General features: G+C 38.1%; 9 protein-coding genes and 2 long non-coding RNA genes across 40 annotated transcripts; 6 read left to right on the top strand and 5 right to left on the bottom strand.

Moving 5' to 3' along the window:
- The first annotated feature begins 8,830 nt into the window (after positions 1–8,830).
- Positions 8,831–24,962, top strand: LOC310897102 (ligand-dependent nuclear receptor-interacting factor 1-like). Of its 7 annotated transcripts, none has more exons than XM_083830325.1 (5): positions 8,831–12,314; positions 17,007–18,009; positions 18,247–18,307; positions 18,853–19,044; positions 23,774–24,962. In XM_083830325.1, exons 2-5 carry the CDS (start codon positions 17,183–17,185, stop codon positions 23,924–23,926), a joined length of 1,233 nt encoding a protein of 410 aa, XP_083686451.1. In that variant the 5' UTR covers positions 8,831–12,314; positions 17,007–17,182; the 3' UTR covers positions 23,927–24,962. The 7 variants fall into 7 exon arrangements, with proteins under 7 accessions (XP_083686451.1, XP_083686450.1, XP_083686448.1 ...); XM_083830324.1 differs by lacking the exon at positions 18,247–18,307 and adding an exon at positions 18,106–18,223; XM_083830322.1 differs by having other exon boundaries at positions 18,106–18,307.
- Positions 24,963–25,495: 533 nt separating this feature from the next.
- On the bottom strand, positions 25,496–76,297 carry LOC310897108 (uncharacterized protein). The gene is made up of 12 exons (XM_083830349.1): positions 74,453–76,297; positions 73,761–73,993; positions 68,597–68,664; positions 64,544–66,109; positions 57,986–60,853; positions 54,401–55,180; positions 47,177–47,349; positions 36,085–36,316; positions 27,252–27,362; positions 26,883–26,946; positions 26,396–26,564; positions 25,496–26,081 (listed from the first exon to the last, which is right to left on the bottom strand). Exons 9-12 carry the CDS (start codon positions 27,282–27,284, stop codon positions 25,955–25,957), a joined length of 393 nt encoding a protein of 130 aa, XP_083686475.1. The 5' UTR covers positions 27,285–27,362; positions 36,085–36,316; positions 47,177–47,349; positions 54,401–55,180; positions 57,986–60,853; positions 64,544–66,109; positions 68,597–68,664; positions 73,761–73,993; positions 74,453–76,297; the 3' UTR covers positions 25,496–25,954.
- MAP1LC3C (microtubule associated protein 1 light chain 3 gamma) lies at positions 42,334–44,459 on the top strand. Its single transcript, XM_083830348.1, has 4 exons — positions 42,334–42,488; positions 42,569–42,624; positions 42,742–42,848; positions 43,722–44,459. The coding sequence occupies exons 1-4, from the start codon at positions 42,431–42,433 to the stop codon at positions 43,927–43,929; spliced, it is 429 nt and encodes a 142-aa protein (XP_083686474.1). The 5' UTR covers positions 42,334–42,430; the 3' UTR covers positions 43,930–44,459.
- On the top strand, positions 55,187–60,377 carry LOC310897111. The gene is made up of 2 exons (XR_014582084.1): positions 55,187–57,787; positions 57,913–60,377. It is a non-coding gene; the product is annotated as an uncharacterized lncRNA (long non-coding RNA).
- A 147-nt stretch (positions 76,298–76,444) lies between the features above and the next one.
- EXO1 (exonuclease 1) lies at positions 76,445–94,799 on the bottom strand. The gene is made up of 13 exons (XM_083830280.1): positions 94,404–94,799; positions 92,403–92,522; positions 91,423–91,546; positions 90,636–90,773; positions 90,187–90,399; positions 88,414–88,601; positions 87,539–87,635; positions 85,585–85,801; positions 84,362–84,617; positions 82,604–83,075; positions 82,072–82,176; positions 77,920–78,113; positions 76,445–76,797 (listed from the first exon to the last, which is right to left on the bottom strand). The coding sequence occupies exons 1-13, from the start codon at positions 94,562–94,564 to the stop codon at positions 76,656–76,658; spliced, it is 2,427 nt and encodes an 808-aa protein (XP_083686406.1). The 5' UTR covers positions 94,565–94,799; the 3' UTR covers positions 76,445–76,655.
- A 1,371-nt stretch (positions 94,800–96,170) lies between these two features.
- LOC310897110 lies at positions 96,171–106,832 on the bottom strand. 2 transcript variants are annotated; one of them, XR_014582082.1, is made up of 5 exons: positions 106,781–106,832; positions 106,243–106,315; positions 106,029–106,062; positions 105,124–105,247; positions 96,171–97,001 (listed from the first exon to the last, which is right to left on the bottom strand). It is a non-coding gene; the product is annotated as an uncharacterized lncRNA (long non-coding RNA). The 2 variants fall into 2 exon arrangements; XR_014582083.1 differs by lacking the exon at positions 96,171–97,001 and having other exon boundaries at positions 103,522–105,247.
- Positions 97,026–103,384, top strand: LOC310897106 (uncharacterized protein). Of its 14 annotated transcripts, none has more exons than XR_014582075.1 (4): positions 97,026–98,827; positions 99,453–99,527; positions 99,618–99,628; positions 101,920–103,384. XR_014582075.1 is itself a non-coding variant. In XM_083830347.1 (4 exons), the coding sequence occupies exons 2-4, from the start codon at positions 99,386–99,388 to the stop codon at positions 102,917–102,919; spliced, it is 1,008 nt and encodes a 335-aa protein (XP_083686473.1). In that variant the 5' UTR covers positions 97,090–98,827; positions 99,293–99,385; the 3' UTR covers positions 102,920–103,384. The 14 variants fall into 14 exon arrangements, 8 of the variants coding, with proteins under 8 accessions (XP_083686473.1, XP_083686471.1, XP_083686468.1 ...); XM_083830347.1 differs by lacking the exon at positions 99,453–99,527 and adding an exon at positions 99,293–99,452 and having other exon boundaries at positions 97,090–98,827; positions 99,551–99,628; positions 102,057–103,384; XR_014582076.1 differs by lacking the exon at positions 97,026–98,827 and adding an exon at positions 98,834–99,371.
- A 4,932-nt stretch (positions 106,833–111,764) lies between the features above and the next one.
- On the bottom strand, positions 111,765–177,081 carry WDR64 (WD repeat domain 64). Its single transcript, XM_083827635.1, is given in 25 exon segments — positions 111,765–113,940; positions 113,944–113,977; positions 114,781–114,948; positions 115,250–115,358; positions 116,769–116,860; positions 118,887–118,979; positions 121,948–122,078; positions 123,213–123,389; positions 125,771–125,922; positions 128,444–128,602; positions 130,485–130,611; positions 138,515–138,654; positions 144,924–145,003; positions 147,669–147,803; positions 148,312–148,526; positions 149,878–149,901; positions 149,905–149,982; positions 158,725–158,754; positions 162,287–162,390; positions 162,948–163,026; positions 163,030–163,050; positions 170,026–170,125; positions 170,127–170,148; positions 170,845–171,080; positions 173,732–177,081. Coding segments are annotated over 24 exon segments (2,574 nt in total). The 5' UTR covers positions 170,993–171,080; positions 173,732–177,081; the 3' UTR covers positions 111,765–113,784.
- Positions 177,082–179,375: 2,294 nt separating this feature from the next.
- OPN3 (opsin 3) lies at positions 179,376–236,328 on the top strand. Its single transcript, XM_083830339.1, has 10 exons — positions 179,376–181,697; positions 194,536–194,855; positions 195,897–196,148; positions 199,638–200,006; positions 202,983–203,209; positions 203,788–204,450; positions 229,318–229,396; positions 230,578–230,707; positions 232,703–232,776; positions 235,599–236,328. The coding sequence occupies exons 1-4, from the start codon at positions 181,346–181,348 to the stop codon at positions 199,899–199,901; spliced, it is 1,188 nt and encodes a 395-aa protein (XP_083686465.1). The 5' UTR covers positions 179,376–181,345; the 3' UTR covers positions 199,902–200,006; positions 202,983–203,209; positions 203,788–204,450; positions 229,318–229,396; positions 230,578–230,707; positions 232,703–232,776; positions 235,599–236,328.
- A 9,302-nt stretch (positions 236,329–245,630) lies between these two features.
- Positions 245,631–247,548, bottom strand: PIGM (phosphatidylinositol glycan anchor biosynthesis class M; the record flags this gene model as incomplete). The annotated part of the gene is made up of 1 exon (XM_083830338.1): positions 245,631–247,548. The coding sequence occupies one exon, from the start codon at positions 247,546–247,548 to the stop codon at positions 246,277–246,279; it is 1,272 nt and encodes a 423-aa protein (XP_083686464.1). The 3' UTR covers positions 245,631–246,276.
- A 19,948-nt stretch (positions 247,549–267,496) lies between these two features.
- On the top strand, positions 267,497–544,913 carry RGS7 (regulator of G protein signaling 7). Of its 10 annotated transcripts, none has more exons than XM_083830285.1 (18): positions 267,497–267,517; positions 281,889–281,996; positions 392,663–392,759; positions 431,025–431,075; positions 457,322–457,428; positions 467,909–467,960; positions 481,899–481,963; positions 483,817–483,893; positions 484,035–484,116; positions 500,059–500,133; positions 501,056–501,154; positions 501,928–501,989; positions 503,511–503,621; positions 504,108–504,233; positions 512,923–513,109; positions 516,498–516,587; positions 518,753–518,833; positions 527,609–528,276. In XM_083830285.1, exons 1-17 carry the CDS (start codon positions 267,515–267,517, stop codon positions 518,825–518,827), a joined length of 1,467 nt encoding a protein of 488 aa, XP_083686411.1. In that variant the 5' UTR covers positions 267,497–267,514; the 3' UTR covers positions 518,828–518,833; positions 527,609–528,276. The 10 variants fall into 10 exon arrangements, 9 of the variants coding, with proteins under 9 accessions (XP_083686411.1, XP_083686410.1, XP_083686407.1 ...); XM_083830284.1 differs by lacking the exon at positions 518,753–518,833 and adding an exon at positions 517,844–517,897 and having other exon boundaries at positions 267,498–267,517; positions 527,609–528,034; XM_083830288.1 differs by lacking the exon at positions 267,497–267,517 and adding an exon at positions 280,042–280,897.
- The last annotated feature ends 15,720 nt before the right edge of the window (positions 544,914–560,633 follow it).

Below are 560,633 nucleotides of genomic sequence, written 5' to 3'. Positions count from 1 at the left end.
GGTTATTTGCCCTGCACAGGGTGGTGTGTGTAATCTGCCAGCCCAGGTACGCCTGTCTCTGTAATATATCCATGCAATGAAAAAGCTTGGGTTCTGAATTACAATTGTAAACAAAGCAGAAGAATAAACCTGACCTTCAAAGCTGCAGAAATGGCAGCAGTGCTTTCTGTTTGATTTCCTAAGGAAAATGGTAATGGTCATTTGCCTTTAACACCCCTTTTGTGCTTACCTAGGAAGCACAAAGCAAGGTACAGCCATGTTGCCTTTCATGCCAAGCTATCCTGCAGTCTGAAGCAGCATTTGGGTCCTCTGCTGTCCCCTTCACAAGGCACGGCAGCAACAATTTCTCTACAGGACAGATTCCTTTGTTTCTGGCAAGGATACACTCGTATTTCATTTCTCTGGGAAAGAACAAAGGTGGCTTCTCTGCAGGGATTTAATTTTAGATCTCTTTTCAGTCCCCAGACATGTTCAGGCTATAGCTCTGGGCAACAGATTAATCCATAGGAAATAAAGTGTAATGAAAAGCTGATATTGGTGAGGGCTGTTGCAACAAGCAGGAGGCTCTGGAGGAGCACAGTGAAAGGTGAACAAAGCACAGGAAAAACACTTAAGGGAAAAATCCTGTCTTGGCCAAGATAATATCGTATATCATTTGCAACTAAACATCTGTGGCCTGTATTCAGCCCCATTGCTATTAGGAATAAAATCATATTAAGTCTGGAAGAATACTTAACAGGTTATCTAGAATATTCTCCTACATATGATCAAAAGCAAGTCTCTGTAATTCACATATGCAGGGTCAGAACTCATTACCCCTTCTTTTACCACAACAGTAACCATGTTAATCTCGATTTATTCACATCCCTCAGAGCCTTGATTGAGGCAATCTGAAAGATTTGATAGAAACTGAAGTGTATTTGTTGCATTAAGCAATTGCGGAAAGTTCAGCCTGAGTTGGTAAACCCCTTTAATGAAACTAATCACCTCCTTGTTCCTGCCTCTGTTGACTCAAGTGTCATGGCTCTACTTAAATGCACAGAGTGCTTTACTTCTAGGTGAAATTAAAGTCTGCACAGTGCATTCCTCAAGGCAGAGAACAAGGGCTGTCAAAAATTAGGAATCCTTACACATTGATACTGACTACTAGGTACAACCTTCCTATCATATTTATCCCAGCCATCTGAGTACCGTTGTGGGATGGGAGTCACAATGGCAGGTCTGTACTATGCAAAAACCTACGCTGAGCTGAATGCCCTCTTTGCTGTCTTAAGAGGGAAGTCCAGAAGCCCCAAATGTTTTCTTTCTGTGTATATGCCTTGTTCTGCCTTCAAAATAACTACATGTTTTCATATTTGGAGAATTAAACTTGAGATTGTGCCATTTCTTTATTTTAGATCAGAATTATCTCAGACACCCAGTAGACACATATTTCATCCTCCTCAAGCAACTGAAATGGCCTTTCAGTTTGGGATGTATGTATGCATATCCTGTAGAGGGCAAAACAAGAGTTTCTACCATTATGCAATTTTGAGAGGGACTTAACACATTTAAAAGAAGAAAGCTGTTCAAAAGAATTAGGAGGTTTCACTTGGCAATGGATCTTTTCATTTAACCTTTTGGGTTTTATACAGCGCTTCTGTTCACACAGATGCAGGGAGATCCACAGATGGCCGCAGAGCTGCTGTGATGCAAGCCACCGCCAACAGAAAAATGAGGTTTCGGAGAGGGTTCACAGCAAACCTGTGCTATGTGAAACATTCAGCAAATGATCCTAATAGTCATGGAAATGAGTTCCACTTGGCATGAATCATACGAGCTGCTAACTGAGGGCCTCTAAAATAGGCCTGTTAGGGAAGACAGAAATAATGAGCTGTTGTACTCTCTTTTTTAAAGCTCATTAAAGTGGGACAGCTGTTGTTTAACAGTTAACTGCAAGAAATGAACGCCAACAGTAACAGATACTGCAGTTAAAGCTGACTACCTGCCCTTTATCTGAGCAATCTGCATATCATACCTAAAGCATCATAAAATCAAAAGTTGATATTTTTCCATGCTGTCTCCTAAAGACAGGTATAACTGCTACTAAGAAGGTAGCAAATCCATCAAACTAAGGGCCCCCCAAAATTTGCAGAATTTGAGAAAATTTCCATCCCAGGCAGGCCCAGTACAAGTAAGGTAGCATGCCATGTGACATTTCAAACTCAATATACTCACCATGGCTGGAACCTCTAGAATAGCAGTCCCTAAATCACGTGCACTGTAATGCCCATAATCCCTTCTCAGATTGCCCATGGCCACAGGAAGTTTCTGCTGCAGCAGGACGACCACTGTTGGCATTTTTCATTGTGCCTTCTTGCTTTTGTAAAGTTTTTTTGTTGTTGTTTTGTTTTGTTTTTGTCAAGTCTGGGGGCTGTAGGGGTTGCCTCCTTTCCCACCTCAGTGAAGAATGAACACAAACCTGATGGTAACATATCAACTTGGAAATCCAGCTGTAGCTGGAAGTCAGGAACTCTGATTTGAATCTTCACAAGCAACGTTTTAAAGGAACTAAGTCTAGATCTCCTCTATTGCTAATGCTCTGGAAAACAAGCTCTTAATTACTGTGTGAGGGAGGGAGGTAGCATTACCCTTCCAGCCCATCGTTAACAAAAGCAGCAAGAACTGTGTTCTACATGAAGCCATGTGTGCTTGGTGCAATCTGAGCACCTTTTTTAGGTCAAATTTCTAAGGAGGAGGAATACCTAGTTTGAGATGTGTAGTAATGACTAAACTATGCCTCCCTAACAAAACCTGGGAGCTTGAGGCACAAGAAATCCAAGAAAACTTCCTAGGTGTTTTCAGAGTGGGTATGCCAGACACTTTGAGGATCTTATTCTTACAGCAAACTGTGTCTGCAATGAAAAAATTATATGGGTTGTAAAACCTTTGTGCGTTCAGCCTCAACAGTGCCCTAGTGACTATACATGAACTGTTTCAGGGCATATATTAAACAGCTCAGCTTAAACCCTGCTATTTTAATAGCTGACAAACAGTAAGAAATAGCTCAGGGGTATGACTTATTTCTAAGCTTCTAGGATTACTTCTGACAACACGTAGTTTGCACTCATATCCAACTTTTTCCCACCTGTGTCCTTTCATAGATCTTATCCCACTGCTTCCCAGTACTGCCTAAATGAACTGAGAGCTAAAGACCTCAGAAAAACAATAATGTTCCCAAATACTGGAAAAAGGTGTTCTCTAGTTTAGAGGGGGACACCTGTATATTAGGACCTTTTTATGGCCACTCATGATACTTGACAGTAGGATTAAAACAACATTGTTTAAGGAAAAATCTCCAAGGTTCTTTGCTAGGACTCGGAAACCTTCACTAGAGTTTGGAAATTAACACTGATAAATGCAGTCTTGCACAGTGTCACATGTTAACACTGACTGTTAGCTGAAGATATGCCAAGTAAATATCATCTATTAGTCACTTCATCTCTGCACGGCCACAAACCAGAAGTGAGCAAGGTGTAAGTTCATCATGTACTATGACCAAAAAAAAGAGGAGCATTCCAAATAAGTAATCCCCTCTACCAGTGTTTTAACATACTCAAAACATTTCTATCTAGGCAGGAACAAGGTGTATAGCAGATACCAAAGATCTTGGGGTATAAATGTTTCAGAGCAAAAAAAAATCTGTTTTATTCCCTTAAGTACGTTAAGTCTTCATTCATGAGCCACGTGTAGTCACGCCTCCAGTTATCTTACACTGAATACTGTTAAGGGTTAAATAGTATTTTGGATCAGTTCAATATCAGATCTCCAGAATTTCAGCAGGTCTCTTAATTTAACATTTGTGAGGATGGAAGGATTTAAAAGCACTTATAGGGACAATGTAACCATGTCACAGAAATGTAGATGGTCCAAACAAGTTGCCAAGCGAGTATTTTCTTTCTTGATCATTTCAACCTCAATAAGGTTATCATCAAGCTACTTATTAGACATCCTGAAACAACAAATCTAATCAACCTGAAGCATTCAGCATGACAAGACACTAAAGCATATTACTTCCCATGGGATTTGCAGGGTACAAAGATCTTTCAGAACAAGAAAGAAGCACAGTCAACACAAGTTTCTTTTTAAAGAACTATCACCTTCACAGTCAATGGTAACACATCCATTACAAGTCTGAAACAATTTTTTCTTCCAGCACATACTTCATGTAAATGTTATGTACATGTCAGTATGGTAGGCATCACATGTCAGGAACAGGATTCAAAGCACAGTCTTTAAAAGAGCCTGAAACCTCTACAAGGCGTATTAGACTATTCTCCTTCTGATTCCCAAGGGACACACTAATTTAAAGGAATAAATATTCCAAAATAGGAAAAATAATTTACCATAGAGGTGTTCAAAGAAAGACAATTCCATCCCCAAGGACCATTGTCAAAAAACACTTATCTCAGCATATCCATTACAGATTCACACCAACTTTGTACACCTCACCACAGCAGGTAGTAAAAAGACAGGAGTAGGACCTGAATGCATGTTTTCAAAGGTGCCTGCTACCACAATACATGCAACAAAACTTAAGTTGCCAGACAACACATGTTCATGTAAAAGCAGGAAAGAGACTAGTCAGACAGTTAAAGCTTGTCTTTCCAAACTGCTGTTCTCAAACAAGATGCAGCACAAGGTACTCATTGCAGAGAGATTTCCAGCCTATACCTCACTGTGTAAGTAGCACATACAAGGAATGGAGCACAAACCAGGCCTCAAAGGAAACAGAGACACAGTGCCATAAACCAGTCAGCCAACCTGGAACAGTTGGGCACTCAGAAAAATACCAGAGACCTGAACATCCAGGTTGCCTAACGCCATGCATCCCCACAGACAAAAAATAAAAATAAAAATAATAATAAAAAAAATAGAAAAATACCGTAACACGTGCATTTAAGGTTTTTCTTCCCAGTTTGCTATCATCAAACACGGTCTATGTGAACAAACCTCTATGAGGTTCCTCAGGACCTCAAAAAACAAACCTCAGGGAAATTCCCAGCTCTGCATATGTCCATGTACTACTACATGGTCGTCACATGTTAGGATAGGATTTGAACCCAAACAAGACTGGCACAACCACCTCATTCTTCTGATCATGGAAGTGGTCTCAACTCAATCAGCAAACCCAGATCACAAACAAACATGCCCCCAAAATCATACCTGTGGGGAAATCCTACTTGCCAGTCAGAACATTGATTTCACAGCAAACCCATTATCTTCACCACTCTCTCCATGGCAGAAATGACACAGGAATGAAAAATACACTGTTCAGGGTGTCCTTGGCTTACAAGTGACATACCAGTGAACCCAGCATCTGACCCAGATTTAACCTAAGGTTTTGGGAGCCTTGCAGTTCCCTGGCGTTTCACACAATTTAATGCAGCCGTACTTGCAGAATACATTGTAATCCCCTTCTTTGACTGTATTTGCTCAGGTGCTAGGTATAAGAGGAGAGTTGGCAGCACTCACTATAAATGACTAGGTAAATGCCAATTCTAACCAATGAGACAAGGATGGAGCTACACTTTTCTCCTAGGTATACTAATTTGTATGAGACAGCCCTGAGATTCATGAGTTAAGTCAAAATCTTACACTAATTCCTACTTTTAGCATGCAAGCTAACCTGAAGATGACTTGAGCTAGCTCTTGTACTTCCTAGCTTTTCTCGAGCATCTCAAGTGCTCTGACAAGGTAGACAGCCAACCCCAAAGAGCACATGCCACTCTCCACACATAGGAGTACAGAAGAATCACCACATTGTCTTGTTCTGGGATGGCATCAGCAGCAGCAAAGCCACATGCCCGTTCATTTTCCTGTGTGACAAGCAGCCTTTGCATTCAAGAAACAATCCTGAATGCAGGTGATAGGGTCTCTTTCTATTTTTGACTCTGTTAGTCCTTGGGGAAGCAGGTTGTTAGGCAACCTGCAGCACTTGATGAAGGATCACTGTGCAAGTTTCATTTGCCCTGTCATGACAAAACAGCTTCAGTTTTTTACTCCAGAGGGAAAAGCTTACAGCAGTAATAGCCAGCGTGAACATAGTGTAGGATGTAGGCTGTCATACTCAATGACAATGTATTAGGCAGCAAGGAGTGAAAAATCTCTAAAAATTGCTTCTATTCCATACAAACATTGCTGCTAGCTGAAAATGTGATTGTATTCAGTCTGTGCTAACGCGGCTGTGAGGCAGCATGTCTTCTAGCCCTGTGGACTCATTTATCCCAAATTTATTTTAACTACCTCATCTGTTAATAGCAAGTCCCAGCAGATGGCATTATGTTACAACAAAACATTACTCCACTGCCTGTTGCCTTCCCTGCAGCTCTGCAAGTTCAGAGGTGACTTGAACCTCTTTGTGCTTGGGCATAACCTTACCTTCTTCTTGCTCCTGTGTTTTTTCCACTGCAATCATACAGTCATTGCATTTCAGCTGGGTGGAAGTAAGGAGGAGCAAAGCCAGAAAGAGATAGCAAAGCTTTATGTGGCTTTTATCTTCATTTGTGTAGCTCTATTTTGAAATCCCTTACCTCCCTGTGCCCCTGAGGCCAGAAAATCTTGACGTCAGCACTGGCACTGTATACGACAGGCTGATAATAACTGCTCATCTCTCCTGTTATGCTGTAGTCTGTCTTTTCTTGGAGCCAGATGCTCAGGCAAGAATAGATTCAGTGCTGAAATACCTCTAAATTCATTTACAAGTGATATATAAAAAGTTTAAGCACATGTATGTGAACGTAGTTGTCTGTAGCTCATTGAGAAATGATTTAAAACAACAGAGCCAGACTTGTTTAATAATGAGAGCCAGGGGTTGCATGTACAGCAGCCCCACAGATCTGTCACCACTGCTAGCACTGGCCCATCCACAGCCGCCCTGCCCTCACTTTTCCCGATCGCCTCCCCTTCCAGCTCTTCTTTATCTTGAGGACTTGTGGATGGATGGCTCTGTTCATGAGATTGGAGACCATGGAGGTGCAGATGGAGCAAAGCCCTGCTGTGTGACACGCTTCAGGGAAGCTTACAGCAGCAGTCCCTAGCTCAGTCAGTGCTCTCATATGCTGCTGCATCATGCCGTACTATTGTGCCCAAGTGTAAGAAGCTGCACTTTACTACAAAAATTTACTACAAAAATTTACTACAAAAATTTACTACAAAAAGTGGGAAACAATGCCTGTGACCAAGTAGTTCAGGGCCATACACAGACCTGAAGATCCACCAATATGAGTGGTATTTGGTCATCTTTAATGCAGAGCTGCTGACCAGGAAATATCTAGCTCCCTAGAATGCCTGTAGCAGGTAAAATTGGTTAGGAACAGGCATCAGTGAAGAACTGGAATAAGAAGAACCACTTAAAAAGGGAGATACTTGGATGTAATCAATCCAAAATTTGAATGTAATCAATCCTTTGAGCTGTGGAAGATGTATAGAATCAATGAGATTAAGTTAAATCTGCTTCACTAGACAGAACGACAGCCTCTGCTTTGCTTGGTACTGTTAGGTTGTATGCACAGCTGTGTTAATACACTTAGACATTTAAGAGCCCTTCTTTGATATGTCACTGTTTCCTGTTTAATTACCAGAAGGGTGCCTTTTTTGTGTATGTGATCCTGGATATTGATAATACCTCTCTCTGACACGAGCAAGAGTTCCTCTGTCACTCTACTGCTCCCAAGAGAGCTGGCATTTCAATACCATTTCCTTTGCATCTCCTATTACCCAGACACCACCTGATTCATATTTAGTCTTTTTTGTTGTTGTTGTTGCTTGTGTATGTGTGTGTTTGTAAAGAAGCATTACTACAGTGACATAGGAAAGCTGGAATAGCTTTCTTCTCTGCGGCGTACACACTTTGTGACAATATTAAGCAGAAGCTAGCCAGACATTTTAAGAAAGAAGTCCATTTCATGCTAGCCGGCAGAGGCATACCGTTAAGTATCTCGTGCCACCTGCTGGCACCACTGCAAATTACCGCTCCCCGAGAACGGCGACAAACTTCTGACCCCAGTGTGGAGCTCAGATGCCTAGGGTAATGGAAAAATCCTGATAGCACAGATACAGAAGGATGTGCTGAGACGGCTGGGCTGTGCAAGGCAGCTTAATTCCAGCAGCGCTGACATCCAACAGAGCTTACTCACCCCAGTGTCTGCCCTGTGCTCTGCAGCACTCCGGCAGGCCATAGTTGATGAAACACTACAGAAAACAGTTTACTGAGGCCTGTGCAGACTTTGGCTAATTCCTCACAGGCCCCTGATCATGTCTGTGCTGTGCTCCCCAGTGCTTTTTGTTTAGGGGCATCAGGGTGTGCTCTCTTGGGCTGTACAGTTTGTAGAGCTGGGCTTGCCTGGTAGCATTCATAGGGAGCACTGTGGTACTTTGGCTAATGAAACCTCCTTGGCTGTCAGCTGCGCCTGTCAGATGGTTAATCTGCTAACTGCACGTCCACTCACAGATTACTGGGAGCCAACTGTATCTACCTTAAGAACCTGGTGTCCTGGTTTCAGCTAGGATAGAGTTAATTTTCCTCCTAGCAGCTGGTAGGGTACTCTGTTTTGGATTAGGATGAGAAGAGTGTTGATAACACACTCATGTTTTAATTGTTGCAGAGCAGCGCTTACACCAAGCCAAGGACTTTTCAGCTTCTCGCTCTGTCCTGCCAGCGAGCAGGCTGGGGGTGCAGCAGGAGCTGGGAGGGGACAGACCCAGGACAGCTGACCCAAACTGGCCAAAGGGGTATTCCATACCATCTGACGTCATGATAAACAATATATAGGGGTGGCTGGCCGGGGTGGGGGGCGGCTGCTCGGGGATAGGCTGGGCATCGGTCAGCGGGTGGTGAGCAATTGCATTGTGCATCACTTGTTTTGTACACATTATTATTAGTAGTACTATTATCATTTTATTATTATTATTTTCCTGTCTTAATAAACTGTCTCTACCTCAACCCACAGGCTTCATTTTCCTATTTCTCTCCCCCATCCCAGAGAGGGAAGGAGGAGGGGGAGCGAATGGCTGTGTGGTGCTTAGCTGCCAGCCAGGTTAAACCACAACACCTGGGTTGAAGCAAAATGCTCCTGTTAATTTGCCAGGTCAAGAGCTGGAGGAGGATCATGCCACAGGAAGGAAACTTCACCACTGAATTGAGGAGTAGCCTGAAAAGGACTCTTCCTATGACAAAACTCCTATGTCCTCAAAAGCTGCTGCTTTCAGCCCCTCTTTGATTGTGTATATATATATGTATGAGCTAGGAGGCCTATGTTCCTGTTTTTCCCATCTTTCAGTTTTCCCCTTTGAGGCTATGTGTCGCTCCCAGACAGGACTTAACACAAGCTGTAACAAGCCACCTCTTTTCAAAATCTGTGCATTGTATCCTATTTGTATGTCACAGATCAGCATCTGCAACAGATAAATAAATATGGGTTTATTATTAGCAAGTGCTTGATATGCTAGGACTTGGTCCAGAACCCACTGAAATTGGAATCTTTCCCTAGGCATTTAAACAAAACAGTTGTGCAGACAAAAAAAAAATTATCAAGATTAAGTCTAACATCTACTCAGTGTCTATGACATGCTCTATCACTGAACTATTTCCTAACCGATTAGCAAGTTCCCAACTCAATGTGAAAAAGGCAGATAGAGGGTTGCTAATGAAACCTCCTCTCTCTCCAAGCTGTGAGCTGGTAAGGAGCACAGGCTTCTGGTTTGCAGCCTTCTTACAAGATGGACAGAGTTATGGGAACTCATCAGAGAAAACTTGGATGTTTGCTACCTTCCTCTTACACTCATTTTCTGGCAAAAACATAAGGTCATGACTGATTACAAGGGGATAGGTACCAATTGCTGCAGGCAAGGAGGGTGGATCCATCAGGCAAGATTACACCAAGAAGCAATTTCTAAATGTTAGAGGTAACTCCCCAGCCAACCTCTTGCCATGTCTCCGTTTCTGATGTGTGACTGACAGGACTGAGCTTTAAGTAGTACCAGAAGACAAAATTCACAGATGTAAGAAAAGGGAATGCCAGAGAAAGGGCACCGGGTTTCTACTAACACAAACTAAAGGAATGTGCACAATCTGAGAGGTAGGGGAAGTTCTGATATAGTGAAGAGCCAAGCTACTCTTTTTTAAAAAGGGATTATCTACTGAAAATTTTTTCTCACATTACTTCTTCCCTCCTATACACACACACATGCATATACGTAGTCTAAACACTCACTGCCCCTGATATCCCCAGTTAGATGTCACTAGCTGGGGTTACATCTTTGTATCCTTCCCTCCCTACGTCAGGCTGCACCACATCTCCTATCTTCCCTAAAATAATTCTTAGGCTTTGAAAACTGTAGGTGGGCACATCACAGTCAGCCAGAGTGCTCTTCTTCCTTTACTTTAATAGTCTTCCAGCTCACACAAAGAAGCAGGTAGAAAAGAGGAGGTGAGAGGGAAGAGCAAAATGGTCAGTGAATCACTTTGCTCTTTACCTTGTCCTTCAGCTCATCTCTTGCCTTCCTTTCCATCTTCTCTCTCACCGCATCTGCTGATAGGCACAAAGTGGCTCAAATTGAATACCTTGTCACACTCAGAGACAATGCTGAAGGTCAGGGTCATTCTTGGGCTTGCCTACATTAAAGCAGTTACGTGTGCTAGATCCAGTACGTCTCTTTATGCTCCTTACTCTTGCCTGTATCACAACAGGGCATCATTTCAGAAAAACTCTGTAGGTCAGCAGGAACAGGGGAAAAGGTCCTTATTCTCTCTCTGAAGTTTCTGCTTCATAAGCTTACTGGGACAAGGACTATCTTTTTTCTTACCTGACTGGAAGTGATGTTGATTTCTGAGGCATCCGTACACACTAACACTAAAACTTACAGCTACGGGCAGCCAGAGGCAGATGGTGTTCACCTCACATGGCAGTCCTGAAACGTGTTCTCTGACTAAATGTGAAAATCCCCATCAGGTTGTGGCTGACAGTGAACCATCCCAGGAAATTCATGTATCAGGTTGAATTTAACCTAATGACTGCTGGAGAAATTCAGTGAAGGTGGACAGAGTTTCCAAGATGGAGTACCATGTGGTTATCTTCATGATGCATCTCACCAGACACTTTATATCTCTATTTGGTATTTCTCTAGCTTTATTTCACTGATTAGAGCAAAATAGAATGTCTTACTCTGCTCTGAGCAGAGATTTCTAAGAGGAGCTGCTAACCGGACAGGAACAATAAAGTGGCCACCACCAATGTCACCCACTAAACTATGTCCCTTAGCACTGAGTCCAACCTTTCCTTAAACACCCTCAGAGACAGTGACTCCACCACCTCCTTCGGCAACACATTCCAATGCCTGACTACTCTTTCTGAGAAGAAATTTCTCCACCAAAAAGAAATTTCCAACCTGACCTCCCCTGGTGCAACTTGAGGCCATTCCCTCTAGTCCTGTCACTAGTTACCTGTGAGAAGAGGCCGACCCCCAGCTCCCCATACCTTCCTTTCAGGCAGTTGTAGAGCGCAGTAAGGTCTCCCCGATCCTCCTCTTCTCCAGAGTAAACAACCCCAGTTCCCTCAGCTGCTCCTCACAGGACTTGTGTTCCAGACTTATATGGGTTGCGGGCATTAAGTCAATCAGAAATCTAGCTCTGTCTCTCATCCAGATTCATGCTGCAACATATCGCTCCCAGGTGATGTGCCATGTCCCGCTGTTGTCAGCCACGTGAAGCTGTTGGATCAAGGTTCAGGGTTATGGTCTACTTATTACTGTGAGGTTAGCATGAGGCCAGGCGAGCCACCCTCACACAGGCAGGATAGGGATGTGGTGTGCAAGGCCAGTGAGCCCCAGAGAAGACCCTACGCACTGGGGCCCCCTGTGCTGTGGCCCTGTGGAGGCCAAATGCACCCTGGTACCAGGGTGCTGTGGTCACAAATATTTGTATGGACCTACAAATCACATGGCACACGCTGTGGTGCAGCAGGGAGAGAAGGTGGGCACAGGAGGAGGGCCAGCTGGGCTGGTGGGGCAGGCACAGTGCCAAGGGCCAATGTCCTGGGGCCGGGCCGGGTGGGGTGGTGCCTGCATGTCTCTGCCCCGTGCCCTGGATCCCACAGAGTGACCAGGGGGAGGAGCAGTTGGGGCTGAGGGCCCCCGGTGCTGAAGTGGCCATTAAAACTCCATGGCACCCAGCAGTGGTTGGTCTCCAGCATCGGTGCTCTGGAAGGTTCTCCGTAGGCAGCAGTTTCCACAGCAGTCGACTGTTACTCCTCTGGCATTGTGCTGCTCCTGTAAAGGTAACCACACTACACACCCTCACACCATCTCCGGCCTGGCCAGGCCTGGCCTGGCCCACTGCAGCTGCTGAGCTTGACTGGGAGGGCTAGAGTTTGTCCCAGGAATTCAGAGTTTGTCCTCAAAACTGTGGGCTTGAGGAAGTTTCATGGCTGCACAGGACCCAGCTGGGCACTGAGGTGAGGCAGAAGCTGCCATGGATGTGGGAGGTGTTGGGCAGCAGGGCACGGTGCTAGGAGCAAATCCACAGAGAAATTGCCAGTGGCTCAGGAAGGCCCTGTCTGTTGGAGGTGAGGGATATTGAAGAAACGATCACCATGTGCATGCCCTGCTCGTTAATTCTGGCAGAGCATCCACTTCTGGCTACAGCCAGGAACTGTGCTAGAAGGGCCCCTGACCCCCCCAGTGTGTAATTAGCCCTCTGTGCCAGGACTGGTGCAAGGCAGTGAATTGCAGCAGGGTGGTGTATTTGATGAGGTGATTATTTACCTCTTGTAAACACTCACAAGCACCGCTGAGCTGCAAGTAAATCATATTTGATGTTTTCACACCATACGTGCTCCTGCCATAAAGCTTAATACAATTTTCTGTGCCAGAGTTGTAGCCTTGCTTAAAGAGCCAGCAAGGGGAACCCCAGCTGCAAAAGCGTAAACAGTTGGGCAGCAGGGTTGTGGGAGACACATAAACCATGAAAGAGAGTCCTCACAGCCTTCTGAGGTAGGGCAGAAGGCCAGTTTAGGCTTTCACTCACTGGATGTTTTCCATTATGATTTACATACATCATTAAAGCTCAGTTCCTGGCAGAGGGATTGCTAGCAGCAAAATGTGCTCCCTTTATAGGCTGCTAACCTGAAAACTAACACTTGTTTCTCAGAAAACAGTACTCCGCCTAAACAGTTTGCCCATAATGTGAGAAACTGTCAGAGAACTGTTAAAACAGTGGCCTTACACCAAAACGTTTTTCCATTTTAGTAACTCCTGAAACTGCTCTCTCCCTGAACATTACAGCATTTTTGATAGCCTAAGTGTGGGTCAGCTCTTGAGAAAGGGGAGGAATTACGTGTGTTGAACCATGTTGCAGATCTAGCGATCTGCATTGTACCTGTATTTTGTAACATACATCATGAAGTCCTGGAGACTTTATAGGCCTATGTGACGCTTCCATGTAGAACTGCTGTTCAAATAAGGGTACTTAACTAAGCAGATGCTATGTTTTAAGAGGCTTCAGATGTAGCATCTGAAATGCAGTTTGCATAGACTTTAGACTGAGTTCAGGCAAAAATAGGCCATGCTATGGCAGCAGCCGTCATGCCTATATTTCAGGAAATCCACATTTTCTCAGGGATAGCCTTGGAATCCTCCCTGAACTATGATAAGAAACTTTCATCAGACTTTATAACTAAACTAAGATACCAAGCCAAGGCTTTGCAAATGAAAATCTAATTAGAACACAAGCATTTTCATAAATTCGTAGTTGCAATATTCATATGAACATTTTAATCAAAAATAAGGACAAAATATTTGAGGGTTTTAATATTTTTGTAAACATAAACTCTTAAGACTCTTGCTGTCTTCATCTCTGATGAAGCCAGGGCAGTGGTGAATCACAGTCATAAAATTTACACTGTAAGATCATTTCAGATGGAAAAGATTTGTATACATAAGCTAGAAATAACAAGGGAATCTGTGCTGCTTGTTTCCTAAGTCTGAGGCTCTGCTTTGCAGTTAGTTGGTTTAAAGATGGAGAAAGAAAGGAAATTTTTGTTTACATATTTCTTGTGTGTGTAAAGAAGGACATTTTAAGGTATGTGAATATAGTCATTCTTTTTTTTAAAAGGTGTTGAGGATCTAGGGTTTGTCAGTGTGAATGGTCATCTCTTGAACTAAAGGAATAACAAAATTATACAACTGTGGTCACTGTTGTACAATAAGGTGTACACTGACAAAACTGTAAGGTACAATACATTTTTCATCAGTGTGATTTGCTACTATTTAAAGTCAATAAAAGGCTGGAACTGAGACTCCTTTGTTCTTCCAGTACTGACAGATAAGGAGAGTCTACTGATTGCTGTGCATAGGAGAGAGTTAGGACTGAAGACATTATTCATTTGCATAATACTTGTATTAACACAGTTTTCAGTCGTGTGGGATTGCTAGATTGGGCTGGTTGTAGATTCATCATAGTCAAGTACCTATGCTTTTGCTTTTTAATTCTGAGGGACAGTATAGTGAATCAATGCCCACATTTTCTGGCCAAACAAGAGATACAGCATCTTCCAAGGGCAAAGGAAGTGCCCAAGATGACTTAAAAATTGGTGTGTACAGACATGCTTAGATCAGACATTCCTATGACTAGCAGGCTTACTTCACGTTCAGTGCATACTGTATATATATTCACATACCTTGGAGTTCTTCTGAATTTCCCTGGGAAGATGGTGTCTAGGACTGTGCTGCTGTTAACAAACATTTTTACCTGACATGCCTCTCACTCCTGCATGGTTCGCTGGAATGAACACACCAGGAGAAGGTTATAGGCCAAAATAACTGCTCTGGTGAGCCATACTTAGCCCACAGTCCACACATCATACCTTCAGTACAGTGGAGATTCATCAGAGATCTAGATTACAACCCCTGCCCTTCCAGCTGCAGTCTGTAAAGTGCTCTTGGCACTTCTTGCAGTGATGAACACTGCAGAACTATATATGCCCTGCACTGTTCAGTACTTGTCTGTGCCTGCTGGCAAGAAAAGCTGAACTACTTTATCAGTGCTGATGGTCACAAAGCTTTTGGGCACCTGCAAGAACAGGGCAGATCACGCCTGTCTGAGCCTCCTTGGCAGCCTGTGAGCTGAGGGACTTTCCTGCAATGCTGACACGACAGGTGAGATTTATAAAGCAAATGTTGTTTACTTTTTTGTGCTTTTAGTGGGATTTGTTTGGCAATGACTGTTAGCTAGAAAGTCTTTAAATGGCACACAGGACGCCAGAGAGCAAAATCTAAGAGTGTGACAATGAGCCTTATCACTACATCAATCAGTACAGTCATGGCTTTTGGGAATCGAGAAGTCTTTTTCTTCTGCAGCACTATCTTTTTTCTTTTCAGCTGGTTTCACAGCTAACCAGGATTTCTCTGTGTCAAAACCACAAGCCTTTCTTCTTTCCTTTTTGATACCAGTTGAATTGCTGTGTCTGAGTTTCCAAGGATGTTTACGCATCAGCAATTCATGTCCTTAGGATTTTCATTTGTTTGATTATTTTTGTTTAGTGATATTGGGGAAAATTTCCATCCTATTGATGGAAAGTTAGTAGTAAATTTCTTATTACTGAGGAATCAGTGAGGCTGTGGTTGCATGCCAGAAGATGAATATTTAATGGAACAGCATTAAGGGCCAATGAAAAGAGTGAGAAGGCAAATGCAGAGGCCAGTATCAGATTTCTGGGGCAGGAGACTTGTCATAACTCAATCACATCATAATTCTGAACATAGATAGAATCCCTAAATCCAGAAGTGAAAAAGGGGGAGGAAACAAAGGAAAAAATAGGACTTACATCCTGCTTTTACAGAGGGCCTCACTCATCTTTAAGTACTAGCTGAAGCTTATCTAACCTGTAGAATTTTTCTACAGAAAAATCTGCATAAAAATCTGTCACCAGAAATAGAAATACACACTCATATGTTGTTCTAGGAAGACCACAGTGTCTCATTACATGTAGTGCTATTTTCACTCATGTGCAATCAATTATTCAAATAATTTGTTGACAATTAATATAATTATTTCTAATCATTCCTGATTAGACTTGTGGAATTATGTGATTACATGAAGATCTGTGCATCATAAATGCAGGAGGCACAGCCTAGAAGAAGAGGAAACTTCATTTTATTTTTTAGTTTATTCAGTTTTACTAGTTAAAAGGACTGAGAAAGGTTAATTTATGCAATCCCTAAAAGGATTACAGAACTCATAAGAGTGAAATTACTGCCTTTATTAGACTTCTTTTTGTCAGTTAGGTAGTAGGACTTCTTCAGTTATAGAGTGGAGAATTCAATGGCTTTTTTGATAATCAGGAAGGATTAGAAACATCTGGTTTGTGTGATTGACGTGCAAATAATGTGAATGTTTATGTTTACTTTCTACAAAATCAAGTCTGTAGTGCTAAGATAAGTAGGTTATTCCTGAGAGAACATAACCACTGAAATACAATGAGGTAATTCAAAACTAATTTGTTTTTAATCCACCTGAGGGTCTTTGCCTTTCTCATGATACGAATTTACATTTCTTGTTTCCTTCTACAGTAGACTCATTTAGGTACTTGTAGTTATTTAGAATCTTACTCTTATACCTGTGCTTTGAAGGTGTTGAGATGTATTCGATAAGCATCTGAACATGGTTTCAAAATAGATCCTGTCAAACAGCAGTTCGCACTATGGGGTAAAATCTAGCTCTTACTGAAACCAGCAGAAACTCCCTGCCGATTTAATTCAATATTGGAAGTATCTCACAAGGAGTGATTATTGCAGAAAAATCATACTGGCTAGATGAGCTTTAGTTAATACTTAAATCACAAATACATTTGTTTTTAAACTTTATTTTAGGATGACATTTCATATGACAACCGTCTAGAAAAAAAATCACTATTTCTGTACATTTACAAATGTATAATCACATTTTAATTTATATTAACTTTTATTTTAAGTTCATCAGACTGCATAGGTGTAGCCTTTCAGGAAAGAAATGAAGATATATGAGACCTACTGAAACTGCTTCTACATTGTTTTTCCTTGGGAAGCCTTGCTAATGTGTACCGCTACCTGCACATGGTAACTCATCTGTCTACGCAGAATATGTTTTCAAAACCATAATGCTTTTGTGATGCCAGGAACCAGTACTACATCTGCTCTGGTGATACAGTATCAGCAAATGAAGAGTGAGGAATATTTCCCTACCAGAAGTTTCAACACGCTAGAAGATGTTGGCATGACTTCTGCTGACAGAGGAAAGTTCTCCTCAAAGGTTTTTAATACTCAGAGTAATGAAACTTCAGCTAAAGAGCTCTCTCTGGGAAGATGCCCCTTACTAACTCATACTGACCGAGAGGACAAAGCACCAGTTTCAGGAATCTGTGAACATCTTAAGGTTACTGAAGAATCTGAAGCTGAGATTTTAAAGTATGATTTAGAGATACCACCTGAAGCCAAAGTCTTATCAGTACCACTTTCTTATTTCCCACCTGCGATGCAGCAACTGATGTCAGACAGAACTAAAAATGACCCTGAAGTAAGGGAGGCTACAGAAATACCAACTGTTACTTATATTTGGCCAGTAATAAAGATGGAAGAGGCTTCCAAACCCTTTTGGGACAATTTTCCAAAGTCCTTAATTCCAACCCGCACAAATTTAGCAAGACCTTGTTCTAGTCCTGATACAGTAACTGAAGGTGTGAAAAGTTCCCAGATAATCCCAGTGAAAAAGTTCGCAGGAGAAGAGCTAGTCAGCAAGACAGCAAGATCATATCCTCTTATTGTAAAGTCATCTAACAGCGTTGTTTCAGGAATTTTAAGGTCGTTGACCGATATCAAGTATAAGGATTATAAAAATGTTGTACCACTTTCATCTGTCAGCCCTTCTGAAGAGAAAATGAAAGTTCCAATCCTTAAGGAAAATGCTGTGATGATTCATAATGGGAAAGTCTACCTCCTGTACGTAAAGAGTCACAAAGTTCTGCCACTAAAAATAGAAATACAAAGACGAAATACGTTGCTTAGGAAGACCACAATTTGTTTCATTCCTTGCAGAGCTATCCATGACATAACTACCAAAGCTTCAGATACACTCCTGTCAAGACAGTGTGTTGCAAAACAGAACATAAAATGTCTTCCAACCCTTGCTACCCACCAAGATGAAATTTCAAAGGTAACACATTTCTTTTCACACAGGATGACTACCATGTCTCAGCCCAAGCAGTGCTGTCCTCTAAGTGGGAAAGGACAACAGGCAGTAAGTAACCTGTGATGATCAGTTGAATGTATGTGTAAGGACAGTAAATTAGTCTCCTCTTAGATACAGTCAAATGCAATCAAAGTACATTATTCAGCAGATTTATAACAGAAAAAATGCTGTGAAAGACAAATGTCCTGACTGTGATTTCAATTTTTTGGAGGAATCAAACACAACTCCAGTGGACACAAATCACTGTAGAGTAAATCAGAGTAAGGTTTGCAGGTCTTCGAGACTTTGAGACAGTTTAAAAAGAAAGTATAATTAGGTAGTGCTGAGAAAAAAAAAATCCATATGTTTCTAAAGACAGGTGATGAGTGCCATCAGGATCACATTTTAAAATAACACTGAAATTAAAGATTAGAGAGAAAGGGCTGGCTGGCAACAAATGAATTGAATTGACTGAATCCTGAATTTAATTAATCCCACCCCATGGCACTGAAGTAGGAAAGAATGTAGAAATGAGACATGAAAGAAACGGGTGGGAGGAAGACTGCTACCCAACACTCACTTTCAGGTAGTAAACTTCTACTCTCTTGTTTCAGTTACTCAACAAGACTGATTTCCAATCCGAAGACGACTTGCAACCAAGAAATTGGAAAGAAGTACGTAAGGAAGAAGACAACAAACTAAGGAAGGAATTTGGTATTCTTAAAGATGTAAGAGTCCATCTCACAAGGATAAGGACCAGTGAACTTACAAAGGATTCTGACAAAGCTTCTACATTTAAATGGAAGGTAACCACCAGGACAGAGAAATAGAAAAAAGTGTCAGAGGACACTTTTGTCCACATACATAGGACACCTAATTGTCCATATACAAACATAAACCATTCATCACCTTGATGTGATCATTACACATCATTAATACACTCTTCAAAACATTTGAGCCCTTGTCATAAAACATTTTCCATTTGAGAGCCTCACTCTGTCTTTGCAGATTACATTCTTTTGTTATATTCTGCCATTTTCGGCAAACTTTGACTAAACACTGTGGAAAGAATAGCAGATCAGGCCAAAGGTAACTTTTATCATAAGAGTTAAGATTTCAAGTGGGAAAGAACTTCTTCATACAGGGAATGGGAGGTCTCTGCTGTCTTAATCTATAAATCACATCTCCAGTTGCACCATGCCCAAATGAAGTGTGTCTTTTTCATATGTACATATAAAATTATTTCTGATAACTATTTAATAACACTTGTCATAAATTCTGCATAAATACTCTGAAATAACACACATTTAATTCATGACATCTTAAATATACCAGTACATCGGAATCTGTATATCTCTCTTAAATGCAGTTGTATCCCTTTCAACAGCACACGAGAGTAATCACAATAGAAACTAATATATGCATTTAAATTTTCCCCAAATATGAAACTAGTCAAACCACAGGATGCCTGCCCAGATCTGTTTTTACTAACATTTAGTTAACCTATATGTTTAGCAAAGACACTAATTTTGGAATTTATCTTAAAAACTCAAACTCGGTTATGCTGTCCAGATTTGCCTAGATCAGATCATTTTATTCAGTTAATAAAAACTGTCATGTTAAGAGTCATCAGCATCAACTGAAGTAAAATCAATGTATGTATATTGGATCCTTTTCGTTCAGCATTACACTCTGCCACTTGAACCGGTTTTGGTAAAAAAGAAGAAAAATAGCTAAAGCAATGGGAATAATCTCAACTCAGAAGAAGGAGAAAGTGCATTCAACCCAGAGATGCAGCACAACACAGAACAGGAAAAAGGGGGAAAAAAATCTATGCAGTCAGTGTGTAAATCTAAAGAACACCACACATGCTGCCAGATCCTCTTTTGGGAAGGGCACTTGAAAAAACCCTGTGCGTTCAAGATGATGCAAATGAATTTTCCAAAAAGTAAAACATTACTTTCTGGTTGGTGAAAGGATACTTTCTCTGCAGATGTACCAGTTGTAAAGGAAGCATCAAGAGAAAGAAGAAATGTAAACAATCTTTAAAAATCCTTAAAGAATGAGAAATAGCAGTAAATAGCAGTAGAAGCAAAGTATAAGAAAAAGCAGCAGACATGAAAAATGGTTCTCACTGCTCTTGAACTACAAAACTTCAAATTGGTGTTTGGAGAGGATTGCTTGTTGTGTTTTCTAGTCTGCTTCTATTCATTTCTTTCTTTCTTTTTTTTAAGATTACCTCAGCCTTTACTTTCATATATAATATCTTGAAAACACATTGATCATTCCTTCTCTCAGAATCTCTTCTGCTGAGCGGTTTCATTATTACAGCCTGAATGTGTTCTCTCTTCCCCTAGTGGAAAAGTGATGTAGTTAACAGGCTTCCAGAGCTGTGGGAGGACCATTACATACCTACAGAGAAACAGGCCTCCAGTACTCAGAGCTGTTGATGTCTACAGAAGACCACTAACCAGAATTCATTACACAGATTGCTCTAGATTACTTGTTGAATTAAATGCCATTATAGCTTGTTACATGTGATCTTGTAATTTCAGAAAGTCGACTTTAAATGGCAGTCATTTTGACAAAGTTAACCTTTTTTTTTTACTGCAACTAATAAAATACCAATATTATGAAGAACTACACCTATTAATATATTTTTCAAGGGTTTCACCTCCAATATTCAAATCCTGTGGCACAGTGAAGAAATTGGCATATAATTAAAATCTGACCTACATGCAGTTTCCTAAGAGGCTGTACTGTCAATGGACAGAGGGACAGCCCATGGCAGCTCACTCCTCCTTTGGTGGGAGTATGGAGACTGAGGACCACTCAATAGGAAAATTACAGCAGGGAGAGAAAAGACAGAGTTCAGCTTGCCATTTCACTGGACAGCCTCAATCTGGAATTGAAATATATTCAACTACCAACTCTTTGCGTACAAAAGACTGACAAGAGCACTAAATCAGTAGTACTCACTAGAGTATTTTGTCTGAATGCCTGGGCTGCAAAATAGGCAATTGCTAATCTGTTATTCTGAGTTTCTTTCCTACCTGGCTATGGCCCCAGATTGCTTACTGCTACTAATATGCCACATGTCCTTAGAGACAGACATGTCCTAAAGTTTGCTTTAACACTCAAATAGGCATTCTTATGTAACATAGTAAGGAAGAGACCCAGTCTTATTTCTCTTTAAACAATGGGGGAACCATAACTGCATCCAACACCAACTTAAACTGACAGAAAACCTTTAAGAGCAACAATAGCATATGGTAGTGTACAATGCATAAATCCAGACAGACCATTTCAGACTTTCTGGATATACTACTGGTACTGGCTTTATAGCATCCCCTTGGCCTGCCTGTCCGTGCCATTATCCTGAAGCTGATGTTTTTGCTGCATTGAACCCTGGCAATTTAAGGTTGTTACACACTCTCGCTTTGACAAAGTGGGAGCTGTCTGTTCTTTAACAAAATAAACTCCTTCATTTCTACCTGAATTACTTCAAAAGGTACTGAACTTCATTATATTCACTGGTTTGAGTATTATTCCTGTGTAAGTAGCCTGCAGGAAGGCAGCCAAAACTGCTTAACAAATGCCTTTTTCCTCAGCGAACAGTACATTGCCTGCAGACAGGCTGAGTAGCCATTAGAGGAGCCTGAAAAGAGGTTATTTCTCTGGTGACATCACCTGACAAAATGCAGCAAGGCACGATGTGGTATTCATAAGAACTGTATGGATCTTTTACTCAGTAATCCAATAACACTAACCAAATGACTGGGAACTCAGGCTTTAATTTTACTAAACAGCCTAATACGTCAATATAACCTTGTTGGCCTACAACCCAAGCATCTTAGGGCTTATACCTTTTGCACTTAACCTGATATGCTGTTTGCAATGTTTTCTGGTTTTCTTATGAAACTACAGTACAAGAAAAGCACATGCTCTCTATTCTAAATGTGTCTACTGTAGTGCCAAGCACTACACAGCCGCTAGCTGTGCACAGATGTAGATACATCTCATTGCCATGTTCTCATTTCCTGAAAGCAAAATAAGATTGGAAGTGACATGAACTCAACTGAGTAGAGTGCTAGGGTACTTTATCCAGCAAGTATAAATTGCTCCATTGTTTGGTGTTTATTTCTTACTCTATTTAGTGTCTCTTTTACACAGTGTAATAAATTTGACAGGATGTCCTATCTGTATTAGCTAATGTAGGAGTGTATTTTAGAAAAGGTCTTGAAGGTTTTGGGTGGCTCTTCTCTATTAACAGGCAAAAAGGGAATATTTTATTAGAATGACAGAAAACCAGATACCATTTAACAACTTACAGGTTCCTCTACCCATCAGGTGATTTAGATCTTTACTGACAGCAAATACCTTGTAATAAAGAAGTGGCTTCCTGCTCACACACACACACACACAAATGCCTTTTTAAAGTACAGTGCGAAACAAAGAAATGTGTAAAGTGTGAGCCTTATCCCACTAACCTTCCAACCGTGTATTTTATTCTGTCCTGGGTAGCCCTCATTGCAGCCTTGTTCCAAGCAAGAATCTGCACATATGGGCCCCACAGACCCAGTTCATCTTCGTGAAGCTGAGTTCCCGTCTATAACTATCCCACAAACACACCACTTCTGGCAAATACAAGCTATATAATACAAACAAAATAGACATTTCTCTCCCATTATTCAAGTCTAGAAATATCCCTCAAACATCAGGTTTCCAGCACTGTGCCAAAACCAACACAACATAAATAATTACATCTTCTAAAAAGTGAGGCCTAACTTTGTTTTCATTCTTCCTTCTAGTTACCAACATTTTCATAATTTTGTTTGGAGTCTAGATCAAACCCATCTGAAATTGCCAAACCAGCCACAAATAACAGCGTACTATCTAGGAAGAATGACAAGGTTTTCATATTTGACAATTTTTAGTTAAATAGTCCTTCTTTTAGTATTTTTCTTCCTTTTTTTTTCCTCCATTTTATTGCTGTAATCAATGATACAAACGCTTTCCCCAAACAATTTTTGAGGTAGAAATCCTGATCTTTAGTTTTAAGCCCCTGAAGAAACAGGAATAACTCTGAATTATCCATCAGTGTTCATGTTTCAGATGATTCTTGAAATTAGGTTCTATACAGTTAGAATTACTCAAGAGATAAAATGGCTCTATCTTCTTTAAATTTAAAGAATTTATTTCTGTCTTATTTATATATCTGTCTTTATCTCATCTCATGAAAATTAAGCTTATGTAGAGGTTACAACAGCATGATTAAACCCCAGTCTTTCTGGAAAAACTTTTGACATGCAAGTGTGGCTTGACAAAGGGGACACCTGTGCAAAATATTTCCTTTCCATATGCAAGACAAGATTTATAAGCAGGGATAATACCAGTCACCAGTGTAACTAGAATATTTAGAAAAATTCCTTCATGCCCGGAAGTAGGGAAGAATGTAGAAACAAGCCGTGAAATAAACTGGGGCGGGAGGAAAACTGCTATCCAACACTCACTTTCTACTCTTTCTTGTTTCAGTTCCTCAGCAAGGCTGCCTTCCCATCCAAAGAAGACTTGCAAAAAACAAGAGGGAAAGAAGCATGTCAGGAAGAAGACAATGAACTAAAAAAAGTATTCGGCATTATTGAAGATGGCAAGAATCTATTTCGAGAGGACAGCAATTTAATATAACTCCCTTGTTCACGTTCTTAATCTGCAGCGAAGTTAGTTATCAATAACAAATCAGTATTTCTTTTAGATCTATTATCTCTTGTTCAATCTGTACCATTAAACTTACATTTTGTCAGCTGGATTTTAAACCAACAACTCCTGCTTCTTCCAAGATCTCTGAGAATGATCTGCTTTTAGTGTCTCAACATAATATCAAAATGTGCCCCAGAAATCAATCTGCCCTTTCTTTGCAGATTATATTCAATTTGTTACATTTTGTCATTTTCTGCTGACTTTATAGTCAGTAGTTCTTTGTAGTTAGTTACTGAAGTAATAAAAAGATGCTTTACCTCCTCTAAACTGTTCCTTCTTTCTTTCTGTTTTGTGTTCATGAAAATTAATTTTAGGTAGAGGTTGCAATACTGGATTAACCCACTTTTTTTTTTTTTTTTTTTTTGAGTCTTTTTGAAGCACGTTTCACATGAAGTACCCCTTTCTAAAGGGGACAGAGTAACTAGAATATTCAGGAAAATAGACAAGCATCGTATTTTAGCATTAAATGCCAAGTGAGAACAATTTCTAAGCATATAATTAGGTATGTATATATGGTATGTATATATTAGGTATTACCTAGACAATCCAACAATCCAAGATAAAAAAATAGTTGGTTTACATACAGTGAAGGAGTTGCTCATGCAAGGAAAGCATGGTAAGTAGGTTATTTACAGACAGAGTGACAGATATTGGAAGACTGTGAAAGGTAGAGATTGTGGAGTGGGGATTACAATGCATCACAAATGGCACATACAAATGAAGATCCAGAAATTATAATGCAACACAAAAGCAATGCCTACATTTTTCACCAGATTTTTGGTATCAAGTATGATTATTAATTTTAGCTACTGGTAGTGTATTTCATCAAAATCTGTAGGCTTAGGTGCAGTTTTAGAATACATAGGAGCTGATGGCAAATGCAGTCATGTAGCTTTCTTGGGTGGTCCAGCAAGCATCCTGGGGACACAAGTCCTTAATTTTCACCCACATGATGGTAAAGCTGAAAATACTTTCAGAAAAAGTAATTAGGGAAAAAAAAAAAAGGGTGTTTTAAGATTGTGAAGGTTTTTTTTTTTTATTATTTTGGAGAGGCTTGAAATGTTATGCAAATTATCCTGACACCACAACTTTGAAATAATTTGTAGTAAAGAAAAAGTGCTTGGAGTTTGTCAGTTTGGGAGAAGAAGAGCGTTCAAAGCATTATGAGTAATATGGAAAAAAATAGCATGGAAAAAAAATAACATACATGACTGAGGAAGGTCATGAGATCACTGACTTCTCATGTACTGTGTGTACTGTGCTCAGTATTTGACCTTTCACATACGGTAGAGCAGTGGCAGAGGGACCACCACCAGAGATTTCTTTGCTTCCATTTGACAAAGACCAGCACTCACCCTTCTGTACTCTCTTCTGCCTCTCAGAGGCTTCCAGTTAAAGAGTCTTTTCTACTATACTATGTCTCGTTGGCTTTCAAATAAGATGTTGTATGCATCAGTGGAAGGCTTTATAATTAAAAGACAGAATTACAAGGGAGAGAAGCAAAAATAAGGGGTTAGGGATAGTAATTTGCTATCTTTGAACAGGCAAGAACCAAGGGAATAATTTTGCCAATTGATAATGCAGAGCCTCTGCTTCTGAAAGGGAACTAATAGGATAGAAAAAAAAAAGTTGAAGCTTTCTAAAATTTTATGTTGACAACTTATGTTTCCCAGAAAGTACATAATAAATGAAGCATTTACACGGCATAAAATCAAGATTAACTCTGGGATTTTCTTAAATCAAGTTGGTGTTAATTTGTAATATACCACAGTAGGGTCTCATATATCTGCTTTAATTTATTGGCTTGTGTTTGTGAATGCAGTCACAAGTAACCCCAAGGCTAAAAGCATGTGAATCACTCCCAAGACCTCTGCATTCAGGGAGTTACCAATGGTTCCAAATGAGACATGAAGTAAGTTCTTCCATGTAGACAGTCACCTCTGATTAGGTGCCCAGTTATTGCTGCTGATGTTGACCATTTCTGATTGCCAGCTTGCTCACATTTTGCTGCTTTATGACACGACAGCTCGCTTCTCTACAGCCTGCCTCCAGCACAACAGCACGCCATGGATCAGCAGAAGTGCTGAAACATGTCAATTGTATTACTTGATGAGGACAAAATGGCCAATAATTTGTGAGAACATAAACAGGGATAGGATTTGAAGGGACAACACAGTCAAAAACTTACAATATCAGGAACGGTTGAGTAGAAATATGTTGGTAATGGGGAGGATTCAATACAACCAGCAAGATGCCATTTGTCTTATGGATCAAAAGTGCCATCTGGGGTTTAAAACATGGAAAACCTGACCACCATGATCTAACTAGTAAGGCAAGCGCAATGTCTGCCAGCCTGGACAATGCTACCTGTAGCTAACTGCCCCACTTTTTCCTCACCTGACCTGGGTATAGCAGTCATCACAGCTTCTGAAGCTCCCCTCCTGGCTTGGGGCCAAGCTGCTTCCTCCTGCAACTGCTCCAGCCTTGCTGCGTGGAAATCCTCTGTCCTCTCCCACAGGAACTACCATCCTCACCATTTTCCAAGATCCTCCTGCTCTGAGAACTGCTGATGTGACATCAAGGAGAATTAAGATCTGCTATCTGAGCTGCTGAGCATCTTGAAAGAGCCAAGGAACATCTTAGGACCACAGTTTTGGTCATGGGCTTGTGTGCATTGAAGGAGGGATGGAGAAGACAGTTTCTGATGCAGGCAGATATTCTGAGGAAGATTTCTTGACTCATAGCCCAAAGGGAGTTCACTTTAAAGCCTTGCTCTCCCTTGTGGTCAGACTGTTGATATAAGGAATCCTAATTCCACCAGAAGGCTCACTCACCCCTCCTGCATCCCACCCTAAAGCCATATATGAAACAGCAGCACCCTTACCTGAGCTGGGGATCAGGAGTGCTGGCACAGAAAGCTGTTGACACTGGCCATGGTAGACACCAAGCTAGAAAGAATGATATAACTCTGTCTGGGGTCTTCTGCACGGTGCGGGGTGGGTATTGGGGGAATAAATCTCTGGATTTTCCCATACAGGATCCAACGACTTTGGGTACAAAAGCCCAGCGTGAAAATTAGTAGCATCCAGACAGTAAAAAGCTTTATAACAAATATTATTGATACCAATTTATCATTTTTTGTTCTCAAATTTGTGCTAATGTGGTAAATGTTAATGAGAAACTATGCTAAAGATACCACTTCATCATTCATTTAATAGACCCCACAGAACAGAGTTGTAAGCTAGTTACAAACCTTGGGCTCAATTACAATTGCGAACTCAGCCATGTGCAGAACAGCAGCTGACAGCCAGACTGAAGTTCAGAGGTGGAAGAGAAAACCCTTTAATATCCTTATTAGCAGTGCCTGAAAGAATGAAGGAGTTTTGTTTGAAACTTGCATTGTCTAATTTTCCACTGCATTCTCAGTGTTGACGACATTTGAAACCTGCACATTGTATAATAAACAAGAAGACCTGAATGGTGTGGTGAGGGAGAAGACAGACCTGAGGAGCTACCTGATAATATGATAGAATTTGCTGTCACTTAAAATGAGGCTAAACACAGGAAGAAGTCAAGTGAAAATCCATGGCTTATATTACACCTAATGTTAGACTGAAAGATCTAACCTTTCCTTCTGGCCCACACGTTGTATAAATCTATGCCACTGCCACATATATTTTACTGGCCTAAAACGTATCTAGGCTTTGATAGTGTAAATTCCCTTCCAACCACAGTAGTCAGATTGTTTGTTTCTGGAACTATATAACACCACCTATTAAAATCTAGTCTGACTTTCCCAGTGATTTAGAGAGAAACAGTGTTAGGAGACACATTAATAGCTTGAATGCAAATAATTCCCTTCTGCACTTCCTGTTAACATTAATCATTATAATCAACTGTCTTTACATATCTGGTAGTTTCAGTACACAAGGAAGTCAAGAAGCACAGACATCCTGGGTTTAGATGAGAAGGTCCAAGTTATAATGGAGGACAGCCAGGAAAGAGGGTTTCTGCTAACAGGAATCATCACCTTTTTCCAAACTGAGTTTCAGTTTGAATTAGATGAAGTCTTTTTTCTTCCCAACCCTCCACTCAGCAGGAAGCTGCCCACTAAGCTGCCTCTACCCGAATACTAGCAGCAAAGCCAGGTGTCAGTGTCACCAAGGGCTGGGGGCTCCCAGACTGCCTGGCTCAGGGGCCAGTCTCCCAGGGACCGCTGCGGGCTGATGTCTGTGGGAGATGGGGTGACCTCAGGACTCCACTTTGGAGATGCTGCAGAAGTTCATCGAGTGCAAGAAATTTCAGTCTCTAAATCCTGGAATCTGCCGACTAAAATTTGTCACATCAGCAAACTTTAAACCTAATCTCTTTGTCTGGAAGCTCTGCCTAAGGCACCAGTTTTCACACCAGGAAGGAGAAAGACAGTGGATGCAGGACCACAAGTCATGCAGTGAATCACACTGACAAAAATGGGAATGAAGCTGTGCTTTCAATTTACAGAAACTCCCCTAGCATAAATGAGTATCGAGAACCTCTTTCTGGCCTCTCTTCAGGTGCGGTGCCTATAGAGTGGCTGAGCTTTGGCTGGCTGCACTCCTCTCTCCTACTGCCCAAAGACATCTCTTTTGCCCCCTTACCCACACAAATCCTTGCCCAGGATTCCCCTGAGCAGGCTGGGGACTCAGAGCAAGATCCTCCTATTGAACAGTGTGTGTACAGCACCCAGCACAAGAGGGCTCTCCAGAGCTCAGCCACCACAAGCAAGAAGAAAATATCAATAATAAACCTCCCATTAAACCATTATCAAATTATATAATTCTCTGACAGTGGATATTCAGCTATATTATTTTTGGAGCTGTAAAGGACTCTTTGATTAATTAGCAGTCCAGCTGCTAATATATAAGAATAATAATATTATCCTAGAATATTGCTAAGAATATCATCCTTCAACAAAAGAATCAAGTCCTGTAGATTGCTGACTTCCCTTTTAAAAAGAAATGAAGCCAGGGAAAGTCAAAGGTTTTCATTACCTTGCTAGAGGTGCTCAGAAATGGTGCAGGAGGATGCTCATGTTGCTAGTGCTGTTGGACCTTCTAGTGTGCTCTGCAAAGGGATAGCAACCCCCCATAGGGCAATTATCCTAAAGAAACCCCGCCTGAACTTTAGGCTGTAGCACACTCATCTTGGATTGTTTCAGCTTGCAGCTGACATGCTTATTGAGCAAAAATTGCTTGGAGCTATGTCTCTCAGAGTTTCATACAATTGTCTGCTAGGCAGACTGTTTACAGCCCTAATTTCTACTGTCAGCTAGAGTAAAAAAAATATGACTTGTTGCATGCTTGGAGCCCAGATCAGTCTGGAGCACATTCGCATTTTTTCCTATCTTTTTGGAGGTGCAATGACCACAGTGAATTAACTTCCAGTCTCTACATGGTCTTCTGCCTTTGAGCCAAACAATCAAATGTTCCCTGGAGGCTTGACAGTGCAAGACTTTCTGCACAGAGCCAGAGGCTGACTGAAGTTTTTGGAGCTTTCATTCCAGTCTGTCACAGTGCGGTTATAGTGAGAAAACAGTTTATATGAAAAACTACACCTTCTCCTTCTGCAGATGTGCTCCTTGTATGTTTGAGTCAGAGCTGCTAATGTTATGGTCACATCCACACCACCCACCACCTTTTTTTAAGAAAAAAACCCACAACCCTGAAGTCCAATCAAAGAGTGGATATAAATCTTCCCCCCCCCCCGCCCCCCCCAATTTAGAAAACAGATACCACACCTGATACCTAAATCAACTGTCTTACCTGAAAGCTGCAGAGGGCATGCTGTGAAAAGGCAGCCAGCCTACTTCTTGCTGCTTAATTTGCTCATCCGAGATAGGTAATACTAGTTTTAATTTGCATTGCTTAAAGCTAGAATCAGTGTTTTGTTTTCACATTGCAGGAACATTTATAAAGATGAGTGCTATGTCAGACTGGATGATGAGAGGATGATTGTTCTTTCCTTCAGTGGAGGACTGAAGGATCATCACTGAGGATCATTCCTCAGAGGAGGAATGGAGGATCATCATGAAACTACCAACAGCCAGAAGGTTCAGAACAAACAAATGGAGGTGGTTCCTCACACCACGTGTAGCTAAGCTGTAGAAATCCTTGCTAGCATGTTGTTGCAGATGCTTAGGTTGATATCAACATCAATTCAAAAGGCTACTGAACAGATTCATGGAAGAAAGGGGATCTGTCCCTAGCTCAGGAAACCACTGCACTTCAAATGGCAGGCATGCTGGCCACCACCGTACACAGAGTATGGGCGGTGGACTGACCCTCCAGCCTAGCTGCACGAACACTGTGGCTGCTGCCAGCAGCAACGCTTCGGCAGGAGAAGGGGGAGAGAGACATGAGTCTGCCATCTGCGTGGAGCTGACCCCAGGCAGCCAGCAGCACTGCCAGGGTTTGTGGTTCACACATTGGTTCTCATATCAGGGTGAAAGACCCTCTGACCTACAGGGATGTAAATGAAACATCGGGTGGAAACACGAAAAGCACCACTCTGTAAGCCTGTAACTTGGTGAATTTGGCTCTTGCATCTTTACTGGGCATCTGAACAGAATTCAGTCCCCTCGAATTTATTAATTAATGAAAACAATCTGACAAAAACTATCCTAGTTTGTGAATTGAAAGTACAAGTCACCATGTACAATTCTGTTTTTTAATGGAGAAATAGCCTTATCAAAATCAGTTTTCTATACAGGATATTCATAGGATATCCCCAATTCTAAGAACAGTATGTGATAGTATCTACTTCTTTGCTCTCTGGATTTCAAGATATCCAATGTATTCCAAATGAGAAGAAAGTTGTACTTTGTGCAGGGATTAGAAAAATACTAACACAGAATTTGGCACCTCTTTCCCAAAGTTAGGTTGAAATCCCCACCAGGAGAGAAAGATGCTCTGAAGGCACCCTGAGTTCCATTGCTGAGCCTTGACACAAGGCAAACCCTTCCTGGAGTAGTTTTCCATTGGTAGAAGTATTTTATGGTAATCGTTGCTGCGTGGTGCCAGCACTCTCTAGGCAGCTCACAGACAGTGGGCTGGGGGCGGTCCAGGCTGGTTAACAGTAATTTCAGTTCTGGGAAAAAATAATAATAATAAAAAAAAGAGCCACACAAAAGTGGCAAGGTGCCAGTTCTACAGGGTTTAGTGGCAAGAATATTTTCACCAGCAATCACCAAAATGTACCACATTGGAGGCTGTGTTGGCATGAGAGAGGAGAGAAGGTTTCACCTATCTGTATCCTAATGAGTGGGACTTAGCTATGCACAGGGCACTGAAGCTCATGCCACCAAAAATAATAAAGGATGAAAGCCTTCTGCTTTCATTCAGCTAGGCTGAGGTTGGCTCCAGGACCTTGTACATCCCAGACCAAGGGCCTTACCACCGCTCCAATGCCCAGCCTCACCTAGACCCACCCTGCCATTTGATTTTCCCAACCCACACCTGTTTTCATTTAAGCTTTCAACAAGTTTTGATTATGCTCCTATTCAGGAAAAAAATCTCAAAAGTTGTTCTGCTTGATCAAGACCTTCTCGGAGAAGAGATTTAAAGCTTTATGGAAGAAGAGGATCCAGACCGGGCAGCTGGCTCACTAGCTCTTCTTCTGTGAGTCCGGCTCAAGTCATTTTTCATTAGTGACTCTCACCCCATTTCCTTTACTTTGTGACATTAACATGATGCTAGACACTAACTCACCACTCCGGAGACATATGTTAGAGAGGCAAAATATCTAGTCATCTTTAGGCGGCTTGCCACCATCCATCACCAAACCCGTTTCAGAGACAAATGCAGAGAGCTGGATCCGAAAGTAGATTGCAAACCACATTACACATGGGAAACAAATACTATCCAGGAAACCTTTTTACAGGTCTAAATTATAAATCACTCCTTGGAAGAATTTTTATTTTGGAGAAGCATTTGGTGAAATGCTGTATTTGACCACAGACAGCTGGGCTACTTAATCATTTTGTATCATTTACATCCATAGCAACTTATTTCATCCACAGTGCATATGACTACAAACCTTCAGAGAAAAAGAATAACATATATATATGCCTCGATGTATAAGTATATATTTGTATATACTAACATAAATATATCTATATTTGTGAGTATGCATACACACACTGCAGTATCTGATGTGATACTACATCTCATCTTACATTAAAGAAACTACAAGAACAGGATTTTATTTTTTTTTTAAATTCAGTTCACTGAGGACACTGAAATTTCAAAGGCAAGAAAAGTTCTTATATTAATAAACATTTCTTTTCAGCTGTAGCAGTTAACAGTTGCATGGAGCTAATGCTACACCAGGAACAAGTCTGACTAATTTGTGTGCACTAAAATGATCATACAAACAAATGCCTCAGCTGTTACAAAGCTAACTTAGTTTCCCAATGAGCTCTTAGTGAAATATGCAAATACACTTCTATACGTATTTCAGTATTTTAATATTCAACATAGCATGATACTGCTTACACAAATATAAGTAAGCCAGTACATGAAGAAGCAGAGGAAAAGGTAAAGGTATTTGCAGGAGTTAATGTTATAATTTAGAAAAGCACCCGATGAAATGTGTAAGGGTATACTGAACCAGAAGAAGAATAAGGAGAAAACTCTGGCTTTTTTTTTTTTTTTTTTTTCTAATTGTTCAATGTGTCCTTCTAGAGACTGATCACAGCCTTCTTGGAGCAGTTTGGTTTGAAGGAAAAAATCATGACCTGCAAGCAGAGTCAGTTTTACAGATGAACATGAACACAACTCTGGCTAGTGAACTCCAGAGACTGCAAGTGTTCTGGGTAGCAGCACAAAACATCCATCACACTGGTGCAAAGAGCCAGGTGTGCACATCAGGGGAGAGGATTTACATTCACAAGAAGGCTCCATGGATATAATGTTAACTTTGTCCACAACCACTAACAGGAACCTCCAGTGGTCCCCTTTTACAATTTAGGATAAGCTTGTCTCCTGTGAAGGACCACTACTTTCTAAGTGCGGTTCAACCTTACATTTGAGAAATCCTCTTTAAAACAGAGGAAAATTTACACTTGATAATTGCCCTCTTATCAAAAATTATGCTACTTAGGGAGAACTGCACAGTAGAAACCAAAGTGGCACTATCCTATATATTTATTCCAGTAGCCTTCATCAGAGAAAAATTGCTTAAAGTTATTGACAATAAGCAAGATCCATATCAGGAACCTAGTAGTGAGCAGCCCTCATGCCAATGCCATGCGTTATAGGATAATTATGTAGGTTACCAAAAGGACCCATTCAATACAGCACAGTTGCTATCTATTATATCTATTCCTTTTATCTGTGTGTATATTTGGGTGGGATTTTCACCAGTTCTCAGATCTGCTTTACTTCAGCTATTGTTTAAAACATAGAAAAATCCTCTTGATTTCCTGAGCAGGACGATACTGGGAGTCTCACCTTACAACCGCAGGGGCATCTGGGCAAAGACCATGCTCTCTCACTGGCATCCGCTGAATGACTACAGTCACTGACAGCAGCACCTGTAGATCTAGCCCTGCCTTCAGCTCTTGTCCGCTACAGTGTGAAACGAGCATTGTGGTGCTCCTCAAGAAACTGAAAGAAGATAGGCAACCTGAAAGCAAATAGGTGAAGAAAGCTTTCTGCTTTCCAAAGCAGCTAGGTCCGTTCAAGATGACAAAAGGCAAGACACTGGCACGTGTTTTACATAGTTAACAGCCCCCTCGTTTGCATCATATTCCATCTGCGGTTTAAGAACAATTCATCCCTTTGTAAAGATTGCCCACTGCAGCCACACTACTGCAGAGGTCGGGAAGAACTGGCTTATCTACTACCTGTGTGTTAGTCACACAAACTAAAGCCTACGGATTGAGCAACCAGCTGTTTTGCACTTTGGGGTTCACAAGTCTGCCCTCTATTAGGCATCCCCCATCCTGCCTATATCTTACCCATACTCTTCCTCAGCGCTTCAAGTCCGTTTCCCATAGACAGAAAGCGGTACAAGGCTGTCTTTTTTGTCTAAGCTACAGGCACGCTCTGTATAACTGAGTTTTAAAAAATACTCAGTTCAAAGATGCAACATAAATAGTCTGGGTGACATTGGTAATAAGCTATTTTGACAGTTTCATATCATAGCACTAAGAAAATGAGCAAGCCTGCATGTTATTAAGCAAAGAAAATTCTGCTGAAAATGATCACAGCAGAATTCAAGCCCGCTCCTAAGAGGCTGAGCTCTTTGGAGTATTCACAGCACCTGCTGCAGGTACTCAAATGCTCAGCATGGCCAGTGGAAAGGGAGGGACTCCTGCAGAAGACAGTTCAGAGCACATACACTGCATGGACCCTCTGCAAGAGCTTTTCTCTGTCTGGCCACTGACTGTACGCAGACCCTGGGAAGACTGGGCTCTGGATTTAGTCATCTTCAGTTAGATTCCTCACATAGACAGGTCTGAATATCTGCTAACACATACATTTGTGCTGTGATTCTCAGCAATCCCCTATCAGTCCAAACCACTGTCAGCATTTTCACATTCAATAAATTCTTGGCATTTCTGTTGAATTTTGTTCATGGCACATGCACATTAGCTGAGCTCCACAACACATCTGTTGTGCAGCTAAGTAGATGATACAGCCCAGGGGCTTGGCCACACTTCCAGGACTTGTTTAAGACGACACAGTCCAGTAGAGACACTGGGAATAGTAACCTAGGGGTCCCCTTTCTCAATTTGTAAAGCAACTTCCCTCTCTCTTCCAACCACTATTTTGGGTATTTTTCCTAACATCTTACAAAACTTCCTTAAAAAGGACCTCTAGGACAACGTGACAGGGTTGAATTTGTAAAGCAGGAACTCATTCTTTCCTCTATAAAGTTTTTTTTTTTTTTTCCCCCTATAGATTTGGGGTTTGGACCTAAACCTTAGATGTTTCAAATCCAGAGATCCACAATTTCTGAGTACCCCATGTGGTCATCTTAAAGAGTCCAGATTTTCGTTAAGTGCAGAGCACTTTCCTAGTAGGGATCTGACCTCGTTAACACACCTGAAAAGGGAGGTGTACAAAGGTTGTGGCCACTCTTGGAGACGCTGTGCACTGCTCTCCTGGCAAGGCATGCTCTCTGCCACCCCAAAAGAGAGCTGGGCTCTCTTGACCCTCATGCCAGGCATTCCAGACGAGCAACAAGAAAGCTGCCAGCTTCACAGGGACATGCTAAAGATATTTTTAAAATCCTCTGCTCTCTGTCAGTTATAACACCCTTTCTGAAGGTTAAAATAGTAACCAGTTTCCAGCATCCACAAACCAAACCCCAATAGCTACTTTTGGCACCATCTGACACATTCTTGGCAGTCTCAGCAGGGAGGCCAGGCACAGGCTGGATGCAAAGCCACTGACATCCCGTCTAGAAACAACTCAGCCATACTGGAGAAAATGCTTTTAAAACACTGTATGCAAGGAAAACATCTTCAAACAAGATTATCATCTTATATGGACAAAGCACAACTTTGAAATCCATTTTTGCAGAACATGGCACGCTGTTCTCTCTCACCAAGGCACAAGCGCCGAGATCTGTACTCATAGTAGTAGCACTGCTAAAACCAGCATGACAGAATGCAAACGTGCTCCCAAGTCAAACAGAAGACATATCACCAGAAGAGGGAAATCATGTTCCCAGAATTCCAGCCTACAATAGATGTCCAAAAAATCAGATTAATTCAAACAGACGCTCAGTAAATTCTAATTGGAGCAAAATGTGGAGCGTTTCCCCTTTTATCACACTTTTCCATCAACTGTTGCTGTTATGCATGTGAAGTACCAGCAGTCCCTTGTGACGAGCAAATACGCACAACCTCCTAAAAAAGCCCATGCTTCAGCAACAGCACTCATTAACCAGGCCCTGGCCCACAGAAGGGCCTTGTTATCAAGAACCCCTGAACAGCACTATTCAATGTGCTCCTTTGTTGCAAGCTACAAAACAGCAGTGACTACAGAAGGTTACGATGATCTCTCACAAAGGGAAATCCATTAACTGAAGTGCCTTACCTCAAAGGAAAGCTAGGGTCTTGTCCATGCGGAAGAGCACTTCTTCAGTTTTCCAAAGAGAGGGAGGACCAAGAAAATCCGTTAGCAAGAACATCATTTCTGTTTCTTCTGTATAAGGAAAACATAATTCATTCCTTCTCAGCAATGAAAATGAGAGGGCATGCAGTAGGAAAGGAGGATTCAATGATGTTTCTGCCTTGGTAGCATCATCCTAGAACTTTGAGCTCAGCCCCTGCAGGAGAACATGGGAAACAGAAAATCAGAGAGGTACTTGCAAGGGACCTTAACCAACAGCTTGCCAGCTTATGCCAGCTTTCCTTAAAATAAGTCACTGCTTTATTTTACATCTAGTTAAAAATCTTCATTTTGAGCAATTCTTGAAGAAAGTCACTGAGAAGGTCTCAAATTCAAAATGCTAGAACAGAAGTATTTGCCATGTGGAATGACTTAAGGATGGAGGATACCTCACTGTAACTCAGCCTGCTCAAGTCTCTTAACATGGTTGAGAATTTAACAAGTTAATGCTGAGAAAGGTCTCAAAATCTTTCAGGGGAGGATACAACATTTAAGAAAAGCAAGCTTAATGGTACCCTTGAAATCAAAAACTAGCATAAAGAAACTACTCCATCAAAATACTGCTTAAATTTTGCCGTCTCTAGGGTGCTGCACAGACATTACATGCAGCACAGACAACAGCATTTTAACCTTATGACAACAATAAACCAGGAGAGAAATGGACTCCAGCTCGAAACAGGTAAAGGTAAGAAAGAGAGAACAGATTAAATGAGTTTAGCTCAAGTTTCTTTCACAGAAGAGACATCTGAAGCTTTTAATCCCAAGCTCTGACACAAAACAGCTGTGTGGTCTCTCACTTGGAAGTAACAGAGCTCATTTCTGACCTTTGGGGCTACACCAAAAAGCCAGAGAGATCTGACCTAGGTTCACTATAAAGGTTAAAAAGATCAGGAGACAATGGAAAAGAACCCAAAGCACATATAACCACTAGCCAATCAACCCAGTAATAGCACTTGTGACTTTTAAACTTATCTCAGCATTTTGAGAAGAGCTCAGTTCATGACCTGAGCCTCATCAACAGATGAGTTTGGACCATAAATTTGAGATACAGGACTAAGCATCCCCTAAGCCAGAAGAATACTCCAACTAACTTGGCATAAAGGCTCGTGAATTTGGAGAGAAAGTTAGTTGCTGCCACATAACTACTTCAGGCTTATGAGAAGCAGAGTGTGGGTTTGCTTCTGTGTCACAGGAGAAATAGGCAGGTTCAGAGCTGCAGAAGGGAAGAAGGAGGCAAAAGATTCCCTGTCTGTAACTAGCGATGCTGAGGGGCATGCAAATATTCAGGACAGCTCTTGCAAGAGCTGTTAAACTGGCTGGCTGTTCCCTAGCACATGAGGGCTTTCCAAACCCCTCTTGACTTGAATATTTTATTGTCACTTATAGACAGCCCTCATGAAAGCACGTATTTAAGATAACTATGCATAATACTGTAAACCTTCAGACTTTCACAGTGCGACAAATAAGCCTTCCTTGTGCCAACTCACATTTTTTCCCTAGAACATCATGCTGCATTTTCTCTTCCCATCCAGTTAGGCTGCTTAAACAAATAAATCCTCGTCCCTCTAGTGCTGTATCACTCACATTTATATGGTTAGTCTACACATAACTGTTTTGTGCCTTCTGCACTTAGTCCCTCAGCCTCTTGCTTACATATCAGCTTGTGTTCAGGATTATTCAATGCTGGATGGAATTTATAGCCAGAGCAATGCCCTGTTTGTCATCCAAGTTTTGCTACACTGGAATTAACTCACCAGCACCTGCACAGTGACTTATGAAGAAAAGCTAATCTCGGTTTATGGTGTGCTGGGATGCTTTTTGCATATAACAGTGGAGTGAATAATTTCCACTGAAACACAAATCACTTCTAAGGCAGTCCACATTTTTCCATTTATCAAGTTTTTCTCTCGATTCTTGATTCTGGTCCATGGGTTTGCCTTCATTAGGCATCGTACTGTTCAGCAAGCTTGGCAGAACAGGCTAGCAGGATGCAGTCTGACTTCAGGCTCAGAGCCATGACTCCTGCGCCTGGGTAGGGGTGGTCAGCTTTAAACCACAATTTAAATTCCCCGTGCTCAGCAGCTGGAGCTCTCCAATCACTCCCACTCCTTAAACCTCGCAGGGCTTTCAGCCACAGTGGTACCCAAGCACTAGAGAGCACTGTGGAGGCTTCCGAAGTGGGAATGTCATGTGGTTAAAGAAGGGAATTTTAGCTGGATGCTCCCTACTGCTGGCGAAATCGTGGCTAGAGCCTCTCAGTACTTATGTGCTACTGGAGCATACTGAGTGGAGATTTGCAGTCCTCTGGTTAGCAGGGGCAGCTCTTGATCTGCAGCTCCACAAAAGCTCACAGATCCACCTGGAAGCAGCACTGTTGTTGATGTGAATGCCTGACTCCCAACTTGTCCTTGTGCCTCTGCGACACATCTGGGGATTCAAAAGCACTTGCAGAGGGGAGGCAGAGGTTCCACTACAATGCTGCAAAAACCTCAGCATCTTTTACGTCTCTTTTGTTGTTACAGAGCTTATTACAACCCACCTACAGCCATAGTGGATCACAGCTAGCATCGTTCAAACTTCCATACATGCTACGGAAATATAATTCGGAGCTTTTGCTTCAGAGCAGGAAAGAACAGAGGAGCATTCACAAAGCTCAGGGAGAATTCCCCACTCAGAGAAGTGGTTAGCATTTCCCTCTAGGGAAATACTAAGTTACAGGCCCACTAGATAGCAACTGGTTGTACACACAGCCATGCTCAACAGGTTAACGTTATGGTGTAATCCTGTCTTTGTGATGTGTCAGGGCTAAACCCCTTCAGAAGCAGCTTGTCTCTCTCTGCGAAACCTGTCTGTACAATATATTTCTTTTTTCTTCTTACAGCTATTACTGGAAAGCTTAGGAATTGTGATTTCACATGCAGCATTCAACTGTGTAAAGGCAGCTGGTCAGGGATTTGATAGTTTGTGATAGTTTGTAATGCAATCACATGTAAAATCTTGATGTTTGCCTTTTTTTTTTTTTTTTTTGTGTGTGTGTGTGAATTCCCTAAGAGGCGGGGTGGTCCTATGATCAATTCAATGCATTTCTGCGCCAGCACTGTGGAAGCTGTTACCAGCTGTACCAGTCTTCCCCTTGAAATTGTGTTAAAACTATTGCACACATTCTTTGCGTCTTGGAATTTTGCAGCTGCTGTAATTATTTCTACCTCATTTTATCTTGTCTGGGAAATTCAGATTTCAAGTTCTTCGGGGCAGGCTTCTTTTTTTTGGAGCTGCTTATATTTGCTTTAGCACAGGGAGTCTTGCATATCCATAGGGACCTCTATGATTTGAATGACAAGTAACTACCGAACAAGAACAATTTGGAGAAATGTGCTTTCTCTAGTTCTTCAGGCCTTTCCTCTAACACAGATAAGGACCTTTCTCTGAGCAGCTTCAGCATGAATGGAGCAGCACAGTCTAAGAAAAAGGCCTTGCATTAGAGCCCATTCATAACTCTCCCCCTGATTCCATGGGGGGGAAAAAAAAAAAAAAAAAAAAAAAGCAGGAATTGGGGATGAAAAAGTTCAAGAAGAAAGGTAAGCAGTGCAAACTCCTGAAAATGCAAAATGAACTGGCAGGCAAAGCAGTCAAATTTTACAACAGAAAACTTGCATATGCTAGAAAGTCTATGACAGAAGCACCCCCTCACTGGATCAGGAGGCGAAGCCTTCAAGCATTTGCTCAGTCATGAGCTGACTCACTTCCTCCCTCCGGCAGTATCATGTATTCAGACTTCAGCAACACTTCTAGGACAAACCAAATTTTATCCTTTCCCAGAAAGCTCCTACTAGCTTATTTCAGGCTCTCTTCATGAACCACAATTTTGTCTTTCACAGGAGCTCCCTGGTTCCCACCAAAACAGTCATCACATTTCTGACACCCTGCACCCTTCCCACACAGGGAAGGAAATTCACTAAGACCCCTTGCTGCTATGAGACAAGTATTTTAATGTCTTCAGTTGGAATGGGACAATGTGAAGGACGTGATATTCCTTTGCTGCATTTAAGATAACTTCTCCTGAGCCAGACTCTGTGTATGATTAGACCTATGAAGCTGGGATCACTTTATTATAGGGATGATGGATAGATCAACATTCAATTATACAGCTGCAAACCTGGGACTCTGGAAAAGGCTATAAACATGGCAATGAAACTGGACTAGATAAGATAGGCAACTCTAAGCTTTTGCTGTAATGTTTATGGACTTAGAGTACTCCTATGAGTGTAGTCTCTGGGCATTCAAACAGGATAAAATAGAATAACAATTTGCTTTGATCCTTCTCTTTCTGGTTCACTGTGGCCCTGAGTTCTCTGTTCTCTATACAAAGTTGCTTTACCAGTTCAGTAATTATGTGCAAGTGAGAAAAACTTCCAATGCAAAGGGGAGAAGGAATAAATTCCATATTTAAGTCCAGAACTGGATAACTATGCAAGAGCAAGTTCAGATGCCGTGCAGACACACACAAGACCTCCCATTCTCTCTGCCTCCAGACAATGCAACTTAGGGCACATGCAAACTAGGCCTGAGTCCGTGCTCGCTCTTAGCTGCCACAGAAGTTGGAGCCCTAACTGGGAATTTCACTGGAAATTCTCTTCTTTGGCTCCCCCTTCTCATCAGGCACTCAGTTCTCCCACAAGCAGCTGCTGTGGGAGCTCACGTTTAAGGAAGGAAATTGCCCCTCTGGAAGCAAGGCCGCTGATGCCTGTGTGGAACCAGGCCCTTGTGCTTCCCTCACGTGCGGTGAGAGGTGGCACAGGGAGCAGGGCGCCAATGTGAGACCCAGCTCTGCCGGCCGCCCCCCGAGCTCACCCGCTGTGCTGCAGAGGCCTGCCCGTCAGGAGGAGCTCCTTGAGGAGCGGCGTCTACACCACTCCAGCCTTGGCTCTGGTCCTCTGCAGGTTTGGAGCCCTTGCTCAGGGACTCCTCACAGCAGCAGATCTCGCCCTCTCCACACAACTCCGCTCGTGGTGCCACACGGGGGAGCTTGTGCTGTGACTGAAACCCTCCACTTCCAGCCGACTTCCACTCCTGACTTGAGGCACTGGACACGGAGCTCTGCGAGGGCTGGCTGAAAGTCACGGCCTACATGTACCCAGTGCGCACAGGCTTTGATAAAGATGTGCCTTTTCAAAATGATCTTCTGGTTGCTGAGTCTTCAGGGCATATTCAGTGCTACACAGCACTTTTAACAGAGACTATGAGGTTACAAACTTAATTTTATTTTTAAATGAGAGCTCATTCTCCTTTGATTGGAAAAGTTTAGGGGAAAAAAATAGCCTTGCTACACATATTGCAAGACTGACAATAAAAGCACAAGTGATTTTGATTTTGTCTTGAAGAAGCAGCCAAGTCCATCACTCATAAGCCTTCACTCACAAACTGTAGCAGCTTCCAGTTGCCTTTGGCTTGGTAGATTGAATAAAATGAAAACTACTGTATTTTAGAGGTTTAAACAAAGCAAGCCAAGTAATAGGGATCAATTCCAGCCATCCACTGAGATGACAACAACCAGCCTCCAGTTAGCCTCACTCCTTGCTGAGCCATGCCTGGCTGTGAAGCCACTTTGACAGCTGAAGTAAAAGCCTGAGGGCTGGGAATCTGTCTCATCATATTCAGCAGACAGACAGACCTGAAGTCTACTTGGAAACCACTGAAATCACAATCAGGCCTTAGAGATGAAACAGGGTTAAAAGTCACCACCCAGGTTGTTCAGAAAATAAACAGTGTGGTATCTCAGAATGGTTTGGGTTGGAAGGGACCTTACGGACCACCTGGTTCCACCCCCCACCAGACCAGGTTGCCCAGGGCCCCATCCAGCCTGGCCTTGAGCACCTCCAGGGATGGGGCATCCACAGCTTCTCTGGGCAACCTCTGCCAGTGTCAGTGCCTTGACACCTGAGTGGTAGCCTGAGGATATAGCATGAATAGGATATAGCCGACCTAGCATGGCCCCAGCCGTCTGAAAAGGGAAGAGGGCCGCAGGCGGGCTGGACGCAGACGGGCTGCACCCTTGCCCGCTCTGGGGGGTCCCCAAAGCCCCCTGGGCGGCACGGGAGCTGTGAGCCCGGCGGGCAGGCTGCCCGCAGCCGGCCTCGGCGCGGAGGCCGCCCCTCGGGGCGGGGCCCCCGGCAGCCCGGCAGGGGTCTGGGCCGGGGCCGGACCCGCGGCCCCATAAGAGGCTTGGGGCGGCGGTGGTAGCACCAGGAGGAGCAGCAGCAGCGGAGGCAGGATGCAGGCGGCTCCCGGAGCGCAGGCGGCGCGGCCCTTCAAGCTGAGGAAGAGTTTCGGTAGGGGCGGCGGGGCCGCGGAGCGCAGCAGGGGCGGCGGGCTGCGCGCACGGGTAACGCTTGTCCTCTCTCCCGCGCAGCCACCAGGCTGGAAGAAGTAGCCGGCATCAGGGCCAAGTTCCCGACGAAAATCCCGGTAAGGCTCTGCTTTTGTCGCCGTGCTCGGGGGAGGCTCCCGGCGCCTCTTTCTTTGAAGTTTGGGAGCGGGGGACGGGATGCCTTTATGGCTTCTAAGCGGCTCTGATTAAAACAGGTGATTGTTGAGAGATACCAGAAGGAAAAATACCTTCCTCTCCTGGACAAAACCAAGTTTCTTGTTCCCGAGGAGCTGACCATGACCCAGTTCATAACTATCATCAGGTGGGCAGTGGGCACCGGGGTGGGCTCCGGCCGCGGCCCCCTCCCCCCGCGGGGAGAGGCGTTTGCTCGGGTGCTTTGGGGAAAGGAGGTGCCTCCTGCTTTCCCTCCTGCTTTCCGGACCCGTGAAGCCTCCTCTCCTCCCTGCTAAGGGCAGTGTGCAAGGACTGCACTAAACTCCGGCTCTGCTTTCCTCCTGCTTGCTGAAGCTGGTGCTGTGGCTCTGTTCTCCTAGCTCTTGCTGTGCTGTGCTCAAGTTTATAGCAACTCTTAGGTGTGAGCCGTGTGAAGCATGCTTCTAAGTTATTCCTTACAAAAGTGCTGTAGCAGAGAAGTCTCCCGAAGTACTTAGTGCATTCTCTGCCAAAGCATTGGGAAATAGCAAGGCTTTCAGACTCCTAAAAGTGCATTGAGGAGATCTTCCTGGCTATTAATTCCTGTAGGAGATGCTTTTGTCTCTTGCACAGCTGATCTGTATGTTATGTCTCTGAGAACTCTTCTTTTGAAGGTAGGCTTACTTTAAGTGTAACTGACTATTCTGTAATCACTTACTGTAGCTGTACAGCAGGAGCTTTCGGTTTCTGCTTAGCACTTCTCCCCAGCAACTGAGAACTCAAAGCTCAGACTCAGTAGCCCTTGTGGTCTAGAAATTTAAGCCTTTCCTTGGAGCACAAGCCTCCTGGCTTCCAAGCACACGGTTAGCTTCCTGCTGATGAAGACGTTAAACCACATAATGACTTTACACAACATTTCTTTTACATAGTTCCCTAATAAGCTACTGTTCTCCTTTGTGTATTTCATGGACTAATGTTGATGCCTTCTTAAATTTGCTAATGCTTAATCCTCTATTCCCTTTCCCCTCCCCTCTTCAATTAGAAGCAGGATGGCTCTAACAGCTACACAAGCTTTCTACCTGCTGGTGAACAACAAGAGTCTAGCCAGTATGTCCTTGACAATGGCAGAAGTGTACAGGGACTACAAAGATGAAGATGGCTTTGTGTACATGACATATGCTTCCCAGGAGATGTTTGGATGCTTCTTACTCACTCAAGGGAAAACTATGGAATGTCTTCAGAAAACCTAAGGCTGGGGTCTGCGTGCTGCAGTGACACAGTTGTGCTGTGAGTCATGCCTGTGATGTGAAGTTCGGAGATGCTCCTTCCAATATGAGTTCATGAGCTCTGTACTGGGGAGTCATGACCCAGAAGCTGGCAGGACCAGCTCAAGGCAGAAATGGTGGTACACTTTTCCTGGATAATAACTTAGATATCTATTTTTATACCTGAAGACACTATGGGTTTTTTTGGAACTGCACCTCCACTTTTTTTTTTTTTGCAATACCAATCCTTAATGTAACTGCTTTTTAAGGTGTCCTTAAAGTCTAAATCTAAGAGTAAAATAAAGAAGCTTTTAAGTATTGGGTTGAACATTAGTTTTAATCTGGGGAAAGACTATCTAGGTGAAGGTCCTAGAACAATTCTGGGAATCTGAGCCTAACGTCTCTTAAATGAAGCATTGCTTGCATAGCCACTCCTTAACTTCTGAATGAGATAACAAAGTTCTGGGTCTGCTCCATTGTGAGTGACTTTACCTATAAACAACTTCTTAAGCTAGGTACCTGAGCTGCAAGACTGCAGTAGTGTTAGAACAGGATTCAGTGCAGTGTAGTTTTAGCACCTGAATAAACTCCTGTCAGCTGTTACAGAAAATGCTGTGAATGCCTATGATAGACAACAATTTGTTCAAATAAGTAATACTGACTACTAGCCAGCATAACATCATTTGCGTTTATATGACTTGAACTGTAACTTGAGTGTTCAAGATCTGTCTAGTCCAGCCTCTCTAGGAAAGATGCTCACATCCTTTCCCTACAAGCACGTGCATGTCCCTTCTGCAGGAGGGCTTCACTAAACCTTCTCTCAGGGGTGGGTATCTGTGTTGTACCTTACAGTGAAGAGGTATGACAGTGTCTAAAACTCCCTAAACATAAATTATAGGACTCCTGACAGGAGGCTCAGTCTGAAGCTAGCCTTCCTGGCTTCCTCATATCTGAGGAATGTATCAGGGAAGCTGTAAATGTTCTCAGCATGCATAATGAGCTTAAAACACCAAGTCATTTAAAAATCTGTTGCAGCATGCAGTTAATCAACCTTAGGCAGCCTCAGCTTAGGATGGTCAAATTGTTACATTATGATGCAATTGTTTTGTTCAGTACTGAACTGATTTGCAGAATGATTAATGTAGGAATTGCTAGACTGAAGGAAGAAGTGTTGACAGTATTTAAATTATGCATAAGGAAGGAATGTGTATGTATGAGCATTTTGCAGTGGTTCTCTTGAATTTAAAGCTCTGAGCAGATTTGGGCTCAAGTCTCTAAACCTAAAAGCTGCTGTATTGCCTGTTAACAGCTACCTGCATCACTGAAGGTGTTATTTACCAGCTCACAAAACAAGGCAGGTTGGGAGGGTGCAGGCACAAAGAAATCATTGATGTGCCCAACTTTGTAGAAAGGGGCAGGCTGTGTCAGAGCATGGGTTATGAAAACAGGCAGGCTTTGGGATCCCAGAATCTGTTGCTTGGATCAAGTTCACTTTTCATGGAAACAGTTTCCATTCCACAAATCAAATGCAAATAGCCATTTGTTATGAGCCCTCAGGGAGGCAAAGACACCTGTTTGGCAGGCACAGGGCAGGGCAATGTTGGACAGCTGTGGGAACCCCAGGGTGGGGGTAGCAAGGGGAAGTCTTGCTGTGTTCTAGCACTTTTGACAGCCCAAGAGCTCAGTTAATATTTTGCTTCGTTGGCTCCTCTGTTTGTCTTCCTGTCTTGTGTGATATTTGGTGCGTGAAGAGAAAAGCACTACAGATTCTTGGCTGGAGCAGTTCTGTCTGACGGCCAACTTTCTTTAGTTTGTAATGTAGTGGCTGAGGTGTAAGTGTTGATCCTTCCAGCTCATATTGACATTAGACTGTGTGCTGTCTAACAGGCTCAATTGCAGATCCAGCCAAAAAGTTACTGTAGAAGAAGGTCAGTTGCAGGTGAAGAACATCTTTATAAACCTCTGCAAACTGCCCTGTTGAACCCAGAGAGAAGTCTCATGAACTGGTGAAGCTCCATCATTGGGTAATAGTAATAGACATGCCCTTCTACCAGGTGTCAGAGCAAGTAAGATTAACCATCAAAGACAGTCTTCAAAGAGTCTTAAAGTAATAAGCTAGGAGTTAGATGCCCAAATAAATCAGTTATCCTGCTAGTGTGACAAGAAGCTCTGGATTGAACCTATTGTCCCTTCAACTGCAGGGAACAACTAAAAAAGAAGCAAACAGAAAAGCTTTGCTCTGATGACTGACATAAGCAACTGAGATAACCACAGCTGCCTCCAATGAGCTGCTGTTTGAAGAGTTAATATTTGCTTTAGCTATTATCCATTGTTTACAGACATACGTAGTTTTTGCAATGAAGGACACCACTGGAAGCCAGTGATAAGTAAACTCTATAGTGTTTTCCTATGTACTACCAATCTAAAAAGAGAAGATAGAGATGCTACCAATGTTTGTTAAAGTATATTCATTTCTGAATTAAGATATGGATGTGGTTCTTTAATATCCAAAACCTCCACCAGAGAAAAGAAAACATAAGGATACTTTTGTTTCTGCCATAGACTACCTGCTAAATCCTGGAAGGTGTTTGGTGCTCTGGCTACAAAGCTCTTGAGTATGTATGTGCTCTGCTGAAGTCACTTGTTAGGTTGGGTCCATAGCCCTTGAACCCTAGCAAAATCAAGCATTACATCTCATCTTCAAATCAATATAATTAAAAGGACACTGAATTTAGGTGTGGAATGAAGACTAAAATTGCCCTTGCTGCCTTGCTTTTGAGTTTTTTTTAAGTGAGGACTGTGTAAAATAGAGTACTGGGTGAGTTGTGACTTCAACATAGCTGAGTGGAATTACACAGAAATAACACTGGGGGAGGAAAACGTACTCTGCTTTTTTTACCTTCACTTAGAAAGCTCTAGTTTTAATAACCACAGATGCTGCTAGTGTCATTAAAAGGGAAAAACAAAAGCACCTAAAATTGCTGGTGCCATCTTTGCTGCACAAAATGATATTTTAATAAAACATGCCATTTGTGTAATGTATGCCTGCACAGTGACTGCTGTGGAAACAGGATTAAATTTTCTTGTTCTCAAAGACCTGAGCAAGCTGCATGTACTCTGAATACTCATCAGGACAATGGGAAGAGGCCACATTAGCAATTCAGGAAAAACAACCATCTCTGGGCTCTGGGTTTTGTTCAGAAATAGAAAAGGGGGGGGGAAAAAGTCTCACCAATGTACTTGAATTCCAAGTGGTAGAAGTCTTTTTTTCTTTTTTTTCTGTGCCTGTTAAGACTAGAGATCCAGTTGTCTGTACTCTCCTTGCCACCACTGACATCCTACGGCCATCTGCAAACACAGCTTTAAAATGCATACAATGCTTTGTGGAGTGTGAATTGTCACTTGCTGCAAGGCAAACATGATAATGTCAGTTAGGGCTTTCGTGCAATAAGCAACAACAGGACCTTTCCAAACTGTTAGAATTTTAAAATTATTTAAGATTGTAGGGGTAGAATAAATGAATTAATAGGGATACTAATCTTCTCTCTTAAGTAATGCAGACAACAAGTCTTGTGAATTTAGCAGGTAAAAGCACTAGAAAGCCCATCTAACTGTTTCCAGACAGGGTTAGCTTCGCAGTAAAAATAATAATAAACTACAAAACCCACAACTGTTAAACATGCTAAGTGACAGACTTGATCTGTCTCCTCCCCCTTCAAATTCTTTTTTTCACTTATGTATGAAAGTAAATTGGGAAAGTCAAATGAAATAATAGGACAGAACATAACCTTCAGCATCAAATTGTACTACTGCATTCCCATTAAGAAAGCCTCTATAGAAACTAGGGATAAAACCAAAGGGCCTGACTGGGAGAGGAAACTATGTTTAGAACACTGTGTTTTTAATGTATGGGCTGTGAAGTGGAGTGGGAGAGAAAGAAGGTTTCCTTGGAAAACTTCCAAAGGGGCTCTGAAAGGTGATTGAGAAATAGAAGTTCATATGTTACAGTAAAACATGTGTACAATTTTTTTAATGGCCCCCATATACCCCCCAAGATTTGTTGTTACAGAAAGACGTCTAGATGACTCTCCTGTACATAAACATATTTCATTCGTTTCATAGACTTTTGTATCACCCTATCATATTTTAGACTAGCAAAAATAATCAAATTCTACCTGTAGAAATATGCTTAGTTTCTTTTTTTTTTTTTCTAAGATACTTCTTAATGGTTGCTGTACACAACTCTTTCCACTGATGTTTTTAGGTTGCTCTTTAAGAGCACAAGTTTCTTAGCTATCTGCTACTTGTTCTTACATGTGAAGGCAGATAGGTTCTATGATAAATAACAGTCTGGCCCTAGTTTAGAGGAACAGTTTAAATGAAGGTGGCTACCTTAGGGCTCTCCTCTTACAGTCATAATTGTGTCACTCCCTGCCTCTTGTTTTCTAGAGGGTGTGTGTCTTGCACTTTGACTATAACGTTCCTATGGTATATAACCGTTTAGTAGCAGCATAGTCCAGATGGGTTTTGAAGAGCACATAGCAAGTATCAAAGCTAGAGTCCGCAAAGCAGCACTGTGCCTTCCCTGCAGGCAGACCCTCAGGAGGGAGGGAGTGTGCCCTGCCGTGCGCACAGTTTCCAGAGCAGGCAGGAGTGGGGCCAGGAGGGGCTGTTTGGGCTGCTCAACACTTATATCATGTCCGGCAGGGACTGTAAAGGACCTTTACGAGGCTGCTCGTGATTTGTTGCAGGGTGGGCTTGGGCAGCGGTGTTTATTTTTGCAAATACTCCTCGATCCTAGCTTCACTTTCTGTGTAACAGCATGGTCTGGATCCTAATCAGGCCTTCAGCCCAAACCCTGCTATGTGTCAGAAAGGTGGGAAAGCTGTCAATTTCACAGTACTTGAGATGATGTAAAAGGGAAACAAAACAAAAACACAGGTTCATCTGCCATTGATCGAGGTCCTTGGTAGACCTGAAGCTTATTTCCAGTTCTCAAGAACTAAGTCAAGACTTTACAGCCTGCCAGATGGATTTGCAGGGAAATCTTTAGGTCAGCCAAACAGTGGGTGAGGAGAGGGGACAGACTGGGGGGAGGGGCTAAGGATGTGTATCAGCGCTTCCATCCAGAGCAGCTGCAGCCTTGTATTCTTCCCAAGCCTGCCTGTGACTGAATGGAAAGGCTGAGCCTCAGCGTGACATCACTCAGGCAACCACTACAGCCATTAGCTCACAAAGCGAAGTTATGAGAAAAAACACACATGCACACATGCTTTCAGATGGAGGGTGGATATAGCCTTTTCCTGAGTAAAGTGAACTCTGTCAATGGAAAAAAACACACAGGAGGGTGCTGAAAGGAAGACATGGTGAAAAAGAAATTCTCTTCTTAGTGCTGGCAGTACTTCACAAGGAGACTTGGCCTTTACTCTGGGAACTTAAAAACTTAATATCAGGTGATGGATACAAGTATGGCCTCCATCTGACCTTCCTCCCCTAAAAAGCTTCATCTGTGGTCAAAAATTAAAAGTCAAATAGCGATATGAGCTGCATATTTGAATGCTGACTGGATGAGGAAGAGTAACTCATTTTCCAGCCTCTTGATGCATTAGTCATCAACAAAATAAAACAGCCATCAATAGGAAAAACAGCTGCTGTGCTACAGGTGAGGGGAGGATCACCGACTTAGTGCAGACATCTGTGGTGTCTAGACCATCTGGGTAACCCAATCACTAAAGGGGTTAGGAAGATAATTTCACTATTCCAAGTTATATTGGCTCTGTTATGAATCTGTCAAAACTGTCAAGAGAGGCCTCAGGAGAAATACTGCATTTTCCTAGGAGGCAGCTGTATTTGGTTTAACCCTCAGCTCTTCCCAGCCATCCTCATGCTCGCTGACTTTCGTTCCCATTCTTTTTTTTGGAAAGGAACCAGGCCTTCTGTGTTTGCAGAACCTGGGTACAGATTCCAAGATTGCTGAAAACTATAAATAACATGCCCTCCGTTGCCATGTAACAAACTTGTATGAGAATTCACAGTTGTTCTGTTATTGTAATTCAGCCTGTGTTGGAGCCTCGAGTGGTGCCTGTGTTGATATACCTTGGTCTCTCTCAGGCTCCTAAGCCTGTCAGGTCTGGAGCAGGAGTTCAAATGGCCTGACTGAGGCTGTTACTGCCATTTAGGTAGCTCCCCCACCTTCCAGCAAATTTGGTTGAGATAGAAAAAACATCCAATCCCTTCTTGGATCAGCTGAAAAACAGCTGTGTGTTTTAGTGTTGCTCATTTATGTGAACTGGTTTAGCTTCAGGCCCAAGGTAGGTTACCGCAGTTGTTTTACTTCATGTCCCAGCTTATCCAGCTGATTTTGCCACAAAAGGAGGATGCCTCACATGAGCTCTTCCAGCAGCAGACTGCTGGGAGGTGGCAATCTCCAGGAAGGGGCTGGTGCAGAGGGAGCATGTTATAAGAAACTGAGGGGGGGAGGGAAAGGCTGGTGTGGGGAACTGCTGCTGGTACAGGTGGCTCTTGAAGGGTTTGCACTCTGGGCTACGCCAGGACCCTAAAGGAAGGTATCCCTCTGGTTCTGTCATCCAAAGCAGCTAGCCCAGTAGGCAACTGTTGAGCATGATTGCTGTGTCACTTGCCTCACATAGGAGCATGCTTTATAACTCAATGGAAAAATCATTTATCTAAAGTGGGGGATACTTCACTAGGATTGCCCCTTCTGCCTGAAGAGCCTGAGCCACACACGCCACACCGTGCACCCTGGTTAGTGCCTGGACCCAGCACAGAAAATGCTTGTGCTGCAGCAAGAAGGTAGGTCCCTTGCAGGTAAGGCCCAGGGTGACAGTGGAGGCGTGCAGCCCAGGGGATTGAACCCAGCTTCCACACTAGACCTCTAGTCTACCTTCTCTTTTTGAAAATTATCCAACTAAGATGTGTGAAAGGCTTTCGTTTTACTAGTGGAAAGTTTAGGCTGTTTTGAAGGGCCTGATCCAAAACCCTATAAAGTAAATGAAGTGATTCCAGTAGAAGCTAGAGCATGCACTCAAAGTACTGCCTGGAGCCATAAGGGCTGCAGAGCTAGAGCTACCATGTTACAGTACATGGGAGGAAGCACTTAAGCATGGGAGGTGGAGAGAAGGAAAGGTCAAACTCTGTAGCAGACATGAAAGGTTTTTATGTTTAATTTGCTGGAAAGTTTTTCTTCAAAATATGCTTTTGCCAAGTATCTTGTTTCCCCATTCAGACTGCTGTATTTTTCCCCCATCTGATTAATTTTATTTCTGCTCATTTGTCAGGAGGGAAAATCTAAATCTGGACCTATTTTTATATGAGGGGAAAAGATGAATGAAAGAAAATCCTTGTTGGCTGTACAGTTACACATGTGACTGCAGCAAAAAAAATGCGGTATATATGGGAACAGGTACTTGGGTAACACTGAAAAGCAAAAACAGGTTATTTTATTCTACATGTCTCCTCATTTAAAAGTGAGGTGGGGTTTTCTGGTCATTCTCAACATAGTAAGGTATTATGGGGGCGTGTGGAAGAGTTTTTGTGTTTTAGTTACATATAACTGAGAACCACACACTTTTGGTCACACTATGTTTTACGGATGCTTTCTAGTAAATGATTTGTTACCTGCAATACTGCAAAAAAAGCCACAGTGGAGTACTTATGTCATGCTACAAAAAAACAAAGCATGAAAGCGCAGCAGAGAGCACAGTTTGCCAGCACATGGAGCAAGTAAGTCTTTAATAATTCATACTATTCTGCATGCTGTAAGATCCAGAGCTGGCCGAGTCATTTGCAAAGTGGACACCATACACGTATTTTCATCAAGCAGAACAAGAAATGAGAAACTGAAGGTGAGCAGTTACAAAAGATGTACTTCATCAAAACCTCTCTCCAAAAGTGCTGTAAACTAGTCAGCAGAGCTCTTGCAGGTTGAGGTTGCAATGCCTTTTTCAGAGACTTCTGAACTAACTTCAGAGACATTTGAGAATCAAATCCTTTGGACAGGCCAGGATGTTCCTCTACATTTGTATTTTCTGAGTCTTACTGACTAAGCCCACAAGTACTGTTTGTTGTACTTATGCAGTTATCAAAGTTAGTGTTATACTGAAGTCTGCAACACAACCTTAATCGATAACTGTCTGAGATTTTTTGAGCAATGCTGGATTATGCAAACAATAAAAATAGGTGCTTCAAAGTTATTCTTCGTCTAGTTCTGGGACATTAGAGGAAATAAATAATATTAATAAAAAACTATATACAGCAGGCCAGCAATCAAGGCTCAGACAGATCTCAGTCCTCAGAAGTGTCTTTCCAGTTAAGGAATCTGGCCCATTCTCTGATTTACTAATTTTAAACAGAGACTCGCTGAACAGTGTTTCAAAAATGTAGTACATGTAGAAAGAAGTAAAGTTAAAACAAATCCTGGTACTTCAAGGGGATTTGAAGTGAACATGCTAAATCTAATTAATCTATCATCTTATATTGTAGTTACTGCTACAGCTGAATACTTCTTACATCTACCAGTAAAATAATTAGTGATATTAAAAAATGTGCTCAGAATCACACTTGATACTTCTATTTATACACATATTCTTATTTCTATAATACTCTTGGGAGCATTAAGCACCAGCTTCAGCTCCAAAGTAAATTGTTGAGGATCTGCTTATTTAATTTTGGTTAAGCGTGAGCTGAGGACTTTATAAACTTATTTTTATAAGATACTGGAAGGAGATGTTTTCTTCATAACTAACTCCTTGCACCAAAAGTTATGATTGCATTGGAAGAGAACACAGAGGAAATCTATATAAGCTGGAAACCTTTTTTCCTGACTAAAATTTTATTCATCTGCTTGAAGTCATGAAACTTTACAAAGGTTTAATCAATGTCAGCTTTTGCCTTTTTCTTCTTAATCTTGTTAGCTTCACATCTGGGCTTAATCTCTGGTTAAACAAATCAGAATTTATGGAGTTTGCCACACAAATTGAGGAGTTTCTTCTCTCATGTCATTGTCTGCATACTAAGTATTTGCTAATAGAGTTGACGCTCATCTAACATCCTTATTCCCTGTGACCTCTAAAAAAAAAGAAAGACAAATCCAAAGAATAGCTAGTCCTGTGTGTATTGTGGATTTTGCAATAAGAAACACAAAAAAATGTTGGCAAAGATTTTACAGGAAGGGTGAAGAAGGCTCCCATTCTAGCTTGGTCAAATGAATACAAAATACTTCATTTGGACAGGAATAATCAGCAGCACAAATACAGGATGGAAAACAACTGGCTGGTGGCATTTCTTCTAAAAAGAGTCCATGGGATAGACTGAATCACAAGCTAAGCATGAGTCAACACTATCGAGCTATTGTGAAAAAAGCAAACACCATATTGGGATTTCTAAACAGGAGTAGAGCCTGCAAGATGTGTGAAATAAGCCTTCTGCTGTACTCAACAATGATAGGGTTTTAGCTGAAATACTGTGCCTCATCTAGGCACTCAGTTGAAGAATAATATGAACTAGCTGAGAATTCAGAGAGTAATGACAATAAGCAGAGGTTTAGACAATGCCTATGACAAAGGATGGAAGAAGTGGGGTGGTTTAGCAGAAAAGGCTGGAAAAGGGACATGCTATTCCTCATGAACAGAAGGCTCTTGCTAAAGGAGAGGGAAGCATTTTTTTTCTTGTTTATATTGGCTACCATGACAGGTATTGGGGCTTAAATTGCAGCAGGAAAAAAAAGCGAGGAAAGCTTTCTAATGAAAAAGGTGGTGCAGAACTGGAATATTTGTCTGGGAAGTCGTGGAATGTCCACAATGGAGGATGAGTCTAAATTAATCCTACAAGGCGGTGGGAAGATTTCTGGATGTCCTGGTTTCCTCTGATTCTACGTTTTCCATTAAAACATCTTTATTTCTTAAGCATCAGGGTGTGTTTTTTTTTTAATGAGAGTTCTCAGATTACACTGCTGTACTGTGTACTGTAACCGCATACACTTGTGTAATCATAATAAAGGGATGAAGAACTACAGAGGGCATATGGGTCCTTACAGTGAGGAAAAAGGTTAAGTTCACCAGAATACCTTAGCACAAGAGAAAAATTTTTTCCAAAACAGCTTCTCGAATACTGACAGGCATCGATCAACCCCCACCAAGCTGTGCCTTTGATGCCGGGGCTTAGCTGGTCTAGCTCCACTGCTTCTCTTCCTGTATCTTCATTTCACTGGCATAACCACGTGCAGCTGTACTATAGTTTTCACCTATAACAGTGCCCCAACCCAGATTGCTACTCAAATACTTCTGCGTGTGTATGAGTGCACGAAATGTTGAGGGGAGTATCCAAGAAAAAGTTAATGACACCATGGTCTAAACTCTTACTCTGATGTCCAGCCCCTCTATACCAAACTGAGGAAAGAACTTTTAAACACAATGCCAACATGCCAGAGATTACTTACACATTAGCAAGGGGCTTCCAATTCCCTTCCCACGTACCCTGTACTTCAACTGAAACGTGGAACCCTGTTTATCTGGATTCTAAGAAGTATTTAGAAAGAAACACAACTACATTCAGAACAATGACTGAGATGTACCAGACAACAATTTACAGGGCAATAGAGAGGCAGTGACTTCATGAGCACAGAAGATATCTAAACTGTTTTCATAGCTTCCATCAAAAACTCAGCCTCCCATGTTCCTCCCCTCCCCCAGACACTCACGACCCTTTCTCTGGTACCTGGTTTGGTTCCAGCCCCTTACCATGACCACATCATACATCATAACATTTTTTTTCTGCTTTTCTATTACTAAGTGGATTTTCATCTTCTGTTACTTGTTATAAAGTGGAGACACTGTGAATCAAGTTTTACTGCCGTGTGTGTTTGCCTATGTGTGCGTTTATATGATGCATAAAATCTCTTTACAATCACTAGGCTCAAAACATGCAGGTTAACCCAAAGCAGTTTTTCATGTCACCTACTTGCCACACACAAAAGATGTGCAGGCTACCTTACTTTCATGCAGTTACTTTCAGAAGTTTGCTTTCACGAAGTTTATACTGATGTAGGCATATGAGTGTGGATTCTAAACACCATGAGGTGATTTAAATTCATACTGCTGCTGAAAGTGTTAATGCTTGAAACTAACCTGACAAAATCCAGCTCCATGATCTAGATGGTCCCATGGGTTCAGCAGAGCCTCTACACCTTAGATCACTTGGCCACTTCTGCAAGCAAATCCTATGATTAAGGCAAGTATTATTTCCATTATTACAGAAGAAAAGATTAAGAATAATGGTAAGCTATGACTTTCCTAGAATCAAATGGCAATTACCATTGCTGAACCATAAAGAGCCATTGCTGATATCACTTCAGGCACTTGATAATGCAGAGGATTAACAGAAAGCTAATACTGTGACAGTATTTTGAAAGACTAAACGAATTAGCAAACACAAACCTTCCAGCTTGACATCAATAATTGTAGGGCATATCAAGGACTTGATTAACTGAGAGTTTAAAGAGAGATCAATATTGATGCTAATATGTGCTTACTGAAAATATAACTTGTCTAGCAGAGTTTTCAATAAGATTGTAGTTTATGATTAAACAAATATTGGTACTAACATGTTAAGACTTTCACTTTATCTGCCAGATGTCTTCCTTGGTATCATACAACACTTTGAGTAAAGGAGCTAGAAAAATAGAGTAGCCTATAAGCAGATCTCCAAAAACACTTGGAAATAGGGAAGTCATCACCAAATAATTGTACTTCTAATTCAGTCCTATAATAGCCATGTTTCTGTGCCTGTGCTGTTCTCAGTGCAGCATTTCAATCAATAATTTAGAAGAAAACCAAATCAACCATAAATTTATCACTGATAAAGACTGCATATGCCTCAAAGTACAGGGATAAAAAATGAAAGGCAGGTCACTTGGACTGTGTAATGTGGAGTTGAGCACATGCAGTAGTAACAGAAGAGCTACGTATAAAGTCAGACTAGAGCTAGAATTAGAGGAGACGATACAAGCCCTTGTCTTGCAGAAGAACATGATAATTATTATATTATGGTAGCTACCATGTGTCGCCACTGATCAGAAAAGGCTAATAGAATCATCAGACACATGGACAGGCAAGAGAATTTCAATCTTAGTTCTGCACCTGGCACTGGAATGACTACTGCTACGTTCAAGCTAATGTGTACAATTCAGGATTGATGTTGCAACTTGGAGAAAGTTCTGAGAATTGCCAAGAGAATGATTCAAATGTTGGGAAGAAAAATAACCCTTAAAGAGAGAGATTCCAGGAGCTCAGCTTATTTACCTTACCTAGGGCACGGATAATGGATGACTAAAACAGTCTTAAAATTCTTAATAATGGCAGGAAGCACTGATAATGGGCCCTTCAGTCCACTAGATAAATGAATGACAAAGGTCCAGTAGGTTGGTATTGGAACTAAATGAAGCAAAACTAGACATACAGATTTTTTGTTTGGTGAAGTTAACAAACACAGGAACAATTTATTATAATTAATAACATTTTTTCCCTCTCTTTAGCATTTTAAAAATCAAGATCAGATGTTTTTTGAAAAGTGATGTTTGGTTCAAACCCTCAGTGTTAACGAAATCTTGCAGTTGTAAGATGGTGAGATAACATGACTGGAGAAGACCTTTTATAATGTTTACCTCTATGTGAAAACTAGCAAGAAGAAAATGGAAATCGGACAAGATAGAAAAAAAGGAAAGAATGAAAATGAGGACAGTGTTTTATTGCATTTATTTAGATTCTTGAATTGCTTGTTTTGATAAAGGACTTTCTGTCCCCTGCAATTTTAATGGTTTGTTTCATTCTCTTTCTTAAAAGAATGTGTGACACTATTATACAACGTCAAAAAGATGAAAGGGTTCACAGAGCTAGGTGCATGTGATGACTCCACCATTTGCGTCGTGTTGGTATAATCTGAGGTAAGGCTTGGTATTCTCTTCCAGTCATAGCCCCAGAAGAAAAATATTTTCCTCCTACTGCCCAGATACACTCACATTTGAAAGCTAAGAGAGAAAACAAAGACCATTTTCTCCTCATGTTTGAAGATGACCCCTGGGGTCATCCAGAACTGGGGCATATGTGATTTGACATTTCTGTTTTCTCATCTCAGCTCAAGTCTGGGACGGACATGGCATAGAAAAATACCTATCAATATCACAGCCTTGTGTGGTCCCTTTGATAAACCTAACAGACCTCTATTTACACAGTTGGACAGACATATTGAAGGAAGAAGTTGTGTTTTCCCTACTTAGTAGCCAGTGTCTGCTCAAATGTAAAAGGTGGTACAGGTGTTGATTTCATACAAAGAGCAAACAAAACATTACTTTTGTGTAAAGTGAGTTCTCTTTTGGACAAAAATAGCAAATATAACCTGTCCAAGGGAAAATGTAGTCTTTCCCAATTCATGACAATCCTGGCTCTACAGTCTTCTCACTGCCATGCTCCTTAGAACCTTTTAGACACACAAGTCCAGAGTCATTGCCCTACGCTCAATTCTTTTCTCTCTGACAGTCAGTTTCAGCATGGCTATCTTACAGTTGCTTTGTCTGAACTCCTAACTAACAAAAACTAACAAAAGGGATTAAAAGACAAGTACTGTGTTTTGATATTCATTATGCAAGAGTGTCTCTTGCATCCCTAGACCATTCAAACTAATCTGGTTATCTCACAGGTAGTGCAGTATAGAAGATGTACAAGGTGGAGTACAGTAAGGAGAATTTTCACCTTCAACAAGTAGAACCAGAAAACAATTTGTCTCTGAAACAGCTTCTCCCATGAAGTTCTGGTCCACCATTCTCATAGCTGTAAGTTCTTGTTAACTACAATTCCAGTTCCTGACATGTTCACCTGAACATCTGTTCCATTCCCACCTACAAATTTCTCTCTATAATATTCTTGCTACTTTTAAATACATATCTTTCTCTTATAGCATCAGATTCCCCCACATGGACAAAACGCACGAAAGCTTGGACTTGTTGTAGTGGAACAAACAATCATCTCACCTGCTCTGACTTCCAACTTAAGCCCCAGGAATAAATCAGCAGAATAGATTGAAATAAATCAGCAGCTCCTCCCTGACATCTTTCCTCTTTTCTGAATCTTCCAGATAACTCCCAGCTGTTTCTGCCTACACACAGAAACTTTGTCCTACTTATAAAGCAAAATGTTTTAACAGAGTCATGGTAGAAAAGACAAGTCAATTTTAACCTAAATGTAGTAAATTGGGTTGTAGTCCTGTATTTTTAACTTGAGTCTGTAAGCTCAAAGATTCTTGGAGATTAAAGTTTGCTTTGGTTTGCTCTCTATCAAATCTCACTATACTGTATTAGCAACAGCTGCTATTTCTGGCTTTATTCCACTCTCAAAATGCTTTTGGTCTTGAACCGTATGTTTCACACACAGTTATTTAAAGAGTTTCACTAGATAAGCCTGTTGAGATGAATCATCCCTCCTGCAAGGGTGCCATAGGATATACAACAGGGTAATAAGAACATTGACTTGGTTACATAGCATAAATAAAATCACACGTCAGGAGTGCCTTGCTGTGATAGAAAAAGTGACTCAAATTTAAAAAATATATCCTAACTGATGTGGAATGAACTTTCCCAGCCTAGGTTACAAACTATAATAGAGAGAATTAGGATGATTTTGTGTGTTAATTACAGGGTTAGTATCAAACACATCCCGATTTAACTGCTGACCTTTCTTTGACCTACTTTTGTTTCTCTTCCTGCTTGAATACCAATTTTGCTGGTGTAGAGGGGAATAATCATTAAAACTTTATCTCAGTCCTTCACCCAAGATAGCCATCTGGTTTTCCTTCAGACATCTTATGTAGTTTAAATGTTATCTAGCTAGAATTTTAAAATGTCTCAGGTACAGTTTGCAGTGAGGAAACATTTATGCATACTTGGCCTTTGCTAGTATAAGCCTAAATAGGTTTCAATTTTCTTCATATCTACTGTTCATTCTTGCTCTCTTTACATCCTATTTAATGTAAAACATGTAAACTTTATAATGGAGCAGAACTGCAGCCTCTCTTTCCAGGTAAGCACCCAAGCACGCTGACAATAGCATCAGCATCATGCTCCTTCTCACACCCAGCTCTCTGTCCCAGAATATCTGGAATTCCTTCCTTTACAGAGTTATTGCACCTTCAGCCACAATGGAAGGACTTGCCTACATCAGCTTCAGGATGGTGTATGGTCTGGTGGCAAAAGAACTTCCAACAAGCAGATGTGTATCATGACTGATATCTTTTGTGGGTGCTCTGATTACTGATGTACCATGTATAGCAGGTATCCATTTCCATCTTTAACTGTGAAATTTTCAAAGAGATCACATGCAATCTTCCTGCAGAGCTTGGGATTTATGATAGTTCCTCCCATTCCCTGATTAGGTTGTCTCTCTTCCTCTCTACGTGCTATATGCACTGAATCCCTAGAAGCTTGGTTACAGCATTACTTTAGTTCGGCATAAATCTGTAATGCTCTCTACAGGGGCAGACCTAGCCATCCTTGGGCAATCATTCCTGCTGCCTATTATGAGCATTTTTTGTTTGTTTCCTTGATATTAGTTTTCAGACAGATGATGTTCTCTGGCCTGATTCAAAGGATTGTTGTATCCACACTAGAAAAGCAGCAGGAAAAAGGATTACTGGAAAAGAGAAAGGGGTAGAAGTTGTGGCAGTCTGAAGTTCCTAGTGACTGGAAGAAGGGAACCAGGGAACCACGACCCTCATTTTTTAAAAGGGAAAAAAGGAAGACCCAGTGAACTACAGGCCACTAGGTCTGACCTCTGTACCTAGTGATGATCAGAGAGGTGGAGCACCACTTCTGTGAAGACAGCCTGAGGGAGCTGGGGTTATTCAGCCTGAAGAAGAGAAGGCTCCGGGGAGACCTCATTGGAGCCTTCCAGTACATGATGGGAGCCTACAGGAAAGCTGGGGATGGACTCTTTGTCAGGGGATGTAGTAATAGGACAAGGGATAATGGCTTTAAACTAAAAAGGGGAGGGGGGTGGCTAGATTAGATGTTAGGAGGAAATTCTTTACTCTGAGGATGGTGAGGCACTGGAACAGGTTGCCCAGAGAAGCTGTGGACGCCCCATCCCTGGAAGAGCTCAAGGCCAGGCTGGATGGGGCTTTGGGCAACCTGGTCTGGTGGGAGGTGTCCCTGCCCATGGCAGGGGAGTTGGAACTAGGTGATCATCCAAAGTCTCTTCCAACTCAAACCACTCAGTGGTTTTGTGATTACTGAACAGGAAAAAAAAAAAAAAAAATCAATCTCTTCTGGCAGCAGTGCAGGCATCTCCTTGATTAAAGTGACCACATAAAAAAGACTAACCTAAGATATTACCAACTTCTTTATTCAAGAGTTGAATAAAGAAACTCTTTCCTAAACATTTTTGAAATGCCCAGCTTTAATATTATTTGTTCAAATCAAAATTTCTTGTGAAGTTCAAGCATGGAACAATTAAAAATACAGTTTTGTTTGAAAAAATGAAAATAAGATGTGTTTCTGACTGAAATTTCCCAGATTTAACTGTTTTCCAGTAAAAAGGATCCCCTTATAAACCACATGAATACAAATGAGAAAGACCAGCGAATAATCAAATATTCTTACTATGCTTTCCAGGGGTTATTTTACCTGACAATAGCAGTGAGAGACTTTTTGTGCCAGGATCTCTGGTCCAGTCCAGCCTGGTTCAAGACAAGGCTGATAGGAAAAGCTAAGGTAGCTTTGAACATTAAAAGTCTCCAGTTCCTGCAGCTGCTCAGGATACAGGCCAATCCTTGTATTAAAGGGGAACAGCTGGCCACTCTGATGCCTGACTTCCCACAGTCCTGAAGTCCAAACAGTTTGTCTGTACTAAAAAAAAAAAAATATATTTTTCAAAAGAAATCTATGGTGAGTAATGGATTCTCCTGCAGCACAAGTGGAATAGACCTCTTAGTGCACAATGTCACATTATTTTTGGAAAAGCAGCAAATGGAGCCAACTGAGTGATCTCACTGGCTAGTCATTTCTTTGAAATAGTTTATCATGTACATGAAAATACACTGCATTACATCCCTTCAGAAGTCATCTTTGTTTTCTTTATGTTATAGTATTTTTCTTGATGCTTAAAATTCATTACGTATGACTTAGGTGGCATTATAGAAACCACTGAAAATCAACTCGTCTTGTGCGTACATATCTATGTCATTGTCCAAGAATGGAATACAGTCAAAATTAGTTATACATAAACATATCTAGAGGTTGATCCACAGGTATTTATGAATTATAGTCTAAGGTTATTTCAACCTCTCCATCTCCAACACAGTGACAGACATGTACACATTCACAGCTGAAATCTATATCAAGTATAGGAGATGGAAATTTTCCACATTTCATTTGCTGGCATTTAGAAAAGACACCCACAAAACCAAATAAAGTAATAATGCTGATTGCTAGAGTGTGCTAGCATTTCACAACAGATATAAATGTAGGAGAATTAACATTTTTGTGTTCATTCTCCTGGAGGCACAGCTGAGGAATGTTGAGATATTTTCAACCACAGCCATATTAGGATAGTATTAGGTATGCATCTCATGTGTAGAAGCAGTTTTGTAAGTTATACTCTGGATGATGTAGGCTTAGACATGTAACTCACAGGACTGATGCATTCTTGTGCATCGTCCATTCATTTAGCATTGTACAGAATAAAAGTGCATCTTTGCTTTCTTGCTGAAATGCATCTGTTTTCCAAGAATATTGTTTTATGACCCAGTTATATACAGGCAAAATTGTCAAGGCCAGGAGAGAAGGATAATGTGATGACTGTGTATTCCTGGAGTTAGGAATGGATTTGTGGTGAGTTATTCTAATTGGTTGGACACCCTCTTTGCTTCCTTTTACACATATTATTTGATTCCCCTAATTTTAGCTTTTCTGGTGTACAACCTAAAATACATTAAGAGAGACAATGGCTTTTCTAGATCTCCTAAAAGGTGAGTAATGGTAAGTTTATAGTTATCCTTATGAATAAAAGTTTTTGGACATTTATGTTTATACAATTCCTTTCTGACTCTGTGACCCATAATTGTGCTGTAGCCAGGTTTCATTGCTTATATAATTGTCAAGGTGTCTAGGAGCACTGTGAAAAGGAAAGCTCAGCTTGTTTATCTTCTCTGAGAAGGATGTATTTGTGAATCACAGGTAAATAGTCTCTTCCTAGATAGTGGGTCTCTAAAAGCATAAATAAAATAAATGTGAGTAATATAAATACTCCTTTCCACATAGGAAGGAGAAAGTTCTACTGTTTCATTTTAGAAGTCTAAAGCATCCTTTAATCTCTTCTTTCCTAACATATACAGTTTATCAGATTTTGCTTGATGATAACGTATCTACACGTATCTTAGTTTGCTGATAGGTTGCTTATAGCTACAACAAATATTTTGAATAGCTCGCGTTGGAAAGGACCTCAAAGATCATCTAGTTCCAACCCCCCACCATAGGCAGGGATGCCACCCACTAAATCAGGTTGCTTAGGGCCTCAGCTAACCTGGTCTTGAACACCTCCAGGGATGGGGCATCCACAGCCTCTCTGGGCAACCTGTTCCAGTGCTTCACCACCCAAAATCACCTACCTCAGCTAAAAAGGGGAATCAACATCCTTCCTGTGCTGGGGACCCCAGACCTGGATGCAGTACTCCATGTGGGATCTCACAAGGGCAGAGCAGAGGGGGACGATCACCTCCCTCGACCTGCTAGCCACTCCTCTTTTAATGCAGCCCAGGATGCAGTTGGCCTGGGCTGCAGGCATGCACTGCCAGCTCATGTCAAGCTTTTCATCCACCAGAACCTCCAAGTCCTTCTCTGCCAGGCTGCTCTCAATGAGTTCTGGGTAGTCTGCACTCATGTTTGTGATTGCAGAGACATGAATTTATTATATGGATCTATAGAAAGGAGCAGGTATGGAGCAAGGTAAGACAAGACTGAGAACTCAAATTCAAAACAGTCAGAATTACTTAAGATGGATACAAAAAGGAAAAAAATTTCCTCATTAAGCACAGAAAGATTCAGAACAACTGAAAAGCTATGACTTGAAAGTCTCTAAACCTACATTTTAATTCTGGAAATGTTAATAGAATAAGACTAGAAAAAGGCCCAGATTGTACACAGAATTAACTTTGGCTATGAGCAAAAATTATGCTTCTGCTCAGTAGCCCACACAAAGGCAGAACTCAATGAGAAGTTGAGATTGAACAATTACAACCCTGAAATTTTCCTGTTGGTATGAAAAAATAAATTAAAACCCACATAAAAAGTTATAATAGTGGCATAGATTATATTCAGTTTCAACTCAGTTGCATTCAGGAATTAGAATCCCATCAACTCAAGTGGGCATGATCTATTGCAGAAGTTAGTTTAATATAAAATCAGGAGATCCTAGTGAGTTTATTTGTAAGTTTTTAGAATGGACTTAGAAGTTAGAATTTATGTACAGAGCTTACATGTGCTTCAAAACTTTAAATATTAAATGCAAATATCTGCCAAACTTAAAAACAAATTTAGCTAGAAAATTTTACTAAACCCTTAACTAATCTATCAAAGGATAGTTACTTTTAGTGATAACATTCAATTTCCTCTGATGCCTTTTTTTCCTATTTTTTCTTTTTGCTATCTACGGTTTATATTTTCTGCTTTGCAGTAACACACTTCACAGTTATAGACTGTTGTCCCATCTTTCTTCAGTTTTCTCCTCTCTAGACTAAACAATGCCAATTCCTTCCATCCTCCCTCCTGCTCCCTCCAGACTGTTGCTCATTCTTCTTACTCCATTCTGGATTGTCTCCAGTAAGTCTACATTTTTCTTGAATTATGGTGCCCAAAACAGTACTCCAAGCCTTACCAGTGTCAAGGGCAGTGGAAGAATTACTTTACACATACTGTATAAAACATTTGTGCTCCAGGATCACTTAGTTTTGTTTTAACATGGTAATACTCGGTAAGTAGTCACACATGTTTTCCAGGGATGTATGGTGACATCTTGTGTTTTGTTAAAACAACAACACATTACCTAATCGGATTTCTAGACACAGGTAATGAAATAGATTTGAGATTTTTGCCTACAAAGAACATGAGAGCTCTGATGCCTTCTAAGATATGCACACTGCTACAAAGTATGAAGTGTTCAGTTACCTTTATCCACCTTTAAGTTGAAACACTAGTTTTGTTAAAGTACTTTAAATTATCATTAACTTGGATTTCACCATTAACGCTACGATTATATAGGAAGCAAGTTTTTTTTTTCTTTTTTTTTTTTTTTTTACTATTGATAGGAGGTCTGGCAGAGTAATCTTACTGAATGCAGTGTAAATATTTATTTTAATAATTGATAAGCTTACTTCGTTGTATTACCTTACACTGTACAGTATTTTACCAAGAGGATTTTTGGAAAACTTCAATAGTTTTTGCTACCAATTTTTTGTTTTGTTTCACTTTATAGAAGAACAGAAAGCACATAATTTTTTCCTGGTGTGAGAGAAGGTAGTGTCTGAATCTTCGATGACTTACTGCTTATTCTTCCACAGATTTCTCGCATGTCGTGAGCAAATGACTTAACTATCTTGTATTCCCTTGTCTTTCAGCAGCTATTTCAGAAAAATGTTCTTGTTTTGCTTCCAAACCAAACTTCTTTCTTCCTGTTTGTTGTTGGATGAATTTCTGTTTGACAATAGAGAAAGACCAAGAGTCAGTTAGCTTCATGTTAAAGTAGATTATACCATTGATTTTGAGACATTAGCTTCAGGGAGGCAATAAAGTTATCTTCCTCTGTTCTGATCAGTTTTCTCAAGTCAAGTTTCAATTGGTTTTAAGGAAAAAATTAAATTTAGAAGCACACCTAGCGTCAGTGTTTAGCTGAATCAATAAAAACGCAGATAAACCCCACCATATTTATAACAGTTCGACCTTCACATACTCTCAGAAGAGCAATTTTTGTTAAACAACTGCTTAACACACACAAAAGCTTTAGGTAACAGATAAGTTGTGGTGGCCAAAGTTTTAAAACAAGTATAGATGAAATATTTTACAATTTGGCTGCCATCCAGTATTTCCTTAGCAGGAAAAACACAAAGCTGCTGTATAGGTTTCCCTTCTTTGCCCTAGTCCCATTTTAATTTATGTATAAATTAAAACATCAAGTTTTCTTTTGCTTCTATCTACCTCTTAAACCAGCAGTGACAAGTGGTGAAAAACAATTCACAAAATTGTCTTCAAGGAGTAACGCATATCTGTAATCTTAATAGCAATTTCTCTGAAGAGAATAGTTGTTTGGAATTCCTTTAATACAGTCCACAGTACAGATTTTTATTCTAATCTTACTGACCCAGAATTGAAGTTAGTTTGCTGACTATATTATTTATTATCTATGCAAAAAAAACTACTATTGAACTTACATTAAATTTCCATTTTCCTCACTTCTCTTTCAAGATGTAGGCTTGTTTAGCATTATTAGTATAGAGTGAAACAATCATTTTAAGAATACTTATTCAAGCTTTCCTCTACTGTAGTGAAGAAGGATTTCACTTGCAGTCCCACTTTTCTTTTGTCATCTAAAGTTACGCACGTTTAAAGTTATGTGTATGATAGTGGGCTTTCAATAATGGAACATCAGCTAATGAGAAGACCAAAATAGTAAATGAATCAGAGACATTACACTAATTTAGCTAGTTACTCCTGGGTTTGGAGCCTGCCTCTCTAAGCCAAGCATTATTGCACTCTCCCCACATCAGAGCACAATTTTTTATTTATTTTTAACAGCAGTTTACTTACATCATAAATTAAATACCTCTAGACATTGAATTACACAAGTTAGACTAGACTCCAGTCTAGTCATGCAGCTCTGACCACATGATCCGTAAGTTAAGATTCTTTATTAGAGCCACCACATTCATCTCCCCTGCAATTCCAGCAGCAGTACCTGCCTGCAACACATAATTCAGTCTACTGGCTACAATCCTTCCCCCTGGGAAAAGTGGTCACAAGAGCCCTGTTCCATTCAAATTCTTTTCTCATTGTGATATGGCCCTACGTTGACTTTAGAGTGGTGAAAAATGCAGAGAATGTAGCTCATTTACCCTGTAATACAGAAAATAAAGAGAAAAATACTCAGCTATTACAATGGGTAAATCAAATAAGCAAACAAAATCCAACAATGCATTCTGAAACACAATTCAAGTGCTTTTAGAGATAGTACTGTATTTTGAATCAGAAACAGTTCTCCCCCCCCCCCCGCAGTGCCAAAATGTCTCTCTCAGAAATAGAAATTATTGTTGTTCCATTTATGGCTTCATATTGTTTAACCCTTACTGACATTGACAAGGGATGCTCCTTGGTTGTAACAGCAGATTTCCTAAAGAAAGAGGATTAGGGTTTAAGAAATAAATAGAAATCGGTCCACAAGGTAGTGTTACACTGCTGTGAAAAATAATGTAGTTTAAAGTGAACTGAGATTATGTGGCATTAAAGTATGCAAAAATTGAACTAAACCCCATGAAAATCAATTTAATAAATATTAGATAATATGAGAAGGTTGGAGTGCTATTAAGGTCTGGCACAATCTTTGTGAAGAATTCTGTTCATTTGGGGGGAAAATTAGCTTCATATCCACAGACATCTGGTTTTCTAAAACTGCAAAAAAAAATCTGCATTTTCTGCCACAGACTAGTCTCTCCTCAGTGGTGGTGTTTGATGCTTTCTTTCACATCTTATTTCCCACCTATCCAACTGGACCACTAGAGATAATCTGAATAGCAGTCCAAAAGAAAATGAGTTGTGCTGTCATTGTAGGGATTATGTGTTTTCACCCACTGAAGTTGTTCCTGTCTTATTTTTCCTTCCTGCATCTTAACAATGCTTAAGAAGTCAGAAGACAGACATCTATTGAGTTGCTGGTAATGAGGTTGCCTGGATTAGAAAGACTGAAGATGACAGTCAGCTTAATGAAGGAGTCAGATCCACATTGTTATCTGCTATCCTGGAGGTTTAGAATACAAAATATTTTTTTAAAAAAGCTCTTTTTCTTGGATGTAGTTACTGTGCAGTGAACTAGTTAGGGGAAAACAAGTCAGGCTGTACCTATCCTTTCAACAGTGTTGGGCTGCTCTGATAGTCCCTAAAAGGTAAAATACTTGATTCTAATTCTTCCTCCCCACACTCCCCACCAACCATACCCTTGTTTATCTGTTACTTTCATGAAATTTACATTACTTAGTTCCAACGTACTAGATGTAAGCCTACCCAACTGCAATCCAAGAATCTGTGAATACAAACCACTTACTGGGACATTTCTGAAAGACTGAAAATGCCCTCTTTACATTTCAGTTTAATACAAACTTCTCTCTGTATTAAAGACTGAAGTTATAATCATTCCATCATGACCAAGTTCCACACTCAGATCTGTGAGTCTGTCAGAAAGTGGTAAAAGAGCAGACTTCAGCTTCACATGAGCACAGACCTTCTAATGGCAATTTACGGGTGATACCACTTCACAACTCTGGCATTGGCAAAATGTGCATGCCAGACACAGGAAACCAAGAGAAAATTAGGCCAACCACAGAAACCTCCAAAATTATATCATTTTTATAGTTTAGCAAGAAGATGGATGTTCTCACTGTAACTGACCTCCAAGAACTAGGTTTTTAAGCCAAAACAAATATTAGCTTATTTTTTGAAGTCCCTGAACATTCATATAATATTAGACAGGACAATCCAGCTTAGTTTTGATTAGCTTTTTAGACCAGTAACTAATCCCTGCTTTGCTTAGCAACTCTAGATCAGGAGACCAGTATTTGTTTTTTATTTTTAAACCAAACAAAAAGCACTACTAAACAAAAAATGTTTCTTGCAGATAGCAATCTCAGAAGTTAGTGTTGTCTATATTAATTCTAGAAATAATTTAGAAATCAATGCTGATGTTTAATTGTAACTAGACAGTTTTAAGAAGCGTCCACTTCAATCCAAGTGAACATTGAAAATGATTGCATTTGCTAATAAAACTATTGATATACTAAAATTAGCATCAACTGATATGAAATGGTCTTGATTGGAGAGAAAAGGTGAGATGGGAACTAACCAAAGTTGTATTTGTTTCTCTCTCAGACAATGGCATTCATTTATTACAATGACTTCATTTTTCTAAAAAAAGGTTTGCTAAAAAATTATGTTCATGGTATAAACTTGAATGCTAATTGATCTCAATCTCTGCATTCATTTAAGACACAGTGAATACAAGTGCACGATTATCAGCTGAGAGCTGATTTGCCAACTATTCTACTTAAATCATATGTCATATGAATGGTTTCTGTGACAGGCCTTTTTCCCAACTGGTTCTTAAATTCTAAATGACAAGAATAAACAGGACAGCTATGGTCTGGATTTTCACTAACCTTACCTTTTGTCTTAAAATTCAAGATTATTTTTAGCTGCTATTTCTAGCCCATATACAACAACTTCTTCATCATTTCCACATAAGATAACAAATTAACTAAACTTAACTAAATTAAGAGGTTTTAAGGGCGTTCTTGATTCCTAGAATCTTCCAAAATCAAAGCATTACAGTTCTACCTGTAGCAAGTGTATTTATTCAGGTTCAGTGAAGTTCCATCTACATCTGACGCATGGTAGAAGTATCTCTATAAGAAAGAAAAATAAATGCAATAATTAATTAATTACTACATAAGTGAATGTGTAATCTCCAACTGAATTAATTGCAAAGAATTGATGTTAGAAGATGTTGAGCCTCCCTGAGATGTTGGTTCTTGGTTTTCTCTGAGCAGCACTATCCCAAATTACTTATGTTTGAGCACATGCATGCAGAAGCAATTAGGAGAATTAACCATGTCAATCCAAATACAATAGCACAAGTCTATCACTTGAATTTACACCAATATAATACTGGTTATGTAGGAAATATTGTCATCAGCCAAAACAAGCATTTCAGCAATTCTTTAACAAGTGTATAAATGCCATGCTAACAAAACGTTCCATATTTCAGTTTTTATTAAAAATAAAAATCTGATTATTACTTTACTAAAAGATTAATACTTCCTTTAATGAAAAAGTGGCAGCCCTAAACAAGAGGGTGCTCAACTCACGACCTGATGAGAAGGAAAAAGTAGTAGGAAAAAGGAGTCATTCTTGTCCCAAGATTTCTGGTAAATAATAGGGCCTCTTGAAATATGGGCCTTCCCATTAAAGGATCACAATGTCTGCCTTACATTCCACTGTATTGTAGATGATATTAGCTCTCTGTATACTATAAAAGAACTCATAGCAGCATATAATCATACAACCAAATGTATTACATTTTCCTTCGCATCAGTCTTGAACTCTCAGTTGCATGATTGAGCATTTTGTACATTTAATATTTATCCTAATCCTTGCAGCTCCTATTTGAGCTAGATTAATCAGGATAATCCTGTGTACAATGACAATTCCACTTCCATATTTGCATCCTTTCAACTCAATTACTTCTAGCAAAAACAAATGATAACTTTCCTACCAAGATAACTCTTCATTGCAGTTCAAATCCATCTCACTTTTGGGTAACACATTTGGGCTCCATATTATAAACCGTTGCAAACAAGTAACTGCCTAAGCAATCAGACTAAGATTTGAAATATGCCTGAAATTCTTTTTCTCTAGATAAAGACCTTTCAAGTCTCTGCAGACATCCTTAAGCAGCAGGATTGGAACATTTCTTTTTCTTGTTACAGTCCACAAACTAAAGTGTGGGAAATGAACTGGTTTGCCCAAGTCATTTATGTGACCGCAGCAAAGTGGGAAGTCAGATGCTTCCCACATTCTACAGACGTGAGCAAATTAAATATGCTGGTAGAAGAAAACATTCCAATTTATCCAGCTTAAAGAGGAGCAGTAAACATCTGCATAAATGCAGTTGAAAAATGGCCCAAATAATCCAGTAAATGACAACTTGGTTAACCAATTATGAAATACTGCTAAGAGGTATTTATTTACTGTTTTCTACCTGCAATTCACTCAGTTTAGGATAAAGGAAAAATACTCTTAAACACCTTCTCTAACAACAGAATTAGAGAAAAGGCTTTTTAAGCACAAGAAAGATGCAGAGTAATTGATTATTGAAAAATTAAAAGTAAGAAACACTACCATAAATGCTGTAACAGTTATCTGTAAGGACTAAAGGAAAGAAAAATATATCACCTGGATTTTTAGGTTTCTAGCAAACATTCTGATTAGCCTTTTTTTTTTAAACCAGAGATTTTTGATTTAACACATCACATACATATTCATGTACAACCCAACTCTTTCAGTTGAAAATATTTCAAAATTGTTTGGAGAGTGTTAATAAGAACACGATAAGAATTAAGCTAAATCTTCCTTTTTTAAAAAAAGAGGAAGTAAGAACTTTTTTGCTGATGACAGCTAAGAAGTTTAGTGGCCTATGTAAAACTGATTTATTAATCTCATGCTTACCCAGCTCTGAATTAGGATAAATATGTTTACAGTGGAGGCAGAATACACAAGTTTATTTTGTTACTATCAAGAACAGTAGTTGTCTGCTTTAAAGAAGCAAAAATCAACCAATTAAAATCACAAATTATTTTAAGACCCAAGCCTCGTTTCTTCTTGCTACTACTGAAGTACTGACACCTTCTGGCAGTAACTGAGGTGGCCAAGCAAGAGTCTCTGATCCACTTACATCTATCTGTAAAGGACTGCCAAAACTAAAATTCATTTGGCTTCAGAGTGGTAAGTTCTGAGTGAGAGAGATTCCAGAAATACACTAGAGTAATATTGAGTTCTGCTGAGGAGTAACAGAAATTATTAATGAGGAAAAATAATCTTATTTCAGAAGAGTCAATTATATTAAATTCAATTATTGATTGCAATAGAAGAAATGCATCTAGCCTTTTTCCTTTTAAATGAGATAAGTGTTGCAGAATTGACCTCCTTTAATACAGCAGATAAGTATAACTCAAACCAATGGACGAAAGACAAGCTAGACTTAAAAACCTAAAGAGCAAATTCATCATTTGAGCACTTCTGCTATTGCCAAGTGTTGCAGTGATTTCTCCTTCACTGTAAGTACTTAAAGTAACATTTTCTAAAAGGAAAACTCTGGTTCTCCTTGAGATACTGCACTAGAAATAAACTAAAAGAAATCCTACAGTCTACGTCAAACAGGAACGTAGAGTAGTGCAACTCAGATTTTTCTGTCTTATAGACACACACTGTATCTCAAACCATTTAGCGTGCCCTTTCTCCAGGACATAGGTGTATTTGTAACACTACATACAGTAAGGTAGAAGCTATTAAAGAAACCTCCCCAGAACAGAACCTTACACAGGTACGTACCATGTTCCACCTCCAAAGTTTTATATGTTAAAAGTAAAATCATGAATCAAAATCATGAATCATGGGAGCCTGGAGAGAACGAGTCCTGCTGGAATAGAAAATAATCCTTCACAGAAGGTATGTGTCCATGACAAGCATTTTCATTTGCTGACCTAGTATTTCCTCAAGCCTCCTACATGAAGGAAGTTTGTTTCTCACTTTCTACAGAGAAGGACGGGAGGTCACCAGTACTCTGAGATCATGCACTTTGGAACACATATGCCAAACCCAACAATGAAACAAGGGAGAAGTTACTATTCCAGGTAGTATAGCAACCTATATTATTCACCACAGAAAATTATACTTCAGTCTCCAGTGAAGGTGACAAGTTAGTTTTAATGATCACAGATGATCGATCAAGAGTCATAATAGAAATGAGACTCATACACAAAGCACCAGATTTTAGACTGACAGAATTGTCTATTTTACTGAACTACATATACTGCAGGGCACAGTACAGATGTCCCAGTCTTTTTTTTTTTCCTTTTACTGGAGTTATTACATCAAATTTAACCAATATTCTTGTAAAATCTGATAAAATTCTCTCCATACCTAGAATATGGATTCTGCAGACAGTAAAAAGATGTAAATTTTAAACATGTGCCTTAAGCATTAAACTCCTCTGTCTCTAGCAGAATATTCTTGGAGTAGGAAGGCTATTACACAAGGTTTGTAATATTAGGAAAAATACCTATTTACTACTCTTTTTTCAGTAGTACCAGAAGAATTCCATCTATATTCAATACCTTTTTTTTTTTCTCTCTCCCCAAAAGAGGCAACCCTTTCTCAATTATCTTTCATTCAAGGCAAATATTATCAGGCTGACCAAAAAGAATCAGAAGAATTAAGCCTCCAAATATTTCTGAAAAGTTAGTTTTTTGCCTGAGCTTGAAGGAATACAATTTTAAATATGCACATAAATGTGTACATTCCTCAAGCACAGGTAACTCTTGCTGCAAATACTCTACACCTCTTCTGATTTCAAATGCCACCTCAATCCCATTCCATAGAACAACTTTGCTTTGTTATTAACTCTCCCTGCTGCTTTTTCCTTTTTATGCCAACTTCTTCCTTGTCACCTTTAAGTTTTCACCCTCTAACACAACATCTGTGCAGAATTCATTCCATTTCTAGCACAGTACAAATGCATACTCTGCACAGTCATATTCCCTGCCTGCAGTATATTATATTTTTGAAAGACTGTGCTGTATATACTATCCCGAGATAAGCAATCTTGTATGATTTGACAAGAACGACCAAGAAAAATAGATGAAGTCCTCATCAGACCCAGTGCTTCATCATCTAGAGCCCTTTCTAATAGCTTTGATAAGATTTGTTTTTGCCATCCATAATTCTTAAGACTTGATATCAGTATTTTACAGAGACAACTGATGCCTTTAGCTCTGATGGTTATTATTTAGCTGCAGCACATAGCTCTAGGTACCCTTAAAAACAGTAATTCAAGAGTAGTTCATCCTATAACTATATACCACTTTGGAGCCAACAAATTGAGAAATTGTTTTAAACCTTGCTGTCTGCCATCAACCCCACATCTGCTCTTGAAACTACATTACCTGGTTTCTGTATTACCTACACAGCTGGCACAACTGTTCCAACACCCTCTTATTTCACTGTCAAATTCAAAGGTACATAACAGAAGAGAGCCACAGGAGAGCAACAAATAGGCTAATTTATAGACAATTACAGCCAAATCCTAGGTTACTGCAGCCAGATTCAGGTCTCTTACCAGTGTGAAGTGACCTCTACTGTTCAGAAAGGGATTTCCCTTCTTTTTCTTTCCTATGTCAACAGTTTTAATTTGGTACTATATTATTCCCATTCCAAGGCATTGTTGGAACCATCATCATACACACACGAAAAGACAAATCCAGAGAAATAAAACTAGATAAAGCATACCAATTATGTCTCGTAATGAAAAAGGAGCTAGGAGTAGGTATTCTTTAAAGCAAATAGTAAGAGCAAAGAAAAGTCTTTTAGCAACAGCACCTAGGTAAAAAAAATCACAATTCTGAAAAAGTTAAACATTAATTGCTACTTAAAAACAGGAATACTGTGGACATTAATACTTTATGCAGTATCAGTATCTGTTAATAATAAACAGAAAGTGCCACAATATTGTAGATTCCATTAAAATACTATAACAACTTAGTTTTTACAAATGTCGTAAAGACCTAGTCTTTAAATATTCCTCCATCCTGTAAAAATGATTCTATTACATCAATTCATGAAAGAGAATATTTTATTTTAAAATTGTTATTCATGAGAATAACAACTGCTGTAGCTAGAACAAAGATTTAAAACAGACTCGGTTTAATTTGGAAGAGTCACTTACCTATACTTTAAAGAACATTACTTGACTTGATTTTGGATGCTGTCATATTCATTCACAATAGTACTGAATATTTGCACTTCATATCACCTTTCTGGTGAAGGAACGGGTAGTCAGCACTTTCAGAAGCAATGCTTGATTAGACTACCATCAGTTCATTTAGCCTTCATAGTCCAAATTCACTCTTTTCATAGGACATAGAAATGTTATCCACTTCATAAGACTTCTTTGAAACCCTGCAGATAAAACTAGATAAATTATACAGAATAAGTAAAAAGTATGTTAAAAGCAAGCAAACAAAAAACCCTACCAACACACACATTTGATGGGTGCTATCTGCTCTCACTTCCTCCGCACCTGAATCATTTTCCAGCCACCCTCACATCCTCCAACGTTCCAATGCCTATCTTTTCCTATTTTTTAAAACCCAAATCTCCCTTTCTTTCCAAGTTTTTTTTTTCTTCTCATTGGTACATTTTATTTCCTCCTCCCCCCCATCACCTGTAACAATTTCTCCCACTTTGAAATTGAATATTATTTTACTATGGAATATTACCTTGAGTCAGTTTGAACTCATGAATAGTCTTGCACAAATTACTTTACATGTATGTTATCGTGCATCTTTCATAGAACAGACTGAGAACTCTGCATTTAACTATAAACCTTACACATTATTACATGTAATATATGCTTACATACAACATAAGAGGCTTCTAACTCTATTAGAGAGATGTCTTCTGAAGAAGAACCCCTCTATAATGGGAAAAGAAGTCAGAACCCAAGACGTCCAAAGCACAAAACACAAGAGTTAAACATAGACAATTTTAACATGTCTACTTTAAGTACATAAAATACACTCAAGAAGCACTCTTGCGTGAATAATTTCCTTAATTCCTACCATTCAAATAACACTCCAGAAAGTTTTTACTTGCCCCGTGGCTTTTAAGGCATTGGTTATATTTATTTTACTCTCCTGTCCAGACGAAAATACACTAGACAACAATGGGGCACCTGTTTATGACAAAGAAGTATCAACATACGTGTACATATAACACTTGTTTTATTTCCTCTGATTTTCTCTTCAAAGAAGCTAGAGCAGAACAATTGGAGGCGCTTTCAATAAGTAAACTACAAGAACAGGTAGGGCTGTACTAGCAGATAAGTTTAAAACAGCAGTATTGTTCTCACATGTAGATTTCATAGCAGATGTCCTGTATTCCCTTAGAAGTACCTGTCCTTGACACTGGTAGTTTGTTTCTTCTGATGATCCACTAACGTAGGAACATGCAGCTCTGAGTGAAGGCTATAGTCAACAGGCAAGAATAAACTGTACGAAGTAACCTTACTTTTCCCACACTGATAAATAAGCAATGGAGAACAACCAATTATTTTTACATTTTCCCTTCAAAAAATATTTACCATTGTGAACATGTTTGTAGCAACACACAAAAATTAATTCTTGCCAACAGTTCTAATGGCTGGGAAGAGAAACATTTATCACTAGCCTTTATTCATCACATCATCCAAGAGATGAAAACGCAATGTTAAAAACTGTCTTTCAGGAACAGGGATTTTCTAGTGGTACATGTGAGAAGCTGCTTTACAGCATCATTGTTTCAATTCCTTGTAGACCATGACTTCTACACAAATGTAGAAATAAAAGGACCATTTGCACAAAGGTACACAAAACCTACTTATGTAAGCAGCTTCTTTAGTCCCCTTAATTTTATGGATGCAAGTTTTCTTAAACAGTAAAAAAGTAGACAGCATAAAAAACTCAACAGCTGTCTTTCATAGGCCAATCTCAAACTATCTTTTTGAAAAAAGGCTCAAAGATGGAGAATAAAATATTTATGTCAAGAATGGAAAGCATACATTTCAGAGGTTAAAATATTCTTTTGTACCTTCATCTGCTGCAGAAAAAGATATTACTATTTCCTAAAAGGATAACAGAAACAAACAAGAAAACTTTTAGATATATCTTTGAACAGACTCAAATCCTGATTTTTAAAAGGTAAAAATTTGAAAAGCCATCACACGTTTTCATGAGCAGTTAGCCATCCAAAACAAGAACCCTCCTGGTTTCTTTCCCTTCAGCTACTCAGATGTTGAAGACTGAAGCTGAGTTTGTTTTGAGGACAATATTCATTTGTAAGCCTCAGCCCTGAGGACTGATTTTTCCTGTGTTCTTGGACAAGAAAACAAACATGGAAAAAGCAGGTGAAACAGAGGAACACTAACTTTTTTCAGAAATCATTCTGTTGATGGTAATATTTGGGTACAAAAATATAAACATTTATGAAAATATTTGTGATGTCCCCTTTCTGCAGTTCAAGTTATTCCCACCCTAAACATGCATCATACAGTAAGTACAGAAAGCTAACCATTAAGAGAACAAATCTTACCTTACAGCAAAGGAAACATTATCTGAGTACCGGAAAGCATAGTGATGACAGTGAATACTGAACGGTAGTTTTACTCCTGTCTTGGAGACAAAGTAGGTTCAAGAGAGAAGGAAGGGGCAAGAAAATAATCATCCTAAAATGATCTTAAAAGTTAAGACAAACATTTTCTGCTGTTTTCTGCAAAGGCAAAGCCATAACTGTTTTAGGAAGTTTTATCATATCTATGTGATCTACATAAACTGCTCAGAAGCAGCTGAAAATGATTTGAACAAAAGTTTAGTATTAAGCTTTGAACAAGAGAACAGACAATGAATGCTTTATTCCAGCCTGTATAAAACTGTACATTTCAACTTGCTTTTATAAAAAGAGATGACAAATCAAGTCAGACTAAAACATACAGTTGATTTTCAAACATCTTGTTGATATTGACAAGATCCAGAAGATAAATTTTGACAGTGATTAAAAATGAATTCTACTGTGCACAGCATATAATTCATTGGAATATAGCTCTCTGAACATGACTATGTTCAAGATGATTAAAGATTTCTTCTTCTGTTTCTGGAGTGAGCTGGATGTTATCTTTGATTGGAGACAATGGATCTGACTTTTTACAAGAAGGAAGTTTTTCATAATCTCTGTGCAAAAAAAAAGAGACAAAACAAAACCCAGCAATGTTATGACATTATATGTTTAACGACACACCTGTAAGAACATTTGGGTTGATTCAAAACAAGACCCCTCACCCAACTACCCACTGATCCACAAGTAAGATCAGAACAAAAGTCTATGATAGAAAGTTTTAGGTCCAATTTCACTACTGCTGAACAACTTCACTAAGGTTATTTAAATGGTTTCAGATAGCCTGTAAATAAAATAATTACTAGCTTTGCATTTGAAGCACAGTATGTGTAACCCACAGTAGAATATGGTGCATGCTTCCTTAACATCTAGTCTTCTGAGGAACTGTAGTATCTTATCTATCCTGTGAATCTTGAGGTCAGGACAAAACATTTTAGTGTCCCACATGACATTTTCCATCAAAAAATATATTTGTCCTAAGACATAAGGCTAATTTCAAAACACTTAAAATCTGCAAAAGCAATAAATAAAACATTCAGATCTAAGTAAGTCCTGCCAGCAGCGAAAATATTTTGAGAAACAAGAAAAATATCCCCTAAAAGCTAATAAACGGCTATTTTAATTACATAAAATTAAGTAGTAGGTAAAAAATATACATATCTTCAGTTTATCCAGAAGAACACTCCATCAATTCGCTATCACTTCGAAAGCAGAACAGAACTGATGATCAACCACCCCAAAATGTGAGAGGCATACAAAGTTAAACAACAACAACCTTGCTTTCAATTAAGTCTGACAGTTTTTAACACAGCTTTTGCATCTAGGCTAAGAAATGCCTTTCAGTATTTGATGTCAAACCTAATAGCAATATCTTTCATATAAATTATGTTACACTAAGTGCACTACCTCAATAAATGGATTTTAGTCGAGAGCTCCTGCTGGTTAGAAAAAATTAGAGCATATTTACCAGAAATCATACTTCTGGGTTGTATTGAATAATGAATAAGTGAATTGGCTTAGGAAATTAAGAACTGTATGTAGAAGATATCTATCATAAGCTGTTATTTTTATTGAATTGTTTGGAGCAAACATGTATAGAGTCTGCTTTGAAATTTTTTCCACAGGAAAAAATTCTAAAAACTTCACAGGCTTCTAACTAAAGGGTTAAAGCAACTTACCTTTTAAACTGGAAATTTTTCCATAGTTCACTAATGGTGGCTTGCAGTCCCAGCTTATTTTCAGCATCACAGTGATTTCTCTTCTGCACAGGTGACAGTTTCTTTCTTAATCCACTTACTTTAGCTGGTATCAATGGCTTGAGTTTTGTCACAATATGTGACCCTACTGAACTGGATTTGTGCAAGCCAGGAACCTGTGAGATTTTTAATAATAAATTATAAATGGTTAAAATGAAAACCTGTAACGCTGTATCAGAAAAATAGATGCTTATAATCAGAAAAATAGAAGAGCTTTACATTGCGTTGAGATTATGCAATCTGATTAGCCCCAACAACATATATTTGCATAGCTTCTCTAATTGAAAGTGATTTGTGCCACACAGATAATGCAGCTCTAAGAACTGGCAAAACAGCATTTGTAGGTCCTTGCATTTTAAGGAGTTGCAAAAGCACATTCCTTTGAAATGCAGTTTTTAAAGTCTACTGATTTTTTTTTCCACCCACAAGAACACAAAAAATTTTTCAAGTCCACCTTCAGAATTTTAAGAGAAGCCACCCTCTGGTATCACTCTGAAAAGTATCAGTACCCCAAGGATTACTATACCTCCAGCTGGACATCTCTCTGTACCTGGAATTCAAAGCAGTTGTGCTTGGCTAGAACACACATCTCAAAGGAAACCAGTCAGAAGTTTGAAGACCTCAACTAAAGTTGAGTTGCTTCAGTAGATAATTTATTCTAGCGATGAGATATCCTTTTTATTAAAAAGGCATATCTCGTTTTCAATTCTCTTATCAGTTTTCAAGCACCGAATCTGTTCCTTGATATTTACAAGCACATAACTGATTTTGACAAGACCTTATTCCTGCAAATGTTAGTGTAATTTTTACATTTTATGCTCTCATCCCTAACCACAATTACTTATAGTCCTGTCAAATACTACTCTCCCCCTTTCGAATACTGATAGGTTATTGATTTTTTCTCCCCTTCTGCAGTTTCATTCACAAAGAGTAGTGAGTTTATTTTAACAATAAAAGAAATACACTTCAGCCTGATCAGCTGGACTTTTTTTTCCTACTTTTGTGTAGCTTACCACATTTCATAAGTTAAAGATTATACCGATGGCTATCTATTTCACCTCTTCCTCTTTGTGCTATAAATATATAACAATCATTCAATGAATGTAATGTACTCCTAGAAAAAGTTAGCTTCCTTTGCCAGACAAGTTCACAAATGGCCCATTCACATTATCTAATGTTTTTTGTCTTACACATTCTTGTAGTATTCCTCAGGTTTTGGGGAAGTAGCTAATTTGAAGCACTAGAACAACATTTTACTGTCTGATCCATTCTACTACCTAACTGTAGAATACCTACTCCTCAAAATTACTAGCTTCAAAGTGATCATTCACTTCCAGTCTGTTATTTTGTGTTTGTAATGATGAAGATCAAAATAATTATTAAAATATAATACAACAGCTGCAGAGGAAACTGAATGTCCATAGTTTTAAAATTTTCTTATTATACATAAAGTTTGCTACGTAAGATTAGCGTTTAGGACACATACATTTTAACTAATGCCAATAATTTTCCCATTTGGACATTAAGAATGAAACATTTTGCTCTAAATTAATCAACATCTGTTTTGCTGGACCATCTAAAGGAGGTAGGCACAGCTCTGCCTACCTCAGGTGCTTCAGAAAATGCGAATGGTTGTATGAGGGGGAGCTATTGACCAACTTTTATTTTATTTTTAATATATCATAGATGTTAGAAGTCTTCTTCAAAGACCTCATATGTCAGTTCTTTCCAAAACGACATTTCATTTTGTCCCATCCTCTCACCACATACTTGGTATATAGTTTTCTGTTAATTGAAGTGACATTATTTCTACCTGAATAAACTAGGCAGATCTTGGAATTCCAAACAGATTTGAAATATATTTAAAATGCGTACTAAGAAGTTAGAAGGAGAGTACTGGGAGGAATAGAAATAAATCCTAAAAACCTTGCTTTACAGTTTTTTGCTGCTCATCACCTCAGCCATTTTGCAAAATGTGTACACTTGCCCATAACATTTCATTTCTTTTTGTGGTTCTGAAGCACATCAGACCTGTAAGCTAAATTAACCAATCCCAAAGGAGGCAGAGCTGCATGTTCAGTACCCATTAAAAACTTTAAACCAGAGTAGATTGTTTTCTTTTCGTCAATATTAGCCTCTTTGTTGAGACCACAATTTATGGGGCGATAATGAACAGTAAAAAACAGCTGGAATGCTACCACGGAAGTGACTACAAGGTCCTAGAGAACTCATTATTTTATAGGCACTGATTAGAGAAAAGCTTCTGTTAGCTTTAACACGAGAATTGAGAGGCTAGGCACTTTGCATTCTAGATTGGAACCAGAGTAAAATCTGACGGCTTCCCCAGATCACCTCCCTTGATTATTAGATTTCGCTAAAGATCAGCCATGTTATTTAGATCACCAAAATCAGAATAATTTATGTTTTAAGTGATCATCCGCTTCTTTGCTAAATCCAGAACTCACTATTCCCTTCATTATCTTCTTGGGTACTTAGTACCAGCAAAGATTCTCCTTGTTTTACACTTCGTAGTTAGCAAGCCTAAGGGAAAATTGAGGCAGAAGTGGTGCTTCTCATATCCATTCCATGCCTTCAATTCTGGCTACTTGTTCCAGTGGTCTCAGTGGTACTACAACCCACAAGAGCTTGTGAGTATGGGCGAGCCAAAGTTCCACAACTAACCTTTTGGTTGTTGTTGTCGTCAAGTGACATTTCAGTCAGGTAATTTTTCCAATCCAGCTGATCTTAAGTATTATTGCTAGCACATAAAGGTAGCAGAGAGAATGCACAGCCAAGAGGGCTGGTTTAAAATAACCTTACTGTCATGATGGATTTTCAGCTGATTTATATTGCCTGAACAGCTCCAAGCATCCTGAAAATATGATTAGATTATATTTACATTACCTCAGTACCTTAATACCATGTATTGCGCAATATTTAATATATTCCTTCTCTCAATATACCTTTAATGCAAGTAACGACTATTTGAGCAAAACAGATTAAACACATTATTAAAAGCAAAGTCATACAACTTTCAGTCTCAGGATGATTTCATTTCATTGCTTAGTCTTGCTGAAGAGAAGCAGGCAAAATGTTATTCTAATGAAAAAGCATCAGTTTTGTAAATAGGTGTTTCAGAATGGAGAAGAAGATGTAAGTCCTAGCTTAACACAGAAATTAATAATGTAACCACAAGGTGCCACTATTGCATAAAACAGTACTCTTTTGCAAAAAGCTTGTGATTTTTAATCTATGAGAAAGAAGCTAGTAGGGGTATATTCAAAAGGATGGAAGTGTCTTCTTTTGATTTAAGAATCTTTTGGCCAGTTCTTAAGACAACATCTAAGGAACTAGAACACTCTCAGACGTTAAGGTTTTAGAAGTTTTGTAATCTAGATAGATGGGTAAAGCTCTTACAAATGCCTTGAAGACAGGGAACGCAAATTCATTGTTAGGCATTTAAGAAACCCCAGAGAAAGAACATTAAGGGTGCCCACCAGGAAATGTAACTAATTAAGGGTGCCCAACAGGAAACGTAACTAAAGCATTGACTGTGAAGGGAAATGTAGACTCAACGTGAAAGGACAGTCAAATGTCAAACAATGGTTGTAACTAAAGCAACTAAACAAGGATGCTTCGTTAAAACCTTTCCAGGTTTTTAAATTTAAGCATGCTTTTTCTAGCCAAAGAACAGGAGACTGCTGAACCAGTAGATTCATCCATACAAATAGTCAAATAGGATTATCTTATGACTTTACCTGAACACAACTGCAATTTGCATCATAAAACTTAAATATTTAACATGCCAGAGGAAAACTAAGAAGAATTTTTCTTTATCTTGACTACTTAATTTATGCTGAAGTATTTAAAACCCCCAAAGTTGCAGCCACATCAGTCATAGGGGGCCTGGTTATATTTCATCTCAACTCTGATACAGATGAGTAAGAAAGCAATTTTCTTTTGCTAACCGGCACATTGTTAAATATTCATTCTAGAACTTTTAGTGAAAAAACTAGCAAGAGACTACTTCTACTGAACATTGAAAATCAATAGTAAAATTAAAGGAATTCTTACCTTGATCTTTACTACCATATTCTTTCTGTCAGTTTGAACAGCAGAAGTTACTGGAGGCCTCTGAGTACGTCGATTATCAGCCAGTTTTGAAGTAGAGCTAAATTCCTTCAAAGAAAAAGTCATTTGGCTTTAAAACACCTTTTTACATTGTGCATATTTTTATATCCACACATCGATAAGTTATAATGCATGTTTTCAGTAATTGAGAACTTACACAAAACCCTGAGCATACTTTTAGTAAGAAACACTATGCTGACACACAAGGTGACAGGACTTCAACAATTACAAAAACAGAATAAAAGCATGCTAACCACTGCAATGTCACACAATGGAGAGACTAAAAACAAATGTAAAGAACAGACTTGATTTAAGTTAGTAAGTCAATCTATACTACGCAAGTGTAATAAACACCGAAAAGTTGTGTGAGCAGGAGTTACATAATCTGCAGAGTATCAATTAAAGAGAACTTCACAGCCTAATTTCTTTCTTAATGAAAAGTAAAAGCTAATACTGAGAAGTCTTGCTTTCTTACTTCTGTTTCTGAATTGTTACACACGTGTGGTGTCTTTGGAGACTCCAAATTACATTCTGATGGCCCACAAGACCCTTGAGACTGCGAGGAACAGTTCATTTCTGTTAAGGGGGAGGATTCCTCATCAGATTCACACACCACCCCACTCTCTTCTTGTACTCCATTAATGTCATCTGCCTGGGATGCCACGCAGTTGCTTCTCTGTTGGTCAGAGTGCTGTGAAGATACAATATGAGATAGAAAAGGATTTCCTGAATTATTTCCAAGGCTGCTAAACCACCGGAAGCAACTTTTCTGTGTTTCTCCAGGAAGCGATGAGGTAGTCCTTGTTTTTTCAGTTCCTGAAAACAGAGGAGTATCTTCTGCTACGTGTTTTGCCTCCTGTTTCTTGCAATCCCCCTCAACATCTTGAATTTGATCACTGTCATCCTTTGCTCTACAATCAAGCTCGTCTGCTTCATTGCAGAAAAACCTAAAGGGGAAAAAAAAAAGAAATTAAATACAATACTGGCGAAGGCAACAAAGAAGAAAGTCACTGCAAATGAGTATTTCATCTCCAAAATCCAACAGTTAGCTCTACACATCCATTGGATTTTTGAATTGCACTTGCAGACAGATTATTTTGACCATGGGCAAGTCACTATGGTCTTAATCTTCTAGTCCTTCCTGACAGCATTTAAAAGACAACAGTAAAGTCATGTTGTCATTTTATGTTTCACTAGAAAAAGCATCTGTAAATGCAGTGTTCATTGACTAAAGATACTAGTAAGTTCTTCATCCGAAAAAGGGAAGGATCTAGGAATCCTAGAAAATTTAAGGGTATATTCATTAATTGTCATAAACCTAAGTAGTGATGAAATTCTTCAGTGCTTCTTATTGAGGAATCTCGAATCTGTTCTCATTCTATGGCAGCAGCTCTGAAGGGCAAGTACTAGTCGGTTTTTTTTTTTTTTTAAACAAACTGAGCATTTATTTGGAGAAAAAGCTACCACCACTGACAATTCTTAATCTTTGATGCAATGTAACAAATCTCTGAGCTCAGGAGTGTGCAAGTTAGAAAATGTCAGTATGAGATTATTTTACAAAGACATCTTTGAAGCACACAAATCTTACGGTTAAAGGTAAAAATCACAGTAAGACAGTAAGACGGAATTGTGATAATCATTTGTAAAAACAATTCAACAAATATACAACAAATAGTTGTAGTCAAACACAACCAACCAAAAACCAGAGAAACACAAAGTTCCTGTTCTCAAAGTCCTGGTGCAGAAATAAGGAGCATCATCTGAATGGGACTGGGTAAAAAGAGTTGTCAGACAGTGTGACCAGGTATAGCTTTGAAACAAAAAAAAAGTAAAGATATCAATACACAAGTAGCTGCTTGTTTATGTGGCACAAATTATTAAAAAATTATTAAAAAATATGGCTATCACATGACCTGTAATAGCATGGCCAATTCCTAGCTAACTGATACCCAGAAACTAGACTGTATTGAATCTAGACTGTATTGAATTGCTTCACAGCCTTCATTACTACAGTAAAAAAAAGTTGATATTCTTTACTTATGTATCTATTTATGATATCTTTACTTATATATCTCACATACTTCATGTCTAGCACAAGGAGTTCTCCATCTCAGCTCAAGACTACAGGTGCAGAAAAAAAATGTTTTTCTCTTTTTCAGTATTCAAGTTATTTCAGCAACCAGGATATCAAATAGTATCTTGCTACTTACAGAAACATGTGATGCAAGCATACCTGCTTCTTGTTCCTGGAACAACTACAGCATCCCTCTGCTTGTTTTTCCTTTGCAGAAAGGAAGCAAATGTATTTCTAACTCTGGGTAGGGAGTTAGAGTTTTCTTTAGTGGCGGAATTCCCTGAAAAATCACTGCTTCGTATTGCAGAGACGTTATTTTGTGGCTGAGCATTTTCATCACTTTCCTCCTTGAATTTTTTTGCTTTTGAAAATGAATACTGGTTCAACAGATCTCCATCCGAGAGTTCTTCCAAATCTAAAGACAATTTATGAATCACTGTAGAAGCTTGTTCTAGAATTAAATGGTTATGAAAAGACTGAACATCACATTATTTAACCTCACAGGCTTAAAAGTATTCTTAACAATACAGTTCAGAAGTCTTTAAACACTTATTTTCTAGTACATAGGCTTAAAGTAACTTTGAAAAGGTAGGTGGAGCAAAGGCATAACAGCTAAGATTAAGAAGAGTGCACATTATAATTCAAATTTAAGTTTCCTTTAAGAATACTAAGCTAAAAGCATGTGGCTATTGAACTAGTTAATTTTGATAAACCAAGGAATAAGAAAATACCAGGAGTAACAAAGGCAAAGAAGAAACCATAGCAGCATCAACAGAAAGAAGGATGCAGATGAAGAGAGAATACTCAAACTATCAAGTGAAGTACAATGGGAGCAGAGAGCTCTTTTTATAAATAGACAACAGATTATTTCAGCCCATATAACTTAGGTGTCCATATAACTTGTCTTAGGTATACAAGACAAGGTAGCACAGATCTACAATTTCAGAAAACTGGAACAAAGGGTACCAAGACAAAGGAACTAGGCAGCACAGTGTTAGAAGAGTACAGAAAACTAAGTTTTCTATGCAGCTAAATCTCATCTCTATGAAAGATAACCATTTTTATTTCTTTGCATACTATTAAAAGATAGAAATTAAACTCAAAATAGCTAAAAAATTGAGCAAATTGTATTAAAATAATTGCAGTCGAGGACAAAAATTTTATAATAAATCACAGCAAAAATAAACTGCTGCAGAAAGTTCGCCGCCAAACTTGATTGTTACTAAGGCTTTTATATTATTTTTTCCAGTCTTGCAGATTGTTAAATACAGGACACAAACAACAAAAGTTAGTTTTATACCTCCAAAATCTCACGCCATCATGTCAAAGATAGAATCCTTTCTTTTCTACTACCTTCTATTATTTATTAATTAAGAACATACCACTTCTTCGCCTTTTTGCTAAGAGCTCTTTGCCTGGAAGTTTTAACCCTTTGATACTGATTTTCTTCTCAGTGCCTTTGGTTGTTGATTTCTCAGGTAAATGAGTTATATGAGGAACAGTATCTGTACTAGGGCCAAGCTTGTAGTCTCTGCTCCAAATGCTATTTATATGATTAGCATGTCTGTCATTCCAGTCACGACTTCTCTGCTGCATAGGCTACAAAAAAAGTTGTAAGTCAGACATAGGCTTATAAATTTGCCTTCTAAATAAGACTTCTTGATTTGGCATAAGGGCATTTTGACATTTGCACAACCATTGCTGACATGGCTACTCTACACAAACATTTTCTTTTTGTTCCCACATTTCTTACACTTTCTTTTTACTCTGTGCTGCCATGACTTCTTTATTCCTATATGCCACAAGTGACTAACTGCTCTTTTCAAAGTTAGAGGTTTACTTCTATTCCAAAAGCCTAATTTGGAAAAATACTATCCTCATAATAATATATACTTGGAAGAAATATGCACCCCTAAACACTTTGAGAGTTTTCTTTTTAAATTAGTTACTTCTGTAAACAGGATTAAGGACTTAATAAAAATGTCTGAAAGTAAAACAAAGTCAAATGCCTTAAGGAATATCAATTTACTTGTACAGAGAATGAGATCTAAGGATTTGGTAAGCCACTGGTCACCTGATTTATGGTCATCTTCTCTGGATGCCCCAATACAAACATTTTGCTAATTTAATTGAGATCAAGTCTTCTACTGTAAATGCATACAGTCAAGACAGAAGAGGAAACAAAAATCCCAAGTCTCACATATCTCATAAAGTTCTCCATTAAAAGCTTTCCATGCCCTGGATTTTTATTTATTTATCTTTTTAATATATTTTTTAAGGTAAGAATAGAAGGATGTAGGCAGTTACTCAAAGAAGATTTCAAATTTTTTATTGTTCCTATTGTTGTCCATACGTTGCTTACTAACATGTCCATTAAGGAGGTTTAAAAAAGATTTAATTGTGCAAAGGTGCAGTCTAGGCTGCACATTTATTTACTTACATAAACTTTCTCATCTTAGATCAGAAGAAAGTATTACATGACAAGAATCCATTCAGGATTATTCTGCACGTAACCAAATCATTTCTCCTGACCACTTACTTTCCTAGATATTTAAGGTGCTCAAGGACCATTTAGGTCAGAATATTTATCAGCCTACTTTTTTCAGAAACTTTAAAGCAAAATGAAAAACTACACAAAACTAGGAAAAGAACATGATGGCAAATACATTTTGCCATTGTCAAAATAAGCAGAGTGACCCAAGAACTAACAATTAAAACAAAAGAATAAAGTCAGAGAATTAAAAAGCATGCGTTATCAGAACAGCAATCAGTCATAAAACAATGGCTCTTAAAGTCACGCCCTTGTATTTACATTTTCCAGCATCTTCTAGATGACATACTAAAATTTTACTTGTTATAACTATTAAAAATGTAAATTTCATTTTTCAAGTGGCATACAAACAGCTCATTTTGTGTGAGAGTTTGCAAAACTGCCAGAATGCATCAGCATCTGGCATTACCTTGTGGACTCTTTAGTGACTAGATGAGTTGTAAAGCCAACAGTAACTGCTGTTACTGTTTTCAGTAATTACTATTAAGAGGTTTTTGAAGATGCTGAAAAGGTTTGTAGGCTAGGTGTCTCTTCAAAGAGACTTTTGTATCTGGAAATATGAATATGCTACTCATAATCTGAAATTAAAGGAGTGAAACTTTTATGTTGGATTGTTCTTCAAATCATACTTCGTATGTTTGTTGAAAAATACTATTTCATTAGTAACAGAATAGCTTTCACTGTCAAGTCAGTTGCGGATAACATTCAACTGTATTTTTCCATGAATGTTCATGTTCAAACCCATGTCATTATCTTAGTATATAGCTTTAGAACAAAGGTATTACCTGTGCAGTATCAGGGTTATAGTTGTCGATGCGTTCCATTGTATCAATATCAATATTGCCAATGGCAATTTGAAAAGCAGTAGTATCACCAAAGTGTCTGTCCCCATTGCATTAAAGGAAAATATCTGAATATTACAATAAATTTCAAAAAATGTAGCATTAAAGTCAGAACAGCTGCTTTCAATTTTGTGTTAAAAAAAGTATTGATAGAATATTATCCACAAACGTTATTACTACTAGCCTATTTAATCTGATGCAACAGCAATCATAATAGATCTGCAATGCTCAGCAAACCTGTAAAGTTGAAAGGAAAGCCTTCAATCATTAACGGAAAAGTTGCCATCCTTCTTATTCCTAGCCTCTGGAAACAGAGATTAATCAGCTTGAAAAACATACACAACTAGTAATTACTTAAATGGTCTCCTCTTTCTTCATTTTCCATGAGGAAATTTCTGACACAAGTGGTGAAACGCTACTTGTTTTGTAGGAAGGCTATCTGGTCAAAGAGTGAACGCATAGATTAGGCGCTCACAGCAAGAATTAGAGTGGCAGAGGTAACACACAACACAGGCACAAACTTAAAAACAGTCACAAAGAACTTAAACTGCTGAAGTATAACCTGTGTTTAAGAAATTGCAGTCTACATTTAGAAAAACACATAGCTTCCACTTAAAGTGATAGGTCATTTCTTAATATTCAGTTAACCACTGTGCTTAAAAAAAAAAAAAGACCAGAGCAAAAGAGAAGGAAAAACAACCTTTATAAGACTGCATGCAGGCTTTAGCCAATAGCAGAGGTGCAATGGAAAAACAATGTAAGACACCATAACTGTTCCCATCTATTTTGCCCCCACTATTTCATTACAGAAAGGATACCGTCCTGCATAAATTAGTGTTTCTGGATCAATATCATCAGTATACGTGTTCAGAGGAACTAATTTTCTGTTGACAGGATCAAAAACTAACTGATAAAGGAATGTATTATTGGCACGTGTAAAACCCTGTATGTATTCTTCTGATACGGTTATATTCATCTTCAAGTAATGCCCCATTTTCTTAATAACCTGTCCAAAAAAAATAAAATCTGCTTAACCGCTGCATTTAAACAAGTAAATTTCCATAGTTATCTTTAAAAATATTATTCCAAGACCTTCAGAGTTTTAAAGAGAATTTCAGTTTTAGCACATAATAGAAGCATTATGTGAAGACAAATACAGTTCTCAAGAAACTCAACATCCACAAAAGGGTAATTACGCTTCAATTACTAGATATCTTCACTCGCCCTTAAATGTATGTGTCCCATAGCAAAAAATGACTTAAACTAGATAGGGGATGAGAAGAGGGGTAAGGAGGAAGTCTTGTTTTGCCACTTTAGGTTTTTACAGTCACAGAAATAACACAACCCATGTAATAAAGTCTTCTTGTCCAAGAAATAAATATGAAATCTGAATAGGAATACAGAATGTCTCCTCAAGGTATATTTGTTAAAATTAATGGACATCAAATTTTATAATTCATATTACCAAAAAATGAAAGCAGTATATGGATGCTTTTATTGTAGGAAAAAGCTGAACTAATCACATTTTTCCCCCATTACTGGCCATAAAAACACAGATTTATTCAGTAGTTCCTCCTATACATTGTTACTGAACCACACTACAATAAGTTCCTAATAATTCACTGACCATTGCATTTTTCAGTTCCACTGAAGGCAAATTATATTGTTTTGAAGATCATTTCTGTCTTACTGCCAAAGACAAGAATCTTTCATCCTCCCCAGATAAAAAAAACAGATGTATTTGGTCACGTATCCTAAATACAGACCGTTTACTAATCTTAGTAAGAGATACCAATTCTGATGGGCACTGTTGGACTACTTTGCATCTTTTGACTTTCCAAAAAACACTGTTGGAAAACATTAGTGAGGAGTCACATGACAATTTACTAGGTGAAAAGCTTTTCAAGTGAAATACTGCCATTGTGCTCACAAAAAAGCAAAAGTACATTAGCTTAAAGGAAATCATTATTGGAATGGGAAAAGCTCAGTTTCTTTTCTACTTCCACAATTAATTTGATGCATGCTTTACATGACAAAACATTTTAAAACTGAAAACAGTTATTTGTGTACAGCATGCGAGAGAGAAAACACTGAAGCATACACGTAACTTAAGATGATAATGCAGAAAGTTTGACTGCATACGAAAGTACATTTTTGGATTAGATTTACCTGCCTCCAGGACAGGCATGGAAAGTACTTTTCTTAATAGCTTTTAAACTCTTCTCCATTACTGTCTAGACAGAAGTTATTCCCACTCTTAGCATCTGTAATTCCTAATATTAGAATTGCTTTCATTACACAGGAAAAAAGTTACCTTATTTTGCACTATACCATTTTTTATATACTAGAAAGACATTTTGGAAAAAAATGTCTACGTCAATATATACATAATTAAACACAAAAAGGGAATAAAATAAAATTCTGTCCTACCCCTCCTCCAGAGGGATAAGAGTGTACTTTACGTACTGGAAGGTCATGTTCTTCTCAAAACAGAGAAAGCCAAGAACCACACATTTTCAATTCAGTGTTAACATCAGAAACGCAGATACAGACTCCCAAATACCCAACACAGAGTGCTAAAGCAAGATTACCTTTATAATATCTGGATTGTTAGCAAGTTTTAGCAACTTGCATGCTTTAACTAACCCAATTCCATGGATTGATGGGAGGTAGTCACAACCAGAAAGAATACACATGTAGCGGAATTTCTCTTCTGTGAAAAGATTTCCAAGCTGCTTGCAGTTTCCTAATCGAGCTTGATCTATCTCTAGTCCATTTCCAAACTTGTCAATTTTCAAAAACACCTGGAAATTAAGAGGAAGTGAAAACAATAATTTTCACCTGTACAAGCTCATTGTTCCATTTGTACATATGCTAGTTTGTCGCACTTGATGGAAATAACAGAGGTGACTGCTATTCTTATCTCTTCAGTTTCCCTGAATTATTGTAATGGAGTAAAGTCAAACATATTTAACAACTTTGAACTCTTGTTTTTAACATAGCAGTGAGAGGTAAGGGCTCTTAATGTTTTCTTCCATACCTTTTTACATCCAAAAGCTAAAAGATCGGAATCTTCTGTAATTATGGCTTGAACCAAGCCAGCCTTATTAAGATAAGCCAACTGAGCATCAGCTTCATAAGGAGCCACAATACAATCAACTCCACGGTTTCGTGCAGCCTGTACATAAACAGGAAACATACAAGCATTTAACAGCAATTTTCAGCAATCATCTTAGACACCTAGAAACAAAGGAACTCCTACTACAATGAACTGAAATATTGATTTTTATTTTTTAATCACCCCTCACATCCTCCGCCAATTAAAGCCCTATTTTTCACATTTAAAATCCAAGTTTCAAGGAGTTCAGACCTATACAGACTGGTCTACAAAAACAGCCTTTCCTGCATTGGTCTGTAACATTGCACATACTGACCACAGCTGCAAGCTTCAAACTCATGCACATTATAGTTTAATTTTATCTCAGGAACTATCCTGAGATGGGTGTTTAAGGAGTTTCATATCTTTCATGGCAGAAAGAAAATTCTAGATGTTATCAAAGTCAGTTTATGGCTTTAAGAAGAGATGTATTTTAATCGACAAGTCACTATTTTGAAAACTGGGCATGATAAGTCTGAAGCAAAGTTAAATTTAATTACACCCAGCATAACCTAGTATATGCAGTACAGTTACAGACTAAGAGACAGGAGGTGTGGAGAATATCTTTCCTGCCTATGGAGATGCAGTAGTGGTGCAACCATACAAAAGCAGAGTAAGACATCCTACTAATTGTATAGATTGTTTTTTCGCAACAACACCGGCAACTTACTTTAATGACTTCATGAGCCATAGCATGGGTAACATTTACACTGCGTGCAAAACATTCCCTAGCTTCTGAAAGTTTCCCTTCCCGCAACAACTGCTTCCCCTTCAGAAGACCAGCTTGACGCTTCCTGAAAGACAAATAAAAATATCCACCAAGGTCTGATTGTTTTTCACTTAGAAGAACAGTTATTATGGAGGACTAAGAGATACTGATAGGAAAGGGGGAAAAAATGTTTCACAGCTGAGCACTTCCCCAGTCTATTCTACTGTGTAACACTTGAAGAGTAACTGCAAGTCATTGTATCACAAAGAATGCTTAGATTGGCATGTTGAAATACATAGTGAGAAAACAGTGACAACTCAAATCAGCAACGAAGAGTTGCACCCATCCTTGGGATGCAATAAGAGGAATCTTGGGAGTATCTGATGTCAGATACTCACTGGTTTGGAGGAGGGAAGACATTATTTATTTTGTTTCAAACGCTGGAAATTGTTTGCTCCACACTGAAGGAAACATATGCCCAGAAGAACTGATAAGTAAAATTCTCACAGCTTCAGTGAGATGTCCTGATAGATAGGGACAAACCTGAATCCAAACTGGAAACCAGTTTATCTGATGATTTGTAGAGAACAAGGAAGATGGTATCGATTTTAGATGAAATTGTATCGGGAATAAATATTTTTGACCAGAGAGATCGTAACAGTGGATTCAACTGAAAGCCTTTAGCGCATTACAGGAAGTAATGCTCAGAGATTTGCTTCCTTCCTCTATAAAAGTGCTTTCATTTATGAAGTGCATTTCTATTTTTGGAATAAAACCTCTAAGAAGAGGCTTGTATGATTTTAAATGTAAATTAAGCGAAGTAACACTATATTGCAGAAAAGTTTACCAAAGATTACTACCTAACAAGTCTGAAGCTTCTCCAGCTATGAAAATGAACTGTAGTTTTAAACATGCTACTTTACTTGCAAATCAATACTTACTCTCGTCGGGCCTTTTCCACTTCCTTTTTAGAAGGTAGGGTGCATCCATCAAATACCAAAATTGGTTTAATTCCAAATGAGAGGAGCATATCAACAAGTTTCATACAGAAAGCTACATAACTGCATCAACAACAAGAGTAAGAGAAGAAAAATAACTTTATTGTTCAAAGATTTTAATTGGAAACATATTTCCCTAGCACCACATAAAGAATAAGAACACACAAATGCTTTCTTAAGAAATTCATGCTTCATCTCCCAGCTCAAAACTGGACTGACTACTGCTATTATGGAAAATACCATAAGAACTCAAGCAGCATTCAATTTGATTTTGCTACAGTAGGATGCACACTACCAAAGTTTGCAAGTTTCAACATGGGTCATTTCAGTTTTAGCAACTCAGTCCGTAATGGGCAGGGAAACAGGCAGCAGATAAGCACAGTACGTTGTCTTTCCCTGAAGCCTTTTGAAAGGCACAGTAAATGAACTTTTGTGGAGTAGAGAAGCGATGAGGTATGAAACCTCTCTTCATGGAACTACCTGCTTCTTGCTCAGGTGGTGGATATGTGCTATGGACAGAAAAATCTGTACAAGATCGTTTCATCAGTAACTAAAGTCAATAGCAGCTGTAAGCAGTAAGTGCATTACAAACTACGATGATCAATGAAAAAGTTTTTCACGTTTCTTTCTTTCAAGGACAGAGTTTAAAACAGCAACAGCAGCCGTTCTACCACTAAGGGGGCAGGGAGGGGAAGAAAGGGGACGCAAGAGCATTTATTCTGAGAATATGAGCATGGAAAAAGCTGGATTTAAAGCTACAAAACAAACCCAAAAATAATAATGATTCTTAAAAGACAAGGGTGAATAAGTTTGTAGCTATATAATAACTCAATTCAGATGAAATTTAAAGTGTGGAAGGGATTTCCACACTACTGTTAAAGTGCCAGTCCAAGATCAGTGATCACAGGCACAGGGAAAAATATGTATTTTTAGTTAAATACATTTAGTTATGTTCAATCACTTCACAGTTTTCTATGATTATACCTTTTTTTTTTTCTGCCTGTCAATTTCTTTTAACTGAAATACATTATTTTCAGAACTCCAAGGGATTTCCACTGTCTTCAAAGGCAGGTAGCAGAGTTGTATGAAACTCTACAGTTCTTCTAATCAACAGACATAAGAATTAAAGATTTGAATCAATTTGTGAGCTATCAACTCTCTCGTCTCCAACCAGACATTTAATAAAAATCTCATAGACGAAGCCTAGTCCAGACTAAATACTGTTGTTTTATTTCTGAAGAGATAAAGGTTCATCTTCTTTAAAAAGAACTTTTCCATCTAAAACCCAGTTTTCCAAAGAGATGGCAAGAACATATGCAAATCTGACCCAGGCTCCAAAGCTGGACTTGAATCATGGCCACAGTTTTTATTCATTTCCTTCCTTAAAGGTATGGTAATATAAGTGAAAAATCCACATTACAGTAGAAGAGCTACTGATACTAAAAATATAATGTTAAGCAAAAAACTAAAAATCAGTGCAGGGTACTTTATTTGGAGCACAACACACCTATCAGAATGCCTTGGTATTGTTATGAGGTTTCATCACACAGCAGTATTTACAATCACTTTGTTCAAATAAGGTTCCTGGAAATAATACTGTATTTGAGACATGATTTACATCCACAGAACCTACAAGTGATTAGATTTTTGGGACATGCTGGGGGGTGGGGGGTGGGCGACACAACCCAAAAACTTAGCTTATCTGTGTTTGTATCTTAAAATATTTTAGCATATATTCTGCCGCCCAGTATTTACTGGGATATTTGTTTTGCCCAGCTGAAGCTGAAAAGCTATTTACTTACAGCCAGCATTTCCACTTCCAAAAATCACTACTGGGAGCGAGAACTCAGAAGCCACAGGAGATTTTATCTCAAAAAAAAAAATCAAGTTAACAAGCCTTCAGCTTGTATAAAGGCCAAGAGCGAAGCGTTAACAGCGACTTACTGATCCGTCGGCTCCCCCTTGGCCAGCTTCTCGGCGCAGGCATAGGCGCCTTTGTGCATCCAGCAGTAGGTGTCCACAGCCACCGCCTGCCCCCGGTACTTCTTCACGTGCGCGGGCTCGGCGGCCTCCTTGAGAAACTGCAGCAAGCCCTGGATCCCCATGGCGCTGCCCGCACCGGACCGAGGAAGCCCGAAGCGTTTGCCGGGTCCCCAGCCCCGCCGAGCCCGATGCCCCCCAAATACCCGGGCGGCGGCCCCGGCTCCCAGCCGCTGCCCGGGAGGGGACGAAGCGGCCCCACAACCGCCGCCGGCCCCGCGCGCCGCTGCCTCACTGTAGGGGAAAAGGGAGGCCCAGGCGCTGCCCGCGCGGCGGCCGCCCGGGGCTTTCAAGCAGCGCGCGCTCAGCCCCTCGCCCCGCCCTCCCCGCGGCGGACTACAGCCCCCGGCATGCCCCGCGAGGCGTCGGGGCGGGAGTGAGCCCCGCCCGCTTCGGAACGGGCGCCATTTCGGGGGGCGGGGGCGGGCCCTCTCAGGGGGCTGTGGGGTGGGAGTGGGGGTTCGGTACCGGCGGTGCCCGGCGATGGTGCTTTTCTGCGCCTGGAGAAGAGTATGGGCAACGTCCCGCAAAGGTCGGGCCATTGCAGTGCTCGGCATTTGTTCTCTGTTCTTTTTATCCCGGCTCTCTGGTCATGGGTGTAACCTGGGACGTAGAATTTTTTTTCTGATAGTGAGAAGTTAAAAAAAAAAATGTAGGAAAAACAAGTGTAATGTATTTGTGTCTGTTGCCTCCTTAAAATACCTACACATAAAGAACCTAAACACTAAAAAAGCTAAAAACTTCAGGAGATCTAAGCAGAGCTGAATAAGGCACTGAGGTACGGTAATGGTCAGGCCTGTACTGTTGCTGTGAGTGGTTTTCCAAGGGAGCCGTGAGATGCCAGTCATGCTGAACAAACCGCTTCTGCCAGTGTTCCTCACAACGATTACTCCAGATCAGCTCAATTACAGCAGAGGATCCGTGACCTGCAGTTGAAGGCAGCATACGCATAACAGCAAACATGAATATTACAAACACCAAATATACTGGAGCCAAAAGGCGGCACAGAGTTTTGCAGGATGCGACGAGGACTTAGCTCCGCAACTAACCCAGTGAAGGGGGGGAGAGAGTGGAAGCAGGTCACTGACTACAAGGGGAGGGGCCAGGGACAGATGTTACTGCACCAAAACCCTGGGGTTACTGCAAGGATCAGTGCTTAAAGTTAGAAATTTAAATCTGTATATGCCTACTACTGTAACTGCTTTCATTAAAAACAAAGCCTGGAACATCCATATCCCATACTGAAATTTGAAGTGATTCACAGAGGAATTTTACAAGGATAGTCAAACTACACAAATAAAAAAGGGCGTGAAAGAAACGTTTTTATTTCGGAGATCAAGTTAATGTTTTGGGACATCTCATGCATGGGATTGACTTCCTATTTAAGCATCTGCTACAGTTCAGCTGCAGTATCTCAGTCTGCCTATTTGACACATTAAATGCAGTGAACTGTAGTTTGATAGCCAACATGTGGTCTGCACATGCCACAGACTAGGACAACAAGGCACTCTACAGTGCCAGCCTTAAATTCTCCCTACTGGCAACACACGTGCTGGAACCTAAAACAGTCTCAGATTGATTTTATTCATGATTTTTCCAATCTTCAGGAAATATGTCTTCATATCTTTGCTAATGAGAGCAAGTGCAGTCTAGAAACAGTAAAGAAGGGGGAGAAGATTAGAACCAAAGAAAGGCTATGCACACAATACTGAATTATGCAAATTTTCTCTGCACTCTTACGAAAACCTTCATTTGTTGAGTTAGCTCTCATAAAATGGAAACAAATACAGGAGTATGTGCATATTTCCAGCTGTGTGCAATGAGATAACTCGACCACAAGTCTTGCCAGCACTCTAGAAAGTAGCATTGCATTGGAATAGCCTTTTTTTTTTTTTAATTGATTTTCTGTTTTTTTTTTTTTTTTTTTTTTTTAAGCATTATGTTTAATTACTTCATTAAGCTGCCCTTAGTAGAGGTCTCTGAGGTTGGTGATTAAATCCTGGCTAGAGGACATGTCTGCATGTGGAAGGGGTTTGAAAAATCATGATATCGTCTTGGTACAAAGGAAAATAGTGATAGGGATGAAGAGGACTTAAATGCAGTACTTTGCCTGAAATTTCACAGAATTTGACTGTCTGGTCCACTTGTAATTACAAACAGGAAATGAATTATTTCTGTATTTCTATTCCCAGGCCTCATGGGACAGCATAAATACCATAAATAGTAAATATTGCATAAATACAGTAAATAGTATAAACACAGTAGCATAAAGTCGCTTTAAAGTACCTGGAAGGGCATTCTTGTTTTAATCTGTTTCCTGTACAGGTGGGAACTATCAGATGGACTCACCTTTGTGTGATGTGTCTGATGTGTCCTGATGAGATCCTGCTCTCACTCCAGTGGGCTGGCCAGAGCTCGCCATTACATTTCCCATGTCAGGGCCAGGGCCAGTCATGTAAAGTAGACCACAAGCCATCCTGAGATGTTAGTGCTGCAGTTCCACTGCAATAATTTCAAGGTGGAAGTGAGAAATACAATGTCTGGAGTAAAGTGATCACAACTGACCAGTTTTAAGTCTGAAATAGATAATAACAGTTCTTTTCCTATTCCTTTTCCTTTCCCTCTTTTTTTCTTGTTAGTTTAACCTAAAGGTATGCTTACTTAAATTAAAATAAAATTTGCAGTGAGAAATATGTCTAAACGGATACCTACCAGGTAAATTTGCTTTACTGCTTGCCATTTTGAAGTCTGTAGAGCTCTTTCGCAATACTGACTGTGACTTAGTCACCAGGGCGAAAAAGCAATGTTTCCAGACAGTGGACATCAAGGCTTAAATTCAATACATCTGAATTAAAACTCAAGTATATCGTGCGTGCATTAAGAAATGCATAGAAATATGTTGGCCATAAGATGTTTTAAAGCTGAAAATACTGATTGAATTCCTCTTTACTTTTTTTTTCTTCTTTTTTCACCCCATGATTCTGTCTATATCTAGCATGCTCCAGTACTTTTAAATTCAATTGCAATTTGGATTCTTGATTGCTTCTCTTAAAAATATGTTCTTATATCAGTTCTGACATGTCTTTTTTTTTTTTTTCTTTTTCCTTAAACTGTTCTGCTCATGAGAAGAACAATAATCAGGGTAGGCAATACAATATATCCACATCATTTAAAATGCTATGTGTAATTTGATTTAATCTACTTTTGTCTATTTTCTGTAGATTACATTAAAAATAGTCATAAGGTGAGCCTTGGAGTCAGAAACACTGGAGCCAAGGAACTTTTGCTGAAGAAAGCCAGGACCACAAAATTCTTGCCCAACTCATATTTTACTCTTTTCTTCCCCCAGGACTGATCACTCTCTTTCTGGAATTTCATTTACAATCCCTCTTTCCAAATTAATAATGGCCAAAGGGTTGGAGCGGGTAGGAGGCTCCTCTCTTGGCTCCCCCACCTGTGCTCCCTACCATAAAATACAAGGTCTCCAGCCATCCCGGTGACTCTACAATGGCTTCTAACATAGTGTGATGCAAAATGAAAAGTCAGTGCACCCAAGGGGGCAGAGGCATTGAGGGGAACACACTCTTTTCTAATTTAGTCTCCACTTGTTTCTTAAAAGTTAATGCATTTGGGACTTGTTTTTTTTTTAGCCTGATCTTCTAAAGAAAGAAGACATACATGCTCATGCCACTTGCCTGAATGTGTATTTGCAATAAACATTGAGCCCATGGATTTATTTTCATGTAATCTGACAAAGGGCTAGAAGTAGAAATACCCATTTCATGAAAAGGTGTAGAGGAGGGAAATGTTAAGCATGCAGAACTTAACAATTGGTCCACATAGCTTAACGTTTGGTCCATGCCATAGAGTGCTCTAGGGTCCTGCTGCCCTGATAATGCAGACACGTAAGGTTCGTCATTTACAAATCCCAATCAGTACAGGGTTTCCTTTGCATGAAAGCTGCAGAAGGGGGGTGAGCTTGGGGCACTCTCTGGTCTCCTCTATTCATGAGGTTGACATGCAGGCAGGGGATACACCTAGAACTGGAAAATCTTTTTGGAAGTAGGTTTTTGTCTACCTTTCCCCCACTGAAGGAAAAGCTAATGATCTCCCTCATTTGGAAATTAGGACAATTGAGGGAGGGGGCCAGGAAGTGAGGCTTCATTAACTCTGTTGCTAACAGAACTACTTTCCTCCTGCCCCAACTTGCCTGTTACATCAGTACATTTTTCCCTCCGGTGGTACTTTCTATCTGAAGCTGCAACCTGTGATTAAATCAAACTGTGCCCAGTAGAGAACAGCCTTGTAGACCTCTAAGGGAAACTCAGGTGCTCTTAGATGCAGCATGGGTGATTCAATAAGCAGCAGTCCTTTTGCCTGCTTACTAATCAACTGATACATAACCTGAATTAAGAGAGTGTCATTCTCATATCCAGATACCAGATTTTTTTTTATGGTGGAAGCATTGGCCTGAACAGATTCCAAGTGGAATAATGGCAGTGTGACTAGTTACGCTTTACCTTCTGGTCTCCTTTTAGGAGGAAGTAAAGATATAAGTGGTGGCAAGAAAAGAGTTTGTGAAAGAATCACATACTTCTATCTGTATTGATCACATTAATTATTCTGAGCTTACCTTTGGTGTGGCTGTGGTGCTTGTGGCAGGTTTTTGTTGATCTCTAAAAAGGCATGTCATTATAGAGAACAAAAAAATGCTAAGCTTGTAATATGCTAGTGTGTGTGTATATATATATATTTGCCTTTTGTAGTTCTGAGATGTGAAATGATAAATACAGGTGCAGATGAAGTCTCTGTGCCACATAGCTGCATAACTCAGCCTGACCTCTAGGGACCTGCTTGGACAGAGAGCCCCAAGTGAGACAAGTGCAATGGTCAGTTCAGTTTCACTTTTGAAGGCACGGAGTCAGGAACAGCTCTCTCTCCCTTTCTTTGTAGGTAAATCTTCAAAGTAATTCTACAGTGATTACTGCCAGTTTAAAATATTGAGGATTTTTTAAACCTCACAATAATGTAAGTTTACCTACAATAAACAGGTATCTTGAAGCCTACTTCAGAGTTTAATTATTTCTTATTTACACGAACCTCCCCCTTATGGAGAAGACGACAAACAGGTAAATTTTCTAGCTTCCTCCTAAATTTTCTAACTTCCTCCTCACTCTCCGAGCTTGCCCAGAGCATGAACTGTGCCTGGGTGACTTTCTTCCCATTTGGGAACCAAATAAAGCTGTGTCTCCAGATATTTTTAAAACGGGATCTAATGGTGTTAACAGTCTGATTCAATCATTAACAAGAAAATGTAAAAAGACAAGTGAACTGCTGCAAGTGACAACAAATTTTTGGGCCGGTAGTGGGAAATGAACAGTTGTGTCATCATATTTAAGCTGAGAGCCTGAGGCAAAGGAAAGCTGAATCCTAAGGCAGGTGAGCAGCACCTGTGAGTTGTTGCTGTTGATTTATTTAACTTGTTGCTGGGGCCCACTGTACCTGAGGTAAGCTACTCCTAGATTTACATGGGTGACTTGTGCTGTATTTTATCTATAGTCTGTTCCCTGGATAAAAGGGATTTTGAGTAATGCTTGAAAATATTTTCTCTGCATTTCTGGTAATGCAAACAGTGAACTAACTGGTGAGGGTCTGTGTCTCAGGGAAACCTAGGTAATCATAAACAATGGAGGATAAAAGCTTGTTTTAAGCTGAAAGCTCAGGTAAAAGGGCTGAAGATCCTTTATAAGAGGAAAAAAAAACAACAAACAAAAAACCCACATAACTATGTGAGCTTTTGATTGTGCTCTGAAGGAAAGCTCAAGATTAACTTCCCAGGGATCAGATTCTAGCTCATGGACTGTTCATGGACTTTCATCCTAGAAAGAAGACAGTCGCTTTTCATGCACAGGCACCTCAATGTGTACCAGACCAGTAGGCAGAGGAGGTTGTTTCTAAAAAGCCAGCAAGGATGCTGACAGCTGACTTCATAGTGGGGAAAGAACATTTTGCTGTGTCATCTGGGTGAAATTGCTCTCTGCTTTTCTGAAGTGTGAAAAGCTGGTGGGAGGGCACATCCATACCGATGGGAGCTGCATGGGTTGTAGGAGACTGTGCAGAAGTTACAGCAGGGAGTAGAGATACTCTGCTGTGTCTTTATGGCAGCATGAAAAGGGTAGGGTGTAGGATGCCTCCTTTGCTAGTTACTGCTCCTTCAGATGTGAAGACAAATGCATCACACAGTAGTGGAAGGAAGCCCTAGACAGGTCAGTGGGTGCAGACTGCTTGGGGAAATGAAAGTTATGGGAACCTTAGTGCTTCCCTTTTCAGTATTGCTGGCTGCTGTAATACATGCGCTCCAGCCAGGCTTGGTGGACAGATTATTGCAAATCTTCAGCTCTCTTACTTAGCTGCCCCTCTACGCCTCTGCGTTTCTACAGGTGATATAATGGTAAAGGCAATACAGACAACAGCACAGCCTGCCTCATCTGTTAGTGCACCCATTTAATACACACATATTCTTCACCTGGACTGTGTTACGTGAAGCTTATGTTTAATTCATGGAAGTAAAAGTATCCTTTCTTATTCTGCTCTTCACTGACTTCACTCATTCATTTCACAGCCGTCCAACACAGTTACACTCAATTGATTTTCTTAGGGATGTAATACCTTCAAACCAGTAAGCACTGTTAGCATCTTGCTGAATTACAGCTTTCCAAAAAATGTCAATCAGTGAGGGCTTAAAAATATCTTAGCTGTGTTGAAGAGAAAGGAAACTTGAAAACCAAAGAGGAGAGAGTCACTCCATAATGCACTCACTGATATCTATCTATGATGCTATCAAATTAACTCAGCCTGAAGAGCAGCTAGAGATAGAGCTTGGCAGCACTCAATTTTTCAGTCTGTTTATTTTAGATAAACCCAGTGATGGTCTGAGCTAAAATTATCTCTAGTTTTTGTAAGCGTGTGGATAATGGAAAGACATGTCACTCAGGTCAATGAGATACAGATGTTCTATCAAATTTCAGTAGAATTTTCTCCAAATTTCAGAGATGAAAAAGGAAAGGTTAGGTGGGAAAATGTCTACTTTAAATATTTTGCTGAGATCTGACAATTCACTGGGATCAGATAAGATGAACAAATAATCAATCCTCCTGCTTTCTTGGGGAATGAAGGCAGCCTAGTAACCTACCATTTCCTTTGTCCTGTTATTCTGTGAGAATCCTCTCAGTTATGTCTAGCCACACTAAGTGCTTTGTTCGTTGTTGTTTCTCTTGTAAGTGCTTTTCTTCTTTGCGCTACTTGGAGTTAAATTAAAATAGGTTAACCAGTAACTAATTATTCCAGCAGCATTTGAACACTCATGTGCTTCCAGCTGTAAAAAAAAAAAATCTAAAATCTGTCTTTTGCTTTTATGTAGGTACTGCCATATTCCTTATTGCCAAGTCTTCCAGCAGCAAATAAAAATCGTGCATCTGTTCCTCCTTTCCATTTTATCTTTGCTATTGAAACGCACTGGCAGCAGAGAAGTTATATTTGGTCATAATCATTTCACAGAATATCAAGTGGGCAACATGAACGTGATCCTCTCTGTCCCACATGGTGGGTCAATGGAACCTGAAGACATCCCTGATCGAGAGGCTGGCTGTTGGGATGCAGAGACATCTTCTTGTATTTTCTCTCATGACTGTCCTCCTGGAAGCATTCAAGACTATAAGAAGTGCAAAGTGTCTACCAACCAAGACAGGTATACCATAGAAGTGGCTCAGGTTCTTGCTGAAGAAATCAACAAGATTACTGATGGCTTCTTCCCACATATCGTTATAAACCACCTACAGAGGTTCAAGATGGATGCTAACAGGGAAAAGGAAGAAACCTCCTTTGGAATTCCCCAAGCAGAACAGGCCTGGGAGGATTATATGGGATTTTTGACCACTGCGAAATCACAGATGGCAAGGGGCCTGATTCTAGATATCCATGGACAAGCACATCCTGAACAGTGGATAGAACTAGGCTATACACTTTCAAAAACTTCCCTTAACTCAGGTGTCTTTTCTGCGTCATGTTCCTCCATTAGATATCTGGCCAATCAGCTAGTTAGTGTGTCTTTTGAGACTCTGCTTGCAGGGAACAGAAGTTTGGGTAAATATATTGAAGAACAAAATAACAGTTATGTTTGTGTGCCTTCTCCATCCAATCCTAGCCCCAATAATGGGAGCTATTATAGTGGTGGATACATAACAAAGACTTTTGGCTCCCGTGATTCTGGTGCCGTTGATGCCATTCAGATTGAGCTACCCCAGTGGGTTAGGGCACCTGAAGAGCGCCTCAGATTCTGTAAAGCATTAGCAAGAGCTGTAATGAAATTTTGGAAAACTAATTACTGCAGCCAGTCCAACCATGAGTTTCTGCCATGCTGAAAGAGGCTCTCTTAAGATACCTTTCCATACTATAGTAATGATCTGGAACAACAAAACAACTCATACACTTGTAACTCTTAAACCTGCAATATAATTCTGGATGCTGGAGGAGAGACACTAGCCTCCAAAGACAGACATTACCAGAGAAAATTCACAGATAATACCCAACAAATCAGTTAACAAACAGCTTTGTACTAGATCCAGCATTGAAAAGACTGCCTGAAGGGTATCTTTGGAAGTATCACTTGTCTTATATGCTTTTCTGTTCTTAGCTTCTTCCCAGCAGTGTCCTCTCTCCTCTAGGATACAATAAACAACTATTCTTCTAAATAATTCCTTGTAGTTCAGTGTCTTAGTAGATTATCTGTTAAAAGAAATGGGGTGTCTTTGCTTTTCTTGCAACACTTAAAACAACAACTAAATAATACCATTGTTTAAAATGTTTGGGGCCAGGACTAATTTCCGTTTGGTGTCTTTAAAGCATTAGGAGTTGGAACTCAACAAGTAAACTAATGCTGTGCAGTGACATACAGTCTGAACTACTTCAGGTTTTATGTAATGAATTATGACAAAAAAAAGAGCATTACTATATAGTGCTGTGGTTTTGTCACGATTTAAATAGCACAGCAATAAGGTAGTAGTAATTGGATGGAAGGCTGCTAAAGACAACATGTACACGTCATGCATTTTAGACAGTTTTCTTTACTGCATGGTTCCCTCCTGAACGATGGTCCATTGACTTCATTCAGCATAGGATTAAATTTTTAATTGTTACGGGAAATAATATTACATTATGGAGGGACTGTTCTGCACGATGGAGAATATGGAGACATGAATAGACACAAGTGAAAATCAGCTCTTGGATAACACAGGAAATTAATAAGGAAACCAAAGGGAGCAGCTAGCAAGACTGAAAAAAATTCAAACATTAAGAGCCTAAGAAGAAATGTAGTAAGTAGTCAGTTCTGAGGAAGAACCAAGGAAGAATGGTGACCCTGCTTGAGCAGGGGGTTTGGACTAGATGATCTCTGGAGGTCCCTTCCAACCTCAACCATTCAGTGATTCTGTGAAGAAGTATTTAATAAACTAGAAAGAAGAGGGATATCTGCATCTTACAACCAGAGTTAAATACTTAAGTTTCAACTAGAAATAGGGAAAATGCCAAAGGGAAAACCTTACATAATTATAAAATGATGCATTTTTAAGAGCATATAAAGAAATGGATATGCAGCTCTCTGAATCTGTTAATTTCTATTAATCTCTGAAGATGAAGCAATTTTCAATAGCTGGAAGAGAGCTGATGTGGCTGTCTTTCAAAGGCAAATAGGACTTGGAATTGTAGCGGTGTTAGCTTTTATATGCTAATGGCTAAGTACTCATGATGTTGCTTGCTCATTTCCTCAAGTGGGATGGGGAAGAGAAGTGGAAGAGCAAAAGCAAGAAAATGTGTGGGTTGAGATAAAGGCAGTCTAATAGGTGAAACAAAGCTGCATGTGCAAGCAAGCAAAATAAGGACTTAATTTACTATTTCCCATCAGCAGGCTGATGTTTATCCCATTCCTGGGAAGCAGGGCCTCAGCACACATCAAGGTTACTTGGGCAGATGAACACTGTAACCATAACCATCTCATCTTCCTCCTCCTTTTCCCAACCTTTTATCGCTGAGTAGGACGTTATATGGTATTGAATATCTCTGGTCAGCTTATGTCAGCTGTCCCAGCTGTGGTCATTCCCAACTTCTTGTGCACCCACATCCTACTCACTGGGGGTGGGGAAAACACCTTGACACAGTGCAGGCAATGCTCAGCAATAGCTACACCTGTTGTTGAGCTGTTAACATGCTCTTTTAGTCACAAATCTAAAACACAGTAATCATATGGGCTGCTATGAAGAAAATTAGTTCCATCCCAGATATTTTTTATTCTTCAGAGACGTCTGTATGGCTAGCAACACAAGTATTTTTGCAGATATATGGCCCTTAATCTTTAAAGCAGTTAATCATAAGAAGTTGCATTTCATTGTTATTAACCATCAAGAAGTAGAGTGAGATGGACTTTTCTGTGAGTATCTTGTTAATAGTCATACACTGGCATTATTAGAATTTTTTTCCCTGCATGAAGGACTGGGGCAGATTTGATTTCTGTATGTTCTTTAATAATGAAATGGGTATAATAGAAAATAACAGAAAAAAAAAAAAAAGGAACCTGCTAATCCACTTGTCTTAAGATGGACATTATGTTTGTTTGTCTTGATCTTGTTCTCCACTGAGCTCTGTCTCCACCGTCCGTCTAGATAGACTGGACATCTCAGCTTTGTTCCACTGAAGACCTTTAAAAATAAATTGCGTAATTTCAAGAGCTAATGAATATGTTCTTGTAAATAGGTCATTTTATAGTATTTTGTAGCAGTACAGGCAAAAAATAAAATTATATATCTATATACATATTTGTTGTACATGTAGCTCACAAAAAGTCTGATGTCATTTTACTGTAAATCTACTGCAGTGCCATTGGCTTCAGTTTAATTGCTCCTAACTTGCCAAGTCACAAGACCCTCTGAATTTTATCTTCTTATTGAAGAAAATAAAACATAGATTTCCAAGGCACATTAATGGTCAGAAAAAAGTAGCATATGTGCAAGCTATTTGAACACTATGCATCAGCTCCTGAGTTCATTTTCATTGGGTTAGTATGGATGAGATACTATGTAAAGCTGCTTTTGCAAACATTGTCATATATATTTGAATACTCTATTCACCCCACCTAACCAGCCGTTTAAATGTTAGGAGTCTTAACCAAGCTAGTTCTCTAGGTTCCCTCTATAGAGAGAAATCAGCACCTCTGCACAAGGTGATTCTTTCCATCCTACAATAGGTGAGATTGATGGAGCTGTGGAAGTTCTGGGCTCTCTCCATATAAGGAACAACCGAGGAAGCCTTGTTAGACAGCTTATAATAAATCTAATTAATATTACCCATAAAACAGTATTAAAGTAGCCAAAGCTTTGTGCAGATAAGAATCAGTAGTTTTTGGGCTGACTAAAATAAAGATTCTGAAAGAAGTTAATGACATGAAGTTGAACAAGAAAAATAAATGTCTGGACTACTCACTGTGCTGCATGCTCTCTTCAATTGGCTTCCCAAGCTTCCTCAAATGGAGAAGGGAGTTGAGTTGGTAGTAATGCAAACCATGTGAGAAAATTAAATTGAGAAGCATTTAAAAATAAAATGTCCAAGTATGTGATTGTAACCATTTACTAGTGCTAATGGCTTCTGCTGCATTAATGTCACTGCAAAAGGTGGAAAAGAAAACACTTGTGCTTACCTCATATATGGGAAGAGACCAAAATACTGCACCAGCTTCTCTGTTTCCTGACTCAAAAATTTCCAAAGGTTGTCTGTGGATGTGATCAAGTGAAACCAAAGTCAGTGCATTACTAGCTCAAGACAAAAGGTAATAAAGAAATGCTGTTGCATATTACTTTAGTTATTGAACAGCATAGTAACATTCATGTTATCTGAAGAAAGGAATGCAATTACTATGTAGAGAGATTGTGTTTTATGCACAAGTTTTGAACATTTCTAAACTAGGAAGAGATCCTTCTGCTATAGAAAAGGCACAATGTTGTGGTTTAACCCGGCTGGCAGCTAAACACCACACAGCCGTTCGCTCACCCTCCCCCCTCCTTCTCTGGGATGGGGGAGAGAAACGGGAAAGTGAAGCCGGTGAGTTGAGATAAAGACAGTTTATTAAGACAGGAATATAATAATAACAATAATAATAATAATAGTGATAATGATAATAGTATTAATAATAATAATAATGTGTAAGAAAACAAGTGATGCACAACGCAATTGCTCACCACCCGCTGACCGATGCCCAGCCTATCCCCGAGCAGCCGGCCCCCCACCCCGGCCAGCCACCCCTATATATTGTTTAGCATGACGTCAGATGGTATGGAATACCCCTTTGGCCAGTTTGGGTCAGCTGTCCTGGGTCTGTCCCCTCCCAGCTCCTGCTGCACCCCCAGCCTGCTCGCTGGCAGGACAGAGCGAGAAGCCGAAAAGTCCTTGGCCTGGTGTAAACACTGCTCTGCAACAATTAAAACATCAGCATGTTATCAGCGCTCTTCTCATCCTAATCCAAAACATAGCACCCTACCAGCTACTTTGAGGAAAAATTAACTCTGTCCTAACCAGAACCAGGACAGATATCCACCCCTTATTCCATACCATTTATGTCATGCTCAGGTTATACTCTTTCCAATACATTCTAATTAATCACCATTTTCATCTATGATATATAGCAATCATGGTAGTGATGACATACAGTATTATATAATAATTAACATACTACAATTCAACTCATGGGCTATTCTCACCCAGTATCAAATCCCCTTGAGGTACACACCGGACCTCCCCATTCTTTTGCATTACCCACCAAGTGCATCCAGGTCCCTGAGCAAAAGCAATTCCACGAATGGGTTTGCCTTTTCCTGAGGCAGGAGTAGCCCAGACTGTTTTACCCAGCATGTTTCTTACGTGCACTACAGGAACTTTATCCCCTTCTACAGTGCGTAACAGGTTTGATTGGGCAGGTCCAGCTCGGTTGGCAGATCCCCTGGTATTGACTAACCAGGTGGCCTTTGCCAAATGTGTATCCCAATTTTTGAATGTCCCAGCACCCATTGCTTTCAGTGTAGTCTTCAACAGTCCATTGTATCGTTCAACTTTTCCAGAGGCTGGTGCATGATAGGGGATGTGATACACCCACTCAATACCATGTTCTTTGGCCCAAGTGTCTATAAGGTTGTTTCGGAAATGAGTCCCGTTGTCTGACTCAATTCTCTCTGGGGTGCCATATCGCCATAGGACTTGCTTTTCAAGGCCCAGGATAGTGTTCCGGGCGCTGGCATGGGGCACAGGATATGTTTCCAGCCATCCGGTGGTTGCTTCCACCATTGTAAGTACGTGGCGCTTGCCATTGCGGGTTTGAGGGAGTGTGATGTAATCAATCTGCCAGGCCTCTCCATATTTATATTTCAGCCATCGTCCTCCATACCAAAGAGGTTTTGACCGTTTGGCTTGCTTGATTGCAGCACATGTTTCACAGTCATGAATAACCTGTGCTATAGTGTCCATGGTCAGGTCCACCCCTCGATCACGAGCCCATCTGTAGGTTGCATCTCTACCTTGATGGCCTGAGGTGTCATGGGCCCATCGGGCTATAAATAATTCACCTTTATGTTGCCAGTCCAGGTCCACCTGAGCCACTTCAATCTTAGCAGCCTGATCCACCTGCTGGTTGTTTTGATGTTCTTCAGTAGCCCGATTCTTGGGCACATGAGCATCTACATGGTGTACCTTTACAACCAGGTTCTCTACCCGGGCAGCAATATCTTGCCACAATGCCGCAGCCCAGATGGGCTTGCCCCTGCGCTGCCAGTTGTTCTGCTTCCATTGCTGTAACCCCCCCCACAGGGCATTTGCTACCATCCATGAATCAGTATAGAGATAGAGAACTGGCCACTTTTCTCGTTCAGCAATATCTAAAGCCAGCTGAATGGCTTTCACTTCTGCAAACTGACTCGATTCACCTTCTCCCTCAGCAGCTTCTGCAACTCGTCGTGTAGGACTCCATACAGCAGCTTTCCATCTCCGATGCTTTCCCACAAGACGACAGGACCCGTCAGTGAACAAGGCATATTTCTTCTCATTTTCCGGTAGTTTGTTGTACAGTGGGGCTTCTTCAGCACGAACCACCTCCTCCTCTGATGATATCCCAAAGTATTTGCCTTCTGGCCAGTCCATAATCACCTCCAAGATTCCTGGGCAACTGGGGTTTCCTATTCGAGCCCGCTGAGTAATCAGTGCAACCCACTTGCTCCATGTAGCATCAGTTGCATGATGTGTAGAGGGGACCCTTCCTTTGAACATCCAGCCTAGTACCGGCAGTCGGGGTGCCAGGAGGAGCTGCGCTTCAGTACCGACCACTTCCGAAGCAGATCGAACTCCTTCATATGCTGCCAATATCTCCTTTTCAGTTGGAGTATAGCGGGCTTCAGATCCTCTGTATCCCCGACTCCAAAACCCCAGGGGTCGACCTCGAGTTTCCCCAGGTTCTTTCTGCCAGAGGCTCCAGGTGGGACCATTCTCCCCGGCTGCGGTGTAGAGCACATTCTTTACATCTGGTCCTGTTCAGACTGGCCCGAGGGCTACTGCATGAACTATTTCCTGCTTAATTTGTTCAAAGGCTTGTCGTTGCTTAGGGCCCCATTCAAAAGCATTCTTCTTACGGGTTACTTGGTAGAGCGGGTTTACAATCAGACTGTAATTTGGAATATGCATTCTCCAAAACCCCACGACACCTAGGAAAGTTTGTGTTTCTTTTTTGCTAGTTGGTGGAGACATAGCTGTTATTTTGTTGATCACATCCATTGGGATTTGACGACGTCCATCTTGCCATTTTATTCCTAAAAACTGGATCTCTCGTGCAGGTCCTTTAACTTTATTCTCTTTTATGGCAAAACCGGCCTTCAGAAGGATTTGGACTATTTTCTTCCCTTTCTCGAAAACTTCTTCTGCAGTGTCACCCCACACAATGATGTCATCGATGTACTGCAGGTGTTCAGGAGCTTCCCCCTGCTCCAGCGCAGACTGGATCAGTCCATGGCAAATGGTAGAGCTGTGTTTCCACCCCTGGGGCAGCTGATTCCAAGTATATTGGACTCCCCTCCAAGTGAAAGCAAACTGTGGCCTGCACTGTGCTGCTAGAGGGATGGAGAAAAATGCATTAGCGATATCAATTGTGGCATACCACTTGGCTGCCTTTGATTCCAGTTCATACTGGAGTTCTAGCATGTCCGGCACTGCAGCACTCAGTGGTGGCGTGACTTCGTTCAGGCCACGATAGTCCACTGTTAGTCTCCACTCACCATTAGACTTTCGCACTGGCCATATAGGACTATTAAAAGGTGAATGAGTCTTGCTGATCACTCCTTGGCTCTCCAGTTGACGAATTAGCTTATGGATGGGACTCAGGGAGTCTCGGTTGGTGCGATATTGCCGCCGGTGCACAGTTGTGGTAGCGATCGGCACTTGCTGTTCTTCAACCCTCAGCAACCCCACAACAGACGGGTCCTCTGAGAGACCAGGCAAGGTAGACAACTGTTTAATGTCCTCTGTCTCCAGGACACACAACTAGCAAGATTCTAGCTTCCCCTGGGACAACAAATCAAGACGGTTAATGGCAAAATGTTTTTTTATCACCTAAACTAAAGCTAGTTTTAAATACTTATGTAGTTACATCACCTATTAACATCTTGGATAAGTTCAATACAGAAATAATTTTCAGGTTACTTGTCAGGTTTGTTGGATGTATGCTATTAGAGGACAATGGAAGTCTAGCCAAAGGGTAATGCAGTAAGAACTCTCTCCCAGATGATAGCTTCATCTCAGGACTGTCACTCTGGCAATCTCTGTTGGGCTGTGCAAATCCCAAACACTTCAGCAACCGGTTAGGAAAGATGCAGATGAACAAAAGGGCATTACTGCTGTAAATTGTAGGAAGCTCTGAATTACTGAAAATACATCAAGTACCTTTATAGTTCATCCATGCTCACCTGAATACTGATACTTACCTAGGTATTATACTTAAAGACAGGGCAGGAAATTTAACTGTTCTTATACAATATAGCAGTGATTTCACCCTAGGAGAGCAACTTATGGTCCTCCAATGAGGAAAAAAAAGTATAGCTAAACCTTGAAATAGTTGAAAACATGAGTTTAATTCAAAATGGCACAATGTACAGAGATTTTCTACTTAAGTTTTTTTCTAGTCTGAAGTAAAAACTGAAGTCCACTGTTTTGTTCATCTCTAAGGCTAATAAAAGGAAATCAAACCTTTTTTCTCATCAAAATCCCAGTCACAAGGGTACTCCAGTGCTAATGTTTTTGAACATGAAAGTATCTTACTTGTTCTATCAGCCTTCTTTTCAGATGACTAAGTAAAAGCCAATGTGGAGCCCATCTCTATTGACTCGTCCCACCATGTTCTCAGCCACTGACTCTGCTACATTAAAATTCATGTTTTATACCCAGCATCAACTTTTTTTTTTTTTTTTCTCCCCACTAACACTGTTCTCTCTTATTATACATTGCTGTCTACAGCTGTTGAACAACAGTATATACTCCTACAGCACAAACGGCTCCAGCAGTTTCCCGGTGATTTAAACACAGGCCACTTCAGAGACCGTGCAGCCTCCATGGCCGGTATAACTGTTACTTAAGGGAGCTTGTCAACTTGTTGCTTCCTTGGGGTGAAATGACAGAATGTCTCAAAACTGTGTGCTTGGCTACCTTTACCTAGCAGCAAGTAATCCACTAGCTCCAACTAGTCAATCATCTGTATGAGATGAGAACTGATCCTTGGTGTCCCAGGAAACAAGAGAAAGGAGGTGGCAAGACAGGGCAATAAGCGACAGAGAAGTATCTTCCACTCACCTTGTCATCATTTCACCCAAGATACACCGAGAGAAATGGTCACATGGAGTAATGTCTTTTACTGACTACTGTTTGAATCTTAGCTGGCCACATTAGCATTACAGATTGTGGTACATAGGAGACCCACAGTACCACAGATTTTAGGAGAGGGTGTTAAGAGTTCATACCCCTCACTATTTGATGCTCCTATCTAAATAGCAATTTTGAATTTGACATTCTTAATTGCTTCAAAATAAAATTATTTTGATGTATAAATTATTCCATATCATCAAAATATGATTTATATTGGGAGCTTCAAAGGTGTCATGAAGTGCTTCATGTACACTTTGTCAATCCAGACACTGGTTTGTCATCTTTAGAAGGCTAGATAAATTGATATATAAAACACTAGTTAGCAAAACTGAGTGCAGACTCAATGTCTGGTAATGGCTTTTCATCATTTCTCTCAGTTCTTACTACAATTCCTCTATGCCACTGTAATAACGAAGAGGGTTTCCTCTGGTCATATATCTGGTTTCCAAAGTTAATCACGAGAAGAAATGATCTAGATTAGAATATCTATTAGTGCAGATTAACAGAGTTTAACTTTATAATCATAAAAAATGTCATAACACACAAGCTAAGGAATCGTAAACTACAGAGAGAAACTGATACAATTTTTCTTTATGGGTCTGTCTTCCTGCTGACATTTTTCAGTATGTCACCTGAGACACTCATTTAAACTGTGAGCACCTATGCTATTCAGCTGGGTTTGTACTTTTTCATATATATGCACATTTAGGGAATATCTGTTAATAACATTTATAATGTGAATTATCATTTAAAATTCTAAAATATTATCTTGGTGAATTATATGACAGCTATCCAATAAGGTAATAGTATTAACATCAGAAGATAAATGGACTTAACCCAAGAGAAGCTTCTATACCCTGTGAAGAGCAAAGCCTAGCATATGTAAGTAACAGACTCTTGGAGAAGTATTGGCTAGCAAAAGTAGGCTAGCTATCCATTATACTATTTGGTACAATTAATCCAGAGAATCGAGCTACTCTTGAGGTGGCAGCATACAGATCATATAGAATAATAAGACTGAAACTTTCTGTTGCACAGTATGTGACTGCCTTTTTTTTTTTTTTCCCAATTTTTGCATGGTTAAATAGGCTTCTCATTTTCTTCCAGTCTAATTATTGTGTTTTAAATGTATGCTACCTGTTCTCCTTTACTGAAATATTTGAAGGGTCCTTAAAAAAGTAGTCGTGTTTGACACAGGCATGTCATTTATGCAAAGTTTCTTTAAGGTTAGCTGCCTTTAATTATAGTATCTTTGATTCCAGAGGTTTCAGACTGGTTGCTGCCTGTTCAAAAGGACTACAGGGAATAGGCCTTCAAACATAGCCAATAACTTCTCTTCACTGATGAATTACTATTCTGACTTCAGTGGCACTACTCACATTAGTAAGAACTCTATGTAATAATAAGTGCTTCCAGGATACTGGCCTAGATGGGCTAACACTAAAGTATCTTTGAGCTTTCCCATTGTCCCAAAGTGCTTTGGTTAAAAGGCAGCCTAAAAAGTGCACACGGTACATGAAACCTTAACATTAAAGCATGTGTGATTTTCTTAAACTGTGAAATAATTTTTCCTAGGCTTGGATTGCCTTGTCACTAAAGACCATGTGCATGTTGCTTCTGCATTTGCTTAACCCAATGATTAATAAAACAGGGATCTCCAGGACTAGAAATATGACTTCCTATAGCCTTAGCTAAAGGGCCAAGTATTACTGGCTTGACTTGTAGCCAACCCACATCCCTTGAGAACTCTACCTAGAATTAAAGAGGTCCAACACTGCTATTGAACATACAACATGCCTGTGTCAGACTGTTATGGTCTGAAGTATGTGAATATGTCTACAACATCCCAGCAAACTTAATAAGACCATTTTTTAAACTGAAGGATTGTTTCTGGGATGAAGCTATTCACATTAAGCTTTTTCAATAAAGGTTTGGGGATCCCAGAAGTATATCAGCTTGTGGAACTGGAAGAGAAACAGGCTGCTAACCTGAACATTGTACATAACAAACAGACTCTAAATAAGGCTAAAATCTGAAGCAATTATGTAGTCATCACTATCACTCAATTCAAATCCTGACCATCACCTAATCCTAACAGTCACCTAGTTATAACATTTAAGAGATTCATTCATGGTTTGTAAAACCATATTCATTAAAAAAAAAAAAAGGGTTATACTGAATACCTCATAGGAATTATTTTTATTTTTATGACCTTCAGTCAAAAGATGCTTTGTAAGTATAATATTTTCAGAACTGTTCCCCAAGTCATACGTGTATATAAATGCTTAAGATCTTACCTGTCCCTGTCCAGCATTAGAGGATATTCAAATTTCTTTTTATTTTTCATATGCTTGCTTTCCTTTTTAATTATAATAGGAAAGCTATTAACATCACAAGGCAAAATCAAACGACTGATATCTGATAATTCAAACTTCCTGGGCTGTCCGAACTAACCAAGATAGCATCCATTCGTGGCATGCCAGAGTCTATAGACATAGAAGAAGTGTTGCCAAAGGACGGAAAGGAAAAATGGATCATCTTAGAAGTGGAGCAAACATGAATAATGTTTGTATACATGATCAGGTTCTGCAGCATTGCACTAGAGTGCAGTGTGTAAGTCATTAAAAAAAAAAACAAAAACAATGATATTAAAGATCAGTTTATCATTTAAGTAACTTGAGAAAAAAAAATCTCAGAAGGATGTTGGAAAAATCAGAAAACAATCAAACAGTTCATTTTTATAAGTAGGAAATTGAGGAGTAAAGGCACCAATATCCTGAACTGCTCTAACTGTAAGATACTGCCACTACAGTAGGATCTACACAAAAATTCCTCAGCCATTCTCCCCCCCAAAATAAACATAAAATTAAAAAACAACAACAACAAACAAACAAACAAACAAAAACTTCACATGTACTTACTAGCCAAGAAAGAATTATGCAGTTGTCTATAAAAAGGCTTGAGACTGAAATGGTTTAATTTGCTACGTTGTGATGTTAACAACCCATGTTAACTTAGAAAGTACTGAAAGCTAAAATGGAATGGGAACAGGAGGTCCTATGGGGATGTTACCCATGCATTCAAGGTCACCTTGTTGGTAGAAAATGACAGTCTGTAAATGGTATGACCTCATGGGAAAAGTGGAAGTGTTACATTAAAAAATTCGTTCTTGCAGGTGCAGAACAGAAAACGCACCTATTAGCCTATATGCAAGTCCAGCAAGAAGAGGACCTTTGGAGACTGTTCAACTGACTGGCCATAGAATTAAGAAATGTTAGTCATTTTGTACCTGACTGAACCATCAACAGATGCTGTCACTACCACATTTTTCTCCTCTTCATGAAATAAGCCAACCACTTCAGTAGAACGTGCCCTCCAGCAGAGCTTCTCCTTTATTTGCCGAGGGAAAAAAGGAACATAACCACATTTCAGGCAGTTCTGTATGCCACCATGGTTACTGGCTTACTGTGTTCATCAGTATGGCTGTCTGAAAATTAAGAGGTGAAATATTATTCCTTCCAACAAACAGGCTGCAAATGGCACATGGTAGAAACACTGCTCAGGGGACAGGGATAAATGAATTCTTAACGTAACCTCTTTGAACACACTAGAATAATGCTGGCAGCATTTTACTTATGTTTCCTCTTGTTTTTCACAGCATCAAATTATTATTGAAAGCAAAAGACATGACCTTTATGTGCAGGAAACAGTTTTAGTCCCTGTAGAGGTCTGAATCCATTTTTCTCTATTTGTCTTACCCTCTTATACTGTTCAGGTTAAGAAAATATGTCAGATTTTTCCTTACTCTTTTACTATTTTGTGGATCTTCTAAGAATGACACAATGCTCCAGCGCATAATACGTCCCTCTGTTTAAAAAAGAAAAAAGCAAAACGTCAATACATTTCATTATTGCCACACATTTGCTTGTTGCTACCATATGCTTTTGGTAAACCCTGGTCAGAATGATGAAAAGATTTCAGGTCATTGTCAAGCACACAAAATAGAAAATAATATACCATTTATTAATGTGCAAAGAAATACATATACTCTTTGTGAGTAATGTATCTTTGAATAGATTTGAAATGGGAAGAATGTAAAGTTGTTTTTTTCCTTGAATGACAAGAGTAAAAAATAAGATTCATCTTGTCCAGACAGTTATCTATTGCACAAGCTAGGTCTTAGAGTTTTCTAGGGATTGAACTATATTTCAATCCTGGTAAAATGGATAGTGTTTGCTGATATGCGTACATAATGAAAGCTTAATGTTTTACAACCTCCCAGTGCACTCATGTGAAACTAGAATCAAAGAACCATTTTCCTTATGACCCATTACTGCTTAGTTTCCTGAGAAGGCTCCCTCTTTCCTGATGTGGTTGCTTCTTATCTCCTTCGTTTCTACTACTAGACAGGAATCTTTTGTGTAATTCCAGCCTTCATACTGATCACATCTGGTTTCTAGGACTGTACATTTGCAAGCAAGCAAGGAGGCTAATAGAGTAGTTGACCTTCTAAAAAAGGAAAATCTATAATGGGAACAAGAATTTAGTAGTAGCACTGCAGATAAAAGAGAAGGGTGCAGAAGTCATGAGAAGTATATCTGCTCAGTGGCACAACCACAAAAGGACAAAGGGAGAGTATCAGATGAATAGGTAATAGGGTGGTTACTTTTCCATAAATAAACAAAATCTTGCTCAGTGCATGCTGCCTTCCTGAACTCACGTACAGATTTGAATCAATGGGGAATGGAAAATCCTCTTCATTTTCAACACCAGCTTCAAACTCTTGCTCGGTTTTGAAACAAATTAAAAAACAACAACAACAACAACAAAACCAAAAACTAAACCTTGATTCATCCAAATTCTGACAGCATAAGAGCAGCAAACTATAAGAAACTGTTCTAATAGGCATTTGAGAAGAAAAGTGACACATTAAAGGACAAAAATCTCATATGACAGATGCAGAAGAGGAAAATGGCCAGGGTGAGTATAGAGATTTGGAGGAGAGTCAGACAGCAGATAAACTCTGATTGCCTGACAGATGAAAGCCAGGTCTGGTGTGAAATTAAAAGTCTAACAATGAGCTGCTAGCACAGGTCACAATTGCTTTCTTTCCTTCTATAGCTGTGTACTGATGAGGCCATTGCTGTGCACTCCATATTAGTGTCTGAATCATGGTTCTTGGTACAGCCACAGCAGCATTTGTTTGTTGTCATTTTGTTTTAGTTGTGTTACTTCAGACATTAAATTCAGGGTACTGAATCCCTGAAGCCACTGTACCTACCTTATTTAGGTTCAATCTGTCTTTGTGCTCTGGAATGGCATTGATATCTGTACTCACAGCAGTAGTAGAGGACAGAAAACAAACTTTCCTGTGTGAAAGAAAATAACTGGATAGAGATGGCTTAAAATATGAAATACATTATTAGAGATCACTGACAATCTTGAACATACTGTTTTTTATCTGGAAGTCAACACGATCCAGTGTATTACAGTGTAATGAAATGGTGCCTGAAATGATTAGATTGATTAGACTAAGAATTGCTGGTGTTTTAGAAATGTACCCAAGTAACTCAGCAAGGTTTACATATTACACAGCCAAACTTTCTTGTCAAGACTTTTGAGCAAGTTAAATCCATATTAAGTCAAAATGAACTGATGTTCATCCTCCAGCGAAGAGAAGAGGAAAAATTCAGTACATGCCAATGGCTTGTCTGCTTTCATTTTACACAGTGCTTTTCTCTACAAATAGTTTTCAATTAATTATAGAAACTAACCTTCAATTTATTAAGATAATGCTCAGAAATGGGATTGTGTGGAAGAAACTCAAGAAAAACATGGATGTATTCTTCAGTTTTTGTTTCTGAGCCAAGAAAAGTTCTGACTCTTAATGAAAGGTTCTTGCACCATAATTTACACTGATGTCATGACTGCTGTGTTTTTGATAAGAGTATCTAAATATCTGGGACAAAGTAAAAGCCATACAGAAAGTGTGCAGCTGGGATAGCACACTAAAATTTTCACAGGTGACTGTGACTTTGTAATTTTTCAGACTTTGAATTTATAAACTTGCTACCATTCTTTAACATCCTGTGTGTATATGTGGCCATAGCCAAATTCATCCAGATACCTTCACAGTACATACAGTACATCCTAAGCCTGTATTATACAAAGTCATAGTAGGGTCCTCCTGCTTAAACATAATCAGAAATTTTCTTGATTTACAAAAAATTCTACTTAAGAATTGTAATCACCACGCTTTAGTTTAGCTAGGATTTTTAAAATTAAGTTATAACACCAAATAGAAAACTCAGGTTGAATTAAGTGGCAATTGCATATTCAAGGGTATAGTAAATGCATGAGCATCTTGAAGGTTTTAAAGCAATGTAAGATCATAAAATATCTTCATGATTCAGGAGAGCACAAAAAGCTGCCTAATTGCATACGACCTTAAAATTACATAACCATTTAAACCATACTGAGTCCTTTTGCCAACCATTGCCTTTGTATGTCCACCAGAAGACAAAAACCTCTGAAATTATGTATGTTTTGAAGTTACGCAAAGCCTTTCTCTCAAATTGGGCAAAAATTATGGTCTGCTTGCAATACTACCAACCTATGCCAGCTTCTAGTATGTTTTAAGATGAGACTTGAAGCTGCAAACTTCAATGAGCTTGCCTCTCTGTTCGCTGAGAGTATCTAATGCCTTGAAGATTGTATTAGACTCAAAAAAAAAAAAAAAAAAAAAGGCCTGCTACAGGGGCCTCACACAATCATCTCACAGAAATAAGGTACAATACACAGGAGAACTGATTCTTGACAAAAACTGACTTCTGTTGAATTCTTCAACAGAACTGAAACTTAGGAAGTCGTGTAGAGGACAACAGGATAGCTTAGTGGAGTGGTAAAAAAAAATAAAAAAAGCACGTTATCACAGTATCACAGAAAGGTTGAGGTTGGAAGGGACCTCCGAAGGTCATCTGTTTCAACACCCTGCTCAAGCAGGACCACCTAGAACAGGCTTTCGAGGACCATGTCCAGGTGGCTTCTGAAGATCTCCAAGGAGGGAGACCCCACAGCCTCTCTGGGCAACCTGTGCCAGTGCTCCATTACTCTCAGAGTAAAGAAGTGCTTCCCGATGTTCAGACAGAACATCCCATGTTTCAGTTTGTGCCCATTGACTTTTGTTAGGCACCACTGAAAAGAGCCTGGAAGGACTAATATCAATATGGATTGATAAACATCATTAAATTTTGTTAACTGTTTGAACTTCATTAAATACAAAGAAAAATCCCAGTTTAAATATGCTATCTTGGATAAAAAATTACATCAGTTTAATACAACAGAATTCCAAATGACCACACCTGTCATGGTAGAAGATACAAGGCACACAGTTACCTGGAAGAGGAAGCACTACGTACAAGGAATAACATGGCATTGACTCCAGATGCTTGAGGAATTGAAGCTTGCCTATTCTCATTAATTTTACACCTGAAAATGAAGATGTTTGTACCAGATATATCAGATAAGTTGTGTATTGTTCCCAGAAAAGGTTGTAGACTTTATTCAAAATCTAAACATTTAAACATTTTATTTCCCCAAATGTAAGTCACCTAAAAGTTTTAGACATAGTTTTTCAAAACCAGTTCATCAGTTATGATGCATTAATGACAGTGAAGAGTAGGTAAAGAATGTGCCTGTGCAAGGAAAAACAGAAACCCAGTGCAATGATGTACATTTCATTCAGCCAAGTATTTTCTTGAGAATTAGTATTTAAGAGAAAAGTGAAGTAAGTTATGTCAAAGTTAACCAGCTACATTAATGTTAGAAAAGTACATTGTTCCTGGCATTCAAGCCAGTCATGTGTATGAACTGTGGGTAAAATACTGTACTTACAAAGCAATGATTTTCCCCTCATATATGAGGAGGTAAAAAAAAAAAAAAAAAAAGAGGAAGAGACAAAGCCAGAACAGAAGTTGTTGTTACTACCTGTGGTACAAAAAGACTTCAGCTCCGACCTGGGTGCACAGATCATTCTTATCTTGTGGTTCCCTACACAGTTAAGAATACAATGCAAACTGGAATTGCCCTAAGAGAAACAAGAAAGATTCCCCTTTGCCTTTTGTGCTGCAGTATATCCTGTAGCATAATATTTGAAAAACCCTTGTGGGACCTGTAGGTTCAAAACCATATAGACAGAAATAGGAATTGAGTCCATGTCTCCAATGTACTGAGGCATACCATGGGCTTATTGAGTGAAGAAGATTTTCAAAAGAGGATTTTTTTTTCTGTGAAACAAAGCTTTTCATTTCCACTTTCTTCCAAGTATCTGAGAGCTAAGCATTTCAAGTTGAAATGAGCATTTTCTCCAGATCAATCTTTGTACTCTGAACTGAAGAAAATGAAAGAAGTTTTCAATTCATGCCAATCCAAAACACACCTTCCCCCCCTCAGTTTAATGCCAAAAAAAACCACCACAAAATAAGCAACAAGTATTTTTGAATTATTACTACTGATCTGTTTAAATTGTTTGCTAGAACAAACAAAATTGATTAGTGACACTCAAAAATACTTGATATGGCATCTTCTCTGGGCAGCTAGGCAGCTGGAATCACAAAGGCATTTCAACAAAATGCTGCTACTCCCTAGTGAGTAGGAGAAGAGAAAGTATGGAAAGCATTTCTTGGAGTTGTACAGCCTTAGGGATTTTTTTTTTTCATCTTTCACCTCAAATTGCCTAACTTTCTGTAAATATTCTTCTATATGGAAGAATAGATATTTCAAAAGGAGAGTATCTTCATCAGACTTGAAGATAAGACTAAGATATTTAAAACCAAAAAGAACAAAGAGAGGCACTACCACAAACATAGGCGAAGAGGGTAAATACTGAATTAGAAACAGGTAGTTATTAGAACAGTACAAAGGTTAATAAAAGACCAGAGGATAATTGAAAAAAAAAAAAGTGTAACAAAACCCCTAGCTGTTGCCAAAACAGTACTTTAATTATCCTCTCCAAATGGATATATTTCACTTAAGCCAAAAACAGTTGTATAATTTTTTACTGGTTATGTCTCTTTTCTTATTACTTATTGAATCACTCCTTTTTCTCCATTGAGACTTTATCCCTTTCCAAGCAAGCAGGGATGTCTGTCCTTCATCTTCACCTCTTGGAATGGAATATCTTTCCATTCTTCTACCTTTGTCATCAAGATCACTGTTTAATCCCTCAGTCTCAGGTCAACAGACTGTGACATGCTTGTTTCTGTCACTCATTTTTAATGATTAGTTTGGTAATGCTATATAACCACCCAAAAAAACAATACTAAAGGATCTTTTAACTGAAGGACAGCCATATTCCCCTTCTGAAAGTACGTCATAATGTAATTAAATCCCAATCTGAAGTACAGAAACATTGCCTACTGGGCATTTGTATTTCCCTTTTCAGTGAATGACTGGAACTCTGGTACACAGCTGTGAAAGGCATCTCCTTGCTAGTGAGAGAAAGGTTTTGACTACTCTGTCCAACTAAACATGCCTATCTACTGCAACATTTGTTCTCAAGAAACACCTTAAGATAAAAAGGAAGCATGCAAAGCCTTTGAAAATGACATTTAAGAGCCTAGACTGAGGCTGCTTGCCCATTCCTACCTTGTGCCAGAAATTTTCATATGAATGTTGAAAAGCATCTCAAAAATTGCTTATGTCGAAGCAAGACAACATTTACACCTTTTTGAGGTGAATTCCTTTCCAAAAGAAATATGAAGAAATAAGATAAAAAAAAGACCAGAACTACTATCACATCAATCAGCGATAATGTAGCACACCTGCCATAATCTGCTGAAATAGTATTATTTCCAGATGTTCTCTCAAACACAAAACTTCCAAAATAAGGATGGCTCTACAGGTCTGTACAGCTCAGTAACCAGGGACAAAGTGGCATAAAGTTTCCTTCAGTGGCAGTTTAGTGACATGTTAAAACACTGTTCTTGATTAGAATCATAGAATCATAAAGTTTGGAAAAGACCTTGAAGATCATCTGGTCCAATCATCACCCTACTACCAATGTCACCCACTAAACCATGTCCCTAAGCACCAGGTCCAACCTTTCCTTGAACACCCCCAGGGATGGTGACTCCAGCACCTCCCTGGGCAACCCGTTCTAATGCCTGACTACACTTTCTGAGAAGAAATGTCTCCTAATTTCCAACCTAAACCTCCCCTGGCATGGTTATTTATTTTTGAACACCTGATCAACATCACTCCTTCTACAAATGGCTCTCTTAATTACCTCTCCTGCAATGTGAGGACTAAATAGCACAGTAATTTGAAGTGGGAGGGAGGGGGGCGCAGATAAATTTCTATTTTAAATCCTGCTTTGAACTTGTGTATCCATTATTCTCTTTGAATTGTTTGTATGAAGTACTGGAGATCAAAATGCCTCCATGAAAGCAATACTTACACACATCTGACAGAAGCAGATTCAAAATCCCACAAAATTATTGCACCATTTGCACTTCCTGTAGTTATCAAACTGCATCCTTCTACTTTTAAAACATCAAAGCACTTCATTTCCACAGAAGGTACAAAACACTACAAAGAAAAACAAAAAAGAATGTTAGTAGGAACAATGTAGACACTAGAAAGTGAACTGCTTTAACTGTTAATTTAAAAAGATGCCTAAATCAAATGTGTATACAACAACTGCATATTCAATGTTATTCTAATACTGTTGTGTTTGAGCTACACAGAGGCAGGGAGTGATAGCAGGGGGAAACTTCCTGCTGCAGAAGATGGGGGTCTTCATCTACCTGTCCTGATATCTGGGGACGTTTGCTGCTTGCTGGGAGCTCAGACTTGGGATACTGTGAAGAGGCTGCTGGCCCTTGTCTGGCTCTCAGACTATTTAGTACACCCTGCTGCTCCCCATGGGAACCAACGGTCTTGACAGGGGAGATGTGGGCTGTAAAATACTGGCTGCATAGCCAATGCTGCATTTTCTCTGCACCCAGTCAAGGTAAAGAAGAGTTCAGTGCATCAACTTCAGTAACCTTCTTCATACTTATTGTGAAGCAGAAAGAAAAGAGCTCACAAAAGAATTAGGTTTGCAGATGATCTGCCGTTAACCAGAAGCAATTATTATCTGGAATTCACTGTGGAATTTTAAGCAGCAAATATGACTAGAAGCACTTTTTAAATAAACTAAAGGAAAAGCAGGATTCTACAGCTGTCTGCAGCACTAGTAACAGTCACCATGGAAAAAAAAATGTTCTAAGAAGAGAGACTTGACAAGGGTATATAAATATTATTTGAAATGGGGAAAACTTCTCACTAGTTACACGCAGGGTTAGGAATCACACTAGGAATCACCCAGCCTGATCTTTATGTGCCACTATTACTGAAGGTCAGTCTATCTCCAATAATGAAGCACCTTTCATTTCTAGAAGATATCTCATACAAGGACCTCAACTTATATTTTGTACAGGAATGTGAAGCGTATGTTCTGAGTTGCTTAACCATGCTAACAACTGCGCATTGCATTATTAAGCAGGTCTATCTCGTAAAAACAATTGCCCTTTTATGTGATTTATTTTAGACTGCTGGTGTACTGGAAAGTTTGGAATACTTATTTGGTTCTTATCCTCTTGTTAAAAATTCTCAAGGGCACAATAAACCTTTTACTTTCTAATATTCCGTAAATGTTGCGGAACTTCAAATGTTTCTCACCTCTGTATCATTGCTCAGAGTACTGCTGTCAGACGGCAGCTGAATATCCGGAAAAAAATCATGTTTTTGAAAGGTGTCAGGCTTCAGTGGCAGAAACTCAACTGGATTCCTTTGTAGAAACAACACTGCCTCAGGAAGCACCCATGTAACTTCTAGACACATTTTAATTTCATTACCCTGTTAAAAAATTTGACTTAATGAGATAGGGAGGAAAATATTTCTCTATTCATAAGGAAATGGTCAGCAGGTGTGTTCCAAATCTTGTTTTCTGTGCCAAACTACAACAACAGAACAATAACAAAACAAAACAAAACAACAACAAAAAAAAACAACAACCAAACATTGCAAACTTCATCTGGCATACACAGTTTGATTTCCCACTTAAAAGTAAGTTGTTTCTTCAGTTATAGCTGCTCATTTTATTAACTTGGTAGTCTCCAGTCTCCATATCAGCAAAACTGATAGTTGCCGCAATTGTGTGAGAAAAACAGGCCATTGCTCCATTGCTCTGAGTCATCGATCCCTCCCCATTGTGCCTAGAGCTATTGCAAGTTACCTTCCTAGTCTTTCCAACTATAGCAAACTCACCTCAGTATCTCGTTTCTGTATTAACCTTGATATTTCTGTCTGTTTAGGAAACTGAAATCAGCTTCTTAAGATTTTCTTGTGTTCTCATAGATGTCTTGAACTCCAGAATGAGGCAATCATTAAGATTTTAGTAAATCTTATGATTTTAATTGTATCAGATAGGAAACACCTTGGGGGAAGGTCTAAAATTTGAAAGAGAGTATGAGAGACTCTTTCAAAGAGTAAACTGGTTTTGGGGTGCTACTCAAGTTTACCTTCCTAACTACCATACTTAGAGCCTCTTTAAAACTAATCATAATAACATATAGTTCTCATTATTCAACTGAAACATTTGTATAAAAAAATTTTTAAGTAGTTTTGCAATTATATACAACAATATTAATGTATTTAAATACACACAGACTTGCAGGAGATTCAACTCTTTGCCAACCTGTTGTCAAGGGACACATTTACATTGCATGAATGATTTAATTCCAATACTAACACTGAAGGCCAATTGGTATGATATAGTATTTCAGAAATAATATAAAAAGTAAAGCCTAAATAAAACAGCTTTTTATTAGCAGGAGAATCAAAAGTAGTATATTGTTTACCAAGATAAATCTTGTATGTTATTTTATTTTTATTTTTTTTCTCTAAATATATAATCTGTATAACAAAACTTAATATTTCTGCCTACAAAACTTTGTTCCCTTGTACACAGTGGATTTAAAGTTTCATAAGGGGAATTTTGTCTCATAGAAAACATTCCAGTCTGAGGAAGAAAATTCTAGAGGAACATGGTTTGTCTAAAAGATGAGATCCCAATTATTAGCTCCAAATGCATGCTGCTAAGTTTTAGTTGAAGGGAACACAGAGTAGACTCTCAAAATAAAGCCAGGAAAGCCAATCTGATTTATTATTGTCTTGTCTCTTTGTATAAGTTCTTAATGCAGCCACTGTCTTAATCTAGTAATTTTAGGTGATAACTAACTAACTAACTAAATCCTTTAACAAAAATCTTCCCTGATACCAAGTTTTCTTGCAGGATAATACCATGGTCACCTATTCTCCACAGAGGGAAAATAAACCAAGAGGGATATTAGGGTACTGTTGGAGAGCTTCACAATGATATAAATGTATAGGCTTGAGGCCTTTGAGACTTCTGAAACTAAAATCTGAGTCACGGGAGTTTCCTATTAATAAACTTTAAATGGTGCCTCTATGGTATACAAAAGACTGGGATGGGATGGCAATATCTGAGTCTCAGGGCTCAGCTGCTGAATTTGAACAGTTATCTCTACACATTTATTGGTATTATTTAATCTACATTTATTCTAGATTCTCTTGTTTAAAAGCTAAAGGATAACAGGACTGAAAGTTATAGAATTTCAGCACATGATGAAGCCTCAGAGTTGCTCTGCAAATTTTGTGTCAATGATTCAGGTCATTGTAGTCCCCTTTACATCAATAAGTCAGAGGAGAGCATCTCAGCCTCAACTGTTAATTTGTGAAGAAGAGAAATTAAACAGTTTTCAGTTGCTGAACCAGATTCCACAACCATGCACAACTTCACTTATCTGAATATTTCCCTTTACATTAAGGAGTAATGTTATCTGCATACACAAGTGCATAAGATCTGGTTCTTCTCCAGCAAACAGATTAATTTGGTAACAGTGACAGTCTTATTAGGAAACTGAATCACAAAGCCTCAATCACAAACAGAAAAAACATTCATGTTCCATTGTAGTGAGTGCATGAAAAGAAATGATCAGAATGCTGAAAAACAGCAGTGGACTAATGAACATATTAACACTTAGAAAGGCAGAAAGCTAACTTGATGCAGGAAGTGGACTGTTTCTTGATAGTTTCTTAAAGTTTATCTACTGATTCATGAGAAGGTCTTGTTTTGCCTTGAAAATTAGAAGCTAATGAATGAAATAAATAACAACAACAACAAAAAAGTATGCATATAAGTATAGACTGAAAACCTGAATGATTTTCATCTTCCCACTCTGCTCCAAAACAAGAATTGCATGTTGACTCTCACTAGCCTTCAGATAAACTAGCTTCTGCAGACCATGCTCATCTTTGCTGTGCTGGGCCGAAGGCAAGGCTTTAACTTCCTGTCCACTTCCAATATCTCAGATTTTCAAAGTTCCTAGACAAGAATGAGAAATGTACACAATACACAATATAGACAAACCTTTACACAAACAAGCAAAGGAATGGCATGCATCACCAACTGGCCCAATAAGAGAAGCTACTTCACCCTATAAATCTTGCCACTTAGAATCATAGAATCATAGAATATCCTGAGTTGGAAGGGACCCTTAAGGATCATGAAGTCCAACTCTTGATACCGCACAGGTCTACCCAAAAGTTCAGACCATGTGACTAAGTGCACAGTCCAATCTCTTCTTAAATTCAGACAGGCTCGGTGCAGTGACCACTTCCCTGGGGAGCCTGTTCCAGTGTGCAACCACCCTCTCGGTGAAGAACCCCCTCCTGATGTCGAGCCTAAATTTCCCCTGCCTCAGCTTAACCCCGTTCCCGCGGGTCCTGTCACTGGTGTTAATGGAGAAAAGGTCTCCTGCCTCTCGACACCCCCTTACGAGGAAGTTGTAGACTGTGATGAGGTCTCCCCTCAGCCTCCTCTTCTCCAGGCTGAACAGGCCCAGTGACCTCAGCTGTTCCTCGTACGTCTTCCCCTCCAGGCCTTTCACCATCTTCGTAGCCCTCCTCTGGACACTCTCCAACAGTTTCATGTCCTTTTTATACTGTGGTGCCCAGAACTGCACACAGTACTCGAGGTGAGGCCGCACCAGCGCAGAGTAGAGCGGGACAATCACCTCCCTTGACCTACTAGCGATGCCGTGCTTGATGCACCCCAGGACACGGTTGGCCCTCCTGGCCGCCAGGGCACACTGCTGGCTCATATTCAACTTGCTGTCAACCACGACCCCCAGATCCCTCTCTTCTAGGCTGCTCTCTAGCGTCTCATCGCCCAGTCTGTACGTGCAGCCAGGGTTTCCCCGTCCCAGGTGCAGGACCCGGCACTTGCTCTTATTGAACTTCATGCGGTTGGTGATCGCCCAGCTCTCCAACCTATCCAGATCCCTCTGCAAGGCCTTTCCACCCTCATTCGAGTCCACAACTCCTCCAAGTTTGGTGTCATCAGCAAACTTGCTCAAAATACCTTCTATTCCTACATCCAGATCGTTTATAAAAATATTGAAAAGTACCGGCCCTAAAATGGAGCCTTGAGGGACCCCACTGGTGACCGCCCGCCAGCCTGACGCAGCCCCATTTACCATAACCCTTTGGGCCCTGCCCGTTAGCCAATTGCTCACCCATCGTATGATGTTTTTATTTAGCTGTATGGTGGACATTTTGTCCAGTAGGATCCTATGGGAAACTGTGTCAAAAGCCTTGCTGAAGTCCAAAAAAATCACATCAGCTGGTTTCCCTTGGTCCATCATACGGGTGATCTTATCATAAAAGGAAATCAGGTTAGTTAGGCAGGACCTGCCCTTCACTTAACCCCATCAGCAATGAATGAAAACTGCAGATCCTCAGCACACCTGTAATGATTCATTATATTTGCCTATGGATTTTCTTACACTTGCATGGTGACTATTTTTAGTGGTTCAAATGTAAATGGTAAAATTAATAAACGAATTTAATCTTTTCATTACAGTTTAAACACAAATAACGTTGTGATAAAAAGCAACAAATGAGAGACATCTCTTTCACTTTATTTTTCTTGTTAACTGGCTATTATATTCAACGCTTCTTCCTTACTGTATGACTTGAAATCCTTAAGGCTGAGAACATGTTCTAGGAAATTTGTTAAAAGACAAAAGGATCTATGAAAGTCAGCAAATCGTCTCCAGAACTGCTAGTCAAAAAGAATCAGATTCAGAAAAAAAGAACAACAAGAACAACAGGAGAATAAAAGGATAAAAAATGAGGTTCTGTATTTTAGCCACATTGTATGTACCAGAGGAACTTTTCAGTTTTAGAATTCAAGAATCTTTTTATCCAAGAGTAGTATCTTTTACCCAGTACTGTTTTTACAAAGTGCCTTTCTTTATGTTTTATACCAATCCATAGAACATCTAAAGTACTTTTCCATCCCACTAAGCTGTCTGGGACTCGAGCACTTCCTAAATTTGAGGAGATGCTCATCAGATATGCCTTCTGAACAATGTGTAATTGTGTTTGCATGAATTATGAATTGGATGCACATTTTGACATAGTGGCATTTTAAATTTTCCTTTAGAGCTACTAAATGGCCAATGGACTTTCACTACTGTTGACACTCTGTCCATCACAGAACAGGTGAAGCAAAATGTGGCCAAAGGAAATAAATCCTAACTAAATCCAGAGCTTCCGAAACCTTGCTCAATCTGCCTGGCAATTGCAGTGCGGTCAGTGAAGTAGTTTTCTGACAAAAGAATGCTGTTGAACTAAATATAGCCTGTTTATCATGGCTACCACTTCCCAGAAGAATTTGAGCATAAAAATAGTCACAAAACAAACACTTTGAATAATAAACACTAATCACTTATCTAAGTGCCCAATCACTTATTTGTAATAAACAAACAAAGAACAACCTGAGACTATTTCATTTGATAGCCGAGACTATTTCAGATGACAACTTACACTCACCTTCAGTATTGACTGAGAGCAGATAGTGATGATTTGGTGAAAAGCCCTGTCGTAAGCCAGAACATTGATGCTTTTCTCATGTGTCTGTGGAACCTGTTTCGTATCTTGTATCATGTGAGTTAGGGGATAAATATCAATGACAGTTGAAACTGCACATGGTGAGACAAGTGAGAATATATACATTTTATAGAAAGGTTTCATTTAAGACATGGTGTTCTTCTGAGTTTTCTGAAGGGCATAAGGAATCTTGTCTGTTTCTTGAGAATATCTGTTCCTGAAAAGAGAAAACATTCACCCATCCTCCCCACGAGACATCAGTTAAACAACAGCTAAATATTTACCTGCCTTAACCAACTACCTGCCTACCTTTTATGGGATTGATACCTTGAATCCAAGATCATTAGGAGTGGTAAATCCCCCTGGACCACAGTGGGTTGGAATGGAACCCAAATAAATGAAATATGAACTGGCAAGTATATCACTAAGATAAATTCTGGTAACCACTTTCTTAGAGATAAGGCAATTCTAGCTGCAGCCCATGAGGTCTTCCCAGCACCTTCTTTTATACAGCACTGCAGGTCTGAATAGCATTGCACCTTCCAGTGCCCTCTGATCTGAAGGGCTGCATAAACAGAAAGGCAGATGGGGAAGACAAGACAAAGGAAAGGACAAGGTTTTTACAAGGCAGGCTCACAATCCAGCCTCTAATTTCAATTCCAAAATTGCTCCTCTACCACCAGAGGAGCAGCAGTCAGCAGTGAGCATGCAGTAAAGAGCAGAATTGCCTAATACTTGGCATGAGCCCAGGCACACAGGCCAGCAGCTTGGAAACGGGCACAGAAGGAAAGCTCTGGCAATATTCAAATGAAGCATGAAGGTGAACCGTGATTTATGGATGTTAGTGAACCAATAACTGAAAATCTCCTCTGTAAAGTCAGGTACATAGCAATAAGGATTAATTTGCTCACATATAACCTCAGTCTCTTGCCCTGTTCAGCGGCATGGGGACATTCACTTAACCTTTTAATGGAATCATTAACAGAATCTGGGGCCAGATTTTTACAGATATTTAGGCACTGCTCCAATCATTGTTTATAAGGGGAAAGCCATCTCATTTTCACAAGGGCTTAGCTATGTAAAATCACTATATTACTAAACCTTGAAAATCTCACTAACTTAAATTTGAACTGAAGATCCCATCTGTACCTTTTAGTAATGAAATATCTTTAAAAAGTATTCTTATTAGTATTCAGATCATTTTTAAAATAAGACCTAGAAGATAAAGTTTCTTAAGCTTTGCAATGCATAGCCAATTCCAAAATACATGCAACCATTTGTGGACTCTCGTCCAATGTATATATTTAGGCTTCTAAAACAGGTTTATTGACACAAATATTCAGCAGAAACTGCCGGGTCACTGAAAATAAGAAATTTCATGTTCATCTCAGATTTGACAAGCCTTGTGCCTTGTTCTTGGTGCAAGGACAGAAAAAGCTGTCCCCAAAGACAATGACCTTATTTCCCTGATAATCCTCAGGTGTCTATAGCCCCAGGACAGGTTCAAAGCTGAGGACTCCAGGATTACAGAGACCACGTCTCTGGGGCAGACAAAGCTGCTGGTTTCCAGGTTCTCTGCCCTAAATAAAGAAGGCTAAAATCCTTAGGGACACCTGCAAATCTCTGGGCCTTCAGAGGTTCCAGGCTCCTTGCTATGGAGTCAAGAAACTACATGTAGCTTAATTTTTCTAAAAAAGGTTCACCTTGCTTTCAGAGAAGTCTTCCTCATTTCCTCTGGTTCCTGCTGTTAATTCCCATGCTGCATATTTTCATACATATTTCCATATTGAAATTAGCACAACATATAACAAGACATACTTCAAGATGGTCTTAATGTACAAATACCCTGAATGCACAGTATTCTATACGTCTCATACAACTTATTCCTGCATTCAACTTCATTAGTATGCAATCATAAGGGAAACCACATTCTAGAAGGGGGATGATGCTCTCACACTAATTACAGTAACATACCTGTGATCAGTGTGCCACGATCATTGTCAAATACCATGGCAAGGATCTCCAACTCTCCAGGAATCCCTTGATTATCATGAAACACCTGAAGCATTGAAAGGGTCTGTATATCCCACACTCGAAAAATCTTGAGAGAAGAGTGGGGGAGAAAACCTAATACTGTATCATGATTGGATTTTCAACTACTCTTCATTTGCATGACAAAAATACTATACCCTCTAATGCAAATCATGTTGTTAATAGTTACATCCTGAAATAAGCAACACAAACACTGAAGACATCTTTATTGTCATTTTACTAAAAGGCACAGAAAGGCTGAGTCTTGAAATATTGACCTGAGAAGCCCACGGGAGAACCAGTTCTCCTGAGAATCAATTCTACTCCTTAATAACAAGATGGCTCCATTGTGTCATGCTTTTCAGTCAAGTACAGACAAATGCCAATAGTTTAAAAGCTTGTATTCTGGATTGGACTATCAAATGGTGTCAAATAATACAAAGATAAATTTCAGAGGGTTCCACATCAGGAGTTCCTGAAATCTTTTACTGACAGCAGATGTTGCAAGGAAATCAGGATCAGGACATCCTGTAGATGGATCATTTTTATGCACATACAATTCTTGTGCTCTGTATACGCAACTGCTACTGACCACAGTCACATTACCAACCTCTAAGGAACAGTAGATATACCAGATACAGTATATAGTTTTTTCAGTTTCAACAGACAACATGGCATTTGCTTTAGGCTCTAGAATTACGAGTTAGTAATATGTTGGCAACATTCATTCATCCTGCCTTGATCAAACCCATGTTGTACTTGTTGCTATCCCATGCAAACTGCTATTAATTCTGCAAGAAATCATGATGTAGGTTCTCAGACCCCGTGATTTTTAGTGTGGTGTATTTCCCAGCAAAATAGACTTACTGTGTTATCAAAAGTTATTTTGTCACCACCTCTGCATGTAATTCTCATTCAGCTGACGAATCTGTAGTTTTATGTAGGCATTTGTGCAAGGTATTTATATTCATGTGTTATTAAAAGGTAGTGCTGCATTTTAAATTGGGATTTTTAACACAAATGTTCCCATCAATACTTGGAATGTTGCTGACTTTGATAAAGGTCTTTGAATCTTTGGATGAAATGCTCCATAGAATGTTAGCCTATAAAACACATAAGCACAAACCCATGAAATATTCAACTGAATTTGATAATTGAACTGCATCTCAGGCAGAAAGAAATATCACATGAATAATTCTGCTTCCTGGGCTACAGTCCCTGGATGTTTTCTTCTCTCAGCTGTTCCTTATTCTTAGCCTTGAAACTCAGCGGCGATCTCTATGGGTTTCCTTAGATGATCTTGATGCAATCACTCAACTTCTAATTTCATAGCTTTGGCCAGTAAACAAGAAGCAACCAGACAGCCATGACTGGGGCTGGAGTGCGCTTTCTCTACAAGAGCAATAATTTTGGAGATCTGGTAATGTTGAAAAAAAATCCTAGGGAAAATCTTATGGGATTGTAATGTGCATCCATTTTTTGATTCTTCCCAGAATCTGCTATATGGTGAAAAACATTATGGTAAAGGTAGTTACAACTCCAAACATATCTGCATGTTGGGTGCGGATTCTTGCATTTTTATTCCTGAGAACCTACTTAATTCACCCACAGCTAAAAGCAGCCTTGTTGCTACCCTAGCTTGCCTACTGTGTAGACAGTCCAGTAAGCCTCATGAAACTGTCCTGATCAGATGCCATAACCCAACAAGAAAAGATGCAAGTGTAATTAGAGCACCAGTCACTGGACAGTGAGATGGGAAGTTTATTTAAAATGACTTGTTTTATCTCTGATTGATATATTAGATAGTACAACAGCTGGCACATTAGAAAAAAATGAAAGAGATTAGACAGAAAAAAGAATATGGAATTCTGTTCATCACTTCCATAAAATTTCATAAATGTTTTAATGATATAAGGTACTTACTGAGGCCATTAAGAAGTTATGCCATTAACAGGAAATGTCTCATAAGGAACAGTCTCATAACAGAAATGCCAAGAAACACTATTTGATGTATAATTTAAATTAACCACTGTAAGGTGCCACTGACCTAGAAATGTTGGTGACTTGTAGAAAAAATAGTATTAAATTATCGTTAAAGTCATATTGATTTGCAAAGTAATTGCTTTTAGCTCATATTGCCTAATGCCAACATAGAAATCTGACAGGAAGAACTCTGAGGAGGAAACAAGAACACGACATCTGTCAACCTTATAACAAAACCGGCTACAATCAAAATCAGCTTTCATTGCTGGAAAAAAAAAAAAAAAAAAAAAGTTCCACAATATAAATCCCTATGTAATACAAAGACATTTGAAAACAAAACAAAAAAATCCTTAAGAAATAAATACTTTCTCTGCGAATTTGGGATCAGATAAATTTTGAAAATATTAGGGATTTCTGCAGAATACCACTTATATTTGGTCTGTTTTATCACATGAAAACTTAAACATTTCCGTGATTTTTTTATATATAATTAATTCATGAAAAAAAAAAAATCATTTTACAACTATAAACAGAGAAAGTAAGTGTTTCCCAAAAGACATACAGCAAGTTACAATCTGAAACATAACCCACAAGTTTAGACTTTTTCGGCTTTCCTCATTATATCCTATTCCCTTCTTCATTTGGAATTCTGTTTATTTTTCTGTTGAACATAGTGTGTGTCTATTATAATTCACAGGAAGTATGCCCTGTCCTTAAATACGCTTTTGATAATTAAGAAGACTTCACGTGTGCTTACATTAATGTTATGAAAAGTTCAATGCAATTCCCAGGAATTATTTCTTCAGAAGACATACACTATACAATTAAGAATGGAAGTTCATTACTTTGTATGTTGTAAAATGTTGAAGTATCTCTCTTTTCACTTAAAATAGCCACTCAGCATAGAAAAAAAAAAAAAAAAAGAAAAAGCTGCTAAAGAAGCAAAATGGAAGACTGTTCGCTGTTTGTAAAATAAAAATAAGGGAAAGAGTAATGGATGGAAATTATTCAGGGTTATGCAATGTCAAGAAAGGAGATAAATACAAAGCTTTAGAGATTACTGGAATTTCCATCCATAACCTAATTTTAAAGGAAGTTACAGAAGATCCGGCAAAACTTTGAAATAGAAGGGAAAAAAATAAACAGATACACCAGTGTTTAAACAAATCACTTCTGGCAACAGAGAGAAATTCATATATGAGTGTTTCTGAATTTTGAGTAGAAAGAAAATTTCTGCTGATTATCTTGTTTGTTGCAGGGAAAATGCAAAAGGAAAAGGCTCTAAAGAGCTTCTGAGATTAATTTTTCTCTGAGACAATATTGCTTCAGAAAAACCATGCCCATCAAATTCCTCTACTAGATTTTTGACCACATTTCAGAAATTTATTCAGACATTCTCTGAAGCTTACAAAAGGAAAGAGCTTCATGGAAAAATAGACAGTGAGAATGGCTCTGAAAAAGGAAATCCAGTTGAATAGAAAAATGAAGAAACTGTTTATCTGTCTAAAATAAGTAGACCAGCAGAAATAGAAATAGGAAAAATAAAAAGTTGAGAAAGTAAGGGTAGATCTCCAAGATCATTTCTGGCACAGTCACAATTAGAAGGTGTAAAAATAGCTTTAAGAACTGAAGATTTATCACAAGTACGTATCTATAGAGATACTATACTCAGGAAAAAGGAATAAGTCACTGAACAAAGACATAATAACCTTTCCAGAGACATCATCCAGACCCGTTACAAAGTAGAATTAGACAAAACAAAATTGAAGACACACGATTTTAACAATCTCATGGCTTTTTCAAGTAAACAACGATCAAGACATAAGCTTGATGTCTTATTTCATCAAAGCAATGAGAAAATTATTTTACAGCACAAGTGAATATCAGAGCCTCTTGTGCCCTTTCTTGCTCTTTGTTCAGTCACTAATGCCAATACTGCATTAAGAATATGTAGTCACTTGAAGTGACAGCAAAACCCTGGGTCCCTCACAGCATTCACAAATCTCTTCCCTTCCTTCAGGCCTTCCTCCTTTTCTAGCTGGGGGCACAGGATGGGGACATTATGTAAGCCACTGTTTCACATGAGTAACTTCAACACAAAGGATCACCAGCACGGCCGTGAGATATAGTGTCACTGCTGTTCATCTGCATCAGCACACATAACTGCATGAATACATATGCAAAGAGTGGAAAGGAAAGGCATGCTTAGTTTGACTGGGGGAGTTGCCTTAGGAATGTTTTGTTAAAACACTGCTGTTCTGTGTATTTATTAAAGAATTTCCACATCAGCCTGACAAATGCCAGGAATCACTGAAGCCCTGTGAAAACATACTCTTTATGGCAATACTCTTTATGGCATACTCTTTATGGCAAAATGCTTCTTGACTACATCTTCTGAAATCACACACAGACTTGCAAACAAAACACATTAGAGAGGAGGTGGAGCATCAAATGCTTTTGAAAATGACTTATTTTCTTTTTCCTGCTGTTTCCACCTTACAGGAAAAGCTGAGCTGTGTCTACAATGCTGTCTTATATTAATGAAAAAAATTGTTGGTTCAGTTTGTGTACTAGGAGAATTGGCATTGACCCACAGGCATACCTTTTGAATATGGATGTTGTGTTGTGTGGGATGCAGGGTTTCTTGCCTGTGTTCCCTCATTGGGGCCAGCTTCCTTCACACAGTAGGTAGCAGGCACAGAGGGGCATTCCAGGAATGCACGTTGTCTTTCTCTCCTATATTTGCTGCAACAGCTTTAACAAGCTAGTCTGCTATCCTTTCCAGGACTGCAGCCTGGATCGCTCCCCTCTTTTCTCAGGTGCTCTTCTTGTACCATTCGTCTTTCAACCCAATGGCAAAACCCTATAGTTACAGATGGATTTTTCACATACAGAGAAAAATTGGGAACCAAGTCCCTCCAGAATTCAAAGTGAGTTCTTGCCAAAGCTTTCTGACACCCCTTAACATTTTTAAATGTGTATATTTGCATACATAAACACTTTTCTCTCAAGTACCACTTTGTCAATCCCCAAATATCAGAACACGCTAAAAAGCCTGAACTATCTTTTCCATCTGGTCTAAAGTCTATGTTTTGAGAGCATATAAAGACCAGCAACACCTTTCTCTTCTATTTTTCTTAACACACACACACACACAAAGCACAAGACTCATCTTCTAAAGAGGAGAGATTTAGACTAGACATTAGGAGGAAATTCTTCACTCGGAGGGTGGTGAGGCACTGGAACAGGTTGCCAAGAGAAGTTGTGGATGCCCCACCCCTGGAGGTGTTCAATGCCAGGCTGGATGGAGCCTTGGCCAACCTGATGTAGTGGGTGGCATCCCTGCCTATGGCGAGGGGGGGTTGGAATTGGATAATTTTTAAGGTTCCTTACAACACAAGCCATTCTGTGATTCTATGATTCTATGATCTTACCAACTAAAATGGTAACAGAAGACGGAGTTAGAAAAAAGTTGGGAAATAAGACAAAATTGTTAAAAAAATATTTTACATGCTCTCCATATGACAAAGTTCAGGCTCAGGAACACTGTGTCTTGCTGGGTTATCATGAGGAGGCTGTTGTGGAAGGCTGAAGTGAAAAAGTTACAAATTCACACAGAAAGTCTGAGCCCTCAAAGACAAAAATCACCAGGCATGAAGCAGAGGTCAAACTGCACTTCTGTTGCCGTGTTATTTACTAGAGTGAGTTACCTGCAGAGAGTGCAGCTGTGTGTCCTATGATCCCTGAAGGTGATCCTGCAAAGTACTACAACTCCCTGTAGTTATTAGGAGACTTAGGAGCAAACTGATGTCAATGGGATTACATGTGAGGCTAAGGGAAGAAGGATTTAGCTCTAAGCATATTATTATAACTACAAACCTGGTAATATATAAGGTTACTTTCTTTTTCTCAGTTATGGTGGAATGATGGAAAGAAATTAAAGTGGGTAATATGGAACAGTGAGTCTAATTGTAAACTAATGAGCCTGCAGGCTATTTACCGGGCGCTATGCAATGGCTGAGACTGTGTAAAGGCTCTGCGTTTTTGTCTCTTTATTGTCTGCTCAGTGTGCTGACAAGAGAGCTACCTGAGCCCTAATGCAAAGATGAAATAACCATGTAAATCATCTATATATTGTAATTTGTTTTGTGACACAGAGTGATCACGACTTTATCTGTAAAGTCCTTTAGACTTCTCTGTGAAGGATTCCTTCTTTTTTGATACAGCTTTCAACTATGACCACAAGACTTATCTGGCTTTTAAAAGCCTAGGAATTTCTCTTTATTTCTTTTTACTTCTTAGGAGAAGTGTAACTTCCAACTCACAGCACAATTTAAAGACACATAGTTACTTTTTAATTAGAATATATTTTCACATATTCATGTACAAATGATTTTACTGATGTCATTGACACAACTCAAGTATGTTTAGTTAAGAGCAGGTATAAAAGTCCACATACTTGGAGTCTTGTAAAATAGATTTTGTTTCTCTCCAAAGTTATTGTATTGAATCATAGAAAGGCCCAGAAAGTACCTCAAGAGATCTCCTAGTTATTTACTGCCTGAGGTACTTCATTCCCTTTTTTTTCCCCTATATATATCTTCATGTACATTCATTCCCCTTAAGTCTTGTTTTATGTCTTATTCTATTTTTCCTACATGCATAGCTTGCAGGCTATCTGTCAAAACCTTCCTTAGTTCAGCAGTGGTGCATGCCTGCAGCAAATGTACAGTTACGTACAGAAAAGACAAGTATAGATCTATAGAAGTGAGGAAGAAGGAATGGCTATGGTTCAAGGATTATTTGAAAATGACATATTTCTGATTACTTAATTTAAGCTAATAGCACATTCAGAAGAGTATAGGTTATTTTAAGAATAGGATTAAAAACGTGAAAACATAGTATTTACCCCACCTCAATGAGCAGAGGTAAGCAATTGTGGCAGAGGAGCAGCATGGACAGACAAAACAGAGAGATTTGTAATATTTCCTACGTAACACATCAAAAAGATGGATATCTCAGATGACTACCTATATTTGGCCCTTATTACTTTATAGGACGCAACTGACTTTTGCCACAGATCATACCTTCAATTTTAATGCCCATTCAGTACTCTAATATTTCTGCCCATGGCCTGCAACCCTTATTCAGCCTGAGGCAATTGGTTAATCTAGCATCCATACTTGCTATTCCATCTTTGCAGATGTTAATGAAAATACTGATTACAGAATACTGAAAATATTGCATAGGACTATACTTGAAAGAGCTCCATAGCCTTTTATGGAGCAACTACCACTTCAGTAGCTTTTCATTTATTTTTGCACAGATTTTTAGAAGTTTTTGTTTTCTCCTGAACAGTCTTAACTTGACAAAATAAGATAAAGCACTGATGCCATGATTCCACCAATAATTTAAATGAAACCCACCAATTTCCAGCCAAGTCTTAAAGTATATGGCTAAAGAAGTTTTACTATTGATGCTATTTGTATTTCTGTCATGAACAATATTTTGGAGCAGTGTCTTGTAATTCAGACACCATTCAGAAAGAAGATGATATCTGAACACGGTGTATGGAGTGGCCAATGTAAAACATCCACCTACAGATTTAGCAGGCTGACAGGCAGAGAGGGGTAAATGAAGCTGTAGGAAGTTGTTGCAGATGATCATGACTTAATGAAGCATTCAGATAGCAGTTATGTTATAATTCTGGCAGCTGCCAAAGTGATGCAGAATATATCAGAACATTAATATCTACTATCGTAAATACTATTTTTGCACATACAGAAAGGTCAAATACTTCTATTTTAGTCTTGCTTCTCAATATAAAATAATTTGGAAATATTAAGCTAAAACTCTACCTTTAAATTAAAATAAATTAACTGACAAGCAATGAAATTTGGACTAGATGCTACCAGAGATACTTACTCAAAAGCACATTCCTACTTGCGTTTATAGCATTGATTTCCATGAAGTTAAGGAAACAATTTTACCTTTGCAGAAGAAAGGCTGATAACATACTGTTCTTTTTCATTTGTCACAATTTCCACAACAGTATGTTGGTGTCCTGATAGCTTCCCTGTAGGCCTGCTATTAATACAAGGATGCCACAAACGAAGGAATTTGTCATGACCTGACAGAAAAGAATTCATATATTCAGAAAGACTGAATAGTCACAAACACTGTGAGTTTCTTAATGGAGGGATTAATATTCAGAAGTCTCTGTTTTTACTATGTAGGCAACTCTTACATAAGGGTGCTAACTTATCGTTCTAAGAGCTGGATTCCAGCTTCTGTTTTGATATGTTTTCAGTATTTGTCCCCATACTTGCATTAAAACCACATAACTGATTGGCATTTCAAAGGCTTTTTATTTTCTTAGAGGAATGTTAGATGCACTGGCTATGACCACGTGGTAGTGCCATAAAAGTAGAATACTAATTTAAAAATTGAATTGGGGCTCAGATTTTTTTCTTTCAAAGATCTGATTGAGGAAAAGAACAAAACAATAATTATTTCCATTTAGCCCAGTAGTGAAGGGATGACTATCTCTATGGAAAGGGATGATTCTGCATAACGGGAAGAGGAGCAGATATGAAAGTTGAAGGCAAATGGGAAATAATAACAGCAGATAAGTGATTTTTTTTCTTAATGTAAATGAGAATTAAGTTTTTTTTTTCCTTTTATTTATATGTTCAAACATTAAAATTACCTGTAATTAGGGTATCATCCTTGATTGCATTATAGATAAATCTTTTGGTACTGTTTTCGTAATAGTTTCCATAAACATTTCAAAACACAAGGATGTTGTTAAAAACATATTAGTAAGCTCCTGGGTTTACATACTGATGCAAACACAACTGTAACCATTGAAAAAAAATCGTATTTTTTACAGGAGTTTGAAGAGGACATGAGCCCAGTTTAAATTTGACACTAATTTGTTTATATTTTTACTTTCAATTCCTGGCAAATATTGCAATTGTATGCACTGTATGCAATTAGCTGAACAGCCTCTTTTAATATACAATAAATGAACCAATCACATTTTATCTAGATTTCAATTTGTTTTAATTTTCTCTCAGCTTAAAGTGACGTGCAGAAAGCCAAAAAAGCATACACGAGCAAGTACATGGCCTGAAAGATTAACCCAACCTCCAGACTGTGAAACTTGGCTTAGTTCTGTTTACAAAGAGGACAGTTAAAGGTCATCTCTTTCAGTATGCTTTCTAAGTATCTTCCTGAAGCTCTTTCAACCTCTTGTCATTGGTCAGTCCCTCTACCTCTCTCCACAGAGATTTATTCATTTTCATCTTATTACAGCAATATGAGATTCTTTTAGGAGCACCCCATCTCCCTTTTCTTGCATTAAGCGTTATGGCCCTCTTGGTTAAATTGATTCCACAGTTTAGGTAGCCTCTCTCTGAATGACACTGAAAAAACGATCTACTCTTAGAATAGCTACAACAAAAATAATTTTGTTTTATGCAAGATCATTTCAAAGGTATGACTGAGAAAGAGACCATGCAAACAGCTGCAGTGGTGCAATGGGGGCATAACTTCTGCATAAGACAGGGGAGCTGTGCTCTGTTCTCTATGTTCCTGAGGTGATGGCAGATGAACAGAGAGCAGGCACTCCATTAAGTGACCCTTAATTATGGTACAGTTTCTTTTAACAATAGAATCACTAACACATGTTATTTATTCAAGATATTAACAGGAAGAAAAAGTCTCATTCAGAAAGAAAACCTTTCCCTACATTAAAAGTACAGTTTTCTTCCTATGTGAAATAGTGGATTAGTTTTAGTTTGTTTTACTGATGTTGAGATAATGGTAGAAGTAGTTACGGCAGATGTGTTCTCTCCCCTATATCTGGACTAACGCCAGACTGGCCCTGTTACTGCAAAGCTATGTGCTCATCCTGCCCGAACAGCAGTTAGGGCAGACCTTCACTGCTTCACTGGAACATTTGCTGGAACATTTATTCTCTTCTGTGATCCAAATATGCCTCCTGGATTCAGAATCCTGACACAGAAGGCATGGGTAAAAAAACACATTCAAGAAAAGCTTGAAGAGAATGAATTATCTGTCTAAATATCAGAAAAAAAAGTTAAGATTCTTTGAAATCAATAATTTGAATCATAATGGGGTCACTTCTGTGTTTTCTCTTCCAAGAATAATAAATACAAAAACGTATTTATGTTTTTATTGTTGGTATATAGTTTTTTAAGTCAGACTCTATGACCACAGCTCTACTCTAGCCAGATATTATGGATTCCAAGACCTTCTTTGAAAGTTTTATGCTTTATCAAACTGTCTCCCTTGCTTATACAGGTTTGCAGTTTATGTGGTATTCCAAGATGTCTGCTGAGTTGTCTGCATTTCAGTGGTGTTGAAACTCTATAGAGAACAATAGCATTTTTGAACAAACACTAGGCTTAGCTTGTTCTCCACTAAAAAAATAGAAATGTAAAATATAATTTCTGGTTTCTTTCCATATTGCTCCCGTCCCACAGAAAGGCCTCCTATTCTTTAAAGCAACTTCACTGTCATTTTCTCAAGCCAGCCTTTTAAAAGCCTATAATCCTAAATTATGATGTCTGCAAAATCTCTTCACAACACTGAGACATCAAGTAAATTAAGACAAGTTTATAGGTTGATCATATTAACCAATGTCTCTCTCTTTTCCCTTTGTGCTGCCTTGTCTGTCTTCATATGTTATTAAAAATAGACTGCATCACAGAAAATACTCTCTTATACTTGTGAGGGCCAGTATTTTTGGAGTTCTAGGATATCATTTCTATAACTATGATCCCAGGAATTCCTGAAAATGTCAATACCAATGCATAGTGCCTTTAGAAAAAAAAAAATCAAGATACAAGATGTTACCAGTTACTTCACTTCTGCCAGGAATGCAAAAAGGCTATTGAACAAGCGCGGAAGACTTCCTTTTAAACAGTCTATGCTGCTACTGCTAGATTTAGAAATAACCAATAGTTTTGATTCTACTTTATTGCTCACAAGAGAACGGTAGCTGGATTTGAAAAACTAATAAGGTTAGAAGTTGATGTATCATATAATTTAAAACTGATCATCTCCAGCTTTTATATGCATATATGATTTGCTTTTAAGTGTAGCTATTCCCTGAGGTTATGACTAAGACATAGTTAGAATTGAAATAGATCCTGAGTAAGAGGAAAACCATATCACTTTAACATTCAGCATAATAATGCAAAATGTTACACAGAAAAGTTACTCTGAGCTACTGTGGGATCCATCTTTCAGGCCACTAATGGGCTCGTATCATTTTACTGGCTAAAGAAGTCTAGCTTTTAGCATGAAAAGTGAACTCTGTACCAGGTTTGCTTGTATCTTTCTTCTTATTATAAATGCCAAATTCCTAGAAGACAAAATTAGGTTGCATCACCGTGCTAACAGAAACTCATGAGAGTATTCAAATGCAACTAAATATATAATAGAAGAGTAGGGGTGTTAAAACATATGTCTTTAAATAGACATTTCCCGGTGTAAAAATACATTGTAGGATCCAGTACTTTGCAAACCATTTGTACTAAATAACAGTAGATCGAGGCTCAGTAAAGTCATTAACAAATTATCCTCACTAATTACTTCAAAAGCTATCTTACAATCAATGGCCTTTTCTTTTTCTTTCTTTTTTTTTTATTTTTTTCATTTTTTTTTCTCTTTTTATTGCTGAATATGATATAGAAATATTTTTTAGAAATGTTTACACATCACGAATAAATCTACATATGATGATTACTGAATTATTTACCTTCCCTGGTCATTGATCGTTAGGGTACATTACATGTAAAATTATAGGCTTTCTAGTCAACAAGATTTTACTACCTCACGTGCCTATGTTCATTTGAATCTGTTCATTTCATTAACCAAGTCTCATGTGTTTCTCAGCCAGATAAGAAAGAGTAATGTTTTTTAATATATAGAGCCAAAATTAGTATGCTCTAGTCCAGCTGAATGCTGAGCCACTGGAACAGTATATTTTATTAATTGAGAACTGAATTATAAAGCTCAGCTTCCAAAGAACTTAATAGATGAATCTCTCAAAGGCTGAAGGACTAGATTCTTAATTCTGGGTGCAGCTTCACAGTAGCCCCATCTGATCTAAAATTTACAGTAAATTTGAAAGGTACGATGCCATCTTGTCATGGATTTGGCTATGCGTTCCCACTCTCTCCTGTGACTATTAGTAATACAGATCAGGAATAATTTCCTTTCAAGGAAAAGCAGCAGTTCAAGGAAAGCAGCAGGACTAAGCACTGGGAATGAAGGTGAGGCAGAAGAAAGCCTTCCAACCTCAAGATGAAGGTCAATGGGTGAACAATCTAGACAGAATTCCAAATCAAGGATATGTAAATGTTATGAGCCAGGAATAAGCTTGAAGATTCTTACTGGCAAGCACAATTCTTACAGTTTTTCAAAGTCATCATTGCAGAATCATTCTTGAACACAATATTATTAATCTTTTGTCATGTAGTCCATACTCTCTGTACTTTTGTGCAGCGAAACTCAAGACAAATTAAAATGTATTGGTAAGAAAGCTCATCTCCTTATAATATTTTCTCATTATGTAGCTGTTTAGAGAGCTGTTTAGGAGTCCTACAATCCAAGCCTAGTCTCCAACCCTCACAGTCATATATGTTATCTATCCTTTTCAAAAATTTCAAGCTCCATTTTAAATTAAAGATGATATTTCTTTCTTCTACTGCCACTATACTGTGGTACACAAGTACCTAGGCAAGTATTGCTACAGGATTGCTCCATTTCTATACTCTGCCTGAGGTGTCTATTGCTGGTTATTGTCAGTGAGGGTAGAGTAGGCCAGGCAGACTTTTGGTCCGGAATTTTCTTAGGAATTTTATCCAGATTTTTCTCCTCCCTTGCTATTTCTATATGAAGAATTTTCAGTCTGTAACAGGAACTATTATTAGTTCCTGTGTACATGATCTTCTGTCCTGGTCTTCCTGTTTTTATTACTACAGTAAAGTCCTCTAGTTCTACCTGCGGGAAATACTAATCATATTCCACTTTATAGTGCCTCCCTACTTTATGGCATCAGGAAATTTCTGCAGACTACTTTTTTTTTTTTGTGTCAAAGTAATCAATGGAAATAAGATCTCTCAGAAGGCTGAATGCCAATTTTTTCACTAACAACTTTCTTATAGTACTATTGCTTTCTGTTTAAAATTTGTGTCTAGAAAATCAATAGAACTTCTGAAATACACATCTCATCTGATATTGTTTGTGATATCTGTCTCAGTTTTCCCTTTGGTAAACTTTTACACTTCAACTTGAATTGTATTATTTCCCATGTTTAGTTGTGTTTTTTTTGTTTTTTTTTTTTCTTTCACCAGATTTATTTTACTGTCTTGCATGAGTTGTCAGGCATTGGAAAGGGTTGCCCAGGGAAGTGGTGGAGTCACTGTCCCTGTAGGTGTTCAAGTAAAGGTAGGACGTGGTGCTTAGGGACATGGTGTAGTGGGTGACATTGGTAGTAGGGTGATGGTTGGACCAGATGATCTTCAAGGTCTTTTCCAAACTTGATGATTCTGTGATTCTTGGCTATTTTTTTATTTCCTTATTATTAAATGTAAACCCAAGAATTGTTATGTGATACGTGTATTCAGAACAATTTTAACTAAGTTTTAAGCAGAACTGTGGTACTGAAGACTTTGAGATAGGAAGCATCAATGTAGTCACTTCAAGGCACCACCACATCGGACAGAATACACAAACAAGACTGCTGCCATGCTCCAGCCACATTTCTGCAGCATGAAATATGACCCCTTCAATAGAAAAGCTCATAAAGATATTAGATAACAGGAAGAAATGGATATGAGAGTGCTATTTCTGCAGTCTGCACTGGGAGAAAGAAAGAACAGTAAAGCTTTTTAGAAACATGATCAGAGAGAAGAGCAATAAAAATTATTAAGGTGAGCCAGTGTGACTGCTTATGACAAGAAAGAAGGCCAAAGAGTAATAGGAAGGGATGGGGCCCATGCTGATACTGCAAGGAGTAATCTCTAAAACCTCACCAAGACAGTTGCCACTGTGGGCTGGAAAGGTGTGTTAGAGTAGTTCATCCTACTCTTTCTCCTGTTCTATTAAATAAATGACAAGACTCTTGAATCAAACACAGACTGAGCCCTTGTTAGATTTCTATTGGAATATTTATCTCTTCAGAGCATTGCTCCCAGCAATTATAAGCAAGAGAATTTGTTTCCTGTCATTAAGCCACTATTTAAATTCATAAGATACTTATACAGCTTTTATTTCATCTTATTTAATTGGGAAAAAAATCACAACAAAATGATCTCTTGGATAACCTACTCTCTTCATACATTATGTAAGCCCAATACTAACCTCCAGTGACAATGACTTTTGCTTTTCCACAATATGTGAAGGCATTCACCCCTCTAGGGACTGAAAATTCCTTTACAGGTCTGTAATCATCAATAAAACAGTTAATCAGGTAAGAGTATAGGAAAATACAGTCTACAGTCATTCCACTTTACTCTTCTGTAATATATAGAATAGATGTTTGCATAATGTATACAATATCTTGTTAAAAGCAAATAGATTTATAAGTGACTTAGATAGTAACATCAATAAAACTGGGACAAGGTGCACTTTCCAGTAAAATAATAGATCTCTGATTTGAACAGCTGATTTCTTTACCAGTCATACTCCAAACAGAATCCTAAAATGGTAACTGTTGCCAAAGGTAGCCCTTATACATCTGCATGCTTAAAGTTCTTCACTGAACAAAAGTATCAAAGCATCTGCCTTTGCCTGTTTCAGCAATAGAGGTCTATTGTGGCTACTATTTTGCATAAACCACGTGCAATTAGTTTTGTGCTGCTTCTGTATAATAGTATTGTATAATAGTCACTATTTTACCTACTTTGTGAAAAAACATGAAGAGACTGCAAGTTTCTAAAACTCATTTTTACAGATTTATTCTGTTGTGTTCAGTAAAAGAAACACAGGCATTCAAACAGCCAACACAGACTGATTGACTCTGTGACCCTTTTCCTACATCAAAAGCTAAGCCTATCCTTTGAACAACCTCTGCTTCTCTCTCCATGTTTCATACTTTACTACTACTGAGTGAATATTTTCTTGAATTTTGGATTCAGCAACAACACACCTAACACCCATTTGTGCCAGGAAATGATGACTGTCAGGGTAGTTGGGCTATACAGACTGAAATGAGTACTCATTCAAAGACACATTTTATCTTTGAAATCCAGACAGGTAGGTAGTTCATTTATTCTGAGCTAGAGAGTAACCATGGCTCTTGCAAACCATAACTGTGGATGGTGTAAATTTGCCAAAAGACTCTGGAAACTTTTGGGATTAGTGAAGGAGCCTGTTCTTTCTTGGCAGGTCTAAGTAAAAGGTTGTTCACTCCCCATTACCTAATGGAAGAAAAGCTTTCTTTTCAGAGCCCTAACAGAGGAGTCTGAATTCTCTTAATAGTGTAAAAGAGCAAGTATTTGCTTTAAATGTGTGACTGGCAAATGACTTCACGATTTCTCATCTTTCCCCTTTAATTCTTAAATTTAATACTTCTGTATAACTCTCTATTGGCTCCTTAATGAATAGTTTTGATTCTCTTCCAATATTAGTGTGAATAAGGGGTTCCAGCAGTGTGAGGTCCTGTTCAAGTCATGGCCTTGTAACAGAAGCACTCTGTGATCCCAGCCACACGTCCCTTTTTAGATGCTTTACAAGAACATGACAGAACAGACATGTAGGAGACAAGATACGTTGCATCCCTTTTCAAGAACAATAACAATTGCTTGCTGGAAACTTAATTACAGAAATTTATTTTGTTAGCACCAGTAAATCATATAATTGAACCACAATTACTTATGGAAAGGGAATTTCAATGTGATTTGATGCATAGACTATTTCAACAATGTAATTATTCAGTTGACTAAATATAGTTTCATTTAGCTGCTGAATGAAACTGCTTAAAGAAAATGATTGTGATTGCAAGCACAATTATAGTCAGTGTTAACTGAAAAAGACCTACCAACACATTTGCAGTTAACATTCTGTATAAAAAGGAGTGCATAGCTGTAGCATTTACTCTTTTGACTATACTTCTGATTCTCCAGCCTTTGTTTTCTTTCTCCTCAAATTAACTGTTTTTCCAAAACTCTAGCAAAACCAAATAGGAACTTCCCAGCTTTTCTGATGTTGTATATGACCTTAAACAAGCTATGATTATTTTATATTTCACATTCCTCAAACACAACAAATATACAATATTCATAAAACCTAAAGTTATTGGATTGATGCAAGAACTACTACATAAAAATTCATGGCTTGTGTTATAGAAGATTATCATAATTGTTGCCACTAGCCTTAAAAATCTATTAATCTCTGGATATACCTCACAGTAATTGTGAACCTTATCTATTGTTTACAATGCTTTGAGATATATGAATAAAAAGTTCTATATAGATGTCATTTATAGTTCCTTTTTGCATCAAGTTATGTTTACCTATATTATTTATTTTTAGCTGGACTATAAACCCTTCTACAATCACAAACTGGGACAGCTTGGAATAAGCAAGAGGACTGGTGGATCATATGAATGATATGGCACAAATAAGGAAGACAGCTGTTTTCCTGCTGCAAAGCAAATCCACTTTGCAGCCTTCAGAATACATTGTTCTCTTGGTTTAAGCTAGTGTAACAGAACTTGTGAAACTGAAACTGTAAATGAAACACACTTGAATATATATACATATATATATAGGATATAAAGTTCAAATGAATAGATACATGATATACAAGTAACAAAGCAATCTATTTTATAACTAAAATTTGCCTGCTGAGAAGTTAAAGCAGATAATATTGCCAGTGTAACTTATTTTTAGGGGTGGCAAATAATAAATATATAAGGACACTCCTACATTAAAAGCTAGAAAACAAAAACATTCAAGTACTTAAATAGCTGTATTTTCATTTGTATTATCAATGCTTTGGATAAGGATACTTTCAATACAACAGGACAGCATCTTGCATAGCACAGATCTCATGCAGAGTTCTAAGGCAAGAAGTCTATTTTTTTGGAAGATGTCATATACTTACAAGCTATCCTCTAGTCTCTTTATGTCATCCAAAACAAATGAATGAATACTGTCTGAGGAGCAGGATCTGAAACAATTTAGGTCAGAAATATACTTAACTTTCACAACCCAGTCATCATGTAGCTTGCGTTTAACACTAGGGTTATATATAAATTGAGATGTTATTAGGATATAATAGCATCTACTGTAATATACCCATTGCTGAATAGTTTTGTGAATGAGATTATATGCAACAAATGCTAGTGTTTAATATCCAGGCCAGATCCAGAACCACTCTTCCAGCTGAAAAGCAAGCAGATCTTAAAGCAGAACTAAGGTTAGGGTTGAATCATGCACTTCTCTAGTAGCAATTATGCTTCTATCTAATCAGGACCAACAAGACTGTTCCTGTGTCTGGATAAAAGCAATTGTGAATTCTTCCCTGGACATTTGCTCTGTTGCCTTGCTGCTGTAAGACCTCCTGCTGAAAATTATAGTATTTCCTTCACACAATGAAAAGCAAATTACACTTCCTGCAGGTTTTTTTTTTTTTTTTTCAGGTGGGGTTAATTTACACATAGAAGCTAATCCTCCATCCAGACCAGAGGACACCCAAATTCAACAAATATTGCCAAACTGATAATATTTTATCATAAGTAAGTTACATGTTAAAATTTTTGGAATCCAAAATCTGAACCTGTGATTCCTTTTTGCCTTTACATTGCTTCAATCCGAAGTGATCACCAGTCACTTTAAGCAGGTGAACATAACCCTTATCATCTCCCATTATGATATTATCATCAGCCAGGTGATCTGACATAGTCACTGTGCAAACACAGAGCAGACCATTTTCCATTGGTTTGATGATAAAGCAATTATTCTGTGAAATTCAGTAAATAGTTAATTGGAATGGTGTATTTGCTACAATCATAAATTGTTTCCCTGTTGAAAAAGAAGGTGCCATCTAAAAGAAAATGTGAAATGGTCAGCTTACAGAAGTATTCAAACCGTAAGATGCAGCAGTAGCACTCACAGCCTAGGAGTTATTAATACAGCCTAAGAGTACCAAGTGTACTTACATGGGCAGGTTTCTGAATTTTTAGGAACTGAGACAGTGGCAATGAATACAGGGGCAAGCCATTGTGGTATTTTGCTAGACTGAGAAGACCCGGGAATGAGATTTTGGGTCATCTACATTATACTGTTTATTGGTTCTACTGTCTGACTCCATCTGTTATTTGATTAAAGCATCCTTGCCAACATAAACTGGCAACGGTTCATATGCCATAGGAATTAACCAGTTTATGGTTCTCTGTGTAGCACAGGAACACTGAAAAGACATAACACAGATACAGACTGTCTGGATATCATTCCTGGGATCTCAGAAGAGAACTGTTCCTATTCATCCAAGACAGTTTCAAGTTTCACTGATGTAATGACTGGAGGAAAGCTCTATGAGAATATATGTTTGAGCCTCCCTTCCCAGGAGTCCAACTGAATTGGCAGAATGACTTAGATTGACTTAGCTGAGCTTGGGAACAGACCTTTTAATATTAAGAGAACAAATGAAAAATCCTAAGGCTTGATCTTATTCTAAAAATATTTACTTTACTTCATCTCATCTTCTCAGCCAACTCAGAACTGCTGTGAAAAGACCCTGGAACTAAAGAAAAAACTTAAGAAATGGATTAGAAATCCTTGCAAAACTTATATTTTGTAATAAGTCATTCAAGAAGACTGTAACTGCTTGAACATACAGTATCAACATCAAGATGCTTTTGCTCTTGAAAAATCCTGAAAATGTAGTATTTGAAGAAAGGTTTTCTTTAAATCAGGAAGCTACCTCAAAGGACTCTACGCTGAATTCCTTTGGAAGACCTGTCCCTTTGTTCTTTAAACAGAGTTCAAGATAAACATGCATATACATCAGATATAAATGTGAACATATACACATTAGATATACACAGAAAACTAAACTGCTTTGGTGGTCTGTCTGCAACATAGGACAAGATTTTCCTCTTTCTTGCAAGTTTTTAAGACAGTCTAAAAAGCCTGTTTGGTGTGGAAAGGGTACTCCTTCTTTAGTATTCCACCATTTCACTGAGTTCCTACAAAGACAAAAGTTAATGCCTTCATCCTGTTAGACAAAAAGATATATGGATTTACATTGAAAACAAAGACTAATCTTTTTCAGACCTCCTTTTTAACATTTGCCTGATACAGCATACTACCTGACTTCCTTTTGATTTATAGTCTCAGACGATTGTCCTTTCAGTTACAGCCACAACACATTCCATCTGAGTTAGCAAATCACATCCTGTGATCCAAGCAGTATCCTGATGAAAAGGGTAGCTAAAGAAGGATTTCCTCTGTGAATTTATAACCTCGTCTGTTGTTTAAATACATATTTTAAACCATCTCTGCATAAATTCCATATACTCAGCACTAAATCCAACCCCAGTTAATGGGACTGAGAGTTCTCCAGAACAGCTCTTAAATGAAGTTGCCTCTGTTATCACTAACTCATATCAGATGCAGAGGAGCATTTCAGAAATCTTATTCCATGGTTTATTATAGAGACTTTTATATTTATGTTACTTCTGCATTAATTTAATGTGCTGAAATACAAGGTGTTTTCTGCTATGCCTGTGATGGCATATCTGAGTTACAGATTTGTCAATTTTTTATTAAGCCTCATCAACACCTTAGGCTTAAAAAGAAAAAAAGATGGTCAACAGTCCAGCAGAAGCCTGAATGGATAAGTACATCTTTGCTCAGCTTCAGTTTTGGCATAGGAACAGTTCAGAATACCTTAATGAGGTTATTGAGTTGAAAGCCAATGAATGACTGCTCACAAAGGATTCAAGCACTTCAGCTCTGAGGACTTAAGAAGTTTCCTTTCATTTCTGAATAACCATCTTATGAATCGCTTCTAGAAGATAATGTTGACTAACCCAACAAATTAACCAGTAGGAAAAAGAAAAAAGATTTTACGTAATGACATGAAAAGTTCTCACCAGCTTTTCTGGCAACAATTCCAGCATTCATGGAAGCATGTCTTTTCATGAGAAAACAATTTTCATTAACAAAGACAGATATGTGATTTTGTGCAAATAACAAAGTATACATGACAGGGAGACTACAGTTAGGAGAAGAATTTATGAAGGGGTTTTTCTGGTAAAAGCTTAAATCTAGCTATTGTTAGTTGATACATTTGTACTACTTATCCTTCTCTGAAGATGACAGAAAAAGATGGCATTAGGAGTGCATTTATTTTTGCTATGTCCCTGCTCACTCTATGCTGAAATTCCTAAATAAACTTTTTCTGTAATTCTTAAAAGGTTAGTTCTACTTAGGTTTGTTCTACTTAGAACAAAAGAGGAAACTGTTTTGTTCAGATTTAACTCAAAAGCATGAAGTAGAAACATTTAATTTTCCAGCATCTCCCAATTTCAAACTTCATAAATGTGTGCAGGCACTGTTGACAAGTGCTTTCTTTCAAACAATGTCATGAATATGACAACTGTTCTCTACTGTTTCCCCATGCCTCTTTACTAACTGGTAGAGACACTGAGGCATTTAGAGCTTTCTAAGAGGATCTTACTCATGTAGCAACAATTTATACCTGTATGAAGTTACAAATTCAGGCCAGCTTGCAGATAACTGACAACCTATTTTTCTTTAAAGAAGAGATACTGACATCACATAGCACTCTTAATTTTTATTGCCTTTACAGCAACATTTCCACTGTAAATGGTTCAGAAATAAAGGCCTGGTTTAAAGGAGCATTGATTGAGTGGACAAGAAGTGCATTGAGAAGGGAAGTGCTTTCACAGGTGGAAATCAACAAATATTTACACTTGATTTGCTGCCTTGAATTTCAGCAACACCTGCTAATCTCTTCAAAAACATTTAAAATCTGATATAGAACAAATCTTTACATATTTCTCAGTAGGAAAAAAAAAAACAAACATACATGAACACACACACACACAAAGGTAATCAATTCAGATTGTTATTGCCTGCCTGAAAATTTATCTCAGGCTGCAGTCTTTGGATAAACATTACAGAAGAAGATTGGATTGAACCTCTTCTGTTTTATCTACTGAAAGCAAGGGGAAAACTAACAGTAGCTGCATCTGGAAGGGAACTCAACTGACCGATAATGAAAGGAAAGTCCATAGCATGCTTTAATAAAATTCTTTCATGGAACTGGTCTGTGGAAACTGGAATAAAAGAATGAAAGAAATTACTAAAAAAGCAATATCTTTGCTCCTGCAAGCAATATTCAATCTGTACAAGGAATCTAGTGGATGTGATTAAGTATAGTTGCAGGTGGCTACAGCTTTATAAAATACTTTGATCATTTGCAGATTTTTCAATAACATGCAACTGTCAAGGGCCATAAAGACTTTGGAAAAATATAATAAAATAGCCCATTGTAACAGGCATAGATAAATTGGCAGAACTATAGAAGTACTCGATATTCTTCTTCGTCGTAAACTATACTCAGAAAGGAGGACTGAATGTTGCAGGAAAATAAAATAATAATAACAATAAAATCATTAACTGGGATCCAACCTACAGTGACTGAGGTTATCAGAGAAGTACTACAACCATACTTGTTCTCAGACACTAGCACAAAGTGCTACTAGGATATTCAGAAGTTCTGCATCATTAATTAAGAAGAATGAGAGGGTCAGGCTGGAAAATCCAGATTAATGGTGAATATAATGGGATGGCATATGTAATTTCATGGCAGATATTATATGAGCTACAAGGATACCATGCTGGTTCTAGTTATCAGGTGGTATTACAGTTATCATGTTAACTACAGTTAGCATGAGAGTCTCATATCACTTAGCATTTATTATTTTTTTAGTGAATTAGTCCTCATTTATTTTTGAAGGCACTAATGTTGACTGAGGTCTGGACAGTCTAGACTAGGTATGAATTCTGATTTTTGATAACTCCATGGCTTGTAAAATCAGCTGGTAGCCCAGTGATGTGAAAAATGTTCTTTGTTCAGGAGGAGATAAAATATGGCGAAGTAGAGTCTAAGAAATTAGAAAAGTGAGAGATAAACCATATTAGTCATTACAAAAGGAAGAAAATTACCTCTAGTGTTATTCTGTAAATGGAAAATAAGTGGGACCAAGCAAGAGGTACAGACTAGATTATACAGGAGCTCCGAGTAACTTGCAATAAACTCAAAATGTAGGCCATGCAAAAAGACATTTTGTGTTTTACTTCAAAGATTATTTTTCTCAGCTGACCGTTTATAGAGTGATCTCTCTTTTGTAGGAGAATTCTCAAACTGACATTTTAACACCAACACTACAGGTAGAGGCAGAAGTGACAGAGTCATATTCTTCTATGATTCTGTGTTTCAGTCTAAAAATGATCGCAGGCAGTTTGATACAGGCTTTATGAAAAGCCAACAGAGAAATGAAAATGGAAAATGATACTAACTAAATGATACTAACTAAATGATACTAACTCAGTCACAGGAGTATTTTTCTTCCTTCTTTCTAACTGGTTTGTGTTACAAGGGAAAACTAAGCAAACAAGCAAAAAAAAAAAAACACCAGACAAACAAAATGTAATTATCTCTGTATAAACATACCATTAACAGCTAAGCACTGTGTTTGCAAAAACCTTAAGTGAACATAAATCCATCGCATCACTTAACTACTTATCTGTCTATCTATCTACCTACCCATTATTCAAATCTAGAAAGAACTGTTGCTAAGAAATTAAACTGAAAATGAAATTTTTTTTTACAAGTTTAACACTTAAAACTTTTCAGAAACAAGAATGCAAAATCTTGTCATAAGTGATTTATGAATGATTTTTTTCTCAAATTTCCCCTTTGAATATTTGATATAGCCACTGGAGTCAAATAATTTATTTTAGATTTTCATATGCACAGATAAATGAAATTCAGCCTTTCACTACATTTAACTTTCTACAGCTTTCTACAACTAAGCAATTAAACTTTGCAATAAGTTAGCCTTGTAATCACACTGGAACCCATATATTGACACTCTACAAGGCCTTAATAGTCTATTTTCCCCAGCAGTCTACAGAGTAACTTTGGTTCCAAATTTATCAGGCAATTCTGGATACCAGGTTCTCCTGCACAGTTCCCTTCTTGTAGCTAATGATGGTAAGCCACCAAACAGGCTCTAAGCATGAGTTTCACCCTCCCTCTCTTGCTGCAGCATCTGTGACTAGAAAATCACACTATCAGATGGGAACTTGGCAGAAGTTGGTCTTTATGCAAATGAAACAAGGAATACACTTCCATTCATTGCTATGTGAAGGTACCCTAATGCCCAGATTGTTCTCAGTGAAAATCCTAGGGTCATTGAATATTACTCCCCTAAAGAATTAGAAGTTGAAAGGAAAGCTAACATTGGAAGAGCACGTGCCTTCTGCTCTGCTTTTACTACAAATAGGAACAGTTGTATGCTCTAATTCATTGTGGGAAAGGACTGCTTGTAGCTAAGTAAACATCTAAAGAACAGTCAAGTAAAATTGAGCTTCCATCTTCTTTTACAGTGTACCAGCATAGCTGCTGTATTGTAGCATTCACTGGCTTAGAGAAATGATTATCATTAAGACACTATTTCACTAAAAACTAGTGAAAACTGTCAGAAAAGACAACCTAAGAAGCATTTAAACCACTTCTGGTTTGAAGAGTAAATTAGAGTGTGTGTTCATATGAAGGTTTTATGCAAGATCTGTACAAAGGCTAGATACATCAATTTACTTCTGATATGCATACATATAAAAGCACGTGGTGTACACTTTCATATTTTCCTTACAGCATTTGCACTGTGAGGAACTTTGAGTGAAAGGAGGTAGACAAGGATAGAGGAGCAACGAACACTCCAACAGCAGAAAAATGTTAACCAATGACTTCAAGCAAAATAGAATTTCTCATATTGAATAGAATTTCTTCCCTCTACAGAAGATATATATTTCTAATTACTGACTGGCAGCCTAAAACCGTATCTAAAAAAAAAAAATCAGGTTGCAACATATGGCATGCTATTTCTATATCCACGAAAAAGCAAGACTTAGTAAAATATATTCTGGATTTATTCTCTTCTTTGCTTTTGCATTATTTGTAGGCACAGTCTTATCTAATAATACAGTAGCAAAAGTAGGAAAGAAAGATGTTTATTGCACCAGTTTATTAGAAGTTGTGAGTCAGGAAAAGATCCAGCATAGCTAAATTGAAGTTCCCTGGAACAGGCAGCAACAGAAGTGTTTTCATGCATGTAAGATTCACATCTCAAGTTGCACTAAATTTGTCTTTAATAATTTCAGTGAAATTACTTAAATTACATCAAAGACCCTATACAGGCTATAAAAGGCTGGAGAGACCACTATAATAACTGAGTTTGGCTTTCTGCATAGCATGCGCCAGAGAGTGTCAACTGAGAAGTTAGAGCCTAACAGAGATGGAGAGGCTGTTCAAGTTGGACAACACTGTCTGCCAGGCTAGTTCTGTGTTCAAGTACCTTAGCCTAAGGAATGAACAGGCTGTGCAAATAGCAGAGCATGGTGCTCTGTCCTAAAGATCCACAATGAAAGCTAAACAAGCTCCTAGTAGGACTTGAGACTACTCAGAAATTAGTAGTACGAAGTCCTGAAGAGAGCAATGAGCAAACTAACAGATCAGCTTGATGCACTGAGAAGTGGCTGATAGAAGAGAAAGGTCCGCCAGAGTCAAACAGCAAAACGTGCTGCCTAATTCCAGCTTTAGAGCTAAGACGTTAAGTGCTTCTCCTATTCTTAGCACTACAGTACTTGACAGACGAGCCAGGCAGCTGCACCAGGTTTCGCTATTTCTTTCTTCCATTCTGTCACTCCAGGGCTCTATCTTCATTCTTTTGTATCCAATACAATTTCTGATTTTGGCTTGCCTGGCCCTAGCTTCCATCCACTGGGTCTGTGTATGCTTTTCTGTGTTATATTTAAAGGACATTTCATCTCTATTCTTCAAGAGAAGCAACTTGTTCACTACCAATATTCCCATTCAATGATATTTCCATGCTGAGTAATATTTTTGGCATCTGTCATTTGGACAGTCCTTAATCGATTTAACATGCACTTTAGTGTTTTTTTTGCAGTGGTCATATTTTAAAACAGAAAGTCATATGGTACTAAGTCAAATACAGTACAGCTCTAAGTGTGTTATCTTTATGCCTCTTCTCTTTTGACTCAGCTACATAACCTTATCAAGGAATGAAACCAGGTTTGGTTGAAGTGATCTGTTCTCCATAAAATATTTGGAACAAAATCGTAAATGATTTGTACACATAGCTCACATTCTGTATATACAGTCACGATGTTTGGAAAGTTCTGATGGCTGCAATCTACTAGATTTTATTCCTAGAACTACTGTGTTTTGCAGCCTTTCTACTCAACATCCTCAGGGCCAAGATCTCTGTCACTGACTAAATCTCTGTTCTGTTACACCTTTAGAATAAGAACACTAATGGAAGAAGGTAGAGGAACCTAAGGATTGTTCTGCAAATTGTTAACCACCATAGATGGAAGGTTTGGAGTCTAGTAATTTATCTCTGAATTCAGTGCCTTATTTCATTTGTGTAAGGATGCATACAAATACACAGCTTGATCAATTAGCTAATGCCAGTACTGAAGATGGCATTAAATCAGATGAAAATGGCACAACAATTACAGTTAGAAAATAAAGGACTTATTTCTGCAGATCTGAAGATGAGAAATATAAGACCTGCAAGGCAAAGGCAGCTTTCTCTCTCTAGCTATTGAGAAATTAAACATGAGGAATTGTTCATAGTTCTACATTATAACATTTATAAGACCATTACAGGTCTTCCACTAGTATAGTTCACTGTATCTTTAATAAGTCCACTGTGGGTGATGACTTACGCTCATAAGATACTGGCATTTGATTTTTAATAATTGTTTAGATAAAAGTTATTGAAATGACAACATTCAATTTTAATAAGCTTATTTTGAAATAATTAAAATAATCATAACCGAATTCTAGAGATATATCTCTCAAAGAATACCCAAGTTAATACATTTAGTAGCATCATACATTTCAACTGCATTGGAAGTGGAATTTATTCTCTCAAAACAATCCAGAATTTTATTTCACTGCAATTTGGGGTAAGGATATTAAATTCCAAAGTTAAGAACAGAATAGATTAAAACATTATGTTCTGTAAACATCAAAATCTTTTAACAACCAACAAAAAGTTCAAGCCAGTAATAGCCATTTTAATTCTATTTTCACTGCTGTAGTTAGAAGAAGGATGAGAGGAAACTGTATAAGCTAAGGAGATGAATGTTCAGTGCAAACACTCAAATTAATATTGTTAATTTAAGATTGCCCTTTCCCTTAGACAAAGCAGAGAAGGAAGCAGAAGAGGGGCATTTTTAACTAGAGTACCTGAAATGTTCACAATTCTGATACCAAAAAAGTGAATATAACAACAGCTAATCTTTCAGACAGCGGGCCAGAAGGATTGCATAGTGTTGTGTGCAACAATGATCCCCACTAATCCAGTGATACCCAGCAGCAATGATTCTCCACCCCAAGGGGGAGGGATCCAAACCATTTCTATCCGCCTTTTTCCTTTCCCTAGGGAAGCATGCAGAAGTGGAAGCATCTCAGGTGGAAAAGCATGAGAGGGTGGCACATAACAAAAGAGACATCAGATTAGGCTAGGTCACACAGATCTGGTGCAGAGCTGAACAGATCTTTGCGCTTACAGATACTAAAAAAATGTACCAGTTTTGGAACTGTGTCCATTTGGAATTACAGTTCTAATAATTATGGTTATTCTCTAACACTGAGAGGTACCATTATATTAAACTCATCCTTCTTTCACACTTTTTATGGCATAGATGTTCTTGAACAGTGCCTAATTCTGCCATGTCTTCCAAATATCTTCCTTCTGTCAAAGTAAAATGCCATGCACCTCTCCTGATGACACGTTATAAGATTAGTGCTTAGTGCCCAGATGAAGAAGAGGACCATGCAGCCACAGACTGCCCACCATAGCACCAGGCTGACGTTCCGGCTTCTTCCCCTTGGCATCCCCAGGGACAAACACCAAATGCTGTTCTGATGTGATCCTACCTTTATATATTTGGACTGGGGAAATTGTTCTTATAAGCAAATCAGAAGCATGCTATTAAAATTCACTCCTGTAACACAGTGGTAGGAGAAGCTCTAAGCTGATCCTAGTCTCAGTTTCCAGAAGTCAACAGGTCCCAAGAATGTTTCTTATGGTTTAACTCTCCACATTAATTCCACAGGTCAGATTAGCCTTGCAATAAATTAAATGCAATCCAAGCACTGAGGTTTTGTTTGTTTGTTTGTTTGCTTTTTGAAGTTGGAGTAGCTGTACCTGTAGTCTGGAGGTTTTTTTGTTTTGTTTTGTTTTGTTTTTTTCTTTTTGGAGCATTCACAATATGTGAGAGAATCAACAAAAAAGCACTGCCCAATATTACAAAATACTTACAGAGACTTTTAAGGCAAGGGATCATGCCATTTTGTTAAGACAAATTGCAGCTCTCATCTGCAGGTTAACTGAAGGAAACTCATTATCTAAAATCTGCAGTGACACTCCCAGGGTAAAAATGAGCTTTAAAAATATATACTATGTAGCCAACCAATCTAATTAGTAAGATGTAGAACTGTTTTCCACTAACGAACTTATACTTTTTCTCATTTAAATTTTACACTGACAAATGAAGTGTTGGAGCTTAAAAGAAAAATTCCTGGAAAGCTAATGGCTAGAAATTCAACTGATAGACAACTTGGTAGAAAATGCAGCATTTTTCTCAGGTTTCTTTTTATCAGAGAAAAGAAATCAAATTACCTAAATGTCTGTGTAATTGAAAGGAACAAATTGAACATTTGACCTGTGGTACACTATGCCAGATTATGCAGAAGTCTTGAGGTCAGAAGTTGCATCAGAAAAATGCACAGTTTCTATTTGTTTCACTTTAGTATCTATTGATTTTTAATTCAAATGATTTAAAAAGAAGGAGAAAAATGAACTTACTTCAACATTGGTGGTTGCCAGAACCCTCATCTGAAAAACAAAAATATGCTGTCACAATAACTAGATAGCAATTAAATTAAAACTCTGAAAAGAGCTCTGCTGTATCACAGGCAAAACAGAAAATTAATAGCCAAGAGAAAGACTTTGCAGTTAAGGTCTTTCTGAGAAATATCTCTAGATTGTCTGTCTGTTCTCCTACATGTAAAGCGAGGAACTTAAACCCTCCTTTTCTCTCACTGGTTTACTTTTTTTTTAACTTTTTAATTTTCTTTTTTTAAATTGAGATGTTTGATTGAGCAAAATTAGTAAAAAAAAAAAATTTACAACGGAGTACAGATCAGCTCTTCATCTGATGAAATTGTGCTTCTAATGGTCTTTCACACCTAGAACAGCTTTGGATCCTACGAGAGGTAGGATGTGGGATATGGAAACACAAGTTTGCTGGCCTGGATGACATGTTAACTAGTGCCAGCAAAATACCAGGTATAGATATCACCTTACATTGCAAATTGGATTATGCATATTGGTACAGCATCTTTCAACAAAATTAACTATTGGCAGACAGCATAGCATGTGCCTTGAAAACTAAAGTCATGGAGAGGTAGGCATATCCGGCACAATCATACAGCAAAGACAGGGTCACCTTCTTTGTCCTCTAACCAAACTAACATTCAGTTTTCAAAATCAGTTTTAATCATTCCCTCCTGAAACATCCATAGCTGCTTTTTCACCTCCTCTTGCCTGTGTCCATTATCAGTAATAAATCAGTAGTGCCTCATTCCCATCCCAGCAATTCTTCAGTTTGTAAATGGAGAAGCTGAGATCAAAGTCTTTCTTCCCATAAAGGCATGATGCCCAGAGTCATCATGGACAGTTTTTGAGCAGAATTTAACAGAACTGTTAAACAACTGTTTCATATCCACTCACTGTATCAGATTTGACTTTATGTACAATAACAAACTAGAGCCTACACAGAGATTTTTCCAGCTGCCTACCTATACAGCTCTTCTGTGCTGCCAGAGGCAGTGTCCAGGCCTGAGATCCTGAGGAGGGTACCTATCTGGTTTATGTTCTAGAGTAAGCAGGAGATGGCTGATAATGCAGTGCTGCATACAGGTTTTGTAGTGTATTAGGTCCTTATCTGTTGCAGACAGCAATGCTTAGCCCTCAGATAAAGAACACGCTAGCCTACAAATAAGTAATTTCTTTGCCTTCCCTTCAATTTCCAGTAGCTGCAGATATGTGAGAGAACATAGGATTTCTTATCACAGCAATCAGGTTTTAGAAAAGCCTCCAAGCCCTCTTTTAGACAATAATTAGATTAACTGGGAATTTATGTGGTGAATGGTGGAAGACTGTTACTGGTGAAACAGGAGATGATCTTGAAAGCTATCTTGATATATACTGTCTAAATTAAGCACTCTTAATGCCATCTAACATGACTGATACTAATTATTTGCTGGAAAAAAATCTGATCAATTCTTATTTAACTGAAGCTTAACGCATTCACGAGCTGTGTGATGGTTTGCTACCTCTTTATTATTCCTGTTCCTATTTGTTGATTTTTTTTTGGCAGTTTTAAACTATTCTCAGTTTCTACCCAGTATCAAATAAAAACTCTAGATTGTCAGCTGACATGACTCCAATGATATAAAGAAATCACTAAGGAAATTGTCAAGTTGTATTTGCTTTCCAAAGAGCAGAGAGAATAATACTAAATTGATCTTGTGGAAAGCTTGGTTGCACATCCATTTACATCAGTGCGAATGAATAGAATATGGCCCTGTCTCTTTCTGCATATATATGTTTCTTAGCAGTCAAATATCTCAGAAGTGGCACAGTTAAAATATATATTATTTAGATTCACTGATTATATCAGACCAAATATTACTCATTCACATACATGGAACACACTGACTTATGTGGGATATATGTGTATCCAAGAAGACCACATGTGTAATCACCTCGACTTTAAAAATGCAACAAATATACACAAAATAAGACTCCACGTTTGTCAATGCACTGCTCATGAACTCATATTTTTGCCCCTCTAGCCAGAGCACAAGTCCCACCAAGCAGCGACTTCAGGGCAAGAATCTTCGTAGTTCCTTACCAATAAGCTACAAAACCAGACTAGCCAAAACAAGTCACTAACTGAGACTAAGGCCAGTTCTCTTTAAATTCTTGGCCTTTGGGTGAAGAAAAATGATGTAAAAGTTGTTAACTTTATATTTGGCTTTGTGATATGAAGTCATATTCTAATAACAGGATTCAAGTGACTGCATTGCTAAAGAGCAAGATTTTATTCTTGCTTGCATCAAGATGTATCAGAGCAATTTTAATGAAGTCAAAGGTCATTTGCTCTGATCAACTGAGATCAGAGATCATATCATGAGTAACTGACTGCTATCGTAATGCCTTAGTCATTTTCAGAATGTACAGTCTTGTAAATGGGATTTGAGGTCCCCAATTCACTGCATTAAGCAGCTGCATGGAAAATTATTTACATGGCAGTCAATGATGTCAGTGACATCAGTCCAGACTATGAGGAAGCAGCAATTCTGAACTTCAAAACAGCATGTGAAGGTGGGGGTAGGGAAGAGATCTATTTTTAACATTATACTTTGTGAAATTATTTCTCCTAGGTACGTAAGAGGGATAATGCTCTGGAGGACAAAGAACTAGGCTTTCAAATAAATTAGTTTAGAATTTACCAAAACTGCAGTATTGCTTTGTTATTTAATCATCCACAGGAGTATGTTCTTGCTTTACACACTTCTGTCATAAGCTGAAACTAGCTGAAACCTCTAGAAAATATTATTGATGCTTTAAAAATTTACTGCATTGTTTTAAACAGCTTTTAATAAATTGGTTGTATTAAAGTTGTACAAATGTATAGTGTCAATGAGCATAGATGTGTGATGTACCTCACAACATTTAGAATTATATATGTTTAAATCGTAGTATTATCTGGGAGACTCATTTACTAAATACAATTTAACAGTATCTTGAGCCTGAACTTCTACTTAAAATGATACAGATCTCCTTATGGTTTGCTGACAAGGGGAGTGAAGCAATGTCATGCAGACTGCCAGAAAATTCAAGACTTTCGAGCTTCAAGACCTTGCTGTATTGAGTAACTGTTCTTTGCAGACTGAAAAATGTTCTGTTCTGAATATTCCCAGTAGATGTAGCAAACTGTTAATACTCTGGTTTCCACTGTATATGCAAAAGTTAATTCCAATAGGATATTTTGTATTAAATAAAGTTTTTAGAAAAAGAAACACAGATTATTTTATATTAAAATGACTTCTATTAGGATTTTGTTTTACAACCATCTCTACTTACTATCAACTTTTATGGACTCTTGAGTAGGTTTATAATTCAAAATAGCAATGTATATTTCCCGCTGTACTTAAAAGTATAGAAAACGGTTAACTTTATTAAAAAAAAAAAGATATCTAGCTTTTTTTAATGGGTAAGTTTGCACTTTAGATCACAGCTCACTCAGTTCATGCATACAGTGTCTAGTAGAAAAATGAAAAGTTCAAGTCAGAATTACCTGGTTGTTAAAAATAGTTAGCACTCCTTTCTGAGAGGATGTTACTGTGAAATCCAGATGGGGCACCTTCACTATGCTTTTAATCACATCTCTTCTCTTGACAACTGTTGATGACACAATATCACTCTTCACCTCACAGGCACAGAAAAGTCTACATACATTTGAAAACATAATACTAAACAAACAAAACCATAAAACCAAGAACATTCTCTCTTCCTGAAATACATATTGGCACCAACTCCAAGGCAGTAATACATCATGTCATAGATTATCCTATACCTGATTTAAATAATCATGTTGCATTTTAAAATATTGTTAATGAATTATGGATATGCTAATTCTATTTTTTTTTTGAAAGATACAGAAAGGCAAAGAATAACTGCATAAATAAATAGTCTGACTTAGACAATGTTGTAATTTAAAAATAATTGAGGAAAATGGTGAGAGAACTGGGCAGGGCAGCAGTTTACTAAGAAACAAACATAACTTTGAGGCAGTTTACTAAGAAACATAGATTCTGGAACACACAAGAAGCATGAATAGTAAACAAAGGCAGCCATGAGATCTTACACCTGTAATTTCAATAATGTGCAACGCAGAGCAATGAACAGTGATTTTGTTGTTGTTGTTGTTGTTTTGAACTCAAGATGAAATAGGTCACCTGGATGAGTAATCTGCTGTTTTTCAGATACAAGGAAAACTATGTTTTCTTCTTGAACCTGGGAAGACACGGCACCACTTTATCCTATGAAATAGCCAAAAATCTAAATGAAACAAAATAAAAGAAAACAAACAATATGCATAAAAACTACTTCTGGAATACATGTTTATAAGCATAAACTCTAATGTTTATCTGACATTTTTCTATCACTTCATATTTTTGAATAAGTCTCTTGGTGTTGTTTCCCTTAATCATTAGCCATCAATGTGACTAGATTGCAGAGATCTGCTGGTCAGGCATGATCTTTCTTCAGTGTTTGGAAAGAAGTCAGCATACCAGGGGTCCTGGTAATAAAAAACATATAGTTGATAAAGCTATTAGTACATCTTTGTTTTGTTATGATTTTTTGTAAACAATCACCTTCAATTTCCTTTTTCCAGTTTTACCTACTTGTCCTTCCTGAGCTAGACCTCAACTAGAATTAAAAACAGTAAGAGACCTATCAAGCAGATTTCACTATATTTGTAAACTGATTCAAAATAGCAAAGCGGTTAGCCTACACAGAAGAGCTTTTCCATGAGGATACATAGATTCCTGTTTGGCTGAAAAAAAAAACCCAACAAATAAAGGCCATTTAAAAAAATTATTTTCAACCATTTCCCTCACCCTGCCAACAGTCCATTTGTACTGATGATGATCAAGATCCCCAGACATCATATTCAGGTGGGTAGCTCATTTCTCTCAGGGTGGGAAATACTTCAGCTGAAATGCTCTTCAAACCTCAGTCTCTGTACCCAAGTGTAGGCCAGTCATTTCCTCAGGAAATGAGGCCAGCCTCTCTCAGCTGTGCAGATACTTATTCTTCTCTTTTCACATATTATGGACATCATATATAGTCACTTTTTTCATGAGTTCTAAAACCAAAGCCCATTTGTATGCAAGACAAAATTTTGCACTCTTTTCTAGTTCAACATTTTTGATGTTATAAAACAGAGATCCCTTTTTTCTTCTCTGAGCAATTCAGATGTACAACTTTCAACAAAAATATTGTGCATATTCTTACACAATGTTAGTCTTCATGTTTCAGTCCGTAGCTTCCTCCTTACCATGTACACAATCATCCATCACAAATCACTATCTATTATGCCTCTAAAATTTCTCCTTTTAGTTTCTGGTGACATCACCTTATTTTTCCATCTTGTACCCAAACTAAAATCTGAATTTTAGATTCATGTCTGAATGCAACTCTGCAACAAGCACACAACTGGAACTCCCATCATCCATGTCATTTCTTAAGATATTAAATAGTATTGGCCCCAGTATTGACCCCTGGCAAACACCACTACTGACTTGCCTTCAACTGGATTTTCTGCAGCTGAGGGGTTCAGCCAGTATTCTTTCTGCCTCACTACCCACTGAACTAACCCACATTTTGTCAGCGTGTCTAAGAATATGTTATAGGAGACAATGTCAAAACCCTTGCTAAAGTCAAGGTAAATGTCATCCACTGCTCTCCCCTTATAGATAGTCATGTCACTGTAGAAAGCCATCAGGTTGGTTAAGCACGATTTCCCCTTTGTAAACCAATGCTGACTACTCCCAGTCACCTTCTTGTCCTGTATGCATTTGGAAATGTTTTCCAGAATTAGTTGCTCTGTCATCTTTACTAGAGATTAAGGTGAGGCTAAACATCCTGTAGTTCCCTTGATCCTTCCTCTCAGCCTTCTTGAAAGATAGGAGTGCCCTTTTTCTTTTAAGCAGATATTCCTTTTTTTTTTTTTTTTTTCAGGTAAGGGAGAACAAGCCCTCCACCTTTCCAGGGAATAAGTTTTTGGTGGGAGTAGTTTTTTTTTTTTTAATGATAACCTTTTTTAAAATGATAACCTTGTATCAGGTCACTGCTGAGTCCACTGTCACTGCCCAGCAGGCAGAACATTGCTTAAACAAGGAACATCTTAGAAATCCCTTACAGCAGCAAAAATGGCTTCTGCTGACATGGAGAAAGGGATCCCAATAAACCCCATCCCATACCAGAGGTTGACAGAGAGAATAAAATATGATGCAAAATACAATTTACATATCTTTCATTATTGCCACTAAAAATGGAGCTTTCAAAGTGTCAGCTACCTTTGGAGAAGGAATGCAGAGGTCAGTTTTTCAAGTCAGCTGACAACTGATAAATGACACCCGTTAGGTCACCTAGGTCTTCGAAATTTTGGAGACAGTGAATGACTAAAAGTAGACTCTAATGTGATTAAAGAGAAGATTTAAAATTACACTTTTTTTTTTTTTTGGTAATAAAAAAGTGTTGAGTAGGGGCACGCTGTTCTGGAGTTCAGGGAACTTAGGACACCCTTGAAAATGGAAGTACTCGAAAAAGAGAAACATCAAAAAGATAAAGGAGTAGAAATGGTCACATTCCATGATCTTTTAGGTCACAGAAACACATCCTGCAGATTTTGTCAAGCTAAAGAGAGGCCAGATATGGAGAAGCAAATTTGAAAAATTTGTATTTGTGAGAGCAGGAAAAGAGGAACAAAGGGTCAGGGACAGAGTTCTGGGAAGGAAGAGAGAGACAGAGATAATAAAAAGAGAAATATCAAAGGAACAAAGTGACATGTATGCTTCTTCCTTGACTTTCAAGATAAATGAAATGATCAGCAGTGCCAAAAGCAGCGGGGGAATTCAGGAGAACAGGGATGAAATATAGTCCTTGTAGAAAAAATTTGAGAATTGGAGCATAGATGGCAGAAGACACGATGGCTATTTAGAATGTTACAGAAAGTAACCATTATTGATGATTCATTTGAAAAAATAAGTGATAAAAAGGAAGCTACTTCCATTTTTCACAGGGGGTAATTAATAGTATGTCTAAATTGCAGATTATAAATGTGAGTTGTCTAACATAACTAGTAGGTTAATGAAGATTATAAGAATGAATGTATCAATTAAGGGAGACATATCTATTTCACCATCTCTCTAAAACAGCAGCTGGTTTCAAGTAGAATACCCGGAATAGTTTCCAGTCTCTTAAAAGGCCAATTACTATTTCAATAGTTCTTTAATCATGCAAGACAGAAATTGTCTTCTTTTTTTCCTGAAAAAGTTTCACTTGAAAGAAAAGCCTAAGGAGGATGAGAAAAGCAAATGGGACTTAGGCTGTTCAAGTGTTAAATACAGTAAACTTTAGAAAAGTAAAATTAAAAAGAGTAGGGGCTACAAATATGGGTGGAAGAAAAAAAAAATCTATTGTCCTTACCACTAAGTAATTATGCACATCTTTAAATGTTAAGAAGTGAAAAAGACAAGCTTGAAGGAGACTTTTATTGAAGGAGATCAATTAACGTTGATTCTTTTGCTATCTTAAACATGGTTTGGCTGATGAAGAAACTTTGTATGACATTTCCAGGTTTCTTTGGTTCTTCAGTTCCTTCATTAATAAAGATGCGGAGTGCATCAGTTGTTATCAATTCTTGCACTTAATGTGCTAAAAATTCTGTACCTCGAATCATATTTCCCTCCTTTTTCTGAATATCTTCACCAACATTATTTAAGCATATGATCAATTTAGCCAACAGCTCCAGGAATTAAAAGTAATTATGTAACCTAGGTAATTAGCCTGACTGTACTGGAAACTCAAGTAAGAATCTGCAGTAAAAGACACTACTCTAGTAAAGAAGCAGATCTTTCTTCAGTTATCTTATTAGGTAAAGGGCCTGAACATAATTTGCTGTTGCTCTGCTTTCCTAAACAAAGGGTTGGCTCAGCCTGACAGTCAGCATGAATTCAGAATTAGTTTTCTCAGCTGGTCTCCACTTCATGCCCATAGAGCATATCATACTCTTTATAGTATATATGTCTAGCTTGTCACCTCTACACAAGAGATTGTCACCTCTCCCTTCTCTCCCATACAAGGAGAAGCAAGAAGTTTGAAATGAAGTAGAGGATTTTGAATCATATGAGAATTTGACTAGGGCTGTAATGAAGCATTACCTCATGTCTGATGGCAGCTGGCTATTTCAAGAACTCAGCGTGTACAACATGTACCAGCAAATCTGCAAATTTCTTTCCTTTTTTTCTTTTTTCTTTTTTTTTTTCTTTCCCTGTTCTTTTAGTGAGTTTCAAAGAAATGCTGAGCAAAGCCAGGACTTCATCTTTAAGTATCCTCTTGTGTTTAGAGAGGAAGTAAGGAAGAAGTAAGAAGAATAAGAAGGGTGACATGCAAGTACATGACATGCAAAGGAAAAGATTTCAAATTTACATCTCACAAGGTGAATTAGTAAGAGAGGAAATGGATGTGGCCTAAAGTTTTGTCTGATAAAGAGAGCTTACAGTCAAATTCACTAGAAGGCAGTTACATGATATCTGATGTCCTCTACAGATAATGATTCCATAAATTTTCCTCAGGCTCTCCTTGAAGAAAAATTTTAATGCCTGACAAGCAAAGTTTGTGAGTTAGGTGACATTGCAAGTAAGAACAATGTTAAGAGAGGAATTAACCAGAAATCTTCTCATAAAGAAGCTTATTAAACAGAAAAGACCAAACACATTGTTTTTAGGAAGGTGTTAGGAAACTATTTCATAGCAGTTGTTAATAAAATGCAAAGAACAGGTGTTGGGTATCTTCAACATTCACAAAAATAATGTGATGTTCCACTGTAATGTAAAATGGAAATATGCTAATGAATTAATCACTCAGTAATACCTTGCCTTCTGGCTTAAAGACCAGCAAGGACTTGTCACCTATGCTGTCACAGGATAGTTACTGTGTGCTAGAACTTACGTCCCAACTGCCCATCTTCAGGCAGAAAACAAAACAAAAAATCTTGTCTTAGCATTTGATCATGGATGCTCTTGATACAGATTGGCTCTAACAATGTAAAAATAATATATATATATATATATTTTTTGTACAACAGTTGCTTGGAACTCTATCCATGGTAAACATCTTATTAAGATACTTCACTAGAGCAAGCATTCATAATTACTCAGAACTCTCTGAAAAATAGACCACCACGTTTAAAAGAAATGAGAAAAAGTATTTTTCATAAAATATATAAAAATGTGGATGCTATGGAAGCATCCTTTTTTGATGGATTCAAAAGTAATTTACAGACAGATAGATGAAAAGTCCATCAAGGGATATTAAGCACAGACTGCATCTGCAAGTCTGCTGCAGAAAATGCTTAAGCTATATGCTGTCAGAAGCTGAGAGGGGTAAACCAGATCTACTTAACTAATTATTACACTCTTTTTGCCAGGATTTGCTGTTTACCACTATTAGGGACAGAAAAATGGATTATCTCACTCACTTGCAGACTTCAATAATTTTCCGGTTACAAAAATCTCTACTAAAATGGTGGCATAGCTCTAGTGCTTCCCATCTAAAGTAAGGGGCAGATTTATCCCTGAGAAAAGAAGAAGGAGATGAAGGAGAGGAAAGATTTGCGATGGTCTAGCTAAAGACAGACTTATCCTCAGGGCACAAATTGCATACTGTAGTCATACGATATTTGCATTTTGTCAAGATGCCTGAGGCTAATGCTTATCAGTGAAGTAGTTCAGAAGAAGGCCTGAACATATTGATTTCTACCCTCAGAGTCCATGATGTAAATCCTGCTGCCTTGTCAGTAATCTGGAATATCAAACTTTACTTGAGGATAAGCTGTTCTGGTAGACAGCTCAGTGCTCTTTTACAAAGCAAGCAGGAAAAATGTTTTTATTTAGTTAGGTCATTCTTCATCATGCATTCATGTGCATCAACATAATAGGTTCAAGAATCCTAGAGAGAACAGGGGCCAACTTCCTCAAACTCACATAACCAATGTAGCATAAAGTTTAAGAATTTAGATTTGCAAGCTCAGCTGATGATGTACCGAACAGGAACATCATTGTAGGAAAGAAGCGTAATTCACCTACAAATGAAAATGTAATTTACACAGGCTTTATTAATTTAATTCCAATTATTATTATTATTATTATTATTATTATTATTATTATTATTACTAATACTAGAACTGATGCTGTAACCAGCACAGTACGAACAAATATTGCTCTTAAAAATCTGCTAGAATTAACAGCTTGGATTCTCCAATGTGTTAAGCTATTTTATGCAACATATTTAGAAGTCCGAAATTAGCCAGAGATAGTTACCAGAAAATCCAGTTCAGGGAATCTCTTAGCTAAAAACTTGTAGAGACAACACTGTCATTTGCAAAATACTCAGCTGCTTAACCATGTCAAAATGGGGGAAAAGGCAGAGGTCAGCAAAGCTCTGCCATACTTAAACCTTCACTGACATAATGGCCTGAAAGAGCAAGCTCCTACTGTAGTGAAATAGGTTAGGGGTAGCTTTGGGGATTATTTTCATATTTACAACTTCTACTTCCACCAAACCAGATCTTCTGATGCTCAAGCTTCACATACCAGGTTTCGGTACTAGGACAATAGGATTTTTCTGACTTAGACTAAAGTTAATAATAGCATAGCACACAGAATAACACAACCTAGAAAGAGCTAAACTAGTGTTATCTCCTTCATTTCTCAAGTCATTGATAAAAGTGTATCAGGTTACAGAATAGGTATTACCACTCATATTTCACAAGAAAAATTCCTAAGGATAGATTTACCCTCCTATCTTCAAATGTCTTCCCTGGAATCTTGCATTTAATCAACAGATAAGTACAAGTTTCTAAACTGTTTACTAATAGAGTAAAAATAAACATGGAGCCTCTTTCTCAGCTTGTTGTAATTAAATATCACTTCTTGAACACGATAACGAAGCCACAAATGAGGTATGCCAAGACAGTCCTTCAATTTTGTTTTTGCCTAGATCAACCCACACAATACTTTTTATCTATTTTTTTAGCTTCAAAGGCACATCTATATTCCAAGTTATTTCTCTCTCTTTTTTTTTAACAACTGAACGATAGCCAGAATAAATAATAACGAGACTGCTCTTATTGTGACATAGAGAGACAAAAGAATCATGTATGACATGTAATCAGAAGGTAAATATTGCTACCTTTTATGATTCCAGTTAGTTGCATATATTTAATAAAATATTAAAAATCCTTACCTCACACCATTCTGTTCTTGCATCAAGGTTGTTGCTAATCTTCTTGAAAAAGGCTTTAACATTATGATTCTTAACTTCTGGGCTAAAAAGTGTCTGTGTGGAACTTATCATAGTCTACCTCATCTGGATACGAAGAACAATATCCACAGAGTTAAAAATTGGCAAGTTACAGCTTCTGTCCTCTACCTCCTGTTTTATTTCTCCTTCAAAATCAAAAACGTGCAAATCTCATCTTCTCATACTGTATTCATTAAAGCATTTTGCAAAAAAAAAATAATAAAAAAAATTGTTCAGTCTTACTTTTTAAAACCACGTGATTTGCAACACATGACAGGAAACAGATAAAAGAATATCTGAAAAATTCTCAGCTCTTCTTTTCTTCCCTTACTTCCATAACACAATTCTGGTTTGTTGAAATGAACCTGAAAGGTGTGCTGGGATAAAGTTTATCCTTTCATGCAATAATAGCCACTAGAATTGAAAAAAACAAACCTTTGCCCTGATTATTTACCATCAAGAAATCGGATTTACGTAATTCATCATTTTGTGCTTTTACAGATCACTAGAAACATCACAGAAATGATGACTTGTAGATGTGGCAACTCTGCCAGTTATACTTTGTGAACAATTACCACAGCATTGTAATTTGTCCAAAAGTCCTACAAGGAGGTGAAAAGCACTCTCCCACAGCAATCTGTTTCCTGTAACAGTCAAGAAGTCATAGTTTGAACGTTAATTTGATGTCTTTCCTACAGTTTTGTTGCTGACACATATTCTCAATAAGAAAATTACACTTTTCAATCAGAAAGAGTATCTTACCATCATCTTTAATATACAAGCCTAATCTTTCCTCTGTCTTCTGTGTTACTGTTTTTTCAACTAGTTTCTGAAACTCCTTCAAAGCATTCTTGAAATCTGGCACGTTAAGAGCAGAGCAACTCTCGTTATCACAATCCTTTTCAGACATCCTTTATTAAGAGAAGGCAACAAGGTAGGAAGAAGGACTCTTCTTACAGCATGGTTCACATGAGTTCATATGAGATGTAGCTGCATGACTGGCATATATAACATGAAAGAGGTGACTGGTTTAGCATCTCAAGCTGGAAAACATGCTAGTGAACTGTTGGTGTCACAACCTCCCATTACATCACAGAATTCTACTCACTGAGCAACCCTATGTCACATACCATTATCAGTAATAACCTGGCAAGTGAGATTAGTTCCTGGAGTCTGTTGCAATTGGTGACTGAACATGCGTGATCTTTCTCACCTCAAGAGCCAGGCAAGGATCTCATAAGGGTTCAGTTCTGCTACAGCTGGCAATGATTTAGCAATAGAAGATATTCTCTGGTAAGAATATACCTTTGAAACTAGCTGTTGCAAGTTCATACTATCTTTCATAATTTTGTACTGAGTGAGGAGGAAGGAAGATTATACCACCTTTCTATGCTTTGGATTATCTTCAAGACTTTGCCAAAAGCTGCACACCAACTCTTGCAATTAGGAACAGCTGCTATTGTGGAGTTCCTTGGATCCACACACTATTTGGTGAAGAATGATGGAGCCAGCTCTGTTTTTATATTTGCTAGGTGATAGGAGAACTGAGAGCAGTCTGGTGATATTCTGGCATGTTCTACTCTTTGTAAGGCCTGGCCAGAGATCTCAATTAGGTGGGGGTGCCCGGTTTTCCAGTAATAAAAGCATTTTATCAGGGATGTTATGTTTTGAAATTATTCATGTAATACAAAGAGGACAACTCAAGTTGAAAAGAACTAGAAAAGCACTTTTTGACAGCTAGTACTTGGGAGTGACATTAAATATTTGCTTCGTTAGTACATCTCTCTCCATTTCTTTAATTTATGCTTTGTCATTGGTTTTATTATATTAAAAATCCCTACTCAGTAAAATAGAACTTCCAATGGATCTACCCAGAAACCCAATTACTCTGCAGGAAACCTTTATTTATTTATTTATTGCATATGTCATTATGATTAAGATTGCAAGAAATCCCTTGATGGACTGGTGGAATTTTAGTATTTTCAGCTGTCCAATTTCCTCTTCCTTAAGCTCTGACAGCCATTTACACTAACTTCCTTTGCTTGTTAGAAGCTACACGTACTTTTGTTTACTGTCTCCTATTAGTTTTGTTAGATTACTTTATACACTGGAAAAGCTCTTGGAAAATGCAAGCCAGAACAATGCCTTCTATAAATATTTTCATCTGTTTTTATTTTTTCTGTGCAACACACAAGGGGGAAAAAGCTACCCAGTCCAAGCCAATCCATCTACTAGTGTCACCATTTCAGATTTAGTGCTACATGTATTTACAAAGGGCAACACACCCATTACTCTTGTGTCAGTTGAGAATCTTGTTACCTGTCAGCACCCTGCATCCATCAATGGGCCTTACCTGACCGAACAGCCTCACCTGGGACCTCTCACTGCCCTTTGGCCTATGAGCTTTATTTAAGCCCTTACATAGCTATGCTGCAAGTAGGTTTCTTCCAACTAAGCCTAGTTTGTTGATGGTGCTTGCTGACTTGATCTTGGTCCTGTCTTGTCACTGCATTGTTCTGGACTGTTTGTTGATTGTGGTTGCTGCCAACAGACCTGCTCTGCTTGCCTTGCTTAGGTGCCGTAGTACTGCACCTATACCAGTGAAAACTCAACATATCTTGAGTGTTTACTTCCTATTTGATGATTTTCCTATAGTGTGAAATTCTTTAAAGTCTTTGTTGAGCACTACCTTGACTTTTTATTTTTTTTCCAATCACCCGTCTTATCTCCTTCCTTAACTTCCAGTTAAGTTATTGTTTCTTTCTTTCTCTTAACATACAAATAATGATCACAGAGATTAAGTGCTGGCTATTAGCATGTGTCTGGCCGAAATTCAGCAATATGTATTAGACGGTTCCTGTTTTGAAAAGGGTCCACATTTAACTTGTGCCTAAGTTCAGTCCTTAAAGTCAGGACCTTAAAGTCAGATATTCCTATACCACAGTGACCCAAGAACTTCTGTCTGTTTGCAGTTTTCAAAGCAACTTAAAAGCAGGATGGGGCTGTTCAGAAAACAAAATTGCAGCTACCACTTTCTTTGAAAAGTGACAGCCCAGAGCACCCACTGACCAATCAAAATCATTGTGAAAGCACCAAAACCTGTGTTATATTTGCATTGTCTTTCCATCCCACCACATCTTAAATTCTTTACTGGATAGTGGAACCCTAGGGTATCCTACTGGAGTGCTGGAAAAGTTAATTTATTTTTCCTCTGGCTGAAAGAGAATCAAATCTAAATCTTGTCTCCTGAGTGAGTATCGTTGTGACTACTGAATAAAGGATGAGTACCACTTCTTGTGGGAATATTCTAAAGAATCAAGCTTCATTCATTCTTTGAAAAGTAATGATGTAAACAGCTGTCTTAAAAGAATGGTTCAGAATGAAGTAAAAAGAATGATGTTAAAAGCTTTCCTCAAAGAATAGTATCTATTGACTAGACAGTTAAAAAAAAAAAGGCTTTAGATACCAATAATTAGTATGTTAATTATTTTGGATCTTGTTATAATTGTAGGTTCTGTGCATATGGAAGCTAGTTATCTTGCTCAGGGTTCTGCATTACAACTCAGATGATCAGCTTTCAGTCTCTGTGAACTTTTAGTGAATCTGACCCCTTACGCTTGATAACATTTTGTAAATTGTAGAGGCTTACCATTTCTAACACTGTCAAGTGAAGGCAGTATGTACTAATTCCAAGTCGGATGAACATTTCTGTCTTGTTAACTTTATCAGGTTGCTAAAATTTGCCTGTAAAACAGGAACAACATCCCAACCCAGAATTAATTGTTTTAAAGTATTACAAATCCTCATAATTAATGTCCACATTTTAAAACGTGCAATATCCGCAGCCCATTTTATAACACACACTCTGCTGACATTAAATTCTGCCATGTCTCTGATTATCACACTACTCCCACATCCACTGTAGATTTACAGGAATGTCATTGGCATAACAAATGTAAATGAACTATAATTGAAGGTGAGCAAAATAGTTCATGGCATTTGCCATGCTTAAGCAAATTTCACATTTGTTCATTGATCTAATTCACATTCATTAATGCAATTACATATTTTCATGATCAACAAAACTCCAAGGTACTTCAGGGAAGCACATTAGTGATAATGAATAGAAACTGGTATCTTCTGTCATTCAAAAAAAAAATAGAACACAAAGTTGTATGAAGATAGAAAAGTTGTTCCTCTTTTTATTCCCCTCATCCAGGTAATTTACAAAATCCTAGATTTTTCTTTTTTTTTTTTTTTTTCTTAATACCAGTGAAGATGTAACTGCTTTACTAAGCAGATGGTTGATTTTTTGGACGAGAAAATCTGATTAGAATAGGCAGGCCAAAATATCCATTGACCTTAATTAGCATTCTTGCTCCTGAATTTAAGGAAGGCACCATGAATTCATAACATTTAAATCCAGAAGGGATGATTAGATCTTCTACTTTCACTCCCCTTGTATCACAGATCTTTAAATATCAGCCATTTATCATTATAATTATCCCAACAATGTTTTTCTAGAGCGTAACTTGCAGAAAGGTATCCAGTTTTCAGATGTGGACACCAAGACATGGAGAATCCATCACTTTTGTTCCAAAGGTTAATTGCTCATACTGTTAAACTTTAAAACTCTCATTTGAATTTGTGTGGCTTCAGCTTCCACTAGACAGTTTTTGTAATGTCTTCAGTGATTTAGAGAAATAGTTGGTATATTCTCCTACCAGGAGCCCTTATACCTGAATTACTTCTCCATTTTTCTCTTGTTAATTAAAATACATTGGATTCTGTACCTCCTACTCCAACATTTTCCTTCAGGTCTCAAAATAATGTTTGTGATTCTTTTCTGCATTTTTCAGCTTTTCAGTTTCTTAAAAAAAATGCTGAAACCATGTTGCTATGCAATACAACATTAAGCAAATTGGCACTCTGTTCAAACAATAAACTTCAGTCTATTCATTAGATCCACTTTTTACTAGACTATATTGATCAGTTTCTTTGTATTGTTCTTTGGCTATTTATCTCCACATCACCTTTTCTATTACTCCACCCAAGGTGGATGACAGGCTCATTGCTCAAGGCTTGCTTGAATTGCTGCACGTGGAATTTCTGCTCTGTGGATATTCTGTAGTTGAAAGGAAAGGAGGAATTGTATTGTATATATTTTGTGTCTATCTAAAGGATCGACAGTGATCAGCCATGTTTCAGGAATAACAAAACCACTTCTTCAAAAACAGAGAAAGACCATAGTCATCACACACACTTGGAAAAAATCATGTGAACAGCAGTGAACAAAAGTAAATTTGATATTGAATGAAGTTACTGGAAATAATGCATGTAAGTCTCTGCATGAAATATATAGTTCTTTGGGGAAAGTGGTGTTTTAAGATATGCTGCCTAACTTATTACATGGATAACTCAACTGGTTGAAATTCTATCTTTTCCACTGGGAAGAGGACAAAAGTTGCTGGGTATTCCTGCTCAACCACAGTGAGTACATCTTTTGTTTATAATAAGGAAGCGAATTGTGCAGAGAAAAGCAGCACTGACTCCTGGTAAAGGGAGGGATAGCTTGAGGATGCATTTTTGCTAGTTCCTACAGTAATTCTCCAGCCATTATAAAGGAAAATGTTTCACTTGTGTGTCAAGACACTTGGTGGTTGGTTGGATACTGTATCTTGGCTAGAGATATGGTGTATTTCTTATGGAGCTTCAAGTTGAACCCTTGTTATGCAGTGTGTCCTATTGACTAATTTCTCCATTCTGCATCATCTAAGCTTGTATGACATGACATTATATTCTCATTTCTCAATTAACAGGATGGAAAGGTTAAGAACAGAAAACTGTATTTTGTTCTCTTGCAACCAAGGGATTTCTTGTTATACAGCACAATCTAAATATGTGGAAATCCCAAATAAAGTACCACTGTTTTCGGTACCAGCTAATTCTGTTGTCTTCAATGCTTAAACTCCAAAAAATGTACAGCACAATTTTCAAATAAGATGTGATGATTGAATGGACTGACAAACAAAAGTAGAGAAGAGAGGAACTACATTAGAAGATAAGCTAAGTCTAAGAGGCAAATTCAGTATTAAATTGATGAGTAACAGGAAGTCCTTGCATTAGTAAGTCTACAGTAGCATTAAATGAATAAAAAGCATTTTCTTTCCTGTCTCCCTTACTGATACTGTGAAAAGCATTGGATATGGAATATGGTAGAGTTAACATACATTCAGAAGTCAAACCTCCCAACTCTGCCGTTCTTACTATGCAGTCAGATTGCTCTCGATTGGTAAATTCTCAGATCAGTACAAAGTTAATGATAGTTTGTACAGCAGGCACAAAGAACAGCTACAGCCAACTCATTGCTGGATTGGCAGCTCATTAGAAAAATCAATCATTTTCAATCTGATCTCAAGAACTATCAGAAGTCTATGAAAATGTATGCTAGTTTTAAAATTCTGACCATGTACCTTGCCAGTTCAAAACAAATAACCCTAAGCTACTGCAGAAGACAAACCAGCAAAAAGTGATAGATCTTATTCCCTGCCTGCTACCAGGTTGCCAGTCATCTTTTCTGATAGTCTAACTTAAAGACAGATCGTCACCAAGTAAAATGACAGTCCAAAAGAAAGCACAATAGCTCTAAAATGACCTGAGTTGTCCTTAAAGAGGCTCTGGGCTCTGGCATGTGGGAGACTTGGGTTCAGTCTCTGGTTGTGGTCTAGATCAACCCCAGCTGCAAAAAAATAATGATAATTAAAAAAAAAATCCCCACAAACCTGTCTGTGTTTGCAGGCAAGTCAGGGCTGAGTTGCTTGAGTTCAGAGCATCTGATCTCCTCCCTGACCAGTAGGGAGTTTGAAAAATCAACTCTTCATAGAGAAAAAATAAAAGTTCTCCCCTGAAACAGTGTTGAAGGGGTGCTATCAAGTTCATATTTACATTAGCTCACTCTCTTTTCTACTGACTTCACTTTTCACTTTGTCTTAGCCCTATTATCACCACAGAAGCAATATCACACTACTTGCTGCAAAATATGTTTGGTCTGCTGTGTCACTAACACCAGCTTGAGATGATAATTTAAAAAATCATATTTCTTATGCAATATTTATGATTTACATGTTGGATTCTGGTAAATGAAAACAGGCCAGTGATTTTGTTATCTCTTTCACTGCCTGTTTATCATATTAATGAGAAGCTGCAGCATAGAAATAAACTCCTCTGGAAAGTCATTCCTTTAAAATAAGCATTTTATATCACAGCTGAATTTCACAGGGTTATTGCTGTACAATGTGATGCTACTGGTCTGATTCGGCTTTACAATGTTAGTGGTTAGGGTTCAAGCTGCCCTAGGAGCTGTGTTTATACATCCAGGGCAGGTATGTGAAGGTATATATCACCACTTATTTTAATCTACATAGCAAGAAACAGGCACGAAGGAGGCATCAGTATGCATCTGCCACCTGAGAACATACTGCAGTACCACACAGGTTTGTACTACTAAGATGAAGTTCATCTCACGTAACTTAGGCATCTAAAGTAACCTGATAAGCCAGTCACTAGTGAAAAAAATAAACACTCTAAGACAATGATTCATCTTACTGGCTTTAAGTGTTTAACTTTTAAATATATAATTCAGGCGAGATGAATTGCACCTGCAGCTAGTACAGCTATTTGTACACCTGCCAGGTATACTAGAGCTCAGAGGTCACTGTACATGCTGCAGTGAACTTCCAGATTCAGCACGGGTGCTCCAACAGCACCTCATCACCTTCCAGGATTACCCATTTGGGTCATGTCCCTGCTGCAAGCACTTGCACTTGCTTCAGTGAACTGTATTTGAGCCAACCTCTTTTCCCAGTTCAGAGTATTCTCAGTTTCTTGCAACTTTTCTGCCCAGCCTGTTCTATGATTTAAAGTTCATATCCCAATACAGACTAGATTGTATAGCTAGGATTACAAATTCTGTAGGATCAAGGCCTAATTTTTAACTTTAGCCATTAAGCTTGCACATTTTTTTTCTCATATGTTGCATTATCAGCAGATGTAGAGCTAAAATAAAGCCCTTTTTAAACACCAAGTGGTTGTGAACAGATAAAAGGTTTCTGTCCATAAACTCTTCCTTGTGCTATAGATACGTGTTGCAGCTATATATAGATCCAGTGAATAATCATTTGTTTTTTATCTGCCTTTAAAGCTAAAGAATAGCAAAGAGAATATATAAGAAATCAAATACCAGCAGAAGGCTGTAAAAATCCTAATTAAAAAGCTGAAGACTGGTAGTCATTTATTTACTTACTTTCAGAAACTGCAATCTAGCTGTCTAACATACTCTTTGAAATAATAAGTTTTAGAGAGTTCAAAACAAGAAACAAAATCCCAGCACCATTTGATTCCTGAAACAAATGTATTGAGTATGGACAAAAGCCTCTCTTCTCACACTGCTTGTCACAAAAGATGGGAAACAGCCTGTGAATTGAAAGACATGCTAGCAGAAAATAAAGGAGAAATAATAAAGAAAATGAGTGAAAGCAAAATATAAGGTAATGAACAAATGGGAAATTAAAGATGTCTCAAGTTGCTTAAAACACTTGTCTTCCACCACCCAGTGTTCTCATTTTTTGAAAATATTGACATTTTTGATGGTATCGTTAGGACTGGGAGTCATGGTCAGTACGACAGGGTTTGTATTTCTACTTCTACACAAGGTTAGAGAGCACTCTGCTTCATTCCTCACCTCTAATGTGACTGACACTCAATGCTCTGATGTCCTGAAACATTTCAATGTCTAAATACAGCCAAGTCAGGGAACTTCTAAAGTCAGACCCAGATAACTACGAACTTTTTAATTTTGAAGCATTATTTCAATAGCTAGCGTTTATTTTTATTTTTTCTTATACATATGTAAGCATATATCTACACATATATATATGCTGGTCATCTGAAAATCTCCATCCAATGGATTCTACCATTCCATGTACTTTGTACTTAATGGACAACACATTAAAAGAACTAATGCAGAAGTGATCTAGGAGCACCTAGGGATTTGCAAGGACTTTTTTTTTTTTTTTAATAATACAGGACTCTTTTTTTCTTATTTTCTACAAATCCAGAAGACAAATAAGAGTGAGTACTTTTGTCAGGTGCTATAGTTGAAAAACTACTTAGAAACCCTGAGTATATGATGGAATCTTCTGATGAGCAGTACATTGTCTAAAATTTATTTATTTCCTCACTAAATTTCTACCCTGTGCCTCACCAGATTTTTTCTGTTTTCATTTTATGCAGCAAAAATAAGATACACGCTCAATGTAAGACTTTCTTTTAAGGGCAGAAGGTAGAGATTTCTTCTTAATAATGTGTATCATTAATTTGGCCCAGCCATGTCTTACTATTATTGTGAGACTTTTACCATGCAGCAGCTGGTTATAAAACAACCCATAATATGGTATTTTTGCACATGGTCTGTTTATGCACAAGTAATTCCCTTTTACTGATAAAGGAAACTAAAGAGTTATGCTTCTCCTAAAGCACATGCTGAGGTGCCACAGGTCAGTTACTGGAAGTTTTGGAAGGAAGTCACGTGTTCTATTAATCCATCTCTTGGGGGCGGGGGATGCGTGTATGGGGGAAATATAATTAATATGAGAAAGGCGGCTGCTCCTACTGCTTTTGTAAACAGGAAAGACAGAAGACCAGTGATCAAGAAATAGACAAATACGTTTTAAAAGTAGGGTTCAGTTATCGATTACGTCATATTTGATGAATTTGAAAATATTGTAAATAAAGTTTATATTGATAAGAATGGTTACTTCAATGAGTGTTTTACTTTTCTGACCCATTGCATTACAGCACTAGTTTGTCATATAAAATTGCCACTGCAAGCCCATAATTTGTATTCAAGTAGGCATCCTGAAAGACATCAAAACTACCTCAACTACCAGTGTTTTCAGTCTCAGTCCACAAGGAATCATATTCTCCTATCATCCCTCTTAACACCACTATTTGTGTTCAGAGGGAAAACACAAACAAACAAACAAACAACACAAAACAAGCAGGTGTTGTTTGCCAGGCCACATTTCTATGAAAATTCTATTGCTTCCATAGCTGACATATCTGATCTTTTTTTTTTTTTTTTTTTTTTTTTTTTTTTTTTAATAATCTGAACTAAGAAGCGATCTAAACTGAAATTTTTGTCTGATCCCAGTGAAGGCTGGCCCCCATCGGTGTTCTCAATGCACCTACCTTCCAATAAGAATGTGTGTGTGTGGGTCAGCAAACAAACTGAAGGCCTTCCTGTGGGGAAGACTGATGTTTCATCTGGCAAGGTATGTTAGGCCTGAAGCTTGGCTGAGCAAAAATTACAGCCATACATATTCAGGGACAAAAGCTCAGTTTGGAGACAGTACAGCTAACCTAGCACAGCTGGGGGTTACTTCAACTCTCTGACTACTACCAGCTACGGTTGTAGGAAGGCAGGCTTCTACACCATTTTCGCACAACACACACTGGAAACAAAGATGCAAAAATAGGTGACTTCATAGTGTTAGCTTCAGTACCTGACATGACTTACTCGCCTCGTGTGTGACAAAAAAAAAAAAAAAAAGTTTTCACTTGCATAAGTTTATCTGTGGGCAAAAATAATGCTGCCAGTTGCTTTGTGAAGATGCAGCTGCTACAGCCACCTCAAAGGGCTGTGGGGAAGCACCTTCCTCCTCTGCTGCTCCTCCTAGATGCATAAGCAAAGACCGCTAACTCAGACTCACTAGGGAAAAAAAAAATAATAAAAAAGCCAGTCTTAATAGAAACTACGTCCACAAAGGGGAAGGAGAGGGTAGTGTCACTGGTGAAACATCTGGAGTCTAAACAGCGGCTCAGCAGTTTCTACCTCTTCCTGAAGCACGGCGTAAAGCCGGACTGCCCCACACAGAGCTACCTGGCTGGGAGCGCTCAGGAAAGCAGCTTCAGGGAGCCGAAACACACGGAACACTTCACGTTGGGGCAGCAGCCCCATCCCGGTCACGACCAGGCTGCTCACCGACAGGCAGGGCTGAGAAGGAGCCGCTGAGGGCCGCCCGGTGGCAGCACCTCAGGCCGGGCAACGGCTCCGCCGCCTGAGGGCTCCCCCTCCGTGGGCGGGAAGGCGGAGAGGGCTCCTCCTCCTCCTCCTCCTCCTGCCCTCGTTACCGGGCTGCCAGGGTGCTGGGGAGCTCAGAGGGGATGAGCCCCGCTGTGGCCGGGCCCCGGCAGCCCGTGAGCCATGCCCTGGGGGAACGGCTCGGTCGCCACCAGCCGCCTGGAGCCCCCCGCGGAGGAGCAGGAGGTGCCGGGCGAGCGGCCCCCCTTCAGCGCCGGCACCTACGAGCTGCTGGCGCTGCTCATCGCCACCATCGGCGTGCTGGGCTTGTGCAACAACTTGCTGGTACTGGTGCTCTACTACAAGTTCAAGCGGCTCCGCACGCCCACCAACCTCTTCCTCGTCAACATCAGCCTCAGCGACCTGCTGGTGTCCGTCTTCGGCGTGAGCCTCACCTTCATGTCCTGCCTGAGGAGCCGCTGGGTCTGGGACGCCGCCGGCTGCGTCTGGGACGGCTTCAGCAACAGCCTCTTCGGTGGGTGCTGCCTTTCCCTTCCCCTCCCCGCCTGTCACCAGCCGCCGCCCCCTTAGCCCCAACCGTCCCGTCCCTCAGCCCCAGCCCAGTCCGATGGATGGACTTGGTACGAACGGTTGTGTTTTCTGGTGGAAATACCTTAGCCTCTGAATAAGGAACGTGCACAGCTGCAGCAGTGGGACTGATAGGAAATTGATGCCTTACTCTAATAGTGCCCTTTTACAGCAGGAGGGGTGCAGCCTCCCCAGTGTTTGGACTTCTCTGTCTCTAAAATTATCCCAAACATGGCAGCACCTTGATTTTTTTTTATCCCTCTGTGAAACTCAAGTATTATCCTTCAGTTGTAACAGAGTGCTATTTGCGGAATCACTGCTTCCTGTGAAAAAGGGGTTTTTAGCACTGTAGGAGTACTTCCACTAGTTTCATCCAAACAAACCCACCAAAACAAACAAATCAAACCACAACCCCCCCCCCCCCCCCCATAACATCTCTGTGTTCTTTTCTGAGATTCATACTTCACCTTTACAGAAGTAGGATGTAGTCCAGCGGTGTATTTAACAGACATGCAGCCTGTTAAAAGGAATGTAGATATTCATTCATTTACTGATAGGGGGTGTTGTAAATAACAGGATTGTGTTTATAATGGTGAAGGCAAGTGCTAGTCAGGAACAAAAAGTTCATTTTAAAGTTCTCTTTCTAGCAGAGGTGTACAAATGAGAGGTGGATTACTGCATGTGCTCACACAATGTGTGTTCACTGAAAATTGGATTTATTAAGGTAAATTAATGTCTCTTGTAAGGATTGCAGCTTTCCTGCCTAATCTTTGTTTCATGTGACGCTCAAGTGTGCTTTTGTTCGGCTGCTGGGATGAAGGTGTGTGATTCCTCGTGATTCATTTGACTGCTGCTGCATAGAGTAGCAAAAATCTTGGATCTTGGGAGTCAGGGTGGATTCAGGCTGTAGTTAGACCTTTGTGCAGGCATTGGTATTGCATAATGATTTTAATGGTGCACAGCTCTTAGACATTTGTTTCCTAGTGTTAGGAGGGGAAATACTAGAGGACCCAGCTAACATAAGGCTGTCTATATCAGTCAGACCATTCAAATACTTGAGAAACTTGGGCATTTGCCATTTGGTTCAGCCAGGCAGTTGAACATTAAGCTTACACAGGAGAATTTAAGTATCTTTCAGTTACTATCTTTATCCCTTATGTGTTATACTTACAATTTTTGATGAAGGCATTTTGTATATAGATCAAAAAATAAGAGGTATAGTAAGGGTAATTGGGGGGAAAAAAAAAACCAAACCATAATAATCATCTCTTATCTTCCAAAGATGGAATAAATAGAAATGATGAGATATAAATTGGAAAGCAAAATGCTTGATCATATGTGTCTTCTCGTTTTTGGTTTTTAGTGTCATATTTGGTCACTATAACTATATTTTATGTTGATGCTTTCCTGCATTGCTTTCTTATATAAAATTTATTTACAAAGAAAAGTAGGCAGACTCACAGGTCTTAATTACAGAATGATCCAAGTAGCATTTTGGTTTGCAAAACCACATCTTCCTGTGCGTGGTCATGTTATTTTCCTCTCACACAGTGTGCTTCAGTGAGAAGAATTTTTTATGATGTATTAGAAAAGCACGTTTGTGTGTGGAGTCTTTCCCATGGAAGTGGAGAGTAAATGCACCACTTAAATTCAGGTGTCAGATATTTCTGAGTTGGTTCAGCTGCCATGTAAAGTAATAGAAAATATTTCACTTGGATATTATAATTCGTCAGTAGCACAATAAAGTTACTTCTAGTCTTAAGGTTTCCTTTTATACATACCAATGCTTCCATATGCTCAGCTGGAAATACAAAGATTGCTCTTTTCTGATTGTGAAGATATGTAGTTCGCCAGCTAACTGAGTAGGAGAGCAGAGGCATGTCAATACTGAAAAAACAATGATGCCCTGCAGGTAGCATCACATTTCTCTGTTTATCATCTGGACTACTGCCACCACAGCTTCTATTTTCAATATTTAATATGTCTATGAGGAGAGCAATGCCTTGAAGGTGTTTTCTTTTGTGGTGGTGGTGGTGAAGAGACTGATTGGGGATTTCATTCAGAGTAACCAGGTATTATAAATACACTTCTCTTGAATATAAAAGCGCAAGTCAGCTATTTTCTTGGAGTAAGGGTTGACGGAGGGAAAGGTAAGGTAATGAAGTCTTGTATGCGTAGTAACTAGTAATGATTATTAAGGTGTAACTCTCTTTTGAGAACTTTTGGCAATAAACAGTACACTCACTGATTGGAAAACATGAAATCAACAGTTTTAAATTGACATTTAAAAGTAATGGCTTCACTAAGCAAGATAGTTGCAGCTTTGTAGCTTTCAACTTCAGTAAACCAGAGTGACCTAATAAAGACGTTTCTAGAAGAAAGGGGGGGTAGTTCTGTTACCATGACTGTGAAGTCCATTAAATCATAATAACAAATACCGTGAAGTTACTTCACTGATGTAGGTATTTGTCTGCTGGGTTTGGACACAGTCCAGCTACTTCACGTGGAATGACCAAAGCCTGTTTATTTACTGTAAAGTGATTATATTCTTGTGCTTGAGCTTGTACTTTGTTGTATGAACTTTTCTGTACACTTCCAGTCCAAAGGCTGTTCAGTTTTGATTTTATTTTTCTTGGGAGAGCAGCCGATATTCTAAGCTGTCTTCTGTGGTTGATATAATAGAATAGTTCAGTGGGAAGGGACCTATGAAGATTGGGTCCACTGCCTGACCTCTTTAGGGCTAACCAAAAGTTAAAGGGCATTGCTCAAATACCTCTTGAACACTGATAAGCATGGGCCATCAACCGCTTCGCTGGAAAACCTCTTCTAGTGTTTGACCACCCTCACAGTGAAGAAATTTTTCCTGAAGTCCATTCTGAAGCTCCCCTGGTGCAGCTTTGTGCTGTTCCTGTGCATCCTGTCATTGTTGACCAGGGAGCAGAGATCAGCACCTCCCTCTGTGTATCCCCTCCTTTGGAGGCTGCAGTGAGACTGCCTCTTGGCCTTCTTTTTCCAAGCTAGACAAACCAAGTATCCTCAGCCTCTGCTCATAGGATGTGCCTTCCAGAAATAGTTGTATAGTTTATAGATGATCTATAAATGACAGCTTGAAGGAAAGCTTTTGAATTTGAGAGGTATAAGGTTGAAGAGCACCACCCCTTCTACTCATATATTGCAGCTTATGCTAAGAACTTGATATCCTGACCCTGGCCTACCTCTGCGTTTGGCTACTTCTCGTGACAAAAGTATTTGTGTCATGAACTCAAAGAGCCTCCATGTGGAAGATGAATGGAAACAATTTTAAATAGTGGCATTATATTCGCCATTGACTTTATAGTGCTTCGGTCTTGAGCAAGGTAGGTTTGCAGTGATTTAAGCTACAATTTTCCCTAATAGTGAACAAGTTTACGACACATGATTAAAACTACTTTAAAACAATTGTGACTTTCATTTTAAACTCAGGGATATTTCTCAACAAGTTTTGAAAATCACATTCTTTCCAATTACTGTAGCTAATAACACAGATTCAGAATTCACTTTGAAAATTGTGATCATGCAGCTGTATTTATAATTTTTACATGTGTTCTTATAGGTGGAGTATGTGCTTAAAATGAACTGGTAACATCTGCGTTTTCAGAAGTCTTTGTTATGTCATGATGACAACTTTTTTCCAAAAAAAAAAAAAAATCACAGCAAAGAGAGCTCTCTCTACACTTCTCCTAGGAGTTTTGTGTCAGGTAATCTGAATATTTCATTTGCAAAAGCGCTTCTCATTTTACCAGTCAGTCTAGCTGATTGCAGGCACTTGAGATCCAGAACTTATGCACTGTAAGCAAATTTGCATGTTTCAAAGCTTTTCAGTTGAGAAGAAAGTAATACAACTTCAGATTGATTGTCTGTCTAGGGATAAACAGCTATTTTTATGTTCCTTGCGATTGTCTACATTTGCATTACCGTAACATTATAATTAGGCAAGCCCATGTAGCGATTTCTGCTTCTTGTTGTGCAGATTGGGGCTTACTGTTGGTGCTACTGCTAGATGTTTTTTTTCTGGGACTTGAACTTCGATTTAGGCTTTACAGTGTACAGATGCTGGGGACAGAGTGGAGACAATCTGCTTGCCAGAGTGCAAAACTGTCATCATTTTGACTGCTGAACTTTCCTTGTCACACAAAGAACAGCCTCAATTTTTATTTTCTCATTAGATTCAGAAGTCAAGCTGTAGTGTAGGTGCTGATATCCTCACAATAGAGGCCACAAAAAGAGCTTCCATGTGCCACTGCAGAGCCGTTCTCAGCACTCCATGTACTAGTGTGGGGAAAATGGCAGAGATCAAATGAGTACTGACAAGTTTAAGTTTGGATGGCATGGTTGTATGTCTTGGACAGTAATCCCATCTAGTTTAGCTTACTGAGTTCTGATTTTTAACAGTTGCACTGTCCCGATGGAATAAAATAGTTACTTCAGTTAAATGATGTATTAAAGCTGTGAGGGTCACCTTTCCATAGAGTTGTGCAGTCAACTCTGTGCCGGTCGCCCTGAGCCTGCCAACCCTTCTTTACATAAAACCTTATAACTCTTTTCCTGTCTGTAGTAGTCAACCAAGCTGCAAGTAGTAGAGATCTGGGTAATCCCTAAATCTGATTTAGTTACACAACTCATACCTAGTAGGTTTTCTGTTATCATTGAGAGTGTAGGTTTTGAGTATAAGAGCTAGAGAAGACGCTTGACAGTTAAATATGCCCAAATGTCTCTCTTAACAGAGAAGTTTACCTGAAGTAACTATTTAGTTCACCTTTTCCTGAAGTAACTATTTGTTTAATTATAGAGTAACACACTAGGGGTGTAATAATCTTTATGTGCATTTGCTGTCCTTTCACAGACAAATAAGACTTTAAAATGACAGTGACTGTTGCAGAACTTGATGTGTGCAAGAGAAGTGTGCATCCACAGGTTTATCTAAGGCTCCTTCTACATGCTGTGAAAGACTGATACCCTGTACCCACATCTCACATTACCAATACACGTTATATGCACTGATTTAATATCACTAAAAGCATTTTCTATTGCTCGGCAGGCAGTTTTAGGGTCTTGCATTACAGACAGCTGGAGACTTGATCAGCATGCTTTCAGCTTTAGCAATTTGTTTGAAGTGAATTAATCACTTACAGTGTTGAACATGGAGGAGGTGATTAATTCTACGCTGTTTTCATAGTAGAGGTGTATATAAAATATACTTGGAAATCTGTTCTGTTCAGGAGAAGTGATTTTTTTCACCTATCTGGATTAGACCGTGGATGCTAAAATTAGCTGAAAAATAAGCAATGATACATAGTTGTCACCGAAAATATACTCTAAAACTTAATTGCTGATTTCAAATAGACTTGGTTATATATTAAGTAATACAAAACAGAGTGTAGTAATGCCTTGTCTTGCCATGGACAATACGTTGTTTCAACTGAATAGATGGTATTTAGCTGTTCAGTTGTGAAGGAGATGAGGAGGGCTTGCAAAAGAGGGGCTTTCTCCTCTGATAAGATATGCAAAATAGTTATTCAGCACTTAGATGCAGGTCAAGTCTTAACTGATATGAAAAATAATATGCTCTTTGACAGAAGCCTTGGTCTGTCTCAAAAGTGAATCTTCTTTGCTGTACTATGGAATCACAGAATGCTACCAATTCCACTCCCCCTCCCATAGGCAGGGACACCTCCCACCAGACCGGGTTGCCCAAAGCCTCATCCAACATGGCCTTTAACACCTCCAGGGATGGGGCATCCACAGCTTCTCTAGTTAACCTATTCCAGGGCTTCACCACCATCTGAGTGAAGAATTTCTTCCTTGTATCTAATTTAAATCTACCCCTTTTTGGTTTAAAGACATTAATCCTTGTCCTATCACTATGCTCTCTGACAAAGAGTCCATTTTCTATAGAATCATAGAAAATATTGTAGTTGCTTTGCGGAGTTGCTCAGTCGTCAGGAATGTGTATCTGATATCCACTCTGTCTGCATCACAAGCCATGTTTTGGTGGGCAGCATGGCAAACAGAATCCAAGTAAGTTATATATTGCAGGGAGAAGGCAGGAGCAACTGTGGGTGTTGTTAGATGAAACTAACACATCTGTTTCTGAAGAGTGTTGCGATATTGCTTTCTAATTAAGGTTTATAAACTCAGAATACACATGCACTGTATGGGATGATACACTGCAGCTGTGTTTTTCACTCTTCTCCATGATGACCTACACTGTGTAGCTTAAAGTATTTCATGATGTATCAAGAATAATATCACTTCTGGAAAAACCCAGGGTACAGAAGAAATAGGAAGTTACATGTGAGATGTGATGAAACCTACACCAAGTGCAGTATTTCAACAGGAAAACAATAAAACTGGCCAAAAAAATAAAAGAGGTTCTGTGGATTTTTTTTTTTAATAAGAAATAGCATACCATCCATTTCTAATACTCAGTGGCTTGCTACTGGAGAAGAGTACAAACTGCAACATAGAAATTGTATGCTACTGGCTTAAACAAGAGTACGCTTCTGTTCTGCTTTGTTTAACTTACACAATTTAAATGAGAATGACCCTACTCATGTGGATGCAATTGCCCAGGCTTAAATCAGAGTTTAAATAGCATCTATAGTTCCTTAACACAGTGCTTATATTCAGTGCTTGAGGAAAGGAGTATTCTGAGATGAAAATCTGTGGATCAGACAAATATTATCTATAAGTATTGGTCAGTCCAGTCTTTCAGAAAGAGTTTGAAAGTCTCTGATTTACTAATAAATTAAATCAATCTTCAGGGTCTTGGGCCTTAGTCTTGAATCGTACTACCTAGATCTCAAGAATAGATGGCTTCAGGTAAAAACATTTTGAAATGCGTATTTTTGTTACAGGAGTCAAAGTAATGAATTCTCATATATGGCTCCTTTGATTAAAAAAAAAAAAAAAGTGCAGGTTTGCATACCAGGGGCTAATATGCAAATAATAACCATAATGGCTTTCTGTAACACTTTGTTTTTTTAATCAGCACATAGTTCATTATATTAAAATGTGTAACTCATCCTGGATGAAATCTACATAATTTCCAGAAAAGCTGCTTAGAAAAGAAAAAAATATGTAAAATTCAGTGTGTTCCTCTGTACTGGGCCACAAAATTTGATTTGTATATGGAAAATGAATGGAGCCTTGCATGTGTGTAGATCTTACAAAAGGTGGCTGGAAGCAGTGCAAGAAAACAGATGATGTGTGTATATCCCAGGCTAAAAAAGGCAAGGTTCTTCTAGGTGAGAACTGCCACTGTTGATTCCAATCAAAGTATGGCATTACATAAAGCACTGTGTTTCTGTGGGGACAACACAAGAAGCCTTGCATCTCTGTGCTCTTGACAAATCCCTGCCAGGATTTGGCTTAACTTGAGGAACACCTTTAAATTCAGTGGTTACAACAGACACTGTAGCCTGCTGTTTACCAGCCAACCAAAATTGATTGAAAGTTCACATATTTTGATTTTCTGATGGGGAAGAAAGGAAGATGGATGGAGTCCTCTTTAACTTGAATAGCTTGAAACCAAAGATTTGTGGTTGCTTCATAGGGGCTGTTTTAGACTAATTTATTGACAGGACTGACAGCAGAACGTGGCATGTAGAAGTAGTGACAGGTATCTCAATCAGAGTAATGAAACTTGAAGCAGCTAATACATATCTTTGGAGAAATGGGCTGTTTTTTCACTTCTTTAATAGTAAATGTGACCCGAAATCCTTTGTGGTCATGGATTTGTCTTTCAGTTTGATTTTTGAGTATCCAAAGAAAAATCAGTAGGTGTTTTTGCTGCTGCCATGTATTTATACCCTTTCCCACTAAAATGTGTAATATGCAAGATATTAATTGGCAGCAAGACTGAAACAAAAATAACAAAGGTGGGAAATATAGAAGATGGACCAGGTATGTGTGTGTAACTGTGGAGACATGAAAGGGGTATCTCTGAAAACAGATTTCAGAGAATCTTTGAGAAAATGAGAAATGTTCTACTTGCATGAGATTTTTTTTTTTCCTGTGTGTGCCTATTCTAGGTAGAGCTGCATAGAGTTTCTTTCTTTCCTGCATTATCGGCTGAAAATTTTAGGAGTCAGCTGACAGCTCCTGCTGTTCCACTTGAGTATTGTTCCATTCAAACTGCCAGCTCAGCACTAGGGGGGCATTGTGGCATCTGGAGTGACACGTTATATATCTGAAGAATATTCCATTTATTTGACATGTAAAATTCCCTGGATCTAGCCTTGCGAAGAAATCATCCATACTAGAGTGTTGCATATGAAAGAGGATTTGCATAGAGTTTCACTAGCCAGTGTAAAGCCAAATACCAGATGCATGCAGCCATTCACAAGATAATATTGAAGACAACATACAATGACTTCTCCCTGTCCCCCAAGCCCCAGGAAACCTCAACCTCACAGAATATAGAGTCTCATAAATTGCTTATGATACATTCAATACTAAGGATAATTTCCACAGTGTCACCAGGTACGTGCTTGCCAGCCTCTGTGGTTCAGCATATGGGTAGTTAAAGGACGTTTACCTTCTACCTGTTCTTTAGTGTTCAGCTCCTGGAATCTTTCTGAAACTTGACAGCTAGTTTCAAGAAAGAGAAGTCAATATTAAGAGTTAGTCAATGCTGGTGGGGGGGGGGGGGGGGGGCAGGACGACAAAACAAAACCCCTGTGTTTTGCTATGGGATCCACAACAAGGTTATTTTTTCACTCACATTAGAAAAGTTGTTTTCAACCCTTTGCTTGTCTGTAGAGGGAAATTGCGGCTGGTAATACAAGTTTAAACCTTGATTTTACTCCTATTTTAATCTGAATTAGATGAGATTAGCATTCTGGATTTATTTATTTATTTACAGTAGAACCTAACTTTTAAGTCTCCTTTCAATTTTGGATCTGAATATAGAAGAAAAGAAATTATAGTAGAGAAATTAATGAGATACCACTACTGCTCAAATTTGCCTGAAAGTTTAGTGAGTAGAAAGGTACAGAAATTAAGGCCATGTTTTCTCAGATTTAGAAATGAATCTGTCATCCAAACTGTATTATGATTTTTATGGTGTTCTGCTTATTGTTTGAAAATTAAGGTGGCTACAGGTATGTGTTACTCCTAATTGTTTTAAACTATAGGTTATGCCGAGAAGGCTTAATGACCACAGAAGAAGCAAAGAGTCTTTAATGCCTAGCATAGATATCCCATCAGATCCGTTAAATCGACTGTTAATAGATGGTTCAACCAGTTCAGCATCATATTTAACATATATTTATTATCAGGATGAATTTAATAGTCTTCTCTGAACTGCAAATAACTGATGCTTTTTATTGCTTTGTATACAATCCTACATTTAAGTCCTTTAACTTTGATCTTCCACCCACTCCCTTCATCCTTCCTGACATGAGGTTATAGTGTTAATGCTGGGCAAAGACACAGAACTGTGAAGAGGCCTTAAAGAATGATTGCTTAGGATGTAAAATAAATGTTCTAGTATATCAATCTTTTTAAAAGAAGAAATCATTCACATTAGAAAGGCCATTAAAAGACAGTGAAGTGGAGCCTAATATAGAAAAAGATTCAGAAAGAAATAATTCTGAAAGGTTTGAGTTAAGATCTAAAGAGGAGAATGGATGAAGTCCTTAGGTACAGAGGCCCCATTAATGTTTATTATTAATTTTGCTTGAGTGAAGGCTGCAGGATTCACTTATGAACTCTTTGCAGTCAAACATAATAAACTTCATTCGGCCTCTCTAGAGCTCATTTGACATTTGTTGGGAAAAACCTGGGTGTATAACAACGAAATAAACACTACATATAACAAAATATGAATGCAAAGGTAAAGTTTTATATATCTGTTTCTAGTTTTTAGCTTTGTATCTAAAACCACCAGCTAGTAATCTTGCAGAACAAAAACCCATCAAATCTAGAGGATTAGCTTTTATAGAAGTTTTGATATAACAGCTTTGGCTTCAAGGGCAAACAGATATGTGTGCACGTGGCAAGCTTATTTGGTAGTTATTATTGATTCCCAAACTGTTTCCTCTAAAGATGAAAAGTGTTTGATTAAAGACTGACTACTAGACTTCTGCAAATAAGTCTGTCAGGGATAGGAGTTTATTAGAAGCAGGTATGAAAACTTCAAGAAAATGAGCTCTTAAATCTATTTGGGGATGCTTTCAAAATGAATGTTTTCTTATTGAGCCCTTTGAACTATGTAACTAGATAGTTCTTGTGAAAAAGCTCTTTTTTACTTCATTAACACTATGACTTTGTGTGCATATATATATACACATATAACAATTATTCTTTAGCTGCATCTTAGATGTCATTTTTTTCTAATCTTGCTAGTGGCATTAATAGGCACATAGAATAAATTTAATTGAATCTTGCATTACAACAGAAAAAAAGTAACTAACTTAAAGTAAGTTCAAAAGGATGTGCGTCTCCTTCATTTGTTAATTATAACTGTGAGCTGTAAAATTCCAGAAGTATTGCATAGGTTGCTGAATATATCACAACTGCTGCTTGAAATCATCCTTTGACATGAAAGCTAAAATCTCCAATTGAATTAAATTTCACCTACTGAAATATATAAATTCTCCCTTCCCCACTTCAATTTAATTATAATTTGCTCATTTGAGAAGTTTCCCATCTGCAGGATAAGTGCAGCAGAGGTGCAGGCAGTTACCTAAGAAAGATACAGGTAACTCACTGAAGATTTTTTGTGTTGTGTAGAAATTTGGTTGTAACTCAAAAGTTTTATTAGTATATGGAAAAAACTGTACACTGTCAAAGTGCATGTTGAGCATGGACCATGGCAGGTCAGGCTTGAACAGATATTTTTAAGATTTCTGCCACTGTATTATGTTTGCATCACTAAGTGTGGAGGTGGCAAGCACATCCCAGCCCTTGGTACTTAGAGCTGTATGAGGCCCTTGGGCATTTTTCTGCTTTTACAGCTTTGCAGCTTCATAATGGAATGTGTTGCCACAAAGTGCACACCCAAATAGCTGGAATTCCCAATAGGTAAGAAACTGAAATAGCATACAAGGTTTCCAGTCTTCGCTCCAGATTATTCACAGGTATAAAACCTGGTTCATTTCCCATTTTAATGGTTTATCCATGAGGCTATTTTAGAATTTCTTGAGCTAATCAATGCTTCTTTCTCAAAGATGTTGCTGAAATTGTCAAACATGCTTTGGATACACATTGATGCAGAATGGAAAAGATGTATAACGAAATGACAAAAATGCATCACTTCCCTGTTAATCAAGAAAGCTTTCTGAACTCATGAACTTAAAAATAAATAAATTAAAAATCCTCTGATAGTTGCAGGACAAAGCAGCTTTCTTACAGATATCTTAAAGCATAACCTTCTGTGAGATACTCAGTTAGTAGTAGTATGCTGATTTTGTGGATTAACATAGTGACACAGAGGTTAAGCGTTTCCCTAGATTTTGTTATTCTTAGTTGTCTTCCTAAAATTCATGTTGCTGGTGCTCAAATTGTTAATTTGTATTCCTTAATGCTTATGCTTTTTCAAAGTGAGATGAGACATTTGTGATATCCTTTGAAGGTTTCTGACTGCTAAAATGGTTATTTTCTTTCCAGCAGCAAGATCTGCACGTTTAACCTTCTCCCACCTGTATAAATGTATATTGTGATTAATATGAATGTACTTGAAAAAATGAAACACCGTGGGAATCTGTGATAAATACCCATGCTGCTTATTAGATAAAATGTATACAGACACAAGTATTTGTACACAGAGTGCTGTAAAACCCTTTTGTGTTCAGGTTGTGTTGTTTAAAAGGCTGCATATGTGAGCTTGAAGTCTGGATCTTAACAGAGATTTCAGTTGACTGGCATATGCATGATGGGCAGATATTGTTCTTGATTATTAAATTTCACAGACCATTGAAACTGAAATCCTTATGTCCTACTCAGGACAGAATTACCTTGACTTCATTAAAGTGTCTGGATAGAATAAAGCTGAGAGCTGAAAATAACAGCATTTCTGTCTTGACACAGTAAGTGTGTAGTGTGGTTGAGGTGGACAGAAAAGGAAGAGAATGCAGAAATAATTGAAATGAGGACTATGATATTTTTATGGTAGCAGAGAGATAGGAAAGGACACTCAAACGGATCTCTTCCAGAGAGGACTCCTTTAGCTATGTAACACTTTGCTTTATCAGTTGTTTTTTTTGTCCTTTTTTTTTTTTTTTTGAACAGAAAGACTTGCATGAAATCTTGATAGAAGTTAGAATTTTCTTGAAGGCTTTCCTTGACTTCAGTCTCAGCTCTGAATTCTCTAGATTCGTAATAGATTGTTATTGTTTATTATCACATTTTTATATGGCAGCTTTTTCTTAAAAGAAAGGAAGGAAAAAAAAATCACCAGAACCAAACAAAAAACCTTGGAGCACAATCCGTCACTTACTTTTTCCTAAATGTTACTTCAGTATTAGTTCAGTCGTCCTTTTTGTTTGTCCTACTTTCTGTCCACCATACACCATGGGGCAGATTGTAATACCCTACTCTGAGTAGTTCTGAAATTAGTAGTACTGTTTGAGTTAGTAGATAATGATTACTGAGGTGTCACCTAAAAAGCTTATTGGTGTTACTCATAATATGAGCTAGCTAATTTTGAGTTAAATGTTTCCTTTGCTACCAGGTTATCAAGAGGACGTCAGTCCATTTTACAATGTGAATGATTTAATTGCTTTTCTTTACTTTTCTTACAGGAATTGTTTCAATTATGACTCTCACTGTTCTCGCCTATGAACGCTACATTCGAGTAGTCCATGCAAAAGTGATTGACTTCTCCTGGTCTTGGCGGGCTATCACATACATCTGGCTCTATTCATTGGCCTGGACTGGAGCACCTCTTTTGGGCTGGAACAGATACACACTGGAAATTCATGGATTAGGTTGCTCAGTGGACTGGAAGTCAAAAGACCCCAATGACACCTCCTTTGTGCTCTTTTTTTTCCTTGGCTGTCTGGTTGTACCTGTTGTGATCATGGCCTATTGCTATGGACATATTCTATATGCAGTAAGAATGGTAAGTTGATGGATAAGACTTCTTTTAATGAAATATTTTCAGTTAGAAATGCTGGTACCACATATTAAACTTGGATCAGAGCCTAAATTTGCACTCTCACTTCCTGTTCAAACTTCAGAACCTTAATATTCAGCCATGTCAGGGACCACTAGAAAAGGTGTACGGTTGAAGGAGAACCAGCCTAGAGCTACCAAGATTTATTTGTTGAGTAGTTTGTGAGTTACAGGTGAGTTACAAATCAAAGGCAGATTAGGGAACTGTTCCTGCCCACTGATGGACAGTAGATCCTTCCTTAAAACAGAAGGGAAAAAATCTTTGGTCGCAGTTCTTATTATTAAATAAATCTCTCTCTCCTCTTCATTGCTCTTGAGAGGATAACCCTGTAAAACTCTTCCAAGAGGAGACTAAGCTCTGTTAAACCAGTTTTCCATGTTCAGGCAACCCATTTTAATTCAGGCTGGATCTTCAGGGTCAGGAATTGATAATGTTTCATATTCTGTGGATAATCAGTCTGACAGACCCATTCAAGTTTGTGGTCAACAGTATCAGCACAACTGACAGCTCTTGCCAAGGACATTCACGTACATGTCCCATCATTTCTGCATTTTATCAGATTGACACAGATGACATTGGGAACCTGCTGCCTAGTATTCTGATTAAAGTAGAAATTTTATAACTTCAGGGTAACAAACTAAGTGGCAGAGCAGTATAGAGAAATCTATTTATCAAATTGTCATCAACTATCTTCAGAGGGAAGAAACAAATTTACAGGATTGTCTAAGTTTTCAGACTAAGGACCGCTAAATGTAATCTGAACTTGCTTATGTTAATGGATGAAGGCAAGTTAGTTTTCTAAAGTTTTTACATTATTTAAAGTATACAATAAGTCTGGGAAGCATGATGCAAACTTGCAGAAGAACTGTAGCTGATAAAATGAGTGTGTAACATCTGTACCTAAAACTGTTAGTGAATTAGTTATTTGTAAATTAAAGTAGAAGTATTCAATGCTTTTACTTTACCATTTTCCTTTTTCTTCCATAGCTTCGCTGTGTGGAAGATTTTCAGACTGTTCAAGTGATCAGACTTCTAAAATACGAAAAGAAGGTGGCGAAGATGTGTTTCTTAATGATCTCTACCTTCCTTATTTGTTGGATGCCCTATGCAGTGGTCTCCCTTCTAGTAACATATGGCTATGGCAACCTTGTAACTCCAACAGTAGCTATCATCCCATCTTTCTTTGCCAAGTCAAGCACTGCTTATAATCCAGTCATCTATATTTTCATGAGTAGAAAGGTAGGTACATGAAAAATTTTCTTATTTGAATAATCAGTATCCTATGCCACAGTTGTGGAGTTTATATCTGATTTACTTTTATCTGTAATGACCATATTTTTTGATTTGAACAGCAAGGATAAATAGCCAAAAATCTAGTAAATCAAAAACACAGACTGTGCTTAAAGTAGTAGCTTATGAAAAATTGGATTTTAGATGTCTGAATTATACAGATGAGCATTCATATGAAACGGAGGGGAAGGAGCATTAAACTGTAAGCATCTGTTTTTGACAATTTACCCCCAAAACGGGCTACACCTAGAAAATCCTATCTGAATCACTCCCTTACCACAGTAGAAGTCCATAAGACAAAATTCAGAACATCCAATGTCTGTTTTCAGGAAAAAAAGACCATTGCTTCTCTGACACTTCCATTATGGTAACACAAAGATTGAACAACTCAACATAGTGTTTCAAATATGTATGCTCACAAAAACATGAGAGACTGCCTGTTTACAATTTGACATCAGGGTTTTGCAAAGCGAGTATTAAGTGGGGCGTTTCAATAATGTTAAAATACCAGGAAATGAGAACATTATCGGTATTCCAGTACTGCTTAAGCCTAGAAAACTTTTAGGAACACACATTCCTAATATATTACTTCTCAGGGGCTCAACCATGAAAAACATAGAACACTGAATGCAAAAGTAAGTATTCAGTTGGTACCTGGAAGAAAGACTGGGGGGGGGGAGGGGAAGACTCTGAAATTTTGTTTAATCTCAAATAGTGACAAAAAAGTTATAACTTTATGAATTTAAAAGCTTTTAAGTTTACAGTATTAAAAAGGCAATTTTAAAGTAGAAAAGTGAAACACTTCTCTTAAAATGTTTCTATTAATTCTTTAAATAAACATTTTACAAAATCTGATAGACTGTCTTGGATCATTTCAGTCTTGATGAATTTGCAATTTTGGTGAAAAAATATACTACACCAATAACATTTCTCAGAGCTTTATTTTACTCAAAGCTAGAATTTCCCATGGATGACAGTCAAGTGCATTTTGGAGATAAATTTTACATGGTTAAGAAGGTATATTTATCTATGAGAAAAATAACTTTCCATCTACTTTTGTAGTCTTCATTATGAAAAGCAGACTGCTGATTTAGTGGTGGAAACCGGCTTATTTCGCTGCTTTACAGAGCAGAGAAAGAGTGAAAGTGTTTGGAGTTATCAGTAACTTGTAAAAGATGTAGAACTAGGTAATTTACTTCTTTCTGTAAATCATCAGTACTATAAAGATAACCACTGAATGTAGCTGAGCAGAGCTGGTGAATTTGTTTAGACATTAAAATAGCTTCACTATAAACCAGAATGTTAACTGGAAATGTAACTTCACACTGTAAACATCTGAAATCAAGGGTATATATTTAAAGATATCTGGAATTTAAGTATAGTAGAATCACTTGACAAAGGGTTAAAAAGAAACAAAACAAATGATTGCTAGAAGGACTTCCCTGGGTTTTCATTACCTTTAGCTTATTATAGAGGTGGAATTTTCTGTGACTTCCTTCACTGGTGTGCAATTACCAGGGAACAGCCAGGGCCAGCCAGCAGTCCAGAGACAAGGCAGACAAGGCAGTGGGTCCAATCAGCCCGATGGATGGCCAGGCAAAGCCATAGCTGCAGTGCAGCTCAGGCCAGGACCAAGGGCAAAGCTGAGCATCAGTGCTGCTCCTGAGTGGAGGCAGGAGGCCCACAGTGTTGCATCTCACAGCTCTTCCCACACTGCTCTTTTCACGGCGGGCTGATTCAGTGTTACACAGCTGCATGGTATCAGAGCCAGGCCTGGATATGGAGAGCTAAACCCTGGAGGTGGAGAGGGAGGAAAGGGGCTGCAGAACCTCAGAGCCTCGCTTAGGACCCCAGCAACAGTCATGCTTCAAAAGAATATTTTCAACTGAGTCATTTTAATATGGTGGCTCTGACTTTGTACCTGGATGTCAGATTGATTAGTTTAATCTGAAAAAGATTTTGTAGGTTCTGATGCCAGGAAGCAAATCAAACCAATACCAGGCACAATGCCAGTAAAGTCATAGGCACAAAGAGAATGATTCAGCTAAACATATTGGAGATGCATCATGAAGTGCTTTTCACTCACCTCTAATTCCAGATTAAGACCAAAGTGATAAGATTTTTGCTCATCTTCTGGGTTATTTTAGGAATAATAAACCAATTCTTCCCTATTATATCCTTCATATATCTGACCTATGCTAACATGCTTGTGCCTTCTCACATCCATGCTGCTCAGAGGTACCACATTATCTCTGAAAAATTCAGGGCTTCCACATGACCATTCTGTTGTGTTTTTACATAACACAGGAACACTTTTCTCCATCTTTCTAGGCTCCCTTTCCAACAGGACCTACTGCCTCTTCTGTGTCAGAGTAGATTAATTTCCTATACCAAAACCTTGTTTCATACCGGCATGCCAGTGAGCTTCTTGTGTGATAGCTAGACAAAGTCAGGGACCATGCAGAATCGTATAGAGTAATAGTTAAAACGGCTAAGTGGCAGACATTTGAGAAAGATGTCCTACTGTTTTTTTTTTTTTAAAGTGCTTTACAAGTATTCCAGGCATGTCTCATTATGGGTTATTAAATATCTTTTATACACTTTTTGTAATACCAGAGTGTTTCCCCAAATACTTGAGCTTTAGATGTGCACAGAGGTGGACTACTGAATGAGTGCATCTTCTAACCCTTGTACTTGAATGCTTTGCTTTGTGAAGGGGAGGCCACCATTGGAGCATTTAGAACAATGCTACGACTGGATTTGTCCTCTTATTTACTGATGAGAGCTTTCACTGAATACCTTGTGTATTTAGTCTCAAGGTAGAATAGACTGCCTGTATCATAAGTGGCTTCTAATTAGCTGAAAGGCTTCCATTCCTTCCCTATTCAAAGGGAACATTTTAGTTTTGTGTTACCAACTTTTGAAATTTTATTTTACATCTGTATTATTAAATGCTTTTGTTAAAATTTCAGTCTCTGGAGTTGTATAAATGGAAAACTTCAGTTTCATTGTACCTCCTCCTGCCCCCCTTTGTTCCTTCCCTGTACATCCTCCTGCAAAGTGCTTCTGAGAACGTTCTTCCCCTGCTAGATCAAATTGCGATCTTTGAATACTCAGAGAACATACTTATGATGTGTTCTGGGGCTGATTCTTGTTCTTTGTTGGCTGCAGAGCTTGCTGGTGGTAAAATATTAAATTGAATTTCAGTGCCCTCTACTGGCCACGTTGTCCTATTGAGCTCTTTGGAGTGTGTATGGGAAAAAGTGCCCACTAAAAAGCCAGTTTGTTTGTTATGGCACTGGAACCAACTCAGAACAAGTTGGAGATGCAGAAATAGGTTATTTTGAGTTATTTACTGTATTGCTGTCTTCACTGGATCATACATGATAGTGAACACTTAAGAAGTTGCAATTTCATTCTGTTTATTTTCTCTTACAGTTTCGACAATGCCTTTTGCAACTCCTGTGCTTTCGCTTGATGAGATTCCAGAGGACTGCGAAAGAGACCCCAGGAGAAGGGAATGACAAACCGATACGACCAATAGTAATGTCTCAAAAAGGAGGGGACAGGCCAAAGAAGAAAGTGACATTTAGCTCTTCCTCTATCATTTTTATTATCACCAGTGATGACACTCCGCAAATAGATGATAACAGTAAACACAATGGAACAAAAGTAAATGTCATCCAAGTAAAGCCGCTATAGCTGAAGAGTCACTGGAAACTGATGGACTGTTTCAGCTGGAGACTGGCTTCAGTGATAGTGCCAGTGGGCTGCCAAGGAAGCCATATTCATCTGTGAAATACTGAGGTAATTCTGCATCTGAAGCTCTGCAGACAGTTGGGTTTTGGTCACAATACAGACATCTCTGCATCTGTGCTGAATTTGTGGATGGATGTTTTTACCCTGAATTTTCTTAAAGAGTATCATAGTGTTTAGTGGGTTTTACTCTACCTAGAGGCCAGTAACAAGTGGAGTCCTGCAGGGGTCTGTCTTGGGACCCATCCATCTTTATCAATGACCTGGAGGACGTGACAAGTGCACTCTTGTTGATTTTGAAGATAACTTCAAACTGGGCAGGAGCAGTCTGTAGGCTCAAGGACAGGGCTGCCATTCTGAAGATCTTGGTCAGGCTGGAGGAATGGTCTGACAGAAGTGTTAGAGAACTCAGAAAGATTAAATGCAGAGTCCTGCACCTGGTGAGGAAGAACCATGCGTAGCACAACAGGCTAGGCCCTGGCTGCCTAGGATGCAGCTCTGTGGAAAACGGCTGGTAGGCAGGCTGAAGTGATTATGCCTCTCGACTCAGCACTCATTAGACCATGTCTAGATACTGCATCCAGTTTTGGAACCTCTGATAGAAGAAAGGCGCCTGTAAACTGGAGTAAACTCAGTGGGGTACATCAAGATTGTCAGGGTTTGGAGCACTTGGCCTGTGAGAGAGACTGGTGGATCTGCATTTGATCAGGCTGGAGAAAAAATCTTCAGGGGCCCCTAATAGCAACCTTCCAATAGCAATGAAGAGGTTTTCTAGAAGATGGAACCATGATGTTCAGGGTGATGCATGCTGAAAGGACGAGAGTTGAGCGTCAGCTGAAATAAGAGATTCAAACAGGATATAAGGAAAAAGTTTTCAAATCTGTAGACAGCCGAGCAATGGAAGAGGTTAGACTAGAGACTTCCCAAGACATCTGCAGCCTGAGTTATCCTATAATTCCTTGAATTACTAGCACTCCCACTGCACAGAGCTCTTAGGAAAGAGAGATTTTTGAGGTTGGCTGGGGTTTAGTTTGTCTGACTTGGTGGTTTGCAGGGAAGAAAAAAAAAGTGGTATCCACAATGACTGGGGCTGTGGTTAAACCAACAGCCACCAGAAGGCTGCCCATGTGTACTCAGCAAGCCATTCTCTCCGTGCTATCTGGTGGGATTCCTGAGCTGTGTGGTGAGAAAAATCATACAGATCAAAGCACCAGGCACTGATAAAGGAGAATGTTTGTTTGTGTTTTATTAACATATGTACTTTAGGCATCTTTATCCTGCATACAAGTTATTCTGTACACGGAGCAGGAGCCTCAGCCTATATTAATGCTTAACCTGCTCTGGCAGTTTGGCAAAAGTAACAGTTAAAGAAGAGCAGGGGAACCTCTGCCTAAGTTGCAGTGTGAGTAATGACTGCCCTACTTAGAGGTCAGCAAAGAGAGCAGATAGAGATTTTTCTCACCTTTGTAAATGTTGCTGGTACCAAATGATGACAGGATTCTGTTCTGGACATGGCTGCCTGTCACGTTGGATAAAGAAGTTAGAGAAATAATTTTCTAGTAATGGTGCTGATTCTCTACCACATCCATTACATTGGTAAGCACTTGGTAAAAGCTGTGTGAAAAAAACATTAAGAAATGACTTGATTCCTCTGGGGGTAAGTCTTTGAGAGGTATATGGGCAACATGCAGAATGACTGCCAGCACCATCAGATATTGATCTCATGGTAAAGAACAAAACTTTAAATAAAACAAAATCAGACCCCAAATGCAGAAGCTATCAGCTAGTTTCTGGGAGCAATGACCTCAACTCGAAACAAGTGACGGACATGTTTGTGCCAGTGCCTTTGAAGAGACAAATTCCTTATTCTTGTACCCTTCTAGAGTATCAGAACTAGTAATCTGGCTCCAAAAAGTACATCTAGAGTCCACTCTGTTTTCTAGATTAAACCATAATCCAAGAGAAAACAGATGTATATATACTTGTCTTTGTTTTTGTTATTTTTGTTTTCATGTTACTTTTGTTTTGCTATAAATGCATAGATAAATTATCTTATGATGTCAAAGGTCTGCCCTTACAAAAGCATGTTTGTTTCAATGTTGAAAATTTCATTTTCAGCCAAGGATCACTACATCTATGCACATTTATATTTACAAAAGGAGAAAGATGTACATTAGTTCCATAAAATGATTCCATCCTTTTAATAAAATGTTTGATATTTTAGTGTTTTCTGTATATCGAGCTTTCAATAAGCAATTAAATTTATTTTATTTATATTAATGTGTTCTCAGTGAAATATTTTTTTCCATTGAGAGGGAGTTGGTTTGACATCACTGCCTCTTGGAGATAGCATGAAGGGTATCATTAGGCACTGAGAAAACAATAACACTCCAAGATTGCAATTGATTTTTATTTATTTATTTATTTTTCTGGTAGAATAACTATAGGGTGAATTTAGTGTAAAGAGAAACTATCCATTATTCAGATTTCTGAAGGTAATCCAGATAATTAAGAATAACAGTATATGCATTTTTTTTAATAATTCATGTAAGACATGATATTTACTGCTACAATACACAGAACAACTACAATTATATAACAATATAGGAAAACCAAACAGTAAAAACTATCATAAATTTGTTATTTTGGCTACTTTATGTAAATGGGTGGCCTAAAATGATACAATTTGTAAACCATTTAGAGTGACTTGTTGCAGCTCTGTAAAGTGCCACTAGCTCTGGAAATGTGGCCACGTGCAGTTAACATGCTGCCCTCTCATTTGCTCATCTTTTAACTGCAACAATTTTCTGTGGCTAACTGCAACAGTGATGCAAAATTCACACCCTGCTATAGAACTGAAGTATTGTAACATTCAGTCTTGAGAGTATCACCAGGTTATTTACAGATCTGTCATTGTTTTTTAATTTTAAGTCTGTCTTTCTTCTATTCTGGGGATGAACCATAACTGGCTAGTTTATTCCAATGGAGATGCAGAGATTTATGTGGGTCCTTTCTCTCCCATTACAGGGAATGGAAGAGGAAGATGCTTAGCATTCACATTTGGACCATTTACTGTTCCTAAAGTAACAGAAATTCAGAAAGAGGAAAAAAGAGGACAGAGAGGAAAAAAAGGAGAAAGCATGAAGGGCAAAAGAATGAGAAGAGATGACAAGGGTACACAATTAATGCAAGTTTTAAATAAACTAGTTGAGAATTTTAATGATCCCATCATGCAAAGGGAAGCAGCAGGTGTGGTGAGTACCATGATAGCCTCAGAGTCAATCATTTCTTTTAACAGTTTCATTGAAACTATGGGATGTATAATGCAGATCTGCTCTGCAGCCTTATAACCATCCTTTTTCAGCTCCCAAAATAAGCTAGATTTATGCTGAATGTAACTGACTTCATGCAGAAAAGTTGGGTTTTATAGTGCTAAGACATTATCTTTTATCACAGTGATTGAATCAGTCAGGAAATCAGTATTCACAAGCATTATATTTTGTGCTCCTATTCTTTGCATACCAGCAGTAGCAGAGGATGCCATTTTCTGCTAAAATACTGCAGCAATAGCTGAGTGAAATGGATATTCAAGTATAGTATTTTGCTAAACTATCCAGAAAAAACAACCTTTAACAATATATTTATCCTTAGCTTATATCAACAGCCTGCAGCTCAAGAACAAAATTCAACTATATAATATTCAGATGTAAAGGAGAAAAAAAAATAATCTAGTGCTGGTGGCAAAAGATTTCACAAATTGATATCTGACCCACATATATATAAACAGCTCAGTATGAAAGTATCTGTTAGGTAATTAAGTATCTCTTTCAAGGAGTACAAGACATGCAGAAGCTCAACGGGTGCTGCAACCTGCATTTCTGGACACAAAAGCTGTACCAAGGCAAGATGTAACATAAGGTGAAGTTTTTGGAGACAAAGAATTGGGTAATGCAGTTTGGGAAGATTGGGCAGAGAAGGGATAGGAATATAAAACTGGCTTTGCAGCTGGGGGGACTCAGCCAGCACTGGAAAGTGCTGATGCCTCTATCTTCTATGATACAAATGTCCAATAATTTCATCAACAATAGTATCCATTGCTGCTGATGTGCTTTGGAAAGCCACTTCTATAAAATCTAAAGATAGTAAATCCAGGTATTAGATGAAAATAATTTGAAAAATCAAGAATCAAAGATCTGTGAAGTTATTTTGGGAAGCTACTACAGGCTGGAAGCCTGGAAAACAATCAGCAAGTCTTTGTCTTGTCAGACCTCAGTGAATAAACGTGGGAATGGATGAGGCAATAAATACTATAGAGCTTTTTATGTGACTTTTTTGGGCAAATTTTGAAAACAAAAGTGTTTGTACTAGAAAAGCAAAACATCTTAATGGAAAAGGTTTGAGAACAAAAGCATAGAAGAGCAGCAGATTTGGAGGCCTAGAAGATGTGCATGGAAGAACACCAAAGGATGCAGATGTGTTTCTGAGCAGCAAAAATGTATGTAGCAGCTTCGAACCAGAAAACAAGGGAGCGGGAGGGCTTGGGCAAAACAATTTGTGTTACTGGCATTATATGGCATTTAATGTGAACTATACTGAGAAGTAATGTCTGTTTTACCACAGTTATTATTTCTTGACTCTTGTAAAGGAAATGGGGAGGAGGGTGTGAGGTTGGAACAGTCCCAGAGGGTGGGGATGAACGTTCTTGCCACTATTAAGGTTGCTGGTAGCTTCTGAGTTGGACTGGTACTTCCATGCGCCCCAGTCCCTCCCTCAGTGACCTCAGTGACAGCAATGGCAGGATCAAAAGCAGGAGGGAGACTCAGCCGTTTGAATTACAGAAGCTGATCTTTTTTTTTTTTTTTTTTTTTTTTTCTGGCACAGGCAGTCTGTGCAGCCTTTTAGTCCCAGCTGCCTCACACCCAAGGCCTCTTTGCTGCTGTTCTGACCTGGCTATGTGTATAGGTTATCCACCTAAAGCTGAATGTTATGAATGCCTTTCTCTCTCTCTGCCTCTTTACCAGATTAGTATTGAGGATTTACTTGCAAGGAATTAAAGCTGAAGAGGAAATTAAATTGATTTTCACTACAAATTAGAATGCAGGTTATTAGCTGCAGGCTCAGCATCGAACACTTCCTGCACCTGGCTCTTCTGCACTTGGTTCGTTGCATTTTCGGCAGTGTTTGTGCTCCCTCTTGTGGTTAAGTCAGCATTTACTAATAGAACAAAGAGCCCGGCTGCCTGAAGTCTGTTTTCATTACACGTTAACGTTGCTGGAGCAGTACGTCTAAATCCACTTCTTGCCTTTCCGAAACTTTCTCCAGCTGAAAGCAGAATTCCATCTGGTACTTTGTAAAGCAGCCTGATGTCTGCTCTGATGAAGAACTGTTAGCCATGTTAGGCTAATCAGGCTTTCTTTATAGAGAGGTGATTGAGACTGAGGCCAGAATATGGTGTAGACTTATTAAACCTTACTTAACCTTATTTAACAGCCTTAACAGAAGTTATGCCTGCTGCAACCCTCATCATTATATTGACTGAAATTCTATTATATTAATGAGTTTCCAGGTGTAACTGAAATGGAATTTTGTCTCTATTGTGAATGGATCTGATACCAAAAATGAGAAAACACTCTTTGTCTTTACATGCCATGTTGTCTTCATGATTTATCTAATCAGCTAGTATCGCTGAAACTCAATACAGTGTGCCTTTGATTTAGTTTGCCATGCTGGTGTGAGTGGTGTAGTGAGCACGTGGGCAAGGCCACAATTGATATCTTGAATTGTGTCTGTTCAAATTCCACCTGCAATTGCCTTTTACTAAGGCATACTGAAGCCTTCAGAAAGAGACACTTAGAAAATCAGACAATATTTTATTTCTTTTTGCTAAATATGCAAGAAATACATTGCCTGGATTGTAAAATTTATTTTTCAAATTTTTAGTAACATTTGTCTATGTGTTGGGTCTGAGGAAAGCTTAAGTACGTTTAATGGGCTGCTGAATGTGAATTCTAATTATCTTCCTTGAGGTAAAATATAGAAGAGGTTTTTGTCCACTTCTGAACCTTCTTTCATTACTGAGCTTCTATGGTCTTTTGGATAGATAGTAGAACATCTACATACATGACACATAACACAAGTCTAAACCTCCATTTCACATGCCATCTTCTATTAATCATGAATCACTCATTTGTAGAGAGAGTTGTAAAAGAAATGATTTCTTTGAACCTCTCAGAAAACAATGAAGCTGTACAAATCATGGAAATACGTATGGGTTTCAGTCGCATGAAAAGTTTTTAAATGAGAGGATAGTAGGACAGGAGAAGGCAAAGAAGGTGTAGCAAGTAGGAAGGCATTCTTTTCTTTTCATAAATATTGGAACAATGCCTGATGTTTCTTCTAATGTAAGGATAAGATGGCAGTCATATTCCTAGTACACATTTAGGATGTTTAAATGTATAAAGCAGCATATAAAGATGGTCACTAAATAAATAGTTCAATTAATGTAGCTATTTATGGCTATACAAAAAAATAATCTACCTCATGAATATTAGATGTAGTTAAAATTTTAAATAAAAGCTTAGATATAGCTGTCATCCTCCTGCCCTGAAGCTACTTCTAGTAAAGTTAATGGCATGTCTGGTTTCCAGAGAATTGCTATGAAATGGACTGACAGTGGGAAACATTTTCTTCACTAACTGTATTGAAATAGCTTATTGGTTTCTATAGTTGGAATAATGTGTGATAGAATAATAATCATATTTACTTTGAGCTTTCTCTAACTACATTTTATATGTCCAGGTCAGGCTACTGTTGTAAAAGACACTCAGCTTTTAAAAGGAATTTGGGAGAACATACGCTGCCAATTTCCAAGGTGAAATGAGAAATCAGTGATTAGAAATAGGCACGTTGCTGCCTGAAGCGGACAGAACGTTTCCGAAGAACAGTATGTCCCAGGCCTTACCTTTCAAACATCATCTCATAATAACTAGTCCTTGAGACATTACAAAGAGGCATATAAATAATCATGTCTTTCTCGGAAAGATAAAGAATGACAAAAGAAAATATGTTCTAAATTGGCAAATAAAGGAGAAGTTGGTAACTGTCTTCCTTTCTTCTTCCTTTCTTTATATACTCATTTATTCTTCTTTGAATTTTTAGACTAACAAGGCATTGCTTTTTTTCTGTTTGAAGGACTTTCTATGTTCCTATTTTTCTATTCTTCAACCAGTTGCAACGTTATTTCACTGACTGCATTCTTTTCTAACAGAAAGCCTCAAATATGTGGGGTCTGGTGAGTAAAGAGGGAAGTACAACATACTTGATATCTCCACCTTATTACAAGGAGGAATGTGAAGATAGCATCAGCTTGGCAGTGGGGAAGGGGACTGAACTGAGGTATACAGAAATTTTAAGAGGATGGTGTAAAGCGAGACAGCACTGGCAAGTATTTTAACGTGTCCATGTAGCTTGAGAAGTGCATTGGTTACGTACAAGACCATTTTTATCTGAATGATGTTTCACTCTGCAGAGGGAGCCATTGGGTTATCAAGCCAAGCATAACTATGGTATTTTTATTGCTGGAGTTTGACCTGTTTCTGTGTTCTTGGCAGACTTTTTCCCCTTTATATATATATATATATATATAAATATTTTTTTCTCCTTTATTCCCCTATATATATATATATATATATATATGTTCCCCTATATATCCCCCTTTATATATGTACATACATACATTATATATATGTATACAGACATATACTGTTAGTATTTGAATGAATATTTATGGATTTAGTTTTCTTCAGGCTTTGCTATGTTTCGGACAAGTTCTTCCTTGGGGGTGACAGTTACATGCTTAATGCTTTCTCTTCAAATGAAACAAGATAGGAAAGAAAGTCCATCCTGTTCTAGAGTGGCAAGGGCAATGTTTAAGTTATATAAAATGCAGCAGATCTCACAAGGGTACAAGTTGTCTTAACATAATATCAGGGTATACAGTTCTCTGTGCAAATGGGAGCAGCATTCTGCCATGACAGAGAAAAGGAGGAATGAGGTGCTTTCATGGGAAAGAAGATGCTGACCACCAGGGACAGTCTAATGTAACATGCACAGGGAAGAGCAGGGCATTACTGAACAGATTTTTATTAGTTGCTATTTTTAATTTTAATTATATTGTACCCCAGCTTGTTAGACTTCCCCAAAACTGGAAGGCTGCTATCCTGGATGTTCTTTGCTGGTCTGCTGGGGTGACAAAAGCCTATTCTAAGAGATCTTTAAATGCAAACAGAGCTTCAAGAGATATTTCTGTGCTAGGGAGTCATGCTACTTGTAAGTGAATGTGCTACCTCTTACTGTCAGAAATTCTCTGTTCAGTTAAGGTAGTTACTTTGCTTTCTTCTTGAGTAAATGTGCCACCAAATAAGGAACTCCGCTTATTTCAGAGCAGTACAAGTCTGAAGAAGATAAGTAATTCTCACCAGGCCATGTAAATCCACTTCCCAGTGTCCATGATGGTTTTCCATTGATTTTGGAGCCACTTTCCCAAATATAATTTGCTTAAAATTAAGGACAAGGATTGTTAATATTTTCTCAAGCTGGAGAATATACAACCAAGTTCTGGAAAATATGCTAGGTGGGAGAAAGTATCAGTGGGATAGGGAGGCCAGGAAGTGGGTGCTGCAAACTGCTCTCTCTATTCTCCTCTCAACCTGCAAAACACATGCTTTTCCTGCCTCCCACTTTTCCTCTGGGTCACTTTGTGTCCAAGTTAAGATGAATAACTCATAAAGGCAGAGTAAGCCCTTTTCTACATCCCTAATGGATTCAGTGTAGAACGTTTCTTTTACTGTACTTCAGTTTGCTTGTAAACATGGACATCTTTCACAGTAGTTTCATACGTCTGTAAAACTTGGTGCAAGCTCTTATTTTGGATTTTGGCTTTATTTTTTTTTCCCAAGTCCTCATATGTCTTTGTAGCTTAGTCATCTCTGCTACTGTGAATGGCCTTGGACAAGATAAGGTCAAGCAAGATTAGTCTGTTGTCTTGGGTGTTTTCATATGAGTCTATTAATGATATTGCTTCCCACTGCATATGTGGAAGTCCTGAAGGCAAAGAAATATTTTTCTGATAGATCTGACAGACAGAAACAGTTCATAGCATTCCTGATCTGAGCAATGTTATTCTATGTGGAAGTCCTGAAGGCTAAGAAATATTTTTCTGATAGATCTGACAGACAGAAACAGTTCATAGCATTCCTGATCTGAGCAATGTTATTCTATGTGGAAGTCCTGAAGGCTAAGAAATATTTTTCTGATAGATCTGACAGACAGAAACAGTTCATAGCATTCCTGATCTGAGCAATGTTATTCTATTGTTCAGGCAAACATATGTGGTACAATCATTTTACTCAATCTGTTGTTGCCCTGGAGGCTGGCAGCAAGAATCCACAAAGCTCTGCTGGCACTTAGCTCCTATCCGAAGACTTAGGTATCGACCATCTACACAGTATTGATGCCTTTTAAGAAGCATTTAGTATTTACAAAATGCTAAACAGAAGTATTGTTTCTACAATGTACTCCTTAAAACAACAAAACCACCACCAGCAAAACATAATCCTCTCTAAAATTGCATCCACTGCAATGACAGTACAACATACTCTTGATTCCTCAGTTGCAAAGGTGATCTCTGTGGTACAACATCACCAGAGACCAGACAGCCAGGAAGACCTGTCCTGCTCTTTGTGGTTGTTACCAGGTTTCAGAGCTTTCTTTGAAGCAACTGGAAGACAAGCTCATGACTTTTGCCAAGTAAAGCAGTCATCCTCTCTACAGGTCAGGCACTGGCAGGATTCAAAGGCACATTCTGCAACATGCTACAGATTGATTTGTTTATTTATTTTGGGTGGTCCTTTGGGAACACAGGAATTGGACTCAATGATCCTTGTGGATCCTTCCAGCTCAGATATTCTATGATTTAGTATCATTTAGTGTGATGTGTGTAGCATGAGTGTCCAAAATACACTGACCAAGCACTGAGTTCAGGTTTTACACTGACCTCTGTAGACCCTTCTCTGGTCTTCTCCAGACAAATGGGCAGATACAGATGGTATAGGTGTAGATAAAGTTCATGCTACATTTTCCCACTTATTTATCTTCTCATCATACCAGATTTACTGCAGGATAAATGATGAGCTGCATTTGATTGGTCTTCACTCTTTTTTACCTTGTTATTTTACTTTGTTGTCTGTATGTGTTTTCATATATATATATATTTATGTATATATAGGTTTTCACTGAGATTACCAAGGGCAGCTATCCTTAGTCACTTGCAAGGCACAATTAAGGTTACTGAATGAACATTCATCCTTTTTTTTTTTCTGACACAGAAGGTTAAAGCTATGATCTCCACATTTCACTAAAATGTGGACACAGTGACACAAAGTAAAAAAGTATTGGAATGACTGGTAAGAACCAGATTGCTGGTTAGGCAATTCCCAAACAAACCAGAGCTCCACAATCTATGAATAATGCCATGAGAAAGATGCAGCAAGCATGAGATGGGCTCAAGGCCTTTGATGGAGGAGACTCAGGCTAGATGTGGCAACTTGAGTGCAGGTTGCAAAGAAAAGAGTCACTGAGACCTGAGCTTGTGAAGCTGAGTGGGGCTGAAGAGCCAGGAGAACAGCCTGTTGTTCAAGAGTAGTCTGTGAATAAGGGATCAGTGCTGCTGAGTCCTGAAACACTGTCCAGGGAGTGTGAAACTAGCATCTGTCTAACCCCTTGGGATGGACTGCCTGGAGTGAATGTCATTGGTTGTAAACTGGGAGAAGCCTGTTTTTGCGATGTTGTATGAAGCTAGCCACAGAAGGCAAGAGGGAAGAAGTTGTTACCTTTTCCTACCCATCAGTATCCCTGCAGGTCTGAGTTCCAACTTTGGAGCACTGGAGCTCCATGGTAACAAGTCTGAATTCTTTTGTGGGCGTTGGGAGCAATGTCCAAGGGCTTGGTTACGTGTGAGCTTGTACAGGGCCTTTGGATCTTATAACTTTTTCAAGTGTAAGAGTGAAAGTAGATCTATGCTCACTTCCTTCACCAAAATCAAGAACTGTAACTATGGAATTACCTAAAAATGGAGAACAAGAATAGTTTGGGAGCCTGCCTGCCTTCCTGTCTTGAGCATAATACTATGAACTTCACCTGGACAGCTTAGTTCCATGGCAGCTAATCACCTAGCAGCCAGGCTGTCAGATGTAATAATGCTGTATCCAGATGCATGATCTGGCCCCATTCTTTATGATTATGTCGAGTGGCTCGCAGTTTGAGGCAAGCTGTTGTCTGGACTGTGCTCAGTGTGCGCATCATGATCATTGCTATTTTTTTTTTTTTTATGACTTTGACACCAATGAACACAATTCCACTAAATGGTGTGATTTTCTTGAAATCATGCTTTCTGGCTGAAAATCATTTCATTGAATTATTTTTGGCTAGCACTACTTGGTAAGAATCAGACAAAGGTCTTTCAGTCTTTTCCATAAATAAAAAGTGCTTGTCCTTAAACGTGTTTATATCATCCTAAATCTGTAGGGGTTTTTGTCGTTTCAAACTGAGCAGCTGCTGAAGTATTATGGGGTTGAACCAGCAATAGTTAATGCTGCTATAAATGTAGCAGAAGAGATAGAGGGAAGCTGATGAAAATATTACCCCTGAAAACCACATTCTAATCTGAATAGCTTTCCTTGGGAGCAGATCATTAACCTGAAAAAGACAGTTCTGACTTCTCCATAAAGATTAATGCACTGTCAATTGACAAATTTACTTTTCCTGGGAATCTTTGAAGTCCAATGTTTTTAGTTCCTATAAACTTGTAGTCGTGATCTGAATCTAAAATAGTTTTCAACTTGTTTTTTTCATGTCATTGGCAACCAGTGGAATGGAGATGCTGCCAAATCAAGATGGCAGGGATTTCCATACATTCAGCATTTTGGGGAGAAAAACTGCACGGGATGCAAGGCAAAAGGGACCCAAAAGATAAAGCTCCAATAGAACCTACGTGAGTCCTGAAGCAGTGGGTATCTCCATTTTGGCTCCTCCATCACTGTATGACCTGACCGCCCCAAATTATTCTCACATTGCTCTGCAGTGGGACAGTAGTAGATCTCATCCAAGTAACCAAGCTACAGAAATGTCACACAGGAAAGTCTGTGGCAGCAGGAGGAATGCTTTCCCATAGTTTGGTGCTCACTGGGCTGTCCTACTCCTGAACAGACAACCTCTCCAACAGAGATTTGAACCACTTTTCTTGCCGGGCAAGAAGATACATTTACTGCTGCTAACAAGGAAGGAGAAGAAAGCAGGTCCTGCACAGAGAGCCACAGGGGGGTGATTTGTCTGATGGTGAAAGTAATTGTCATTCATTAAATACCTTGCAATCTCAATCTCAACCTTCAGCACTGCCTTCCTTAACAGTTATTTTGGGATTCAAGAACATTTGAAAGTTACATTTAATTCCAGTGTCTAATTATTTTTTTTAATCCTCATTTTAAAAAGCTGTTGAAATAAAGGTCACAAAATGCTAACTATAAATTTCCCAGGTCACTGCCTTTCAGTGGCTGTTGCCAGAGTGAGCGAAAATGTTATAATATGGGTTAAATATCTTCAACTATGTTTTCACTCCTGCTATCCTAGCAAACATGAGCATCACAAGGCATAATGATTTAGTAGACATTTTTCCATGGCTTAGTATGACCATCAAGTTGATATAAGAATCTCTTTTAAATACTGTTGTTAGTAGTAATAGCACTGCTAGACATTTCTTTTTATCCGCTAATGACTTAGTTTCAGGGTACACTGGTAGACATTGTGGCTGTCTGTTTTCCATAGTGCAGCATAAATTAAGTCATCAGAAGTTTAAATCTTTAAAATGCTGAACAGACAAAAGCTAACTTTGCCTGTCTTGGAGACAGACATTCCCTTAATTTTGTGAAAACAGAGCTCAGAGGTTTAGAGCCTTCCCAGCTTGGAGTCTCAGTCAGACTTCATCATCTGTCAAATTTCCCTACAGTCATAGTTGGCTCTCAGTATTATACTGCACCCCTAGCAGCAGTAAAATTTAGTAAATTATTAACAATATAACAAAAGTAAGTTGTTCGGGGCTGAACTTTTTGCTTTGTTTTCATATTGTGCCTGTCCTGGTCAATATTAACCCTAAGTATTTGGCAGCCTACTTTGCAATTTGTGGTGTCTCATATGGAAAGAAACAGTGTTAACATTCTCATTATCTCCTATGCAAGAAATCTAGCTGGATGAAATTTTATCATGTGCAGTTGTAGCTCCAAATGGACAAGAGAGATCATTGTTGTGGAGACTGTTCGGATAGCCTAGGATTGAGTTTGGATAATAAAATACTGTGTAATGTTCATGGACGTGAACTTCGTCGTGGAATGCCTTGGCAATACCAGGAGCAGTGGTTGGACCCATGTAGGGTGGATAAGCAACCATGTAGTTAACCAGGAAAATAAGTGCAGCCTGAAACAAAGCATCGCTAGCGCTTGGATGAAGCAACACTTAGAAGAGGAGGAGAGAACAAAATCTGTTTGTAGCTATAAAATAGGGGTTCGGCCTAGGCCAAGCCACTGATTGGCAGTGAATTATGCCCAGACCCATTGCGAGGGCAGGGCAAAAAGCACACAGCAGTAAAGGTGCTGCCCAGGATGTGGGGAGGCAGATCTCTGACAGGTATCTGTGCAGGAGGTGAGAGCAGAGGGCACTTCAAGAAGCTGGCAGAAATCTGATAGCCATAGTAATAGCTATCTTCTCCCTCAGGCTATCCTTCTGAAAATAGGATAGCTGCTTATAGTGTAGCTCTTTTGTTGGTGATATACAGAAGCTGCATTTTAGCAGCTGATTTTCCAAAGATATCACTCAGAAAAAGCCTCCCAAAATCTGTACCAAAAATAAATAAGAAACTCCATTTAACATGGGCTGGATGACAAATGGTTGTTACAGCTGAGTTTGCTGAGTCAGAGGATACATCTCCGAGGTCAGCTGGTTGCTATCAGCTGTGCTTGCTCTCTGCAGAAGAGGTTACATTCAGTGGGAGATGGGTGTAGGCAGTGCTCTTCAGAGTTAAACACAATCATTTAACAGATGAAATTGCCTTTATTATCTGAGGAGTTTTTTTTTAAGTGAGGCTATTCCATTCCTCCTCCCTCTCTTTGCATTGGTGTTGAGAGCTGCTATTGTTTACAGGAAGCATTGAGAGAGAAGCTAAGCTGCAGACCCAGCAGAGCTCCTCAAGGTCAACTCTTGTGTAGCAGTTGTCTATAAACAGCATTGTGCACACGCCGTCAAGGTCTGTGGGCTTTTCATTCCCAGCAGCTGCCATTTTCTGTTAGCGGTAATTGGGAGGTAAATCAGGGCCTCATGATATATCAAGCCACTGATTCAGAGCTTCACTTCTCCTACTCCCTTTGGCCTGCACAAGCACTGAGAAGCCGTTAGCAGGAGTTTCAGGTTAATATTTTCAGGTTAGTATCCAAGAGGATGCTTGGATATAACAAAGGAGCACTGGAATTCAAGGGCAGCAAAACTATAGTGCAGGCAAAGAAACACATGTGCTTTAGGGCTTTAAATACAACAGTGAAACCCAATAAGGTACAGCTATGTGAAATACATGGGGCTGTCTGTGACTCTCTCAGCAGAACAAATTAAACTAAGATTAAATTCCTTCAGGCCAACTGTAACAGCAAGCTCTGACCCATATTGGTAGTATTTTGCATTAACATTAAGGAGAAATAGGCAGCTCCCCAGCTGCTCTTTTCTATTCCCTCTAGTGCTGAACAGAACTGGGCACAGGGCAACCCCAGGCCTAACTTTGATGCCACAATGACACTTGGAAATGTTAAATTGATGACACATGAGACAGAAGAAAAGCTGCAAGCATAAACAGGTTTCCTTCTGTGTGGGTCTCTAAGCATCCTCAGCAGGGTGTGCAATTCTCCCACAAGGAAATGCTGAAGTGTCAGTGCTCCATGTTAGCTTCTGGCTCTGTACGTAGGCATTTTGTTTCCTATCGTGTCATGATCACACTCTTTAGGCAATACTAAGTACTCCCCCCCCACACCTTTTTTTTTTTTTCTTATCCAGAAACTGTTTCCAAACATTTTTGTGTTTTGACTTGTACAGTTTTACACCTTGCTCTTTCTTCCTTGGTCCACAACTCCATGTTGCATCTGATTTTACTCTATATGGTATGGTGCCATTTACAAAAGCTGGGTGCTATTTCTTTGTTCCGTTAGCCCCTAAAACCAGTTTTGTCCAGTTACAGGTCTGAACTTCTCTCATTGACTACTGTTTATAGCTGTAGGCTCCTAGGTCAGCCTGTGGCCTGCCTCTGTTCATCCCATGCCCGCACTCCTCTGCACTGCATCTGGTGCAGCCACTGCTCAAGTCTTCTCCCGTCAGACTGGGCCTCTGTTTCTTTATGCTACATCATTATGGTAGAGCTGTAAAGATCTCATTCTATAGGAAATATTAATTTTTACTTGTTGCTATTGTCTATGGAAAAAAAAAAGGTTATTACAGTACAAAGAAAAGTAAAAGTAAAGCAAAATAGCCACAGTTGCCTGGTCATTGGAAAAATCCATGTTACAGCCAAACCAAGTGAAATGAAAGCCACAGGCAGGTCAAGATGAGTCCAGACAGAGCAAGCTGACAATATGACAATCTTCGGTCACGAGGACTTGCAAACACACCACAAAGGCTGCCACTTGTGACTAGCAATGGCAACACTTTCCTGGCAGCTGCTGTTTGTAACACATAAGGAAAGATGCATGTTTGGGTTGTGGGTGCAGTGCTGTTACGGCATCCCCCCAGCTCAATCCAGAACCTCCATTCTTGTTCGCATTTATATCTGTGACAACGCTTCCTTTATCGCCCTAGGGGCAGTGTATTTCTCTCTCAAGCTGCAAAATGTCACAGGAGACTTCACTTTCAAGCTGTAGTTACCTTGGGCAGTGACAAAGCATGGAAGCTTTAAGCTGAAAAAGAGGATACGATGAGTAAGGAGTGTCTTCAGTTAGGAAACTTAAATAATGTTCTGCAACCTTGATTGCCTTGCTACCTGCAAAAGCCATAATGAAACATCTTGTCTTTAAAGCCAGATTTGCTTTCTGAACTCCTGCTGGGCGTTCAGGCTGTTATATATGAGAATGTATTCTTCCAAGTGGAATACGGGGGCTGACTGCAGAAGCAAAAACTGGGGCAGGCTTATACCTGATGTCATTCTTTAAAGACACATCAGTGCTGAACCCTGTGTTTAAAAAAAAACTGTCTGCTGTAAGATCAGTCGATATATTGGATTCTTCATGTCTGAGGGAATGATGTGTTCTCAAAGTCAGTTTACAGTCACCCTACACTGTGCTCTGTTAGAGTCATCTTAAGCAACAAAAGACTAATGAGGATGCCATCAGTTTGTTGCTAGAGATGCACCCTTCAGTTCCAGTGACAAAACAGCTGGAATTTTAACTGCTTTCTTCATTACTGACCCTGGAAGTGTCCTGTGGGGAGAAAGCACTGCCAAACTCAGGGCTACAGTATTGAGAAACTGTTTTGTTTTTTTTTTTTTCTTCACTTTTTAATGCCTTAAATCTGAGATAGAGTGTAATTCCCTCAACTCTTTTCTGTCAAGCAGCTGTGGCAGCTAAACCAAGACGAATGGCTTGTCAGCTGTCAGTGGAGAGATGTTATAAAGCCTTCACAGGTAGCATTTTGCTGTCAGCTGCTTCAGAGGTGTCATGAATTGAAGAGGCCTGCAGAGTGAATTTTCCTCACTGAACTAACTTGGTGCTGCTCAGCGGCATGGCTAAAACCAAATTTTGAAATCCTAAGCATGAAAAAATGTAAGCAGAGACCTATTTGCTCAAGTCATGAGAAGAGAAGGTGGTAGTAGAAGGGACAGAGGTAGGATCCAGAGCCAGAGGAAGGATGTGGGGGAACCACTTTTCCTCTCCTGCTGCTGCTGGGTGATCAGGAGGTGTGTCAGCAGCAACCGGTGGGTCTTGCGTTCCCTCTGTTTCTTCTCCACATCCTCCTTTTCCCAGTCATCTCACCATCTTCCTTCTGCTCCTCTAATATATTTCCAATCCTACATCATCTGTTAGTAGCAAGAGGTATGTGCCCTTGGTTGCTTTTCAGGACTTCAGTGAGGCAAAATAGGCACCAGGACCACAAACACATTGGAGCCCCCAGGCAGTTTTGCCATTCTCCACATTGCCTCATGCCTCAGCACAGAGCTGTGTGGTTGGGGGAGGGGGGGGGGGGAGCGGTGAGGAACTGTTTGCAGCATCAGTGATGCCTTGATGATGCAAAGGTTTACTCAGAAATGTCATCCTGGGAGTAGAGCCACTAAGCTTATTGCAATCAGGTCAGAACTCCAGTCATTTTGTGGGGCTGGGGTAACTTAAGCCCACCTGAGACCTGTAGTGAAAGGATCCCACTTCATTAATGACTTCTGAGCTAAAAGAGAGCTAGTGTAATCTTGAGGGTACTGGAAGTCCCCAGTCCCCCAGGGCCACCCTCCATTTAATAACATTTGCAAACATTTCAGAGCGTGGCTCCTCAGGCACCTCCACGCTTCACCTCTTCTTTCCCCCGAAAGAGAAGCAAGTTCCACAAAAGCTGCTTTTATGGCCTTCGCTTTTGTGAATTATCCTGGCTTGTCAGGCAGGAAAAAAAGAAAAAAAAAAAAAAAAGAGCTAGAAAAAGAGAGGTTTTGAACTTCCACATTTGTCCTCTGTAATTAAGTGTGCTGGGAGGCACAGAGCTGTCAAGGACATGAGAGGTAGATTTCAGCGACAGATTTGAAAGGTTTGTCTTAGTGTAAAAACTTCCTGTTTAATTACCAAAAAAAAGCTCCTCCTCTTAGAAATACTAACCGGCGGTCACTGCAAGCTCACAAATGCAAGGGAGAGGAAGGGGAGAAGAGGAAATGTCACTTGAAGGTTTCATTAATGTGAAGAGCTGTTTAATAAGTCCATGCTCGTATCTATTTATCAGCCTGACAGCTGCTTCCCTCCTCTCCGCCCCACTGTTTGGTGACATCATGTTTGCTTCTCCATTTCTGAGAATTTAATGTTAATGCAGCAAAACTGGTGTAAAAAGTGCCTGGTGTGGGGAATAACGGAGCTAGTGGAAATGAAATCTTTCATTGATTTTTCTTGAAAGGAAAGGTGACCCTACACTGCGTGAAGCTGTAACCATGGCAGCAGATCTAGTCATGGGGAAAAAAAAATGATGCTGCTTTTACAGTAGGAGGTGGAAATGGACACTGTGAGCTGAATGTTTTCAAGCCCGTGATTGGAACCCCGAGACATTTTCATTTAATAAGCTTTGACTTTGGAGATGGATTGTGCTGCTGTATTCCTCACAGAAGAGACATCCGTGGGAAGAGAACATATTCGGTAATTGGGCCACAGCAACACCAAGAAGCCGAGGGACACTTGTGCTAGAAGAAAGCTGAATCTCTGATGATTACAGTTATAACAGGTGTCAGGGATACAACAGGGTGTCCCAGATATGCAGGGACCAACTGTTACTTAGATAAAGGACCATTATTTACATCACTGGCTGCAGAAAGGGGCCTTGAAGCATTAAAAAGGGCTAGGATATAACCAGGAATTCAGGCCATAATGTTTTTGGGGCACTTAAAGTCTCTCAAGTACTTTAGAAAGAGCTAATTCTCATTATTGTCTGGGAAAGAGGGCAGCACAGATACTGAAGTGGCAAGGTCAGCTTGCTTGCCTAAAGCCAGAGAGAAAATCTATGTCAGAGCTAGTACTAGAAAGCATGATTTGCAATCCCACGCTCAGTGCATCCCGATCCTGCACCAGTTGCCCCCACAGCTCCCTGCAGAGCCAAGCAGGCTGTGGTTGCTGGTGCATGTTGTCCTAAAACACATGCAGCTTCTTTTTGGATGCTGGAGAGACTCCCACATGTGGAGACCGCCGAGGGGCCCTGTCCAGCAGCTGGATGCTCACCCCGGTTGGTGCCACAGGTGAGCACAGTGTTTCATCTAGTCGGCACTGTATGCTTCAGTTAGGATGCCAGTTCCTCCTTGTAATTTGATCAAGAAAAGTCAATGAACTTCAGAAACAGAGAGCTTGTTTTGAAGCAGCATTTTGTTTCTGAAAGCAATTTTGTAATCCCTGCTGTGCTAAGTAACCACTATAAAGCTGAAAACACTTGTCCTTGCAATGCCAGGTAAAAAAAAAAGTGGCATATGTAAAAGCTGGTGCTTCTGCTTGTTTTAGATGGAGTTTACCCTGCAGAAGTGATCTCTGCAGTAATGCACATCCAGCTAAAATGCACAGGAAATAAGAGAAGGCAATGTGCAACTTCAAGTAGAGCCTTCAAATATAGCAATACCAGGAATCTTCCTAACTGTGACAGCTGGGCATGCTGCATGCTTTCCCTAGAGGGTTAGATGCTTTTAGGATGTAATATCAAATATTCCACTTTTAAATCCAGGCATCTGATCTCAATATTTCTAACTGGTTTTACAAAAGATTCTGGCCTTTTTTGTGCATCCTGGAGAGAGGACTGGTGGAAAACTCGCTGCACAGAGGCCACCCACATTGCCAGTGGAGCCATTAAGAAGCCTGTGGCGCAGCAGGTTGAGCAGCCCTTGTTGCTAACCCATCCATGCTCCAACAAAGACATCCATTGGTATTTATATCTATGGTGCCGTCACCTGGTGTAGCACAAGCTATTGACTGCAATGACAGTGCGGTACCCTCACCTGATTCAGCCTGCCCTGGTTTCAGAAACCACACAAACGCTGTTTGACCACACATGTGGTCCCTCCCGTACTGTCCCTGGGGGGGAGCTGAGCTTACTGCAGTGAGCAGCAGTTGTACCAAGCCCTTGAAGGAGCTTCAGGTGTGGTGTCTGAATCTCCTTCCTCGCTCTGTGGGAAAGTGACTTTCAGTGGGCAATGGGGGGGGAAGGGAATTTGTTTCAGTAGGCACTGGGGAGTGAAAGAGTCCTCAAAAAGATTGATTTGAGGATAAAGATAAAAGGAGAGAAGCAGAGGTCAGAGAAAAGGGCAAGTGTGAATGCTAGAGAATCAGAGGATGAGAGAAAGGGAAATTAAAAAATTATGGCAAACACCTTAATGATCTTGCTTGTGGATTTCAAAGGAGGAGAAGGATCAGACTTCCTTCAGTTCTGGGTCATTGCTGGAAGACTTCACTTAGATCCTCTGGAGATGCATTTTCCGTCTTGACAACTAACAGTGTTTGTGCAGGCTGACTGGTAAATCTTTTTTTCAGTAGACTAATCTGCTGTTGGGATTTTTCTAGCACCATTTTTTTTTTTTGAGAAGAAATTGGAATAGAAATAGAAAGAGACAATAAGGCAAATCTCTCTGCTTTACCCACTTCTCTTTCACATGAAACCCTGTTCTTCCCACCACATAAGTAATTCTGGATCTGTGTAGAGAATATATGTAACTGTGATAGCAAATCGGAATGAAGAAAGGGAGAACCAGTCACATAAGGACAGGAAAATAGAAAAGAAAAGAACACAGCATTCAAGGGGAGGAGAGTATGCAGACAATAGTGGACATGAGGTAAAAAACTGAAGCAATGTGATTTTTAAGGGAAAATTTTGATGCAGATGGAGAGATTTAGGATATAAAATAGCAGATAAAGATACAAGCAGTAAAGGGATATATGAGGTTAAGGAAGATTTTGTTCCCAAATTGTATTCAGGCAGTAGGTAATACTTCCAATGCTGTTTCAGTTTTATCAAATTGTTTTAAAAAAGAAATGAAAATAACAACAACAACAAAAGCCTAACAAATGCCTTTCATCTGAAAGTTTTAATAAACCTGTAAAGGTTGGTTTTGCATAACCTAAGCAGAACTAACAAGGCATATTTCTAAATGACTAAAGTAGCTTGTTAGAAGCCTTTGGCAAGACTAACTTTGTGTGAGTCAGGTCAGCATATTGAAAAGGCATAATAATATTCCCAACAGGAGACGAAAATATCCAGTTTTTCAGAAATCTGATTTTTGCTGTGTTGTGATCAGCTGCATTTTGTTGCCACATTGTGCTAGAAGTTTATTAATTGTGAAGCCACATAATGCATAAATGCCTTCTAGTGACATCCATAGCCTGAAAAATCTTCCGTTTGCTTAGAAAAGGTAATGCTAATGGCATGCTCATGAAATATTTTTATTCTGAGAGCTCAGAATAGTCCACAAAATGCCATAATGCGCGCTGATCTGGATAACCATACTATTAAAAAGTTCTTTAGGCTTTGCTACGGCTCAGTTTCAAAGTGTATGGTAAATATCAGTGAATATGTGCATATGAATGTGTGTATGTATATGTGAAGAAAAAAAAAGGAAAAATGCGTACACACAAAGGGCAAAGGAAAACTGATGGTGTAGAACATTCACCTTATCATGGAGCTGTATCTGTACTACATTATATGTTTTATATAAGAATTTAGTTTTGGATCCTGGAAATGCTAATCACTGCTTCTAATAAACACATGTTCTTTAGATCAAAAATGCATTAAACTCCTAAAACCTCTTAGGAGATGCCTGCATCTCCCTCACTGACAGCTGTGTGGTCATAATCTAAGCCAACAGGGGATCAACAAACTAATGAGAAAGTCTTTTGATGGAGGTGACAGAGCTGAACGCCCACGTCGGCAAAAGCCTGAGGCAGGTGCCTGTTAGTCTGAGCATACAGAACGCAGCTACTTCAAAAACAAGGCATACAGTGATTGAGCTAAGTCATAAATTACTTCAAAACTGGCCTTTGTTACCAACAATTTTTCTCACCTCCTTTCTCCTTGTGTCCTCCCCTCCCCCCTGCATTGTATTTATTTGGATAGAGGATTCACATCAGTACATGACCAGTGATTAGTTCCACCATATTAAAAAAGAAGTTAGATCACAAAGGGAATGGCAATGCTTTTTGCTTGTCTAATTACCAGGCTAACTGCTTCCCTGCTTGTGATTCATGTTGGAGATATCAAATGCTGACTTACAGTACAAAAAAACAAATCCTGCTCTATACAAACTAGAGAGTGAAGAATGCCATCAGCTTGGCTAGGAGCTTATATGAAGAGAGCTGGGGATCCAGCCTCTGGGGGGTGTGAGCCACCTATTCACTGGTTAGGCTAAAGGAATTAGAGGAACACTAAATTACGCCTGTTGGGATAATGACTAACATTGCATATCAAAATCATGTAGGTCATTGTTTTGCTTTTTTATTAGATAACTGCTTGTTCTTCCATACAACTCAGTTAGGGTGCTCTTTCCCAAGTTTGTATTGTATCAAATACTCTGTTGCACTCATCATTTTGGCTTATGAACAGTAATTCCCCAGGCAAATCTTTTTTCCATCACCACCTTGCTTGCATGAACATGTGGCTTGAATGCTGAACATTCTTTCTTGTCCAGGTACCTTTATTCCTATTCCAATTAGAATTGCAGGCAAATGTCAAAGACATAAAAGTGTTTCCAAATAAGAAGCTGAGCACTGAGTATTGTTCAGGGCCCACTGTTTTCCTTCAGCAATGTCCTTCACCTGACAGTGAACTAAGGTCTTCCACAGACAGAGGGCTGCTCTGAGAGATGTCATGCAAAGGGAGAGGAAGACTTTACTTCATGATGGGGTGGGGATAAAAATAACCACTTGACATACTTCAACCTGTATTTTTAAAGTGCCGGGGAGGTCTAGATCATGTTTTCTTACGCTCTATAATTCCTGCCTGCAAACTGCTCCGTTACTTGGAACGTAAATACTACTGTATCACTAGGAAGCATATCAAGCATTGCACTGGCACTAGATCTGACAGTAATGATGCCCTTTGTTTAGTATAATCTCGGAAAGTGAATTGTGCAGTTTTTCAGTATTCCTCTTCTGAGAGCGTGGCTTCAGTTTCTTGCTCTCAGGCTACATAACCAATTGCATTTTATTGTTTCATGGGGGCAAGAAGAGGATGTAATTAAATAAATACTCTTAGACTAAGATTTGTGCCCATCAGGATGTATGAGAATTACGTGGTTATTGTAAGCCTGTACCTGTGTGTGTGTGGAGTGCTCAACCCTTGCCTACTCTTCTGGCCAGTGGTCACCATCCTCTCTGGCTGCAGCTGGCAAGCCAGAGGAGTACCTCGGGGCAAGGGGGACAGAAAAGCTCGAGAAGAGGGCTGCAGGACACTCTGTTACTGGTTTTCTGTTCTTGCGTCTTCTTCAGTAGCCCATTCAGTTTATGTATACATGAGTTTACTTTAAATTCCAGTCCCAGAGGAAAGAAATTTGGGAATAACCTTCATGAGGAAAGAGCTTCACTGTGTCCAGCTCCTTTGGATTTCTCTCTAAATTCAGTTCTTTTGAACCTCTGAACCAGAGGGCATGAAAGCCACACAGACAGGAGAGTTACTTACTGCTCTCTTTGAGAAGATCAGTGCAGCTGAAAATCTGTCTTCTCCTTCCTTAATCCTGTCTCCCCTTTTCTTTCATGGTTCAGTGTCAGGGAATCAAAATGCCAGGCAGAATATTCAGCAGCTAATAGGTGAAAGGATCAGCAAAATAAAATAACTAGGATCAGTGGGAGAAAGTTAACCTTATTCTGTGAGGAAACATGTGAGTGGATGTATTAGTAGACGAAATAATGTTTGGCTTTGGATTAGGTGTACTGCCCTGAACTCACTGCAATCATTTAGGTGGAAAACAGTACAGGATTTTAAAAACAAGCCAGTGTCAGGAGGAAGATTGTGTTTTCTCCCAGGACAGACTAGAAACTTCACATGTACCTGCTTATATACAGTTCCCCTTCTGTTACTGGGAAAGCAGCCAAATGAAAATGTTTTCTTGGCAAGTATGATTAGAAAAAAAAAAAAAGCTTTCTACCTGAGTAAGTCTCACCAGATGCCAGTGGGCAACAATGGATATCAATCAACAAAAATAACTTGTTCAAAGAAAATCATAAATTAATTAGGTAATTCTACATATATATGTGATTCTTGATCAAATGAATACATACCTCAAGATGTCCAGGCTGAAAAGTGGCAGTCAAAAAAAAACACCATGATTTCACTACATAACCTTAGGATCCATTTTAGGAAGCAAATAAGAAGTCAACGATCTCATGAATCTCCTTTTGAAATAAATATATATTTCAAAAATAAAATTGGAATAAAAAATGTGCATAGGTTATTTCTAATGCAATCAATGAAATCATGAAGGTCTGAAAGAAAAGAAGAACTGCTGTTCCCTTGGACAGAAAACTCTACTTCTGTTGGCCCAGAAGGGCTGTTTACTTTCAAAAATGCTGTTCAGTGAGACAAATGTGCTGTTTTATAAAGAAAGGGCACTGTCGCAGATGATTACACAACCAGTCTGAGACTACTGAACTCCTCTGTTTCTGCCGTACAGGACAATTAGAGATTTTTTCAAAGGGGAGGCTCCAGAACTGAGAGGGAGGAAAGCCAGGCAGGAATGGAGCGAAGGCTCTGGCACAACGTCTGGCACAGGGCCTCCAGGTTCATCATCATGCTGCTGGAAGCCAAACAACAAGAGCCCACACCTTCTCACTCGAGAGACGAAGATGAAGAATAAGCTCTTTGGAAGAGTCTAAACATTAGTGTTTCTACGCAGCAGCATACTGTGGGAATACCCAAATTATCACAAGGATGGGGTGTAGTTAAGCCATATGTCTGGGGGCCTACCTGCATCTGGCCTCCTAAATCAGCCAAGATAGAGGACCACAGTGTATAAATAGTTATTCCCCCCAGTCTCTGAAAAAGCTTGGAATCTCTAGACAGTGCTACACATTGGGATGCGATGGAGATGCCCAACAGGTGGCTTGGGAAACTTCAAGCCAATTCTCAAAAGTAGCTTAAGAATTGAGGGACTGCTGGGATTTGGGTTTACCTGGGAAATGGGATTTTAAATCTCCTGAATTATCACACTGCTTCCAAATGTTTGCCTTGAACCTAGTTCTGTCAAGGACACCAGGGTGAGCTAAAAAACATTAACTGTGTAGGTGTAATACCATTTCCAGAAAGTACAGCTACTTAGTTTACTGGGGAAGATGCTGTATGTTTGACTATTTGCTTTGTAAATAAATCTTATGGATCTGAAGTCAACTACAGAATTTTGAGGTCAGAGCTACTGAGCCAGATACTCAGAGGGGCTTAGATTTGTAAAGACATTGCAAAGCAAGTTAATTTGGCAAAGATAAAGAAAGGTCTTAGAAGAATATCTGCAGATTATTCTGAAAATGCGTTGGCTGGAACCCAGATTACTTTTATCTGAGTTTTATTTTCATGCACAAAGCTGGGAAGATCAGTATACTGGCAGAGGACATGAAAAAGAACTTTGAAGAAGCAAAGGTGGGATCTATCCTGTTCAAAGTAAACCAGCTAAAACACAAAGCTGACAGTGGTTAGCTGTTTTTGAGCTGAGGACAAGGTAAATGCTATGCGGGGCTCCTTGACACAAATGAAGAGCCATTACAGGCTCTTCAACACACAGGCAAACCTGTCTGAAAATGACACAGGGGCAGTGGTACCCTGCTGCTGACATCCCAGCCAGGGGAACGATGCTGAGGACACACAGCTGGAGGGCTGTTGTTGCTACTAAGCAAGAGGAAGAGGCAGCTTGTGCTAGGCCACTGTTCTGGGTATCCCCAAGGAAATGCTGCTGCTGGGGATGGAAAGTAAGTCCTGAGTTCATGTGGCTGAGGCTGTACAGGTCAGGGATCTGATGTAAGTCAGATAAGCCTGATTCATCTTCACATCCTGGAATAGAAGCACTTTAATTTTGAGCAGAATTTGTGCCTACAGCAAAGAGCCTTGCTTGGGTGTTGACCTCATATTAATAAAACAATAGTCTGGAGGACACAAAGATAGGTAGCCTGAAGTATTATCAGCAAGAAGCTTCCTTGAATCACACTAAGCTTTTCTGTAAATTATTAAGCATTAAAGAAGCATAAACCCCTCACTACCATGAACCCAGGCAATACAAATCAATGAAAGAAGTTCTCACATTCCATTACTGCTGGTTATACTGCACCTGAAAACAGTTGTGACTGATTATAATTTGCAGGTGAGCACTTTTACATAGGATAAAGGGACCTTAAAGGGCATCATATACATTCACATACACTTCAGGGCCCTTTATATTGCCAGAGTGCCAAAGAGAGCAATGACATACAGCCTCCATTTAGGTGGAGCTCAGGCATGGTTACTCTAAAAAGGAACATCATTTGGGCAGATCTGGATCCAGTTAGTGTTGGTGGAGGGAAAGGCACTTGGACAGCCAAGGATAAGAACAAGAAGTGCCATATAAAGCTATGTCCACGAGGCTATGTATTTTAGCACACACCCTTCACTTCTTTCCCTCTTTTCTCTCCTGTTCATGCATCTGTTGCAGCACAAATCTTTCCTCTAAATAACAGAAAGAGAGGGAGGAAAAATGATTTCATCATGATTTCATGTGATTCCCTGGGTAGGTAAAAATAAAGTTGTTAAACCAGTGACCATGCATAAATCTCACAGAAGTGACAGCACCAGCTCCTCTGTGCTTTTTCTATATAGCAGAGCTAAAAATAGCTGATATGATGTTGGCCTGAGATTTTATCTGACTATGTCAATGATCTCTTGATGACAATGAAACACCCTGGCAACAAACGTGCAAATGTCAAATCAGGGTATGACGTGGAAGACATTATATCAGGAATATCTGTATATAATATAATAGGGAGCTTTTCGATAAAATCTTCTGAGGTGAAGATTTCACTGGGGAGGGCAGGTAACTGGTGGGATATGTCTTGGAGTGGTTAGGGTGAGGCTAGGAACAGGAGGAGATGGTAAGCAATCGATGTCCCATGGTGAAAGCAAGCATGTCCCCTTCTTCCCTCCCATATGTAAGAGCCAAGTTATATTTCTCCCTGAATTCTGAATCTGATATCCAAAAGAATTCTCTTGTTTTGAGGTCAGCGAATATCCTGAGATAACACTAATGATCACTCTAAATATCTCATCTGCCTTTCTTCTTTCTTCTTCCTCCAGTACTCCAAATGTATATCCACACTTTTTTTTTTTTTTTTTTGGTTTCCCTCTAGGATCAAAACCTCTGCATTTATCTTGAAACTGAATATCAATACTCATGCCAATGCTAGTGAGAACAAAAATATGGTGAATGAAAGATCTGTGTAACCTCGTGTATGTCTGAGAATAACCGTGTAAAATTATTTTTCAAAGTAATTCAATAGTGGAAGGGCTAAGGGAGGTAATAAAAACAGCTCTCTCTCTCTCTCTCTCTCTTTTTAAGTCAAGAAAGAAAGAGCTCCTCTCTGAAAAGAATCACATCTCTGCACCCTTTTTGCCTTCAGAAGAGTTTCTTCACAAGAGTAGCTGAGAGAAGACTTGGCTCAAGTGGACTTTCAAACAGAGATTAACAGAAGAGTCTAATAGATTGATCATGCAAAAGCAGTTCGCTATTGCTATTGCTTTTCTAGCCCACAGTCATGAGTAATCCCTCGTTTCCTTCCTTCTTTCTTCCACAGGATATTACAAGGCAGACCAGATTGCCAAGAGAGCAAATGAAGGGATGTCACCAAAAGCAGCTGTCAAGTTTGGATTTCTTAGATAGGAACAGTCTGATCAGCAGCAAAGCCCAAAGAAATATTTGGCTTTGAATCATTTTCTCAAGCACCATGGGGAACAGAAAATGGAAAGGAGAGATCAGTGATGGAGAGCTATAGATGATTTTGCTGCCTGTTTAATTTTCCTATGTAGAGCAATCTATTTAATTGTGAAGAAGAGGTTTTCATGTGCTCATGAATGAGTTGCACAGTATGAGAAACACAAATCAGGTATTTACTAAATGCCCAAAGGATATTGCTCACATTGAGAATACTGCTACCTCAAAACCAAGGGGATCTTTTATAGTTTGAATGTAGATCTCTGAAAAGGAGAGTTATTCCCATGCTAGATGAAAGCAGGGCCATGCGAAGGCTCGACTGGCTTATTTGTTATGAAAATGTTGCTACTTAGTTCAGGACTCGACTTCCTGATTTATAGGGGCGACCTTCAACTTTATGATTTATTCATTCCTTTCCATTTTTATCTTTAATTTCTGGTTTGCACTTTCTAAAGGGTCTCAAAGGATTAGTGTGATCTCATTGTTTAAGGTCTGGGTGGACTTCTACGGAGTTAAAAACAGACAAAAAAGATGCTTTCAATGATCTTTTAACAGCAATATAAGTTGTTTCAATGCTTGTATGACACTAGGCGTGTGGAGTGGCAAGTTTCCAGTTTTTGCTAGATTTGGCAGCTAGTAAAGCTCCTTAATAAAACAGCAACATATTTTTCTTTCAGATTTGCAGTTTCTAAATGTCACTCTTTTATTGTTGATTTATAAAGTCCTTTTCTTGCCAGACCCAACCAAAGCAATATATATACATGAAATAGATACTCTATATTTCAAAAGTAATATCTTTTCCCTTGATTGAATCAAAAATTATGGTGAAACATTGTAAATTATATTTGTTTTACACCATTTTATTAAGTAAATCAAATGGTTGGATCTCTCTGAAAGAGAAGTCTTCTAATATTATGCAGAAGATTGCACAGTGCACTAAAGAATAAAGATGGATGGCTGCTTATTTACAGAAACTCTTGACCATATATTTAATTTCTGTAAAAGATTGTCATCTCACAGTCTAATTTGATAAATTTGAATAACTAATGCATCTGTGCTGTTTACTGAAAGGTATGTTTCGGTATTACCTTCTGACATTTAACTTGAACAGTTTAATACCTCAAGAAATTGCATAAAGTGAAAAAATATCTAGTAATAACAGTACTGCAAATAAGATTTTAATTGAACAGAGCCAGGAAAGACAGTCAAATAGCAGTCTTACCCCTGCTGTTTCTCCTGAAGACAGACAGTATTTGACGGTCACCTTGAAAAAGTCAATTATTGAGAGAGAGGAACAAAGGTAAAATTTAATGAAACACAGTATTATGTTTTCTCTTTATTTAGAACAGAAGTGGACCCTCATGTTGGTACAAATTTCAGGGAGTTTTGGAGTTTTCCCAGGGTCCTGGGCTGCAGGTGAGAAACCTCCAAGGCTGCATGAGTCACTGTGGTCAGTCATGCAATTAGCACTGGGCTCTGTTATAAATAACTCCTACTTCTCTAGTCTGCCTGTGCAGTTAAAATAGCTGCCAGTGATGCTCAGCAGATTTGTAGGTTTCATGATTTTTCAGGTCCTAATTGAGCCGACAGCTTCACCTTTGCCTCAGCAGACACCAACACTATCTATTTTTCCAGATGGAAGAATGCTGCAGTTGCATCATCCATCCATGCCTTGCCTGCATGCAGAGCCTTCCAGTGTCTGGGAATAGGCAAGGTTAGTTTGTTGCAGCTTGCTTTCTGCTGCCTCCTGCTTTCTGATATGTGGAAAATGAAAAAATGAATACTCCTTCCTTCAGGTGTAACGGATGAGCTTTGAGAATTGCAGCAGCATCGGAACTTTGCTTCCTTGATGCATGCCCAGAAAGGCTGCCTGATTTCTGGGGGAGTGATAAGCATTTGGGAAGCTCTGGCATGTTCTGGGGGGAGCCATTTCCTGGTATATTGTCACTATGTGGCTGAATATGTTTTAAGGAAGAATTCTTTGTACAACCATGCTGCTCACTTATAGGGAGAGCACCAAAGAACAATCTCTAAACTGAGCTCTGTAAATACATATTTTTAACCATGCACATTACATCCATTAAAAAAAAAAAAGGCGGGGGGGAGGGGAGAGGGACATAAGAGAGATGACAGCTACTTAAAACATATCAGCTAAAGGTAATTTCATGCTTCAGGCATAGTCAATCCAAAAGCTAGCCCAGAGTATGAAGGGACCTGAAAGAATGTACATACAGTAATCAGCATTTTCCAATTCCTTCCTCCCTTCCTCCCTTCCTTTTTCAAAGAAGGCAGACATTATACAGGACTGAAATTTGAGAAAGGAGGTAAGATACTTGCTAGCACCCCTCAGAGAGTTTTAAGCTGCTATAGTTGGAGTTTTTATATTTATATCATGTAAGTAATGTCTTGAGAATCATACAGAGGGAAATGGTGAGAAGACGAAAACCTGCTGGTTTAACCAGCGTTACAAAGGTGATCATTTTTTTGCTGAAGTAAAAGTATAAAGCCCGTAGCCTGCTTTAGAAGTAGATTTACACCCTGTACAGACATGCTGCAGCAGAGATGCTCTGAGCAGGATGACGCTGTTACCTAACAGGGATAACAGACCCGCACACAGGCTGTTTGGTCATCCACATACTGTGCCTGGAAATAACCCACGTGTAGTGGGCTGTAGTTTGAGTTGACCTTTAGCTAAGTAAGAAGAATTCTTTGTGCAAAGCTTTTGATTGTCTCACCAAACAAAGCTGTTTTTCCCTGTATTGAAGAAGAGGTTTCAGTTTTTCAGAGGAGATTCATGTTGAAATGGGACTGAAATTGCTCAGCTTGGCTCAGTTTCTTGCATCGTTACAGGCATCAGCTATTTGTCTTAATGTGGTGTGTGCTCATCCTCTGCAGAGCAGCCTTGAGTAGAAGCAGAGAAAATGGCCGTGAGGACATTTGTGAGCTTGGACTGTTCCACAGACATAGATCTTGTCCACAGCTGCACCTGACTAATTTTCAAACAAGCAACCTGAAGAAGACAGAGGTATGACCCCCTCCCCATGGATCACTCTGTGACTTGGTCTGGTTCCACACCCTACACCTGTGCACATTGGGAGGGCAGAGACAAGGTTTTATTTAAGTGCACCCTCTCCCTTTACCCTGCCTATCTGCGCACAAATGTCAGGGATTCCCTTGGGGTTTGTGCTAGCATTGTGGCTAGCACTTGCTCAAACATCAGGCTGTGTTGGCAGTGTGCCATGCTGGGGCCAGGAGACCCAGGAGACCTCCCACACATTTGCTTGGATGGAGGCAGAAAGAAAGAGCATTATGCTGGTGGTGCCACACTGATCTTCTTGGCTGGGATGGTCTACAGAGTAATCCAGACTTCTTCATGAGAATAACCACTTGCTGTGTGCTTTGCCAGGATCACAGCACCCATGTCCCCGTGCCCAAACATCACTGTTAAAGCTTCACGTTTGCTAGTGCTTTGCTGACAGTCTACCCCTACCTCCTTTTGCTTAATAGATGATCAGGTTTTGGCAGTCATCGGGATGGATATTGAGGTTCTGTATGGCAAATATTAAATATATAATTGACCTCAGCTGTAGGCTTATTTGACACAGCCTCCCAAGTGTCCACAGCTGACTTTATGCACAGCTGCTTGGCATTCTTGCCTCACAGTCCCTGCATTACAGGGAATTAGAGATATTGCTGTCAGTCCACCAGGCCACTGTAGCCCTGTCAGCATTGCTAACAAAACAACACTGTGTGTACAGTCAGTGAATACCTCTTCATGTCTCCTTGCCCTGATTCAGGCTGGCGCTGCCTTCCCTGGGACCACATTAGTGTCAGTCCATGCTGTGGCCAGACCGCGTTGCTCTGTTTTCGCAGAGTCCGGCGTCCTTGCCTGGACAGTACTTTAGGGAGACTTTTGAACTCAGTAATTGTAGGCATTCTACAGGCATTCTTCAAGCAATTTTACCTGCATGGATATTTTGCATGGCTGCGTAGACATTGTCACAGGTGAAACCTATAGTAGTGACACAGGTTAAATATATAGTAGTGACACATGGAAGTGTCACAGGTGAAACATATAATAAGATTACATGTGAAACACACCCTAAAACCTTTGAAACCAGTGGAATGGGATCCAGCAGGGCAAAGCATGTCAAGCATGCTACTTTCTACAGAATGTCTACTGGCAAAGGACTAGCAAATGAGGCTTTCATTGAGGGAATATATGGCAAATACACAAGCTATTCAGGTGAGGTTTAAATACAGTATATTAAATGGCTTTGCAAGGCCAAATAAATATATTTTTTTTACAAGTATAATATATTTGAGACACAATTCAGAGGACTGAACAACTCTTAGATAAAATTCTGTACATGGTACTGAAGTTTCACAATAATCTGAATTAAAGAAAGCAGAATGACTGCTGAGAGGCCAAAGATTCAGATGCAGAGCTTAGCCTCAGTACAAGGTTGAATTTAAAGATGTAAACAGATTAATTGCCAATGAGAAATAGAACCATATATAATAGTTGGGTATGATAATTTAAGATGTACTTTTGGATAATAAGTGTGTTTTCAGAAGAACAGAACAGCAGTGAATGTCTTTCCACTCTGGTGCACCACAATGCTATTATCATTTCCTGCAGTTTTTTAATGAAGTTCAACTGCATTATCTACAGTAACTATTTCTGTGTGTTTGATTAAATTTATAAATAGAATATAGGAAAATAAAATTACAGGAAATAATGGGGAACACAGCAAAAATGAAGGTATGAAGGACTTCCTAGGATGACTAAGGATACCCTAAGTGGGTAAAATAAAAATAAAGTGAAAATGAGGAATTGGTAAAACTCTTCTTCAGAGGCACTTGCTTAACAATTTATTTGCTACGTGGCTGCTGAGAAAAAAGAACAAATAGTGAGTCTGCCATATCATAGTTGTTTTTCCGCTGTATTCTGGTTAGTTGTAATGCTTGCAATCATACTTATTGTTGAAATAACTACATTGTGTGCTTTTTCATACAGGAGCTTCTGTTAGTAATGTGGCTAACTGACAGCATGAGTACAGACATGACTACTGTACCGTGGTAATCACGAAGGTGAGCTAATAACTAGTAAAAAAATTGCTCAGTTCCCAATCCCTTCATGAGACTGTTTATTGCTTGTGTGGGTTTTAATTAGGGCACCCAAGTAGGAAGCCCTGAAACTTCTCCAAAATGTGAATAAGATGTAGCTCTGTAAAGAACTGAAAACCTGTTATCTAATTAAAGGAAAGAAAGGTTACTCGCTAAGATTATCAGAAGCAGATCAGATCAGACATTTGTGTTTTACTTCAGAAAAAGAAGAGTAAGAAGATTGTTTGCTTTTTTACATTTGATGTTTTTCTTGCATATTTTTTTTTCTTATGTTGAATGGCCAAAGCAATCCAAAACTGGAAAGAAAAGGGAAAAAAACAAACAAGCAAACAAATAAAAAACAACTCAGACAACATGTTTTGTTTCAAGAAGGAAAAAGGATTTGAGACTTTGGACTGATGGTTTTCAGAATGACTCTGTCTACAATTGATTTTATTTTGTTTCATTTTTTTTAATAGATGAAAATCTAGAGATCCTGTCTTTACTCTGCTTAATTCAGGCTCTATTCTTGCAGTGATAGATTTTCATCTGGAAATATTATTGCCTTCGGTCTAGACTTGAATTGTCATGCTCCCAGCTACTGGGAGAAAGGAAGTTCCCTTTTGCACTGAGACACATCAAAAACATCCTGAAAAAGCTCCAATGTAATTGCCAAATTCTGCCCTTAATTACCCTTCTGTACTTGCGCTGATTTCCAGAGGGACTGGAAAGCCTGTGTTCCGCATGCTGAAATGTTCATGTACATTTTTTTTGTTCAATTAAATGGAATGTATACCCACGGATTTTTCACAAATTAAAATGTTTTCAGTCACTTCAGGCTACACCACCACTAGCAAATAGTGTAGTGTGATAAGAACAGAGCAGAAGGCTGGAGCGGCTGGAGCTGAGGCCCTGAACACATTTAGGGGGGTTACTGCAGAGTGGCGTTGGTGTTGCCTCCCTGTGTGACATTACTACAGTCTGTATGGGGCAGAAGGCATCTGAAGGGAAGCCGAATAGACTGCCAGTGCCAGCAAGAGAGATCGTGGCTGGAAAGAGAGGGACAGTGAAAGAAAGAAGAGTGATAGAGGGAAGCCTTTTGGAAGAGTTTGTCAACACAGAGGTGGCAACAGAACAGAAAGGGAGAAGATATGGATGAAGCGATGCCTCTGGAAGAAACACGAGCTGTTCTCACAGAGTTTGAGGGCTGGCAGCAAATGTGAAGGTGCAGATGCCTTTACGCAGTAAAAGGAGGGTTCAGGGTTACCACAAGATAGCTCAATTTGGTTAAAGAGCACTGTACTGGTGGATGCATGTTCCACACATGCCAGAAAATTTCACGGCACTGTGTTCACTCATTGGTTTGGAGCCTCTGATTCCCACAAGGGCTTGGTGCTCATTAGGTGGGCTTCTGGAGCAGGTCTTCATCCACAAGAACCTAAGATTACGTATACTGGCAGCACACTGCCATGTAACCAGCACATGGCCAGTGGGGACAGCTGGGAGAATTCATTGCGCTACTGCTCTGAGCTAAGACACATTTTAAAAACTTGACTGAGGTCTGTTCAGGCTTTATTATAGAATTGCTATGGGAGTTTTTTCTGGAAGCAAATGCTCCCCTTTTTTAGGAGACAAATGACAAATACAGCACTTATCGTGTATATGTGATACCCTTTGTTGCTATCAGTGCTTTCTCACCTACTCTATCAATGTATAGGATATTTATTTTAAGTGTCCATAATGCTTTTGGAAGGTGTTTGGTTGGCAATGCTAGAGACTGGGTTTTTCTGCCTTCCAGGAAAGTTTGCAAAATACACACATTATTGAAGAGTCCCTGAACACCTAAGGAGTTAGAAAAGGAATTATTCACTTTGCTGCTGCATCATGTTTTTACATCTATATCAGTACTTCACAAGAACAAGTATCATTTATTTCAGGGATCTTACTATATATACATTTATATTTGGGAAATAAATACAGATATTATCTGTATTTTATATGAACTATTGAAAAGCCTTTAGATTAAAATCACTTTCTGTCCCATACAACTAACTGCTTCTGATGATCTAGGTGGGACAGCTTCTAGACACCAACCTCTTTGCCATCTGGTTTCTCAGAAAAGCAAAAACTCAGCATTTGCTTTGAAAGCAGTTCTACCATATGGTAGCATAGTACCTATCTAAACTCTCAAGGCTGGCAGTTTTCATGGATGTTCTTGAAACTGCTTTGCAGAAATCTACATTGGATCCATACTGCCCATCTAAATGAGAGCCACAGGCTTCTTTTGCAACATTCTGATCCTCTTCTTCTCTAACAGATACTTTCTTCATATTCATTTGCCAAACATACATAAGATTGCGTGTTCTCGTGAATATATTTGATGTTTAAGATGCTGTAACAATATGCATGTTCAGTGACTAATGCAACATGATTCCTTTGTAAACAGTGTTTTGAATTGGCCTGCAGTCAAAGCACCTGAAATACTCCTAACACCTTGGCTTGACAGGAAGATGTAATTGTATTAGTTTCTCAGTTTTTGCAAATATGCTTTTATTTAGGTCCAAATAATGATCAAATTCCAAGCAGCTAAATCCCCAGCTGAGACCTTCTGTATCATCCTGAGGATTAATTTTAGACAAAATGTCAGCTACTAATCAACACTAAGGATCAAATTAATTGTAGTTTTTCCAGACTGCTAAATTAATATGGTGTTAGCCTTGATGAATTGCAATGAAAATGCATTTTTGTAGGGTACTGTAAATTGCCTGTAATGCCTCTGTAACAAAAGTTCACTTCTCTTTCTGTAGAAGCGTAATCAAAGCCAAACCAAAGGAAAAAAAAATAAAGCTTGCAAGTGTGAAGTGAAGAGACAAAGTACAGCAAATGTCACTGATGACTGGTGGCTTTAAAGAAGACATTTTTGAACATCTTGTGAGCAAGAGTGTTTACCTTTGATGCCTCTTGCTGGGCTTCTAACCTGCTTACACAGGACCTAGGACAAGGCAGCTCTTAGAAGTGCAGAACAACCTCTGCTCCTGGTGGGATGAAAGAATCAAGAGTGGCACCCGTATGCTGTTAGAATTAACCTGCCTGCAAAGTAATGCTGGAAAATGTGCTGGTATAAGAATAATTAAATGGACAACTCTGAGTTAGACAAAGCAGCAACTTTTCTAACACAAATCTATTCCAGATTGCAACTAAGCTTTCAATAGCTTTCGCCTTCTTTGAATTCTCTGTGGACCATCATAACTTCAGTATCAATGGATGATAGGAGCATTTTTCACGCTGGATTAACATTAGCAGACAGATTCAAAGACCTCAGGACCAGAACTATGTGGCACCATCAGATGCAAGATGTCTCCGTGCGCCTGACAGCACAGAACTAAGGAATTGTAGCACTGGTACAAAACTGTTTCAGCCACACCTTAGCCCTGTAATACATGAGCAGTTTGGAGCTTTATCATGCACAATGAGCTTTCTTTTTACCCCTACCTTTAAAACACTGGAAAAGTGAGGGAATTCCTTTGCACAAAGTAATATTTCAATGGCATTCCCCTCAGGATGTCTGAGTGGCTCTGACAGGGAGCCAAGATTTGCCAGGTGCTTTCCACCTGAGAGCACAGGTGATGTGCTAGAGGTGGGCAGAGAAAGGGAGTGCAGGGCATGGGCACCTCGCCTGGGGAAGGGTCCCTTCGAGGAGTCTGGGAACAGCAAGGAAGGCTGACGTGAGCCCGGGTGTAACGAGACCTCCAGCCGCTCCAACACAACAGCCACTTTCCATCTGGCGCGGATTTCTGAGGTAAATCATCCCTCAGAGTGGGTCCCTTGAGGTCATTGAGCACTGGCTATACCTGAAACATTGCTAATTTCACTATACTCAAGTAGTATTTTGGACAAATGCTTTAACCTTGTGCTCTGTTAACTGTAGCAGTGTGTAGAAAGTATTTCTATTCTGATAAAAGATCACACATTTTCTGTAGGCATTACTGTTTTTCTTACCTATACATTAAGTTAATCATCATAAACAGCAATGTGTATCATCCAAGGCTAAAGGTAAACTATTATTAAAATGGAAAACTTTAGCAAGTATATTTTTGGCTAAGGGATGGATCTTTATTGTATTTCGTACTGACGGGAGCCATTAGTACAGGCAACTGGAGTTGTGCCAAAGTATCTGTTGTTTTTTTTTTCCCTCCTCTTCCTTTCCGCCATCTCAACATGAACATGTGCAGTCGCATTAGCAAGCCATGGGTGACTTTTGGGAGTGAAGACAGCCAAGCTCCAGGCACTTGGTATGCTTGAATTAACTTGGCCTAATAAACTGTCTGAATGTACCTGTTTTTTAATTGCCTAGCCAGCTAAAAACACCTCTCTTTGATCAAACAGATCTGTTTTGTCAGCTTTGATTTCTCTTTTCTCACCTTCTCACCTATCAATCTATCACCAGCTGCTAACTGTCATCTGTGAAATGCCGATGAAACAAGTCATAGTTGTGGTTTGCTGGCACATTTTGGTAGCATCCACACTGGAAAATCAGCAAGCAGGTGCACTGGCCCAGAACTGAGGCAGCACCTGACGCACTTGTACTTGGAGTACAAGGAGGACACAACCCAACATGTGTGACTATGAGGAGACTCTGCTGGGGGCCTTTTTTGGTTCAGAACCTAGGAACAACTGTAATGGTTGGGAGCAAATTCTCTCTGAAACCAGAATCCTTCTCCAAATCTGACCAGGAAAAGATGCAGAGGAAAACTAAACATATGGGAGAGATTTGCCCAGAAATTCTTCCTCAGTTTGCCATGACTTGCAGCTCGGTGAATTCCTGAAGCCAGAGAATTTGCTTTTGTGTTTAGAAGCCCTTGAGAAATTTTTCTTCTATGTATTTGTCCAGCTGTTTTGGTAGCCATGTAACTTAGCATCCTCAGTGTCCCACGTCTCTGAAATTGAGACAGGAAAGGTATCTAAGGAATCTACAAAGGCCCTGTCTCTTTAGGGGAGAGCTTAGGGCTTTTCCACCTTCTTCCAGAGGGAGTTCAATCCAAAGAACTCAAGCCTTCGCCTGATGTAAAAATGATTCTCAGTGTAACAAACTGCAAAAAAATACTGTCTGTGTGAGCTTTTTCTCTGAACATACATAACAATGAAAACGGGTTGGTGTCAAAGTTACTTCTCACTGCAGGATCATTCAGCCTTCGCATCAGTTTTCTCTACTGACACCTAGTTCTAGACTTGCTAACCTTCTGGACCTGACTTCAGAACTATAATGAAAATGACTTTTTGCTCTGAGACATACATGTTTGCAAACTTCTCATTTTGCATACTCCTGCCTTCACAACTAAAAAGCGACTGGAGTTCCTTACTATACAGTGACATATCAGTGGCAGTCATCATCCATTTTGAGGCAAATGTAGCCCTCCACTCTCAGGCTACGGATATGTTCTGGTAAAGGGCCCGACATGGCCCTGTAACCCTAAAAGGACCTCTTAATATCCTTAACAAATGCTTATTCAGTTGGGTGGGCATAAAGTTCCTGAATTTGTTGTACTACTGCAGCTGAGTATATATATAGCTACATAGGATATATACATATATCTTACATATTAAGACAGACACATGTGAGGATATATGTAGCTATTGTAGTGTAGTTAAGGCAACATCTGGTTGTCCTAAGAACCATGGAAAACTATTTTGGGCATGCTATGGCAAAGTTTGCATCTAGGCATTCTCACCACCTACGGCCTCCAGCACTGAGCATACATTTGTTCTGGGAGCTTAAAAGGATGAAGAAGATTTAGAGCTCCCCGTAACTGTTCCTGGCACAGCACATCTGGTCTGGTTTTCATTTTGGTAGTCTGCATTTTTTAATGAAACCTTTGGGAAAATAACAAAGTGAAAGAATACATTGTTTCGCCTGTATCTAAATACAGAATGAAAATTTGCATTCACAGTGCAGCACAACTACCAACTCTTGCCTAGAAAACAGTTGAATGTATAGGGTGTTTTATGAATACACAGAAATACTTCTTCAGGTGCTGTCTCACATCTGAGGCAATAGTGACTATTTGCACCAAGTGCAGAGCTGTCTGTGGTTTCATTTCCCTAATACATTTTCAATAACAACTATTTATTTCAATAACAACTATTTTATATCCAGTACAATCTAAGCAGACTGCTAATAATAAAATTTTATTTACTTGAGTTATCAACTACCTTTCAATTTTTATAAATGATTTTTCTTTATTGTTTAGCTTTTTACCATGAGTGCTGTTAATCTGCCTCCAGATCTTCATTTAGCTTCAGCACTAGTCCACCCTCTCCTACAAATGCAATGCTGGAATGCATTTGAGAAATTAACACATCCCACAGAAAAATGAAAACCTATTAAAAAAATATGAAAAGATAATTTCATGATTTATGAAAAAAAGGGTTATTTATTATTATTTTTTTTAAACCACAGTATCTTTAGGTAAGCATTCACAATTTATTGATGAACAGGCTCACAGCTGTTGCAAACAGGACTGCAATCACTTCATGGCAGTGTGTTACAGGAATGGATTTGGGGACAGGTTATGGCTAGAATAAGTTATTTAAATGGGTCAAGCAATCAAAAGCAGCAGAGGAAAACAGGACAGCAAGCTGAAATCATTTGTTAATGATAAATTAGTGGCAGAGGCAATACAATAGTCAAAGCCTTCTGGGCCTCACTTTTGTCCTTGTTTCTTGATCACTTTGCTCCATCCTGCACATGTAAATTTTGGCCCTAGACATGCTGTATTTCTTTCCAGTGAACAAATAATGCTTGGTTCACTTCCAGCAACAAACTTTCTTATACTTAATCAACCAGTTTATTAGAGCATGAAGGAAAATTGGTCATGACTTCAGTTCCTGTACTGCCTGAATTAACAAGCTGACTGTTGCCAACGCTAAACTTGGAAGTGCTAATGATAATTAAAGTCTATTTTCAAATACATCTCACAGTTTTAAGGTAGAGAAGTACTTGCTACTCATGTGAATCTCCAGACTGTGTATATATATATATACATAAAGTGCTACTTTCTTCAGGAGTTGTTAGCTGTGGGAAAGAGATCATAATTAATGAATTATTAATGCTGTGTGATATGTTATTTGTTCTCCTTTATTGAGTTTATAGCTATTTATGTCCTCCAAAATCTTCGGGTAAGAGATGCTTGAAACTAGAATTTATAAGCATTGCTAATTTTGGTTAACTTTTTGTTGTTGTTGTTGTTTTATTGTTGTTATAACAGCAAAATATGGAAAAATAGTGCTAATATTGAAGCTGACAGACTATCAGTAGCTTTACTATCATTTGGCAAAAGTCCATGTAGCTCAATTTTCCTTCAGTTGCATATGGGTAAAATATCTTAACAAAGTACTCTAACCCCAAGCTCAAGAGGCACCATGTTCCACAAGGTAATCTTCTTAATTATTCAGCATATTCACACTACAGAGTGAAGAAAATAAAAGAAAGATAATCATACTTTGTTTTCCACTTCATTTTCTAAGCCTGCTTCCTGGCTAATTCAATCTATTGGATCAGTGGGAGGGACAAGGGATAGATTAAAAAAATGTTGACTGTCAGATCAACAGGGGATTTGAATTAATGTTCTTTTGCACAGACTGGAAGCATATGGGCTGCAGGGTGCAGCTCTCTTTGGAAAATTACTGCCAAAACAGTACCATCTCTATTAACACAGCTGATGGCTTGTGAAGCAAAAATCAGTTTTTACTTGGGTTAACTTTCAAAAAACACTTTCAGAGCAACTGCCCACTAATACCCTGTCTCTTGCTACACCAACAATATTGCCTATTAACACCCTATTACAAGTCATGCCTGTACAACTCCACAAGTGTTACTGTAGGATGTAATATCCTACAGACCCCCCCCCCCCCCTTACGATACTGTGAAGGAATCAAAGTTTTGTTCATTTCGCCTGACAGTTGTTACCAAGATCTCATTTTCCTCCTGTAAAAAAGGAAAGCACACTTTGATAGAACACCTTTCATATAAATGCTGTCGGTTCCTCAGTACAGGTTTACTCCTCAATTTGACTGCATTTCAGCTGATTTCCAAGGCAAAAGTTCTGTCTTCTTACATAATCAGATACAGACATTTCCTTTAGGTATTTCTTCCACAGATGTTCTAGTTTGCTTCCCTGCTGTTTTCCATAGGAAGTAGCAATGATCTCTTATCTGTCATTTCTTTACTTGCAAGCTATAAAGTGTTTTATTTGAAATGAATGTTAAAGATTCAAAGTTAAGCTCCAAGAATAAGAAAATGCTAAAGTTAAAGCTTTATCTATGCATTAAGTAGGATTGTCTCCAATAAGCAAGCTTGTGTTCCTGTAGAAGCCTGTGCCTCACTCAGCATATGCGAGAAAGGAGTCTTGTCACTAGGGCTCTGTAGTGGAAATCAAAGATTTTGGGCTTTCTGTTACTGCCTGTACTACCATTTCCTGTATTATCATCTTATATAAATTTCTTAATCTTTCTGTGCTTCATGTCTCTTGCTGTAAAATAATGATGACACACACTATTTCCCCTTTAGATGGGAAATTGTGGGTGCATCCATAACTTCTGAGCAGTTGAACAGTCTGGTGATGGGAGCTACAACAAGTTTAGAGACTTGTTATTGCCAAGAAGTTAGTAGGAATCTGCACTGACTGAAGAGATGGTCATGAGGACTTCTGCTCAAACAAGGTGCTATTGACTTACACTGTTAAAAAAGGACAGATATACAAATTCTTTGTATATACTGGACAGTATCCAATGAAAAAGAGGTTTAAAAGGTATTAGTAAATGCATATTTCAATTTTTAAGTTAATGGATATATTACGTTCCCTTCAGAAAAGTAATGTAAAATTAAACAACAAAAAAATTGCAATGGCACTAATTCATCAAATTTTCACCTTTGTGAGACTTTTACGTACACTGAATGTAGCTCTCTGACCTTGTTTATCATGTACACTGATTGAAGCAAGACTCCTACACAAGTAATGTGACCAATACAGATTGTTGTAATGAAGAACATCAGGATACTGGTGAATTGGTTAAAACTCAAGATCCATATTGCATACGCTTTTACCTTCCATCATCATTTATGTGATTCAGGTTTTAGAGTCACCAGGGATTTTGTGTGCAGAATATAAAAACCCTTTAAGAACCCTGTTTTACAGAGAGCAACTCTGAAACATCATGTTATTTAAAGGTGTTTTGACTGGGAATTCTCATTGTGCCTGTGTACGTGCAGGTCAATGTTTAGATCTGTGCATATGGATAAGCCACTGAGCAAGAAAGGGGCATCAGTGTTTGGATTTCAGTGTGAGCAAAGGGTTTGTCCTCAGTTCAGGACATTGTTCTGTCCCATAATGCTGCTAACACTGGGACATACACTCTGAAGTTGTCCTAGGGAATGGTATGAAGAACATAGTTTCGAGTTCCATGTGTTCACTGTTCATTTTAGCAGCACTTTTAAAATAATTGCATCATTCTTCTCATCTAAAAAAACAACCGACCAGACAAAAAAACAGGAACAATTTCCTCATGACTTATTGTCGTCAGCATTTGCTTCTCTATAAAACCTTAGGAAAAATGTTGGAATTTCCTCTTGCTGTTAAATATAAAAGCTTCAAGGTTTCTTTGAAAAAGACAACAGATGGGCTCAGTTTAGAGCACAAAATTACTGCCTTTACTGTTACGGGAATCAATACAATGCTAGTAACACTGACAGGGCAGTTACATAGTAGGACTAGTACATGGTTATTGTGTCAAATATGCTAATTTAGTAGCTTATCCTAAACCTTAATGAACCATTTGCTATTATATTTTTGTTTACCTTGTTATTTTAGTAATTCCATTCATAAATTTTGCAGAAAATCAAAGTTAAATTCTGAAGTTTTGGCTAAAGACACCTGTGAATCCACCATTAGCGTTTGACTACAGGCTACGATGTAAAAGGCAAAGCAAAAACGGTATTTGTCTTGATATTTCTTGTCTTCTTTTCTCTTTCTCTTTCACATCCTGCCCTTTGAACTTCAGGGCTGTTTTTGGTGCAATATGTAAAATTTGTGCAAATGAGACACATCAGATCTGTTGGGCACTTCTACCATTAAAAAAAAAAAAAAGCGCTACAATTTTGCAACACATAGAAGGGAATGAAAGCTGGCATTAGCATTCAGACACTTCAGTTCCCAATTACTAGAAGGTAAATGGACATACAATCATTAAGCAAAAAATAAAAAAATAAAAATAAAAAAAATTGAACACTAGCAATGAATTTGGTAAATTTTGAGGACATTATAATTAATCACCTTGACTTGTTCATGAATTATAACTTGCTCTGCACTTGGCTACAATTAGTTTGATTTAGTGCTTTTTAACAGTGAATGAAGTTATTCAATTCTGCTTATCTATCAGAAGTGATTTGCACAATACAAACTCAAATATCAGATGTTCATCTCTTTCAGTTCATTTCTCCCATCCAGCTTTTTATGAGTCACTGAGTTATTTCTAAATCCCAAACACATTTGGGTGACTAGCTTACTTACAAAACAATTGTAGAAGGAGGGATACGTATTGGATTATTAAATTGATGACTGTAAATCTAAGTTTCTATAAAAGCCTTTTTTATAATTTATTTATGCACGACTTTCTCTGATCATCACTGAAGGGCTGGTATTGACCTGCTACTGAAAGGTCCTCTTAGTCTCTCTTGCCATAGAACTTTTCTGAAGCCCTCAAAATGGTTTGACTATTAATGAATCAAGAATGTATTTCTCATAAGGAAATTAGTTCTTACCTAACATGAACAGTTAATGTCATGAACACAGCAACTCAAAATGCCATTGTTTTGCTGAAAGGATTTTGAAGCTAAGATTACCTTTTGGTTTTCATTTGCTTTCTTTGCCGATAGGAGGGTAAAATAGGGAAGGGAAAGGTGTTTAAACAAAGCAAAAATAGGTCTGTTAAAGGCATATGAACCATTACTTTGGAGGAAGAAAACTATTTTCAACAGGAAAATATATAACAGGTTAAAGAAGATCAGCTGTAAGGGAAAACGAACTATCACATGTACCTCGGGATGGGGGGAATAGAGAGCATCAGCCCAGAAGGGTCTCTTCGGTCTTCTGGTGAAACCCTAACTGGGCTTGTCAAACTTGACCTCACAAAATAAAGCTACACAGGATGCTTTCTGTTCACACAGTTATAGCACACACACAATGTGTTGGTGATTAGTATAAAACTGAACTGTATGTGAACGCAGCTTGTGCCATCAGTCTTTTTACTGATAAACCTCTTTGTGTTTGATGTAGACAAGCTGGTGCTAGAAGTCTTTTTTCCTTCATCCTAGGCAAAACCAGGGGAGAAAATCCAATGCCACATCTGTAAGACCTGCCCAAAAAATCAAGACAGTTTGTCAGAAGAATTTGCCTCATCAGACTTTTGGATTTAAAAAAAAGAGGCTGGCACGATCTTCATGATGTGAAAGTGAGTGTGCGTGAGATTGGCAAGGAAAATCAAATCCTTTTTCAGTTTGGGAGCAGAAACCAGTACAAGTGGGCAAATCATCCTTACTCCTAACATAACATCAGAATGGCTGAACCAGGTCAGAACAGTGCAAGGATATTTCACATCTGGTAGCACGCCCTTTGGCGCTGGGAGCACAGGGGCTTCCTCAGCTTTCATGTAACTGACCGAGTTCACGCAATCCCCTGCAATCCAGCCCCGAGAGGTAGCCAGGACAGAAAAATCTGTCGGTAAGCAAGCTGGGGAGCCGCTGCAATCCTGGGGAAGCAGGGCTGCCCCAGGAGACCTCAGGATTCAAAGGCAGGAGTCAAGCAGGAAGCTGAAAAGCAAACTTGCTTTACCACATTCTTCCCCACTGATAGCACTAGGAATTTCACTGACTGGCTGGGATTATTTTGCCTTGCCTCTGCTCTGCATGACTCACTATTCATTTCTTTCCTGTAGGGTTAGGTAGGACGTAACAAAAAGCTGAGCCAAATATGAAAATTCTTAAATTTGGCATATGCCTGTGTAAACTGAAGATTTTATTTTAAAAGCACATGGTGAGTTTCTTGCTCTGTCAAAAGCTACAGACCTCTCATAGGACATTCTTGAGGTGAGTATTGGCTCCAAAATGGCTCTGAACTCCTCTCACTACCAGGCACATCTTCTCCCTTCTCATCTGGGAATAAATACCTCATTTTGACAGGTTGCAGCGCTTGTTATTTTAAAGCTTTCCTTTTCTTCTGGCAACTGCTCTACTTCCTCATCTCTTTTCCTTTCCTTTTTCATTTATTTTTAATAGCAGAGATATTGAACTACTGAGAAACTGTATTTTCAATTTCTCTTTGGTATAAACTGTAGTGCTTTTGGGACACAGGTGCCATTCTAGCTGTACTTTTGACTCTGCATTTGCTTCTGTTAGCATCCACAATAATTGCCAATAAACTGCAGTTTCAAGCAGTGGCATTTTTTTAGATTGTGGCAGCAAGAACACAAATATTTTTGCTCTGTATGTTTCTGTCATCCAAGACAGGTATTTGGAGAGTTCTTCCCCAATGCCAAGAGACGGGAATAAGTCTGTCTGTTCAAAAATTCAAACACTGAATGGGGGCGGGGGGGGGGAGGGGGAGAAAGCAGAGTGAAAAAAAGAGTGGACAACTTTGAATTCTAAAATAAATTCAGAGTTTCAAAGAGATAGTGAATTATACAAAACAACCACTTTTTTCTTACTTCACTGAAGAAAGACCAGGTACAGGCCACAAAAAGTACATTGCTAAAATGTTACTGTGGAAAGAAAAACAGAAACTCCAGTGTACATATTAACTGATTTCTTTATTCAAATAGATGCACCCTTGCAAAAGAAAAACAAAAAGAAAAACCAAGAAACCACCACCCACTTACTGGAATGTACAAGACTGCTGAACTCTCAACATCCTTTTATCATCTTCTGTGTTCTGCTAGCCAAAGGCCACAGGCCTCTACAAGGACAGAGCAAAGTAAGGAGAAAAACTCCATGGGAAGGTACGAGCCAGGAGCTGAGGGTGCCCCAGAACAGCCACTCCCTCACTGACTGGGGTACAGCCCCACCGTGTCTGCAAACAGCAGGCGGAGACAGTGCTGGCAACAGAGTCCATCCACAGCCCCAGATGTGGCAAGTGATGAACCAGGTCCAGGATCCTTCCAGCAAGTCCAGTCGGGAGCAGCAGCAGGAGACATAGCCGGAGACAAGCCTACAGAACAGTTTCTAGGTCCACGCAGCACAAGTACCCTTGCAGACACCGCTCCAGACAAGACGGAGGTGGCTCTGGACAACTATTGGTGCCCTCAGAGCCTTGACAAAGTACTGCTTACAAACAACACACGTTAGTACAATGTACCCATATTTGTTTAACAAAGTGCTGGTGGTCTGAAAAGCCTTGTTACTGACAGCCCTGCTGTTTCTGTATTCTGGCCTATTTACTACCGCTGTTTGAGTTTTTTGGCAACTTGGGTTTCTTTCTGATAATGTGAAATAATTTGAACAAGTATGAAGCTATTAATAAAAAGGAAAAGCAAGCCAGCCAACCATGTAAGTAAAAAAGTGTTATAACCTCTAAACTCCAGAAAGTATGCAGGAGCAAGCCACAGGCCTTGTCCAACAAACCACAGAAAGAGCAGCAGCACACTGCGATGCCATGACATCTTAATATTAGGTAGTATAAGGGGCAAAAGGCAGAGATACCAGACAAAATACTGGGATGTGCATACTTTGTTAAAACTGACAAAAATGGCAGTGTGTAGGAAACAACAGAAAGCAAGGTCTCTGTAAAACGCTAAGGACACAACCAGGAGCAGGAGCAGCTGGGGCAGGAAAGCTGCGAGCCCAAGGGCAAAACTCCACTTGCTCTCTGCAGTTAAGTACAACATGTAGAAATAGGGAGAGAAGTTGTGACGGATATCCCTCCTGGTCAGGTGGTAGAGGTAGGCATGCTCCAAAAACTCCCAGCCATACAGGTGATAAAAGGCAACGGTCAAGGCGCCCAGCACAGCTCCAGCGACCGTTCCAAAAAGCAGCACGTCGCGGTTCAGCATCTTTACCACCAGCTGCCGGAGGCACCCCATGGTCCTAAATTTTGCTAGTTTGTCACACCCCGCACCCGCTGCCCATTCCCCGCCGCACCGCTTGCCCAGCAGGTGCAGCGCGATGGGCAGCGCGTATGTCAGCGGGTATATCTTGAGGTGCACGGCCAGCCCGTAGCACGCGGCGGCCTTCCCCACGCTGCCCTCCTGCAGCAGGTGCAGGGCGGCCAGCACCAGCAGCGCCACCAGGGCCTCCGCGTTGCCGCGGCTGGACACGGCCATGGGCAGCGGGTTGAAGAGCCAGGCGGCGGCGCAGCACCCGCAGGCCCGCCCGGCGGGCACCCCCCGGCCCCGCAGCGCCCGGTAGGCCACGCCGGCGGCCGCCAGGTCCCCGGCCACGAAGAGCAGCTTCCCGAACACCTCGGCGAGGTACACGTTGGGCGTCAGCAGCCAGGCCAGCAGCGGCGTGTAGCGGTAGGTGGCCCGCCCGTAGGGCGACCGCCCCTGGGTCACCAGCCGCGCCGCGTCCGTGAACACCCGGTAGTCGACGTCGGTGTAGCGCAGCCGCATGGCGCCGTCCTGGTGCAGGCCGTACAGCACCAGGCCCAGCCGCCACAGCAGCGCCGCGGACAGCGCCGTCCCCAGCCCCGGCCCCCGCCGCCCCTCCGCCATGGCGGCGCTCCGGGGCCGCGCAGCTTCCGCCGGTGCGCGGCTACGGGAGGCGGCGCCGACCGTCGGCTGGCGGCCGGTGGGCGGCCGCGCGTGCGTAGTGTGGAGCTGAAGGCGTCGCTCTGGCTGAGGCGGGGCGGGGCTGTGGCAGCCGCTGAGGGCAGGGAGTCACTGGCTGCCTGGAGCCCGGTGGGCAGGAGGGGAGAGTAGGCAATGTTAGTTAGGAAAGAGAAAGAAGGGAAAATAAAGTCAGTTATCTACCTTCTGCTAATGGCTGTGTTGTGCCTGTGTGTACAGGGTCCCTCTAAAGCACCTAGGTGAGCTTCCTTCCACACGTTTCTCATTTACATCAGAAACAATGCCACACGAGTCAGAACCTAGAAAGACGTACTTACAACAAAGAAATTCCTCTGTGTTTTGGACTTTATTGCATATTTTAAAAATCACTTTCCTGTCTAGATCTTTGCCCTATATTTTCTCACATTTGATTTGCGGCTGACTGGAAAATGTGTTTATTGCTTTTCAGTTTTTTTTTTTTTCTCCTCAGAGACACTTTATTCATCCAAAAACGTGCATTTGTTTAGCAGTTAATTAAAGTACCCTCTTTTTGCTGAATGGTTACACCTGGGAACACTTCTGGAGCTGCAGCGCTCTTGGCTCACACCCCTCACTGAAACTAATCTCGTTTCCCTGTTTTAGGGCCGACCATCGGAAAACCAGCAGCAGATTTTTCATATTTGGCACAGAAATCCTGGAGGGTGTCCTAACTCATAGTCTATTCAGGTGACAAGATATTTCTGTTTGTATTCACACATTTAATCACTTTTTTTTTTTTCTTTGTAAGACCGTTTTGCCTTGCACAATGTTGCAAAAGCATATAGGCTGAGGTGTCTGGTGGGAGAAACATACTGACTGACTTGGAGAATCAATATTTCTCTCTCTGCAGAGTTCACCACATATTTCCATTATTACATATTAAATTCGACACTTTGAATAGGGAACAACAAGAGATTTCTCCAGTAACTTACCATATGCCCTCATTAAGTCCTAAAACTGGTGGTTAGGGTACTTCTAGCATGGGACGTGAGGTTAGTTGTTGCTCCTTTATAAATAATTACTTAACTCACTACTGCTCTTCTACTTCAGAACAGGAAAGACTGGTAACGTTTTATCTCCTTTCTCATTTTATAGATCTTGTGCCATAATGACTGGGTTATGTCAACTTATCCTTTTCCTGTGGAAATCTAGGAAATGACAGAAATCATTTACAGAATTACTGGGACTGAAATCCCTTGATACTGTGTGGAACTACAAGTCTAAGAAAAAGAGTGTCTGTAGATACTCATTTCTAAGTTTTAGTTTCAGGAAGATTATTGCTCACAAAGAACACTTCTTGCCATCTCCCTGTTTTCTCCCTAGATTGTTTATGATTCTTCTGTTACTTCTTTTAAAGAAGTGTGTTTTATTAGTTCAGATACTATGAGGAAGCTCTCTGTTATCAGAAGAGAATTCATTGCAGTTTATTTGCTGATGTGTCTGAGTTAAATCATACTGTTTAAATAATACTAGCCTAATAAATAAACATCCATTTGCAGGTCTCTCAGATGCTTTTTTGTCTGCTTCTGACAGTCTGTTTTCAGAAAAATATTTTATTCTTCTCTGAAGTTAGTAGAAGTTGTGAGGCTGTCCCTAGTGACTGTTTATCTCGATTTTAAAGAAGAAAATGTAGGTAACATGTTTTAAAGTTAATAAAATAGTAAAACTACCTTAGCTATTGTTGTATATAATATGGCTGTATGACATTGCCCAAGCTGGAAAAAGAATTGATATTCCTTATCAATAATTTAACATCTTGAAAATAAGCTTGAAGCTCTTCAGAGAATTAAGGTCTGACTCAAAAAAGTGTTTGGCTTCAGATTTGATACCAGCTTGCTTAACCTGATTTGTCATGTACTGTAGACTCTAATGCAGGAAGGAGGGCTGTCTTATTAAAGTTGTAAATCTGTTGTTCCTGTAAAATGCTGCTTTTATTTATATAAGCCACGAGGAGACACTTTTAGAAAATGCTAGGAGATAAAAACTAATAGAACCTCTGGGACTGAAGCTGATTGATTCTAGTGCACAGGAAGATAGAAACAGTATGAAGAAAAATGTGGAGTCAAGCATAGTCATGTATAAAATATGAACTAAATAGAAATACATACATGCATATATACTTACCTATTTAGTTCATATATATATGCACATATAGAAACATTTTCTTTTTTCCATCACCCCTTGTTCATTTTGTTTGCACATTCTCAAAGGTGGTACCATCAGATATTTTGTAAACTGGAGTTACATCTATATGTGCATCTGTTGCATGTACATGACAGGAGATGATAAACTTGATCTCAAATGTTACTTTTCACATTTTCATCTTTTGTGGTAGAGACTACTTCAGCAGCACTGGGATCAGTTCTCCAGAAACTATCTCAAAGACCCTGTTGTCATTTGAAATTTACATTTCAGTGAGACTGTGAAACTTGGGCCTTGTTTTGCAAGATGCCTTATTGCTCAATAGAAGTTCTTATCACCTGAAAAACAAGGTACAGCTGTGGGTGACAGAGAGAGTGAGAATCTGGTTCCTGGTCAGTAAGGAGCAGTCATCACACCTGGTTGTGTACTTGCCTATCAGTGGTTTACTATTCACACTATGGTAGAAGGTTAGTTTTGGGGAAGGATAAGCTGATGCTGATTTCGTTTACTAAACAAAGATGTTAAAAACTAGATCTGATGGATATGGTAAGACTAAATATTGGTGGGACTGAAAGGTTAATCTTGATAAGTTGGAGGAGAATAAGCAGGCTACTGAAGTGATGTGAAGAAGTCAACAAAGAATTCAAGGGTGACTCTGGCAGCTTTGAAGTAACGTAAGGGAGTCATGCTGGCTGGTGGCAGTGCAAGGAAACAGAGAACAAGTGTTGGGTTGCGCTTTGCTGAGAGCCTTGATAAGTTTGAGGTGGCCTGGAAGGCTGACCAAAGTTAAATACCTGAAAAGTTCCAGAGGAAAGAACAGTAAGAGGCTTCACCTGAAGAAAGCAGTCAGAGGATCCTTTCACATGCTGTATTTCAGCTCATTCTACTGAGATCTTGGGTGAGGCATTTCTCATGCAGGTCTCTTCTGCAATTATCTAATGTTAATGTTAAACTATACTTTAAGATTTTATTGTTGAGTTAGTAGTTCAAAATTGATCGTAAAGACCAATAACAATATTTATGGACTGTCTAATTGTATGTGTATTGCAACCTAAGTGTGTATGTGTATAAGGTCATAGGGAAGCTGGGTATTTAAGGTATATAGGGAGGAAGATCTTGGACAGTAGCTGATACATCATCTTCAGAATTCTGAAAGGGAGGCTACTGTGCTGTGATTTACTAGGTTCTCTTTCAGTTTTTTTGGTTTTTGAACTTAGAATGTTTCCTTAGTTGAGGAGTACTCCAGTGTAATATATTTATCAACTCACAATACATTATTGTTAAGGTGATTAGTTTCTTGCAGCACATAACATTTGATAGAAAAAGCAAGTAACATGTTAGATATTTTGGGCTTGATAAAATAAATTGGTTTTGCAAACATAATTGATGCCTTTCAAATATTTCTATTGTGTTGAACTTCAGGTATTATTGGCAAAAAGAAGGTATGGCTAAGATTATGTAATGATGTGTTCACTTCTGCTTTAATACTGGAATGAATAATACAGTAGTTTTTTGCAAAAATAGGATGAAAAACATCAGCTCTCTTCATAGAAAAAAATCAAATACAAGGTCACCACATTTTGCCTAAGCTTTTTCTGTTAATGTATTTACTTAATGCTGCTGGAAAAATCTATACCCTTATTTACATGTTATGCTAAAAATGTGGCTAGCCAGAGAATGTGATCTGACTTGTAAAGGATTTTTTTTCACCGCATTATGGTTTTGTGCAATGTGCTCTAAGTGGCGTTTGCAGAGTTGTTCTTGCAGTGGTTATGCCGATTGTATACTAGAGGACTAGGTTAAATGCTAGTACTTCAGGAAAAAATAAATACTTGATAAAAATTAGTTTGTGGGAAGACCTTATAAAAAATTACTATTTCAGAAGAAGAGACTGCCACTGAGAAAACATGTGGCAGGTTTGTCAGCAAGAGTAAGTCTACTAAGTATGATGCTGGCCTAGGGAGAGATTCCAAAAAATATGACCCATTTTGATTTAAGGCTGAAGTGTTGCTGAAGTGTGAAATAGTAAAAAAGAGTTATCTGCTTCTACACTGGGCAATGCCCAGTTTGCTCACTGCCTAACTTGAAATGCTTAATAAAAATAAATGCTTAAGCACTTCTAAGTTTACTGCTATTGCACTAGCAGGCAGGCAGACCACTGGATTAAGATTCCAGAGGTAGGAATGTATAACAAAGAAAATGAGTTAAGTTCAGCTTTTTGCCTATTTACTCCAGCTAACAAAGTGATGCATAGAGAGAACAGGTGAGAGCCCAAGGAGGAGAGAAACCAGGGTCAAATGACAAGTTAAGGATTTAGGAGATACTTGGAAGATGGACAGTTTCTGGCACAAGACTGCTGATTCTGACCATTGTGTAGAGCACAGTGACACATCCAGAAACTTGGTTTCTAACATCTGTAAAAGGTTAAACCTAATTGTGCTGGGCATTGTTTTGTGCCAGTTTTTGAAGGGTAAGTGAAACGATGGGTGTTAAGAACTGGTGAAGTCTCTGTTAGATGGTTTTATATACTTGTATATAGATGATTTTATATACATGTATATGCGTATGTATGTAGTGTTAATATAATAACAATGCATATTTGCAATACATACACATATAAAACATTTGTTATATATATGTGTGTGTATGCATGCTTAAGGAGTAATAGTCTTGTCTTTCTGAGTGTCCGTATTTTGAATCCTTTTAGGTATCTCTGTCCGAAATGTGCAGTAGCGGAGCTTGAGAATGTGAGATGTATGGGATCCAGCCTCTGTTCAAGCAATAATGTTTGTGACGCTTTATAAGTGAGGAAATTAGATTTTGTATCTCAGCATCTGAGATGCCCTTGGCTGAAGAGCCATTTACCCATCAGTGCAGCCAGCTATAAGTGTCCTGGGAAACATTGTGTATTTTGAGTTTATAACCATTTAATTCAATGTTTTTTCAGTTCTTCAGAGGAAGAAAAGAGACCAAACTTTGAATGCATCTGTTTCACTCTTCTCATACAATTCTTCTTTTATCAAATATAAGGGATAGCCTGAAGTTATAGGAGGAAAAATGTCTCTTGACTACCAACTTCTGCATCAGTGAGACCTTTGCTAAGACCCAGTTCCCGAGGTCATATTGAAATAGATGAAAAAGGCACAAAACTGTATTTTGGTCCTCTGGTCTTATTTTTTAGGTTGACAAGTAAACATCAAATATAGAAAGAAAATCAAGCTCTGCTACTAAGTTTGTTATTCTTCTAACACTGCTTTCAGAACAGATGAGACAGACATGAAAAGGCAAAAGAGGTGATCATCGATAATTTGTTTGGGAATAGATCTGAATGACTTCTTAGACTCAGTGGCTGAAGTAATAAAAAGCTCTTTAAGTGCAGAATTCTGGGCTGTAATTCAGATGTTACAGGAGCTGTGGTTGAGGCGAGAACATTAATATCATCCTTTGAAACATCACGTGCTAGCACTGGAATGCAAACCAAGTACTTTCATGGGTAGCTTAAATACGGACACTTGGAAATGACCTTTTCTAGCTTATGTGACAATTGGATTCAGTGGGACCCAAGAACATACGAGTTTTGATCAAACTTTTCTTGAGGAAGAAACAGTCATAGCTTCTCTTAGTCTTTCCCTTCCCCTCCTTGGATTTTGTTTCCTAGTTAAGTTACTGTTTGTGCTGCTGCTTCCCCTTCAGTAGGGGAATTCTACTTTACCCGACAGCCTATTTTCATAAAGTTAGTGGGAATTTAATCTCTGAGTATTGCTCAGTATTATGCTAGTGCATTAGAGGTGGGGAGACGATCCCAGATTGTACAGACTTATTATGCCCAAAGCACACGGAAACAGTTCTGATGAACAAGGCTTTTAATATCTGTCAGAGGGCTGTAACCTGCCATGAAGGAAGAATTATGGGTGGGAGAAGAATGGTGGGTGGGAAGGCCACCTCTCATCTGATGGTTTGATCCAAAACACTTTTTTTTCTTACTTTATTAGAGGAAGATAAAAATTGTTTGTGCAATTGCATTCAGTAATCAGTGGAAATTCTGCATGGAGACTTGCTGGAGAAGTAGATCTCAAGTGCTCCTGCAAGTTTTGGGAGAAAGCTGACTGACTCTATTCTGTTAGTGCTCCTGTGAGACAAAGGACTGCAGCAGGAATTCAAAACACCAGGGAAAAAATGTTACCCTGAGCATCACTCCTAAGTGTCCTCGTCAGAAATTACCCCTTCTTCCAGAAGGTGCTAGTGTCCAGCCCTGTTACACAGAGCTGTTGAATACCAGGATTTGCTGTTCTATGGCTATGTTCATATTTGCAGTTGCTCATTGAAGTAGGAACAAATAATTCTACTTACAGATGTAGTTTCAAACTAAACTGCAGTGTTGGCTGAGATGAAGTGTAGGGATAATCCTCACCCCAAGTATTTCTCATACTTTTGTGCATCAAATGGAATTCCAAGGATATGCTGGTACTTTTTTCCCCAGTAGATAAAGAGGTGAGTTTTAAGTCTTTACCATAGATAAAGTACTTATCTTATGTCTCACTAAAAGGTTTCTAAAATTACTTAATAAAATCTATGATGTGGATTCCTGCTCTTGTCTTTGTGGTCAAAACTAATCGATGTATCAGATAAGCTAATATCTTAATTTCCTTTATGTTGTGTGACCAAAAAAAAACTTATGAAGAGCTGCCTTTCCTTCTCAACAGTAAACATCTTAATGTTCTTCTGGCAATAATCCTGACAGCATTGTTGCACCTAATTTCAATGCTGGGTACTAACACTGAGGGGGAAAAAAAGTCTCTTAGCATTTTATCTTTCATGTTTCCTGATATCATTTTGCTCTGGTCACAGTGAAAACAAAGGGAAGATGGGGCATAGTTCAGAAAGGGCATGGGATCAGCGGAGGGACGTACTTCCCTGTGAATGATTTTAGCTTTCTTGGGGAAATCTCACAGTGCTTGGGTGAGGGGTTCTTGTCCTACTACCTAAGGTTTTTTATGCTGACCTGTCTAGGAGAGCTGTTCGCAGAAATAAAAAAGATGACTGAAGCTGGATGTTATGAAAAAGTTTTAAAGAAATTCAGGCCTCTAAACACTGTATTGGACAATATATATGAGCAAAACTAGATAGCTTTTGGGTTATTATGGGGCTTCTTATTACCCCATGGTGCAGCCTAAGTATTTTCCCAGCTGTGGCTGTTCTGCTGATTAGAAGCAGCTGTTACAGTGCCTACCTGCTAGGGCTAACTGTGCAGGAAGGGCTCCAGGGCTCCTGTTTATCAGGGAGCTGCAAAAAGTAATAGTGTGCGTGTTCATAGAGAATGTGGAAGTGACAGAAGAGAAGAGGGAATAATTCTGTGGTGTTTGGTTTTCTGTTCTTGAGTGGGGATGTCTAGAAGGAAGTGCAGGTAGGGTTTCCTAGCTCCTGCTTGCCTGGAAGGAAGTAACAGCCTGAGGGTGAGAGGAGCAGGTGTTAAGGAGCTTTACTCTTGTGGAAACATGACTTTCCCAAAGCTTGTTTTGAACTTTGCTTCCAAGCTATATCTACCTGAGTAGGAAACGTCTGGGTGGGGAAAAAAAAATGTCTTGGCTTTGCTTATAAAAGACTGCTCTGGATAATGGTTGGTAGTGCTAGCTGGGTATACAGTGCATGAGGAAAATATGTAAATTAACATTACTTGGAATTCCACGTCCAAAAGATTTACAAAAAACAAGTGTTCTCTGATGCATGAAACTTCAGATACTCCCTCTGGTAAGGGAATGAAGTGTTCTTTTAGCTACCTGCAGTACTTTTGGCCTTGAATAAGAAAGGACTTCCCTGTCTTATGGCATGAATGTTTTGCAGGTGATTAAATAACTTGTTAAATATCTTCTGAAATTAAGCAATGTATGACTGCTACTGTTACTAAACACTTTTTCCCATCTCTTTTCTAGGGATGGCATAACCTTCTAAATACTTTTGGGTAAATAATCCTCAATTTTCCAAAAAGGTTTTAAATGCTTTTTATAGGAAAATATGCACATGTATTTTTATTTTATTTTATTTTTTTTTTTAAGCTAGTCATGTAGATGTCCCTGAGTATGAATTCCTTTTGTGGTATCCTGTTCTGTTGTGCATAGTGGCTAAGGTGCTGTTGTACTTGGTACTATGCAACTATAAGCTAGAGACTCGTCATAGAGACTTAGATGTAGAGAGTGTATCCTTCCATAGTTGTATGTGGAAATTCACTTTTTTTGGTGACTAAATAGTATTTTCCATCTCCTGAATACATAGCTGTGCTTGATTCAAATGCTCTCTGACAGTTATTTGGGTGGATTAGTTGCTTATGAACACTTTCTGTCTGAGCAGTACCTCTTGGCATATTACGGACTCAGAAGGCAATACTTCTACAGAGTATAATTACATGGTAGCAGAGTTTATATGGTTAAATATCTTCTTTGGTGCTGTCTTTGGCAGTTACAGTTCTGTCTCTACCTCTTTCACCTCCTTGTTATATAGGATGACATTATTTGTAAACTTATGTACATGTCTCTCTTAACTCAGTCTTCAGAGTTTGTTGATCCTAAGTGACATCTGTGACATCAATCTGTCAGTTTTCCCCCATTTGGTAGAGTGTGCACTCCCTCACATGCACGCTTGAGGACGCTGTCTGGCCCTTATGCAGGTGACACCTGGATCAAAAGGTAAAGGCAGACTCCATTGTTATGAACGCTTGGTGTTTTGGTGGTAAAAATCCTACTGTAGGAAAGTAAAACCATAGTGGTGAATTCAGGCAAGCTGTGTTCATAGTTGTCAAACAATTCATATGTTGTGTTCTATGTCTGCAGTCTATGATGTAACTAGCAACAGACATGTCACTTGTTTCAGTACTGTTTAGCTTTCTTCATTCTGATTATTGTTGAATTTCATTATTTGTCTTTGCTGACTGCCACATTACTGATTTTGACAGGTTGTTGCCAGAATTTGAGTCTGCTGACGTAAACTTTGCATGTGTGTAAGCAGATATTCAACCAATGATTATCCTGTGTGAGAGCAGATCCTGCCTTGTTTGTGTATAGTAAGAGATTAGGAAAGACTGCCTTTTGAGAGAAAGAGGACAACTATATCTGATATTTATTTCATGAATCTTTCAAAGAGCTGATTGTACTAAAAATACAGCACAAAAATATCCCCCAGACAAGGTGTACCTTAGGTTGAAATATTGATTCAATGAAAACTAAAGTAGGTTTCCTTATTTAGACTACTTTGTACAAACTGTAAGGTAATTATTTCTGTAAAAAAACAAAACAAAACAATAACCACCTAACAAACAAACAAACAACAACAAAAAACCACAAACAAAAAAAAAAAAACAAGTCAGCAGTTGATACCAAGGAGCTATGCTATTTTAGGATGATAGAAATCTTTAGAGTTCCCTGAACAGCCTAGACAGGAACGGTGCAAAATTATCATTGTGTTGAACTGTGTGCCATACTTCTACAAAATACATAAATTATTTGCCGTGGATCTTCCTTTTAGATGCTTAGCTGCAAAGGACTTTCTGGAATAAACTCAGAAAAATGTATTTTCTGAGAATCAGAAGAAAAGAAACACTTTTCTACTTCCATATAAATCACTTTGTAGTCATTTTTTATCTAGCATAAAATAGAAGCAGTTGAAAAATTAAACTGCATCGGTGACCCTGTGGACTTCTTCAGGAGGACTGCTATGTCAGGTTTTAATTCCTGCTAAAATGTTTGTCAGTATCTTTAAAAGATGCAACAGTTCTTTATATGAAATAGCTAGAAAAATCCAGAACATTGTTTCTGGTTTTATTTTGCTTTTGTTGAGTTGCTGACTGCTTTACAATTGATGTATAAAGACAATTTTCCTTTCTGAGAGCCAGGTTGTCCATAGAATTGTCCAGAAAAAAACCGAGCAGCACTTGTCCAGGGAATATGGCTGCAATCTTCCCTTAGCACGATCAACACCAGAAAGATTCGTTTATTCAGTATCCCCTTCGATGTTCCTTTGAATTTGAAACTTCAGTCTTCTATGAAGTGAGAGTACCTCAAGTGAAAAGAGATACCATGTTGAGATTTAAGTTTCACATATATCCTTTGATGTCCTATGAAGGCAAAAAGATCAAGTTCTTGTGTGTTTTCTAATGGAAATAAATCAGCCCTTCTACCTGACCCCTTGAAGAATTCTTAAGAGCTTCACAAATGCATGACAGGAAGTAATCTTTAAGCCTAAGTCCAAACCATTTCATCTGTTTCTCCTTATACTTCACAGAATTGCCATAGTTATGGCTTTGCATGTGGGAATCAACAATAGCATTGTGCATTTCTGTGAGAATGCTTTTAAAAAAAGAAAACTAAATCAGATATCATATAAGCTAGTGAAATTTCTAATAGGTAATTCTAATCTAGGTTTTCGGATTTAATTTGTAAGGCAAATATTAACACATTCTGTTTCTCCAACTTTAGGTCCTTACAAACGTGACCTGGTGAAACAAAAGCTAAAAGAAATTTCTATCACTAGAGTGATCAAAATTGACAGGTTTTTGTTGGCCTTTAAAGCTGAGGGGAGCATAGCAAGTTTGCCTAGATATTCTTCAAAACAAACCTTTTATTAATGTTGGAATCATGGCAGCCCTCTCTGTGGGTTGAGCAATACTCTGTCACTGAGGTTTTGACTTCCGTGGAGATATTTGAAAAATAACAGATACTGCCATCAGAATGGGAGTCATGGTACAGGCGGATAAGCATGAAGCTTGAGCGTTTTAAGCACTGTTATTGTACCCTGCTAAGAACAGGTTCACTCCCTTACTGTTTTTTGTGGGCCTGGGATATCTGTCCTCATTATAGATCTCACTGCTCTGGAGAGAGAGGTGGGTAGGAAAGAGAGGTGCTGAAAAGAGATACCTGCAGGTGGTTGTGAGGCTTAGTATTTTGCAGGGTTATGTTTCATGCTTGTAATAGTGGTTGATACCAAGAGGATCGGACACCGTGTGGATTTGTCAGGTGGCTTGAGAAAAAACATTGCACTGTATATGCAAGTAGGAACATGCTTACAGTAGCATCTGTAATAGTCCTAGGAGCAGGTCTATAAGTGTGTTCTCACTTGGTCTTCAGGGTGCTGTCTTGGGATTAACAAAAAGCAAGGGAGAAGATGACAGAATAAGCAATTTCATATAAATTGTTTTTATATCCAAGTTTTGAACTGAAATGTGTTCTGTTTCTTCAAATTTATTTATTTATTTTTTTAACATTACTGTATTTGGGCTTAATTTATTTAAAGTGGGTTGTGCATGTGATAGATTTCCTCACTAGAGCATTCTTGTCCACTTCTGATTTTTCTAGATATCCTAGAATGGTTTGGGATGGAAGGGACCTTAAAGACCATCAAATTCCAATCCCCTTTGCCATGGGCAAGAACACCTCCCACCAGACCAGGTTGCCCAAAGGCCCATCCAGCCTAGCCTTGAACACCTCCAGGGATGGGGATGAAGAAATCCAGGGACTGTAGTGATAGGACAAGGAATAACGGCTTTAAAATGAAACAAGGTAGATTTAGATTCGATACAAGGAAGAAATTCTTTACTCTGAGAGTGGTAAGGCACTGGATTAGGTTTCCCAGAGAAGAGGTTGTGGATGCCCTGTCCCTGTAAGCATTCAAGGCCAGGTTGGATGGGGCATTGGGCAATCTGGTCTGGTGGGAGGTGTCTCTGCCCCTGTCAGGGAGGTTGGAACCAGGTGATCTTTAAGGTACTTTCCAACAGAAATCATTCCATGATTCTGTAAAATACAATCAGTACATTTGTGTGAGATGTTTACTTTGAGATAGTTACTTGTATGGGGGAGCACAATCCTCTGTTGTACAATGAAAGCACACCCAGTAAGCTGGCTCTGAAGAGTTCTTTATTTTCTAAAGGTAAATGCTCTAAAAGTAAATGTAAGTTGGTGAAGGGAAAGAAGAATGAATTTACAGAAGTCAAATGTGAGCAATTATGTGAGGCAAAATGTTGATTATCAATCTACCCAACAGTTTCTGATTGCATTGATTTTATTTTTTTTAAGCTGCTCTGTGTACGTCATAACCTATCTTTGATTACATATCAGCATACGTGGTGATGATGTTACTGTAAATCTCTGGAAGTCCAATGAACAATTATGACATGAATTACTCAGTTTTTCCATAGTGCTTTGTGCTTAAATGCAGAGGCATATTAAGTGGAAGGAAATCCAATTAAACTTGGCAGACAGTTGCTGGGTTAAATTTGTTCAAAGGAAAGGAATGAAAAGAAAATTCAGAAACTCCTCTTCAGTAATGTTAGAAGTCTTTCCTATTTCTCTAAATTTAACATAAAAAGACTTTGGGACAGCATTAACAATTCCATGTGAGAATCAGTTTGATTTGAATGTTTTTGAAGATTGTTTCCAAAAGGCCTGGATGAGTCTTTTTGAAGGTGATACTGAGTTAATGATTAATAGCAATAAAGAGGGAAATACAGGGTGGTGGTAGGGGAAAATGTTAACTGTAATGTCTTATGGGCTAGAATTACTAGCTTTTAGAGGTTAATTTGTAACAATTTTATGAAATGTTGAGTTTCATGGACTACTAAACTTTGTTTGAAAATTTTAAGCCTTCATTCTTTCCACCTTTGCAGAATACCTGTAAAAGTTTAAATCTATATAGGTGAAGAAATGCTTAAAAAAAAAAAAAAACAAACTTTTTTTTTTCTTTTGGTTCATCAACACAGTATGGTTCAGCACAGTAATATTTTTGTTTTCTTTTTAGAACAAGATAACAAAGTGTATCAAGGTTTTGGGTGTGTGGACAGTCTCTAACGATGCTTAAGTCAATAGTGCAGAACTGTACCAGATGACCTTATAAAGATTTGAGAAGTGACTTGCTTTCAGCATACTCTTGCTGTAGGAATGGCCTAGAAATATTTATAAAGTATAGAAATGAAAGAAAGTGGCCTATGTTCATCTTATGTAATGTTAGCTTTCTAAAAGTTTGACATCTAGCCCAAGCTGTTAAGCTCCATCTCTCTAGGTTCCCTCTTTAATTAATGGAAACAGGTTGGAACCTCCAGGTAGCTGGAACAGATAAGTCCACCAAAATGTGACAGAGGGAAAAAGGTAGGTGACAGAAATCCCTTCCTTGTATCTTGCAGGACACGGTATTGATAATTCTGTTCCACTAACATGTAAGATCGCAGTACCTATCACCTCTCTTTCTTACTGCATTTAAAATGTATTTATAGGTAGCGTGGATATTTTTAGTAACAAATCTCACTGAAATCAGGAATGCCACTTTATAAATTAGATCTTAGCTGTGATCTGTAATCTTAGCTGAAAGACAATAATGAAATAATAATAATAGAAAAGGCAACTCTAATTTCTGTGTCAAATCTCATGTAGAATGGTAGAGGCATGTAAAGAATTATATGCAGGAGTAGTAGGAGGAAGGATGTAGCAATTGCTTCTTGTCTTTTACAGAACCATTCCTGAACTGACAGTGTTCAGCTTATGAAGTAATAGTATGAACTAAATTTACTCCTTTATAAAAACTGAGTCTAAAGAGAAAAAGATCTTAACACAAGCTTAGCGTGCTGTTAGATTCTGTTCCAAAGTTTAACTTCCTAAAAGCCTTGTGTTTTAGGTGTTTTACTTAGGAAGGAAAAAATGTTGGTATGCATTTCTAGCTTAGTCTGCTATCCCTCATTGAATACCCAATGTTTTCTCTTCCATCCCCCAACCCACTTTTTTTTCTTATTTAAAATTAATTTAATTTTGTGGCTAGTTCTGAATATATGTAGAGAAGGTACAAGTAATCCTTAACCAGTACATCATTTGATATTAGGTCCCAGCCAAAATTTTTGAATAGCAAAGTCTGTCTGATGTGTTTTGACTGTGTGTGTGAGTACCTCTAAGACTTTTTTGAGACTTTATTTTAATTTTTACTTCAATGATATATTGTGGTATATAATAGAACAGCTTTTCCTGTTCAGAGAGGGAAGGTAGCTTTTGCCTGTATTTTACTATTAGCTTTCTTTCCTGCCTCATGATGGAAAGTTTCTTAGAAGGCAGCTTCCCTCTCTTCACTCAGTTGACCAAAATTAGCTGTGATTAAATTGGAATGTTTAGTTTTTTTGTGGATCTTGGATACTAATGTGTGTGAGATGAAGGAATGCTGACCTGTAATCATGAATATTAACATTGCAGACACTTATAATGCTAAGTGACTGTCTCAGCAGCTGAAATCAATTTTTTTTCAATATTTGTCCTTGCTTGAAGCAATAACCTTCTTCCCTCCTCCTCCCCCCCCCCCCCCCAAAAAAAAAGGGGGGGGGGGGGCAAAATACCCCCACAACCAAGCCAAACAACAAATCCAAAAATAATGAGGAGGATGAATTTGTAAATATTTAAGTGTTTCAGAATTAAGGGAGGGTTTACATGGGCTTTTTAAAGATGTCTACACACAATTTCTTCAGACTGGAGTAGAAACTAAGTATCCAGGCTCCAATTCTTTTTTTTTTTTTTTTTTTTTTTTTTGGAAATTCACATAGAAACTTAGCTGTACCTTTGGAACAGCTTTCACTGATTTTTTTTTTTGTGGCAGTTGGGGGTGGATACATTTTTTTGGGGACTTGAACCAAATGTCTCTTCATTTGAACACTATACGGTAGAGAAATTTTACGTGAGCTGAATATCTAAATTGGAGAAGAGATTTTTAAAAATTGTTTTCCAAATCTATGTCATTGACTTCGTATGCAAAACTAATTCTGCCGGTACCTTCAATTAAACTTACCTGACTTTACGATTTCTGTCCATCTGTGGAAGTATTTTGCTCCCATTTAGTTCAAGCATGTTTATTGCTTTCTCTATTCTCCATGTCATCTTGTCTGCACCCATTTATGCCAGGTTTCAACGTCTTTATGGAAATGTTGAAATTCAAAACTAGAAGGATGCTAGCTTTCTTAATTAACGTATTTCGGGGACGGGTGAGTGCAGTGGAGGGGCATGGGTGTTTGTGGTACAATTTTTGTCAATTCTATGAAGAAGTTATTTCTTCTTCCTCAGCTACTTTGCTTTGTTTTATTCCCTTATTCATTTTTTCCTGTCTCTCATCCTTTCCAGCTTGTGAGATGGGAAATGTGAGATACCATCCTCCACCAAAGTACTCTGGAAGGGCTTGTAGGAGTCTGTAACTGGCTGAAGACATTGTTTTTTATCTCAGACAATTCAGGGATGTTGAAAGTCACCCTTCTGTCTGTCTTGTTCTTAGACTTGTCATATTTTTTCTATCTGCTTAAATTGATTGTACAGCTGAGAAAGGTACCTTTGTGGACAAGGGACTCCAGAATTACTCAGCAGCCGAAATAGGTATATGTCCTCCTTCAGATCCATGTGCAATCTGTTTCTCTGCCTACGCACCAGCTCTCACTCTCCTTCTAGCTTCTTTCCATGTTCCAGTGTCTACTGCCTTTTATTCTCAGTTCGTGTCCTTTTGTTAAGAGCAGAGGGTTTTAGTATTGCTTCCCACTTAAAACTCCCCCATGTCTGAGTTGGCCTTTCCAGGAGGAAAGTCTTTCTTTGCTCTTCATACAAATCTGTTCCCCTTCATCTCTTGTAGTATCTTCATATGAAGTGCAGTTTCCTTCTCCCAAAAAGACAGTGGTTCAAAATGTAGAATATCTGACCTCCAACTTGACTTATAACTGTCCAAAACAATGAAAGTAGGGAAAGGCTCGATTGTGACACGCTTCACCATCTTGGTGAAGACTTCAGCAAAATTCAGCCTAGAAACAGCACTTTCAATGGAAATAAATTTAGCCCAAGAGTTTTAAGCTACTTCAACAATATTTAAGAGAAATGTTAGCCACCGTTAATTGGTGATGTCACCTTTATAGCCTTGTTGTATGCTTTCTCAAGCATGTACATAATTATGCTTATTTTTGCATGTTTTACTTTGGCAAATGAATTTTGTCCTTAGCATGCTGTAAAAGTCAGGAGGTTTACCAGCACATTAGATTTTAACCAAAACAGAACTGTGAATTCATGGAAAAGAGAAATTGTAGCTTGGGACAAATAATTCCTGCAGCAAGAACAAACAAGAACTAATTTTACAAGACATCGAGCATGTATACTTCGAGAGCCAAGGCCTTCTCACCATGACAGCGCTTGCCATACAATCAGTAGGAGGGATACCTGCCTAAATTTGGCAATGAGATACAGTATCTGTGCTAAACACATTATTTTAAGTTTATAGCCCTTTCCCTTGTGATTTTTCAGTACTGGATGTGTTATTTTCACAAACTGTTCAAGTTTAGCTTTTTTTCTCCCCCCATCTTTTTTAAGGCAGTGGGAGGGGTTCACACATCTTTAACGCATCTTTGGTATGATAGTCTGAAAATAATTCTAAGTAAAGAAGAATATTCACAGTAACTACAACGAATAAAGTAGCTGTTATCTTAAACTTTGTTACTTTTTTATTGATACTTCACAAGATACGGTATAACTGTCTCTCAGGGAGAACTCAGAAAAAGTTCAGTAAGCAGTCTTTTTCAAAAGACCTTCCTTATAGGACCAGAGGCCACTTTTTCAGGCAACCCCATGTGACGTGATTATGTCTCTCATTTTGCACTAGCTGAAATAGGGATGAGGGATGGAAAGATAATCAATTTAGGCCTTAAGACTATATCTTTGTTAGGAAACTTGGCAGGACTGGGAGATGTGTTTCAGCACTGTCCAGTGATTTCACATTCAGTGAATTTCCTGGAATGTTTTTCATGTATGGTAATTATCACTCTGACAATGCCTTAATGTGGATAGCGTGGGCTTGTGACCACTTCATGTAAGCAGCAGGGAAGAAATTCCTGCCTTGTTCTGAGGGAAGGCAGGTTAGCCATATGGATGCAAACTGCTGTGCCATGCTTTCTCACAGTAAGAGAGACCCATAGACCCATGTGTTTCCCATAGAAACACAATTCCACAGCCCAGTAAGACAAGAACTTGGTTATAGCAGTGAGCTGTAAAAGAATGCAATTATGACAAATTTAGATTGTTTTCGACAACTGAAGCCTCAGTCGTAGCATCTCAGAGGAGATGGCTGGTACTTGGAGTCTGTAACAGTATCTAAATGCTGTAGGAAACAAATACGATTGGAGTCTGGGTTCTCCCATAATAATAAAATAGGCTTTTATATAAATTAAAAAAAGCTAAGTGGTCTGCAAATAGAGAACGGAGTATTGTCTGCAGTATTTGAATAAAGCACAACATAGTCAATGGCAATTGTGCCTGAAGTTGCTGAATCACTGAATCATCTAGGTTGGAAGAGACCTCCAAATCACCTAGTCCAACCTCTGACCTAATACTAACAAGTCCTCCACTAAACCATATCACGAAGCTCTATATCTAAATGTCTTTTAAAGTCCATAGATCTGGTCCGCAGATCTTGTCCCCAGGAAAGCGTCTGGATGAAGGCAGTGTGACTTAACACACAACATAGGGAATATTTTGCAGGAACTTTAAAAGTCAGGTTGCCACTGACGACCTAATTCCTAAGCAAGGTGTCTTACGGGGACCAATCTGGTCCCCAGGAAAATGTCTGGATGAAGGCAGTGTGACTTAGCACACAAGACGGGGAATATTTTGGGGGAAAATTTTCAAGTCAGTTCGCCACCGACAACCTAATTCCTAAGCAAGGCGTCTTATGGGGACTGAGTTCGATGGTGCCCAGCATATCCTAAGCCACAGCTGGGATCTCAAGCTGTCATCTCAGCTTGACTGGCTCCTAACTTTGGAAGTGTGCAGAAGAATGTTAAACCATGCGTTCTACCCTTTTTTCGCCCTAATGTCTAAGCTGTGGTGGTTTGCAAAGGAGTTTTTGTCCTGGCAGGAATACCTTAAAGTAGTTTTGTGGCAATGTAATGTATTTTTGGGAGTTGTCTTGCCCTTTTATATATCTGCAACCTGCTCCCTTCATCGAGTGGAGACATTATGAAGTTTGAAGCTACAAATCTCTGATGCAGAATATGAGCCTCACAAAGTAATGGTAGCTGTTCATCTTGGAGGGGGTACGTTTGAATCCAAAACTCCTCTTTAGGACCGAAGCAAGACACTAAGCTCTTTATGATAACAGGAACGTGAGTTTTTCCGCCTGGAACACAATTCAACAGAGCAGTCAACAGAGCAGTCAACCATTTCTTTAGCTTTGAAGATGCTGAAATGGACCCTGAATGGATGCTGAAATGCTGAAGATGCTGAAATGGACCCTGAGTTAAAAAGAACCAGTTCCCAGCCAGTCTCTAAAAAGAGTTGCTTAGGGCTAAAATCTGAGTCTCCTTTCTGTTACATGAAGGTCCAGAGAGATTCATCCTCCCTTCTCCGTTGAGTCTAGTGCTGCCTAGTCTTTCTCTAGATTTTCAGTACTCAGTAGTGTACCTCAGACTGTCATATTTTGGGAGGGATTGCACTCCCCTTAAATAATATGGGTATCCCATTTTTCTGTCTCAAGGGGGAATGGTGTAAGGCACTTCTAAATCATTGCAGATTGTGGTTGTTGTCAATTGCCATGTAAATTAAGGCCACGCAAATACTTTCTACTGTTTCATCTTCCCTTTCATTGGTAGTCTGGCTACTCCTAAATATTACATATTTGATGAAATGTCCCAAGAAAACATTACTTTTTAATTTTAACAACTCTTTTTTTTTTCCTTTCCTTTTTTTTTTTCCCCTAAGTCTGCCAGTAGCTGACAAGGTAGAAAGATATGCTTTTCTCTTTTGTTCTTGTGAAGTTAGAGGCAGTGCCAATTTAAACTGTGACTGAGGCTCTGTAACGATGCAAGTCTATCTTGCTACTTCAAATTCAGTGATGCTACCTGAGTTTCCTTTAATTAACTTTCAAGGATTCAACCAATTTAAAGCTTTTCAACAATGACAATTATTTGAAAACATTCCTACGGGTTTATTTTCTTCGTTTACACTTGTTTGCTATCTCCATCTCATTCAAAGCAGACAGGACTGGTTTGCTTCTCACTTCTCTGGAAACTTGCACTAGGAACCATTGTTAGAATCAGAATCCTGATCTAAGAGCATGATGAAAAATGTTGCACTCCAAGTTGGAAACTGGAGGGGAAAATGTTCATGTATACGTCAGAATTGCACTCAAACTGCTGATTACACCTTTTCTTACACCTTAACAGCTGCTTACACCTTTTGAGGGAGAAGTTTAAACCTGAGAAGCAACAGGTAGTTTCTACGTTTCCCTTGGGGATAGCGTCCTCTTCTGTGGTTTGCTTCTATACAAACAGTTCAAAATTTTAAAGTCATTTTGTCAGTCATACAACCAAGCAACCTTGCATGGCATTACATGTTCCCCCCCAGACAGATCAAGCCCTGAATGCAAGACCAGACAAGTAAATAATGCCAACAGGTACAACTAACTTGTAAATACCTTATTTTGTGGCACTTTTTTTGGCACTGTGTGGGCCTTAACTGTACTTCAGTGAGAAGAATGTCTTCTGGTGTGAACTGAAATTATACCTCTATGCCACAATGGCCACAATGTCTTTTTTTTTCTTGGGGGGGGGGGGGGAAGTGGGGGGCATAATTCCTTGTGGACACCTGAAGGAGTTGCAAAATAATAAAAATCCAGTGAAGGAAAGTTCCTTCTCTTAATTTTTGTTGTTTTTTTTCCTTACAGACTTAAAAGGAAGGTCACATTTTCTGGCCTTTGGCAGATGGTAAGCATGCTGGAATGCTTCACATTACGTAGACCATTTGTCTGAAATGATAATATCATACCTATAGTCTGTTGCAGGCTCAAAAACAGCCTATGCCTCAGGTACTGTTTTATGCCTTTGCTTTTGTTACTACATTCTTGTAAGTCTTCAAAAGGGAAATGAAATTATCCTATACAGAAGAAACACCATCCAGAGGAAACTTCAGCTGTTAGGGCCTGAATTTTGACTGAAACCAAATGGAGGTATCTTACTGACTTGAAGAAAGGGGCTTTAATCTATCCTGGTTTGTTTACTAATGAAGGAGCGTGAAAGAGACACATGTCCTTGCCTCTGAATCACAGAATCATTTAGGTTGGAAGAGACCTCCAAGATCACCTAGTCCAACCTCTGACCTAACACAAGTCCTCCACTAAGCCATATCCCGAAGCTCTACATCTAAATGTCTTTTGAAGACCTCCAGGGATGGTGACTTGACCACCTCCCTGGGCAGTCCATTCCAATGCCTAACAACCCTTTCGGTAAAGAAGTTTTTCCTAATATCCAACCTAAACCTCCCCTGGAGCAACTTCAGCCCATTCCCCCTCGTCCTGTCACCGGGCACTTGGGAGAATAGACCAAACCCCACCTAGCTACAGCCTCCTTTAAGGTACCTATAGAGAGCGATGAGGTTGCCCCTGAGCCTCCTTTTCTCCAGGCTGAACAATCCCAGCTCCCTCAGCTGCTCCTCGTAAGACTTGTTCTCCAGACCCCTCACCAGCTTCGTTGCCCTTCTCTGGACTCGCTCGAGCCCCTCAATATCCTTCTTGTAGCGAGGGGCCCAAAACTGAACACAGTACTCGAGATGCGGCCTCACCAGAGCCGAGTACAGGGGCACAATCACTTCCCTAGCCCTGCTGGCCAAGCTGTTTCTTATGCAAGCCAGGATGCTGTTGGCCTTCTTGGCCACCTGAGCACTCTGCTGGCTCATATTCAGCCGACTATCCACCAACACTCTCAGGTCCTTCTCTGCCAGGCAGCTTTCCAACCACTCATCTCCCAGCCTGTAGCACTGCCTGGGGTTGTTGTGCCCCAGGTGCAGGACCCGGCACTTGGCCTTGTTGAACTTCATGCAGTTGGCCTCAGCCCATCGGTCCAGCCTATCCAGATCCTCCTGCAGAGCCTTCCTACCCTCGTGCAGAAAAACACACACACCTAACTTGGTGTCATCTGCAAACTTACTGAGCGTGCACTCGATTCCCTCATCCAGATCATCGATAAAGATATTAAAGAGAACTGTCCCCAGTACTGAGCCCTGGGGGATATAAATCTTTTAAAGATTTATTTATTTTTCTTTAAACATGATTACATCCTTGGCAAGGAAGGAGGCTACTTGTCTAGCTTCCTTCTTCAGTGCCTATGAAGGTTGTTGAAAATGCAGTGGTTTGACATGCTATGCATTCTTTGTGGTATGTGATCCAGGGTAAGTCCAGAAAAAAAAGAAAAAAACAAACACATTGTCTTGGAAGTCAATGTCTTTACTTATCCATTTAGCTTCTGTCTCAGCCTTCCTCCACGTATGAGCTATAGTAATAAAATTGAACAGAAAAATGCCTACTGGAGAGATGTGCTGTTTTATTGCACGCCTTTCATTGTTATGTTTCTGTTTCAGTTAACTTACTATGCTTGTATGTAAAGTAGAAAAAAATGCAGGAATGAGAGAGAAAACTGAGCAGAGAAAGAAAAAGATTGTCACTGTCTCAGTACTGGAACACTCTGTAGCTGAAGGGTGAAATTCAGGCCCCAATGAGCAGGTTGGACTTTGAATTCACTAAACAAGAAATGAGTTTTTCCAGGTCAGTTACTGTGTCGCTTTTTGAAGCCAGTGTGTTCCTAACGAGGGAAAACAACACAGGAAAAGAAGAGGATAGTTTCTCAGCAACCCAGAACTGATTCATGCTGCCGGAATCATAACTTGGAGTTAGAGCCCTTCAAGCTCTGTAATGGAGGTGTTTCTCTGATAAGCATGACTACTTTCAATCTTTTCCCCATCCATTTGAGAAATAAATCAGGCAGATATTATAGTTTATCTGCTTGTCCTGCATATAACTTAGTTGCAGTACATCAAGGCAAATGAAAAAGAATTCCTTCCTGTTTTGCTTTCCTTGAAGAGATTTTTTGTTTTTTTTCCTTAGTCTGGTAATTCCAGAAAGTGAAACCCTTTGTTTAAAACAGAACCAGAAGAGATGAACAAGCCAAAACCCTGCACCCAAACCCTTGTGTGGCATAGATGCAGATAAGAGCCATATAAGGTTTATGCCTAAAGGTGAACGCAATAAATTGTTTGCCTATCAAATGAATGGGAGAGATAGTTTATGGTTTTTTTTTTCAAAAATCATTTAATTTACATAGGTGAAATACTAATGCAGCATGGTTAAAACTGGTAGTAATTACAAATACAAAGCACTTGCTGACCAAAGTTACTTGGTTGCATATGACTAATGTAGATATGTTTCTTTTATTTAGACACAACTTTAAAAAGTTACATATGCAAAAAAGAAAAAAAGCATTATGTCAGATTTTTGATGCCTGAGAAAGCTCCTTTTCCCCACTCCCTTTTTGCTGCTTTGCATGTTTAATTGTAATTTTATAGATCCTGTTCTAAGAAAATCAGCAAAAAAAAACCTTTACCACCATTAAGTGAAAGTAGCTGGACTTTACCACACGCTCAGGTTCCTTTATTTGTAGGTGTTATCAGGTTTGGACATCAGTGTTGGATTTAAGAGTTTAATTTTTTGAAAAATATTATTTTTAGAGGGAAGAGATATCACCTTTAAAGTGGCCTAACTGAAGTTTTTAAGGTAATACCTGATGTTTTGTCTCTTACTAATCATGCTTTTTTTTTTTTGAAGATAGTTTCTGTGAGACTGGTTTAGAGAGGCTTTAGCACTACTTGGCTTTCTGCATGAAAATAAGTTAATTTCATTGTGGTGAGACAAGTGGGCAAAGAGGGATTTTAGAATATTGCAGAAAAGCCAGTATGTTGAAATTGTACAACTCCTCACTTCCTCACACTGGCAGATGAAGCCACCGATATTTGATATCACTAAATACTGTGATAGCATTCTTGCATTTGGGCTGTGAGACAGTGATGGTTTGAGGAGGAAGGAAGAGTATGTGAGGTGGGCCCCTGTGTTACTTTACTAAGCTTCTCCTGCAGCTTTATCTCAGGAATAAATTCCCTGAAGCTGTAGGACTTCTGAAGGATTTTTATCCCAGAATGAAGACTGCAGTAAGTTTGTAACTGTAAGTTTGGATGCTTTGATGCATGGAATCCTTGCTTCAGAGCAACCTGCTCCTTGGCACCCGCAGACTGCACTACTGAGTGGCAATTCATTAGTCTTCTGCAAACTGTTGGAAGCAGAAAATTATTGTTGTGTACAAGAATTGTGTAGTGTTGTGTTTATTTCCCTCTGAACTGCTGGCATGGAGAGGTTATGCAGGTAATATTGCCCAAGTGTTGGGGAGTGAAATGAAGAGAGGCCAGAGGGAAGAGGACTATTGTTGGTGCTGCACTAGTAGCCTGTGATGACAGTGTTACAAGTTGGTAACATTTAGAATTGAAACATTGTCATGCTACCATTGAAGTGCTCATCAATAATCCAAGCTCATGACTTTATTTTCTTCCTGTTCATATTAATGAATGGTGATTTTCCATTGCTACAAGTGTGGGTGTACAAATTACAGGGACATTGTGTGTACACTCAGAGATAAGGTGGGGAAGGACAAGTAATTAGAAAGCTGTGTTGTGAATGGCAAAGTGATATAAGCATGTATAATGTTAGCAGTGATCTATTGGAACATGCTTCACCAAATTCAAGTGATGTTTAGTTGACTAAAAAAGTGGTTAGGCGGGGACATATACCTACAATTCCATATGTGCAATTTGCTTCCCAGGTGTAAGTCTCATGCCTGATGAATCCAGCTTTGAAAGTGACAGTTGCTTTGCAAGACGCTACCAGTCTAGATTGTAGGGTTGGTTCTATGTTTCAAGGTTTTTCCTTAAAATGTGTTTGCAAAGTTTGGTGATGTTTTAGGTGAATGAGAAATACTTAAGAGGTCTGAAATTGTAATATGGCCATGGAAGTCATCTCCAAGCAACTTGGAAATGGAACATGAATTCAGCTGATAAAAGCTGTGGCTGAATCTGTGGACCTTACCAGCAGTCACTTCTGAACTTCTGTTGCATGTTAAAGGCAGTTTCTGCAATGCAGCTTTTTCACTAGGCAAGCTTTTGGTTTAAGGTGAACTAGATGAGCTAAAGCCAGATTTCACTTCTGTTTATTCTTCCTTTATTAAATTATTTGAAACAATCTGAGCCAATATGAAGCCAGTTTCTGTGACAAATGTGTGCTGGATGTAACTGCATTATAGTGACAAAAAAAATCTTTTGCGTTTATTACATAACCACAGTCATGGATGTAGAACAAGTAGTATTGTTAGGTCAAACATGCAAGCTGGGTAACCTCTGCTTTAGCATGATGTAGCATTATCAGACAAGTAAATGTAGTGCAGGAGAGAGAGAGTTTGGAAGAAATATGGACGTTGCTATGAGTTCATGACCTTAAATTTCAGCTCTGTCTGTCACATAAAGGTTATAAAAGTTAACCAAATGTCATCCTTAAACATTTTGCATTACCTATTGTGGCTTTTTGTGCCAAGTGTCTTTAGAGAAATCCCTGAGAACTACTGTGGCTCAGACAAATTATTATTATTATTCATTTTGCAGCCAGCCTGGCTCCTTATTAGCTACACTTTTTCCTAGGTACAAACTCATGCTCTCCCTGTCTGAAACTTGCTCAGACCTTGATTTCTCTTTATTTGTAGTCAGGAAGTAGATGGCACCAATTAATTTTAAGGACAGTCTGTCCTTGCCCAGTAAGAGCTGACCCTTTTTTTTTTTTTTAAAAAAAAAAAAAACCTGCTCTGTAACCTGCAGTGCCCTTTGCTCTTTTGTCCAGTCCCCAAAGTATTTCGGTTTCCTATGAATCCATGAACCTTACCCTTTTCTCTTCATCATTCATTCTCTTATCATTGTTGAGGTGAAGAACCAAGTGCATTCTTCTTTCTATACTGCTTAGTTTTTTTTCCCCTGTATATCCTTGGATTTACTTTCATTTCCTTAATTTTATCCTGATAATCTAACTAATTTTCAGAGAAAATGGGATTAATCCTTGCTTTCTGAATTGTCCTCTTTGCTCCCTTTCTCTCATCCTAGCCCATCTTCTTCCTTCACTGTTGACAGCTGCACAATTTTCATTTGGCATACAGAGTCATTGCGATTGTGGAGTCTGATTTCAGTCTGCTTCCTTATTAAATAAGTAGTACTGTCCTCCCCCACTGGGAAACATTTTTCTGTCTGGATGTATTCGTGCTGCCTTCCTGCCTTGACTATCATGACCTCTTTATTCACTTGTCTCCATCTCTCTTTCTCTTCCGTTACCAAAGGCCTGTGACTAAACATCTTTCACCCAATGCAAAACAAGACTATATCCTGAAAATCTCCCGCTGGTTGCCAGATTCCCTTGCATAAAATTTTAGTTCCCTATCTAGGCGCACCAAAGTGCTGCTTTTGTTAACCCCAGTTGACTTTACTGCTGCTTTCTGTCTCTATTTTCTTGCAAAACATAAGGTTTGGGACATTGCTATATTAGGGAGAAAGATATATATATTTTTAACGCTAAATGTTTTATCTGTGGGGTACCTTATCAGGCTTCACTGTTTGCTTCTAGTACTGAAGTAGCAGAAGCCAACTGTATATATCTTGTGTTTAGCTGTTCTTTACATGAACTAGGGAATGGTACTGTGTAGTGTCACAAAGATAGACATGCTGGCATTTGGGAAAGAGTACACAAAATTAGATTTGTTTTTCTACGTCTTGCATCTTTTAATTTCCTTCTCCCTCTTGTTTTACCTCACTGCCTGGCTAATTCAGGCTGTGAGCTCTAGTCAGGGTGACTTGAATTTCCTCTCTTGTAAAGTGCCTTGATACTACGGTGAAGCTTAAGTAAAGAAGTGTATTTTACTCATTGACTCCCAAATATTGGAAGCTGACACAAGTCTCACTAAGACTTTTCTTGACTATCCAAACTGTTGTCGCTGACTACTTCGAACTTGTAGGTTTATTGTTTTTTGAATTCTCTTCCTAAACTTCCTTATGATTTTAGAGAGAATACAACCAAGGTGCTTTCACAAACATAACTTTCTTTGCCAGCCAATTGTTTTGAGCTACAGAATGTTCTCAGAGCTGCAGTTTGGGGTTTTAAGGAAGTTTCCTTTAATATTTGAGGAATTGTATAAAAGTTGAATATCTGCTAATAATCTTGTAATCTGAAGGGAAAATCTTTGTAATATGGGGTGAGTTCTGTGAGGGACTTGAATTTATGCTATGGTTTGAAAAACAAAACTAAACCACCCTAGTTTATGGTTGTATTATGTTGTTTTATAAATAGGAATCTTCAGCTGACATGGAAAGCTGCTTATATGCTTTCTGTAGTTTTTATTTTTTTTAGTCCCTTGAGTTTATGCAGAACTTAATTTAAAAAGCTGTCATTTCAGCCTGAATGCTATGTGGGGTTTTACAAGAATGAAACCCCCATTTATTTCTGTGAGGGAATTACTATGTATTTATTGTGTGTACTTGGATATAAATGGATAAAGATTGGTTTAGTTTGTGATGCACAATCAGCAAATTGACTGGCTGATTTAAACCTTCAGAAAAACAAAATGACCTTGGGGGGGAAAGACTGTTTGATTAGATTATCTGTGGATGTAAGGCAGGGAATTCATGAATGATAGAAGGAACTTCAAAATGAAATGCAAGGGAAGGAAGGAAAATGATGAACGAAACCTGTTAAACTGCTGAGCAATTTTTTACTCCAGTGCATTCAGCTCGGTGAATTAATTAGATTAAGTCACATCAGTGCTCATTGCTGGAAGGGTTCAGCAGGGAAGGGAATTTCAGTAGTAGCATGCGTAGCTGAGCTTGGCACTTGTGGGCTGCCTATGATGGTGTGGTGCTGCCAGCTAAAGCCATTTACTGACTCGATAGCTGCCACAATTTTTATTATTGTGATATGTGGAAACTTAGCTTACAGTTGGAAAGGTATGTTGGAGAAAAGTTTATTTTCTTGTCTCTTTTTTTTTAAGAGAAACCACCTGGGGCATCTTGGAGAAAGACAAAACAAAATAACATTTTACCATTTTTCTACTTGGTGAAAGTTTCCAGAAGTTCTCTTTATATTAACAGGGTAGGAGATATGGTACACTAAGGAAAAATTTATTCTCTTCAGAATTTCTCAGTTTTCCCTAATCTCACCTCATGAACTTCTTAAATACATCTTCCACTTCCCCCAAAGCCATTTCAATAGCTTGCAAGAACCACCCACTGCTAACCATGACCAAGTCCTTTGTTTCATTCTCTGCTTTCCACCAACTCTTCTGAGCTTTCTTTTTTTTTTTTTCACCCCTTCCTTCTGCTGGACTATTTTTATTTAGCAGCTCATTTTTTTAGCCACACGAATTATTCCTTCAGCCAGTTCTCAGTGACCCCTGACCCCTTTTAATTCTCTTATGATGCCTTTCAACAATTAAGCTGTTCTGGTCTGTAACCATGGCATTCTCATACATGGTACACTTTTTCCCTCCTGATATAGTGTTTCTGAGTCCTCCTTTCTCTAGTCTTTCATGCTAAAGGATTCTAAATCTGTGACTTATTCCTAATTAATCCTTAATAAGGGGCTTACTCTATTCTGATCTGGGCAAACACAGCCCTGTGAATCAGGCTTGAGAGATTCCCTTGAGGAGTAAAGGGAGAGAGCTAATTACTTGGTTTGATGGAGTTTTGTTATTGTTTTAGCCACAAGAACAAACAAAACCCCAAACCAGATCCAAAAGAGTATCTTTTTCTTTAAACCTGAAACTAATGTCAGGTTGAATTAAGCTAATAGCTCAGGCTAAAAGAATTATAGCTAAACTTACAAGATCACATTCACTGTTTTCTTTTCTTACTTCATATAAAGTGGCTCAGTAGTTAGGGTGCTGCTTTGTGAGGCATGCAACATTTCTGAAGATTTCTATATTAACCTGTAAATATATATATTTTTTTCCTCCCTGGAGAATGTCATAAGCAGCAAGTAATGAGATGTTGAGAGCAACAGACCCTTATTTAAAATATTTTGGCTGAAGCATAGATCAGATATCTTATTTTCCACACTCTAGGTTCATCCTGTCAATAATGTCTTGATTGAAAAATGAAAAAGCCTCTCCAAGAGCTGTTTTGGGACTTGGGAGACCAGGATTTTGAACCTTGCTTGAGTGAGAGAGGATGCTGGTAACATAAGACCCAAACTTGACTAAATATATATATATATATATTTATTTATTTATTTTCAGGAAGATTAGCTGTATTACTACATATTTAACTGATTTCTCAAGTTAGTGATTTAGACTTAAGAGTAATTGATCTTGAGAGTTCCAGGAAATTTTTAAGGAGTATACTGTAATATTTCACGTTTCAGTAAACACTCACTTTTCGAGGAAATGAGGGTGTATAGCTGATTGTAATAGTTATTTGTCTGGAAAGAAAACTAATGTTGATGCATATTTCTTGTATATCAGATACCTAATGTAACCTGTTTCTCTTTGAGAAAGACTGCCCTCTTTTGGATGTATCTAAAACTGGTTTAATTGTGAAGACTACGTCTACTTGACATTGATCTGCTTTGACTGTGTAAGCAGTTGAATTTCCATGGATGTCTGTGGTAGACACCATATTGATATAAAATTCTATGTAGCTGTGGTTATCTATGACAGTGGTAGTCGACATCTTCAGTAGGATATGAAGTTAGTTGCATTTAAGTTTCATATATATGTAAATCTTACTATGTGTGATAAACGTGGTGTATATATATATACACAATACTTAAAAAAAAAATGGAATTGTGGGCTTTCCTTATTTCTAATAGTTTCCTAGTCATGTGAAATTATGCCTGTCCATAACTCTAGCATTCTTTGTTGTTAGTTTATCAGTCCTATTTTTTTCTCATTAAATCTAGAGTGCTGTTTAGTTATTTTCTCCTTTTTCCGTTTAAAAAGTCCTCTTTTTGTTGTCTTGACCTCTTGCCCTATAAAACAGATGACATACGATTTTATCTTTAGCATCATAAATTGATAAAGGTAGTTAACCTTTCAATAGAGTTGGCAGGTGGGTGACAAAACAGATGCATAGGTATTGGAAAAAAAAAAAAAAGACATGAAAGAAATAATAGTTTGTAAATCAATCAACCCAAGGTACATTTCTAGCAAATATATACTGTAACTTGTAATCATCTGAAGGACATTTGATGACCTGCATTAAATGGATTGATTGCAATTCATTCACGAAGGAGCAGCTGTTCAAATCAGGCTGAGGATTCAGTCTGGGATCTCTAGCTATCAGTTCAGAGCGTGGCACTGAAAGACTTGCAGTTTTGTAGAATCACAAATGTCTGTTCAATTAAAGTAGAAGGGCCATCTCCATGCTTATCTGGGCTAGCAGAAAAAGAAAATCTGGGTTTGCTACTTGAAGGTAGCACAGTAACACCTCATGTCAATATTTAGTGTTTAGAGCCTAGCTGTCTAGAAGGTTTGCATTATTTTTGTAAGTTTGAATATGATTGCTTATAATGTAGTAATGTTTTAAAGTCTTGGTCATAGAACAAGATCATGCTGTTCTAAGAGGTTGCACAGCAAGTCTTTACTCCAAGGAACATTCAGTCTAGGTATAAGACGAGAGATAACGGATATGGGCAGCGTGCTGCCATAATGTTACAGATCCGTAGGACAGACAGAAAAAAATCCTGATCTCCTTCATATCCAGATAGATGATGTCCTGACATAATATTCTGACTTAAAAATAGCTGTGTTATGTGTACCATCTGCATATAACGTTACTAGAATACTTGAGTTTTATTGACAATGCCAACTAAACACAGAAAATGTAGTTACCACCTTGCTAAATCATGTGTACTTTATTGCCTTGTTAGATAAAGCTGCCCCTTGGCAGCCTTTCCTATCATCTTTGTTTTATTAATGAGTAGTTTTGCTTTGCATTTTGAAAGAGGACATTCCTCTTCTGGCAGACCATGCTTTCTGGAGATGCTAATGCTAGCTGTGGATGAGATAAGTGATGACTTCCAACATGAGAAGATGTGTAAGTAATTTATGAATTAAAGCCTTTTATTGAGCAAGTACGTCCAACTGTGTTAGAATGAGATTATCCAGTTAGGTATTTTGAAAATAAATTAATTTCTTTTGACTTGCATTTATGAAGCTATCCATTCCAGAGTCTGTTTCACCACAAAATGGTGACCTAAATATGTAAATAAAATCTGTTGGATTATTTGTCTTTCTCTTCTGTTTTGCCCTTTCAAAGGTTAGAGCTTCTTTTTCATTTTGGCAGTGGACATGTTGGTGAAATTGAAAACTTTTTTTGGTGTGCTTCAGTGTAGCTAGTCTGTAGTTATGAGATACATAACAGTGATGACTGTGTTACTCCTTTGGTTCCAAGGACAAGATTAAATACTGTATGTGAAATATATTTCCTTTTGATATTAGTGGACAAATGTATATTGACTTCTGCAGATCCAGACTGCTGCTCTGTCTACATACTTGAATGATTTATCTTTAGAATATAACTTATGGTAATGAAATTTGTTTGTTTCAAAGAAAACATATAAACCCCACCCAACTAGTATAATATTTATTTTTCTTTGTGAAATTAATCAGTGTGTTTAAAGCAAAAGCAAGATTGGAGGCAGAATCGCCAAAACTCTAACTCAGTTGAGCATACCTCTGCCTTTATTTTTTGAAGAAGTTCTCAGATAGTAAAAGCTTGGAAATGTTGTTGCCTAGATTTAGTCAGCTTTGTTGGGGAGTTTTTCAAAGACTCATAACTCCTGCCAAAATCTACTTGCTGAATGGCTTATAGGAATTAGGTGGATTAAAGACACATTGTAAACAAATTTGTGTATGTTGTCCAAGAATTGCAATACAAAAGTTTTGTTTTCTGTATTTTTTTTCACTTGGATTGGTAGTAAGATGAGGCAGAGTAAGAAAACAAGCATGTGACTTTATTGGAAACCTGCTAATGTTCGAATTTTTTAATCCCCTTTAACACAAATTCTTTACTAAATGTTGGCTGGCAGAGCAAATGGAAGGAGTATGTGTAAATCAATATTTTTAGTGATTTTTCCCCTCTTTTATGGTAAAATTGCATTTGAAGCATATTTTATGCAGTTCCCATTTTTACTCTCAGAAATTTGGACAACAGTCTGATAAATAAGAATGAGTTTACTGCTATTCAACTTTTTAAACAGATTTTGGAAGACTTCTCCCTTGACATCAAGTACACCTATCTGTCTTACGCAGTCAAATCTGTGGTATCTGAACTACTACAACACTGCTCACTTGGGACATGTATGTGATGGCTAGAAAAATTGTAGATTGAGATCTCTATTGTTGGTATTCATTTCTCAACAGTGGACTGGACTTAATCACAGGGTCTGTTGGAAGATTAGAATTTTGAGGTTTCATTGCTTAAGTTCCTCAAGATGCTACTGTACATCAAGAGGATTTTTAATGCGAAATGAGCCTTTTTCCAGTTCTGTTTATTCTTTAGTTTCATATTTTTCTCTGCCACTCTTTTCACCCTCTGTAATTCTTTTCCTTTACTTTCCTCTTTTGTTATCAAATTCTTTCACTTGTATTGATCTCTCTTCCATTTCAAAAATCCAAATTTCTCTCTAATGCAAACCATTTTCCTCAGTGGCTTTCTCTTGTGACATACTAAATTATTCTTCTGTGGAAAAGTCTAGACATATGCTGTCTGCTACAGAGCTCCTTTCCTACCCAGTATATCCCACTGAGCTGTGTTATTGATTCTTATTCTCTGTTGGGTCACTTCATCTTTTACTTCTACTCTCCATGAAGACCATTCCAATTCATGTTTGAGGTCAGCTGTCTTTACTTCAGTGCTCGTTATAGGACCATTATTAAATATATCTTCCTTTCTTCCACTTCCCAAGAAGTCCAAATCTTCTTTGTTTTGTACTGAACAATGTGGCTCACTATCAATGCCTTAGCTAATTTGTCACTTTCTCTTTTTAAGGACTTGAAGGCATCTGTAAAACTCGAAAGAGTAGTTAAGATTAGTTATCAGTAGTTACTAATAGCTAACTTCTAACAGGATATTGTTGATTTGAGTCTCTTTGGGATGTGAGGAAGGTAGAAAGACTGAGGATGACAGTATGTATAGAAATCTCTGTGTATTGTGGGATTCCACAAGTGCACGCTCCACAAGGTGCAGTGCACAGTAGATTTATTTTTTTCCAAGATCATCCTTGAAATTTGAGTTACTGTTTCCAGACAAGATGCTTTCAAATGGGAATATCCCAAAGCTAACCACTTAAGTATCTTCTGTTCTTGTGGATGTTGCGTACAGGGTGTTTCAGCACTTGGAAAACAAAAGCATTCTTATCCATGTGATGTGGAAAAATATGACCTGCAGACCTTATTTTTAATTTTATCATGGTCAACTCTATATGCCTTTGCAAACGATGGACAAACTGGACATAGTAAAATAGCCCTGAGGATGTCCTGAGGTGTCCTCAGGGCTCCTTCCCATCAGGCTGGCACAGACTTGCTGTCTCCTGCTACTCGGCGGTCTGCAGTGCCAACGAGGCACGAGCTCCCCACGGATTTTTTCAGCAAGAACGAAGGGGTGCCCAGCACAGGGCCGAGGATCAGGCAGAGCCGATCACCCTGCTGCTGCCGGTGAAGGTGCAGGAAGGAGATACTGGGGAGCAGGTGTCGCCTAGCGCCTCGCGCACCACCTTCCCTCCTTCCTTCCCCATCCCATTAGCCCACATTTCTCTTCCTGCCCAGCCCTCCGGCGCTGCCTAATCTCATTTCCAGGGGCCGCTGCCAGCTCTGCAGCAGCTGCAGTTCCTTGGCCGCCGCTTTCGGCGAGGCGAGGCGAGGCGGAGGCGGCGGCGGAGGCAGCAGCAGCAGCAGCAGCAGCAGCAGCAGCACCTTTGACGTGCCCGTCCCCCACGTGACGGCCGCTCCACTGCGGGGCGGGCGCTGCGCTGCCGCCGCTCCGGCAGAGCAGAGAGAGAGAGAGAGAGCCGCAGCCCCGGCTGCGTGTGCGTGAGTGTGTGCGTGTGAGCGCCTGTGTGTGTGTGTGTGTGTGTGTGTGTGCCCGCGTGTGATGAGCGAGCGCCGCCGCGTCCCCCCGCCCGCTGCCGGCTGACGCCGCCCGCGCGGGGCGCGCCCGGAGCCGCAGGAGTGACCTTGGCCCGCCAGGTGAGGCGAGCGCGGCCGCTGTCCGCGGTGCCGAGCGCGGGGCCGCCGCTGTCCGCGGTGCCGAGCGAGCCGCCGCCGCTCTCCGCGGGGCCGCCGCTGCCCGCGGTGCTGAGCCAGCACCCGCCGCTCTCCGCGGTGCTGAACGCGCCGCCGCCGGCCATTTGCTGCGCCCGGGCGGCGGGGAGGGCTTCGGAGGGGGGTGCTTGGGGTAGGGCTGAGCCCGCCGGGCTCCCTGCGGCCGCCGGCGCGGTCTGTAGATGGAGCACGTTCTCACACCTGCGTGCAAAGCCAGAGCGCTGCCTTGGTGCAGCTCCCGTGTGGCCGGGGGGAGGGAGGGAGGGAGGGCAGGATACGGGGCTGGCGGCCGATCCGGTGGTTGGTGGTGAAGTGCGAGGAAAGTAGGTGAAAGCAACCGGGAAGGCTTTTTGCCTTCTTTCTTATCCCGCCCCCCCCCCCCCAATCCTCCCCGTGACCTGCTTCCCTCCCCCGGTACATTACATGGTGAACTGCGGAGAAGTTGAAAGTGGGTGGGTGGCTTTTTGTGTGTTTGTGTGCTGTGAAAGTTGCTTTGGCCCAAACAGTGAGGAAAGGGCAGCGCTGCACATGCAGTCATGGCCCCAGTCAGTGCCCCCTAAACCGTGGTCTTAGGTGCAGAACACCCGTCACTGAAGCTGTGTAGAGGAGGGAGGAGGGCTTTGAGAGGAGGCACCCACATGATATGGTGGCTGGTGGTGTGTCAGGGAGCTATTCGGAGTGACAATTCATTACGGGCTAAATTAGATTAACATATTACATTCATTACTTACAGGCAAAAGAGAGTAATGACAGTAAAAGGTGAATTAACTGCTTTACTTTGGTGGAAATATCTGTTGGAGTTAAGGGCATCCACTGATTCTGATAATGTGTTGGTAAAAATTCAGGTCCGTTAATCATCAAGAAAGGAAGGAGACCGGAGGCAGTGGCTTAATGAGACCACTTTTACCTTTTACAGCACAACAAAAGCAGATCAAATCTGTGGGACATGGCACAAGGAAATAATTACGGGCAAAGCAGCAACGGGGTGGCTGATGAATCCCCAAACATGCTGGTGTACAGAAAGGTAAGCCTTTATGTTTTTCAAAAGCTGAGGAAGGTACTTCAGGAAATGGTGACGTCCTGAACTCTTTTGCCTAGCAAGTGAGGCCATCATTTTTACTGTTTCTCTCCACTGTACTGAATAGAAGCTACTGCTGTGCTTTGCTGTGAATGAAGCAGAATGATTTCTGAATACAATCACCTGACATGGACTTGGAGTCTTTTTTTATCTGTTGACATTTATGCTGCCTAATGCAGATCAAATGGCATGTGAAAAGTAGATCTATCTTCCAGGTACTGCTAGTGACTCCTATGTTATGAAGTGACTGGATTTGTTGTTTTGAATGGTAAAACATACATGTGTGTGTCAGCTTTGCGTCATGTTCAGGATCAGTTGGCTTTGATTCGAAATACTTGATATATTTAATTCACTTTATGCGTAGAAACATATGATATGTGGTGGTGGTGATGTGCCAGAGACCGGAAGATGTTTTGAGTTCAAGCGTTCACTTGTAAAACCTATTAGTAAAATGAATTCATATATTTTAAAGCAAAATATTAACTACATAATATATTATTTTGTATTGCTCTCTCTGGGCAAAGATTCTTAAAGTGTAGGAAAGTCAGAACCATTAACTTATATGAGGAGAAAACTGATTAAAGATATTACTTATCTGCAATCATTAGAACTTAAAAACAAAAGAAACTGAAACGAAACAAAAAAACACAACAAAACAAACATACACTCCAGGGATCCTCTCTGGGAAGGATTTCTAAAGTAGTTATTCTAATAGCATCAATATACAAATTTCCAGACACTGAACTCCAGGAGTGGGGGTTATTTAACTACTATGCTTTCATTTATGTGACAGTAGATGCTTGGGGATTTTGAAATGGTTGATACACTATTTTTTTATTTTAAACTTGGCAATTGTGTTTATTTTCATAAATCTTTAATTGCATTTTTCAAGAGAGAATAGCAATTTCTAATAATGGAGAAAAATAGCTGCTCTTGCACACTGAAATACATAATTACATAACTACTTGTTTATTCCTAGAATGCAGTGCTTTCTAACTTGTCATTGTTTTTATCAGGTGGAAAAATCAATATTTTTTAGAGGCGCTGACTTTTCTTTTTGTAAGTTAACTGTAACAAAATATCCAATATATACACAGTTTAGTCTTTGAGGTGAAATGAGGTATCAACAGCAAGTTATCTTTTCCCAGAAATTATAAAATAGTCTTAAAATTAAGATGGATACATGGTTTATTTTTCTTTCCTATTTTCGAATACATTGCTGATTTCAATGGGTTCTAGTGGTATTTGCTCTTTTGAAAAATTAGATTTTTTTTAAAAGTGAATGAATTTATGAATTTAACCGTAGTTATACGTCTCTGTAAGATTGCACATCTAGAAAAATACAGGGTTACCTTACAATTGACATCACAAGTGTGATTCATAATGAAATCGTGTGCATGAATTTATATGTAAAGATGTTCTGCATATATTAAAAGCAATGTACCAAAGCTTATATTATAATATAAGCTTTCATAGGGTTTTGATCTTTCTGGACAGAATCTTTCCATATTTGTCATGTACTCTGTGCTGAGAAAGAAGTCTTTTCTCTGCTTACTTAGTACACAGAGGACAAACACAGAGAAACTGTCTTCTCCCGTGGTGTCTGTCTCAGTAGCTGTCCAAGCTTGTGATCTATTATATTTAGTGTGACCTCATGCCACAATTTAACATTGCCCCTGAGCAGCCTCCAGATTCAAAGGAAACTTCTGAAGCAGGTGACAAGAATCCTGGTGATGCAGGGAAAATTTGAAAATGGGGAGTGGGAATAGGACATAAAACCTCGGTTACATGTTCAGCATCGAATACATTTTCAGTTCTCTGTAAATCAAAGGTATGAGGATAGTATTGGTTTGTCTTCTAGTATAGCAATGGTCCTTCTCTTGTTATCGTTAAAGTGCAAGTGGTGCATCAAGTATTAAACTTCCCAAACCACTGATCTTCTACATTATAAAAATAGATATGGCATGTAATAGCGTTTTTGTAGCACGGTGAATCAAAAGGGTCATTTAAGATTGTTAGAGTAGAGAGAAAACTAAGAATAGTCTTCCCTTTGGCAATATTCAAGGAATAGGTGACAAAATAAAAACTTTTTTAAAAAATCCCCTACCTTTTTCTACAGTAAGTTATTGGTTGTAGTCAAATGTGTTATAATTTCTATGCCTAGAACATAAGAGAAGGATAGTTAAGTAGAAATCGTTTCATTTCAGAATATATTGTCTCTGAATATCATTCTTTAATAGCAACAACTAAATCACAGGATTCCTTGTAATACATTTGAAAACACAATACTTCTGTCTGTCATTGTGTTGGAAATGAAAGTGTTGTGCAGAGTGAACAAAGAGCTTGATCTGCCAGCTTCATGAAGGACTCTTTTTTGGCCAACTGGAAAAAAATATTAATAGTTATTAGGGAAAAAAAAAGTAAAAGTGCAATTGGCTGGCTTCAGAAGGAAAATGAATTTGAAGTCTTGTAATTTGAATAACACTGCTGGAATACTTTTTTTTCAGTAGTTTATACAATGTCAACACATGGAGTAGCATACATTTTCTGATATATGTGCCTGCAAGGAATAGGTGGGACACCTTTTCTTGTGATAATAAGAACTAAAATTTGGCCATGCTATGTGAAGACAGTGACTTTGTCTATAAAACTGTAATTACGTAACCTGATAATTCTTGCTAGTATAACTTCCAGACAATCTGAACTAAATATATTCTAAACTATGAGGACTTTCAGCCCTGGGTTTCCTAAATCCTGATTATGTCAGGAGCATTTTGCAGGAAATATAAAGGGCGTTCTTTAGAGAATGAAGTTCTGGAGTTTACAAATTGAATATTTAAAGCTTGAATCATTATAGTGTCAGTATTGCTCTTTAAATTGCGAACTCTTGACATGAAAGTTTTTCTTTTTCTTTTTTTTTGATCTTTGGTTTGTGTTTAGTTACTCATCTGAGGGGTTGAAGAAGGACTATCGAAATGCAGTATAAAGTAATACTGAGTGTAGATACCATATTCTTCTTATAGTAGCTTGTATTCATAGAGTTTTATTGCATATTGCTTTCAGATATGAAAAATTTGGGGAAAAAAACAAACGAACTGTAGAATATTTTACTTCAATATTCCATGCATACATGACTCTAAAATGACTTATTTGAATCCGTGATGGAAAGGGTAGTAACATGAATGAATAGTTCCTTATATCATTTTTATGCTGCCTCTTAAGATGCTTGTGTGTCAGTGGTTTTATGTCTTGGGGAATGCTTTTTATTTTAATAGAATGTCAGTTGCATTATTCCTTTTGGCTATCAGCCTAATTATAAAGTAATGACATGCGACACATCATTGGTACTGACATACCTTGGAAAAATTCCTGAATTTTTCTGTCAGTAGCCTTAGGCAAACATGAAAAATATAAAAAAAAAAAAATCCTGCTTTTACTTCCTCTCCAACAGAATTCATTTCAGTCAGCAATTAGAAGACATAAGACACTAGAAACCTTACCTTTTGCTCATACAGAAATCTTGGATTTCTTTAACGCTAGTTTACTGCTAGAAGTTAGGTCTTAAAGAAGATGCTTGAGATGTAATATAAGGTCTATGTATTGTGTAGTTTCCCCTAGTTTCAGAGCCGAACTTATCCTGTTTTATCCGGTGTGTGGCACAAATGATTCAAAAAGAAAGAGTTGTCTTTGAAGAACTTCCATTTTAGACCTCCTGCTGGTCCTTCCAAACCTTTGTTTATCTTTATGGTCTGTTCTTTGTTTACTTTTTCAGTCAAGCATATGCTGCAAGGATTAGAAGTTTAATGGTTTTTGTATTGCTGTCTGAACTAGCTTCATTTGAGAGATGATAGTCTTATTTTGTAACAGTAAGATTAACCTAGTCTGAATAGTAATATTCTTGTGACTGAGGCTTTGATTCTCCATCTTCCTCACTGCCCCGAATGTTAAAATACCTTTTTCCAAAGCTGATTAGAATTGCTAACAGTTGGGGCTTTCATTGCTGTAATAAAGCGAGTGAAATGTTTGTTCTGTTCTTGTGTCAATTGTTGAAGGTCATATACACCAGTACCCATGTATAGAAAAGGCTGAATTTATAATCTCAAGCTAGTTCTTAGTTTACCATTTTCTGATATTATTTGTAGAAGCTATGACTCCCAGGTGTGATACTTTAAAAAAATATTGTAAAAGAGCATTAGAAAACAGTGGGCACCATCTTCCAATAACCATTCTTCTAACCTCTGCTTGTACCAGAGGTGACTTTCAATGTTGAGTGCATATAATACTGTGTTCTCATGTGGCTTTTATGTAGTGTTCACTTAAAAAAGATTGTTGGAAAAAAACATCAGGTAACTCTATTCCATAGAGCCTGTGAGGGTAAGGGAGGGTGTAGTAGGTGGCACTGTTCTAAGTGCTGTTGCTCACTCAGATAAGAGAAGAATTAGTTTGATATTATGCATTTCTGAATACACTGTCACAACCTATTTGTGCATCTTGCTCCCACCGAAAACTGCAGAGTTTGTTACTCCATTGTACATGCAAATGCCAGGGTGGTACCTGAATTTATGTTTTTGGGAATTAAATTACAGTAAACCTGTACAATATGATGTTTCTTCTTCAGAGCAGAATGATGGTGCTGTTGCAGTTTGTGCAAGGTGTGAATGCTGTTCTTGGTCTTATTCTGACACTCCTATGTATAGAATTGACTGAGATCAATCCACAATTATGGGCCTTGGGAATTCTAACTGTAAGATGTGAACAGAATTTTCCTCCCTCTCCAGCATGAACATCATGAGGATGTTGTTCATAGTTCTGGAGTAGCTGGTTGCTGTTAAAGTAAGTGAGGTGATAGTTAGGGGGCAGGAACTTAATACTGAAGGACAGAATAGTTGCTAGATTCTGTGGAGTGCCTATGTTTTGCTGTATGCTCTCACCCCTTCTTACTTAGTGTTGTATCTACCTGCTGTGCAGTTGTTCTTTTTTATGCTGTATCCACTTCTGGAATGGTTATTGTCAACACTAGGTAGAGAATATATGCTTTGGCATCATTTATGATAAGAGCAGTATAAAGGATTTGACTGTCTTGCAACTATACAGAACCACTGAAAATGCAACCCAAAGAAACTTGATTAAAAAACCGTCTACTGGAGTCAGCAGGTGGCTAGATCTGCAGATGTGAGAGGTGCACCTGCCCTGTGTGTTTGTTTTAGTGATTTCTGCTGATATTTTTCTTTCTTTCTATTCTCCTCTTCCTTCCACTAGGTGTAGAAATGTATCAAGTGATTTCACAGTGAGAGGTTTACTGCTTCTTACTGTTGTTCTAAGCTTGATGTGCTCAGATCACTAGCATTACTGTCAAATACAAAAACACCACAGAATTCTGTGCCACCATGTTACTTCCTTTCTCCATCCCACGTGCCATCTGAAAACTGTATGTGCCTGTTTTGATTGCGCATTGTCATTTTTAGTTTCTCTCCGTTTTTGCTTTGAAGCAGTCTACATTTGTAACTATGGAAACAATGATGCTATTGATAGTGACGTGCAATATGGAGTCAGAAGTTGTTTGTTTTGGAGTTCTTGTATTTTGTTTTCTTTTACTTCAGACTTTCAACATGGTTTGTGGAGTGCAGGATTTTCTAGTAGTAACCTGTATCAGATGATGATATTTGAAAGATTCCCACCAAAGCTGATATGAATAAGACTGCATTAAAAAAGTGCATGTAAATAAAACTTGTTAAAATATGGCTATTTTTCCAATTCAGCAATAACAAATAATTGAACTTTATTTGTAGTTTTAAGTATAGGAAACACCACAGCAGCTTCTTCAGATCAATCTGTAAAAGCTGCTGAAACAGAAGAAACTTGGTTTATGAAGACCATCTACAGTCTAAATCCCTGGTGGAACCTAGAAGAAACAGAAAAATGTCATCAGCAGAATATATCTGGTGCTTTCATGCTATAAAACTTTTCATGCAAAGTGGTGGGAAGGGTTAAGACTGCAGATCTATTAAAATACAGTGTGTGAATGTAGTTAGTTTTCAACTATATCTTAAAAAAATTACAAAAGAGTTGCATATAATTATTGTCTGTGTTACCAATGGGTAAGCTGACGTATGTCACAGCACTGGAAAAGCTGGAAGTCCCTTTTTGATGAAGTAGAACAAGGTATTTTCTACAGAGAAGGGAGCCATCAGGGCCAAGCTTGCAAAATACTGCCTGGACTGGCTTCAATACATTCCATTACTATTACTATTTAATGAATTGCAGCAGTAGGGGGAAGGAGTTGGTAATGTGGGAGGATAACTTCTGTGGATTTTGATCAAGGCAAGAAAAGTCTGGATTTTAATAGTGGTAATGTAAACCTTAGGCAAATGAATGAGGGGAGAAAATTTTGAGAGTGGGGATAGTAGTTGGAGGAGACTGAACTACTTCAGTAAAAATCTTCAAATGAAACTTTCAGATGATGCTACAGTGAAGAAAAAGTAGGAAACAACACCTACAATTTTCCACAACAAAGGGATCAGCTGGGAATTTTGATTTTGGCTTTGATTTCCATGAGCTATAAAAAAAAAGTTGGAGATAAAGAGGTTGAGCTGGTTATAAGAGTACATGTCGGTTATAAGAATAACTGGAATATATATGGCAGGAATAACGTTGCCTGGTAAGCCAAACATTAGTCCTTGGAGCTGAACTGTCTGAGAACTGTAGCTTTATCTGGAGTGGGAGAGTTAATTGGGGTTTGTGCAGGAAAGCAAGCTGGCCAAGAAACTGAGCTGTAGGAACAGGAATAGAAGCACCTCATAAAGCCATCATAACTGCCAGTGAAGCTTTTACTAGGTAACATACAAACGTATTCACTGACAGGGATGGAAGCTTGGCATTAAGAAACAAAACCGAAAAAAACATAGGGGAGAGGAACTCAAACTGCAGAATTTAAACATCTGTATATTGCAGTCTGTTAAATTGTTCAAAAATTGGTTTATATAATAAGGAAAAAAAATGTTCAAGTATGTATTTCAATTAAAACCCCAAATGGTTTTTAAATGGTGGGAGTCCAGAACTAACTATACTTTTTCTTGCTTATGGGAGCAGACTTCAGATTATTTTCCTTTTGGATTTTCACTGAACTCCCCAAAATAAGGAGTTGGTCCATATCATGAGCATTCAGTTATTCTTTGAGTAGTTCCATCATACCTTTTTTCTTTTTTTTTGTTGTGGTCTTGCTCATCTTCCCTAAGCCTAAACCAGTCTGTGCCTAGTTTATGTGATACCCTACTGTGGTAGCCAGTTTATAATCTCTGTATTATTTATCCTCATACAACTGGGGCCTGTTTTTTGTGCATGTGTCTGTTTGAAAGCTTCCTTTGTCAGATGCTGCTATGAGTTTCCTTCAATTTATTTGTAATGCTCTGTCCATCTCTGAGAAGATAGCTTTGTCGGCTGAGCTTCAGTGAAACTGCTTTGTCTGGGGAAGTGAACAGGGCGTTGCTCTGTTTTTACCTGCTTTTCCCTCGAAGATACTTCAGGTTAAAAGTTTACTGTTGATGAATTAAGAACTGGAGAAATGACACCATAATGTATATTTTACACATCTGCAATGAAAAAGATGTATAACTCAGTTGCCTATTTTTCAAATATTTTACAATTATTTTGCTATTTCTACTCAGGGACATCTTTGATAACCACTGAATGGAATCTGAAGTGTATTAGATCCACGGTGTCATTCATATCAAAAATCCTTTTTAGGGAGATGTCTAAGGATTTATCATGTTGCGTTCATACAAAAAATGTGGTGATTTCATTGTAAAAAACCTTAAGCAAGTGTTGAAGAGATCCCAAGGACCAGCCAGATAGAAATCTATCCATGGCAGTTGGTGGGGAAAAAAAAAGTTGTCATTTTCCCATAATTCTTCTGACAAATTTATGAAAGGATACTCCTGAGAAGTGCATTTCAGGTAAAATGGGAAATTTGAAAATATTAATTCTTCTGCAACACTGCTGCTGCAATCTGTGATTGTTTTCAGTAGTATTTCAGTAGTCTAATCTGACAAAGAGATTAGTGATTATAAATATCCTCAGAGCAATGCAGAGTCCTGCTGCTGTGAGACAAACTGTGACAGTGGGGTGGGCCAGTTCTTGTGATGTGGTCTTGTGAGGTCAGGAATCTTACTGGCATGTTGCTTTTGTGACAGTTACGTTTTTGTGCATGTTTTTTATTGATTAAATAACAAGTTGCATTTAAACAAAAAGGCTTTCAACATGCATGGAAATTATTTTGGAGGGAATATTACAGCAGCCAAACCCGCTTTTATTGAGTCATATTTGCATATACATGAACAGAAAGCTTGTTTTAGAGGTACATGAATATATAATGGTCTTTGACAGTATGTCATATATATGATATAGCAGTATTGTACCTTTCCTACCACGTTGTAAAAATGAACTGCATGTATTTGTCTATATGATTCATTCCTCTTGTATATGCAGTGCCGCTAAAATAAGTCTGAATTTCTGTCTTTGAGATTCTGTTTGCAGTACTGAAGTATTTTGAATAGATGTTATTTAAAAATGCCCTAAATTCTGGTGGAGAAACACAGCTTTTTCTGATCTACTTTTATATCAGGATGAATAAGCAATTTACTGAATGCTTTTTAAAAGAAAGACATATTAGGGTCTCTTAACACCTACACTTCTCTGAACTCCAGACTGTAAGAGGTATAAATCTGTGAGCTAGATTCTGCCCTCAGGTGTAGATTCACAGCAGTGAATATATATCAGTGGGAGCTATACAATTACATTTGATACAAAATCTGTATCAAAAAGAAAAATGGTAAAGCTTAATCAAAACAAAACATAAAACCAAACAACCTTGAGGTAGATATTTTTACAAGAACTCTCATTGTGTTGTATGCTTCAGTCTTTATGGAGTGCATATAGGACATTTTGCATGTGTACCACAAAGTCCTCGCTGTTGGCATGTTTAGTGATATAGGCATATAAGTGTGATCTGAAGAACAAAATTGAAATTGTGAAACAGGATGGCTTCTTAGTAGCGAATGTAAAACTTAGTGTATGAATAATGCTATCGTACAGGGCTATGCTAAGATTTCTCTATGGCTGGAATAGTTTTTTTTAGCTGTGTCATCTGTAAAATAGATGATACACAGTATAATTAAACTCAATCAAATTCTATAAAGATTAAACATTTACTTTGATAAATATAAGGTACTCTGTACAAAGTACTACCTGGAATGTGGTAATGTACTGTGATTGTAGGAATTCTCCTTTAGCCAGATAGAACACACTAAAGAACAAGAGTTCTACCCAGCTGCTCACAGTATTACTAGATTTCAGATGTCTCAGCTTTTTTTCAGAGTTACTAAGCAACCACAAATCTCATTCAAGTCACTAGGAGCTAAAGATTTTTAGTACCTTTTCACAAATCATGTCTATAACTCTAGGGTATCATCACATTACCTGAATGAAAGGAGCGGGGGAGGGGGGAACAGAAAATGAGATTCTGGCCCCTGTAGTCTGGAGTGGACACCAGCCTCCATCAGAGGAGAAGAACTATACAAATACGCATAGTGCTAATGCATTAATTTCTTTTCCTAAAGAGAAGAGAAATGCCTTTGGCTTGTATGAAACAGGAATAAATATTGTAGTGCTTTATCTGCACTCGTTTCTTCAAGTGACATTCATGTCTTAAAACAAAACAAACCCACCAAAAATGTAGTAAGAGAATGGTACCTTTGCTATAGGAAAATCATAATGGAATCATAGAATGGTTTAGGTTGGAAGGGACCTTAAAGATCACCTGTTTCCAACCCCCTGCCACGGGCAGGGACACCTCCCAGCAGACAAGGTTGCCCAAAGCCCCATCCAACATGGCCTTGAACACTTCCAGGGATGGAGCACCCACAGGTTCTCTGGGCAACCTGTTCCAGTGCCTCACCACCCTCATAGTAAAGAATTTCCTCCTAACGTCTAATCTAAATCTACTCTTTTTGTTTAAAACTATTACCCTTTGTCTTGTCACTACACTCCCAGATGAAGAGTCTTTCCCGGTGTTTCCTGTAGGCCCCCTTTAAATACTGGAATTTTTCAAAGTTTAGGCAACTGTTCTGTTCTACAGATATTTGTGACCTGAACAACTTTCTTTCATTTATTATGGAAGAAAATGTTGCTGATCTTGCTTTCCCTTTGCCATCAACTCCACTTGTGTTAGAACTACTTTTGTTTGTTTAAGTGCATATTCAATTGTTCATTAAACATGTGGTGCTCTCATATTGAGGTAGCATTTTTGTCTCATTTTGATATATATATTGACAAAAACTGTGGAGATGTTCTATCTGTTTATTTAGTTTCATTTGTATTTATCTGCAGTGACGCATCTGTAACTGTCACCACGTTAACTTATTAACAGAAACTTAAGTACGCAGTTGATCAGGCAGGCCATAGCCAATGCTATTGTCTCTGGGATTCTTATATGCTTCTTTTCTCTCTGGAAATTGAGGCATACCTTTGACTGCAAGACCACCAGACTTACCTGTCCTTTCTAATTCTCTATACCATTGTTCAGAAGCTCTTATTTTAAGCTATGAAAATGTTATAAAGGTATAAAAATGTACGTATGCTTCTGAAGCTTCTACCTTTCTTTCCAAGTCACTGATCTTTATTATGTAAAATAAAGATAACCACAGATGCTGAGATGTCACTCTGTTATCTGAAAGGGTATTAGCACACAACAGTGTATAAATTTTAAATACCTTTGACTTGCCATCCATCCTTTTTTTAAAAAAAAAAAAAAAAAAGCATTGAGGAACTACAATTCTTGCTCTCCCTTCAAATAGGAATAAATAGGAATTATACCATTTTTTCTCATGTGAAATGGTTTATTTAACTAGGTTATTTTATGGGGCTTATTCTTGGTCGCTCTCGGCAATATTGAAAGACATGGAATAAGTTCAAGGAGAAAATGCTGCAAGTGAGGCACTGAAGGAAAAATATTTAGCATTACTTCATTTTATCACTTGCAATGTGTTTATCTTCGAGTCATACCATCAATTGGTCTGGTGAAGATAAACAGGGTCAAACGAAGCCAGCACGAATCTGCAGGTGTTGAATCTGCAGGTGTTTCTGGAAATAGTGCTGAGATTCACTAGGTGGTGCTCTTCTCCCTGGGTAGTGAACAAACATCCCACAGTGATGCTGAGAGGGTTTATGTTGAGGAAGAAAGGAATACTGGTCTCATAAATAGCGTCTTCCAAGCTGGGTGTCGATGTTGGCGTCCTAGTCAAATAATTAAGTCTTTTATAGTGGTTTTAATTCATTGATACCCGTTCTGCAGTTTTCAGGGTGGGAAGCCTCTACTGTCATCATATGTTTGTCAGTGAGCCTAAACACTGCTGTTTGTTGCCTGCACTTGTTGCCTGCAGGAGACTGTTGGGCTTAGCATTCTATTGACAAACTGAAAAGATAATTTCTGTGCACAAAATTCTATACTCTAAGTATAAAAAAAGAAGTGGGTAAGTGATTTGGGGAGACTACTCAAAAGAGGCTGAGACCAGGTAATTTCAATATATATTTTTTTTTCAGTGCATGGAATGGTCTGTACATCACCTCCAGAATAGTAGTTGAGGATCACCAAAATGGAAGTGGAGCTTGCTATAAATTCATTATTCACATGAATTGATCCAAATGTCAGTGGTTTTGGTTTTTGTTATCTTGGCAGGCTTTAGCAAGAACAAAAAGGTTTCTGTGAGTTCTCACCTTTCTCCATTCTCACCTTTTTGACTTTTTCATATAATCCATATAGACATAGTAAATGTATTTTAGATGAGTAGTCCAAATCTAACATGAATATGTTAGCATCTATTTAAGTTTTAGCTATACTGTTGGCTACATCTAAATATTTTTGTCCTATTCTTTTTGCAAGCTATATTGGACAGAGGAAATACTTAAATGCTTATTTATTAACCGGTTAGACTTAACAGCGTTAAATAGAAACACTCAGTGTTCTGGGTGTTTGTTTTGTTAGCTAGCCTTGGGACAGAAACTTCCTTAAACATAAAGCATTTTAAAACATCTAATAGATGCAGTTAAGGGGGGAAATTTTCCCTCCTAAGTTTTTTTCTTATTATTTATTTTCCTGTTTACTTTATAGTTGCAGAGGTGGAATTTCACTTTGTGTGTCCCTAAGTATGGAGTAATTGTTGTCCTCACTCAGATTATTAAGGTTAATTCATTGAAAATTAGTGTATGGTCTCTGAGCAGGTGAAATGCTACAGAAGTTGTTATGCAGTGGTGTCCTGGTGGTAACATGCTAGGAGAGTGAGGAGCAGGCTTTTCACACTGAAGTAGGCTATAATGTAGAATGAGTTAGATGAAATCTTATGTTTTGTTTATATTTTCAATATTCCCTTCAAAGTAAATGTCATGATCACTTTTGAAAGAACTTCCTTTCTACAAGCCAAGTAAGTTTTCATAATTGACATATCAATTGTAACATTAACTATTAAGACAGTGAATGATTTCTGACAAGCAAGAATAAATTAGATAATAGTCATTAGCCAGTGTAACTCCTTTTTCATGAATGAAGAGATGAATGATGTCTTGAGAATGTAGTCTGCATTAGAACATAGTGGAAAAACTGGCAGATAGAATGTTGCACTGAAATGCAATAGTAGTCACACTTTTTGCTAGAATGATTTGTGATGAATGGTCTGTTGTATCACTCTTCTAATCTGTCAGATCTTAGCCTATTGCCTCCCTTTAGAGATTCACTGTGATCATACAGTAGGAGACTCTGAGCATGGGAGAACTGGGTTAAGTCTAGGTTGTGCTGCTCGATGGTTTTTGAACAAATCACTCTATATCAAGGAAGGTGAAAAGCTTACAGGCTCTTTGTGCTTAGCTGTTTAGGATGCAGGTAAGTAAGAGGTAGGTATTATTTTATATGGTAGATGAAACAGGATTGATCTTAAAAGTAAACAACCCCTAACCCATCTTTTTTGAGAAAGAAGATTGGAACCACAGAAATTCTTTATTTGTGCAGTGCTGCAAAAATGGCTGGTGAATTCTTGTGATATCACAAGAATGCAATTTGCAAAAGAGCAAGAAGTGTGTCTAAAATCAAGTATTTTATTTAGAATATAGGGCAGTGGGAATATGGAAGTAATTCATTGTTCTGCTTTCCTGTTTGATAAAATTGTAGCAATTTTGTTTCCCATTTGTAATTTGGAGATAATGCAGCTGGACTTTAAAGAGACACTGAGGATAAAATTAATTATATTTTTTGGATAGTGGATAGCATGGTGATGGCAGTATCACAGTAATGAATATTGCCTTTTTTTCCCTCATAGAACTTCTTCCCAGTTGATTTTTCAGAATTCCGCTGTGATGATGTGATTCATTACAGATCTAACCTTTGACTTTCTGACTAATAGAAACTGTATCGTTTCTGAGTGAAGTTTCACTAGCCTGGAGAACTTTGACTCCCAGTGGAGTGGTAAGCAGAGATACAGTGGTCAAATCACTGCCTGGTGTGCTGATAGTATATTTCCTAGAACCATTGTTTCTGTTTCCATACCTGCTTCAAATTCTTCTGTGAGTGATGACAGAGGGAAAAGATGTACATGACCTACAGTACTGGCCCATCTGTGAAGACCAGATGGCATCTGTAATAATTTTTTCCTTTCATTTCTTGTAAATTGTCTAGGGGAAACTCATGTGCTGAAACAAGAATAGTGGAAGTACTGACTTTTATTGACGGAGTAGCATTTTGTGTTTTGTAACCACTGCAGCCCAACTATGTAATGCCTATGAATACCATATCTGAAATAATATGAAATTCTATGGAACCCAAATTTAGGGCTTTTTCATGCCACTAAAAGAACAGAGAGGATATCTGTAACTAAAGCAATGTGTAGGAGCCATGTTTGTGAGACTTTGCTTTCCAGCAGTTTAAAACTAATCAGAATACTGAATAAATATTATGGCAAGTGTAAGTAAAGGGGCATTAATTCATACTGTATTTTCCCCAAGCTTTATTTTTTGTAATCCATATAGTAATTGTACCTCTCAGCAATATATCCTAACTTTGTAATATTCACTATGCTGAAGCATAAAGTCCAGTCTGTCAATCTTCATCCAAACGGATAGCTTGGGTTTAATATGAATAGCAAAGATTTGTATGAGCCTATGCAGTTTCATACACAGTATTCCTGTGAAATATGAGTAGACTTGCAAGATAACAGGCTTACCTGTTTCTCCTTAGTAGTTGTACACTAAGGTTGATATTATTGACATCTGTGTTACTGCCAGCAGAATTTATTTCCCCAAACTGTGTGTGCATATGTGTACATACGTTTGCAGCTGGGATTTTAGCTGTGACTAAATTTTTTTCCACCCATCTTATATAGTTACATGCTTTTATGAGTGTGGTCCTTTCTTTTATGATTACATATTACATCTGTACATGGAAGTGTTTTGCCTTTGAGCAAAGGGAGAAAATCATCTAGAGGAAAGACTATGCTATTAAAAGTGCATGCTCTCTACAGAACTACAGATCAGCAAGTTTGGGCACTTCATAACTATTATTATTCAGTCAGGTCATTTTGTAATATCCATGCAATATTTTATTGAAGACATTCAAATATATTCAAGTGTTTAGCAAGTACTGCTTCTGAGGTAGCAAGTCATGTATCCCCTCTTAACTTGTACAGCAGATACTGTAATTTCTTTAAGAAAGTCTCTTCATTTACCTCTTCTAGTCAAAAACCATTGCTCTGGAATGATTAGTTTTGCTAATGATAAATATTTTTCCCACTTTGGGTTAGTGTCCAGTTTCTTTTTCACTTTTCATAAAATTTTATCAAGTAAAATTAGGAGTGCCTTTGTATGTCACTTCTAAAGCAATTTATTTGCCAAAAGCATCTTTACTTCTCAGATGTGACTTTTTTTTCCAATTATAATAACTATGCAGTCCAAACACTAGCATCAATATCACTTTAAATTGTTAGAATCTTGTTGGCTGCTAATGAGGCTGAGTCATGATCTCAGACAGTACATGACTTTGAATCTGATGATATGTTGGGTTTTGTGCTATTTCTGGTTGTGTCCAAGGTTGGGTGATTTTAAGCCTGATGATATGTTGGGTTTTGTAATGTTTCTGGTTCTGTCTGAAACAGGCATATGAGAAATTACAAATTCAGACCAATTAAGATGTTCCTTCTGCAATCACAAACTTTTTTATTGTGAGCTATCATACATTCATTTTTGCATTTTTAGCTCACTTTTCACTGGTTCAGTTCAGTACAGAAATCCTAATAAGAAAGCTTTTAGAAGCATAATTTTATTGCGCTGAAATTTCAGACAAGCCCCCTGACCAAGGAACCAAACCAAACACCTCATGCAGTATATATGGACTAAAGAAATGCACGTTACGTGGAGAGCAAAGAATTTTTTCTCAGTCTCATTTTTGTTGAGGTATTAGCAATCTAATCATAGTTGCTCTTAGTCCAATTATAATACTCCACGCTCACACACATAACCCTAATTATCCAATTATTACCAAAGCCAAATAATAGTATGGTTAAAGCTGACACAAACTGTTTAGTATCTACTTCTTTCTCTGGTGTTACACTGAATTTTTCTCTGTTCCTTAGGGTCACTGATGCTAAGTTTTCTTCAAGAAGGATGGTGAAACATTACAGTATATCATCTGCATCCTGATGGACAGAGCATGGTGTTGATAATGAGTACTTCTTCCTCCTTGCTCTTGAGTCTGCTTGGATTTATTTTTAAGCATTTGCCAACACCATTATCTTGCTTGTTCTTTCTTTATTGCTCCCCAAATTCCATTTTACATCTGAGTTTTATTATATATGGTGGGCTTTACCTAGCTCTCAAGGCTGCATTCCTTTACCAGGAAGCTGATGGTTTGCATTTGTAGACCTGAATCCATGGTATGATCCTGTGCCAGTGCTGTCATCTACTGCTTGACCTTTTGGGGGCTTCTGTTACTGATCCCTATCTTTTTTCAGCAACCTTCAAACTTCTTTATAACATAAGTAATGTTTTGTTAGCCCAGACTCATTGCATCATTTTCTTAGGGTCATCGTTCAAAAGCAATGGTCCATTAGCAGATCTGTGTATTGATAGATACAATGTTTTGGTATTATTTGTTGTTAATAACTATTAGTTACAAGAATGTTGATGTTATGTTAACAAAATTACTTTATAACATAAAAAAAGGACAAATTAATCTAGTTGTAGATATGAAGGACATTGTTTATTTAAGCTTCTGATTCTTGCCTTTTCTGAAACAACAGGAAAGCCAAGAGATTTCTTACAAATATTCCATAACCTAAGTTCTGTGCACCAGAAGACACTAGTAAAATAGAGTAATAGTAAATGTAATGTGTGAGACCTGTTGCAGAAGAAATCCTGTCCATGGCTACTATCCAAAAATAGTCACTTGTACAGAATGAGACTACTGGTGAGTGTAATCTAAGAGTGTAATCTAAAAACCATGACCTTTCTCAAACAAGTGATTATTACTCCTGCCTTCCACTCAAATCTTTGTAACAGATGCCTGACTTTGCCCAGTTTGAATTTTGCAATCAACTTAGATGAATGCAGATGAAAGACCTTATTAAATAAAAAGCAGAAACAGAATTATTTTGGACATAATTTGAACATCCTCTTGGATTAATGGCATTTGCAGTATTTACCTGAGACCCTAAATTCACAACTGTTGCACAGAATAGTTGAAGCATCTCAGCTGACAGCATTGATGCTCTTGAATTGCGATACATGTGAAAGGCATTTTACATGCACATAACTTTTCTTCTGTCTCCAATTCCATTGTGAGAGTGCAGAAGTATATATTTTTGATACTAGCAAAGCTTTATTATTGAGAATGCTGCAATTCAGTAAATCAGCTAACAGTTGGAAGTGGTATTTGTAGAAGTTCTGTTGGAACCAAACATACTCTTAACCACTGCAAACAATTACTTTTCTTTGCTGCTTTTAGGTAATAGAAATTCTAAACAAGAAAACTCCTCCCAGCTTATTCTAATAATAATCTACAAGGGTCTTCTTTGGTTTTGACTATCTGTATTTTTTCAACCTACTACCACTGTTCACCAGACCTTGCAGTTAGATGAACACAGTCTTTGATTGTCTGTGCTTCACTAAGATGACGAGAAAAAAATGCGTTTCATCTCATGGAGTGACAAATTGATTTTTATTTTTTTCCTGCAGAGTATCGCTGAATCTTAAAGCTTGAAAGTGGTTTGTTAAGTCCCAGATCTATTTCCACTCACTGTTGCTCAAACAGAATTTGCAGTTTCTGAATTTTGTCTGTTTTGGAATCTTTTTGAAAGACAGGAGGCTTCTTTTTCTTTTTCTTTTTTTTTTAATTCACAAAATTAAGGGCAATATTGGGTATATTGTTTCATGACTAACTTCCACCACACTTCCCCAAAAGGAAAGTGTATTTATTATTTTTTTTCAGTTTGTGAATTACTGTGAATTTTAGTTTTAGAATGGAGTTGCAGTATTACATTGAGTTTTGAAACGGTTGCCGTTGCTTTAGTACATTATTTTTTGGATTTTTTTTATTATTTATTTTAGAGGAAATATGCAAATACATAGATGACAGAAAACTAAGCTTTACATTATTGCTTTTGTTTTGAAATACATGCTCAAATGTGCTCATCAGTACAGATGTCTTCAAAAAATTATGTGAATTTTGTAAACACTAATCTGATGGATGAATTTATGCATTTACATGGGTAGGTTAGATCATTTCAAACAGCAAGAAAAACTTTATTTTTGCAAGTTAAGACAACTGTCTTATTATCATATTTTATTATTGCAAATTATCTTGTTAGGGAAAAAACAAACAAACATGTTTGGGGAATTAAATTACCAGAAAAACTTTGGCTTTTGTATTGCAGATTTGAGAGATCAAATATTTGAACTGGTTATTATTCTTAACTGCAGTTGACATAAAATTTGACTTCTGTTCTACTTCAGAGACTCTTAAGTTTCAAAATTATATTGTCTCATGTGTGATTCTATATAACAATTTTCAATCACTATTTCAATTTCTGGTCATAATAAACCTTAAAATATTGTAAAGGCTGCCCTTAGGTACTTGTCCGAGCAAGCATTTTTGCAGTTCTGCAAGTGACTAACAGGTCACTGTAAATACACAGTCCAGTCTATGCTTAAAAGAAATCTACTGTTTAAGAGCCATACCGGTTTCAGAATAAAATTGAAAACAACTTTAAATAATGTTAGTACAAAAGCACAAGATGCAGCGGTCAAGTCTTAAAACTGCTAGAAAATGCTTGGCACTTTACATATAGAGAGTATTCTAAGCCACAGTAGTTTTTCTGCCTGCATAGCCATGGCTATTGGAAGTTTGGTAAATATAAGTACCATTGTATTGGCTGGAGTAAGTCATCTGAAGGTTTTATTTATTTTTAACAAGGATGGTTCTCTGAGCTATTGCTGGACACAGACTTCAGTGTTGCAGAGCATTTATGATGCCAAAACACTCTGACAAACCCATTCCCTAGTAAGACTACACGGCTACATATTTTCAGAACCTCTCTGTAATTTAGTAAAGGCAAACTCTATGTAATTTGACTTTATTGCAGCAGCTACTGGATGCAATTTACAGTACTGTTGATGTGACTTCTGGCATGATCTGATATTATTATACCTCTTCTTGTACTTCAGAACATTATTCTTTGGAGCAAAACATATGTAGAAAGGTTTTCTAGTTGAGGAATGCAGGCATTAAACTAGTGGGTACAACAACTGAGAGCATGTATTTGGATATGATTAGAATCATGGAATCTTTAAGGTTGGAAAAGATCTTCAAGATCCATCTGGTCCAACCATCACCCTACTACCAATGTCACCTGCTAAACCATATCCCTAAGCACCAGGTCCAGCCTTTCCTTAAACATCCCCTTCTGAAAGTTTTAGCATTCAAATAGGTGCTGAAATTGAGTGCCCCAGCAGCAGATGTTTTCTATTGATTTAAGAAAGTACAATGAATTTCTCATGAAATTCACCAAAAAGCTTTTAAGAAATAATTCCCTTTATTTTTATTTTTTATTTTACCAAGGTAGGTTCATCATGCACCTGCCTAACTCTGTAATCAAATCTCTTCCTATTTTTTCCAGCTATTAATTGTCTGTTTTGTAGGCTAAAGAATACAAATGGAACTCTGATTTTTTTTTTCAAATTGACTTTTTAAAGGAATTTTAATATAATTGCACTTAGCTTATTTGATACAAAACCCATTTTGTTGATAGTGATTTTCATTAATGCTACTTTGCATATGGTAGCATTTGCCATTGATGACTTTCTTGCAGGTGTTCTCATTGACATAAAATTAGTGGTTGATAACATTCTAATTTGTCAGTATACTGATCTTAGGCTGTCTTGTGTTTATATATAAACTACTTGCTTTGCCACTGATAAGTATCTATTGGCTTGACTGCTTACCTGTACATTACTCTATTGATCTCTGCATCCTGTACTCTTGTATCGGAGTCAATTTATTCCAAGGACACAGTACTTTTCAAGTCATTTAAACACACAGCAGGAAGATTATCCAGATGATAGGTTTATCATTGATTTTTACAAAAGTTTGTGAGGTATATAATTAAAATCTGGCTGCATATGAAGACATGTATTTGAAAAGATGAGCTTTATATTTGAAGTGATGAAAAACAGCTTTTATCCCCTGTTTCTGAAAACATTTCTGGGTATTTTTTTTAAGCAGCAAATGATTATGAGAACAGTTCTTTTTGGGTACTGCTTTTGGATCATGGAGAATGACTAAGTTTTCTAGGCTTGTAGGCTCTCAATATGTAGTCTGTTTCATGACATGTCAAGCAGAGCTGAAAACCTGTGCCCTTCCAAAATTAAAGTTGTTCTCTATGGTGCCTTACCTTTACATACAATATTTAGAGGGCTTATGTGGGAGCTACCCTCATCCTTTGGTTTACTGTATAGTAGTTATTCTATACTTGCAGTGTTGTGCAACCTCATCTGTATCATTCTCTCACTTATTTCTTCAAAAATTTGATTTTCTGTTTCATAGTAACTTGTCAAACTGTTTTGCACCTTGTTCAGTCATACAGCCATGATTCTATATAGCAAAGCTGAATGAGCTCCTCAAAAGCTGCTGAAACTTTGTGGAAATTTGAAGGCATTTGGTATCTGTGTTAGGTAGGGGGTATATTGCTGAAGAGCTGGTGGTGCCATTTTTGAAAACTTGGAATTAATTCTTCAGCAAACCTGTCTGCATTGATGCAAGAGGACTAGACGACTTATTTTGCATACCCCTAGATAACATACAACTTCAATTTTTGTGATGCTACCGGAAAAGTTCTGGTAGTAAAAGTTACCGCTAAATTTCTGGTAAGTGACGCATTTTGTCTTCTAATCACTTCCTGTGAAGCCTAAGGTCTGTAAGACCTCTGGTATCTTGGACCTTCTTAGCATGCAAAGCCTTATGTCTGAATTTCTCAGTGTGTGAGTATTGTTCTTCTAAATCAACTGGTAAATAATGTACTCCAAGCCTCTTGGGAATAGCTTTTCATCAGGAGTTTATGCTTTCCTTGTCTGCATGTGCAGAACTGGAGAACAGATAACCTTCCTAAAATGTGAAAGTGGCTGCAGCCACAAAGTGCCTTCATAGGAATGCTGTGAGAGGATAGGATGTACAGATGGTTGATTGCAACTGTATCAATTAAAGTGCGCCATTTGACATCAACACACTAATACAAGGGTGGAAGATGCTAAAAATTTCCATAGTCCTCTCCACCTGTTTCCATTTGTCATTGAAATTGCTTTCAAAACATATTTTGAAGAGGAAAAATGAAATGCACTAGATGCACTAGAAATAGAAAAAATATTGAACTGGAAAGGCCCTTATCTTGAAACTGTAGTCCAGATTTATATTTAAAATGATGAGATTACTGTTTGTGTAGAAAAAGCCAATGTGACTTTTTTCAGTACAGCCCTATGAAGTAGGTGACCTAACCTTCCAAGATAAAGGAAGGCTTGCAGCGATGTTAATGCTGGTGCTCCACAATATCACTTTTCTGATGGGTCAAGCATTATTCTTACTGATGTTCACTGGGATGTTCAATGACCTGGTTCTCAAAAGCAATAAAACAACTAGATAACCAAAATTTCAGTGAATATCTTAGTATATCTTAGTTGTGCTTAATGGGTCTTGAGATCTTGAGATTTCCAAAGCATTTTATCACAAGATTGATGTTTGCTATTTTATGCAAATGACAGACTTTGCATTTCGGCACTTCTGCTTGTAATTGTAGGATCATGGAAATGTTGTTTGGAAAAAACGACAACCAACCAACCAAAAAAAAAACCACCAAACTCTCAAGATCATCTAGTTTAGTCTCCAGCTCAAAATGATTGTTGCCTAAATCAGGTCAGCTGTATTTGTCACCAGTTCTTCCCTGTTTGTGAGCTGCAAGAGAATCACAGAGGAGTTGAGAACTGTAGAAACAGAAAAGCAAGAGTAGTGTTATGAACAGATTTTTGTGAGGTTTCTGTGAAATGTTTGGGTAACATTGACTCTTGTTTAAAACCTTTTAATATAAGGAATGGCTTTTTTTCCCCACAATGTTTGAACATTTGGATGCTTTAGCAGAAGATATTTATTTATTCAATCAGCATGTTGAAATTCTATTTGGAGGCACATGCAGTAGTGCTAACTTGCAATGACTGAAATTAAATCCATCAGATAGATAATTCAGATAGAAAAATGCGTGTGTTAATACTGATTATATAAGACACCTTTTATTTCCGGCAAGGACCTCTAAGAAAATCCCTTCTAATGCAGAGTAGAAAGGTATGCTTGTAGCTCAAACTGAGAGATTCAGGGATATTTGCTTGTTCTGAAAGTTCTTTCTATTTAAGCTTGGAAGATGTATCAGTTTGTCTGTCTTAGATTCTCCACCAGTAAAATGGAAGTAATGTGACGTGTTTACCATTCTACTGTCTTATTACACTGTAAAATGTTTAGACGCTACTGTGTTGGAATAACTATATACATGAAAATGATAACATTTCCATTTCAAATATCTATCGTGTAAAACTGAAGGAAAGCAGCTACCAATTTTGCAATATCAGGATGATTAATTTGAAAGACTGGCTTGGGTCCCCTTGTGTAACATACACACTGATAGTACATTCCTCTTAAAATCAGTCTGTAAATTCAAATATGTCTAACTTGTAAAGCCTAATTTTAGTTATTACTGAAGAGTCTGTGCGTGTCTTCACATAATTGTGAATTATGTTAGTTGCAAATATGGATTACTATTAGTGCAAGTTGAATTACTTTCTTTCCCTTCTTAACATTGTTTAAAGTAGTCTGAAATAAGTTATGTTTAACAGCTTCCTTTTTCCAGTTATTCATGAGAGTGGATGAAATGGTTGGTTAAGCATCTGTGCCTTGCAAATCTGCTGTTTTTTCTTAAAAAAAAAAAAAAAAAGAAAAAAGGCATAATGCACTGTGTTGTCTGCTTAGTGAAGTGAGAAGCTCCATCCAGACTAAGTTCATTTTGAGCCACCACAGTTACATCTGCATAACCTAATGGAAGATGAAGCTTCTTTTGCTAACTCTCTTCTCTCCATTTCTTGGGTGACACAAGAAAGAATCTTTCAGATTCAGAGCTCCACAATAACTGGTTTTCCACTGTCATAACAAAAGATTGCTAGTATAGAACTTCCTCTTTTGCCACCAGCTTAATTTTTGACAAGAAATTAAAGTAGTAGACCTCCTACACTCTCTAAACATAAATTATATCCAAAACTTGCAGAGGTAATAGGAAAAACTGTGGCCAGTTACTTTCTTATAAAATGAACCTACACTGTAGACAACCTCTGAAACTCGTAATCTATCTCCTTTTAAGGGATACAAACATTAATTTATTGTATATTTGATTAATATTCTATTGCAAAACCTCTTGTTATTTTCTTTGCTTTGTAGAGACAATTTATGTATGCTTCAGCTGGTGGAACTGTTGTTGATATGCATCCTGTGGAATACACTTTAAAAGGTGCTGCTGCACTACATGTAGATTATCCATGCAGTTAATTTTTTGGCACATTCTCTACTTTGCAATAAAAATTTGACAAATCTTGTCTGATTTATTCCCTGGGTGTTTTATATTGGTGAAAGGAAATTAATGTAATGTCAAACATTTCATAGGCTCAGCAACTTCCTGCAATATTTCTTGTCTTGTACAAAGAAGTATGAGGCTGCTGTACCCTCAGGGTGCCTCTGATGTGTCTGCTTTCAGCACTACTATTGGTACCCATCTGTGGAAGGCAGGTGTCAAGTGTGCTAGTCACTTCTTAGTCAGTGCTCTAGTAAGGGAAGCTGTGTGGATGTGGTGGTAAAGCACTTCCCTTGGCGACACCAACTGTGCTTTCTTCTTATCCATTAGTGGAAAGGGGCTATCACTTTCGGAACACCCTGCAACAGAGACTTTTTAAGTCTGAGCTCAGTATGTGGTGAAACTTTTGCTGAGGAGTTCTCCCATCACCATAGTGCCTTCACTTTGAAGGTATTGACAGTGTTCTAAGTTGATGATGAACTCTCTTAACTGTTATTAGTTTCTATCTTACCAGCTAATGTTTTGAATTAATTTAGGTATAGTGGAGCACTGAATTTAAAACAAATGAACAAACAAAAAACACAACCAGGTTCTATAACAACTCTGAAATATAATCTCTTAGCCAAGTCATACACGGTATACTAAATACTTATTAAGGATAAGCTGTTTCTACTTTTAGAACAAACATTAAATGGCAGATGCCCACAATTCTAATACCAGATGCCAGTGATGGAAAGGATTTGTGACCTAAATACTCCTGAACAATTTCTTCCCTAAATGCACATTCACAGTGGCACAAGGATTAACTAATCTAGATAACTGGAGTTGTCTCTGTTTCTGCTCATGCTTGGACAGATACATTGACAAGGTGCTGTTGATACTTTTCTGTTTAACTAGAAAATGCTTTTTATTTCCAGAAGAAAAAAGTGTAATAGTTATGAGGTTACTCTGTTTAGTGAAATCAGTGAAAACTCTCTTAAACTTCAGTGTGGATGCCTTGAAACCAATGCTTTAACGAAGATCTGAAAGTACTGTAGAAAAGTATGTTGCCTATCTTCTCCAAAAATGGAACTCTTCTCAGGTATATTAGGTTCCTTCCTATTTTATAGTGAAAGGGATCCTACCCATGCTGATTCATGTAGAAAGATTAGATTCTTTGGGAGGGGGAGAGGTTTTGAAGACAAGGAAAGGTGCAGGAGGCTTTTTTTTCCTTTCCAACACAACTAGAAGTCCTAAGATTGCTGCAAAATTAGTTAGAGGAGGTTCTTTAGTACTATGTTCAGTACTATGTTCAGATTTGACTGCTATAATGGTCTCTAGGAGCTTTCTGTTAAAACTGTTAAAAAACATGCTCTCTTTTGATGTTCTAAGACCTAGGTTATCCAAGGCGGAGAAGATTCCTTTTGTTTCTGAATGACTTGGCTTTGCCAGGACAACAACATTTTTTCACCTCTTTCTTTTTTTAATTTAAAGAGAAACAAATATTTTCTAACAGTCCTTATTTTTCCCTGCCTGGGGCTTTATGTGCCTAGAAATGGCACTTGAGGCAGTGACCAAGAGGTACATATCTATGGTGGACCATTGTTTTAAAGACTAGTGATAGTTGACTTTAGATGGTGAGATGACTGTGCACTTGTCTGTGGTCATTGTGACCCACATCTTTATAATCTCCCTTTTCTCTTTTGCAGAAATATCATGTTTATATATTTTACGATTAGTTAAACAAAATGTAAGTGAATTTTTGTCTTGAAAGTTACTTTTGGTTTATGCAGAATTTTTAACATTGAGCTTATACACCTCACTATTTGTACCAGCTCTTGAAGGTGTTATAGGTGGACAGATGAGAAATGTGGGTAGCTCTTTCATTGCATTTCTAGCTAACCCAGGTGAATATTGTAAAGACTATCCTAGCACAATAGGTTTTTTTTCAATAGTATTGGTTTACACTAGTGCTACAGCAGGTGAACAAACACTGGTATGGCTGTTTTTGGAGTTGTGCACACACAAATATTACTTTTTAGAATAAATATAAAAGACTGAGTGATGTAATAATGGATTTGAGGAGAACAGTTACGTTACTACTGCAAACATTCACACCTTGAAAGGAATGGAGAATATCTTTGACATACTACATTTGGTGATAAGCAGGCAAGTGAGTCTATACTGATTTGCATGGATGTAGTTGCCATAACTGTGTCTAGGAACCAGACCTGTCACTGGTCATTTACGTAAAGTACAAATGATGGAATAAGAGCAATGAAGGCATACATATGGAAATTCAGCTCTCATCAGCATAGCAAATAAGGAAGAATTCTAACATACGGTATATTGTAACTGACATTTTGAGAAACTGTTACAATTTCTTGACATTTACAATTGAAAGATTTATATTTATAACAATATGCTTCTCTGATCCTTCTATAACTATTTTGCAATAAGAATATGGCTATTTTTTGTGTTTGAGGGAAAATAAAACTCCAAAAACAAACAAACAAAAAAACACAAAACACCTCTCCATGCTGGAAGCTTACTGTGAAGCTTAGAGAGATTTTAGCCAAATCCTTCTGACAGGATTTGGTTCTAACCTGTGAAGACAGCTTGAGCTCAGTGGGGTTTACAGCTAGTGAAAAAGTGCTCCCTTCACACAAAGCTTTCTCTTCAAAAAAGAAAAAAATAAAAAAAATCTTCCTCCCTTCTCCAGTGATGACCACAATACTTGGCTTGGTCTCTGCTTTTCATTTCAAGTATGAATGTTTTGTCTTCAAGGATAGTGATGGTAGAAATCTTTGTGTGTCTGTTCTGTATTCAGTGATGGGTCATGTGTATGTGTGCATTGTACAGATATAATTTGTTCATGTACATATGAAGTAATGCGGCTTTTTTGTTTTCTATTGTTCTTGATTTGACCCTGATATTCGTATTTTCTTAAGAGATGTATTTTGTATTGTTCTCCTGCTATTAGTTAACAAACTAAAAGGCTTGTACAGCATGGGAGAATTAATTAAATAATTATTCCCTCTTACTCCTCTTTAGAATCTAGTTACTGCACAATCACAAACTTCTTGAAAGGAATGTATGAATGAGTGATAGTCTTAACAGCTAGCAAAATTCTGATCCAAATGATAGAGGAGTAAATGAGTATGGGTGCTCTGCTGGACCTCATACTCACAAACAAGGAGGGGCTTGCTGCAGATGTGAAGGTCAAAGGCAACTTTGGCTTCAGTGACTGTGAGATGATGGTGTTTAGGATCCTGAGAGGAGGGAGCGGGGCAAAAAGCAAAATCACAGTGCTGGTCTTCAGGAGTGCACCCTTTGGTCTTCAAAGATCTGCTTGGCTGGACCAAGTGACCTCCAGAGGTCCCTTCCCACCTCAACCATTCTGTGAGTCTTTCATTGGAATTCTAAAGATGATGTCTGTACTGCATATATTGGAATACATATATGGAACAATATATGGAAAAATATATTAAAAAAGGGTATATAATTCAAAAGTTGTCTATTATTAAAATAATCTGTTAAATAAATAGCTTACCCTTAACTTTGAGTTTTCAATCAGGTGATGAAAGCAGAAAATTTCAAAAACGATTACTTCACTGATCTAGATATCTGCAGTCACTGAAACACCTCTTTTGGAAAGGCTGATCCAACATTGCTTTTTTTTTGTAAATGAGAGCTGTATTTCTCTAAGGGAGGCTAACATTTCGAGCTCTATGCCTCAAAGCACGGTGTCATCTTGTTCTTTCATTAAACTAAGTAAACCTAATTTGTAGACTGGTTTTCAGTCTATAATATTGTACATGGTGTAGCATTCAGTGGATAAAGTGTTGTAGCTGTGAAGTTGTTCATGAATGTTAGTTAATTTTATCACAAAAGTACAATAAAAGCTCCAAAACACAATAAAAGCTCCAAAACTATTCAAGGTAAGTGCTGATTTATAGAGATTCCTGTGTATTGATAAACAGATGGGAAACATACAAACTAATTTGTCAATTGAAAAAAAGTCATGAACCTTATTTCTTCTCCCACTTCCCATCCTCCTGCCAACTCTGCCTCTTTCACGAGCGACTGACTATGCTGTGGTACTCACTTTAAATTATTTCCTAAATAACTCTGCTATGGTAGCAAGTGCTGCTGCTGGCGTTTACATGCACTCCGGTGAGATTTACAGACTAGTCATTGAAAATGGTCGAGTTTGTCAGTGTTTTCATAGCCCACCCACAAAGCAGTTCCTTATCCATCTCTCTGCTAGAAACCAGAAGATCTGTTATAACTGGCACAGCTAGAAATGCAACAGAGGAGAAAGAAAGGCCCAATTTGTCTAGTATAGTGTCTTGGCACTTTCTTTTTTTAAACTAGCAAAAAACCCCACAACCTTGCAGGTCCTCATTTGCTCCTGTACAGGAAGAAGGCCTCAGTTTGTTATTTTTCACCATCAAATGATTAAGTACAATGCCATTTTGTGATTTTCACATACAAACTGAAACTGAGCTCTTTGGGAAAACAACTTTTTTAAAATATTAAGTCTATCCTAGCATACTAATGTTTTATATCATATGACATAGCTTTTGAAAGCATTACAAGATTACTAACATTGTACCTTGAGACATGCTAGCTAGAGGGAAACTCAAGCATTGTCATATTTATTTCATATCTCCCAGTGTTTTTGTATATAAACTGAAGGCAATATGACTAGCTGAAAGGGCTAGAATCCAAGCTCAGTTTGAAGTGGGAGCCATCCTAAAAGTTGTTTTACCCTAATATCAAAGAAGCTTCTAGGATGAATTATCAGTTTGTTTTATTGTGACAAAGAATATTGTCTCTCTTAATGCATTGCTGACTAAAGTTTCTAAAAAACTTTTGTGTTTTTGATCCTTTTGGCTGTTCAATCTATGCTTTTTCAGAGCTTGGCAAGGGCCTTAAAACACAGTGCAGTAATATTTAGGGTTACTCTTCACCATTCTTGCCCTCAAAGTACCTCTGTTAAAGATATTATCTACCCCATTTTTTTTTCTTTCAGTTCAGCTGAAAGAGTCCCACATACAGTAATAATAACTGTATAAATAAAGACACAGCTTTTTTTGTTTTGCTTTCAGTACATTCTATGTATGTTTAATAAAGATTTCAAAGCCTATTCCATTTGCTGTGCAGATTAAAAGACTTTTTGCCAAGCTGAAATGGTCCCTGAAGCACAAATTCTGCTACAACAAATAGGTGTGCTACTGTTGGAATAGTTTCCTCCTATTTCCAGATGTTTATTATGTGTGGCAGGTTTTTGGAAGTTTAAAGGGCATAGTTAGGTAGGGCAAATATCACACGGGCAAATTAAAGTACTGAGGACTCTGTGCAAATACTGACTAATGTTTCTAGCCTTTTCCAGAACAAATTTATTATTCTTAAAGCTCTTTAAGTAGAACTGAGATCTTGAAAAAAAAATCTTGCTTCAGTATTCAGAAAGGCTTCTTGGGCATCTTGCCTTCTCTGTATGTTACTGACACACAGCAGGGTAATTGTCTTCTGGGTTATCAGCAATGGCTGTGGGTGTCTAAGTAGTATCATCAGGTCTGAAGGAATGATGAGGGATGTTTTGGGAATGAAATGGTCTTCGTTGGAGGAGTTTGATGGCGTTCTGTGTAGTTTATGTCCAGGGGAAACAATCTCATGTGGAGATGTTGACTTAGACTTTTACCTAAACTACAGTGCAATGCTGAACAGAGGACAGTTCTCTGGATAGGAAGCGATAGTGATACTTCCTGGTCTTTTATTTATTTATTTTTAGTCCTCACAGTAGCAATTGCAGTGTTATCAATGTTAAGAACATATGCTTTTATTTTGTTAGACAAAACAGTAGTGGCACATCTAGATGAAAACAAGTGACCAAATTCTCTTCTGTCACAGATTTGTCTCCTTCACTGATTATGCATTTCAATGCCATTTTATGACAACTTGATAATGGAATAGTGATTTTTTTTACTCTTTTCCAGAGATATGACAGACAATCCTTGCAGGGAACTAAAGAGATGCAGGTTTGTCTTTGGCACCTTGAATGTGGGAAGCTCTATGGTGCTAAGAGATCGCCGTTGTCTCATAAAAATGTATTCTTTTTACATGTCGACCTTGGAAATGCAGAGGATATAATTCTGAAGCTGGGCTGTCAATCCAGATCAATTTCAGAGAAAGCTATGCTTTTCTTCACTGCTCATGGAAAGAAGGATTGGAAGAGAGAAATGTTACCATTCTTAGTAAATTTGGAAAACCTGATTACAGACTTCTGAAGTGTTTTGAACTGAAAATTTTGGCCACATGCAAAGATTTGTCATTTTAAATACCTTTACATGAGGAGACCTATTTTATTAAGAAGTATCTTACCATATGCCTTCTCTGATTTTTTTTTTTTTTTAAACTTACTGGTGTTAAACAAAAAACCACCCCTGAGGAGTCATGCATAGTTCATAGTAATTCTGTAGTTAGGTGAGACCTTTGCAGAATTTTAAATTGTAAGAAATGTAGAAATATTGCTGGTTGTAGTTACAAGAAGAAATGTATTTCTGGGAAGGATAGTTTCCTTTTTGCTGAACACAGCTTTTTTTTTGTGTCATAAAATCATCCTGAAAATTCCAAAGACTGTGAAGTTCTCTGCTATTCCTTACTCAAATCAAGATGAAGATAGCAATTGTTGGAGAAATTTGGTGGTGGTAGGTTACTAAGTAGACTTTCTTTCATTTGTAGCTTATAGAGTTGAAACCACGTATGTTGAAGTCACATGTAGTTCAGTTGAAGTCACTGAAAAGCTAATGAAATATATTCCTAATTGAAATAAGCAAGCCTTTTTTATGTTAAAAATTAGAAGGCTTCATACGTTCAAATGGCAACTTGCCTTGCCATTATCATAAAATTTTTTAGCTGAATTTCGCTGACATCAAAGGCAGCCATTCTTGTTGATCTCTGAGAATTACATATCCTTGAACGCTGTAAGGCAGAGCAGCTTTCTGAGACAGAAGACTGGAATGGAGCCACAGCACACCAGACCAAATAGGCCAGATACTAAATATTTTACTGAATATTCTTAGTGCTTCAGCCTTCTTGTCCTGAAAAAAAGTATTTCTTCTTCCTCTGCTATCCATTAATTTCATAGATATAAATGGCCTCATGTCCTTATCATTAATCTGTTTAGAGTAAGCTTACAGTGTACGAACCTGTCAGTGCCCAAAATTCTGTGCAACGCAACCCCTCTGCAGTCATTATAAGTCTGAATAAAAACATAAGGTAAATTTGGCCTGAGGTTACATACAACAGTCTGCATAGGAAGTAACTGATTTAAAAGATTTGATCCTGTCCAGAGGATGTAACATTATGAAATCCCATATCAAACCAGACTTTTTTTTGACAATTCTACGTCTGTGAAGTCTTTTTATACACTAAGGACAGACACTAGAAAAACAAGGAGACTGGCAACTTCAATAACATTCAACAAAATGACAAAAACATTTTCTTTGGTGAAATGGAAGAAGGGAAATGAAAGGATGTCTTAAACAGTGAAGTGGACTTAGAAATTATATATATATATATTTTTCTGGATATATGAATTTCCATGCTGTGGTGGTTTTACCAAACTGGGCAGATGATCTCCACCATAACTGCTCTCTCACTCCTCCTCATCAAAGGAAAAGGGCTCAAATGAAAAGGGCTCAAGGGTTGAGATAAGGACAGGGAGATCACTTACCAATTACCATCATGGGCAGACTATAAGGAAATTAATATAATTTATTTCTTATCACTAGCAGACTAGAACAATGAGAAACTAAAAGCAAACTGAAAACACCTTCCCCCCATCCACCCTCTTCTACCTCCTCTCCCCGCCCCTGAGTGGTGCAGGGGAATGGAGGCTGTGGTCAGTCCCCGATGCTTAATCTCCACTGCTCTTTCAGAGTCACGCTCTGCCCCTGCTCCACGTGGGGTCCCTTCCATGGGCTGCCATCTTTCCCAAACTGATCCTGCATTGGCTTTCCACAGGGCAGCAGCTCTTCAACAACTGCTCCAACATGGGTCTGTACCCATGGGTTCCATCCGTCAGGAGCACACTGCTCCAGCGTGGGACCCCCATGGGCAGCAGCTCTCACCAGATCCCCTGCTCCTGCATCTCTGGTCCGGGGCCTGCTCCTGCGGGGGCTCTCCATGGGCTACAGCCACCTTCAGGCCACATCCACCTGCTCCACCGGGGGCTCCTCCACGGGCTGCAGCGTGGAGATCTGCTCCGCCGTGGGACCCATGGGCTGCAGGGGGACAGCCTGCTCTACCAGGGGCCTCTCCACAGGCCGCAGGGGAACTTCTGCTCTGTGCCTGGAGCATTTCCTGCCCTCCTTCTACACATACCTTGGTGCCTGCAAGGCTGTTTCTCATTTCTTTGTCTATGCTGTTGTGCAGCAGTGTTTTTCCCCTTTCTTAAAGCTGCTCTCACTGAGGTTCAAACAACATTCCTTATTGACTCAGCTATGGCCAGTGGTGGGTCCCTTTGGAGCTGGCTCAAACTGGCTCTGATCTGACATGGGACAGTTACTGGGCTCTTCTCACAGAAGCCACCCCTGTAGCCCCCTGCTACCAAAATCTTGCCATGTAAACCCAATACGTGTGCTTACCACGTGTAATGATATGCTGAGGGCAAGACAAATGGCAAACGGCTCAGAATGTGATGATGATAGCAAACAAAGCTAAAGATAAGAAGTGATCCATTCCAGAAAATCCTACTTTTTATTATAAAAGCAGAGAGAAGCTGTGATTAAACTCTTGCCTAAGCTATAGATGACCCAGTTAAAGCTTTGTTCATAACAGAAGCTGTAACTTTAATCAAGCCTGACTATAAAACCTAATTATATGCCAATGTGTATGTAAGATTGGGAATCTATTTGTGCTTAGCTAGGGACAGCAAGTTGCAAATTCCTTTATACAATTTTATTTGTACTTTTTAAGGGACATAAGAATGCATTTCTGTTTGCTTTGTATTATAATTGGTTAAAAATACATAAGTGTTCATGTATTTCATTTTGTCATAAACACTTTTTAGCATCTTCCTTTGTGCAAACAACTAATTTTTTTAATTTATATTTTTATTTTTATTATTTTTTATGTTTATTTATTAAGAAAGGCAGCCTGGTGCTCACTGTAGCTTGTTTGGTTTTCAAAACAAGGATTTCTTATTATTAGAAAGTAAATAGGTGCAGAAGAAGCTTTATATCTAAATAACTTTTAAATATCTGTAAATAGTTTTATTATCTGTATTGTTTCAGTGTAGAAGGGAACAGAGAAGTAGTAATACTTATTTGAAAATAAAATATCTGAAGACTTTAAAATAATTGATCTATAATTGGTCTATAAAACAATATAAAAAAAGAACATTCAGAGTAAAATGTTTAAACATTGCCTTGCAGTAAAGTAAAATTAGTAATGGTATGGAAATAACTATCCTGAAATAAAAAATATCAGGTTATTAGACTCCTTGGTCGTGATCTTGGTCCTTTCCTACTAACTTCGTGGCACAGTTTCACACTTTCCTCATATTTGCCTTCCAAGGAACAAAACTGATGTTATATGTCAGATTAAATGCAATTGGCACAACAACCATCTACTTACTGGCGGTAAATGTACAAAATAGTGGAACTTCTGAATCAACCAGAAAGCTGAATCAAGTGAAGACTCAAAACAAATCAGAAAATAGCACCCTTCTTTCCTTTTCTCCATCCCTCCTACCCAAGGCATATTTCGATTAGTGAAAATTTTGTTTCTATGAAAGTGTCAAAGATTAGAGGAGACAAAACAGTAAAGGGCTGGAAACAGTCATTAAAGCAGAGAAATATTAGAGTGTTTGCGAATGAGCAAAGAAACTATCTTTTTCTTTCTTTCCTTTTTTTCATCCTCAATTCAGAAGAATTTAATTATTTAATTCTTTTAAGCAGGACTCTAACCATGATTTGTAGGTCTAATATTTTTTCCTATATCAAGCAATTTTTCATTGTCTGCAACAAGTTTTAAGAGTCCATACTTTAGATAGCTGATCAGGTGACAGATAAGACAGCACACTTGTCTCTGCAAGTAAGTCCTAATTCTGATGTAAACAGTTTCCTTTGCATAGCAGCTAAGGGTTTTTTTTGGCATTTTTTTGTTTGTTTGTTGAGGGAGAACCCTGCTATAAATGAGGCTATGCTTCTTGCATGTTCTCCAGGTGAAGGACCTGACTGAAAAAGGAATGGGTGATGACAGTTCTCAGTGTGTGCCGTGGGTGTCTCATTTGTGGCCTATGTATTGTGATTGGCAAAATGAAGATCCTTAAATCTGCTCTTAATCATAGAATTTAAATTGAAATGCTTTAAATTGTCCTTCAGTGCAGTTCCTGATTTGAGGAGAATAATAGGTGGCGGATATCCATTGTCATGCATGTTTTTCTCATCTGTAGAGATCTACGTCAAGAATCTAGCTGAAATTATGGCACTATTATTGCATGGGTCTGACTTGCACCTTTGCAGAGTAGAGAAAAGAGATGTACTAATCATGGTGACATTCTTCAAATTAGTTATTACATTTATTAAAAGTGATTCCTTTCATCTATGATGGTGGTTTGCAGTTTGTTTTTTTCCAAAGATGCCTAAAAGTCAAGTATTAAAGTTAAGGCATTGAGATTTGCTGCTGTTATTACACCATTTAACATCGTGTATTACTACATTTCAAAATGTTTTTTAATCTTTACTTTTTTTTTTTCCAAAAGAAATGAGCAGGAATGTGATAAACAAAAAATGCTTGGTGAATAAGCATTCATTATTTATTATTTATATGAATATAGAAATACAGATGGGAAGGAGATTTAAGAATCCTTGTCCTTATTCAAACACAGAGTTTTCTAGTGTTTCTGGAGTTTCAAGATTTTGATGGTCCTGAAAGAGATCTGTACAGAGACTGGTCCAAACTATGAATGTTTCACATTTGAATGTGAACAGAACTGTTGCCCAGCTTGTGGGTAGATATTCTGGTTCAAATTTGTAAACATTCTTAATGTAATTCTCCAGCTGTGGTTATGAACAGGTGTGTCCAATACAGCCAACTGAATTTAGGGGTAAAATGCCCTGTTGCTATTGGCCAAGTTTCAGACCTCTACTTTAAGATATCATAGGAATTATTTTAATATGGAGAGAATATTTTTACTTTTGATTCTTGGAAACAAAACAGCTACATTGGTTTGTCTGAAATCTGTTTAAAAATCCTGGTCTTTAGCACATATCAGGCACTTGGTCCTTCTATCTCATTGGTTTATTTTGTAATGTTTTATGAGCAGCTGGAAAAAGTTTCCTATTATGGGAAATATTCATCTGCAAAAATAAGCAGTGCTCTTACCCCATCCTGTGTTGGTCAGGTTATATTGTTGGACAGAGTCCACTCTTGGACACAGTGGAAATACCTTTCCATTGGACTAAGTAAAGTTCCATTTCTTGTGGACCGTCAAAGCTATGGAAGTTGCCTTTGTCCTCAGTGTGATACCACTGCCAATTCATTTTATTGTAGTAAGGTGGGCAGACCTTATTAAGTCCCCCTCTTGCACTGTTAGGCAAGTTTTACTGTAGGATACAGGGAAATATCTTAGAAGAATAGAACTTGTGCCCTGAGGTGATATTTTTGGTATCTTAATATATTTTTTTTCCAATATGGTCATACGTGTCTGTTGCTTTACACATGTAGAGTTTTTCTGTGTATCTTCAGAGCTGTGCTGAAGCAGAGACAACACAGCTCTGGAGACAAACACTCTAGGCATATAATGACAATAAACTCTTTTGATTGCTTTCTCCAGTTTTTCTGTCTTCCCCATATCCTCTTTGCAGTCAGTCAGCATTATTTCCCCTTATGTGGCAGAATGCTTTTCATTTTCAATACAAATGGGATAATACCTTGCTAAAAGGGATGAAAGTCACTGCAAAGTCACTCTGGCTCTCAATTTTATTGTTAATTAGGTGAAACTTTTCAGAATGTCGTGACCTGCTTTAAGCTTCTCGTACTATTTCTGGACTTTCATCATAATGACATCTGAAGTCAGATTGTTCTTTTCAGTTTTCAGCACATTCAACTAATAGTTAGACTTTGTTATTTTGTTACCTTGTGGCAATTAATCTTTGAAAATGCTGCTAACTTGAATCTCATTATCACCCCACCCCAAAGTTGTGTACTTATCTTTGCCGCACCTTCTATAAGCAAACCTGCTCATCTCTTTGAAGCTGTGTGTGAATGGTGTAGCCCTGAAGCTGCTCTCTGTGTCTCAAGGGAAATATTTTTCTTGACTCAGTAAAGTTCCATCTCTTGTGGACTGTCAAAGATACGAAATTTCTGTTTCTCCATGATTTGATACTACAGCAAATTCATTTTGTCATAATAACATGTGAACTCAGGTTTGTGTTCAAGAAGTAAAAGCCTAGAGCCCCTTAGAGATTCTTCTTAGCTCATTAGATGCTGTAGAATCTTACTCTGTGGAGTGAAAAATCATATAACTCTGACTGGACTTCCAGGAAAATCAGCAGAACTAGTTCAGGGATTAATCTGCCTCTAAGCTTCTATTATCCATGATATAAAGTTCATATTGTACGTAGCCCATTTGTAGCTTCAGCCTGTAGGTTATCTGGTATCTACAAGTTGTCTACTTACAGCAAGTGTTAGAAAAAAAAAATCCTTTGTAAAAGAAGGGATCATGACTATAGTTGAAGAGACCTCTAGTCTTTAGACTTACTTTACATATTTTTTTCTTTTAGTAGAACTCTCCTTCAGTTTTGAGAGAGTTTGCATGCATAAGGTATGTAAAATTTGGTCCTTAGCTCGCAGCATGCTTAGGAGAACACAAACTGGCATCTCTGCCTTCTCACAGATCTTGTTGTTGACATGAGATCCAGAGATTTTTTACTTTAGATTTATCCTCTATACCAACAGCCAAGTAAATAGAGAAGTATGAATGTTCTTATTCATACAGAGCTGAATTTAAAGCATATGTTCTGCTTTCTGGATTTTCTTTTAAAATTCTTTTTAGGAATTACTTTGATTTCTGGCATCAATGAGGCGTTTGAGCAAGCATGGTGTACATCTACCTTGAGAGCCTTGTAGAATAATGGTGAGATAACTTTAAACTTAAAGACCAAGCTTATGTTTGTTTGAAGATTAAATTCAAAGTGATGTGCAATGAGTACAAATGTAAAGTTCCTGCCAAATTCACCTCAGTTCTCCAATCATTTTTAACATCAACTCCAATATGATTTAGAGTCAAAATTATATTTGTTCTGCATCCATACTGACTAACATTGCAATAGGTATGTAAGGCTCTTCCGAATTTGGCCAAGCCTGCTACATGGCTGCTGTCACCAGTTTGTCAGGGATTATGGCATGTTTTTTAAAGTTGTTTTGAAAATTTTGAATTGCAGTTGGGAAACAAGAAGCTTTTTTAAAATGATACATATCTGAAAAAATATACATTGTGAGAGCATGTTGTCTTGAATACTGAGAATGAAGACTTATGTATTCACTGGAAAATGGTAAGTTCTGCAGCTGGAGGTATCTTCATAGATATCAGCTCAAAAGATAAAATTGAGATCTGTACTAAAAAATTCAGCTCTGAAAGTAAATAGTGTGATATAATTTCCTAGATGATAAAATTTTGTCAAGGCAAATCTTTGTAATGGCTTAGAGTTTGAAATAACTGAGGCTTATTCTATGCAAAAAAGATGTAGGAGACATTTTGGTTTGTCTGAAAAGTGTGTTTAACCACAAAATGAAAAATGGTGATGCTGAAAAGAAAATTCAGAAAACATAATTCAGAGCTCTGATGTCAGGCTTTCTGCAAATTCAGGCAAACATGACTTCGACAGCTGAATTGCAGTTTTTGTTTTTAGGGTTTTATTTCCTACCAAAGAACTACACTGGAATCACTTTTCTTATGCTACAGAAGGGGAGGTGGTTCTGAAGGGCAGAGGAGTCTAGGATTCCAGGAAGGCTAGGCACTCCTCAAGAAGGAAATCTTAATGGCTTAGGAGCAGTCTGTCCCCACATGCCCAAAGACAAGCCGGTGCAGAAGAAGACCGGCCTGGCTGAACAGAGAGTTGTGGCTTGAGCTTAGGAGAAAAAAGAGGGTTTATAATCTTTGGAAAAGAGGGCGGACCACTCAGGAGGACTATAAGGATGTTGCGAGGCTGTGCAGGGACAAAATTAGAAAGGCCAAAACTCATCTGGAGTTCAGTCTGGCTCCTGCTGTTAAAGATAACAGAAAAAGTTTTTTATAAATACATTAAAAAGAAAAGGAGGGCTAAGGAGAATCTCCATCCTTTACTGGATGCGGGGCGAAACTTAGTGACGAGAGATGAGGAAAAGGCTGAAGTGCTCAATGCCTTCTTTGCCTCAGTCTTTAGCAGCAAGACCAGCTGTTCTCTAGATGCCCAGTACCCTGAGCTGGTGGAAGGGGATGGGGAACAGCATGTGGCCCTCACAATCCATGAGGAAATGGTTGGCAACCTGCTACAGCACTTGGATGTACGCAAGTCGATGGGGCCGGATGGGATCCACCCGAGGGTACTGAGCGAACTGGTGGAGGAGCTGGCCAAGCTGCTCTCCGTCATTTATCACCAGTCCCGGCTGTCAGGGGAGGTTCCAGTCGACTGGCGGCTAGCAAACGTGACGCCCATCTACAAGAAGGGCCGGAGGGTAGACCCGGGGAACTATAGGCCTGTTAGTTTGACCTCAGTGCCAGGGAAGCTCATGGAGCAGATTATCTTGAGTGTCATCACACGGCACTTGCAGGGCAAGCAGGCGATCAGGCCCAGTCAGCATGGGTTTATGAAAGGTAGGTCCTGCTTGACGAACCTGGTCTCCTTCTATGACAACGTGACGTGTTTGGTGGATGAGGGAAAGGCTGTGGATGTGGTCTGCCTTGATTTCAGTAAGGCTTTTGACACCGTTTCCCACAGCATTCTCCTCAAGAAACTGGCTGCTCTTGGCTTGGACTGGCGTACGCTTTGTTGGGTTAGAAACTGGCTGGATAGCCGGGCCCAAAGAGTTGTGGTGAATGGAGCGAAATCCAGTTGGAGGCCGGTCACTAGTGGAGTCCCCCAGGGCTCAGTACTGGGGCCGGTCCTCTTGACTATCTTTATCAATGACCTGGATGAGGGGATCGAGTGGAGTGCACCCTCAGTAAGTTTGCAGATGACACCAAGTTAGGTGTGTGTGTTTTTCTGCATGAGGGTAGGAAGGCTCTGCAGGAGGATCTGGATAGGCTGGACCGATGGGCTGAGGCCAACTGTATGAAGTTCAACAAGGCCAGGTGCCGGGTCCTGCACCTGGGGCACAACAACCCCAAGCAGTGCTACAGGCTGGGAGATGAGTGGTTGGAAAGCTGCCTGGCAGAGAAGGACCTGAGAGTGTTGGTGGATAGTCGGCTGAATATGAGCCAGCAGTGTGCTCAGGTGGCCAAGAAGGCCAACAGCATCCTGGCTTGCATAAGAAACAGCTTGGCCAGCAGGGCTAGGGAAGTGATTGTCCCCCTGTACTCGGCTCTGGTGAGGCCGCATCTCGAGTACTGTGTTCAGTTTTGGGCCCCTCGCTACAAGAAGGATATTGAGGGGCTCGAGCGAGTCCAGAGAAGGGCAACGAAGCTGGTGAGAGGTCTGGAGAACAAGTCTTACGAGGAGCGGCTGAGGGAGCTGGGATTGTTCAGCCTGGAGAAAAGGAGGCTCAGGAGCAACCTTGTCGCTCTCTATAGGTACCTTAAAGGAGGCTGTAGGGAGGTGGGGGTTGGTCTATTCTCCCAAGTGCCCGGTGACAGGACGAGGGGAATGGGCTGAAGTTGCTCCAGGGGAGGTTTAGGTTGGATATTAGGAAAAACTTCTTTACCGAAAGGGTTGTTAGGCATTGGAATGGGCTGACCAGGGAAGTGGTCAAGTCACCATCCCTGGAGGTCTTTAAAAGACATTTAGATGTAGAGCTTCGGGATATGGCTTAGTGGAGGACTTGTGTTATGTCAGAGGTTGGACTAGGTGATCTTGGAGGTCTCTTCCAACCTAGACGAGTCTGTGATTCTGAGAATCTTGAATTTCCACAGAAATTGTGTGGCAAACTCTGCAGCTGCAGAATTAAAAAATACAGATTATGGGAGGGTTATTCAATTGTGGTAGTTTACTAATTAGACCTGTACTCTCTTGTAAAAGGTTTGCAACACATTCTTCAGGAAAGTGTGTCTTATTTCTTTTACCATGTTTTGGAGATAATAAGCTGTCTTTTTTTTTTTCTTTGTAATTTTTGTATAAAAATTTTCAGCTGTCTTGTCCTTGACTGCAGATGTAATTATGTGGGTCTAGTTGCACAGAATGAATTCTACCCCTCTTATGCCCAGCTTCTCATAATGTCATAACTATTTATGTATTAAGTCTGGCTTAAGTCTATTTATATATTAAGTCTATATATTAAGTCTACGTGAAGGCTGCATACATCCTGATAGATAACTGGGAGTCCTAACACAATTTCCGTATAATTTTACCGATGTCAAACCCTTCTTACCCCTTTGAATGTGTGACATAGCTTATCTTCCATAACGGATGAGTGCCTGTAAGCAGGGAGAAATGTTTGAAATTGGTGAATCTGTTCATCAGAATTGTTTCTTGTATGATTCGTCTCCAACTGCCCTAAGCAGAAAATACCATATTCTTTCTACCCTGACTTGAAATGAACATCATGTATATAGGCACTGGTGAGTCAGAGTAAATAGAAACATGAATTCAAGTTTGATAATGGAACAGGTCTGTAAGACCTGTAAAGTATGCTGAGTTTTAATTGAGATATAATAGGGGCTGCCAACTTCTGCTCCCAAGTATTACTGTCAGGTGTGGATTTCTGCAAAGAGACAGCTAGAAATGAGTTGTAGAAATGTGGATTTTTATGTTTTATCTTTAGGATAACTGTGAACTTAAAAGTAGAAGAATTATTGAGTGAAATTGTCTCTGAAATAGTGATAGAATCAGGCATTTCACTTTAGGCTCAAGTGCAGTCCAGCAAATCAGCAACACCATGCTGACCAGCAGCTGATGTGTTCCTTAGGAAATATTAGATGGTCTACATGCTAGTGTTACGCATTGTATAGAGGTAGGAGGATTTGCTATGTCACTTTCTGGGGTTTAGCTGAGCAGAGGGTTTGCATCACCATGAGAATTTGGTTTTGGCTTGAACCCATTTTTAATTTTCACTGATGATGGGATTAGAAATAATCGTCTGAGTCATCACAGGGCCATCTCCCAGTTCTCAGAAGGTAACTTCATCGTACATATCTAGCTCAGATGAGCTCATGAAACAGTTCTCCCCACACCACAGAACACATCCCAGCACTTCAGAATAAACTGCATATGCTGCCAGATGGTAAAAATGCAAAGCTTCTTCAAATGCGTAGTTTGAAATGTATGCTGTCTCTTTTCTCCCTTAGTTTTCTCCTCCCCTCAGGTTCTTGCTCACTTCTTTCCCACACCCTCCCCCATACTTCATGACTTTACTCTCCAGCACCAATTCTTTTCCCACCCCTTCACCCAGCTGCTTCCATCGCTCCTCCAGCTCTTTAATTGCATTCTCTGCTTCTTTCTTTGCCTTTATATCACTCTCCTAATTGTAAAGCTTTAAATTACTTCCTAGATTTTTAATCTGACATTTGAACCCTTTTTCCAGTTTGTCTCTATAATCTTCTTTGTGGACGGTTTGGAGAGAAACTTCTTTTTGTTGATTTGGAGAGAATCTTGAGGGGTGCAGTTAACACTTGATACCTCTCAATTTTGTGTGTCCACAGTGGCATTTAAATCACAACAGAAATTAATCAGTTTTGCTTTCTGCTTATGTAAGACAATACATTTACTGCTAAAATCAAAGCTGTTCTGAACCTTAACATGGATAGTGGAAGCAGTTTTCAGGAACACCTCTATTGTCTGATTCTCTGTGGTGTAATCGATCTTTTACTTGTTTAGAGAATAACTTTCTTCCTCTACCTCTAAACTGTCATTTTTTTCAGCTCCACATTTGAAGAACTCAGTGTAGTTTAACCAACAGAGGTTCTCTCTCATCAGTGATAAGGAGTGAGAGCAGGAATCTTTCTGTATCCTTTCATCTCAAGATGGCAGTGACTTCAAGCCTCTGCCATACAAAGCAACAGATACTGTAACCGAAATCTAAAGTAGCTTTAAATACATCACTGGCCTTTGGAGTTGGATGGACATGTTTTGAGATTCATTTTTCTGTGAAAGTTCTTAACCATTTATAAATTATACCTGAAGACATTATTTCATTTCAGCTCATTCAAATAGTTCGAAATTGTTGAATATCCCAGCACAGCACCTGAAAGTATAGGTTGAAGTTTTTTTCTTTGGTTTTATATTTTAAAGATGACCTAAGTAAAATGAAAATACTTAAGTCATTTTCGAAAATGCTTTCATATTTCTGCATAACAGAGATTTGAAGTGTTTATCCTCCAATATTAGGATTGAAAATATATTTCAAATCTTCTCTTTCTTCACGAGACAGAAAACATCTTTCACAGAATCACAGAATCGTCTAGGTTGGAAGAGACCTCCAAGATCACCTAGTCCAACCTCTGTCCTAACACTAACAAGTCCTACACTAAACCACATCACTAAGGGCTACATCTAAACGTCTTTTAAAGACCTCCAGGGATGGCGACTCAACCACCTCCCTGGGCAGCCCATTCCAATGCCTAACAACCCTTTCGGTAAAGAAGTTCTTCCTAACATCCAACCTAAACCTCCCCTGGTGCAACTTTAGCCCATTCCCCCTTGTCCTGTCACCAGGCACGTGGGAGAATAGACCAACCCCCACCTCACTACAGCCTCCTTTAAGGTACCTATAGAGAGCGATGAGGTCTCCCCTGAGCCTCCTCTTCTCCAGGCTAAACAACCCCAGCTCCCTCAGCCGCTCCTCGTAAGACTTGTTCTCCAGACCTCTCACCAGCTTTGTTGCCCTTCTCTGGACTCTCTCGAGCACCTCCATGTCCTTGTTGTAGCGAGGGGCTCAAAACTGAACACAGTACTCAAGATGCGGCCTCACCAGAGCCGAGTACAGGGGGACAATCACTTCCCTAGCCCTGCTGGCTACGCTGCAAGCCAGGATGCTGTTGGCCTTCTTGGCCACCTGAGCACACTGCTGGCTCAGCCGACTATCCACCAACACTCTCAGGTCCTTCTCTGCCAGGCAGCTTTCCAACCACTCATCTCCCAACCTGTAGCACTGCCTGGGGTTGTTGTGCCCCAGGTGCAGGACCTGGCACTTGGCCTTGTTGAACTTCATACAGTTGGCCTCAGCCCATCGGTCCAGCCTATCCAGATCCTCCTGCAGAGCCTTCCTTCCCTCGAGCAGATCGACACACACACCTAACTTGGTGTCATCTGCAAACTTACTGAGGGTGCACTCGATCCCCTCATCCAGGTCATTGATAAAGATAGTCAAGAGGACCGGCCCCAGCACTGAGCCCTGGGGGACTCCACTAGTGACCGGCCTCCAACTGGATTTGGCTCTTTGTCTAGCTCTAGCAGCTATGGTCTGATTTTCTGTTTAACTTTATGGCATATATAAGAGCTGGGTTTTGTATGTAAGCTTGTATAGGTGCTGGGATGTTTTAGTGCAGATGAAAAGGACTAGGCACCTGATTGTCCTTGTTTCTATATTCATGTCTAGTGTCCCATATCCCTTGTCCGAATTAAGTCAATATGAAGAAGCCCTTCTTCAAACCAGATGTTGTTTGGAGCATATTGTAAGTTGCGGAATGACTACTGTATTTTTGCCTGAGGAAACCTAGGCAGACAGGCAGATGGATCTGTTGTTGAGTGAAGCTTATGTAAAAGCAGTTTCCTGGGGATCCACTTACTATATAGACTTGGTGAATCCTTCATCTGCACTCAGGATTATCCTGGATTTGCTGGAATGCTATAGACTAGGGCTGGGACTCACAGTTGATCTAGTCCCTTCAGTTTCTTTTTGTTGTCAGTGAGGATAAATAGATACTTTGTGGTATTTGATTTTTTCTGACCAAATATAGATGCTCTGTTTAGAATAGGGAAGTCGCACTCTAGAGAAGACTGTTTGTCTAAAAAGAGAGCTTTGAAGTATCAGCTTGGAAGCAGATGTCTGCAATGCCTGATGAATTCTATTCAGAAATCTCAGCTAAATGTACTTCTTCAAATAACTCTCCTGAGAAGGGGCCAAAAACTTCACAGTCCTTTAAACCCCTACTGCATTTCCCAGGTCGAGCCCTAAACCCTGTTTTGTCCCGTCACTGTAACTCTACGTGTTGAAGGCAGGAAATCATGTGCTAAGAGCCTGAGGAGGAGCTGGAGCCAGAAAAATACATTAGTTCTCAGACTCAGTTGTGTTTCATCCATGAGAGAGATATTTCACAGCTGTTCACAGAGTTGAATAAACCACATTTACTGGTTAATAACCAGTCTTTAATCATGTGGCATAAGAAATACAGAAAACAATAGAAAAACTGGGTTGAACAAAGCCACATGAGCACCACAGTCTAGAACGGCACCCTTGCGAAGAACTACAAGAGCTGCTGTCTCAGTTGAGGAACAGTTTACCGTAAGAGTCAGTTTACTTTTGCTACCGAAGAAAAAGTTTAAATGATTTGGAGTTTTTAGATCCTATCTGGAGTTTTGTTACAAGAAGCTTCTGGGTAGAAAGGGATATCTGTATTAGCTTGATTCCTTCAGTCAGTGACTGGTTGCATAGAGATGTATGAGGTTTTTGAAGGTTGCCTTGGCTTGTAACTGAGACATGATGCTAACTATGTAGCAGTGGTCTACCATATCCTTATAGTTTCATAAGGAATTGGGTCTCATCAAGTAAATTGTATTTGGATTCATCCATTAGTTTTCCTTCTTCAAAGAAGCTACCTTAAGAAAAAAGGCAGCCTTTCTAGCAGAAGGGTCATTGTCAATTTATCTGTTAAAAACCTGTATTAAAGATGTATTTTTCTGGAAATAGAAATATGGCTGGTATATTCATTATGCATTGCAGCATCAAAGCATTTTCCTAACTAAAGAGCATCAGAGTAGCCTGCAGAGCCATAGAATTACTTGCTGACTTCTATAAGGTGGGCTGATCCTGATTATTCCATCCCTGTATCTCTTTTTAGCTGTGCTGTCTCCCACTGCTGTGGTATTAAAAAACAAACAAACAAACAAAAACACACCTAAATGCCATGATGGACTTTATGTGGGCTGTGTCTTATAATTGGAATTCTTACGTGTGTAGAAAAGTGCATTTTTCATCTGTTTTATCCATTATATTTGGCTATTTGGAACACGTTTACTAAGGGAACACTTTTGCTTCTGGTGACTCCATGTAAGTGACATTTCTGTCGGCCCTTGTTAACTTATTGTTAGCATAAGTTGTACAGCTAAACATTGAGATTTTTGAAAGCTAGTGGAATTTCATACATGAAAAATAGATTTCTTTTGCCCTTATTTCTAAGAAATACTGAATAACCTTGGGGCTTTTTCTGTAATATGGAATAAAGAGGAAACAAAATCCCAAACAGAGTTTCTTTTATAGATGATACTCCTCGTGGAATCAAAGCTACTTCTGAGCAGTTTGTTTTGTTACATTTTTAAAGCAAGGTGTAACAAGAATTATTTATTTATTTATTTATTATTTTTTAAAGAGTTTCAAAGTACACAAACCCTGTTTGATTTTGGAGAAATGAAATCAAAAATGCTACAGAAGTAAACTTGGTTATACTCTAAACACTACAGATAATGGGCAGCTAGCCTACTCATGCTGTAGTTTATTTCTGTTTTGTCAGTGTTGTACCGGATGGCACAGTGTCATTTGAAGATTTGCAATGTGGGCTTTGGGGAATTTCCTGGTGACAGGAAAAAGTAAAATAATCAAGTTTTTGTTATTGTTGTAGTTTTGTTTTGTAATTCAAATTATGCTTCTTGCTATGAAGGATCAGAAACAAACAAACAAAATACTCTTTCTGAGATTCTGAACACCTTTAGTCATTTCTTTTTCAATCATGTCAAATTCTGTCTTCTGATAACTTGTTTGCAATGAAATTTGCTGGGTTATATTCATCCCTCTCATACTTCTGGGGAGAACATTGGCCTTTGAGTTTAATTACACTCAAAAATTGAACCAATTTGTTTATACTTTTTGTGTTGGTTTTATAAAGCTGAAGAATAGCATTATCATGGGAGGAGGGCTGTGACATTATTGTAAGGCAGTTTTATTTAACTAACATTACAGGTAATAATTATACCACTTTTTATAACTAATAGGTTTAGTCTAAACACTATTATTACTATTCCAACAGTAGGAATTCCCAAGATTCTTAAACTGCCGCTAGAATCTGAACACGTCTTCTGCTATTTACTTGAAAAAGCTAGGCCATATTGCAGTGCTGTCATTTGACAGTCATTTATTCTCCTAACAATATTTATTTATTTATATTAACGTTTATTTTCCTTCTGTGGCATTAAACAGTAACTGTCAAATCACAGAATGTTCTTTATGTATGAGTAAATCCTTTCAGTACTTTTATGTATGAATTTTGTCCTTCTAGTTGCTTTTAGGTTGATTGCTGCATGAGCACTAACTGTAGAAGGACTTAGACTGTCTGGACAGCCTTGTTTTCTAGGGTAAGCAGTGCTGGTCCCATGGGAGCAGCCCCCAAGGTCCCTGTGGGACCACATGGAGTGCAGCTTGAGACTTGATTCCATGAGTCCATTCCTTTTCTTGGCCAGGGATAAGAAAAGCTCTGAATGACTCAAGATCTCCACACAGGGTAGTAGAAATCAGTGGGAACAGATCTGTGGAATGAAAATGCTGGTGTGGTCCATACCTTTTAGAGGGATTATTTCAGCATCTCTCTCATCTGGTCCCATGGTACCATTAGTGGTTAGGAGCATATTTTCTGGTTTACCTTAGTGTGAATGGAATCCAGTTGGTGTCCTCTGGGTCTTCTCCATAATGTGAACCAAAGCATAGCTAAGTGAAAACTTGCCTTAGAAGTGTATTCATCATTTGAATTGAAGTGCTAATGTAGATGAGCCCACAGGGAGCCTAGTTATCCTGTTTGGAAATGCCACCAAGAAGTGCTTCATTCCAGATATCTGAGTCAAGTCCTGAAGTTCAGATTTTTGGCATCCTAATGTACTGTTCCAGTTTTGCTACTACAAATTTCCAGCTAACAAATAATACTAAGTAGTATTTTGTAATTTAATGTAATTTATTTTTTGAATTTATAGAACCTTATTATATTTTTGCTAGTAATGGTATTTTATTCTTCTAAAGAACAGAAATCATTCTCATGTCTGTAGTCTACCTGAGGATGGTACTTGGAATTACTTCAGTATAACCATACTTCATAGGATGCTTTCTGGGGAAAAAAAAAAAAAAAAAAGTTTCTTTTTGGGGGGGATTCTGAAATTTTAAGCATTTCTGCTGAGGGAGCTTTTTCTGGCATCACATTGAAAAAGAATTAAAAAAAAAAACAAAACTATGAATAACTCTAAATGGATTTAGTAAATTATTACATTAAAATCATGAAAGATTCATTAATCAGGGTATTTTTTTAAAAAACATTTTTTGTGATGAGTGCTGTTGCTGCACAGGAAGATCCTGTGTTAGATCCTGTTGTCTTTTTGTTTTCCGGTATTTCCTTTACATTTCTCCACCATAAGCTATCTTTGGGCATTTGCAACTGTGAATTGTCTTGGTGAATTTTGCTGTTAAGTTTTTTTTTCTACTTGATTCTAATGGAAGGTTAGACTCTGTGCGTGTGTGTGTGTGTGTTGTATCTATAGCTGCTTGAGTAATGGTTTACTTAAGTTCTAAATTTTCCATCAGGTTTTAATATTAGGAACTAATGTCTATAAACTTAAGTAGGTTGAGACAGTTTTGTACTTGGAGAATGCTCTTTCATTGAGAAATGGCAATATTTTTCTCAACTGTAAAGTTTTATCTTCTGTCTGCTTCTGCTGGGTAATAGCAGTGTTCTTCCCTCGCCCCCCATGCAGCTTCCCCAATCAGGATGGCTCTCTGAGCTCTGCCTGTCTGTAAGGTGAAACTTTCAATGAGCTGTAGACGGTTAGTAACAGATTGGGTGGAAAATGCTGCTTTGGGAGGCCATGATCAGTGGTGGTTTAATTGCCATGTTTTGGAATTGTTTATTTTCTACAATAGATTTATCTTTCTTTTTGATTATATTATATTTGAAACAGATGAGAAAGACAAAAACCCTGCTGTTGTGAGTCGTCTTTGGTGGAGAACAAATGTCATTTGTATTAACTTCTACCCATTAAGTTCTGCCAGGTATTAATCTACCTTCATGGGAAGTCTCTCTCAGATGTCTAAAAATGCTTCCACTACTTAGAAGCAGTTTGAGTTGTTTTAAGTCATGCTGAGGTAATTGGGATGTAGAAAATTGTTCCACTGTCAAATAGACTAGGCAGTAAGAAAATGGTGTTTACTTTCCATTTATTCTCTCAGGATAATGTGTTTTCTAGAAAGAAGCAGAAATTCAGAATGAAGAAGGGCTCATACAAGGCTACAAAAAGCATTTCAGTCAGAGCACTGATGTCACTAGAAAAAGAGCATGACATATTTTAGGAAAGTCTGGAAACAACTTATAGAATGTGTTTAAGATGTATATTTAATATGTGGTCTTTGAATGGTCATCTTAATGCACAGCTGATTCTGTCTATTTGGATATTGTGGCTGCATTTTAGGTGAAAATGGAAATCAGGTGGCTCCTTTTTTTTTTTTTTCCAGTATGTAATTGAATATCTGATGTAATGAAATGTAAGAAAACAAGGGACAATATCTTTTACTGCAAGTATAAGGTAAACTTGATTGGGTTTCTGTGTTTCTACCTAGAATTGAATGGAGGCTGATAGAAAGGACTGTCAAACCAGCAGTGAATGCATAGCATGGGCATCTAAAAGAATAATGTTGCAAATCTTTGAAGTCTATATTACAGACTTCATGTGCCCAATCTACCTCAAACTAGGTCAATGGTTTTTGATAACTGAATGATTTATTTTGATGCCAGTGTGAAAATGTACGTGTCTTATTCCTGGATACAAGTGGTGAGTACAGATGCCAAAACTATAGTGTTTTTCATCCATAAGAAATTGTGTTTTTCATTATTTTGGGCTGGGTTTGGTCATAAATAGCCAATACTATTTTTTAATTACTCTGTAGCCAATGATTTTTCTTTTCTCTTTCCTAGAAACTCTGAAGTGCAATGTTTCTAAATTTTAGCATTTTCCTTGTGTGCTACAGTTGTTCAGTGAAATTGTCAACATAGCAGTCAAGGGTTCCTGAGGTTTTGAGTCACAGCTCTGCAGGGTGCCAAAATCCTTACTAGACTTCCTAGCATGCCTGATTGCAAGCTGAGGTTCCCAGGACTTCTAGACTGCCAGGTGTGTAACATAAGTTCTGGCATAACTTTCTTTCCAGTATCTGACCATCACTGTGTCCTCCATTAGACACACCTGACACACTTCTCCACAACCCCACATTTCAGTTTTCAATACCCCTTCCATGAACAGTCTTCCTGACATATATGCCCTATCTCTACAGGCTTTTTCTTTTCACTTGTGATCTTCTGTATTTGATGAGAATTTTGCAGAGTCCAGAGTATATTGGAGGAGGTCTTCTGGCAGGGTGAGGCTCTCTTCTATGTCCTTTTTCTTCTGCAGGTGACACTAGGTTTTAGAAAGTACTCTTTAATGTGTTTTTCAGGATGCCAGATACCTTTTGAATTACGTAGTTAAATCATAAAACACTGTTCTTGGAATTGTACAAGAACTTTTCAACAAATATATTCTAACAAATTGGAACTAAGATGAGGATTTTCAGAAACAAAATCAGAATAAAGTGCTTGTGAATATCATTTTCATGCCTGACTACCTTTTGTCCTTTGAAAAATTCCCCCTAAAAAACAATGGTAACTGATTAATGCGTGTGTTATTAAAATATCAAATACTAGGAAGTAAATACATACAATCAGAATCTGGAAATCTGGATTTCTAGGTGTTTGCCATAAGCAGCATATTTAGAGTCTGCATTTAGAGTCTTCTTTCTAATGAAATACATGAATTCATTACATATGTAAGTGTGAGTTTGTGCATTTCTACAGTTCAGTGGACCTTATAACTGTTATTTTTACTTGATTAAAAATACACTGAGTTCTCCATAGATCTCTGCATTTTGCCCAATATCTCAGTGGGTTTTCTAGTATCACAAGGCAGTTAGGTAATTTATGCTGGAGATGTCAAAAGATAGACAATAAAATAGAGCAGATGAATTTGATTCATGTGGTTTATTGAATTGCTAATTTGAAATGTTTAATTGTATCTGATTGCTATACTGCATAGAAATATGGAACAGGAGGATTCTTTCTGTACGTCTGGAGAGCACCTACTGCCTTGATAACAAACTACTTGGAACAGATGGTGTTCACCCAGGAGTGCTACAGGAACTCAGGAAGGAAATAGCTGTATTACTCTTGGTGATGTGTAACTTTTCACTTAGAATTGTCTTGGCAACTAGGATTAGAGGATGGCAAATATGCCAATTTTTAGGAAGAACTTGATGTGAAATCTAAAGAACTACATGCTTGTAAGTCTGTCTACTGCATAAAGTAATAAAAAATTAGATTAGACTTTGTGGGCAAGTGGATAAATATAATACAGATACAGTAGATATACTTGAGAATAGTCAGCATGGCTTTTGTGAAAGGAATTATTGCATAACAGTCCTTTCAGAGTTCTCTGAAGGAATTGGCACACCTTCTTGATTAGGTAACCCAAATGATGTACTGTACTTGGACATCCCAACATCTAAAGACAATGTCTCTCACCAGAGGCTTTTATGAAAACAAAGCAGCCAAGACCTGAGAGGGAACATCTTTCTTTTGATAAATAATTAGTTGAAAGGCAAAAACTGTGGGTAGTAGTAAATTATTTGGTTTTGTAATGGAGGGAGGAAAGACTATGGGGGTTGGTCTGAGATCTAAACTATTCAGTATATTCCCAGATGATACAGAAGTTTTGCTGATAACTGTAAGTTATGACAGGGAACAGGGCTACAGATGACTGTGAAGAATGGCACTGTCTGAAGGGGCGACAAATTGGCAGATGAAATTCTCAACTTAATGTTAAATAGCAGCCAAAAAAGGAAATAATATGTTAAGATGCATAAGGAAAGGAATGGAGAACAAAACAGAACACCATCGCACTGTTGCAGAAATCTGTGATTTGTGAGTATTTTGAATATTGTGCTTGTTTCTGGTGCCTTCTCTTGAGAAGATCCAAAAAGAGTAATTGTAGCAGCAGAATCATTTTCTTATCAGGAGGGTATTGCTTATGTGTTCAGGAAGATCAAACTGCAAAATTTCACCCAGTTTTTAGTCCCTTACAGATAGGAATTTAAACTACAAGTCCCTAAGCATGCCAAATTTGATTGAAATGCCAGTATGAATCCATTTAATGACATAATACTTTCCAAGCAGTTTTTCAACATGCACCTGATTCAGAGCTTAATGAAATCGCTTGGACAGGTTCCCATGAACTGCAGTAGGCCTGGAATCCGGCATCTCAGATCAAATAAAGAACCTGCTGTTAGAATTTGATGAACAGAATTGCACTAGAACCTGACTGAAGCTGTATTTTTTCTAGTTTTTGTAAGAAAACATGAAGCATCCACAAATACAGAAAAGAGATGTTATTGAATGTCATTTGATTGCATTAAACCAATGCTTGCTGCAATACATACTTTTGCAAATCTCACCTACTCTGCAGGTAGTAATTTGCAGATATGGTAGTTTCTGTATTTTTTTTCTAAGGTTTGTGATTTAAACTTGTACTTCAGTCACTGGCAGGAGAGGTTATTTTTAATAAGTACAAGCAGATGTCTTCTCTTGCTTTTGGCAACTTTAATCTGGAAAAAAAAAAAATTTGCTAATTAATTTTTGCCTGTTGAGGCTCCTTACCTTAAGTAAGCTCAGTTTGTCACAGTTGCATTGCAAGATTTTTGTCCTGAGGACTAATTGGCAGGTTAGACGGTCTGTGACATTCAAAAAACGTGGAACAGTATTCAAGAAAGGAGAATGTAGCCAGAATTTCAGACACTTTTGTGCATTTAAAATGAGATATTCTCAATGCTTTTTCCCACTTTTTACAGTTTCTTCTGAATATTTTATATTTCAATGAATTGGGCAGCCTTTTTTTTTTTTTTTTTTTTTTTTTCTTCCCTCCGTTCAGAGAATAGACATCTGGATTAAAACCCAAACATATCTTCTGGAAATTATGCCTGTTTTTTTTAGTTGATGTTGTAATGATGGAGAATCAGTTGTGGCATCAGCATACTCCACCTTGAAGATTGTAGTTCATTTTGGATGGGTTTTTATGCCTCTTTCTTTAAACTGCTGAGATGTTTTATCATCAACTGTTATAGGAATGTATCACTGTAACAAGTTTCTGTTACTTTAAATGATTTTCAGAGTAAGTTCTTGAGGAAACTTTATTGGCGCAGTTAGTTTTCAAAAATCGTCAATACATTCCTATTTAGTTTTGAGGCTATGATTTGAAGCTGCCTTTACTCTCAATCCACCTAACTGAAAGTCAGATGTAACTAATATAAACAGTTGATCCCACTGAATCCATTGTGACTGCTGACACCATACAAAAGATTTGAAACATTTAATACTTACTTAGAACTGTGCATTTCTTTTGCTTTAGAGTGTCGTGTTTCTCCTGACACTCTTTTTCTCTCTTCTCTATCTCTATCATAGGTGCTTGGTACAGGAAATACCAGATGCATTTGTACAATGCAACAGTATGTCTTTTGTGACCTCAGTGCTTGGAAAGAATTCCTTCTATGTATTCTTGTGAATTTGTCCAACTGATTCTGAAATGAATGTCCAGAGATTCAAGTGTATGAAAATTCGAATGAAAATACAGAGAAATGTGCATAAAGGTTGGGACTCAGTCCAGATAACTGGACTGAGGTAAGAATTGTGATACATGTTGGCAGAGGAGGGTCTAACAGGAATCTGGTCTCTTCCATTGACTGAATCTCCTATGATATCAGTCTTCTCCATAGTTTTTTCCTTTCCACCACATGTAGCACTTTAGAGGGTGAGGATTATACACCATTGATAGTTTTGTCCCACTGTAAAAAAGTTAATGCTGTCTGAGGAAACTTTAGCAAGAAATATTTGAAACAAAATACTCATTTAATTTTTTGAGAGTATTTTCACATACTATGCTTTTAAATTAAATTCACTTTTTTGCTTACTGTTTTTAATGGAAGAAAGTAGGAATAATGGTAATTTATTACCTAAGAATTATCTAATTGATTTCAGTAACAATTAGAAGTCAGTTAAGAAAAGTAAGAGTACTTCGCAAATGAATCACAGAATCACAGAATCGAAGGGGTTGGAAGGGACCTCGAAAGATCATTGGGTCCAACCTCCCTGCCAAAGCAGGTTCCTTAGAGCAGGCTGCCCAGGTAGGCGTCCAGATGGGCCTTGAATATCTCCAGAGAAGGAGACTCCACAACCTCCCTTGGCAGCCTGTTCCAGTGCTCTGTCACCCTCACTGTGAAGTTCTTTCACATGTTGGTGCGGAACTTCCTGTGCTCCATCTTGTGGCCATTACCCCTTGTCCTATCCCCACAAACCACTGAAAAGAGGTTGGCCAAATCCCTCTGTCTCCCACACCTCAGGTATTTATACACATTGATGAGATCCCCTGTCAGTCTTCTTTTCTCCAGGCTGAACAGACACAGGTCTCTCAGCCTTTCCCCATAGGGAAGATGCTCCAGGCCCCGTATCACCTTTGTGGCCCTCCGCTGGACTCTTTCCAGGAGATCCCTGTCTTTTTTGTACCGGGGAGCCCAGAACTGGACACAGTACTCCAGGTGAGGCCTGACCAGGGCAGAGTAGAGGGGGAGGATCACCTCCCTTGACCTGCTGGCCGTACTCCTTTTAATGCACGCCAGGATTCCATTGGCCCTCTTGGCCACCAGGGCACCCTGCTGGCTCATGGCCAACCTGTCGTCCACCAGGACCCCCAGGTCCTTCTCCTCAGAGCTCCTCTCCAGCAGGTCGTCCCCCAGCCTGTACTGATACGTCCGATTGTTTCTTCCCAGGTGCTGGACTCTACACTTGCTCTTATTAAACCTAATTTGGTTTCTTCCTGCCCATCTCTCCAGCCGGTCCAGGTCTCACTGAATGGCAGCACAGCCTTCTGGCATGTCAGCCACTCCTCCCAGCTTTGTGTCATCAGCATACTTGCTGAGGGCAGACACTATTCCCTCATCAAGGTCGTCGATGAAGATGTTGAACAAGACTGGGCCCAGCACCAACCCCTGGGGAACGCCGCTAGTCAGAGGTCTCCAGCTGGACTCTGTGCCACTGATCACCACCCTCTGAGCTCGGCCAGTCAGCCAGTTCTTAACCCACCTAACTGTCCACTCCTCTATCCCACACTTTCTCAGCTTTGCTGTCAGGATGTCATGGGAGACAGTATCGAAAGCCTTGCTAAAGTCAAGGTAGATGACATCCATTGCTCTGCCCCCATCTACCCAGCTGGTGATTCCACCATAGAAGGCAACAAGGTTGGTCGAGCATGACTTTCCCTTGGTGAATCCATGCTGACTACTCATAACATTCTTCTCTTCCAATTGCTTGGAGATGACATCCAGAACAAGCTGTTCCAACACCTTTCCAGGGACAGAGGTGAAATCTGAATCAAAAGAGTTTGATGAATCAAAAGAGTTTGTAATTATTCAGTCGAAGTCAATTGCTGTGGATCCATCTCTAAGCATGCAAATTAACTCTTCCTCCAACCTTTCAAAAATAACTTTACACTGTTCTTGACAATTTTATATTAGCAGTAGGAGCCACCTTACATTCACTTCGTTTTCCCTTCTGAAGTTCTTCGTGGGAAACTCTGTATAATGTATTAAAACAGTAGCAGAGAATATAGTTCTCCTCTATTAAATGTTGTTATTAGGAAACACATTTTGTCTGACAGATTTAATTGTAATTGATTTTAGATAGTGTAGCTCATGGATATTTCATTCTAAACTAATCTTCAATAGAGGAACTAAAGTTTTGTGGCTGTTAAATGTGTGTCTATTTTTTTGTAATACTGCTAGCTAGCCATTGAGGTAAGCCCAGTTGTTAGAAAAACAACTGCAGTGAGGAAGCAGGTATCTGAAGCAAGGATTTGTAAAAGAAGAGCTGTGGAGAATGTAAATGTTATCTTTTTGGAGAGAATACAAAAACACATGCTTTTATGGTCCTGTCACATCTTCTCCAAGACTTGGCAATAGATAAGGCCATATTCAGCTACAGAAAAAACAAAAACAAACAAACAAACAAAAACTCCCAACAGCAACAACAACAAAACACATTGTCAAGCAATTGTAAGACAACATTTTGTTTAACTACATTACATCTTACATTGCAGAAAATCGTGATCTGAAAGTTAGTTGGTAAATAAGTTTCTCCTTTTCCGAGAAACTTTTGGCAAGCCGTGAATGGAGAAATGATAATCTGCTCATTTGGGGCATGGCCATTTAATCACTTTTGCTGTTTTCTATTTCTTTCAGAACACTAGTGAATGCAGTGAAAAGAATCTTCATTTGCAGTATGATTGCTAGTTGATGCACTGATCAGTGTAAAACTAGCTAATAAAAGCATAGCCATACTTCCTGTTTGCTTTTTCATAGTCTGTTGGCATGTTTTGTTAAAGTATAATCACTCCTTTTTATACACAGATGCTAGTGCATTCAGTATTTATAGTAATTAGAGTACAAGTCTTTAAATTTACCTCATCAGTGTCAAATAAAATTGAGTACCTATTGAGCTTTTAACATTATATCTGTGAAACCTGCAATTGACTTTTTAAAGCAAATATACAGGTTTTACTGTGTTTCTAAAAATTGTGATTTGATCCTTGCTTAGAGTCACTCGTGAATAGTTACACTGAATGAAAAATTAAAATAATTTAAATCATGAATAGACTTGCCTCAGTTGAAACATTTTTTTTAATTGTGTAAAATATTTGTTTAACATTTGGAACATAGGTGAGATATTTACTAAAAGAGCACAATTTGGTGCTTATTAAAGTGACAGATTTTTCAATTGTTTTTTAATACATGAAATTCTAGTTGTATAATTCATGTGTAAAATTTTATTTGTGGAACTGTTGTTTAATCAGCTATTATTTTATGTTGCTTTGAAAACTAAGTGCAACATTAACACAAATTTTACCAGTATACTTACTATAACTGCCTTATTTAGCATGAATAACTAATATCTTATTCTGCATCTGTGATTTCTTGAATAAAAACAGACAGGTGCTCGAAAGGAATTCACTCACATAAGACAGAAGTGGATTAGAAGTGGACCAAATTTGAGAAGCTTCCTTAAGTTTATATCTTCTCAAAATAGTATTTCTAAATATTATGGGACCCTATCATACCTCAATGCCCATGTGCTTGAGCATCTGAAGTACATGTGATTAAACAGAGCTTTGATCACTTTGATCTTCGTGTCCTGTGATATACTTGCATGTGTCTACAAATTGCGCATGTAGCTTTGTTGCTTTTAGATTTTGTGCTATAGTATTGTCTGTAACAGGGATTGCAATTGGACTCTTTACAGATTTGTGGACACAATTTAAATTTTCTTGACTGTGTAAGGTTACCTCTTTTCCAGCTCTGTTATCATACTTTAATTTTCACATTCCTTCTTCAGTCAATTTTCAGTCTGTTCTTATAGCGCCACAATGAAAAAAAATTGTGATGTATTTTGTGAAATAATGTCAGTGACTTTCAGGTTGACCTGGATGAAAGATATGTGTGCATTAGAGGCAAATGAATATACTGCCATGTACTGTTTAAATCCCCCGAATGTCCCCCCCCCCCTTTTTTTTTATTAATTGGGAAATATGAAACGATGTTTTTTTTTTCAAGGTCTTAAGTTATTCCAAGAGGATATTAAATTCAAAGAGTATAATAAAGTGTATATTAAAAAAACAAACAAAAAAAATTTTCCCCCTCATCTATGGATTTTGAATTGTACACATTTGAAAATATAATGGAACTTAGCAAAATCCACTGCAGTCAATGGAAGCATCCATTGACAGGTTCAGTGGCTTTTTGATCAGGCCCCTTGGATACTTGCTGTTTGTAAGGCATGTCAGTTTGAGTAAGATGAACAGAAGTTGTACATGCAACCTATGATTGTGATGCATTTTGCTTTATTATCTTGGGTGTCAATTAGAAAGCATGGAGTCCAAAAAAGTAGATAGACATGATATTTGATGGATGTAAGACTCTCTTTAAACAGCGATCTAGCCTAGTTGAAGACAAGGGGGCTAATGGTAGGATTAATAATAATAATGTAAGTGTAGAAATTCATTAAAAAAAAAACACAAATGTTTAGGAATATACACTTACTGGATTCATGCCAAAAATCTTTGGTTTAGGGAAATAAAACCCTGTGTTTTATATGTTCTTTAGTAACTACTACAATTAGCCTAGATTATGGAATATATTTTATCCTTATATTTACTTAACATTTTAATTAATTGAAATAAGGGGTAATATATTAATTTATCTGTACTTGTACCTTGGTAGGAAATGTTTGAGATGACTCCTTCCTTCTGTTTTATTCCTTTCCCCCTTTAACACAATATCTTCCCTTAAGATAGGAAAGAAATGCCTTTTATTAATTCCTTATTTTACTGCTGAAGTTTAACAGAGCTGTCTTGGATAAGTTCTTTTCCCTCATTTGTCTTCAGTTTCCTTGGGAAATAATTAAACTGCTAAGGGCTTGCACTGATTCAGAATGCCGTATGGATGAAAAAAATCCACTGTGCATTTTTTTTCTGGGAAGACTTTTTATAGAACTAGAAGATCATATATTTTACAGTATATGTAAAAGACTGATATAGAAAACTTAATATATTCGTGGAATCACAGAATGGTTTGGGTTGTAAGGGACCTTAAAGATCACCAGGTTCCACACCCCTGCAAAGGGCAGGAACACCTTCCACCAGACCAGGTTGCCCAAAGCCCCATCCAACCTGGCCTTGAACACTTCCAAGGACGGGCCATCCACAGCTTCTCTGGGCAACCTCCTAAATTCTAATCTACTCTCTTTCAGTTTAGAGTTATTACCCCTTTTCCTGGGGTATCACTACATGCCTTGGTAAAAAGTCCCTCTTCAGCTTTCTTGTAGGCCCCCTTTAGGGTAATCTCTCAAAGAGTACTTTGAATATCTCTGTGCAGTTTCAGTACATTCTAACTGAAAGTTATATTTAATACTATAGCATTTTCAGTGTCATTTAGAACATTAATAAATTTTGAAACTGTACCAATTTCTTCCCAGAAATTGTAAAACTGCTCTTTCAGTTGCAGATTCCAATTATATAATTGTCTGAGACTAAATATCAGTATTTATGGATAATAAACCTGGTAAGAGGTAGCTTAAGTGGGTAAATGCGAGAAATAATGACATGCTGCTAGAAATAAATGAATTTATGAAAATAGTTTTACAAGAACACCTCGTTGCAGATTGAAAATTTGGAGTCATTCAAACAATAAAACTCTTACTCACTAGATATGGTAACAGGCATTTTTTCTAGATTTTTTCTGCAACAGACAGATGGCATTTGATAACTACTATGGCAGGAGTGACTACTCCCCCCCCCCCCCCCTTTTTTTTTTTATAGACCATTTTTTCCTGAAACCTTGCAGTATTTTTGTTACATTATTTGTTTCATCTTGTTGCCAGGAAATTTGAAATTATGTGAATGTTTGATTGGAGTAATTCTTTTTAAACCTTTCCCTTCTGCATTCTGTGTTTGTATCTTGAGGATTTCTTCCCTTTGCAAAGTGTAGCACTTTGCTTTTGTCATCGTTGAATTCAGCGTGATATATTTTAGATTTTTTTTGAAATGAGCTTGATATATTAGAGAATTACGTTCTTTGAAGGGCTTGCTCTGAGTTTCGTTATCTGCAAATGCATCTATATTTTCTTCATCATCCTTTATACTGACATACTGAAAGAATATTTTCTAATATAGTCGACTCATCTGCAGTAGGATCCTAGAAAGACTTCCAGCTAGGTGAGGAGTAACTTTCTTGAATGTTTAGCATAGTTGTATATCTTTTCTTCAGTAATTTAATTGTGGTTTCTCTAGTGGTTTTGAAACCATTTATGTTATGGTGTCATAGAAATAGAAACATAAAGGGACTTCAGGAGATCATCTAGTCCCTCCCAAGTTGTAGAGGCAAGATCAGATATAATCCGTCCCTGATCAAAATCTTTTTGTTGCTAAAACCAATGCTCTGTTCCAATGCTTAACTATTCTTTCCTAACTCTTATTATTATACCTAATTATATCCTAAACTGTTACTCTCTGAATATCAAAGCACAGTTGCATTAGCAGCATCAAAAACTTTGCAAAACCTGATAAGGTCTATTGTTCCCACAGTTGTTTTAGGTACCTCTAAAGTAGTTTAACATTGCCCAATATTTCTCGGAGTGTCAAAATCTGATGGTCTATCCTGTAAGTCTGTAGGTTGCTCTCTCTGACTTTAAATGAAAGTATTATGTTTGCATTTCACAGACCCTTTGGATTTTATCAGTCTTCCTTGAACTATCAGAGATTGATTTAGCTGGCTCTAGAAATATGGTAGGTGACTTAATTAGTCGTGCTGACTGTAGTATACTTCTTTAAATATATTTAGCTTCCTTGTTCTGACCTATGTTCCTGAACGTAACAGTTGTGTTCTTTGTCATAAGGAAGTTCTTGGGAATACACAGAGAAAAAACAAAACTCAGTTGCAGAGTTGGAGTGGTGAAGTGCTTGCCCTGTGGTCTGCAGCATGAGTGGCTGTTTTGACTGATGTTCTTCACCTAAATTGAGGGCAAGATAAAAAAAACCTTTCATTGAGATTTGTGAGATGGAGCAGAATGGCTCAAAATCTTGTAGTTATACATTATGGATTAAGATTTAGTAATTTGTTTTGACTGTCTCCAGAAAGGTTTAAGTCCCTGTGCGATACGGCAATTATGTTTCACTGGAATAAGAAGAAATATATAGGGCAAATTTTAATCCAAATTGATTGTGATAATGACTCTATTTTAAAAATAACCCCATACAATCATGAAGCTGTAGTACCAATAGTATAAAGCTCAAAACAGAAAAGTAGTCATAGGGCTGCTACTTCCATCCAAGAATTACATGCTTTTTCTGAAGTAATCAACAGCAAAAGAATTAATAAATAATTGCTATTTTTTAAACTAAATACATTGTCACACCCAGAAGATTGGGAAAAACATTTCACACTCCTTAGGATGTGGACCTGCTTTTAAAGACAAAACCTCAAATATTTTAAAAAACTTGCACATTATGGTTGACTATAATTCTTGGGTTTACACTTGTTTCTCTTTCTGGATGCTCATTCTGTGACTGTATGGGCTAGAAACATCTGCTCATGTTTTTGACAACATAGATTCTCTAGTAATAATGATGTGTAGCCCTGAAACACATCCTAAAACTGAGACTAACAGGAGGCGTAAACTCCCATGTTTTGCATGTTCAAATGTAATCTACTATATGGTCTAAATTGTTACACCTTCAGATAAGTACACTGTTTATCTAAAACATGAATATTGTCTGCAGTTTTATTCCCTTATTTCATAAAGGTTATATTTAGAGCTGGAAACGGTTCAGAGAAAGACGGCAAGTTTGCTTAAAGATATGGAATGAATTTCTTGTTATCAGCCCACTGTTAAATTCTGCCAAGGCTGTTTACCACTTCTTCTTTGTCATGATGAAAATTTTTGCTCATGAATTACAAATTAGCAGAGCTTATTGGTTATAGCAGCTACGGATCAAATGCTAGCATTTTGTTTCCATTGCTCAGACTGTGCTGTCAAAGTGCATGATATTAGTAGCAGTAATCTTTCCCTGGTGTGAGTCTTGACTTTCTCTGGGCCCCAGATGAGCAATACAAGCTTCTTCATTTCTTTAAAAAAAAAAAAATAAAAAATTATAAAAATAGTGTTTAAAGTATAATTTCTAGAATGCTGGTGTTGTGAACAATCCACTGTACCCATCTTCCTAGAATGCATCTCTTGCTTACTTTAGAATAAGAAAGAATTCAGAATAAGCTCTCATCTACTCTTTTCTCTTAGAAATTTGCTTTACTTTCATTTACTGATTGAAATAACATCATCTAAGGGCTTTATTTATTTTTTTTTCCTCTGAAAAAAATACTATCGATTTTATAGATTTGATTCAAGATATTTTTATTCAGTTCTTTGCTCAAAGAACTTCCCAAGTCAACAGAGATCTAGAGAAGTACTTGCACATTTCCATTATTAGAATTAAACTGTAGTGTATCATAGATGCATATTTTATTTGAAAACTCCATAAGTGGCAGCAGAACAAAAATACAATTTTTTGGGAAAGAAATAGCAGTATAAATAACAATTTTATAGAGAGAATTTGAAATAATATTCATTTTCACATGGGAAATACAAAGATTCAGTGGCAATGACATGTTTAATGAGACATTATGTAGCAGGAAAATATGTTCTCAGAACTAAGAAGCATGTGAAAATGCTTTGGGTTGTGTTTATATTGGGGTAAATGCCTCATTTTAAAATTGCAGTAGTAAACATGTTTGATTATGTGTTAAAATTGTTCTCTACCTTGTGCATTACATCAAAAATACAATTGATTTATGTAGGCTGCAGCTGTACTGAACTATTATTTGAATACCAACCTGTACTCAGGTATGGTGAGCATTGGGGGTTGTGAAGCAAGGCCTTATCATAAAGCAAAGCACATGCCCACAAGCAAGATGGGCAGGGTGAGCATATCAGGTGCACCTTGTCCCTGCCACGTCCAGCCTTATGCAAGCTGTAGCCATTTCCCTGATTTGTCCCCTGAAGGCACAGTACGGATGTGTCTGCCCAGATGCTCAGTCTGCTGTATTACTCCAAGGAAACCTTCAGTGTGTCTTGATTCCATAGGCAAGTGCTTCCAGCTTGAATAAAACAGGCATTCTGCACTTGAGCTTGTCACTGCTACAGTGGCCCAGTCCTCACTTATCTGTATCTTGCCATTCTTCATCATACTGTATGATATAACAAGTAATTAATATTTGATCCTACAGGAGAATTAAACCTTAAATGTGCCTGCAGAAAAGTTCTGAAATTGTGTAAACAAGCACACTGATTCTTCAAAATTTTTTAAAGTATCAAAACTATTAACTTTGCTTTGATAGACATTGCCAGTCTTTACATTTGCCTTTCCATTTATTGATAACTTATTCCTCTCAATAGGAGACCTATAAAAGGAAAAGTTACTGACTTTCCAAATTTTATTTCCACTGTTAGATTTTGTCACTACTGAATAACTACTTGCTGTGTAGGTGTGTCTAATGTGCTGGGGGCTGTGTGAAGTGACTATAGGTTTAGAATGGAAGCCAGGTGGTAAGAATTACATGTGTATCAGGTTTCTGAGGATACAGATTACAAATCTTAGGTCCCTACCTATTTTTTTTTCCTTTAAATTAACTAAAACCTCAAAATGAAAATTTCTGTGTTGGGTACCAAATCATGTGGCAGGGTGATGAATGCTCAAAATATCTAGCAAATAGTAGATTGAAATTCATTTTCAAACTGTTACTTGTAAAATAAGTAAGAAAATACTGTTTGGTTATTCATCAACCGAAGAGAGAATTAAATTAGATAATGTAGTAGACTTTAAGAATTACTTCTGTCTTCCTGACTGCAATGAAGAAAAATAAAAATAAACTGTTCAGGATGGATTTAGAATGCGTGTGAACTACTCCAGTAGAGTTTGTATAACAAAGGCACATACACTGTCTGATATGTGAAACTGCTTTTGAAGTGAGTGCTGTAGAGTGGCTGGCCATTGATAAATTGAAATCACTTTTTCTTTATGCAATTTAATACCTCCCATGTTGGATATAAGAAATTTATCCAATAACAGCATCTTAAAAGATTATGTTCAAAAGGAAATATAATTTGCACACGAATACTCAACTTTCCTAACAGATGTTTAGTGGATGAAAAAAGATGCTAGCTATGTGACAGAATAATTTGCACAATACTAATTGGAGGCTTGATTTTGCCAAGCAGACAAAAGGATGATCAGAAAATGTGTAGTAAGTTAGATCTGAGGGACAGCTGTGCTCACATGTTGGAAGAATCTTCACAGATGTGGATTTATGAAACTGAGTTTTATGGCAGCAAACCAAAGATGCTATGACTCACTCAAATTGAAAGCTTCTTTACTTATTCATTACTTTTTTTTTTTGACATGTGCATTAGTTAACAAAGACATAGGACGTTATCTAGTTACAGTGCGTTACTGTAGCTTTTCCTGAAAAAAATGTTGCCTATTTTGACGTAGAAATACAATACGTAAATACAAATGTGGGTTACGTAAATAAATTAAAAAAAAAAAAATCTGTAGAATATCAGGAAAGGTGTTTATGAGTAATTACTTTTCATAATGCAGTGTGAAGAATTTTTCAATATCAAGCACCAGCTTGGAAAATACTGTATTAGTATATACTCACATTTTCCATCTGCATATTCTGATGATTCATTATTATATAAATGGTGCATGCTACCCTTAGATTGTCCAAAAAATTCTCAGAAATTTAATTAAGGCTTTAAATATATTTATTTATACTCACAGTTACATTGGAAAGTGTTTGAAAACGCTGGAAGAGTTGGAAGAGTTCCATTTATGAGTTCCGTTTACATAAGATATTTTAGACTTGCTAAGTTTCCACCTAAATTTTAGGGTGTTTTACTCTTAGACAATAGTATTCCTGTTGGGAGTCTGCAATAATACTTCAAGTCTTTTCTTACCAAAATTTTAGCAGAGAAAGAGCACATCCCCCAGATTTTTATGATATACAATATTAAATTACTTATGGACATGTACAGAAAATTTGTGATATTAAATAACTTTCTTTTACTGATCTATGAACCAGGTTATCTCAGTAAAAATGGATTGTTTTTATTGGGCAGTGGTTGAATTCCAGTAAGCTTTTCTAGTTTCTGATTTTTCACAGAGTATTTTTTTCATGCTTTAACTATATTGTTTTCATTTAAACTTGTTGAGAATATTTGTGCGTATTCTGTGCATGTATGTGTATAAGGCACTGCCACATCTCAGTCCTGTCATATTCAGGGCTCTCAGTTCTTGTAAAGATTACGTATAAGTTTTACCTCTCAGAGTAAGAGCTGTAATTCACATGAATATTCTCAATCAAATCAGTGGTTTAGACATCCAGAAACAGAAGTAAGTCAAATATGTAACTTCTTTTATAATAATTTATTCTTTTGGTTTCCTCAAATAAAGATTTAGTAGACTGTAAAAAATACCATCTGTATTTTAATTATGAAGAGAAAGAAGTAAGTTATGGTCTTGTTATGATCAGTCTTGTGACAGATCAAGGTTAGGATGAGCTTTTAGGCAATGCTTCTTAACTCTATATTTAGTTGAGCTTATGTTCTTACGATAAACGTATGCACATAAAATACAAGATAATACCATCAGAGCCAAAAACAATCAGTGGTTTCCAAACAGTTTTCAATACTGTTATTTTTTTTTTTCCCATCTTTGAAATTATTTTTGTTTGCTTCCTTTAAAAACAATTTTGAAACAGTCCTAGGCATAATCTATGCAGATAATGGAATTCTCTGAAAAATGGAATTTGAGGTTCTTTATCTATCTACACTAGATACCTTCTATTTCATCTTGTGGCAGGTGCACAGGGGCACAGGTATTTTTTGAATGCACAAGAGAAGTCCTCCACTAGTACTAGGAAAAATGAATGGTGTCTCATTCATCAAGGAATGACTTAAAAGCTTAGAGATATAAATGGAATAGGTAAAATTCCCTGGAGCAATTTAGTACAAGAATATAGATACATTCACTTTAATGCCAGGGATACTTGGGTTATAACCTCTTCTGGAGCTGACCACATACAGCCAGCAGTAGTCCCAGTGAGAATTTACCTTTTTGTACCCATTTGCTTGGTTTCTACATAGGTCCCTGCTGCGTAGCCGTCTGCTAGATTTGTCGCTTTACCTATTGTCAGCAGCAAGCTTCTTGCCAGCCCTTTCTCCTCTCCAGCCAGTTGTCATTCTGCTGTCTTTACTGCCTGCTTTCTCCCTAATAAGTGTTCTGACTTCATGCTAATCAGTTCTTTTCCATGGATAGAGGTGGACCTGAGCTGACTTGTGGCAGAGAATTGCAGCACTTTGCATTATGCCTCATGAAAAAAAATAATAATACAGTTTTAGATGTATTCCTACACATGCAGTTATTAGAGGTATGCACCAGACAAGGAATGTATCTCATTAAAGTTCTCAATCCAAATATCTTCAAAATCTGATATAGTTATGATTTGGGTTTGATTGTAGTTCCAGTGAACTCTGAAGAAACAGCTCCTATTTCATTTATATGTATTTATATTCCACGTAAAAGCTAAACAATATGAATTGCTGCTATTTATAAAATTATTACAAGGTTCAGGGTTAAATAAGTTATCATCCTGGCATTCTGAATGCCAAACAAACATAAATTAAGAATAGTATTTATTATATGGGCTTCTCTTTATTGATTTTTTTTTTCTCCTAATTTTGAACTCAGACTTTTCTGATCTTTCCCTTGCCCATGGTGAAGGATCAGTTCTGTTTAGTTTGTTCTTACCAGTGGTCAAAGAAATGAACTTGCATGGTTACTGAGCAGTACATATATTAGCATATTCTGTTCAAATGGTATCCAGAGAAAAACAATGCAGGTATTGCCACCCCCCATGCTTATGCAACACTGGGCTGGATCTCCATATATAATATCTCCATAGCTAGATAACCTACATATTCAGCTGCAAACTTAACTAGCAAACAAATTTGTCTCCTAAACCTCTTTTTTAATTTTCTTGGCTGCTGAAGACCTCAGGCTGATAAATACATACATCTTGAAATCAGAATATGAGTTAATCTGACCTGTCTTCTGGAAAAATATTTCTTTTGTAACTTTTCCTTTCCAGACATGCAGCATTAATTCAGACTTTGTCAAATTATTTTAGTTATTGAAACAGTTTCTCTTCTGTTGTAGGAAGGTGCAAGCTAGTTGCACTGGTATCACTCAAATAGTTCCATAGGGATCATTTCTTTAATCTACCTGTTGCTGTAAATTTGTCTGTTTTATTTATTTTTTTAATCTTCCTCTCACAGCATAAGTTCCTCAAATGCTTTGCATGAAAACCATTTTGTCTCCAAGTTTCAAAAACAGTTTATATTACAGTCCTTCATTCACAGCAAGGTATTGCAACATCGCTCTGGCTGGTTAGTTGTGATACATCTTGTTCCATGTTTGATTAATTTCAACATGAGCATTTGCTTGGAAGAACTTGTTTCGTGCTCAGTTAGCATTGGGAAGGTCAGCTTCCCAGTATCCTCTTTTGCTTTTTATGCTCTGTTTTGCCTGTATTCATACAGTCTTTATATAACACCAGTATCTTCCTTCAATGCAGTTTCATTGTGTCCTTTTTTCTTGGATAATATCTCAAAACTGCCATGGTTCTGTCATTCTGTCTCACCTAGAGAGTGCACTTTGAAGTACATGCTGATATATTCATCATTTTATACTCTTTATTCCAACTATGTTTTGAACACTAGATTGTCTAATCATTAATAGTTTTACAAGAACAAATGCTAATTGAGGAAGAATGTCATATCACAGGCTTTCTTGAATAGTAGATCTAATCATTTAACTAGAAGCAGAAAATATCACTCAAAGTATTTGAAAAAGTATTCATCTCCATGTCACACAAGTTGTCTTATATCTGATTATTTATTTATTTATTTATTTATTTTGTGGTGATGTGTTTTCTGCCTAACCACCAATACCTGGATGAGAACAGGAATAATGTGTATCCCAAATGGTGGATTTTGTGTTCACAAAAATGCTAAATATAGAGATTCTTGGCAAGTAAGACGTGTATTTTCCAGATCAATAGCTGTATTTAGAGATAGATATCATAAAAAATTCAAGTGAGTGTAAATATAAACATGATTGAGTACAACAGTTACACATTGCCACAATCTAATTCCTGACTGTGGCCCTTTGTAGACAGGCTCCTCTCCTGCAACTTTATTTAATTAAGGTAAGGTGAAAAGATAGCATTCCAGACACAACAGCATTCTAGATGGGAAAGAGAAAGAAATAAAAGAAAATCTATTTCTTGGCAAGAAACTGAAAATGGAAGACACAGCAGTTGTCAGTCTTCTTACTGACAGAAGAAAAAATGGTTTGTTCAGGCAAGGGCTACAGTACTGTTGCACAGAATTCTATTTTTTTTAGTCACACCTTTTCAAAGCCACCAGCCAGAATATTGGCAAAGCCTCATGTTAAAATCAGGACTACAGAGTTGATGAAGATGTGTGAACTTGAGTTTAGTTAAACCTAAAACAATTGACTGGCCTATTGTCTCCTTATTGTCTCCTTATTGTCTCCTCTTTCTCATGAATGATCTAGATGTGAACAGACAACATTGTGTTTATATTAAAAAAGGCTTTTGTTCTTCTACCATACTTTCATATTCACAGTAGTATGTAAGCCTCCTGGAATCCTATTTCCTCTAGTCAACTGGTGAAAGTAGTTAATAATATTGTCATTACAGCGCTGATGAAAACAGAATTAAGAAGTTAGTGTAGAAGTTTCTCCATAGGTGATAGTGACTGAATTTGGAGAGACCTATTCTTTTGGAAAAGATAATTTGTGATTGAAAATGACTAGTAGCACAAACGAAAACTGTGTAGAGATACAGGTGATACAGTGTGCAATCCCAGACTAGGAACTTCTGATTTGTTGCCTGCGTGGGTTCCACATCCACAGACCCTAATACTTTTCATGCATGTTGTCAGACTTCAAGAGTTGATGGAACTTAAATCTGCTGAAATGCTGTACAAAGATCTGCAATGTAGCAGTGTATGCTAGTTACTGCTGGCTTTGCTTGTGGAATATATTCTGCAAATTTATATAAGCTCTGTGTCTCATAGAAAGTGAAATTCCAGTTCTTAACAAATAGCTGTGAGGAGACAGCATCAGTGTGCTTTTCATAGCCAATCAATGCTTTTTTTCCCTTAGGCTTCAAGAGATTGAAAAGAAAATTTCTGTAATTACCAAAGCAACAAAGAGTTGCAAAGTCTCAAGCAAACTGCAAGAAAGAGATCAGGAGTCTTTACTAAATATGTAGAAAAAGGAAACAACAAATAAATTATCAGCATTTTGTATGCATTAAATTTTCTCAGTCAACTGGATTTCTTTTATGTGAAGTACTTGCAGAACTGGAACTTGAATGAATGCATTGATTTTTTTCTCCCTAGGCTTTCTTGAAGTAAATTCCAGCTTTGCCTGCCTGAAGGAGTACTTCCTAATTGACATATTACAAACTTTCCACTTGATGTCATTTTACTCTAGTCAAGTTCTGGTGGTAACTTTCCTGGAGTTGTCAAGTGGAACAGCAGTAACATTGAGCTAAAATCAGGGAAACAAATATATATATATATATATATATATGCATATATATATGTATATATATATAGAAATGTTAGCAGTATGATTTGCATTACCTTTATTATATAGAACCAGTGCATTAGTTCTGGACAGGTTCTGGGAACTGGCTGTGGACAGAAATGAAAACAAATATCAGCAACACAATATAATTTTGAAGTTCAAAGTGATTTTTTTGGGGGGAAAAAGAAAAAGGATTCTTTTAATGATAAACTTCTGTTCAACAGGTATTAATTATTTTTCTAACTCAAAGTGTGATTTTTTTCAGAGCTGCAGCTCTTACAGGCATGAAACCAAAGCTATCTCCTGTTCTTTAACATCTGTTTTGTTTTGTTACTTAGTGTTCATTGGTATATGTATTTTTCACTTGATTATGTGTTTTTAGAGTGTTTACCTTTGTTTAAGTTTTTCTTTCATCAGTGATACAGGCAAAAACTGAAATTATGTGTTTTACTTATGCCATAGCATGTCCCTCTAATAAAAAGTAACTGTAATATAAACCAAACAAAACTATTTACTAGTTATAAAATGTCTTTAGATTTTTTTTTTCTGAAGAAATGTAACAGTTTTAATTGTAAGTTCATTATGCTCCAGTATGTAATAATGCAAATCTAATGGTAATAATGCACTTGGAGGTACAACATAAGGATTTTGGTCATTAGTTTTAGACAACATCACAAAATTTGTATAGCTACTACTTTGAAATGCCCTAAAATTACTGAATAGACCACCAGTCAGCAACCTTACTCTGAACTGTTTGCATTTAATTGTAATTTAGCTGACCCAGTTGAGAAGGTGGTTGGACATAGATGATCTTCAGAGGTCCCTTCCAATCTCAGTGATTCTGATTCTATGACATCATATAGTAAGTGACAACCATGTGAAAGTGTTTGAAGGATGATGTGGATATTTACTGGAAGTCAAGCAGGAGTCGGCATGGGAGGAATCTGTTAGGATAAAAGCAGTGATGTTACTTTGTTTTGGACCTATTTCCTCTCCCTTGAGCCTAACCTTGTGTTTCATAGCATATTATATCTAACCTGATTCAGGCTGAATGTTTGTAGAGCAGAAGTCTTTGCCTCTGTGTTCCAAAAAGTGCTCCTTGTGTAAGTTAACAGATACTTTTTTTTTGTGAATTCCGTCCTGAGTAACGTGTTAATCACAGAAGTTTCTGAAGGCTGTATCTTTAAATTGTTAGTTTGCTTTAGCACCTACTTATTATTTCACAAAATTCTTGGTTAATCTAACAGCCCTGGGCAACTAGTATTATACAAGTGTTGCAGGTTCCTTCAGAAATACTTTCTAGTGAAAACTTATAAGAATGGAAGTCTTCACACTTTAAAGGAAAGTCTAATGAATATATAACAGGCAGGAAATAGCACATAGTTACTTTCTCCAATTGAAACAGAAACAAGTTATGTCTGCCATTAAGGTGATGGACTGCTCAGTTATCTGCTCCCATTTGTTCAGAATGTCACACCTGAGTTATTTAGAACATAATCCTTCACTTTGCTGACATGGGTTTAATGTATGCATTTTTTTTTTTTTTTTAATACCTAACTTCAGTTCTTAGAGCTACCCAGCATGGGCTTTTGACCCTTTGACCATGATTAATTAACTAGTACTTGCAAAAAAGAAATGTATTGCATTTAGAACTGTAATCCCTGCTACTTACACTATTCTGTTGTTTTTCTTAAAATGGCCATGGATTTTAGCATTTCTTCTGAAATCATCCTCGTGTTCTTTCATGGTGTAAAAAGCAAACAAACAAACATGAGGAGCTGGTGACAAAATAGCATTTCCTTTCATTCTAAATAAAATGATCACATGCTATTAGAGGTCTATGTTTTCTTTTTTTCTTGGATTTCAAACATACTGTTTGTTTATGTTACAGAACGGCTACTGAAGAGAAAAAGGCGGCAGGTAGTTCAGAGAATCTCTTTTCAACCCATCAAGTTTCTGCTGCATTAGTATTTTATAAGAAGCCAAAAAAGAAAAAAAAAAAAAAAACACCACCCTTTCCTTGGTTATTTTTTTCTTCTTTGTGTACTTGCTTAGAAAAGCTCATAAATAAAGGTAGCAAAGAGAATGTTTAATGAGACTGAAAGATGGATGTGTTATCTGAATCTTGTCATTCTTTTCCTATTGTAACTATTTTTCTAATTTGCATCACTTCTATTACGAGACTGCAGCTGTTAAAATTCACAAGGCATTTAGATCTGCGTAGCAAATTTATGAGGTGTTCCAATTTATGCATTTGAAACGCCTTTTTCAATATTCTTGTTCATCATTCCATGCTGTTTATTCCTGTGGATCATTGCCCTTCCAAGACACACCAGATATTTTTCCCATTTGTTCTTGTTGAAAGTAAAGCTTTCCTGATTTTTTTTTTATTACATATATATATTTTTTTAAGTTTTGGGTTTGTTTCTTTAAGATGGGGGAGGGTTTTGCAATGATTTCTAATTGGATATTGCCATGTAATTAGTCAGCTCAGACTTCCTAGCTGTGCTATGCTGGGGCAGGTGTTTATAGAAAGCTTTAGCAATTCATCGTTTTTATCCCATGAGGATGACCTGTAAAGAGGAGTGTTTTTTTTTTTTTTTTAAATAATAACATAATGCTACTTGGGTTATTGCTAGTCCTGCAGTAGAAAGCAGTGAACTCTTCAGGTTCTTAAGAAAGGTGATATGATTCATGAGGATAGTGATTAATTTGAGCTGGGTGACAGACCTTACATGAGTACTGCTCAAGCTACCTCCAGATTCAAGTTTGTTTTGCTGTGTTTGCACTGCCTGTATTGCTGTGATAAGTCAACTTTCTGAAAACTTTTTTGATGCAGGAAATCCTCAACCCTCATTGGGTTGAAAATCATGGGAAAAAGTGTAAGTAGGGGGTGGCACCTCGTGACCCCCAGTGACAGTTACAGCTGTTTCGGGTGCTTTTGCTAGTTGGCTAGCAGTGCTTGTTCTCATCAATCACAAGGAAGAGTATAATGAAAGAAATAGCTTGTGAATGCCTCTGTCAATGTGCTATGAGTCAATGGCAGCTTGGATTGCTTAGATAAATGCTTTTGTAGGAGTTTTATCACCAAAACTTCTTCATAGGGGTATTGTTTGTGCTTGGTGAAACGGAGAAACTTGAGTCCCAAGATTTCCTTCTAAAGTAATTGTAAAATTTGTGTCCCTAATTTATATCTGAGACTAACATAGATCCAAGTGGCAAATTCTGTCTACAATGCTCGATTTGTTGGTAAGGGTTAATGATAGCTGCTTTTAATAATAATAATAATAAACTAGTAACAGTTGAAAGCAAAGGGGAATATGGAAATGCTACGAGAGAATGTTGGGAGATTTGGTATGCATCTTGTGAGAACATTTCTAAGCTTTGCTTTTCCTCATACATCTTTGTGTAAACAAGGAATTAATATTGAATTCTCCTTGCAGAAGCAAAAGGGAGGGGAAAAGCAAAAGGTTAGAAGAAACAAATCATATTTTCAGAGCAATGGTAAGTAAAAGCAAACAGACAAAACCTAAAATTATCCATTTTATGATGATCTTAACATGAAGATCACAGTGAATTCTAAAATGTATTTTCATGTTTTTCAATAACTCCAGAAGAATACTGAGAACATAAAGTACTTTTGTCTGCACGTTTTTTTTTTTTTCTGTGGCTATAGGCAGTTCTGCATAATTATGTGAAGAAAGCCTCAGCCTTTGTATCACATTTTCCTGATACTTCTGCAGTAATGAAAATGGTAATTCTGGTAGGTAGAATACATTAGCATTTTGTTTGTTGTTTCATGTAACGCACCTTTCTGTGGTAGCTGTTGTAGATTTCAGCTGAAAAACAACACCCAAAATTTGGTCTCAAATTTGCTTATATCACAAACCATTCTGTTAAGTACAAATAGTAAGCTTGACAGTTATGAGAGACACTTTATACCAAGGTAAATTCATTGTAGTGATTAAGCATTACATTTGCATTACTGCTATAGAATAACAGTACTCTCCAAGCCTGACCTTACAAATATCATAAAGGATTTTGTGAAGAAACAAAACTCGGGACTGTCTTTGTATGGCACTATGATAATATATTGTAATTACCCTGCTGTACACGTTTTACAATTTTTTATGGTTTTATAGCCCCCACAGACCATACATCCTTTTATATATCAAAGTTACATCATTATATGTGCCATCATACTTTTACTGCTTTAATACCGATTAGCAAACTCTTAATTAGGTAGGCCTCCAAGGAGCCTGCTTTGTTTCTGTTTTTATGTTTACAACAGCAAACAGACAACTGCCCTCAGTCACTGATGAAGGCAGTGCTCATTAGCAGCTGCCTGTGCATCTCCTGTCTCATGCAATTTCCACTTTTGGCAAGACCATGTAGGTAAATGTTAGGTTAAGTACTTTGGATGCATTTCCAAACTGTGGCAACAGAAGTTACCTGTTTTTCCACAGGAAGAATATCTGAAAGATCTTACTGGGTAGAAGGGCATGTTTCTGTACTGTAAACAGAACTGCATTAAGCAGGTCAACTACAAAGTTTCTCATAACCGCTTTCTTTTCTGTGCAGTGGGAGAAGAACCTACCTTCTATTCCACCAAACCAGTATCTAATCCAAAGTGACTGTTACACTAAATGATGATCAATAGCCAGTAGAAACTGGCAGCATGGCTTTTCTCTGTAAGAGAGCAAGCTTATTGACAAAAGTTGTTCTTGAGTGATGGGAGATGCCAAATCCATGTGGTGTTCTTTAGATTTAGTATCATTTTTGCTGAGTTTTCATTTGGGTTTTATTTGAACAAGTAACCACAAATAAAATGGTCTAGTAAATGACTAAGAACTAGATAGCCTAATATGTGTACGCGTTTGATTTGAAATGATAAATGTAAGGAAATCAAGCAGATTTTTTTTTTCACTAATTCATTTTGTATTTGGAAATTTATAATACCCACGGAAAATTGTTCTTTTAGCTTCATATTCAAAAGTTTCAAGAAACTTTTGTCAGGTGTTGAGACCTGCTTGGTTTGTGTTCAAGTTTGGACAGACTTAATTACTTTATCTGTAGTCAGACTTCTGCCTTCTCTAGGACTTACTGAAGACTGTATGACTACATCTAAGAGTACTGCAGATTTTGTTTAATAGCAACAACAGCAAAAGCAGATATATATTAACTCTTAGGTTTTTGTATATGAACAATAATCTGTAAAAGTAGAGTTGAATGAAAAACCTGTTTTTTTCCCTATCAAAAAATCTATTCCATTCTTATAATACACTCATGTTATTTCATTTTGATTTGTGAAATCTTGCCATTTATGATTGTGTTGTCCAAACTTGTGAAAAATTGAAGACACATTCTGATTATAAATTTTATTCTGACTCCACTTTGAAAAGCTCTTGAAGTCATTGTTAAAAAATGGTGTTTAGCTGGATTCCTAAACATTGGTGTTGGTCAAAAACTCAGTATACTACTGCCAAAAACTGTAGACTACAAGAAACGTATGGAGTTGTCAGCTATGCCTCAGTGTTTTCAGTTTGTCTCTCTTCAAAAGATGAAAAACTAAGATAGCACACTTGCGTTTGTGTCAGAAATGGAGAGAATCAGGGCAGCTCAGTAGAGCTATGCATACAACCCTGATTGTTTTTTTTTTTCACTGATTTTTGTAATGCTTGAATAACAATCTAAGTAATTGTTTTTTAACATTTTAATACATATATAATGTTAGTACATATGTTTATCTAATAACCACAATTAGATGAAAACTAAAAAATAATAAATGCCTTATCTGGGAAAGAAATCACAGTCCTGTTATAATCTGCACTAGTGAATAACTTTATACTTTGCGTAGCCTAAGAATTTTTTAGATTTTCATTATTTGTATTTTAAATGATCCTTTATCTTTTTGAGAGGTGAACATTGTGTTTCTGAATTCTCAACATTAGAATTCTTCCTAAGAAACTGAAAAGCAAATTGGACAATTTATAATCTCATATGTAAATACTGGTGTCTTCCAGATGGCAATATAATCTGGAAGAAGTTAGATGTATTTTATTTATTTGAAATGTGTTTTGGCAAGTGACATTTAATAGTCATTCACAAAGAGACCATTTGCTGAAGAAAGCATTTTTTTTGCATAATAAGAACGAACATCTTTAGAATATTAAGATGAGAAAATCGAGTTCTCAATAGAATTTAAATACTAACTTCCAACATGGCATTTTCTGTTTCTATCACTTAAAGTCTGCAGTATTTCATGCATAGCTTCTGTATTAATGGAGTACATATATTAAGCTTAACACATAGCATAATACTAAAACCATAGTATCTGCTACTTTGTAGTGCTGAAGAACAGTAATTACCCCCTCAGCCCTTGAATTGCTGGTAGAAATGCAAAGTTGCTGTGTCTTTTTAATATTTTGCTTTATATTTGCTAAGACAATTCCATATGAAAACATGATATTCTAAATTAGCTAAATTAGACTGGGTTTAAAATAGTGAAGAAACTGTAGAGATGAAACAGTAGAGAATAGTATAAATATCTAAAGATTTGTCACAATACTTGGAATACTCCAAATTTCATCATCTTTGCTTTGTCGCTGAGATGATGGGATTAGTAGGCAAATCACATTAAATCAAAATGCCTTCAAGGCTGTTTTTCAAAAGTCAAACTAAAATTTCTGATTCAAATAAATAACAGCACTATTTATATTTGTAGATCAGGTTCTGCTCTGCTCTGACTAAACACTGTTTCAGTCTTACTTTATAGAATGTCACCCCTGGGGAAACATTGGACCTGAAAAGTAGAAGACAGGAAGAGGAAGGATATTTAAATGGGTACTCTGCTGCTGAGTCCTATCTTTGGAGAGAAATGGTATTTCTGTGAATGGTTTTCTAGACTGTTCAGTCACGCAAGGGAAAGGAAGGAGCAAAGAGAAGGGGAAAAGACTGGATATCTGGTTTTGTCTGTTCTGAATGCCTCTGAGTTTTATTACGAGCAGTAGTTTTTATCCTTGGAGCCAGCTGGAATTGGCCTTGTTCAGCACAGGGCAGCCCAGGCCCCGCCTCACAGAGGCCCTGCAGCCTCTTGCCGGCACCAGGGCACCTGGAGCCAATTCACTGGTGATCTTATAGCAGCTAAAAACATCTGTTCATATAATATTCTGTGATTCTTCTAAAAAAACAAACAAACAAAAAAAAAACAATCCACAGTGCTGAAAAAGGAATGGGACATTTCAGTCATGGCAACAAACCGTGGGTTGGAAATCACAGTGGTGGCAGCTGAAGGCGTGAGGTACACTTACTCTGCCCTTTGGCTGCATTTGCTGCACCTGACAAGGCTTCTGCCAGGTTTTGTATCACACATTTGCAGCTGAGTGATACTGAAAGAAACATTTCAGAGTTGAAACAGAGGTCAGAAGAGCATAGGTACTCTTACTGAGAGCTCAGAGAATGGAGCTGCGAGTGCTCTGGTGCCTGAGGAGAAGATGGCTCCTGGCTGCTGCAGGCTCTTATCGATGCGGGCACCCCGCTCTGCGCTCTGAAACGCTGTTCAGAAACTGGGCCGACTTTGGCCTGAGCATCTACAGCAACCTGCGTTTTTTAATGCACACGTGCCTACGGTACCAGGTAATTGTTTCCTGACATTGAGACGGATTTATAAAAGGTGAAGTAACTTTTCTAACAGAGCACCAGAGAGAAAAACACTCTCTTCAGCATTTGTAGAATTCATACCTCACTGATTAAATGACCTTGGAAAGTCTTGAAAAACAAGACTTCCATACCTAGTGTTTTTACTGTCTTATTTGACAGACTGATGACTCATTTATCTGTCACTCAAACTGCAGCATCTTAAACTCTGAAGAAAAAGAAAAGTCCCTATGAATTACCATGCTTTGTTATGTCTGTTACTAAGAAGGTAGAAATGTTTCCCAGTTGCAATGTTAAAGCAAAGTCTGTTTTCAGTTATAACTTACTGAAGCTTTGTTCTTCATAATTTTGTAAAACTTGTGACTAGACTTGGGTAAAAAGCTGTGACACAGTTGACCCAGTTTGAGATCAGGGCTGAGGTCTTGGATTGAAAGGCTTCTGGTGGTGAGATAGGGACCAAGAAGATTAGAATTTCAGTTTGGGAAAATGAGCTGTATAGTAAGAGTGTAAAAGTAGTTCGAGTATGCATGTAGGGTCCTTGCTTGAGAAATTAGCTGATGAAATTTTTTACCTTTTCACGTCACTTGTTCTTATACACACAACATTGGTTTGAGTTCAAGAATTAAGTCTGGATCCAGAAAAGCAGAATTAATGGTAAGGAGAGAAAAAAAAAAACTTTGTTAAACCTAAGTATCAGCAGGTAACTATTTTGACCCCTGTTCTACTGTGGAAGATTTAAACAAAACAAAACAACCAAACAACATGCAAGCATAGGCTCTACCACTTAACAGTAAGTGCAAAGGTATTATGAATTATTCCCCTTGAATATGGGTTAACCAACTTGGAATGGCTGAAACGCACGTGTGCTGCAGTGTCTGTCTCATATCTTTATGCTGTCAGTATTGGCACATATAAAGTTTCACACTCCTCCCCTCCTCCAGGATTATTAATGCCACATCATTAATTTTTCAAATACTTTTCTTTTGGATCTTAAATTTAGCACACTTGCTTTCAAATTAGTTGTGGCTACTGTTTACATGTGGTAGGGCAATTCATTCCTTTTTTTGAAAATGTTAGGATTTTTTTTTTATTAATATAACTTTACTTGGAGCGACTATTGTGGCTTGGTGATTTATGATAAAAGCCTGGAATTTTTCAGAGAGGCTATTTATGAATATTCTTTTAGAGACCTAGTGAAGAGAGATCATTGTTTATTAAAAATATTCTGAAAGCTTTCCTAACTTTTTATGCTTAGAGTTGTGGAAACAACTTTGCAATCTTTTAGGATTCTGCCTTCTCATATCCATATATACCTTGGGAAGTTTGAAAGGGAGTGCTTTGTCTTTATGCTAATTCATCAGAGGAAAGACCTCAGATGTTATTTTAATGCAGCAAGAATTCCTACCACATTGATAGCTTAACAAAGAGCTTAACACGCTGACATTTCTTCACTTGCCTCTCCATGGTTAAAAATGTAGGAAATCTATGTATATTGATAAACTACAGTAATGTTAAGTATATAAGAGGAAAATCTCAAAAGTCAAGTCACTGCTAAATTGCCTACACAGTATGGATATGTGCATCATTATAGGGCCTTTAACTATGAGCTCATCTACTCTTTTTCTCATGGGAACCTGGCTTATTCAGAGCATACTAAGTGAAGACTGTGTGGAATAATTGATACAGTCGTACATGAGTTTAGAAATCAGGATGTATAATATGGCTCCAAAAAGAAATAAATTTGTATGCCATATTTAGAGCAGGTATCTGTTTTTGCTTTAACTAGTACTGAAGAAGGGCAGTTATCTTTTCTCAGATTGGAAATTTCATATTCTTTAACAGAAGCGAAGCAGTCTCTTCCTGTTTCACTTATGTGTAAGCTGGGTTTGAAAGGACTGCCATGTTTCCCTTATATTATTATAGTTAGTATTGCAATGGACATTATAAAATACCTCTGTTATTATTTCATGGTGTACATAAATATATAACAAAACCTTAATTATGGTGAGTAAACTGTATTGATATAAATTTGAATGTGTATGTAGATGTCAACAGTTAATTTTCAAATATGCAGTAATAAGACCTTTGAGTATAGATAAGATGACATAGTATTGCCACTGGCTCACAGTGTAAGTCTTTTTGTCACCCTTTGATTATAACAGAACTCCTATTTATTTCAGTTTTTTTTGCATAGAAAATGCAAGTGTACTAATAAAAGGCTTGCTACAGTATAAGGGGAGTGGTTGTGGGAATTCCAAGAAGAGATTGCCATCATAAGTTTCTATTCTCGTAGCCGTAGCAAGGTGTTCTGCAGTACCATCTGTTCTTCTGAGAGCTTGACACTGAAAGATTTATCAGATATCAGATTACAGATGACACTATGCTTTGGATTTTCTTTAGTAGATAATGAAAAGACTGATATCTAGATATAGCCCGCTCTCGCTGAATCTGCTCTTACTTTTGAGATTTTTTCCTGTAGGTAGGAAACTGAAGATAAAAGCTGGTAGCTTTACAACAGGAAAAAAAACAAACAAACAAAAACAAAACAAAACAAAACAAAAAACAAAAAAAAATGGCTGGGTCTTTTAGGTGAGTTAGAGGCATAGGGAAAAAAATAAAATTCAGAATTACAAACAGAAGCGAAATAACGAAATAATATTTCTGGTCTTGTTTCTGCTGCTGGATTCTCTTGCTATCATCAAATAACTAGCTTGGATAGAATAAATAGTTTAAATGCATTAGATGCTAGCACTATGTACAGTATCTATCTGTTGAGGACACAGTCTTGAATAGGAACACAAGGTGTTCCCCCTTTTCCCCAAAAACGTCAAAGAGAGTTTGCAACAGTCAGGTTTTCAGTATGAAGATTTCTTCGCAGAACTTCTTGTCTTACTTGTAAAATGTGTACAGCATTTTACTCTTGATGTGGAGACACTGTATTGTTGTATAAAAGTTGCAAATGACCGTTGTCATATTAACTCATTGAGACTGGTTGAAGTTCAGAATTCCATGATGCAATTTTACCATTCCAAACCAAAACTAAACTTGAAAGAAAAAACTGTTCTCTCCCATCTCTGTAACTCTGAATTAAATTAAGGGAAACATATATTGTCAATTTTTAAGGTATATAAAGTATTTAATATTTTATAGTTATACTGGGGACTGGTTATTTACTTTAAATACAATATAATTCAAAATTAAAAATATTAAAATTATAATAGAGGTTTAAAAAACAAACAAAAAGGAACCTGTTTTCAGTGGAAGGAACAGGAAAGGGGAAATGAGTAGTAACAGTAGGTTCTTAGATCTATATAAGCGTTAGTATTCATTGAGATCCATGTTTGTGAAAAATCATTGCCTAGTAACTGGAGTGTGATTTTAAAGGTGGGCTTCTTTGATAGTATGTATGATGCATATCTATCTGATACTAGAAAAATCTCTATACATTTTGATAAATTGTTTTGTGAGCTCATCGTTAAAGTACCACATGCTTCTACTATTTTAACCTTTTGATAAGGTCACTGCTTTTAATATGATTCTTCTGTAATTGAGCACAAACTATCTGAAGGTATTTTGATTATATTATTTACAGTTTTGGTGAAATGTACTAAATGCATGATTTTTCACCCAACAGTACCAACAATCTCCCTGTCCTTTCTGCTCCTCTTTCTTTTAAAGTTAGTCTCTTTAATAATCTGGGTAGAAGAAGCTGGTGGCACGGTTCAGTTGTGGAAGAAGTGGGCGGCAGCAATATTTTCAAACATTTATAAAGTGGTCTAATTAATGGGTTGCCCAAGGAAATGGTGGAGTCACAGTCACTGGATGTGTTCAAGGAAAGGTTGGACCTGGTGCTTAGGGACATGGTTTAGCGGGTGACATTGGTAGTAGGGTCATGGTTGGACCAGATGATCTTGGAGGTCTTTTAAAACCTTAATGATTCTGTGATTCTATTTAAAGCAAAGAAAATGGAAAACTTCTAGCTTGAGGGCTGAACTGAGATGTTGGTCTCCTGAGAAGATTCATCAGCAGTACTAGTATTCCCTCTCCCCACTGTTTGTCCTCCTGTGTATGCCAGCACAGTTCTCTGTAACGGTGCGCTGAAGTCCAATTTTGCAATCAGCGTGGCCTTCCCACACATCCCAGGCACCGTTTCTCATCGTTCTTTGTACTTAGGGGTGAAGAAACTGAGGTTGATTTGTTCAATAGAGTTATTTCTTTAATAGCTTCATTCCATTTAATAGTTTTAGCTGCTTCACTGCCTGATCCACAGTTGTGTAACCTTGAAGTGCAGAAGGAAGAAACTCCTGGTGAATGTGGAGGGGTTGTTTTTTTTTTCTTATAGCGGGACCAGCTCCCACTGCTGTAAACTCATTTCCGGCCAGACAACTTATGTACAGCATCCACACTGCCCTTCATGAAAGGGCATCACTGTATGTAGCAGTTTGGGTCTCACTCTGGTTGTCCTGTTTGGTACTATTTGGTTTTATAGTATTTTCTGAGTATGGCTCAAGTATGTCTTAATATTAATTTTTATTTCAGTCCCCTGAAAACTTTTAGTGTTAGGAAGAACTAAACTTATGCTTTCTTTTTAGAATCCAAATGGCTACTAGCAGATATTTAGAGAAAGTGTGCAAGAGACAGGACAAAATGAAGTAATCCTTCCTCAATGGATCTTGTTCAGATTGTCCGTGCTATTTTTTTTTTTTAGTTTTATCAGGGGAATGAAAAGAGCCCTACGTTAATCAAATAAAACTCTAAAACTTGTAATGCTATTTTAATCAGGCAGGTTTTTTTTCTCATTCTGAAGCAGTACATCCTGCACTGCAAGAACTCCACAGTGTTCATTATCTGTCTTATCTGTCAATAATAGCCTTCTTTTTCCAGACACCTAAACGAAACTGCAGAAATCAATCTACATAACTTGACTACAAAATCATAAATAATTGAGCTGGAATAGTGCTCGACCATCTGTCTACTGAATTAGATTACTGGATTCCAAGATGGTGCTTTGAAGTTACTTATGTATAGTTTACAAACAATTCGTTGTAGTGGATCAAAGGATGTCAGCTGCAGGGTATCCTTGAGCATGGGGGGAGACTTGCTATATCTGGGAGCTTGGCAGGGTTATGATCTGAATTCTGAATGGCAGAGCTGAGTTGTGTTTTCTGTTACTTTGGCTCTAAAACACTGGGATCTTGGCTAGGTTCAGGGATGTACACCAGCAGCTAGAAGGCAAATAGTGTAATGAGAGAATAATAAAAGCAATAAAAAGGAGAATAGCTTATGTCTGAGAAGGAAAAGCAAAGAAAAAGAAAAAATTTGCCAAAGTTGATGCTCAGGACAGATTATGGCACACTTTTGATTAGACATTATTGAGAAAACTAGGTATAAATGGTATTAGGGTTTGATGGTATTAGGCAAGACAGGATCCAGCAGGCAGCTAATAAACGAAAGATGTGAAATGAAATGAAATAACCTGCAAGGACTGCTATATAGTATGTCAAGAATTGAACCTCATTTGACTTCCTAACAGAGCAATCATTTCTGTACTGCTATCATTCTTATGTATTGCTTGGTTAATTTGCCCTTAATAGATTAAAACAGTTGTCTATAAACCCCAATTTTTTTTTAATAAATTTGCATGCTATTAAGGGAGGGGCTCTGAAGCCACTTTTCTATGTAGGAAAGAATCAATGAATTTTTTAAGCCTTTAAATGCCATGGGAATAATTCCTTATTAAAACTGAATTAAAAGCGAATTCCGTGATAACATGCGTTGCAGTATAAGCAAACAATTTCTGAGTGGGTTTTATTTCATTCTTTACAATGTTATTTAACAACGTCAGTTTTTCATATAGCTTACCTAATGTGCTGAAGAATAAGCCTCAAAATAAGAGAGATAAGCTTTTCAGCTGTTACTCTACAAGCGCAATATATGGAGAAAAAAACGTTATCCAACTAAAATCAAATTTGGAGATTCAAGACTGAGGCAAATGGCAGAAAACTAGCAGCGGTTACTCAAGGATTTTACAGGGGAGTTTCACTATCTTACAACTTTAAACAAATAACAGCAAAGGAATTCTTAGAGAGTGGACTCAAGGTAGTCAAGTACAAATGTTGGTGGAGTTCATATAAAGCATCATTGTGTAGTTTATGGATGAACTATTTCTTACAGGGCATAATTTTGTCCCTCAAATACTGCTTTGCAAATAGACTTTCAACATGGAATATCAGTGAGGAGTTAATATCTTTAAAAAAAAAAAAAAAAAAGAGAGAGGGAGAGAGAAATAGACAAATGGAAAATAAGTAAAGGAGAATAACATCAAGTTCTGGGATCTGCTTTGAGAGGAGCAATAAGGCAGACCAAAGATTTCAAATGATGCCTTTGACATATACGTAATAATGCTTGATTGTCAACTAGAAAATAATTTCCCTTTAATGAGAATATTCTTCACGTGCAATTTATTTCACTTGTTCTGTTGTAATGATCTGGTCTTCAGATACTATAGGATATATGGCTTCAACAGGAACAGAGTGATAGCCATGGGCAGCTGAATCATCACACTTATCAGTATCTTATTTTCATTACAGCTGAAATTATATTCATTAATCCTGAAAAGTGATTTAAAGGATTTAATCACAGCAACACTGCAAACAGAATTCACAAAATATTGTACTGTAATTTTGTACTTTTGCCCACAAATCCATGATCCTATTCATAATTAAACTACTGAACATTTGGTGGCCTGGGGCTCTTAATCCCTGAAAATTGGGGTAGCAGTTAGAATCAATTCCAAATGGAGTCCTTATGGAGTCCTTTTTTTTTTTTTTTCTTTTAATGTGACATTTGTGTTAATGTCTTGGGAGAAGGGTCATTAAATTTTAAAAAAACCTTCTGACACTTCAGCTATTGAGGTTGCTGTTGAATATACCTCTTGTCCAGTTAGGAATGAAAGAATGATGAGAAGCATAAATAGCAGACAGTTTCTACTTTTTTTTTTGATTATTCCTTGCCTTTTAATTTCTGGCAGAACATTTTAGAATTTTAGTTCATTGTCCCCATCTTTGAAGTGAATGTGCCCTGGGCTAACAGTTGCAAATTGCTTGAACGTACAGAGTAAGATAACGGAAACAAGTATTGGCGCCCCAAAAAAGAAAGGTGGTTGATTTGCTTGTAGTCTGTCCTTCTGAGCTGTGGGTTAAATTTATTGCTCTTCTGTGTTTATTTCATGATATTTGGCAAGTCATTAATAGCACAGCTGCATTGTCCTTTGTGAATGTGAGTTGTGTCTGTGCAGCCTGGAGGCTCTCACTAGGCAGACCTAGTCACGTGATGGAAAAGCTGGGAGTCTGGCTGGATCGTGCTCATGTGGCTAACTGGCTTCTAGTTAGTGCAGAGCACAAGCGTGGCCTGCCTGGGTTTGCAGGTGTAAGTATGCATAGAGACACGCTCTCTCTTCAGTGGCCTATATGTGAAATGAACATATCCTTTTTCCATAAAAGGATCCTGTGAGAAATGAGAAAGTCCATGTTATGAGGTAATCAGGTATTCTTACATTTGTCCTGAAAACACATGAGAAACAGTATCAGGATTAAATAATACAGCTGAAGCATATCTTAAACCTAAGGAATGGAGAGGGAGTGTTTTCACTGTCAGGCTGACAGTGCTTCTCAAAATGCTGTCCCATTCATATGTTGTTCTCTCACTTTTTCAGCCTTAAACTTGAAATGAAATATACATGAACTCATGAACTTTGAATCAAAGAGGCTGATGGGAAGAGAAATTTTTATTTTCTAGGGGAAACTTTTTCCCTCAGGAACAAATCCAAACTGATCAGTGATAGAATGAGCACAAAGCAGTAAAAAAAATAAATACATCAGTGCACTGATGAAACCCATTGTGTAGCTAAGACATCAATGCATGAAATAAAATAGTCTGAACAGATCTTTTCAGGTATTATCTGTCTGGCTTTTATCTTTCAATCAGATTCCCCTTTTACACTACTGCTAATTATTATAATATTTTTTTTAAAGTTTCATCACTGTACTTGAGTTTTGAGGCTACATAGATTATGGAACCACAGAATAATACAACGGTTTGGATTGCAAGGGACCTTAGAGATCATCTAATCCTACTCCCCCCCCACCCTCACTCCTCCCCGCCATGGGTAGGGACACCTCCCACCAGACCTTGTTGCCTAAAGTCCCATCCAGCCTGGCCTTGAACATTTCCAGGGATGGGACATCCACAGCTTCTCTGGGCAACCTGTTCCAGTGCCTCACCACCCTCTGAGTGAAGACCTACCGTCTTTTAGTTTAAAGCCATTACTCCTCATCCTATCACTACACTCCCTGATAAAGAGTCTGGGTTCATTATTGGCTTTGATTTTTTTGCTGCTAATTAGGGCTGAAAAAATAATATTGCTACTAGAAAGACCTTTTCTTTCTGTCAAAAGATTTTAAAATACTCATTAAATAAGAATTTAAAAAAAGCCTGTGCACAGTGTCCAAACAAGTTGCATACCTTTTATTTGTGCATGAAACATTTTCTTGCTGATTACACTAACAGAACAATCTGAATAAATTTTCCATTCTGTGCATTAAAATATAATCAAAGTCATTAATTGCTGAAAAGCTTTCATCTCTTAGTTGCTTGAAAGCCTTCATTTTTGTCAACAGGGAAACCAAGCAGCTAAATGCTGAGCACCTTTATCATCTCAGAGAGACTGAAAGATGAAGGCAGTTATCATTTTGCAGAATTTGGAGCCCACCTTTCCTAAAAGCTTTTATCCAGAGAGGAGTAAGCTTCTCTTCAGGCATTGTTGATCCCTTAGTTCTCATTTTCTTGCCATTCCTTGACATCTGCAGATATTTCATTCAGAAGTACCTGCTAGCAAAAAAGGGAGTTGTATGTGATGCTGTAACAGTGTCATTCAGGTTCTTGAACCATCAGAAAAGGTTCAATGGCAAAGCTGGGTTTTTATACAATATCTTTCTACTGCCCTATATAATGAATATAATAAATGAGGGAGTTGAAGTTTCTCTATTGTCTGTTATGCATTTTTTGTGATCAAAATAAAAATGAATGAGATAAAAATTGCAGCAGTAAAACCGAAATTTTACATGTAGCATTGTATCCTAGGCTGCTTATGTATCTTCATGCTTTAGATGACAATAGGATTATTATTCAGTAGTAGCCTAACTAAATGCCTGCTTAAATCACAGAACACTTGAGGCTGGAAGAAACCTCTGGAGATCATCTAGTTTAACCACACTGCTCAAAGCAATGTTGAAGTTGAGTTAACTTGAGCAGGTTACTTAAGGTCATGCCAGGATGGGTTTTGAATATATCCAACGATGGAGAATCTACAAGCTCTGTGTTCCAGTGCTCAATGACAATAAAGGAATAAAAAGTGTTTTTTTTTTTTTTTTTTTTCTGGGACTCCTTCCTGGTGCAGACTGAGGCAAAGAAAGCATTGAGAACCTTGGGTACTTGGGTCTTTTGCCACTAGATCCCTTCCTCTTTCATCAGCAGGCTCATTTTTTTCCTACTCTTCTTTTTGTGCTGAAATACCTGTAGAAGCCCTTGTTGCCTTCCACATTCGTTGCCAGATTCAGTTCCGTATAAACTTACTAACCCAGTCCGTACCTGCATGCTTGGACATATGCTCTATATTCCTGCTGTGTGACCAGACTCTTCTTCCACCTCTTGTATGCAGCCAAGGCTGCCCTCAACCTTAACATCCTGGATCAGTTTCCCACTGAGGAGATGTGGGGTCCAGCAAGGCGTTTTCCCTCATCAGCTCTTCAGGCATCTTTGTCAGGAAGTTACCAATGTGCTCCAGAACCTCCTGGACTGCTTCTGACCTCCCCTTCCTAAAGAGCCCATATCCACCCATAGCAGCACTCCTGCTGTGTGAGCTATCGCACCAGGTCTCGATCATCCTAATGAGGTCATAGCCCTGCAAGTGCAAGCAGATCTCTGATTCCTCCTGCTTGTTCCCCGTGCTGCATGGTGCCTTGGCATACAGGCACTTCAGAGAGGCATCCAGTTGTGCTGATTTCCCAGGGTAGATATGAGTCCTTCTCCACAATGCTCTTCTGCGGACACGTCTTTATTTATGTGCATACACTTGGGATAGGCTCCTTTTATTCCTGTTTGGTTGCTTATGAGGTCTCTTGTGGCTACAGCACCCCATATCTTTTGTTAACCTGGTGTACCACCTTCTCACTTGGTTTTTGATCATTTTTTCTCTCCCCTGTTGGTCCCAGTTTAAAGCAAAGATGATTTTTTTCATATGTTGTCAGAAAAAATATAAAAGAATGGTATCATCTGTGTCTGTAAAAAATATGAACAGAAGATTTGCAACTAAAATATGTTTTGTTTTGTTTTAAGAAAGATTTTCAGTTTTAGTAATTTAAAATTGAATTACCTGATAAAGATTTAAATAAGGTAAGTTTTGACAATAAGTAGTGTTACTTAAAATTGTTTTGTATATCAGCTGATCTGATTAGCAGAGATTTTGCTGGGAAGGTTGGCAGAAATACGGAAAACTTACAGGAAACATATATTAAAAAATATTTTGTCCGTGTGAACATCTATGTGCTAGCATACACAGCTCTGTAGGTTCCTTTGAACGAAAAAAAAAAAAAGGAAACTTTTTTTTGATTCACTTTGTTATAATTTGAATTCAGCATAAAGCCACAACTTCATTTTCTTCATTTTCTTCCTTTCTTCATGTTGAAATGTTTTCAGTTGTGTGCACAAATATATATATATATAAACACTCTTACATCATCCTAATTGAGGCATTAAATGGTTATCAAGGCTCTCAGAAGAAAACTGTCAGTCTCACCCTGCCATCCTATTTGCAGTGAAGTTTTGAAGATAGCAAGGCAGAGGAAGCACGGCTTGAATTTGAGTAATGCATTTAAAGGTAGTATAATGTTGATTATATGTCTTTTTAAACTGTTGCTAAGGTTCTTGTAACAGCAATGCTGTGCTTTTCACCCAATATGACTGGCATATACCTCAGTTAAATTTTAAAGTCTCTGATGTGCTGCAAAAGCTCAAATACCCATCAATTTTTATTTAGCTAAATTGAAGTTGTGAGTCTCACAACCTATTTATGTATACATTTATTTCTTTGTCTTAAACTTTTTGCCTAACTAATACAATTTAATTTGATCTCCTTAGCTCACGTGTCATGAGAAATATTAATTCTCCCGTATGCTCTTTTTCTGCCTTTCATGTCTTTCACATCACCATTTGGTCATCACTGTTCTGAATTTTTGAGTCCAGATATTTAATCACTTGCTGCATAAAGCCTATTCCATTCCTTTTTCTCATTCTTGCCCACCCTTCGCTTTTTCTTCAGTACACTTCTAGCCATAAATATTAATTCTTACTGTCTTCTGTGTATTCAGAAGAAAGGAAGTTACTGTTCATTATAATTTGCCTTATAACAGTTAAATTTAAGAATCCAGAGAAGCTGAATGTTTTATGTGCTGTCAGGTTTTTAGTCAATGTAACAAAACTGGTGTGAATCTTTTGAGCCTCTAAGCCTTGCTATCTGTCTGAAGTTCTAAAGTAAATTTCAAGTTGAGCACCTATTAATTATGTTAATTTGAATTTTAGTTGTGGAGTCAGGTATTTGACAACTCCTTAAATGTTGCCTACATGAGTGGTGCAGAGGGACCAAGGTAGGACAATCCCTGTGCTGGACCCTTCACAGAGGGGTCTCAGCCCTACATTACAATTTTTAAAAATGTGACCAGTAGGAGCACTATGGCTTAGATGTTGTGCACTTATTTAGACTTGACATGTTGTTCAAAGAATCTCACATTCTCCTGTGGTGAATTCAGGGAAACAATATGTATTTTTGAAAATTTTGCCCTTTTTACCATTTTATCATTTACCTCACTCAAACCTCTCTGCCTCATCTAAAGCTTATTTAAACAGCTGTAGAAATAATAGTCATGCAAACAATAAATAATGTTGAGGATTGCTTAGTTTGTAAATACCTTGAAATACTATGTTATTATTTAGCCTTATTTATTTGCTTTGTTAAAGCAGCATAGGGTAAGATGGTAAGAACAAGATATTTTGATTTATGATTTTCTGACATATTTTCTGTAGTGGATAATTAATAGGAAGTGACCAAGCCATGGTAACAACCTAATTAGGCTGTTAGGTTGTTGTTATTTTAGAATAAAAACAACATGGAGAATGAGTTTGAAGGTAGGAAGTTTGCATCTCAGAACTTTACCTTTTTCATACCTGTATGTTGTAACCTAAATGCAATGGTTCACAGTTCACAGCCAAACAATTGACTAGTATTCTGTTGAATTGGTGCTCATATTCATTTCACTGCATGGTCATCTGGATACTTGTAAACATATAGCTTGAGAAAACAGAAATTACACAAAACAGAAATTTGGTTATGGCAGCTTTACTACTCAAAAAAAAAAAAATCACCACACCACTCACAAACAGTTGTTTGTATTCCCAATGTCATATGCACAAACATTGCTTTCACCTTCAGTGTCTGTTGGTTGATTCAAAATAACTCTGTGCTGTGAGAAGGTTTTATTTTGTACATATATAAAAAAAAAAAAGAGCTGGAAAAACAAGCAGAACCTCCACAGTAACACAGTGGTAGTTCTTTTATTTGCCCATGTATATTTGATCATATTTCATATTTAACTGATGCATTTATCACAATGTTCTAGTAATTTATTGGTCCTTCCACTGGATGAAACCATTGTGATACAAATTAACGATGCCCAGAAATTTGCTTTTCTTCATCCCAGTAATTTCTTCTGGTTTGACCCACACTTACAATTTTATTTCCATGAAAAAAATAAAAATAAAAATAAAAAAGGCTACATTCACAGAACTGGTACCTTTTTTAGCCAGCTTTGGGGTAAAGGAAAAGCAAAATGCATATTCTCTACTGAAAAGCTGCCCTACCACGCAAAACCTATGCTAGCTGGTGCTAGTGTGCTTTTGAATTGTTCTTTTGATGTTCTTCTACTAGCTGTATGTGCTTCTGAATACCCCAATGTGAGGGTCTGAGTCATCCTTTGGTGCCAGTCTTCCTTTCTGATTAATAAAGTGTTTCATATGTGGCACAAACATGAGTAAACAATGCCTCAGGGCAGACCTGGTGAATGGAATACTCCCCTGATAGCTCATGGTATTGGAAAAGTTGTGTAAATTGGACAGGTTTCTGCATTTTGGGATTGATTCCTAAGCACTAGCTCACCAATGGCATTACTTTCTCTCTAGTTTCATAAAGGTAGCTCTTTATTTCCACTATTTTCTTTATGTTTTGATTTCACTTCAGTGATTTGTTTAGTAGCCAAAACAGAAAAAAAGTAATTTAGCTGCAAGTTCTGACTGTATATCAGCAGTTTGACTGCTTTCAGTTTCTATTACTCCACCTCTGCTTTTTCTCCCCTTCACCGCTCCTTTTTTTTTTTTTTTTAGTGACCTCTTGTAACAATTTCCTATTATATTTGGGGAAGAAGAATCATTTGGGAGATTATATGTATAAAAATATATTGTAGTGCATAACTGAGGGGAAACCAACAGGCTAGATCTTATTAAAACTTCATTGCATACCAAAATGTTTGCTAGTATTATGAATTTTAGCCCAGTGAATAGAAGAAGTGAAAAGAAAGAAAGTGATGAAGAACCATACAGTTGTCAGCTGTCCTCAACTCTCTGAACTGTTTGTTAAGCATGTGGGACTACTTACAGCATTTACGTGCTAGAAGAAATACTAGAAGGCAGTCATTTTAAATTTTAATATTGATTAGAAATCACAGTGTTGATCCAGGTCTTTAAAACTTGTAATTCTCAGCTGTATTTGGAAGAAAAGTTTTCCATCCTGGAGATGGGAAAAAACATTACTATTTGTGGGAGATGGACAAGGTGAGGGGAGGAAAGTGGAGGTTTATTTCCAATGCTTTGTAACCTGAAGATAAATAACAGAACCCAGAATGTAGTTAAGCTTGAACATTCTGTGCATGCTAGGTACTCACGTTATTTTAAAATTATTGAGAAATAAGATTTTCATAGAAATGCATGACTGCTCAGCTATGAAAGGCAATAAAATAGAGCTTGAACAAAAAAATTGTAGAAATTTATAATTGAGATGGTTTCTGTTTCCATTTCTCTTCACTGCTACATGCCAATATATGGCATAAATATGGAGATACATGAGATACCCCAGAAAAACAGGACAGAAACTCCTACTTAAACTGAATTTGAAACCTAAGGAGAATGCAGTCTAGATGGTTTACCTACATGTCTGTGGTATCAACACTGTGTAGCTCTGGATGCTGTGCATGCCCAGTGTGCTTCTTGGCTGCTGCTGATCCTGAAGCAGGTAGTGGTGTTCTGCTGGTAACACGTTTAACGTGTTTTATTTTTGAGACCTACTGTCACCCTACTATTACACAGTCTGGAATTGTCAGGACTCTGGTTCATTAGATCTGGATTTATTAGAAATTAATCATAGTTCTCTGAACAAAATGTAGCCTTAGAGGGAAAAAAACTGACCAAACAACAACAAAATCTGCAGACAAATAATATGAGGAAAAAAAAAATATTTTAACTGCAGAGATTCCATTTTTCAAAATGATTACATTTCAGAATGTTGTTTGAATAGTATCATCTCAAAATGACAAGAAATTGTAGTTTTAATGTAAGAAGAAATGACACTTTAAATGTATTTAATCTTTATTTTTAAGTCAATAATGAACATGAAATCTTTTAAAAGATTTTTTAAAGCAATACAGATCTGCATGAAAATACAAGAATTCTTCAGAAATGTCAGTGTTTTCCAAAATTTCTTCTATGATCTTATCAGCTTTTTGGGAAAAATAAGCCCAAGGACAGTCTGTAGCTTTTTTCAAATGTTAATTCTAACTTAATTTCATTTGAGTATCTGTCCTCTTCTATTTGCAATTTTTCATCTGCAATAGTTAACCATTCTTCTGTCTCCTTCAGTAATCTGTGTCCTTTTAAGTTTTCCTGCATCCCTACTTAGGTGTATGTTTCTTCTATGCCTTTACTGATTACACTTAGTCTATTTCATTATTGCTTCTTGTTCCAGTGCTGCTACTTGAAAGTGCCTGCCCATATCTATCACAACTGTTCAGTAAAGCATCAAATCTCACTGCTGTTAAATATTGAATGTTAATTTCTCTAACCAGTTGAAGTATTTACCTGATTGTACCTACAAAACAAGGTGGTTTTTCAAGGCAGGGATTCCTTTCTTTATGCATTATGTCACTGATGATGTGCATTTCAGTATTAGAATTTAACTCGATGATGGTGTATTAGCTAGTGTTTAACAGTGTTGCTGTACTTTACCAGCACAATGAATAATTTGCTTTAGAAAATTTGGGGATAGAGGGGTGTTTCCAGAATTACTGGTTTGGGGAAAATGGTATTTGTTAGTAACAAACTCTGGGAATTATCACACATTCTTCTTCCTGCTGGCTGGCATCTGGTTTAACTTTTTAGTTTCTGTTTCTCCAAGGGCTGTCAAAGGATGTGCAGTGTGCTACCCTTAAACCGTTGGTTGGAAATTAATTTTATGATCATAGAATCACAGAATGGTTTGGGTTGGAAAGAACCTTAAGGTTACCTGGTTCCAACCTCCCTGCCGTGGGCAGGGACACCTCCCACCAGACCAGGGTGCATAAAGTCCCATCCAGCCTGGCCTTGAACACCTCCAGGGATGGGACATCCACAGCTTCTCTAGGCAACCTGAGAACTGCCTCACCACCCTCAGAGTGAAGAATTTCTTCATTTTATCTAATCTAAACCTACCATCTTTTAGTTTAAAACCATTACACCTTGTCCTATCCCTACACCCCCTGACAAAGAGTCCCTCCCCATCTTTCCTGTAGGCTCCCTTCAGGTACTGGAAGGCAACTCTAAGGTCTCCCTGGAGCCTTCTCTTCTCCAGCCTGAACAACCCCAACTCCCTCAGCCTGTTTTTGTAGGAGAGGTGATTCGGCCCTCTGATCACCTTCATGGCCCTCCTCTGGGCTCACTCCAACATGTCCCTGACCTTCTTGTGCTGGGGGCCTGAGAGCTGCACACAGTGCTTCAGGTGGGGTCACATGAGAGCAGAGCAGAGGGGGAGAATCCCTTCCCTCACCCTGCTGGCCACGCTGCTTTTGATGCAGCCCAGGACATGGTTGGCATTCTGGGCTGCAGGAGCACATTGCTGGCTCATGTCGAGCTTCTCATCAACCAGCACTCCCAGGTCCTTCTCAGGGCTGCTTTCAGTTCAATCTCTGCTCAGCCTGTATGTGTGCTTGGAATTGCCCCTGCCCAGATGCAGAACCTTACACTTGGCCTTGCTGAACCTCATGAGTTTCTCACAGGCCCATCTGTCAAGCCTGTCCTGGTCCCCCTGTTCGGCATCCCTTCCCTCTAGTGTGTCAACTGCACCCCAGAGCTTGGTGTCATCAAAAAACTTGCTAAGTGTGCACTTGATTCCACTATCCATGTCACCAACAAAGATGTTAAACAGCGCTGGCTTGGAATAATGAGTCATTGGAACAACTAGGTCCAGTCCTGGGAAAGTCAACTCCAGTTGTGGTAAGCTGTCGGTGTCATTTCCCCGTGCTTAATGTTACACTTCTCTAGGAGGAAGTGTAATTGTGTGGCTTCTGGCTGTTGAATAGCAAACCCCATGACTTACAGTTATTAGAGATGATAGGAATTCACCTTTGTTTCAGACTGAATGTACCTTTGGTTTTTTATATAGAGGATTTTTATATCTGAACTAGCTCCCTAGAATAAAATTTATATCCTGAAACTAGAAACTATTGTTAATGCTGGCTCCTTGGTAGTAGTAACTCATTTCACTATGTATGCTGTTGAACAAATTCTGATTCACTGTTTCCAGTTGGTTGTTACAAATTCTTCAGACACTTTAGAGTACACAGTGGGAATACTCTGACTGGGTAATAAGACTTACTGGCATAACAACGAAAAGGAAATAAAGCAAACCATCACTGTCTTGATTTTGAGACAAGGTGCAAATTGATCTCTTGCTTATTTCTGATGAGCCTTCTGCATCCGCTCATTTCTTTCGTGTTGTGTCTGGAAAGTATAGTTAAATGCGCAAGTGATTACTGCATGAATTCATAAATATAACCTAAAATTGAGAAAGCCAAGCAGATATTTTAATAAGAAGTCTACAATAATATTACAACATCCTCAAGTAAGCACTGTTGAATCAAATTTTATAAATACAGATTTTTTTTTGTAGTACAGAATAAAAATTACATATAGATTTGTTTGTGTACACACATATATATGTATAAATATAGGTATATGCATAAAAATACCAGGATACAAGTCTACTCTGCAAAATTAGGGCCACAATTTGGTTCTACGTAAAGAGATTGCACAAAATTAATGATATGTAGAGAGTAGAATTCAGCGCAAAGTGTTCTGGATGGAAAAATTCGGTTATGATTTCTGTGCAGAAGACTTATACTGGTCCAAAAGACACAGTGCTTCATAAACTCTAATGACACATTCATTAGGATCTTCAGGATGAATCCACAGCTAGTAGGGTATAGAGAGTGGACTACTGCTTTAGTATGAATGTCAGAATTAAAGTACTGTGGGAACACCTAATGTGAAAAATGGTGCTGTTGTTTCTTTAAAATAAATGAAGCCAAGCTATTGATATAACATGTTTAATTAGCTTCAAAATTATTAAAAAAACAGAGTGTAATGCAGACTTGTAGTCCCAAACTCATCCATCCTCCATGCATGTGATTTAGAGCTGAGCAATGCTGGCAAACAGTACCTGAGCACATTCTTTTGGGCAGAGACTGGGCAGTTGTACAGGAGGGTTTGAGAGAAAACTTTACATGAAAGGGAAATTATTTACAATTCATTGCAATTGTCCTTACATGTAGTTTGTCAAATGGTACTTGTTGAAATTTGATTTGACAAAGGGACCTTCAGTTACGTTGTAACAAAATCAGTGATATGTCTCAGATTAACATGGCTAACATTACTAATTATTTCAGAACAATCACCCGGGAATACCATAAAGATTTATGAGTGTAGGAAGACAAGTAAACATCCTGTCTTCTCTTTTAAGTTTATGTCTTTTAATTCACTTTCACTTATGTTTTAGAACTAATTTCTTATACCCTGTGAAGGTTTAAGATCAGTTTCTGGGAGTTTACATACGTTTCTAGGGATGAAATCAACTTGAAACCTGATCCTATCCTGGAGCAAAAGTCTCTTTGGTTCAATTTACATTAGGTTGGACTCAAGAAGTGTATGTTAGGTAGTAAAGTGTGTTCCCGATCAGAGTGAATCTTGAATGTCCTCATATCTTGACTGCCTATGATAGATAATAGCATTCAGCAGTTATTCCAGTTAATGATATTGTTATGACTTTCACCCATTTATACTAAGTTAAAAATCACTGCTGTGCTCTGTACAATCTCAGCAGATTTACTCTAAATTTCCAGAGCCTGCAGTCTCTTTTTATGTCTCCAGATTTTTTTTTATGTTGTCTGAACTTGAAAAAATAGTTCTTATGAGAAAAAATATATAAAAAAATCTTCTAGATAATAGTAAAAGCATAATGGTCAGTATATGGTGGAAACTGCTTTGGAACAAGAAATGTTTGAAAGGTAATGACTGTGTTTGCTGGAATTTGTCATTTTTTTGTAATAAAAATCAGATGTGGGATTTTGACAAAGTGGTACTCCATTTTAGAAGGCTCCTCTAGATACCACTTTTAGAGCTCATCCCCAAAGGGTGTGTGTGTATATATATATATATATATTAATCTTTAAATAAATATTTACTTTTCAAGAAGCAGCATTTAAACTAGGTTTCAAGTATACAGTACTGTTACCTGACCTGTCTAGTAAGGATGTAGAATTTGGGGAGGTGTTGCTGAAAGATACATGAAAGTGAGTGTTTTTATCGCTGTGTTTTCAGTGCTAGATCTTGAAGATTTTAGCTTAATTATTTAAGCAGGAAGTACCGAGAAATAAATTCTACTAAGAGTGTAAATGATGACCATAAGATAAAATGCAAATCTACACTGAATGGGATTTCATTTTTAAGTGTTGAAAGAAATTAAAAGATACTGAAGATGGATCTTTCCCTTTTACTCCTCACTGCATCCCCTTTCAGCTTTCTTGAACACATAAAATAATGTTTGAAAGCCATTTAAAGCTGTTTCACTGTATGAGTTCATCACAATATTTTCTTAAAACACAATGTAGTACAGCTAGATGTGGTAAAATAAAGAAGGAACCAAGAGGCATACATAAACAAGCATGTCTCTAAACATGCTTTTTCAGAATAATGAAATTCTCAGTCATGGTTAGTAAAGCATTCAAAACATCTAACATGCAAGATATTAGTTGTCAGGTAGAACCATACAGAAATGACTTGATGTCATGGACTTGTAGATGGGATTCAGACTCTTCAGTTTAAATTATGGGACTTAATAAATAGTTCATCTTTTGGTAAGAAAAGAGGAGGTGTCAGTACCTCTGACAGTCAGGACGTACTTAACATTTAGAAACCTCATTCCTAGAGATTTAAGGATTTGTTCCCAAAATATCAAAGGCAATGCCTTTGCTGTTGGCTTTGATTTCATGCCTATGGTGGCAGGAGAGATAATGTGAAAGAGCATGACTCTGAAGCTTTCTGGAACTGAAAGAAATTCCAGTCTGTTAAAAATCTGAATACTTTAATTTTATATAGCTTTACAATGCCCCAACACATCAAAATTATTTAGAAAGTCATTTAGTTAATGGTGGTTTCTGTAGCTGTGTCTGAGGAACCTGAGAGACAGGAGGCAACTCACAAGAGGCCTCTTAGTTAAAGTGAAGAAGAAATGCAAGGATTCCCAAATCCTGGTCAAGTGCTTCATCTGCTAAATGAAACTTTTTGCTCTATTCCCAAATTCTGGTGGAATCTTATCACTGTTTATGTCTTTAGTTTTTTTACTTTTTTTCTTTCAAGTTTGAAACAGAATCATATTGTACTGTTTCTATATATATCATCTGCAGCCCCTTAGTTTTGCCTGAGTAAAGACTAGCTGTGCAATGTATTTACTCTGTTTATCCAGAAGTAGGAATCTGCATCGTTTTTTGCTTGCAGACTACCTCTAATTATTGTGTTTTAATTTATTAGTGTAGATTTCTCTGGTAGGGTAGTTACTCTGTGTAGGGACATACAGTTTCTCCAGTAAGTATCCCATTTCTTCTAGCAGTTATTCATCTCTAATTTATTTGGAGTGTGAGATAGTTCCTGATGAATGCTCCCATGCACTGGTTCAGAACGATCTCAAGTAGAGTAGGCCTTTTGTTGTTAACCTCATTACATCTCATTCTTTAAACTGGTAAAGCAGTTAAACTGGTGATGGAGAAAATGTGCTTTAAAAACATTTGGGATTTTTTGAGTAAGAGAGGATGTTACTAAGCTTCTCTGTTTTGAGGGTAATCTTATCTGAAACTTGGGTCCCAAAGTTTCTAAGACCCACATTCAGGCTACTGGTTTGATCCAACTGGATTTAGTAGAGATTCCCACTCAGTCCAGTTTCATTTGTATTGTGATGACAGGTTAATATGCCCACTCCGGTGGAGGCAAACCACAGAAATATTTTTATAGGCAGATTATTTATCCTGAGGTCAAACTTGTCTTAGTTAAATACTCTATGAAGTTGTTTTACTGTTACAGATTTAATTAGGCTATCTGACCCCATAGAAAAGACAAGTAAGGCTTGTATGAAAGTTGTCCAAACTTATAGTTAGGTTGGTAAATACAGGAATTACCACAAGTAATTCTTTTGTTTTGTCAAAACAGAAGTAAAAGGTTGTTACTTATCTGTTTACTTTCTTACTTGTATGAAGGATGGGTATTGCTTGCCAGAAACATATTGCTAATGAGACTGAAGGGGGGTTATGTGGATTCTTATTGAGTCTACTTCAGTGTTGGCAACTGATTAACTCACCTTGACTGAACACCTGGCTGAACAGAGAGTTGTGGCTCGAGCTTAGGAGAAAAAAGAGGGTTTATAATCTTTGGAAAAGAGGGCGGACCACTCAGGAGGACTATAAGGATGTTGCGAAGCTGTGCAGGGACAAAATTAGAAAGGCCAAAGCTCATCTGGAGCTCAATCTGGCTACTGCCGTTAAAGATAACAAAAAACGTTTTTAGAAATACATCAACACAAAAAGGAGGACTAGGGAGAATCTCCATCCTTTACTGGATGCGGGGGGAAATTTAGTTACAAAAGATGAGGAAAAGGCTGAAGTGCTCAATGCCTTCTTTGCCTCAGTCTTTAGCAGCAAGACCAGTTGTTCTCTGGATACCTGGTAACCTGAGCTGGTGGAAGGGGACGGTGAACAGCATGTGGCCCTCACTATCCATGAGGAAATGGTTGGCGACCTGCTACAGCACTTGGATGTACGCAAGTCGATGGGGCCGGATGGGATCCACCCGAGGGTACTGAGCGAACTGGCAGAGGAGCTGGCCAAGCCGCTTTCCATCATTTATCCGCAGTCCTGGCTATCAGGGGAGGTCCCAGTCGACTGGCAGCTAGCAAACGTGACGCCCATCTACAAGAAGGGCCGGAGGGTAGACTCGGGGAACTATAGGCCTGTTAGTTTGACCTCAGTGCCAGGGAAGCTCATGGAGCAGATTATCTTGAGTGTCATCACACGGCACTTGCAGGGCAAGCAGGCGATCAGGCCCAGTCAGCATGGGTTTATGAAAGGTAGGTCCTGCTTGACGAACCTGATCTCCTTCTATGACCAAGTGACGCGCTTGGTGGATGAGGGGAAGGCTGTGGATGTGATCTACCTTGACTTCAGTAAGGCTTTTGACACCGTTTCCCACAACATTCTCCTCAAGAAACTGGCTGCTCATGGCTTGGACTGGCGTACGCTTTGTTGGGTTAAAAACTGGCTGGATGGCCGGGCCCAAAGAGTTGTGGTGAATGGAGCCAAATCCAGTTGGAGGCCGGTCATTAGTGGAGTCACCCAGGGCTCAGTACTGGGGCCAGTCCTCTTTAATATCTTTATCGATGATCTGGATGAGGGGATCGAGTGCACGCTCAGTAAGTTTGCAGATGACACCAAGTTAGGTGCGTGTGTCGATCTGCTCGAGGGGAGGAAGGCTCTGCAGGAGGATCTGGATAGGCTGGACCGATGGGCTGAGGCCAACTGTATGAAGCTCAACAAGGCCAAGTGCCGGTCCTGCACCTGGGGCACAACAACCCCAAGCAGTGCTACAGGTTGGGAGATGAGTGGTTGGAAAGCTGCCTGGCCGAGAAGGACCTGAGAGTGTTGGTGGATAGTCGGCTGAATATGAGCCAGCAGTGTGCTCAGGTGGCCAAGAAGGCCAACAGCATCCTGGCTTGCATAAGAAGCAGTGTGGCCAGCAGGTCTAGGGAGGTGATTGTGCCCCTGTACTCGGCTCTGGTGAGGCCGCACCTCGAGTACTGTGTTCAGTTTTGGGCCCCTTGCTACAAGAAGGACATTGGAGGTGCTTGAGCGAGTCCAGAGAAGGGCAATGAAGCTGGTGAGGGGTCTGGAGAACAAGTGTTATGAGGAGCGGCTGAGGGAGCTGGGGTTGTTTAGCCTGGAGAAGAGGAGGCTCAGGGGAGACCTCATCGCTCTCTATAGGTACCTTAAAGGAGGCTGTAGGGAGGTGGGGGTTGGTCTATTCTCCCACGTGCCTGGTGACAGGACGAGGGGGAATGGGCTAAATTTGCTCCAGGGGAGGTTTAGATTGGATGTTAGGAAAAACTTCTTAACTGAAAGGGTTGTTAGGCATTGGAATGGACTGCCCAGGGAGGTGGTTGAGTCGCCATCCCTGGAGGTCTTTAAAAGGCGTTTAGATGTAGCCCTTAGTGATACGGTTTAGTGGAGGTCTTGTTAGTGTTATGTCAGAGGTTGGACTAGATGATCTTGGAGGTCTCTTCCAACCTAGACGATTCTGTGATTCTGTGACATACAGAATGCGTAGCTGGCAAACTAGGAAAATAGTGTTACCTAGGATGCACTCTCAGTATGCTGAAGGGAAAAATGCAAGAGGAGAAAGATCTTAGAAGAAAAAAAAATAAAAATCCAAGAAATTAGAAATTCAGAAACAGCAACAAAGTGACTTGGACTTCAGTAAGTGTAAAGAAGCTGCAAGCTAGGTAGAAGCATATTCTATTCTGTTTACGTGGATGGATTTGTAATGAGATATTTGTTTTTCCACAGGTTTAATTGCTGTACTAGATTATGAAGTTATCCTGGTATTTGCTGTACTTTAAATATTTTCAGAACATGCAAATGCCACATGAGGCCTTCTGAGGTCATGGCAATGAATTGAAGCACTAGAGGTTCTTACTCTGTCAGTTAGGTCACTCAAAGCTGTAAATCCCATTCCTTCAGCTAACTGGTAACACCCCTCTTGGCACAATCACAGTCAGCTAATGCATCCTGGCTCTCACTTGTCTTTAGTGGGATGAGCAGTGTTAGATATTGTGCAAGAACTACTAAATGTTAGATTATACTGATTACATGAAAGAAGGCAACAATTTTAAATGTGTTAGATTCATTTGAAATGCTGCTGTCTGGAAGACTGAACAAAGGGTAAAGAAGAGAAACTCTTCAGGTTAACTAAGTACACATCAGTTGAGAGGTATTATGTCTTGTACAACCCTATGGCTGATTTAGTGATAGAAAGGTGTGTGTGATGTACGTACTTCCATTATGCACTCACCTTGCCCAGAGTAGCCTTAACATTATAGGTTTATGTCAAACCCCCATTTATTGTTTACCCCTCTGAGCCTTAATCTGAGCCTTAATCCGCAAGTTTCTTCTTGACCCATTTGACACAGTAAAGCAGTTGCCTGATGTTACTTTCTCGTTTGGCTTGTTTGCACAGAAAATCTAAGGTGCAGGACTGCAGGTTTGCTGAAAGAGGACAAGCAATGTCTCTCCTATCTTCGGGTGACAGAGTCCTTCCTGACAATGTGGAGTCATCCCTGTACTGGAAAATCACTATTGTGGGGAATGTATTTTGATACTCTTTGAAGTGGACATTCACTGCACTCCATCGATTGGGTTCAATATATATGCTATCTATTTGTGGGGCTAGATAATTCTGTAAGACGAGTGCTACTTAATTTTGTGATACTCATCATCCAGCCCTGTTTCTCATTGGTTGTTCTCTTGGTTATTTTAGCAGCTGTGATTCCACAAGCTTGTACTATGTTGAGAGAGGAAGGTATTCAAGATACCAGCTAGAATATTTTTGTGTATCATTTGCAACGGCAAAAGCAGCACTTTTGTCATATGTTCTGCTTATCATAGTTACTACCTAGAATGAGTCTGTACTTCTGGCAAAACAAAATCTGGCTCAAAAATAGCATTCCTCACTTAATTCTTTAATGCAGTGTTTTGCCTAAAATCCTAATCTTTCCATAGCAAAAATAAATGCACAAATGATTAGGTGTGCTTTAATCCTGAAATTATTTGGTTTGAAATCTGTTTTTGGTTATAAATTACAGTGTGTCTGATTTTAATATTATTCTCATCTCGTATACACAGAGAGAGTATAGTAGTATGTGAGTACTGGAATTGGTTTCTAACAAAAGAATATATCCTTTCCTAGTTGTGTATCCTGTAGACTAAACAAATGGTTATATAGCCATCATTCACAATTCTCAGAGCTCACATATTTCAAATCTGTTAATGAGTGCTGCTCTACTTTCTTTTGTAGTGCAAACATAATTTGACAATAAAGACAGAATACTTCTAATCAAAAGGAATGACTGCAAAGAAAAACAAAATGTAGATACAGTAAATGTCAAACTGACTAAATTGGACAAGTACAGAATGTTCAAACCTGATTTGCTTTCAAGTGTCAAAATTATGAGAATTCAGAAGCTAGCATTTTGATGGTAAAATAGCCTCTTTTTAAAAAAAATGATATTAATTCCATTAATTCCTTTTTTTTTTTTTTTCCCTGAGGCAATTAAAGTATGGTTGGATTTTCTGTAACAGCATATCATGAACTTGTAAGGGGAGGTTTTTTTTTTTTTTTTTGTTAAAACAGAGAAAATTTAAGCATGACAGAAGGGGATAGTTAATTTTTATCTCTTTAATTCCTTTAGAACAACTAATAGAGTCCTAGAGCTGATGTGATCATTACAAACGTTGAAAGGAAGTTATCACAAAATGTGTTCTCCTTTTAATTATACTGCAACCAGACAAACTCTGATATAGAAAATGTCACATTGGAATGGGTTTCTGTTTCACAAAGCACTAGAACGTACTCTTAGCTGCATCACCAACTGTCTTTTGATATGTCAGTCCACTGTCTTTTTAGGTGAATTAGGTGTAGATACTTTCATTTTCTTTGGAAGTTCCAGACTTAAAGTTTACCAAGTATTTAAGTGCTTTGATGAATAAAGGTTTATTGAAATAGCTCCTGAACACAGTAGAGGATCCTGGAGAAAATAGGGCAATGTTGAATGGGAGTGAGAGAAAAAGTCTGAGTATGTGTATGAGTTAAATGGCAGGAATTTGTATATATCATGAAACATATACTCAGTCACAGGATAATTGGATTTTGAATTCACTTTAGAATTAGGCAGATATAGAGCCCTATACTGGAAAAATTCTGGAAATGTTGAGAAATTATAAATTAAATGGTGGCAAGTTTGGCATTCTTTGCAAAATACCTTTGATAGTTTTAGTTACTCTTTTATTTAATTATACTCTTGTTTAATAAATAGCAGAAATACTTTTGTCAAAAGAAAAAAGATTTGACCAGACTTGACCAGACAAGATTTGACTTGTTTGCCTATTTTTTTCTCAGCAAATACATTTTTTTCCCATTCAGATTGAAATAATTTTCAAAACCATAAAACCTTTTGCAAAACAAGAGCTTGTAGCCTCCACATAGGTCCCCTCAGTATTTTTTACAAAAAATGCATGCAAAACTTCTCCTTGCTGAATAAGAACACCTATGAACTGTGTTACTCTTAAATTTTGTCATGTTCTGATAAGAAGCTTTACTAATTTGTATAATTAATGAAAGATGAAAAAATGCTGCGTGACACGGAGAAATACCTCATTTTGTCTCTGAAGAGTAGGCTAATTCTTGTATGTTTTGCTTATATAAACCTGTAGTTTGCACTATAGTTCCCAAATGGCTACTTCATGAGTAGTATCAGGTAGCTTTGACATGAAAAATTACTTCTGTGTGTGATCTTCTCAAGAGCAGTGAAAAGACGAATAGGCTTGAAACTTCTACTGGCTCAAAGGAGATGATAAGATTTTTAATGAAGAGGGAAAACATCCTGGGGTTACTGGAATGTTGGTTGCTAAATTTTTACAGAAAATGGTTTAAGTACTCTGTTTCATTTGTTCAGTACACTCTTTAAAATATATTTTTTTCATATAGAATGCACAATGATTTTATTGTCTGTTGACTTTATCCTTTCTCTTTTCTGTAACCTTTGCTTGATTGATCAATGATTCATCAATTAATTTGTTTTCCTTTCATTTACATTGTTCTTATAGTGAAAATGGGTGAATTAGATATGCTTCAAAAACAGACACAGCCAGAATATCCATGACTCTCTAGTTTCTGTCTGTTCAGATTAGGCAAAATAAAATACTGTTTTCAAATAAATTGTGTAACATAAGGTGAACAAAACTATTGTGAAACCAATCCATCTGTTGTGTAATGCTACACTACTGTATTACATCAGCAGCCCTTCATTAAAAAAAAAAAATAAAGCCAAATGTTATTGATTACTGAAAGCTTACCATATTGTAATACAGTTATTCAGAACAACTTTGTTATGAAAATATAGATCTAAAAGTTACTGCTAAAATTCTGTTTTGGTGGTAGCAATTGTATTTCTGTATTTAATGGAGTTTAATGTCTCAGAACAATTTAAAGACCAGGAGAGATAAACATTTAGTTTTTAAGCAGTATCTCAATTCCCTAGATGATGAAATGTTAGAAGTCCAGCTTGTCTTCTTCAGTTTTCCATCACCCCAGGGTAGATAGCAGTGCAGAAATGACCAAACAAGTTAGGCTTCATCTTCTAAAGTGTTCTTCTTGCAGTTCCATTGTGAATGGAGGAGTAATCATGTGCTTTGATCAACATCATCATCAGCTCTTCTCCAGAGCAGGCCTCAAAATCCTCAAAATATACACAGGCTCATTTTTAAAATTGGTATTCCATTTTCTTGTCATTTTTTGCCCTGAAATGTTATTACTCACAAAATATTAAACTTTTTTTTTTTTTGTAATTATCAATTACTTCTAAGAATAATGATATATGTATTTTTTAAAATAAAATTCTCCTTCTTGCTTGGCAACAGCTAATTCTAAAACGATATGCTGCTGCGAGGCAGCTTTGTTGTGTTCTGGATCATCTGACAAGCCATGAAAAAGTTTTCCAACCACATAAATTTGGACTTAAAACCATTAATAATAGATAACATAAGAAAGCTATACCAACTTAGAAAACATCTGTTTTGTGTACTTCAAGATTGAGTGACAATATTTTGGAATAAAATAATTGTTTTCCTGGGAAATGCCTCTTTGTTTAGGTAGCTTAATATATTGTGACTGCTATATCCTACAGCTAATAGTTCTGTGAATGTTTTTTTATGAAGTCACAGTCGCTCATTAGCTACCTGTTACGTTGCATCCCCAATAAAAAGCTGTGTTTGTGTTTTATTCTTTAAAATGTTGGCCTGTACACTGATCAGGGTACCAGTCTGTTCTGTCTTTTTTTTTTTTTTTTTTTCTTGCTGTCGAATATTGACGTTTTGCTTTTGTTCCTCCTTGGAAAAAAAATCAAACCTTTTAAACATTCTTGCAGTATTGTTCTGAAGTGTCCATTTAGGATCACAGAGTTCAGCTTTTCAGTTGAGCTTCCCTAAATCACTGCCTGCAGAATGCAGAACAGTGTGGTATCTTCAAGGTGTTCCATTCAATATTGCATGAATTTCTGTTATGGGGATTAACCTTTATCCATTCTTTAATTAGAGGTCACTGACAGTTGTGGCCTTTAAACATGCCATATGATTACAGGTTAAACACAGGAGTTCAAAGAATGCTTTTAGTTTTTCCTTCATCCAGAAAGTATGAAAAAAAGCTCAACTAAGTTCTGTTTCAGCAGATCATTTATTATTATTTTTCCAGCATTTTTGATGCAGGCACTGTATTTCATACTCAGAAATACTTACTCTCTCCCAGAGAGGAGCACATATTGTAACATAACCTTGCAGAAAATTATTTGCAATACTGCAGTTGTTGACATCTGAGCTGCCAGTAACTTATCTGATTTTGAATATTCTCTGTGGTTTCAGTAAACGTTATATGAAGAGTTTGCTTTTTTCCTCTTTAAGAGAACGTATCTAGGAAGGGAATTATTTTCATCGGCTTTATTTTTATATAGTTCAGCACTGTTGGCAGGTGGATGTTGTTTCTTTTATAGCAGCCTAGCTATGTCTCAGTAAGTGCATGTTCATTAATGGTCCCTTGGACTATAAACTTGTCTGGGTAATGCAAGAAACAAGTCCAGGGGGACCATTTGTCTGAATAGGATAAACTCAAGTCTCAATAATACTTGCACAGAACTGGCATCGATTTTTAAGCAAATTCAAAATAATCTTATTTTTAACAAATGGTGAAGGCTTGCCCTGCGGTCATTTGATGTAAGCACATTCCTCTAGTGTATACAGTACCACTCTGGTTTTGAAACCAATCTGGGACATTATGTATATGCCGTATCTGACACAGTACAAATAAATAGGATGAATACATTTGCATCTTAATTAGAAATTCACCACATTTCTACAAATGCAGATGTAAGAGTGAAGATGGGTAACGCCTCAACAGAGAATATTTCACTACATATGAAGCCAGAACTTCTTTGGCCCTCCATGAGTGCCCTGTTTGAGGAGAGAGCACGAACAATTTGCTCACACCAATGACTTCATTCTGCAGTTAGAAATGACCACAAGGCAGAGTTTTCAGTGTCATAGCTATATGTAGTAAATTAAGCTCTTTAACTGTCTCCATTACTTCCCTTTAACATGACTGGAAACTCATGTTGATTTGTCATTTGATTTTATGGTGTCAAATATGTACTGCAGGAACAGAGGTTTTGAAGAGGATGGGACCAGTCTAAAAATTTGTATTCTTTTCATTGAATAAGTTATTTTCTAATTTGATGTTTATCAGAGAGTACTTAGGGCAGCTCTCTGCTCCTATACATGTTAGTCATTGCCAGTTTGGTTAATCTTACATATTTTAAGCCATCTTTCAGTGTTGGACATTAGACAAAAATTTAAATGTACTTTTCTGGGCTTGTGGATGTTTTAAACTCTGTTTTCATCCCAAGTGGGAAGGAAGAGTTGAAATAACCCAATTCTGCGTGAAAGGAAGAATGCTAAAATCTTGGATATAGAGCTGACACACTACCTCATTTCTACATGATTTACAAAAAGAGTTATCATCACTCCTGAACTGAGATGATTTGGTTTAGTTTGGTGAGTACCACTGGCAATCAGCTTGCCTGTATCTGTGCTCATCGGTGCAGCCTCCTGGGCGTTGTAGTTCCTGTATTTTGTGCTCTTTTCTTCTCTGTGGTGCAGCTTGACTAGCTGAACAAAGTCCCCTGGTTCACTGAGTCGGGCAGCTCTCAAGTGGCACTGTGAAGATTCAATTAAAGGAGGATATGGCAGTGATTGTTGGCATGTGTAGTCCAGGTAAAGAGTGGCTCACAGGGAAGAGACTGTGAGGCTCCTAAAGTGTAGCTCTAATGACGTAGTTTAGCCATTCATGTAAACATACAGATTTTTGCCTCGGTGAAGCACAGCAAAAGACATTATTCCAAATTCTCTGTACCCGGCAATTCCAGGCTTTTTACGTGATGGGAGTCTCAACAGAAATTCTTTAGTGGAATTGGCAGCGTGTGAGGGAGCATATACGGTACAATGGACTTTCAATAGAGGATTACTGTTGAAAGCAAGAGCAGATACAGATAATTTATTATCAGTATAATACCAGCAGGGTGATAGTATATAGTTAGTGTGTGTTGGAAAATGGAAGAGCAGCCACTACATTGTAAGGACCCTTGCAGCTTTCTCCCACTCTGCTGGCTTTGTTCAGCCCCTGTTGCTTTGTGTGTGTGTCTCTGCATGTGGGGCCAGCCAGCTGCTGGCCAGCTACACTGAAAAGCTCTGACTGTCATTTGTTTAAACAAGGAGGGAAAAAAAATATCTAGGGAAACTTCTAAAAATTTTGTCAGCAGTATTTTTTCCATTGGGTTGTGTCCTATAAAGATAGCTTTGCTGAAAATAAAATGTAAGAGGTTATTACATATTGTACCTTGTGCTTTGTTAAAAAGTTTGGATGAGGTCTGTAGTTAGTTCCACTGGGTTACTCTACTCCTTCATTTAGACAGAACAAAGAAGAAAGATTTTAGCGAAGTCAACGGCAAAGTTCCAATGTGGGTGGACACCGGTTCTAAGGTATGGCAACTGAGAACAAAGTTATGCCTAGTGTTTTTCTTGTGTTGCTTGGTATACTTTTAATTCCCTGGCACTGAAATTCTTTTTAAGATATGATCACAGGAAAGAATTGAGATTTCTTTAAATGTGTAAGCAGGTCAAGGCTTTGAGCTTTTGAATCTTCTGAACTTTAGTTAGTTACATTGGCTTCTTTTTCTAGTCTTTAAATCCTTGTATCTGGTGACCATCTGTATGTGAGGTTGATTTAGGCTTGCTTTTAAAGGAAGAAAACAATTTTGTACTGCACTGACAAACTTTTTAAGTTTTGTCTCTGAATTCATACAAAAAAAATGCTTATCAAGCAGTGATGCTGGAGTATGGTGCAAGAGGATAATTTTTGCAAGATGTGCATGCTTAGCAATGAAATTCATACTTAGATTTAGAAATTTAGAGGTCTGGGTCATCCCAAATCACGTCTTTGAAATCTAGAGCTACAGAAATTCTGCTCTTAGGAATTGAATTTCACCTAGCTGTAAGTAGCTAATGGATACTAGTCCTGGTTTGCTGTCAAGACTTCCACTGTCAGCAATGGAAAAAGACGAAATACCTTTGGGTAGTGACTGATTAAAGAAAAAGGAAGCAAATTATACCCCATATGTCAGAAACCTCTTGCAATCCTATCAATTAGGAAACTAAGGCAAATAAGCGTAGTCCTTCCAGGGGCGTTTAGCAGATCACACAACTGAGAACCATCACCTTTGCTTCCCACTTGGCAACTTTCAATCTATTTCTCCTGCAGGCAGATACTACTGGTGGTGGGCCCCTGGGGTAAGTCAAGCACATCTCCATGCCTAGCTCTCAGTGAGTTTGGATCAGAATCAGAATTTGTATTAGGTGGTGGCTCCTGCAACCTCTCTATTACAGGATCTCACTATCACCCTTCTTTTTCTTTTGCTTCATATAAGATGCATTGTCACTGTTGTTGTAGGGTTAGTCTTTGAAATAAAGTTGAGAGAGCCCTTGTATGTCAAGATCGAGATTGCAAATTATCTTCACAAGGAGGCAAGTGAAGTTTTAAATATTAATATTGTGTTTTAAATTTGATCTGAGTTGTCTGTGCAACAGAAAGTGAGTTTTGCCAGGTTTAGAACAGGCTCACTAGTAAAAAAATGGCACATTTTTTGATGTATACAGTTATTTATAAAAGGTCCTGTAGAATCTTTGCTGCATTGTGAACTTTCTAGGTACGCTTTATTAATTCTGTAATGATGATTGAGAAGTGGTAAGAAGTGGGCTTATACAGCTTCCTTTTCTTGTGCACATTTAGCTTTGTTTGCAGAGAGATCAGGAGGCAGCTGTTTGTGCACTAGTTTTCTTTGAGTTCTCTGAGAAGGCTTAGGTCTAAAAAAAGAACCGCAGCATTGCATGGTCAAAGGCAGTCAAGCTTAGCCAGGTAAGCATATGACTGGGAAAGCCTGCTTGTAAGGTGAGATGAGGCTGCTTAAGTTTCACTTTTGAGTAACTTGGATGCAAGCAATGATACATCAAGACGGAAAATTACTGTATTAGGCAGAAGCTTGTGTTTCCCAGATTAGACTTCTTAAGCAAAATTAGATGAAGATTTTCTTTTATCATCCTAATTAAACTATTCTGCCCTTTTCATTGTCTTAGGTCACTGTTGATGAATGGCAGCCTTGAGTGCTGCTTCCCAAATATAATTAAAGGAGGACATGTTTTTCTGTGCAAGAGATCATACATTTGCTGCATTTAAATCAACCAAAACCGCGGAAATATGGACTGAATGTAATTGAATTTAAATGATCGACGTGCACATGCTGGATTAGATATTTTTGAATCTTTAATTGAAGCTTTAAAAAAAATACATTGCATTTTCTTATTTTTTAAGATTTAAGAAGATCATAAACCACAAACGACCTTTTAGACTTTCTGGTTGAAAAGGGACAAGACAAATAAGAACTTTGTTATCTGACTCACAGAAAAGAAAGAATTCCAGGTCAACAATAACTGATTAGGAGTCGTGTGTTGTGTTGTGTTATACCTTGTTTCAGATCATTTCCACTCATTATGCACTAATCTTTTTACACTGAATTAACCAGGCAGTTGACAACAATGATGTGTGGAGTGTGAGCTGCCTTGTGCATAGAGGGTGTTCCCTGCTGACATGGAACCATATTCTGAGCTGGACATGCAGGGGAGGGTGTAATTTTGCAGTACAGTCATCCTAAATCTCACTTGGCTAATCAAGTTTTACAAAGTTTAAATCCTGTCCATGAAGCAAGTTCAGGAAAGTATATGTGAATGTCAGTTAGCAATTTATTCTATATACCCTCAGAAGATCGATTACTGACAGCATGAGGAATGCTAAGCATTGAATGTTTTGCACTCTTGCACCATTCCTGAGAAAGAAGTTACTGCATATCAGTTCCTGGAATATTACGTTCCAGGATTGAGTCCTACAATTGTAGGAGTACTTATTATAATGCAAATGTATCTTTTATCATGTTGCCTTATGTTGCCCACTGTAGAATATATTATTATTTAGTCTGCAGTTCTAGCAATATTCCTCTAAGTTTACACTGCATATGCAGAATTTATCATCGAATTTACTTCTGTTCATTTCCATAGAACACCCATACACCTATGGGTATAGTTTTATGTTATTGCTTAAAGCAAAGATACTAACCTGAATTTGAGTGACTTCTTTTTCATTTAGGGACTCATTAAAACAGTTTCCCAACTGGATATAGAAAGAGCTGAAACAAGCTTTCACTTATTGTATGGATAATAAATGTAGGGACAGATTCCATTTTGCAGACAACAGTTTGTCTACTTGACAGTCTCTTCAGAACATTATTACTAGCCTATTTTATTTAAATAATCAAATTCCATGTCAGATGAAAGTCCTGAAATGATTTAGTATTTGATTAATCATTACAAAGAACATTGCTGCCTTTCTTTGGAGTTACATTTGTATGTTCTGTAATTGAGAGGAATAGACTCAGTCTTCAACATCTTGCTCTATGCTACGCTAACAATGTCTGCTTCTTTTGGGTACTTTTTATTTCAGACTAGTCCACTGGATTTGTGTTCCTTGGGTTGTTAATGTGTGATCTGTTAGTTGATGGAGCATATGAACCTCCAGACACATTCTGTGTAAACAGGTTTTCCATAAGCAGTGGAATTTATTGATTTTGTTTTCATTTTTTGTATAGATTTTTGTTCTTTTTTCCTAAGTAACTTGTGGCCCCAGCTCCCTCTCTCTTCCCTGATGCTGTACAACACCCCCATTGGGCAAACTAATTCACAGCTGCTAATAATGCTGGTTTGCTGCTTGCTGATTTGAGTCATCTGACTTCTGCAGATAAAAAGGGACAATTTGGTATGTTTTTCCCTTTGTCTCAACACCACCCATCCACAAATTTTATTTTTTTATTTTTTTTTTTTTAGGAACTTACTGGGAAACAGAGTTAAGACAGCATGTTTTTTTAAAGATTTGACTAATAATAAGAAATGCTCAGTCATGCGGAAACCCATTTTTCATATGGAGTATGTTGGTAATTTAAGGAAGGAGGAGGGATAATTGTAATTGATTTTACCAGAATATTATTTTATATTTTGAGAGGTTAGGTATTCCAAGAAAGAAACGGAAGAAAGGTGGAAGTTATTTCATATGTAAACTTAAATTATGAAATATGCAAGAATAAAACTAGCATTGTTGGCCAATGACTCTAATATTCTTTGTGTTTTCCAACAAAGGGACTTGTTCATAGTTCACAACAAAGCAGATTTTTGTGTTGAGTTTAAAATACAAAATACACTGGCCAAATTATCCTATAAAACCGAGTTAGAAAAAATCAGTTATTGCATGTGGAAAATGTGGAAAAAAATATACAGCAAGGTGATTTAAAATGAATTTGTATCCACTCCATTACCTATTAAAAAAAAAGAAAAAGTTTCTGGCCTTGTTGTCTTCAGGGATGCAAAATTGCATCACGATGTAATTTTTTCCTCTTCTCAAAAGAAAATAGGGAATTTTTGCTTTGAACTTAAAAGCTCTATTTTTGTTTTATAACAGCCTTTTTGACAGCTGTGTCAGTACCATGCAAGGCTGAATGAGTTTATTCTATTAGGTACAATACCAGTAATACAATCAAACGTGAAGTTCTGTATCCAGCAATGGTATTTGACTACCCTTAAATATTTTAACTATATCTCTTCTGCCTTGGTATCTCCTTCTCCAAAGACTTTGAGAACATACATTAATTTATTATTGTCTATGCTAAAGTACTTCCAATACTTTATCCTGATCAATAAAAATACAAACTATAAATTGTAAACTAAAAAAAAAAAAAAGTATTAATAGACCCTTCATTTTCAAAGATTGATCTAAGATTTCTTGGAGAAGTACTTTTAGGTAATTCTGGATTTCTTTATTCTTTCCTTTTTTTTTTTTTTTTCAGATGGAAGACGTCATAGCCCGCATGCAAGATGAGAAAAATGGGATTCCTATTCGTACAGTCAAAAGTTTTCTTTCCAAGATCCCCAGTGTCTTTTCTGGTAAGAGTCAAAGTGAATTTGATATTCTTGAAGTTCCCAGTCTGTTATGTAAGGGGATGCTCAAATGACAAGTATTTAACTGAGTGCTATGTGAAATACTGTGAGTGCTATTCACAGTCACTTGGTCTGAAGGAGACATTGACTGTCCTTTCAGTACTTTAATAATAGAAATTGTGTATATGTTTCATGTTGGAATGTGCCCTTACAGAGATGATTTTTTCAGTAGACTAGTGAAGGGAATACTTAATTTATTGCAGAAAGTCAATTGTCTGAAGATGGCTTTATTTTTATTGCAGTTTTTCTGCATTGACGATCTGATTTTTAACATGTTTTTAGGGCGAGTATAGAGAGTTTAGAGTACAGGCCAGTGTATGAAGGTAAGAACTGCCACAACAGCAGCACAAAAAGAAAACCATCACAGTATAGTGCAACTGATACTGACTTGTGGCTGTATATATTTCATACAAAGCTTATGATCTGCTTTGGTGGGCTTGGGCTGCCTGTATGCAGGAGGCTAAGAATTAGTTGTCTATAGTGACTTGCAAAATATCTGTAAACTTTATAGTTAATCCAAGTCAGTATTGTTATATGCACAAAAATCTGTCAATTTATTTTTTAATTAACTAGTAACTATCTTTTCTTTGTTTGTTTACATATGTTTGTATGCATTTCTTCATTTATGTATGTGTGAATACACCTCCTTTATGCTACCAATGACTATGGAATTCCTTTGAAATAGATGCCATTGTTCAACCTACTTTTTCCATACTGTGGTGAGCTCTGTAAACAGTTGCAGTTATTGAAATGGAAAAGGTAATCCTTGCATATAAAATATCTACAAAAGCTTTTACTACACATTAGGAAGTGTAGTTCTATAATTTTAAACCTTTGGAATGTTTTTGCTAGTGATTTCGTCTGGTACAAAGAAGGAAAGGTCTTAAGAGTGAACAAAATTTCTTCATGATTTTAAAAGCTGCTCGTACAAAAACTAGGTTCTGAAGAATGGACCTTTATTTCCCATAAGTTAGTACTGCATGATATCCCTTTAAATGATCCATGTTATTTTTCTGTGCATTATTTTCTGTGCTATTGACTTCAACTTAGAGTACCATAATTTGTCTATCAGGAAGTAGAATTTTATTTTTATATTTACTAAAACAGACATCGTACTTTTTAAGGTTGTTTAAGAATTCACTGATACATTCATAGCATGCACTGATACAACGATTTCTGTAAATAATCAGAAGTATTAATTTTGTCAGCTGCAGGGAAGAAAAAGCATAGTAATTCATTTTTTCCCTTTTGAGGTTTTCTACCTCACCACCAGAAAAGCACAGCTGTCATTTGAGTTCCGTTAATATTTACTTTTCTTCAGTTAAAAAAAAAATATATATATATATGTATGTCTATATGCTCATATATATATATATCTGTGTATATATATGCAGACAGCTGCACAGAAAACTGTCCCATAAAAACTGGAACTTTGCAACTGTTTTTTTGTGGAAAGAAACAAAATGGGTAGGTGTGCCACAGTTAAGTCATGTTCCTGCAAAACGTGCTTTTGTTTATGCATTAGATAATACCTGTTAGAGTCCTTTAAACAACTTAAAATTAAGGACATACATAAATTTTCTGTAGGATTAGATTCTTATGGGCTAGCATTGTGATTATGCCATACTAAAAGTAGGAGAGGTATTTTTATTTTTGTTTACTTGTATATCATAGCATTGCTTCTAAAAACAACGGGTGAAAGACTAGTTGAGACAGCAGGCACTCTTTAATGCAGAGTTACTGACCATGTCTATTTGAGGATGAATGTATTAGCAAAATCAGTCTGGGGTATGGTATCTGAATTTGACCTTTTAATATAATGTTGTGATTATAATAAATAGGATGATGTAATTATATTATCTAATTTATTGAGTCATTCCTTAAATGGTTTTACAAGCAAAATATATACACAGAGAAACATTTCAAATACAGATAATTCTCTATAGGCTGTACACATTATTGTGCTTCAGAAGAACATACGCATATACATACGCATATAAATATGTTAATTTCACCTCCTGAAATTTTGAAAAAAGGATGAATTATATTGCTTTATATTTCATGTATTTGTAGAGAACAAATACGTCGTTTAATGTTGATATTTGGTGCATGTGTTCACAAGTGTGTGCAAGCTGCTTAAATTCAAATAAACTATTTTTATTCAATTTATTTCTTGAAATCTTTCAAAAAGAAATAATTTAGTTGAGGTTGCCTGATAAAAATATGCTTGGTATGAGTTTGCAAGCTATTTGATGAAGAATGCAAACCCATAGATGTGTGGGACTTACTATTCACATTTTTATCCACATTCAGGGGTGTATCAGATTGACTAAGCAGCAAATGTATCTGTGGCATAAATTCAAAGAGCTGGTGAATTGCAGAATAATTTGGATAACAGCATTCCAGTGACCTGCATCCAGGAGGTGAAATGGATAACGAAAAAAAAAAAAAAAAGCAATCCTGGACAGGTCTCCAATATGTCATGTATGTCAAAATATAAATCTCTGAAAACAAGGGGGTAAATATGGAACACCCCAGAATTATTCTGCACTGTAGCTTCTTAGGTTGATGAACTAATGGTTTCGTCTTTACGGTGTGGGTGACAAATTGCCCAGAGAGGTTGTGGAGTCTCCTTCTCTAGAGATATTTTCAACCTTCCTGGGTGTGATGCTATGCAACGTGTTCTGCTCTAGGTGGGCCTGCTTGAGCTGAACTAGATGATCTCCAGAGGTACCTTCCAACCTCAACCATTCTGTGATTCTGTGATTGCATTCAAAGCTTGTTTTACATTAAGATATGTATAATTCACAGAACAGATATTCTACAGTCTACATGACCAGCTACTTATATATTTATTTTTTTAAAGTTAGTCCAAGCACTATATGTGGCGTTTTCAGTATAGTTCTATATTAATTAAATCTGACATTAACTGCCTTCTGAGGCCATTGTAACAGTATGCTGTATGCCTGGTATGATTTTGGCCAAAAATGTTTTTATAATAGATTCTAGCCCTTACAGAGTCTTGTTGAACTACCTCATCCAGATACTGCTTGTGAGGGTAAGTTCAAATAGGTCTTTGAACAGAGAGAACTGACAATGTGCTATAGCAGATGGTCTTTGTAATGATGGTTCACCTCAGGCTGAGTCATCCACAATGTTATTTGCAACTAGGCTCAGCCTAGATGCAGCAAGTAAATGAATATGCGTGAGGAGCATTGTAGAAAACAGACTAATATACCATGCACCCTAGTACACAACTGGCTGAAAACAGATTTGCTAGGTTGTATTTAAGTCCTACACTGATCACTTTTAATGGGAATTCTGCTGGAAATTGCTTTATGCAGACAAATAACATTGCAGACAATGTTATCTGTCTGCTTAAACATATATAAGGCTATGGTGTAAGCTATCATTCAAGTAACAGCTTCTTTGAGAGTGGAATAATCTATTTTTATGATGAACAATATAATATGCTTATGACCATTCACATTATTATCTTGAGTGTGAAAATCCATAGCCACACACTTTGTCTTTGAGCATTTTCATGTTCATTTTCTCATTGCATTCTGTATAGTGAATGTTTCTGAGAAAATGGAAGCAGGCTTTCAATTGCAGACCAATATTCCTCTATGAAATGTTCTCCCAGACTTCCGTATGCGTTATTTGTTTTGTCTGGGTCATTTTACTGATTTTTTTAGTAGCTACTAGGTCTCTTGATCATCTTGATCATCAAAAGTGTAGAACATAGACCATGATGAGAATTGAAGAAGAGACTGTGAAAAAGAAGACTCAGCAATAACTGATAGCAAAATCTGAATTCAATGAAGCACATGTGTACATCTCCTTAGAGACAGGTTGCATTCAGCAGTGCTAATGGATAAATTAGAGGGAGTGTTTCACATATGAGGTGATGGAAAGATCAGTGAGTATAATTTTAAAGGAGCCGTTTTATTTTTATTTTGCAACACAATGCAGATAATAGGTTTTCTTGAATGCTTGGTCCAGTTCATTGGAATGTCTAGCATAGAATGGATTATCTCTGTGCTTTGATGTAGTCTTTCACTAGTCACTACGTAAGCTCATAACATTAATGGGGAGTTTAGTGACAATGGGGTTATTAAAATATTTTAAGATTAGATTTGTGAGCTACTAAGGCTACTATATGATCTTCCATAGAATCCTACTTATATTATTGGCTTGAAGAAACTAGAAGAAATTGACTGATTTCCAAGTGCACAGTTAGGATGCTGTAGGCTGAGTACTGCTCTTCCTCATAAGTTCGGAATGAGTCCAGTATAAAATGATGGTACATGATAGAAGTTGGCAATATAAACTAAAAGTTTGTATGGAGGTTGTTTACTCCATAAAGTATTTTGTATAGTTATTTAAACTTATAGTTATTTAAACTTAAAACTGGTGAGCTGTGCAGATTTTCTTTTTGTTGTTGCTTTGTTTTGTTATAAAAGTGTATAAAAGAGTTAGAACTATCTCTGAACTAAACTACTGAACTAAATTGGTTGTACATCAGTCTCTTGAGGGAGGGGCTGAGTCAGTTTTCTTAATAGCCTCGAGCATATTGCTACATGTCTGGCATACTTGTCTACAGCTGGGCTTGAAGTTGACACCAAAGTTTTTTCCATGTGGTTCTTGGGATAAAATTCTAGTTATCAATGTCTGTGGATTTAAGTAATTTTCTGTCATTAACACTGATGACCACAGTCATGGGAACTCAATGTTCAGAAAGCACATATCTGAAACAGTACTTGATAGCTGGCGACACTACAGTAATGCAGGATGCCCTGTAATTCTACAATCTGTAGTCTCTTGTAGGTGGAGTCATAGTTATGTTATTTATCAGATACATATTGTGGCTTTGATTTGAAACTTTAAAGGCTCCAAGGAGAAAAAATAAGCAGGAGAATTTGCTCTTTCTGTGTGATTATGCATTTTGATGAACAAAAGAAGGGCTTGCTGTTGTTGTCTCCATGGTTTTAAAATGTTTTGGAGGAGTGAAGAAAATAGTTTATATAGACGTCTTGCCAGTCAACAATAATAATTGCATGAAGATTGCCGTGTGCATTCTTTACTAATACTGATTAGAGCGTTAGGAATAAAAAGAAGGCAATTTGCCAGGGACATGGTTCACCATTAGGCCTGGAAATGGATAAAAAAACTTGCTTGAAATGATGAATGTAGGGAGCCTGACATATGAATCATAGGGATTAGAAGAAGCTCTAAAATATCATCTTTATTTTTACTAAGAAGAGAGAGCAAGTAAATGCCAACGTTTTGCTGTTCACTTTTGAGTAGAAAGAAGCATTCAGAGTTTATGGATAAAGCAGTACAGTAGTTGAGCATTTGTTTTGGGGGTCTTTGCAGGGTGGGTGGGTGTGTGGATTGGTCAGTATTAGTACTGAAAGCTTCATGAGCTAATCAGAATGTGGATATTTTGTTGAGATAAATATAGTGTCAGATTGGTATCATATGGTTGTTATAGATCACCAGTGTGATGTTTTATAGGACTTCAAAATGGATGCTACTTGGATGTGCTTGCTGATGAATGTGATGGGGGGAAAAACTGAATAAAGTCTGTGGAGAATGTGCCCATTGAGTGGGGTGTAAATGTACCTAAGGGACATAGTTTAATGCTTTTGTTGAAGGAGGAGGGTGATATAAGAGAAATGTAAGTTCAATTACAGAATACACACAGAGATGATAAAAAGCTAAGGAAAGTATGTTCATACTAGTAGTTCCTGGCTGCTTCTGTTCTGTGGCTCAATACTTTTCGAAAGTAGTCACAGCTTCAACCAACAATGATAAGAGAAGGAGATCAGTAGAATGATGGTTTATAACATCTTAGTCAAAGGGAAGGTGAAAAGGTTCATTTACCTTTCCCAGGAAAATATAATCAACGTGAAGTCTTTTTTTTTTTTCTCATTCCTAGATTTCTCATTCCTATTCCCTATAGACATTACATGTTCTGATTTTTAGAAAGTTTATTGCCATCATATGACATTTTTATTCATCATTTTTCCTTATCTTAGAAAATGCTTTTTTTCTTTTCTATCTGGGAAATTGTTAAGATAATGAGAGGTTGCACTGAGATTAGCAAATGTATTCACATAATCATTCATTTCCAGTCTTTATTTTAGCATTATAGTATGCTTGGTTAAAACAAGGGATTGATGTGTTTAAGCCCTCCTTGACACAAAAGCAAGCTGGCAGTCTCAATAGTCTGGTCAGAGGTAGTGAGCGAGACCCCAGAATGAAGCAGTGTCATGGTAGCTCGTCTCACCCACAAGTCATAGGTGGGTGAGCCCCAGGTATGAATCACAGGAGCTGCCTGCAGCAACAGTATTGCTTGTTACATAGAGGCAGGCAGCAAAATATAAAGTGCAGGACAGGGGGAACTGGATGACTCAGGGGACTAATAACATGAAAGTGAGTGTTTCATCTGACATTAGTTTTGATCTTACCCAGCTGAGTAATGAGTTGTTAGCATCTGATGACTGTTCAGTGCTGTATGTGAAATGAGTTGATAGGTTTATCCAGTTTAGTACCAAAGATTACCTAACTGAAAAGATAAAAGAGAAAACTCTGCTACTTGGATTGACAGGGAAAAAAAAAAACAATAATAATAATAATTAAAAAAAAAATACAATACCTCAATCACCTGGTGTCTTTGAAGCAAAGTAATGTTGCATTATAGGTAAATACAAGGATTTGGGAATTTCCATTTTTTATATCTTTTCCAGAATAAATTAACCATGTGAGAGAAACTAGGATTCCCTTATCCTAAGCCCTTGATTTTATGATTTTATGGACGTTTTTCCCTCTTCAGTGAGTCTCCAGTGTTGGGTTGGTGAGAGGTTCCCACTTTTTCTCTCCGTTCCTTCATCACACTAATCCTTTTCCTGCACTCTCCTACAGGTATAATTTAACAGTAGAGTCATTGCTGGGTTCTCTATGCTACATCAGCTCCTTATTATTTGCAAACAGAACCTTCAGTATTAAGGCTGCAAGCTGGCTGTCTTGGTTAGGTTCAGTCTTAGTAAAAGGTTTGTTGAACAAAAGATCTCTTGTCAGTACAGGAATGACAGAAGATGGCTCATTCCCTCTTGTGCACGTTCAGAAGGGCAGATATGAATGGAGACTTGCCATCTTTACTCTTTTACCTTTCAAATCAGAACTTTTGAGAATAAAAGTTAATAATCCTCTATCCCCAAACAAGTAGTTGGTTTGAAGTTAAAACACCAGTCATTCTTGTGTGTTGTTTCCATTCATCATTTTGTCAAAGTTACTGATTTGCATTCAAATATTCATAGTCTTTGTGGAGTTGATATGTTTCAGAAGGATTGTTCTCGTTCATTTATAGGTTTGTTCTCTTGTTCATTGAATCTTGTTCATGATTTTTAGCGGAAGAAGTAGTAATAGAACAGCTTGACTCAGTGGTGGCATAAGATTGGACATGGAGTCATTTCAGAGTATTGAGTTAATTAACTGATGAATGATTGGTGTTTCCATTTCAGAAAACCTTTACCATTTCAGAAAACCAAAACACATATTTGAGTGCTGTCTACATAGCTTCACCTCACAGTTCCTGTTTGTTTGCCTGTCTGTCTTGGTCACATCACTGGGACTGTAAATATGGCCAGCAAAAGGGGTCTTAAAACTTGACAAAATTTTAGTTTGGCTTTTTTTTTTTTTTTTTAATCAAAATCAGTACTGTAGTTGTGAAGCTCAGAATGGCGATGTGGCACACCGGGGTAGGCTCTGATCAAAAAAAAAAGAGCTGAATGCTTGTATTCGGTTTGAATGAGAAGTGAATGAAAGAAGTGAAGAACTGCTTCCAATAACTTTAATGATCAATTATGATTTTGCTCCCTGTTTTCATTTTAATCAAGGCATGTGTTAATATCAATGATAAATCACTGTCAGATTTCAAACCTTTTCAATATGGGAAACTATGTTCATTGGTTATTCTAAACAGAACAGATTCTTATTGGTTATTGTTCCCTCCTAACCAAGAAAAAAAAAGTACTCATGTTTACATTTCAATTCGGTGGTGATTGCCATTGCGAGCATTAGTGAAAAGCTGAAAATATAGTAATGGAAGTCTGAAGCAATTTTGCAAAATTGTTCTAGGAAACTGAAATATAGTGAAAAGTCTTTTAAAGTAATCTGTGTGCAAAACAGTCATCATAAATGTCGGTTCCCTTGAAGTCAATAAATATTAAAAGTTTATTTTCATAAATATTTGCAGAATAAATAGGTCCGAAACTCATGCATTTATGGGCAAAAAATCTTAATAATTGTTCTTTTATTGTGAGATGTGACATCACTGGGAACATTCATCTTTTATTTGTTGTTTGTCCACATGAAGTGCACAGTTTGAATTAGATGATCCCCTGCTTCCCAAATGCTGTATAAAGCCTTACAGCTCAGCATGCTTCTAGAAAAATAGCTCTGGGGCTTGTTGATCATAGATAAAAATTAGTTCCTAACTTTTCCTACTATGTTGTTTGGTCATGAAAATTATTCCCTCCCTTTCTTGCACCTTTTTCTTCCTAGCCTCCTTGCATGTAAAATTTTGTCTTTTTTTTTTTTTTTTTTTTTTGATGGAATGGGATTGCATCTTTGAAGTCAGAGTACTTCTGAGAGGAGTGTGAGAAAACTTCATTACGGCCGAAAATTTACCTACTTTTCTATCTCTTGACATCCAGTTTCTGTATGCTGGTCATGTAACATTCATGGAAATTGTGTCCAGAAAATGTCCCCTCGTCCCCCACCCCTCACACATACACATGAGCATATATAGCATGCATATGTATACCATATGTATTTGCCCATGGAAGTGGTGCATCATATATGAGCTTAAAAACAAACAAACTTTGAAGCTAATAGAAGAAGCATCTGTAGAAGTGATTAATAATATAGGCTCACTGAAGTCTATGTGCATAATCAAAGCCCTGTAGGAAAACAGGATTAGAATACGTCTAAGGAAGAGTGACTTCAGAAATATATTCAAGGGCTTTATGAAAATATTTTTTCTTCATGGATAACTCTTTGAAATCTCTTAGAAAGAAGTACTATTGATGTTACATGGCAATGATTATAATTAGGGAAATAAAGATCAGGGAGAGTTTCCAGGCACCTGTATTTGAAGTAATTGTTTCAAATAGTAAGCAAAGCAAAGTATACTAGTTGTCAGTGTATGAGGTACTTCTGTGACAACAAAGTTGTTAGCTTAAATCACACTGGAATTTTTTCACAAAGCAATTTTGGTGTACGCAGAAAAGAAGTATTTTCTATAAGGAAGTGCTGATGCTGTGTTTGCTGTCACTGATTTCTCAGACAGGAGGGAAAGTTGTTGCTTGTGTTAAGAATGAGGAGAGGAAGAGTATAGCTGCAGACAAATGAAGTCCCAGCATGAACTTGAACGTTACTAGTGGTTTTACCAGAATATGAATTTGGTTACAGGATGCACTTGATAAATATTCTCTGGAAACTATCCCAGAAATGCACATCCACTTAGAGAAAAACAGAATAAAAACCTAGTCTGATTCTTTTAAGGTCAGAAGTCTCAAGTTTGAGAACTATCCATTGTTCTGCCAAAAAACAAAGCTTTACAGTAGCACTTAAGGTTTGTAACTGTGATTTCATATGGTTCTAATGTAACCCTAAAGCTAGAAGTACATTAATAATTTTGGGTCTTGAATATGTGGTCAATTAGAGTTGAGCAGAATAGTTACAAAGAACATCTATGTAAAAGCCTGTAGTTACTTAGGTACTGTAATTGGTTTATAAATAGATTCAATATATATTAATACAATTATATGAGGGAGTACACTGAAAAACATCAAAAGTTGTAATTTATGTAGATAAATTATGTTATTTATGTACTTTGTTGTCTGATAGCATGTTTTTGGTTGACTGGTGTGTATTATGTGCTTATAGGAAGCAACATAGGCATTTGATATGTATTGCTTCTACAGATACAAATAATACATTCTTTAAAGGTATCCTGCTGGTTGTAATACAGTGTTAACATAAGCTTTTGTTAAGTACTCATCCTCTTTTCAAGATGTTATGAATGTATCTGGGGTAGTTGTTCTCTATTGCTCTTAAATGACATCTATCATTGACTTATTTTATGACTTCACAAGATATATAATTTATTTCTGCTTCAGTCTTTCCATTTTAATACAGGGAATTGTATCTTACTATCTTTATGTCTACCATTTTCAAGTGATTTGAAATACTTAAATGAACTGCATGCAAAGAGAAAGCGGTGCTACATTTGCGGACTTCAAGCTGCCATTTCTTCAGCCAGATAAATATATATTTGGCAAGTAGTTATAAAATCAAACTACTTAGAATGATTCCCTGTGGAATATGTCCCTTAAGCAAGAAATCACATTATCAGAGTTTACAATGTGACCTGTGATTTAGCTCCTACTACTGTTTTCAGCCATGAGGAAGAGGACTGTAATTGCGGTTGCATCAGAAGAGTGCAGACTCGTCTTTTCCAAAGGGCAGCAAGGAATAAATTTTAATAGTTGTAATTTTTATTATCTCTGTATCATTGCTGAAACCAAAAGATGTCCACAAACTAGTTTTGCATGGTGCTGTTATCATGTGCACTCTGTCATAACAGATGTCACCATAACATTAGCATTTTTTTTGTTAGCAGCATGTCAATTGATGACCCCCATATCATTGCAAGTAAGCTGCTCCAAGTCTAACTTTGTTTTACTGGTAGCTCTTGTGCATCTGGGTTGTTTGGACTGAAACTAAAATCAAATCTGGACTGTAAATTGATTTATTTTTAGGTTTTAATTTATTATTACTATTATCTAATATAAATAATATTTCACAACTGAGCTAAAAATAAAACCTTTCTTTTTGGAAAACATTGAAAGTTGAACACTTAAAGAATTTTAGCTTCAAGAAACCGATGTTCTCACCCCTTTGGCACTGAAAAACTCTTGCAAATTCCAGTATTATTTCCTATCGGCTATGTTCATGACAAAAAGTAAGATACATGAAATTAGAGTCACCCACACAGGAAATAAAGGTAGTTCCATGCAACTTAGTATGACTGGCAATCTGTCACTATGAAAATAAATGGACGATAGGTATTAATTTGTATTCACAAATTATTTAAAAAAAAAAAAAAAAAAGAAGAAGAATAAGATCACAAACAATTTGTTAGTAGGAAATAAGAGCTTCCAAATGTGTGATGAGTGTTTCTTACAGCGCTGCAAGCACAGCCCATTATAGGATGTTCCCCAGCTTCGCAGTAAAGGTCAGAATTTGAATTTATTGTTTAAAAATCTGTTTTCTAGTTGTTGCAGTTGGAGAGTGACCCTTGGTGTTGAAAAAGAGTGTGTAAGCAGGCAGGAATTGCTCTGTTTTCAATGATCACAGCCCCACAGATAGAGCAGTCCTGAGACCTGAGGATGCTGGCAGCTTTGAAGGCACAAAGCCCAGTGTTCCTGCTGTGTGGCTTGCCATTTTGCTTCCCACACAGCATTTGACTGTTTTTGCCATTTCTCGGAGCAGGAAGATCTCAGTGGGAATGATCTTGGTGTTCTCATTTCCCTGTTAGGGAAGATCACTGCAGTACATGCAGCTTCCCTGCTAAGCTCCATGGACCGAGACTGTAGACTGCATTATGAAATGGGCAGAGCTGCTGTAGTGACTACCTGGGAAGTCAGAAGGTGCAGGCTGGTGAGTTTGGCATTTGAGGAATGGAGCAGCAGCCCAGGATTCTTCCAGGCAGAAAGTCCTTCCTTACAGTCCTCCCTTACTGGCAGGAAGGAGGACACAGACATTGCCAGAACTTGGACAGGGGAGTCAAACTCCAGTGGAAAAAAAAAAAAAAAGTGTGTGTGAGTGAGAGAGAGAATCAAGGGGAAGAGAAAATAAGTATTAATTCTCACCCACCCCCACCACATTTCATAGCATAATTTAGTTTATGAGGCCTGGTGGTGTTTGAGTATAGAAGCAGGCAAGTGAGACTGATGGGTATTTGATGAGTGTCTCACTGTTAGAATCATATAATATCAGAAGAATTTGAGTTGTTGCTGAGAATTTGTTGTCATATGGAAAACACCAGTTATGGAGTGTTTGCAACAGACAATTCAAACACCTCAGACCTTCCAGAAATATTTTGAAGGATGTTAAAAAAAAAAAAGAAAAAAAGGTGCTTTGGGAAAAAACAAAACAAACAAAAAAGCAAAACACACAACACCCTGCTCTTAAAAGTGTGATACATATTTTTACTTGTCAAAGGAAAGGTCTGTAATCTTTTGTACTACAACAGCTATATGTGTAGTTTTCATGCACAAATCACCAGCAAGGCATGTGAATTTCAGGTATTTGAATATACCTGCTTGGATTTCAATTTAGCCATCAATGCATGCAAATACTCCTTTTATGAATTAAATTGTGGTATACTGCATGGGAATTAGCCATTTAAAACTGCTACACAGCTTTCTATCTTGGGGTCAGAATATATAGCAAGCTTGTGGAAAATACTGAGAAGAGTTGTGCAGTATTTAGAAGTGTTAGATCATTTTGTTGCATTTTTTCTTTCTCTGAAGACCCAAATACCAAATTAACATGTTCATGTGGGGTTCTTATGGATGTCAGCACCCCAGGTGCTTTTCTGATGCCAGAATTTTTTCCATTTAACCTTTTTATATCAAATGTGGGATAACTAAAATGTGGAAATACTTTACAGACCTGTAGACCTCTATAGTGTTTACCTTTTTGTTAAGATTATCTTAATGTATGTTACAGGCTTACTTATTATGGGAGGAAAGGTTTACAGATCTTAAACAAAATAAGTATGCAATAAAATGCCCAGTTGTTGCCCAAACTCCTTCACTTATTTTTAGAGCAGGAAATATTGTATGAATAAAGAAAAGACACTGGACCAAACCTCCCTATTAATGGTTTGTTTACATAAATTCCACCTTTGTTTTTTCTTCCCACCTATTTATCCTCTTATCCTTTTTCTAACTGCTTTCATAAGTAACAATTTCAAACTGAGTTCTCCTTGCTTCCATACTCTTCAGCGAAAAAACTTCTCCCTCTGTTCTCTATTCACTTGTTTCCTGGGTTAGTAGTATTCTTATGTTCCCACTATCTGAATTCTAGAAGTGGGTGTTTTTAAACAATTTTATCCATTCTTTCATACTTATAAAGGCATCTATTCAATAGAACAGATCAGAATTATGTTTTAATGAAAGGTGGAGGTGGAGTGACTCATCTCTTTTGTTTTTGTGCCTGGGGTCAAATGCTGTTTTGCAGAAATACACTTGCATGTTACCTACATTTTTTTCACTGTTGATAGATCATGTAAAAAATTACCATAAGTTCTCAATTGGCAAGCCACAAAGACATAGTTGCAATGATCAGTATTTGCAGATGGACACTAGCTGCTCTGCTTGTGCTCTGGGCTGGTTGCTCTGAGCTGGAAGTAGGTAGAAAATATGATTGTGCTACAAATAACATCACATTAATTGAGCTGGATTTGGGAATCTAATCTTGATTTTGTGTCATGCTTACATGGAAGCTACTGGCAGGCATGATGTCCTCAAACCCTGGACTACTTAAAGGCCAGTGATTGAGGTTAATGTTCCAGAAAATGCCTGAAAATTTGGTCATAGCAACAAATTGCTCTTCAAGCACATTTGTTGAAAGTAAGTAGGAGAATGCAGCTTGTCTCACTTTTTTTTTTTTAATCTCTTTTATCTCTTAAAAATTTGTGTAAAAACAAAACAAAACAAAAATACAACAAACAAACAAAACCCCACCAAGATGGATGTCCATTACTCTCCATGTTTTGGTCATAACTCTTTCAACTGGGCTGTTGTGCAAAGGACAATGAGCACAGCTTCAGCAAGCAGAAGTGGTATGCTGTTGAAATACTGAGCAGGGACCCTTCAGCAGCTGTTGTCATGTGCTCTGTCAGATCAGCACGAAGGCAACGAATGCATGAGTTTGATGGTACATATTGCTAAATTTCATATGACATAGCTGAGATTTAGCATACTGCTCAGAAAATACTTCTGCAATGGGTTAAGTGAGTTCTATAAACTAATCCTTATTAAAACTCTCCTTTTAGAGATGATGTGCTGAAATTGTATATTAGGCAGAAAAAAAACTATACAACAGTTGATGAGCAATGAAATACATGCTATTGTAGCTGGCTAAAAGCTAGAAGTATCCTATTTTAGAGAAATACAAAAGCTGAGAATGAAGTGAACATTGAATAGATTTTAAGTGTATTTTAGTAGAGCCAGGATAGATTGATAAGAGTAATTAATTTAAACTAGCATGGCAACTGGAAAGCACCAACCAAGAAGCAGAAGACCACCTGCATTTTAGGAAAGGGAAGGGCCTCATGAGCTCTCAGTTACGAGGAAGGACTGTAACAGATTCCTGAACAAGAAGTGAGTTGGGAAGATGGAAGGCAGAATTAAAACTTTTTAATGAGGGAAGGAAAAGCATTGCTAGGCATTACCAGTGTAAAGGCTCCAAACTGCTTAAAGATACTAATTTTTTTGATCAAAGACATTACATGTGTTTAAAAACAATATCTGTTTGGGAACAGTATTTATTAATTGATTAATCAAAACCTTCCTCAGAGAACATAGATTATTTAATATAGAATGAGAAATGGCTTCTATGGGAGCAGCAAAATTTTGTAGGGAAAGTGCACCTTAATTCCTCAGTGATGTGAGTTTTGAAGGGCTTTGATATTACAGATTAGACCATTTGAATCATGGTCATCCAGGACAAGGTATGCATTTAAACATTATTTGTGTTCATCCTCTGCATTGATCTCATTGATCTTAACTAGACTGTAGGAATGATCCATATCTTTAAGTGGCTTTGGAAAACAATCCAAGGCATACATACTGTTATCCATTTACACACATGATCGTGTTTTAAAGCAGAATATTCTATACAATTTCAGCCAAAGAGTCACTGGTTGCCAACTGAAAAAGCTTGAAAAGGGAAATTTCCTTACTATTTTTTTTAAAGCTGGACAAAAAATCAAAATAAATATTTAAGTGAGAGAGTGAAATAGCAACTTAGTCCTATATATGTTAGATCTATTTTAAGTAAAATGATAATTATTATTCTGAGAAGTGGGCCCCCAGTTTAAGGGTTTTGTGCCAAATACTCTTGGATCCTTTGTTCTAAAAGGTGAGATAAAATCTGTAATTCAGTGGCTGTGGAATGTTTTAGCACACCTGTGGAGCCTGGCTATTTAGCCCACGCTGTCAAACTCAGACATCAATACTTGCTGGTCTCCGTGTTCAATTTATTACTAGTCAAGCCAAGATAGAATCTGCCTGTATTATTTGTACTCAAGAATGGACTCCTGATGAGGAGGTAGATGTAGTGAAAGATGTGGAAGGACTAGGAGGAAGACGAGTGTGAAGCTGACTTTCCTGTTAATCACGACTCTTGAATTAACCTGAAACTGTGCTCAGGTTTTTGCTCATGTCTCTTCTCTACAATGGTGCTTGATTTACAGCAAGATTGAATAACAAGCTGATGAGCAAAAGTGCAGAGAAAAAGTTATGTTCTGCACAGTTAAACAGGCCTCCTCATCTTCCTTTTCTTCAGGCTGTACTCTGCACCCACAAATATTAAGGTGCTTTGTCACAAAGATCAGCAACAAAACTGTTCACATGCCTTGCTAGAATTTTGCCCAGGCTACATTTTCATTGGCGTTTTATTGATATCCTGTCTACTGAAGCCCATATTTTAAAGTCATCTATCCAATGTTTGGAAAGGGAGAATTAGAAAGAGGGAGTCAAGAGAGATAACCTGTTCGTGAATAATAATGTACAATCTTAATAGGATATGGGTTTGTTTTAAAAACTAAAGTGTCATTTTGGGCTTATTAAGGGAACCACTGAACTTAAATGGATTTTTCTGTAGTAATCTGTCCATCATAAAAAATAATAAAAAGAAAGAAAAAGGGAAAATGCACAGATCACAAACAAGAAAACAGGCAGGATATGTAGCAAAAAGAAAAATTGAATATATTAGTTGTTATATTTGCAGGAGATGTCCTCAGTCAGCTGAAACTGCTCAAATCAACATATCTGTCAAATAAAAAGTAGATTATAGCCTTGTATCTTGGATGTAATAAAGATTTGGATCAATATTAGAAACACGTTGGAACTATCTTTTCTATTATTTTGGGAAGTCAAAACATTCTTTGTGCTAAGAATATTTAAAGATAAAAAATGTTTTTGATGTCTAGTAAGTTTTGACTTGGAAAGAAGGAACCAGAAACAGAGAAATGCTAAATAAATTGTCTTTTTTTTTTTTTTTCTTCTTTTCCTCAACTGGGCATGGGTAGTTTGAGTCTGAAATTAAGTATTTTTACTGGACATTATTGTTTCCACTTTTTCTCTGACTAGATGCAACACTAGTTTTCCTCTCGTGAAACAAATACAATTATAACACAATTATGGTGCAAACAGAAGGAATAGATTTATTTGAAAGAGAAGTATACACACAAATTTTAAATACCTTTCACATGAAGAAAAGCTGTGGTGAAACCAGTACAGATTTAACTAGGTATTTTTTTACCTAGAATCTAATGAAAGCACTGCACTAAATACATGCCTCAGCACTGATGTATGAAGTATGTGTTTCAGCGTTGTCGGAAATCTGCTTTTATGATTGCCAGTAAATTGCTTGAAAAGATTAATTGATTAAAAAGTGAGACAGCACCCAACAAGGTGAGAGAAAGCGCAGAAGAAAGTCTCCCAACCCTGTCAACAGGTCAGGCTGTGCAGAAGGAGACAGGCACACTGCATATTCTCCTGCTGCGGCTGGGGGCTGGGGGCTGGCAAACGGGTGCTATGTGGAGTGGCCACCTGCTGAAGTGCACAGGATCCACAAACTACTTTCATCCAACACTGGACTGTGTGCACTCATATCAAAGACAGAGCCCACGCTGTGGCTGTGTCAGAGACTTCATTAATTGTGTCTAGAATCTGATGAAATGTGGATGCACCCATTAGGATCTGGGGTTTCGCCTTGGGTTTCCAAAGGCCTTTTCCCTTTATCTACAAGGCTCTTCTCTGCGGTTTCCAGCTGAGGAGTTTATTAAGTGTTGAGTTTAGCATCAAAGGGCACAAACTGTCCTTTAATAACCATACATTACTGCAAAATAAAGAAGCCAAGAAGCTTTTTTTTTTTTTTCCAAAACAGTTTCTGTGTAATACATCAGACCGTATGTATATAGGTTTTTGAAAAATGTGGTGGGAATTAAAGTACACAGAAGGAGTAGGCAATCACATACATGTTATATTTTTTTCATGATCTTTATATCTGGCAGATGCTTAGGGTAATACATGCTTATGGCACAACACAGAGAAGTTATCTCTTTTCATTACTCAAGCATTCAGTTTATATTCCCCTTCACCAGTTTAAGAAATGCTACAAAAGCATGGCAAAACAGTGCAATGCCAGTAACTTTTGTGCAAAGTAGAATCCAAATTTTAGAGATTAGGACTGTATCTGAAAACAGATTTAAAAATGAGCCTGGAAAATGAGGACTGGTTGATGTAAACTCTGGTTCTATTTCTTCCTAGCAAAGGCTCTGTTTTGAATCAAAATGAGTCAAACATTAAGACTCAAAATGTTGCCTTAAAAAAACAAAGAAGCAAATACAAATCCAGGAACATACATTTTAAAAAGAGTGATACAATTAAGCAGTAAGACACAAGAAAATGTGTCCGTGTGAGATAATATATAGCTCAAGGGCATTGTTACCTAGGAAGCATGCTATCTTGCAATACCAAAACCTTTGGACAGTCTTATTGCGGTTAATAAAATGGCAACCTGCATACAGAAAAGGAGGAAGAATTAGCTATATGATGCAGCTACAAGCAGTCCCTAGCTGAAGCATTTAAGGCAGTACCTCTTAACTGCAAAGGACTAAATTTCTAAGAAAAAAATGAGTTATAGAAGGGCAGAACTTAAAATGAATGCTGTATAATATCGATATTTATTAACTTGCAACATGTGTTAATCCTGGAAGGGTAGGTAAAAAGTTTTTAAGGAAAATGCCTTTTATGTTGCCTTAGCAGGCAATGGTATTCAGTGATATGTATAAATGTATATAGGCTGTAATGACAAATATCATTGCTTCATGCTTTGTAGTGCAAATGCAGAGCAAAATTTACTTGCAAATGCTTTCAAGCTACTATTTAAAAGGAAGAAAGCCTAACAACCCCCTTAAAATCTCTTTCCTTTAAGGAAGACGTAGGCTAAGACATGATGGATTAAAACCAAACAGAATGCTAAGATTAAAAAATGCACCAAAACCAAAACATTTATCTTATGCCCAGACACCAGTGCAAATGATATGAAGGGATTTATATGAAAGAAAATCAAGAAAAAGCCTGATATGCTTAGAAGACTTTCCTGAATTCAGCATGCTAAACACTGACCTTTATCTGTATATTTCCCATGTCTTTCATGGCTTTTATAAATGAGTAGACTGAGACTGATTCATTAGTAAAGGAATATTTGAGATAGTAAGTTCAGCAGTCTACAGATTTGTGAGTTATTTAGACCAAATCTTGCCTATGTGAAATAAAATTAAAATTTGCCTGTCATTCTTAAAATTATTTAATATTTTAAACATAGTATTACTCTTCTAACTGCACCAAAAAAAATAAAAAAAAATAAAAAAAGGAGAGAAAAAAGAGAAAAAAAACCTTTTTTTTTTCTTTTTCAGTTGTGTCTAAGGCATTAGAATATTTTAGGGTTTGTAACTGGGGCCTGGAATTAAGTCTCTTGGATTTTCTTTATTTAATTGGCCATTCTCTGTGGCAACAGGCCTCTCGTGTCACCACTCCCATGTCTATAAAGAGAAGCATGTCTGCATCAGGGTGGTAATGGTGGGCTATTGTTACTGAAGTTCTTTCACATACTGTTGTGCAAATTGTAAATCAAATAAATTACTTTCTGTATCCAAGTAATTCTTTACTGGGCACTTCGTAATAAGTTTTATTTCTCTGTGAGATACACTCACTTTAAACGCTGTGTTTTCTGGGACAAGCTGAATATCATAGCCTGTTTCCCACGCTGAAAGGTTTTTTTTTGATCAGTGGTCATTCTGATAAATCACATTCCTTGTGTCAAATCCCAGTGTCCAGGCTTGGAACAGGTAGCCTTATCAGTCAAAACCAAGACAAGAAGACAGCAGCAGGTCCTTGAGAAAGCAAGCCCATTGTCCTGCTTCTTTGTACCTCCCACTTTTCTTTCTTTTTTCCCTGTTTTCAGCACAGTTGCCTACCAGTCATCTGAGACACTCCTTGCCTGGTGGCCTGGAGACCCGTCCCCATTCAGCTTCCCTGCACACAGACAGGAGAGAGCACAGCCACTTGAACCCAGATAAGCTAGAGAGTTCTGGTTTTATCTGTGCTAGTGACCTGGGGCCCTTTTCCCCTTGACACTTGGGAGGCTTCATCTGTAAAGGATGATTTTAGTTATTTTACACTAACTGTTCAAGACTGTTCATGCCACCTTCTCCAGTTCATTTCTGGACCTAATTTCTCTCCAGAAATTGAACATCTGTTTTACTTGCATGACTTCAATTACAAGCATTTGTCTGGGTTTCCTTGTGAAGGCATCAACTGTATTTCAAACAAAGGAGCCCTTTTGGATGAGGGGTGAGAATACCAGCGCATTTCTAATGCTTTCTGTAAAGCAAAAGTTTTCCATGTCAAAGTAGCCTGAATGCTTCCTTATTTTTATAAATAGCAAGAGTTGTGGTGGTGTTCATTTTGGAGCATGGCTGCTTCAGCTCTTATAGCACAGGAAGGTGCATGAGAGGCATTCTGAACACCTTCCTGAATGATACTAAGAATTGAGCATTGTTCTTTGTGTATTTGTTTCAGATGGCTCTGAAAAAAACGAGGTCCATTTATGGAAAAATTAGTGGCTATAAAGACAATTACAGTTTTTACAAACATAGCAAAGGTGCAATTGAGGATAAAACTGTATGGTACTGTATAGTCAAGTTCTTTTTGTGTTTGAACTAAAATACCTCTGGATAGTTATTGCTTCAGTACAATTTTGCATGCATACAGATCTCAGAAAGAATGAAAAAATAAGCTTTAATTTTCTTAAACAACTTAGAATCATAATTTGTTTGCTGTGAATCTCAGCATATGTCATTGCTGAGAGGAATTTGAGATATATTTCATTAATTCTGTTAACCACTTCCTGAAACTGTATAGATTTGAAACACTTGAAGCAGTTATATTGACCATAGCAGAGTTAATATTGTAACTAAGACAGAGAATGGTTTTATGATATCCCTTTGGATTTCACAGTCAATAAGTAGAAATTGTTTAAGCATAGCACCAGAATGAAAAATATACATGAAATTAACATTTAAAAGGACAAGAGTTGAAACTACTGAAATACTAAGTTGAATATTACTCCTCTTTTCAAGTAAGCGTCTTTAAGAAACTAAATTCTAGAGAGTTTCCAAATGTTTTCATCCTTGCTATACATAACTCACTCTCTGGAAACAGATAGAGTAGTTACAAGAGCTGTAATTTTATAAATATATTTTACAAACAGTACTTGCTATATGAAATTGCAAAAAGTGGTAGCTTTTCAAGGCTCATCCATTTTCTTCTCTACTCGGTGGGAGGAAAGATGAGTAATCACTAAACAGCAAGGCATGATATTAGCTAACCAGAGCTATCACTGCAATAGTTCGTGTTTATGTTGCATGATAAGGATATCTTTGAATTCAGTTGAGGTTACAATGGAAGCAACATATTATTAAAATTATGCAGTAAAAGAAAAAATTGACTCATTCTGGGTAGTTAACCATTGACAAGGTAACATCTTAAGAGAAAAAGGAAGATGAGGTTGACCTTTATTCTCTTTTCATTTTGCCTCCTGTTTCTAAAACTATCAATTTACTTCCCCTGAGTGCTCAGTTTAGCAGATCCTAAGGCATTCTCCTCTGGCCTTGTCAAAGAGACAAGACTTTCATAGAATAATGAAGCACATCCATCTTAGTTCCGTTCAGAACTTCTACATCTATTTAATTTAGAAGAATTATCCTTTAAAGCTTTCTGAAGCTTTACATAGCAAATCAGTTTTCTGCTGGGAAATGTTTCCACAGTCAGACTGTTTCATGAGAATTTTTTTGATGTTGTCATTATCTGGAAGTACTGAAATACTGCATTTTGATTTTATTGTTTTATTATTATACTTCTGTTAAAAGCTGTCTTATGAGTCAGAAAGATGAAGATGAAACATTGTTTGTTTTATACTTAAAAAAGGCTTTGCCCTTGTTGAATTAAACATTTTGATAACATTAAAGGAAAATATTTTGGAATTTTTCAATTTGTACAAAGTTTGATGTTTGGTGTTGGGCCTCCAGTTCAGAACAAAACAAAGTTTCAGAACCTCTGAAGTCACTGCTGGGTGGAAACTCTGCTGTTTAATGAGTTCTACTGTGATTCCTGACGCATCCTTTTGATGCTAGCTAATCAGCTAGTGCTGTTGGCTGAAGAAGCTCAGAGAGTAACAGAGAAGTAGGGGGCTATACTGAGCAACTGTGGAATATGATTGACACAGAGAATCTTCATTATCCAGTTAAATCATCACATCAGAAATGCTGATTGTAGGGTCCTTAGAAGAGGGACTCACTGTTCCAGTGTATTTAAATAGCAATTACCATAGCATGTTTCCATACTAAAATTCTTGAATGAACTTTGCAACACCAAACTGCAGAGTAGCTTTTCCTCTGCCAGATCTTCTGCCTTCTGTGATATGCCTGGCTTAGTGGTTACCATTGTTATAAATGACCGAGTCCCAAATAGGATTGCAATCAAAGTTTACAATTTATTAAACGAATAGAGGCAAGCAAACAGCACTGGGTGCGCCGGGAGTCTGTGCTCCACCAAGACCTGTTACGTAAGGCGGCTGGTTTTTATGCTCCTAGGCTAATATGTATTCATTACTACTTCTAGAAGAGGCAGGGTTATTATAATTGGTTCCCGGAGTCCGAAACCCTCCCAGGGATGCCTGCGTATCAGTCTCTGGTGGTCTCTCGGGGGTCGCTCAGGCTGAAGGCCCGCAGTCTTCCTCGCAGACTTTGTCCTTCAGTCATCCTTCAGCTCCCCCTTCCTCCTTATTTGGTAGCCTCTGGGCCGGATGTCAGAGACTGGCGCCACATCCCGTGCAATAGTCAGCAGTTTTCTCTAAAAACCCCTTTGTTCTCTTATCACCTAGACCCGGGCCTCAATGTTAACCCTTCAGATCCCTTATTGACACGAATTGCTGGACCATTCCTTACAATCATCTTTACTAAGAGTAAAGTATAGCAAATTTAGGAAGCACTAAAGTATTATTTTCATGTATATATTTGCTTTATTTGTAGCAAGAGTTACTAGTGGGTGCTTCATCTTAAGAACCTGTGCACAGAGCTGTAATTTTCCTCTATTTTCTCAATGCACACTTGTTCTTTTTTGAAGAAGAGGTTCTCTGTCTGTTAGCTCACTTGCTAAAAGGAAGAAAATGTTAACTAACAACTACATCTCTTATAAGACGAGCTGAATGGTGATTTTAAACACACAATATGGAAAAATTACCAGAGTTTAAAGGTGTGTTGACAAGGTTGAAATCTTTTACTTTCTTTTCTTGGCTTTTCTAGATGCACAACTTCAGAGTGGAGCCTCATTACTATTATTACAAATGTGAAAATTGAAGTTTTAAAATTTCATCTATAAATATTTTTTAAATTATTCACCTAAATTAATAATCAATCAGTGGCATATAAATAGATTGCAAGAGCTATTACTTAAAACCATAGAATGTATATGTTCCAGAAACAAAGATGGTCAAAGGCATGTTCTTTGTATAGCCAAAAAGAGATGAAAGTTACTGAATCTGAGCTGAACAAAGACTTCTGACTCTTCCTGTTTGATTTGAGTTACTTTTGTTTGTGCGTTGTGTGACAAACTGACTGTTCGTCTCTTGTTTGGGTGGCATGTTTTACTATCTGTTAATGTTTGGGAACTTGAAACCTGGATAAATGGCTTGATAGGAACCTCTTGAAGTTCAGCAGGGCGTGCAAGGTCCTGCACAGGGGAAGGAGCAGCTCAAGGCACCAATACAAGCTGGGGGCCACCGGCTGGAAAGCAGCCTGTCAGAAAAGGATCTGGGGTTCTTGGTAAGACACCAAGCTGAACATGAGCCAGCAATGTGCCCTTGCTGCAAAGAAGGCCAGTGGTATCCTGGGCTGGATTAGGATCAGTGTTGCCAGCAGGTCAGTGTTGCCTCCCTTGTGCACACCTTCCCCTCTAGTGTACACCGGTGAGGCCACATCTGAAGGACTGTGTCCAGTTCTGGACTCCCCAGCACAACAGAGATGTGGACATGCTGGAGCCTGTCTGATAAAGTCTACAAAAATGATGAAGGGACTGGAGCATCTTTCCCCTGAGAGCTGGGACTTTTTAACCTAGAGAAGAGAAGGCTTGGGGCAAATCTCATCAATGTATATAAGCTAGTGTGCAAAGAGATCAGAGCCAGGCCCTTTTCAGTGGTGCCCAGTGACAGGACAAGAGGCATTGGGCACAAACTGGAACACAGAAAGTTCTATCTAAACATCAGGAAGCACTTTTTTACTGTGCAGGTGACTGAGCACTGACACAGGTTGTGGATTCTCCTTCCTTTGAAATTTGTAAAACCTGACTGTGAATTGTCCTGGGCAGCCTGCTCTGGGTGGCCTTGCTTGAGCAAGGCTGGGACCAGATGACCTCCGTAGGTCCCTTCCAACCTCAACCGTTCTGTGATTCTGTAGTGCACTTGACAAAAAAGAAACTGCTCACCTGAGATACGACTCTCCTGTGAGTGTATGGAACTAATTCTGGACCTTAAACTGCTGTATTTCCTGATGCCATCAGCCGAGGGAAACTGCACCATGCAAGTGTGTCTGGGCAGGCTCAGGGCTGACCTGCTGTTAGAGGCTGGTGAGCTCTAAAGAGATGCAGAGCAAATGAGTGACACCATTTGCCAGTCCAAGAATTTTATAGAGGAATACTTGTGGCACAGAAAATTATTGCTGTGAATGCTGTCATATCTACAGCTGTGTGCTCAGGTGAGCCAGTGGAAAGGATCAAAAATGCCAGTTTGGCAGCTGTAAAGAGAGCAACATAGCAGGTGCGACGAAACAAAGGAAGTCACATGCAAGCAACAGCCTGTATTCCCATCCACTGGAGATTATTTATTGAAAATAGTGCTGTGGCAGGTATCTATTTATCTATTGGTATTTGACAGAAGCTCATTTCTATGTAAGGTCAAGTAGAATTAGCATAACAGAAAGGAGGACTAAATACATCCTGGTTTATACTTGGTTTCTAAGTATAAACCTGCCTAATGCAAAGTAAAGCAGAAATTGGAAGGGGTAATCTACTTAAATCTTCTCTTCGTTAGTGACCTGTATTCATCCTCTTTTATATCAAGAAAACATCTTATTAGTCATCTTACCATTACTCCTTTTCCCCTGTATGTTGGAGAGAAGAATGGCTCCGTTCCCAGACTACCAAGCCTTGGGAAATGATCTGCTTACAGCCATCATCAGGCTATTTGCTAGTCCAGACAGAAGTACCCTTTGCTATTCTCCATCAATTTATTTTCTGTCAGTAGGGTACCAGGAGAATTACGTTAGTCACAGTTGCCAGATTGAACAGGATATGATTTGTGAAAAAATACTTTACATTTAAAATTTTTTTGTTGTTGTCTTCTATTTCTTCTTACAGTAGAGGGCTGCTAGTGCTTTTTTTTTTTTTTTTTTTTTTTTTTAAAAGTCAATGTTGAGTTCATTTTAGGTCTGTTCGGGATGTAAGGAAATTCAACAAGAACACTTTTTTTTTTTTTCCCACACCTCTGCTTGCCCCCTCCCTCCCAGCCTTGGGACCATATTGCATTTAGACAGCAGAGCTCCTTAGCTGACTAACTCGTGTCAGGAGTTGCGTCTGCGTTGACCTTCCACTAATAAACAGCAGTTCTGGTACTGGATACCTGTTTTCTTTATATTTCTTTACTGATTCTGCTTTTATTTTCCCATCCATTCCTGAGTCTATAATTGATGTTTAGGGAAGAAATGGTGACCATCAACAATTTTAGATAGAATATGTACAGATCTTAAAATATTACATGGAGAGTATAAATATATAAATGTAAATATACAAAATATAAATATATAAACATAAATATACAAAATATAAATATAAATATATAAATATAAATATACAAAATATAAATAAAATTGTTTTGTATGGAGGATGGGAAGAAGAGGGACAGAACTGCTGGTTTGGATAGACCTGTAAATAGTTTTGTGTATGTTTCAATAGAAAGATTTTTTTTTTTTTTTTTTTTACCTCTTCCTACTATTTATTCTTACTCTGACAATGTAAACAGCAAAGACGCAACAGGTGCTAAAAGTAGTATTCACGTCACTGCATACTCCTAGGCAACAGTATGAACTTAATTTTTCTCTGCATTTTGTGAAAAAAGGGGAAGGAAAAAGAGCTTCAGCCTCATCCTCACAAACAGCTTTGGCACTCACAAGATTAAGTTATAAAAGACCCATTTTGTGTTAACAGCAGGACACCATCCATTTTCAGCTCTTTCATCCAAATGAAATTAAACATGGACATGTACAGTAAAATAATATGACAAATAAGGACACGGTATTATTTATTATACCAATACTTACAGGTCAGTCTTTTCAACACACTTCCATTCCTTCAGCCCCCCAAATCTACAGTGCAGTATGGGGAACTATTATCTTTAATATAGAGATAAATAAAAACCCTCTCACTTGCAAACGGTCACACCACAGGCTAGTGATCCAGCATTGTTGTGAATAATGTCTTTTTTGTTGTTCGTCTACCCGGTAACAGATGGCTGAAAATGACTCTCTCCTACCTTCTCACATAAACTTTTAACTACTCCCTGCAAGCTAATGGATTAATATATCAAATGGTAGCTCTGCACATAATGAATGTGAAGATAAGGATGGAAGGAGGCAGGAGGTTTTTGCAGCAGTCGTTGCTTTGTCCAGACACCAGGAAACATTCCTAAAATGGAGCCATTAGTGATGGCTCCATGGTCACTGTCAGAAGCTGCTACTGATGGAAAACAAAGTGTTTTGCTTCTAAGAGACATTTGGTTAATATGGTACCAAGTTGCTTGTAAAAGCAGAAAGGCTGCCTTTTAATTCATACAAAAATATCATAGACAAAAAGCCAATACTAGATACAGGGCTGCAATTAATATCTCACAAATGCTTGTGTGGATGTCCCCATGCGTACAGAGCAGCAAAGGAATGAACTTGTTAAACTAAAATGTAGAGGGTTTTATTTTCTGTAAGTTTTACTTCTCAGTTTGCTAAGTTTATTGTGACTGGAAAGAGCACAGTTTATAAAAAAGGTTGGTATACGTATTCATATATATAAGCATACACCATGCTTCAATTTTCAATTTTAGACAGAAATATCATACTTATTATGGATGGTATGATTAAGTATATTTTAAACCCAATAGCTGTTGATTGCATATTAAAATGGTAGTTCATGCTTATTTAAATTTTTGATAAATCTCCACTGATGGATAAATAATGTTTGAGAATTTCAGTTGTCAGCACACATTACATTTCAGTGAATATTTGGGAATTATGCTCAAGAGCTAATATATTTTGCCTTCATTGTGACAAAATAGTTGAGATGCATGTGTAAAGAACTACCGTGAGAAGAACCATGAGATTTTTATTGCTTTGAGAAAAGTCACATCTACTTCAGACAGTAGAGCAGCACAATTATTGACATTTAGAATAAACTAATTCATAGTCTGAATAGAGATGAAAGACTGCAAATGGAAAATATACTGAATTTGGTGGAAGTATCGAGCTAGAGCAAAGATCAATTTTATTTCTAACACAGTTCATTCTATGCTGTATGATGTAAATGTTTTTTTTTTATGCCAAGCACTTGAGCATAATAAAGTCCTGAAACAATGCCATATTTTGGTAAAAGCTGAATGGGATTGGATTTTCAATCAGACAAATGGTTCAAACTATAGGTACTTACAATTTGAATAACTTCATTTCTTTTCCTTTTGGAAAATGTAGCCCCGCAGCAGATCTTTGAAGTGTAAACTCTGAGACACAGCAGTATTAAAATAGTCATGGATTTGGAGGAAATATCACAAAAACATCCAGCATGGCTTAATCAAAAATAGAAATTCATTTGAACTTTCTATAGTCTATTGAATATTAAAATATTTCATATTTCAAATAGGAAAAAAAAAAGAAGCTTTGAGCAAAGTTCTGATCATAGTTAATGACATTTCTTGTGTAACACTTGAATACTAGTATTAAGGATGAAAGTTTCTACTCAGTTTCATCAAACTTTCTCATATCTTATATTTCATATTTATTTGCTATTATCTGAAAAATAACTGGTCTGTGCTGGAGACCATGGAACATTACGACATAAGTTTTCAAATTAAAAGCACTGAGAAAAAAACACATATGATCACTTTGGCCAAACAAAGTATTTTTATTCTGCAATTCCTTGGCAGTTCATCATGAAATATGTGTTTTGGGGCTTTCTTTGATAGCTGGCACCCCACATTGGGTGCTATCTTTGTGCAACCATCGTGTTGTAGCATCTCTTTTATTAAGAATTAAATTACCCATTGGAGATATTTCTGTAGCTGTGAGAATGGCTGGCTAATGAGCAAATTTTTGGGGAACTTCTGGGTTCTTCATATTTAATTCTTCAGCTTGTATGAGGAGTTTCTGCATAACATCACGTTATACTGTTGTATTTAGCATCATTAAATCTTTTTGAAGGATGTATTATATTCAAAATAACCAAGTGAAATGGCTTGGGTTATTCAAGAAATCTGTGATGATCAAAGACGTTTTTTTGGACATCCGTTTTCAGAGCCTTAAGTGTAGAGAACAGTAAGAGCATGAGTCACTGAAAGAGTATTTTGAAATAGCAGTGTTGGAAGAACCCATTTCCAAACCAGCTGTATAAATTAACTATTATTGTGTAGGAATTCTGTGATGAAGGAAGCACATTGACATTGCTGATGGGCAAACGTCAAAACTGTAAGTTGCTGTCTCCACTGGCTTTCTTCTTAGAGTCAAAATCACAAGTCAAATGGTATATCATTTATATATGTACTCCTATTACTCCTGAATTAGGACTTCAGGATTTTCCTCTGTGGATGTGAAGTGCCTAGTAAAAATTACATTGCTGCCTCACTTCCTTCCATTGACATCTGTGTGTGGGTGTCTTTGGGGGGCAGTACAGCAAGAATTAGAAGAACCATTTGAGATGGAAAATATCATATTTCTTAAGCATATTGAAGTGAAATATTAAAAAAAAAAAGAAAAAAAGAAAAATAATTGTTTGAAGCAAGAGTGTGAAGACTCACAAAGCCTTTTTATTGGAGGCTGTTTGTTTTTACATTTTATTTTCAAATGGCTGATGTAAGGATAATAATGTAAAGCTGTTTATTGCAGGGGTAATAATATTGTAGAGACTATCAATGTGCACTTGCAGACAGTTACTTATATGCATATGAGAGAAAGAACTCATTTGACTAAAAGTGATATGTAATTTGGGAAAAACTGAGAGGCCAGAAGCTGCAGTGTGTGAGGACAACACTACAGAAAGTTAGTAAGTTTGCTTTCGATAGTGCCGCTGATACTTTGATGATTTTTATTTTTTTTTTTATAGTTGGCTTTCTTTTCAAGGCATTAGAATTGTGGAATCTGTAAAAACAGTATAAATAAAATCTCCAGTTGGATACAGTGAGTTTTTGCATTCATTCTCAAAAAAATCCCAAATTAATTAATATTTTTTTACTTTAAGCAGGTATAAACTAAAGTAATTGGGAGTTAAAAACTGTAAATCATAAAATCAGATTTCTTTACTTTTTATGCATGGACACCATTGTCAAGAAGGGCTATAAACTTTGAAGAAATTCTGTTTACAGTGTTTGTTCCTGTCTACATGCACTGCACAAAATGGTGGTGTCTGTTCCTTTCTGGCTGTTTGAACAAATCATCTTTACCCCAATATCAGGTCTGCTCTGCAACTCTGGGGTCTTGCCTTGGAACAAGCATAAATATATTATTTTTACTTCTCCGCAGGCATTACCTGTATTTAGAAATTTCAGCTACTGATGACTTATTGGAAAGCTCAATTTCAGTACTTTCAGTTGCATAGAAATATACTGGATAAAGAAAGACAGAGAAAAAAAAACCAGAACGTAGTTTGGTGATGCTTTCCTCTGAGAAGCCTCCACCATAAAACTATCAATAAATCATTACTTATTTACTCTGAAGCTTGCTTGCTAGTTAAGAAAGAAGACTTAGGAGGTGATCAGTGCAATTTTGTGGTATCTTCGTAGCAGTGAGCTCCAAAAGTTTGTGCTTATCAATTTACCTATTTTCTATACCAAGTTGTCAGCAAGACACAGTGAAACATCTAATAGATTAAAAAATAAAGACAGATGAACTATTAACAGTAAACAGCAATTTTTTTTTTCTTCAAAAATGTGTTGTTAATTTTCCTGAAGTAATTAACAGATCTTGGTTGAATTTTAGAGTGAGAGTTCAGGGTAGTTGGGCCACAGTGACGTTATTGCTGCCCTTTTACATGTTATTTCATAACTGGAGGTCGAATTCATCCATTTCCTTCTTTACGTCTGAATGCTTTTCTTGAAGGAGTCTACTCTCATGCTCTCCTACTGGTGTGCACCACAGCAGGGTGCTCCACGGAAGCACTTAGATGCTGTTCTACTTTCCATAAACCAGCACTGACTGCAGTAGGGAGGGGACTCCAGGTACTAAACTCCCGCCATGGGTATCCTTCCCAACAGGGTAGTAAATTGTATCTATTTTCTCCTGTTATCTTCTAAACTATTTAACACAAAGGCTCCAGTAAAAGGAATTAAAAGGAGCCCTGACAATATTGATTAAAAAACAAGATGGAGACATTCAGGTTCAAATGTCTGGAGTTGACTGTGCCTGAGCAGATTTGGACGAATGTTACCTCATGCTTTAGGAAACACCATGAACAGTAAGTGGTGGAGACTGTTTTTTCACACAGAGTTTCTTATTCCTTCTGTAAAGAAGTTATGTTGTCATTGAGAGAGACAGAAAACAAAAAATTGTTGGTGGCTGGGCCCTCACCTGCAAGACGGGGCAGAGTGGTTGCAGTACAGTCTGTTGGTTTGTGCAGTACACAACCCTGTTGGGAAGAGCACTGGACAGTTACATTCTGTGCTGGGAGGGTTCCTGCCCTCCACATGGGGACTGCACCAAAACGTAGGATGGAATTTAGCTTGAGAGCTCCTAAAGGTATTGGGAGAAGGAGAATATGATGGACTGCTGAATTCTTGACTGTTTCTCTCTTAGTAGTACCTAAATGGGTTTGTGTTTGTAAGGTGGAGAGAGAAACTGGTTGAGAGGAGAAGAGGGATGGGTCATAATGATGAGGAAACCATAAAGTCATTTAGCTTTTAATATTTTACCATTACTTGATATTTTTGGACTAGAAATCAAGGTCTCATTGATAAGCCTCCTGGGCTCCTTGCTTATCTCAGACTTTAGAAGATTTACTTGGAGTATACAGTATATAAAAATGATTTTTTGTTTGTTTGTTTCTTTGTTTCTTTGTCTATTTGGAGATAAAGATTCTTTAAAAAAGATTTCCTCCAGGCAACCTTATGGTGTTCAGATTTTTACTTATATTTCCTGTGTCCTGATTCTTTTTATTTTTTTCCCACAAAGTTTTCACACAGAAAAAATTGTGAAGGTACATTTCCAAGGAAATGTACAAAAGTGTCTTTATCTGTGTCACCTGAACCCTGATATTTCATGATAGCCAAACAAGATCACATGGCTTTACAACATTTTGAAGAAAAACATAAAAATCCCTTTACAAGAGAAAAGCTATGCTGGGTTTTCAGAGCACATAGTTTTTCTAAACAGCATCACTCTTGTCTTGCAAGGGTTTAACATGAAGCAGGGTTCTTCAGTGAGATGCTAATCTTTAGTGCTTATTATAACAGCCTTGAGATTACAGAGGTCCCATCTGTGATTACTGGTACATTGCCAATTATGAACAGCCAGTGTCATCTGTAAAACAGTCACTTGTGGCTGTTGAGATCTGAGTGGAGGATGTCTTTTGAGAAGCTTTAGAGGCAAACGTTGCACGAGTTCCTTTTGCTGGAGAAAACATTGGCCTGTGTGGATTGGCGCTGTTAGGAGAAAGGGTGAGCACAGATATGCAGCCATGTTTAGTTACCATTTTCCATTTTTGTGTTCTTTTTTTTTTTTTTTTTGAATGGGATTTCTGTTTCTGAAGATTGGTTATGAGGCAGGGTGTGACTGCAGAATTTACGTTAATGGAATTTGTTGGTCAGCACTACTGGGTGTTTTTATATAGGTGTGAGAGTTAGGAGAGATTTTTGATATCCTGTATTAGCTCTTTCACAATATGAAAATAAATGAAATTTTCCTCTCTGAAGCAGAGATTCACTAACTTAACAATATCAAGAAACAAGTTGTTCACAGGGTTATGCTAGCCAGAAGAATGTGTCCTTTCTGTCGTTCTAGACTTGAATATTTTTGAGGATTGCTTCGAGATTAGAATGAAAGGGTCCCATTCAAAAGCAATAGGATGATTCATTTGAGGTTTTATTTCTGCAAATTTCTGTGTGCATCTTCACTAAAAAAAAAAAAAAAAGAGAAATTCTTGCAGCTTATTATGTTGCTTTAAAGCTGGAAAACTGTTTATTTTTTGTGCTTGATTAAGTTCGTTAAGATATTTCAGATATTTCATATCCTCTGTAGAGCTAGGAGTATTTTTAAAATTAGATTTTTAAATCTGTAACTGGCTAAAAACTTCCTTGAGGTGTAAGGGCGCTACAACAAATGTGTGGGGCACTTTCAGTTGTAATAAGGCACAAGAGCAAGTTTATGCATTTGTTTTCATCAGTAACTTAAAAAAGAAAGTGACAGAAATAAATGTGTGAAAGTTGAGTTGCAAATGTTATTAGTCAAACAACACTTTGATCAATGATGTCTTCCTTCTAAAAGCCAGCACATTTAACCAATAAAGGTCAGTGTGTTAAATATGTAAATGTAATCAGCAACATATTCAAATCACAGATTCAGCTCATTTGCTACTTATGGTAAATGATGATGCTGGTTTAAATCTATGAATTTATTTTCCATTAATCCAAAGGAATAGAGAAATTAAAAAACTGTTAAATAAAAAATCAAGGTGGAAAGCATTTAAATTAATACAAAGAATTCCAGAGTCAGTCATTTCCCTTATTTCCTTTTTTCACAATCTGAACATTTTTGATCACCTTACTTATGAAACTGAGAAACGGGCAAATGAAACACCCCTGAATTCACTTTTTATTAGAATGAAATCCATTGTAGTTCAGCACTGACTAGAACCATAGTTTAAGATGAAATAACTCATTGTTCATTCAAGCACAACAGCAAATCCAGATCATCGCTTTTGCCTTGATCCTCATTTTCAATCTGAAAATAAGCCATATGTGTACAAATATGGAAAAATAGATTTAGATCTTGAAGTGTATCAAAAGTGTTGGTGATGATAGTACAGCCATTGCTTTTTTTTTTTTTTTTCCCTCAGCCTTTCTGCCCAAATTTTGTGTGATACTTGATTTCTTTCATGCATATGCATGTGGAATTTGTACAGAAACTATGCTTCTCAGAAAACGGAAATAAACTATAAAACATCTGTGTTTAAATAACTGAGTGACAACCTGCGCTCTGAGATTTGTGACTGTGAAAACTTCAGGGAGAACGTGGATCATCTTACCCCATTCACCAGTGAAAGCCCTTCCTCACAGAGTCCAAATCCATTGGAAAGCAATTTTTGTGAGTGGATGAACCTCAGATAAAGTGCTGAGAAAGTGATCTACCTGTTAATCTGATCTGTTTTCTGTTTCCAATTTCTGAATCAGTGATGAGGAATGAAATTGCACTTTATTTTTCAGTCATGAACACAGATTTTGAAGTGTGTATCAGTAAATAAATTTAATTTCCTGATGTATTTCACCGTGAAGTAGTTTGACAAAGCAAATGGTGTTGAAGAAAGAAGTCAAAATTACACAAGTCCCTCTTCAAACAAAAAAATATATTGGAAATGCAGTGGTGTCACTGTATTAATTCAATAACAGTCATGTTGTCTTATATTTAGAAACTGGTTCTTTGTGTGCAATATTAATCTTTCCCTACAGGGAGTTGTTCTGCACAGAATTCTCCAGCTTCCTGTAACTGGATGCTGAAGCCTTTCAGCACACATGTACTCATCAACCCAGCTTCCTGGCTCTCACAGCACAGGAAAAGCACTGCAATGGTTAGATCACCCTTCTGAGGTCAGATGGCAAAAGTCTTGATGAAGATAAAATTTCTCTTGCTATCAGGAGTGCAGGAGAACTTCCCATGTGCTTCATCATTTGTAAATACTCTGAAATCTACAGGTAAAAAAAATGAATAGATGTCAGTTACAATATCTAGATATTAGCAGAAAAAATAGTTTGTTTTTTTTTTTTTGCATGATTGAACTTGTCTCCTTAAGAAGTGATAGGTCATTATAGCTCAAATTTCTCAGTGGTCTCATGGTTTGTGATTTTCATTAATATAATGCACTTTCTTACAAATTCAATCTTCAGCTAAAAATGTTTTGACTTTTTAAAATGATAGAGCATTTTGATTTTGATTTTATTTTGCAGATCTCGTTATGCCTTTCTGTTGTCAGATCAGGGTATACATGGCTCATTGCATCTCTGCATAGCAAAAAATGGATCTCTAATTCCCATTAATTTTGTCATAGTTTAGAGTCAACACCTTTTTTAAATATATTCTGTAGAGACTTGTTTAAAATAAAGGTTTTGTTCTTGAAAGCTATCCTTAGCTTTTCCCTGGACTTTATGACTATGACTTGGAAATTAACATTGCAGACTTCAGAGCACCCATTTTCCTCCAAAAATATTTCTTAAGATATTATGACAGCTTCTGCAACTGCTATTTTCAAACAATTTATTTTAAAATTAATCACCAGTTGGCTTTTGAGCAAATGCATTTCATGGAGAACACAGTTGAGAGATTTGTGTTGAATTATGAATGTAAACACTTTTTTTCTGCTTTCTTGAAAAAAAGTTGAAAGTCTTTCATATTTGTGGACTTGGTGAATTTTATTTCCTTTTTCTGGATAGGTGCTGACATTGAAATAATCTCACTATTGTCTCAAAGGCTCTGAATCTAAAAACCTGTTTCTAATGTTTTCTGAGAATGATCACTTTGTTTTGTCCAGTTTTATTTGATACAGGAATTTGCATGACAGGTGAGGGTTCTTCTGAGATTTCAAAATTCAGTTGGTGTCTGTAAGGTCTTCTGCACCTTACAGATCTAACAGCCAGCTTCCCTTTTAGCTACCTCACAAAACCGAAGCAGGGAGACTTTGGGAATTTCACTTGAGAATCTCCTTTGAAAATGTTATTATTAGTGTTTTTGTTATCAAGCATTACCTGTGACTGGCACATTAAACACTGTACAAAATCTGAGTACATTTTAACATGGCAAATTTTTTCTATCTTTTGGGTTGTGGCTTTAAATCTTTCAAATATAGCACTTACAATCTGGATACTTTGCTTCAGAGTACTTTACTTGCAGTTCAACATGAAGACTCATAATTTCTTTCACTGAGCTGATTTTGCTTCTAGTTAAAAAGTCTTATTTGTTTTAGATCATTCCAAATTATAAAAAGGAAATATATTAGCTAGAATTTTAAAAATACTGCATCGTAAGATGACATCATCAGGCATTCAAATTAGTTCCCTCCGAGCCTGGAAACCAAATACTCCTATTTATTTATTTATTTATTTTTCCCCTTTTTTGAAATGTTCGATACCAAGATAGTAGCTTTCATGCTATTTATATCATCCTACTAGCTAGTCATTTTGATAGATTCAGGTTTGAAGGTTAAAGGTTTTATCACGTGTTAGCACAGTTACAAATAATGAATTCTGTAACCTTTTTCATCCTAATTCTTGGATCATGATTCTCCTGTAGATGTGAAGCATGGTATATGAAAAATGACATGTATTTACTGGTCACCAGATTTTCAAAGCTAGGACTCAAAGTCAAAGGATTTGAGTCAAAGGACTCAAATATTGCCTTTCCTGTAAAGCATTCACCTGTTTAGCTGCCTTGTTCTTTTCCTGAGATAAAAAATTATAGCAATGGTCTTGCTTTTAGAAACACATTTGCATAAACAATAAAGCTTAGAAAAGGGCACAGATATGATTGAATGGAATTACATTGTTGATTAGACATATAAAGTAACCACTAAAAAAAAAAACCACACAGCAAGCTATTAAAGATGATACTTTTTTATTATTATTTTAGGACTACAGTTGCCCACGAGATCTCCCAAAGGAAAATGGACTGATAGATTTCTCACTTGTGATATGACATACTATTTGCAACTTTGTTTTACTTGAATACCCTTCACACTAGAAGGAGAGCATATATGTTAATATTTATTGACCTAAGCTTTTGTCATTGAAGTCATGCAACTCAAATCATTGGAGTGTTCAAGTGTTACAGCTGGCTTAAACTGCTGTTCAGGCTTTTGGGTCTGGGGAATAGCTTCATTATAAAATATGAATAGAGTGGTAATGATCTTTCAGAATCAGATGATACAGTTGTCAAGAAATCTCATTTCCCTCTGTTATTTAGAAGACAGTGTAACATATGGAAGTGAAATTTCTGATGTGTAGATCATGTAGGCAAATATGATACCTGGAGCTGAGGACTGAGAAATATGGTGTGTCACTGTGGGAAAGTGTTTGGAAGAGGTAAAGAGGAAAGCATTTGAAGGTGAGATAAAAAAGTAGAAAAATTCTTCCCATGGGGTACCTACAGGATTTGAAAGAAGACAAAGTTAAGAACCAGTTTTAAAAAATCTCATGTTGTTTCTCTAATTACTTTTTTACTCTGACCTTCGAGGGTTTAGGAAAATATTTAGGGCTGACTACTTTCTCTAGTCAGCTAATGAAAAAAATGTACCTACGTTTGGAACTGCATCATTGAAGTCTGTGAAGTTTTATCTTACACTAAGCTAAAATTCATCCTTCAGTGTCAGCCTCATTAACTTCTTAAAGACGGAAATTGTATTTATAAAAATTCACAAAAATAGAATATTCTGAGGTAGGAATATCTGCCTGAAACATTTTGTATTCATCTGACAGTAGGAGCATGCAAAATTGCCTCACTTAACAAATAATTCAGTGTAAATACTATGAGAAATGTTGCTGCTGAAGTTTAATATCTGTCAAAATTTATACATGTAAAAAAGTATTGAAAATCTCTTCTCTGGAGATGGTTGTAAAATCTCCACAGTTTTCATTGTTACGTAATCAATTTAGTAACATGTACACGCATGAAAAGCTACATTAAAATAAGCTAGGCTTTGTGAAATACATGATAAGGCTATTCACTAATTTTAATAAAAAATGGAAGTAAAAAAATTATATTATTTACAGTTAAGAGAGTAATAATGGATTTCTTTCTTCTCTGGAATGCTTTATTAATACACCATATTCATTGTTTTAATAAGATCAAAGGAAATTATGCATAATTAGAAGTACAGGAAGAAATTTGAGTCTTGGGAGTGACGGTGAAATCTGCAGGTTCTAATATTTTATATTATTGCCTATTCATGATATTTTATTATTTTGATTAGTTTTATATTTGTGTAGACTTTTATTGTCTTTTTGCTGTTTAAATTTAAGGTTTTTAAAAGAATAGTATTACTATGTCTGCCTAGAAATGGATAAGCAACTTAAATACCATTTTTATAAGGAAGTATTATATGACGTCTTTCCATTACGTTGCTTGTCTGAAATGTAGACATTCTGCAACCATCTTGAAACACAGAACATGTGCATCACCCCCAGCTTCTGAGTGTGTTTTCCCTTTAGGCCAGTTTTTGTCATTTAAAGTTGTTTAAATCATAAATGCAATTGTCTTTTTGTCTGCAGAACTGCTTCATAATCTGTTTTGTAATCCAATATGTTCACAGTGAAGTCCAACTGCAGCTTGGAGTCTAAAAAATGAGACTTCCTTCAGCTTGTCTTGGCACAAAGAGTGTAAACTGTGATAGGAAGAGCACAGCCAAGAGCAGCAGAGGGTGGCTAAGAATCAGGAGGTAGGGTTGGAAGGATATGTGTTGCAAAGGGCAGCACGGAGTGTGGTATTGGAGATGTTAAGAGGGGAGGAATAACATGCCCTTAAGATAAGGGCAGGAAATTAAATACAAAGAAAACGATAGGGAGTAAATGTAGGGATACAGAAGAAGTAGAGGATCTGGAGTGGTAAGGAAAGGGCTTCAACCCCAAGGATGAATGAATTCTATCAAAAGCTTAGACATGAGTCAGAACTGTTGTAGTAGTACATGCTTAGGTAATTGATATGCTTTCACTGGTAGGCAGCGGAAAGGATTGAAAGTCACTACAGCAGAAGATAAAAAATCAGAAGGCAAAGCTGAACATAAACTGGAGCTCCTAAAAGGAGTTCATAATGGTATGTATTAGTCTCAAAGAGGTTTTTTGTCAGAAATGACCTGGAGCATACACTGTCATATATTGCAAAATCACAACATATGTTGCATTTACCTTTTCTAAGTTTCATTTGCAAACTAATTTGAAAGGTGAGGAAAATCTTATATTAACTTTAAAAAGAGAGTTTCTTTAATGTAAATTTTTCAATAATGTAATTTTAAAATGTAGGTTATCATACACTTTTCTATTGTGTTTTATAAGTCTTGGCCTAAAGAAAGGAGTGGTGGCATGTTTCTTTTGCCAAAGCTGTGGAGAAACATATATATGTATATATATGTATATATAAAAAGATATTCTAGTTGATTCTTGACAAACAGAGCAAAAAAATCATAGAGGTCTCTTGCATGTAGAATAATGTTAATAGGTCTAGGGAACTGAAGAATAGGAAGAGAAAACTTACTAATCTAAAAATACTTATTGCTTTGTTCCTAGGTTCAGACATTGTTCAGTGGTTGACAAAGAACTTATCTATAGAAGATCCAGGTAACTTTTAATTTTTGTATGTTTGAAAAAACATGTTGTGATGTGGGTGGCCAGGCAGCATTTGACCAGTGTGATTTCAACAGCAAGACAGACAGCATCAAACCTCAGAAACTTTTGCTAAGAATCTCATGATTTTGGTTATCCATTTTATTGGAGCATGTACCAGGAAACAAGAGGATGTCCAAGAATGAAAATGATAAGTGCTTTAATTAATGGAAAATCAGTTTATGTTTTACTCCAAGAGGAATTAACTCATTGTCATACTAGATGTTTGTTAAGCACAAGCTGTTTTCTTAACAGAATTTTCCCGTAGATTAAAAAATAAACAAAATTAATAAAATATGCTCTTGTACTGACATCAAGAGCTGTGTTTGTATCTTTAAGTTTGGACACTTTTATAGCATCTTAAATGGAGAGTAAACTGTAAATAAAATCAGTGTGGTGAGGAAGAACTGCTCACTGCTCAGTAAACTGGGTTGGGATGTGGAAATAAAGATTTGGTTCCAAATTCTGCCACAGGTTTCTTATGTGGCAAGCTGCTAATTCAGTTTCTATGGCTTGGTGCATGTCTGATATTTATTTCCCTGATTTACAGGAAACTTTTTACATGAGGTGAATTTTTCTGGAAAAGAATGGTTTCTAGTAGAAAATGATGAACGTCAGAAATAAAATTTTGTGGAAGTTCCTTCTATTTTGGTTGGGGGAAAGATAATCTTCCCACTTAAGAGCATTAAAAAAAAAAAATCCTTTCTCTGTTTCAGAGTTTTTGGAATGGAATGTCTATTTTTTGTTTGTTTCTTTTTAAATTTTATTTTATTTTTCTGTCATATTAGATACAAAAGTGGAATCATTGTGGAATTCCAGCAAAAAGTAATATCACTGAGTTTAAGATAATGAGTTGGATAGTTTTATATGTATATTCAATATTTGAAAATATGCAGTTCACAAATTATCTGAATTGTTCCATCAGACAGATCACTAATTGCTGCCATTTTAGTATAACTTTAAACTGAGTGTCGTGTATTTGCTTCCTGAAGCTAATGTTTAGATCACTTGAGACATCAGTGTGATATTGCATTTCTCAGCTGTCAACTAAAAAACACTCAACTATCTACTTTCATTAGAATTTGAAAGATTGCCATTGTATGTTTATTTGTTATGGAAGCGTAACCTTTATTTTTAAAACCAGAACTGCAATTTTAGAATAGGCTGTTCTTCAGATTATCTTGTTGTTGCAAAATTTGGAATAGCTGAAACCTTAAACTAAATGGTTCCCTATGTTGATACCCAAATAAAATTAAACAAACACACAAACTACTAACATATGTCACAAGAACACCGCAGAAATTTAATCCGAGCTGCATTATACCCTCTCAGATTGCATTGGTGGAAAAATTATCCAAAATGGCAAAAACGTCTTATGCATATCAGTCTTGGTCCAAGGACTGGACGGTCCAAAGTCAGCTATCTGGAGCTGGCTGGATGCAAATCTTCAGAAGGGAAGCCACCCCAAATGTTGCCTTTGGGTGACATTCAGAATTGCCAGAACCTGACAGATGGTGAGCAAGAGCTATTCACAGGACAAAACTTCTGATAGTACTCTGGTTTATAAAATCTTTGAAGATTTTGACTTTATTCCGGTTCTAGACAAGACCATCCAGAATTTCCCATGGAAAAGCCCTAAATTTCTGGGAGCATCATTTGAATTTCCATTACCTTCTGTCCACTTTTCAACAGCATGCCAGTCTGTCTTTGAAAAAAGACTATGGATGTCTTTTTAAACTCCCCCTTAGGGTCCTGTTACCAAGCTGTTGTGCAATTTTGTGATGCATAAATAAATAATCCCTGTGTTTGCACTGGAAGTTATCATCTCTGTCTAGTACTGATATCAGTAATATAATGTAAACCTTGGTTCACATATTTTGAGGGTATATTCCAATATCTCCAGAAAAATTTAAGGACTACTGTACCTCTCATCTGTCAGTGCTGTGAACTATTCATGCAAGCAAGGCATGTAAATTGTTATCTAAGGGACAAATAGACAGATTTAACTTAATTAGTATGCAGTACATAAAAACAAAACAACCCCCCCAAAACAAAACAAAACAAAACAACACAAAACATTTTTTAGTGCTTTTTTTTCCTGTGTTTTGCATAGAGCATACAACTCCAATAACATTTAAATGGGAATGAAGAAGGCTGCTTTATGGATAGCGGGAGAACAAAAGGCAGGAGATGGTCTGGCAGCAGCATTTGTTTTCACTGTGTTAATAAGTGTAAAGCTAGTGTCTGGAAACAGTAATTTTAAGCAAAAAATAGTTACAAGTGTAAATTTCCAGTTAAAAAAAAATGCACGTTTTTCGTAAGTGGAAAAACATGTTGTGTGGAAGATTTGAAAGATTTTGGCTTGCTGAGTAAATCTGCATCAAGAATATAAACTAGAGATGATGGGTGGATTCCGCTAAATTATGCCAGATTTGAAGTTGTTTCGGTGGAGCAGAGAAGAGTTTGTGCCCAGAATAGCTGGGTGCAATGTACAGTTGCTGTTATGTTGTTTGCTTTTCAGTATGTACTTAAAAAAAAATGTTTGTGTTTCAGCCTACAACTCATCTGTAAAATTTTAAGGAACAAGAATTATCTAAGTTATTTTTAATGTGGAAGTTTAGTTCGGTCATAAAAATAAGCCTGACCTCAACCCCAAAAGAAGCAATTAACTGAGTTTACAGAATTGTAAGAGCTTGTGGTTTTGCATTTAGACATGTGTTTGTTGAATTGACCATTACAGGGTAAGTGCTGACTCTTCACTGATGGTGCCAATTACTCTTAATGCGGAAAATCTACTGTTTTTCTACATTGTGTTTTTCTTTTTTAAAATGATAATTAGTGCTGTGAAATGTACCAGGTTGACCACACTACAGACTGAAATCCTTTTAGTCCTTAGGAAAAAAACAGAACAAAAAAGGATGATGAGCTGATTTAAAGGTGTCAGCTGAAATCTCCAAGAGGCTGGTTCTGTACTTGGTTCTTGCACTGATTTCTTTGATGCTCTTTGGCAAGACACTTGATTTGTCTGTTCCCTAGCATTACAACATGCTAACAGTAAATCATGCTGTTGTCTTTTAATGAGAGGAACCAGTATCAATTCTTGGTTTAGTGAAGAATAATCAGTATTTTCACAGTTAAATGTGTGCTATATACAAATAAGTATTTCATGCTTAACTCAACCCATGAAAAATTTCTACTTATGTGTCTCAGAAAGAGCCTTTAATTTACTGACATCTGTAAAGACAATGGGAATTACTTGGCTGAAGTCACTTCATTACTGGTTGGTTGCTGTAGAAGAACTGTAGTACTGCAGCCAGCTTCAGGGTATGCAGCCCTGAGTTCTGAGTGCCTTAGTCCGGCTCCTTTGGGCTGTCAGTTGAAGGAGTTTGCTGCTGCTCTTGGATGACAAGAATTACACTCAGAAGTGTTACTAATCCTTGACAAACATCTCTTCAACAGTTCAGAAAATGCAATGATGATGGTAGCAAAAAGTTAAGCTGCTACGAGAAATTTTAAAGAAAGCCGCTATATATTAAAATGAGCCTATAACAATTCATTTGAAAACACTGTAGTATTTTCTCTATTCTCTCTTCTTAAATATGTTTACAGACATATATATTACTAAATCAAGCTTTCTAAGTTATAAAACAAGACTGTTCCTTGACATAGACATGCTCACATCTGCAATTCTTTCCAATGACATTCTTTTCATTTAACTTATGTAGCTAATTTGTAACTAGATGCCCACCAGCAGCTGTGTAAACTGTGGTCACTAACCCAGTGCAAGAAAAAGGGAGAATTCAGCAGCACAACATCTGTTTGTCTCTTCTACTTTTCCCTCCTTTTTTTTTAATATATTTATTTTTCCAGTTAAATTTTTCTCCAGCAGCAGCTGTATTTATAATGACCTTGAAAATACACTGTGTTTGCTTTAAGAATTAGAGGAAATATATTAGCGTTTTTATCTGAGTACATTAAAGTGTACTTGAAAACCTATTTCTGCCCCTTCTTCACATGTGTATGCAGGAAGGCAGCAGCAAACAGCAAACCATTGCAACCTGGGAGACAATGCCAGACAGCTGCAGGTGAAGGGGAGGTTCCCCTTCCAGAGTTTGCTAAAGGAGAAAATAGCTTCTTATGAAATGGAGGAAGAAGGAAATCAAAAGCTCATGCTTCTGTTGCAGTCTTTGCATTAATCAAAACTAGTGAAAATAAAGCAAGAGTAGAATGCATTCCTTTTTTTTTTTTTTCCCGCTTAACTGGAAAAAAAAAAAAAAAAACAACTCACCTGGTAAATTTTATACTGCTTGCACACGTACCATAAGCCTCATATTAGGAAACTGGGATCTACAAGACACTCATCTTTTTTTTTGTATGTCTAACAGAAACTTGGGTGCATTTTGTTTGGTGAGGCAAATCTCGTGAACCTTCAGCAAGTCTAATGTAAATAACTCTAGCTTTATTCTGCTGGGTGAATTTGATCTGAGCTTGTCAGGTCCTGTAACAATTAAATGAAATAATGTCTGTGATAATAATTTCAGGTGAACAGAAAGAAAGTAAAACTCAAATCCTGCCTGGGAAAATGTCAAAATTGACAGGCACTCCTTTAGTACCGATAGTATTAACGTTGTGATACTCGAACATGATAAAACTGTATGGGGCAGTTTTCCTTTATGTACGTGTAGCATTTATTTGTCTTCGATAATCATTGGACTTCTAGCCACTGCTGGGGTTTCAGGACTGAAATGGTAGATATTCATATGCAGAAGTTATTCTATTTGCCTAAAAGCCTTGGATAGACTCGACAAATGGCAGACAAAGGTGTATTCCTTGTCATATAGTTGTGACAGGATAAATCAGACTTAATGGGTACTGTTTCTTCTTTCATACTTTTTCACTGAAGCTTCTTCCACTTTGTTGTAGTCCGTTACTCTGTGTAGAACGCATGTGTTACACTTGTCTCCCAAGAGCATGCAGAACAGCAGGGGTAGCCTGATGTGAGCTTCCCCTCCTCGTACATGATGATAGCAATTTTTGAGCAGCCTCATTTCCATGTATTAACTCTTGAAGGTGATTAGTATGTTCCTAGGTTGGCCAGTTGATTTTCTTGCATGCAAATAGGTGGTAGGCTACATCAGTGCTTAATTCCAATTTCTCTTCAAGGAGTGGTCATTTCTTCTGATAGTGCGGTGTGTTTAGTAGCTGGTTAAAAATGAACATTTTTTTACTCCTGCGGTGAAGAAATGGAGTTTGTGACTAGTGCAGATGCAAAGGTATCAGTGACTGATCACTTAACATAAGCAGATAAGTCAAACTATAACACTGTTACATCAGACTAAGCAAGGCTAAATAAAATTCCTTCTCCCTGATTGTAATGAGGTTATATTATTTTTCAAGATGCTATATTAAATAGTTTATGTTTTTTCATCCTAATAATAAACTATATTTGTGGATAATAGGATTTATGTATTATACAACATCGTAACTCTGAAAATGCCTTTAGAAATCACTTAATAAACAGTGAAAGATATTTATCAATATAATAGGTTATATTAAGAAAGTAGAAAGTATGTCTAGTCTATTTACTTAATCATATTTATGATCAAATTAATTTTATTAACTTTTTATTGCCTATAAGTATTAATAATTGAAAAATATCTATTTAATTTATAAAGGAATGTCTATAGTGGATCAATGAGTAAAGATCACAGGTATGGAATTTGCCTTCTTCTAGGATAATTTGCTGCATAACAGAAAAAGAAGAATTGATATTTCTGCTATTAGAATTACAAATTGCGTGCACTGTAACTTTGTTTCTGTAACCAACCTATTTGCACTTGTCTATAGAATACTAATTCAAAGTAGATTTATTGTGGTTATAATAAGGAAAATCCTCAAACTCTTCAAATGACTTAGAATATATGTACACATATTTAAATAATTTGACCATAACTTAAGTTGTGTCATGTAAGTTTCCTAAGTAAAACAGAACTCTCTTGATATTTGCTTACTTCTGTTTGAAAACAAACCTTCAACTGAGTGTTAATTTTTTTTTTTTTTGAATACTAACCCTAATTCTATAGTGGTTTCTTCAAAGCTATTTGTTTTTAGTAAGAAATAATTTAAGTCTTTAGTATTAAAGTACCAAAATGCTACACACAATTATTTTCAGTGACAAGTGTAATACCTTCATATGACATCCACTCCTTCATTCTTTATTTTAATCGTTGATGGTGAAATTCCAGTTCCACAGAAGGTTGGAGGCTTTCCATTAACTGCAAAAGAGCCAAGATATAACACAATTCATTTTAAAATAAGATTAGGTGTAACATGGTCTTTAAGCTATATCTCAGGCTAAAATACAAAAACTAGTTTCTAAGAAGAGTCTTATACCCAGTTAGAGTTTTAAAATTGAAACAAACCAGCAATGAACAGCATTTGCTTTGGAACTCAGTAAGCAATATGGGCATTATTTCACTGAGGCCTTTTAGAGCCTTGGTGAGTAAAGAGTGAGAAAGAAGTACTAAATAGAATACAAAGTACTGATTAGAAATATTAGTGTAAAGAAGCCTATTCAGACAAAAAGTTCGTGCTAAAACCATTGCCAGATCCATATACCAGAAACTGAAAAATCAGTAAGCATGAATTTCAAGTAATTTCATTGGAAGGAGCTTCAGATGCTCTGTTGTACCAATTTAAGGAATATATTTCATCCTTTCTGTCACAGAAAAAATTAGGGTGTAAGAAATCTACATTACACAGTTGAAAATCTTTACCCATCAAATTACCTCTGAAGTACACAGCTTCATCATAAAGCTTTATGATGAAGCTATTATTTTATTATATAAAGCTATATGATGATGAGTGATTCAAAACTGGTACTGTGTTTTCCCCAAAGCTCTACAAAACCTAGAAAGCTTTTTTTTTTTTTCTTTTTGAGAATTGAATCATAAATCAGGCAATTTTTATTCCATAGTTTTCAATGAAAATATTCCACATAGTTCTGAGGAACTGGTTCCTAAACAGTGTATATCTTTCCAGGTATTGTACCCTTCTTTTCATGTCATCACTCAGAATATGGAACCAATATCTCTGAGTAAGAAACTATATCACTAGCCAATGTTAACTTCCTACGAATGCATCAGATTTTCAGAATGACTAGCTTCCGATACCAAATTCTGCTGATTTTAATGTTATGTGTTCCCTGTATTGTCTGCTTGCTCCTTAACTTTGCACACTTGTAGCTGCCACTTATTGCTTTTTCAGCATGGACAAAGCCTATTATATTACTGTCACTGCTAAAAATGATAAAACATATTTATTGACTTAAGTCAATAGTACAACAAAAGTACGACTGAAGAATCAAAAGAAAGGTATGTCCTTGTAGGGAGAACTCTGTTATCTTTTAGAAATAAGGCTTATTAATGAATGAGTTAAGTAATAATGACAATAATCCCCCTCTGTTCTGCTTTTCTCCCCTCTGCTCTGCTCTCATGAGACCCCACCTGGAGCACTGTGTCCAGCTCTGGGACTCCCAGCACAAGAAGGACAGGGACCTATTAGAGCAGGTACGGAGGAGGGTCACAAGGATAATCCGAGTGCTCAAGCACCTCTCCTATGAAGACAGGCTGAGGGAGTTGTGGTTGTTCAGTCTGGAGAAGAGAAGGCTCCAGGGAGACCTTAGAGCAGTCTTAGGGTACTTTTAAAGGAAAGCTGGAGAGGGACTCTTTTTCAGGGAGTGTAGCAATAGGACAAGGGTAATGATTTTATACTAAAAGAAGGTAGACTTATATTAGATATTAGGAAGAAATTCTTCACTCTGAGGGTAGTGAGGCACTGGCACAGGCTGCCCAGAGAAGCTGTGGATGCCCTGTCCCTGGAAGTGTTCAAGGCCAGGTTGGATGGGGCTTTGGGCAACCTGGTCTAGTGGAAGGTGTCCCTCCCAAGGGTGGGGGTGGGGGGGTTGGAACCAGGTGATCTTTAAGGTCCCTTCCAATCGAAACCATTCTATAATTCTATGACAATTTTAATAAATATTTGATCCTGTTTTTACTAAAGTTACTTAGATTTTTTGTGATTTCTTCCTGTTTGTCATTTTCAATCTGAACCTTTGGGATCATACCAAGTTTTGGAGGTTTAAGAGGAAGAACATTTAGTAAATCCCAATTCATGCTGGCATATTTAATTAAAAGCAGCTAAATAATTGTCTAGAGACTTCATAAGCTTTCTGCTTCCTTGTTTCTGAGAGAACTATGTTATGTAGTAATGGAAAATGCAAATAGGTGGAAGTGAGATTTTTAAATCTGGACAACTTAATCAAATAAAATTAGTTGAAATCCTATTTCATCTTGCAAGCAGCTGCTATAGCTTTTTATAGTCAACTAAACAAAAATGTTTTGATATTTCTGTATTGTATGTAGCATTTAATAACTGAATGGTTAATGTAAGGCCCTTTCTTGATTTTGTTACTAATTGTCCTTAAGTGGGTTTTCAGTTTTCCCATGGCACATGTAGAGAAACACAGCTGTTCACCCAGGAGGATAATGAGAGTTCAAGGTTAAGTGAACTGCTGGGAGCTCTAGTTTACTCGGCAAAAGACATTGCTGTCTATGTCACCATGGACAGATAAGTATTTCCTTAGCTCTCTCTTGTTCTTCAGTATTCCCTTCCCTCATTTCATAGAATATCCCGAGTTGGAAGGGACCCATAAGGATCATCAAGTCCAACTCCTGGCACCGCACAGGTCTGCCCAAAAGTTCAGACCATGTGACTAAGTGCACAGTCCAATCTCTTCTTAAATTCAGACAGGCTTGGTGCAGTGACTACTTCACTGGGGAGCCTGTTCCAGTGTGCAACCACCCTCTCGGTGAAGAACCTCTTCCTGATGTCTAGCTTAAACTTCTCCTGCCTCAGCTTAACATCGTTCCCAACGGTCCTATCACTGGTGATAACGGAGAATAGGTCACCTGCCTCTCCACTCCCCCTCACGAGGAAGTTGTAGACTGCGATGAGGTCCCCCCTCAGCCTCCTCTTCTCCAGGCTGAACAGGCCCAGTGACCTCAGCTGCTCCTCATATGTCTTCCCTTCTGGGCCCTTCACCATCTTTGTCACCCTCCTCTGGACACTCTCCAACAGTTTTACATCCTTTTTATACTGTGGTGCCCAGAACTGCACACAGTACTCGAGGTGAGGCCGCACCAGTGCAGAGTAGAGCGGGACAATCACTTCCCTCGACCGACTAGCAATGCTTGATGCATCCCAGGATACGGTTGGCCCTCCTGGCTGCCAGGGCACACTGCTGGCTCATGTTCAACTTGCTGTCAACCACAACCCCCAGATCCCTCGCTGCGGGGCTGCTCTCCAGCGTCTCGTCGCCCAGTCTGTACGTATAGCCAGGGTTGCCCCGTCCCAGGTGCAGGACCTGGCACTTGCTTTTGTTAAACTTTATGTGGTTGGTGATTACCCAGCTCTCCAATCTGTCCAGATCTCTCTGCAAGGCCTTTCCACCCTCATCCGAGTCCACAACTCCTCCAAGTTTGGTGTCATCGGCAAGTTTGCTCAAAACATCTTCTAGTCCTACATCCAAATCATTTATAAAAACATTGAAGAGGACTGGCCCTAAAATGGAGCCTTGAGGGACCCCACTAGTGACCATCCGCCAGCCAGATGTGGCCCCATTTACCACAACCCTTTGAGCCCTGCCCGTCAGCCAATTGCTCACCCATCGTATGATGTTTTTGTTTAGCTGTATGCTGGACATTTTGTCCAGTAGGATCCTATGGGAAACCGTGTCAAAAGCTTTGCTGAAGTCCAAAAAGATCACATCAGCTGGTTATCTTATCATAAAAAGAAATCAAATTTGTTAGGCAGGACCTACCCCTCATGAACCCATGCTGGCTGGGACCAATGACTGCATTGTCCCCCAGGTGCGCTTCAATAACTTCAAGGATCATCCTCTCCATAATTTTACCAGGCACTGACGTGAGATTGACAGGCCTGTAATTGCTAGGGTCTTCTTTCTTACCTTTCTTGAAAATTGGCACAACATTTGCCAGCTTTCAGTCCAATGGGACCTCTCCAGATTCCCAAGATCGTTGAAAAATAATTGAGAGAGGTCCCGTGATGACGTCAGCCAGCTCTTTAAGCACCCTGGGATGAATTCCATCCAGACCCATGGACTTGTATGGATCCAGGTGGTGCAGCAAATCCCGCACACGTTCAGGGGCATTTGGGAGTTTTTCATTCCCACCATCATGGTCCTCCAGCTCAGGGTACCCTGGGTCCCGAAGCCCATCATCAGTGGTGAAGACAGGGGCGAAGAAGGTGTTAAACGTCTCTGCTTTGCCTATGTCATTGTCTGTAAGGAGACCTTCCCCATCTAGTAGCGGACCTATGTTTTCTTTGGTTCTCCTTTTTCTGTTCACATACCTAAAAAAAACTTTTTTATTGTCTCCCACAGACATGGCCAGCTTCAACTCTAGTTGGGCTTTGGCCACACGAATTTTCTCCCTACAAACACGAACAGCATCCCTGTATTCCTTCCTCGTCACCTGACCCTCCTTCCAGCAGCCGTACACTTTCTTTTTTCACCTAAGCTCCAGTAGAAGATCCCTGGTCAGCCAGGCCGGCCTTCTACCCCACTTGCCTGACTTCCGATATTTTGGAATCGCCTGATCATGTGCTTTTAGGAGGCAGTGCTTAAAGATTGACCAGCACTGATGGATGCCAATGCCTTCAATAGCAGTTTCCCAGGGGACCTTGCTGACTAGTTCCCTGAGCAGCCTGAAGTCTGCTTTCCCCATATCCAGGGCTGAAGTTTTGGTGACAGTTTTCCTTCTGTCACCATAAATTCTAAACTCAGCCACTTCATGGTCACTATGACCGAGACGGCCGCCAATTGCCACGTCTCCCACAAGACCCTCTCTGTTCTCCAGCAACAGATCTAGGAGGGCACCTTTCCTAGTTGGCTCCCTTAGCACCTGCACCAAGAAGTTATCATCTAGGTGCTTTATGAACCTCCTGGACTTGCTCATCTCAGCCGTGTGGTGATCCCAGTTGACGTCTGGCAAGTTGAAATCCCCCATTAGGACAAGGGGAGTTTATCTTGAGGCATCTCTTAGTTCTGCAAAGGATAATTCATCGGTGTTGTCGTCCTGGCCAGGTGGTCCGTAATAGACTCCCACAACGACATCCCGTTTATTTGTTCGTCCCTTAATCCTTACTCAGAGGCTCTCAACTTTGCCATCACCAACTTGAAGTTCCACACAGTCCAGCCTATGCTTCACATACATTGCCACCCCGCCACCTCGCCTACCCTGCCTGTCCCTCCTGAAGAGCCTGTAACTATCTGTTGCAACACACCAGCCACAGGACTCATCCCACCAGATTTCGCTTATGCCCATGATGTCGTAGCTGCGGGACTGGGCCAAGACTTCTAGCTCATCCATTTTATTCCTCATACTGCGTGCATTTGTGTGGAAGCACTTCAAATGCACCCCCCTACACGCAGCACCTTGTGTAGACGACTGAAGGGCCTCACTAGCACACAGTCCCTCTGATTCTAGCACACCATCCCTTAGCTCATCACCGGCGTGCCTGGTTTTATCCCCTTCACCCTTTGACTCTAGTTTAAAGCCCTATCTATCAGCCCTGCCAACTCCTGAGCAAAAATCCTCACCCCTCTCTGAGAGAGGCGCATCCCATCTGGTGCCAGCAGGCCCAGTGTTGCGTAGACCTTCCCATGATCGAAAAACCCAAAATTCTGCTGGTTGCACCAGTCCCGAAGCCACATGTTAATGTGATGAGTCTGCTTGTCAGCATCAATCCCCCCTATCAGGACAGAGGCAAACACAACCTGTGCCCCTGATCCTTTAAGTAGTTGCCCCAAAGCCCTAAAGTCTCTTTTGATTGCTCTCAGACTTCTCGTTGCTACCTCGTCATTACCAGCCTGAAAGACCAGTAGCGGGTAGTAGTCAGTGGGCCGTACCAGGTGCTTGACTTTCTTAGAGAAGTCTCTCACCCAAGCCCCAGGGAGGCAACAGACTTCCCTGTGGGTTGGGTCTGGTCGGCATATTGGGCCCTCTGTCCCTTTCAAAAGGGAGTCCCCCATGACAATAACCCTTCTTTCTTTTTTGACAGTTGATGTAGTAATGCAGGGGATAGGTTGCTTTGCCTTAGGCATCCTCTCCAACTGGGACGGGCTTTCATCTACTTCGTTGTTCTGACTGTCGTGTTCTAGACCCTCATGTCTGTTATATAAGGGTAGATGGGAAGGTGAGGTGGGCAGGGACAGGGATCGCCTACCACCCCGAACAGAAACCTGTCTCCATTCCCCCCCTTGGCCTAGGTCTCCTCCTACTGCCTGGAGGGATGAGAGAACTTTTGTCTTCTGTGTAGCAGGAGACGTTTGTGCTATGGCAGGCTTGTGAGTCTGTCTCAGAGAGGGCAGAGTACACCTCCACCAGTCAATTTCCCTCTCTGACTCCCTGATGCTCCTGAGCCTGCTTACCTCCTCCCTAAGCTCCGCTACCTGGCTGAGCAGCTCTTCAATCTGGGCACACCTGCCACAGGCATGCCCCTTGCTGCTGCAGTCAGATACCAACAGAAGACTCGGTCACACCCTGCAGCCCAAGACCTGGATGGCTGCGTGTTTCCCCAAGCCCTCCGTCTGAGTAGCCACATCGGACACTGCGGCAGGAGAGGCCGCAAGAGATGCGGAGTCCATGGTTTTCTGCCTGGTCGATACCATGACCAGGTTCCTCGCAGGCAGGTTACAAGTACCGAAGGGAAAGACCGCTGCCAAAGACCGACGAGGGGCCCTCCCTGCGCGCCCTGCTGCGCAAACTGCTGTGCCGTGCCCCGCCCTGTTTGCCCGACCTGTTCGCCATGCTCCTGGTCGCTCACACTCCCTAGGGGCTGCTTTTGAACAGCCGGGGAGGGGACGCTACTGGCTCCGCCTACGCCTCCTCAGCCTCCCTCGCGAGGGCTGCCGGGTCCTGGCGGCTTCTTTGGCTGCTTCGAGTGGCCTTGATGCTGAAAAAAAAGCCCTGCCTGTCTCAATCCCCCGCTCCGCTGCAGAATGCGTCTGCCCTGGAGCCGGTCGCCTCGGCAAGTCTTCCTTTTCTCTCTTATCTTCTAAATTTTTATCTCTGTGGTTAATTCCCTAGTTTTATTGCAGAGTCCTCTAGTTCTTGTTGGGTTATGGCTGCTGGTTCGATCTTATTCACATGTTCTTCTCCATTCACATTCTCCCTCTTCTTTCTCCTTTCCTCTAATTTCACTGGTTGCATTCAGTCACCTTCTCAAATTTCACAGACAGGAAAACAGGCAAATTGAAGCTGAAGAATGAGGAGTTTCACTGTTCCATGTCCATTATATTTTTGTAGCTGCAAGACCTCATTTGACTTTGGAATACTTAGATCCACAAAATAAAAATTGCAGTTCTCACCGAAGTTGAAGCTCAAATTAGTTTAAAAGAATCCAAACCATGGAAAATCTTATTTATCTCAGTTATTCACACAGAAACTATAGCAATTTGCACTTGCTTTTGAATGTGTGCTTCTTAATTAATGTCTACTTTAAGGAAAAAAAAAATATATTAGAGAAGCTGGAATACTTAAACTTTTAGACAGCTTTTAAACTTATTGGGAAACTTACGAAGAACTACAGACGTGGCACATTTGCATCGTAGAATTGTCTAATTACTTACATCTTCAAATGTAATCACTAGCATAAAAAAGCAAAATACAATTAAAAACTGCTGAATTGTTCTAAATGTGGGATAAATAAAGTTGAAATGTTTTGGTTAAGGTCTTTTGAGGAAATAACAAATGATTGATTTTTTTTCTTCTTTATAACATACGTGAAGACTTATTTCATGAGGTAGCTTCACATATTTGTCACTTAACTTGCAGATATTTTAAATAGGATGGTTTGAAGAAATTAGGGATGGGGATTTACAGTTCCACAGTTAAACCTGACATGAATTTTTAATAATAATGACTGTCACTATAACTGCATAGTAACTGCAATATAACTGCATGTGTGCAGACAACTATCTTGAGAGTTTTGACTGTAAAATTCCAGGGGTTAAAGTTCATGTTAATGAACTTTTGCAAAATATGTGCTCTCAGCTCTTTGAAGCAGATAAAAACTTATGCCTACAAGAAATAGATCAAAGGTAATTTAGCTACCCACAATAACTTTTACCATAGCAATGATGGCTGAGAATAAAGTAGAAATTAAAACATATTTAAGTTCCTGCTAGTGCATTTAGAAGATATTCTGACATGCGAGAATTATGCCCAGGAAGAGCAATTAATTGATAAATATATTGCAATTTCAATTTTAATATGAAAAGAGACTGTGCACTGTGAGGGCATTTAAGCATAATAATGGTTTTAAATAGCTTTTTAAAAGAAATTAATAAGCCAAGAATCTTCTGTACAGCAAGAAAATACATAGCTAATAGTGCCAATTAGTTTATAACCAGTGCACACTCCAGAATGCTAGAAATTAAATGCATTTCATACAACAAAGTCAATATGAATAGACAGGCATTGCTGCAATCAGATGATCTGAAATGAGCTGTTTCTGGCAGTGGTCAGTCTGAATGCTTAGGAAGAGGCTCTCACAGTATGAGAAAGGTAGTGTAGCGGTCCCTGGCTTTGCCTGCCCTGATCCTGATAGTCCTTCGGGAATTTCCTGACCTGCAGTTTTTTCCATCTTTTTGTTTATTAGTTTTCAAGTGACATTTTTGCTTTTACAACACCCCATGAAAATTTGTTCCACAAGTTGATCGCGTATTAGATATATTTTTTGATTGGAAGGGTGTGCCTAATAATCACACTGGTTGACTCTGAGTTCTTGGATTATTAGAAGCAGCAAAATATTATTCCTTATTTGTTTACCTCCTCGCTCTAATGGCTATCATCTGCTGTCCACTTTCTGATTTGCAATTTCTCATATTATATGGAAGTTATATTTTTACAATCCTTATCCTCCGTCTTTCTGTGATGTTTAACTTCTCTCTCTATATATAGTTTGATATGAAATAACCAGAACTCCGCGTGGAATTTATGGTGTGGGTGTGTTGTACTCTATACTGATGATGTCTTCTGGTTTCTTTTCTATTTCTTTCCTAATAATTCTGTTCTGAGATTTGAGCAAACATTTTCAAAGAATCATGTACAGTGATTCTATTTTTTCTTGAGCAGCAGCAGCTAACTTGTAGCCACTTACTGGGTATGTGAACTTGGGAAGGGAGGTTTCATATCTGAAGTAATTAGCAATTACCAAGATTCAGTTCTGTCTGCTGTTGTATTGTCTAGTGAATCACTGCTTATGAAGTCCTTCTACACCTCTTCACAACTGACTTTTTACTTACTTCGGTAATGATGTACTGTCAGCAAATTTTGTTATATCATCAGTCACACTCTTCTGCAGATAATTTCTAATGATACTGAACAGTTCAGGATCCACTAAACACAGCTACAGTGGCTACCTCCCTGAACTGTAATAACTGATCTAGTGTGACTAACCTTTGTTCCTATCTTTCCACCAATTCCTTTTTTCATTACTTTCTATCTCAGATCCAGTTAGTTCCTTTAAAAAGACATTTGGGGGAATTACACCAAGAGCCCTCAGGAAATCCAAGTTAGCGTGTTTATCAGATCTTGTTGACCTTACATGTTCACTAATTCCACGTAAGAACACTCACAGAATTTTGAGACATTGCGTCCACCAGTAACAGTGTTCTGTCATCCTTCTTCTGTCTCATTTATATTTTTACTTGTTCTACCCTTTATTATGGTTCCTATCATGTTGTCTCTATGGGCTTTTGTTGTATTCACCTTTTTTTCTTCCCCTCAGGTTGCCACTGTAGGTCTTTCTAAAACCTGAGGACACATTTTCCATCTCTTTTTTCTTTACTGCTGAGGGTAATTTAAGTGATAAATTGCACGTTATTGCTAACAGTTCAGCAGCTTAATATCTGACTTGCGTTAAAACACAGAGTGACCATTATGTTGACCCAGCTAGATGCTTTTGTTCATTTTATCAATTTATTTTAAACCCTTTTATATTTTTTGTTGCTGGTGTCCTCAGTGCTATATTTTCCTTCTACATTCAGATTCTGCCAATAGAGAAAAAATAGGTCATTCACTGAAAACTCTTTTTTTTTTTCCTTGTGGAAAAAAAAGGCCCTGATGGAAGGGTTTTCACTGAGCTATTTTTGCTAGCTAGTTTCTTTCAGTAGTTCTATATTTTTAATAGCAGAGTTTATCTGGCTGAACTGTCAGTTCTCTACAATTATCTGTGTAAATCTGCTACAACAGAGAGAAGTGAGCCCTGGGAAGGGGGTTGTTATGACAATAGGAACATGTGATTCAGATGGTAAAAATGGAATAAAATGAAGTCTTGCAACATCGTGAAAGTTTACTCTCTTATCCTTCATTTTGATGTGGACAGTGAAATATATATTATTTACCAGTCGAAGGAATTAATTATAAATAATAGATTAAGGGAACTCTCTAGAACTGATTGTGTTTATGGTAACTGCCTTGTTTTTATATATATTCATTCCAGATAATTGTATCTAATCACTTTGTGAATCACATTCCTATGTTATTCTCTGGAAAGTTATCTCCACACTCTTTGTACTTCCTTTGTCTGAGCTTTGATGGTTATTTTTCCCTGATGTGTGTCTGAATGACACCATTTTACTTATAAAGCTCTTAACTCCTGCTGGACTTTAAATGCACAGCATTCATCCCATTGAAAGAAATACACTATTTTCAGCTTTTCATGCTCTCAGTTCGCTGGAGGTATGAAAGTTGTTATGAAGAATATTGTATTCTTCTTTACTGTGTAGAGTTCAGTGAAAGAGGCAGCTATTATTCCAGCTGCTGCTGCTGCACGTTCTTTGTATTATCTGAACTGCCTGGTCATAAGTGGGTGTTCTGTGATTGTGATAGCAATGTATGACAACGATACAAAATTAATGATTGATATAGTAGCAATTGATATCAAAACAGACTCAGAGACTAAAGAAGTGTCATGATTCATCTTAACCAGCAGTAATCATAGCAAGACTTTAGTGCTACCTATTGCTTAACCTCACCCATCTTAATAAATAAATAAATAAATAAATAATCACACATTAGCTGACATCCCTCTGATTCAACAATACTATCTTCTGCTTTTCCTTTGGAAACAAATATTTTGTGAACTGAAAAAGCCTGCACCCACTCTTGTGCAGTACTGCTGGTGTCGTCCACAGCAGTTACTCAGATGCCTTGAATCTGTCAAGCTTTAAGCATGGGTCTGGGTCTCCTCCCTTGAAACCCCACCCCGGACAGCTCCTGGGCCTGCGATTTCCAAAAACACAGCTGACTGAGAAGGAAGCTGGCATGTGGCTAGCTGTGCCTTGCCTTGAGTGTCACAAAGAAAGGGAGGAGTGGTGACATTGTGTTGCAGCCAGGGAACTGTGCCACCACACAGGGCACCATGTCTGAAGGATCCATGACGTAAAATGTGTTTCCTGGCTGATGCCTGCTTGCACAATCTCTTGGGTACCGTATGCCGTGGAGAATCATATACTTCTTCAAATGTTTGCAGCCAAATGACTTGATCACACACCTGCAGTCCCAGCCATTGGAGAAAAAGATAGTTGGAAGATTTGGTATGCTAACAGCAAGCAGTTCACAAGAAAATCTGAAATAATAGTGTTAAGATTCTACTACTGAATAGAAACAGCTTATGCCCAATATTTTGGGTCTTCTATCGATGCTTTAAATTGTGGAACAAGATTTCCTCTGAGAGAATTCTCAGAAATATGATATTGTCAGTAATGATTTCTTTTTAAGATACTTTTGATTTTGTTGTTAGCTCGTTTGTTCAAAAGTGTATACATACGACTATATACTAGCATAAAGCTTCGTACTGGAGGGGGGAATGAGGGAAGTGTCAGGAAATATCTCATGAAAACAAGTTCAGACTGTCATTAAGGGAAACAAGGCAGTTTTTGATTTTCTGTATTTTGCTCTGAATTAGCATGGGAGTCAAAGCTCAAACTAAAAAGTTTTCATTTCAGAGGAAGTGCCAGTGGGAAAAATAGGAAGGCAGTGCTTCAAAGGATTCTGGATTCTATCCTTCTATCATTTCAATTTGAAGAGACAAGAGATAATAATAAAAGAAGCAAAAGCGCTGTGATTTCTGCACAATTGATAATATAAAAGCTCAAGAGTGGTACTAGTGAAATTAGAAGAATTTAAATAAATTCAGGTCACTTTCCATCACTGTGTGCTGAATTAACTGGTTATCTAGTGACCAACTTACTCTGTATTCTGTTTTCACTGGTATTTGGTCTACATAATGCTTGCAGCTTAGATGGATTTCTTCCACCTTGTGTAGCTGGTCATTTCCAGTATGCCAAACAAACACACCAAACAAATCTTTCAGAGGTGAAATTAGAGCCCTGCTCAATTCCAATGCCTCACTATACATTTGTATGCCTCAAGAGACTTCAAATTGCAACTGCTTTTTTTTTTTTTTTTTAATATATATTAAGAGAATAAATGCAAGTCTTAGTAGTTGCTGGCAACAGTTAATACATGAATCAGCTGAAATTCAGTAGGAAGTAATGACATGAGAACATGAGATACGTAACATTGCTTAGAAGGTTTTCGAGAGAGGGGTCTATGTATTGCTAACATTGATAAGTGCCTTCTATTTCAAGGACTGTGTTCATTTTTTCTCCTCTTTGGTAACTCTTTTTTTTTTTTTTTTTTCTTTCCTGTGGTTGAAGAAAGGCCTTTTATTTTTTATTTTATTTATTTTTATTATTTCCCTTTTCTTCAAGAAACTGTAGGTCATCTTCCCCTTTCATTTGGTCTTTCATGGTGGAATGACTTTTGTTGACCTAATCTGGATAAAATCCTCCCAGGGTCATGTCAAACAGTTAGGTCAGTCCCAATTCACCCACATCCTGTTAGCATATAAGGCAAGACTGGTAGCATGTCCCTGATTTGTTTTACTTTGCTAGATATTTATGTAAATAAAGTAGTCATTGTTTCAGGTATGTACATCCTTATCTCTAGACCTGGGATAAGTGTGAGACTTATGATGTAGATCAGGTCAGACTGTAAGGGTGTATGTTACCATTCCTTGGGCAGGTAAGGGTCCATGGTAGATCTCTCATAGGTTTTCCTCCTTACCTGCTGAGTATTGTTTACCTCCTGGAGAAGAGCAGACAGATGGTGGATCTTATCAATATATACAAATATCTTAAGAGAGGGTGCCAAGAGGATGGAGACAGGCTCCTTCCAGTGGTGCCCAGCGAGAGGACAAGAGGCAACAGGTACAAAATGAAACATGGGAAATTCCATCTGAATAGAAGGAAAAACTTCTTTACAGTGAGAGTGACAGAGCTGGAACAGGTTGCCCAGAGAGGCTGTGGCATCTCCATCTCTGAAGATACCAAAACCTGCCTGGATGGGATCCTGCGCAATGTGTTCTAGGTGACTCTGCTTGATCAGAGTTGGACTAGATGATCTACAGAGGTCCTTTCCAACTTCAACCACTCTGTGACTCTGTAACTCTTTTCCTACTGATGCCTCTGGGCTGCTGATAGCATCAACAGCCACAGTCTAGCACACAGCACAAGAAAACTCCTCCCTATTTGAGTTAGCTGCTGTGGTGATAGCTAACATGGTTTGTGATGAGTACCTTGGAATCAAGCATAAATCTCATTTTAACTGTGTTTGGGTAAATAGTGCCTCTTCTTCTGTCATCTCTTTTGCTCTCCCTGAAATGATTCCCAGTGACTGCTGCTCTCTTTGCAAATTCCATCCTTCAGATGGGACATAAGAGAGCAGTGTGTAGTGATGTAGGTGTTCAAGAACTTTCCTAGCTGTTTTATTTTCCCCTCTTTAAATGCCACAGTCAGGCCCAGAGAGTGAGGCTCTCCTACGCTTTCTGTGAGTGTGAGAAGCAGGTTGTATTTTATTGCTTTAAGTTAAAGTTAATCCTTTGCAGCCTGTGTTCACACTGGCAATGAAATGACAGCAGGAGTGAGGTGAGAGTAAGTGATAATGTCTTGGCATTTGGCACTTCAAATGAATGTGTGCTTGTGAAGTTCTGAGTCATTAATTCTTTTTCCAGGCAGCCGTGTGGCACAGCAATGCACTTGAGTCAAATATCCCAGAATAACAAACACTTTATTGTTTAAGGGTAGGGGAGGCTTTCATTTATTTGACATTGTCATATCAAAAAGTGTATGAAAAAAACTTGCAGTTTGGGGTTTTTCACTGTTATTTACGTCATATAGCAATCTTAAGGACAGAAAATGCCCCAAACTATATTCCTTCTAGGAAGTTTTTCTCCTGCATTGAGCTGCAGAAAAGAACATAAAGACTCTGAAAAATACCATTTTAAAGTGGAGCAAAATCAGCAAACACCTGTTTTTCTTTCCTCTGTCCCTCAGAGATTACTGCAAGCCACTTCAGATGTGATAAGACTGTAACTGTAACAGTGTGATACTATAAAGTGTTTTATTGACTTTAGAGAAAACACAAATACAGCGACCACATCACCTGAAGCCCTAAGATGGATAAGAAGAAGCAGAATCCACACTTATCACTGAAATCATACCCTTTAAGGAGTTTCAAAGCAGAAAAATGTGTTCATTCCAAATAAAAACAGGGAAAAATACACCCTCTTTAGTCCTCCCTTGTGGATGATATCATAAAAAAAACAACTTCTTCTACTGATATTACTATAACCTGCAATTTGAGATGAACAAACAGTCATCCAAGCTGTACAAGAGCTAGTACAGCAAACAGAAAACAGCTATGTTTAAAAATAAAATAAATTGAAAACTCAAGAACCAGGGTATATTTTTCATTCTTCAGATTTCATCAGGTTTGCATTGTCCCAGAACATTGAAAATGTCTGTCTCTCTCTTATAGCAAAGTATATTAAAAATGACTAGCATTTAATCCATCAAGATCACTCTCCTTGTAATGGCATAGCAGATGGCAGGGCAGTATTACTTCTCACAAATATGATTGCTAATCAATCTATGTACATGTGTTGTTCACTTCACCCACTCAGCTAAATAAAGTTCAACAGCAGAGGGAACCATGAAATTTTAAACTTCTTCTCAGCTTTTAGCCCAGCAATAGCATAAACATTAAAAGTCAAAATGACACCCACAGCAGCATTTTGACTTTTTTTCAAAATATTTCATATCCTGTTGAAATGAATCGGGCTCATAAAGAGGTATTTCTGTCTTTCAGCTAAGGCTTTTCTTTTCTGTTAGCTATTATAACTTGCAGCTCCTGCAGTAGACTGTCCTTTTTCACCTACTAGTAATTAAAACTGTAGTTCTGGTAATTTTGTTTCTTGAATATGCCTTTCTACTTATCAGCACTGTCACTGCTGGGAAAGTATTCCTGGAACCTTGGTTCAGAGACAATTGATTATCTCCAAAACAAACAGTCAATAACAGAGAAAGCTGAAGTCCACTCTGTTCTACCAGTTACACATATGTAGGCTTTTCCTCCCTCAAATTTTTGTTTGGTGTCTCTGGTTGCAGTTTTTATTCATTGTTTAGCAGCTGATTGTGGTTTGAATTATGCCTTCTCAGTGAGGCTATCTGGGTGTGAGAATGTAGTTTTATATGCAGTGCATATTCTTAGACACAGTGACTAAATATTTGGTAACAATATTGGTGTACATATCACATTTCTGTCTGTGTACACTTGCCATCTAAAAAACAGCACCTTCTTTCATTTAGTTTATGTTCCTCCAATTTTTGGAATTTTAATTCTGAATATATATGAATGAACATTACTCCTACCTCAGAACTTTTATTTTTAAAAGTATTTTTCAGGCTTTTTTTTTATTTATTTAATTAATAATGCACTTCATAGGAGTTTTTAGTGTTCCTAATCTCCCTCTGCCATTCTTCCAGATGAAAGGTGCTTCTTTAAGTCAAAATCCCCTAACTCCATATGCAGGAAGAGCTGGGGAATACTGAAGCTGTCTGAACTGAACTAGGCATTTAGGCATGTGGGACTAGTCCCCTGCTGGCTACATTTTCTTTTCAAGCTCATGGTTTTCTTTCCTAAATCCTTCTACTTTTTTTTTTTTTTTTTTTTCGGTCTGATTTTAGCAAACTGAGATGTATATCTAAGTGTTACCTTTGTTGTGTCTGTAATACACTGGAAAACTTCTTGCTTGGAGATTAGAAACCTGCAGAGAGCTGAGGTTTCCATATGGAAATTGTACTGCTGCTATGCAGAGAACAGCAAGTCCTCTGCCAGTCTGATGGGAGACAGGGCCACAGCTTTGTAGACGTTATTCACCAGTTACATTTTTGTGGACATTTTTCACCTGTTTGAGCCATATTTGGTTTATAGGTTATTCAATCTCTGTGCAAAACCTTATTGAAGATGCTTTGGCTTTGCAGTTGCCCCATTGTCAGATGGTACCAATTGAAAGGATTTTATACTATCAAGTGAATGGTTCTGTTAGCATCTTTATTCTTATATCATGTTTTTTTTTGTTCCTTTAATAACATAAATGCTGCTCACATCCTCAGGTGTGAGCTACAGTGGATCTTAGGATGCTATTTAAAAGGTATATTTATTCATTTCTATTTATGCAGTGCTAGAATAAGTTGCTGGATTGATAGTCATAAAAAATGAAAATTGTCTATTACCCGAAAGAAAAAAGAAGAAATATGACAAGTTTATTCATCCGTGTTAGCTCTGTAGAGGGACAGAGAAATACCTTAACACTGAGTTTGTGTAGATTCATCCTCACTGAATGAGATCCTTGAGGTGAGAGTAAAACAGCTTTAGTATCAATACATAGCAGAAGAGACATGAGCTGCTATGAGGAATAATTCAGATCTTAGGTGACCTTAATTGGTTGAATTGCCTGGAGAAGGCCAGCTTGCTTTTTCTGTCTTCTGCCATTTCTGTTTCTCCGTAGAGAACCAGTAGTGGCTATGCACTTGGGTACAGGATAAGGTACTCAGCAGTAAGTGAGAGAAATATGAACTCTTACTCCTACTGTAACCAACCTTCCCAGGATTATAGGCTGCTCTGTCAGGAGCTTTCAAATAATCTTTTCTCCAACTTTCTCCATCCCTATTTTCTGCTCTTTATTCCATTTCTGCTTGACCCACTTAGAGTCACAGAGCTGTAATGTGATTTAGGTTGAGAAATATCTCAGGAAGACAAGCAGGTTGCCCAGGACTTTAGCTTCTTGGGTCTTGAAACTCTCCAAGGATGCAGACTGTGCAGCCTCTCTGGACAGCCTCTTCTGCTGCTTCTCTGTTCTCAGGGTGAAAAAGTTCTCCATGTCAAGTCAGAACCACCCCTGATTGAGTTTATCACCATTGCCTCTTTCATATTTTTTTCAATTGCCATGCACCTGTATAAAGATCATGGCTCTGTCATTGGAAATCTCTTCTTAGTTATTGGAAGGCTGTTGGTAGGTACCCCCGAAAAAGTTCTATTTTTCAGTCTGAGCAAGCCCAGCTCCCCCAGACTCTCTTCACAGGGCAGTGCTCCATCCCCAGCCATCTCGGTGACCCTCCATTGGATTCAGTCAAGTTTCTTGATGTCTTTCTTGGGGTGGATGTGGTATTCCCACCTGGGCATGGCAACCCAGATGTTGTCTAAAGGTTCATGGGTAAAGGGGAATAATGTGAACTTCTTGTGCTCTTGAAAAATATTACAATTCAGAAACCAGGAAAAGCATAAATGCTTTTGAAAAAAATAAAGTTTTTAAGTTGGCTATAAGTTGCAGTGTGAAGAACAAAGAAAAGCTTAATAAAATTAAAAAAGTAGACAAAGTAAACAAAAATGAAAAGAACCTCAGCGACTCACTACAGAATGTGTTGACTTAAATGTCTTATCCAAGGGATAATAGATTTTAGTGGCTTGCAGTAGATGGCTAACAATATATGGCTTAGGCTAAATAGGTTAAAGTTCAGGTATGAATTTACACACATCCCAGGTGCTGGGAGAGAGTCAACTGACTTCCTTCAGTTAGGGAGTTTTCTTGCAGACTTGCGGTTTGGAAAAGGTGTGTTAACAGGATTGTGGCATTTTATAGTAGGTCAGAGAGTTCACTTCCAGAGAGAGGGTATTGCATTTTCTTAGATAATGGCTCTGACAGAGGGATGGGAATAAGAGACCACAGACTTTGGCAAACACAGAGATCACAAGGATTATTGGATATTGAATAAACCCTGCTAGCGTTTTGCGCTCACAATGAACTACTATCCAGACCCCCTCTCTTGCTCCTTTCATATGCTTGCTGACTTTGGGGTAGCTTGAAAATGCCCCACTCTGCCACTCTGCCTCCTGGATTTCCTGTACCACTGAACATCCCTAGGTGAGCAAATGGGTGAAAGAAGGAATTTTCTGGAATACTGATGAAATTCAGATTTAAAAAAAAAAAAAAAAAAAAGCACATCTGTGTTTCATCCTCATTTCCAAAGTGATAACGGGTGAAGTAGAAATGAATCCCTGGTTCTGTCATCCTCAAAAGGAACACAGGTGTGAGGACTCACATTTCTTTCTGCATGACAGTGCTGTGACTGAAATCTCTTTAGATACCACTGTGATGTTTTAAAGAGCTGTATTAGTAGGTTATGCTAGGAAATATTTAATGTAACAGCAGAAATTGCTGTGAACAGCTATTTTATTGATATGTAGTGGAGTTGTAACAATGTTGGTAAATAAACATGGTGAAGAATTGGTAGGACTGCAGCAAGAGCATGGCTAACTAATATCATTCTCTTCCTATAAAATGCTGATGTTGTAAGCTAAATAATGACAATATTGAGTAAGAGACTTCAGGGACTGAAAATGAAAGAATGTGTATAATCCTGGCTGTTACATACTTTGGTTTTGTTCACTAAAGTGAATTGAATTAATGTCATGAAGCTGCAACACAGGAGGTTGGGGTTGGATATCAGGAAAAGGTTCTTTCAGTGAGAGGGTGGTTGGGCACTGGAACAGGCTCACCAGGGCAGTGGTCACAGCACCAAGCCTGCTGGAGTTCAAGAAATGTTTGGACAACTTTCTCAGGCATCTGGTCTGATTTTTTGGTGGTCCTGTGTGGACCCAGAAGTTGGACTCAGTGGTCCTTTTGGTTCTCTTCCAACTCAGTAAATTCGATGTATTCAACTATGGTGTCCAGTTCTTGGCTCCTCAGTGCAAGATAAGAATGGGCACGTTAGGGAGAGTCCAAAGAGCGGCTACAAAGATGATGAAGAGACTGAAGCATCTCTCATGTGAGGTAAAGCTGAGAGAGATGTGACTGTTCAGCTTGAGGAAGATAAGGCTCAGGGGCTTATCTCATCAATGGATATAAATACCTGAAGGGAGGGTGTAAAGAAAATGGAGCCAGACTTTTTCCAGTGTTGCTCAGTGCCTGCCAGGACAAGAGGCAATGGGCGAAAACTGGAACACAGGAGTTTCCATCTAAACATCCAGAAGCACTTTGTTACTGTGTGGATGATTGAGCACTGGCACAGATTGCCTGAGAGGTTATGGAGTCTCCCTCTTTGGAGGTCTGCAGAACCTGGGTACATGGTCCTGGGCAGCTTGCTCTATGTGGCTCTGCTTGAGCAAGGGACCAGATGACTTCCGGAGGTCCCTTTCAACCTCAACCATTCTGTGATCCTTCATTTTTCCAGTAATGAGAAACTTTTAAGGAAATCTGTCCTTAACTATAGTTCTGGTAAAGCTAGTGAGCCTATTATACAGTTGGAGCCTATTATTACGCATTTAGAATCAACTATCTTAATGTCATGTAATCTGAAACTGTTCTGAAGAGGAAAAGCAGGTTATACCATCAGGATAAAAATTGTATCTGTTTTCACCTTCAAAACAACTGTGTGAACGTCACAGAAGCCACCTGCTAATGCTGATGTGAGTAGTGGAACTGCAGCTACAAATGGGACATATAATATCTGTTCATTAAGGACAGTAAACATTTTCATTGTATCATTATATTACACAAAAGAAGACAGTGCTTTCATGATGCCAGGTTCTAGAATGAGAGTCAAGTGGCTATCTGCAGGAGGTAGGGTGAATCTGAACAAGAAAACTTAATTGCTTAAAAGAAATTGCTTAAGTTTTTAAATTTCTCTTTCTTTTCTTTTATTCTTCAAACAGTGGAAGCTCTACATTTGGGAACACTGATGGCAGCACATGGCTATTTTTTTCCAATCTCAGACCATGTTCTAACACTAAAGGATGATGGCACCTTTTATCGATTCCAGGTAAGTGTTTTCAATATGTTCTTGACTTGTACAAATGGAGGCTCATTTTAAACAAAGGTTTATAGCAAATTGTAACCATACTTCTGTAACCTAGTAAATGGTGGTAATTCCTCTTAAAGTGAAAAATGTAGAAGGGTTTTATTTAGTAAATGAAGACAATAACTTCTCTTAAGATGATAGTGGCCTTTTTGATCCCTAAAAAAATGTGCTTGGTAAGCATGATAAGGCTTAATGTGAAAGTATCTCTCACGAAATAAATTCATCTAATATTTTGCAAGTATAGTAAATGAAATCAAATGATCTTATTGACTCTGATTCCTAACATAGCCTTAATTTGTAAACGGGGAGGTATTTTTCTTGTTAAGCATATAGTAGAAATATGTTAAAATAAAGGGTAATACATACATTCTTTCTTATGTGAGGATTTCCTTATAATAACAAAGTAGTGTTGAAGTACTTTGTGTTCTTTGAACAAGTGCAAACACATTTCTACATTGATGTGTCTGTTTCATTGAATATCACAAGCACATGCAGAGCCTTCAGAACAAGCTGGAAGGAACATTCATTGTATATGTATTTATATGTTCACATCTACCTATACGTATATTATTCACATACCTTTGTAGTTGTATTTTATTGTTAGATTTCAAACTAAGGTCTTGGGAACTGAAGTGTTGATTTTCTAATAGTGAATAGCAAGCTGGAAATTCACAGACCAACACCACTTATGACTCAAAAAAAATTTCTGCACACTATCTGATTATATATCCTAGAGCAGAAATCATTTTGTTTTTTGTACCATGTGCCACCTTCAGTAGGGGTGGTTGTACTCTGTATTGCTCTTAAGTGGTGGTCATGGCAGATATCACCAACAGCTGCTCCAAGGTATTTGCTGCTTTGAAATGATCTGATGGTCTTCACTATGAAATTGATTATACGAATACCACAGTTCAGGAAGCCTGCTCTGATCTGATCAGACAAAATCTCTTGTTTTATAGATATTTAAGTCTATTATTTGTCTTAAAATAAAACAAACAGTTAAATAAGGAGTCATTAAAGAATAAAATAAAACTGAGATTATGATCTTTCAAATGCAGAACAAAACTGAGATACATTGAAGATCAAACATAGTCTAAAATGTTGTATTAGATAAATTGCTGTACAATACTTTCATCAGTATTTTTGCTTGAGCTCTATTCTATAGATCCACATAAAGGAAGAGAAAGCATTTTGATCTAAAAAAAAAATAATCTTAGCAATTATAACTAATATCTACAGAACACTCTGGTAAGAATGAGAATGTTTATTGCATACATGCCTATAATATCACTATATCTTCATGTGTAGATCCTGTGTTTCATACAGCGCTAAAAACCCTGCTCTTCAGCAGGACTGTTATAGCAGGACAGTTATATCTGTGTATGGGTAATACAAAAAGAAGTCACTCCAGACCTCCTTCCCCAGATCCACCTCCTTCCCCAGCCACCTTTGATCCTGGAGAGTGGATCTGAAAGAAAAATTTTCCCTCCCATGGTGTTTCATCCTCCTTAGTGTTCAGTATAAATAAGAAAGGATGGCACGTGGGTGAAAGGGCTCACTGCTGAGGACTTCCTTTTGTAGAGAATAGAACATACTTTTAGGGGTGCTGGTCATTGACTTCTGCACTGCTACTGGCCTGCTGCATCTCAAACATGGGAAACCAGCACCCCTGCTAGCATGATTATTCTTCTGAAGGAAAGTATAGATGAGAATTAACTGCACAGTAAACAACTGAGAGTACTGCAGCTACCCTATCACAGGCTTTCCTCAGAGAGGTCTATAGCCTACGTTTGGACAAGAAGATTTACTTAGGGTTAGACTGTGAAATGATGTCATTTGATTTATGTAAGTTAAGGATTTAGCACCTGTTTAACATATGCATACAAAATAAGATATTTTCATCGAGTGTTGCTTGTTTTATACCTGCAGTACTTTGACAGTTTGCTGCTCTGTGGCATTGCATAGCTGTTGCATTGCTATTACTATGCTAACAATGTTAAGACAATGTAATTTTAGCTGTTGATGTATGCCATAAGAAAACAATTTATAGTGGTGTCATACTGTTAACTGGAGTTGTACCAGCCAGATTTGTCATTAAAATTCCATATTCTGTACCAAAATAAGGCTAATATAAAATCTGTTACTGACGCTGTTAAGTTGGAAGGTGAAGATAACATACCCAATAGGGAAGAAAGGTTTAACTGTAAATGTGTGAATGTTGCTCTAGAATAGTTGTTCAAAGGCTTCAGAAACAGGACCCCCTGAGTAATCGACAGGATTCACAAATATCTAGATATTTTAATAGAAAGAGAAAACAGTGCAGCTGCCAGAACTGAAAACTTCAGAGGCCATCCCTGCAGAGAAATCTTTACCTACAATACAAAGACCTGACCTACAAAAAACAGGCTAGCTACAATAATGTTCTCCATATTTTCATGTTCCAAAGGATGACGCATTCCCTCCTGACAGTAAAATTACTTCCAGTTTGTTTTAAACAAGCTGCTGTTGTATAGAAATAGCTAAAAGCAGTGGAGATTGTGCTTCCTTTGCACAAATGCCCTTTTACAGGCAAAATTATGCTTTTTCAGTTATTACTGTTGCCATCAGGAGGGATGTAAAATTGTAGTTGTAACTGCTTTTTTAAATAATGTGGCTTTAAAATAACTAACTAACTAAATAAATAAATAAACCCTTGATCATTCTTTGACTTATTTGGGTATAAATAGGTCAGTTTCTGCAATAACAATTTAATTCAAAAGGAGGTGAATCTAAATATTACATTCCTTACTCAGATAGGTGATTTCTTGCTAGCCTTAACAAAGCAAAGCAGAAACTTAGGGTTAGTGGTTAATGATATTTTCTGATCCATCCTAAACAGCCACATTGCCTTTGCCTGGTAATTTAAGCCCTGGGCTAAAGAAGGAGATGAATACCTACTACCTACCCTCCTCTACCCATAGGCACATACGTATGAGGGGCCCAAATAAGAAAAGCAAGATGCACCTTAGAAAGATCTTCCTGGAGCCAGGCATTACTCACTGAGTGGCTTACATTTATATCCATATAGGTGATAGTATGGCTGACCTGGTGAGGAATGCTTGCCTGATTTACCCTTTCATCTGCTAAACTTCTGTAGTAGCCTCCCAGGAAAAGAATAGTGATTTCTTCTACAAATTGCACATTCATCCTAGGCTTCTCAACATTCTTTGTGGAAAATAGTGTTTTCTAACAAATTCTGTCTTTAAACAAAGGATACTTGAGATACTTAAACCTAGGATACTTGAGACTTGTGATAATCACATTCCCTTTTTTTCTTTTTTTTTTTTTTTATGAGATCAGCTTGCCATTTAATGTAAGCTAATTTACAGAGGTGATGTTTAGGTTCTGTTGTTTTATGACTTTTAAATTGAAAGGCACACATAGCTGAGAAAAAGTATGGAAATGGGAACAAAATTTCTTGTTGTGAAAACAAGTCTGGTGAAGTTAGCAGCAAAACTCATGGGTTTGGCAAGGTGATTTCATCTGTGGTATCTTCTGTTCTTCCATTGGGAACGCTTTCTGGATGAATGCATTTAACCTTTCTGGTCTTGTTTTTTCTATACCTGAAGTGGAAATAAAAATATGTAGCAATCACTATAGGGATCTTTTAACATCTTTGCTGAAAAATAATGTAGAGCAAGAATTCTGGTGGATCCTTCTGTGTTAGGGGGAATTACATTAATTCCAACATCACTTTGAGTCTCCCTGCTCAGCTAACCACTCCTTGGCTCAGTCTTGAGTCTCTGTGACCATTTTGAACCCTTAGGGTGTGTTTGAATATCACAGCTCTCCAGCTACCATCCACAGCTTTGCTGGATCATCTACTGTGTCTTGAGGGAAAGATTTTATTGGAAGATAGGTTTTTGCAATAAAAAAGAAGCAGGTTATCTTACCCAGAATTTGGCAGATTTTATTTGGAAATTGCAGGAACAAGGACTAATTAATTGTCTCTTCAGCTCACACACTGTATATGCAAGTGCAGTTTAGGTTCCAAAGAGGGAAAACATTTCAAAACCGTGTGTTTTCCTGACTGTTTTATCAGTGCCCTTTTTTCTCTTTAAATTTTCTGCTCAGACACACTTTCACCTCACTGCCTTGCACACTCATCCCCTTTCCAAGATAGAAGAAAACAGAGCCAAAATCTTCATTGTTTCCAACTTTCTCAACCTCTTTTTTAATAATTTCAGGGTAACACTGGAGCACTCCTTTCTGTATGGGCTTGATATTGCTAGACCAGTGTTCTTAACCTTTTCCTTTACCAGAAGATTTTTGCATCAACTGCAGTGAATGTAAAGCTGAATGTCTGTGAATTCTGCCATCCATCATACAAGACATTTAAGGTCGTGTATAACTTATTTTTAGGAAATACTTGATTTCTGCAGTTTGTAAAGACTCCCTGGTGCCTGTGAGAACTGCAGTAATGTGCAAAGAAAGGTTTATGTGTGATTTGAATATCCCTCCCCCATCCCAGTAATTGGATTTTAAAAGATTTCATGGAGTGGAGCAGCTTCAGAAACAATTCTTTTCTTATTAATATCAACCAAGGGTAGCTGAAAGATGCTTAATGATTTCCCTCTTCAGTAATGCAGTTTAATGCATAGAAATTAATCATGTTTTATAAAAGCTGATAGGCTGATTTTTACAAGTGGCTGTTTCATAAGCTCAGATATTATTATTGATTAATTTAATGGTAGAGCCAAAACAGATCTATTTGTTTTATCACAGGATCACTCACCATGCATAGCAGCCACTGCTCACAATTTGTTTAGTGTGGAGTAGGGGCTATATTGCAGGATTTTGTTTCATGTGACTTTATTAAAAGAAGGTTTATGGATTTCTGCGGTTAGCATCGGTTAACAATATAAGTCTATAATTCAAGAGAAACAGTGTGCATTTGTGAGTTCAAAACTAGTGCTGTCAATGGTCATAATGAACCTTGTGACAGCTTGTTCTGTTCCGAGTACTTAAGTGGTTCCACGATAGCACATGCCATGCTAGGTAAGCCTTATTTCTCTAGCTGCTGACTTGTACTGGCTGCTTATTCAAATTGCAGATGCAGTTAAACAAAGTGCCTTATTAGTGTGTACTGATAAAATCTGGCAGCATTATTTCTGCCTGGGCTGATAAACAGTACTTGACTTTCCCCAAACCTTTCTACCACCCACCTTCCTTCCGGCTATAAGTGGGATGTCATGGCAAAATGACAAATGTTCTCTCTTAAATACTTGTTCTTGACGAACTGCTTCACATTCTTCTGAGGAAAAGTAAAATTCAGGTTTTCTACATTTCACAAAAGTTCATATTTTCTAATCTTGTCTTAGAAAACGGTTGTGTTGAGTTACAACATTTTATACCATGCCTGAAACTCTCCTATGGACAATCATTACCTTTGTAGGGTTTCTAGATCATGAAATAAGGCACATAGTTGTATAATGTTTGTATTATAGGACTATATGATACTGTAAGTGATGTTATAATAATTCTACAGTGTACTCTGGATATATAAGTTGTAAGTAGTTAAACCAAGCTTCGGTAGCATTGTCCAGGTATAGAGTTTATTTACATGGGCAGAGCCTCCTTGTATTGCTGTGAGAGTGTTTTAATCAGACAAGAGGATCCAGCTTTCTCACTTGCACACTCTTCCTATACTCATTCCTAAACTCATTCCTTGAGACCTGGGGTCTTATTATTGGTCTTTTCTTACTTCTTAATCTTTCCTTGTTGAACAAGATAAATCCTTTGTTCCACAGTCTTCATGGATAACCTCTCCAGCAAATTCTTCTGAGCGATTATTAAATATCTTGACTGTGAAATTGTGTGGAGACTTTTGGAACAGAAGAGAAAAGGTGTGAACTCAGCACTCACATTATAGAACTGGGAGAGGCAGCCACGTATTTTGTGGCACATGAGTCTTGTAAAATATGTAAGGGTCAAAGAAATACTCCAGACTTCATCAGTTGGAAAACTGGGGTTTTGGAGTAAAAGATTCTATGGATTTCTCTGTCACCTTGTGTAAGGTCGCTGTTAGCTTGCCTGATGGGAGTGCTTGGCACTGCAAATCTCTGTGCAGGCAGGCAGCAGCCTGTGCAGGTAGGCAGGAGCCTGTGCAGCACCAGGGCTGAGGGGTACTGCAGCTGGGGAGCAGGAGGCTGCTCTGAGGATGGACTCCTGGAGAGCGAAGGCAGCAAGAAGCCGCTTGGTACATGACGGAACCTAGCCAGCTCCTGGGAACATGTTTCCCCAAAAACAGAATGTATCCTTCTAATAACTGAATTGTACTGTTGTGTGAGTCTTGTGATGAGGTTTCTCCCCTGGTCTTTTCTCAGCCGGGAGATTTACTTCTATTACTATAATTTATCAAGTATTCCACTTTAACCAGTGTGTGTGACACATGGTAAGGTAGATTAAAATCGGAACTTTATGACTGTTTATACCAAACAGTTAAGCAAGAAAATGTAGAATACACCCTTGGGAAAACATCAGTCATTTCAACTACACACAGGTTTGTCACTGATGGATTTTTGCGTAGAATCACCCACCAATGCCATTTCCTGCTTTGAAAGTGAATAATGCTTGCCTTCTCTCTGAATACAACTTTATCAGCAGCTGTAGATGCTTTGGAACACCTGTCTAATTTTGATACCATAGTTCTTTATTTACTAGTAAGAAAGCAATATGGTACTTTTCTTTGGTCAAAATACATTGCATCTACTGTTTATTTCTCATGTAGTAAGGGCTTTATGCCATCAGAGACCTAGTATGTTCTTAAGAAATAAAGGTATGTTCTACATTTAGCTTTTGGGAATTCACAAATGCATATTGTATGACAATTGTTCAATCTAGAAACTAGATCTAGAAAGATGTAGAAAGAATCCAGAAAATTTCAGCATTTGCCCCCATTCTGCAAAAGGTAGATCTTTCCTTTCCTTTAGTTTTTTGAGACTCATCTGCCTTCTGTGTTGTTTTTTTTTTTTTTTTTTTTTTTTCCATAATAACTGCTCATGTTTCAGAGGTAATTTGAATGAATTTTTTTTTCCAGGCATAACTTACCCTTCAGATAACTTGCACCCCTTTCAAATATCATGCAGATAATCCAGTATTTTTGATAACTCTTACTGGTTCTCCATAGCTATTAGAGAATTAGAGATAGAAGAGAAAGAAGTATTAGAGCAAATTTCCCCTTATAACACACACATGCATGCATCTCAGCGCTGCAGAATCAGGAGTTGTTTTGTTTATTTGGCTTGGTTTTTGTTTTCTACAAATGAACCCACAGCTTACCCACATGAAAATGCACAGTTTTCCTTAAGCATTCTGTGGTGTATTTCATCAGGCCTCTAACTTGAATGTTCTGACGTCATATAAATATTTCTCTCTCTCTTTTTTTTTTTTTTTTTTCCCTGTACTTTGCCCTGTAGCCTTATCTTCATGTCAAAATTAATTTTGGGCATGTTCATGGAGCTGATTGCAAGCAGATTCGAACTTGTTCCCACCAGGAGTTGGCTGGCTGGATGCCAGCCCCAGCCACATTGCAGTGTCTGAGCTGTTGAGCTACACTTCTCAGCAGGTCCCATTAAATGCATCCGAGCACCATGCAGGTAGGGCCACAGCTTGCAGCTGGAAGGCAGCTTGTGCCTGCCTAGGTCAGAGCCTCAGTAAGGAGAGCTCACGCCTGCCTGCAATTCCATGGCAGAAAGACTCTTATCTTTCACAGTCTCCCTCCTTTCAGAGACTCAAATAAGGGAGACATCTAATAATCATCTGTACTTATCTATACTGTTACTTGAACCCCTTTCCCATGTTGTAATGTTTTCTTTCTGGTGGGTTTCCTCTTTTGGTTTATCTTATAACACGTTATGAAACCTTTTATTATGGCTTATGTACTTTGCTAATTAAAACTCATGTTCTGTTTTTACTCCTCTGCTTTTATCTCCAGAGGGATGGTGGTGCAGGGATGCTTAGACTTACTAGCATACGTATTCATTTGTGCTTTTTGCCTGATCTCTTTCTGAGTTTAGTTGATTGGAAATTGCCAGTGTGGTTTTACCAGTCTGTCATTATACTTTTCCTCTAAAGGTAATTTAACATTTAATATGTCTTTTTCAATAACTGTGATCTCCCTTCCATCTCTTCATCCCTTAGTTTACTTTCTTCCCAAGAGACCTTCTCTGCCTGAGAAGACCTTCTCTGCCAAGAGATCTTCTTTTGGCATTGGCTCAAAATCACAAGACACAATTAATTTTTCAAATCTCATCAGGGTGGGAGTATATCTTATTTCTCAAGAGAAATCTGAAGTATTTATGAGGAATTTTGCAAGTATTCCCACAACCATAAGAACTCTGCCTTTCTACTTCTGGAAAGGCTCTCCCCCTGCACCTTTCTCCAGATGTCCTCTACCACAGCTGCTACTCCCCCACAAGCAACATCTGAGCCCCAGCCAGTTTCAGTTTAGGACCTGCTTGAGTGGATATGCTATATTCGGTATCCCCCCTCACTGGATTCTTCTTCATTAAGCTCAGCTTGAACCCATGTAAACACAGGTTAAGTTTACTGTTAGCAGGACAGTGATGTAGTTATGCTTTCCTTCTTGGGCCCCTCTAAAGATGCACTTTAAGCCCCTAAGGAAGGACTGCTCTTCCCTCCCAGCTCTGAAAACTTAAATGATGGTAACTTTGTGCTTTATACGATTGGCATGGTTACTTTATTTTATTTTATTTTATTTTATTTAGTTTCTTGCTTCTTTGGGATTTGTTGAGTGTTGCTATTTATTGTTTAGGAGTTTGCTTTCTGTTTACATCTGCGCTTATATCAGTCACTTTGATTTTGGTGGCATGGTGAAAGAGCAGTTGGTAGGAAGAATGTCTTATTACCCCTCCATTACAAAGTGAGAAACAACTGGCAAGAAACTTCTCTCAGCCTTTGAAGTTTGCTTGGGATTTTATTTCCCTTCCCTTCCCTTCCCTTCCCTTCCCTTCCCTTCCCTTCCCTTCCCTTCCCTTCCCTTCCCTTCCCTTCCCTTCCCTTCCCTTCCCTTCCCTTCCCTTCCCTTCCCTTCCCTTCCCTTCCCTTCCCTTCCCTTCCCTTCCCTTCCCTTCCCTTCCCTTCCCTTCCCTTCCCTTCCCTTCCCTTCCCTTCCCTTCCCTTCCCTTCCCTTCCCTTCCCTTCCCTTCCCTTCCCTTCCCTTCCCTTCCCTTCCCTTCCCTTCCATTTCTATTTCTATATTTCTATTTCTATTCTAATGTATATCTTTAACCTGTTAGCTCATTGTTACTTAGTATGTAGCAAATCCTAAATTGCAGCTGTTTGTGTTGATGAGTCATTGTTACAATAGAGATGGATTTTTCACAATATGTGTTTAACCTGACAGTAGGTATGAATGTGTCACCATTCAGTCCTCTTGACTTCTATATCAACATTAAAACAAATCTGAGGGAAGTGGGCAGCAAGAGAGGTTTCTGTTTGTGCACCTGGAAGATGTTTGAGAAAAAACAATAGGAAAAAGAGAGTAAACCAGAAGGTTTACCTAAGGAGGTACCTGTGGTTTGAAATACTGCACAGACCAGTATGTTTAATTAGATTAATTGAACTTCTCAAATGATATATATTTTTTGTGTTTGTATTTATATGAATGTACTAGGCATAAAATAATATAACCCTTTAAATTTTTGCAAGAAAGTTAGTATGTTAAAAAGGAAGTTATTGGTGTGAAAAATGCCTAGACTGTCATATTCTTTATTTTGTAGATGGGAAATATTTTAACAATGCATTTCACAGTCTTTTAATAAACATAGCATTGAAATAGTTGTTGACGTTTTTCTTGGCTTTCAATTCAGATACCATATTTTAAATGACACTTGATAAATAATTAGGAAAAATATAGGTTTCCACAAATGAAAATAACTTTGATAACTTTGTGAAAATAGGATGTGTTTATTGGCATTTTAAAACAAATAACTCATAGAAAAGAGTACTGAATATTAATATACCCTGATGAAAACTCTTCAAAATCAAGAACTGAATGTATCCCAAAATATGTTCCATTTTTTCACCTTCTAAAACTGATTCTTCAGGTCATGTGAGAGGTGTGTTGCTAGGGAAGATGAAAAAGAACCTCACTACCTAACCTTGTGTTTTTTGTTCCCTTACCTTTAAAAATAAGAAGAACACTTTGTTCTTCTTCTTCAATGCCATTCTGAAACTAGTGCAATAAAGGAGTGTATAAAAGTAATTTTCTGTTTTGATGCCTATTTCAAAATTGTCAAGTTAACAATATAATAGATCTACCAAAAATGTAAATTGATTTTGAAAAACAGTATCAACCCAAGAACTGTATAATGCTTGCATTGTCTAACTTGAGTTCCCTACTTTTTTTTTTTTTTTTTTTTTTTTTTTTTGTCTATAGACACCCTATTTTTGGCCATCAAATTGTTGGGAGCCGGAAAACACAGACTATGGTCAGTGTGGAAATCTTTCCTATTTCTCTCGGGATTATGTATTATATGAATGAACACATCATTGTAGTCTGTCTTGTTTAATCATCCCACTATTAAAAACATAATTAATGTCATGTAATTCCTATGCAAAAATTGCTGATATTGAAACAAATGTGTTGTTACCTTTTTCAAAGTTTATTAAAGTGGGAGTCAGATTTGGTATTATTCTGAGAAAAAAAAAAAAAAAGAAGAAGCCTCAAAGTGCACCAAAACCTACGTTTCCATTTACACTTTCTGTTTCCTTCAGGAAGTATAATCATTTACAGTGACAAAATCTCAGGGAAGCAGAGAACATTTTATTGATAGCTGTGTAATAGTTATTCTCAGATTCAGACCCAAAGATGTAACTAGTTTAGATCTCTTATTTCTGACAAACAACAGAAAAAAAAAAAAAAAAAGTATTTGTTATGAAAACTAATATGGTTCTAATATGAACTGTATTAGAAAATACCTTATTTATTTCCCTGTTTTGTGGATTTCTATTCACAATTTATACATTATAATTATTTATGTGTACTTTGGAAATTCTAAACATAATAGGTATTAAAGTATTGCAAAAAGCCTTAGGCTAAGCTTTTCAAAAATGGTAACTAAAATTAGGTGCCTCTGTACAGCAAACAATGACCTAATTTTTCAAGAAAAGGAATTATCTATGAACTGTCTCCTGTTCATTCTAGCGCAGACTGTAAGTACTCAGCTCATCTGAAGACCAGGTCACTTATTTAGGGCATAAGCATGTGCATGATAGCTTATCTTTACAAAAACTAAAATTTGGAGTGTCTACAGCCTTTTGGAAATTTAGGTTGGTATTCACTTGTAATAAGGTTTCAACCTCAGCTCTTGGAAGCTGAAGACCCCAGGGATCAGTGTAAGGGTGGATGGTTCCAATGGACATTTCTTGCTTTTCTGGAGCTGACTTAGTTTGATTTCAAATACGTTGCTAAATAAAACAATTTCATGCTGAGACTTTCAGCAGAGATGAGTGCCTTCAATGTAAAGTTTGCAAAGAGTGCCTCATTCTATAGAATGAGAAAAATGCTCATTCTTCTTATAACATGCTGATAAGTGAAGATGTCCAACAAGTAGTTATCAAAAGCTACAAAGGAGCAAAGATTCACTCATACTGCATCTGAGTGATCAGCCACTCCATGCAAGGGAATTAATCTCTGAAGGAGAAATGCTTGATTTACCACTTATTGCAATTTTTTTTCTTCCCTCGAAAGTGTTATTTGCTTTCCTCAAAGGGACACTTCAATATAGTCTTCTAATATGTTAAAGATCAGAAAGTAATTTGTTGTGGTTTTAAGAGACATTGAGTTGTTCAGCTCTAGTGTGTATGACATTACTGGGAGAATTTTAATAAATAAGCATGCACTTATCAGCTGTGAACTTGAGATCAGGTTGAGAAAGTTTCTATTAATATCCTTTAATCTAAATTAGGAGAAACTAAAACTTTCTAGTCACAGCTAGTCACTGGCTTGGGCAATGAATTATATACATTAGTCAGTCAGTGAACAGAATTCTTACATAATCTATGCATTTTTTTTCATGCCAGAAACACAAAATTTAATTTGCTATCAGATTCTTCCCTGTGTTGAGCAGTAAATGTACTGGCTTGAGATCTTTTGAGATTTAATATAAGACTTGTAAAATATGTTCCACTGGTGAATTTAAGTTCTTCTGTTGCAGTTAGGTGAAGGAAGGGAAAATCCTAACCCTGCCATGTCATTTCTCCTTTGGAATCAAGAGCCTACAAGTCACCTACCTACAGCCTACACTAGATCTACTTAAGGCAGCTGTGAATTGCCAGAATTGGCTAAGGCTAGAGCATTCACAGGAAAGTAATTTTTTATAATAACTTTTCAATAGTATTCTTATTGGGTTAGCCTCTTCCCAGTCCCAGAAATTAGCCTTTGCCTTGTGGCCTGAGGATTTTTTATTTTTTTTACTGATAGCTTTCTCTGCATACAAACAGAAGGAAGATAAGGGAACTAAACAAGCTCCTTGCAAAAAGGATCACATATCTGTTGTAAACAAATGGTCATCACAACAGTAAAGAAAACTCAAATGTATAATACTCAAAAATCCAAAGTAAATCTAAAGTAGGATTGAAGCAATTTGATGATATTAAATTCCATCCCAAACACACTCCAAAAAGGTTCTGCAGATTTTCACAGTAATTGTTACTTACTAGAAAGTATAATAAATAGAATTACAGATACATAAATGCATTTAGTACTTGTCATGTATTATTGTACTGTGCTGTGCTTCTGTTTTAATGGACATATCCAGAACAAGCTTGAATCTCTACCTCCTAAAACAAATGACTGGCAGGCATTAGGAGTCTCGCAAGCAAGCAAGCAAGTAAGAAATAGGCTTCCTCTGTAATCTTCGTTTATCAAAGCTAATAACAAAGCAAACCACTTTCTTTGCCATTGACCTAATTTTACAAGTCTTTGAAAACACACTAAAATTTTATTTTAATTTAAAAATTATACCCAACCATTTACGATTACTCAAGCATAGCTGGGCTACTGTCCAGAATGTAGAATACAGCCAGAAAAATAATTAAACTAGAAATTAAATGATCTTGAGGTACTGCATGTGTTAGTTTATTACCAGAGCTAACTAAAAAGGAAATATCCTTATATATTTGTAAAATAAGTTAGTATCTTCTCTAAAATATCATTTATTGACCCATATTAGACTTTAATATTACATATTTTCATAAAAAAGATTTATCTTAGGAAAATGTAAAGAAAAAAAAAACACAAACAAACAATCTTCCATAATTTCAAGAAACTTCAGGATACTTCTCATAATTAAGCCATAGTGCAGCACTGTGTCTTGGTGACAAAAACAGAGCTTGGACTAATTTACTGTACGTCAACGTGGAATCGTATAGCCTTTGGCTATGATTTTAGCTATCAAAACAGTGATCAGATGGTCATTCTGAGGCTACTAAGAAAATGTTAATATTCACAAACTGTGGAAAATCTCCTTTTCCTTCCCTTGAAAATCATGCCATAAAATATGTCAGGATAAATGCCTCAAATTACAAATATTTTTTTAAATGTTGGGTTCTTTGGTTCTGTCTATTGAAGAACCATTTTAATGCCATATACCTTGAAGTCCACCCATACAAGACATGTTGTTCTGTGCAGAACCCCATTGGATTCAGTGGGATTTTATTAATAAAAATATGCACATTTCACTTTTTTAGTATTATTATTTGTTGATTTTTTAAGTATGGTGTAGTTCAAGTCACTTTGAATTTCCTGTTTGTTAAGCCATGTTCCTGAATTAAAATTTGTTTTTGTAACATATAGAATTAGATTTCAGTTCAAAAAACAGGCTCTGGAAATGAATGAAGCAAATGGCTTAATTGCTACCTACCTATAATCATTTTTCTTTTCTTGTAGATATGATTTTTTTACTAACATATTTTTTTCTCTAGCAGATTAAAAACAGTTAATTTCATTGAGATATAATTAAAGATGGACACTTGTTAAATCCATTTAATCTAAGAATGAGTAAATATAATATCACATATGAAATTATTATTCCATGTACATATGGCCTCAGCTCTCATGGGATTAATCCAAATCTCTTGGAGATGTAGTGAAACACAACTGCTGCAAATGTGATGAGTTTGAATTCTTACTATTCTCTTGTTTGAATGAGATAACTAAGAAATATGAGGGGTTAGGAGAAAATTCCATTCACAACAAAATGCAAATTGTTTTTGAGTTTGAAAATCTCAAGCTTAAGCCTAAGCAAACAAAGGGAAATATTTGTGACAATGTAAGAGAATTAGAGAATAAGAGAATAAGAATTTCAGATGTGTAGGTTCTGAAGGAGAATCTGTAACTTTTATTCATTATTTCTCATCTGCTTTTGCTGATATTTAGACTCAAAAGTGTCTGTAATATACAGTCCTTTTCTTACTCTTGACTATACATTTAGAAAAAAAAAAAAAGAAAGACTCTCAAAGGAGAGTCAGAATAAGATTTTGAAAGTGCCACGATCATTTAAAATGCAAAAGAGTTTTGGACTACTAGAAGACAACAGTCAATTGCATCTATATAGTTGCAAGAAGATGCTGTTTCAGCATTGTAATTTTTGTGCGTGCCTTTCTCCCAGAGAAGTTAGAAATGGGTGAGTTTTCAGAATTTTAGTAGGTTACGGAGAATACAGTAAATAACTGATACTGCAATGTGAGTTTAAAAGCATGACTTTGTGTTCAATAAACGACAATAAATAATGTATTTTTCTATACATAAAAAGTAAATTCTTAAATTCTGCTGTTCTGAAGAATGACAAATTTTAAATTATGTTTAGTAAATTAGTAATTTATTATTTTTTTTTAGTAAATTTAAGTTTATGTTTAATAGCCCTCTAGTTAAAGACATGCTGTGAATGCAGTGTTCTAGGAAGTTAGATCACTTGCAAGAGATAATGCCTTTATTAATTACTCCCTTTAAAAGTATATGCTTCTTTTCTGGATAAGAACAAGTGCTGCCTGTAAACATCTGTGGCAGTTCTATAAACATTCCTATCCAGTCTGATTTACAGTAAAATATAGAAATATCTACTTCTGCTATATGAAAGTTGTTGTCTCAATGCAATTGTTCTCCAGCCTTTTTGTGAAAGCAAAAGTCCATCCATTTTATTTTTTCTTGATAATTCAACTAACCAGTAAGTCCATACAAAGCTTGCTTCTTAGAGATACTTTCTTATCATATAAATTAAACTGGCATAGGCCTCTCTATGCTCAGCCTCTGTTGCTCCCTTCTGAACATGAGCCATAGCACCTGGCTCATTTACTTCTTCTCTGCAAAGCTTGCAGTCATTCTAAAGAGTACATAGTACATAGTGCCCGTAAAGTAATTGCAATCATGCATAATTTTTTTCATATATTGAAAATTTTTGCATAATTTTCTCTCTAGCGTTTGTTGCCTACTTCTTTTACATACCTACCTTCAAATTCCTCTCTGAAATGTTGATTATGTTAGGAATTTTCTTTCTTGCACATTTTTCTGCACTCTTGTGCTTGGAATAACTGGCAAGAAGGAGGACTTCTATATAGAGGATACAGAGGAGGCATTATATCCTTTACCCCAAATGCTCAGGCAGGATTCCCTTGGCAACAGCTTAGCAGTAAGCAGTCTGGATTTGAGAAATATTAAGCCCTATTGCGTGCCTGAGCTCTGCTGGAAAACTGCATGTGCTCAGCATCTCTGGAAATTAATCCATAAATATGAGTCAGTAGCTTGGGGCAAAACTGGTAGCAGAGTAGCATTTTGTTCTATATAAATTGTTAGATATGAATAAAAATGTATTTGTTAAAATGTATGCCTTGAGAATTAGGAGAAATTTACTAATATGGTGTAAATAGCTTGTGGATAGCTCTGTAATTCTATAATCTTGATTCTTGATGCCAAATATTTATTTTTTCAACAGTTTGTGTCAGCAAGAGTATGTCAGCAATGACTCGCACAAGCAATTCTCTTAGGTTCTTAATAGATCCCTCTTTTAAGGACCTGCCTCAAAGTATCTCAAAATTTACTCTATTTCCAGGTGTAGTAAGAAACAGACACTTTCCACCAGACTCAACTAATTTACTAATATTTTTTTTTATAAGACTGGGTCGTAGCTCTTTAAGTGAGTGGCTTTTCTTTGAGAAACTACATATACAGAATGTGTTGGCTAAGCTCTTGGTGACAGGTCTAAGTGAGGACTACAATCTATCAAACAGAATTGTCCCTCAAGAAATGTGGCTGGGTCCAGTGCTTGCTATGCACAAAATTTAATCTGGGCAGAACACAATGAAAAGTACTTTAGGAAAGAGACCTGTGTTAACAGAAAGACGGACTAGGTGACCTACAAGTGTTTTTTTTTTTTTCCACTCTGGATTTATTCCATTATATTACTCTGTAGAGCTATATCATTTACTCATTAGGAGCTATCTCAGTCATATAAATGATGAAAAGAAAGTCTCACTTCAACAAACATGTCCTGAATTTTGTTCTGAACCTTGCTAATTCTGACATTGACAAACCACCACAGAGAGGGCTCTGTAAGCAGGAGACATTTCCTGAAAATGCTCTCCAATCAGCTCACAACTTCAGAGTTTTTTACTTACCCAAATTTTTCTTTCCATGTATGTGTAAATTTCCATAATATGTGTAACATGTAAAATGTGTTTGGCCAAGGCGTTTGTATGCACATTAAAGTATGTACAGCATTACTTTAATAGCTTTAATTAAAAGCATTGATAATCTGCATCCAGGCCCCATATAAATAGAGATATAATCTATCAGAATAAGTTCTGAGATTTATAAACATAACTCATAATGTTCAGAATTACTTTCAAATCACAGTTTGTGTTTTTTGTTTGGTTTTGTTTTTCTGTTTCATTATTAATATGGAAATTAGAGCTTTCAGGCCGTGACAAAAAATGTATTTTTCTGTAGCCTTGCTACTGCCAGCCCTTTGCTGGGTGGGCACTGAGTAACTGACACTTTTGTCAAGTAATGACCGTCTTCTGATGCTGTCCCTGTAGCTGGCTTTTGCAGTTTAGAAGAGAATGCTCTCCATCTTTTGTCTTCTCAGCCTTGTCTTGAATTGCACATGCCCTAAGTGGTTTCTATGCAAAGTCAGTGTATTTGGATTTGTTAGAAATTTTATATCAAATTCATATGAGCCCCTATTAAATGAGAACCTGTGAGGAGATCTGATTCTTTTTTTATTTATTATTTTTTTGTACCAATGCAGGTGATTAAATTCTTGAATGCAAATTTGCAAATTGAAAGCATTATGATAATATCAGGAAGCATTAAATAATTCAATGGATACAATTTAAAATAAATTTTTCAATGCAAATTGAAAGCATTATGATAATATCAGGAAGCATGAAGTAATTCAATGGATACAATTTTAAATTAGATTTGACAGCACGATATTCCTTAACTGATCTCATAATTTAGGTGGGTTGGGTGGTCTTTATTCTGAAACCTTTTTTTTTTTTTTCTTTTTTTTTGTCAACCTGCAGAATTTTATCAGGCAACATAATCTGAGGAATTTTCTGTGTAAAAGATGGATTTGCCTTTTCTAGTTCTTGAGCTCTCTGTTAATTTGAAATTGGTTTTCTTTCTTGCCCTTGGTTAATATAAAAATTTGTAATTAATTTGGCTCTACTCTTCTAAATTTATAATCAAATCACGTTCCTTAAATGATATAGAACTATTGTGATCAGAGATTAAAGGGTAGGACTATTGGTAGATATTATCGGTATTAAATGGTAGGACTATTCCAGAAATTATGTTTTTGACCATTTGGCAGTTTAGAGCACATAAACTGTCACAGTCTTACTTGTATTTAATGTTCTTAGCTTTTACTGAAAAGTGTAGTTCTTGATACATGAGGCTGACCCATTTGTCCACCTAAAAGAAAGTTATCCTTTTTTTTTTTTTTTTTTAAAGACTAAGTGAAACTCACTAGCTGTCACAAAGAGAAAAAAAATACTTTTTTAGAGCTGACCTAAAGATGGCATAAATAGCCCTGGAAATCCTGATGCTTAAATAAGATAGTTAATTTCATTTTTTCTATTCTGTAGTCATGCTCTGTGCCGATTGTCCTGTAATTCTGCATCTAACGCAGACATTCATATATGGAGAACTTCTGTCTGCCCACAGGGCACTTTGAAACCCTTGGAGCTTACAGTATTTCCTTTTTCCTTGCTCTTTAAATACTGACTAGGCAGGTACACACTGACTCTGAAACCAGAATTTTGACTCAAAGAGACTATAAATTTAATCTGGCCTAAGTGAAGAAAATGAGTGTTTGCTGAGAGTTACACCCACCATCTGGGGCTGAATCAAGCTGTAACACTATTGGCACTAGGACAGTTATGTAAGGAGTTTAAGTTTGTGTACATGGTGGTGGATGCGTAGGTGGCATTATCTGTGGTCTTCAGAGGTCCAGTTGTACTTCCATTGAATTTAGCTGAAGCTTTTTCTCTGCTCTGTGGAGCAGAGATTTAGGCCCCTTTTAGAAACAAGTTTAAATTCCCAACTTTAACTATTGGTTGGAAGCTCTTTTTTTTTTTTTTTTTTCTTTCAGTAAGTGTACATAATACAGTGCATTATCAGTCCAGTTTCTTGATTCTAGAATAAAGCCTGTAATTACCAGAAAGAAAGAAAAAAAGAAAAAAGAAAAAAAAAAAAAAGGTTTCAGTGAGCTTTCAAGTACAATTGAGCAGCCAAGAGCAAGAAACAAAGGTAGTTAACCATGACAATGGATTATTTTGGATATATCAGTTTAAAAACCTGCAAGAGAGAAAGCCCAGACACCATCTTCATGCAGCTATTTGTAGAACACTTCTGATTCTCATTTTAAACTCTCAAATTTTCCAGGTTTTGTGAACATCTGAGCAGAGTTTTTCAAAGTGTGTTTTAGTACTGTTTTGTGGTTCAGATGCACATTTATATACGTCACTGGCCATCTTTCATTATGAATTGCTGCATATTAATACTGTGTTTAAAATGGCTGGAAAATCAGTTTTCTCATGCTAATCAGTAACTTGTAAAGCATATAGCATCTAATACACAGTTCACTTTAGTGGAGGCAATTATGTTGATTGCAAAATCCATCAGAATACACTGGCACTAAAAATAAGATGGTATGTGGCAGTCCATATATAGTAAATTGAGGTTATTAATCAGACCCTGTTCCCTGCTTATCATTCATCCATATGTTAAGCATTTTTCAGCACCCTTGTCAGAGAATGGCAAAGGCATGCAGCTCTGCAACAGAAGGTAAGCGAGAGCTGTGGGTGTCAACAGTGTAAGCAGGGGCAAAGTCCTCACCGTCAGGGTTGTAAGTGAACGGGAAGGTCCTGGCTTCAGCCAGGAAGTCAAAGCAGCACTGGTAAGGTTCAGGGCTGGTTACAGGCATACCTAGTGTAGCTCAAGCAGGGGCCATGGGAAGTAGCTGTGCTTAAATTCAGCTCCTGGGCCAGTGGGTGCCACAGCAGAGGCTCTGGATGGGCTGCCTGGGGCATTTATAGTTCCTTGGAGCACTGAGGGTCCTGAGCAGGGTCCTTGGGGGTCACTTTCAGTAAAGGTGGCCCTCTTATTTGTTGCATGTACTGCAAATGAATGGGCCTCCACCTGTGCTGCTTTAGAGTAGTGTAGGCTCAAAACTAGAACCTGCTTCAGGACTGACCCAAAGAATAGCTGCAGCCCGATCTTCTTGTTCCTAACATAGGCAATTAATAGTACTCTCCTTCATAAAATGGTGATTATTGGCTAAATTTAGATACTTTTCCCTTTCTTTGAAGCCTTTCAAACTTTCTTCATTCTTTCAGCATCCTTGCTTTAAAGCATAAACATTTCTGGCTCGGAAATGCCTTGTGTTCTAATATGGAGCAGTATGACCACAAGAAGATATGTAAGAACAAAAATAGAGTATTTTGACAACTTCCTTCCTTCAGGCACAAGAGCAAACTGCAGAATTTTACAGAGTCTGTCAAACTGCCAATACACTACAATTACCAAAGACCATCCGATAATGATGGAGTCTGATAATTCAATGGAATATGCAGTTCTAAACATCTCTCATTAACAGAACATAAATGAACACTGATGAGCTGAAAATGTCGTCTCCATTATTGTAATTTCCATTCTACAAATGCAGATGTTCATGTTTTTGGGGAAAAAATGGGAAACACAACACTGGGTATGATGTCATTAACTGCATCATGTTTTTGTGCTAGAAAAGCATATGTGAAGATAGAGAAGTGATAAGCTTTTAGTATCAGAACCTTCCAGCAGATTTTTGTTCCATATCAAGCTGTAAAAACACTGAAAACTCATACAAACTATGGGATTAGAAAAGCAGACACTGTCATTCTCTGAAATGTCAAAGGATCGTGACTCTGCTTTGAGACAGGAACAGGAGACTCACTGACATCACTCCCCCCGCCCCAACGCTCAAGGTCAAGTTACATGTTTCGGTGCAGAAAAGGAATGGTACCAGCAAAAGGCAGCAGCATCCATATTTCAGATCTCATTGCTCTAAAAGCTGAAAGAACAAAAACATATTTTTCTGTGTCTTCAAAAGTTCTGGCTGAAAATAAGAGATTTTCACATTCTTCTTGCATTCCAGCCTGTTAGTGAATTTCGCTATGGACAAGCTGAGGATTTATGCCAACAAGAGTGTGAACTAGTGAACTCAAATTCCTGAGCTACTGCCACCTTCTCATGTGACTATAGTAGTTCTTACATAGATCCTCAAACATGCACTTTTATAATAAGGATGTAATTGTTAGAACATTCTTCAGAACTATTTTCTTCTTCTTCACTAGTAAACACGTCATATTTCCCAGATAACTAAATCTTTCTTGGGCATATTCTGGCACCTAGAAATATTTTTGACTTAGAGAATCTAGGCCACTGGTATTATAACCTTTAGATTCCTGAAAGGGAGGGTGTCTGGATATTCCAGAGAAAATGTCTGAAGCCTGAACATGATTTTGTGAGTCTTGGCTAAGGTATGGACATAATGAAAAACAAGCATTCTTGTATGGACTATATGCCATGGAGCTGGAGCAAATAGGTCATTAAAAGAACGCTGGGGGAAGATACTGCAATGCACTCACACAGTGAAGACAGGGTTTTCTTGGACACAATATCAGGTTAATAGTATGGCAAGCTAATTCCATTCTCACCTACTCCTGATGACCTGGTGGTTGTTTTGCCAGTGCTGAGAACTCAGTGATCTGAAGATGCTTCTTTTGTTAAAGCCTGCCCTGACAGAAAGGTGGACAGTCAGCCACCTCTACAGCAGTGACTTTTGTTGGATGTAGCAGGAGATGCTAATCCCAGAATATATCCACTGTGGGACTCAAGGAATTGCTAAACTAATTAGGGGTGCCTCTAACAGGGACCATGAATATAGGGTTTACAAGAGATTAAGCATGCGCAGAGAGCAGGGAGATTGTTTTGTTTCTGTTCAGATGAAATTAGGTTGCTTGAAATACACAAATTTTAACGCTCAGAATTATTAGAACTGTCTACACATTTCTATTAAATATACACTTTATTGCTAATATTTTCAAGGAATTTATGAATGGTTTTCATGTTCAGTAAATAACTGATTTTGAAGGAAAAGAGAGGAAAATGCTTCACTGTCAGAGGACCTAAATAACGAATAGCATTTTTGTTCTCAGTATTTTCCTACCACCGTACTTATTGTGGATGAAGCCTAAGTACAAAGGAATTCATCCCCTCACATTTTTGTGGCATTTCAGCATGCATGCCAATGCATTAGTGTAACTGTATCGTATTATTAAAATGGATGGAAACTGAGGCTATAGAAACTCTTTGACTGATGTACTTGTTGTGTGATTAGTGGATTTGTATCTGTATTTATAAATTTTGCAGACATGGAGATTGCACTGGGGGGATGTAGGATTATAACAAACAGAGGAAGTGGCTATGGCTTCTTAAGGGAATGGAAAGCAAAAAAAAAAAAAAGTGAAAGAAAATAGATAACACGTACAAAATGAGGAAAAAATAGGCAAAAACTGTGTCAAATTATAACTACATTTTGCATCAAGTAACACTTGTAACTGCAGCTGGAGTTACAAGAAGTGCTTGTCATCAGTTCCACTGAAATAACATCCACTAGTGTGGGTTTCCACCCTCAGCAAGTTTGCGGATGATACAAAGCTTGGCGGAGTGGCTGACACACCAGAGGCCTGTGCGGCCATTCAGAGAGACCTGGACAGGCTGGAGAGTTGGGCGGAGAAGAACCTCATGAGGTTTAGCAAGGGCAGGTGCAGGGTCCTGCAGCTGGTGAGGAACAACCCCAGGCACCCATACAGATTGGGGGCTGACCTGCTGGAGAGCAGCTCTGCAGGGAGGGACCTGGGGGTTGTGGTGGACAAGCAAGTTAACCATGAGCCAGCAGTGTGCCCGTGTGGCCAAGAAGGCTAATGGTGTCCTAGCCTGCACCAGGAGCAGTGTGGACAGCAGGTTGAGAGAGGTGATCTTCCCCCTCTACTCAGTTCTGGTGAGGCCACATCTGGAATAATGTTGTGTGCACTTCTGGGCTCCCCAGTGCAACAGGGATGTAGAACTTCTAGAGAGGGTCCAGTGTAAAGCCAAGAAGGTGATTAAGGGATTGGAGCATCTGTCCTATGCAGAAAGATTAAGTGAGCTGGGCCTGTTTAGCCTAGAGAAGAGGAGACTGAGAGGGGATCTTATCAACCTGTATAAATATCTGAGGGGACAATGTAAAGAGGGTGAGGCCAAACTTTTCTCAGTGGTGGCCAGTGATAGGACAAGGGGTAATGGGTATAAATTGAACCACAGGAGGTTTCATCGCCATATGAGGAAGAACTTTATGGTTCAGGTGACAGAGCACCGGAACAGGCTGCCCAGAGAGGTTGTGGAGTCTCCTTCTTTGGAGATATTCAAAACCCACCTGGATGCGATCCTGTGTAACATGCTCTAGGTGACCCTGCTTGAGCAGTTTGGAGTGGACTAGATGATCTCTGGAGGTCTTTTTCAACCTCGGCCATTCTGTGATTCTGTGATTTGTTAGACATAAAAATATATCTTTATGTGTAAAATATAACTGGTTTCACTACCTTAAAAAGCAAAGCCAAATATAAGATAAGCAAGTCCTTCTTCCTAGTAATTGCAACAATTATGTTCCTATATGAAGTTATTTCTCTTTGCTTCCATAGTGGACAAGTTAGCAGTCGGGAGGCAGGAGGCATGGCCCATTCCTAGGCAGAAACAGTAAATATCAGCTTGATTTGCTGATCATAGAGACCACAGACAAATTACAGTATTCTTACCTACACTGATCAAAAGATTCCTCCATCTCAAACATGAGAAGGTGCTCTCAAGTAGCGATACAGGTAAACACTGCTCCCAGACCTTAGCAGAAGGAATTGTGCTTCCCTGCTCATCTTACAGTTGGGAGAAATTGTGCAATATTTGGGATTCATGTGAAGAATCTGTTGGAAATGTACTTCATTAAAGAATATGAAGAATATAAAGAATAAAGACTTCAGGATCAAGTTTTTAATCTAATGCAAACCAACGTGCTGTATATGTAGCCTTAACTTTCATTTTCATCCCTGCATCCTTTCAGTATTTAGTTCAATTTTTTTAGTTACAGTTCTGTTCAGTCAGGATGAGGTGGAGGCAGAACAGATCTGCTGAAGGATTTTGGATTTAAAATAAATAAAATATTTCTCTTTATCTTTGTATCTAATACAAGGTACTCCATTTTTAATTTTTTTGGTCTCATTATTTTCTATTTTAAATATTAGTTATAGCAGACCATACTGTATGAGACTTAAATCTTCTTTGGAACTAATTTTTAATTAAATTTTTTTCAGACTGAAATTTAGGGATTTCTAAGTATAAAATATAAAAAAAATAAAATTTTGTATACACATTCTTAAAAACCTATTTGGCTTATATAGAATATATGTATGTATGTGTATATATATTGGCATATATCCTAATAAAACTCTTACACTTTATAAGCAACACACACCATTTAAAAATCTTTTTGCCATTTTCTCTTTAACATGTTAGTTCCCTGGCCATGCAACTATCTCATGCATTTTGTATATGCTGTCTGTTGTAGCTGTTGTAAAGCAGATTTTATAATTATTTAATGAATCTCTGTATCTGACCCATCATTTCAGTTACAGTACTTGTAGCATTGATCCTGTATTTAAAGCTTTTTAGAATAGAGGGAGAAATTAAAATAAAAGAAGCTAGCAGCCAAATATAGATGAAGCCTCTAGGTCTCTCTTCTGCTGCATTTGTGAGATAGTAGCAAATCCTGTACCACTTTATTCTGTTTCAGCGGTTTATCTCTGCAAGCGGACAATGCAAAACAAAGCAAGGCTAGAGCTAGCAGACTATGAAGCTGTAAGTACCTGGGGAAAAGTACATTTCTTTGCTGGGCCTAATTAGCATGTAAAATAATGTTAAGCATGAGAACTACAGGCATTCTGTAGTTATCCAGCTTTTGCCAGCATGTGGGTCTGATATTGCTCAGAAGTCAGAAATGCTATTTGAGAGACAGTAGTGAAGGCTGGCTAGGCAAGAGTTGAGATTTTAGTCCGTCTCTAATTTTACTCTGCTCAGATCATCATGCCAGGATCAGAAACAACTGCTCGCAAATCCCACATACCCTTCAAGTGTTTGAAAGCAAATGTACTCTACACCATGTGAGGTTTGAATGAAGGATCTCTAGCAATGTGTTCAAAAGCATTTAGTAGCTGTAGAAGTATAAATCTCATTCTTAAAGGAGATGCTGGCACTTGAGTCTTGGTCCCATCAGTTAGACTAGAGGCAAAGACAGTCAGAGCAGAGGCTCTTCCCACTCTTTGAAAGGCATCCTCTGCCCCAGGCAAGAAGGCAAGATAATTGGGGCCAGGAAGAGCAGGAGAAGGAGAGATTTTGATTAGGTGATGAGGATGGCACTCACCAAGGAGATGTACTGAATTCTGTCACTGTCTGCCCTCCCCCCCCTTCCCACCCTCACGTTCCTGAATTTTTCATGAAAAAGTCAACAGAAAATTCGTGCACAGTCCTGGCTCTGCACTGAAAGCTGTCCAGCTGTGTTACTATGACATGATAGCAGGATAGTCAGCCAGACCTCCCAACATGCCAAATATTCCAGCCACAGCATCATGCTGATACACTTTATTGCTTCTTCCGGCACAAACTTGCTTTTCAGTGTACTGCACTGTGGGGTATGCATAATGTTATACTTACATGCCTTAGAAAATTCACCTCCAGTATACTATCCCTGAGAGCCTTTACTGGTATTGACAAGATCTCTAGAAAGCCTCCTCTCTCCTCTCTGCAATCTTTATTTTCAGTAAGTATTTCATAGAGATACCTCTGCAATACGTAGAAATACAGTTAAAACAACACATTTTTTTAGGAAGTTTACAGAGAATTCTTCATGTAATCTTAGTAAAAGCAGTGTACAGAGGTAACTGGGGTCTTTATGGATGAAGTTAAGAACCTCAGCCTTCTGAGTATTATCATACTGCATACTGCTGCCTTTTAAGCTGGAAAGCACTTAGAAAAACTCCATTGCAGACCATAAAGCTGTTCTAGAAGAAAGATTTTGATAAGGTTTTGCAAATATTCTTACTGTTATTATTAGTAGGCTATAGCATATATATATTTCCTGTGTAGTAGTGAATAACTATAGTCTGCATTTATTTTAAAGTGGGGATCTCTGTGAATAACTTGGACGATTCCTATATTACCATAATATCCATAGTTTTTTGTTATTATATTTTAGTTAAATTTATATGTTGCCAACACAAGCCATTTGTATAAACAACTGATGAAAGTTGTCATGGGGATCGTCCAATATATGGAAAGTACTGCTGTTACCTCTCACAATTAAGTACTTCTAAAATGAGAATGTGGTTTTGTATTATTACAAAATTACCCAGCCAACACCCAGTACATAAAAATGCTTCAGAAATCCCGTGTTCTGCTAAGGGATTGTATCCACCTTTATCAAATTTTCAAAGCTAAAATAGTCAGGATATCCAAAAGAAGATAGATGTAGTATTCCATCCTGGTTGGTGTCAAACAAACATTTTATATGACAGGTAAGGTACATTTACATTGGTACACATATTATGGCTTATATTACACCTTTTTTTTTTTTGGGGGGGGGGGGGAGATTAGGGAGAGCGGTGGAGGATGGAAAGGTAACAGCCTAACCTAATAACACTGTGATGTATTTTCAGGAGAGTTTGGCCAGGCTACAGCGAGCATTTGCTCGAAAGTGGGAGTTTATTTTTATGCAAGCTGAAGCACAAGCAAAGTAAGTTCCTTTGAAGATGAGGATTTGGGGTTTGCGCATGTTTTTTGAAGGGAGAAGGGGATGAAAAAGTGATTGGACACCTCATATTTCAAATTGCTGTCATTAACACTGTTTCTTTTAAATATCCTATAACACTGACAGAGTAGACAAGAAGAGAGACAAGATAGAGAGGAAGATTCTTGACAGCCAGGAGCGAGCATTCTGGGACGTGCACCGGCCGGTGGTGAGTGCTGGTGGGGCTGCTCTGCCTATGAGTGTGACCACTGATGAATGTTAGCCTCTGTGGAGTGTTGGGGAAGTTTGGGAACAATTAAAAGGGCTGTAGGCCATGGGTTGGGGAGGATCTATAATTTATATCATTGTACTACTGAAGACTGCATACATGTTTACACTCAGTTTGGGGTTTTCAGTGAATAGATTTGTTGTGTCTGATTTCTTGAATCAAAAGATACCTTTCTTTGACTTTTACAGTCTCAAATGTTTTGCAAGGTACGAGTCACACTACCAAAATTATCAACATAACTAAAAATAGTTTTAAATAAATCTGAATATTTTATTTTTTTTTTCTTGCTAAGCCTTCCAACTTCACTGTAGTCATATTTTCAGGCTATTTTTAATGTACATAAAGGTTAGATATTGTTGGCTTTGAGCTGTGAAAGTCATACACTGACTTAACAAGATTTGCCAGAGCTCCTTGTCACAGTCCATCTGATATTATAAAAAAATAAAAGTCCTTACAAAATCAACTACCTTAGAGCTAAAACTTTGAGAGAGAATGCCAAATGTCACAACAATTCCAATTAACCTTTGAGAGGTGCATATTCACATCAGTTTGTTTTACTACAGAACTTTACTGCAGTTTCTCTTATGCAGCATTAAGCTTTCAATATCTATATGCAGTTTCATATCATTACCAATGAAACAGAATATGGACTATGTCTTCCGCTGACATTTGAATAGATACGTAACTAAAACTTACTCATTTTTATTCCTCATTCTTAGATGACTGCAGTTATTACAACAGCTAGTTCTGATTTATATCGAGTAATTGTTTAGAGGGTGTAAGGTTGCATTGATGATACCTGTAGAAGAGGTAGGTAGAGTTAGAAAGTTTCAAATTAACTTGGACAGGGTCAGCTTGCACTTGTGACCGTGAAATTGGAAAAGTGGTAGAAGAAATGGATTTTTAGGTAGGATTTAAGAACATCAAGTAGAGAAAATCATTTGAAGTGAAAGATTCAAACCGCAGACATTAGATGCAAGAAAACTGGAACGTTATTATCTAGTCACTGGCATAAAACAAGGAAGGAAGACAGGAAAAACAATCTGCCATCTGATGTTCATAGGAGCTGCCAATAGAATAGACACAGAATGTTTCTATGGACCTGTAAAGTTTGAAGGCAAACAGCATTTGTATTAGCAGCAGAAATGGATTTAAGGGTTTTGAATTTGGGAATGAAGTGCTATTTACAGGTTTGGAAGAGAAGATGAATTGATGAAGTTTTGAGGTAAGATATAGTAGAGAATAAGAACTAGAGAATTAAGGTCACCAAGACAAAAGAGGAAAATGAATCTGATTAAGAGCTTTGACTGAACTGTGGATAAAGGTACCTGGTCCAGGTGATTTTTTTAACCCGGTTGTAGATATACCTAGGAAATATCAGAGACAAAAGATTGGCTTACAGTCAGCAATCTAGGCTCCTGACTTTGAGAGATATAAATAGAAGAATGGAGAGGGAAACACTGATACTTTGGCTGAACAACGCCTCTCGCTAGTTACTGAATAACTAGTTTTGAAAATGTTGTTATGAATTTATTCTCACAAAACCTTCTATTAAAAATAATAGACATTAAAAGAGGAATAGACAAAAGATTCTTAATTTATAATTTTTCATCTTTTGATAAAAATTTAGAAGCTAGAGACATTTTTTTTTTTTAACTGAAAGTGAATTTGGAGAACCAGATATTTCATTCTTAGCTTTTTTATTTGGGTATGTAAATAAACATTTTTCAGGATTTCTCACAGGTTTTCTGGTCCCTAGCTGCTTTATTTCTTACCTAAGTGGCTACCATGCTGATACAGAAATTATACATATAAAATATAGTCTCTGAGTAATCAGAAAGTAGATATTTTAAAGAGTTGAAAGGGATAGAATAGGGAAGTAATTCATCAGTCCAAAATGACAGTGCAGCAGTGCACTAAAGGAATGGGAGACATGAAAAAAGAATGGCTGTATACAGTGAAACCAGGCGAGTATAACCCCACAAAAGGAGCATGATCTGAGTATCAGAAGTGTCACTGATATGACTGATAAGTTTAAAATAATGAAAATGAGCCAAAGTTTGATATGTAAAGAGCATTTGCCACAAAAAAAAAACAAAAAACAAACAAACAAACAAAAACATTATTTCATAGGTCCCAAGTCAAAATCAGTCCTGCAGGGGGCTACAGAAGGCCTTAGAAGATTTATGCCATACTCAGACAAATATTGTAGGTATTGCAGCCTGCAGAGGCTTCCTGTACAAGTTTTAATCATTCAAGTTCAGATACTAATCACAATAAAACTGTGGAAATACATCTCAGGGAAAGTTGTATAGACTCTCTGGAGATCCTGAGTAGCTGACCTACAATAAAGTCTATGTCATCATTTCTACACTATAGTTAGTACCTAAGATAGGTCTGAGACTAATGGCATTCACATATAGCAGCACATTTCTCTTTTGGAATGGCAGAGTAAACATATCTTAAAAGCCTTCCTTGTCTTTCCATCTGCCTAGAGAGAGCATTTCCTTAATTTTGAGACTTCTATAAATTACAGAGTATGGAACTGAGTGAAAATTGATTAGGAGGATTAGAGCTTCAGTCAAAAAGCAGTGACAAATCAAACTAAAGCAGGGAAGACTGTTCCTTCCAGGCAAAAACAAATTAAGAATTTGTTCTTGTTTGAAAAGAAATGTCAAACTCCTGGTTAAAGTCTCTATAAAAGAACTCTTAGCTTTCCTGAATTATTATCTCAATTTTAAACCCATAATCTTACATTTTCTAAAAAGGGACAAATGAGTACTGAAACAGTAAATCCCCTGAAACATTCTCAAATCCACATCAAATACACTAGCTGGAGAGTATCTATGGCTTGTTGTAAAATTAATTATTTTAGGTAGCAAGCAAGGAAAGCTGCCGTCTTGCTGCTACAAACTATTGAATGGACTCTTATTCTTGAGTTACGCATTAATGTAATTTAAATGAAATGCATAATAAATGCCTGTGGGGTACTTGCTGAGATTCAAATTAATTCAGAAGATAATGGAGAAAGTATCTTTTTCTCCTGAAAGTCATCTGTATACTGTTTCACTACAATAAGTTGAAAAAAAAATATTTTCTCCAAAAGGAAAAACAGTATTTGTGTAATTTAATGTAGTAAGGAAAACTATCAACGCTAGTTACATTTAGTATAGGATAGGAGCAATGGTAAGGGCAAATGTGGCTTTAAGACCAATTCACTGTTTCAGAAATACCTCTGATTTATAGATTTGGGGGTTTCATGTCATTGTTTCCTAGTAGCAAAGTAGGAAAAAAGTAATGTTTTCATTTTTTAAAACCTTGTCAGCCATCCCACACCTTCATCTTTTCTATTATAACTTTTTATTGGATTCTATCTCCATTAATCTCATGTTACCTGTTTATATTTTAAAATTGTGTTTTATGTGGTCTGAACACGACCCTCAGCATCTGAGCCAGTAGGTAATAGTACCGGGTGTCTAGGGTCATGCAGCAGATACTTGTGGTTATTTGTTCTGGGTTTTCTTTTCTTTTCTTTTCTTTCATTTATTTTGTTTTTAATGACTTTTCCATCCCGTTCTTCAAGATCAGCCTCAAAGACTTGGCAAAAGACTGAATTTAACTTGGCCAAGGTGGAGCAATCCTTCATTTCACACTTCATGTGCTACAAATCTTGGACTTTTTTGGGCCAGTTACTTGTTTAGCCTCAGAACACTGCTGTCTGCTTTATCATAATTTTTCATAGAGTTTTTAAACATCTCTAGGAAACAAACATAAATAATGCCATACTTCTCTAGTGATGTACCTGCATACAGGTTTCATGTCTTCTTTTGTGCCCGTTTCACCGTGTATCTTTACAAGGGAGTTACCTCTCCAGCAGACAGGGTGTGCAGCCGTTGCAGCTATTGGCAGTCTCAGACAACCATGCTTCTGGTAATGAAATAAAGCTTTGTACAATGCGTTATTTTCACAAAATAGTTATAGTGTTTATGATCCATATTTGCATCTGTTTGAGGCAGATATTTCTAAATCTTATAGTTAGCCTTCAAACTAGGGGCGATATGGAAGAATTTGTACTCTCATTATTTAGAGTTGTTATTTAGTATAATTCTGGAGTAAGGGTGGGACAGATGGGGAAAAAGGAATCTGGCTTCTTTTTCCCCAATAGTGCAACAAACTGAAAATGCTGAAATTAAAACTGAGGTTATGAAGAGGTCAGAAATTGTGAAATAGAACTGATGAGATAATGGAAGGACATAGAAAAATGAGATGATTTGGTTTTTAGTAAGACACAATTCTGGTAGCAACTAGGAAAATAAGTTGAAGTATTAAGAATAAGGAATGTTCAGAATAAATACAATGTTTCTGTGTGAATTCAGTTTGCTGCTTTAATCCAATTAATTCTGTCAAGTATATTACAGAGGCAGTTAATCAGTTTCTAAATTTCACTTGAATTCCCCATCATCACTTTCAGATATGTGGTTAGACTTTTCTGTTGTCATTTCTTTTCAAGTGAATAACCTAGGTTATTCTGTATGGAATTAGTAAAACAGCAGGTTGCTTTCTTTGGGGGTGAAAAAAATTGAGAAAGCAATAATGACTCTAAGTATTTAGCATAGGGACAACAAACCAGATGACTTTAACAGGTTTCCTTATGCAGCACTGTTGCAAATACTAGAATCTTCACAAACACAAATATGAGATTATACAGACAATTGAAATTAATGCTCCTTAGCTTGAATAAATACAATGGATACTATTTCACAGAATCACAAAATGGTTGAGGTTGGAAGGGACCTCTGGAAATCATCTAGCCCAACCCCCCTGCCAAGCAGGGTCACCGAGAGCACATTGTGTAGGATCCTGTCCAAGCAGGTTTTGGTATCTCCAGAGATGGAGACTCCACAGCCTCTCTGGGCAACCTATTCCAGTACTCTGTCACCCTCACTATAAAGAAGTGTTTTTTTGTATTCAGATGGATAGTACAGATTTCTGTACAATAATTTCTGGTTCTGAAAGCCTGTCACTACAAACCTAAAATAGTCTATTGTAAATTAAGAATAATCAGAAATTGGATTAGCTTTCAAAAAGAATTAAGCATATCACTTCTGTCAGTAGCATATTATTTAGTACTACTTCTGGTTTACTTTTACACAACTTAAGCCTGAAAAAATAAATTTCAACATCCTTTTCATTTGAATTTTGTATGCTATGTGTTTCTCTGATACACAAACCACTAAAAGAAATATTTTTAAAGCAATACAATTAAATCTTGTTCTCTTAAGGTGAAAGACCAGCTTTGTACTCTATCCATTTTTAAACAAGTAAGGATGTGAGAACATGAGAATACTTGCCAAGATTCGAGGTGCTTTATCTCATATGGATTAATTTTATGGGTTTATTTATTGTATTAAATTTCTTGAAAATCTCTGTAAATCTGTTTTTTCTCCTGTTCCAAGCAGATCCTCGCACAGCCATTGGAATTCCTTGTGTGTCTGATTCTACTCAGTAGTATTCAGTATTCTAGGTTGAGAAGGTTCCTTTTTTTTTTTTTTTTTTTGAAATATGCTGAAAATCTTTGAAGCTTTAAGTGATCCTAAGTTCCATGCTGAGTGTGACTTCCCATATCTTACATTTTAAAACAATGGAGTTTTACCATACTGCAAACATAATTAAAGTTTTGTCAAACTAATTGATCAAATGTCTCTCTTTTTTTTCTGATGGTCTTGGAACCACATTTTTATTGTCCAAACAAGAAAAACACCTTGACAACTTGTAGTTAAATTTTTATCCATTGATTGCACTGCTTGCCACATTTTGATTAAGTCAAATCAAAACATAGCAGAGCAGAGCAACAGGGGACCTTCTGCCATTTTCATAGTAGCCAATGATCTTCAAATAAGTCCTTTAATAAAGAAAGTATTGATTTTACTAATTGGTTCAAATGGCAAGTTGTCTCTTCTTTACAAGAGATTGTCTATAGTGGGTTTAACTTATACTTAAATGGTTATGCCTGTATTTGCAGTTTATCAATAATTCATTATTTCTGCATCAGTATATTTCCAGTGGATGACACAAGCAGGTTTATTGGTCATTCATTTCAATTTAATAAATAAGTCAGTAACTTTATATCTCTGTCCTTTAATAAGTCAAAATAAAATTAGCTAACGAGGACATGTATTGAGCATTTAAATTCATTCTATGCTGCCTATATGGTTCTCTGTTAAAACCTCCAACAGGAGAGAACACTTAATCCTAACAAAGCTTTTATTAATTCTTACCAAGACAATCCTTCCTTTGTAGGAATCGGTTCACTAAAATTTGACATTGAATATTCTTGGACCTGAAACATCAGTTCAATAAATGAATAAGAAAAATAGAAAAGCTATATTTATGTAATTAAAAGCCAACAGGTTGTAAATCTTTATTAGCTGATATAGGCAAGTTTTAGCAGTTAAGCTGTATAAGGCTAATTTGTTTCCATAATATTACTTGACCATAGATTTTCTACAACAAATGGTCTGTAGACTGTTTTCAGTGATGGTTACAGCATCTTGTAAGATGTATCACATTTTAAAAATAGATTTAAATTCAGGAATATAACCAAATTTGAGCCTGTTCTATGCAAGTTGTGTTCCAAATTCTATTCACTTATTTCATTGTCACACTGAATCCATAACACTGTAATTATTTATTCTATCTCGTATTCCATAAAGATTGTATTTAATAGCATAATACGCATCCTTTAAAATAAATGATGAAAAGGTTGAAGAAATGAAGGAAAACGCCAATACTTCAGTATAGGGTTTTTATAATTGTCCCCTGATTAGGTGCCAAATTTGCGAGACATCTCAGAATGAAATTTGAAACATGCTTCTACAGAATTTGTACTTGTAAACAATCTTGTGATTTGCTTCCTAATCGTTACATATAATTTATAGATGTTAATTGGAAAGTATCACTGTACTTCCCAGATGAGCTAATATGAAACAGAAAAGAGAGTCCATAGGACAAACTAGAAAAATTATGGCCTGATCCTAGAAATATTTGGTCTGGAGTTCTAGGGGGGTGAAAGAGCTTGATAGTATCTGTATATAAAGTCATCGTCAAACATATATACTTTTTACAATTTCTGTAACTTTCCTATGGCTATAATGGACTTTAATCTATGTCTACTGGATTTATTTTTTGACAATTATTTGAGGCTGATTGATGTAATTATTATAAAGGGAGCTACGCTTAAAACAACTTTCAGGTCCCATCAGATAACTGCCAGAAAACAGTTTTCTGAAAATGTTTTAAAGTGTTGGAAATGTGCAACCCCCCTTTAACTGAACCTTAAGATAACACCTGCTTTTCTAAACCCTGTTAAAAGATCTGACCAATTGTACTCAGCACATTCGAAATGCTTCTCTGAGACTTTCTATTGCACCATCAAAGTCATTAATAGTGCAGTTCTTCCGCAGCAAAGCCTTTTTACTCATTGACCCTGAAGTGTGTAACATACAGTAAAATGAGGTAAAAAACAAAATATCCAAATAATCTTACTTAAACGTCAACCTTTCCTTATAAGCCTTGGCAGATTTTGCACACTCCAATAACTTGCATCTCTGGGAAATGAAAAATTACTGCATTGCAGGAGAATATAGCCTGTGTTTTTCGCTGTGAGAGACTCACTTCTAGGCATTACTGACAACTTGCTCAATAAAGGATTTTAATGTCTTCTCTGATGCTAGACTTTGTCTGAGAAAAATAAACTTTCCCACACAGCCAGAGTCAAACTGGGGTTTCCTCCAGGTAATAACTCATTTGTTTTTTTGTTTGTTTGTTTTGTTTTTGTTTTTGTTTTCAGCTGAGCACCATCGGCTTTTTTTTTTTTTCTCCTCAATTCTTTTTCATAATCTTTCATCCTCTTTCCTCCTTTTTCTTACAGATGTTTAACTATGCAAAGTTTAGCTATCTACACGAGTAAACTGGAATATAAAAATGACAGATGAAAATGAACTCTGGTATTCTGCTTACTATTCATTGTCTAATTAGCTTCCTTTCCCTCATTTAGAAGTGAGTGATATCAGTAGTGACAGCTGAGGGTTATAAGACTCCTTTCCTAGAAAAATGCCAAAAATAAGAAGAATGACAAATAGCAGAATAGATTGTCACATAAGGAAACACTAACATTTGAGACTTAGGAAATTTCAAATTTCAAGCTTACTGTATTTGTTATAGTCTGCTGTTAAAAATAATATAAAAGATAGAATTCAATCTCTGCCTTGTCTTTACATTTGTGTGTCTGACTTGCTCTGTTCACTATTTTATCTTGTCAAAGTGGATGCCAAGATCTGACATGTTCATATGTATGTCCATTATTTAAATCTGTAGTGTTTAAATTTGGAAAAACTGTAGATCTTGAAATTCATTATTTTTTATTACTCTTAATCAATTAGCCCCTAATTGCAAAACAAAGATCTATTTCAAAGTGAATTGATATTGAAATGTAATGAAATCATGCAAAATATATGAATCAATCTGCTTAGTATTTACTGCTTTAATGCACCCTGAATTTATGGGTGTGCATGTTGAAATGAGGTAATTATTTTAAATATCACCTATGCTGTTTTAGCTGAAGAGGCTGTGAAATTTAGTTTTCCTTAAATCATCACTATGTTTGTTGTTATGGGTTGAGAACAGAACACAGACTGCAGGATGCCAGAAAGCAGAAGAAGCAAATACCAGTCTTTTCTTTCTGTTCTGTTGCTGGGAGAGGAATAGAGGGTGATGAATTTCACACTGCTGTGAGTACCTGGTTGGAGTGTTCCATAGCGTGGATTATTTGAATTTCAGTCCCTGCAGTTTGGAAAGATCATAGGCTATATCACAAAAATACGTGCTGAGAGGGACCTCTGGAGGTTCTCTAGTCCAACATCCTACTCAAAGCAGTGCTGACTTCTAAGTTGAATAATATTGCCCAGGCCCTTGTTTTCAAAATTACCAAAGATAGAGATTCTGCAGCCTCTCTAAGCTTCTTCCTTCTATTATGAAGAATATTTCCCTTAGAGCCAACTAGAGTTTTTCTTTCTTCAATTTGTGATTGTTGCCTCTTGGCCTTTCGTGGTACACCTGTAGAACAAGTCTAGCTCAGCAAGCCCCCTTTAGGCAGCAGAAGACAACAGTTAGCTCTCCTCTTTTGAAAGTCAGAAGAAATCCGATTCCCCCAGCCTTTCTTGGTATGTCAAACATTCAGCATCCTGATCATCTTACAGTTCCTCCACTGGATTTTTCCATTTGAAATATGTTTCTGGTATTGCTTCTGGGACCCAACAGTGGTCATGGGATTACATATTTGTCCTCAAGATGCTGAGCAAAAGAATTAACCATTTCCTTTGCCTGCAGGTTGTGCTGTTACTAATGCAGCTTGGTCTGTGGTTAACCTGCATTGCTGCAAAGACATACTGCTGACTCATGCTCAACTTCTTCTCCCTCAGATCAGCTTCTACAGAGCAGCAACATAGACAGGCAAATCCCAGCCTACTGCAATGCGTGAGGTTAATCTCTCCCACATACATGAGCTTATTTGTATTAGATACAAAGAAACTTCTTTTTATTCTGCGTTAAGTAGATTTACAGTTAAATTGACATATTCTTTAAGAAAGTAGATGACATTGGAATTTAAACTGACATCATTATAAACATAATTTGCTTTCCACTGAGGATTTTATACTTACTAGAATTACAAGTAGATCATAGCAAAAAGTTTTGTTACATAAAAAGGTGTTGGTAGCAATTGATTTAGGCTATGAGACCAGGCAATAAGAGGGGCCCTTGGAGTGTGCAAATGTGTAGAGCAAACAAACTTTAAACATTATATATTCTGAACTATTTGAATGAAAATGTACAGTGGCCAAAGCATCCCATTTCCCATTTGATGTATGTAAGGACTACTTCCAAAAAGTTGCTTTCAAAGATGTCAAAAAATTAATTCACTGTTAGTGCTATTACAAAGGCTTAATTAATTGATTCACTGTTGCCACTATTATCAGGGAAAGATAATGAATATCAATTGATTTTTTTTAACTAAACATATCCTCTTTTATTTATTTATTTATTTATTATTTCCAAATGTGGGCTCTAGTCAGATCCAAGCAGATAAAATCTTCCAATGTACCAACTGAGTGATGTACAGTAAGGAAGGTTTATCATTCCACTGTGTTTCTTGGTGGAATCCTATGTAGCCTCCTAGACAGCATCAATAGAAAATAGTGCTGTTAGGGATTCATACAAATGTGATTCTACAATAATTGAAGTAGGAATTAAAAAAATATCTCGCTATATATATTAAATATTATTTGCATGTGTTTAATTCAACACTGAATTGGGCTGGCAGGTCCTCTGCTGTAAATGAACACATTGACATTTTTACTTCAAGACAAGGAAGTGTTAACTGATGGATGAAAAGAAAATAAGTTTCCTTTGAATATGTGACAATATTTCAGACACTATATTTAATAGCAGATGAGCGCCTAATTCTACCCCGGTTATGATCTTGCTATATGACAATTTCAACAAGGTCATGAGATGTTCCTGTTTCTGTGTGGCTTGGGGTGGAGGGGCACTACTGTTTTTACACTGAATATTAGTCCTGAAAGAAATAAGCCTTCTATTTACTCATATAAAAGAGGTTTCACGTCTTCCAGGAAATGTGTTTGAAAACTATTTACAGTATTAGTATGCAAATTATATACTAAACACTAAATGGGAATCTTGCAGCCGAGCACTTTGACAGGCATCTCACTATTTGAACTATGGTAGTCTAGTTAAAAAAGCAACACAAAAAGAAAACACAGCTGGATGTAATTGTATCCAAACACATAGTTATTATGTTAATAGGGGCATGCGAATAAAATGAAATGTTGTCCAGCAAAGGTTTTCCCACAAAGACTTTGAATTATTTTAGCAAGATGATCAAATTATGCAAGCTTTTGTTTTTATTTTAATTGAAAAGATGTTTGGTATTTATTCCTAAATATTAACAGATGAAGTGTGGCAGCACCACAGAAAGAAGAAATACCATCTCGTATCAAGTATCACTTCAATAAATATACTTTAATTGAGAATAAAACACAAATTGTAGCCCCAATTCTTTTAGGTGCTTCCAGTGCTATATATATATATCACTATATCACTATATATATGTAGTCTTAAGCCCCTAGTGTTAACTGAGGTTGTCATAGTACTTATATGCCCTTTCACTGCCTTACCCATTGTACTGAAGCTTCCTGAGTTCCCGTGCCTGTATCTTCCTGCTGCTGCTCCTGCTGTGCCACAGCAGATTTACATCAGCCTGAGAGGTTGCAAACAGCTAAGTTTCTGTAAGATTCTATGAGACACTGTAGAAGTTCAGTACTGGGTTGGGTCTCCTTCTGAAGAGCATAAGCTTTGACCTTCTTTAATTCCTACAAATCTCCCAGAATTTGTTCATACCAATTCAGTGCTTGTGGACTTCAAATCTTTCACAGCAAGAGGCTTCAGATGACTTTTATGCCTCTTTTTTTTTTTTTGGACATATTTCTAAAAAAACATAACTGAAAAATAATTAAAAAGCAACAGCAAAACAAAAACAAACAGAACAGGAAAACACAACAGTTTGTATCTTATGTAAGTGTGCCAGCTATTCAAATTGCTGCATTCAAGGGCTGTAGATATTGTTAAAAGCCCATGTCTTCTTCACTGCCAGATGCTGATGTAATCCTAAAGTAGATGTGTTGTTTTCTTTTTAACTTTGTTTCTCAGTACACTGCCCTGTGAAATTGCTTTCTACCTTTAAATTGGCTGTCATGCAGGGTTTTGTATTTTTCAGCCTATCATTGTCTTTGAGCGTTACAAGTTATTTTGAGTTGTAATGCTCAGGAAGAATGAAAATTAACTTTTGTTGCTGAATGGAAGAAAAGCTATTGTGGTGCAAAAAAATATTATGTTTGGCCCTTACATTATTATATGATTAAAAGACAAAAGACACAATTATCTCTGGGTAGAACTGCATTAATCTTTCTTTCCTCCTGAAATAATACCATCCCAACTACAACAGTGTAAATTCAACAGTGGGACATGTTCCATGACAGTTTAATCATCTAACAATACTCACAGGGATACAAGATATTGTTAAATCACTGCCCTTTCTCATTCTAAAAAGCCACCAGGTGAGCTGTTTCATTGATAACAACAATGGAAAACAGTGCAAAAGAATTTATTGTCAATAGATCTGCAGAGAAAAGCAACACTGTAGACAGAATATTGATTGCTGAAGGAAAAAAATATTTCAGATGTACTCTGCATTAGACTTATACAAACCCTCTTATGTAACGGTATAATGTTACATTTTATGGACATTCTATTTTTATGAAAAAATGATCTCTGAATGTATGGGATATTAACGGTCTGTACTGATCTAAAAAATTTGGATGCATGTGATATGTTCACTATAGTAACTGTTCTAAAACAAAAAGTGCTTTTAGACACTAATCTCTGTATAGGATTCCCCTTTCTCACAAGTAAGCACAAGAAGAATGTAAATATTCTGAAAAGAAAAAAAAAAAAAGGCTTTCTTGGTGCATCACACAAATTTACAAATAGTAGAGGAGAAAAAAAAAAAAAGTCAAATGAGAAAAAAAAAAAAGTAATCTGACCTTTTTGTTCTCTGTCCTGGAAAATAAACATGATGAAAGAAATTACACGCCTGTACTTGTTCATAAATTACTTCTACTTGATAATGAAATTTCCCATTCAAACCTCTCAGTAGTTGTGATTTTGGTGGAGATGTGTTTTCCATAATTTGCATTCAGAGTTACGGTTTACCAGAAATGGCAGATAAAAACATCAACTTTGCAGTGACTGTCACTGGAGACTTCTGTTTCTAATGAAAGCTATTGCTTGAAAAAAAATGAAAGTGCCTGTGCATTTTAAAATATCAACACAATTACAAAGAAAAAACCATGAGTGAAACAAAAAGTATCAAAAGCATTGCATTTAATATATATATATATATATTAGAATAGTGTATTTAACTGACAATCATTGCAAAACCCTTTAGAATTCATAAACGACAACTGCTAAGTCTTCTCTAAGGCCCGCAGGGAAAATTGTGCAAAAGTAGGTGTCCTCCACTTATCACCATCCTGAGCAAGGACAGGATTCTTTCCATTTACTAGCCATTGTTTTCCAGATGTTATTCAGACTTTTGATCTTAAGCTAAGAGACTTTAATAACAACCCTATGATGTACTAATTTGTCTGTCCCCTATGATTAGGCTGTAGTGTCTTTCAATCAGAAGCATTTAAACTGATTTTTTATGTTTGGAGCAAATGGAGCAAATTGGGTACGTCACTAATGATCAGTTGCTGTAATTTAATAGTAACACTCTAGTGAGCAAACAGTATCACCACTGCATAGTTCTGTGTTGCTGTGACTGACCAGTGTAGTCCCGCTTACTAAGCTACCTCAAGCTCTGTTGCAAGTCAGCTGAAAGAAATGTTACTTTAAAACTAAGAAAAAAGCACTAAAGGCAATGACCTTAGAAAACGAAGAGGTGAAGAGGTGTAAGTCATATTCTTAGTTACTACCACTGTGTACTCTTCTTAGTGAGATACATGATATGAACCAAGACAAGGACTGTCTTCATTTTACTATTTTTCATTTGCATGTTTGCTTCTAATTTTTATACACAATCACACTAACAGTGCATCACGCACAGGAGAAAGTCCAGGTTGGATATTGGGAAAAAGTTTCCTGGGAGTGTGGTCAGGCACTGGAACAGGCTCCCCAGGTCAGTGGTCACAGAACCGGTCCTGTGTGGAGCCAGTTCAACTCGATGATCCTTGTGGGTCCCTTATGTATGGGTTATTCTATGATTCTGTGATTCTAAAAGCTACCATTTTTATTCACAGGCACAAAGCATACCTTCCCAAATCTAGTTCAAGAGGGATGCTGAATGAAGTCTTGAGGATATAATCTCAGTGCCTATTTTTATTCTTAGTAATGAGGAACTATTTATTCCACAAATGTAACATGCATCAGTTTAGTACTTTAAAGTAAATAAATAAATAAATAGATAATACATCCAATAAAAAATAAGGCTGTTATTCAATATATTTTTCCAGAGGCAAAGTACCATTGTCCCATTTAATGAAACGTATTTGTTTCTTGGCTCTGCCTGTTTAAGAAGGCTTCATTTTATTTATTTATTTATTTATTTTCCTGTGAATATTTACAGCCACAGTTATCAAGCATTTTACTTTACAATGAGAAGACATAGTTCATGTCATTAGCTTGATAAAAGTCCATTTTGATTGTCTGGCAAACCTAAAATCCAAGTCTAGCTACTCCCACTAGAAATAAAACAAACAAACCTACTTTCACTAAGAATCTACTCTCACTAGATAGCAGACTTAGTACTTCCCATTCTCAGTGGGATATGTAATCCCTCTAAAATAAATAGGTAAAACCCACCATGGAGGATAACACTTTCTAGCTGTTTCCAGCAATGGATAAAAAACAGATTTCTGCAGGGAGTTTGTACTTAAAGGAAGGTGTCAAAGAAAGATGAATTAGAAGAAACTAGAGGACTTGTGTCCTTTGGGGAGCTAAAAGATTTTGAGAATGACTCTTCAAAGGCTACATCAGATGTGTTGAAAGATGTTCTGTTTAGACCGATAGCCTTCTGATGGGACTAATGAAGCCTGTTTTCTTTCTTTCTTTTTCTTTCTTTCTTTCTTTCTTTCTTTCTTTCTTTCTTTCTTTCTTTCTTTCTTTCTTTCTTTCTTTCTTTCTTTCTTTCTTTCTTTCTTTTTCTTTCTCTTTCTTTCTTTTTCTTTCTTTCTTTCTCTTTCTTTCTTTTTCTTTCTTTCTTTCTTTCTTTCTTTCTTTCTTTCTTTCTTTCTTTTTCTTTCTTTCTTTCTTTCTTTCTTTCTTTTTCTTTCTTTCTTTCTTTCTTTCTTTCTGTTTCTTTGTTTCTTTGTTTTTTCTTTTTCTTTCTTTCTTTCTTTCTTTCCTTCCTTCCTTCCTTCCTTCCTTCCTTCCTTCCTTCCTTCCTTCCTTCCTTCCTTCCTTCCTTAAGAAATAAATCCCATTTAGACACTCATTTGTAATTTTATTTTATTTTTTTAAAATCATTTAAAAAGTGATCTGAAACCAGAATCTCCTGAAGGGAGCCAGAGGTACACAGCTTAGGTGGGTGTTGCACAACTCTACTCATTTTCAAAACCATGCATCTTAGAGGAATATCTAGAATGCACATTGCATGGCTTCCTTGACAAAATCAAAACAGAAACATCTTGAGAGGTGTTTTTTGTTTGTTTGTTTGTTTTTCATATTCATGATGTCAGGAGCATGTCTTTGGTGTCTCACTCCCAAATTACTAAGTACGACCAACAGCAATTTAATTTGAACTAGTACCTGTCTGTGCTTCAAATGCAGAGAAGCAGAAATAATATAAGAATATAGTATGCATTTGTATATTTTCTGCTTCTCTGTACATTGCTTTCAATACTTTCAGCATAAAGATACACAGTCCTAACTTTGTCCTAACTACCGTCATAGAGTCTAGCAAACCAGGCTGAATAGCAAAATAATATCTCTTAGTATAAGCCAGAAAAAATGCTACTTGAGATGCTTCTTTAGGCTTTAGGTCACTCAGGTTTTACTGTCTTCTATAGGGAATATTGCAGAAGAACATGAAATCATAATATGCCTCTAGTTGATTTTTTGTTGTTGTTTTATTGTTATGTTGTTTGTTTGTTTAGCCTTGCAAACTGAAGAGGAATATCTCAGTGGAAATAGTATGGAATTATTTCTCAGATTTTATCTTTGTGCTTTCTTTTCTTTATCTTTTAATAGCCTGGATGCGTAAACACTACTGAAGTGGATATAAAAAAGTCTTCAAGAATGAGAAATCCACATAAAACAAGAAAGGTAAGTATTGCTATAACATAAAAAGCTGGAGGTGGAGGTAATTTATAACATGAAGTTCCATAGTTTCTTAAAACATTTTTTCTTGCTGATGCAAGAAATAAATACGTAAATGTATGTTGTTAATTAATAAGCTCTTAAATAAGTTCTGTTAACAAAGGTTCTAATACTAAGTAAATGCTATCATATAAGAAAGTGTTTGGAGAAATACGGACTGAGAAAATAAAAATAATTTTTGCATTTTTTTTTGTGTTGTTCAGTAGATTGAATAAAGTATGTTAAAATGTTTCTGTCAGTAGTTAAGGAAAAATTAATTTAAAAATGCTGTGTAAGCTATAATAGTAGTGCTTCTTGTGCTGACCGTAAAGAAAAGGCTGGCTGTAGTTTACAAATATGTCCCAAATGGATGCACAGAAACTGTGGAGGAAATAACCTTCATCTATAATAAGGTCTAGATATGAACTGCCTAAGCTCTCTAGGGACATACAGATTGACTGGAACAACATTTTCAATCAAATTCTGTGTATCATAATAATGTAGAATGAGTTCAACTTAAAAGTGTGCACTTTGAGGTACGTTTCAGTGTTTTCAAAAGAAAACTGGATTTAGATTTTTTTGCTGCTGGCCATCCATATTTACGGTAATAGCTGCCTTTCAGTGTCATCCCCCATGTTTGATGTGCTGTTAATATAGAGACAAAATAAAAGTCTATCTTGTGTTCTATGCCATTATGAAATTGTGCTTTTTCTGGTAGAATTTATTGTTTAGAAACAAAGTTTTATATGAGTGCATGGCTTATTCAGTTTCTTTTAGAAACTAGTGATCTGGAATAACTTCTTGAGCACAACATACTAAAAGTTACAGTTAGTATATGTAAAAGCCGTTTTCTGAAAGCAACTATCGTTGTTCTATATTTTTTGTGTAGTCTGTCTATGGCTTACAAAATGACATCCGAAGCCACAGCCCTACTCACATGCCAGTACCAGAGACTAAGCCTCCCACAGAAGATGAACTACACCAAGAGGTTTGCAAAATAACAACGAGCATATACTTTTAGATAAACTTTTTTTTTGAAAGTTGGTATTAAACCAAAAATAATTGTAACTGGGAGTATGTTCAGAACAGATTGTTTGACAGAATTGTTTAGTAAACCTTTTCCTTGCTACAGGACATATGGATTTTGGTATGTAACCTTTATTAAAATTAATGAGACAAAACCTGACATGTTTTGTATCTTGCACTAAGTAGTTGAAGGCAGTTAGGAACAGTGCAGTTGGTGGTTTCTTTGCATAGCTAAGCCCATTAGCTCCTGTAGGAGTAGACTGCTCACTCACTCTTCCTTTTACCATTTTGATTAGAGATTTGCAGGCACGCTTACTGCTCAGTGCATGCACGTACGGGTTCATACATTTATCTACTGTAAATGTTTTATTAATCTTTCCTTAGGAATGAGAGAAGATAAAAGTCTGAAGAATTAGTAACTTTCTTCAAAAATCTAAAAAAGGCTAATTGGATTTTTTCTAATGAGTCTTTAGGGAAAATTTTATATTGGTTCTTTATTATTTTATTTTATTTTATTTATTTTATTTTATTTGTCTGTGTATAATCTTTTCTATTCAGTGGAAAATTCCATTTATTTTAGAACCACACTGGCGAGGTGTAGTTTTAATATAGATATACTTCTATTCTGTGCCCTAGGGTAAGTTAAGGTTGAATTACAACCCTAATAAAAAAAGTTATGGAAATACAGTCAAGCAATGAATTACTCATGACACTCTTTGCTTTACTTTCTTGCAGATTAAGCACTGGCAAATGCAATTAGACAGACATCGATTAAAAATGTCCAAAGTTGCAGAGAGGTAAGTAAATTGTCACATCTTTTTTTTCAGTTATACTGATAACTATTGGGAAAATGTCAGTGTGAAATAACTTCAGAGAAAGAGAGACAAGGGAGCTCAGATGTCGCAAAGTTTACTTAAAAAAAGTGTGAGGTATGAAGTTCTTTTATAGTTATAAAGATGTCCCAGATATTCCATGATATGTTAGCTGGATAAACCAAGGTCACTGTAGAAGCCTCTGACCAAGTGGTCAAAAGTTTCCCCTTGCATTGACAGGGCGGATAAATGGAAATAGGTCTGGGGTTACTGTTTTGATATTTCAAAAGGGCAATCACTGCCAAAACAAGGGATCTGGTTGGGTTAGGCGATCTGAGCCTGAGCAAAACAGGTCCAAGCTTACATCAGGTCAGAGCATGTAACAATAATAAGAATCTATCTCTAAATTGGACCAAAATATGTAAGGAAGGAGCCAGAAACCAAATAAAACAAAAAGGCCCTTCAGAAAGACTACCTTCAGCTTAGGCAGAGAAAAGAACTGCGATATCTTACAGATCCAGAAGTAGAGAGTGAAAACTGCAGAAAATTGAGCTGTGTAAGACAAAGCAAAAAAAATAAAACCAAACACAAATGTATCTTCATCCTTTCAAATACATGTGCACGTATGTTTGCTTTTACATGTGTACTTATGTATATACATGCAAGAACATATAAATATATACTTATAAAAACAACAGGTTAGAAATTTCTGTTTGCTGAACAACAACAACAAAAAAAGGAATATAGACTAAATATAAGCAGGAACAAAAAGAAACAATACTGTCTTCAGTTTTCAATAATTTTCAATAATTATTAGGCAAAAAAAAGGTGAGAATAAGTACATGGTAAATGTAAATTACCAGAAAATAAGCAAAGTTTATAGTGTGTTTAGGTGAGTCAGAGTAATTCACAAACACTGAAGACTTTGGAAAAAAGTTGTTTGTGTTTTTTTGGAAAGCACTAAACTTGGGACTAGTGCCATTTGATTAGAAAATAATAAAAATATTAACTGTATTTAAAAGAGGAAAAAAGGAGTCCCAGCAGCTGCAGGGCCAATAAATGTGACCTAAATAGCATGCAGTATTTTAGAACAGATTTTAAAGGAACTGATAATTAAAACCGTGGGGGTATAAATATGTCCCTTTATGAAAGCAAATGAGCATGGAAAAGGTTGCTTGATTTAATTTTTTAGTGCCTAAAGGAGCCCTAACAGGATCTTTGTGGAAGTATTAGGAAAGTTTGTAGTTTATTTTATTTCAGCTCTTGATAAGAAAGATCTGAAGCTCCCTTCCTTCTTCAGAGGTCCACAGATTCAGGGGTGGTTGAATCACGGGTACTTTTAAAACTGAGCAAACCTATTTTAGCTTGAGCTTGTAGATGACTTCTGAGTGTGTGCACACCTGGTTACCATGGTTTGGCTGATGCATGGTAACTTGTTAACTGGCAAACCTGATCAGGTTTCATCACCTTCTGACATGACAATGTTTGATGCTTTTGTTTTCCTAGTCTATTAGCTTATACAGAGCAGTATTTGGAGTATGATCCTTTTCTTGTGCCCCCTGATCCCTCAAACCCTTGGATATCAGATGATACCACTTTCTGGGAATTGGAGGCAAGGTATATAATTTTATTTCTTCTTTTGGGGGAAGGATACTTAACAGGCTTTTCTTCAAATGTGAAGCTGTCAGACAGAGGTATTGCAGGAAAGTACTGAAATAGAAGGAAATGCAGTATCCTTTTGGTCTTTCCAGCTTTAGTATCATAATATGGGAAGAGCGGTGGATTAATAAATCTGTGTAAAAAGTTACAGTAACCAGATTACAGTGTTCCAGTGTGGGGGAAAAAAAAACACAGCTTTTTAAAATCTGATAACGTTTCCTAGTTGGAAGTCCTTATTCTTCTGTGAAAGTGTATGCATATCATCTTTATCCTGTGTGAGTACGGACTGCCTGGTTACTCATTGCTGAACATTGCACAGATATGACTGATCTGAAACGTGATATATCTCTGGTTGAACTTTAGGACTTTATCTAAATTATATGCACAGAGTATTAGAATACTGAACTATGGCTGATCGTGGGTTTTGTTGTTTTCCCCTATTAGCAAAGAGCCTGGACAGCAGAGGGTGAAGCGATGGGGTTTTGGCATGGATGAAGCTTTGAAAGACCCTGTGGGAAGAGAGCAGTTTCTCAAGTTCCTGGAGTCAGAATTCAGTTCAGAAAATTTAAGGTAAATGAGAGGGACTTTATATTTTAATAACGTCTAAAACACTATTTATTTATTTATTTTTATTAATTTTATTTTTTATAAACCATTCTTTCTGTTTTTTGTTTGCTTGTTTGTTTGTTTGTTTTGGTTTGGTTTTTTGACTCCTTTAAAAATTTTCCTATATCTTATCTTTTGGAGTTCATGTAGGTTGCTACCTGATCCAATATTCAGGCTGAGGGAAAAAATTATATAGTTAGCAGAGACTCACATGAAATATTCTACCATTCATGTCTAACTTTTGGTCAAAATACCCATGTAAAAGGCTTTCTCTCAGCTCATTTTATTTATCTAAGAGTCACAGAACGGTTGAGGTTGGAAGGGACCTCTGGAGATCATCTAGTCCAACTCCCCTGCTCAAGCAGGGTCACCTGGAGCACAATGCACAGGACTGGGTACAGATGGGTTGTGAATATCTCCAGAGAAGGAGACTCCACAGCCTCTCTGGACAGATTATACAGATTATTATACAGGTTTAAGATATTGACACATTCAAAGCTTTTTCAGTAGCTTTTATTAAGTCTGGTGTGATGAGAAAAGTAAAATTTCAAAGAAAAATTGTTTTAAAAAGGGATTTAGAAATAAAAGTCATAAACTTTCATTGTTGGTCAGATTTCTGTGGATTGTTGGTCTTTTGAAAATCTCCACCAAGATAATGAAAAAATTTTCCTACTTGTTGATCAGACAAAAGCAGTGTGACAGCTACCTCTCAAATTCCTTACTAATTGCAAAATGCAAAGGTGCTGTTAGTGTATGAATTGTGAATTAAATATATATATATATATATATGAGCAATATTTTTTTTAAGTGAGGGAGAAATATGATTTGACGGTAGTCCGTTTTTGATGGTAGTCCATCCATTGGCTAATAGCATATTTTGTTGTTGCTTTTCTAAGAAAGTTTTATTATGGTAAGTGTTATTCCAAAGGGATAAATAGCAGCATTGCAATAGACAAATCAGACTGTATATAGTACAAAAGCATGTACACTATAGTTTTCTCTTTATTCTACCTTCTTGTTGGATGTCATCTACATCACTTCCCATTCACCAGTAGCATAAGGAATATAAAATCCTATTTGCACACATTCCAAAACTTAGAAAAATTGTGAACCCCTTTTTAATGTGCTCTTACTCCTAAGTGGTGCAGCATAGCTATTTATAGTAGAGTTACCTTTATGTATCTTACAAAAAACATTTAGCATTTTGTGGGGTTGATTCCTGAATGCTTAGTAATTGCACAGAGCTCCTTGTTTTTAATTTAAGATTGTCCACAGAATAACTGGAGATGGAGTTCTCTAAGTTGCTGGCCACGTTCATGTTCAAACACTGAACTTGCATCACAAATGTATAATAGATACTCTAGACTTTATGATATTTCCCAAATTATTATTTTTTTTGCCTTTGCCTCCATGGAAATATAGCCTGTGCCATATGTGTATATTGATAAATTCATTAGTCACGGATACAGTTTTTTCTTTAATTAACAGGTGAAGCGATAATTTATAAAATCAGAATGATACCAAAAATAAGGAAAGGTGGTTTTTTTTTTTAATTTTTATTTTTATTTGCTAAACATTCGGGCAATTCCTTATGCAGAGCAGCTGTTCAAACATAAATCTATCCAGCCTAGTATATGGTGCAGTTTCTATGCTTTTCTGTGATTAATTTGTCTCTCTGCCAGCTAGAGTGTTACCCACATAATCCCTAGCTCTTTTTTCTAATCCTATTTACAACACCAACCACAGGCAAACTGCAAGTGACTGATCCAGAAAAATACCCTAGAGAAATTTGTTCGATCTGATTTCTTGACATGCCATCTACTCTTCTGCCTAACTCTCTAGATTCTTATATTGGCATTATAAAATATATGATCTAAGCAACAGTGAATATGAGCTTAAAGGATGTCCCTGGGAAGGATCAGGCGGCATATCAAACTCTTACTGAAAAGGTACTTTCTGTGTTAATTTACTGAAGGAAAACTGTCTCACAATTGCATTTATGAACTTTCAAACTGGGGAAATCATTGCACAGTTAGGCTCAAAAAGTCAGGTTAGAATGCATGAATTTGTAAAGCTTGTTGTGCATAGGAGTCAAAATGTAACAGATCTCAGGAACAGAAATGAAAGGTTTTTGGACATGGTGGTTTCAAGCATTATTGTTAAATAACCCTTAAATTTAAAAGACTGTTTCTTTGCTCACCTGTTAACCTCACTATGGCATTTTTTTCTTGTTATTTTTTTAATTTTGGATTTGACAGGCACCTCAGGCAAAATATTTATTTCCATCTATATCTTCCTACTGCAACAAAGTGAGTTCAAGTTGGTAGCTCTTGTCTTTTTGCAGACATAATCATGATAAAATTTACAATAAGCATCATCAATGCATCAATACAATGAGGAAGACAGCCGGGACTGTGGATTCAAGCTACCTAATGCAGTACACAGGATATGCAGAAACTGTGTATTCAATATTAGTCTATTAGAAGTAGTATACCTCACTTCAGTGAAAAAAATCCCTGAAATGTGAATCAATAATTAAGTCTACCAGATTGTTGTGGTTTAACCCGCCTGGCAGCTAAACACCACACAGCCGTTCGCTTACCCTCCCCCCTCCCTCTCTGGGATGGGGGAGAGAAACGGAAAAGTGAAGCCTGTGAGTTGAGATAAAGACAGTTTATTAAGACAGGAAAATAATAATAATAATAATAATAATAATAATAATAATAATGTGTAAGAAAACAAGTGATGCACAATGCAATTGCTCACCACCCGCTGACCGATGCCCAGCCTATTCCCGAGCAGCCGGCCCCCCCACCCCAGCCAGCCACCCCTATATATTGTTTAGCATGACATCAGATGGTATGGAATACCCCTTTGGCCAGTTTGGGTCAGCTGTCCTGGGTCTGTCCCCTCCCAGCTCCTGCTGCACCCCCAGCCTGCTCGCTGGCAGGACAGAGCGAGAAGCCGAAAAGTCCTTGGCTTGGTGTAAGCACTGCTCTGCAACAATTAAAACATCAGCATGTTATCAGCGCTCTTCTCATCCTAATCCAAAACATAGCACCCTACCTGCTACTAGGAGGAAAATTAACTCTGTCCTAACTGGAACCAGGACACAGATACACTGTTTGTATTCAAGTGTGATTATCTAGGTAGTTAAATGGTCTGGTATTACTGTTTCGTTAACTTGAACTGAGAGTGTCTAAGCTGGCTGAGAATCTGAGTCTTAGTGGATATAGATCGTGTTTTAAGAAACAGAACAGGGATAAAGAAACTTGAGTCATGAATTAAAACTGAGAACTGTGCAATCATTAGGTATGCAATCAGGGTTCACTTTCTTACTCTGTATCTCCATGCTTTTTCTTTGCCTGTAAATTGGGATTAAAAGTATTTCACTTTCTAAAGGGGTGTTGTTTTAAATGGTAACAAAGGAGCAAAACTTACCTTTCTGCTGGGAGAGGGAACTGAGAAAGCTCTAAGCCATCCCCAGTGAATCTAGCCCTGCTTGATCATTTAGCAATGACCTCTTGAAAAGGTCTGATAAGGTCTATCAGTGTGGTAGTTTCACTACAGTGTGACTGCAGTTTGCTAAAAAGCAGGTTGGATCCTACATTCAACTAACACAGTCTATATGGCTGGTAATCTTTCTTTACCATGCAGCTTTTTTTGGAAGGATTGCTTTGCATACAGGAGAGCAAATAGTTAAAGTACCACACAATTTTGATAATGATTCCCACTGCCCATTACAGATATGGTGACCGTACTTAAAATTCACAATACTTAAGTTTTAGCATGATCCACTGCTACTGAGACCAGTTGCAAGTCTGCCCAAGAATGGAAAAAGGAATTTTCAAAGACAGTGAGCTAGCGAAATGAATCTTACTGCAATGTGGAACCTGGTGGCCTAATTTCTTCATCTCTATAAAAAATCCACATTCCTCTCCATATCCTTTGTCTTTATACTGCAGAATTCTTTGGAAAGTTGGTATTCATATGCTGGCTGTACATTTGCTCCCAGGTGGTTGTTTCGTAGGACCTTCAGCCTGATCTGAAGATTGAAATGGTTTCAGTCCTGCCAATCAGAAAGCCTGTCCAAGTGCATTATGCAGTTTTGCTGTAGATGGAATCTCCAAGGCTGCAAAAGCCTCACAGGTTAATCAGTGGAGGGCAGTGACAGCACATCTTCCATGATGCACAGAAGCAAAAGCCGTTGGACCTGTTGCCCGTTCCTTATTTATTAGTTTCCATATTGTATGAGTAAATTAAGGAAAAGGAGCTTTGGGTTGTAGTTGTCCAGAAAAAGAAGAGATAGACTGAGAAATTAGCTAGATTTAGGTGTTTTCTCTATAAAATTTCTGTGAACAGACTGCGGCAGAGTGAGATTTTGTGAAGTGTTTGTCGTGGACTCATGCATGTAAGTTGCTGTAAGAATGTTCTGTAATGGAGATAGTTGCTTTAATTATGTTCTGTAGAATGAATAGATTAAAAAGCTACATGCACTACCAAAAATGTGCACTGTTGCCTACAGACTGTTTCAGTCATAGTGTTTAATTGTATGTTTAATTTACTTCAGTTGTTCTGGTTATTCTTTTAATTGCACCATGACAGTGCTTTTACCAAACCACTGATAGAGAGAATGTTGCAAGAGGTAATATATATTTTTTTTTATCAAATCCAGCCTGTTTCACTTTCTTCTTTTGTTGTGCTTTGTTACTGATGACCATTCTTGATGACTTTAAATGCAAAACATTTCTGTCTACAGTAACAGTGGAAGACAGAGTTACAAAGTATGAAGAACAATAAACCATCCTTGATGTTTGCAAGTCTGAACAGAAACATTGGCAATGACACTTTCTCACACAATATGGGCACTGGTAACGTTTATCCTTCATAATGTTGATTATGAGCCCCTGTTCTGAGTGCTAATATCTTGGCCAAAACTTAATCCTCGAGGCTGAAATTGCCTATGCTTTACTTCCATTTCAGACTCAAGTGTAATCTTCAAGTCTAAAAAATGCTGCCATTTTTGCAGATCAGATCAGAAGAAACTAGCTATAAGATTTAATTTTCTCTGCCATTCTTTTGGAGACTTTCATCACCACTATGTCTTGAAGCTTTAAGTTGTACTTGTCAAGAAGGTGGATTCCAGGAGTCAAAGTGCAGTACTTCCTGCCCCTAGAATATGTTAGATGATTTTTTTCTATGAAGGTTGTTAAGGTTTTGCTGAAAATGCTGAAGGGTCTGTCCTCTGACCTGTTGTGTTACATACTGAGTGCAAAGCCCACGTAATGCCCACTTCACTTTTTCCACATTGCCTAAACATCACACATTTGTGGAGAATCAGTGCAGCTTTTCTCTCTCTGTGTTCCCATGCTGTTCTAAATTTAACTGATTAGCTTGATCTGGGATCTGTTGTTGGCTGCTTGAGACATTTAGGTCAGTTAATGGGACAGAAGCTGTGCTGCAGCTGTGCTATTTATCTGGCAAGGCCACCCTCACTTTGAAAGTAATCCAGCTGGAGGACATAATTCCCAGATGTCTTGCAACATGTGTCCTACCATGTCATGTGGCTGGAGGTGCAATTATTGTGTGCTATCCAGTCTTGTTCAGCTATACATCTGGAATGTGACCCAGCATGGGGCAGCCCAAATGCTGGGACAGAAGACAGTGGCAAGGTTTATACTTGTGTGTCTAATCAAATGGTACAGAGCATCCTCTAGAGAAAGTCTCCATGGTTGAAGCAAACCTACACCAACAGGACTTCCAATTTTCTTCCACAGACAGAGAGATTGGGCTCTAGATCCTTCCATGAAGTAGCACTGTGTCTGTGTATATCATTGTCCAGAATATGCAGCTGGGTTTCCCTCTCCATTTTCCCCTCGCCTGGCCTTGCATATATTTACTGTTGCAGACTATGCCTCCTTTGCCACAGGAGTCTTCCCTTGCTCTGGCCACAGCCCATGAGGCAGAGGGCTATAAAAGGGAACAGGGAGATTTTTTGATCTGGGACCAAGTCTTACAGACTCCATTTAATCTTCTTTCAACAATCTGTGCTTTTGCTTGCCATGTGATATTCAGAAATGTTATTTCTGAAAATGCAAGAGGTGGCAGCCTTATTTTTGGCATTTCTTAACTTTGCATATTTGACTTTAACTCCTCTGTGGGAGGAAGGCAGGCATTTTTGCTTTAAAGCTCAGTAAGTAGTTTAAGATGTTGAACTGGATGTTGGCTGTGAAATAAGCTTCCTAGACATAACATACTGCAGAAATCAGTATTTTCTTCCTACTTTTAAAGAGGTTTCTATATTTAAAGCCTCACATTTTCAATAGGGTGGTTTAGGGTGGTTTTTTTTTTTTTTGAATGCTAATGTTAGAAGAGTAAAATAAAATCAATTTATTGAAGATCTGGTGTTCAGCCTCTAAGCATGTATCTATACAACCTTTCTATTCCATACTGGAAGCTGCATGTTTTCTCAAAGTTCAATTTATCTCCCATCTATTTTCCCATAATTGAGCCTACTATATGGAAACAGTTTACTTGCAAAACAAAATAGCATCCTGAGGCATGTTTATGGTGACTTCCAGAAATATTGGCAATGATATAAAGCAACAAACAAGAATGTGACAGCTTTGAGCTAGATACTCAAGATGTCTGCAGGGTGATAGAAAATGTGTGTTTACAAAGAACTTCTTTCCCTTTCATTTTTCTATTCCTTACCTGACTTTGATACACATGAGTAATCATTCAGTCCCAGAAGATGCATTTGAAGGGGTAGGCACTGCAGGATATACACTTTTAAATGCAAATATTGAAAGCAGCTTAAGGAAACCAAAGTAGGTTGCCCAAATTTGACAGAGTGAACTGAGTTAGAGTTTGTGTGCTGCACAGTTTTAAAACTTGAGTTATGAGGCTTCTATTCTTCCTGCTATGCCGTCAGATTCTCAGGATATGTCCCCAGGCTCTGTGCAGATCTGTGACCAATTCACACTGTAGTTCACAGAGGTATGTGGTGGCACCCAGAATTTTGAAAAAAAAAAAAATGTCTCTGTGTTGGCACAGACTCTCTTTGTGACCTTGTTGACAACACTGTACGTTATTAATATATTTGCAAAACTGGGGCAATATTACTTCACTATCTCTTGGAGAATTTTAAGGGATTGTTAGACTGAAAGATTGTGCTACAGAAAGATACTACAGAAACTGGAGGGTGTAGAAAAACATAAAAGTCAGCTCATTAGAGTGAAGCTGACTGTAGTGGCTTGCAAGTGATGAGCATGGGCTCCTTGCATCTGTGCTACAAAGGAGTTTCAAAACAGGACTGTGAAGGATTAATTGCTTCCCAGAAGGTAAATCATCTCAGTTGAAGAATGTCTTATAGGAGAAGTACTATAAGGTTTTCTTTGCTGTGCTTTACTTTCCTCTCTTAGGAGTTGGTGCAGTAGTTATATTAGGATTTGGACTGAGGGTACTATCATTTTGCTTTCTTGAGGGGCCTGCATACCGTTCCATGGTTCCTCTCTCCTAACCATCCCCTATTTAACTAAGCTAGGAGAGCTCAGTTTGATCTCATAGCATAAGCAGGGTTGAGACACATTTTAAAGGTACACCTAAATTAATTGTCAGCCTTGTAAAATCTGAGTTGTTTCACAGTTAACTCACTTCAAGGTTCAGCTGACCTGTTTTGCAGGATCAGCCATGTCAAAACAACACTGAAAAGTTGCAGTGGTATATATTGGACATGTAACATGATAAAAGTCATACTTTAGCTGTCTGAGGCGAAAAAAAAATAAAATCTATGTAAGTGGTCTGCACCATGTCTAAGCATGGGATCCTGACTGAGTTTAGAATTGTTTTGCACAGTGAGTTTGAACACCTATAGAAAACAATAAAGAGCTCATGATAGCAGTTGACAACTGAGTAACAAAGCTCATAGCTAGGGAGCTGTGATCAGTGTGATCAAGCCTTTCTTTTGTGAACCTCCTCCAGACTGATGGAAGGATACCATGAAATGGCTGGCACTGTACATGGCTGCTTGATGCTGGCTTGCACTGCACCAGAAGAGGAAAAAGAATTGGCACTTCCGTTCAGCATTGTAGTAAAAGATATGTATAGAAATGCATTACTGGAGAAATAATTGAAATTATAGCAGGCAAAATAAATGCTTTTCTGGTTTATACATCATTTGTGGAGTATAAGTAACAAAATTACAGATACAGTTATACAGTTTATAGTTTAGCAAGGCTCTGATTTATGTAGCTAGCAAGAACATAAGTTCTCATTAGCTTCTGAAGTAATGTCAAAAAGCAATAGGTTTATAAGTGATATAAGCCCTTGTGGCTCAGGTGAAATGAAACCTCAGTTTAATTCCAGTCAGATGGAAACCTTCCTGTAAGCGAGTTACCCATACATAAGTAATGAAGGATTTCACACCTGTCTCATGAAGGTTTATAATCGCTTTTTAAGGCAGCGGGATTGCCTGATGCAGTATACCAGTTCTGATCCCAGCATAAATGTATAGATTTTGCCTATTTTAGGGCATTTTAGATGAAACCTTCAGTTACTTTTTTTACTACTTTTTTTAAGAGAAAAGAAGAGTGTCACTGTTTCATTAGTGATCATACTGAACTGGAAGTCAAGATGCTATATTGTACCATAGGTTCTGGTTAGCGGTAGAAGACCTGAAGAAGAGGCCTATCCGTGAAGTTCCTGCTCGTGTCCAAGAAATCTGGCAAGAATTTCTTGCTCCAGGTGCACCCAGCGCCATCAATCTAGATTCAAAAAGTTATGACAAAACCACGCAGAATGTAAAGGACCCTGGAAGATACACGTTCGAAGATGCTCAGGTCAGTTTGCAATCCTGTTTAGGGACATATAAAACAGAATATTTGCTATTGAAATGTATATAGATTAAATAAGATATATTTGGGAATTACAAGGTAATGCTCTGTTTTCTAATATGACATTTTGGAAATTCAAATGAGTAACATGTCTTTGTTTCTTGAGGCCTATAAATTATTAATGCTTTTCATGAAACTTCTTTACCTGAAGTAGAATCTTCAAGCGGTCTTCAAATTGAGCAGAGCATATATTGCTATGAAAATTATATTTTCATGTTCCTGTTTTCTTAATCTTTTTATTCAGTTACATAAAGAGAAAAGCTTCTGCCCTGTGCACAACAATTTCTAGTTCTCAAGATCTGTCTCCGAAGGACTTCCCTTGATACAGGCTCAATGTCTATTCTCTCGATGCATGTCTAAAACTGTTGTCATTTATAGTAGTCAGAGGTTACCATCATGAAAAAATATGACCTATGTGAAATAACACTTTGTAATGGCTTGTTCAGAAATATCACATTCCATGGATGTTGTATTTTCTGTTCCTTATTAAACTGTCATTTAAAGAACAGCAGGCAAAGGTTCTAAAGATGTATTCTTAAATAAGCAGTATTATAGGAGTAAAGAACAGTCTGTAAACACCTTATTTGCCTTTTGGAATTTTGATTTAGTCAATTTTTGAATATCAGAATATCATAATCAAAAAATACTTTTGGTCAGAGCTAGGTTTGTGAAAGTACTCTTTTCTTTTTTTTTGAGATGGAAGCTAAAGTTAAGAACAAAGCAAAACAGTAAAATACAAATCTCAGTTCTTGTCAAGAAACAAACAACAAAAACAACAACCAAACAAACAAAAAGACAAAAAAAAAACAACCCAAGCACTTAAATATTAAATGAGACACTTCATGTGACTCATAACTTAATATTTCATATCTGCAAGCTTCTGAGAAAAGCAATAGAAAATAACTGGATTCACAGTAAAAGTCATAGAACTAGTATCGTCAGCAGCCCGGTGATGAAAATTTAATTATTAATGCAAAGTGAAATGGTGTCAAAAGGAGACTGAGATCATATCCCTGCAGAATTTTCTAAAGCTTGATTATTAGGACATCATCTTGGGAGTCAGGAGATGCAAGTCCCACAAAGGAGAGAAGGGAATTGAATCTGGCCTTTCTACTTTTTGGGAAAGTGCCTCTGCCCTAAATAGGAGGGGGAATAATTCTACTAATTCAAAAAGAAAGTAAATCTGTGTGCTCTCATTTTGCTATTATTAGAATAGCAACCTATGATGCAACAATAATATTGTCATTAGACACTATATCATACACACTGTGCATTAAGCCAAACATGCATTTTTTGCTTGCATCTACTGAGCCACTAGAGATTTAGGAAAGTAGTGTACAGTAAGGACATGTTGCACAAATAAACACTCCAGCAAGTTTAAAGGTTGGAAAGAAAATTTGTCTTTGCAGTTGACTCAGTAAAGGAAAATTAAATTCTTCGCCAGCATCCAATGTTTGCTTCACAAAAATAGGTGTAAAAATAGGTGTAATATTTGAACACTGTTTTACTTTCAGATCTTTTTTTTTTTTTCCCCCATTAATTTATGAAAGAGGTTGAGCATGCGGTCTTTATGCAAGCAGGACTTTTTCCTCCTGTCAGGCTTCTGCATATTTGATCCAGTTCAGTGTACAGCTTGAACCAGGAAGCCTCCATCTCACAGAGAAAAGGGAACAGACCATACTCACCACACTCCAACTCAAAGCTTTAGGACTTTTGCGCTGTGCCCCACTTGATGTGCCAGAGTTTTGTCAGGAGCAGGGCTCTGCCTCTTGAGAAAGGGACCGCTTACAAGTCATTTGGCAGTCAGTGAGTCATTTAACTGTGCTTTAAAATGCTTTAAAAAGCATTTCTGGACTGAAAGATGACACCATGGAACTCCATACCAAATGAGAGTGATACATAAGTAAAAACAGACTGATAGTGCTAAATAATAACCTGTCTCAATTCCTGACTTATTGTACATTAACAATACTAATACAACCTAATTTCTACTTGCTTTTACAGGGTTGATTTTTGAACAGATATAGCATTTTAATGCTCAGCACCACTGATATGTACAACAGTACCAGAGTCCTTTTTGCTCTCAGTTGGCTGAATTGTCAGTTCTCATACACACTGAACAGAATTAAAACTCCCCCAAATGCACAAGCCTAAATTCTGAATATACACCAGATTTTCTAAGCTTAGTGTAGAAAATACAATGAAAGGCACTTAGAATTATTCTCGAGAATTTCTAACAAAACAAAGATTAAAAATCAGCTTTAATTTTGCCCTGCCATAATTTTTAATGTACTTTTTTTTATTTATTTATTTTTTATTAATTATATCCAGTGGCAAGCTGAGAAGCAGTATTTACTTTACAGTTTATTTGTTCTTTCCTGATTGCTGTGCTACAAGTTTCTTGTAGGAAAAGGTAGGGCTTAAGTGAAAAAAATAAAAATAATAATACTAATAAATAAAAAAAAACCAACCACCTAACACAATTCAGTAGATTTTTTTAAATATTTTTGTGAAAGTATTTCATGTTTAGATTTCTTTTTCTAAAAATCCTTCTTCTAAGGTTATAACCAGAACAAGATTATAAAGTGTCTTACATTAATGTGATTTTAGTGTTTTTATTTTATTTTAATTTTACAGAGGTGAGAATGCTCCAAGAAGAAAAGCTCTATAAACTGCTTGTGTCATTTTTTTCCTGGATTAGGGTTTCCAGATTTTAATATGCATCTGAAGAATAAATATCTTGGAAATTAGATTAGCCTGGAACTGCTTTTCAATTTGCATATGCATTTTCCTTTTTATATTATCAGCTGGATAGCAGAATAAACATCTCTCAAATAATGCTTTCAAGAGAAGCCAAGGGACATCCCTCGTAGGTTAAGCACTTATCTGTTGTGCTAAATTAGAAACCTAGCTCCTTTTCCAGCCTATCAAGTAAGAAAAGCATCTCCAGAAATTAGTTCAGAAAATCTGGTGGGAAAGAAACCAAGGTTCCTGATTTTGTCACTTAACTGAACTGGCTAATGTAAGGGAGGTTTGAAACTGGGCCTGAAGCAAGGACTCAGTTGTAAATGCTCAGAGAAGATAATTCTGTAGTGAAAATAGGGACAAGAAGTTAAAGAAATGTGTGCTGTATTCTTGTATATAACAAATAGTTGTGATTTCTGCTTTAGCAACAGTCAGCAACTCAGCCTTAGCTGCAGAATTGCAACCTCCCATCTCATAGGACTTCCCATTCAAAATAGTGCTAGCTGATATACATTTTGCAGACACGATTGCTTCCCATTTTACTCATATCTTCCTTTATGAGAGTAACACCACCTTCTTTCCCTTTCAGGAGCACATTTACAAACTGATGAAAAGTGATTCTTATCCTCGTTTTATACGATCCAGTGCCTACCAGGAGCTGCTACAGGCCAAGAAAAAGGTATTGGTCCATCTTGCCTTTGTCTTGCCACTGTGCAAAGCAGTGGTTATGTTTGCAACAATACTCAGTCTTCTCTCCCCTGTGCCAGTGCAACTGGATATCTGGTAGGTGACCAACTTGGCGTGTTTGGAGGGTCACATACACACAGGAGTTCAATATACATATATGTTTATATATCCTGCATGTGGGCATGTTTCAATGAGTTAATCTAGCAAAACTTATTTTTATTTTTACATCCCATATTGTACTGTTTTCTCTGTTATGAAGCACCTTAAATTGCAAAGTGCTTTACAAATACATTAAAAAATTAAATAAAATCCCAGAAGAATAGTCTTTCATGTTTGCAAGTTTGCTTATGTAATAATTGTTGTTCTCTTTATTCCACCTGTAAAAACTACAGAATGTGTTTAGAAGCAGTCTCATTCATATGAATATCTTCTAATTTCAACTAGAAAAATAGGGGCTTCCTAATTTGTTTCTTTCCCTATTATTACATGAATAGTTCTGAATAGGCTAGGAATCTGACTTGAAAAACTGATCAAGTCACACTTCTGCAAACAGAGGCTCATGTCTTGGTATGTAATATTTGCTTAGAAAATTCCAGATTATGGAATGAGTTCCAAATAGACATAGCCCAGAGTATGTGAAGCAGCTTATGCAATGCAGATTTCTATAATGATAAATAATTTATTAGTGGGCTCTAAATAATGATATCCTACAATCATCTGGGAGCCCCGTGCCTGCAAAATCAGGGCCCTGTCATTACTGGAATAAGGTAGTGATTAGCACCGTAGCATTCTATTGTTTATAATGACGACCTAAAATTATATGAAAGTACTGTGTGATTTTGTTTTTTGTTCAAACATTGATTTCTGAAGATCCAATATAGAGATGTTGAAAATACCAGAATGCTACAACTGTCCGTGTGAAGTCCTTAAGTTTGTGATTGTCAGTTCATTAACACAAGATGTGCACTTCATTATTTCTTTTTATTTTCAGTTTTTCTTTTAAAGCAAACCATTTTGATCCCCATGAAAAATATTTTTTTTGTTGAAAACTATATCTGCTTTGCCCATCTGCTGTTTTGCAGTCACATTACAGCTTCATACCTTTGTTTGCTTCCTGATTTATACAAACTTTGTTTTGCAGTCCATTGTTTCATCAATCCTTTTCTACTCCATTTTTCTTGCTTTTCTTTTTCCCCTTCTTTTTCTTTTTGTTTCCTTTTTTTTTTATTATTTTATTTTAAATTTAAGTTGGAAAACACACTGGATCGTCGAACATCTTTTGAGAAATTCACACGCAATGTGGTAAGTTTGTTGCCTCAGAAGACTAGTAAACCTGATGGGACATCCTTCTCCGTTCCCCCTCACCAGTCCTTCCTTTCCCTTTTTACTTCTCTAACCTGACAGTTAAAAGTGTACTTATCACAGTTTGTGAATTTTCCTAGGAATGACAGCTTTATAATGTGCTTTCATTGGAACCCCTCCTCCCTAGTCCCTTTTCCACTGACCTTTATAGTCACACATGGAGGAATGGACCTCTGGGAGCCATGCTTTTTGCATTAAGAAGCATGAAATAATTCACTTTTTTTTTTTGTTTTGTTTTTCAGTTGTAGTAAAGAATCTGTGAAAACCTGCTTGATGTTGTCCCTTTTTCTGGTGCCTCTGCCCACCCCCCCACCCCCCCCCCCCCAAAAAAAAATAAAAACAAACAAACAAAAAAACCAATCCTGATACCGTTTGAATACACCGGATTTCATTCCTGTCTCCTTTTTGTTTTACTAAAAAAGAGTTTGTCCCATTTTTGTAATTTGGTACAGGGGAAAATAAACTATAATAATTACCCTGTCTTCTTCAATGTCTAGCACAGCTTCTTCAGGACCAAAGAAATGATGCTGATGATGAACAAGGGTTTGAGTGGGATTTTAATTATGGGCTACAGGAACTGATTATTTTTTTTTTTAATAATAATTTTGGAAAGATATTTCACCAAGGTAAAAAAATGAAGGCTGGTGAATTTGCTGTGGGCATTCTGTTGTCACCAGCCAAAAGATCCACTGATTTCCTGAAATGTGGGATTCTTTTTACTTATCCAGTTTCTTTGGATTTTTTTTAACATTGTGAAAGTTCCAACTAAAGCATTCAACGCGTTTATTTTTGTAGGGCAGAAACATCCCTATTTTCCCATGCCATAAAAACTGTACACCAACACTGAGGGCGAGCACTAACCTGTTATGAAAAGAGGTAGAAAGATCTTGGATTATACTCAAGTTTGTCTGCATTGTCTGTTGAATTGTGCAGTTGATGCTGCTGTGTGTGCGTGTGCGTCTGTGGCTTTTTCTGTGACCTGGTTAGTGGAGCTGTGTGCATTGAAATGAAAAATATTAGAGCTTTCAGCAAAGATCATGGTTTTTGTTTTTTAGTTTCTAGGGAAGGAGAAGCAGTTCTCAGGAACTGCGTCCCATATAATGGGGCTTAAGAGTATTTCCTCAAGTATTTAAATTATATATACTTTCCAGTAATCAGAACAAGAAACGAATGCAGTGAAAGAACAAAGTTTTGTGAGGCTGTTGGAATATCTCACATGTTAAAACAAAACTGTAATCCTTTAACTACTTACTTATAGGTAAAGGCTTCCTGTAATATGCTTTGAATCCACTGTAATCAGGAACAAATTTTAATTCAATGTGATAAAGTCAATAAAAGACTAAAAAGTAAATAAACAGCCACAAAGGAAACTATCCCAACATTTGAAACAAAAACCCCAATTTTTTGCATGGTGGTGTTGCCATAGCATGTTGCAGTGTGATTTGTGTGTTGTCTAAATAGGCTGATCTATAAAACAACATTATACATGACAACGTTATACATGGTAATTCTACTTTCTTCCATGGAGGTGTTTAACAGAAAGTTCCATAGTAATAAATGAGCCTATGTCAATGAAAGAGAGCACAGAAAGTAAAGCAGTACATCTGGGACCTCTGAGAGCCAGGGTTTTCCCAGCCATCATGCATGGCAAGCTACAATAAGTAGGTTTGGAGTTTAAGCAGCCAACAGACCAGGAATTGGTTATGGTAAAAAGTATGTAAACAGGTGGCTGTTAGGAGAGAAATAGCAAGCAGCAGGCAGATGTAAGGAAAATACAACACACACACACAAAAAAAAAAAAAAAGAAAAAAAGAAAAAAAAAGTGAAGACAGAGCAGGAAACACTGAGATTTCTCTTACTAAGTTTGCTCCCTCTCAGAGCAGTGCTGCTGATAAACCAGCAGTTCTGTGCACCAGCACTAGACACCAGCGTTGTGCTCTGCAGGCATGCCTGACGTTCAGCAGCTAATTCCAGGGCAGAAGTACCAGAAGAGCAGGATGCCAGAGATGTAAGTCAGGCCCAACAAAGAAGCTGTGAGATAGAGATGAGAATGAAGTTTTCTGTACATGAAGCATTGGTACTTCTTCGGGAGAAGAGGGTGATTAATTTTTCATGGTGCAAGCTAGAAAATAAAAACTGTGGGTTTGCTTTTCCTGAAACTGCTACTCTATCAATGTGGGGGGAGTCTGTCAAGTCAGATCAGCTACAAAGCTAAAACATGTCACTGCTAAACATATGTTCTTGATTATATCAGCAGCTCTGAGGCTTGCAAATTACTCCAGAATGTCAGGATCCTCAACTGTAAACCTTTTCCATGAGAGGACTGAGTTTGCATTCCCCCCCAGCCCAGAACCCCTTGCCACCAGGAATCCTTGTTCTTCCATTCTTGTTCTCTGTTATGATGAGTTTGTATGTAATTACGTACCTCAGTACAGTGGTTCCGACATGCAAGAATGAGGGAAATGTTTCTCAGAATATCCTAAAATGTACTGATTAACGTGTTCAACTGCAAAGAGAGAGACTGCGGTATAGATTTGCTCTTCTGATCGATACAGAAAATAGATCTGAAACGGGTCTTCTACACCCAAGGCCGATGCTGTGCTCTCTGAATGATTTAGAAAGAAGGAAATGTTATTTTCCTTTCTCCTCTGATGTTTTAGAAAATTAAGATTAATTTTCACTGTTATTTTTTTATTAATTACATCCAAGTGACTTTCTATTGATTAAATTAGACCTCTTTTTTTTCAATTTAAAATATTTTAAAAACAAACAAACAAAAAACAACAACAACACAGTAACTTCAGTTGTGTCTAGGGACTGAACCTGAGAGGATGACCTTGTAATTCATAACCTGAGTTGTTAAGCTGGAGACTCTAGGAGATTCCTGAATCTTTCATTCGACGGATCAGTGATGACTGAAAGTGGATTATACTTGCTACAGAAAACATTTGCTAAACTAGCAAGATTATAAACTTTGTAAGGGCAATCCCTCTGTATTATACATTAAATTAAATGGAAATCACCTAGGATAATCAGTCATTATCTTAGTTTGGTGGGGAAAAATTAAAAGTGGAGCTATGTACACATAAAAAACTAGGCTCTACAGTTCTTTGACATTTTTGAGTTTTCTTTCCAGAAAACTTTAAATAATTTAGTGCACTTTATGAAAGCCCTAAATGCACAACTAAGAGCATCAGATATTTAGCTTGCACTGTAAATTTTATAGTGCAAAATTGTTAATGCTTTTGGCAGTCTGCAACAGACTATATGTATAGTGTTAGAAACACACCTGCATGAATGTACAATATAGGTAAAATAATAGCAAACTGGCATTTGCCATATGTAACATTTATTACTGAACACTCAGTCTGCCTCTGAGTAGTAAACACAGCTGTTCTTGGTGTGCTTCCTTTATTCATAGTCCCAGGTACGGTGTGATAATACAGTGCACACAAACTTTGTGCTGCTGGCATGATGCCACTGGATAGCTGCATAGTTTGGAATACCTTCTGCACCCAGAAGTGTCCCAGCAAAGTGAGTGACGGTGTGCCCCAGGCTCCCCACTGGCCTGCTCAGTCCCTTGGCTTTCCATTTGGGAATAACTAAGGTCTAGTCACCTGCAGAGCCCCGAGGAGGTGAGTAGGAAAGTTAAAGGCATAAGCCAGGGAGCAGGAAAATCTCACTGCTTGCCACAGTACAAGAGAGGGAGAAATCAGCTGTTTCTGTGGCATTTAAAAAATGAAATTTTTTAGAGGACTTTAAATGAGGAAAAAATCAGTATTAAAAAAAAAAAAGTCAGAAAACTCCCTCTACCTCAAGTAACAGCATCTACACTGCAAAGAAAAACGAGTGAAGGAAGCACTGATAACGTTGATGGGAGCAAAGAGGTTCTATAAGGAAGACTTTTGGCTTCAATTTCTCATGTGCATTGGCATTTGTGACAGTGGCAGACTGATAGTCTGAGCAAGCCTGCCTGATGCTTAGCTGTGATAACTGATCTGGAAACCCAAAACAAAGGCATCACATTTACAGAGTAGCCTCACTTAATTGCCACTGCATACACATTTTCTTGTCTCAGCAGTAAACAAGCTAGCAGGGCAAGGTGCAGCCTCCTCCTCAGAGCCTCCTTGGGGGAGATACTCCATCACCACGTGTGGGTGTCACAGCTTCAGATGCCACCGTCAGTGTTAGAGTTTCATCTGTTGCTGCCTAATTGTAGAGAAGGTGAAGAAATGGGCTTGTTTCAAGTTCGTGGTGTTTTATGAAAAATACAGCCAGTGCAAGACTGACCAAACTCAGTTCATATAAGTCGGAGAGCCATCAGATGATGATTATCTTCACTCATAACCTCAAAAACAAGACTGTGTTTAATAACACCGAATTTAAAACCATTATATGTTACATTACCCATGCACTTTCCAGCTGTCCCACTTAGCTGCAAGAACTTACTTACCAGTGTCCTTTGATGTTTTCTCCCTCCAAACCAGTAACATTAGTCCATTTCATGCATGAGATGGGAAATGTGAAGTCTCTTGAACATGCACATTTTCACAGTGCCTTAGTCCAGTGTCACTTAACATGCCATAGCAAATTATGGTCTAGTGATAGAAATTAAAACTCTCTAAAATAGCTTCCTCGTTTTTTGTCAGTGGGGAATAGACTTTATAGATACTTAAACTGGTTTAACCTCTTGACATGTTAAAATATGTCCCTTTACTGAGAAACAATGAAGATATCAATTTCACATTAATCAAGAAATGTTTCTTTATGAACAATTAAAACTTGTTGCATACCTGAGAGCTCTACCATGACAGACCAGAAGTCCATGTAGCCCTGAAATCCAAACAAAGGCTATATTTTCTGGAGCATAACATTGTGAACAAACTTTAATACAATACAATCTGTGAGATCTTATGTTCAATGTGCAAGCATGGAAGATTTCCTAATTAGTCTATTGAAATTTGCTTACTGGTTATTCCTAAAAATTAAAAAAAAAAAAAGAAAGTCAGAAAAAATCACAAAGATTCTTGTTTGAAAAATACAAAACAGTAGTAAAAATAATAAGCACTCATAGGAATGAAGCCTTTTCCCTTTTCAGTTAAGAGATGGCTTATCTAATGTTTGACTAAAAAGAACTGACGTAATAATTGAAATTTTTAGTTTGGACCAATAATTAGTCCAAAAATGTAGTGATAGGCTGTCCTTGAGTAATGATACTCAGCTTAATGAGGAAAATCAACAGGAGCATCTATATGAGATGCCAGTAAATGCTGGCCTCCTTGTCCTGCTCTGCAACGACAAGTGGTGCTGCTCTGCTTTATCCTGGAAAGCTTTGGGCAGACATGTGGTACTGGCATGGCCAGCTCTGTCTCTGGTAGGAGCCAGCTATTAGACCAATGACTGCCATTTCCCAGCTAACAAACATTTACCCGTGTCCTAAACTACTGCAAGAATGAGAACTGCGGAGTGGTACTGAAATCTGAGGCGTCATGCCTAAGACAAACACATACTAAGTATTTGTCCAGTGCATTGGCACCTTGGAAAATGTTAGGTTTTACCCCATCCTTTTAATGTTTTTTCAAGATAAAACTGCCTCATCTGGCAAGAGCTTGTAGGTTAATCACACATGAGAGCAGCTCATCAGTAAATGCAAATATTATTGGGGAAGGAAAAAGAAAGGAAGAGGGAGCATCATCCAGCTTAGAATGAGTAAAATCAGGAATATGCATTTGCTCAGCCAATGCCTCTTGTCTACGGTCTGCTCCAAGACAAGGAACAGCCCCAGTGAGAAATGAGGAGAGGACTGCAACTCCCCACAGTAAGCAGGAGGATTTTGCACATGCAGCCACTTAGCAATGCAGCTGTTGTGAGAAGTCATCCCCTAAATTCAGTAAATGCTACCTTCCTCCTCTTCAGCACCTTTCTGAAAGAGAAATACACCCGTGGGGCTGGGTGAGAGCAGCCTCCCATGCTGCTTTGGTAATTGAAGCAAAATCCCGACCCCGTGGGCAACGCTAAAGCCTGTTAGAGAAGTGAGGGCTGGCTAAATACTGACCTGACTTACAGTTTCTGTTCCTGTGCCTCTCCAGATGTGCTTCTGCCAGAAGCTGTTTATACCAGCTCTGTGCATAGCACTGGGAAAGTCACCTGGGAGTTTTGTCTGCTGATGCTGGCCAAGCTGCTGGCATGCTGCAGCTGTGCCGCGTGTGAGTGGATGGGGAACGGTGAGAGCAAGGAGGGTTGATCCAAGCTCAGTGTCTCATTTTGCTCCTAGAAGGGTTCATGCTCTTCTCCGTTTCCCAGTTGAATGAATGGAGTTCCCTTTCCAGTTCTACCAACATCTGTTCTAGGGACCATAAAGAAACATGAAAGAAGAGCCACTGAGGCTGCTTAGCCAAAAAGAAGAGAATTAGAAAATTAATCTTCTAATCTTCATACATTTCAGCTCTGTCCCCTGTATAAATTTCATATTGATTTCTTATAAGCCACATATGTATTGAGGTTGTTGCTGACTTGTTTGTCTGATTACTTGAGGTGTTAGTGTCAGTCAGCACACTTGTACGTAGCACCTCATAAATCATCACATTTTTGGAGTTACCCCCCCCCCCAAGATCTCTAAAAGTACAGTTGGAAGGACAAGTCTGCATTAAAAATGTTAATACATTAAGGTAGCGACACGAACACTGAGACCAATTGATTTCGTATTCATCAATGTACTTGTTTACTCCAGCTGCTCTGCTGCCTCCTTGTACTCTGACTCGTCAGGGCATGCGTGCAGGGTTTCATTTATGCTGGTGTATTATAATAAAATTGTTAAATAGTTTCAATTCATTTGGCTAAACTGTACCTATACACACAAAAATTCTACTCGTCTTTAAAATTTGGGCATATACTTCTACATGTCAATAGCAAGAACATATTAAAATGTTAAATTAATATTAAATTAATATTAAATATGTATCTTCTAATTATTTAGATGCGCATCTACTACTTCTTCTGAACTTGTTTTCAATTTTTCTTTAGCCTTATTAGTACAGCAAACATTTTCCTGTGTGTGATTAGTCATATGCTATACCTCTCAAAACTGGCCTGTTTGATGTAGTTGAACAAATATAAAATTTGGCTTATGGAATGTTATTAACATTGTATCCGAAAGAAATAGTTAGACTCAACCCTGAAATTATGACTCACAAGAGATGATCCTTATATCAGACTGTAAACTGCATATCTCTTAGACGTGATAATTATGAAACCCAACCATACAGAGCTAAAGAATCAGGTTTTATTTTAAACGTGTATGCTGGAACAGAGTTTGAAGGAAATTGCCTGTAAACTGGAAATAACAAATGCCTATAGAACTGAAAAAGAAGATGGAACACTTCTCTATTTAGGGCTGCTATGGATTCTATGCCTTTAAACCTTATTTTTCCAGTCAGAGGACTAAATGGGATTCAGAATAAAAATTGAAGGAGATCTCTTGAGGAAGGCATGTTGTCTAGGTTGTCACTTTTCCACCTATAAGATAATTTTGAATTATTAATACCTGGAGAAATGTTGTTCAGGTGGACACCTATCTTTTAAGGAGTGTAATATTCTCTGGGCAGAGAAGGGAGATGGAGGAAAGGACCAACCAAATCAGAAATCCTGATCACTGTTGGGCTTAGGGGAAAAGGTATCCAAAAACCATCAGCTTACTGTGGCAAGCAATATCCATGGTGGAAGTGATGCAGAATACCATAAAAAAAATAAAATGTTATGATATCATTATGTGTCTATAGGGGAAATTTCATTACATTGAATCAGATTATCAAGTCAGGTCAACTAATTAACCAATAGTTTTATACCTGCTTTTAGATTAAAAACTCCTACTTTATGTAATATCACAGTTCATTCCTGACATGCTAGAGTGTGGTTATGGTTCATCTTAAAAGTTCCATGGAGTTACAACTCCTAAATAATCAGTTATTGCAGATAAAAATGCAAAATTAATTCACAGACTTTATCCCATGATAAAAGCTTGTGCAGCTTTCCAGTGCATCATTGAGTGAATTGCGTTAATAACTAATAGAAACCTCCAGGAAGGGAATTATTAGACAGATCAGTACTCAATGGAACTCATACATATTTGCAGAAAGTAGCCGAGCTTGTAGGTTAAGAAACTAGTATGCCAAGAAACTGAACTTAATGTAGGTAAAAATTCATAGAGGTAGAGCCAGACACAGGGGGCAGACCATGCCAGGAAGGAGACATCTTTCAAAGAAGTAAGTAGTAGTATTGTCAGGTGATATGGTGAACTTGATAGATGAGCAGTCTAATCCAACATCGCAGACCATGATTTCCCTTCAAAATTATATTGCAGGGGAAAAATTCATCCTCATTTGTTTGACTTTTATTTCAGAGCACAAAGAATAAAATAGCTATTCTTCTTTTTGTCAAGACCATTCTGATATATTGCATTTGGGCAAATGTTCAAAACCAACTTGCATATCCCTTTGAACATAAAATTAATTGGTAAGGAAAATAGATATTAAATTGTGTAATTCCACTGAGTTACAATACAACAGATGACTTAACAACTCATTGATATGACAGAATAAATTCATTTACCATTTACTGCAGATGTAGCATCCCTTCACGGTTATATTTCTTATGGTAGTCTTGAAGTCAGTTTGATTTTACTGAGTTGTTCACTTAAGATAAACAATACAATAAATGTAAATATTAAATATCCTTTGACTATAATGTTAGGCAGAGCCATTTGCTGTTTAATATTTTATTATCTATTTATGGTACACTATCAGGGTATGCCTGTGGTATTTTGAGGAGCGGTGTAAGCTTGCTGAACCAGCTCTGCCTCTGCTGAATTCGAGCCACAGTAGGGTGGCCCTAAGAGACACTTACGTGGTTTCATGGCTTTTGTCTGGCTTAGCTAAAGCTCAAATCTGCCTGAAATACACCATGACAACATAACCTATGCTATCCTTTCCACACTGTAGAGCTAACTCTTGTGGGACAGTCATTATACCTCATTAAAAGAACTTGCTAAAAAACTGAAACTGCATGCTTGCAACAGGAGGGTGAGGAAAATGACAGTGGAAATCCAAACACCTTCTAAGCAGTGATATGTAGTCCCATGTAGTATACCTGACCAATGGTCCTTATAAACAGTAAACGCAGTCTCAGCAAATGTATAGCTGAGTTCATGGAAAAGCTGTTTCCTGCCTGTATGCAATCTGCCTCTTATTTCCTTACCTGAGCTTTAAAGAAGCTTTTTACCATCTGTGACAGAGCTACTGCAGTGTGCACATTCGTCTTTGTAGCATAAGGTGCCCTCACTTGTGGTGGCCATCTTGAAGTTCTGGGAGTGACCAACAGCAAAGCCCTCAGCAGTCGTCTCTTAGCAGCCAAACCCAATCTCACTCAAAAATGGCCTTTGAATTTGTGGATTATTCTGTGAAACAACTTGGCTGGCTGGCAGTGCAGGTGTGCAAGCATAAGGGCTTCCTGTGGTTTAAGATTTGACAGACTCCAGTTGGTTCCCCTAGTTATTTGACAGTGATGTGGCAACACTAAGTGGTTGCTGATGAACAGGTTTGCAGTGATCATGCCTCTGTTTTCTGTTTTTGTTTTTTGTTTTTATCTTTTCCTCAGGGGAAATCGCTCACATCAAAGAGGTTAACCAGTCTAGTGCAGTCCTACTAAAAGGATCACCTTGTAGCATGGAAGCAGACTCAAATCATTATACATACTTTGTAGCTCACTGATTGCCTGAATCAGAGGACAGTAGAACAAGATGTTGCATGAGCAAGGACCTGACTTGTTTTCTTTTGTGTATACTAAGGCATTACAGACTCCGAGGGACTCTCTAGCCTTTCGATGCCTCCATTTCGAAAACTGTCTGCTCACTTCCTCCTTCATATCCAGCTGGATCTGTGTCTTTTTATTTTCTGCAAGCTCAAGTACAGTGAAAAAAAAGCTTCTGCTAGGCACAGTTTATTAAAAAAAAAAAAATACGTCAATCAAAAACTGGAAGAAATGTAAAAAATGCATATATTAATAAATATACATATGGCATCACATTTATTGCACAATGAATTAGCACAGAAGGTTTCATTTCACTGATGTATTCACATTGAGAAAGAAAGCCTGTGTCTTTGTCTGTTGTCTGTATATTCTCTGTTAATGTTTCTTGCATTTATTTTTATACCATATTTAAAAAAGAACACCTTTTACTCCAGATGTATTAAAGTTGATCCTTTCTCTGTAAATTTGTGTATGTTTATATTGTTGTTTTATCTTTCATTAAAAGATGCAGAATCTCTTTCCTTTGGGAAGTTTGAGATTTTAATATTGAATCTGAAGATTAGTCAAGAGCAAAATCATTCCTAAAAGTTACCTACCTTGTGCTTTCCAAAAAGTGACATGAAATGGCATTTTCTTTCTCTCAGTGACACCTAACCAAACACAGTTTATTGATAATCATTTACTCTTTATTTTCTTTTTATCAAGCTAGCAGCAGTGAGACCTTTCCAGCTTGCTCATCATCACATAAGCAAACCTTTCTTTAAGCTAGACCAGGTCTGTAAGAGCGCAGCCTGTACAGTGTGCTCAGTGATTCAGTTGCTGCCCAAGAGCAGATGAAGTGAAGTGCATTTTCTTAGGAATGACCTTGAACAAATCTAGCTGAAACCATGAGTGTGTATTTGCTAAATAAGACGCTGTTTCTTTCTCCTTGCTGTCATGTGTCAATGCAACATTTTAAGCTGAAAAGGCAGTGGTTTGGGAGTGCTGAGAATAGAGTGCAAACCTTGGGTAGTAAATGTAGGAACTTGCAATTTTAAGTCAGGGGCTCAGTTTGCTGCTCAAGTGTGCTGTTGTATGTCTAATACTGAGGTTACTCACAAAGACCTACTCATAGGTTTACAAGAGTGTGTAGCTGTTGTCCTTGAGACAACAGATGTGGGGCCTTCTGAAGCTAAATTGAGCTGGAACCAGAAAACCTGTGCTTGGCAGAAGAAAAGCAGCACTTCTGACTGATACAGATGACGTAAAGATAGTGGCAGAATCTCTGAGCACAAAAGTATGGTGTGAGCTAAGTCAAATTGCAAGTACCCCCACGGCATTGTAGGATGCATAGGACAAACATGCTGAAAGAGCCTTCTTAGCAGCGCATAGGAAAAACTCAGGACAGCCAGAGCTGGTACCATCTGTGGTACTGACTTTCGTGTGACATTGGAAAAGAGGAACCTTGTTTTAAAGGGACTACCAAACCTAAAAATACCCCCCACCCCCATTCCATACACAAAGTGGGATAGTCATAGACACAATCAGGCAATAAATTTGAATACATTGGTGCTCGAGTCATCTCAGTTAACACCAGCTGCCTATCTGTGTTGCTGCCACTGGGAACAGGGCTGCTGAGCTGCTGTAACCCTGACTGCAGCATCTCTAGAGGGATGGTCTGAACAAACCCAGAACCAAACACATTGTACATCACCGTGAATGGCTGCTCCCTTGGTTTTTGTTCAGCTGAATTTTCTGGGGAGGAGGGATTTTTTTTGTTCTTTGTTTGCGCATGCTGCTATGTTTCTGGTTTCTAACTAGGATAATAATCGCTGCATTAAGGTGTCACAGTTTCTGTCAGCATGATTCTTCTGAGCTGAATTTTATCACAGAACACTGGAAATGCCTATGAGAGCTTGATTTTATTAAGAGCTCCATCTAGGTCAAGTCAAAATATTCACAGTCTAGGGAGGCCAGATGAATTCTAATAAGTAGCCACACTGAACCCCAGATCTTAAACTCTGAGATTTAATTTTCCTTTACCACAGCAATGTGAGCTCTGAGGCAAGAACGTGGGTCCAAGAAATCCACAGAAATTTGAGCTCTGTTTCACTTCTCAGTGCCAAATGGAGATATTTATTTCCAAACTCCTGCTGCCACCAATTGCATCAGCTGGTATATTGCTGCTTTTCCTTAGGATTTAACTAATTAGATACCAGCAGCTGCTTTGAAGAATCATTGCCTTCAAATAAGGAATGTTTCAAATTCATGTGTTTAGATAATCATTGAACTTTACTCTAAGGAAATTACCTTTTCTTTTTTTTTTTTTCTTTTTAAATCACTTTGCAACACTGACTAGCCAATAAAAATATCTGAAGTATTTGTATTCCTGAACCCATTTTGTACTCATTCTAGTTCTTCTTTTGTTTCAATACATACAAAGCCTGTATTGAATGGCTGTCTTTTCCTGTGTTTGTGCAGGATGTAACACAATGTCTGTAAAGTAAAAATGCGTATTACAGTAAGAATTTCAAAGTAGGCAGGGAGTAGTATTAAGATTTAATTTGAACCTTGTTTCAAGTGATGCAATGCCACAGTTACCCAGGAGTGAATTTGGCCCAAACAGACCAAAAAAACCTGCTGTAGAGCCAGTTGATTTTTAAAGGGCTTGTCTGCGATCTCTTCATCCCTCCCCTGATCACTGTCATCTGTCAGTGTTGCCACACCGGGAATGGAAGCTCCAAGTAGGCACAAATGTCTCCCCAGAGAAAAGATAGATATTTATAGATGTTTGTTTCCAAATGTATATGAAAAGCCACTTCCACAAATTAAGATTAACTCAGGTTATGGCATATTTATTCTTACTGTGGCAACCACCTAGCCGTTGAAGTACACACTAGGCAGTGCTGTATCTGTTAGGAATTTCAGTGAGGTCATATATCTGCTGAGGAAAAAAACAGGACCAAGCAAGGTTTCTTTCCTCCTGGGGAAGAGCCATCAGTCAGCACCTCCTGGTGCTTCCCAGGAAGCTGGAAACACCCTTCACTGGCGAATATTTATTTTAATACGCTTTAAAGGAACCACTCAACCTGAGAAGAGCTGAACGTTCACCAGATCTTCTGTAAGGTACGATTAAAAACTGTCCACCAACCCTACAACATCAAAAAAAAAGGAAGGGAAAAGGCTTTAAGTACCGAAGAGAGAAAGAGCAAAATGCTGAGCTGAAAGAGCAGTGGAGACTGGCCAGAAATTAATGAGCTGAAGGTGAAGACAGAAGAAAGAAATAAGAATTAATTGCATTGACCAGAATGGAACCGGCAAGGGAGGAGAACTCAGGCGCCGAGCAATTTGGCGCAGGAGAGGCAGCGTGCTGCTGGTGGGATGCCAGTGCTGGGCAGAGCTGGAATCAAAGCGCAGAGAAGCAGTCCGACCAGACCATCTGCGGCTGCCCCTTTAAAGCCCGACAAGGACTTTTTTTTTTTTTTTTCCTGAAAGAAAGCTCTTAATACCAAATATAGAGAATTTCTTTTTTCAAATTGCACCCCTAATGTCATTTGAAATAATAAATTCCCAGTAGTCCGCCAAGAAATAACAAATGGGAGCAAAAAAACTAGTTCCAGAAAATGAGATCTACAGGAATGTGTTTAGGATGTTTATTTATTAAAAATATGGAAGAAAGCCAAAGCAGACAACTAAAGTGAGAGAAGACTGTTTTCCTTAAGTAACAGTTGGGAATCACCAGCGATTTTTTTGTGTGTCTTCCATTTGTTTATCTTTATGTCAATTGATTAGCAGCAGCAGTTTGAATTTAGATTTTTAAATTACCATATTTTAATTTCCTTTCTAGCTAAAGATGTCATGCACAGAACCAACACCACTGAACTTTTTGACTTAAGTGTATAAAACGTAGAAATTTTGCTAAAAGAAAATTAATAGCTATAGGTACCTGTATAAAATAAGATTTTAATCCCAAGATATTCCAACAAATTACCAACAATTTATTTGTACCTATTCTGTGTCCATAATTCATTTAAGCACGTTGCTAAGTAGTTCTGAATAATACATTATGCTGAAGGAACCCCAGTATCAAAGACATGGAAGCAGAGGATAATCTGAGGCCAGGCTCCTTGTGGTTGTGCTGTTCTGGACTGTGGAGTCCTCAAGCGAGGTTTGTACAAATAAATGGGTTTTGTTTGTACAGACATTGGCTTGAGGACTGCAGAGTCTCCCCAGACACTCATTATCTCTGCTACTGCAAATTTTTTTTTCCCCTAATATCTAAACTAAATCTTCTTTGCTTCAATTTATCCCTTTAGCCCTTATCAGGCTGCTACATTAACTGTAATAAAATGTCCCCTCCATTTTTGCTCAAATATGTAAATAGCCATTGCAATGTTACAGTGCCCTTTGGTTTCCTTCCTGTTTTTTTCTGAAGTGCGGGTTGATTCTGCTGCTCTCCTCCAGCTTTTGCAGAGGACGGAGCCTGGAGCAGGATTTTTTTTTGTTCCTGCCCGGGCTTGACTGCTACAATTGCAGTGCAGGCTGTACTTCTGTCTGTAGGCACAATGGCAAGGCTTGCCCTTTTTGTAGTAGAGGGTCACTGCTGAATCATGTCCTGTGTATGAGGCACTGTGATGCCCAGCTCCTTTGCAATAAAACATAGGTGGTTTTTCCCCTTAGTGTGTATCCCTGGATCAGTGAGGTGTCTTTAGCTGTCTAGCATTGACTAGCATCCAGTTTTTCAGACTGTTCTTCTCTTTTACCAAGGTCATTTTTCTTTTTTTAAATCCTAACCTCTGAAGTACTTGCAGATCATTTTCCTTCTGGTATCTCTATGTATGGGTAGGCGTGAGGAATCTGCTGTCCTGATTCTGTAACACTGATGCATGAATGATAGTGATTATCCTCATCACTATTTGCCATAAGGGATCTGTATGTGCAAATTGTTAAGAGAAATTGCCATGACAATAAACTCTGAGAACCTGCACAAATTCTAGATGATAACCCTTATTTACAAGGGTGGACATGGATAGTAAATATCAAACAATATTAAGACACAATTGTAAATGTTACCTTGTTAGTGGCATTTGCACAATTTTTATTGTACTTTTTCTTCTCTCCCAAAATATATTCTGACGCATTCACCTTCATTGTCTCTCTTTTTTTTTTTTTTGATTTAACTAGATTTTGAAACTTCTCAGTAGATTCATCATAGATGTCACCTTTCAAAACAAATGCTATTTACCACCCTTGCTATTAACCTTGTGGCGGCTGCTTCTTCTGTGTCACAGAAATGAAGCTTTTCATTATTCATATAACTCTCCTATCCACTTCTTTATTCCTTTCTGCCTTTCCTTTTTGAAAGATGCACGGCAAGGGCATTTTTAATGTAACTTTTCCACCTTTTTGCTGAATGCATAACCTGAAATCTATGACCTTTTTTTTGAGTTCATCTCTTTTTATGAGCTGTTCTTTATATGGCTTATCTGTTCTTTTAGAGTCTCTTTCTTCTCTTCTCCTCCACGGCAGTAACACCTTTTTAGGATTCACAGTCTTTTATGGTTCTTTTCCTTTGTTCCTCTGATCCTCACTCCATTGATCCCTCCTGCATGTTCCTACAGTGACCACAAATACTCTTTGCATTTCCCTCCTCTGTTCTGTCTTTCTTGGACTTTAAAGAAATCACAGTAAAAAAAAAAAAAAAAGGAGAGAGAGAGAAAAAACATTAAGAAAAGGCTGGTCAGCAATTAGGGACAGGGCTGATGCAGAACATGCCTCTGACCATGACCTGATCTCCTGGAACCTTCCCTGGTGCCTTCCTTTCCTTCTCCTGCCCTGCTCCCACCAGATCTCCATGCTTCCTCCAGCCACTGCTGCCCCAAACTCCCTGCTTTAGGGGATGGCTGTTAGTGGTGGCACTGTCCCTGTTAAAAATGCCCTCCAGGTCTCTCCATAAAGGCAGGCTCCTGCCCCTTGCTGGGACCCCCATGACTTGTCTGGCTGCTTGCACAGGAGCATGAACCTGCCAAAACAGGAATGGAGATCTGGACCAGCTGGCCTTTTCTTCCTTCTTCCCCATGTAAACTTAGCTAACGTTGGGAAACAGCCCATAAATGACATGTATGATTGAGGCAGGGGAGGCGTAGGGGCTGGCAGGCTGCTGGTGTTGGGGGAGAAGGGCCTGGGGTGATGTCCTGGGGAGGAGGTGTCTGTGTCTGGTGGGGAGGCCTTGCTGCTGACCTTACAGGAGGTAGGAGAGAGATGGGTAATCCTTAGCGTAGGTGCACTGGTTAGGTCTGGACAAAAGGAAGCTTGGTTGGTTACTCATGTGTTGGGCAGGATGGGGAGCAGGTGCTGAGGTCACTCGCTGCAGGCATTGTGATCTAGAATAAACTGGGAGCTCGAATGTCCCTCAGGACAACAGAGGGGTGGGGGGCCCAGAGGGTGGCACAGAGCATCCCGGCCTCTTGTCAAAGTGTCTGCGGGAGGTAGGAATGAGGGTTGAAGCCCAAGACTAGAAAATATTTCTAAGTCCTGATACATACTGGTCTAGGAGGTAGCTCCAGTGAAACTAATGAACAGGGGTATGGAAGCTCATGTTGTAGCTGAAATCACAGGTAGTTTTCTGAGGGAGTGGGCATAAGTGTCAAATTTCATCAATGGATAGCCTTTCTAAAAATGTTCTGGTGTTTTAAAAGGATACACTAGCAGCAAGTTAGACATATAATGCTTACTTAATGATGGAATCGTTTTCCAGAAATTCCATTTTAGGGAACAGCTAAATTTGTAATTGTGAGGTCAGTTTGGGTTGCTTCTTTACTTCTTCTTCCATCCTACCTGAATTACTTCATGAACCTTGCTGGGACTTTGGCTAAATCTCTTGTCTTGCTTTCCTTCTCAGTTGTTTTCCTCATCCTTTTTTGTCTCTGTTCCAAACCCCAGACGTGGGACAGTAACTGCAGCTACTGGTGCATTTGTGTGCAGAAGGATTTTAATTTGTATATTTATTTTCTTCCTCTAATGGGAACAGAATATCAGACTTTCATTTTGTTCCAAAGGGCTTCTTCCCAATGCAATTCCTGTCATAGAAACCCATGTGATCTATTTTTTCTGTGTTCTTGTGTATTTTTGACATTCAGACATTTTATTGGAGGAAAAAAAGAAAAAAAAAAAAGAAAAGAAAAAGAAAAAGAGAAAAAGAAAAAGAGAAAAAGAAAAAGAAAAAGAAAAAGAAAAAGAAAAAAGAAAAAGAAAAAGAAAAAGAAAAAGAAAAAGAAAAAGAAAAAGAAAAAGAAAAAGAAAAAGAAAAAGAAAAAGAAAAAGAAAAAGAAAAAGAAAAAGAAAAAGAAAAAGAAAAAGAAAAAGAAGAAAAAAAGAAAAAGAAAAAGAACCTGAAAGTTCTGCTTTTTAGATATTTCTTCTGGTTACTCCAACTCCATCGCCATGTTAAAACTGCACTTTGGGATTCCCATCTGCAAGGAGAGCTGAGCATCTGCTGATCTTCCAGTGTCTCTGTTGGCATCTCCCACTGCTTCTTCCTGCCCCAAACTTCCAACACACTTCCACTGAAATAGAGATGTGACACCTGCGAGACTGACTTCAAGGAGTAATTACCCTTTGCTTAGTAGGTACATTGCTGCTTGCGATCTAGATGTCAGTTGTGTCACCTCTTTGGTACAATCAGGTGGTTTTTGTTTGTTTGTTTGTTTGTTTTTTGTTGTTTGTTTGTTTTGCTTTTCCTTTCAAAAGCTATTTTGGACAACAACTCTTCCCACTCCCCTCACCCCAGACCACACCCCATGCTGGGAGTGCACGTATGTCTCTAGGAAGCTTTTGAAGGCAGTGTCATTCCAGCAATGGCACAGACAGGGCAGAGTGCCTTTGATCACTTTGTCTTTTTTATGAACACTAGAAAAGAAAAACCCAAGGTTTGAAGACCAGAAGACCTGGAGGAAAAAAAAGAGGGAGAGTGAGGAGGGAGTGATAGAGCATAAAAATAACGTCTGGGATAGTGAGTCCAAGGCCCATCACCAGCCCCACATGGTGGCCACCAGCTTCTGTATGCTGAGAGCACCTGTGTGTGGCAGCAGACCTCCTGCTCCACATGTCACCAGCAAAGCATCAAGCATAAGCAGAAGAGGAGAGGGAGGCCGCAGGACACGTATGTGCATGGTGGCACTGCCTGGCACGGAGCTCAGCACTGGGAAGCAGAAAGCTGAGGGCAGGCCTTGAGAGGATGGGAGGAGCTTGGTCTATGTACCCTTCAAACCACACTCAGCCTGCAGCTTTCATTTTTCATCTAAAGAAAGTTTGCACTGTGTAGAAGCAAAGAAGAAAGGAGAAAAACCTTTACGCACCCAACGTGGCGAAGACTTTTAACGTTGCCCTTAGATGTCACATCCTTTTCCAGGCCCTGAAAGCTCCTGTGCCTGGGTGGAGCTCACTACTCCTCATTACTGAGGCCCCACAGTCTGGTGGCTGCTGTTGTGTTCTTGCTAAGCCAGAGAAAAGCTGTCTGCAGTAGTCAGCATCCAACCTTAATATAATGCAGAAAGGGTTCCTTTTAACAGCTCTCTCTCCTGGATACTGTAATGCTCTGTTTATTGGTACTGACATTGTAGCACCGCCACTGCCAGCGTATCAGAACCGATCTGCTATGATACGGCCAAAATTTTAATTCCGCTAAGGAAAAAAACTGTAATCTGAATGGCACTACTTACTTTGACTTGTGTAATGTTTCAAAATACAAATTATGTAAGTTTATTGGATGAGACATTTTTGGTATTCAGTATAATCCGTCGTTTCAGAAATCTAAATAGAGCATAAAATCAAAAACAAAGGAAGCAAGATAAGTCAAAACAATTTTATTTACCGTAGCAAAGCAAATAGTTTGCTGTTGTAAAAGGTGATGGTATTTATGTTGTGTTTGGGGGTGGGAGGTGGAGGGGGCTTGGTTTGCTTTTTGTCTGGTTGACCGATTTTAGTTGTTTGTTTTATCCCCGGTTGTTCTGCAGTGACCGTCTCCCCCTTCTCTCTATTTGAACTTATTTTCTGTTCAGAGAACCGGTACTGGCGGAGAAGCCAAGATTTTTCCTAAACCCTCGGCTGTGGTGCTAAGAACAGCCGCCAGCTTCGCTTCCAGCGTTGGCACCCGGCGCACCCGCCGAGCCAGGCGTCGCTGGGTGCCCCCAGCACCGGGGGCCCTCAGCCCCGGGTGCCCCCACGCTGCGGCCCTCGCAGCCTGCCGTGGGCAGCTCGTGGGACGCGAGTGACACCTGGTGGGGGCGCGCAGCAGCTGCCGTCGGCAGCCCCACAGCGGGGGGCTCCGCGACCCCGCTGCGCTACCCGGGCGGCGGCGCGGGAGGGGGCGTGGGGCAGGAGCAGGGGGAAAGACGAGGGCTAGATCCTGTCCCTTCCCCGTGGGAAAGGCATATCAGCGTTGTCCGGCTCAGCTTTCTTCCTGCCGGAAAAGCAGGGCATGGGGGAGAAGGAGAAATGTTCATCTGTGGGGCTCGCCGCACCCCACCCTCCGTGCCTCGCTGAGAAGGAGGAGATGCCCCGCATCTAACAGCTGTGCTGGAACCTCCCTGCCTTCCACCTGCGCGGCCGAACGACACGTGTGTGTGCCGATATGATGCGCACGAATACACGGGTTTCATGTGCGCTGATTTGAGGCTCCTTTGCCCTCTCTCCAGACCCATGTGTTGGGATTGCTGAGAGACCAGCTCTGTGTACTTCAGCAATTTCCGTCTAATGTTTTCTTGCATGTCCAATTCCAGCTTTACCTCACTGTGTGAGGCCAACTGGCAGGCCAGGGCTGTACACCCCAAAGTCTTCAGACACTGAACCACTTTTGGGAAGCTTTTCTGTGGAAAATCATGTAAGTGGGCAGATACATTTCAGCTTTGAAACTTGAGGGATGAAAGGAATGTTTTTGTTCCATCACAGACATTGGTAATAGACAGCCAATCTTCATTACATAATGTTTAATGAAGAATATATTAGGTACTTATATGTAATATATTTTATGTCTGGACTGGATGCTCTGTAAAGCAATTGTCCTGGCTTCAAGGGATGGAGAGAGAGTTTGTCTTTGGTTGGATATATAGCACTCCCCTTTGGGATGGTGTCATTTGGTAATCTCTGCCACATGTTCTTATGAGTAGGATGTTTTTGTTTCCTTACTGTGTCTCCCCCCAAGTCCTGCCGGGTAATATTTCAGATGGTCACGGTCAGAAAAAGCGTGTGACAACTTCCAGATGTTCAAATAATCAAAGTGGCCTGCAGATCTAAGAGAACACACCAACAGACAAATGAAGGATAACTTGAAGGGCCGCGGTCTAAGTGGGGGGTCACGTTCCGAGGCGGCGCAGCAGGCTGAAGGATAACCTTTGAATATCTGGAGGCTTCGCCAAAGTCTGCATCACTTGCTGAAAACAAGACGGCCTGATGATGTGGCTGGGCAGGAGCTGCAAGCCGACTACATGGGCTCCAGTTGCGGTTTCCCAGATCTTGCAGCAGCGCTGGCTTAGCGCTGGCTTCCCGGGGAGCGGAGAGGGCCATGGCTGCGCCGGCTGCTGGTTCCTGCCTGCAGGGTGTGGTGGGCCCTGGGGAGCAGGACCATGCCCAGCTGCTGGCCACCCCAGCAGCGTACCTGGTCTGCCTCCACCAGAGGTTGGCAGGCCCCGGGGGGCGGCTGCACTCACCTCTTGAGCAGGTGGCCTGCCTGCCACTAGCATGGCCCTAGCTGGGCAGTGCCAGCGCTTGTGTAGGCGCCAGTAGTGAGTGCACAGCTGGGCTTCGGGAGCTGCCCAGCAGATGTATTCCCAGCTGGTTGTTACTGGTCCATCCTCCTGGCTTTATAGAAATGGACATGGCAATTGAAAAAAATGAAAAAGGTGGGGCATGATATTCCTCTGTGGTAATGTAGACACATTCTTCAGGAAACAAAAAAAAAAAAAAAGCTGCTTATATTAACCACTGTCAGCCCAACACTTGTGGAGGTGAACGAGTGAGGTGGCATGGTGCAGCACACATGGAGCAACACTCCCAGGCAGGGCAGTCTTGTCCCTGGTCTCAGCAGAGATAACACTCCCACCCCATGGCATCCTACAGCAAGACTGCTGGTGCCTTTGCGTACGCAAGCATTTCGTGTGGCAGCACCTCCGCTGTGGACGGCACATCCTTTGAAACAGATGTACTCTACATCTGCCTGCTGTGTGTAAAACCCACAGAGCACCACTGGAAAACTGGTTTTCAAAGCGACGTGGAGCACTGGTAGGGGGCAAGCATCATTATTATTATTATTACTACTAATTACTGCTACTACTATTGATATTACTACTACTAGTGGATATGGTTCAGAGATGGGAGGTCAGGTTGATGGTTGGATTTGATGATCTTGAAGGTCTTTTCCAAACTAGATGATTTGATGATTCTACTGCTACTACTGCTACTACCAGTAATTTGTGTGGAAATATTGCTGGCTGAAAACCTGTCAGCTGCTGATGGAGAAAAGGAAGATCCGATCACTTCCAAGGAACAGCTGGATTTTTGAAAGTTGCTGTGACTCCTGCAGGCCATTTAGTGATGGAGCTGATGTTTTTGATGCATTACTGTTTGGGAGATTGCTACCAAATATTCTTTCCCCTTGGCATCAAGACTTTATATAACTTTTTATGCAACCCTACATAGTATTTTTACTACTTGGAAACTAACAATGTAGGATGCTAGAAAACTGAGATCCATGCTAGGAAAAGAAACAATTTTGTGACAGTTTGTCTAACAGCAAAGGTGTCTTTCATCAGACAGGCTCTCCTTATTGCACTCTCCAAGAACTTGGAGAATTTCTGGCAAGATTATTATTTGGTTTCATTCTAAGAATTACTGTGTACCTACATAGAGGGCAAAAGAGCAATATCTCGCTCACCTGGCGCATTGGACAATGTTGTCTGTGTGCATGGATGGGAAGCCTGAACCTGAGAACTACGTTGGTAGTGGTGTAGTGGCTTTAGAGGAGGCTCTCCATGGCAGAGGTAAACAGCCTGGAAAGCATCCGTGGACCCAAAAGTGAGGAGGTGTTGCAGTTCACAAGGACACCAGTACCTGGATATGCTGCAAGAAGGTGTTGGCTGTGAAAAATTGGATCTGGGCAGTACAATGGAAATCTATTGAGATGAGTGATCTCCATCCTAATTCATGTCTGTAAGACAAGGATAAATAGGTCTTTTTATGTTGTACAGCATGAAAATTTTTGGAGGCCTATGTTCTTCTACTAGTTGGAGCATCAACAGCATGTGTCTCCACAATTTATAATGTGGTTGTCAAGACTACCAGCTCTTTTCACACATCCAGAGAAAAAGTTGCAATTACCTAAGTATGGCAAAATAGAAATGGAAACCATTCCCTGCACTGGAAGCTGACTCGGGAAGGACAGATCATCTATGGGGAGACAGGATAAAGAAAATGTACTGACTCAGAAACCAGAAAACTATGGGAGAAAAAAACAATCAGCATTTGTCAGACATCTACCTACCTCTCTGCTATCTGCCTATATGTGTTTTTATTTAGCAAAACGAGGCCTTCCAATTTATTTATTTATTTATTTTTAGGAATTAAAAATCAAAGAAGATCCAAGGTTACTCTGCCATTGTGACAAACACCAAAATTCATTAAGCACAAATGCATAGGCATGCTCCTTGTAAGCTGGTTGTTCCACTTGCATGCTTGATGTGTTTCAGACCACATGTCTGGTCTCCATTCAAGGCTCCATAGTTTAGAAAGAATTGCAGTTCATTCTTCAGAAGATGTGTCAGCCACTGTTATGGATTAAGAAAACAAAATATGCCTTCCACATTTACTCTCCCAGCAAGGGATGATTTTTGGAGGATTTGCTAGTCACATAATTCCAGTCACATTTCTTAACATGTCTGGATTTCTTTGTGGTTAAACTTAGACTCTGTCCTTCTTGGATTTTGCAAGGCTTGCTGGGGGTGCATTTACCTGTGCAGTGTTTACCATTTAATTGTCATAATTAATACTTACCCTTTGCACTCAGTGTATTCTACTAAAATCATTTTGTCAGGTTAAAAATTGCAAATTAAAATATTCTCACAGTGGGAGGACCCTATATAGAATTTTTGCAATAAAAATTCTCCAATTATTTCCAATTTGATTGGAATTTACAATGAAAGATAAACCTTTTCTGTTAGTAATACCTAGATGTGGTCCGCCTGAAGCTTCAGATATGAATAATCTCTCTCTGAGTTTTGCAGCTATTTTAATTTCCCGGCCTACCCTGTGGCTCGAGTAACCACAAAAAAAACAAACAAACAAACAAACAAAACAAGCAAACAAAAAAACCTACATCTCTGTCCAGTATTGTCACATCTTCTAATTTGCTTTTCCAGTTTTCTTTCAATTTCATTATTTATTCGCAGCTTTAGCTCCATTTTTCCTCTTTTCCTTGGGAGCTTGGAAAGTTCTCTCTTCTTCCCTTTCTCTGCCTCCTCTTCTTATTCAGAGTCTCTAGTCTCTTTCCCATATTTTAATAACAATCGTTCTGATCTGCTTACTTCAGATCTCAGCCAAATCCTGGTAAAGTCAATGGAAAGGTTTTCCCTGGAATTTTAGACGTGTTTCCTCTGACTCCTTCTGTTGCATTTTTTCTTTCCTCTTTATTCTTATTGCTGCCTGGCTGGCTGATTTAAAAAAATATTTTCAGTACAACTTGTCCTCAGTTACTAAACTGGTAAATAATGGATAAATATAGTTTTGACTGAGAACAGCTTTCTGGCAAAGATGGAGTACAGAACTAAAGAAGAATTTTTCTCACCTTGAGTCATGAGATCTGGTTGGTTAGATTAAAACCATTTACTTAACTTGCCTGTACAGCACACAAAAATCATAGATACCCTTGTACTGATACTTTGTGCTGCCCACGCTACACTAGCTACAGCACCTGGGTAGTGATTTTATCCTGTGAAACAGAAATAGCCTGGGTTTATTTCTTTCTTTCTATCAAAAGTAGCACAAATCACATTTATATATTTAACCAAAAGCAGCTCAGGTTTATTTTTCCCAGTGGTTCTTTTTTTTTTATTTTTTATTTTTTTTTTATTCTCCATCTGGAAAGGAAGTGTTGTTCTGTTGTAAGCTTCAATCTTCAACACATAACAATCATATTATGAATTCCTCAGTGTCCTAAGGCTGGCTACCTACCTCTGTAACTCAGTCCTGCTCTGACAGTACTGTCTTCGTATCAAAATGTACTTACTCAGCCCACAAAAGGGTTGTTGCTATGTTTGTTGGGGTGAAACTTTGCATATTGCCTAAAAAGCATACAGAAGACTTTTATAAATGCATTCTATGCATCTATTCACACAGAGGGACTAGTAGTAAAAGTATGATAGTGTCCTCAAAATACATAGCAAAAGTCTAACGTGCAACAGTAATATGAATGTCATTGTATTTTGAATTTTTACTGTAATAAATTATAGCAATAGTTCATACAACCCAGCTATTATCTCAGATTGTCTCTCTGCAGAATCACAAAAACAATCTGAGTCATCCTGACTTGATTCATGTTCAGTTCCTGTTTTGGAAGGCTTCTCTCACCATCATACGGGCTGGTAACATTATTTTTGTCTGAAAGCTTAGATTCTGTACAACAGCTCCACAGTCTATGGTGGATTCTGCAGCATGAATCATGGAAAATATGCATCCCTGGTTATTTGTAGATGGTTATTTTTGCAGAAATTAATCTAGAAGAAGAGCCATGGGATTTTTTATTTTTTCCTATGTGATACATGTGGCTTTTTGGCAGACTGATGGGAATTGTTTGATGGACACTTATCAAACATATCAAAAAATGTTCAGCATTTGAAAAAGGGAAAAGAGAGAGTTGACACATAGAGTCAAGACTGAGTATGAACCAGTTTTAGAAAGAAAGAAAATGAATTTGCCTTCATGAGTAAAGCCAAGCACCAGAGGGTTGTTTCCCTTGTTCTCCCAGGGTCATCTGCATACTCTGACACTAAATTCTAATGAAACTTTTATTTATCTTTGTTGTGGCTTTAATTTTACCTATGTATAATCTATTATTTCAATTAGTACATTAAGGATATATTTCAATTAGTACATGGAGCTGATTAATTAATAAATGACTTCAGCACCCTCTGCTGAAAAACATGACAGAAATAGAAAAAGTGATTTCTGCTTGCCAAGAATTCCTTTCATCACTTGAGAGACATCTCTGAGGTGAAAATTCAGCACAGTAACTCTGGATAATACTTTAGACATGAAGTGCATAATAATGTGTGGCTTCAGGGAAATGAAGCTACACAGAATAATGATGTTACAAGCTAACGTTTCTGCAGTGGAACAGTCCAGCAGGGAGCAGCTTTGTTTCTGGTAGTATTCTGCAAAAATATGGTGCTAGTTTTATTAGTAGTAACAGTAGTAGTATTAAGTCTGGCAAGAGAATAAAACCATCACTAAAAACATTGGCATATGTTACAAAGATTAGGGTTATCATATGTAATGAGGATTAAAAGATCTCTAGAAGAGAAAATCTGAAGTGCTTGATCATTTGATGGCAGACAAATGAAAACCAGTCATTTTTACTGCAGGAAAAGATGAGATCAGGCACAGAGAGACACAGAGTACAGGCTGTGCTTGCTGGTGGGACCACTCCCCACCAGGGACCAGAGAGATTAACAGGACACGTAGACTTATGTCCAGATCATTGTCTGGACATGAATTCCAAGTGTAAAACTGGTCCCAAAATGCTGTGATTCCTGGGAATACATATTTTTGACTTGTTTCATCAATATGTGTGTTGAGCTCTGAAGCATGCTGTTTGCTTCAGGCACTCCTACAATCTGCCTGAAAAGTGAAGAAGGTGCAGGCAACAGCTCTGAGAGCAACTAAAAGACTGGAAAATACCTTCTAGTAGAAACTTCAGGAACCCAGTCCTCTAAGCTTAACAAAAAAAAAAAAAAAAAAAGAGGGTTAAAGGGTTATTGATCGCAGGTGGTAAGTACTTCAGGACTAATGCTCTTCCAATCTAGCAAATAAAGATATAAAAAGATCTGAAAAGATCTGATGGCCAGGGCTGGACAAATTCACAGGAAGAAATGGCCACACATTTCATCAGTGAAATACTCAGTTATTGGCATGGATTGCAATGGGCTATTGTGGCTTTTCTAACATCAGTAATTTTTAAATCGAGAATAGATGTTGTTGGTTTGTTGTTTTTTTTTTAAATATAAAAGATGTACTCAAGTTTAAACTGGATCTAGTTCAAGGATGTTGTGTCTGAAATGGTGTGGTTAGGTGACCACATGGCGACTTCTGGTTTTATAATCTGAAAATCTTTACTCTGACAAATAAGGCTCGAGGAGCTTTTACTGTGGTTGGGACTTTGCATTCACTGATGCTCATGTTTACAGGGGTCAGCGCTCACCTTTGATCCTTCTTCTGATCCAGCTTAGCATTGACTGGTAACTGCTGCAGGGCTGCACTAGGCAGACCTCTCCTGCCTAGGTCAAGGATGCTCCTTTTTCACTTATTTCTCTCCTCCCAGGCTGGAACCCCACATTCATTTTTCCGAGGAGCCAGGAGCCACCTTGAACCGGGGAACTTCTGTAGCGCTTTGAGAGTAACCATTCATAAAGACTTTACAGCTTTGAACTACAGCACGCACAAAGAACACTTTTTTTCTAGTGACTACAAAATGCTTCAATAAGCTCTGCTCAAGTGAAACCTCTATTAGCACTGAGCAGTAGTGAAGCTTTTTATGTTAGCCACTAAGGATTTGACTAGTAGATAATTGTGATTATGCGTTCTCCTCAGAACAACCTGCACTATATCAGAAGAAAATCAAGCTTCAATCAAGCTGCTCAGAGATTACGAAATACTCAGATGTAGAATGCCCAGCTTCCCTGTTTTAGCCATAGGGGTACAATGCAAATTACTGCTAAGCAGGCAATAGTCTCAGGATTTATTGCAGCGAATGAACGTAGAAATACTGAAAGTTCACAGAAAAGCCTGCTCTTGTGAACTTTCAGCCAGCATTTACAGACTAAGAAGCCATAGGTTATTCATATAATAAATGGATGCATATCTGTCCAAATATTTAATAAAGATAATATATGAGAAGCATGAAACAAGTCATTTTCCTCTGCAGTAAAAATATGTTTCTTCTATTGGATACAGGACAGTGGAAATAGCAGTTTAAACTTTTGAAGCTTTGACATTTGGAAAATGGTATTGTGACAAGAATTATACCAAAAATACAGGTCTTAGAATGGGAATTGTCAGTTCAAATGAGACTAAATTTTTATGAATTAAGGACTTAACTGTCCTTAACTAATATGTAAACCATTTAAATAAGAAGTTTGTACCAAAAGGTAAATTGAACCATACAATAAGATCCAGCAAAATCTATTTTTTAATAAATAGTCTTTGTCCCCAGGAAGACCTGGGGAGATTGTCTTGATGTTAACAACTACAGTGAAAGGTGGTTTGGGAACGCTGGGAACTGACATAATGTATGAGTTAGGGATAAGAACAAAAGCTACAACTCCATTTCCACAAGCACAGCTTTACGTGTAAAGCCATCAGCTCCTGTCAGTGGGTGCCCTGATAAGTGACTGCCCTGTAACAGTTATTTGAGATGAGGAGCCCTTTTCACTGGGGGTCTGACTGGTCTGTGAAAGGGAAGAGAATGCAAACTGGGAGTACTGTGGTGAGTAAATGAACTACTGATATCTTTCTTTTCCAAATCAGTCATTAGAGTGTTGTCTTTGCAAACTTTCTTGCAGTCCTCACAAAACAAGGAAATATTTCTGAGGATACGCAGGGGCAACTCACATCTTGAAGTCTGTGCAAATTACGCTATTGATTTTAAAAGGTCAGATCAGCTGTTTCTGGTTGCTTTCACTGTTGGAGTATGCCTGGTCTGAAAAGGTGAATGGTTATTCGGCCCACAGTTTCCATATAACCTGCAATGGCTTGCTCCCCTTGTGTGCTCTCTCTCTCTCTCCCCTAAAGTACCAAGAAAGGAAACATGAATGTTCCCAAATAAATAACATGAAGTACATGGTTTTATTTCCTGGATAGTCCCAATAGACTTGAACATGACCTCCAGCTCCAGGCCTACATTTACAGGCATGCTGTGAGCACAAATGTGTCCAGTCTGATGAGATGAAAATATTATTTCCTCCCCATCCAGTCATGCCAGTTGCAACTGAAATACATTGAAGAGGTTTTCTATCTTTAGATAGTATATCTCCACATATTTGCATATCCAATCTTTTTAGTTATTGCCAATTCACTTCCATATTGCATCATGCTAAATACTTACTCTAACTGTTGATATTTGAACTCAACAACAACAGATGGAAGGGAAGTAAGGAAAAGGGAGAGACTTTAAAATAGGTTCTGTGTGTATTAGTAGCAATTATAAGGTTGGCTCCCGGATTCTGGGTCTGCTGAATCTTTGGCAGCACACTCTCAGTCTCAAAACTGAAGTGGTGGTTACACGTCAACCCTGGAGTTGCCGATGCAGTTCCGAGGATTGGAATCCGTTCTCTCCCAGTGATACTAACTGCATCTGCAGCAAGAGGTCTGCCATTCTGTAAGCACAAATCTGCTCATTTAACTTGCTTAATTCTTTCCACACAAGCACAGACATGCACACCCAAAACAATACTTTTTAACTCTAGCTCTTTCATCCTGAAATGATGCAAAGGTGCACATGCTTCTTGCTGTCAAAGGACTCCTGAAGGCTTGCATTTTGGGAAGAGGTAAGTGATGGAGGAGATGGACCTGCAAAGGTGAGAAGAAGCATTCTTCCAAGCTAGAAGTTACAGCACATCTCTGGTCAAAATCCAAAGTACCAGCTTCATTTATTGGAAAAAAAAAAAAAAAAAGGCGTCTCTTGTGACAATGATTGCTGCTTTACTACTGCTGTCAATATCAGGCAAGGAGATGCCACAGGCAGCTGCAAGCTGCAGATTTTATTCTGTAGGGCTGTTAGAATAGCAAAAGACTAAGCAGCTGATGGAAAACAAGTCTGTCAACAGTTTGGTGTGACAGGCAATCCATTCCCATGCTGTCATGTGCTACAGATATCTTCTTTACATTCCTACGCAGATTTTCAAACAACGAAAGGAAGTGGTCAATCCTTTCAAATTTGATAGAACGATGCTGATGTTGAGTTTTGCGGCTGCAGTCATGTGTCAAGAGATTATTTGTGCTGGCATAGTGAGTTCAACACAAGTGTACGTACTTGATACTTGAATATCAAAAACGTCACTAAAAGAGAGGCTAGTAAACTGTTATTTTCTCTAAGCACCAGTTCTCTTTAGATGTAATCATAGTAACAGTGGTCACATTTGTGCTAACACTGGCCAGCAAGGGCTGAAATCTTGGCCCTGTTGAAAACCTTCATAAAGTTTTGACTGAAAAGAGAAAATGGGTTTTCACGTAAAAGTAAAAAGACAGATGGAAAAATAAAGTTTAGTGTAATGGTAAATTTTTGTGCTTTTCAACATTCTAGGTGTTAATGCCCTTAAGTTTATAGAAGTTCGTCTGTGCTAAAATGAAACAAAACAAAAAAGAGTTCACTCCTCTAGCTTCATTTCTATCTGTTTCTTCAAAACAGTAAACCCGGCAGGAATATGTTTCAATGCAAGTGTTGCCAAATTCACTGCCAGCTAGGTATCAGGATGATGATGCCAACTAGGTGTCAGGATGATGATATACCAATTGAATTCCTACAGGTGATTCAGGGATTTTGTTCACATTCTGAAAAGCATGATGCTGAAGTTCCAGTCTACAGCCCCAGACAATCATTAGAGAAAATTTGTCCTTCAGACAGAAAGCTTGGTCTGTCTGATTTGCTAGATCAGCAGGTCTGACCTAGCAAATGCCTGCTGTAATCAAAGGAAGCCATTCCATTGATGTTAATCAACTTTGGAAGCCAGCTCTGTAAAAAAAATACCTGTAACACCAACTATCTAAGCCATGAAAAACACATAAAATGCATCAGGTCCTTGATCTGTGAGCCACATGAGATTTCTGAGTAAATATTTCTAAAACTTCACTCAATCATAAAGAAATAAAATTAACTGAATTCAGAAGCATTCTTCATCATTTTGGTGAACATAGGAATCACTGTTAGCTCACTGTAAAAAGATTCAAAAATGCTGCCAGATAGTATATGTTAAATGGGATTATTTTGATATAGGGTCTTTCCTTATTTGCATTTAGAAATAGCTTTTATTTATTCATGATGGTTTCTTTGTAGCTGCTTATAGATGCATTGAAAAAGATGATAAAAGTCAGAAGCAGCAGAAACAGCAGATGGCAGCATCAGGCTGCCTTATCTGGGCTATTAAAGCAAACGGAAAAAAAATATGAACCTAGCTGAACAAAAGTTTCTTAGAGTTTGTTTGATTTCAGATCTCCTTCCTTTCTCCTCTTATTTTGGATTGATTTTTTTTTTCCTTTGTCTATTTTTTTTCCCCCCAGTATTGTAAAAAGCATAGCAGAGGAAGAAATTTGCTGTCAGGTCATCCTGTATTGATTTAGTAGAAGATAGTAAGACCTGATGTGACCTGCTGAAAAGATGACATGAGGTTATGGCCTAGCCTACCGGCGCTTCACGTCGTATTAAACACTCCACAGGGGCAACATCTGGAGGGTTAAACAACTGCTGGGTAATGCAATTTTAAATACCACTTCATCAAAGTAATAGACTCCACAGGACCCTCTTGGGATCTGTAAACTGATGTGTTCCAGGCTTTGTGTGCTGCAGCCCTTTTGTGTAACACATTAAGAAGAGTCTGATAGCTCTGACTATTGCATAGGGATATAACTGAGGTTTGCAAATTCATCTACAGCACACCACCTTGCTATGAGATCAAACTCAAAGCCTTAAAGTTTTTTGTTTGTTCTTTGTTTTTGTTTTGTTTTGTTTTGTTTTGTTTTTACTCAAAGCTTGATAGTTTGTTTAGCCAAAATTCCTGTTAGTCAAGGAGAAGGAGAAGTTTTTAGAAAAGGAGGTTTGCTCTTGATTGTGTTTTAACAGCAGAGTATGAGCTTCAGAAAGGGATCAGATCCCATGCTCTCTGTATTCCAGAGTAGTTACAAAAGAGAGAATAAATCTTTGGTGCTCTCTTCCTAACTATCCAAGCTTCAACCTGAATATCAAGCTGATTCTTTGGGTCCTTACCAGACCTGGCTACTTTTCTGCATTCCGCAAATACAACCTAACCAAAGCTCCAGCAATAAGAATCATGAAGAAAATGTTGTCTCTGGTATGGTGGACCATGGAGGCTGGTACAGCCATCTCGCTGCGAATCAGTGTACCTGACAGCTGAATGGTGTTTCATTTTCTGAATTAACCGTTTCTGCTATTTTGGCACTGCAAAGCAACAATTAAGAGAAGTCCCATCAAATAATTAATTCCTTTAAGAAAGGACAACCCAAGAACTTTTCCTATTGTCTGCTAACACAACTTTCACTTTCTGAATTCTAAACCAGCAAAAGAGTTAGTCCACACAGATCCCTGCATCTGGGCAGGCAGAACTTGGTAATTATCACCAACCGATCTTCATCACTACCAGAAATATGTGGAAGAACACTTGGCAGCTCCTTTCCAGTGAGAAATATTAAATATTTTTAAGGGTAAGTTTTGCAGCTGAAATGAGCTAGCAGTGTTCGGCTGAGGTCAATGGAAAGACTTTCAGATGTTCCAAGTGAGTATCTGGCCCCCATTGCTTTCCTTGCTCACAGATTGTTCTCTCTGCTTTACTGTACCCATTTCAGATGAAAGGACAGTGGAAAATTTCTTAATTACCTAACAGTATTTCTGTTCAGAAATGTCTCTGGATAAGTTTTTGTGTGATGTCTTTCAAAGATGGATGATGACAGAAGTCACAGGCAGAAGGAGGAGGTCTGAAGGTGGCTTTAAACCACCATTGCATTTATTACTGTTACTGGGTACTTGTAAATTCTGAGAGCTGATGGAGAGCCGAGAGTAAAGCATTGTTATACCTCTGCTTCCTATCCATACAAAACAACAGTCAGTCTTCAGCTACCTTTGTGACAGAAAGCACAGACACTAAAGTGCATGTTGCAGCCTCACATGGCATCGCCATGCCATTCCTGCTCAAAATGTTTATATTGGGCAGTAGTATTCACAGCCGACCATATTAGGTAAGCTAGTCTTTCTACATGAAATTTTATTATAGCACTAATGAATTATAACATTTATGAATGCTTATATATGAAAGATGCCTCCCCCTCCCTAGCCCCAACTAGTTTGTGTCCTACACTTTAGAAGTAAACATATTCAGACTGCAGGCATATTAGCTACTGTAATTGACTTACTGGAATTATTTTCCATTCCTTGTTACTGCTGAGGAGACCATGGCTGCCCTCCATCTGTGTAGAAGTCTTCATAAGAAAATGGGGAGCAGTAGGGAAACAGCATGGATTCTCCAAAGAATGCATTAGTTTATTTATTTATTTCAAATGTCTTTCATGTCTTAGCTTTGTGCATCTTTTCCAAGAAGCAAATGCTTCACAGATGGAAAGAAGCAATTTTCAGTTGTAAAAATTCTAAACAGTTCAGGTGAAATGAAAAACAGAATGTCCTGGAGACAAGCCAAATTTTTTTTTCCAGCCTCACTTTGACTGTGAAAATATTCACCCACCTCCAGAATTTATGGCATGAGAAATGCCCTGCCTGGGTTCTAATCCATATCTGAGGTATCACTGCCAGGTAGATGAGAAAGGAAGGCTCCTATTTCCACAGACACTACACATCTGCTCTGATTTTCTGCAGGGTAGATCTACAGTAACCTTACTGAAAAAAATTGAGTCTCACATAAACCAAGCTTGTATTGGTATAGCTCCTTTTCTGGAGGGATGTCTGCTATGTTGTTATCAGGCAAAGACACTAATTTGTCCACTGCTACTCTGTTTTCTATCAATTCATATGGCTAGGTAGCGAAATTAGGAAAAAAAAAATCATAGGTGATTTGTGAGAAAGAGCAATGAGCTTATTTTTATATGCCTCCTGCTGATAAAACCTTTTAGGATTTACTGAAGATCAAATTAGCAGGAGCATTCGTAATTATCCTGAGAACTTTAGGATACCACACGCTGTCTATGAGGCACTTAAATCTCCCCCCACACACATCCCTGCAAGGAGCTTAACTCATCATTCAGGACATCCACATTGGAGCCAGACACCCATAGGCAGACAGCTATATATCCATGACCTGCTGTGTGTGGAGTGAAGCCCAGCAGCAGCCAAAACATTCCCTTGCACTGTAGGTAGAGAAAAAAAAAACAAAACAAAACAAAAAAAAAACACATAGGGGTCCAGAGGTATTTCTGGATAATAGGGAGTTTAGGCTCACTGGGCTCTAAATGGACACTCAGGATCATAGACTGAGTGTATTATGGAAGAAGGCCTGTAATTATTAGCTGCTGTGGTGTCACCAGGAATGCAGCTCCGGAACACATGAATGAGTATACAATACTCAGTCCTTTGCTCACTTTGGATGTTGCAATGGTATTTGTTACAATGTGTATTTGACAGGCATGTCGTGCAGGACTCCAAAGGAAGAGAGAAAAGCATTCATAGCGGGTGCCGAGTCAGGATCTAAATGTATAATCCAAAGTTATTTCCTATAAAGTCTAGCACATTCTCTGAAAAATGTTGAGTCGTGCCGGAAATGTCTGGTTACTTGTGTAAGAGTTTGCAAGATATACAAACTCATCAGGCTCTGACTCCTAAGTCTTATGACAATAATGTATTTTCTTCCAGACTTGTTCAATTGCATATCTGATACACATAATGCTCAGCCAAAATGACTTGTTAGTGATTTATTTTGAATATCCAGCCTTTACCATATGACATCACCTCCTTAACTTGATGAAAAAAAGGTTTAGACTGAATTCTTCCCATTAAAAATAATGGGGCAGTGGTTTCTTGATGCCAATATTTACTGATATCAAAGCAAAATATTGTCTTGGTTATTTGTCTTAATTTAGCCCAAACAGTACACAAAGCACAGTGTACAAAAACAATGTGTTCTTTCTTCTAAACCAGATCATCACTTACTAATTACTATATGATTTAAATGAAAACAGAGACATGATTCAGTGATGCTTTATAGAAATTATCTCAATATATTTAGAGATTTTTGTTATCCTGCTTGATAGAGAGGTCATATAAGATACATTTCTACAGTGGCTTTCATCCAAAATCTCAGAAAGATTGCTTTTTAATTATCTGTTTTAAATATACAGCAGAATGATACCCAGATTCTTTGCTAAGACATCTAGCAAACAGCTACATTATTATGTAAATGTATATTTATAATAATATACACATTGTGTATGTGTGTGTGTGTGTATGCAAAAAAATACACATAAACAATTTTCAAAGTTTAATTAAAGCTTACAGATTCCATTGGTGTTTGCACAGACCATGTAATACATCTAAATCCAACACAAAGCCCAAACCGTTATCACAGAAAATTAATGTCAGAACTGGTATGCCCAAAATGGATCCTTTGCTTCTGAATGCCGATTTGGACACAGACAGAGATGTGACGGTGGTTTCCATCTCATTTGGAAACTCACATGGAAACTCCAGGGTCACATGCTCAGGTAAATTATCAGAGAAAAAGTAATTGAGAGCAAGGACTACTACATGAATACCTAGAAGAACTAGTCTGTTTTCATCATACGAAACAAGATTTGATCCAAAATTTTTGACTAGAACTCTAGGACACAAGTGATTATGGATGAATCTGCCTCTACACCATTCACTTTCAATTGCCCAAGAAATCTTTAGCAGAAGCTAAGAATGCCTCTCCCTCAATCCCTGCTGACATAACACCCCTTGTTTACACGTATCCCGTGGACCTTTGCTTCCATCCACATCAGGTGCTGTCTCCTCCTGCCTTCTTTCTGACACTTCCTGTATGGGGCTTCATTACCAAGGGCGCTGTGGTCTAACGGGAAACATTGGCAGCAGTGAACTCATCAAAGCCAATTCATTGACTTCTTTTGCGCTTCACTAACTGCAAACATGCCCAAACAATGCCAAGCACATCAAACATGGGCTTTTAGCTATACTGCACGCTTTGCAACTTCTGAGCAGAAGGAGCAAAGAGAATTTTGGTCTGATTACCACTAGATGGAGCAACGCCAAAATAGGAGATTTTAATTCACTTGTGATGGAAAGGCATTCATCTCCTATATTTTTTGACCAAATGACTTTGGCCAAATGATGAAAACAGTTTTCAGGCTGTTAAGCTGAAAACCAAGCCAGTCTGGCTCTAGATGGAGTGAAAGAGCCTTGTTTGGTATGCCACACTGATTTGTAACTAGGGTTCACTCAACAGATTTATGGCACACAATCTTCCCATTTTGTATGATGAAGAACTAACATCAAATTTTTAAAAGACTGGTTTCCTTGTTTGTCTTCCAGTACCCAATTCAGATGAGTAAATAAGGAGTCTAAACCATGAAGAGAGTCACAGCCCCCATGCTGTGACTCCATATATGTTTAGGCTCTTTTATTACGCATCTAGCGTAGATCACTAATATTTGATGGTGCTGACATCCTCGAAAGAGTTTATTGGCAGTCCATCTTCCATCTTTCTCTTCTGCACTGTTAACTGCCCAACTAATTACATACTAATAATATGTGGGGAAATCACTAAATATCTCAGCTTGGAGAGATGCAAATTATCACTTCTACTGTTTTCACAGCACAAGTGATATTTCCAGATGTGTTCAGCAGTGCCCTAGTTCAATTTCCAACCAGGGAATTTTCACTATTATCTTAAATGACTGCTAACAATAAGACAACAGTTAAGACTTCTGAAAGTCTACTGCGTACAAATGGGTTTTTTGAAAAATAGCGTGTAGTTTGAATGGTAAACATACACATGTAATGTGTATTGCACTGTTGGTTATGTAATTGTTACAACTCTGCATATATCTCTGTAACTGTTGAAATCCCTAAAAGTCCAAAATTACTTTATGAATTGAATTGATTTTTTCACTAGACTGTTTCTATTTCAAATCTGAAAGCCCTTATCTCCTATTGCTTATTAATTGGCAGGAAAGTACAAAATTCATTCATATTATTCTTTCAGTCTGAATTATAAGCTAAATTTTACCATTAGTCCTTTTGAAGTGGGAACCATTTCTACTTCACAAGCTTTGAAGATCTTCTACTAACCAGATGAATGCCTTGTAGTTCTCTGCTACCACTAATACTCTTCCAGATGAGGTTGCATGGATGTTATTTCTTTTCCACCAAGTGAGGCTCCTTTTTACTGTGCTCAGTGATGAAATGATTTAAGGCAATAGCTGGTCAGAAGTCCAAATACATCTCATCAAGAACTTTTTAAAAGAAAATGTTGTTGACGAATGTTTCTGCTTGAAGAAGAATCTTGTATTTTCTCCAGGAAGTTTTAAACAGACTCAGGAGAAAATAAATACTTTGAAGCAGAATGATGTATCTATTTAAAATGTTCTGCTATAGTTTTTTACTTTTTTTTTTAAATAAAAGCAACGAAACTGTCATTTACAACAAAACAAGAAATTATACATTTATTTTATAATAATTGACCTTTTGACTCAAAACACCGTTTTATTTGGGATTTTAAAAACTGATTAGTGCAAATTACAGGTCTTCTGGACTGCAAAAAGAGTTGCCATTTCAGTTTAGACTACATCAACTCAAAATAAAACCAATGTTTCTACATGCAAGTATGTTTCAAGCTCTTCTACACAGCTCCTCATGCCAAATACTTAGGTGTCCATGTTGTGTCTATACAGTTTATAGTTATCATAATTTAATGATCAGAGATGGCTTGTGAGGTCTTGGTTGTGCAAGCAAACCTGAATTTTGCCACCCCAAGGACAGGATGAGAGTCAGGCCATTCCTCTCATGGGCAGGAGAGGCAGAGTTGAAAAGGAATATAAGCGGGTTGAAGAGCATCAGATGATCAGGCTTGCTGCTCCTCATGCTTGTAGGGGGACAGGGAAACTGTAATGATGTTTCTAACCCAGAATGATGGCAGCTTCCCACATGCCAGCTCTTTCTTCAGCAAAACAGTGGAAACATACAGGTTACCTCTGGCAAAGACAGTCTGTGTGTTGCTGTCATTCTCCCCCACTGCCCTCACGCCATGGTAGTATCCTGCCAAACCAACTTGCCCAGATTTTGAATAATAATGAATTTACTTCATTCACTTCAAGGGTACCATTCCAGAATTTGCAGGGTATTTAGGTCATGTGCAAGTCTTCAGCTACCAAACCCTTCAGCAAACAAATTATTTTCCTTACCAAAGCTGTAAGATGGATAGAGCTGGCTTATCATAACTTTCCAAACAGGAGTTTGACTAGGCTATCCTATATGCTTTTTTTTTTTTTTTTGACACAAAATATGAGGAGTTAATTTACCCTTTTCCAGTAACACATTTATCATTGTATTAATCTCTTCATATCCTTTCTGGAGTACTGGTTTAACATCTTATGAACATGAGGTACTCATATCAGTAGCTCTGACAATTAAGACAGATACATACTCTTACACAAGTCTTCTAACAATTCCTCATCTTGTTTACTTCACAAGATTGGACACCATTGTAGTAAAGATGTACTACAAAGGAGCTGATAATTATTTGGTTCTTTAGTTAAACAGTTTGCATGTAGCCATTAATATCCATATACATTTCCAATCTGAATGGGTGGGGCGATCCATCACTACTACCTAACTTCAGTTTTCTAAAAATTCAACATCAGATAGAAATGATTTCTCTAGGTTTTTGTTTGTTTTGTTTGTTTGTTTGTTTGTTTTTGATACTTAATCAAGTATCAGGAAGACAGATAGAATTTTTGTAGAGCAAATCATTTATTCTGAAGACGTGTAAGACTATGACATAAATAACTCGCTAGAGATATTTTCTCTCTCTCTACCTAGATGACTAACTTAAAGTAGATAACTAAATTTTGTAAAGCTAGATTTACGTCAGATAAATCCAAACAGCTATGTCTCAGCTTTAATACCTATTTAAAAATTAAAAAAAAGTTTGATATGTAGTGAAAAAAAAATCAACTAAAAAGCTCTGTATCAGGAAAGTGCATGATGAAAATGTATGATGCTTATGTATATATATGTAAATATTAATGAATTTATCTAAAGCCCCATATAGATACAACTACGTTATACCAATTTTCGTGAACTATATCTTATATACTTATATATACTTATATACTTATATATTTAAAGGTTTGTTTTCTTTGTGTCTCTTTTCTTCCTGACCTACCTTTCTGTCTCTTCATTATCTGGAAGACATCACTGCCTACATACTTGGTATGTGGTCAGAGTTTTTTTAGCTTATTGAAGAAAAACATTTGGAAACCTCTCACTCTCTTCATCACATATTGCTTGGCAATATTCTATAGGGCAAAAGTGGTTTTAAAATTGGGTTACTTTCTGTTGCTCAGCTTGTGAGCCTCAAGTCTTTATATAATATTGCAGCTGTGAAATATCATTTCATTCTAAAGGCTGTAAAGAAAATTGTTTCCTTCTCTGTTGTTCAGGCAGGACCACCAAGCAAAGGGGAGAAAGTATCCTGCTAGGCACTGTGCTGGCTGTGCCTGAGGTCACAGCAGAGGAAAGTGAGCCGCTGTGATTCATGTAAACACAGCGCTTGTTCAGAACATGTTTGTGTCTGGGAGCACGGGAGCTGATAGTGTGTGCCAGAGGCAGACACAGCTCTGTCAGTTTACCTCATACTTGTGTCCTTGCAGTTCAAATCTGTTATTCAGCCACCCAAGTGCTGGGCCTGTCCTCAGTCAAGAAAGAAAATTATGCCAATGAAAGTGATTTTTTTTTGATATGGAAAAACGTCAGAAGGGGCTAGGATAAGATTAGCAAAACAATTTCCATTGCTGACCAAACACAAATTTAAACCCAGGTCGCTAAAGGTGAAATGTCACTACATCAAGTTATGTAGTTTTGACTTCCCAGTTAATCCTTATTTCAAGATAATGTAACTCAACTGTCAGCTGGAATACTGTGTCCAGCCCCAGTATCCACACCTTTAAAAGGATTTTGCAAAATTGGAAAGCATTCAGGAAACTGTTTCAGGAATGCTTTGAGAACCCTTTAATCCAGCAGACAAAGGCATAACAAGATCCAGTATCAGAAAGGTGTGTTTTGAAATATTCATGTTAGAAATAAGGGATATTAGAATCACACAGGCAAGGAGGGACATGTTAGCTTCTTCATCACTTCCATCTTTAGAATCTAGACTGGTTTATCTTGTAAAAAAGATCATCTTCTGCTTAACCAGAACTATGGATTTGAGGCCAGAATTAGTAAGATTCATCAGACTCCCACTGGACTTTGTCAAGCTCTGAATCAGTGATAAGTGAGGTAATTTCAAGCATCATGCCTCATGTCTTCTCTTTTTGAGTAGGTACATGAAAATTGGTTCAATAATCTTATACCCAAATGAAAAGCTGAGAAAAGCTGAGTCACATCTGACAACTAATTATTTTAAACTACATTCTTAGATTCTTATAGTTGGATTATTCTTTTAGTTGCTTCTTCTGATGGTCACATGCTACTGTCCATGCTATCTGAGAGGATGAGTGGTTTAACACGTCCGACACAAATACAGGCATATTCATATTCAGATTGAAGTTTGGCATCCACAGAAGATGGTTTGAATGAAACTTAATTACTTAATAGGAAATGAATATGACAAAGTGCATTAACAACACCAAAATTATTTAAAATCCTAAAATTATTCTCCAAGTATTTTGCTTCAGTACAATGAAAATTCAGAGGGAAATGGCATGATACGCTAGCCATTCCCAATGTCCCCTTCCCTTTTACATGTTATTTTTCCTGGTGGTATATTGCCCTTTTTATCCATTGCTCTTCCATCTCCTCTTTCAGTGTAACTTTTTAAATGTAAAATTCTTGTATTGTCAGAGCTTCTTCAGATTTTTCCTCATGCCTGTTTCCCTCCCATACTGACCACTCCAGTTCCAGGCTACCCCATTCCAACAATGCCTAGGTTTATAGAAGTGTATTATGTGGGAAAACAAGGAGGCATATGTGCAGGTCACCCTGCTGTTGCTGCACTATGAGTTCTGCTCATCTGCAATGCATTTTTCCACTGCAGAAGGCCAGGGTACCTGAATAAAATATGTAGTACTTTATGTACATAGTGCTTCATTACATTACTCCATTATGAGTTACCCACAGCACCTCAGGAACTGCAGAAGTTGTAACCCTTATCTCCAAACACTAAGCCCTAAAACTTTGTTTCTGAATTTCCTAATGGTTAGAGAGAATGACACTAGGCCCGTCTTCTTATATAATGTTTAAGGGGATAGTGACAGTATTGAAAGCAGACCTGAAGACGTACTCAAGTATTCAGAAATGCGTTTGTTGTTGTTGTTGTTGTTGTTTCAGTTCTGTAAATTGGCTTAATAAAATTGAGTCAATAGTATGAACAGTACCAGTCCATTACACACAGCCACTCTCAACAAGAAAAAGACTCATAAGGTGGATCTAGAAAAGCACGGATTGAGGACTAGAAGAAAGATAAAACAGACTCAGGACTAGAAGAAAGATAGGGGGATCTTGCCTTCCTGTTTCTAGTATGATTTTAACGGTCTAGTTTCTTTATCGTGCAAATTTCTTCCTATTCCAATCCAGGCTGATTGTCTTATATAGATAGGTGGATTGTTCAGATTCTGTATAGCATGGCATGAAAGGAAGAGAGACATATGCACAGCAATACTGTCATTTTAAACTTGCTGAAGATTCTCAAGCACTTTGGAGTTGGAGGTATTATAAATACCTGATAGTTAAAATAAATAAATAAATAAAAACCAGTCCCTTGGAGAAAGGATGACGCTTTTCCAATTGTACCGTCACACACTCATAAAACCTACAAACCCTGTAAAAATAATAAATGCTCCTATGCTGCACTCACTGATATATGTTCTGTATGGATGATTCCCTTCTTGTCCCTGAATAATTTAATGTGAATTAAAATATATAGTGTATTTTATTTATTATTGATATGAAAATGGATTTACTGATGCACTCAGGATTGCACATGCATTATGTTTTTATGTGAATCAGTAAAACATCTCATTATCTATGAGATTATGAACTGAGTATTTACTAGCTGTTAGGTATAGCTACCTGAAACACCCAACCCTTTGATGTTCAACACTCTGACAATAATCCCACTCCATCACTGAGAAGTACTCCAAATAGTTTGCTCAAACATTCACAGAATTACAGAATGGTTAAGGTTGGAGGGGACCTCTGGAGGTCATCTGGTCCATACACCCGCTCACGCAGGAATACCTAGACCATGTGCAGATGGCTTCTGAATATCTCCAAGGAGGGAAAATCCACAACGCCTCTAGGAAAGCTATTCCAGTGCTCAAATGAATATATATTCATATACATATTAATAAAGGTTAATTTCTTTTTGAAAGTGGACACACATACTCATTAATTCAGGTTCCAGCTCAGACTCCTCTGAGGCAGCAAGCTAGTTAAGTGAGCAGCCTGCAGTTCACGTGGAGGACTGGGCAGAAGAACCACACCCTCTGTTCCTGCACTCCATCCAGATGCCTTGCACTGAGTGGGAAGATGGCATGCTTTGCTCTTAGCATTTGTGGTTTTACTTCAAAGTATGTGGGGATTTCTCTAGAAGGATGGGAAAGTGACAGAGCTGTTCATATGGAAGATTTGTGCTTGAGACATCTGTTCCTCTCACTTATCATTTGGAACCTTATATTTATACTTTTGGGGAAAAAGACATAGACTGTCAGCTCAAATTCAAGAAATTTTTAGTCTTTCCAAAAAGAGGAAAAGAAATATATTTCTTTTTTTTTTTTTCTTCCTACAAGCCACTGTGTGTAAATAATCTCAATATACAGAAAATAAGTTATTTTTATTGCATAGCACACAGAATTCAGTCATTAACTGGAAGCTAGTAGAAAAAAAGGAAGAAACTGAAGGACTGAAGAAAAAAATGCTGTATTACTTAATGGATACATAGAGCACAAAGTTGAGCTCTATAATTTAGTCAGAGCTGGGTAGACAATATTATGTGAGCAGAAAGAAGGAAAAAAATACCATCATTTACATGGAGTTGATGAATGATGTATTAACTGTGCATAAATTGTATGAAACAGGCCAGGCAGATTGACAAAACTTGGCAAAAATAATTCAATCCGCAGAGTCAAATTACGCAATAAAAACAAGCTGGTGCTATTCAAACTGGTACACTTCACACACACACACACACACAAAAAAAAAAAAAAGGCAAAAGTATTCCTAGATTCCCAGCAAATCATAGATTCCACTTGTTTTGGCCAAATCTCAGTCCCTTTCCAGTTCATGCAATAGATGTGAATGTTTTCACAGTGATACAAATTTTGTTGTCATTTGGTTTTCCTGGGCCCTGATCACATCTATTTATTTCCTAGGATTATGATAAATGTGTATTTAAAAATTAATAGCATAAGGGGATGTAGAATGGACAAGAGGCTTCCTGAAGACTGGAATTTCAGGGACAATAATCTGTGGCAACTGTTATAAGATATTTTGTGCTCTGTCACCTCATTACCTCATCCAGTAGCAGCTTAATATTTCTCCATCACATTTAGCTGCTGTGTTCATAATATTTTTGAAATATTGAAAGAGGATACTATCCTGTTGTTTAAACCAACGATTTCAGTGAAATGTTTGTGTATTTCCCAAAACATCCCCTATCATTATCAAGTGAGATAAATTTAA

Source organism: Anser anser, assembly GCF_964211835.1.
Source record: "Anser anser genome assembly, chromosome: 3".
NCBI lineage: Eukaryota > Metazoa > Chordata > Aves > Anseriformes > Anatidae > Anser > Anser anser.
The sequence above is the reverse complement of the archived record's forward strand: the minus strand, read 5'-3'. Positions and strand labels throughout refer to the sequence as shown.

Coding starts and splice junctions, on each gene's coding strand:
- LOC310897102 (XM_083830319.1), top strand. CDS start 17,183: ATGCCAGGAACCAGTACTACATCTGCTCTGGTGATACAGTATCAGCAA. Junction 18,308..18,852: donor GTGGGAAAGGACAACAGGCA/GTAAGTAACCTG, acceptor CTCTTGTTTCAG/TTACTCAACAAGACTGATTT. Junction 19,045..23,773: donor CTTCTACATTTAAATGGAAG/GTAACCACCAGG, acceptor TTCTTGTTTCAG/TTCCTCAGCAAGGCTGCCTT.
- LOC310897108 (XM_083830349.1), bottom strand. CDS start 27,284: ATGGCTGAGTTCGCAATTGTAATTGAGCCCAAG. Junction 26,947..27,251: donor CAATTGTAATTGAGCCCAAG/GTTTGTAACTAG, acceptor CATTCTTTCTAG/CTTGGTGTCTACCATGGCCA. Junction 26,565..26,882: donor ACTCCTGATCCCCAGCTCAG/GTAAGGGTGCTG, acceptor ATGTCACATCAG/CAGTTCTCAGAGCAGGAGGA.
- MAP1LC3C (XM_083830348.1), top strand. CDS start 42,431: ATGCAGGCGGCTCCCGGAGCGCAGGCGGCGCGGCCCTTCAAGCTGAGG. Junction 42,625..42,741: donor AGTTCCCGACGAAAATCCCG/GTAAGGCTCTGC, acceptor TGATTAAAACAG/GTGATTGTTGAGAGATACCA. Junction 42,849..43,721: donor CAGTTCATAACTATCATCAG/GTGGGCAGTGGG, acceptor CTCTTCAATTAG/AAGCAGGATGGCTCTAACAG.
- EXO1 (XM_083830280.1), bottom strand. CDS start 94,564: ATGGGGATCCAGGGCTTGCTGCAGTTTCTCAAGGAGGCCGCCGAGCCC. Junction 87,636..88,413: donor ACACTAATTTATGCAGGACG/GTATCCTTTCTG, acceptor CAATGGGGACAG/ACACTTTGGTGATACTACTG. Junction 82,177..82,603: donor GTAACAATTCAGAAACAGAA/GTAAGAAAGCAA, acceptor TTTTCTTTGAAG/GAATTTAGCTCTACTTCAAA.
- LOC310897106 (XM_083830345.1), top strand. CDS start 99,609: ATGGAGAAGACGACAAACAG. Junction 99,629..101,919: donor ATGGAGAAGACGACAAACAG/GTAAATTTTCTA, acceptor GCTTTTATGTAG/GTACTGCCATATTCCTTATT.
- OPN3 (XM_083830339.1), top strand. CDS start 181,346: ATGCCCTGGGGGAACGGCTCGGTCGCCACCAGCCGCCTGGAGCCCCCC. Junction 181,698..194,535: donor CTTCAGCAACAGCCTCTTCG/GTGGGTGCTGCC, acceptor CTTTTCTTACAG/GAATTGTTTCAATTATGACT. Junction 196,149..199,637: donor ATATTTTCATGAGTAGAAAG/GTAGGTACATGA, acceptor TTTCTCTTACAG/TTTCGACAATGCCTTTTGCA.
- RGS7 (XM_083830283.1), top strand. CDS start 443,843: ATGGTTTTCTGCCTGGTCGATACCATGACCAGGTTCCTCGCAGGCAGG. Junction 501,155..501,927: donor AAGATGAACTACACCAAGAG/GTTTGCAAAATA, acceptor ACTTTCTTGCAG/ATTAAGCACTGGCAAATGCA. Junction 501,990..503,510: donor ATGTCCAAAGTTGCAGAGAG/GTAAGTAAATTG, acceptor TTGTTTTCCTAG/TCTATTAGCTTATACAGAGC.